The sequence below is a fragment of the Papio anubis genome, chromosome 10, assembly GCF_008728515.1.
Source record: "Papio anubis isolate 15944 chromosome 10, Panubis1.0, whole genome shotgun sequence".
Lineage (NCBI taxonomy): Eukaryota > Metazoa > Chordata > Mammalia > Primates > Cercopithecidae > Papio > Papio anubis.
This window is the reverse complement of record NC_044985.1, coordinates 79,278,113-79,840,635: the sequence shown is the minus strand read 5'-3', so window position 1 is coordinate 79,840,635 and position 562,523 is coordinate 79,278,113. Positions and strand designations below refer to the sequence as shown.

At 37.6% G+C, this 562,523-nt stretch overlaps 3 protein-coding genes, 1 non-coding gene and 3 pseudogenes across 12 annotated transcripts; 5 read left to right on the top strand and 2 right to left on the bottom strand.

Annotated features, from left to right (window-relative positions):
- The first annotated feature begins 21,676 nt into the window (after positions 1-21,676).
- Positions 21,677-64,347, top strand: STK17B (serine/threonine kinase 17b). Of its 2 annotated transcripts, none has more exons than XM_021923820.2 (8): positions 21,677-21,949; positions 34,798-34,963; positions 41,652-41,864; positions 52,404-52,548; positions 54,557-54,683; positions 56,937-56,985; positions 58,427-58,606; positions 60,189-64,347. In XM_021923820.2, exons 2-8 carry the CDS (start codon positions 34,842-34,844, stop codon positions 60,469-60,471), a joined length of 1,119 nt encoding a protein of 372 aa, XP_021779512.1. In that variant the 5' UTR covers positions 21,677-21,949; positions 34,798-34,841; the 3' UTR covers positions 60,472-64,347. The 2 variants fall into 2 exon arrangements, with proteins under 2 accessions (XP_021779512.1, XP_003907802.1); XM_003907753.4 differs by lacking the exon at positions 21,677-21,949 and adding an exon at positions 26,585-26,871.
- A 57,938-nt stretch (positions 64,348-122,285) lies between these two features.
- On the top strand, positions 122,286-463,070 carry DNAH7 (dynein axonemal heavy chain 7). 3 transcript variants are annotated; one of them, XM_009182666.4, is made up of 65 exons: positions 122,289-122,648; positions 134,166-134,228; positions 141,448-141,510; positions 144,280-144,388; positions 145,171-145,318; positions 160,236-160,323; positions 161,344-161,524; positions 163,809-163,884; positions 169,322-169,447; positions 175,682-175,801; positions 186,930-187,113; positions 187,917-188,096; positions 200,423-200,695; positions 201,441-201,568; positions 203,915-203,993; positions 216,843-217,067; positions 219,217-219,363; positions 234,004-234,689; positions 237,377-237,563; positions 261,555-261,748; positions 263,594-263,792; positions 275,097-275,237; positions 279,160-279,372; positions 280,782-280,891; positions 290,379-290,547; positions 294,968-295,070; positions 295,191-295,318; positions 301,522-301,734; positions 304,240-304,338; positions 306,791-307,039; positions 310,223-310,372; positions 318,826-319,008; positions 319,368-319,544; positions 321,504-321,635; positions 322,979-323,203; positions 325,776-325,973; positions 330,277-330,432; positions 331,133-331,301; positions 333,307-333,433; positions 334,531-334,750; positions 341,415-342,287; positions 344,508-344,737; positions 347,671-348,001; positions 348,678-349,024; positions 350,458-350,638; positions 353,253-353,438; positions 361,322-361,485; positions 371,654-371,808; positions 382,660-382,850; positions 389,569-389,702; positions 390,435-390,770; positions 397,181-397,307; positions 398,167-398,361; positions 400,201-400,293; positions 407,058-407,234; positions 409,495-409,656; positions 412,559-412,759; positions 419,872-420,033; positions 428,720-428,905; positions 430,743-430,880; positions 434,838-435,068; positions 450,694-450,846; positions 452,452-452,629; positions 459,937-460,040; positions 462,647-463,070. In XM_009182666.4, the coding sequence occupies exons 1-65, from the start codon at positions 122,634-122,636 to the stop codon at positions 462,851-462,853; spliced, it is 12,075 nt and encodes a 4,024-aa protein (XP_009180930.4). In that variant the 5' UTR covers positions 122,289-122,633; the 3' UTR covers positions 462,854-463,070. The 3 variants fall into 3 exon arrangements, 2 of the variants coding, with proteins under 2 accessions (XP_009180930.4, XP_031507288.1); XM_031651428.1 differs by lacking the exon at positions 122,289-122,648 and adding an exon at positions 122,681-123,196; XR_004176604.1 differs by lacking the exons at positions 459,937-460,040; positions 462,647-463,070 and having other exon boundaries at positions 122,286-122,648; positions 434,851-435,068; positions 452,452-452,597.
- On the top strand, positions 192,616-197,517 carry LOC101015987 (annotated as a pseudogene).
- On the bottom strand, positions 290,589-291,114 carry LOC101013009 (annotated as a pseudogene). The gene has a single exon (XR_162131.5). The product of XR_162131.5 is annotated as a 60S ribosomal protein L26-like (transcript).
- Positions 292,107-292,919, top strand: LOC101012646 (annotated as a pseudogene). The gene has a single exon (XR_635648.4). The product of XR_635648.4 is annotated as an anaphase-promoting complex subunit 15 pseudogene (transcript).
- SLC39A10 (solute carrier family 39 member 10) lies at positions 463,069-545,399 on the bottom strand. Of its 4 annotated transcripts, none has more exons than XM_017946731.3 (10): positions 543,088-544,001; positions 519,789-520,807; positions 516,946-517,153; positions 494,004-494,173; positions 491,971-492,159; positions 487,266-487,386; positions 483,838-484,206; positions 482,493-482,573; positions 472,457-472,647; positions 463,069-465,865 (listed from the first exon to the last, which is right to left on the bottom strand). In XM_017946731.3, the coding sequence occupies exons 1-10, from the start codon at positions 543,110-543,112 to the stop codon at positions 465,707-465,709; spliced, it is 2,532 nt and encodes an 843-aa protein (XP_017802220.1). In that variant the 5' UTR covers positions 543,113-544,001; the 3' UTR covers positions 463,069-465,706. The 4 variants fall into 4 exon arrangements, with proteins under 4 accessions (XP_017802220.1, XP_017802221.1, XP_003907800.2 ...); XM_017946732.3 differs by lacking the exon at positions 543,088-544,001 and adding an exon at positions 544,501-545,399 and having other exon boundaries at positions 463,073-465,865; XM_003907751.5 differs by lacking the exon at positions 543,088-544,001 and adding an exon at positions 544,230-544,436 and having other exon boundaries at positions 463,073-465,865.
- LOC116269378 lies at positions 530,311-530,417 on the top strand. Its single transcript, XR_004176839.1, has one exon. It is a non-coding gene; the product is annotated as a U6 spliceosomal RNA (small nuclear RNA).
- Positions 545,400-562,523: the final 17,124 nt, after the last annotated feature.

Sequence of the window (562,523 nt, the reverse complement as noted above, 5' to 3'; positions counted from 1 at the left end):
TGGATCTTGGTCAAAGAAGTATGATCCCAATTTTCTAGCATATATTGTGTTTATAATTTAGCAGAAATTCTGCAATAAATAAAGGAAAATCTGTTTTACCTGTGCAACAATCAGAAATGGTAAAAATGCATTCAAGTGTTTGAAAGTAATGGTAGAATATGCTTGCATAGTGCTTTATAGTTTCAAAGTACTTTCAGGTGCATCGTCCGTTTAGCTCCTCACGCACTTTGTAGGGTACAAGCATCATGTTCCATCTGGGTTGAGGCTGATTTTCATGGATGGCTTGTGGCATCAGTTTCATTACTTCATAGTCACAATTCTGTGTTTCATCTTGAGAAATGTGGAGACTAATGTTTGTACCAGTATATTCCACATTCAGTGAGGTTTCCAAGATGCTTCCTCCAAACTCTCACTTTCTTAAACAGACACATTTAAAATGTGACACCTTCTGTAAAGTCCACGAAGAAATTAGTATATTCATGGAAAAAATTTCCCCATAGACTTATTTGCATTTCATGACTTGACATGAGAAATTTTAAAAACAGAAGGCAAAATGTGATTGCTTTTGATGGATTTATACAGAAGAGTCGTTTACTTTTCTCAAGTATTATTTGGAAACAAGATAATGGAAAACACTATTCAGAAGCCTTATTTTATTTTTTAATTTTTAATAGGGATGGATCTAGTAAGCCCTGATAGCTGAATTCCAGTGATATCCAAGAAGGAGCCACTGCAGCTTCTCTTTTCCTCCCATCCTCCTCACATTCATCCTAGTGACTTTTTTCCTGACTTTCTACACAAATTTTATTTATGATTTCACCACTTCTAACAAGGCAAATATCTTATAATGAAGATGGGAGTCTGTTCAATTTAACTTTATTCAGGAAACTCCGTATTTATGTGAAATGATGCAATGCCATTATTAAGAGGTATCTGTAACCCTGCATAATAAAGACATGCATAAGAAGAATGTGGTCTAATCTCCAAACTGAGTCTGAGTTTCAGGGTCTTTTGCTTTTTTGTTTGTTTGTTTGAGATGGTCTGGCTCTGTCACCTAGGCTGGAGTGCAGTGGCACAACGTGAGCTCACTGTAACCTGCACCTCCCAGGCTCAAGCGATCCTCCCACCTCAGCCTCCTGAGTAACTGGGACTGCAGGCACACACCACCACACCCAGCTAATTTTTGTATTTTTGTAGAGACAAGGTCTCAGTATGTTGCCCAGGCTGGTCTCAAACTCCTGAGCTCAAGTGATCCACCAGCCTTGGCCTCCCAAAGTGCTAGGAGTAATTACAGGTGTGAGCCACCGTGCTGGCAGTTGTTTTCGTTTGTTTTTGTTTGTTTGTTTGTGATAAGGTCTGGCTGTCACACATGCTGGAGTGCAGTGGCATGATCTTGGCTCACTGCAACCTCCGCCTCCCAGGCTCAAGCCAGCCTCCCACCTCAGCCTCCAAGTAGCTGGGCCTACAGGCATGCACCACCATGCCCAGCTAATATTTTTGTATTTTTTGTAGACACAGGGTTTTGCCACATTGCCCAGGCTGGTCTTGAACTCCTGAGCTCAAGCAGTCCTCCCACCTTGGCCTCCCAAAGTGCTGGGATTACAGACATGAGACACTGGGCCTTGCTGTTTTATCTGCTTTCTGATTTAGTAGGTGAGGGACAGCACTCTGGACCTTAGCCATTTTACTTCCATCTTACCGTAGTGAGTTTAATGAGAATGTCACTTTTAGACTCTAATTTTCCAAAACTTAGTTTCTTTCCGTTCATTTGTGTTTTCTAAATTAATTTGTTTGTCTAGTATGGATGCAAAGGAATGCCAAAGACATTAAAGCTTTCTGAATTGTGGCTTAAGGCCAGCTGCTACCCACTGAAAGGGTGATAAAAATAAAAAGGAAAGAGGAGTCCAGCAGTTGTGCCGCCCCCCGCAAGAATGTAATGCTAATTACTGATCAACTGTCAAGATTCAGAGTGGTAACTCCATTCCAAGGAGCTGGCAGGAAGGAGGGGCGTGTGTGCTGTCCATATCATAGCCATCTGGGCCAGAAGGAGCAAAAGGATGGTTAGGACAGTAGTGCAGCGGAGGGAAAGTTAAAACAACGATGGATGGATCATCTCAGGGCATGCTGGTGGGGGTAGGAACATACTTCAATCTGGTTTCCGGCTGAGAAGAAGAAAGCTATGCTCCCCGATGAAAGCACAGTTTGATCTACTTGATGGGAAATACTCTCATTTTATAGCTTCAGTAATTTAACATTTTCTGTATTGCAAAATGGAATTTAGTCCCATAGTATTAAAGCTAACCACAGCTTAATCAGGAGATTCAACAATTTAGCATGAAATTATGTTGTGGATTTTTTTTTCATTTAAGAATTATTGTTACTATTATTGAACACCATGTATGAAATAAAAGAAAGCGTGCTTTTACTTCATTATACTTATTTGTTTTTTTAGCAGACATCCCTTGACATTAGAGTAGCATTTGAGACATTTTCATGATTTTTAAAGATAAATGCTCTCTGTTAATCTGGAAAGCGAAATCCTAAGAGTGAGATTGCAAATGGAGACTGAATCAGTGTTTCCAAGTCAGGAAGTTAAGACCGAAAATACATTTGCTTAGATTTTATCTGCAAAGTCGCTTATTTGGCTTTCATAATTGAACAGCTCAGCAGAATAAGATGGCCCTGGTTGTATGGTTTCTGGGGAACACAGGAAAATTAAACTTATGTATGTGATTTTTATGTCTAGTGCCCTTGGGCAGGTGATATCTTTCTGTCCGACTTTTAAGATACTACAACCTGAGGAGTGTGGATAGCCATGTTGTGTGATTCAAACTGAATCAGCTCTTACTGATGCAGGTAGGGAACCAGCAGTCAACTTCTGATTACTATCACCTTCGTAAAAAAGAATGGATGATGTTCAAGAATTATCTTGGAAGGATTAACCAGAAATTAACACAGAATGGGATGTTGTTTTAGGACCCTAATGCTCTAAAAGATGTAATTACAACCTATTTTTCTTTATATGATAGCATAAGTAAAATTTGGGGCTGTTAATATGTTGGAAAGTGCTTAAAATTACATGTATTTATAATAGGGATGCAGGCATTCCAAAATAAATGAATAAAAATACATGCATCTCTCTCGCCTCATACTGACAGTATTAATCTAATTTTATAATAATGATTACTTTTTAATATTAAGGCTCTGTAAAAAAATTATTTCTAAGATTTCAGTAGAACACAGGTGGTGTATTTTTTTTAATCTTTTAATTTCTCTTCACCAACCTCAGTCATTACGTTCACCACACAGTGTGTCACAGTTAATAGTGGTATTTCAGTTTTTGCATTGATTTAAGCTTCATATTTATTTAATGTGACTGTTAATGGAGAATAATAATGGGAGATGCTTGCTGTTAGCATTAGGGTTATACAGCTCTCCACCTTATATGTAATTTTTTTTTCAAAGTAAATCATGCAGATTGTTGACATCCTAGAAATGGTATCTGGGTGGTACTATATGGGGCCTAGGACTCTAAACTGGGACTAGTTGTTTATTTTCTGGGAAGTCTGTATTCTTATTCTCAACTGAACCCCTGACTCTTTTGTTGTATTTTTTATGATTCCGAAATGCTTTGAGGGAAAGATATTTTAATGTGTACAATTTGTTTTATTTTCATACTGATCTCTATTTTTGTTTAAAACCATGTTGCATCATGAAATCACTTAATCCAAAATAAATCTTCTTTAAGAAAAATAGGTTATGACTTTTCTGTAATACTTTTGGGGAGGGAAAACTCAGAAGGGAGGAGAATAGAAGTAGAGATAAAGATTTCATGGCGTTAGTTTGCAGCTCTATAAATATGGGAAGTTCTGTTTTCATAGTATTTACAATATTGTATTTATTTTTATTTATATTTTTATTATTGATTAATAACATATTTGTTTATATTGTTTGGAATCTATTATGTTTATCCCTACAAGAATATTTTACTATTTGATGGGCTGTTAATGTTAAAGGAATGAATTATAACACAAATCATAATTCCTTAACTCACATGGGTTGAGACTATTTGTTAAGCCATCTTAATTGAATGTTTAATTTATAAACACATATGCACACCACTGCTGCCACCACCACTACCACACACATCAATTTAATCTAGGGGTTGCATGTGCATATGCCTACAGGGACCAGATAGGTATTTAACGAGTGAAATTGGCTAGGTGGAAGCAACACAGAGTGGTAGGGCTTACCTAAAGGGACATTCTAATATTTTGCTCCAGCAAATCCTAGCCACATGAAATTCTAGTCTAGTGTTAAAAGATCTGATATATCAAGGGAAAGCCACAAACTCAAATTTTTGTGTGCTATTTCCAGATCTTTTTAGAACTGAGTGGATCAAACCAAATATATCTACAGATTGATTTGCCCTGCACGTCACCAGTTTGGAACCCTTGTTTTAATGGATAACATTATCTTTTATATTTAGTTGACTAGTGGTGTAAATTGACCAGATACATAAAATGTTACTAAAACACGGCAGTTAATAAAAAGAGATGGGGAAGGGAGAAAGGTGCATATATATATATGGCCATATATATGTGTATATATACACACACAAACTATGAGGGCAGTCAATCACTAAGGGATGCCCTTAAAAATGTATTTACCAACTCATGTTAATCTTTATGAATTAACTTGTGAAAACCAACTTGTGTTCATTCATATGAGTTAAGAGGAGCCCTGTCAAGATTTCATGGAATACATGTGTCATTAAGCTTCTTATTACATATTCTACACTAGAAATGAATTTCGTATGTCACATGAGAGTGTTTAAAGCAGAAGATTCACCTGCTATCACTGACTGAAGTCTGACATTGTTATTGAAGGGGGAAGAGCAAGATACTGATTCACAGCACTGACTTCCTGGTTTTTGTGCCATGACATCTCTCTATATCCTTTGACCTCAATGTGTTTTTAGAATGATAAATATATCTGCCTTCATGATTTCCTTTAATCCTGAACCCCATTTAATTAGTGAGAGTTTAGTAATAAATAATAATGGATAATTCCCACTATCTGCCATCCCAGGAAGTCTTTCATACTGTTCTTTATTTCATACTTAAACCAGTTAAAGACATTCTGGTTTAAGTATGAAGTTAAGTTTAAGTACGAAGTTGAAGTATCTTCATACTTTTCTCCTTTTCTTGCTCAAAAATGTTTAACCATTAATTACTTTCTTTTTTCCTTCTAAATAAGATACCTCATTTGTCAACCAAAGTAAACTTTGGAATCATAAGAATAAAGAAATGAGAATATCTGATAAAGATATGTTTACCTTGATACACATGAGTTTCACGCACTTTATTTGTCCTATTATTTTCAAATCCTTGTATGGGTAGATGCTTCCAAAAGATGTTTAATCACTGGTTTTTCATTGAGACAGGAAAAACTAGGGGCCAGGAGCAGTGGCTCACTCCTGTAATCCCAGCTCTTTGGGAGGCCGAGGCAGGTGGATCGCCTGAGGTCAGGAGTTCGAGACCAGCCTGGCCAGCATAGTGAAACCCCCATCTCTACTAAAAATAGAAAAATTGGCTGGGTGTGGTGGCTGGCGCCTGTAATCCCAGCTACTCAGGAGGCTGAGGCAGGAGAATCACTTGAACCCAGGAGGCAGAGGTTGCAGTGAGCCGAGATGGTGCCACTGCACGCCAACCTGGGCAATAAAGAGTAAAACTCCATCTCAAAAAAAAAAAAAAAAAAAAAAAAAAGCTAGAACTTTTCCAAAGTATAAATTATTGGAACAATATATATTTTCTGACAATTTATAATGTGATTAAATACCACCCTTGCTACACAGAATACTACCCCTTGGCTAGTATAATAATTCGTATCTAGGTTGGTTTTCATTTGACATGGAAAATGGACCCAAGTCCAAATTCTTGAACCTCGTCAACACATCCCTCTCCCTGCTCCTGCCCCCAAATTAAATTCCTGATTTCATAGCCAAGTAAAGACCTACTTTTTAGTACTATGAGGCTTTTGTCCCAACATCCAAATTAATCTCTTTAGAATTGAATTAAACCATATGAAGTACATCTTTTAAGTATAAGTAGACTAAGGTCTAAGAAGACTGAATGCTTTACAATGAATGTTTGTGTCCCCTCAAAATCTGTATGTTAAAACCTAATTTCTAATGTGATAGTGTTTAGAGATGGGGCCTTTGAGAGGTGACTAGGTCCTGAAGGTGGAACTCTCATGAATGGGATTAGTACCCTCATAAAAGAAACCCCATAGATTCCTTCTGCCATGTGAAAACACAGTGAAAAGACAGCAATCTAAGAACCAGGAAGCCAGCCCTTACCAGACTCCAAATCTGCCAGAGCCTTGATCTTGAACTGCAGGACTGTAAGAGATAAATTTATGTTGTTTATAAACTCCCCAGTCTCTGGTATTCTGTTATAGCAGTTCACATAGACCAAGGCCCAAAAGAGGCCAAGAGGTTGCTTGTTTTTTCCTAAACCCACATTCACAGCTTGACTTTCTACATCTTATTTCAAGGGAAGGGCAAATTCCAGAAAGAGAAAGCCAGCATATAAAGAGAAGTAGGATAATATCTTTTCTAATACTTAAAGCAGCTCTGGTCCAGACTGCCCACTTTAGGTCTTCCTGGGGCAAAGGAACCCTGAATGAAAAGAGTCCAGGTCCTTCTGATGGGTCCAGAAAAATGGGGGTGGGGGGCCCAGAAGAGCTGGTCAGACTTGCCTAAGGATGGGCAGCTTCCCTACACTCCAGCCTCATGGCCTAGAAATTCAAGAGAAATCTGAAGTGATCAAATCCCCAAGAACACAACTTTGGATTCTTGAACCTGTCCTAACTAGAACAGTGCTTCTCCTCTGGGAGGAAGTGAGGGAGAATGAAGAGGAGCCATACATTTCCCTTAGGGGCCAATTCTAGTCTTGAATGGTTGGCTTTCCAGGACAAAACAAGCCATTTTTAACTGTTAGCTAAAGATTATTAACCAATTAGTGCTAATTTACTGTTACTCCATATCAGCATTTCTTAAAACTTTGATCAAATCACCAATAATAATAAAGGACCCTTCAAATATGAACATGTAGCTAGCTCCACCAATATAAAATTATTCATGTTTCATTTATTTTTAAGTAAATTTAAATTTTTCATATGTCAAACTTGGTTTCAATCTGAAAATAGAATTTTACCCCTTTAGCTTTAATAACAACTTGTTATTATTGAGTAACCCTAAGTATTAAAGACATTGGATGATACACTAAGATACTACTTTGATTTTGCCTCTTCCTTGACTTGCTGCTTTGTACCCTGAGGTGTGTGTACCACTGGTTTGAAAAGCAATGTATATATCATGAGTCTCTTCTCACACTATAGTACTGATAATTTGGAGCGAAAATGTTTGGGTTTGTTTTCCTCTCATCTGCAATTAGTCTGTCTGTTATGTCACTCATAATAATGTTTAAGGAGGAATGAAGATAACAGGCTGCCTGAAACTTGGAACCAAGCAGGAATACCAGTAATGGGTTGGCTGGAGTGTACGTACCTATCTTTCTCATCCTGCCGCAGAGTTTAGGTGTGGTAATGGTTGTATGAGTGCACGTTAGCAAATGTTTTCTGACTGACTTTGAACCTGTCCTTAGCTAAGCCTTTTTTACTTAAGACGTAAAATCATACATCAAAATTAGCCCTACTCCTTGGAGAAATGACCGCTTCTAGGAAATACACAAGATAAGCCTAGAGCATCCTGTAGTGCTAGAAACTGAAGTGATTTTTAAAAATAAACCAAAAACAACCATGAAAGTCCATCAAAGGGAAGCGAGGAGCTAACTAAAAGAGCTCCAGTGGCCAAAGCTGGAACAGTTTGGACAATAAAATAAAGTAGTATCTGATTATAACACAAAGTATAAAATAACTAAGTTCATACTGATAAATAATTGATTGAATAATTAATAAATGAAGAGACAAATCTTGGCAGAAGAATTCCAAATAATTTATGTAGATACTCCACTCTTAAGTGGGGGCTACCCATACTGACTTCTTTCCAAAGAGTACAGCAAACGAAGGAGGAAAGGGGAGAAAAGTTACTTTACAGTGAAGAAACCTGAGAAACACTACCTCAGCCAAGATGCTTAAGTTCAACATCAAAAGTTATAAATTACGTGAATAGTGTGTGCCTTTGATATGATGTGATAAAAATGACACTTTGTGGTCTTTCTTCCCAAAATACACAATCCGAATCTAACCACGAGAAAATCATCAGACAATCTCTAATAGAGGGACAGTCTACAAAATATCTCACCAGAGCTCTTCAAAGCTGTAAAAGTCATCAAAACCAAGAAAAGTGTGAAAAATGATCACAGCCAAGAGGAGTCTAATGAGATATGATAACTAAGTGGAATGTGGTGTCCTGGATAGGATCCTAGAAAGATAACACTGGGTAAATACAAAAGAAATTTGAATAATGTATGGACTTTAGTTAATAAAAATGTATTGATTTCTTAATTATAACTATTGTACCATACTAATGTAAGATGTTGGCAAGGGAAACTGGTGTGAGGTATATAGAAACTCTCTCTCCTATTTTCTCAATTTTTCTATCTAAAACAATTTTTAAAAATTAAAGTATTTAAAATTTAATAGCTAATTTTAAAATTAGCCCTAAAAGCAGAATATGTAACACAGCCCCCCAAATCAATTCATTAATGGTTCCTTACTCATAGGGTAACCAGAGGCCAATCTTTAACTGCAACCAAATAGCAACTATTAACAATGAGCACAGACAACTGCATAAACACCAAGAAATGAGAAGAATATGAGGAAGCATTGCTGGTTCAGTGGCAGAATTCTTGCCTCCCACGCAATGGGAAGAATATTTGCTTGATAGGTAAGCAATGTTTTCATCCTAAGCAATATAACTGTGTTATAGATAGTAAATCTGATATTTTGTATTAAGAGTTAATGGAGTTTTTTAAAATAAAGAGGAGGAGAAGGAGGAAGAAGAAGGAGGAGGAGGAGGAAAGAAGAAAGAAAGAAAAAAGAAGGAAGAAGAAGAAAAGAAAGAAGGAAGAAAAGAAAGAAGCAAGAAGGAGGAAGAAAAAGAAGAGAAGAAAAGAGAATTATTGGTTGCAGAGAAATACTTCAGTGACAGAATCCACCTAATAAAGTGAATAAAGTGCCAGAGACTTGGAAACCACCTACTATGGTGCCATGCCTAGAAATGTTCTGGATTAGCTAACTCATTACACAGATGGGTGTGCAGAAATCTAAAGAAGCAGTTTCACACTAAGTAGTCAACTAAATTCATCATTCAAGCCACACATGACACTGTTTGTCAAGTAATCAATAATACATCTATTTCTCTTTTTACTTCTTAGAGTGATACCTTCACTTATCTTCTATTGCCAAGAACTAAATTATTCCACATAAAAGACTTTTACAGCTTATTATAACTCTCTAAGTGTGAAAAACCTAAACATTTTAACTCTTCTTACGGGCATCTTTTAAAAGATATACAAATTTCTATGATCTTAAATACGACACACTAGAGAAAATGTATTTGTTGATGACTTAGGGTCACCCTTATAGACAACAAACAATATTATGCTGTAAATTGTTGGGTAGATATTCAACTGTTTTATCCCTAAATTAAATGGTCCAGACTATGCTTTACCATTAATACCTTTCTAATTCTCCTTTCTGGTTCACTAAACTTTCATTTTGGCTTCATTTTGACTCAAGTAGCCTCTCCCCATTCTCTACTTTGCTGCCTTAAATTAGTGATATGCTGAGAAATCAGATACACAAACTCACCTAACCTTTGACTACATGAATAGAGAGGATGTTGCTGACAAGAACCTGAGGGCTATTCTTGGATACAGGATGAAAGTGCACATGTATTAGAGAACAGTGTGAAACAGTAACTTTCTCACCTGCTTGCCATGTAGCAGCAAAATTCAGCCCCACACACACTTCAAAAGAAAAATATTGATTGGTGGGAAGAGGGGAATGGCCTAGTGTTACAAACTATACGTATAGTTAAAAGGAACATTTACCAATAACAAGCAGCAATTATCATCCACCCATCATTATTGCATAACAAGGAATAAATTTTATCACCTTTATATAAAGAGAAGGAGAATCTCAGAATAGCTGTCCTTTAAGTAAATTAACCTTTATTAATAAGCAGGTCGGTCCAGAGTTGGAGAAAATTTGTGCAATCTATCCATCTGACAAGGGTCTAATATCCAGAATCTACAAGGAACTTAAACAAATTTACAAGAAACAAACAACCCCATTCAAATGTAGGCAAAGGACATGAGCAGACACTTCTCAAAAGAAGACATTCATGCAGCCAACAAACATATGAAAAAAAGCTCAACATCACTGATCATTAGAGAAATGCAAATCAAAACTACAGTGAGATACCATCTCATGCCAGTCAGAATGGCAATTATTAAAAAGTCAAGAAACAAGAGAAGCTGGCAAAGTTGTGGAGAAATAGTAACACTTTTACACTGTTGGTGGGAATGTAAACTAGTTCAACCATTGTGGAAGATGGTGTGGTGATTCCTCAAAGATCTAGAGCCAGAAATACCATCTGACCCAGCAATCCCATTACTGGGTATATACCCAAAGGAGTGTAAATCATTCTGTTACAAAGATAAATGCACGCATATGTTCATTGCAGCACTATTCACAATAGCAAAAACATGGAATCAACCCAAATGTCCATCAATGATAGACTGGATAAGAAAAATGTGGTTCATATACACCATGGAATACTATGCAGCCATAAAAAAAGAATGAGATCATGTCCTTTACAGGGACGTGGATGGACCTGGAAGCCATTATCCTCAGCAAACTAATGCAGGGACAAAAAACTTAACACCACATGTTCTCACTTATAAGTGGGAGCTGAACAATGAGAACACATGGACATAGGGAGGGGAACAACACACATTGGGGCCTGTCAGGAGGTAGGGTCGGGGAAGGGTGAGCATTAGAAAAAACAGCTGATGCATGTTGGGCTTAATACCTGGGTGATGGATTGACAGGTGTAGCAAACCACCATGCCACATGTCTACCTATGTAACCTGCACATCTTGCACATGTACCCTGGAAATAAAAATAAATATTTTAAAAATTAGGTTGGATTCTGTTATTTACAACCCAACAGTCCTAACTATTACATTCTATAAAGCGAAAAGCACTGTGTGTAGCACATACAAAGTGCTCAAAATACAATAACTGTAGTGACAGTTGTCTGACCCTCTACATGAGGCAGGCACTTCCTTACTAAGTTCAAACTAGTTCTGCTCTAATAGTCCAGTTTAAAAGGTGGACTGACTTTGGCGAGGCTTTATTCACCCCTCTGTTGGAGGTCTCTGTGGTTCTGACCATAGAGGTGAAAGTCTTGCCCTTGGCTCTGACCCATTTCTCTATTTGCCTTAATCGCATTTGTGAGCCAGTTGTTAGTCTGTTTCTATTCTTTGGGGAGACTCCCCTTCACCTAGTAGGTGGCCAGAAATGTAAGCCTCATTTTATTGAGACCAGGGAGTAGTATCAAGTCAGATTCATGTAAGATCCAGAAGCAAACTCTTGGTCTTTCCTTTTCTGAGGGCTTATAAGTCATTCTAAGGTGCCATTCATAGTTTATAAGAGCATGGCTTACCTTCACCAGAGCGACTCAAATGAAAAGAGCTGATGATAGTAACACCTGTCAAGGATATGGAGCAATGGGAATTCTCTGCATGACTGGTAGGAGTGTAAATTGATGTAATTACTTTGATAAACTGTTTAGCAGCATCAACTACAGCCAAATATATGCACACCATAACTAGCAAGTCCAATTTCCAAGTGTGTACCCAACAGAAATGAGTGCTTATGTCCACCAAAACAAATGTTCAAGAACTTTCATAGCACTTTATTAATAAAACTGAAAACAATGCAAATGTCTGTCAATAGTAGAACAGATTGTGATTACAGTAATTCACGGTAATATAACTCGGCGATGAAAAAGATCAATTGCTGCTGCAAGCAACAACATAGATGAATCCACAGACAAAAGAGTCCTAACACAGCCAGGCACAGTGGCTCACGCCTGTAATCCCAGCACTTTGGGAGGCTGAGGCAGGCGGATCATGAGGTTAGGAGTTCAAGACCAGCCTGGTCAACATAGTGAAACCCCATCTCTACTAAAAATACAAAAAATTATATAAAATTAAATTTAAAAAAAGCTGGGCATGGTGGTGGGCTTCTGTAGTCCCAGCTACTTGAGAGGCTGAGGAAGGTGAATCGCTTGAACCCAGGAGGCGGAGCTTGCAGTGAGCTGAGATAGCACCACTGCACTCCAGCCTGGGCAACACAGTGAGACTCTGTCTAAAAAAAAAAAAGTCCTAACACAAAGAGGGCATACTATTAAGGTTCCATCATGTGAACTTTAAAAACAGGCAACAGGAGCCGGTGATGATAGAAGTCAAAACTGTGCTTACCATGGAGATACTGGAATTGGGGAGGACTTCTCCGTAGTTAGAAATGTACTATTTCTTGATCTGGGTGGTGGTACAAGGGTGTATACATATTTGTTATCAACTGCACACTTAAAATATAAGCACTTCTTGTATGTAAGTTATGGGTCAACAAAAAAAGGAAAACATGTTTTAAAGTAAATTTGCTTCTTTTTGAGACAAGATTTCACTCTGTCACCTATGCTGGAGTACAGTGGTATGATCATGGCTCACTGTAGCCTTGACCTCCTGGGCTCAAGTGATCCTCTCAACTCTGCCTCCTGAGTAGCTGGGACCACAGGTACACCTCCATGCCCAGTTAATTTTTGTATTTTTTGTAGAGATGGGGTTTTTGCCATGTTACCTACGCTGGTCTTGAACTCCTGAGCTCAAGCGACCCTCTCACCTTGGCCTCCCAAAGTTCTGAGATTACAGGCATGAGTCATTGTGCCTGGCCAAATTTGCTTCATAAAAAAAAAAAAAGCATGGTCTTCAAAGTGACAGATTAACTTCATATCCTGGTTCTGCCACTTTGTTGGGTGACCTTGGGCAACCTCACCAGTGTAAGTCTCACTTTTTTCATTTGTAAAATAGGGGTGATTTCTTTCTCCTGCAGTGCTTTTTATGTTAAATAAGTCCATGTATAGCTATTAGGTTGGTGCAAGAGTAATTGCGGGTTTTGTCATTACTTCTTTTTTTTTTTTTTTTTTTTTGAGACGGAGTCTCACTCCATCACCCAGGCTGGAGTGCAGTGGCACGATCTCGGCTCACTGCAACCTCTGCCACCTGAGTTTCAAGTGATTCTCCTGCCTCAGCCTCCCAAGTAGCTGGGATTACAGGCACCTGCTACCACACCTGGCTAATTTTTGTATTTTTAGTAAAGACAGGGTTTCACCATCTTGGCCAGGCAGGTCTTGAACTTCTGACCTTGTGATCCACCTGCTTCAACCTCCCAAAGTGCTGGGATTACAGGCGTGAGCCACCACTGAGCCATCACATCCAGCCACCATTACTTTTAATAGTTCATTGCTTTGTACTTGTTAAGGGCTCAGTAGATGTTACTTTCCTTCCTCCTCCTGTCCCAGTGGACTGGCTTCATAGTTCCTGTCTATTGTCTTTGGGAGGCCACCAAATCTCAAGGTTATTTATATGGAAAGGGTGATTGAGCTACCCTAGCTCAAAACGTAATCCGGTCTTCCCTAGGTCAGACGACCAAACCACCTATTTCCACAGGTCCATTTGTCCATCCATCCATCCATCCCATGAACACTTACTGAGTGGCTACTTTGTGCCAGGTACCATAAGTGTTGGGAAACACTGCTGAATAAACAGCCATGTTTCCTGCCTTTGGGGAGTTTACAATGTTATGGGGAAGACAGGCAATAAACAAATAAGTCCATAATTACCAATTGTTATAAAAAGTGCTATAAAGAACAGGGAGCAGCAAGGGGCGGAGAAAGCCTCTCAGAGGATGTAACATTTAAGATGGGAACTGAAGTTGGAAAAGCAGCCAGTCATTGGAAGATCAGAGGGAAAGCTCCTGCAGTATCCTATCATTGCAGTCCTATAAACATCCAAAATAATTACAGAGTATACTTGAAAGACAGAATGACTGCCAAGGAGAATCTTCTCACATGTGAACGCTGTAACATCTATTATGTTTCTCAGAAGAGTTTTGGCCTACTTCCTGTTCCTTAGAAGTTAGACAATCAGATAAGTAGGTTCCCACTATAATAATACAAACTCATTTGAATAATGAGTTACAGAGATGGGACATAATGGAAAATAAAAATGAGACCAGGTAAGCTGTACTTAGATTGTAGTGCAGTATCCTGAAAAGAAATGGGATTTGTAGTCTGAGTTCAAATTTTGTCTTCACTCACTCCCTATATGGCCTTAAGTAAGTCACTCAAACTCGGTAAGCCTGAGTTTCCTCATGTGAGAAGTGAGAATAACGATTCAAGGTTGCGTTCCAAGAATTAAATAAAATGACGAACACATTGCATCTTACGTATAAATGTATTGCCCCGCTTTACTTAGAACATTCCTCTGTGTCATTTCACTGTAAAAACAATTATTTGTACTCTTAGTTCTTCATTCTTACTACAGAAATATCAACTTTTAAAAACAGCAAGTGCATTTCTTTCTCTTAAATATCTTCCTCTAACCTTAGCTCTTGGTTTGCAAGTCTTAGTTCTGTGCTAAATCTTATTACTTTAGGTGGTAAATCATTCTTAATTTTCCTAAATCCCCACGTGAAACCTCCTCAGGCAATCTGGGCCGCAGCAGGGAGTGAGTGTGGCCCAGCCAGGTGGGGACATGTGAACACCGTTTTGGGGCTTCTGGTGCTGCACACACCTGCAGGTAAGACAGTCGTGGGGCTCGGTCTGGCTTGCCATCTGAACTTTGGGTCCTCCAGACAAATTATGTTTCCCTTTCTTCTGCATTGTTCGCAGCTGGTCTGTCACAGGGCTCCTACAATGCTTCAGACAAGGGGTGGGGTGAGTGAGAAGAGAAAGCACGTCTCGGGTAAGTGTGCTCTCTGGCGAGTCTTCTCTGTTAGGAGTCACTGAGAAGGGCTCACAGTCTTCAGCCCTAGACTGAGCCCTGACCTCTGATGGACAAGTCACTCTCATGACCTCTGTTCTCATCTGTAAAATGGGATAACACTGGCTTTGCTAACAGTAATCCCTAGACTGTTGAGGCTCAGATAAGTCATTGCATGTGAAAGCTCTATATTGACTAAAATGCTGTACAGACATCAAGTGTTATTAATATTAATATATCCTGTGCCATATTCAGCATGTGTGATTGACCCAGAAGCGTTCAGGCCTGCTCAGGACTGAGCTACTAGCAGGGGATTTTTCTAGGTCAATGAGTAACAGAAAGTGTCTCAAAGGTACTGCCTATTTTTACTGTGAACGGACAGCCTCCTCAGAGACAGGCTTAATGAGAAGAAGAACGCGAGGACTGGTGATTGAGATAATTATATACAAAACTAGCCTATTCTGATAATTTGTATGATTTGAGCAAATTATAAATGTGCTGTTAGCTTAGGTTAAACGAAACAAAGTTCACTGAATTAATGGGAACTGATCAAATCTTTATTTCTGCAATTTCCTGTTCTTAGCAGGAAGAAAAAAAAAAAGGCCTGGGTGAGAGACAGGAAGAAACAAAGACAACTGATTTTATGCCTATGGAACGTCTCTCAAGTAGACCAAGATAATCATCTGTCAAGTGCTCAAAAATCTCAAATTTAAAAAGGTGTGTCCATAGTTTAGGCTTGCAAGAAATAGGTTAATATTGGTCATTCCATGTGCCGGTTTTTAAATTTCTTAAGGTGGGGTGTACTAATTTATGCTTGTCTATGGATTTCTACTATACACAAGCCTTTCTCCTGAGAAGTTAACTGTGGAAATTGGAGATGAGAGGAAATAGCAATGGGTTGCTCTCCTTGTATGTTTTCCCTAAATTATTTCAAGACGCTGCTTCGAAGAATCCTTCATCTGTGGTAGTATTTCAATTGTAGAAGAAGATGCTTTTTCTAGTCAAAATTAATTTAAGTCCCTAATAATTTGAGTTAGCATGAAATGGAAAGATCTGAAGGGCCCAACTGACCTGCACACTTTTCACCTTTGATGTCTAGCAATAAGGTAGTAACTAGACTAGAATAGCAATGTGTTAAAATTTGCTTGCGAAATTGTAGAAGGCAGAAGCATTCCAGGCACTAGCAGCTCAAACAGAAAAGTGTTATATTTTATATTTCGTATTAAATAATAATGAAAGTAACCTAATAGGAACCAGTTCCAAAATCCTTTCTGGATAATTTGGTACATTTGAAATCTAGTATGCTTTTCATGCCTCTCTTAAGCACTCTATAAAATAAGATTCTCTCAAATGCGTTAGAACATTTCTGTTTTGATTGGCTCAGAGAGGCTGGAGGTACTTGAAATGATTTATAATGAACTAAGCACATGGCATGGCGTCACCAGGCATTCTCTTCAGAGTCTCTTGCCCATTTTATAGAAATTGCATAGCTGGGAAGTAATACAATGAAAATCTTACACTCTGCTTGTTGAAAGTTGGATTACAATTCCAAAGTCTAAGTAAAAGTTTATAGCCAGAGTAGAATGCCAACATTTTTTTTCATCTTTCAAAAAGCTAGATGTTTTAATTTATTTGTGTTGTTGTTTGTTTTCTTTTTTTTTCTTTTTCTTTTTTTTTTTAAACAGAGTTGCCCAGGCTGGAGTGCAATGGCACAACTATAGCTCACTGGAACTTTGAACTCCAGAGCTCAAGCATTCCCCCTTCTTCAGCCTCCTGAGTAACTAGGACTACAGGCGCATGCCACCATGCCTACCTTATTTATTTATTTATTTATTTATTTATTTATTTATTTATTTATTTTGTAGAGACAGAGTTTCGCGATGTTGCCCAGGCTGGTCTCAAACTCCTGGCCTCAAGTGATCCTCCTGCCTCAGCCTCTCAACATGCTGGGATTACAGGCATGAGCCACCGTGCCTGGCTGTTGTTTGTTTTCTGTGGCAGATAAAACAAAGGGTCATTTATTTTGCTTTCTTTTCATTTTGGTTAACCATGGTTTATTTGTAGAATTTCAGAAAGGCTGATTAATGTAAAAGTAGTCAAAATATATAACCATAGAAGCTAACTAAGAAATCGGTTTTTCATAGGACCAGTCAGAGTTCTTAATTGCAAGCAACTAAACATCTCTGGATATCTGAAGCTGAAAAAGAATGTATTTAAATATACTGAGTAGTTCATAGAAAGGAGATCCAGGCTGGAGAACCAAAGTCAGGACAAGATAACTAGGAAAAACATCCAAAGTCATGTCTGTGGATTGTTCAGGGGAAGATGATGACACTATTGCCCAAATTTAGGATTCTACACAGCAGCTTGTGCCGTGGACACTGGAGATGCCACTAGACCTGCTGTTTCCAGGGCCTGCTCGCTCTGCTACCCCTCCTTCTGTCTCAGCATTCTTCATGGCCCAGACTTACTAGCGCCAGATTCAAAGGTTCAAGTGCGTATGTGTGATTGGTTGATAGAACCTAAGGTAATTGTTCCTCCCAAGCTGCAAGGAGTATATTTGTCACTTTCACTGTCATGGACTCAAAAGATGAGAAATTCTCTAAATTCAGGGTGGCCATAGAGTAACAAATGTCCCAGTCTTCAAAGAGCAAACTGGTCACTATGATGAGAATAGCAGTTCTCAAGCTGTTTGGTTCTCAAACTTTCTACACTCAAATATTACTCAGGACTTCAAAGAGTTTTGGTTGATGCAGGTTATATCTATGTAGATAAGTAATGGTAAATACAGTAAATATGATAATCTAGTAAGTATGGTCCACAGGACACGGTTAATATGGTCAATATTTACCATATTAGAAATTAAAGGAGAGGCCAAACACAGTGGCTTATGCCTGTAATCCCAGCACTTTGGGAGGCCAAGACAGGCAGATCAAGTGAGCTTAGGAGTTCAAGACCACCCTGGGCAACATGCTACGTGAAAGATTCACTTTGTGATTAAAATCAGACGATATACATGATATCAAAATACAATTTTCTGGATCTTTTTCTGGATTCCTATTGCATATACTTTTATCTGACTTGGAAATCTTGATTGGAGATTGATATTGGATTGAACCTGCATCAAATCACTAACACGATGGTGTTCTGAACAGATTGCAAAAATAATAGCAGGACTATATTTTGATTATTTGATTAGTTCTACATTCTCTAAATTTGAATATTTAAAGCAATAGCAGACTCATTCATTTTTCTAAACAAAGCCTTTCATTTTAGAACAGTTTTAGATTCACACCCAACCAATTTCCCTTTTTATTATAGGATCTTACATTAGCAAGGGTGCATTTGTCACAACTGATAAACCAATATTAATACATTATTATTCAATAAAGATTTCCTTAGTTTTTGCCTAACATCATTTTTCTATTCCAGGTTCCCACCCAGGATACCACTACACTCAGTCATAGCATCTCCTCAGGTCCCTCTTGGCTGTAACTATTTCTCAGACTTCCCTTGTTTTGGATGGCCTTGACAGTTTTGACGAGTATAGGTCAGGCATTTTATAGAATGTTCCTCAACTGGGATTTGTCAAATGATTTTCTCATGGTTGCACTGGGGTTATGGGTTTTTAGGAGGAAGACTACACAGGCAAAGTATCATTCTTATCACGTTATATTAAGGGTACACAACATCATGACTTTTGACTTATGACTACTGACCTTAACCTTGATCATCTGGCTTGAGGTGGGTTTCATCAGGTTTCTCCACCCTAAAGTTCCTTTCTCCTCATCTCTTCCTGTATTTCAGTCTTTGGAAGAAAGTCACTATCAGCAGCCCACACTTAAGGAGTAGGGAGTTATGCTCCACCGACTTGAGGGTGGAGTATCTGCATAAATTATTCATGTTTCTTCTGTATGGAAGATTTGCCTATTTCAACCATTTATTTATATCAGTATGAATTCATAGATATTTATTTTATACTTTGGGTTATAGTCTACTACTGCTTTATTTCTTGTGTTGCTCAAATTGTCCTAGCTTTGGCCATTGTGAGCCCTGTAGTTGGCTCCTGGGTCCCTTCCCTTTGAATGCCCCCATAATTGCATGGTGGTGTTTGCTTGCACTTCCTTCTTTCTGGTCTACAAGATACTTCAGGCCCATCTGTATATTTCCATCCTCAGTCATAGAAGCAGCCACTTCTCCGAAGAGCTTTGATTCCTTTTCTTGGAGAATGATATTAGTGTGCTAAGTATGCTGTTGTTTCTGAGGTGTCATTACTTTTTAGGCACCCTCAGTTGACAGAGCAAGGAGCTATACATGTGTATATAAACCTATGTATATATACATAACTTACAAATATTTCTATATGTAAATATCTATATCTATATTAAGCTAAACAGGAGTTTCAACCAGATGTCTCTAACTCTGATCCATTACATAAGGATCATTTTAGCCCTCTCTTTTTGCATGTTTTATATACTTGTAAAGTTATTTTAACAATAAAGCAATTTTGGAATGGTGGATATGAGAAGAAACAAAAGGCTGAAAAGAACAAGGACGCCAGGAACTAGATGAATAAAACACCCAAGAAAGTGTGCTCTTTTGTTAGTAGCTAGTTATTAAATATCCACAGTAAAAGTCTGTGTAGGCTGAGTGCGGTGGCTTACGCCTGTAATCCTGACACTTTGGGAGGCTGGAGGAAGGTGGATTGCCTGAACTCAGGAGTTCGAGACCAGCCTGGGCAAATGGCAAAACGCCATCTTCACACACACACACACACACACACAAAAAAAAAAAAAGCCTGTGTAGTAGAGGATGGACTTGAATCCTGGCTCTACTCATCACTGCTTGGATGACTGCAAGCAAGTATATAACTTCCATGTCCCTTAGTTTTCTTATCTTTTTTTTTTTTTTTTGAGACGGAATCTCACTCTGTCGCCCAGGCTGGAGTGTAGTGGCACAATCTCGGCTCACTGCAAGCTCTGCCTCCCGGGTTCACGCCATTCTCCTGCCTCAGCCTCCCAAGTAGCTGACTACAGGTGCCTGCCACCACGTCCGGCTAATTTTTTTTTTTTTTTTTTTTTTTAGTAGGGACGGAGTTTCACCGTATTAGCCAGGATGGTCTCGATCTCCTGACCTTGTGATCCACCCGCCTCAGCCTTCCAAAGTGCTGGGATTACAGGCGTGAGCCACCAGGTCCAGCCAGTTTTCTTATCTTTAAAAGAGGAAGGTATAGCACTGTAACTCATAGGAGGATGTGAGGATTAGATGAATTAACATAAGCAACACATTTAGAACAGTGCCAGTCTCATTATTTATGAGCTGTTGTTGCCATGTACACTATGAGGCAAGTATATTATCTCCATTTTACAGTTGAAAAACAGAGGCATACAGATTTTCTAACCTGCTCAAGATCTCACAGCTGGTAAATTACAGAACCATTCTCTCATAATCTGTGACCTTCTAAAGGTTCTGAACAGCTCTGAACTTACTGCTTCTTCGGTAAAAAGTGAAGCCATGAAATGCTGCTCTATAAATCTAAAGGAAAGGCCAACTACTAAAAAGACTCAAGAATCTTTGAATATTCTCAATGTCAGGAATGCTGTGATAATCAGGAATAGTACCATTTCCCACATTACTAATGCTTTTATGCCACAAAATGGCTCAACTTTCAGAGTAGATTGGCCTTCTCAATGTTCATGCTATCACCTTACACCAGTTGACACAGAGACCACTCCTAACAAGGGAGTTGCTGGGGATTAAAAGTTGGTTCTGCCTTATCTATATCTGCTACTGCCTGCTGTAAGAAGACTCACTCAGTGAAGGGTTTCTGGACGGGCACCTGCCATGTACCCTGGAGAATGTGATAGCAGGTTGTCATTCATGGTATATGCAGTTGGTAGAGGAAGTTTCTTAGCAAAGTGAAAAAGGAAGAGATTTATTACGGAGAGCTCACAGGCGTTATCTACTCAAATCAAATAGATGGCACCCTATATTTATACCCTATATTTATTTCTTTGCACCACTTGATATCTATTTCCTTTAAACACTAGTGACTAATTTCTTTATCTCACACGGGTCCTTGGATGCCACCATTTGTTGACCTTAGAGCTTCATTCTGAACTTGGGTGTCTCTACCAGATAGATACTGAAAGGAAAAGCAGTCCCCTCCCTCTCCCCTTTCCTTTCCAATGACTTTTTTTCCCCCAATGATCCCTACTAACATCAACCATAAGATTTGAGGAAAATCAAAAGTATCTTATAAAGCCATTTGACAAATATTTACATAGGACCCACAATGTCTTGAGCATCTTACTAGTCACAGAGTGCAGTAGTGCACATGGGGAGCTGGCAAACCACTGGTAAATAATAATAGCTTATAGGAATGGAACCAAGGGTTTACTCTTGTTAGGCACTGTTCTTAGTATGCATTATCCCATTTCAATCTCATGGAGGTAGCTATTATTATTATCCCCATTTTACAGATGAGAAAACTGAGGATTGCCCAAAGTCACACAACAAGGAATGGGCAGAACTGGGACTTGAAGGCAGAGCTGTCTGATGTCACACACTTAACCACACATATATCTTCTCTTTCTCTCTCACAGCTTCTCACGAGGTAGAACTTTAGAGCCTGGTGTGTTTGTGGCTGGAGCATAGCAGCTCTTCTACAACTTTGCTGTAGTTTCTACTGAATATTTTGGTTTGCAAATATAAAGGATTCTCTGAAGCACAACCTTAAACAAAGTGTGGTAGACAGCTGGGATAGGAAAACTGCAGACAGAAAAATGTGGCCGGATGCTCTGGGGGCGGGCGGCAGCGATGTTCGCCCAGGTGGCTCCAAAGAGAGGAAGCGGTGACGCATTGAGGTAAGAGGGCTGATAGATGAAACCACATGGACCCCATGACAGAGTGGAAGCAGGGTGCCTTAAATATTGTAGGGTGTGCTTTTATCAGGTTACGAGAATGCAGTTGGGATACAGGTTTGCTTTCTCTTGCCTGTATCATGGGAGTGATGATTCAGATAAATTTAAAAATTACTTTATCCTGAAGTATGTCTGATGTGAAGAGGCTTAAATAATATCTTAGGATTAAGAGTCAGGAGACCTAAATTATTGTTCGGATATGCACCACTTAGTTTAGGTGTGTGATCTTTTGCAAGTCCCTCAACTTCTCTCATTGTAGGTTTCTTCCCTTTTAACACAAGGGAGTTGGGTTACTGAACTGCAAGAACTTTTCTAGCTCTAGACTGCTCTGATTGTCTCTAGCACTGGAAATTTAGACACAATTAGAAGGCACGTTTCTAGCCCTTTAGACCTACACTGCCTAACTTAGTAGGCACACGTGGCCATGGAACACTTGAGATGTGGCTAACATGACTAAATTTTCAATCTTATTTCATTGTCATTAAATTTAGAGTAAGAAACTGATACCCTATTTAGTTATTGAAAAACTTTATTTATTTTTGAGACAGAGTCTCGCTTTGTCGCCCAAGCTGGAGTGTAGTGGCACACGATCTCGGCCGACTGCAACCTCTGCCTCCTGGGTTCAAGTGATTCTCCTGCCTCAGCCTACCAAGTTGCTGGGATCATAGGAAGCTGCCAACATGCCTGACTAATTTTTGTATTTTTAGTAGAGACGGGGTTTCACCATGTTGGCCAGGCTGGTCTTGAACTCCTGACCTCAAATGATCCACCCGCCTTGGACTCCCAAAGTGCTAGGATTACAGACATGAGCCACCGCACCTGGTGTGAAAAACTTTAGTATGTTCAAAACAACTTAGGAATGTGAATCTGCTTTTTGCAACAGTAAATTTTGTGAAATCTAAATACAGATTAAGTGTTTCCGATGAAAATTTGGCATACAAATTGGGACATGCTGTAAGTATAAAATACACACCAAATTTAAGACAATATTTAAAAAGGAAGTAAAATAATTTTTATTTTACTATAAATATTATTTTAAAATAAAGGAAGTCTCAATAATTATGTTGATTACATGTTGAAATGACAATGTTTTAGAAATACTGGGTTAAATAAAATGTTAAAATTAATTTTATCTATTTACTTTAAAAAATATGACTACTAGAATATTCACCAATGTGCATGGCATTTCTTCTGGGTAGCTTTTACAGGACAGGTTATACGCTATAAACTGCAGTGAGTGGTTGGATTGGCATAGTGGCCCTAGTTGAACATGGATGTTTTGGAGAGGAAAACTGTGTCACCCTTTAAGGAAGACACTTGTACCAGTCTGAGTTATTATTCTCATCAGACAAAACATGCCCCAATTACCTTTGCTAATAGTGTTTCAAGAGAGTCAGGGAATGTGAGGTCTCTTAGAGTCTCTCGTTCTCAGTGCTTTCAAAATTGCAATTTGTTGTAGGTACCATGGGTAAATGCACTGTGACATCTCCATCTGAGTACACTCACCATTCCTACCTCCAGAGAGGGGATCTGTTTGGAGGAGCCTGTCTCCATTCAGTGAGCACCCCTGTTGGGTGGGGGGTTGAGCCACACCCCTTCAGAGGCTGTTGGCCTTGCCTGTGTCTGGCTACCTTTAGCCTGGCCACAGGTTTCTGGTGTATTCAGTTCTAGACAGGTAGTAGAGCTTGTTCTGCCTTTTCCACATAAATTCTTCAGAAGGAGGGTGTGTCAGCGGCTAGAGTTTTGAGTTTGAGGCCTTCTTCTTTGTGCAAAACCCTCCTTTTCTGCATCTATAGGGAGTAAACATGGAATCAGTGAGAGTCACTTTCCTGATCATTATGTGGTCAGTATGAGGTGACTGACTTGGTGTGACTGGGGAAGGTCCCTTCCCTGGACAGAATATGGTAAGTGTCTTGCCATTACCAGAGAGGATCGCCTGCCCTGGCCACGTGTGGTAAGCCACTTGCGGTGACTGGGAAGGATCACTCCTAGTCAGTGTGTGATTACTAACCTGGAGTGATCCGGGAGGACCACTGCATTTGTTTGCTCGGGCTGTCATAACAAATACCACAGAGCAGACGGCTTTAACAACAGACAGTTCTGGAGGCTAGAGGCCCTTGATCAAGATATCAGCAGGTCTTGTTTCTTCTGAGACCTCTCTGCTTGCTTTGCAAATGGCCACCTTCTTGTTATGTCCTCACAGGGTTGACCCTTAGTCAGTGTTGTATGTGTCCTAATTTATTCTTATCAGGACACCGGTCATCTTGGATCAGGGGCCACTCATCTCGTTTTACCTTAATTACTTCTTTAAAGGTCCTATCTCCACATACGGTCATACTCTGAGTTCCTGAGGGTTAGAATTTCAATGTATGAACTGGAAAAGAACACAACTGAGCCCATAACAACTATCATCCATGGTCGGACTGTGTCATTCAAGGAAGGTCAACTTAATGAACTGTGTGGTCAGAGGCAATGACCACAGAATGAACATCAGCTCACCTGGAGATTTCCTACTTGAGGGAACGAGAGCAAGAACATAATCTCTGACATGGTTACGAATGAGTTTAGGTAAATGAGGTGGATGGAGGAATGTGTTGACTTCTGAATTTTCCTGCAAGGCCACAGATGTGCTGTCTCCTCCTCAGCACCATGAATTCCTTGTTTCTTGAACCACAGTGCCTGAGACCAAGTAAGTGCAGTTGAATGTCCTTGGGATAGTGTGATAAATCCTAGTTAACAAATCTGACATCAGGCACAAGGGTTAACAACCTATTTAGAGTCATAAAAGAAACACAAACTATCAGCCCTGCACCAAAGAACATAAGGCAGAGGTGATCAGGCTGGGAAGAGAAAGTAGGAATCAGCAGAGTTCTGATTCCTGAAGAGGGTAACCTTCTTAAAGTCAGAAACTGATGAACAGGTGTGGATGAGGAGGATGGTGATAAGCTGGAGCTAAGGCAGAAGCAGGAAAATGCAAGACATGACAATATCCCTAGGAGGCTGGCTGATTACAGCAGAGGTATTGTGACCAAGAGGACTGGCTTACAGTGGTGCCAGAGAGAGAAAAGTCTGTGTCTAGGTGTGAAGTGATGTGGGACTGGATTCATGACAGGGAGGATGGGGTGAGTGTGAGAAGGTTGCCAAAAGCTGGCAATTGATGAAATGTTGCAATTAAGGAGGTCCAAAGTTAAACACACAACCCCAAAACCCACCATAATGATGTAATCCTGTGACCACCATGAGGTTACTAGTTTTGGTACTGGTGCTGAGACCTCTGGAATGCAACACCTATGTTCATGAAAGAAAAGATGGAAACAGTCTCATTGCTTACGGATTCTTAGACCCCAGAAAAGTTAATTCCAGTGTGTGGCATTTTGTTTATTTTCATGCTAACTTTAGGCTTCTCTAGTCAGCCCAATTGTTAGCAACGAGACATTAGATAGATGGAAGCAATATTCCTCATTTGACAAGGTTTAGGGGCAAGACATTATTAAACCGGGATGAGTTAACGTAAGTAACAACAAACAGACTTCATAAAAAGGGCTGTGATGTATTCGATACCTTTTTCTTGGGGAAAATGCAGTGGGAAAGGGAAACAGCTAGCTTCATAGGAATTTGCTTGGCTTGGTGGGATAGAACAAGAAAACCTGTCCTTTATATGTTAACTGAGCATTAAGTCTTCTGAAAGCAAGAGGACGACTCCACTCCCAGTATCTTTTCCCAAGGAAGGGTTTTCTGCAATTATCTTAAATGTCCTCTGAAAGCAATCCTAGATTACATAACTAATCCCATATATGTATGAGTATGTGTGTATCCTATACATATAAACTAGGATTATATATCTATGTAAAACATTTGTGTCTTCCACAGAACTTTGAAAATTTCCCCTGTCTTCAAAGGGTAACAGATCTTGAGTACGTTGCTGAGGGCTTTCATCTTTTTCCTTGGCACCATATATGCAAAATCGGTTATTCAGCCTATTGGGACCCCCCCTACATTGCCTTCAGTCAATGCCTCAGAAGGGACACCATTCGCGACAGCAGACTTTAGCAGTGGGGTCCGGGTTCCATAAATCCCCAACTGATGTTGACGCTCCGAGGAACCTCTGCCAAGTTGAAGAAAACTGGGTTCTCCACTTAGAAGGTAGGTTCAGGTCCTAAGGAAGATTCCCAGGAAGAGTCAGAAAATAGGTCTCTGGTAGGCACTGAAGTTTGGTAACTAGTTGCAGGCAGCTGGGATTTTGCGGCTTCCTTCTCCCGGGTCTCCAGATATTCACACCTCTCGACTGACCTCTCTGAAGGTAGGAAGGAGTGCACCCAGCAGGAGCTCCAGCCCTGCGTGCCTCCTCTGCAGCGCCGCCCCTCCGCCCCTCCCTCGCGGCAGCCCCGGTGCGTCCCACCTGCGCCGCCACGCCGCTGCGCCTCCCCGCCCCGCCTGGGGCCGGCCCGGAGCCGCACCCTCTCACCGCCGGGCCCCGCCCCGTACACGCGCCCCCGGCCGGTCCCCCGCCCCTCCCGTCACGTGACAGACCCACCCTCCGCACGCGCTCCGATTGGCTCTCCCGACCTAGGGGGAGGGATCTGGCGAACGGCGATGCTCCAGACGCGGCTGCAGTTTTCAAACCTCAACCGCAAGCTTCGGTAGTTCACTCCGCTGCCGTCGCCGGGAGTCACTTCACGGAAAGCCAAGTCACAGCCGTCGGCCCTTGTCTGGAAAAGTAAAAGTGGGTCCTGCCACGTTCGGAGCTCCCTGGCGCCTCGCCCGGCTGGAGCTAGAGAACTCGTCCTGTGGCGGCCCCCGGCGTGGGGCGGGACAGCGGCCCCCTCGTGGGGGCAGTCCCGGGAGAACCTGCAGCGGCCGGAGCGGTCAGTGTCCTGCGGGATTGGCGGGTGGGCTCGGGGCTGCGACGGAACCAGCCCCCTCGGTGCAGAGACCTGGAACGTGAGGAAGGAGGAGCCGAGGAGCGTTTAGGCGGTGCGGGGAGTTCCAGGATCCCTTCGGATCCCCGGCTTGGCTGAGAGGGGCTCAGACTCCGTCGCCGCTCAGGTGGCCGATTGCTGCTGGCGCCTCTCCGCTTTGCGGCTGGAGTCCCGGTTCCCTGTGGTTCGGCGCCGGGAGCGGCCGGCGGTCCTCCCACCACCCTCCTCAGCCCGGGCGCGTGTCTGTGTCTGTGCGTGTCCGTGTGTCCCCGTGCGCCCTCCACCCGGCCGGCCCGGGCTCTCCTCGGGTCGCGCCAGGCAGGGCCGCCTTCGTGGCGGGCCCGCCCGGGTCCCTTCCACAGCACGGCCACGCGGTCACCCTTGCCTCTCCCGAGTCCCAGCTGCGGCGTGGGCACGGGGCGCGTTCCCATCGAACTCGTGGTCGCGTCCAGCTCCCAGCTGTCTTTAGTCTAGAGAAAGTTCGTGCTCATCTTGTGGGACGTTTTCGGTTACTGCTTGGGAACAGTGTTTTAAAACCAGCGAGAGAGCAAGACGGGCTACAGCTGTTTCCGTGATTTTTTCAGCGATCTGATTTTTACTTTGATGCCTTGTAACCCACTTAGTGTGCACGACTCATCCTCAAACTATACGACTACTGGATGCCAGCGATTTTTGACATTTACCCAGGCTCTTTGTTTTATTGTAGGCAAAAGCGTTTCATTTGAATTCCCTCCGAGGGAGTAGAGACAAAGTTGAAAGAGGCTTTATAGCAGCTGGTAGCTGGCATTAGTTTCTGTCTGGACTAGAGGCACTCTGACATCAATTTGGAAATTGGAGTTAAGAAACAAAATACGTTTTTAAAACCATAATACTGATCAGATTTCACTAATATTTAAACACATGAGGACTGTGTATCACATTCACCGATTGTTTTGTCGACGTAATGTTTACATCTGTGGTGCTAATGATAAGCTGAACCTTGCCAGGGACGTTTGACGTGTGTGACGTGTGGCCACTTTACGTTTTCAAGTCTATGAGAATGTCTGCGCGGAGACAGCGTAGCCCTGTAGAAATGAGTGGCAGCGTTTTTGAACCCAGCAGCACAATTTTATTAAAGGAAAATATAATAAACTTACTTTCTCATTGATAACACTTTTTTAGTTTTATGGTGAACTGCTCAGAAGTAATTTTCAACAAGTGCTCATTTTATAAATATTAGACCGTAGACCCGTAGGATTGTGTATTTTTTTTTTTTTTTTTTTAAACTGGTCCATAGAAGCAGTGCAAAAGTTTTACACTCATCTCCCTCGGATCCTCCTCCTCGGAGCAGATGCTCAATTACATTTTTTTCTAGTATCTTAATAATTGGAGGCATGAATAGATGTTTTATTTCTGAGATACATATTGTACATTTTAGATCACTTTTTTCTAAAGTAGGGATCCAAAATTGAGGTGAAATATATTTGCTTACCTGGCAAGACTTTTTAAAAGTAGAATTTCTGTAATTGGAGACCATCCTTTTTTGTGTGTGGATAGAATGGTTGCAGTTTATCTTGGGATCATTGATTGGTGAATTACAATTTGGTTAAGATAGAATCCGTTTTTAGGAAGTAGGAGGCTTGACTAATCGCTGTGTTAGCATATGAGTAACAAATTTGAAGAAGATACAAGCATTTTTATGGCGGACGTTTCTAGTCAGATAATTTTATTTTTAAGCTTGCACTGTTTTACTGCTGTTAAGTGAACATTTTAACATGTTTTAAAGCTCTTTGATAATTATAAGGGAGAATTTCCTTATCAAAATATTTTTGTTTTAATTTTAGAGACACCAGAAATCAAGGAAATCAGTTAATGACACTTTCACTTAATCCTTAAATTGTCCCCAAATTGCATGCATAGTATATTGTAATTCACATTTTCTGTGTGTAAGATTGTCAGTTAAGAATAGTATTCTGGCCGGGCGCAGTGGCTCACGCCTTGTTGGGAGGCCGAGGCGCGCGGATCATGAGGTCAGGAGTTCGAGACCAGCCTGACCAATATGGTGAAACTCCGTCTGTACTAAAAATACAAAAATTAGCTGGGCATTGTGGCGCGTGCCTGTAGTCCCAGCTACTCAGGAGGCTGAGGCAGAAGAGTTGCTTGACCCGGGAAGCGGAGGTTGCAGTGAGCGGAGATCGTGCCACTGCACTCCAGCCTGGGCGACAGAGCTAGACTCGGTCTCAAATAAAATAAAATAAAATAAAAAAGAATGGTATTCCTAGGCTTACTACTTTTCAAGGATACTGATTGATTCTTCTTTTTGTAAAGAAATCTTTTGCACTGTATGGGTATTTGTTTTGTCAAAAACATTAGCAATCATTTATCTACTACCTTTCCACTTAGGAAAACTTCAAATGTCAGTTGCTTTAGTTTTTCATCATATTGATGACAAAATTCAGTGATTTTATGTTTAAGTACTGTAGTTTGTATTCTATGCTGGACTGTTATCAAAGGCTATTTCTTTGAATATTTCAATTAAGAAATGTTCTTACAAAGTTACAAACACATATTTTTATCTAACTATGTTGTAATGTTGCAATTTTCAAGGCATACTTAACTAAAAGTTTTTTATTATCCTTTTCCCAGAACATTTAACCTCAAACTTCAGTGCCATTTAAAAGATGTATATTAGTTTCTTTTAATATTTATATGCATTATATTTTGGTTCATCCCTGACCCTTTGCAATTACTCCAAAAGAGTGTGTAGTGATACTCTAAGCATTGAAAATTTTTAACAGTGAGATGGTAATTTCCTCTTTAATTCTTAAAGGATCAGATTCCATTTTGCATTGTAATAGTTACTGAATAAATAGTACTTCAGCGGTGCTGTTAAGTAAACAATATTTTACAACAGAAACCTAATTTTCCATCTTGTGAATGACAAGCACCATGCATTTGTTGCCCACCCCCGCATCACCCACTCTATTTCCGTTTTTCAACGTCTTGTCCTGGTTCACAATTACAGGGTTTAATTCTTCTTCTGGAGGTGGGAAGACACAGCATTAGGCCTTAGGGTCTTGGCACAGAATAAGGCCTAGGAGTCATTACCTGACTCTTCAGCCCTTGGATAGTATATACTGGAATAGTTGGATTAGAGTTAGTTTAGCTGACTTTCTATTGTGATTTTTAGAGGATTAAATTTATGAATTATATTTTCTGTTCAAAATATTTTTAAAAACAAAACCTGTTAACAGAATACACATAAGGAATCTCTTCCTTGAAATTGAAAATCATCATAATTTCCGTCTTGATACCAATACTTCTAATCAGTGACTAATTAAAAACAAATACTTCTGCCACACCAGGTGAAAGTTCTTCCTTTACTTTTGATGGACGCTAAATCTCTTTTTCGGTTTCCTAGGGAACGCTTGCTAGCAGTAAATGCCTTAAACGCCTATGTAGAAAGGAGTTGCTTCCCTTACAATCTTGGGGCTTACTTTGCTCCCTATTGCCTTTCCAATTTACTTCGTGAAGATCTAGACTTATCAGTGATAAATCCTGATAGGACACTTACCTGAATTTCCTGATTTGTGGTAGCTCCTAAAAGAGTGATGTTCTTAACTGCAGTAGGTATTTGTATTAATAGCTTGTATTAAAAACAAGTAGCCGCCTTGTCTGGAAACAGTGGAAAAACAAAAGGTCTATTGGCATTACGTTATAGTATATGACAAAATCAGTTTATCTGTGTGTCCAGACTTTGTGGCTACCTGTTTAGAACTGACATTTTGTAAGTGCAATTTAAAATAGTTACTTTATTTGTCCAAATACTGAATTAAGCAGAGACTAGCTGCATTCAGAGGTCCAGTACTGTAAATTCAAGATGGATCTCAAGTTCTCCTAATCCCTCAAAGACATGAGATGTACGTACAGTTTCTTTTTGCTCTATCTGATAATTCTGACAATTCAGTTTATCAAACATTTTTTAAATTCCTACCGGGTGGCAGATACCATGCTGGTTGCTTAGGCACAAAAGTAAAAGGATGCTGCCCTTTAAACACTAAACAGAACTGTAATCTAACATGTTACATTTTGAGGTAAGGAAGTATGCCAAGGGTCCTCTTATTTGAAGCATAAAGGAGAAGCATTTAAATCAACCTGTGGTTTTTAGGCAAAGCTTCCTGGGGGAGAGGCCATTCTGTGTTGAGTTATGAAGGATGTGTAAGAAGAGTTAGCCATTTAAGGAAAGTAGAAAGGCTTTTTCAAGCAAAGAAGTATAACAAAGATGTGGTGACAAAATATGAAATATGAGTGCCTCAGGAAATGTAGCTGGTGTATACTTGGCCTCAGAGGCCTTTATGTGTCATGCTGTAAGTACTTGAAAGCTGCTTCTACTGGGGAGCTAATGAAGGAATCAAAACAGACAATTTGATTTTCTAAATGTCTTTATTATTATATACTCTATTTTTAAAAAACTTATTTGATAATTTTGAAGTAAATATCATGATAAATACTTTTTAAAATAGAGCTAGAGGTTTGTAGACATAGTCTTGCTTTTGTTCACGTCACACTTGCTTTCTGCATTCAAGTAAGTGAAGGCCCAGGTCAAGCCTAACATTTGCTTCTTTTCCTTCCTTCTCTGATCTACTTCTAAATTCTTATGGCAATTATTATAATGAGAATTAATGAAAAAAATCTTTAAAAATAAGTGAGATACCATTATTTTTAGTAGCACTATGTGATTAAAAGCTTAATTGTGTCTTACCTTCTATTACACTTTTTATAGGATCTAATCGTGCCTATAAACGTGTATACACATGCATATAAATTTACTTACCAGATCCCTTAAGATTTTTTTTAACCGGTATAACCTGATAAAATGTTATGTAATGGACTTCAAATGGAGTGAGACGTATTGGTAATTTAGAATCAGTTATAGGTATATGAAGTGTGGTAGAAGACAAGAAAAGGCCTGAGAATTGTTGGAGTTAAAGAGAATTTGGTGGGAAATTTAGGAAGATACAAGAAGGAGCGACAGAGAACTGACTGATAACCTGCATGTACCTTATATGAAGGGCAACCAGATGTTTGTGGAGGGCTTGGTGGACAAAGGTGACATTCATGCTCCACTATATGCAAAATTGGCTAAAGGAGAGGAAATGGAAAAATATCTTGGCTCTGACATTTGGTTCCAATGCAGTAAATAAAAGGAAAATGAATTTAAGAAATGCTTAATGGATGCCTAAAGCAGCTTATGATGTAGGTATATTTCCAATAAGTAGATGAACTTATGAGGAAATTGGTACCCATATTGATCTTTCAGAACAATGGAAAAAAATCAGTGAAACTCAGCACTATCAGAACTAAGAAGATACACAAATAGTTAAAACAGAAAACAAAAATGCTTTTAAGAATTAAGTTTAGACTATGTTGGGATGAGAATTTTGTACATGGAAATGGTACAGCTATCCAACAATGGCAGGGAACTGCAGGGAGAGTATTTTTGGGTAGAATGTTAATTTTGTTTTGTGGAACAATAACGATATGCCCTGGTGACTTGCATTGTACCTGTGTCAGTGGACGTGAGTTCAGCATCTTTTACGTTTTAATCCTTGCAGCACTGGAAGATAGATTCTTTTATCATCCATACTTTAGAGGCAGCACAATCGAAACTTTCTTCACTAGTAAACAGGGAAATGCGAAGTAAATCGCAACAAAATTCCATTTCACCTTCATCACGCTAGAATAGCCAAAATTAAAAGTCTGAATTGGGCAAGTATTGTCAAAGTAGTGATAAACTGTCCCATCCAGTGCTAGTGGGAGTGTAAACTGGAGGTGGAAAAAAGGGGCTGTGTCTAACATGTTTTATTCTTAATTTAAATGAAATATGACCAAGTAATAAGATTGGAAAGTAAATGTTTGTATATGGTGTTCCTTGTCTTATATTTGAAATATTACATGTTTTGTTTTCTTTTTAAATAACTGTGTTGCCACAGATCAGGTGACTTAACAGAAGTGTATTTTCTCAACAATTCTGGAGGCTAGAAATCTGGGATCAGGGTGTGTGCGGGGTTGGTTTCTTCTGAGGCCTGCCCTCTTGTCTTGTAGATGGCGGTCTTCTCCTAGTGTGTTCACATAGTCTTTCCTGTGTGTGTCTATGTCCTAACTGGTCCACTTTAATGACCTCATTTTAACTTAATCGCCTTTTTAAAGGCCCCATCTCCAAAGGTAGTAACATTATGAGATACAGGGGTTAGGGTTTTTCAACTTAGGAATTTAGGGGAGGACACAATTCAGCCCATAACAATAACAAAGTTAAATAATTTAATTAAAGTCTCATAGCTGGTATGATGGATGAATGGAATTCAGACCCAGGTGTCTTTCAGTCTAAAGGTTATTCTCAGAATGCTACATTATGACCCTCCTAGAGATGTACCCCAAAACTGGTTAGAGCTTTGTTTCCCCAAAGACTAAGAGATATAGAGACAACAATTTTACTATCTGGTTGTGTGAAAGCTGTAATTTTAATTTAATTTAATTTTTTGAGACAAGGTCTCCATCTGTCACCCAGGCTGAACTGCAGTGACGCATTCATAATTTGAGAATAACACCAAAAAGAGAAAATGTAGAAACTGAAAACACTGAACTCTAATGACACTGCTTTTTGGCTAAGTAGAATATAGTTGGCATTTGAATTTAGGAAGATAAAGAACAGTACATGTAAGTAGAAAATAGGAAATAAAGGTGGCAGAGAAGGAACAAATGCTTAGCAGGAGGGTGCTAAAAGAATAATACTTGATATTTTATTAAGTAGGCATAGCAGTAAGTCATAAGTGTCTTGAAATATAGTATCTGTTATTGTTTTATGAATGCAATTAACATAATAGTTTTGATAACACTGAATGCATGTAAACATCAAAAATTTCCAGATATATATATGAGCTTCAGATACAGAACTTCAGAATAAAGCTTTATGTATAGATTAGTCACTCCTCCAACAAAATTATTGAGCACTTCATACATAGCAGGCTCTGTGCTAGGTGCTGTCAAAGGAGGGACTCGTAAGACCTTTGAGAGTTTCTGAGTTTAGTACTGAAACTAGCCAATCCATGGAAAAAGTTCTGTTTCTTGTAGTCCTTCACATCAGTAATATAACTCACAGTATGTGCATTTACCACCAAATTTCTTTAGCCATGTGAAAATAAGTTTAAAATGAATAATTATTACCTTGTTGTATTAAATTACCTATTATGTGAAGCCTATAACTTTATTTATTTATTTATTTATGAGATAAGGTCTCGCTCTGTTGCCCAAACTGAACTGCAGTAGCACATTCATAGCTCACTGCAACCTCAAACTTCTGGGCTCAAGTGATGCTTCTGCCTCAGCCTCCCAAGGAGCTGGGACTACAGGTGCGAGCCACTACACCCAGTTAATGTTTAAATATTTTCATAGAGATGGAGTCTCGCTGTGTTGCCAGCACTGGTCTTGAACGTCTGGCCTCAAGTGATCCTCCTGCCTCAGCCTCCCAAAGTGCTGGGATTACAGGCGTGCACCACCGTGTCCAGCTGAAACCTCTATAACTTTAAAGAATGGAGTTTTATGATGAAACTAAGTGATTGTTGGTGTTATAATTTTATCATAACTATTTTTTTTTAATTGAGAGAACTTTCACAGTAGTTTTATTCTGAAATGAAGTCAGTAACTTCGTTCAAGTGCCACAGTGTTACTGGGTTATGTGTGTGCTTTTTGTTTTTTCCTCCTGGGTAGAATGTGCTCTTTAAATCTTTTTTTTTTTTTTTAGTTGTATTTTATAGCTATATTTGGAGCTGTGTAATGTAATGCACATCCTGCCCGAGATAACATCTTTTCTCTGTCTTCTCTTTTTTTGCATAGGTAAAAATAAGTGACTAAAGAAGCAGACCTAGGAATCACCTAATATGTCGAGGAGGAGATTTGATTGCCGAAGTATTTCAGGCCTGCTAACTACAACTCCTCAAACTCCAATGAAAATGGAAAATTTTAATAATTTCTATATGCTTACATCTAAAGAGCTAGGGAGGTAAGAAAACCATATGATGTGTATGCCATCTAAATTCAAATTTTGGATTTGTGTTTTTATAATTCTATAAAACTCACTTTGGGATCATTATTTAACAATGATTAGGAAGGAAAGCTGTCATCTCTGTTGCTATTACCCAGGGTCTAGTCATAACTGACTTGAAAACCAAATCTGAGGAGGGTTTAGTGAACTTACATCATACATCCTACCTAGCCTCAGAGCCTCTGATAGGAGGTCTCTGTCCTTATGTGAGGCTGTGCATGGGAAGAGGCAGCTCAGCATAGTGGACTGCTGAGTTCAAGTCTGGACTCCCACTCCACTATTTACTAGATGTGTAACTTCAACTAAATAACTACCTCTTTTTTAAAATTTTTATTTGTGGCGGGATCTCACTCTGTTGCTCAAGCTGGGGTGCAGTGACATGTTCTTGGCTCACTGCAACCTCCTGTCTCCTGGGCTGAAGGGATCTCCCACCTCAGCCTCCTAAGTAGCTGGGACGACAGGCACACACCACCACACTGGGCTGGTTTTTTGTAGAGACAGGGTTTCGCCATGTTGCCCAGACTGGTCTGCAGCTCCTGAGTTCAAGCAATCCTCTGGCCATGGCCTCCCGAAGTGCTGAGATAACAGGTGTGAGCCCCTGCGCCCTGCCTACTGTACCTCTTAGTGCTGTCGTTTCCTCATCTGAAAAGTAGGGGTGAAGGTAATTGTGTCTATCTTATATGGTTGTTATGAGAATTAAGTTAGTTAATATTTGTAAAGTGCCTAGTACAATGCTCTGTAAGTTTTTGTTAAATGAAATATTTTTTTAAATTCCTAGGATATTGTGTTTGGCTTAAAAAAAAAAAAAAAAAAAAAAAGAATAGGGAGATTCTCCCCCATCTCCTAAGTTGAACAGAAAGAATGAATTCATATTTCGTAGTCTGATTCTATGTCACAACAAATGAGTGTTTTATAAGTAAAAGCCTTTACAAATTATTTTCCCTTAACCAGTGTATAAACTCTGTATGACCAAGAGTGACATGATATTATGAAACCATTCTGTACTACCATTTTAATATATGTAAAGTTATAAAAGATATACCAAGTTATTTAAGTTATACATTCAGCATCTTTTGAGCTTTAAATTAAAGGTGCTTCATGAAGGGTTGGAAGATGGTGATCATTATGTATCTTCAGTTTGATTTTAGTTCTGCAGGTAGATGTTTTGTCGTATGTTAAATGGTTTACTAAGTCCATGTTTGTGTTGATAAATGTGCAGCAAAACAGTGTGATTGATTTTTATCTTTGAAAATCTCAATGTGAAAAGAAAAGTTGACTGAATCATGAAAAGTAATTTCATTCTTGGTGGCCTTTTACCTTAAGGGCAGAGGCAAGTCCTGGCTTTTTCACGTTGCAGATGTTGGATGCAGCCTTTCTTTTGCAAAATAAGAATTGTAATATCTGGCCAGGCGTGGTGACTCACGCCTGTAATCCCAGCACTTTGGGAGGCTGAGGCGGGTGGACCATGAGGTCAGGAGTTCGAGACCAGCCTGGCCAACATAGTGAAACCCTGTCTCTACTGAAAATACAAAATTAGCCAGGCATGATTGTGTGTGCTTGTAGTCCCAGCTACTGGGGAGGCTGAGGCAGGAGAATCACTTGGACCCGGCAGGTGAAGGTTGCAGTGAGCCAATATCACACTACTGCACTACAGCTTGGGCAACACTGGGAGACTTTGTCTCAAAAAAAAAAAAAAAAGAATTATAATATCTAACTCATTGACCAAGAATTAAATGTAAAAGCACATTTCATAATACCTGGCATACTAATTTAATGTGCAAAATGTTTGGGTGTTTTAATGGTGTATTACAAGATACAGTTTTTAGAACCTTTTAAAATGTTTTTAAGAAATTTTTCTAAATCTTAATTACTTCACTTTGCATTATAATAGGAAGAAGAAAGGTTTTTTTTTCTTTTTTTTTTTTTTTTTAAGTTTCCTGTATCTTACATAGAACCATAGAATCTCTGCATTGGAAAGACTTCAGTGGTCCGTGGTCTTACTAGTACAATGTTTGTATGCAGTGCAGCAATCTTTCCTATAATTTCCCCAGCAAACTGTTATCCGGCCTCAGTTTGAATGCTTCAGCGACGGGGAAGTGAATATTATGCAAGGTCTTGAACAGTACACACAACAAAAGGCAATTTATTTTCTATTTTTCTGAGTTACTATTTGATGAGTAAATTTACTTACATTTTTTAAATTAACTTTTCAAAATTGAGGACAGTATAGGAGCTAAAAAGTCTATAAAGTATTTTTGCTTTGAGGGCTTTGGACAATTTAAACTTTGAGGACAATACTAATAATTCTAAATTGTTTTATAAATGAAGTGCCATCATAAATAAAGTTGAATTAGGCATAGTTTTTAGAATTTTAGATCAAAAACTCATGATAGAATTTGATTAAAACTAATTTAGATTGATTGCTAAATTCCCATTTTAAAATATCTTTATGAAAGAGACCAAGTAACATCTTTCTTTTGAATTGATACGGGCTAATGAGTCACATGGTAAATATTGATATGTTTAATTATTAGATCTTGATAAATTAGAAATCATGACTTTTCATCTGCCAAGAATGTACTGAAAGTTCTTTCAATATTGTTACCAATTTTAATATCCTATACTTTTGTGAAATGGAAATGAGAATCATAATCATTTCTTCTGAGATTTGCACATTTTGAAAGTTACCTTTCTAAATCAACTTTTTAATTTCAGAGTGTTAGTGTTTAATAATTCATTTTCCTTTAGCAAACTAAAGGAAATTATGTAAAAGTTAACAGTTCATTTTTTACTATTCTCAAAAAACTTGCATTGTTCCTGTTTTTTAACATGTTGGGTAAGTTTTTTCTACCCCTCCCCCAACTGAGGCAAAGGTTTCATAGGACTTCTTGTGGTTAGAAGGGTGAGGCAGATTCAGAAATAAACGTCAGCTTCCTTTGTGGCTTACACTCCCGCCTCCTTTCACATTTTATTGTGTATTCTAGAATGCAGAAGGAGAATGCAGAAGGGTAACTACTAGACCTTTTCACTGCTGGGAAATCTAGTTAGCCTTGCCTTTTTAGGGTATGACTTAAGGATTATTTTTAAATGCTTTAACTTTTCTTAAATGTTTCAATTACATTTGGTATAGAAACATATTTTAAAGATCATTTTTTATACTTTTAAACTATAATTAGCATTTTAGAACAGAAAACAAATATTTGGGTTTTTTTCCTAAGTCATCTGATAGTTATGGTAAAAATATCTACCTTCATAGCATATAAATGAATATATAATACACACACACACACATATATATATAATTTTATTGGAATCTCAAACTTTTAAGGAATACAAACACTTTAAGTACAGGATACAGAATAGCACAGTATGTGGTATTATAGTGGATACATATTTCTGGCATTCATTCAACAGATATTTCACTTCCTATTATATGTTAATGAACTGTAGATTTTATAATTACTGTAATAATTAGGACAGACATGGTCCCTGCCCTCATGGAGCTTTTACTTAGTGGTGAATGTTGACAAATAAATAAATCATTATCCACATCATGTGGTCACCTTTGCCCTGGATTAATGAGTGCTGTACTTGCTTAAGAAGGCCTCTTGGGCCGGGTGCAGTGGCTCATGCCTGTAAAATTTCAACACTTTGGGAGGCTGAGGCAGGAGAATCGCTTGAGCCCAGGAGTTTGAAACCAGCCTGGGCAACCTAGGGAGAGATACTGTCTGTACAAATTATGTAAAAAATTAGCCAGGAGTGGTGGTGCGTGCCTGTGGTCCCAGCTACACAGGAGGCTGAAGTAAGAGGATCTTCTGAGCCTGGGAGGTTGAGGCTGCGGTGAGCTGAGATCCTAACACTGCACTCCAGCCTGGGTGATAGAGTTGAGACCCTATCTCAAAAACAAACAAACAAACAAACAAAAAACCCTCTTGGTAATACCTGGAACGATTAGATAAGAAGTGTTATTTAATTTTGTTCTTTGTTTCTGGGAGAATTCTGGCTTGTAGATATAATAAATAAATAAAATTATTGCAGAACTGAATTGTCACAAGCGCTACTTTAAACTGTTTTTTCAGATGCCCAGTTTTCTTGGCTAACTGGTTTCTGTTTCCTAAATTTTACAAGTGAATTTTTTTATAAAACCCAAAATTTCCTTCCTGTTTTAGACAAGTTTTTGCTTCGAAATCTAAGTAAGAATTGATAGAAGCAAGTGAGTTACACTTCTTTAACAATTTTTTTTTTTTTTTTTGAGACAGAGTCTTGCTCTGTCCCCCAGGCTGGAGTGCAGTGATGCGATCTCGGCTCACTGCAACCTCCATCTCCCGGATTCAAGTGATTCTCCTGCCTCAGGTTCCTGAGTAGCTGGGATTACAGGCACATGCCACCAGGCCCGGCTAATTTTTTGTATTTTTAGTAGAGATGGGATTTCACCGTGTTAGTCAGGATGGTCTTGATCTCCTGACCTCGGAATCTGCGCACCTCAGCCTCCCACAGTGCTGGGATTACAGGCGTGAGCCACCGTGCCCGGCCCAACAAAATTATTTTAAAGGGAGGAATTGTTTTATAGTGATTAGAACAGAAAATTAGGAATTCACATTTCACAGTTTATTCTTGGGGCTCCGATTCCATTTATGACCTTTCATGAGGTGTTTAATCTTATTCTGACTGAGTTTATCCAGGATAAAACATATGAAACACCAATGATTGAATATAAAGTAAAGGGACTAATTTTTGTGTGTGTGTGCTCATTGAAACCCATCAATTTGTATTCCTTCTGCATACCATGAAAAAATATTTTATAGTTAAACATTCTCAAATCTTAAAACTGCTTTCAAAGAATCAGGTTTTTATATGCAGATTTATTTAGTTGATATATTAATATATTTTGATAAATGTAGAAGAGTGAAATTATAGTTTGATTTCCAGTACTTTTCGTTAGCACCAATTTTGAGGAAATTTGGGTAATAAAAAGTAGGAATCTTTGTTATCTTGACCTTCGCAAATAGCTAGTAAAATACAGTCAAGCAATTTAGTCCCACAGTTTCCACCCAGTACCCCCTAAACACCAAGTTTTGTTTTCCATGCTAAGAGTCTGATAGACTGTGTTAGAAATATATTGAAGGGAATTGGGGCAAGAGGAGTTCTGGAGCAAACATTGCTTCCTGAAGATCTTTTATTTATACCTGATTTGTTAGTATCAGAAACCAGAGAGTAATTCAAAATTTAAGGTAGAGGTTCTTAATTTCAGATCCCATATACTCAGCCTTACAAGGTTTATGGATGGGCTTTAGGATCTGAAAACCCTCTGGAATTATATGTAAAATGTCCTATTTAAGGGCTTGTGTACATTTTTCTGGGTAGGCAGTCAATAGAATAGCTTTTATTAGTTTCCCAAAATAATCCTTGACTCAGAATAGCTTTAGGCCATTGTGAAAATAAATTTTGGGCAACTGTAGACTTACAGTACACGCATATGCCGATAGAAATGAATTTTCGGTGTCTTTAAATTTTGGCAGAGGTTACTAAGCACTGCCATTGGAGAGAGCTAAAAGCATACTTCTTTCTAAAATGATAAACATGACCTTAATGGGTGTGCTTGTACTAGCTGTTGATAACCATTATTTTCTTAGTTTATCATGAAGTATCTTTGAATATTTTCTGAGGGACACATATACCTTAGTTATCTGTTACAGGCTTCAAAGACTACTGAGCATTACTAAGAGATATATTGCTAAAACAATTGACAATTGTGATAGAAAGTTTCGACGGTGCTAAAAATTGATTGTGTTAAAAGGAAAAATTACTAATAAAATTAAATAAGTCAAATACCCATTTTTTGCATTCACTTTAATTTCTTATAATTGAAGGTAAGGTATTCTAATTACAGAGTTAATGTGATACCCTATGAAGGGTACAGGTTTTGGAAATAGACCTGAGTTTAAATCTTTACCTTGACTAAATTACATATCTTCTCTGAGGTGTGAAGAACAGGAGAGCGTTTATTATATAGGATTGTTGTGATACTTAAACACAATAATTTATACCAAGAGCAGAGCATGGCATTGAGTTGGCATGCAAATGAGATTATTTCCCTGCAATGATAATGTATCTTTTTTTTTTTTTTTTTTTTTTGAGACAGTCTCACTCTGTCACCCAGGCTAGAGTACAGTGGCGTGATCTTGGCTCACTGCAACTTCTGCCTTCCGAGTTCAATAGATTCTCCTGCCTCAACCTCCTGCATAGCTGGGATCACAGGCATGCGCCACAACGGCTGGCTAATTTTTGTATTTTTAGTAGAGACAGGGTTTTGCCATGTTGGCCAGGCTGGTCTTGAACTCCTGACCTCACGTGATCTGCCTGCCTTGGCCTCCCAAGATAATGTATCATTTTAATAGTGAAGAATAAATATAATTCTGTCTTATCCTGCTGTTATTGTTTGCCATTTGCCTTTGTAAGTGATAACACTATACATTTTATAAAAGTACATACGATACTTGATTCAATTTAGAGAACAAAGATAAGTTCCTAATTGCACAGATATTTCAAAGAATTGACTTTAAGTTGGAGGTATAACAGAATCTGTAATATACTAACTTTGTTCTCTGCAGAAAAATTAAAATTGATTGTTCTCATCTTCCCCCAGAGGAAAATTTGCTGTGGTTAGACAATGTATATCAAAATCTACTGGCCAAGAATATGCTGCAAAATTTCTAAAAAAGAGAAGAAGAGGACAGGATTGTCGAGCAGAGATTTTACACGAGATTGCTGTGCTTGAATTGGCAAAGTCTTGTCCCCGAGTTATTAATCTTCATGAGGTCTATGAAAATACAAGTGAAATCATTTTGATATTGGAATAGTAAGTATATGCTAAATGGTACCTATTTTAATTGGTATGATAAGATGATTAAAATATCAAGAATAGGAATGATAAAAGTGTGACAAGAACTTGTAAAGATTCCTGTTAATAAAATGTAAAAGGGACCTAATTTATATTCAGATATTTTCATAAGACTAAATGTACAACCTCAATCACATACACAAAAACTAACAGCACAGAATAAACAAATGACAAACACAACATTTGAGGACTGTGGAGAAGGGAATATACATTATTTTGTTAATGGCTGATTGATTAAATTTTTCTGGAACACAATCTGATGGGCAGATAGAATTGAAGTAATTTGTATATTTTCTTCATCTATTTGAAAAATACCTTCAAGAAAATAAGGAGAATGGAAAGTTAAACGGCATAAAACTATGCTTAGTACATTGTTTGTTAAAGAAATACATTTAGTATGTGTAATGTGTAAAGCACTATGTTAGTTGTAGCAATAAGAAATAAATATATCTCTTGCCACAAGTCTGTGAAAAAGTGAGAACACCCCAGTATTCTACAGTTCACCAGGTGATAGGGGTAGAGGATTGTTAAGGTAACTGGTTTGTTACCGAGTATATTGACACGTGACTCTTACAGAGTGCCTTTGCTGCATGGTTGTCTGACACGTTTATTCTGAGTGTGTAAAATGCGTTTGAACATCTGCGACAATTGGAAGAGATCAGCTAGATTTATGTTTAGTATGCCTTAGGTGCCAATAGTTTTTAATAAGGTAAATCTATTTTATGGTAAACTACGAAGAGGTAAATGTTTATTTTAGTAAAAAAACGTATTGCTAACTATAGTAATTCTTTTTAGTAACTAACTTGCATCATTGCCTTTTTAAATTTAAAGGTATATTAACCTTATTTTTGTATTTAGTTATTTTAAAATTAATGTTTTTGTTCCACCAAATAGATTGGCTGGAATCAACTTGTGAATGAAAATGAAGATTTTGCAAAATGTTCAACTGACAAGTAGTTCATTTAAGAACGAATACTGTGTACATTTCCCAGAACCATATTAAGGCGTGTTATATAGCACTTTCAAAATAAATCGGAATTGCAGAAAAGGCCAAGATACTAGCAATATGATTTCATTTTTCATACATTTTATAATTGCTTTTGTCAAAGATTCTTCAGCTGACCTTTGAAAATTACCTACTTGCATAACATCTGCATGTTTGAAGTGTTTCAAAAGTAGCTAACATTTGTCAAAAACAGTAGTAGAATACTAGGTTTAGAGGATGAATATACATAAGAACATTGATTACTTTCATAAAATCCTCTTTTGGGGGTTCATCCAAACAGCAGCGACAAAATACATCGGAAAGATTTGAGACATTTTATGGATGGACCTTGTTCATACTCCGGAAAATTGACCCAGGTACCTTACCCAGTCAACTGGGAGAACTTACTGATCTCTATACCTCTGGCTGAAATGCAGCAAGCACTCAGAAAATGTTTAAGTAGATCAATGTGTTAAATTTCTTACCAGAGTGACTAAGACCCACCAAAATTTATTGCTAGGACTTCGGCTTCGTTACTATGCCTTCTGCTTTTGGGCCGGCATTGTCACATTTAGTAGTCTCAGTTGAAGGTAAACATTTAATCAGGTTTAGTTGTTTTAGTAGTGTGGCATAATTTTTATATGGTGAAAATAAAATGGTGGAATCTTTTTTTTGTTTTTGTTTTTGTTTTTTTGAGACAGAGTCTTGCTCTGTCACCCAGGCTGGAGTGCAGTGGCATGATCTCTGCTCACTACAAGCTCCCCCTCCCGGGTTCACGCCGTTCTCCTGCCTCAGCCTCCCGAGTAGCTGGGACTACAGGCACCCACCACCACGCCCGGCTAGTTTTTTGTATTTTTAGTAGAGACGGGGTTTCACCATGTTAGCCAGGATGGTCTCGATCTCCTGACCTCGTGATCCGCCCACCTCGGCCTCCCAAAGTCCTGGACTTACAGGCATGAGCCACCGCGCCTGGCCTGAATCTTTAATAACTATCACCCAGTCAATTCTGTCCTCAAATCATCCTACACACTTTTTCTTCCCCAACTCTTATTTTACAAAATTTCAAATATATAGAAAAGTTGAAAAAATAGTACAATTAACATCCTTATAATCTTCACTTTTATTCACCAGTTGTTGGCATTTTGCCACATTTACTGAACCATTTGAAAGTTGTGGGTATTATGATGTTCCTTTTTATGCTGAAGTATTTGGTGTGGGTGATGATGTGTATTGTATCACATCAGGTGGCAATAAAGTCAGGTTGTTTTATTACTGATTTTGCTAATTTTGAACATGCTTAAGATGTAGTCTTCTAGCTCTCCTTATTGTAAAGGAACATTTTCCCCTTTTAATTAATCTGTGTTGTGATATTTATAGACCATGTGAATATGACCTTTTTTTTTTTTTTTTTTTTTGATGGAGTCTTGCTCTGTTGCCAGGCTGGAGTGCAGTGGTGCAATCTCAGCCCACTGCAACCTTCACCTCCCGGGTTCAAGCAATTTCCCTGCCTCAGCCTCCCAAGTAGCTGGGATTACAGGCATGCGCCACCACGCCCAGCTAATTTTTTGTATGTTAGTAGAGACAGGGTTTCACCATGTTGGCCAATATGGTCCCCATCTCCTGACCTCGTGATCTGCCCACCTCGGCCTCCCAAAGTGCTGGGATTACAGGCATGAGCCACCACACCTGGCCAATATTATCTTCTTTAACAACTTTTCATCTAGTGATTTCCCTTGCCCACTTTTTAATATTTCAGTGGATTTCATGTTTTTAAAAAATTAATCTAACACATGACGTTAATGGAAAATAACCCATTATGTTTTAATTAATGAGTTCTAATCAGTTTCTGCCACTGTCTTTTTTTCATGCTCAAATTGTCCCAAGCTTATCAGTGGTTCCCTTTCAAGCTACTTCCTATGTCCTTTTGATATAATCTCATTAGTGTTTGAGGACTCCCTTGCTTTATGCACACCAAGATTTCCAGGGTCATCTTGTTATCTTCCCTGCCCCAGACCTGTAATCAGCCATCTGTCTGAGAAGTTCTGGTTCTTTTAAGCGGGGAATAGCATTTAGAAACCAAATACGGGTGTCGGACATGCTCACTTTTAACGGAGTATCATAATTTTTAGGCCTTTTCTAAGGATAGTGTTAGGAAGTCATATTTTTTCAAAATCGTGAATTTAGTCTCATAGCTCCAATTCAAGTCCACCAGTTGTACTAAGTAGTTTGCTGTTGGTAGTAGTATAAGTATTGTTACACTAAAACTGTTTTGTACGTATTGTTGGATAAAGTGAATGAGCAAGTATTGCTGAGAACCTGGGTTTTCACTGTGAGAGAGGGGAGATGCAATATAGAATGTGAGAAGTGATGAAGAACCTTCTGCTCTCTTCCAACTGAACCTTTATAGGTAACCTTTATAGGTAACCACATGTATTCATTCTGGCTCATTCTTTATGTGTTTCTTCTTGCAAATATAAGCAAACTTGTATATATTTACTATTCTTACTTACAGAAAAGGTAGTATATTAGATATACTCCTTTGCACCTTGTATTTTTGTTTACTTAAGAATATATTCCAGAAATCATTCTACATTAGTTCATAGACATCTTTTTAACTATTATTATGGCTGATTTCTTACATGGCTGCATAGTACTCTGTTGTATGGTTGGATCTTGCTTTAGTCAGTCGACCTTCTGTGAATGGGAATTATTATGGAGATGTAGCTTTAGAGTAAATTCCTAGAAGAATGATTGCTGGTCAAAGAGTAAATGCATATGTAGTTGTATTAGATGTTGTCAAATTTCCTTCCATATGAGCAGCACACAGTCACTTTTAAAAGGTACATTTTTGGCCAGGCACGGTGGCTCACACCTGTAATCCCAGCACTTTGGGAGGCCGAGGCAGGGGGATCACAAGGTCAGCAGATCCAGACCATTCTGGCTAACATGGTGAAACCCCATCTCTACTAAAAACTACAAAAAATTAGCCGGGCATGTTGGCGCACGCCTGTAGTCCAGCTACTTGGGAAGCTGAGGCAGGAGAATTGCTTGAACCTGGGAGGCAGAGGTTGCAGTGAGCCGAGATTGCACCACTGCACTCCAGCCTGGGCAACAGAGCGAGACTTTGTCTCAAAAAAAAAAAAAAAAAGCTTTTTTGATTTGTTACATTTGCTAATTATATGAATCAATCTAGAACTTTCTTTTGGAACAACTATAGCCTCTTTTTGCTTTTGTGTTTTGTTTTGCCTCTGCCTAACCTATTTTTTGAATCAGTTTACTTTTGTGAATTAATCTCATTCTTGCAACCTGCTTGTCACTTTTAATGATTATTAAAATCTTTCATTTTTTATTTTAATACATAGTTCATAGGAAAGTATTTCATTGCCAGTTATGAAGTCTACATGATTGTTTTAGCCTTTCATTTTTTCAGAAAGTAATATAAATCTTACTTTTCTGGAAGGTAGTATTAGATTTATTTATACATATGGAGAAAAATTTGAGGATAATTGAGTCATTCCATCACCACCATCCATGAGACAAAGACTTTACCATACCAAGTGTCTTTAAAGCATATTTGTAGAATTAAATAAAATATAGCTATACATTTTAAAAAGCTTTTTTAAAAACTTCTGGAAGGAAGGTATTATCTAATTGGACATACTACGTTTTTAATGCTGCATTTTGAGCAAATTAAAGTTGGTTATAAAAAATACTTAACTTTGGCCGGGCACGGTGGCTCACACCTGTAATTCCAGCACTTTGGGAGGCCGAGGTGGGTGGATCTCGAGGTCAGGAGATCGAGTCCCTCCTGGCTGTAACACGATGAAACCCCATCTCTACTAAAAATACAAAAAATTAGCCAGGCATGGTGGTGGGTGCCTGTAGTCCCAGCTACTCTGGAGGCTGAGGCAGGAGAATGGTGTGAACCTGGGAGGCAGAGACTGCAGTGAGTTGAGATTGCACCATTGCACCCCAGCCTGGGCAACAGAGCGAGACACGTCTCAAAAAAAAAAAAAAAAAAAAAGTACTTACCTTTTGGAGAGCACAGAACAAAAACATTGTCCTAGAAATAGGGAAGATCAAAAGGGGAACTTACAGTTCAGTCAGAGACAACCTTAAGATTATGTGAGAATGCTATTTTCTTTTTGTCAAGAAATTTTGTCTACTAAACATCTCTAAGTAAATACTAAATACCCAGCAGAAAAGGATGGAGACTATAACAAAACAAACAAAACATAACAAAAAAAGCCTTACCTTCTGGAATCATCTCAATCACCAGAGAAATAACATTTTAATATGATTTTAACAATTTTACACATAACGTATGTTGAACATTTACACTCTGGCAGGCACTGTGATAGGCACATTATCTGTATTCTCATTTGATTTTTAAAACAATCCTCCCAAAAGGGAGATTGGTATTCACATCATGTGTCTAGTTAATACTCTAATGTCTTTCCACTCTAAAATCCCGTGGACTGTATTTCTTCCATTAGCATAGGAATAGAATTTTAAAGAGACTCTTAATATTCAGATTTTAAAACAAGTTCATTTTGATCACTAGAAATAAATGCTTATTTTAAAAATCTTTACCATGGTTTTTCAAAGCTATATGACTCGATTTGCATTTTATGGATAATTGAGATGTTACTTTGTTTTCCTGAAATTCTTGGCTCTCTGTAACTCACAGAAATTATCATTTTTGATAGGAAAATATTCTGATTTTAATCTTTCATGTATTAACTTTATGTTGTAGGAATATTTCTAAAAGAGTTTCTCGGCCGGGCGCGGTGGCTCAAGCCTGTAATCCCAGCACTTTGGGAGGCCAAGACGGGCGGATCACAAGGTCAGGAGATCGAGACCATCCTGGCGAACCCGGTGAAACCCCGTCTCTACTAAAAAATACAAAAAAAGCTAGCCGGGCGAGGTGGCGGGCGCCTGTAGTCCCAGCTACTCGGGAGGCTGAGGCAGGAGAATGGCGTGAACCCGGGAGGCGGAGCTTGCAGTGAGCTGAGATCTGGCCACTGCACTCCAGCCTGGGTGACAGAGCGAGACCCTGTCTCAAAAAAAAAAAAAAAAAAGAGTTTCTCTACTTGCTGTTCCCTATAAAAAACAGATGTAGATCTAGATAACATATAGCACATAGGTTTTCCTGACTGTATAACCTGTGCTAGAGTACTGTTATCACATATTCTTACACATAACACGTGTATACATGCATTAGCGAGTGAACACAGATGCTGAATTTCTAAATTTTTTTGTTGATATCCCTGCAAGGGGCAAACTCTTGTTAGAGAGAAAGAGTAGAAGTCACCTGATTGTAGCTCCCAGGTCAATGATAATGATATAGGTAGCTTTTCTGACTGTAGATATTTTTTCATTTTCTTTTCTTTTCTTTTTTTTTTTTTTTAGTCACTGCTCTGGGTGACTGCTCAGGGTGGTTTCCTTAACAAAAGTCTTGTTTGCCACTCACTGCTTCTGTTTCTTTTTCCAATTTCTGCTAACTTCTGCAATTTGCTTCTTGTGTTATCTGTTCTTTCCCTCCTCTTAACTCTTCCTAATTTTCCTATTTTCTGTAGCTCCACCTATGTTCCTCTGTTGTGTGAGAAATGGCAGTCCTACGAAAGACATTGGTCAGCTTGTCAAACTAAAAGCAACAGTGTGATTGGCTGACGATCATAGTATTTTATTTGATCTCATTATTAAAACAAACAGGCAAAAAATTCTGAGGATACTTTCCCTGATTATAAAAGTAATACCTATTCATTGTGTTAAATTTAGGAGATATAGAAAAGAGAAATCACATGTAAATGATGGTTACTTTATGGTATGTTCCTGTATTTAAAAATTATTCTCATTTTTTGGTCTGTGCATATGTACTTTTAGAGACAAAAGTTTGATCTATGGGCATATTCTATTGTAACCCTCTTTTTTCACTTAAGAATATAGTGTGTGCATCTTTATATGTACCATATAGTGTTTCTAAAAATAGATTTTCATTTAGCAAAGACTTTAAAACTTTCCTTCAAAATCAGAGTTCAACAAAAAGCCCCAAAATTCGGAAAGGCAAGACATTGGCTAGATTTGCAATTAATGTTCATTGGTTCATTATAATAGTAGCTGATATTGGCTGGGCGCGGTGGCTCACGCCTGTAATCCCAGCACTTTGGGAGGCCGAGGTGGGTGGATCACGAAGTCAGTAGATCGAGACCATCCTGGCTAACACGGTGAAACCCCGTCTGTACTAAAAATACAAAAAATTAGCCGAGTGTGGTACCATGTACCTGGAGTCCTAGCCACTTGGGAGGCTGAGACAGGAGAATCTCTTGAACCCAGGAGGCGGAGGTTGTGGTGAGTCAAGATTGTACTACTGCACTCAGCCTGGGCAACAGAGCAAGACTCAGTCTAAAAAAAAAAAAAAAGAAAAAAACTGCTGTCTATTGAATTTTACCATGTGTCAGACACTGTGATAAGTATTTATTGAAGTGATCTGCTTTGATTCTTCTAGCATCTTTTGTGCTCAATACTTTATGTGCATTAGCTAATTTAATTCTTAGACCACGAAGTAGGAGCTATTATATTATTCACATTACAGTACACAAACAGAGGCACATTTTGTCCCAGTTCACCTAGCCTGGTTAGTGACAGAGCTAGAATGAAACCCGGGCAGTCTTGATTTCAGTAGGCACTCCTGTATGCTCCGTACTATCCTGTCTATTCCTAGGCACTAGGGATCGCTTTCCTTACTTTCACTTTACTTTCTTATATTTTGTTTTTAAGTTTAGAATTGGAGGAGTGTTCTGGTTATTGAAGTAACTTTAGCGAATTTGTAATATAAAAGGTTGGTAAATAATCATAAAGTATTCAAGATTAAATTTCTTACCTAAACAATTTATGTTGCAGTACATATGAAGAATACACATCTATTTTTTATATATTTAGGGGGTGTAGATATGTAAATTCATATTTTATACTGTTTTCTAATCATTTCAAGTTATTTGGTCTGATTTTTATAAGATAGGACTAGATTATTAGTATTTATATCTTATAAAGTACATAACAAAAAATATATTCTAAGAGAATCTAAAGGGTTCTTTCTTCATTTTCTTCTTTGCTTATGATTGCATTAGTACTATTACCTAATATAATATTATTTGTAATACTATTTTGAGTGTCTTTGCAGGAATGTATTTAGACCACTTTCTATTTTGAGAGGATTTGTATCATTGAAACTAAACAATATAACCGGAGAGGGAAGGAGTGATGATGTCACTGCCAGTCTGTGCCTGGGTTCCCACTCTGACATGCAGACCAAGGGCCTCTAGGCAGTCTGTATATTAATTATTCTTGAAGATTATTTCTTTTTTTAGATTAAAAAAATGTGAATTCCCAAAATTGTCTTTCTATACCTTATTTTGGAGTTCACTACTGTAAATTTAACAGCAAACTACACTTTTCATTACTCAGATTATCTTTATCATGATATGTTGAGGCAGATATTAAAATTAATGTCTCGGCCAGGCACGATGGCTCACTCCTGTAATCCCAACACTTTGGGAGGCCAAGATGGGCAGATCATGAGGTCAAGAGATCGAGACCATCCTGGCCAACATGGTGAAACCCCCTCTCTACTAAAAATACAAAAATTAGCTGGGCATGGTGGCATGTGCCCGTAGTCCCAGCTACTCGGGAGGCTGAGGCAGGAGAATCTCCTGAACCCAGGAGGCGGAGGTTGCAGTGAGCCGAGATGGCGCCACTGCACTCCAGCTTGGCAACAGAGTGAGACTCTGTCTCGAAAAAAAAAATATATATATATATATGTATATATATCTCATGAATTTACAACGCGTTTTGGTGGCTGTAATGGGGTTAAAGTGACATATATGTGATTGGAGCTTTCATGTGTATTCCCTATAAGCTGTCCTACAGTTTTTTTTCTGCAAAGTCAGAAAGTGTAAAGCAGCAAATCTTTGTGGCTTCTAACTGGCTTACTGTGTTTAGATTGCTCAATTGCAAATTATATCTGCAGTGTGAACGTCAGTCCTTGTGACTTTCAACTTGGGACTCAAATTTGAGCCCACCATTATTTTTTCTTCTTATGGTTCCCAACACTTATGACATATTTCTTTCTCTTGGCAGTCACTGAGACCTCTGAATCCCCAGTTTCAACCCCTCTAAAGAATCACCACCCATTCCATCATTCATTCATTCAACAAACATTACTGACCACCTACTGCAGTGCATGCTAGATACTGTTCTTGATGTGGTTGTAGCAGTGAACCAAAGAAGTAAAAATATAGTAATAGTATTTTCTAGAGTGAGTTCCTATTTTTCAAATAGAATATACTTGCGTATTCCCAAATATACCTTACAAATTTGACGAATAACTGTATAAATGTTTTTGCATGATCTGACTGACCAATTTTATCTTATTTAGATTTAATCCTCCCCCCAAAAAAACTGTTGATTTTATTGATATTTCTGCTTTATGGATGACCATAAGTAACTGACCCTAAGTTATATTTATTGCAGGTAAATAGAAGAGTTAGGATTTATGTTTCGATAATTCATTCCAAACCTAGGAATTTTTCACTGTGCCTTTTTCAGTATTCTTTAAATTTCAGTTCTTTAGAATTTATTTATTTATTTATTTATTTGCGTTCTGGCCCCAAGTATTCTGCATGAAGCTACAATACAGGATGGTATTGGCTAAGAATGAAGATTCTTACTCATATTCACATTTGTTAACCTAATTATACTTGTTTCTACTGTAAAATGGGTGTAATAACCATGTACCTCACATGTTTGTCATGAGGCTCAAAATAGATGATCTGTATCTAAGAATTCATGTATATGAAAACATATATATGTATGAATACATATAGATGTATATATATGAGAAGAGCATAAAGAGCTACTTTTTTTTTTATCTTTATTGCAGTGAAGGCAGGCTGCAACATTATTGGGTCATAAAGCAATTCAGTTTTATTTATTAATATTCAAGTATTAGTACCCAGAATTTGAAAAAGAAGTCACATCGCTTCTTTTCTTTTCTTTTCTGTTTTGAGACAGAGTATTGCTCTGTAGCTCAGGCTGGAGTGCAGTGGTGCCATCTCGGCTCACTGCAACCTTTGCCTCCCAGGTTCAAGTGATTTTCCTGCCTCAGCTTCCCAAGTAGCTAAGATTACAGGCACCTGCCACCACACCTGGCTAATTTTTGTGCTTTTAGTAGAGATATTTCACCATGTTGGCCATGCTGGTCTCGAACTTCCAACCTTCAGTGATCCGCCTGTCTCAGTCTCCCAAAGTGCTGGGATTACAGGCATGAGCCACTGCGTCCAGCCATCGTCACTTATTTTTTTCTTAAAGATCTCTCACTTCTCTGCCCTGTCTTTAAGTGTAGTGTATTAACATTTATATAGTTGTATGTCTTTTACTTAACAGGTACAAAATATTTAAAAGTGTTCAGGTGAATGAATTTTCAAGTCTCTGTTCTTTGAATTTTATTTCAGTGCTGCAGGTGGAGAAATTTTCAACCTGTGTTTACCTGAGTTGGCTGAAATGGTTTCTGAAAATGATGTTATCAGACTCGTTAAACAAATACTTGAAGGAGTTTATTATCTACATCAGAATAACATTGTACACCTCGATTTAAAGGTAACGTAACATGTGATTTAAAGTAATGCAACATCTGTGTTGTTCTTCTGCTCTTAGTATGCACAATTGCAAACTGGTATTAACAGGAAACAATGGTTGGTTCCTGGTTGTCGAGACTGCACTGGTGTGCTCTTTGCTTACCTGTGTGCTACATGGCCTTAATTTTATATTGGCAGAAAGGAGAAGACTGCATGTGTGAGCAGCTCAATTTACTGGGCTCTTAAAATGCATCATTCCTGTGTTCTAATCCTACATTAGATGGAATTATTCCATTCCATCCCACTCTTGCAACCACATCCTGGACCTTCTTATTTTAAAATGCCGTCTATCTCTGAATTGCTCAATTATGTAATCTCCATCCCTGAAAATAAATCCTGCTAATCCTTATTCATTTGCTGCTATTACTTTCATTCATTTTTGTCTTGAGATTTTCAGTCTTTTGGCTCCTTCCAGATCATTCAGGCTGTTTACCCAAGCCCTGAACCTCTAGTCTCTGATCTCCATCTCTCATGTTATCCTTTTCTCCTTCTCCATCTCTCATGTTGTTATCCTTTCTCCTTATCCTTCCTCCATAGCCACACAAGGACCTTAAGATCTGAATCAGTCTGTCTCTCATTTCTTAAGCATTAGATTCTTCTATTTTTATGTGGTCTCCTTGCATGATCCTTTGGCTTCTACTACCACTTTAATAATAATAATAATTCAAAAATCTCCACCTACAGCCCAGGCCTCTCTCTTAATTTCCAAATCCTCTTACCACTTCTTCAAAAGATAAAACCCTGTAGTTCTGTTTTGGGCCCCACTATGGAGCCAAGGGGACAGTATTTACCATCTAGTATCCCTGCTATTTCCCCAACTGATAAAATATTGGAAAAGAAGCAACATAGTAAATGCCAAGATAATCATGCTCCCACCAGCTTCCTGTTGGGTCATTTTCCTGCTAACATCAACCCAAGTACATTACATAGCATCGCATAGCCCTTGAAGTCCGGGATGGCATATAAACCTGTGATTGACAACAACACCTTTACCTTTTCTCCTGTACCTTTACCTTTTCTCCTGTAATAGGCTCTGTGCTTTAATAATAAGCATGAGATTGTCCCAAAGTTAAGTGACTGTTATAATTCTTTGCACAGATTTTGGGAGCAGCACCTTGGCAAAGGTACGGGTTATGACAGCAGCAGGGAACTTTGTAATAGGCCGTGGGCCTGCGATAGTAGTAAAGCAAAGTCACGTGGTTCTAGGAGGCAGTGGGTGAGGTGTACTATGCCTCTTACTGTCTAAGCTAAAGCCAGGGAACAGTCAGACCCAGCTCATCCAGAATCATCACATTGTACTGAACCATTTTTCGTTTCTGGAAATGTTTACATGCTCATTCCTTCATGCCTTCTTTAGTGCTGCTCCCTAGAGCACCTTTCTGTTCTTTTTTTTTTTTTTTTTCAATTCTTTAGAATGTATTTATTTATTTGCGTTCTGGCCCCAAATATTCTGCATGAAGCTACAATACAGGATGGTATTGGCTAAGAATGAAGATTCTTACTCATATTCAAGTTTGTTAACCTAATTGTACTTGTTTCTACTGTAAAATGGGTGTAATAACCATGCACCTCACATGTTTAACTGCACCCAGCTACCCAGAGCACCTTTCTAACCAGCATACTCTTTCTCAGCTTAAGCATCATCTGTACTGCAAAGCCTTCTTGGAATTTCTTATTGACAGAATGAGGTAGTCTTTTTATTACTGAGTATTCTATATCTTAATCTTTCCATGTAACTTCTTTTTTCTTCAAACCTAGAATCCTTTTTGGGTGTGGTTTTGGCTTTATGCATCATTGAATAATAGCTCCTCCGAAGTAGTAAGTCAGTAAATGTTTGATGCATGACTCAATATACTCAAATTATATTGACTCATGACTCAAGTGATGATTCCACTTAATATACCTCCCATCTGAGACTAGTATGCTTTTATTGTATATTACTTACCATGTTTTTGTTGTACTTTATTTAGCCACAGAATATATTACTGAGCAGCATATACCCTCTCGGCGACATTAAAATAGTAGATTTTGGAATGTCTCGAAAAATAGGGAATGCGTGTGAACTTCGGGAAATCATGGGAACACCAGAATATTTAGGTAAGAATTTCCTTTTATTTTCTGTGCCATTTTGAAATTTATTAAGTAAATGATACCTCTGTAGAACTATATTTTAGAGCATGTAATTCGATTCAGTTAATAGGATTTAATTGGTTCAAGTATTTTGATACATTAAAACTTGGTTACGACACATTTAAATGAAATGTATTGAATAAAAGTATGAAACATGTACAGCAATTCAGGGGACACTGAATATGTAAGTGTACAAGTTGAACATTTGTGTATAAAGGCTTTGTACATAAGGAAAAAAGAAACGAGTAAGAGGGAAGTTAGGGAAAAAGAGAAAAATGGAAAAAGAAAAAATGCAACAGTCAAGTGGCCCATGATTGTCTTTGATGCCTGGCTGTTGGCTAGATCTCACTTCTATTTCTCTCTGGTCCCAATTCCAGAGCTGTTCGCAATACAGATATCTTCAGTTTAAACTTACAGGAATTGTTAGCCGGCCTCCCCATTTTTATTGCTGCTGCTTTAAAATATAAGGTTTTGCATAGGATTGTGAAAGTAGGGTTTTGAAGAAGAGTGCCAAAAAGAACCTTTGATTAGGTAATCTGGGTATATTGTATGAAATCAACAAATTAGATTATGCATATGAAAGGTTTTTAAGTTGTATGAAGCAGCATATAAATTTGAAGTATTTTAACTTACAATCTTTTTACCTTTTTTTGTTTGTTGTTCATACTGACGTCCCCCTGTGGACATTGAAAAGATACAGTTAAACAGAACAGATGTGACTCAGCTAGGCAGCTGTCTTTTCCAAAAATAAAAAACAGAGAAAATTACTAACTTTTGAATGCTAACTGGGGTCCTAGAATAAATGAATGTAATTATTGGTAACACAGCTCACAGACGTATGTGAAAATGTTGTAGGTGGTTTAACAGAAGCTGACTGTATATGATTTAAAGACTTTATTAATAAAAATGTTAGGCTTTAGGAAACAGTTTCTCTTTGGAGAAATTATGAAACCGTATTATGAAACAAACTTATTTTTCACTCATAAATCCTAGTTTGAGCTCTACTAATTTGAAATAATATGGTAATGTTTAGAAATCATAGAGAATTTATTTTGCACTTTTTTTGGCAAGTGAAGACAGCAGAAAATTAATCACTTTGGAAATTAGGTCCTTGATAATTTAAGAGGAATGTTTAATCCACTTGAAAATCTAGCATTTCTGGCCAGGTACGGTGGCTCACACCTATAATCCCAGCACTTTGGGAGGCCAAGGTGAGTGGATCACTTGAAGTCAGGAGTTCGAGACCAGCCTGACCAACATGTTGAAACCCTGTCTCTACTAAAAATACAAAATTAGCCAGGCATGGTGGCGCATGTCTGTAGTCCCACCTACTTGGGGAGCTGAGGCAGGAGAATCGCTTGAATCCAAGAGGCGGAGGTTGCAGTGAGCTGAGATCATGCCATTTGTACTCTAGCCTGGGCAATAAGAGCGAAACTCCATCTCAAAAAAAGAAAAAAAAAAATCTAGCATTTCTGAGCAACAAACTTTGCTCATAATGTCATTGCAGATGCACATGATTCTATTACCCCAAAAGAAAAACCTAAATTAGTCTAATAAAATAATGCAAATTAATTCCAAAGTAATAAAACTAAATTTTTTTTTAAAATTCTAGCTTCTAACATTTTACTTTTTTATAATTGTTTTTTCTGAGATTAAACTTAATGAGTTTAACTACCTAGCCACTAGATACTCCAAGAATAGTATCCGTGTTTTTGAACCATCTGATCATATAATTTACTCAATATTAGGGATGTTTAAATGTCCAATCACAAGATAATTAATACTGTGCTAAATTTCTATCATCTTATGTCACTAGACTTTCCAAAATTAAATCCAGTTATAATTTTTTTTTTTCCCCCCGAGATGGAGTCTCACTCTGTTGCCCAGGCTAGAGTGCAGTGGTGGGATCTCAGCTTACTGCAACCTGTGCCTTCCTGGTTCAAGGGATTCTCCTGTCTCAGCCTCCTGAATAGCTGGGATTACAGGCATGTGCCATCACACCTGGTTAATTTTTGTATTTTGAGTAGAAGCAAGGTTTCACCATGTTAGCCAGGCTGGTCTTGACTGTGACCTCAGGTGATCCACCTGCCTTGTCCTCTCAAAGTGCTGAGATTACAGGCATGAGCCATCATGCCTGGTCCCAGTTATAATGTAATATAAAGTGATTTTCTTGTTTTAAAATTTGTCAGTATTGAATTTAAATTTTATCTTCTCTTTCAGCTCCAGAAATCCTGAACTATGATCCCATTACCACAGCAACAGATATGTGGTAAGATTTTGTTAGTTACCTAAATACTTCTTTATGGAAAGTTGGGAAATGTATATTCTGAGATTCTTTGACTCCAAGAGTAAATAATAAGGCTTTCTTCAAAAGATTTTATTTGAATATCATTATTATGCTACAGGAAAATATTTACGTATCCATTCTTTTTAAATAATACTTAAGTTCTGAGCCAAAAGTATGGAAATAAATAGGAAAATCTCTCTCTGTGATGAAAACTCAGTTGAGTAAAAGAACAAAATAACTGCAGTACAGTGCTACGTGTTTTAGGATAAAGGTGAAATGCTTAATAAGCATAGAAGCAGCAGCAGACAGTCTATTGCTGGGCTCCACCTCATGAAGGGAGACATCTGATCTACGTCTAAAAGAGTTGGCCAGGAGTGGTGGTTTAACACCTGTAATCCCAGCACTTTGGGAGGCCAAGGCAGGCAGATCATCAGGTCAGGAGTTCGAGACCAGTCCGGCCAACATAGCAAAGCCCCATCTCTACTAAAAATATGAAAATTAGCCAGATGTGGTGGCGCGTATCTGTAATCCCAGCTACTCAGGAGGCTGAGGCAGGAGAATCAATTGAACTGGGGAGGCAGAGGTTGCAGTGAGCCGAGATCATGCTATTGTACTCCAGCCTGGGTGACCAAAAAAAAAAAAAGCTAGAAGAAGGTATTTGTTAAGCAGATAATGAGGTCAGGCCCACCCAAAAATGTACTTTTATGAGAGTACGTCTCTGGGAAATTGTGAGTTTTTGTGGCTAGCAAAGAGAGAATATGATAGTGAATAGAACCAGAACTGATACTGGAGCTTCAGTTGAGACCGCAAAGGGGACTGACTCCACAGACCAGGTGGAAGGTTTAGACCTTTTCTGTGTTCTGTGGAACTGCTCATGCGTTTGCCCAGGAAAAAAGATGATATGGCTAAATAAGTTGGTGAAACATGTACTATATTGTCTTTTTCTGGCTCCTGGGCACCAGACTTGCCATTAACATATTTACAGATTTTAAAATGTTTACAGTGAAAAAATTTGCCTGCCCAGCTTTGTGCTTCGCCAAACTTGCAGCCTCTATTTGCGCAGAACCTCTCTTTACATCTCACAAGTCATTACTTTGCCATTGGAAACCATTTAGGAAATGCTGCAGCAGCTTTGTGTATTCCACAGCAGGTATCTATGTGAAGGATAGATGGTAGCAATAATATTATTTATTGAATACATTGTATTTATATAACACGTGCATTCCCTTGTATTCTCTTTCTGTGAGGCACACTTTGAGATCATTATTTTAGTTTTAATAATATAGGAACTTTGAAAAGCAATGTAAGTCTGTAGTTTAACCGTACCAGTTATGAGGAGAGGAGTATGTTGAATGTCGATTATACTTTATATAAATGTTTAAAAATTAATATACATTTTAAGTTCCCCTCCCTTGTTTTTCAGGAATATTGGTATAATAGCATATATGTTGTTAACTCACACATCACCGTTTGTGGGAGAAGATAATCAAGAAACATACCTCAATATTTCTCAAGTTAATGTTGATTATTCAGAAGAAACTTTTTCATCAGTTTCACAGCTGGCCACAGATTTTATTCAGAGCCTTTTAGTAAAAAATCCAGAGTAAGTAATAATTTGTTTAAATATGATTACAGATTTGTTTAAATACTATTACAAAATAAATAATATATGCCTATCAAGAAAAGTATATTCTAAAATAGTATAAAATTATTAGAAGTATGCTCAAGTTCTAGGTAAAATGAAGAGAGAGGTGGTATGAGCAATCATTAACAAATACATAACTTCAGATACAAAATATACAACAGGGGATTTTGAAGTGAAGAAAAGATTTGAGTTATTTCTCTCACAACCCACTACTAATCTCTGAAATTACCTAAAATAATCAGACATAGAAATTTACGGTACACATGGCTGGTTATAAGACTTTATTGTAAATGATTTATAAATAATTTTACTTACGTAACAAGTATCATTTACTGATTGTGAAATCTTGAAGGACTGGATGCCCTTTGACAGCCTTACAAAAGAAGTGAGTCAGCTGGGCATGGTGGCTCATGCCTCTATTCCCAGCACTTTGGGAGGCCACAGTGGCCAGATTATGAGGTCAGGAGTTCGAGACCAGCCTGGCCAATATGGTGAAACCCCATCTCTACTAAAAATACAAAATGTTAGCTGGGCATGGTGGCGTGCGCCTATAGTTCCAGCTACTCAGGAGGCTGAGGCAGGAGAATTGCTTGAATCTGGAAGGCAGGTGTTGCAGTGAGCTGAGATCGCACCATTGCACTCCAGCCTGGGTGACAGAGTGAGACTCCATTGCAAAAAAAAAAAAAAATTATTTGGAGAGCAGTTAAACACCATCTTTCAAAATATAAAGACCCAGTAACTTTACTAGTAACTCATCCTATGAAAATAATTAGAGAAGCTCCCAAAAAACATTTTCTCAATATTCATTGCAGCATATTTATGATAGCAAAATGCTGGAAGCTTCAATGGGCATCTGGTTAAATAAATTATGGTGTATCCATATGGAAAAGTACTAAATAATACAGCTGTTAATAAATATGTTAATTCTGTACTGATGTGAAAAAATGCTTGAAATGCATTATTGAGCGAGTGAAGAAAGCCAATTGCGGAAACGGAGTATGTGAAGCTGTCTGTGTGTGTGTGTATGTATGTGTGTGTATATGTTTGTGTGTATGTATATGGACATATATGTAGAAAAAATATCTGGAGGTGGGATGGGGGAATGAAAAAACAAAATAATTTTACTTTTTACCTTCATGAGAGATAATATGGTGTAATGCTTAAAAGCACAGACGCTAGAGTCAAAGTTCCACTTAACCATTTACAGGTTAGGAGATTTGGGGTAAATTTCAAGCCTCCTGGTACCCTACTTTGCATATTTGTTAAATGAGGGGAATAATAGTACCCATTTCGTTAGTTTTTTGTGATTGTTGAATGAGTATTTGAAGCATATAGAATAGTCCCTGGCATATAACTAAGCATTCAGTAAAAGTTAGCTGCTATTATCATTATTATTCTCTTCTGTACTATTTGGATTTTATATTATGAGTATGTTTTATTTTCACAATAATTAAAAAATATGTCTATATTCTATCCAGCTGAAGACATTTTCAACTTGATTTTTTAATTCTCAATTTTCCCTTTCTGCTTTCTTTCAAAGGAAAAGACCAACAGCAGAGATATGCCTTTCTCATTCTTGGCTACAGCAGTGGGACTTTGAAAACTTGTTTCACCCTGAAGAAACTTCCAGTTCCTCTCAAATTCAGGATCATTCTATAAGGTCCTCTGAAGACAAGACTTCTAAATCCTCCTGTAATGGAACCTGTGGTGATAGAGAAGACAAAGAGAATATCCCAGAGGATAGCAGCATGGTTTCCAAAAGATTTCGTTTCGATGACTCATTACCCAATCCCCATGAACTTGTTTCAGATTTGCTGTGTTAGCACTTTTTTCTTTGACTCATTTGGACTGAATTTGAAATTTTATATCCACTCCAGTGAGATTATGGTTTGTAGCTTCATATATGACATGTTTATATTGTAAATGCACTTTTGCATAGAATAATTTAGGGAGTGTTTTAATGTTAAATTACTAGTTGCTAGCATGTTATGGTTTCATATCCTGAGATAGCTCTGCAGATAAGAAAATATTTAAATAGATGACAAAAGTAAAATTGTACATGTATGTGAGTTTACATGTTAATGAAATAAGTTCAAATGAACTTATCACAATGTTTTGCATATCAACAAAAAAAGTGGCTTGAGTTTTATTATGGTTGGTATAAACTGAACGCAAGACATTGGACTTTAAGGGGTTCTCTCTCTAAGGTGACTCTTATACCATGCCTTATCAACATAATTTGTTTAGGAAAGCATTATGAAGTTTAAGCCAAAGTAATTTCTACTTTATAGATGCTCAAGAGACATTTTACAATTGAAAATGTTTTTCAATTACAAATATTTTGAAACTGCATAAGATTTTCATTCTCTATGGTCTGTTATATGAGAGAGATCCTTTAACCAGAGCAAAGAGGGAGTTAGAAACCTGATCAGGGATATTCTTTACAAGTTGGAGCAGAGAAAAGAGTAGCATGGCTTCATTTTAATGCAAATGTCTTTTTCCTCCTCCCAACCTACTTGAGATCTGATAAGGTCTGGATGGAGATATTTGGTATGCAAGTGTAGAGTTTTTTAAACCTCCAGAATTTCTAGGTAGAAGATACTTAGGTAAAGTTAAATATTCTCTATTTTTAGGCAAACATATTTATTCATTGAATATAGAAGAAAATGTTGACACACTCAGACAGCTTACTGAATTTTAGATGTCTTCTGTATCTTAGAATACAAGTCAGTCATTCAGAGTTCTAAAAGTGTGCTTAAAAAATTACAGCACCGGTAGGTCTATTAACACAGTGCCGGAGTCAGCAGTAGCAAGACTGATGTGATCATAAAACATGACGTTAGGCTCGTCTGAAGTTCTTGTGTGAAATTCCTAGTGAGTGAGGAGGCTCAGCTTAAAGCCATCTGCAGAGTGGCCCCTCATTGTGGTCTTTTGCTGGGACAAATGCAAGAAAGAGACTAGGAAGAGCAAAATGTTTGCTTATGGCTAGAGACTATATCCAGCCCTAATGATGGGGACACTTAGTCCTTTTTGGGTAATCTTTTATGAATTTTCACCTGATGACTGTTATATTGGTCTGTTATCATGTTAACTGTGATCTCATGACCGTGTTGCTGTATCAAAAGAAATATTTTGACAAACAGTAACAACAACGTGGTGTTCCCCCTTTAGACCTTTAACTTCTCAAAATTTTGGTAAGTTTCCAAATTCTTTAATAATAACTTAAAACCGTTTTGAATAACTGTCAGGTCACTTTATTTGACCACATGGTGAATTTCTTGAACATCTTTGGCATTTGTTAAGGAAAAGTTTTTTCTACTTGTATATGTGTGCACATGTGTGTATGTATAGGTGTATGTATATATCTATAGATAGATACAATACATTCTTTAGACAGTTTTCAAGATTCCTTGCTGTGGTATATTGTGCTCAACTCAGGTGCCAAAGGAGTTTTGTTTGTTGTTGTTGTTGTTGTTGTTTTTGAGACGGAGTTTCGCTCTGTCGCTCAGGTTGGAGTGCAGTGGCATGATCTCAGCTCACGGCAACCTCCACCTCCCAGGTTTGAGCAATTCTCCTGTCTCAGCCTCCTGAGTAGCTGGGATTACAGGCACATGCCACCATGCCCAGCTAATTTTTGTATTTTTAGTAGAGATGGGGTTTCACCATGTTGTCCAGGCTGGTTACAAACTCCTGACTTCAAGTGATCCACCCACCTCGGCCTCCCAATGTGCTGGGATTACAGGCGTGAGCCAGCACGCCCTCCCAGGAGCTCTCTTCTTATGACATATAAATTATGACATTTATATTCTTTATATGACTTTATATTCTCTTCTTATGACATTTAAATTCTTTAAGTAGTTTGTTGGTCCAACAAACCAGACATCGTATAATCTAAATTGAGCCCTTGTATATCTAAAACTGATGAGTTGTTTCTAAATTGTTGATTGTCCATTTACTTGCCTTTGGTATTAAGATAATGCAAGTAAAGCTTAGTAAGTGATTGGATAATGAGGAAATGATTATGTTTCTGAAGACCATATTGTATTTTTAATTTTTAGAGGAATTATGCCATCCCCCCAGAAATCAAGAAATATTTGAATTTTAAATTATAAGCTCATTTGTAAAAAGACACTTTATACCAACTTTCTCTTTCTCTGAAAATCTTAAAATAGTTTACATCTACCTTTAATTAGTAGAATACAGAGTTGTAAATTTCCATGCCTTTTTTCCTAACATTAAGTTTTATAGTAGAAAAGCAACTAGTGGTTGCACAAAGATATAAAAATCCAGTCTTTTTACAAAGGTGTGAATTTAAATAATTTTATTGATTGAAATATGAAAATAAACCAATCATTTAAGAGCTTTTTAGCAAATGATTCAGTTCTTACTCTTTTTCTCCCAAGATTGAAAAGCATAATGTATTTCTCTGAAGTAGGAATCTAGAGAGCCCCTATGAGTGGACAGATGTCAGTAACACTTGAATACATGCAAAGATAAGTGTTATATTGTGATATTTTAAAGTTTAATTTGCTTTTTGGGTAGGATCCCTAAATAGATAGGATTTTTAAATAGATGATATATACATGGCAATTACAATTGTCATTTTAATTATTTTCCCTACAATAAAAAACCTAGCTCTGAGCAGTGAAATTGTAATGGCACTTTAAAGGAAGTAAGCCGTTAACTGTTCTCTAGTCCAGCGATCCCCAACCTTTTTGGCACTAGGGACAGGTTTTGTGGAAGACAGTTTTTCCACAGGACTGGGGGGATAGGGGGATGGTTTCAAGATGATTAAAGTGCATTACATTTATCATTAGATTCTTGTAAGGAGCATGCAACCTAGATCCCTTGCATGTGCGGTTCACAATATGATTCGAGCTCCTTTGAGAATCTAATGCCATGGCTAATCTAACAGGAAGCTGAGCTCAGGCGGTAATGCTTGGCACCGCCCCCCCCCGCCCCCCACTTTCTGTGCAGGCCAATCATGGCCTGGGGTTGGGGACCCCTGCTCTAGTCAGTAATGAGATAAGGTACTTGTGCCAGAATATAAATCAACACATTGCTTCCTTTATTAAAGACGTCTTGTTTTTAAAAAGTCAACTGAGCCAGTATGATTAGTGATGTAATTGATTTTCATTCTGGCACAAGCCTCTTTCATTCTGGACAGCTCACAAATAGTTAATGGGCCATGCTTTGAATAGCCTTCCTCTAAGCAACATTTATAAATATTGATATTTTATAACTGTTTACATTTCTTCTGTTTATTTTTGAATTTTCAATTTGGTATCTTGTCCTTATTGTTGTATAAACAACTGTACTTTAATTTCAAGTAGTAGTAAAATTATTTGACTTCAGTTTGTGGGGATTATTATCAGTTTATAATTTTATAAAAGTAGTTTAAAGAATAATTGTAAATTTTACATAAATTACAACTTCCCTGCCATGGTTTATTAAATAATAATATTGCTTGAGGCATATAGACAGACATTATTATGAGTATTCCAGTAAGAAAACTACATCAACTTGATCATTCTGGCTAAAAATTAAAAAGCACTTTTTTATATCTATGGTTGTCATTTATTTCAAAGCATTTCTAAATCTATTGTTCTTGAAAGTATGTCTGGATGTTCTATCCTTTGACATAGGTCATCTATGAACCCTCTTTGTGTCTAATAAACATATCTGTAAAGGCATGTAAATCTGAAAACAATTATTCGCTGGCATCAAGGAATAATTTTTAGAAAATGTCAATGAATGAATTTAACTGTACTACATGTTGCACGACAGTGCACTACATGTTACACAAAACATGAATGAGGGATTCTTCAAGATATTTATAATCTGGTTGTAGACTAAGGAACAGTCAGTTCTCATTATGCATGGTAGTTATGTTCTATAAAGTTCCCACACTTTAGTTACTAATCATTGCTCCTTGGGGAAATACAGAGTTAGGTTCCTGCAAGGCTCTATTCATAGCATTTTAAACAATTGATCAATACATAATTTTGTGTATTTCTATTTCATCGTACTTCATTTAATATATATTGTTGGTTCATTAACATTGAACTAACAGGCAATAGCACTGTAATTCATGCCTCAATGAACTTACCTAATGTGTTTTTGAGGGAGGAGGAAAGGAAAAATGATTGGAAAAATTCAGACTGCAGAAGCAGCCTGCCTGAAAAGTCACACAGCAATAGGCAAAAAATAAAACAACCTTGGGAAAAACTCAGGCTGCACATGGACAGGTAAGAAGATCAGGCTGTAAAACACAGATAAGCAACTCGGGCACAGAAGGAGGGGGCGAGTCTCCTGGGTAACACCAAACTTCGCACTCATACAGTGGGCCCCAGTAAAAACAGTGGGCCTTAATAAGCGCACTCCTTTCCTTTAGGCACGCTAAGATAGGGAAGCCAGAAGTGGATGTTGGTGGGGGATGTCTGCAGCTGCAAGAAAATGTCTGGGAACACAGGAAACTCCCTCCCAAATAAGTGACACAAAGCAGCACACAGTAACAGATTAAGAGTCTGCCTAAGTGATCAAGGAATTGGGTAAAGGCTGAGAGAAACTCTGCTCTATGCAGATAGCACACCTGGTCCCAACGAAAGCTTCAGGCCCTAGGAAGACAAGATGCCCCCTTCCTCACTAGCCCATGTATAAAAACCGTGACATTTTTACTGGAAACCCGCTGGGGACCCCTCTCTGACAGCTGTTCTTTCCTTTTGCCGATTAAACTCTTGCTCCAGTTTCTGTGTGGGTTTGTCTGCAACCTCAATTTCCTTGGCCGTGAGACCAAGAACCTTGGTATTTACCCCAGATAATGAGGCTGCTTCTTTTTGGGGGCTCACCCAGGCTTTGAAAGTGGATTCATCAGAAGGGTAAGGTAGCAGACTCTCTACTTTCACTTCCGAGGCTTCTCATCCTCAGTTTTTATTCTCTCAAAGAACTATCAAAAAACGAGGCATCTGTCTGCTGATTAATGAGCCACAAGGGCTAGCTGCTGGTCTTAAAGACTCAAATGTCAGGCTTGCAGGGGAGGACTTGTCCATCCCCAGTGCCCTCAGGGTGCTGGGAATGTTGGCTCTGTCCAAACCAGTTTTCTGTCACAGAGAACTTTGCTGTTGCACGGGGCTGGAAGAGGTCCTGGAGCAACTGAGAATTTCTGACCATGGTTACTCCTGGACTGACCCCAGCCTCCGATTGCCCAACCAGGTGTTGGCCATAGGATCACCAAGCTTTCCTATGTAAACCTTAGTTTTCTCCTTTCCTTTCCACAGTCACTGTGTCTCTTATGCTCTCTCTGTATGCACTGCTGCAGGGGTTTTTACATCCTGGGGAAGTAATTCAATTAGGCAAGTTTAGCAAGCACCTTAGCAACCAGGAATGCAGGTCAAAGGATTGCTGTTTTTGTGACTTTCTACAGACAGGAGGACTTCATAATCCACATCTCAAAGACTACTTAACTCCTAATGACAGCACTTCCTGGGGTTGGGTAGGAGGTCACACCCTGCCAGTGAACATCTCTCTTTCCATCCGGGCTGTTTCCTTTCCCACATGAGGAGCTAATACTGCCCAGTCAGACTGGATAGCCCCTCTATGAGACAAATTAACTTTCTCCTGCTAGGAGGTATGCTATGGGAACAACTTGCCACATGTCAGACTTCACTCTCTGTCCTTTGTTTAGAGGGCATATGGAGGCAAAGTTACTGCCTGGTATTTCGAGGCTTACATAGCTACCTAGTGGAATGAGAATCCTCTCCCTGGGTGACCTGCATGCCCTTTGCCAAACGCCTCTAGTTTTCCAGTTCTTCTCTTTTTCACATCTGCTAGAGACCAAATGTTATGCCCCCTCTGCAAGCAGGAGATCTCTGCTTTCAGGAGTGAGGAGAAAAATGTCCTCCAAAACCAAATTTTAGTCTCAATACACTCCATTAACAGGAAGGCCACCAATTGAACCTTATGTTCTCTTGAGACACCTATTCTGCCTACAACTAGAATGGCATCTAAATAGAAAGGGGATTTTATGTCTGGAAGTTAACTAGAACCACCACCTAAGAATACATACTCTAGTCTGGTCCATAATAGCAGAGTATAAAGCTCAGTCCAGTACACTCCCTCCATTAAAGGGCCTTGCTCAAATGCAACTGTTACATAATTTCTCCCAAGACTCATCCATCGAGGAGCCACACAAGTCACACAAGTCTGGGAGATCAAAGGACAGTCACCAGGCAGGGGACTAAGGCTATATGGGTATGTGTGACTATCCCCATTATTTAGCTCCTCTGGGACCATGGTTTGAGGATCATGCCTGCAACCACTGGGTGGCACACACAGTGCTGGGACCCAGTGACCAAGGAGGGAGAACAGTCAGGGGGACGCTCCCACTGTCTTCCCCTCTACCTTGGGTCATACCAAAAAGAACAAGGAGACTGAGGAATGCCTCTTCTCTTGTCTCTTTTCTAGGATGGGTAGCAAGCTATCTTCAGCCTGCACTCCTCTGGAGTGCATTTTGAACTCCTTTGACCCCAACACTCATTTTCTTTTGCCCAAGGGCATCCCCTTCTTACCATCTCAAGAATGAACAGACCCGGTCAGCCAAATGAAGCCTTGACTTTAATCTTATTCAACAATTAGATCTTTTCTGTAGACAGAAGGTCAAATGGTCCAAGGTCCCCTATGTACAGGCTTTCTCTGCCCTGCAAGACAACCCAGACCTTTGCAAGTATTGCACAATTGACTCAGCCCTCTTAGCAATCATATCAGGCAGGTCTGTGGAGAGTAGTTCCCCTAAGTCAGAAGAGCAGGTTTTAGAGGAACCATTGGAGGTTGCTTCTAAGTGCCCCAGTTCTTCCAGTTTCCCTTATCCAGGGACCCCTCCAATTGTGCCATCAGCTCCTCTAGCTCCACCATCTCTGAAACTCCCCATTGCCCCAGTTTCACCCTACCCCTACAAGAAATGCCAGATGGAAGGGGTACCACTAGGGTACATGCTCCCTTCTCATTACAGGACCTTAGGGAAATAAAGGGACACTTGGGCAGCTTGGGCAGATTTTCTGATGACCCTGATAGGTATATAGAGGCTTTCCAAACTTTAACCCAAGTGTTTAATCTAACATAGAGAGAGATGCTGTGCTACCTTTAAGCCAAACTCTGTCACAGAAAAGCATTATAGGCAGCAAAAACATTCAGAGATAAACAGCATATCTCCTATAGCCGGTCTAAAGTTCTTTTTTTTTTTTTTTTTTTTTTTGGACCAAGTCTCACTCTGTCGCCCAGGCTGGAGTGCAGTGGTGCCATCTTGGCTCACTGCAACCTCCACCACCCAAGTTCAAGCAATTCTCCTGCCTCAGTCTCCCGAGTAGCCAGGATTACAGGTGTGTGTCACCACGTCCAGCTAGTTTTTTGTATTTTTAGTAGAGATGAGGTTTCACCATGTTGGCCAGGCTGGCAGTCTAAAATTCTTGAAAGGAAAATGTCTAAAGAGAGACAGGATCCCCATTCTCAATAGAAAGAGTGCCCCTTTAAAAACCGTAAATGGAGCCCTAGTGATCCCACAAACGAATGGCTAAGAAAACACTTTCTAATGTGCATTTTAAAAGGCTTGCAAAGAACCAGAACAAAACCTCTTAATTACTCTAAACTGTCCTTGTTGAACCAGAAACCAGATGAGAACCCCTCCGCCTTTTTGGAAAGGCTGAGAGAAGCTTTAATAAAATATACCTCCCTGTCTCCCAATTCCATAAGAAACAAGTTCATTACTTAGGTAGCCCCTGATATCAAAAGAAAGTTGCTGGAACAGTCTCTGTCTAAAGATCTTCCTAGTTTTTCTCACCCTGAAGTTAAAACTTTGCAGTGTGTAAATGCCATTCTCCTCTGCGCCCCAATCAAAGAAGTCTCAGAAAGGCCCTGAGGCTCTCTTCAATTTCTTAGAAAGGGAGTATAGGGTCTCAAAATCTAAAGCTTAGTTCTGTCAAACTTCAGTAAAGTACCTAGGTCTAATCTTATCAGAAGGAACCAGAGCACCAGGTGAGGGAAGGATTAAGCCCATTTCCTTTAATAGTTAAGGCGGTTTATTCATCATTACTGAATTTTGCAGTCTGTGAGTACCTGGGTGCAGGGAAATGGCTCACCCTTTATACCACCTCATAAGAGAAACTCAAACAGTTAAAACTTGCCCCCACCCCCTTTGGAAACCTGAGGCTCAAAAAAGCCTTTAACTAGCTAAAGCAATCCTTACTTAAAACACTAGCCCTCAGTCTTCCCATAGGGAAAGCATTCAGTCTCTAGGTATTAAAAAGGAAGGAAATGGCCCTGGAAGTTTTAACTAAGGCTTGACGTCCAGCTCAACAGCCAGTGGGTTACTGAAGCAAGGAACCTAACTTGGCGGCTAAAGTATTGTCAGCCTGCCTCCAAGCAGTTACAGTGGTGGCTTTGCTGGTGCCAGAGGCCACTAGGTTAACCATAGGGAATAATATAACTGTTTAACCCCCCACAATATAGCAGCACTGCTGTCCTCTAAGGAAGGGCTCTGGGTAACAGACAATTGCCCACTTATGTATCAATCCTTGCTGCCAAAAGGATCTGCAGGCCAGTTGAAAACCTGCTCTTGCCTGAGCCACTTTCTCCCGAAGAAAACTGGAGAACATAAACATGATTGTAAACAGGTAGTGGTGCAAACTAGGGGAAAAAATGGTAAGAATCACTGTTCACATTCTCTGTAAAGTTTTAATTAAGAAAAAGGATTGTCTTAAAGAGTGTTCAGCTTAATTGAAAGTGGATATCCAAGCTATGGGTATATTTAAAAGGCCTTTATGTTTTTCTCTTCATAAATCTTGTTTTCCTGGAAAAGGTTTTTTTCTCAGCCGACTGAATTACTTTTTTCACTATATGTTGCCCCTCCTGGTGCACACATGAAAGACCCTAGAATAACTTCTGGTAGCCTGGGACTTCTTGGGAAAACAGAAAAGGTGACACAAATCCCATTTTGGGAAAAATCTCTGTTTTCCTCATGGAACTCCTGAAATTAGAGGTGAATAAGTACCTCTCAAAAATCTGTCTTTGTCTTCTGTCTATACCTATTTATTAGGTCCTGGAAATTGTATTCCTAGTCCTGTTCTTAAAGGGCCTCACCCAGTGGCCAATAATCCAACTAGGAAATTGGCAAATGTTAATCGTATAACTACTGGATCTTCTGCTGTTTGTCTGTGTGATTACATATGTGTTATGTGTGTAATGTCTTTTTAAAAAGAGCTCTGATTGGCTTAAGAAAAATAAGCACTTAAATCAAATTTTTTAAGGAAAAAGTAAAAGCTGTGGTACCTTTCAGTTCACGTGACTTTAATCTTTAAAAATAAAAAAAGTATTAGGAATTATTGGTAAAATATAAATGTCTTCAAGGTGTAAAAATGTGGTCTAAATTACACAGGTCAGATACCAGATTTGCTAAATGTTTTAAGATTGTAAACTGCTTCTTTAGCCTTTAAAAACTGTCAGCTTGCCTGCTTCACAATTGGTAAGGCCTGGGAACATACGGAAGTAACTATGCCCCTAACTACGTGGAAAGGAATCAAACTTTGTCTGCATCTAGTACATAATGAAAACAACCTACCAGGTTTTACATTACAGTTAAAAATTGCTAAGAATTACCATTGTGCCATGTAATTGAAATTACTGAACATGGAATTGCATGCAAGATGTGTTAAAAACAAAAAAAAAGCAGTAAAAGATATTTCTAGTTAAAGATTATAAGAAGGCATAAAAATGTACATTTTGCCTAGAAACAAAGGATTGTCTTAAATTGAAATAAAGCAGAAGGTTTAAGCAAATTGTAAAAAGATTATAAAAATTAATCTTGCAAAGGAAACTCTGTGTGTGAACATATTTACTAAATTCAAAAGGGTATTATATGATTTTTTTTTTCTGTAAATTAAACACTGAAATAAAAGTGCAACAAGGTTTTCTTGGATGCCAATCCGTTCTTCAGCAAAACTGTCAAGGGTTATAACAGGTGTGTAAAAATGTCACCTCATGGTCAAACTGGTTAAGATTAAGTAGTATCGTCTATAAGGGTTCATTAAAAATTAGGGTTAACATTAATAGCAAACTAATGCAAGAGTGAAATTTAACTTTCTCTCTTGAATAGGATTTTCATGTGATAGAAAAAGCTGATGAATGGTTTTTGCTTTTTCAAATTTTTGACTCACCATTTTGGCAAAACAAATAACTTATGGTAATCTAAAATTCTATTTCATAATATCAAGTGTTTTAAATTTAAAATATATTTAACAGGCTTCCCCACATCAAACTTTAGTCTCAAGGTTGTCTTTCCTAACCCCTGTCTTTTGGCTGCTGCAGAGAGCCCTGGAGCATCTGGAACATCTGGTAAACAGAATTGTAACATGTTTGGTACATATAATTGCCAAAATGATGTTTAATACTCTTCAGGTTATATTTTAGGGAATAATATCAACATACGTTCCAAAACTGTATGGGATGTCCAAGGTTCTAATGTCTGAATATGTGCTATTAATCACAATTAAGTTTGTTATGTTGGGTTATTGTAAGCCATGGAAATAACCAAATTTGTCAAGCATGTTCTTGACTGTAACCACCCTGGACATTTTGTCATTTATGGGGAATTGTTGTCTTGTTTTATCTTCTTCTTCCTAAGAAAAAAAGTTTATAATCAGTTGTGGAACTTTAACAGGTGCTCTTAAGTACAGGTTTCTGATAACAACAACAAAAAATGTACAGAATTCATAAAAAGCTGAAACATTTACAAATATCAAGCAGAAAAAGAGTTAACTGATCAGACTGAACTAATAGAAAACTAAAGCAATATTCTTGATTTATTCTTGGAACATTGCTGATCCTTATTTTATTTTTCAAAGTCAAGGAAACTTGTCTTGAGCTAGCTACAGCCTTTAACAACTAAGTAAAGTATACTCCTGTAAACAAAGTTTCAAGCATGTTTGTTTCTCTCTGCCTGGTTCCTCCAGAATTCAAAAACTGGTTGTAACAATATAGTTGTTTGCATCAGTGCAATAAGAATTCATTTTATTTTGCAACTGGACACAATTGGAAAAACTGGTTGTTTTACCAAGGCTTTGATTGGAAGGGTGTGTTTCCCTCTAAGAAGTCAGGCTTGACTTGCAGAACCAATAAAAGCCCCTTGGGAAACTGGCCTCATTCCTTGACTACACCATTTCCATACAGGATTCCTAACCTGCCGTGAGTAAAGAATGTCACTGGACACAGGAAGGGGAACATCACACACCGGGGCCTGTTGTGGGGTGGGGGAGGGGGGAGGGATAGCATTAGGAGATACACCTAATGTAGATGAAGAGTTAATGGGTGCAGCACACCAACATGGCACATGTATACATATGTAACAAACCTGCACGTTGTGCACATGTACCCTAGAACTTAAAGTATAATTTAAAAAAAATTTAAAAAAAGAATGTCACTTTCTAACAGGCCTAGGAACTCCATGCTCTTGGAACCTCAAGAAGGAAGTTTACCCAACTCACAGGTATTTGAAGGTACAAACACATGTCTGGGCTGGGCTTTAGAAAGTCTTATCTAAGATTCCTTATGGAATAAAGTTCCATCAAAGCCAATCTAAAAGGCCTATGTGGCTGGGCGCAGTGGCTTATGCTTGTAATCCCAGAGAGCCGAGGTGAGTGGATCACCTGAGGTCGGGAGTTCGACATCAGCCTGGCTAACATGGTGAAACCCTGTCTCTACTAAAAATACAGAATTAGCTGGGCATGATGGCAGGCGCCTGTAATGCCAACTACTTGGGAGGATGAGGCAGGAGAATTGCTTGAACCTGGGAGGCAGAGGTTTCAGTGAGCCAGGATTGCACCACTGCACTCCAGCCTGGGCGACAGAGTGAGATTCCATCTCCAAAAAAAAAAAAAAAATTAATTAAAAAAAAAAAAAAAAACTATGTAAAAATAGTTATTCTTGTTGCACTTTATGGAAATAATCAAACCAAGTTTAAAACTAAAGTCTATTTTGCAAACGACTTAGTGCTATCATAATTTGTTTTTAACAGGTATGAGGACTGGAAGAGGGAAAATATGTTCCAAACTTATCATGAATCTATTATTAACTTCTAGTCTCATTAGTTGTTTTCAAGTTTTTGCCTATGTTTTAAACTAACCATGCTTATTCCTTTGAGCCAACCACCAATCTCCAGATGTGGCTCAAAGGAGACAAAAAGGAATGGGTAATGTAAAAATCTGGATCAATATTCCAGTTCTAAGCAATTATCCTGCAGATCCTGCTGGGTAACAGGAATAAATAGGGTGCCCATAACCCAAAAATCTTTTTGGAAGGATAAAATCAAGAAAGTTGAACAAAGCACAAAACCAAGCCCCACACACCCAAATCTTTGTTTGTTTGTTTCTTGTTTGGTTGTTTTTTTGAGATGGAGTTTTGCTCTGTTGCCAGGCTGGAGTGCAGTGGCTAGATCTTGGCTCATTGCAACCTCTGCCTCCCAGGTTCAAGTGATTCTCCTGCCTCAGCCTCCCGAGTAGCTGGGACTACAGGCACGTGCCACCACGCACAGCTAATCTTTTTATTTTTTATTTTTATTTTAGTTTAGTTTTTTTTTAGTAGAGACAGGGTTTCACCATGTTGGCTAGGATGGTCTTGATCTCTTGACCTCGTGATCCACCCGCCTCGGCCTCCCAAAGTGCTGGGATTACAGGCCTGAGTCACTGTGCCCAGCCCATACACCCAAATCTTAACAGGCATAACTATAGCCACCAGTTATCAGGGAGCGTCAGCAGCCTCAAGATTTTTAAGCTTACCCTTAACCTCCTTGTCTCCTAATAACCCAAATTATTTCTTTTTGCCTAGAGGCTATCAAGCTCCAAGTGGTAATGCAAATGGAATCATGCATAAACGTGCCTTTCATCTGAGGACCCTTAAACCAGCCCCTGGAGGAATCCTAGCTGCTGTTCCACACACAACCCGCCTCTCCAGCAGGAAGTAACCAGAAAGATTAACAACCAATCTGCCTAACAGCAGTTAGGGTTTCCTCTCCTGAGGAGGGGAATGAGGGAGAAGGAAAGGAAACATCATTGGAAAAATTTAGACTGCAGCAGCCTGCCTGAAAAGTCACACAGCAACAGGCAAAAAATAAAACAGCCTTGGGAAAAACTCGGGGTGCACCTGGACAGATGAGAAGATCAGGTTGTAAAACACAGATAAACAACTCGGGCACAGAAGGAGGGGGCGAGTCTCCTGGCTTATCACTAAACGTCACACTCATACAGTGGGCCCCAGTAAAAACAGTGGGCCTTAATAAACACATTCCTTTCCCTTTAGGCATAGTAAGAGCGAAGCTAGAAGCGGTCGTTGTTGGGGAATGTCTGCAGCTGCAAGAAAATGTCTGGGAACAGATACAGAAACCCTCCCTCCCAAATAAGCGACACAAAGCAGCACTCAGCAACACAGACTAAAAGTCTGCCCATATGGTGAAGGAATTGGGTAAGGGCTGATAGAAACTCTGCTCTATGCAGATAGCAAACCTGGTCCCAACCAAAATTTTCGGGCCCTAGGAAGATAAGACGCCCCCCTTCTCACTAGTCCATGTATAAAAACCCTGACATTTTTACTACAACCTGGCAACCCTCTCGGGACCCCTCTCTCTGTGACAGAGAGCTGTTCTTTCCTTTTGCCTATTAAACTCCTGCTCCAATCTAACTCTGTGTGTGTGTGTCCGCGACCTCAATTTCCTTGGCCGTGAGACCAAGAACCTTGGTATTTACCCCAGACAACCAGACTGCTTCACTTTCTCTGTAAGTCACAGTAGAGTCCTCTTGTGCATAGGACCACTACGCAGAACTTCAGTACTATACTTCGGGGTCATTTTAAATAGTGAAATCACTAATTAAAAGCATCAAAATGTGAAAGAAAAAAAAAAAAAGAAGAAGAAGAAGAGCACTAAATTGCCCACGGAAGGGCGTTTGTTTCATAGTATGAGAGCTGAAACAAGAAGGCAGAATGTCATCTTGCTCAGCCTCAGAATGAGTTGTGTCTGATGACTGGAATTTCTTTACCACTCTGAATATGTCGGCAAATGACCATAAAAGAACCATACAGGTTGATTTTGGAGCTCCAATAAATTTTGGCAAGTAGGTAAATTCACAGATATGGAATAACAGTTGATTCATAGGAGTAACAAGGGTCAACTGTACATAATAGAATTACCAGGTAAAGGATATGAGGTGTGATGAGAGATAAATGGTGTGCAGATCTTGACAATTGTTTAATCTGTAGGAAAGAGAAATTGGTCTGTGTTGGAACTTTTAAATTATAAACACTTCCCTTTGAGGTTCCATATTTTCTTATTCTGACATGTATGCATCCCCAAATTTTTCACCTTCACCCAGATCTTATTCCTCGATTCTGAGGTTTAGATACGATACAAGTAACTCCAGACATAAAATAGCTCTGAGTAAAATTATGATCATATTCTCCCTTTCGGTATCACCTCCTCACCCAAACTTCCTGCTCCATGTTACCTTCCTTAGTTAACATAGTACTATTCACCCACACATCAACTGGAAATCTCTACATGTCATTAAAAAGTTTGTGTTTTCTTACAGCACCCTTTCCAATTAGTTGTTAACTTCTATCACTTATATTTCCTTAATATATTTTATAGCAATCCCCTCTTGATTCCTGCTAGTAGACAGTCTTTCGTCTAGATCTAGATTGTCTAGATCATCTAGAAAGGGGTCAGCAGACTTTTTCTATAAAGAGCCAGTTATTAAATTTTACAGGCTTTCCAAGCTAGACCCTGTCACTACTCAACTCTGCGGCTGGAGCGCAAAAGCAACCATAGACAATATGCAAACAAAGGATGTTCCAATAAAACTTAATTTACAAAAACAGACATAAGGACATTTAGTTTCTTAACCTCAATCTAGATTATTGCGATGATGGTTTAACTAGTTATCCTAGCACGAGCATAATTAAGATGGGAAGAGAGGCCAGAAGGAGACAAGGCAGTACAGTGTCATAAGCTAAGGGAGAAACAAGTCTCATCTGAATTAACTTTGTCTAACAGACTTCTAAGAGGAAGAGGACTGATAGATGATCATTAGATATAACAATTTCATTCGAATGGTGAGTTTGCAAGTGGTTAAGAAAATGTGAAAGAAGAGACCACAAGTACAGATTATTCTTTCAAGAAATCTGGGAGAAGAGGAAGAGAAGCATAGTTTAAAGAGTGTTTTAAAAATGTTTTAGGATGGGGAGGACTTTAAAATCTTTGTGGACAAAGAGATAGGGGTCCACATGGAAGCAGCAGTTGAAGTGCATGAGAGGGCAAGATGATCAGTGATAGAAAATGCTGGACAGCCAGGTGTGGTGGTTCACACCTATAATTCTAGCGCTTTAGGAGGCCAGGGTGGGAGGATCACTTGAGCCCAGAGTTTAGGACCAGCCTGAGCAACAGGCTAGACCCCATTTCTACAAAAATAAAATAATTAACTCTGCATGGTGGTGCACACCTGTAGTCCCAGCTAGTTGGGAGGCTTAGGTGGAAGGATTGCTTGAGCCCAGGAATTTGAGGGTTTAGTGAGCTTAACTGCACCACTACACTCCACCCCAGTGACAGAACAAGACCCTGCCTCTAAAAAAGAAAAGGGCCAGGCGCAGTGGCTCACATCTGTAATCCCAACACTTTGGGAGGCCAAAGCGGGTGGATCACCTGAGGCCGGGAGTTCGAGACCACCCTGGCCAACATGATGAAACCCCGTTTCTACTAAAAGCACAAAAATTAGCCAGGCATAATGGTGGGTGCCTGTTATCCCAGCTACTCAGGAGGCTGAGGCAGGAGAATTGCTTGAACCCCAGGTGGTGGAGGTTGTGATGAGCCGAGATCACGCTATTGCATTCCAGCCTTGGTGACAAGTGAAATTCTGTCTCAATAAAATAAAATTAAATTAAAAGAAACACATAAATAAATAAAACAGAAAAAGAAAAAAACAGAAAAAGTGATGAGACCACAAGCAAAAAATGGAGGGGTCAGCCTTGGGTAGAGGAAGGAAAAATATTTTTCTTCTCATGGACAAAAATGAAGAAAAAGAAGGTGGATGATAATAGAGATGTGAAGTAGAGGGCTAATCAGTTTCTCCTTTACTAAGAAGATTGCAGCCAGTCTTCTGCTGAGAGTGAAGAAGATGAAGATGGGTGTGGCTTGAAGAGAAAAAATTTGGCAAAAGGTGAGAGACAGAATAGTCCTTGAACAGTGTGTGTTAACACTATAGAGCTTATAATCTATCAGGAGAGACAGACATTAAATACCAAATATTTTCATTTATGATTAAAGAGCTTATTGAATAATCGTTGGAGCCAAGCAATCTTTGTGATACTAATTTATCATATCTGCCTGTATTTTCCCTTTTCCATCAGAAGGCTGTCTGTCTTTACATCAGGGGAGATATATTATTTTACTCAAAATGGGGGGAAAAACTTGAAGCTTTCCTCTGGGGCTTTTATTTGCAAATACTTTAATCTATTGGGAAAAATACAGTTTAAAAAGAATAGAAAAAGCTCAGAAACAAATAAGGAGAGATCAATCTCTGGATTTTAGAGCAGTGGCGAGAACCTTGCCCAGTTCCCTCGTACATGTTGAGAACATCACAGGACCTTGTAGAGAACCGTCCAACACCAAAAATGTGGCTTCCAGAGCTAAGATAGAACCAAAAGTTGTGTAGAGGTTAACATTGCCTCTGGAATGAGCATGGGACGGGGAAGATAGCATTGTGCCTGAGAAGAGTATCTCATGTGGGTCTTATTACAGCTATTCTTTTATTTTGGACAACAACGGCATGAACCGAACGTTCTTCACTATAAAAGCAGTAGATTTCAAGTAACTAGTTCTAACCATGTCTCTTGGTGGAAGCTGAAAGTATAAAACCACAATACAAGTCCCTGAAGGTAATTCTACCATTGCTAAGGGCACTGTAGATAGGCCAACTCACCAGTCATAGCCAAGATCTTTCTCCCTTGCCTGCCTCCACTCTAGAGGCTATTCCAGCTCAGCTGGAGTTAGGGATGAACTGGAATTCTGGTGGGTGGCTTCTGAAAGGCTTTTGATTCCTTGATGAAAAGCAGAAATGCTGCTGGCAGCCTTATACCTCCTCACCTTGTCCTCAGGGACAAGGCAATGTTAGAGATGCTGGCCCTGACATTATTGACCCACATAAGTCACTGGAGCAATAACAGCAGTCATCTCCTTCTTGACTTTTCAGTATATGATCAAAATAAAGATCTATTAGATTAACCTATTTTCTTCTGTGTTTTCTATTATGAGAAGCTGAAAGCATCTTAACTGACATAATTATCCATGTTTCCCAAACTCACATTCCTCATAATGTGGCAAAGGTATGTGGTACTAAGCATACTGTGCCCAATTATGTTTTGGGAACACCATATTTAACAGTGTTAAATGTGCATTTTTACCGCAGGATCCTTTGGAGACTTTTACACAAGAAATCCTCAAATGAGGATGGCAATATGTAATGTGTTTCATAGTTATTTCAACCATACTGACATCTTTTTAAGTATTAATCAAGACACTTATTTGGAAAACAAGGTACTAGCTGTCAAAGCAATGTGGTCCAATAATCTCCAAAGATCTGGCTTATCCCAGAATTGAATTCAAGTTATTTTGTGGGAAGCCATCAGTTCTTGTACTGGAGAAGGGCCTGGGAAGGCCAGGCTCTTAGAAATTACTGATCCAAGTAAGACCATTTCAGTAATTGTCTTCGTAGCACTGCAAACTTCATACCCTTGTTAGAAAGCAGCAGTAGGTTCCAATATAACATGCTCTGGTTCTCATGGGCCCTCAATATCTTGAAGCTTGAATTTCTTGGTACAAAGTCATTGTCAAGGCCTTCTGCTGGGGACTCAGCTTGGCCATGCCTTGGCTTCCAGAACCAGGAGATTGCACTCTCATGCCTCTTTTAACTCTATCAATTTACCTCTTTTGCAATATTTTCCATACCTGAAAATAAGGGTCTTTCCATATCTTATGACTTGTTTATCTATCAAAGCTTTCTAGTGAGAATAGGGAAGTTCCAAAATTTTCCCATATAATTTACACACACACACACACACACACACGCACACGCATGCACTTTTCCATCTTTTTAGATGGTAATGTAAGTTTTTCTCGCAGGAAACAAACTAATCATCCAGCTTGTTGAAAAGTCCTTCCCTGTAAAACACCTTACTAAAGGGGCTGGGTGCAGAGGCTCACACCTGTAATCCCAACACTTTGGGAGGCCAAGTCTGGTGGATCACTTGAGTCCAGGAGTTCAAGACCAGCCTGGGCAACATGGTGAAACCACGTCTCTACAAGAAATACAAAATTAGCTGGGTGTGGTGGCGCATGCCTGTAGTCCTAGATACTTGTGGTACTTTGGTGGGAGGATCACTTGAGCCCAGGAGGTCAAGGCTGAGATGAGCTGAGATCATGCCACTGCTCTCCAGCCTGAATGACAAAGTGAAACCCTGTCTCAAAAATAAAATAAAATAAACTAGATTACTAAAGAAAATTTTCAAGAATGCCTCCAATGGACAGGGTAGGTGCAAGTGTGGTCGAGTCAGATGAATTGTCTCTCACGTTTAGGTCCTGTGCCAACCCTATGCTGTGGTCAACTCCCAGAATAAGCAAAAAATGGATTATTTTATAATTAGTTGCTAGGATTCCACTCTCTGTGGTTTCACCACTGGAATTTAAATTTAGTGATGGCAATACCCCTTTGAAAGGCCAAAGGAAAGATATATGCTAATTATACTGATATTTCTAGCCAGATTGTAAAATGCAACTAGGTCACCAATTACAGACACAGTTCCAAGTGGACAGTCGCTCCAGCTATACTGAATAACAAACAATGGTTGCAAAATATATGTGGGGAAAAGTATGACAGAATTATTGAATTAACAAAACATAGATTATCCGTGTTCTATAATGCATATCACAATCCTTCCTTACCATGTATATATCTCAATAATCATGAATAAATCTTTGAGGCTTTATGATCTTTTCTCATTTCAGCCTGGATCATTTTATGACTAAATTTTGTCATTATGACTAAATTTTGTCATTTTTATAATTGAATTAATTGCCTGTATAATCATAGAAAGTCAAATTCTGTAGATAAATTATTGTAGTTTGTTTCTTCTTCTGAAAGCAGTCGTTAGCCCAATTTAATAAGAACGTGATTGAGTTTTAAATTGGGATTTGCACAAAAAGTCCTCTGAAATAAGTGAATATCTAAGTAATCACAAACTAAAGACCATAGAAAACAAGTTTAAAAGGAGAAAAAGAGCTTGGCCATTTATTTAGAGGCCTTTTTGGCTGCTTTAACCTGTGTGAACATCAACTACTTCTTTCTTTTACAAAGCAGCCGTAATCAGCTGTTTGCTTCTTTGATTCGTTCTGGTACTAATTCATTTAATACTAATGATTAAGCATGGGATACTACAAATAAACCTGTCCCCTTTCTTCCCAGAAATAGAATAATTACAATGGCCAATGGCTAGGGACTTTTTTTATTACTAAATTTGCTAGAGATTTAATTATTTTGGCTGGGCTCCAGTACCCTTGAACAACATTAGAAATAATCCCACGATATTGCATCTAAGTAGTCAATTTAATTTCAGAAGTTGTTTACAATATACGTTTTTATGAAATGGGGTGTGTGTGTGTGTGTCTATATAGAAATATTTCCTGTGAGTATGTTTATATTCTGAGACATATGATATATAAATTAAAAGAGAAAGAATAAAGTTTTCAAGGGCCCATTATGAATCAGGAATTATATGTGGCTCTTTTATTCAAGATGTTTCATTTAATCTCAACAACCCTGCAAATCAAATATTATCCTTATTTTGTAGGTCAGAAAACTGAGTCTCAGAGAGGTTAGACAACTTTTCAAAGTTACCTAATTAATTACCCTAAGCTGGGATTTGAGCTCAAGTTTACCTGACTTCAAAAGGCTTTGCCTTTCCTATCACACCAAATATTAATTACATTTTCTAAGAAGAAATTTTTGAACTAGGAGAAAATGATTGGAATCTGCATAATCTGTATTTTTAAAAAAAAGTTTGGAGTAAAATTTTAAATTTTCATATGTTTGTTTAAAAAACCAAAAATGTAGCTGGAGATGGTGGCTCATGCCCCTCCCAGCACTTTGGGAAGCCAAGGCAGGAGGATCACTTGAGCTCAGGAGTTTAAGACCAGCCTGGGCAACACAGAAAGACTCCATCTCTACAAAAAGTAAAAATAACAAATTAGCTGTAAGGGATGGTGCGTGCCTGTGGTCCTAGGTACTCAGGAGGCTGAGGCAGGAGGATCCCTTGTGCCTAGGATGTCAAGGCAGCCATGATCTGTGATTACTCCACTGCACTCCAGCCTGGGCAAAAAGGTGAAACCCTGTCTCAAATAAATAAATAAATAAAATTAAAAATATTAAATAATTAAAAATGTATCATGCATGAAGTCAATTAAAGTTAAAATAGAGTACTCTAAATTACAATATTTGCTGCATTAACAGAATGTAGTATTTGCTAAATAGAAGAGAGAAACATGAACAATTCACTACAATGTTTCCGGGTATGCCGTTTGTACTATACAAATAGGTGTGCAGATTGTCTATATTCACACACAATTTACTATATGTGGAGCAGAAATTGGTATAAAATGAGTCTTCTATAATTCTTTATTTGTAATGTCTGAAAACTGTCTTGTAAAGACAGATTTTTTTCCTTTTCTTTTTTTTTTTTTTTTTTTTTGAGGCAGTGTCTTGCTCTGTTTCCCAGGCTAGAGTGCAGTGGCATGGTCACAGCTCACTGCAGCCCTGAATATCTGGGCTCAAACAATCTTCCCACCTCAGCCTCCCAAGTAGTTGGGACTACATGTGCATACCACCATGCCTGGCTAATTTTTTTAATTTTAGCTTTTGTAGAGACAAGGTCTCATTATATTGCCAAGGCTGGTCTCAAACTCCTAGGCTCAAGTGATCCCCCAACCTCAGCCTCCCAAAATGCTGAGATTACATGTGTGAGCCATGGCACCTGGCCTATTTTGCCTACTTTAAAATGGAATGATTTGTCTTTTTAGAAAAAATTTGTTTTTAATTATTTATTTATTTTGAGGCTGGATCTCACTCTGTTACCCAGGCTGTGGAGTGCAGTGGCACATCGTAGATCACTGCAGCCTCAACCTCCTGGGCTCAAGCAGTCCTCCCACTTCAACCTCCTGAGTAGCTGGGACTACAGGTGTGTACCACCATAGCCGGATACTTTTTTGTTTTTTGTAGAGATAGGGTCTCACTATGTTGCCTAGGCCAGTCTTGAACTCCTGGGCTCAAGTGATCCTCATGCCTCAACTCCCAAACTACTGAGATTATAGGTGTAAGCCACTGTACCAGGCCTGTATTTTTATGATTGAATTGTAAGAGTTCTTTGTATGCTCTAGATACAGATAAGTCTCCTTAATTTTCGAGGAACTACATGAAAGAAAACAAATATTAGATAAATCAGAATGTCTGATGTCGGCACTCAAAATTGAGATGTACACATAGTCACAGAAATAAATAAAGGTAAAATTCTTTCTTACTTTAACAGGGATGGTTTCTCATTAATTGCAATAATAAAACATTCCAACAGTGTACAGATATACAAAAGAGAGAAAACAGTTAAGCCCGATATGGTGTATTTGGGTAATGAAGCATGATTATACCTTCAAAATGGCAACTATGTTCTCCATGACTTCCGAGAATTTCTGTGATACATTAAGTGAAAAAACTTCACTTATGCAGTACAATCTCAGCTAAGTTTTTAAAAGCATGTAGAAAAATATCAAGAAATAAAAACATGCCAGTATCCACTGCCATAAAAAAAGAATGAGTTTATGTCCTTTGCAGGGACATGGATGAAGCTGAAAACCATCATTCTGAGCAAACTAACACAGGAACAGGAAATCAAACACTGCATGTTCTCACTCATAAGTGGGAGCTGAACAATGGGAACACACATGGATACAGGGAGGGGAGCATCACACACTGGGGTCTGTTGGGGGATGGGGAGCAAGGGAAGGGAGAGCATTAGGACAAATATCTAATGCATGCGGGGCTTGAAACCTAGATGATGGGTTGATGGGTGCAGCAAACCACCATGGCACATGTATACCTATGTAACAAACCTGCACGTTCTGCATGTGTATCCCAGAACTTAATGTAAAATAAAAATTAAAAAGAAGACAATATGTCAGTATGTTACTTATGTCAGCACCTGGGCAGTGGAATGATAGGTGACTGTTTTTTTTTTTTAATTCTTTCCAGTTGTCTCTGATGAACATGCCTATCTTTTATAATCAGGCGTTTGATGGGAGAGGGTGGCAAAGCTGTCTTAGGAATAGCATAAAAAGTGCAAAATGAAAATAATAGATTGTCTTTAAGGAAATATGACGATTTTAGAAGTATTTCAGGGCTTTCTGTTATATCTTTTTTGAGTAATCCCCCAAAATTAGGGTGATTTTTACCTGCAACATCCCACAACCATTTATCTTGGATTTTATTTGTCCAAATGTTTCAGTGACTTCTTGGAGGGTAGTTAGGCACACTGAGACACATTTCCCTGCTTGGAAACAATATCTTATAGTATGAACGCGCCTCTCGATTTTGCAATATCTATGAAATCCTAATTAACGACGAATTTTCTTTGTTTGATTATTTGTCTGCTTGCTTCATATATTATTAAAAAGAGGCCCATAAGGCTTTGAAAAACATATTTCATGCCACAATAACTCCATGCAGCTTGTTTTTCTCAGAGGCCAAGGATATTCCCATGATGTAGACAAGCAATGGCTCTCTGGCCTCAGTTCTCGCAACTGCTATCATTTCAAGAGAAACCACTAATTGCTGAGGAATTCACCGGGAGCTAAAAAAGATCTTTTCTTCATAACATACTCATTGAGACCTCTTGCAGATTTCTCTTGTTCTCAGACCCCGAGTTCTCATTATTCACTACAGCTCTCATTCCTTACTCTCCACGTGAATGTATTTTCAGGCAAAACTGCTTTTGAAAAACAAAATGTTCTGGTGGATTTGGAGCCACAGCGACACACTGATACTGGCACAGAGCTGAGGACACACGTCCAGAACTGCTGCTTGTAAATGTGATAGTAATTTTACTAAAAATAAGGGCGTTCTTTGCAATTTCTAGAGGTATGGATAGAGGGAAAAGTGCCCTTTCATTTCCTGCTGTGTGCTGATGTTTCAAAGCCTCCACATGAATTAAAGTTCCAATGAGATTTGCCATAGCGGTTTCTTGGGAATGTCCATAAATATTTTTTTTCTTTGGTTTTTGTTCTCAGCAGAAAGTGTTGTTTGTGGTTATCCCTTTTCTAAATTATATCTCTTTTTAAGATCTGAAAAATGAGCTTTTGTGTGTTTCAGGAAGTAAACAACTTTTTTTCCTCTGCCTTGTACAGGACTGAGAGGTTTTACTTTTGGACCTGGAGCTAGAGTTTTCAATTACTGATTCTACTGGAAGGTGACAGAGAACTCACTAATGTTTTCCTCTTTTAAGTAAACTTTTTCTGCATTTTTCCTGTGAGCGCTCATTGTTTTAGCAGGTTAATTATTTCACCACATTAAATGGTCATTGTTCCCTATCCCCAGTGCACTGAATAATTTACAACATTTCCTTGTATTGAGAAGACTCTTTGCTGGACTTCAGGAATGTTTACCAATTTGTTCAGATTTTCACCCATCCAGGGACTTAAAAGATTTTACAATAATAAATAAATAAATAAATAAATAACTTTAAAGGAGGAAAAAGAATTATGCAAATCAAAGTGAATACTCTGAAGCTGTAACCCCTGCTGGGCTCTGGGTCACAAAGCAGTGAATATATTACTCTCCAAGGCTTTGCAATATTAACTATGGTGTACAGCTCCTGTTTTCTTCTACTCCATTTTTTTAAACAAAAAATTCCTTAAGGCAAACACACACACACACACACACACACACACACACATACACACACAGGAAAATAAAGTAGGAATGCAAGGGCATTTGCAAATTCAATTTCTTGCACTTTTTATTCCTTGGGGAACATTGAGGAACGTGGGAGGTTGTTGACTAATCTTGCTATTTGACATCAGCCGCATAGGACTGAGCAGGTTTCAAATGCACCAGTCATGTGATGAACTTATTGATGCTAATAATAGCTAAAGCTTATTGAGTATTTATTTGCCAGGTACAAGGTAAGTTCTACCCTTGTCACTCCAGTTTTCATTTAAATCTAAAACAACAGGCAGAGGTAAATATCATTATCTCTGTTTTACTGGAGTTAAATGAGTCAGCGAAGGTAACATAGCTGTCTTAGTCAGTTTGTATTGCTCTAACAAAATACCGTAATCTGAGTGGCTTAAACAATAGAAATTTATTTCTCACAGTTCTGTAGGCTGAATGTTCAAGATCCAAGTGCTGGCCGATTCTGTTCGTGACTGGCAAACAGACGCCTTCTTGTATCCTCCTATGGTGAACAGAGAGCTCATCTCTTTCCTGTCTCTTCTTACAAGGGCACTGATCCCATTCATGAGGGTTCTACCTTCATGATCTAATTACCAAGACCCCACCTCCAAATATCATCACCCTGGGAGCTTCAACACATGAATATTGGGGGAGAGACAAAATTCAGTCTATACAACAGTCAGTGAAGGACAGAGGCAAGAATTTAATGCAGGCCACCCTGGATAGCAAGAGGGTTTGCTTTCTACCTCTGTTATTTTGGATTCAACTACAAAAGTACCTACATCTGTCATTAGTTCCTGTTATTTCCATGTGCTTCCTATGGACAGGAGTGCAAGTTTGCAAATCTCAGCTGTCCATTGAAATAGTGCATAACCACTTCGTGTATTATACAAAATGTTTAACAAGGGGCACTAGAATTCTATGTGTTTACAGTGTTTTCAACAAATATTACATTCTATATTATTTGGAGCTCAATTGACAAAACTAGCAGAATATAAATTTTAACAAAGTTATTCTAACAGGGATTGTAAGGTGAATGCCAGTATCTGTTTGCCTTAATAGCATTTAGAAGTTTATAGGAGTTTAAAAAGCATTATATTATATTTCATAAATGTTTTTCTTAAAAGTATTACATTATATTTTGTAAGTATTTTTATTAAAGTGGTAAATGCATTTACCACATAAAATACAGAAAAACAAAAAATGAAAAAAATTTAAAAATCAACTTAGATTCATATATTTAGTGATAATCACTGCTAACATGTTGGTTCATCTCTTTCTTTTACTTAACGTATCATAAATATGGCCAGGCACAGTGGCTCATGACTGTAATCCCAGCAGTTTGGGAGGCCAAGGCGGGTGGATCACTGGAGGTCAGGAGTCCAACAACAGGCTGGCCAACATGGTGAAACCCTGTCCCTACTAAAAATACAAAAATTAGCCCAGTGTGGTGGCACAGGCCTGCAGTCCCAGTTACTCAGGAGGCCGAGGCAGGAGAATGGCTTGAACCCTGGGAGCGAAGGTTTTAGTGTGCCAAGTTCACGCCGCTGCTTTCCAGCCTGGGTGACAGAGTGAAACTCTGTCTCAAAATAAATAAATAAATAAAAGAGAAAAAGAAAAAAACAAATATATTCTTGTCACAAAACATTCTAACATAACATTATTTTTAATGATTACATACATTACATTGTATGGGTATAGTATCTTTTGTTTAACCAATTCCTCATTGTTGCATGTTTCATTTTTAAAACTAAACTAATTGTTGAAAACAGAGCTGGCCGGGCGCGGTGGCTCAAGCCTGTAATCCCAGCACTTTGGGAGGCCGAGACGGGCGGATCACGAGGTCAGGAGATCGAGACCATCCTGACTAACACGGTGAAACCCCATCTCTACTAAAAAATACAAAAAACTAGCCGGGCGAGGTGGCGGGCGCCTGTAGTCCCAGCTACTCGAGAGGCTGAGGCAGGAGAATGGCGTCAACCCGGGAGGCGGAGCTTGCAGTGAGCTGAGATCCGGCCACTGCACTCTAGCCTGAACGGCAGAGCGAGACTCCGTCTCAAAAAAAAAAAAAAAAAAAAGAAAACAGAGCAGCAATTATCCTTGAAGGCAAACATTTGTGTACATTTATGATTATTTTCTTAAGATAATTCCTTACAAGTAGAATTTCAAGGTCAAAGGATACATATTAGGATTTTTTCCTTCTGGGAAAAAAATACTTTTTTTTTTTCAGCTTTTTGATCTATCTATAGTGGAAAAATCATACCATATTAAGGCCCACTGGCTAAGTAAGAGTGCCTGTCTCTCCACCCTTGTTAACATTGGATATTACCAATTTTCAAGTCATTACCAATTTAATAGGATAAAATAGTATTTTGTCTTGCTTTATTTTTCATTTCTTTTATCACTGTGAGACCAGGCATCTTTTTGTGGTTTATTAGTCATTTGTATTTCTTCTCGAATTACATTTTGAGAAGCAAGATTTTAAAATATTTTTGGCTCAGTTTAAGCAATACCAAATATCCTGATGATAGGTCAAAAAAAAAAGTTTAGGCTTTTTTCTGGAGTCTTTTTCCTTTATTTAGATGCCAAAACCATAGTCTTTTGTGTTGGTAGGGTAGCTTAATGTTGACGCCATCTAGGTATGGCCTTGGGTAGCTTGGTGGGCTTTTCTGCTGAATGGATATACACATGGTGGGTACTAAATGAACATTTGAAGAAATGTGCAAACTAATGACTAACATGACCCAAAGTAGAACTTTTCTGACCTGACCAAAAACTGAAATGCTGAGTTGAGAGGTTATTTGTGGCTACAGAAATATTATTGGCAGGTAGTCTGGGGCTATCAAATTCAGTTTCATTTGTAATTGAATTAGAGACCTACATTCTTTTCTCCAAAGAGACTAGTATACTAAATCCTGCCTTTGACATTTCATAGTATTAAACAGGATTCTAGCCAATGAACAAAGTTTCTATTTATGGAAAATGTCAAGGGATAAGCATGAAAGGGTAGTAATATCATTATTTTCTATCTAACTAACTGAATAATTGAACATGAAAAGTGAGAAAATTTCTGCCAAACAATAACAAATGTTCTGTCCTGAGAAGCTGGATTAAAGATTTGTTGAATTGTAAAAGATCCAACACAAATGCAAAACAAATATTTCATATGTGGGCAATTATAGGTAAAAAGAAAACCCCATGGAAACATGCATATGTTTCATGCAAAATGAAAACCTGTTCCTGAATGGCCAAGATAAATCCAGCAATTAGTCCCCTCTTTGTGGTTCGTGTATTTTTCAGAATTTGAAAATTGTTATTTGCAATTGGAATATCCATACCCCGTACCTTGCCTCATCACCCCTGCACATGCATTCATGTCACACACACGCACACACTCTGTCTCTCTCTCTCTCTCTCTCACACACGCACACACACCCACCCACCCACACCAGTCTAGGACTGCACGTTCCTCCAGCATGAATTACTCAAAGTAACAGATACTTTGCATGTCAGGCCTCCAACACGAGTCTGGCACAAAGCAGGTACTCACTAAATGTAAATGTGGATCATGGAATGAAAGAAGAAACCTGCCGAAGCACTCCAGAATAAAGCATTCAGGAGGCAATCCTGGCATTGTCACCTCTATCTGTGAAGTGAGAAGACTGAGGCTGAGTGGAGACTTTCTCAAGATTATATAGTTAATGATAGAGCTAACACTTGAATGCAAAGATGCTATTCATAGAAAGAAAATTATGGTGTTTTAAATACAAAAAATACCTGTTTCTGCATTTTTTAGTCTACTCCATATCATGAAAGTAATTTAATAATATTATAAAGGTTATTTTCCATTCTATATTTATACTTTGTTTCATTTCCCAAGTAATTCAGAGCAACCTATGACTGTGCAATGAGGTGGGGAACAGAGGTGGCGATGGTGAGAGAGAAAGAGAATAAAGATCAAGAACTGTGAAAATGTACGCTAAAATTATAATAGTTAACATTTAGTAAGTGCTATGTGCCAAGCATCATTCTAAGTGCTTGCCATAGATTAACTCATTGAATACACACAATGACTCTGAGGTAGGTACTACTATTATCCCAACTTTACAGTTACAGGAACTGAAACACAGAGAACTCCAGTATCTTTCCTAGGTCACAGAGCTAAAAGATGGTGAAGCCATATATAAACCTAAGCAGTTATAGCCCTTGATCCTATGCTCAAAGCACTATATATTATTCTGCCAATATATCCTTGGGATATATTATATCCTAGTGATACGGTTCAGCTGTGTCCCCAGCCAAATCTCATCTTGAATTCCCATAATCACCACGTGTCCTGGGAGGGACCGAGTGGGAAGTAATTGAATCATGGGGCTGGTTTCCCCCATGCTGTTCTCGTGACAGTGAGTGAGTTCTCACGAGATCTGATGGTTTTATAAGCATCTGGCATTTCCACTGCTGGCGCTCATTCTCTCTCCTGCAACCCTGTGAAGCGGTGCCTTCTGCCATGATTGTAAATTTCCTGAGGCCTTCCCCAGCCATGTGGAACTGTGAGTCCATGAAACTTCTTTTCCTTATAAATTACCCAGTCTTGGGCAGTTCTTTATAGCAGCATGAGAACGAACTAATAGGATCTGTACTTCTCCAATTTTGGTCTCCAGACCCATACCCTGAGAGCCTATGCCCTAAATCTACCCTCACACAGGGTTCTAACAGCCGAATCCTAGGCTCCCCTCTCAGGCTTATTACACTTCCACTTTGGTAACTGAGTATTTATTGAGATGAACATTGGACAAAGCTTTTTGATTTCCTCAGCAGGAGGGTTGATCCATATTAAGCTCCAATTTTGAGCTCCTTTATTTACTGCTGGTGTGATCTTTGGGCAAGGCACCTATCTTTGTGCCTCAGTTTTCTCATCTGTCAAATTTGGATAATATATGTTTAGTGTGAGTGTTAAATCTGACCATGGATGAAAAATATTAACACAGTACCTGTTAAATCAATGTTAGCTGTTATGATTATTATAAGAAAATATAATACTTTGAGTTTGTTACCTTAAGGCTCAGTTTGGTCAGATACTCAGAGAAGACTAATCAGGACTAAGAAAATAAAATCAGGCCTGGATAATATAACCACTAACTGTTTTCAGTTTAGTCTTAATTAACGTCTAGCTTTCCGTTCAATTGCCTCACCTTAATTGGGTAAGTCTGGCTTATCCAGACGCAGGTATAACATATCTATTGAATTTATTTTTAATCTGCAAGCTTTCTAGATCAGTTTATTGTTTTTACATTTTAAAAGTATAAAACTAACTATAGAAATTTAGAAATTGGCCGGGCGCGGTGGCTCACGCCTGTAATCCCAGCACTTTGGGAGGCCGAGGTGGGTGGATTGCCTGAGCTCAGGAGTTTGAGACTAGCCTGGGCAACACGGTAAAACCCCGTCTCTACTAAAAATACAAAAAATTAGCCAGGGGTGGTTGTGTGCACCTGTAGTCCTAGCTACTCAGGAGGCTGAGGCAGGAGAATTGCTTAAACCTGGGGGGCAGAGGTTGCAATGAATCGAGATTACGCCACTTCACTCCAGCCTGGGGGAAAGAGCGAGACTCTGTCTCAAAAAGAAAGAAAAAGAAATTCAGAAATTGTAGACATTTATGTATAATGCGAAAAAAGTCACTCATAATCTCCTATTTTAATAACGGTGAAAATGGAATGAATCAGAATTATTGGTTTATGGCACATATTAATCACTGGTCCATGCATAGCCATTCTTCATTGGTTATTCATCATGAAATGACATAATAAATAACAAAGACCCTCTGCCCTGTCCAAAAGTAAAATGTTTATGTCTCCTGTACTTGTTTTCCCTGGTGCCTCCTGATCCTGTGCCTTCCTGCCTGAGGTGACTGTTATCCCCAATTTTGTGTTTCTCATTCCTTTTTTTAGTTTCATAATGCACACATGTACACCTGCAAACACACATGTATGTGTATATGCGCCTAAATAATATATTTAGCTTAGCTTTTTTCCGAACTATCAACAGGCAGTTTTAATATGTTATCGAGATACTAAAATTCAACCATATTGTTTTATATGGCTGAAGTAAGATCAAATGCCAAATGCAGTTTTGCCTTTTGCCATCTACATGTCCCTGCACTTGTCATATTTAAGAATTTTCTCATTTTATCATAACTGTTGCAAACAGTAACATCTCATTCAGTGGTTGTATCATAATTTGCTTAACTATCTTGCCATTACTGGCTGTTTAGATTATTTCTTGTCTTGGCTAGTAAAATTACCACATGAATAAACATTATTGAACATAAATATATTTTCTGAATTTTGTCTTATTTCCTGAAAGTGACTTCCGCAATCAGAACCATTGGGTCAGATACCAAAACATTGTAGGACTCTTGTGTATTCTGCCAAATTGGTTTCCAAAGGCCTGAGACTAATTAAAACTCTACCCGCAATGATTCAACATTCCATAGAAATGTCAATTTAAAATCTAGAGATTCAGAGGAAATCATGTGTTCAGAACTGCTTGGCAAGAATAAATCAGCCTGGGGAAACTAAATGCAAAGAGGAAGTACATTCGTAATTATCAGTGAACTATTTTATTCAACTCCTTTTGGAAATAGTTATAACAAGAACAGTTTTAGAGTCAAGTTCTGAAAAGAAGAAAATCGGGATCATTACTCTTTTCCTAGTACCACATCAAATATTTATTTGGAGCCATCCAGATAAATTACCAATATTTTCTTTCTAGACATTTCATCTGTTTAAATGTAGCCGTAATTAAAACAACGTACTGCTGTGATGAAAATTGTTTTGCTTTAGGAACTTTTGTGTTTTATGCTTTGTATTTTACCATAAATTAGCCTTTTATTTCCCTTTATGTGTTTCAGGATTTTGTGTTCCTGAAGGCATTCCTTGGTTTACTTTGTATCATATAGTTTAGTTCTAATAGAACTCAGATGAGGGGAATTTTTTAAAAAAAATCTTTATTTACTCAGTATAGAAATTCCTACTGTTCAGTAGATTATTTAAAACCATCTCAATTTCCCTTACAGTGCCAAGCAGCATAATGATACCAGCATTTTCAGGCATAATTGTCTCTCCTAGAAGGAGTCAATAAATTTAACATGAAGTTTATTACTATCCCTACATTTATGAAATGATTGATGAAAACATTTGGCTGTATTAAACCAATAGATAAATAGTTTTATACAATAGGCTGTATTGTAGAGTATTGTATACAATTAAACAATAGTTGTATACAATAGACTGTATAAAACCAATAGCAGTAAAATGGATAACTAGTGATTGGGAAAGTCCACTAGCCAAAACATAGTCTAGGCTTACAAGTGTAGAATGGTTATAGCACAATATTCCATATATACTTTTGAAAGAAGAGGTTAATGTAGAGAATAGTCAACATAGTTATACAAACAGTAAAAATGTTGGTCTCCAACTAGGGAAAGCCACAGGATTTTGATTCCAAGTCAACTACTTGAAATCTCACATTTTCCCTCTAGTTGATATCAGAGTTTTATGCCACAATCTATAGTTTATATTTTTCTGTTGGTTTCTTTCCCACATACACATTATTTATCATTTTGTTTTTGTCGGCCCTTTATTTAGGTTTGAGTGCTCTTTATATTATTTAATTTTATACCTAAAATAATTTTTTGGATAAAATCCCCCTGCAGTTTTTATCATGTATCAGGCATGTATTTCCTAAATTGTTATCACTGTCTTAAAAAATATAATTAGAGAGCCACCCCTATGGGAAAGGTTAAGCAATGGTAAGGGGTGGCTCTCTAATTGCTCTTTTCCTGTTACCATATCAAATATTTATTTGGAGTCATCCAGATAAATTACCAATATTTTCCTTCTAGACATTTCATCCATTTAAATATATCCATAATTAAAACAACATATTGCTATGATGAAAATTGTTTTGCTTTAGGAATTTGTGGATTAGCAATGGTTTTCCTCTCTGTGCCTAAATTTCTTCACCTATAAAATGGGAATTAAAAACAGTAGCACTTCCTATAGCTAAGGTTAAATGAATTATGTAAACTTCTTAGTATGACAGGCACAAAGAAAATGTTATATGAAAGTTAGTACTTTTATTTTTATATATCTATGCCTCATGAAATCTCCAACAGATTGTAAATATCAGCCCACATGGTTGAGAACCAAACTATAATACAATAATATCACTGGAGGCACAAACATTGACCCCGAGTTCAGTAAACATTTAGGGCTTACCCTATGCAAATAAAAATATAAATTAAATGAATGTTTCAGTAGTCAGAAGATCCTGAGCAAAAAGAATAAGAATTATAGACATTTGCACACCTTGCCTAAAAGAGCCCTCATTTACCTTGGAAGATTGTTCTGTCTGGTAAGGTTGACTGCTCACAAGGAACCTTGAGGAGGGTGTATAACAAACATTGCTATTTGCTAATTGTGCTATCCTTCTCCCCTCTTCTTACTCACTAACACAACCCAGGAACTAGGCCAGCACATCTTTCAAAAGAGGTCAGACCTTCAGTTGTCCCAGGAGGTGAATCTTGATTCTATGCCTCTTTCAGCAACTGGTTTAGAAATGGCTGAATGACTCCATTCTTGCTAATGCTATGAGAAGCAAAGCCTACTGGGAGACTTCTTGGGAAATATTCCTGGTACTTTAAAAACGACACAGGAAAGAGGAGGTTTTCTTTTCCAAATTTTAGACATTAACGTGTAAAGATATAGTGCTCAGAACTGCAGTAACCACTTTTGACCATGAGTGTAACTGCAGCAACCACATTTGACCATCAGTGGGCCAACCCAAAAAGGTAAACGTTTGTACTGAAAAAAACAGAGCAAGGATTTGGGGAAAAAAAAATCCTGGATCTTTGATGATGTCATTGAGCTGTTGAATGAACCAACTTGTAACATCCTGACTTTGTTACTCTTTTTTTAAAATATGTGAGACAATAGATCCCTTCACTGTAGAAACCATTTTGAGTTCAGTCTTCTGTTATTTGCAGCAGAAACATACAAACTAACAAAGGGAGTTAGGGAGTATGTCTCAGCTGGTTAGTCAGGTATATTAATTTCCTGTTGCAGGTGTAACAAATTATCACAAACTTAGTGGCCTAAAACAACGCAGATGTATTCTTTGACAGTTCAGGGGTCAGAAGTTTAAAGTTCATCTGTAGGCAGGGCTGTGTTCCTTCTGGATGCTTCAGGGAGAATCTGTTTCCATGCCTTTTTCAGATTCTAGAGACTGCCTATATTCCTTCGCTTGTGGCCCCTTCCTCACATCACTCCAGTCTGTGGCTTCCATTATCACATCTCCTACTATTGACTTTCCTCCTTTTTATAAGGATCTTGGGCTCTCCTGGATAATTCAGGATAATCTCTCGATCCCTAATGTAATCACATGTGCTAAGTCCCTTTTGTCATTGAACTAAATTAATATTTTCATAGGTTCCAAGGATTAGGACATGGACATCTTTGGGAAGAATAGTCATTCATTATTCAGTCTATCACACCAGGTGAACTAAACCAATCCTAGAGACAAACTCTGGATGAGAGCTGCAGTCACACCCAGCTCACCCATGTACTTAGGGGGAGTACATGGGGCTTTGGGAAAATGTTTTTTCTTCCTAGTAAAAGAAAGCTTGATATGACTGAGCAGCTAAATCAACCCACCCTGCAACCCTAATTTTGGACTTCTTGTATAGAGAGATGATAAATTCCTTATTGTTTAAACCCCATTAGATATAGTGAAAATTGCACCAAAAAGCCATCCTAACTGGTCCTCAGGGGTAAGAACCTGATTTTACTTTCAATTTCTGGAAGAGTATTATAAGCTTGAAACTATCAACTCCTATATAAGTTGAAAACATAAGCATTAATGGTAAACCGTGGGTATGGAGGAAATTGTGTTCATGCAAAAGGAATGAACGTGAAGAACAGGCCCTGATCAACTGTAATTATGATCTCCTCTATATTACTTTACTACTAGCCTGCCATGCGAGGTGTCTGCCATCATCTTTCTCTTTGCAAGTGAGTATCTTTGTTCCTAGTTGGTGTCTCTAATTTAGCCCCAAATGATCAATCCTTCTTGCCTCATCTCTATAATAACACTTGACAATTAAATTGTGTCTTTACTATGTGCTAGGCACTGCTTTAAGAGCTTTGCCTGGGTTAAATTAATCATCAGGATGAAACTTTGACATTGTTACTGCTGATATTCCCATTTTACAGGTGAGCAAATTCAACTGCGATTTCTTCAATGCCCCCAGTTTACCATGGATGCTTGTTTTCTCAGCTCGTGTAGGAGTTGACAGTCTGTGGCTCATAACACACTTCCAGAAGTTGAAATAGATTCAGGTTCCTACCCCTGAGGACCAGTTAGGATGCTTTTTGGTGCAATTTTCACTATATCCAATGGGGTGTAAACAATAAAGAATTTATTATCTCTCCAAACAAGAAGTCCAAAATTAGGGTTGCAGGGTGGATTGATTTATCAGCTCAGTCATACCAAGATTTCTTTTACTAGGAAGAAAATACTTTTTCCAAAGCCCCTAAGCAGTGTTTCTTTTTTTGGCATGATCCCTACACCATTCACAGGCAAAGGGGAATGGATGATCCATGACTCCTCTCTGAGCCTGAGCCTAACTACCATAAGCATAGTGTTGCCTGATCCCTGAACAAAGCCTGGGGTCTACTAGCAACAGAAAAGTGAGGGAACCAAAGGAGCCTTACTCTCCAGGACATGTGCATGCCACCAGAGTGCAGAATGTAAGCTGTCTAGCATGCATATGAAAAACATAACTCTAACGCTGACCCCAAGGTCTCTCCTGCTGTGTGTAACTAATAGGCCCTGTGACTGCTTACTGCTGTGATGCAGAACAGACTTCACAGGTGCTCCTCTGCTGGGACTGGTGTGGCAGCATGGGAGGCAGGGGCATACTATCACCATGACTGAGCAGAGTATTATTGGAAACAGTGGTTGACGCCCTTCTTATTGGTGCAACTCAAAAGGGCAATGTAGTAAACAGTTCCAGACAAATTTGAAGACAAGATTTTTTTCATAAGTAAGGAAAAAATTCTCACAACAAGCCAAATGTGCATCTTCAGATAGGAGCCTTTCATATTTACTGGAATTTCTTAAAAAGTAACTTTCCACGTATTTCCCCCAAAATAACCTATTTCACTAAGAGTAAAGCATGTTATCTTCCCTGAACAGAGTAGAGCTGAGTTGTTGACAAAAGAACTGAAACCTTCACACCCAAGCAGGCTCAAGGGACTTGGCCAGAACTGATTCTCAGATAGCTCAATCCTCCCTCCCTCTCCCACAATAAAGGTTCATGTCAAAATCACACTCTGGACATTTGACTCATATCTCATGATTATTGAACATACTCTTCCTGTACCAATGTTCCTGTGGACATTTGACCATTTCCATGTTCATTTCTTAGGAAAAACAGGATTGTTTAGCCTGAAGGTTTAATCAAATAGATATACATATTGGAACCAAGGGTCTCCTCTTGCTCTCTGAACATCCAAACAAAGGTAGGAGCAGCCTCCTTACCGTTGATCAATGACCAGATAAACAGCTGTGTGCTGAGGAGGACTTCTGCAGCAATGGCTTAGCCCACACCTCTGGCACAAGGAGGGGTGGATGGGTGGGCTGCAATTAGTTGGCATATTCAAAATAATAAGAGACAAGTGGCAGGGAACACCTCTTGTTTTGACTTCAGCTTGCATCAGTGTGGCTCTTGACTGCCATTTCTACTTTTCCTGTGTAGATCAGAAGCTCTAGTCCATACCCCTAGGAAGTGCAATAGTGCCCTTTGTACAGGTGGAGACCTCCATCTTCTAGTTTGAGTCAGAATGTGTTCTGTGCCTAAATACAACATTACAGGGAGTCCAAGAGATTTCTTTCCTTCTTAATTTATGCATAATAATTGTACATATTCATGGGGTATATAATGATGTTTTGATACATATAATGTATGATCAGATCAGGGTAATTAGCATATCCATCATCTCAAACATTTATCATTTCTTTGTGTTGGGAACATTCAATATCCTTCCTTCTATTTGAAACTACATATTGTTGTTAACTGTAGTAGTCCTACAGTGGTATAGAACACTAGAAACATATTCATCTTTCCTTGCTCTAATTCTGTAACGCTTAACAAATCTTTCCCTAAAGGTTTCTGATAACTCCTAATATGGGAGTTGGCAGAGTCAAAAATGAGGTTAAATGGAGAATTATTGGCTTGAGGACTATGAAGACTTTTTTTTTTTACCCATTTGGTTCCACGTGTGCCCCCAGATCTCTGGTGCTGTGGAGCAGTGACTGTGCTGTGTGCTGCACACCTCATTCTCTTGCCACCTTCCCTGGTCTCCATCAGGACTTTACCAAAACACTCAGGTGCTGTGGCATCTGAGAATGTCCCTCTATGCAGTGTTCATCCATGTAGTGAGATAAGGGAGGTGCTGGAAACAATCGTTCTTTCCCTCTATGATTCCTGCAAGTATTGCTTTGCAATTGTGCTCACCGCCTTGAAAAATCACATGGTGCCCCACTGGCAGCTATATGATCATTTCTGTAAACGAAAGTGAGAGGTTATCGGCTTTGCCTAGTTTAGTGTGAGTCACTTATATGCCTGGGAAATGAAGTCCTATCCTGTGTTATTGATACTGGAAGCTGCACAAAAGGAATGAGTCTCTGGAGTTTAGAACTCACCTCATGAATCTCACACCAACCAGTGCTGTCCTGGCTTTTCATTGGGATGGAATGAGAATCAAGTCCCCATGGTGGAGGTTATCATGAAAACCCCAGATTTTAATAGAGAGGTAATTTGAGTACATAACATATTGAACTTTAATATTATGCACTTGAAGGAAAAATATTTCCTTTGTAGTGGGCAGCCTCTATTATGTTTTGGAGGAATTTTCCAGTAAATCATCTAACAGCTGCTTTACTGTACAGGCCTTGAAATTGTATCTGTTCATTGGTTACAGACGCTTTTGCTTTTGGAAACTTCACATGCTTCTCTTTACCAGTAATATTTTGTTTCCAAAATATCAGCTCCTGGGGAGGATTTAATAAAGGCTGACCCAACAAGACATGTTTTTAAGCAAACCTTTTGGATGTCTTTGGCTAGGAACCATGTCCTATGTAAGTATATTCTATGTAAGATTATTACTAAAAATCCAAAAAGGCAACCTACGGAGATTTTGTGACAAAAAGAAAACGCTAACCATCTCTGAACCTAAAGGCATTTTGCATCTGTGAATGTAGAAACAGTGATTATAGTGGGTGCTAGTAGAGGTATAGAATGTATGTGTGTGTTTTGGAGGAGTGGCAAGGAAGAAAGAATGGGACAAGCATTGGCAAAAATATGGCTGGTGGAGATTCTTTCCTTCAGAATGCAGATTGAAGACACCCTTCATAGACAGGAGCCACTGAATAAACACCTCTAAAGAGGGTGGAAAGAGAATTGCTTGCTCAATGCCATGCTAACTGAAATGAGCCTGCAATTCTTCAAAATATGTTCTATTTGAGGGTTACCTGGAAGATGCCTATTTCAGAACAGAGGCATGATGTGTTGATTTCTGGAAGGCGCTCCTGGCCAACAGGAATTGAAAAACTGAAAAAAAAATGGAGGCTGAAAACTCACCAACCATGACTTCAGTTAATGGGGCAAGTCATTATTTAAGTCGTTTAAGAAAGAAAGATTCCACATGGACAGTGCATGAAGACAGTGGAGAGGGTGAAGGAAGAGCAAAAAGCTTTGCTCTAAGGGGCCCATCTGACACTGGCCACAGGTCAGTATAAGGCCGAAGAGAGGAGGGCAGGAGGCTTAGCTTGGAGTTGGTAAATGAAAGAGTTTTCAAGGAGATTTTCCAACAGAGTTTAGAGAGAATAAGAGCAGAAGAGGGGGCTATTTATGGAAACGTTTGCAATAGGTGAATAGTTTGCAAATTATTGGAGAACCTGCATTTCTTTTTGTCTCATCTATTTATTTTAAGTCAGAATAATTCTTTATTTTAAAAATCATATGTATTGGCATATTAAAAGATCAATAAGGAAAATAGTTCTTTCCCTCTTAGGTTCTGTAGCACTCAAACCAATGGAGATAAAAATATCAGTCTGATTACTGAAAACAATTATTTTGCAGGGTTTGACTATATAAATAGTCAAATAGACATGCTAATACTCCCTCAATCTTGGCCTGGATTCAGCCCAATCAAGGGAAGTTTGGGGTACTTTTACCCATGATTCTTGTGTCACATTAACTAGGGACATGGAGAGAAGAAAAGAGAAACTCGTAGTAATTACAGGTTTAAAAAGTTTTAAATAGATAAGCTCTAGTCAAATGAAACCAATAGATTTTACATAGCAATTATTAGGGGGTAGAACAACAGGACAAAAGAGTTACCTCTTTGAGTGAAGATCATTTACTTTTAAAAATCTGTGACTTTCACATGGTAGCACATGTAGAAAATCATAATAATCATACACAGTAGTAGAAAAAAATGGATGAGTCGGCTTGAAGTTAGAGAAGTTAGCTTAGGGGCTCTGGCTTTCAGAAGCCCTTCACGGACTTGGTTCACCTGTAACGCAAGGTTGTGGTCCACTATGTACACAGTACAGGATCTGGGCAAGCTGCTTGGCAAGGTCAGCCCTAAAGGAGCTGCCACGTATTTTCTTATTGTCCTTTTTGTGATGATCACGTAATTTTTCTTAATTTGTTAACCAGTGATGTGTCTTTCCAATCATTCCCTGATTCTCTGACAGCAACTGGGTGTCCTACAATGTAGTTCAGTTCTGACACAACCCAGAATGAGTGCAGATTCCACAGGTTAAGGGCTCAGTCCCACAAGACCACCCTCATTTCAGACACCATTGGTAAGACCTGGAGGCTATGCATACTTCTGACTGACCAGCTATCCATGTGGGGCTCCCTACGACCTCCACTTTGGTTTAATAATTCACTAGAATGACTCACAGAACTTAGGAAAGCTTTATAATTATGATTACGGTTTTATTATAGAGAATACAATTCAGAAATTAAGTATTGAGTGTGTGTAGGTGGGGGCGGGGAAGACACGGAGCTTCCATGTGCTCTACGTGTACCACCATCCCAGCACATTGATGTGTTCCCCCACCTGGAGGCTTCCAGAGCCTCTTGTTCAGAGTGTTTAATCAAGGTTTCATTACATATACATGATTGACTAAATCATTGGCCAGTGGTGATTCAACAATCTCCAGCCTCCCTCTCCTCCCCAAAAGTGGCTGAGTGGGTGAGTGTGTAAGGCTGAAAGTTCTAACACTCTGATTCCAAGCTTTGTCTTTCGGATGATAAACTCCCATCCTGAAGCTATCAAGGGGCCCTGCCTTGAGTCACCTCAGCATGAACTCAGGTATGACGGAAACAAGCTCGTTATGAATAACAAAAGACACTCTGTCCCTCAGGAAAATCCAAGGGTTTTAGGAGCTCTGTGCTAGTAATCTGGGACAAAGACAAATACGTTTTTTATTATGCAATAATCAAAAGGTAAATTCGTATATTTCTTAAAATCATAAACAGTTCTTTCATTCTTTAACTGCTTATATTTTATATACCATTTGATTTGGTATACTTGTTTTGGGTTTTCTTACCGTAAAAATGGCCTATAGTTTTCCTTGTTCATATTGTCATTGTCTAATTTTATTAGCAAGGTTCAACTGGGCTTGTTAAATTAGTTTGGGATATTTTCTCTTTTTCTAGTCTTAGAAAGAGCTTGTTTAAGAATAGAACTGTATGTTCCTTGAATGTTTCATTGAATTCACATATAGAACTTTCTGAGCTGGAGTTTACTTTTGAGAAGTGTCTTAATTACCATGTTAAAAGAAAAACTTTAAACAAATTAAATTTAATGGGATTTAGTACAGCAAAGAATAATTCACAAATCAGGCAGCCCTGAACCAGAATAGGTTCAGAGAGACTCCAGTGCTGCTGTTTGGTTGAAAAATATTTATGGACAGTAAAAGGAAAGTTATATACAGAAAATGGAAGAGAGGTACAGGAACAGTCAGATTGACTACAGCTTGGCAGTTGAACACAAGAGTAGGTTACAATTTATTTACACATCCAGTTAGGTTACAGTTTACTACATACGGAGAAACCTTTAGGCTGAACTTAAAATACATATGGAGGCAGATTCGGTTAAACTTTTAACAACCAATTTAATTGCAAAAATGATTATAAGAGCATTCAGATGTTCTATTTATTCTTGAGTCTGTTTTGCTAAGTTATATTTTCTAGGAATTTGTTCATATCATTAGGTTTTTAAACACGTGGACGCAGTTACTTATATTTTCTTATGTCTCAATACTTTCTGCAACTGTATTTATGCTCCTCATTTGAATCTTCACACATTTCATTTTCGCCTAAGTACTAAGGCAGAAAGCGTAGCTTATAATTCAATGGAATTCTTAATGTGAGCCCTGACAAAAGTATTTTCCCTTTAGATACTTTGTGTGTGTGTGTGTGTGTGTGTGTGAGAGAGAGAGAGAGAGAGAGGGGGGTGGGGAGGAGAGAGAGAGAGAGACAGAGTCTTGCTCTGTCACCCAGGCTGGAGTGCAGTGGTGCGATCCTGCCTTACTGCCGCCTCCTGGGTTCAAGCGATTCTCCTGCCTCAGCCTCCCGAGTCGCTGGGACTAAAGGCACGCACGATCATGCCCAGCTAACTGTTGTATTTTTTAGTAGAGACAGGTTTTCACATGTTGGCGAGGCTGGTCTCGAACACCTGACCTCAAGTGATTTGCCCACCTCGACCTTCTAAAGTGCTGGGTATGAGCCACCCCGTCTGGCCTCCCCTTAGATACTTATGAATGACACTAATTTCTGCCATCTGCTCCCATACTGTCTCCCTAACCCAGGATGTAATACTGGTTTTGATATTCCTTCTTGGCTGGGGGTGGGGAAAGTTCTAGATGCTTCCACCTGGCCTTCTACACTATGATAGCCCAATGTGAGGTTGTGTTAACTGCCAAGTATGCCAATCCCAAATATTCAGTAGGATAAAATAAATCTGCCTATAGAAACAGAACAAGAAATAAACGTGATGGTGAAATTAGTAGATAGGATTTTAGAACCATTATTATAAAGATATTCAAATATTTTAAGAAAAACATGAACATACTGAGAAAACAGAGTATTCAACAGAAAAATGAAACATTTAAAAAAGAAGCAAATAGAAATGATAAAACTGAAAAATACGGCATATAAAATGAAAACATCACAAGATAGGTTTACCATTACTGAGGCAAAAACTTGAAGACAGGCCACGAGAACTATGGAAAACTGAAGCAGAGAGGGCAAAGATTGAAAAAAAGTGAATGAAGCCTCAGTGACCTGTGAAACATATGTAGTCTTTCTCTCTCTCTTTGGATGGATGGATGGATGGAAGGATAGATAGATACATAGATAGATAGATAGATAATCAAGAGGAAGGAGAAGGAACAGATTGGAGCAGAGATACATTTAAAGAAATACTGGTATAATATTTTCCAAATTGAATGAAAAATATAACCCAATAACATTGATGAATATGAAGCAAGATGAACACAAAACTGCATCATCTCATAATCAAACTGCTAAAAGTCAATGATAAAGAGAAAATATTAAAAGCAATCAGAAAAAAGGCACATTACATATAGGTAAACAATATCAAGAATAATTGCTGACTTCTGAGAAAAATACAGCCCAGAGCAGTCTGAGCTCTGTGAGGTGTGCACAATTCATCAGGCCCAGAGAGACAGGAGTATGGGACTTCAGCCACACATCCCAAACCCTTCCTGCACCCATGTTCAGGCATGACTGTTTAAAGGTATTTTGTTCCTGACTAGACATGGTGGCACGTTTGTGTCTGTTGTCTTAGCGACTCAGGAGGCTGAGGCACAGGGATCCCTTGAGCCCATGAGGTCAAGGCTGCAGTGAGCTGTGACTGCACCACTGTACTTCAGTCTGGGCAACAGAGCCAGACCCTGTCTCTAGAAATATATATATATATATATATCTCCACTTGTAATTGCTGTAACTGCTGCTAACCGGAGCATATATTCAGAACAACTTGAATCCCTGTGCTTCTGGGTTGCAGTGCTCAAACTTGGCTTAAATAAACTCTTTATTAATCTGTCCTCAGTTTTTTTACTTTAGGTTGACACTTCTCAGTAACAATACAAGCCAGAACTAATGGACACTTTCGGCCCATCACTTAGACCACTTCAATCCATGTGTATTACTTCAGATATGCTGTCTGGTGTTCTTACAGACAGAATCTGTATAGTGCTATTTCTAGCCAGCCTCCAACCTCAGGAATCTGGCTTAAATAAATCCAAGGAGTAAAGCCAGGAACATATCATATGTTATGGAAATTATGCATCAAGTGGAAAAATATCTTAGATTTGTGGAAATAATTTGATATATGTTCTTATTAATCATCAATGTGCTATATAACAGAATGCATACTGCTTTAAATTTTAAACCTATTCACGGGAAAAAAAAAAAAAAAAAGAACTTACCACCTGGCTGGGTGCAGTGGCTCGCGCCTGCAATCCCAACACTTTGGGAGGTCGAGGCAGGTGGATCACCTGAGGTCAGGAGTTCAAGACCACCTGACCAGTATGGTGAAACCTTGTCTCTACTAAAAATACAAAAATTAGCCAGGTGTGGTGGCATGCAACTGTAGTCCCAGTCACTTGGGAGGCTGAGGCAGGAGAATTGTTTGAACCCAGAAGGTGGAGGTTGCAGTGAGTCGAGATTGTGCCCACTGCACTCCAGCCTGGGCAACAAAGCAAGACTCCGTCTCAAAAACGAAACAAAACAAAACAAAAAAACTATTCGTGGCTAATAATCTAATGTGTTCAGAAAAGGAACCCTAGTACAAGAAAAAGAATTCTGTGTGAAGAACTGTGTGAAGAAATTATGATATGGAAAGTCAGAAGATATTATACATTACTTGTTCTAAAGCATCCTGAGAAAACGATATTAAGATCTCAGAGGTAAATACCAAGAAAAAAATAATGATATAAGTTTCAAAAGTAGTAAAAGAAATGAGTTTAGGCCTGCCACAGTGGCTTACACCTGTAATCTCAGCATTTTGGGAGGCCAAGGCAGGAGAATTGCTTGAGGCCAGGAGTTCGAGACCAGCCTGGGCAACACTGGGGGACCTCATCTCTACAGAAAATAAAAATATTAGCTGGGCATGGTGGCACACACCTGTGATCCCAGCTACTCAGGAGGTGGAGGCTGGAGAATCACTTGAGCCCAGAAGGTCAAGGTTGCAGTGAGCTATGATCACACCACTGCACTGCAGCCTGAGCGGCAGAGTGAGAGCCTGTCTCGGGGGAAAAAGAAAACAAAAACAAAATGAGTTTATTCAGGCTGCAGAAGTTCAAGTTGAAGGAAAGCTTAGAAATTTTATTTACATCAAGATAAAGAACTTTAAAGCATATGATTATTAAATATTTCATTGGAGGGGAGCATTTAATGACAGAGAAAATACTTATGATATTATACAGAAATAACAAGTCACATATTAGTAATGGATGTGGTATCATCCAGTAATAGAGGAAGTAGGCTTAAAGATAATTTTTACTTTCTTCCTTTTGCTTTTTTATATACCACTATACATTTTCTACAATAAACCTTTTTTAGGTTTGTACATTGCTTAAAAATTTTTATTAGACTTTATATTTTTAGAGCAGTTTTAGCTTTACAGCAAAATTGAACAGACGGTGCACAGACTTCCATATGCACCACCACCTCCTACCACCCACAGGCACAGCTCCCCATTATCAACACTGCCCACAGAGTGGCATGTTTGTTACAATTGATCAACCTATATTGGCACATCATTATCACCCACATTTTATAAACGTGTTATTTTTAATTAATATATTTTATTTTTTGAACAGTTTTAGGTTTCCAGAAAAATTAAGCGGAAAGTACAGAGAGTTCCCATATTCCCCTTCACTTTCCCTCACCCCAGATTCCATTATCAATAATACTAGTGTTAGTGTCATATAGCTGTTACCCTAATGAGCAAACATGGATACATTATTAACTAAAGTCTATGGTTTACATTAACGTTTACACTTTGGGTTGTACATTCTATGGTTTTGAAAAATGTATATTGATCTATATCCATTGTTACAGTATCAATTCATTATTTTTATAATTAGAGAAAAGGTTATAAAAACAAAAGTAATGATTATTATATAGATGATAGTGATAGTATCTCAGGCTCTAGAGATAAGCTATTGCTTAATTCCACTGAAAACAGAATAGCTCTGGGAGTTCATTTCTACTTATCTCTTCTTCTAATAATACCAATGGCTTAACCTAGAAAAATATCATCTTTCCCTGTTAATTTATGTATGTACCCTTTGGGTCTGAGAAGGCAATTAATTTCATTGAGGTCATTCTTTTTTTTAAAAAAAATAGAACAAAATTGGAAGATTTTTACATCTTTTCAATTACATGTCTAAAACTATGCCAGGCACTTTTGGGGGACTCTAGTGCCTGAGATGATGAGAGAAGACCTTGTACAGAAGATGATCTTTGAACTAGAACTTAAAGAATAAGTAAAAATGGAAAAAGAAAATAAAAGGAAAAGGAGAGTAGTATCCATGCAAACTGTGATGGTTAATACATTACATTGGAGGGCTATACTATGTGAATTCTTGTTAAAAAAAGAATAGACCTCTGTTGGATGGTTGAGTAAAAGCTTAATTGATAGAGTGCCTTTAAGTTGGGTTGTGATAAAATTAGACAAAGAAAAATACAGAGGAAAAGTAAAAGTAAACTCGGTCACCTGGATGCGCTGGTTCATGCCTATAATCCCAGCACTTTGGGAGGCCAAGGTAGGCAGATCACTGAGGTGGGCAGATCCTTTGAGGTCAGGAGTTCAAGAACAGCCTGGCCAACATGGTGAAACCCATCTCTACTAAAAATACAAAAATTAGCTGGGTGTGGTGGCAGGTGCCTCTAGTCCCAGCTACTAGGGATGCTGAGGCAGGAGAATCGCTTGAACCCAGGAGGTGGAGGTAGCAGTGAGCCAAGATCATGCCACTGCACTCCAGCCTGTGTAACACAGGGGGACTCTGTCTCAAAAAAAAAAAAAAAAGTAAAGTCAGTCAAAATGTGGAGGATCAAAATCTGAGGAGTGGTTCTATGATAAGTAATACAGAGACTGCATATAGAAGAGGTTTGTGGGAGATAAAGCTTGGTTGGTGACAAGGAAGGACTTGATGGATAGTCTTCTGAGACAGGGTTTGATCACACCAAACCTGAGATGGAGTCATTCTGTATTATATTATCATTTTCTGCATTTAAATCTGTATATTGGATAGACTGGGGATTAAAAAAAAAAAAAAAAGATAGAAAGGCCCATACAATTATTTAGGTGTCCAGAGCCTACATTTAAAAAGTGGCATAGGACTAGAAAGAAAGGATGATCTGTAAGACATTTCTATGAAAAAGTAGTATCAGGAACTAATGACTTGTATTAGTCTGTTTTTTCATGTTGCTGATAAAGACATACTCACGACTGCGAAGAAAAAGAGGTTAATAGGACTTACAGTTCCACATGGTTAGGGAGGCTTCAAAATCATGGCAGGAGATGAAAGGGACTTCTTAAATGGCAGCAGAAAGAGAAAAATAAGGAAGATGCAAAAGCGGAAACCCCTGATAAAACCATCAGATCTCGTGAGACTTATTTACTACCACAAGAACAGTATGGGAGAAACTGCCCCCATGATTCAAATTATCTCCCACCAGCTTCCTCCCACAATACATGGGAATTATGGGAGTACAATTCAAGATGAGATTTGGGTGGGGACACAGAGCCAAACCATATTATTCTGCCACTGGTACTCCCCCACCAAATCTCATGTCCTCGCATCTGAAAACCAATCATGCCTTCTCAACAGTCCCCCAAAGTCTTAACTCATTTTGGCATTAACCCAAAAGTCCACAGTCCAAAGTCTCATCATCTGAGACAAGGCAAGTCCCTTCTGCCTATGAGCCTGTAAAATCAAAAGCAAGCTAGTTACTTCCTAGATACAATGCGGGTACAGGTATTGGGTAAATACAGCCACTCTAAATGGGAGAAATTGAACAAAACAAAGGGGTTACAGGGCCCATGCAAGTCCAAAATCCAGCAGGGCAGTAAAATTTTAAAGCTCCAAAATGATCTCCTTTGACTCCAGGTCTCACATCCAGGTCACGCTGATGCAAGAGGTGGGTCCTCATAGTCTTGAGGAGTCCGCCCCTGTGGCTTTGCAGGGTAAAGCCCCCCTCCTGGCTGCTTTCATGGGCTGGTGTTGAGTGTCTGCAGCTTTTCCAGGCATACAGTGCACGTTGTCGGTGGATCTAGCATTCTAGGGTGTCAAGGATGGTGGCTCTCTTCTCATAGCACCACTAGGTGGTGCCCCAGTAGGAATTCTGTGTTGGGGGCTCCAACCCCACATTTCCCTTCCACACTGCCCTAGCAAAGGTTCCCCATGAGGGCTCCACCTCCGCAGCAAACTCTGTCTGGGCATCCAGACATTTCCATACATCTGAATTCTGGGTGGAGGTTCCCAAGACTCAATTCTTGACTTCTGTACACCTGCAGGCTCAACACCATGTGGAAGCTGCCAAGGTTGGAGGCTTGCACTCTCTGAAACCAGAGGCTGAGCTGTACCTTGGCCCCTTTTAGCAACAGCTGGAGCGACTGGAACACAGGGTACCAAGTTTCTAGGCTGCACACAGCATGGGACCCTGGGCCCAGTCCATGAAACCATTTTTTCCTCCTAGACTTCCGGGTCTGTGATGGGAGGGGCTGCCATGGAGACTTATGACATGCCCCGGAGACAATTTCTCCATTGTCTTGGGGATTAACATTTGACTCCTTGTTACTTGTGCAAATTTCTACAGCCTGCTTGAATTTCTCTTCAAAAAATGGATTTTTCTTTTCTACTGTATTGTCAGGCTGCAAATTTTCTGAACGTTTATGCTGTTTCCCTTTTAAAATGGAATGCTTTTAACAGCACTGAAGTCACCTTTTTAATGCTTTGCTATTTAGAAATTTCTTCGCCAAATACCCTAAATCATCTCAAGTTCAAAATTCTGCAAATCTCTAGGGCAGGGCAAAATGCCACCAGTCTCTTTGCTAAAACATAACAAGAATCACCTTTGCTCCAGTTCCCAAAAGTTCTTCATCTCCATTAGACCAACTCAGCCTGGACCTTATTGTTCATATTACTATCAGCATTTTTGTGATAGTCATTCAACAAATCTCTAGGAGGTTCCAAACTTTCCCAATTTTCCTGTCTTCTTCTGAGCCCTCCAAACTGTTCCAACCTCTGCCTATTACTCAGTTCCAAAATCACTTCCACATTTCTGGTATCTTTTTGGCAAGACCCCACTCTAGGTACCCATTTACTGTATTCGTCTGTTTTCACACTGCTGATTAAAGATATACCCGGGACTGGGAAGAAAAAGAGGTTTAATTGGACTTACAGTTCCACATGGCTGGGGAGGCCTCACAACCATGGTGGGAGGCTAAAGGCACTTCTTACATGGTGGTGGCAAGAGGAAAATGAGGAAGGTGCAAAAGAAGAAACCCCTGATAAACCCATCAGATCTTGTGAGACTTATTCACTCCATGAGAACAGTATGGGGAAACTGTCCCCACGACTCAAATCATCTCCCACCAGCTCCCTCACAGAATATGTGAAAATTATGGAAATATGATTCAAGATGAGATTTGGGTGGGGACACAGAGCCAAACCATATCATGACTGGAGTTGAATTTGAAAAACAGAGAAAAACAAGATGAATCCAAGATATTGAGCTTAGAATACTGTTGAGACTGAAGGTGAAATTTAAAATATGGGGAGGAAAGAGCAGTCTTGGACCTGTAGTTTTGGACAGTAAGGTAATTAGAGGAAAACATCATGGGGGTAATTGGACATAAGAGAAAGGCATCCAAGTGAGAGAGAACATAGCAGGGAACACAAACTCAGGAGCCATAAGCATCAAGGTGAGAAATGAAACTTTGAGAGTAGATAAGCACTTGGCTGAGAACTGAAGGGAGAGGGTTCCCCCAGGCCTTTAAGGGATATCTGGAAAGGGAGGAACAGGGATGGAAGAAGAGCCAGAAAAGTGTGAGAGAACTAAGGGAATGAGGCTAGACAATCATGACCAGAAAGGAGTAATTTTAAGGAGGTGACAACATCAGCTTCTGAATAGTAGTTAAGAAAAATTAGAAGGGGGTCAACGACATTAATAATAAGTGTATTTCAGTGGACTCTGGAAATAGAAGCCAGGTTATAGAGGGTTTCCAAAGAGATCAAATGGTGGGGAAATAGATTCTAAGTGGGTAATGACCACTCACTTGAGGATTTGGGATTTGAAAGGAAGGAGAAAATGATGTAGAATTAGAAAAAAAAAATGTTGATTCAGCATATATGTTAGCAGCTAAGAAACTTGTGAATGATTAAAAGCAGAAGGGAATGAGTCTATTTCCATATTTTCTGCATATATTTTTATTTTAAACCTGTAGCCATAGCCTGGTGTGGTGGTGCACACCTGTAATCCCAACTACTCAGGAGGCTGATGTGGGAGGATGGCTTGAATTTAGGTGTTTGAGACTATAGTGATCTAAGATCCTCTTACCTGAGTATTCTTTTGAAAATATATTACCAGGCAATTATTTTGAAAAGAATGTTGTTTCATTATAATTTTTACTATTTGAAAGTATAGTCCTGTATGTCTTCTTGAAGAACATGCAACCTTGCCTAGGTGCTCCTCAGGGAAAATTGGGTCTACTGCAAAGTGGAGTCACACTGCAAGTGGGTCACAGAGCTGCTAACAAGCAGTAAGAATTTAGGATTATTACTTTTATTTTTTTCTTGAGACAGTCTCATTCATTTGCTCAGTCTGGAGTGCAGTGGCATGATCTCGGCTCACTGAAACCTCCGCTTCCCAGATTCAAGTCATTCTCCTGCCTCAGCCTCCCAAGTAGTTGGGACTACAGGCACACACCACCACGCCTGGCTAATTTTTGTATCTTTAGTAGAAACGGGATTTTACCATGTTGGCCAGGTTGGTCTTGAACTCCTGACCTCAAGTGACTCACCCACCTTGGCCTCCCAAAGTGCTGGGATTACAGGCGTGGGCTACCACGGCCGGCCAGGGTTATTACTTTTCTGTGTTATAGTTTGACACTCAGGAAACAGGTCATCCATTTCCTGTTTGATTTTTTATCCTTCATGAGGAAGGATACATTCAAATTCCAGCTTCAGCACACTTTTATTCTGCAGTTTGAATGATAAATAATAAAACTTCAATTTCCGCTTCAGTTCTCTGTATCATAAAAATGGAGTTATATTTACAGATGTCAAATTATCATGCACACATTTCATGACCAATAATAAGATTTGACTAAGGGATTTTCAAAGAAAAAATGATCTACTGGTGATGAATATTTATCATATACTCTTTGCTACATTATATCGTAGTTGATGGCCATTACTTCATGGCAACTGTAATTGGTTCCAACTGAAAGTGAAACTCAGCAAAAACCGTGGCCTTGATCTGGATGGTGAAACACACAAAACTATGGCATGAGTACCAGAGTAAGCCACACAAATAGAAGCCTAATATGTTATATATTTTAGTTCTTTCTTTTAAATAATCTACAATTTTAAGGAAAAAGGTAATTTTCAGATGCTATCAGCAAAATAATTCAATCTGTATCTACACACTTATACCCTTGATGAGTTCTGTTGTCAAACTTCATGCAGCGAAATAAATTGAAGGAAAACTGCCATGGAGTTACACTGAAGTATGTATTGAATGTCTATTTCAAGTGGAGCATTGTGAAATGTGCTAAAGTGAAAAACTATGAAATAGGGCATGACTTCTGCTTTAAAAACCTACCTAGTTGGAGAGACACAGGTAAATGAAATGATTAAGTAGAAATGAAAAGAACGTGTTGTCAGATGATTGAATTGGATAAATGTTATAGGTGTTTGTAAAGGTGATTTCAGTTAGGCTGGGAATGCCTTTTGGGGAAAGGAGAATTTGAACTGGACCTTTATGGGGGTGGGGAGGTAGAATTTACATTTATGGAGGGAAAACGGAAGTTATTCTCTTCTGGGACAAGAGCCCTTACCTGACTTACAGTGCCCCTCTCCCTGCTTCCAAGCCCATATTCAGGAGTAGCTGATCATGGACCATGTAGGAACTGCGTGAGATTCTATACCTAGCCTAGTGGTATAGAGTTGTGTAGAGCATAGGGCAATACAGCTCTGACCACATGTACTCTTGCAACTCTGCCTTACAAATGTGACCCAGGTCACGTTCGCACTTATCACCAGCACTTGGCAAATAACTTCAGAACACATAGTCTATGAGCATATGATTTATAAAACCATTTTATAATATAAGGTATTTCAGATAGAAGGAAAGAGGAAGGCACAGGGAAGTTGGAATATCTGCTTTGTGCTAGGAACTAAGCTAGATGCTTCTCATAATTATCTGAATTAATGCTCACAACAATTTTAAAAGGTTGCAATTCCAATTTAGAGAAAAGAAAATGATCATTTACAGATGCAAAGTAACTTCTTCACTTTCACCAACCAGTAGAGACAAAGTCAGGATTTATACCAACTCTGATTCCAGAAAACAGCCTCTTTTTCTACACCATAATCCTCCCCTAGAGATAGAAAATATATTTTTCCTCTTTAGTTATCAGAAGCACTTTAGTGTTGAGGTTATGGAAAAGAGAACTTATTAGTTACAAGGTCAAATAAAGTATTTGGTAGGCTAGGAACTGTTGGACAGGGCTCACACTCAATCTTTGATTGGAAAAAAGGACTTTTTTTTTTTTTTTTTTAGCATGTTTTAAGAAAGATTACCAAAGTAAATAAAGAGAAAGTTTTCTAGTTGCCCCAGGCAATCATGAAAACACTACATATCTATGTGATTACTTAGCAAAGTTGAAAAGCATTTTATTGGGCAAATAAAAAGTCCAGAATGAACTCTGTGCCCATGACCTTTAAACCACCTGAAAACCATGGAACGTGATGAAGTACAGCACATTCTCAAAGTCCACAGACATAAGGTCGAGAGGCAATTCTTTTGACACTTGGCTTACGGTAAGCCTATTACCGGAATTCCAAGGGAGGAAGAGTTGTTTCTTCAAATAAAAATTAGCTGGTTTATATGCTCTTGCTTCGCATTGCCCAAGATAAAAATGACTAAGGTCTCACCTGAAAACATAGCACATTATTAGCATATATAAAAGCCTTTTAGCAAAACCTGGTTTAAAAAATAAATCAGGCTGCTTTCTAAACGTACATAATTTGTTCCAGTGTTTTTTGTTTTGGAGACAGGGTCTCCTTCGGTTGCCCAGGCTGGAGTGCAGTGGTATGATCACAGCTCACTGCAGCCTCAACTTCCTGGGCCTAAGCAATCCTCCCACCCCAGCCTCCCAGTAGCTGAGACTACAGGTGCATGCCACCATGCCTGGCTAATTTTTGTATTTTTTGTAGAGACAGTATCTCACCATGTTGCCCAGGCTGGTCTCCAACTCCTGAGCTCACGTGATCTGCCCACCTCGGCCTCCCAAAGTGCTGGGATTACAGGAGTGACCCACCGTGCCCGGCTTGTTCCAGTCTTATAATACGTGACGATATTTCTTGATGATTATAAAAAATATCAAACTTTAAAATACTCTATGATTCTGTGGTAAGAGTAGTTCTATAGGAAAAAAGTAAGGATTTTTCTCTTTTCCTGATTTACAGGTGACTTTATCTCCCTCTAGTGTTCAAAGAAACTAATGCAGTCATTTGTATTTTTTCAGAGCTGGTTGTGATTAGCCGAAGGTCAACGTGTGGTAATAAAGCAACATCATTATTTGTTTTAATGGGAATTGGTCCATACATAGCTCAGGGTTTTCACAAACAAATACCACATGCATGAACTGTCAACCACATTTTGTAGGGTTCTTTTATATCTTAGTTATCTATTATAACTCTAACTTTGTACTTGCATAACTCTTTGATAAAGGGTTGACAAAATATGTAATTTTTAAATTTCAAGTTTCAAGAAAAAGAAAACAAGAGCCCCCAGGGCTTGGTTCTTAAACCACCTTTCTTTCTTTTTTTATTTATTCTCTCTCATTTGATGATCTCATCTCATCTCATGGCTTCAATCGCCATCTATATTTAGATGAACTTTGAGTTTATACCCTGACAGGAGCCGCACCCAGACCAGGATGGTTTCCTGCCTCCTCAACATCTCACCTGGATGCCTACTAGGCAACTGAAACTTAACATGCTTAAAACTGAGTTTTTAAGAAATAATCCTACCAAAAAGTGGGCAAAGAATATGAATAGACAGTTCTTAAAAGAAGATATACAGTCAATAAAAACATGAAAAAATGCTACACATCACTAATCATCAGGGAAATGCAAATTAAAACCACAGTGTGATACCACCTCACTCCTACAAGAATGGCCACAATTAAAGAGTCAAAAAACAATAGACGTTGGTGTGGATGTGGTGAAAAGGGAACACTTTTACACTGCTTATGGGAATGTAAATTAGTACCACCATTACAGAAAACAGTATGGAGATGCCTTAAAGAGCTAAAAGTAGAGCTGTTAGGTAGATAGTTAGACATTAGCAGCTGGGAGGAGGTGAGAGAAGAAAGCAGAAGGGCTGTCACTAAGACAGGCCCTGGCCCACCTAAGTTCAGCCCTCAAATCACCTTAACTCCACCCTAATGGACAGAATTTGTGGTAAAGTCTATGGCCAGCACATCCTGGGGAAAGAAAAACTGCGGCACAGATAAAAATTCCCTAACATGGCGCATGCCCAGTCCATCTAGGCCAGGGGTTTTCCAAGCTTTTGGCTTCCCTGGGCCACATTGGAAGAATTGTCTTGGGCCATGCATAAAATACACTAACACTAACACTAACAATAGCTGATGAGCAAAAAAAAAAAAAAAAAAAAAATTTCCAAAAATCTCATAATGTTTTAAGAAAGCTTACAAATTTGTGCTGGGCTACATTCAGAGCTGTCCTGGGCTGCATTTGGACAAGCTTGATCTAGGCCATAACCCTAGGTAACCCCATCCTCATTATACAGTCATTATAGTAAAATTTACATGTGGTTTTGCCCCCCTGAGTGGGCTTTTCTTAATGAAAGTTCGGGCAAAACATTCTGTTTAACTTCATCTATGTAACCATAAACTGCCAATCAAATGACGTCATCCTGTCACTCAAATACAGCCCAAACCTCAACTCCTCCCCACAAACCCCATAAAAGCACCCTGAGCTCTGCAAAGAGGGGCTGATTTCACTTTGCATAAATTGGCCCACTCTCCCTTTGAGAGCGTATTACTGTGCTTTAAAAAACTTTGCTTTGAGCTTGCACTTTGGTGTCAGTTTGCATTTCTTTGCTCACTATCACAAGAACTGAGATTGCTGGGCTAGAGTTCCAGCTCTGTTGATCTTGGTTAAAGGATCCATCCGAAGGCAGAATCCCTGGTAACAGAACTATCATTCGATCTAGCTGTCCCACTACTGGGTATCTACCCAAAGGAAAAAAAGTCATTAAATAAAAAAGACACAAGCACACCCACGTTCATAGCAGTACAATTCACAGTTGCAATAATATGGAGCCAACATAAGTGCCCATCAACCAATGAGTGGATAAAGAAGATGTGGTATTTATACACCATGAATGCTTCTCAGCCATAAAAAAGGAATAAAATAATGTCTTTTGCAGCAACTTGGATGGATCTGGAGGCCATTATTCTAAGTGAAGTAACTCAGAAATGGAAAACCAAATACTGTATGTTCTCACTTGTAAGTGGGAGCTAAGCTATGAGGATGCAAAGGCATAAGAATGATGGACTCTGGGGACTCAGGGTGGAAGGTGGGAGGGGGTGAAGGATAAAAAACTACATATTGAGTACAGTGTACACTGCTCAGGTGACGGGTGTACTAAAATCTCAGAAATCACCACTACAAAACAACTGAATTTTATATTTTATTTCCTTCCTTCTTTCCTTCCTTCCTTTGCCCTCCTTTCCCCCTCCCCTCCCTCTTCCCTCTTCCCTCTTCCCTCCCCCCTCCCCTCTCCTTTCCTTTCCTTTTTTTTTTTTTGACAGTCTTGCACTGTTACACAGGCTGGAGTACAGTGAGGCGACCTCGGCTCACTGCAGCCTTTGCCTCCTGGATTCAAGTGATTCTCATACCTCAGCCTCCCAAGTAGCTGGAATTTACAGGCTTACACCACGACACCCAGCTAATTTTTGTAGCATGTTGGCCAGGCTGGTCTAGAACTCCTGACCTCAGGTGATCTACCCATAACAGCCTCCCAAAGTGCTGGGATTACAGGCATGAGCCAACGTGCCCAGATGAGTTTTAAATTTTCTTTCACCTTCCAACATGTCTTCCCACTTCCTGGCCTTCCTCATTTTAAGGCACAACCATCCACCAAGAGGCTCAGGCAAAAAAACCCTAGGAGTAATTTTACCTTATTCTCCTCCCTTACCTCTAGTCGAGCGAGTCCTATTAGATTTTCTTCCAAAATATATCTCTGATTTGTCCTCTGCTCTCCATCTCCATTGCCTCCTCCTAGTTTAAGCCATCATTGCTATTTCCCGAGCCTATTCCAGTAGGCTCTTAATTGGCTTTCCTGCTACCACTTTTGCCCTGTTTCAGTTTATGATTTCTCCATGTAATTAAAATAACATCCTTCCTCACTATGTTCCTGGCCTTCTTCAGGTCTTTGGACTTTTCAAGCTCATTCCCTTACTTGGACCTTTGATCTAGCTGCTCCTTACTTCCTGGGAAACTCATTTCCAAAATATTTGAATGGCTGGCTCATTTTTGTCATTCAGATCCCAGCTCAAATGTCTCCTGGAAGATGTGTTCATTGATAACAGTCTCTCCTATTACCTTGTTTCATTTTCTTTTTGGACTTTTTACTAACTCAAATTATTCATTTATTAATTTACTTATTTTTTCTCACTAATTTTCCATTTCTCTTTCCTAGAACAGAAACTGGGATCTTGGCTGCTCTCTGTATCTCCCGTGCCTAGAATGGTGTCTGGCCTACTGCAGGTAGGAAATATTAGTTGACCGAGCAAGATGAGGATAATGAGGACAAGTATCAGTTCACAAAGAAGCATGGCAAAACAAACAAACAAAAACAGATTCTGGACTCTTTTAAGTTGTACATTTGATTTTCCCAACCTTATACTCCATCCTAAGGTAACAAAAAAGCTGCCACACTGCCTCAAAGGAGGATGGAAAATAAGCTCCAGTACTCCTTGCTTCCTTCCACACATGCTACAGTTTCAAAACTAGGAGGTAAAAAAAATAAGTAGTAACAAATAACAACATAAAAAGTCAGAACTCAGCAGCTGCATAAGCTTACATAATATATTTTAAAGGAAAATAAAACATAGTCTTGTAAAAAATTCCCTTAGAATCAGCACAAGTTTGGGTATAAAATTCCTAAGCAAACATTTGGTTCATGTCTAATAAAATCATTTTAGCAAAAAACATCCAAACCATGAGAGAAAACACAAGATCGTAAATGTAACTGAAGTTCAAGCTCAGGGAACCGAAATATCAGCAAGTCAATTTCTTTTCTTTATTTGATCTTTCACATTTGGTTAAATGGAGGAACCAGTTTTAGTCCCCAGATACCTTCTTTTAAAAAGGGCTTCCATATTTATAGATTAGTAAACCAAAAGCATACAGACAGCTTTACCCAAATCAAGCACTAAGTGCAAAAGAGGATCTTTCAAGAGACAAATAACAAGGCTGATAAATTTCCTTTTTATAATTTGTGAGCTACAGTGGTCCAACATGTCTAAACAAAAACTTCATTCAGAACATTTTGAGAACTAGATTGATTCTTGTCAGGATTTTGAGCTGGTCTTAACCTGAACAGTGGTGGCAGAGATTAGTTTGCTTAGTTCTCCCATCTCAGCACTCAGTAGAATTGGTGACATTACTGATTATTGTGAGAATTACTCTAAGAACTCAGTCCTGAGAGCCACATTCTTCTTGCTTGACAGGGATCACGATAACTGACAAATACAAAGGAATTGTCCTTGCCAATTTTTAAAAAAGTACTTTCCTTCCATAATTCTGGCAAGATACTCACCCAAAGACAAATTTAGAAACAGGATTCTGCAAATCAGAGGTTGACTCCAGGGGAGCTATATACGGCGGCCTAGCGGAGGCAATGTAGCAAGTCGGAAGAGCCTGATGTTTGTATATTTCAACGATGGCTTTTGAGATTGAAGTGAATGGACAGTGAGATAGAGGATTGAAGAAGGAAAGCTGGCAGATGGTAAAGAGTGGAAGGTGGATGACTAATGTTTAGGCTCATCTCTGTCTCGTGCTGCTGCTGTGAATCCCTCAATGTCTCCTGGCCTGCTCATGTGGACTATGACCCTCCATGAAGCAATCCAGTTAACCTTGAACTTTTGCCAAGAATCTGAAACTCCTTCTAAACATCTGGGAACTGCTGGGACTAGTTCTTTTGGCATCAGGTTGGCAGCCGCTAAACCTAGTACACCTTTATATCTGTTGGTTATTGCCTATAGAATAAACCCTTGAGGCAATCTTGTTTTTTTCTTGTACTCTTTCTAAGTGCTTTTTGCTTCTGAACCCCCTAGTACTGTACTGGCTTTCAAATCTTATCACTGTACCCTTAGGCTATGAAACAAAACTAGGGCTTCAACCCATTTTCAGAACTCTATTCTTATCTCCAGGTCTTTAATGAAATTTGTCTCTCCCTCGAGCCTGTTTCTGTGTAGGCTTTTCCATTCTTTCAAATTTGGGAGATGGGGTCTGCAACATTTATCTTCTGTTTTCCACTATGAATTCCTACGAATCTTAGGCTCATAGCATCTCCTCTCCTTGACTCAGCTTCATTTGTTGAAGACATTGGCTCACAGTTCTCCCCTCCACTCTGCTACTTCAGCATCCATGGGAACAGCCATAGCTTGAGGAACTTAGTTCCTTGACCTTCCATGGCAAAGTCCTTCACTTCAGTCCCCACTTGTGTGGGCACACTGGGGACATTCTCAACACCTGGAATTGCTCCACTTCTGAAATCACAGAGACAATACCCTCACTCCTTCACTTTGTGTTTTGAGAGTTAGTTTCTCCCACTATGTCACCCTCTCTGAGACCCTCTCCATCCCATTCCCTTTCTCCGTATTTAACAGTCCTTTCTTCCTCTACTCATTATTTTAGTTTCTGTGATTTTTTATTTCAACTTCACTCTTATCAGCTTCTTCATTCTCTTGCTCTGTCCTCCTGTTATACCAGCCTGGGAAAGACACTGTGTGTTTGTCTTCTCTGAACCTAAGTCTGGTGTGTTGAAGACCTTTGGAAAGGGGTGCAGAGCCAAGTGGATTGTCGCTGGCGCTGATTCAGAGGCTTCAATTTCAGCTGAGCTTTTCCTCTATTTAATCACTTTTGTTCTCTCTCCATTTCTGCCACATAGTTATTGAAACTTCTTCCTCCTCAAATTTTTGACCATCCCCTGCCTCCTACCTTTCCTTTCATTCTTGGAAGGTGATTTTGCTTTCTATACCACAGAGAAAATAAAATTCATTTTTTTTTGGGGGGGGAGGGATGTCCCCAACTATACACAAGCAAGCTTTAAACACCCATATTTCCACTCATCCTTCCTCCTCCTTCCTTTTACAAGGTGTTCTTACAAGATCTCTCCGTCTGAAATTAATCCTATCTCTTTTTACTTTTTTCTCTGTCTTCATCTTCTCCCTTCCTATTTGCATTTAAACACAAACAAAACTTTCCTATTTGAAAAAATATAGTGCCTCTCTCCCTGAATCCTTTTAGTCCCCAGTCTCTCTCTCTTGTTCATAACCTAAACTTTCTGAAGATTGTCTATTCTGGTGGTCTCCCTCCTTTCACTCTTCAGCCTCTGGAATCTGGCCCCAAATCCTCCCACTGCATTGTACTGAAACTCCTTTGCCACATTCACCAATGACTTATTTGGCACTCTATCCAATGGATACCTTTAAATCCTTAGATTACATATTGTCAGAAGCTTTTGATACTGTTCTCTATATTCTTTTTCCTGAAATATTGTTTTTCTTGGTTTCTATGATTCTATACTCTGAGTTCCCTGTTATCTCTAGCTAACTTTTTCTCAGTTTTCTTTGCAGGATCCCCCTCTATCCAGTTCATAAAGATTGTTAGTGTTTAGGTTTTAGTTTTTTCTTTACTAGGTTCCTTGCTGTTCTGTCCCTACACACTCCTCAAACCATTTCATGTATGCTCATGGATTCAGATGTCATTTATATGTTAGCTTCAGATCCATGTCCTTAGCCCAGGAATTATCTTCTGAGCTCTGACCAATACGTGCAATGTCTACCAGCCATATACACACTTCCATGTCCTATAGCTATCTCACACTCAACGTGCCCAATGCTGGACTCATCACTTTCTCTGTAAAGCCTGTTTATTCTTCTCCTTTTTTTTACTCAGTGAATAATACCACCATCCATTCAGGTATCCAAAGCAGTAAAATGATCCTCAACCTACTTTTACTTTAAACATCTACTACTTAATGAAGTCATCTCCCGCATATCTCTTGAATGTATCTGCTCCATTCCTACTGTCATTGGCTCAATTCCAGCCATCCTCATCCCTCACTGTACTCTTGTAATAGTCTTCTAACAGGTCTCTCTGTTACTGCCAGTCCCACCTACCTCCTATCCTTCTACCATGCTGAAATTAGGGTGGTTTCTGTAAAATGGGAATATGTTCCTGTCATTTTTCCTTCTTTATTTTTGGCTTCAGTTTTCCTCCTCTTATTTTAAGGATATTTATAACAAATTTCTAAAATTATGGTAAAACATATATAGCATAAAATTTACCATTCTAATCATTGTCAAGTGTACGATTCAGCAGCATGAAGTCCATTCACATTGTGGTACAACCATCACCACCATTCATCTTCAAATTTTTTTTTCATCTTGCATAATTGAAACTCTGTACCCATTAAACATTAATTCCCTCATTCCCTTTCTTGGCCCTCCCTCTTCCAGTCCCTGGCAACCACCATTCTAATTTCTTTCTATATACATTTGGTTACTCTACCTATCTCAGATGAGTGGAATCATACCGTATTTTTTTTATTTTGTGACTGGCCAATTTCAGTTGTCATAATGTCTTCAAGTTTTATCTATGTTGTAGCAGATGTAGAGATGTGGCAATGTGTCAGAATTTCCTTCCTTTTTAAAAGGCTGAATGTATATGCTACATTTTGTTTATGCATTTGTCTATCAAAGGACATTTGGGTTGCTTCACCTTTTGACTATTGTGAATAATGCTGCTATAAATATGAGCATATATATATGTTTGTGTCCCAGCTTTCACTTCTTTGGATTTGTACCAGAAGTGGAATTGTTGGATCATAAGGTATTTCTATTTTAATTTTTGGAGGAACTGCCATACTATTTTCCATACCAGCTGCACCATTTTACATTCTCAGCAGTGGTGCACAAGAGTTCCAATTTCTCTACATCCTCATTAACACTTGTTAATATTCTGTACATTAATCCTTCATCAGATTTGCAAATATTTGCTTCCATTCTGTGGATTTTTTTTTTTTTTTGGAGATGGAGTCTCACTCTATTGCCCAGGCTGGAATGCAGTGCACGATCTCAGCTCACTGCAACCTCTCCCTCCCGGGTTCATGCCATTCTCCTGCCTCAGCCTCCTGAGTAGCTGGCACTACAGGTGCCCGCCACCGCGCCTGGCTATTTTGTTGTTGTTGTTGTTGTTGTATTTTTAGTAGAGATGGGGTTTCACCGTGTTAGGCAGAATGGTCTCGATCTCCTGACTTCGTGATCCACCCGCCTTGGCCTTCCAAAGTGCTGGGATTGCAGGCGTGAGCCACCGCACCCGGCCTGTGTGGACTGTCTTTTTACTGATGAGAGTATTCTTTGATGCACAAAGGTTTTTTATTCTGATGCAACCGGATTGTCTATTTTTTCTTTGTCGTTTTGGTGTCATGTCCAAGAAATCACTGCCAAATCCAGTGTCGTGAAGCGGTTCTTCTAAGTTTTCTTCTAAGAGTTTTATAGTTTAAGACCTTACAGTTACATCTTTGATCAATTTTGAGATAATTTTGTATAGAATGATTTTAGGTAAAGGTCCAACTGCATTTTTTCCGCATATGGACATTTAGTTTTCCCAACATCATTTGTTGAAAATAAATTGTTAAGGTCACTATAGTTTTGTAGTAAGTTCTGAAATCAAGAAGTGTGAGGCCGGGCGCGGTGGCTCAAGCCTGTAATCCCAGCACTTTGGGAGGCCGAGAGGGGCAGATCAGGAGGTCAGGAGATCGAGACTATCCTGGCTAACACGGTGAAACCCCGTCTCTACTAAAAAATGCAAAAAACTAGCTGGGCGAGGTGGCGGGCGCCTATAGTCCCAGCTACTCGGGAGGCTGAGGCAGGAGAATGGCGTAAACCTGGGAGGCGGAGCTTGCAGTGAGCTGAGATCCCGCCACTGCACTCCAGCCCAAGCGACAGAGCAAGACTCCGTTTCAAAAAAAAAAAAAAAAAAAGAAGTGTGAGTACTCCAACTTTATTCTTCAATTTCAAGATTGTTTTGGCTATTTATGACCACTTGAGGTTCCTCGTTAATTTCAGGATGGAATTCTGCCATTTCTTAGCATAAAACTTTTCAGTGGAGGTCAGTTGCTTTTGACATCCAAACTCCTGCCCTTTTATAGGGTCCTTTAAGATATACCACCTGCTTATCACCTCAGCTTCATCTCTAGACTGGCTCCAATCCCCTTTACCCAAAGCTACTCCGTCAACCTTTCAGAACCATTTTCACTACTTCCAATAGCTATGCTCTCTTGTCTCAGGTCTTCGTATGTGACCTGCTTTTTGCCTGGCATTCTTCGCCTGGCATTTCTTCTTCCTTCACATTTCAGCTTCCACATCCCTTCCATACCCTCCGTGAGAAAAATAGCTGGTGCTTTATGTTCTCCCTGAGGACTGCCATTCCTAGCACCGTCTCCACTACATGCTAAGTGCTTGCTTGGACACCCCCCTAGCCTGTGGCTAAAGAATTATGTCTTGGTCACATCTGGGCTTAGCACACCACTTTTCATGTAGTAAACCATCTGTGAATGTTGGTTTCAAGACTTGTTGAAAGTTTCCTTTACTGGTATTCTTCCAAAGGATAGTTTTCTAGAGAGTGAGAAGAGTCAACAGCACAGGGGTTGGAAGCACATGAATGATGAAAGGTGTTTACTGGCTCCTGCCTTTGCATGCTTTGTTCGCATTATTCCACTCGCCCACATTAGCAATGAAATTTGTAATCATTTCATTCCGGTGTTTCTCCGAGACCTCTGAGGGGTTAAGGCAGCGGTCCGGGCACCCAGCTCAGTTAGAAGGAGGGTGCGGAAGTGTGAGGATCTACTTCAGTAATCAGAGGATATTGGAGGGACCCACCCAGTGTCCTTGGTTGTTCAACGCACACCTTAGACCTCACCACCCTAGCAGGGGCGCCCCGGAAAGCTCCTCTTGCGGGAGCGCGCTTCGGCTTCCGGGTCCAGCCCCAGAAGCAACAGATAACCGGAAATGGAACCTGCGCGGGCCTGTTGCTTAGCAACAAAGGCTGCCGGGACGCTAGACGGCCCTGGCGCAGAGGGAGCTGAGACCGTCGGCAGGTCCTGGCGTGCAGCCTCTATCGTTCTAGGGGGTGCTGCGGCAGGAGCGACCCAGAAGCGCCGGTGAGGCCAGCGCGTCCTCACAGCCATGAGCAGTGAGCAGGTGAGAGGGCTGCTCTTTGCCAGGCTCGCCGCCGCCGCGACGCTTCCCAGGCGTTTCAGAAGTGGTGGAAGCCCGTCCTGCCCACCAAACTCCCCAGCTGTGACTCCGCGGTGTACAGCTTCCTTCACTCCACTTATGGCCTGGGTTTCTGAGCGCTTTCCGCGAATGCCCTTATACGTTCCTTTCCCAGCTATTCGCCCTTGGTCGTCATAACAACCAAACCTAGCAGCCCAGTGGCGCGCCAGCAGGGGGAGCCACAGCCCAGAGCACCCCCAGAATGCTAATAGAGGTGTGCTTGGGTGAGAGGCGGCTATGCGAGGAGTTGCCACGGGTTTGGGTTCTAGGGTGGGAATCGAAGCCAATTCCTAGCCGTGTGACTTTGGGCAAATCTCCTAGTCTTTCTAAACCTTGATTCTCCCACCTCTTACGCAGAGCGGGGGAAACACCAGACACCAGAACAACTTTTCTTCTTTCTGAGGTTGTTGTCAATTTCAAATAAGAGACCATCCCATACCATAACAGTATTATACTATACATGAAAGGCCTTGGTAAGTGACAAATGGCACTTCTTAAGATGATATTCCATAGTATGTGATAAAATATATATTTTGCAGTAGCTGCTTTTCTTTCTCTTTTTTCTCTTTCTCTCCTTTTTCTTCTAAGAATTCTTTCTTTATTGACTTAAGAGCAACTAACAGAAAGAAAGGCAGAACGATGGTCAATTGTCTTAATATCAGCACAGCATGAGAAGATGTTAAGCGTGGGCATTATTCTGGCTAACTAGAAAACAACCCTAGCTTTCTACGTAGTGATGAATAAGGAAAAAGACCCTATAAACCTCGTGGAAGAAAAACAGTTGTTTTTAAGCCTGCAAATTTCATTTAGCTTTTAAACAATATTAAACTATAATTATTTCTTTTTAATTGCTTTATAATGCTTTTTTCGGTAGTGTTAGAATTTACTGTGGAAACGGTATTAAGACGGATTTAGTCTCCTATCCGTTGAGTTGTACATTACTCACAGAATTATGTGAAGATCCTAATTGGTTAATTAATCAAATAAGTAATTAATACCTGAAATGCCCAAGAAAATTTGGTTTGAGCCTTTTTTTAAAAAAATAAGTGTAACTTAAGAACTGAGAAATGGACACTTTGGTTCATATGCTAAAGTATAATTAGTATTGGTATTAATAATAAAAGAGTAAATGAGCAAGAAAAAACAAAGAATTCAGATACAAGTAACCAAAAACACTGAGCAATTGTTTAATACATCTTACTAGTAATTTTTTTCTATGTGATATTAATGTGATCAGATTTAATAACATTTGTTATCGTCACCATTATTATATATTGAGCAGCTTCTTTGCTTCTTGCCCAAATTTAGTCTTTGGTCAGATCTTGAACCATATCCTACGTTGTTAGAGTTTAAAATACACTTCTATCACATTTCCAATGGTATTTCTCAATGGCTATTTTTCACAATTCCCCTAACTTACCCATCTACAACTAAAAAATATCCACTAAAAACCAATCAGCCGTTAAGTTCTAAATTTTACTTCATCTTTATAAAAGTAGTGTTGGGAAATGACACCCTAGTCTCTCACTCCCCCTCCTGAAAGGTTGTGATTTACTGAAGAGGCAGCGGGATCTTAAAAGAATGGACATGATTTCCATTTTCCACTTACTGTTTTTGAACAGCAGAGGGCCCTCTATCACTGTTTTGGTTGATTTGTAATTTAAAAACTAATCTTGAGACTTTCATTTATGCTAATTTAGAGTATAGTTTTCCTTTGGAAGGATGAAAGTTTTTATATCTTAACCTAAAACAAACAGAATGGATTAAACTTTTGGAAATGCCATTTTTTATGTGACATTTACTTGTATATTCATTCAGTTTGAGAAAGTGAGCAGGTGGTAAAATCGTATTTGCTGAAGGAGATTTTAACATATTCATCTCATTAGTGGAAGGTTGAGAGTGACATGGAATTTTTCAGGAATAGCAGTCTGGGCTTTTCTCTTAAATTAGGTATTTAGAAGAAATATAAATCTTTTGCAATTGCTCATTTCATTTTTAAAATGAGTTAAAACTTTAAAAGGCATTTTTAGTATCAGTTGAAAAACTTTCAGAGGTTTAAAAGCACAAATATCCAAAGACCAGGAAGCTCCCCACAGATATACTACAGACTGTGGGCAGAAAAGAGGAAAAAGCTGTCGGTCTTTTTCTACCCCAGCACTTTTTCTAGTTATGGAATCAAGTAATTTGTGTTTATACGATGTCATGCTCATTCCGTTTTCCTTCATCATGTTTTAAAGTGTCATTGCTTAAAAAGGGGAAAGAATGAAAAAAGTTGGATATGAGACCAACAGCATGGTGATAACTTTAACAACCACAACTCAAACATGCGACAATTGACAACTATATTTAAATCAGTACTACTAAATTTTGAGAGGTTTTTGTTGATTTAACCAGACACATTTATAGATTCTAGTCATTTGATCAGGATAGTTAATATTTGAGCTATACCAGGTTTATGACATCTCTTCCAGTAGTCAAGTAGGTGAAAATCAGCGAAGTAAAAACAAAATGCAAAGCCGAACTATTTAAGGAAGACCTAGACTCTTTAGCAATTTTAAGTTTAGAATGTAAAATTATATTAGTCAGAATCCTAACAGAAGACAGATGGCATACTCAAAAGGACTTAACTGAAGAACGATTATAAAAAGACCATTTGTAGAGGTGTCGGTAAGGTTAAGGGGACCACGAGGGATAAAGAGACACTCAAGGATTAACAGCAGTAGGACCGTAGGATGCCATTACCATGGTTAGGCCTGATTGGTCATTGAAACTGAACATTATTCTCAGACCCTGATGAGTGCTAGATACTTTGAATGGTAGCTTCCTGACAGGAGCTGAGGTCTGGAAGAATTCAGCCACTATCAGAACTACAGAGAATAGGAAAGACTGGGAAACAAATATCCTAAACTTTCTGTCCTCCTGCTCTTCAGTCTCCTCCTGGTGACTTTTCTGGTTAATCCCTATCAGAAGTCAGAGAACTGAGGGCACAGATGATGTCCATCTGTAGAATTCAACCTCCCAGGCACAGAGCAGGAAGAAGAGGGTAAAGACTTGATCTGAGGCAGAGTACAACCATCACAGATATTATTATAAATGGATGCAATCTTCATAGACAGTTCCCTGTCCATAAATCAGTTGGATTAACAGTTGTTGAGGTCCTAAGATGAATTTTTCATTTAAAATATTTATACCTAAGAATAAATCTAGAAAAGACATATGACACCCTTATGAAGACTACTACAAAATGTTTCTGAAGGATATGCTCCCAGAATCTGAATAAGTAAAAAAATATATTGTGCTCAAAAGAGAGAAGACTCAGTATTCATTGTGTTCCTGTCATTGTCCTAAAAAGTTTATGCAATGTAGATCCTAAATTTCACATGGTAGGAAAAGGTCAAGATTGTTCATGATAATTTTTAAGAACAGTAAAGTGGAGGGAATTGCCCTACAGATTTCAAGACCTATCAGGAATCATAGTAAGTTAGGCAATATAATAATTGGGTTTTTTTTACAGATAATAAACCAATGGAATTAATGGGACAAAAACAGAGATGCACATATATATTTATGTTATATATACACACACATATATGTGTGTATATATGAGATACATGCCTAAGAATTGTGTGTGTTTATACTAAAATACATGCCCAACGAGTTCGCTGAGACATCTTTTGTAATAGAGAAACATTGGAAATAAGTTAAATGTTCATTCGCTAGGGAATGGAATGGATACATTGTACTATGCTCACAGAATACTATACAGCTGTGAAAATCATTGAGAAACATGTATTAATGGGGATAAATTTCAAAAACAATATTAAAAAATAGCATGTTGCAGAAGGATACAAATTGTGTGTGATGGCATTTATATAAAATTAAAAACATGCAGTAACAATCTTAGGTTGTTTGACAATCATATGTAGTAATAAGTGTAGTAAAAATTTGCTTAGGAATGATAAACACAAAATTCCAGGATGGCAAAGAATTGGGTTGAAGATACACAAGTGTTCATGATATTTTCTGTATGTTTGAAATATTTCCTAATTTTAAAGAGAATGAGACGTGAGTAAATATAGATAGTGTGCACAATCTTGGTACAGGAAACAGATAAATTAATTGGGTGATAATTGGAGCGGAAAGCACAATCAAAGAAGGTTTTCCTTTTCTTTTTATTTATATTTATTTATTTATTTATTTATTTAGAGATGGAATCTCGCTCTGTCACCCAGGCTGGAGTGCAGTGGTGTGATCTTGGCTCACTGCATCCTCCACCTCCTGGGTTCACGCCGTTCTCCTGCCTCAGCCTCTTGAGTAGCTGGGACTACAGGTGCCCGCCACTATGCTCAGCTAAGTTTTGTATTTTTAGTAGAGATGGGGTTTCATCATATTGACCAGGCTGGTCTCAAACTACTGACCTTATGATCCGCCTGCCTCAGCGTCCCAAAGTGCTGCGATTACAGGCATGAGCCACCGCACCCAGCCTCTTTTCTTTTTAAAAATAAACATTCTTGGAGCTTCCAGATAGCTGAACAGAAAACCCTGAGCCAGGAGTCATGGCAGCCAAACCCAAGCTCTACTACTTTGGTGTCAGGGGCAGGATGGAGTCAGTCCTCTGGCTGCTGGCTGCAGCTGGAATAGAGTTTGAAGAAGAATTTATTGAAACAAGATAATAATATGAAAAGTTGCAGAAGGATAGACACCTGCTTTTTGGCCAAGTGCCTTTGGTTGAAATTGATGGAATGATGCTGACACTGACTACAGCCATCCTCAGCTACCTTGCTGCTAAGTACAATGTCTGTGGGAAGGACCTGAAGGAGAGAATCGGGATGAACATGTTTGCTGAGGGCACCCTGGACCTGATGATGATGATGGCACTGGCCCACTGAGGAAAAAGAGGAGAACCTTGCTCAGTCATGAAGAAAGCTAAAACCCGGTACTCAGCCATCTTTGAAAATATTTTGAAAGAACATGGAGAGGATCTTCTCGTTGGCAACAAATTCAATTGGGCAGACATACAACTGTTAGAAGCTGTTTTAATGGTAGAAGAACTCAATGCTTCTGTTCTTTCTGACTTCCCTCTGCTGAAGGCATTTTAAACAGGAATCAGCAACATCTCCAGAATTAAGAAATTCCTACAACCTGGGAGTCAGAGGAAGCCGCTCCCTGATACCCAATATGTTGAACTAGTTAGAAACATTCTGCAGTTCTAGTGGCAGCTGGTCACATGATGGCAAGAATTAACGATCCAATCGCAGTATCAGCACAGGCCTTCTGTAGTGGATAATAGAAGCAAACTGTAGATCCTAGGAGGAAAGTGTCTAAAAAGAACCAAACTGGTCAGGTGCAGTGACTCATGCCTGTAATCCCAGCACTTTGGGAGGCTGAAGCAGGCGGATCACCTGAGGTCAGCAGTTCGAGACCAGCCTGGCCAACATAGCGAAACCCCATCTCTACTCAAAATACAAAAGTTAGCTGGTGTGGTGGCACACACCTGTAATCCTAGCTGCTCGGGAGGCTGAGGCAGGAGAATGGCTTGAACCCAGGTGGTGGAGATGGCAGTGAGCCGAGATTGCGCCACTGCATTCCAGCCTGGGAGACAGAATGAGACTCTGTGTCAAACAAACAAAAAACAAAAACTAAACCATGCTGCCATTAACAGCAGATGCTGATTAAATGTAACATAAAAACAAAAATAAAAATGAACATTCTTTATTTGAATGTTGATGGGAGTTCTGTAGTATAAAGGGAGGCATTGCTAATTCAAGGAAGAAGGGATTATCAGAAAAGCACTGTCTTCAATAAAGTGAAAGGAGATGGAGGGATTGGTCTGTGATCGTAGGTGCGATGGTGTCCCCAACTGCTTGTAGATGAAGGATAGAAGAACAATAAAGGTGTGATTGTAAGTAGGTCTGTAGACTTAGTTACAGGGAGATGGAGGCATTCTCAAGTATTAAAATGATGATGTGTGAAAAACTCTGGAGATAGGTCATTACAAAACTTAGGACACCAAATTTATTAGAAAATCTCAAAAGTTTTGAATGTCAGAGATTAGTAATCATGCACTCAAAGTGAATCCGGTGGGACTGGAGATGTGATTTTCCTCGAGCAATATATACCTACTTGGCTACAAGCATAGAGAAGGTAAGTAGTTGAATTCCAATGGGATTATGGTTTAGTTAAGTATGTACCAGAGGGAGTTGAGGGTATTTGATAGGGTGTAGTTGTGACTATGGACTGTAGAATCTAAACTGGGCAAGGAGGAAGAGAAGATAAGAGGGAGATAGATACTGAGAAGGAGCTTTGATATTAGAGGTCTCAATCAAAACAAAGAAATATAGGAGGGCGTCAGATCATACTTGCTGGGAGCAAAGGATGTGGTGATCAGAGAAAAGAATGTTTTAAAATCAAGATTTCACAAGAGCTTCCATATTTAATGATAAGATCCTAGAGGGGTTGCCATGAAAGTGGTTGGCAGAGATGAAGCGGAAGACAAGGTTACAGATGAGGAGGTTAAGCAACTGAGAGACTAGGCTGTTAGGTAGATTTAGTCACATGTATATTTTTAAGTCATTGAGATGATGACTAAGAGTAGAAGCTTTTTTTTTTATTGCAAGTAAGTACAGTGGAACTCAAACTCCAAAAAATAAAACAGATTTTTCTTTTTGGTTTGCTGAACTGGAAAGTCTAAGAGAATGGACATCAGAATAGATTCAGGTATGTAACAGACACATGATATAATCAAGATTCTTTGTCCTTTCCTTCTTCATCCTCCATTCTTTCTTTTTCTCCACCTGATCTCTCTTTCCACTCTCTGCTTTCTTTCCAGTTCCTTAGACCATGCTTATAATAATAATGGATATTGTGAGATGTTAGATCCAGGATATATATTGTAGGTAAAGCTCAGAGGGTTTGCTAATGAATTAAATGTATGATATGAGAAAAAGGGAGGAATGAAGGATGGTACCAGGGATTTTAGCTTAAATAATGGTGTTAATAGTGATACCATTTACTGAGTTTAATAAAATATGGGGAAGTTCTGGTAGGGTTTGTGGGAATTTATTGATCAAGCAATATTTTGGACACGTTAAGTTAGAGGTGTCTATTTGACCTCTGAGTGGAGATAGCAAAAATCAAATATAGGAATGGGGACCTCAGGATAAAGGTTAATCCTGGGGAGATAAATTTGGGAGATTCCAGTATATGGATAATATTTAAAATATTTGGACTGGATCGGGTCAATTAGAAAGGAAACATACCTGAGGACTGAGGGACGTCTATCACACGAAGATCAGAACATGAGAAGGAACAGGAGAAATAAGATCGAGAGGTCTATTATACATCATGATGACTAGACTTCATAAAAATATATCCTTGAAAATGCTATTAGAGTAGATTTTAAGTGCTCATACCACAAAAAGTAAGTATGTGAGGTAATGCACATGTTAATTAGCTTGATTTAGCCATTCTATGATTTATATGTATATCAAAACACCACATTGTACACCATAAATGTATAGAATTTTTATTTGTAAATTAAAAAATGAACTTAAAAAAATGAGAAGGAATTGGCAATGAAAAATTTAAAAGTGTTCATTAGGAAGTTAGAGCATAAAAAATATAATCGTTCTGGAAATTGAGTGAAGACAGTATTCAAGAAGGAGACAGTGATCAACTGTGTCAAAATACTGTTAAAAGATTGAGTAAAGTGAGGCCTGAGAATTTACCACAGGACTTGGCATTGTGGAGGTAATCAGACCTCTTGATGAGAGTGGTGTGCAAGGATTAAATACTTCACTGGAGAACATTCTGGAGAATTTGGGAGCAGAAAAATCGGGCAATTGCTAGAGGGAATATAGGATTAAGGCTGATACTTTTTCAGATGGGATTTTAACATGTTTGCATACAAGTGAAAATAATAGAGAACAAAAGGCACATTAGAGAGAGAGAGAATTTCAAATTGCTGCTGCAAAAACAATGTCCTTTAGTAGTTGAGTGAAAAAATGTATTAAAGGCCAAGTAATAGAAATAAAAGTAAATACCACCTCCGCCTTTATAGGGGAAACAACAGCAGAGATAAGCAGAAAATCTTTAGACTGAGAGAGAAAAGAGAGATTATCTATGAATGGAGGACATGTACATTGAAAATAAACCTCATTACTTTGGAAAAGAGAGTTTGGGAGATAATGGACAGACCGTGAATGGAGTACTTTTTGAATACTCTGCTCCAAGCTATCTCTCTTTATTGAATGGAAACATAGTTTTAATATTAACCAGAATGTTTATTTTGTGAGAGCAGAGACTACATTATAAATGAAGTCCTCATCTATACAATAGGCACAAAAGTGGTACAACACTACTTATTTTATAGAGTTTTTAAGAAAATTAAATGAGATATAGATGTCCTAGAACAACACTTGGCACTCAATGAAATAAATATAAAGTGTACTATAACCAATGTAAATAATTAATAATGAGTATTATGGGTTAAATGGTGTCCCCCCAATTCATACATTGAAATTTTTACCTGCTGTATGTCAGAATATGACTGTATTTGTACATAGAGCCCTTAGAGAGATGATTAAGTTAAACTGAGCTGGTGATGGTAGGCTCTAATCCAAAATGACTGGTATCCTTATAAAAAAAGAAATTTGACGTGACAGAGGGAAGATGATATGAAGACATAGGGAAAAGATGGCCATCTTGACAAAGAGTGAGACCTCAGAAAGCACCAACCCTGTTCACACCTGGATCTCAAACTTTGAGAAAACATATTTCTGTTAAGTCACCCAGTCTGTGTACTTTGTTATGGGAGCCCTAGCAAACTAATATAATGGAATAATTTGCATGTTTTGTTTTTTTGTGGTAAGTCTTCATAATCTACATTTCAACACAGCTCACTTCAGAAGGGCCACATTTCAAGTGATCAGTAGCTATAGGGATCTAGTGCATAGGACAGCACAGCTCTAAAGAAGAGAGGAATAGCAGATCTAAGGAGCAGCCACTCCATCTAGGTCTAAGGGAGAGTGCTCAAGGAACAAACTTGGAAGATGTTGTAGTGAAAAATGTAGTAAAAGCCAAGTAATAGAAATAACAGTAAATACCACCCCGGCTTTTATAGGGGAAACAACACCAGAGATAAGCAGAAAATCTTTAGACTGAGAAAAGAGAGATTATCTATGAATGGAGGACATGTACATTGAAAATAAACCTCATTATTTTGGAAAAGAGAGTTTAGGGGATAACGGACAGACCGTGAGTGAAGTATTTTTTTGAATACTCTGCTCCAAGCCATCTCTCTTTATTGAATGGAAACATAGTTTTTGTTGTTGTTTGTTTGTTTGTTTTGAGATGGAGTCTCTCTCTTTCGCCTAGGCTGGAGTGCAGTGGCACAATCTCGGCTCACTGCAAGCTCCCCCTCCCAGGTTCACACCGTTCTCCTGGCTTAGCCTCCTGAGTAGCTGGGACTACAGGTGCCCGCCACCATGCCCGGCTAATTTTTTTTTTTGGGGGGTATTTTTAGTACAGACGGGGTTTCACCGTGTTAGCCAGGATGATCTCGATCTCCTGACCTCGTGATCTGCCCACCTTGGCCTCCCAAAGAGCTGGGATTACAGGCATGAGCCACTGTACCCTGCCAGAAACATAGTTTTAATATTAACCAGAATGTTAAGGGAGCAGAGACTCTCTGCTCAAAGAGAAGAGCCATCCCTTTCCCAAAGCCTTTAGATTTAAGACCTCGTGGGAGAAAGTGTGACTGTGGCCCAGTGGATGGAAAAAATATTTGCTGAGGAGATGCAGGTCTGGGCTAGGAGGTGAAAACCACCTGCTGGGATCCTGAAAGTTTGAAAGGAAGTCTTCCCTCTGTGATGTAAGTGAAACTTGTAGAAAGCTGCCCACCGGGATGCTGGTGAAACTTGCTGGAGGGTGTCTGCCTCTGAGTCAGCCTCACACCATAGATTGACAAGGATGCTGACTGCTGGCAGCCACACCATGGGAGCTATGAGAAAAAACACTGGAATCAGAAAGAAACCTCTTCCTCTTACAGTGCTTCTTGGTACCCATAACAATATGCTGGTTATCAAAGGAGAAATGTTATAATGTCCTGTTACATATCCCAAAGGAGGGCAAAAAAGGCAGATTTGGAGCTGAGAGGCAATAAATTGACAACGAGCCAGAAGCACAACTCATGTTATCTGCTTTATAGATCAGATTGTCATTTTCTACAAATGCTTCCTCTCACCTAGATGAAACTTCTACCATGGAATTATTCTCTACTGCAAAGGAGGTTAGCACTTTTCTCTCAAGGTTACTGTTAAGAGGTTCAAATGTTACTTACAGCAACTTGCCGGGGGAGAAAAACCAGAATACATATTCACCTTAGGAAGTAGACCATCCTAGGAAAAAAATGAAGTTTTAGTTATAGAGAAGGGAGGTGGGGCCAAGTAAGTTTTGAATAAATTAGATTCAGACAGACTCCCAGAAGATATGCCCAATTCCCCATTAAATTGTCTTGGAACCCTCATGAAAAATCAATTGCCCATAAATGTTTGGGTTTATTTCTGAACTCCTATTTCCTTGATTTCTGTTTATCCTTATTCTAGAACAATGCAGTCTTTATTACTGTAGTTTTGTAGTAAGTTGTAAAATCTGAAAGTGTGAGTCTGCCAAATTTGTTCCTCTTTTTCAAGATTGATTGATTATTCTTGATACATTTCCATGTTAATTTTATGATCAATGTGTTAATTTCTACAAAAAAGGAAGCTGGGATTTTGATAGGGATTGTGTTCAATCTGTAGAATATTTTCAGGGTGTATTGCATCTTAACAGTATTAGTCTCCCAATCCATGAACATGGGTTGTCCTTTTATTTATTAAGAACTTTAATTATTTTCAATAATGTTTTATGGTTTCATTGTATAGGTCTTACACTTCTTTTGTTAAATGTATTCTTAAGTCTTTTATTCCATTTCCTGCAATTGTAAATGGAATCGTCTCTTAATTTCAATTTTGTATTAAATACAATTGATTTTTAAAATACTTATGATTACTGTTTTATTATAAGGGATATACATCAGGAAAAACCACATGAAGAGACACATACGGAGAGGCCTGGGAGGGTCCTGGGTGCAGAACTTCCATGCCCTCTCCCTGTGGAATTGGGATGCATTGCCCTCCTGGCACATCCTACATTCATTTGACTTTTGTGCATTGATCTTGTGTCCTGCAACCTAGCTAGATACAAGAACTCATTGACTAGTTTTAATATTTTTTGATGAATCATTTAACGTTTTCTGTATACAAGATCATGCCATTTGTACAATATGTTTTAGAATATTTTGGATGATGTGTGCTCATAATAAACACTGTAAAATTTGGTTGAGTGAATCAATTTTAGCATTAATGGAGTAAACAGTTTTGTTTTTTCATGTTTTTCATACAGGATAAATCGTCCAGCAAAGAAAAATCCAAGATACCAGTAAGATTTCTACCACAGCTGTCTATGGTAATTTACCAATATACCATCATACTCTATTCTTTTATAATAATGTTTGTTTACTACTTTTCAAACTTGAAAGTAAGTTACTGAATTTCTGATTTTAAATTTTATACAATTTTAAATTCCATTTGATTCTTTTCTGATGGAGAAATTCTATGAGGTACATAGCTTAGAAAGAATAATATCAATAAAATAACTATAGGTTGTAATTTTCAAGTATGTACAGAATGGTTGGGTACAGGTTAGATTTTACAGAATAAAATTTGCTGTCTAGGTATGTTGATCTTAATGCTGTTGAGTTAAACTATTATAACTATTATAACTTCTACAGTTGAGTTTAAGTGGAGTTTCAATTCAAATATTATTTGTTTTGAAACATATTTTAAGAGCGCAGCATAAACTGTGTAATGGAATCTGGACTGCTTTATGCAGAGATGATTCCTAATATTTTGAAATTAAAAAACGTGGATGAAAATTTTAAGTGGATGATCTTGGACATTTCAAAGTACATGTTTTAATTGTGTACCTATTTGTATTGATAATACCAAGATTACCAAAAGTTTCTACAAAATAGAATCAAAGCTTTTTCTTAGTTCTGCAAATAAGTATTTATCTTGTTTCTAGTTTATAAGTAAATCTGAAATAATAGATATTTTCTCTTTTAAAAAATTTGACAAATTTTAAAATTGAAAAAAATGGTATTAGTTTTTTTGGTGTGTTAAATTTAAATGTACATGCTGAGTAAATATTCAGTGGCTGAGTTGAATAATCTCTTCTAGCCAGCAAGGCATGTAATTGTCTAAAATGCTTTTGTTGGCTGATTTAAAACCTTATATTGTGCTCATATTTGACTGGCTCTTGTAATTTTCCTTCCGTATCCTTGTTTTATGTCTTTTAAAGAAATTAGATTTTTTTGTTTTTTTTTGAGACGGAGTCTTGTTCTGTTGCTCAGGCTGGAGTGCAGTGGCCGGATCTCAACTCACTGCAAGCTCCGCCTCCCGGGTTTACGCCATTCTCCTGCCTCAGCCTCCCGAGTAGCTGGGACTACAGGCGCCCGCCACCTCGCCCAGCTAGTTTTTTTGTATTTTTTTTTTTTTAGTAGAGATGGGGTTTCACCATGTTAACCAGGATGGTGTCGATCTCCTGACCTCGTGATCCGCCCGTCTCGGCCTCCCAAAGTGCTGGGATTACAGGCTTGAGCCACCGCGCCCGGCCAAGATTTTTAAAGAGATATTTAAAAACATTCATTCATTAAAACATTTTTATTTGAATATTAAAGTTTGTTCCTGGGTATAAGTTCTCCAGCAGTAATTAAGACGTAGAGTGTGGGTATAAGTTCTCCAGCAGTAATTAAGACGTAGAGTGATTTTCATTATAGACCTTCAGGCTTCTAGAGGTGAACGCTGTAGTTGAAACCGGCACTGGTGGCTCTCAGCCCCTGTGATCTGGTGACCTGATTCTCACCCTTTCTGCACACCTCATTCATATCCCTCCCATGAGTCTTCAATCTTTTATGGAACAAGATTAGAGTTGGACAATGAAAGGGCAGATGGAAATGAAAGAGCACTGACTTACATGTTTTCCTAGCCTATTTTCCTGTGCACGAGGTATGTGAAACAAGGGCTTGTGGGCACGTAGTGTATTTGAGAAGCTATAATAAGAGATTGAGGAGAGTAAAACTAGGAAGAAGGAAAAGCCATACAACCATGGGCTATCAGTAGGCAACTGGTATGTCCTGCCATGACCTTTGAGCTTATAGAATGCTTCCTGGAATTGATCACCTGAGGAGGGTCAAGGAATAGCATTTATCTGTCATCTTTCATCCTGTATTGGTGAAAGATTGTTCCTGGGGATGTTGACTCCCATCCTCTCTGGTTGCTCATGTGTGTGAGCAGAGTGGGCTCTTTCTAGAGTCCCATACTATAGCAATAGAGGATTCCCACTGCAGAACGGAAAAGACATTTTCTTTTTTCTTTTTTTTTTTTTTCCCAGACAGAGTCTCACTCTCTCGGCCAGGCTGGAGTGCAGTGGCATGATCTCGGCTCACTGCAACCTCCACTTCCCGGGCTCAAGCAATTCTCCTACCTCAGTCTCTCGAGTAGCTGGGATTATAGGCGTATGCCACCACGCCTGGCTAATTTTTGTATTTTTAGTAGAGACGGGGTTTCACTATGTTGGCCAGGGTGGTCTCGAACTCCTGACCTCAGGTAATCCGCCCCCCTCGGCCTCCCAAAGTGCTGGGATTACAGGCATGAGCCACTGTGCCCAGCTGCAAAAGATATTTTCTTGTATGAGAAGTTAGTACAGAACTCTTTGCTGCAGCCATATCCGGAATCCAAGGTGAGGCCAGTAGGATGTGAGGCATCATTTGCCAGATGATTTTCTGACACATGTGTGGCTCCTTGTCTTGGTTAGCTAGAGAAGCACTATTTGTAAAATGTTCTATGAGATACATATTCTGCACTGCAATGTAAGAAGGAAACAAAGTCCTCACTACCTTTCTTCACCTAGAGTGGTGATGAGACTTGGAGAAATAGCTCAGCAACAGAATGGACGATGCAGAGATCTTAAAAAGTCAGGGTGGTGGCAGTGATAGGGTGGTTGTATAGGAGGCTTGGGTTACATAGGGTGTTTTGGATATTTGTAGTGACTCCAGTACGATAGATGTCATTCAGATTACCTCTGTCCCTGATGTGAAAATTCCAAGGCACTTGGACTAGACATCCCAGAGCCGTTCCTCTCTGTCATCTATAACTGCATTCTTCTCAGGCCTTTGCCACACCCTCATTCTCCCCAAAGGGAAGGCTTCAACTCTGAGAACACCTATTGCACCTGTTAGCTTGAAAATGTTGTGCTCATATTTCCCTTCGCTTTGTGTAGCCCAATGGTAATTGTAGAAACCAGAACCATTTGGGTTACAGCATTGTATATGTATGAAACAGTCCCCTAATCTGGTGCTTGTATTTCAGAAAGTACTGTCTGAAGCTCTCATTGCACTCTTTCCTTTCTTTTCCTTTCCTTTATTTTATCTTTAGTTATCCTTTTCTTAGGGCATGGTTAACCATTTTGTAATTTTTTTTTGAGACAGGGTCTTGCTGTGTTGTCCAGGCTGGAGTGCAGTGGTGTGATCATGGCTCCCTGTAGCCTCCACCTCCTGGGCTTATGTGAGCCTTACCAGTAGCTGGGACCACAGGCATGGGTCACCACGCCCAGCTAATTTTTGTATTTTTGGTAGAGACAGGGTCTCACCATGTTGCCCAGGCTAGTCTTGAGCCCCTGGGCTCAAGTGATCCTCCTGCCTTGGCTTTCCAAAAGTACTGGGATTACAGCTGTGAGCCATTGTGCCCAGCCTCACCATTTTATAATTTTCTAAGATAAAGCTAAAATGACTTTAAAGTCAGTTTTTCCATTGTATTAGTTCCTTCTCATGCTGCTATGAAGAAATACCCGAGACTGGGTAATTTATGAAGAAAAGAGCTTTAGTTGATTCACAGTTCCATATGGCTGGGGAGGTCTCAGGAAATTTACAAACATGGTGGAAGGGGAAGCACCTTTCTTCTTCACATGGTGGCAGGAGACAAGAGGGAGAAGAATGAGAGCCAAGAAGGGGAAGCCCATTATAAAACCATCAGATCTTGTGAGAACTTACTATCACAAGACTAGCATGGGGGAAAGTGCCCCCATGATTCAATTACCTCCCACCAGGTCCATCCCATGACACATAGGGATTATAGGAACTATAACTCAAGATGAGATTTGGGTTGGGACACAGCCAAACCATGTAACTCATCTCTATAAGACTGATTTAGTAGGCGGAGGTGGGGTGGGGTGAGGGGTTAGGAGAACAGTAGAGGTAGGTGTACACATAATTCATATATCAGAATATATATTGTTTATTTAAAGATAGGGTCTCTCTCTGTTGCCAAGGCTGGAGTGCAGTAGTGCATTCTTGGCTCACTGCAACCTCCACTTCCTGTGCTCAAGCGATCCTCCCTCCTCAGCCTCCTGAGTAACCAGGACCACAGGTGTGCACCACCATATCCCGGTTATTTTTGTGTCTCTTTTTTGGTGGAGATGGGGTTTCACCATGTTGCCCAGGCTTGTCTTGAACTCCTGAGCTCAAGCAATCCACTCCCCTCTGCCTCCCAAAGAGCTAGGATTACAGGCATGAGCCATCATGTCTGACCAAAAATAGTTTAAACAACAAAGAATGCTCTGCATCTTCAAAGGAGAGTACTTACAGTTGGAGTTAAGAAATGAAATGTAAACTTTTTCGATTTTGGTCTTAAAGAAAGGGCTAGATTTTAATGAGGAGATATTTTGGAACCTATTGGTGGCTCTGATAGGGTAATACTAGCTGACCAAACAAATGGAAGTCGAAATCTCAGAGACTTAACCCAACAAAGATTAGGCCTTGCTCACATGAAGTCTGACAGGGGTCAGGTAGTGCTCCATCTTATAACTGTGCCAGTGGGAACACGTGGGCTCCATGGGTGTGAGATAGTGGTGGAGGAGGCACACCAGCTCTTAACCGCCTGTCCCTCTAGCTCTTAACTGTGTTTCCTGTTGTGCTCACATTTCACTGGCCACACAAATCATATGGCTACACAGTAGCTAAGAGAGGCTGGAAAATAGTTTGGAGTATATTGAGGAGGGCTTTGGAAACCAAGAAGAGTTGTGTCTACTTCAATAAGGGGCTTGAAAATGTTTCTGAACAGGAGAGCAGTATGATCAGAGCAATGCCTTAGAGAGGTAGAGGCGACCTTTTGTTACCAACATTTTCTGTAAATCCAGGCCCATGTCTCCTGTTGCCTGTGTCATTCTTAAAAAGCTGCTAAACTAGCCTCACTGCTGACTCTAGTCCCCTGCTTCTCATGTATCCTGTTCCTATCATCAGAACCATTTATGAAATAGCCTTTTGTATGTCTCTGCATCATAAACAGGATAGCAATATAATTTATCATCTAAACTGAGATGCCATTGAGAGTGAAAGTTCTACTAGTTATGCTTGGGCAAACTGAGACTAAAGGTGTAAACTGGGCCTGTCTTCAGCAAACTGAGACTAAAGGTCACCCTAAAAGGAGACTGCAATGGCTCTCTATTGCCAGCCTGGCCAGTCAAGCCCCGAAACCCATGTCCTCCATAATATAACAGCACCCACTTGTCTAGCTCTAGTTTGTTCTTCTCTTACCTTTCATTCAGGTTCCTACTCAAACATAACCTTTGCAGAGAGGCTCTCACAACTCCCTCTAACCTAGCACTTTTCCACTCCTTCCCTCTCTATCCTTTCACACTGTTTTATTATTCTTCATTGTACATACTACTTTCTGAGGTTACATTATGGATCTGTTCGGAAATAACTGTCTGTACCTCCTCTAGAATGTGTACTCCATAAGCGGAGGGACTTAGTCCTTTCCACGACTATAGACTAAGTATCTTAAGTAGAGCCCAGCACATGGTAGGAGCTGGTAAACCGTTGTTGAGTTAGGGAATGGATTACCTTCCCCATCCACTCTAACGCAGCCTCAAAGCCTGCCATTGACATTTAGACTCCAATTCTTGATGCACCCTCTGACTTCGGTAAGCTTTTTGCTGTTCTTCTCTGTGGAGATCCAGGTGTGCTTTAAGGCTTAGCTTCCACCCTTTTTCTTTTTGAAACGTTCTTAGAATACTCTGCTCCACATCCTGTCCTACATGGAAGCACACTTACAAGAGCTGGCGAGTTTTGATTGGTGAGTGTCAGTAGTTCCTAGGTAGAACTTGTGATCTTGGAGTGATAGTTAGGCCCTTGCAGTTTTGGATTGGGATTATGAGACAGTGTATCAGGCAATTGTTCTTGTATATGCAGCTAGCTGTCCTTCTGCTACTAGCTGTCCTTGTGATAGCTTCTGTTTAGGCAAATTGTGTATGAGAACCCTCTCTTTGTGATCTTTTTGGCTCCATTTTGTCAGGTTTGACACAGTGACTCCATTTTGAACCTGACAACTTTCACATCACCCACCAGGATGCCAGTGAAACTTGCTGGCAGGTGTCTGCCTCTGGGTCAGCCTCGCACCACAGGCAGGGAAGGTGCCTATGGATGAGGATGCTGACTGCTGGCAGCCACACCATGGGAGCCATGAGAAAAAGCACTGGAACCAGGAAGAAAGCTTCTTCCTCTTACTGTGTAACCCTTTAGTACCCTTCATGATATTATGCTGGTTATCAAAGGAGAAACAGTTTAGGGTTCTGTCAGATTTCACAAAAGAGAGCGAAAAGGGTAAATTTGGAGCTGAGAGGCAATAAATTGACAACTGGCCAAAAGCACAACTCATATTATCTGCTTTATGGATCAAAATTGTCATTTTGTTTTCTTTTTTCTTTTCTTTTCTTTTCTTTTTTTTTTTTTGTTTGAGATAGGATCTCACTCTGTTGCCCAGGCTAGAGTGTGGTGGTACAATCTTGGTTTATTCCAACCTCTGCCTCCCAGATTCAAGTGATTCTCTTGCCTCAACCTCTCAAGTAGCTGGGACTACAGGTGTGCACCTACACGACTGGCTCATTTTTGTATTTTTAGTAGAGACGGGGTTTCACCATGTTGGCCAGACTGGTCTCGAACTCCTGACCTCAAGTGATCCACTCACCTCGGCCTCCCAAAGTGCTGGGATTATAGGCATGAGCCACCACACCTTGCCCAAAATTGACATTTTCAACTCAACAAATGTTTCCTCTCACCTAGATGAAACTCCTACCATAGAATTTTTCTCTGCTGCAAAAGAGATAGCAACACTTTTCTCTGAAAGTTAATGCTAAAAAGCACAAGTGTTATTTATGGCTATTGGAGGGTGCATTAACCTGAACACATATTCATCTTAGGAAGTGGACCATTTTGTTCTGTCAATAAGGACAGAAATATTTTAGTGATAGAGAGGAGAGGTAAAGTTGTATAAGCCCTTGACACTAACCAGGATCAGATAACTTCTCAGAAGATGTGATACATAAAAGGTTTTGCATACTTTTTAAAGCTTTCTGATAAATATTGCTGAATATAATTTTCCTTTATTTTCTTGCTCTAATGAAAATAATTCTGAGACAAACCTGAGAATTTTAAAAGCAGTAAAGTATATCTTTGAATATGTTGGATAATACGTACTTTTTAAATAGTCTTTCTGTAAAATTTGGTTTAGTTAATCAATTTTAGCACTAACAGAGTAAACACTTTTTTCCCCTCGTATTTTTCACACAGGAGAAATCAGCCAGCAAAGAAAAGTTCAAGGCACCAGCAAGAGCTTTACCACAGCTGTCTATGGTAACTTATCCAAATATATTCTCATTGAATTTTTGTGCTTCAAAAAATGTTTATTAGATTTCTAACTTGAAAATAAGTAAGTGAATTCCTGCTCCACTTGATTCTCTTCTGATGGAGAAATTCTATGAGGTGTGCATATTAGGACAAATAACTATCTTAGTAAAGTAACCATAAGCTGTAATTACCTTTATGTGTAGAATATTTCAGTATTCTGAATGAACGACTTGCCAAGATGGGTTAGCAGGAGGAGTATCAGCATTGGAGTAAATAAAAAAGGGCTTGGGGTAAAGCTTTGCCTCTGATGGCTCTGTGCCCTTTGGGGAGTCACTTATCTCTTGAGCCTCAGTTTCTGAGTTTGAAAATGAGCTGAGTTGATCTGATTATCTTCAAGGAGATGGCTCCTTCAGCAGAAAAATGCCGTGCTACAAAGTATTTCTTAGATCTTGGAATCTTTTTTCATTATTTTGACTATAAAGTGTCATTGTCTTGTGGAAGAGGCAGTTAATAGGCATTTTCAGTTGATAAAGCCCTGTACAAGTTAGATTTTAATGTAATAAAATTTATTGTCTAGTAATTATGTGGAATTTAATGCCACCAAGTTACACTCTTGTGACTCCTGAAAGTTAAATTTAAGGGGAGGGTCAATGCAAATATTACTATTTTTAAAAAACTGATGAAATATACATAACATAAAATTTACCATTTTAACCATTTTTAAGTATTCAGTGGCATTTAGTGCATTCACATTGTTGTATAATCGTTACTACCCCTCATCTCCAGAACTCTTTTCATCTAACTAAACAGAAACCCTGTCCATTAAACAATAACTCCCCATTTTCCCCTCCCCCAGCTCCTGGCAAACCACCATTCTACTTCTTGTCTCTATGTATTTGACTACTCTAGGTATTTCATATAAGTGGAATCATGCAATATTGGTCCTTTTATTCTGGCTTATTTCACTTTATGTCTTCAAGGTTCATCTAAAGCATTATTTGCTTTGAAAGATATTTTAAAAGCTGAGAACAAACTGTAAAATTGAATTTGTGTTGCTTCGTGCAGAGAAGATTCCTGATAATTTGAAATGAAGGACAGTTTCACTTAGGAAACTTGGACTAACATTGTTAGATTAATTATATTGAACATTTAAAAATACAAATTTTAATTGAAAATATACTTTTATTGATAATGCTAAATTATTGTAAAATGTCTGCAGAATTGAGCCATAGCATGTTTTTTCTAGCTCTGCAAAATCCCTCTTAAATTTTCTAGTGTAAAAGATTAAAAAACTGAAACAGAATAGACATTTTTTAGTTTGTTGTGGATTGTTTACAGATGTAGAAATATAAACTTAATTTAAATTTATTTATCGAATATCTGTGGCTGAGAGGAATGACAGTTCTTGCTTGTCGGCGAAGTATATAATCATGTAAAATCTTTTATTGACTGATTTAACCTGGTTTTGCATTCATATTTGGCTGTGTCTTGCAATTTTTCCTCAGCATTCTTTGGGTCTTATGTGTTTTAAGGGAGATCATATTTTCAACAGATATTTAGAAAATAAGCTATGAATTTTTTTAAAAAAACTACTTTATTTGAATACAGTATTAAGGTTTGCACCTGGATAGAATTTCTGCAGCAGTAATTATGACCTAGAGTGATTTTCATTACAGACTTCAGGCTTCTAGAGGTGACCCCTGTAGTTGAAATCAAGGATGACCTGGCACTAGTGGCTCCCAGCCTCTGTGAGCTGGTGACCTGATTCTCACCCTTTCTGTACAACTCCTCGTAGCACTTTTATGAGTTTTAAAACTTATGGAGCAATACGAGAGTTGAGAAATGGGAAGGGTGGGTGGAAAAATGGAAGAGCACTGTCTTCCATGTTTTCTTATCCTATTTTTCTGTGTAAGAGGTACCTAAAGAGGTACTTGTGTGCAGGTAGTTTATTTGGGAAGTGGAAGTAAGAGATTAGGGAGAGTAAAACTAGGCAGAAGGAGAAGCCAGTACAGACATGGACTTTCAAGTTGGTTTGGATTTGAAAGGGAGAGACAGATTAAATTGTGTTAAAAATAGATTGTACTTTAAAATCCGACTCTCTGGGTTTATTGAAGAACCATAGGCTTCAACAACAGTAGGTTTGTGTTCTGGTATTGCAATAATTGGCTTGAGCTAATTAGTCATTGCATTTTTAGAAGATGAAGGTGCTCTCTCCTCTGCCACAGTCCCCACCACACACTGTTGTTTCCCAGTATGGAGCCTGAGTGCCAAGAACCTATCATCATTAGCCTTCTCCCTTTTTATGACATCTGCTAAAATTGTGTATGTATAATAATTTGTCACCCCTGCTTTAAACAATGGAATACATTTGTGAGTTGCCAGAGCAATCTAGGGTGGTTTACAGCCATGAGAACAGGAAGACCTTTTGGAGCTGGAATGCAGAGGAGACCAGCAGAGAGCACCTCTCATTAAAATAGAAGGTTTAAAGACACTTGACAATATCTGGGGATGAGGAGCAGATGCTCTAGAATGAAGACCCTGGTTTTAGGTAACAGGCATTCACATCCAACCAGCAGCAGAACTTTTGCTAATGTCCCCCACATGGTGCACACCATGACCATTCACAGGCTTGAATAAGATCTGCTATTGAGTGTTTTCTATCCAGATGTTCTGATCTGTTTGAGAAAATGTCTGTGTTTATAAACACTCGTGCATTTCATGGAAAAAGGTTTTTCTGATATTGTTTGTTAATGCTATTTAACTTTTATATTTTAGGTGAGTACAAAGCCCCACTGGCAGCAGGCAGCTCCATCGTTCCATTTGAGTGTAAAGCAGGATGATGAGAGTTCAGAACCATTTAGTGTTAAAAATGAGCAGTCCTATGGTAAGAACTTCAATATTCTAAATTAGATTTAAGGATAATTTCTAGAGAGAAAGAGACCAGACAATATTTAGTTAATAGTGTAATAGAATTACAAAAGCTAAACGACATTAATGTCAAGTAGAAAAAAATTTTCCCAAACATCATCTCTCAGAAAATAATTGATTCTAGTTCTTAGTTATTTTAGGCTGTTGTAAATGCTCTAAGAGCTGATATTTTAGGAATTGGGATGTTGATACTAAAACTTTTATTTGGTCAGAATTTGCCTCTATATAAAAGACGGAGATTTTTCTAAGAGAGATTTTAATAAATTATATATATATTTTTTTGTGGATTTTAATAAATTATGACCATTACTTCCAAATTAGTCATTTTAATGTTTTTATTAATTTGACTCATTAAATATAGTGTTTATCAGATTGATTACAGTTAATGTTAACTTTTTTTGTCATGGTTCTTTAAAGTTTCTCAAATAGTTTTGTATCATGTTTTTATCGTAATTTTAGTCTTCACTTTTAGAGAATTATATGTAAATATAATAGAAAATTTTTTTAGTATATTAATCAGGATATAAATCAGTGGAATATTCTTGAAATAGACGTTTCTAGTTATGATACAGAGAGGAGTAGTTTAACTTCCTGATAGTAAAAAAAAAATTATACTTAGGATTACTTGAGAATATAATTTTTTCTTTAAAGATTATTTAGCATCTTATTTTAAGCATGTAAAATGCTTTAGCTTACCTTTTAGATGAATAATCATGCTTTTTTTTTTTTTAATTTAAGCTGAATACATGGAACGTTTTGGAAAAAAGGGCAAATTACCCCACCAAGTTGATGACAGTTATGCTGGACCATCTACTTCCAAATCAAAGGGCAAATCTCCACATAAAGAACGAGAAAACTTTAGAAGTACTCTTGTTAACGTCATTATGTAAGTTCCATAAGCTAACCAGTATGTGTTATCCACATTGGAGCCGCTGGCAACGTTTAACCTAAGAATATTAGAATTCTATGCGTCTCTAAGGGTGCCTCAAAGGCTTGTTGGAATGAGGTCAGAATATAAATAATGAATGAAAGAGATTGAGTTTAGCCCTATTAAGTGTGTTCCACTTTTAAATATCATGAATTGTAAAGGTAGCAATGTTAATACTTGATGTTGGCTGAATTTCTGGGAGTTCTCATTATAGCCATGGTAGCCAGTGGAGGATTCTAGCAGGTTTTTTTTTTTCCCCAGTCTCGTCTGCTCAGGTGATGGGGGTGACTTTTCTGGCATTGTGATTCTCCTTGTATAAAAAAGGAATTGGGGTGAAATGGTCAGCAGTGTGTGCAAGGCCTGGTCTTATCTGGGTCTCACTGTTTCAGGACAGTTCACAAAGAACAAGGAAGACGCAGGTCACCAGTTCCTTTTTGCCTTATTTCCACACAGCTTTGTGCTAGTTGCTTAGAATTCTCTTTAGTTTCATTGTGATTCTCAGGGTGTACACAATTTGTGGGACAAATGGGGTTTCATGACCCATTGTGATAAGTAACTCACCCGCAGGACCCTGTTCTACTGTTCCATGTGGGACTTTACTGGCTAGATGGTCATCTTGAAGGGAGGACGTGGGTACTGAGTGCTTACAAGGCTAAAGAAGAGTGTGCCGGAGTCCCATGCAGCTGGGTTGAGCATATGTGCCTCTTCTAGAGTGACCTTAAGTTTGCTTTTGCCAGGTGCCACTAGGATGTTACCAGCTTTCTCCACTTATATTGCTTTCCTGACTTAAGCACTCTCAGATCACACAAGCAGTATCATCAACACCCAAATCAATGGAGGGTAGAACTCTGGTTATGAAGTTTTAGAAGAATTTTTTTTTTTTTTTTTTTCTACTTAGAGCCCTGGCCAAGAAAGATAAGCTTTGACACAACTTCCTGTGCCTGTTATTTTTAGTCCTCCCTTATTTGAGGATAGGGCAGATCTTGTTTCAGCTGTATACGGGATTTCAGTTGGAATTCCCCATTTCACTCAGGCCTATGGCATCATCTTCTTCCCCAGATGGGCATGAAAATCCAAGGCCCTGCCCCCATAAGGGCACCCATAGCCTTAGGATGGCCCTGCCTGGCTACTTAATTTTTTTTCCCTCCTGAGTATTCTGTTCCTTTCTTGTAAGCTCAGCTATACATTAAAATGAAGCTTTGCGATATATTATCCAGTATTTATACAGTTGTATTGGGACGTTTTATTTGTTGCTGTGTTGTAAGAAACAGAAGTCTATTTTAACCATTTTTTTGTCATTTTTTAGTTGTGCCTTTTATAAACAGGATATAGATGAACTTACTGAAATTCAATCTTAGAGTTCTGTACTTTAATCGCTTGTTTAATCCCATTGTATTTATTGATATTTCTTATATATGTGGACTTCTACCAATATATTTTATGTTTTCTATTTATCATATGTTGCTTTTGCTTATTTTTTTCTCTTTTTCTGCTTTCTATTGAATTTTCTCCATTCTTCCTTTATTTTTATTGGTTTAAAAGCTATGAAATATATTTATCTTCTTTTAATGGTTACCTTAACATTTAAAACTACATATTTAATTTATATTTCTTAAAGTTGAAAATTCATTTTTTTTCTGTCTTTCTTCTGAATAACACACAAAAACCTTAAAATGATTTAATTTAGCTCTGAGCTTTCCTTTATATTTTCTATGTGATTATTGTTTAATATTTTAATTCCACCAAGTCCTTAAGTATCCATTTTCTCTTTTTTTTTTTTTAAGTTAACACTTACTTAGATTTACTAACATGATTTCTAATTTTTTAGAAAGTTGCTTTTGCATTCCACTTCTCATTTCTGGGTTCATTTTCTTTCTTGCTGAAGTTTGTCTGTTAGTAGTTTACTCTTTCTTTCCACCTTTCTTCCTCCCTGCCTGCCTGCCTGCCTCCCTCCCTCCCTCCCTCCCTTCCTCCCTCCCTTCCTTCCTTCCTTCCTCCCTCCCTTCCTTCCTTCCTTCCCTCTTTTCTTTTCTTTCTCCTTCCTCTTTCCCTTTCCTTCCCTTCCCTTCTTCTTTTTCTTCCCTCCCTCTCTTTCTTCTCTCTCTCTCTTTCTCTTTCTTTTTTGAGACAGAATCTCACCCTCTTGCCCAGGCTGGAGTGCGGTGGCATGATCATGGCTCACTCCAGACCCTGGGCTCAGATGTTTCTCCCACCTCAGCCAGGCACATGCCACCACGCCTGGCTAATTTTTTGTATTATTATTATTTTTTGTAGAGATGGGGTTGCGCCATGCTGCCCAGGCTGGTCTCAAACTCCTGGGCTCAAGTGATCCCCTACCTCAACCTCTCAGAGTGCTGGGATTGTAGGTGTGAGCCACTGTGTCTGGCCAGTAGTTCTTTTAATGAGAATAATGAGTAGTAAACTCTAGATTTTCATGTCTATAAAGGCCTCAATTTCATCCCTTTTTCTTGAATTAATGGTTAAGTTGACTGTAGAATTAAGGAATAATAGCGGTTTTCCCCCTGCACATCTGGGAAATGATAGATTGAAAAATATTAATGATTATCTTTTAAAAAATTATCATTTCAATAGGTTTTGGGGAAACAGGTGGTGGTTGGTTACATGGATAAATTCGTTAGTGGTGTTTTCTGAGATTTTGGTGCACCCATCATCTAAACAGTGTACACTGTACCCAATGTGTAGTCTTTTATCCCTCACTCCCCGGCACCCCTTCCCCCTTGAGTCTCCAGAGTCCATTATATCATTCCTATGCCTTTGCATCCTCATAGCTTAGCTCCCATATATGAATGAGAACATTCAGTGTTTGGGTTTCCATTCCTGAGTTACTTCACTAAGAATAATGGTCACCAACTCCATCCACGTTGCTGTGAATGCTGTTATTTTATTCCTTTTTATGACTGAGTAGTAGTCCATGGTGCGTGCGTGCGCGTGTGTGTTTATGTGTGTGTATGTATGTATAACATTTTCTTTATCCACTCATTGATGAGCATTTAGGCTTTTTCCATATTTTTACAATTGTGAATTTTGCTGCTATAAACGTGTGTGTGTGAGTGTCTTTTTCGTATAATGACTTCTTTTCCTCTGGGTAGATACCCAGTGGTGGGATTGCTTCATCGAATGATAGTTCTATCTTTAGTTCTTTAAGGAATCTCCATACTGTTTTCTATAGTGGTTGCAGTACTTTACATTCCTACTAGCAGTGTAAAAGTGTTCCCTTTTCAACACATCCATGCCAACATCTATTATTTTTTGATTTTTAAATAATGGCCATTCTTGCAGGAGTAAGGTGGTATTGCATTGTGGTTTTGATTTGCATTTCCCCGATAATTAGGGATGTTGAGCATTTTTTCATGTTTGTTGGCCATTTGTATATCTTGTTTTGAAAATTGTCTATTCATGTCTTTTGCCCACTTTCGATGGGATTTGTTTTTTTCTTCCTGATATTTTGAGTTCCTTATAGATTCTGGATGTTAGTCCTCTGTCAGATGCATAGTTTGTGAATTTATTCTCCCACTCTGTAGGTTGTCTGTTTACTCTGCTGATTATTTCTTTTATTGTGCAGAAGCTTTTTAGTTTAATTATGTCCCATATATTTATCTTTGTTTTTGTTGCATGTACTTTTGGATTCTTGGTCATGAACTCTTTGCCTAAGCTAATATCCAGAAGTTTTTCTGATGTAATCTTCTAGAATTTTTATGGTTTCAGATCTTAGATTTAAGTCTTTGATCCATCGAGTTGATTTTTGTATAAGGTGAGAGATAACCAGTATGTTTTGGCATGTATTGTTGACGAGAACTCTCTGTGACTTTATTTGTCATTATTTTGTTAGTAATCTGTCTTTGTTCTCTCTAAGTTTTTTGGGGGGGAACATTTTATTTTCAAAGCCTCACAGGATTTTTTTCCCTTTTTTAAAAAAAGGCTTTATTGAGAGTTAATTAACATACCACTAAATTAATCTATGTAAAATGTAAAATTTAGTGAGTTTTAGTGAATTTCTGTAGTTGCACAACTTTCACCAAAATCTAGTTTTAGAATACTTTTGTCATTTACAAAAGTTTCCACTTTCCCATTTCAATTAATCCTCTTGCCCACTGGTTGCCCCAGGCAATCACTAGTCTTCTTTCTCTCTCTATACCTTTACCTTTTCTAAAACTTCATATAACTGCAATCATATATTTATTTCTGAGGTTTATTCATGGCGTTTATTGTGTTTGGGTTTTGACTAGTATGAATGATGCTGCTGTGAACATTTGCATGCATGTCTTCTTGTGAACATACATTTTCATTTCTCCTGGGCAGATAGCTGGGTATAGAATGAAGAGTTGTATAGTAGGTATATATTCAACTTTTTAAGGTGTGCTAAATTGTTTTCCAAGGTGCTGTACATTTTATATTCCTACAAACAACATACAAAGAAGTTTCTAGTTTCTCTACCTTGCCCACACTTTGTTTTTATTTTATTTTGTTTTGACACTGTAGCCATTCTAGTAGATGTGTTGTATCTTATGGCTTTAAGTTGATTTCCCTAATGGCTAATATTGGGTATCATTTTTTGTGCTTGTTTGGCATTCATGTATCTTCTTTGATGAAGTGCCTATTTAAATATTTGGCCCATTTTTTATTGGGTAGTTTGCTGCTGGTCATTTCATTGGAAGAGTTCTTTATACATTTCCTTTACAAGCCCATTTCAGGTATCTTTTGCAAATATTTTCTCCCAGTTTGTGCCTTAGCTTTTCACACTATTGGTACATAAAAATTTTATATATTTATGGGATACATGTAATATTTCAATATATGTATACATATATTGAAAATGGGGGTAATTGGCATATCTGTCCCCTCAAATATTTATTATTTCTTTGTGCAGATAACTGTTTGATATACTTATTTTCTTTATTTTGAATATATATCCAGCAATAGGATTTCTGGATCATATAGCGTTCTGTAATTACTTTTGCAACAACCTAAGAATTCTATGTTTAGTTTTTAAAGGAACTTCCATACTGTTTTCTCTATTGGCTGTATTAATTTACATTACCACCAGCAATGTGTGTGAATTCTCTTTCTCTACATCCTTGCCCACGTCTGTTATTTTTTGTCTTTTTGATAATAGCCATTTTAACTGGGGTAAGATAATATCTCATTGTGGTTTTGCTTTGCATTTCCCTGATGATTAGAGATGTTGAGCAGGTTTTCACATATCTGTTGGCCATTTGTACGTCTTCTTTGGAGAAATATCTATTCAGATCATTTGCCCATTTTTAATCAAATCATTATTATTATTATTTGTTGAGTTGAGTTCCTTGTATATTCTGGTTATTAATCCCTTATCCCTTATCTATGCATAGTTTGCAAATATTTTCTCCCATTCTGTGGGTTGTCTCTTCATTCTGTTGATTGTTTCTTTTGCTATGCAAACATTTTTAGCTTGATATAATCTTGTTTTTTTCTTTTGTTGCTTATGCTTTTGAGGTCTTACCCCAAAAAACCTTTGCCCAGACCAATCTCCTGAAGCATTTTAACAATGTTATCTTCTAGTACTTTCATAGTTTCAGGTCTTAGATTTAAGTCTTTAATCCATTTTCATTTTATTTTTGTAGATGGTGAGAGATAGGGGTCTAGTTTTATTCTTCTGCATATGGATACTCAGTTTCCCCAGCACCATTTATTGAAGATGCTGTCCTTTCCTCAATGTATGTTCTTGGCACCTTTGTCAAAAATGAGTTAAATATAAATGCATGGATTTATTTATGCTTTCTCTATTCTTTTCCATAGGTCTAAGTGTCTGTTTTTATGTCAGCATTATGCTGTGTTGGTTACTATAGCTTTGTACTGTATTTTGAAGTTTGGTAGTGTGACTCTTCCATTTTTGGTCTTCTTGTTGTTGTTAAGGATTACAGCTATTTGGGGTCTTTTGTGGTTCCATATAAATTTTAGAATTTTTTTTCTGTGTCTGTGAAGAGTGTTATTGGTATTTTGATAGGGAGTGTATTGAATGTATAGATTGCTTTGGGCAGTATGGCCATTTTAACAATAATAATGTTTTCAGTCTCTGATTGCTTTGCATTTTTTGTTGTTTTTTTTTTTTTTGAGATGGAGTCTCACTCTGTTGCCCAGGCTGGAGTGCAGTGGCTGGATCTCAGCTCACTGCAAGCTCCGCCTCCTGGGTTTATGCCATTCTCCTGCTTCAGCCTCCCGAGTAGCTGGGACTACAGGTGCCCGCCACCTCGCCTGGCTAGTGTTTTTTTGTATTTTTTAGTAGAGACGGGGTTTCACCGTGTTAGCCAGGATGGTCTCGATCTCCTGACCTCGTGATCCACCCGTCTCGGCCTCCCAAAGTGCTGGGATTACAGGCTTGAGCCACCGCGCCCAGCCTGCTTTGCATTTTTTAATGGATTTTCTTCAATTTGTTTTTTTCAGTGTGTCATATTTTTCATTGTGGGTATCTTTCACTTTTTGATTAAATTTCTTCTTAGGTAGTTTCTTAGCTGTTATAAATTGGATTGCTTTCTTTTTCTGAATGTTTGCTGTTGGTGTATTGAAATGCTCCTGAGTTTTGTATGTTGATTATGTATCTTGCAACTTTGCTGAATTCATTTATTAGTTCTAACAATTTTTGGGTGGAGTCCTTTTTTTTCTTTCTAAATACAAGATCATGTCATTTGCAAACAAGAACAATTTGACTTCTACCTTTCCAGTTAGGATGTCCTTTCTTTATCTTGTGTAATTGCTGTGGCTAAGACTTCTGGTACAATGTTGAATAAAAGTAGTGAAAGTGGCAACCTTGTCTTGTTCCAGATCTTAGAGAAAACTGTTTTAATTTATCCCCATTTAGTGTGATGAAAGCTGCGGATTTGTCATATATGGTCTTTATTGTTTTGTGGTATGTTCCTTCTGTACCAAGGTTGTTGAGAGTTTTTTCATGAGGGCATACTGAATTTTATCAAATGCCTTTTCCACATCTATTAAGATGATTGTATGGTTTCTCTTTCTTTGGTTGATGTGGTGTATCACATATATTGATTTATGAATGTTGAACCATCCTTGCATTTCTAGAATAAATCCCCCTTGATTTTGGTATATTATCTTTTTGATGTATTATTGGATTTGGTTTTAGTATTTTGGTGAGGATTTTTGTGTCTCTGTTCATTAGGAATATTAACCTGTAGTTTTCTTCTTTTGTTGTATCCTTATCTGGTTTTGGTATCAAAGTAATGCTTGCCTTGTAGAATGAGTTAGGAAAAATTCCTTTTGCTTCAAGTTTTTGGAATAGTTTGAGAAGAATTGGTGTTAGTACTTTAAAATTTTCATAGAATTCAGCAGTAAAGTTAACCAGTGTTGGGCTTTTCTTTTGGGGGAGACTTTTTATTACTGATTCAATCTCATTACTCATTATTTGTCTGTGCAGATTTTCTATTTCTTCCCTGGTTCAATATTGGTAGGTTATATGTGTCTAGGGATGTGTCTATTTTTTCTAGGTTTTTGAATTTATTGTGTAGTTGTCAATCATAATAGTCTCTAATGACTTTTTCTTAGTCTAGTTAGTGGTTTGTCAATTTTATTCAGCTTCTTAAAAAACTAAATTTTAAAAACTTTTTTTGTCTCTCTTTTTTTTTTTTTTTTGAGGCAGAATCTCACTCTATTGGGTACAGTGATGTAACCTAGGCTCACTTCAACCTCCACCTCCCAGGTGCAAGTGCTTCTCATGCCTCAACCTCCTAAGTAGCTGAGATTACAGGCACACATCACCACCCCCAGCTAATTTTTTCTATTTTTAGTAGAAACAGGGTTTTGCCATGTTGGCCAGGCTGGTCTCTAACTCCTGGCCTCAAGTGATCCAGCTGCCTTGGCTTCCCAAAGTGCTGGGATTACAGGCATGAACCACTGCACCTAGATTTTGGTCTCTTTGATTTAGTTCTACTCTGGTCTTTATTATTTCTTCTACTAATTTTGGATTTGATTTGCTCTTGCTTTTCTATTTCCTTAAGGTATGTTTTTATGTTGTTTATTTGAAATCTGTTTTTTACAGGTTTCTTACTGTAAACTTCCCTTTTAGCATTGCTTTTGCTGTATTCCATAGGTTTTGGTATACTATGTTTTCATTTTTATTTGTTTCAAGAAATTTTTTATTTCCATCTTAATTTTTTCATTGATCCAGTGGTTCTTCATGAGCTTGGCATTTAATGTCCCTGTATTTGTACTGTTTCTAAAGTTCTTCTTGCTATTGGTTTCTAGTTTTACTTCATTGTGTCTGATTTGATTTTTTTTACATTTACTGAGACTTGTTTTGTGCCTAACATGTGGTCTAACCTGGACTATGTTCCATGCACTGATCAGAAGAATGCATATTTAGTAGCTATTGAAAGGAACATTTGGTAAATGTCTATTAGGTCCATTTGGTTTATAGTGCAGTTTAGGTTCAGTGTTTCTTTGTTGATTTACTATCTAGATGATCTGTCCAATGCTGAAAGTGGGAAATTAAAGTTCCTTTCTATTATTGTGTTGGGGTCTATGTCTCTCCTTAACTTTAATAATATTTTCTTTATATATCTGAATGCTCCAGTATTGAGTGGGTATATATTTATAATTAGATCTACTTGGTGAATTGATCCCTTTTCATTATATAATGACCTCCTTTATCTCTTTTTGTGTTTTTTTGACTTAAAGTCTATTTTGTCTGATAGAAGTATAGTTACTACTTCATCTGTAAACACACACATAGACTAAAAGTGAAGATATACCATGCAAATTCCAAACCTGTTTTTGGTTCCCATTTGCATGGAATATCTTCACTTTTAGTCTATATGTGTGCCTTTAGAGGTGAAATGAATTTCTTGTCAGCAGCATATAGTTGGGTTTTGTTTTTTTAATCAACTCAGCTGGTCTGTATCTTTTAATTAGGGAAATTTAAACTGTTTATATATATTAAAGGTTGTTATTAATAGGTGAGGGCTTACTCCTGTCATTTTAATGATTGTTTTCTGGTTGTTTTATATGGCCTTGGTTCTCGTCTTACTGCTTACCTTTGTGATGATTTGGTGTTCTTCTTTAATAATAATGCTCCATTCCTTTTTCTCATTTGTGTATCTGCTCTTCTAGTGAATTTTATGCTTTAGTGTGTTTTCATGATGATAGATGTCATGCTTTTGCTTCCAGATACAGGTCTCTCTTAACCATATCCTATAGGACCTGTTTAGTGGTGATGAATTTGCTTAGTTTTTATTTGTTAGGGAAAGTCCTTATTTCTCCTTACTTCTGAAGGATAGCTTTGCTAAGTATAGTATTCTTGGTTGACATTTTTTTTTTCTTTTAGCACTTTGAAAATATAGTCTCATTCTATCTTGGTCTTTAAGGTTTCTGCTGATAAATATGCTGTTTTTCTGTTGACAATTCCCTTATGTGTCACTTGACAATAAAATTTTACAACAAGTTTTCTTGTGCTGTTTTTGGAATTCTTTGTCTTTGACTTTTGACAGATTAACTATATACGTTGTGCCTCAGAGAGGAACTTTTTGGATTGAATCTATTTGAGGATCTTTCTGAGTTTTGTATTTCTAGATGTTTACATCTCTTCTAAGACTTTGGAAGTTTTCAGTTATTATTTCATTAAATTAATTTTCTATGCGTTTCCCCATCTTTTCTTCTTCTGAAACTCGCCAAATTTCAGTATTTGTTTGCTTGATGGTGTCCCATATGCCCCTCAGGCTTCCTTCGTTCTTTTTGATTTGTTTTTTTTTTTTTTTGTCTCAATGGGTTATTTCAGAATACCTGTCTTCAAGTTAAAAAATTCTTTCTTCTACTTGATCTAGTCCATTTTGGAAACTCCTGATTTTATTTTTTATTTTGTCTGTTGAATTCTTCAGTTTCAGGATTTCTGTTTGATTCTTTTTTTATGACATCTATCTCTTCATTAAATTTCTAATTCAGATTATGAGTTTTTCTGATTTGTTTGTATTGTTTATATGTGTTCTCTTGTATCTTGCTGAGTTTTCTTGAGATCATTATTTTGAATTTCTTTTCAGGCGCTTTTTAGATTTCGTTTTGTTTGGGGCCTATTGGTAGAGAATTATTGTGTTCTTTTGAAGGTGTTGTGTTTCCTTGATTCTTTCCATGTTTCTGTTGTCCTTATGTTGATGTCTGTGCATCTGCTATAACTGTCACTTCTTCCAATTTTATGAAGTAGCTTCCATAGGAAAATACCTTTTCTTGTGAATGTATCAATATGTTAACTGGGTAGGGTGCTTTGGCTTTGGTTCTGGGTGGACACCATAGTGTAATGTTCATGTGATTACTTTGATTGTATTTGATATCAATGGTGTCTGCAAATTAGTTAGTGGCTAGGCTGTGGGTGTTTGTGGAGGCTGTGATGAGGCTTTGCTAAGGACAGGGACACCAGGTGGGCTAGTCCTTAGGTCCCTAGGTGGTGCATGGCAGCACTGGCAGGGGATGTGGTATGACTCATGGAGGGTAGTATCTGGGTCCCAGGAGGGGTGTGTGGGTGCTGGCAATGGTGGCAGTGGGCCAGGTGGACTGATCCTTGGTTTCCTGGGTGGCATGCATGGACACTGGCAGTGTTGAGCCCTGGGAAGGCAGTCCTTAGGTCTCTAGGCAGAGCATGTGGGCACTAGTAGGCAAGGAGATCTGTTCTTTGGGACCCAGACAGGTTGCACAGATGCCTGCAATAGTGAAGGCAGGTTGGTCCTTGAGTGCTAGAGTGGATCACACCCAGAGTATTGGCCAGCTTGAAAGGTCCAGGGTGGGGCAGGTGGGCACTGGCAGTGTCAGCAGTGGGGTGGGCAGGCTGGTCCCTGGACCCTGAGGTGGGACACACAGTAGCCCTGCTGATGAGGGGGCAGGGTCATTGTTGGTGGCAGTGGCCCCAGGTAGACTGCTTTTAGGGTCTGGGGAGTACACACTTTGGTTCCCAGTACCCTGGGGGAAGCCTCCTTGATGTGCTGGACTGCCTCTTCCTTGGGTAGTAGGACACTGCATGAACTTGGATGCTGGTGCTATGGCTGCCCACTGGGTTCAGCCGATGCCATGCTATTGTAGCCCTCTGGGTGGATGTAGGGGGATGTCAGTGGGGCCTTAAGAATGTGGAGGCCAGGCACGATGGCTCATGCCTGTAATCCCAGAACTTTGAGAGGCCAAGGCAGGCAGATCACCTGAGGTCAGGAGTTCGAGACCAGCCTGGCTAACATGGTAAAACCCTGTCCCTACTAAAAATACAAAAAAAATTAGCTGGGCATGGTGGTGGGCACCTGTAGTCCCAGCTGCTTGGGAGGCTGAGGCAGGAGAATTGCTTGAACTTGGGAGGTGGAGGTTTCAGTGAGCTGAGATCACGCCATTGCACTCCAGCCTGGGCAACAAGAGTGAAACTCTGTCTGGAAAAAAAAAAAAAAAAAAGAATGTAGAGATGTAGGTACTATTGTGCCCTGGGCAGGGTGTAATCCTGTGGTGTTGGCTGTGCTCTCAAAATGGTGCAGTGCTATAGCAGATTGGGTTTCAGAAATGGGATTTAGCCTGAGTTCCCTCTCTGGAACAATGCAGTTGTGGGTGCTCCATGCAGCACCTATACTAGGCTCAGGGATCCTGAGAGCCAACAGGTTTTCTGTGTCTAGGACTGCAGGTTTCTTTGGTGGAAATGTGGACAGCTGGGAAATATCTCACTTACATTTTTCCTGCAATGGAGCATTCCTCCTGGCTGTGGGCTGAACTGGCCTACTGCCTTACTTTCCTCTCTACATTGCCATCTTGAGCTTTCCATGTCTCAGAGGGTCCCTATGTGTTCTCTGCTGGATTCCAATGTTCTCCCCTAGATGCTCTACTTGATGTGTGCTTATGTACTTGCTGTTTTGGTCCTTCTTTATAGAGAAGACAGGCACTGGGTGCCTCTCTTCAGCTACTTCACACAATCATCCTTGAGAGCAGTTTGGCAGTAAACATGACAGTCTTCTGTCATCCTCTCTTCTCCTTTGTTCATTCAGTTTTCTTCCTCCAACAAATCCAAAGTGCCTTAAAGATGGTGGAAAGACCCATCAGACTTAATACAGTAGAAGGTGATGCAACAGTGGTTGCAGGTTATATCAATGTTTTTTGAAAAGAAAAAGTTTTACATTTTGTTAAGATATAATTTATCAATTTTCCTTTTGTTGTTCATACTTTTGGAGTTATATAAGAGTCTTTTCCTAATACAAATTCTCAAAGATTTCCTCCTATATTTTCTTCTGGAAGCCTTATAGGTTTTCTTGAGACGGAGTCTTGCTTTGTCACCCAGGCTGGAGTGCAGTGGCGTGATCTTGGCTCACTGCAACCTCCGCCTCCCAGGTTCAAGCGTTTTCCTACCTCAGCCTCTTAAGTACCTGGGATTAAGGGTGTGCACTCCCATAACCAGCTAATTTTTGTATTTTTAGTAGAGATGGGATTTCCCTATGTTGGTGAGGCTGGTCTCAAACTCCTGACCTTGGGTGATCCACTTGCCTTGGCCTCCCAAAGTGCTGGGATTACAGGCATGAGCCACTGTGCCTGGCTTAAGTTTTTAAAAATAATTTTAACTCTTGCATTTACATGCATGATACATTTCAACTTCATTTTTGTCTATGGTGTGAGGTATGGTTTGAGGTTCAATTTTTTTGGCATATAAATGTTCAACTGTTTCAACCCCTAATCCCTTGAATTACCTTGGCATACTTGTGGAAAATAATTTGACCATATATGAGGGGCTATTTTTGTTCCATTGATCTATATGTTTATTTTTACACCAGTACCATACTTGTCTTGATTACTTTAGCTTATAGTAAGTTTTGAAATTAGATAGTTTAAGCCCTCAAAATTTATTCTTCTTTTTCAAAATTGTTTTGAGTGTTTTAGGTCTTTTGCATTTCTATGTACAATTAGGCATCAGCTTGTCAGATTTTGTAAAGGAAAAATGCTTACGGGGATTTAGAAAGCATTGCATTGAGTCTATGAATCAATTTTTGGAGAATTGTCATTTCAATAATATTGAGTTGCCTAGTCCATGAACATGTTATTTCTCTCCACTTATTTAGATCTTCAGTTGCTCTCAGCACTTTTTATATATTTATGTGTAGAAATCTTGCCCTTCTTTTTAAAACTGTAATCCCACTAAAAAATTTTATTGTGAATGAAATTATTGAATTTTATTTTCTGATTGGTCTTTGCCAGTATATAGAAAAATCAACTGATTTTTGCTTGTTGACCTTACATTTTGAGACCTTACTAAACTTACTTATTTTAGAGCTTTTAAAAGTTCCTTAGAATTTCCTATACATACGATCATGCCATATGCAAGTAAAACAATTTTACATCTTCATTTCCAACTTGGATGCTTTTCTTTTTATATTCTTTTTGCACTTATTAGGTCCTCTGATATATTATTGAAAATAATTGGTGAGAGTGGAATTCTTAGTCTAAGGGAGAAAGCATTCAGATTTTCACATTAATGTGAAATGTTAGTTGTAGGTTTTTAAGACACTTTGTGGAGAAAAGGAACCCTTGTACACTGTTGATGGGAATGTAAATTAGTACAGCCATTATGGAAAACTGTACAAATATTCGTCAAAAAACTAATAATAGAATTACCATATGATCTAGCAATCTCATTTTTGGGTAGTTACCCAAAAGATTTGAAATTAGTATGTTCAAGAAATATCTGCATGCCCATGTTCATTTCAACACTGTTTATAATAGCTGAGTTATGTAATCAACCTGACTGTCCATCTGCAGATGAATGAATCTGCAGATGTTTGTAGTTAGAATATCAACCGTTTTCTCTCCATATACTAAATACTTTGAGGATTTCTACTACTTTCATACTTGCATTCTCTCACTTAACAAACATTTATTGAGCACTAGCTATGTATTGAATTAAACTGAGACATTACCCAAAGCCTTGACTCTTTTATCTTGTCCATATAATTGAAAAGAATATGTACAATTCACAAAACACTGGATTCCTGGATTTGCAAAAGATAAATAAGTTAGAAGATCTCTTCTGGGTACCCACTTTGGTATGGTATCTCAGATATACTCAATAAACCTCTAGTCTTCCCTCACTGGGCAGTTAGTGGGAAGGTGTATTTAGTTATACAGCATCAGTGACCTGTATCTATCTTAGATGAAGTTGAGATCCAGAGAATGATACAGTCAATTATAAAGAGGTAGAGCTATCCCAGAACAACTTATTTTTCTGAAAATGTGAACTATGCCTTTCTGCCCAGTGTAGCCCCAGAGCATGTCACAAAATGTGGCTCATCTTTGGCATATATTTTGAATTGAATTATAGTTAGAAACAGTATTGTGTTATATGAACACATACCCAATAATAAATACATAGGCACATAAGAGCTTCCATGTCACTGATTGCTAACTTGTATGTCTATAGAAATCTGAGAAATGGCCTTTTGAAGAATGTATCTGTGTCTTCTGCAAAACTGTGTTTAAAGTACTTTTCATCAATGCTCTTTTTAAAACTCATATTTATAAATAACCATACATATTTTAGGAATAATGCAAGAGTGTTCCTTTATAAGTTCAAGAAAGAGAAGAGAGCTCGATTCTTGAGTTATGAGGAAGAATAAGTAAAGGCCAGCGAGAAGTGTGTGATTTCTGAATAGGTCTTGCAAATAACTTCCAATATAATTATCTCTCTATGAATAAAGTATTTGGAGAGGAATATAGCACCAAACAAATATGCATACTGTTTGTAAAATGTTCAACAATTCATTTTTCCTTATGATTTAATAGAAAATAGTTCTGGTGTTCTTATATCCATTGTTTTATGTTCTAACTATCCCTTATCTACTTTTGAATAGTATGTTTATCGTTTTCTTAGGCAACAAGGTGCTGACTTAGACTCAGCTGTCCCTGATGGAAGTACAATTCCAAAACCGACCACTTCTGCTATAGAGAAAGACATCTTGGTAACAGGCCATTTCTTTTGTCAGTATAATTGAAAATGAAAGAAACACTTGAAGATAATTTTATACTTTTGAGAACACTCTGTGCTCCTCCTTTGTGAAACTCCGTGGACATAGGAATAAATACAGAGTCCTATAAAAAGGCTCTGTGGGATTTATAGAATAAATCATTCTCTCCCTTGCTACCTAAGACCACAGTTTAAAAAAATTTCAAATCTATCTGCTCTCCATATTAAAGCCAGCCTCAGTCATGTATAGCTTCATGTGCCTTAATTTTTTTCTGAGAAATTATCCTATAATAATTATATAATGTATATTTTACAAGGCATATTAACTTACTTTAGAAATAGTAATTATTCAAGTATTTTAAATACATAATAATTTTAAAAAATGTAAATATCAAAGACTTAACACTGCTAATTAAAAGATATTTTGACATTTAAATTTTTTCTAATAAGTGATATGTAAAAATTTGTGAACATATATTGAAGTTAAATGTTTGTTATTATAGAAATAATGACTTGTTTTAAAATGAATATTTTATGAACATATCCAATAGCAGCTATAAAATTATAGTATGGAATATTAGTAGGCCAGTTGGAAATGTCCTAAATCCTATTGTATAATATTTCTGGAGTGAATATATAGAGATATTGATTTGCTTAGAGCTTTTAAGATCTCTTCTGATAATAATAAAAGGACAAAAACTAACAACACATTTAAAAAATTTACAAAACACTAATTCAGCATGGACTCTGTTAAGTACATCATATATTTGGTAATATAACTTGATGTTTTACAGTATAGTTATAAACTGAGATAAGAGTTTTAGTTTTCATGAAAATACATATTTGTAACATTTAGGAGATATCAAATAATGCCTGTGTGAATTGTACCAAATACTTTTTTATCCTTTATAAATACTTTGTTCTCCTAAAACTTGAATTTTGCTCAGTAGTTTTATTTTTGGTAAACATACTTCTTTTGTTATACATTTACATTTTTCTTATCTTTTTTTTGTAGAGATATTACTATTATATTCACCATGGAATTGATACAGACCATGTAGCCCCGATGGAAGATTCTTGGCTAGAACATGTACTGGGTTTAGTTCCACAACATCTGAAAGTCTTCACTGACAGCATAGCTACATTATCTGATGAAATGAGAGAGGATTATCTTCTTAGTGTAAAGAAATCCATAGGTAAATTGGTATTATGCTTTGATTTTTAATTTGAATATGTCTCATTAAAGATAATTTTTGTATGTTTTGTATTAAAAATTAATACCTATACTTGAAACTATTCACAATATTATAATTATGCCATTTCTTACATTGCTATTATATTACTTAAGATCTTAGGCAAATTCATTAATGAGGTATTACAAAAAATAATTCTATTTCTATTTGTAGGGATATATCCCCACCACAAAGGATAGCACTGAAGAAAATTATAAAGTGTTAATTTCAAGCCCTCAAGATATTTTGGGAGCATCTGATTTATGCAAGGCATTAGGCATTTAGGAGATAGCCTCTCCCTTTAAGATGGTCTCTTCATTCCAGGATCTTTTGGTGTAGGCATGAGACAAGACATACATATTTAAATAATTACTTAAAAGTGTAAGCATTAACAATGAACATTAATATTACCGATGTCATAAATTAGAATGTGATTAATACTAAGTTGTTGCAGTAGACCAAAGGCTGACAAACTATAGCTCACAGGCAAATCTGGCCACTGCCTGTTTTCATAAATAAAGTTTTATTGGAACATAGCCACACTAATTCATTTGCATGTTGTCTATGAATCTGGCTGCTTTTGAGCTACAAGAGCAAAATTGAGCAGTTGTGACAGAGGCCTTGTAGCCCACAAAGTTGAAAATAGTTACAGTCTAACCCTTTACATAAATAATTTGTTGACCCATGGTACAGACAAATAGATCCTAAGGCTGACTGATTATCGGAACCATTTTAAAAATACTGACTTCTGGCCCCAACTGAATTAAAATCCTTGGAGGCAGGGCCTTGGAATCTGTACTTCTTAAAAAGCGTCTCCAGTTGGTTGTGATAGTAAACATAGTATGACAGATACTGTGTTCAAAGTTGGAGAAATAATAATGCTTTGGAGTAATGTGGGGGACCCTTCTTGGTGGAGGACATTCATTGTATTTGTGACTTCTATGGAGTATCCTGGTAATATAAAAATAAAGAGCCTAATCCCTGCCCTCAGAGTTCATAGTGTAATGAGGGAGATAGACAAATAACTAAATAATACAGCAAAGTAGTAAGTCCAAAGAGGAGAGAAACAGAAGATAAGGAGGTAACAGAAGGTAAGGGAAGAAACAGAGGGTAAGGGAGAAGAGGTCATCTCTGACTTGTGAGGAAGGACTCTGGAGGAACCTAAACTAAGTCTTGAAGGATGAGCAACAGTCTAGCAGGGAACATGCTTGGCCTAGGAAATGGTGTGAATGATAGCAGATGTGCATGAGAGCCTCTTCGGGGCTTGTCAGTTCTGAAGCCAAAGCATAGGCTGCATTTGGGGAAGGGCACAGAATCTGAAGGGCCTTATGTGCCTTTTTAGAGCACTTAAAGGTAAAGGAGAGTCTCTGAAGGAGTGTAGGGAAGGGGGTAATACATATGATTTGCATATTAGAGCATCTTGAAAGACAGGCAGAAGAATTAGAATTAAATGTGAATTAAAGACCGTAGAAGACAGAAGCGAGGTAGCTGATTTTACTGATTTTATAACAAGACTGTTTTATGCTCTTCTGCAGCTTAAAAGAGAAACAAAGCAATACTGTTGTTCCTTGGTATCCATAGGAGATTGGTTCCAGGACCCTCCCCTCCCCAGCAGATACCAAAATCTGCAGATGCTCAAGTCCCTGTTATAAAATGGCATAGTATTTGCATATAACCTATGTACATCCTCCCATATGCTTTAAATCATCTCCAGATTTCTTATACCACCTCATACAATGTACATGCTATGTAAGTCGTTGTTGCACTGTATATTTTTGTGTCATTTTTTTATTGTTGTCTGTTATTTTTTCTGAATATTTTTGATTCATGGTTGGTTGAATCCATGGGTGCAGAACCTGCAGATACAGAGGGCCAACTGTACGTACCTTTTCTCAGTGAATAGAACTACTACTACTAGTACCCTGTATTATTGACCTTCAATTCAACAAGAATATTTCTGATGGAATAGCTATAAGGGAAAATGTAACATTAGGAGCAAGTATTCCTTTCAAATGAAAGAGGAGGGACACATTCTGTTAAGAAAGGGAACATATATCCTCAAAGACACAGACATGATACATTTTCTTGTAAGATTTTAAAATTTTTCTTCTGTTCATAGATGCTCATTATTAAGCAACTTTAATATAATTTAAACAGTTAATTTTAATAGAACTAGCATTGCAATTGCTTGGAAATATACTACAGTTAATATAAGGTTATCTATCAGAATTTTAAAATTTTCTTTTAGTTGATTTCGTTTTAAAAGATCCTCGAGAGAAAGAAGATGATAAGAAGACAGATGAACTTCCAGCCCATCGTGCTGAGTAAGTGATCAGATTCCTCTAAGATGTTGATTATGTGACCATTTCTGTATATGTTTATATATTTATACACCGATTGTATTTTCTTGAATGTATGTTTATAATTTATATATAAATAAATGTGTGTGTATGTATATATTTCATATACAGGCATGCCTCATCTTATTGCACTTTGCTTTATTGCACTTCACAGCTACTGTGTTTTTTGCAAATAGGAGGTTTGTGAGGTTTTTTTGGAGCTGAAGGTCTTTGTCAGGCAAGTCTATTGGCATCATTTTTCTAACAGCCTGTGCTCACTTTGTGTCTCTCTGTCAGTTTTGGTAATTCTTACAATATTTTAAGCTTTTTCCATTATTATTATATCTGTTATGGTGATCTGTGATCGATAATCTTTGATGTTACTGTTATAATTGTCTTGGAAAGCCACAAACTGCACCCATGTAAGATGGCAAACAATGTCAATAAATCTGTGTGTTCTGACTCCTCCACCAACCAGTCACTCCCCCATTTCTCTTCCTCTCCTAAGGCCTCCCTAATTCCCTGAGACAGAACAATATTGAAATTAGGCCAAATAACCCACGATGGCCTCTGAGTCACACATCTGTCCCTTTAAATCAAAAGCTAGAAATGATTAAGCTTAGTGAAGAAGACATGTTGAAAGCCAAAATAGGCCAAAGCTGCTATGCCTCTTGTACCAGGTAGCCAGGTTGTGAATGCAAAGGAAATTAAAAGTGCTACTCCAGTGAACACATGACCGACAAGAAAGTGAAACAGCCTTATTGCTGATATGGAGGAAATGGTCTGGAAGAAGATCAAACCAGCCATGACATTTCCTTAAGCCAGAGCCTAATCCAGAGCAACACCCTAACTCTCTTCAGTTCTGTGAAGGCTGAGAAAGGTAAGGAAGCTGCAGAAGAAATGTTTGAAGGTAACAGGTTGCTTCATGAGGTTTAAGAAAAGAAGCTATCTCCATGATGGAGCAAGGGTTGAAAAATTAACTGTTGGGTTCTGCGTTAGGCTGTTCTTGTGTTGCTATAAAGAGGTATCTGAGACTGGGTGATTTATAAAGAAAAGAGGTTTATTGGCTCACAGTTGTTCAGGTTTTACGGGAAGTATGGTGCTGGCACCTGCTTGACATCTGGGGAGGCCTTGGGAAGCTTACAATCATGGCAGAAGGCAAAGTGGGATCACATGGTGAGAGCAAGATCAACAAAGAGTGAGAGGGAAGATGCCACACACTTTTAAACACCCAGATCTCGTGAGAACTCACTATTGTGAAGACAGTGCCAAGAAGATGATGCTAAACCATTCATGTGAAACCTGTCCCCATGACCCAGTTACCTCCCAACAGGCCCCACCTCCAACATTGGTGATTACATTTCAACATGAGATTTGGAGGGTATATACAAACTACGGCAGGGACTGTGCTGGTACCTGGGTGTTGGGATCAATTGTTCCCCAAACTTCAGCATCACACAGTATGCCCGTGTAACAAACCTGCACTTATACCCCCTGAATCTAAAATAAAAGTTGAAATTATAGAAAAAATTTTGAAAGGCTATATCTACTATAGTGATTTCTCTGAGGGATCTTGGCAAAGAGAATTGAAAACTTTCTGGAAGAGATTCACTGTTGTAGATGCCGTAAAGAACATTGTGATTCATACAAGGTGGTAAAAATATCAACATGAGCAGAAGTTTGGAGGAAGTTCAACCCTTATGGATGACTTTGAGTGGCTCAAGACTTCAGTGGAGGAAGTCTGCAGATGTGTTGGAAGACAGAGAAGAAGAATGAGAAGTGGAGCCTGAAGATGTGACTGAATTGCTGCCATCTCATGATAAAACTTGAACAGATGAGGAGTTGCTTCTTATGGATGAATAAAAAAAGTGGTTTCTTAAGATGGATTCTACTCCTGGTGAAGATGCTGTGAACACTGAAATGACAACAAAGGATTTAGAATGTTATGTAAGCTTACTTGATAAGGCAGCATCAGAGTTTGAGAGGATTGATTCCAGTTTTGAAAGAAGTTCTAGTTGGGTGCAATGCTTTCGAATATCATTGAATGCTACAGAGAAATCTTTCATGAAGAGAAGAGTCAATTGATTATGTGGCAGATGTCATTGCTGTCTTATTTTTTAAAAATTGTCGCAGCTTGGTTAGTTAGAAGCCATTAAGACCCTCCACCAGCAAAAAGATTATGACTCGCAAAAGACAGATGATTGTTAGTATTTTGTGGCAATAAAGTATTTTAAAATTAAGGTGTATACTTTTTTTTTTTTTTTTTTTTGAGACATGGTCTCACTCTGTTGCCCAGGCTGGAGTGCAGTGGTGTGATCTTGGCTCACTGCAACCTCTGCCTCTGGGGTTCAAGCGATTCTCTTGCCTCAGTCTTCTGAGTAGCTGGTATTACAGGTGTGCACCACCACGCCCAGCTAATTTTTGTATTTTTAGAAGAGACTGGGTTTAACCATGTTGGCCAGGCTTATCTCGAACTCCTGACCTCAAGTGATTCACCTGCCTCAGCCTCCCACAGTGCTGGGATTACAGGTGTGAGCCACCACTCCTGGCTTATTTTTTTCATTTGTAATTTTCTTGAGATAGGGTTTCTCTGTTTCCCAGGTTGGAGTGCAGTGGCATGATCACAGTTCAGTGCAGCCTTAACCTCCCAGGCCCAAGTGATCCTCCCACATCGGTTTCCCAAGTAGTTGGGATTGTAAGCGCATATCACTATGCCCAGCTAATTTAATTTTTTTTTTTTTTTCTTTAAGATACGCAATCTCCCTGTGTTGCTCAGGCTGGTTTTGAACTCCTGGGCTCAAGAAATCCCCCCACCTTGGCCTCCCAAAGTGCTGGGATTACAGGTGTGAGCCACTGTGCCTGGCCCTACATTTTGTTTTAAAGATACAATGCCATTGCCTGCTTAATAGACTACAATATAGCATAAATATAAGTTTTATATGCACTGGGAAACCAAAAATTTGTGTGATGTACTTAATTGCAATATTTGCCTTATGGGGGTGGTCTTGAACCAAACCTGCAATATCTCCATTGTAAGCCTCTATACAACTAATTGTTCTTATGCTCTTTGTTTATTTATGTATTTAAGCCTAATGTTACATTTGTGAGTTGATGGATCAATAGGTAGATGACTAGACATAGACAGATGGAAACTAAGATGGTTAAAACGTGAGTACTTGGTGGAAAGAATATGATATAGGTTTTTTTAATCCCCGTAGCAACTAGCATAGACTTCAAATATGGTAGGAGCATAAAAGTTTGATTTTTGGGAACATTGGGAACATTGCAGAATATATATATTTGTAGAATATATTTCAATTTGTTATATGGATGGAAATATAGAACACATAATGGGAATATCTCCTTGCTGTATATTTTCTCTAATAATAGTTAACATTTAGGAATAAATCTCTTAAATAGTTTGAAGGATGGAACTTATATGATTAAATAACTACTTCAGTTTTATTTTCTTTTATATCATTTAAAAATGCCTGTAAGTGCAGTGGCTCACGCCTGTAATTCCAGCACTTTAGGAGGCTGAGAAGAGCAGATCACTTGAGGTCAGGAGTTTGAGAACAGTTCTGGCCAACGTGGTGAAACCCCGTCTCTACTGAAAATACAGAAGTTAGCCGGGCATGGTGGCGCGTGCTTGTAATCCCAGCTACTCAGGAGGCTGAGGCAAGAGAATTGCTTGAACCCAGGAAGTGGAGGTTGCAGTGAGCTGAGATTGTGCCACTGCACTCCAGCCTGGGTGACAGAGTGAGATTCCATCTCAAAAAATAATAAATAAAATAAAAAAATTTTTAAAAGCCCCAAATTATTTCCCATTCCACACATACACACACAAAAAGTTATGTACCCATTTTTCCATATCCTCTATGGAGAACAACTTTTCTCCTGGGAAAGACAAAAATCATCCTTTATAATTGCAAAGGCAATACAGTCACTCACACATGAAAAATTGAATTAAACTTACTACATACACATAAAATATAAATGTTTAAATATGTTCTGAAAGATGAAGATGGCACAGTTCAATATATAAAAGATGATTATTAAAGTCTTATGAGTTACAGAATACAGTTGATCTTTAACACGGGGGTAAGGGCCACTGAGCCCCTATACCACATGTAAGTTTTGACTTCCCCAAAGCTTAACTATTAATACATTACTGTTCACTGGAAGCCTTACTGATAACATAAACAGCCAATTAACACATATTTTGTGTGTTATATGTATTATATACTTAATTCTTACAATAAAATAAGCTAGAGAAAAGAAAATTTTATTAAGAAAATCATAAGAAAAAGAAAATGTATTTACTATTCATAAAGTAGAAGTGGATCATCTTAAAGGTCTTCATCCTTGTAATCTTTCCATGGTGGTAGTGATAGAGAAGAAGGAGGGAAAGAAGGAGGGGGGAGCAGCAGGAGGGAAAGGGAGAGGGAGATTGGTCTTGCTGTAGGGGGAGCAGGTGGTAGAAGTGGAAGAAAATCCACATGTAAGTGAATGTGCACAGTTCAAACCTGTGTTATTCAAGGGTTAACTGTAAATGTGTCTTCAAATAAGAACATTAGTGTTTGTGATTTGTAAATGCTGTTTACATATTAACAGGGGGTAAAGTTCAAGCGGATTTCTATAGGAAGGTTGGACTATATCCTTAAAATGTTTTTTTTTTTTTTTTTTTTTTTTTTTGAGACGGAGTCTCACTCTGTCGCCCAGACTGGAGTGCTGTGACCGGATCTCAGCTCACTGCAAGCTCCGCCTCCCGGGTTCCCGCCATTCTCCAGCCTCAGCCTCCCGAGTAGCTGGGACTACAGGCGCCCACCACCGCGCCCGGCTAGTTTTTTGCATTTTTTAGTAGAGACGGGGTTTCACCGTGTTAGCCAGGATGGTCTCGATCTCCTGACCTCGTGATCCGCCCGTCTCGGCCTCCCAAAATGCTGGGATTACAGGCGTGAGCCACCGCGCCCGGCTATCCTTAAAATGTTTTAAAAATAAAAATAAAGGAGGAATTTTAAAAATAAATAAAGGGAAAATTTTAATGTATGTCCTGAAATTAGTAAAGAATATTTGAAGATGTTTATGAGAGATAGCTGGCTGCTGTTTTCATTTGTTCATTGTAAATTATTTGTGGATTCAATAAGGTCAAGTATTTGGGGATAAAAATTAGTTACCTTTTGTATTAAAGATTTAAATCTAATTTCAGAATCATTAATTTTTATAATCAAATTGCACTAAACCATAAAACATATGATCTTTATATATTTTAAAACATAATTGCTTGTTTTGTTATTATCATGAGGGATACATCACATATTTTATTAAAATTAAACCATTATTACCCTAAATGTACAGTTACTATAAAAATACTTTCTTTTGACTTTGAAATAATGTAACTGAATATTTTCTTCATTTTCAGAATGGAAATTCTGCCAAAACCTTGGAGGAAATCTTTTTTAGCTGCAAGCAGTTATATTAAGGATCACTTAAATGCAATGAACCCCACAATGCTGGCTGTACTAGATTTGTGGCACAGCAATTTTAAGTGAGTATATGTAGCCTTACAGAGGTTTTTAAAATATAGAGGGAAGTTGTTTTACTATGTCTTAATTATTTCTTTTACTATTTTAACTGCAAAGTAAAACATTACCATTTTAACGTAAGTATTCAAACATGGTTTTAAATAAACAACATAGTATATAGAGCAAAAAGTGAACATTGCTTTTCTAAAATGTTAAAATTTTTAATGTTTTGAGTACATAGTGGATGTATATATTTATGGGGTACATGAGATATTTTGGGAGAGGCATGCAATGAGGAATAATCACACTATGGAAAGTTTGGTGTCCGTCCCCTCAAGCATTTTTCCTTGTGTTACAAACAATCCAGTTATACTCATTTAGTTATTTTTAAATGTACAATTAAAATATTATTGACTATAGTCCTCCTGTTGTGCTATCAAATACTAGGTCTCATTCATTCTAACTATATATTTTCTTGTACCCATTAACCTAATTCTGTTGTTAATGGACTCCGATGCATTCTTTAGCATGTCAATTGTGTTTTTCAACTCCAGAATTTCTGCTTTATTTGTTTTAATTATTTCGATCTCTTTGTTAAATTTATCTTATAGAATTCTGAATTCCTTTTCTGTGTTATCTTGAATTACTTTGAATTCCAAGGACATTCATTTTGCTTCAGTTTCTGATACTATGAATAATGCATCAGGAAATAACGTTGTACATGTGTTACTATTCACTGGTCCCTCTGTTTACATGGGATAGAGTTGCAAAAGTGGGTATCTAGATCATAGCATATTTATGTTTTTATTTTAGTATATTTTGCCGGATTTTTTCCCAGAAATGTTTGATACTTTACATTTTTACCAACAGTAAATGAGAACTTCTTTCCCTAAAATTCTAACTATGTGTATTACACTATTTGTCAATCAATATAAAATGCTATATCATCATTACTTCCATTTTCCTTTGCTAGACTACTAGGGAATTTGAACATCTTTTTATGTATTTGTTAGTTATTTGAATTTTTGAATTCTCTACTTATATCTTTGTCAATGTTTTGTTGGTTCTTCCTCTTTTCTTATCAATTTGATAACCTCTTAGAATAATAGAAGTTTTACTTCTGTGTCTAGTACCTGAAACAAATCCAACAACTGCTAAAACTCAGGTTTATAATTTGTCCGTTGACTGAGTTTATAGTTTCCTTTGACACTTGGAAATTAAAAATTTTTTATACTGTTAAATATATCTCTGTTTTCTTCTGAATTCTCCTAGTCTTTGTCAAGAAGGTCTCCTTATTTAGTAAATTGCGTATGAGATCTTCCTGGCTAACTAGTAAATTTTTTTTTTTTTTTAGCATTTTAGTTTTTTGACCACTGAAGGTTATTGTTACCTATGATGTAGAATGAAATTCATCTTTATTTTCTTCCAGATAGCCAGTTGTGCCAGCATAATTTCTTAAACAATCTACCTTTTCCCCCTTAATGGAACTATCACCTTTGTCATGGATTAACTCTTCAATCTATAGAAATCTACAGAATTTATAGTAATCAGAATGTCTTTCTGGATTCTCTAATTTTTTTCCTGTCATCTTTGAATCTCTTTCTGTACAAGTACAGTGGGTGACTCTGTGGTATGTGCTTATATTTGGTGAGAGGAATCCCAACTCTATTTTTTATACTCTTCTTGGCTATTTTTTAAACATTTACTTTTCCTTATTAGGTTTTAGCCTATTTTATTTAATTCAAAAGAAAGATGGAAAGACAGAAAAATTGTCAATGTTCTGATTGGAATATATTAAGTTTTTATATTAATTTTAGAAAATATACATGTGTCATTAAATTAAGAAGCACTTTGAGGCTGGGTGTTGTGGCCCACGCCTGTACTCCTAGCACTTTGGGAAGCCGAGGTGGGTGGATCACAAGGTCAGGAGTTCAAGACCAGCCTGCCCAAGATAGTGAAACCTCGTCTCTACTAGAAATACAAAAATTAGCTAGGTGTGGTGGCAGGTGCCTGTAATCCCAGCTACTCGGGAGGATGAGGCAGGAGAATTAGGAGAATTGCTTGAACCGGAAGGCAGAGGTCGCAGTGAGCCGAGATCGCTGAGATCACGCCACTGCACTCCAGCTTGGGTGACACAGTGAGACTCCAACTCCAAAAAAAAAAAAAAAAAAAAAAAAAAGCACTTTTGCTCATATCCTACGTATCTTTCAATATTCAATCTTGTGTATATATGTCAGTAAGAGTTTGTACTTTTTATGTAGATTTTCGGTTTACAGAATTCCCTCTCATTTCTTCTTTATAGCAGAATTTCTTTATAAATTTTGAGTGATTCCCTTTTGGGAGGAAAACTTGGGCATGAAGTTTCACTCCAGTGCCTTTCTAGGAAGCTCTGCGTCCTCCATATGGGTCAATTATTTGAGTTTATTTTTCCCTCCCCTCTTCATTTTCAGTTGCACACTGTGGAACTCTCTGAACTTACAGACTTGGCTTACTTTGCTGAATGAACCCAGGTCTGCAGAATGTAATGGGATTATACAGGGTTTCTAACACGTATTCTGACCTTCTACATACTTCAGGGGCCTCTGGTGACTTCAGAGAATGGGCTAGGATCCTTAAAACTGGCTTTAGATTTCACAATACATACTTCTAGGAAATACATTCTTCCATCTTTCCATTGTACAGTATGGATTTCTTTGTCTGCTTAATTTGACTTATACTAAGTAGGCAGAGTCTACTTCATTGCCCCATGTTTTTTTCATTTCTTTTTTTTTGAATACTGGAGCTCAAATACCTCTTCCAGCTGACAACGCCCATGATCTAATTTTGCTTGCAGTCATGAGGTCATGTGTATCACTTTCACAAATTATGTTTCCATACATTAGTACATTTCATTTTCAAAACACCACCACAAGTTGTTGTTTTCTTTTATATTCATTTTCACAACACACTGAGCTGGACACTGAAGGATGCGATTCCATGACCTACTATTGTCCATAAAATGCTAGACTTAGTCTGTTAGATGATTTCAGGAGGCAAGAGATAAGAAAATGAAAAGGGGGAAGAAAAAGTAACAAAGCTGAAATTTAAAAAACAATAAAAAGTGTATGTGTCCAAAATTAGGCTCCAGGTTGTGGTGACAGAGATGTTAGCAGCAACTGAAGCAAACTTCAAGGCATCCATGATAAAGACAAATGGGAAAGAAGCCTTGCAGTCTGTGAGTGAAAAGAAAGCTCCACAAGCTCCTATGTTGCCCTCGAAAGCCTAGGTTGTTTTTATCCTGTGTGTGAGTATTAAGAGTGGGGGAACAGTCAACAAGGGCTGCCTCTCAGAGTAGTAGGCAGCATTGAATATGAAGGGCATGCTTCCCGTGGCAGTCATTTACCCTGAATCTCAGCAGACCTTGAAAATATATGACATCTGTATGTGTGGCAGTGGGTCGGGGAATGTTAATGCAAAAACTTGTCTGAGTGACTCTAAAACGCATGAGTTTGGAAACCTGATAAGATGCTCTCTAGAAAAGATGTTGAAATTCATGTTATTGGTATTTACGCTTACAGAACCCCCTTAATGTCATAGATAGGCTTTGAAATGCAGTCATACCCTACACAAGAAATATTTTTGGTTGTAAAATAGTGCATATATGAAGACCACAAGGGAATGTAGAAATTACAGTGTAATATAAATCATCATAGATGAATGTGTCTAAGAAAGTTAAAATGTCTAAGAAAGTTAAGCTCATTTTAAAAGATGAAATGGCTTTTAAAAATTTATTATTTGACAAAGACGAATCTAGGCAGGAAAAAAATTACTAGATCAGAACAGTATAATCGATTTACCATACAGCACGCAGGATACAAATGAAATAATTTTTAAACATGTTAAAAAGATGCTTAACCTAACTCATAATACAAGAAATGTAAAGAGATTGAAATTAAAACTATACTGAGAAACCATTTTCCCCACAAATTACAAAATTTGATAGCCCATTTTGTTAGTAAGGCTTGAAGAAATGGGCTCCCTTTTGAGGGAATCCCAGCCATACCTATCAAAATTACAAATTGCAGGTAACACTTGAATCCAGCAATTTCACTTTTGGATAAGTATTGTACAGATGTACCCGAGAATGCAAGAAGTTATATAGTTATAATGCTATTTATGGTATTTGTTTATAAGAGACTGGAAACAAGCCAGCATCCATTGATAGTCTAGTTAAATAAGTTATACTATACACAATGGAGTATTATGTAGTTATAAAATATGAGTGAGAAAAATCTCGATGTGTTAATATGAAAAAGTCTCCAGGAGAAGATAATTAAGTGAAAAAAGCAAGTGCAAGACACTGCCTATAGTGTGCTACTTTGAAAGTTACAAAAAAGGAGGACTGGCAAAAGCAAAACATGTTCCTAAGAAAGGGAAAATTTTATGGGACAACCAAGAAATGTAGATAGTTCGAGTGAGATTTCTGTGGGAAACTTGGTCTTGGTAAGAAGAGAGCAGATTAGTTTTGAGAACCAGAGAACAAAGGTAGAGACTGACTTGATGCTGAGTCCAGAGTATTGAGCCAGGACTATTGAAATTCCTCCTGCCTGAAAATCAGTGACAGAGCCACGGGTCAGGGTGGGTTTCAGCTTGGGGTGAGCATTAAGTGACAGTTGTGAGGGTAGGAGGGATATGTGACCGACAGATGGGTCTACAGAAATTCACTTCTGATTGGATATGGGAAGATTTATAGGAAGAGTTCAGAGGCAATCCTGAGTTTCATGGTCTGGGTGATTTGAAGCTATTTGGTTCTACTAATATAAAATTGAAATCAAGAAGTTATTTTGGTGATTAGAAGACTCATCATCATGAAACTTTTAAAGAGACTTGCATTTCCTTCTGCTAACCAAATTGAAGCTAACACATAGTGAGTAATATCTTTTTTCCTGATCCTTTCTATTGTCTTAAACCAATGATTTAAACTATTGTTCCACTGCTGGGTTATTGTAGGGACAATCCTGAGAAAGCAAGAATAGTGTCTGGTAGTATTTTTCCTGTTTTCTTAACAGTTCATCCTGTTGACCAAATGGGCAATGTTATTTGGAGAGATTTCATGGGAAAATTACTGTACTGTGTAAAACCTTTCAATCTCAAAACATCAAAGATGGTACTCTGTGCCTTGAATTCTGTTTCAAATCGAATACGAAGAAACTAAGGAAAATTGGTGTGGTGGCTCAAAGGCAAGGTGAATTCCAGAGCTTGTGCCCTTGCAACTACTACTTATTCAGTGCTATCTCACACCACAGACATCTGCATCCTGATTACAGCTGCAATTTTAAAATGTAAAATAATGTTGAAAGCATTAACTAGGAAGCTAAAGAGATCAGATTATGTTTACTATGTACTATTATGCTATATGTTAGACATATTTTATTTAAAACATTACATTGCTCAATTATGCAGAATAACACATTGGTTCTCTAGCAATGGTTATACCTACTTTGTGCCTAATTGTTATCAATGTCATGTATGGAGTATATTATAACTCAGATGAATTTTTGCTTGTGGAAGAAATGTAAGGAAATAGATTTGAAATGTGTTTTGTTTACTAACCAGTATTTTACATTGGTCGTTAAGGAAACATTAAATGTGATTTTTTTAAGAACACAATGACACTAATGCTAATATTATCTTTCATTTTTGTTAACCTGACAGAGAAAATACTTAGATGAGTAAACCATGTGTATAACAAAGATCTATAACATTGTAGTCAAAAGAGGGTTTGTACTGAAAGTTGTTGACTCCTGTAATCCCTGTATTCTTTAAAAAATCAGACAGGCTCGAAAGGTTCTTGATTAGATGTGAGACTCCTTCACCCCATGGCTGCCTGAAATGAGGGCCACTTTCTTTTCAGAGAGGCTGCAATTTTTTTTCAGAGCAGTGGATCCTAGAAGCATTGAGCCCTCCCGCTTTTCCTGTTTAAATTATTACAGTTTAAAAGCAAAAGCAGTTTGAACTATTCTTCATATCCCAGTTATTGCAACTTTCTTCTACTTCACAGTGAAGTTACATTTTTTGTTGTGTTCCTATTGAATTTAATTATATGAATTATTTTTAAAATTAGAATATCTCATGTTCTTTAACATTTAATTATATGGAACACAATTTTTTAATGATTAAACCTAGGAATATGATATTTTTAAGAAGGGACCAATTAATAAAATATTAAATACCAAAAAAAGTCATTGTTAAATTACTGTTTATTTTATCTCTTGCAGAAAATTACGTTTAGTTGATATCAAAGAATTTCATAATCGCCAGGATGCATTAGAGCTGTCAAGTTTTCAGAACATTATCATGAGACACATGGAATCTGCCAAAGAGACTCTACTTAAAATGTAAAGGTTTGAAATTTCATGTAGGAAAGCATAAGTTTAAAAATATGATGGTGGACTACTGCATTTTAACTGCTTTTAGAAGATCCAATTTTAATATGTTTTAAATCATTTCTACATGATTTAAATATAATATGTTTAATTATCTTAGTCTGTAATATTTGTCCAGATGTTCTACACAGCATAGATTGTGCAGAAACTAAAATGTTCATGACAAATGGTTACTTTTTTCTAAATGTCTGGTTTGTACCTATCCTTTGAGAGGGGTGCTGAATACCATGAGAGAATGGTTACCTACTCATTATTCACCAGATATTTATTTGTCATCTACTGTTAATACACTAGGCTCTGTACCTCCTTTCATTTTGTTTTTGGATGAGGAAAGCAGAAGAGTTTAAATAATGATTAGGTGGGGAAATGTATATCATTTAAATGAATTTAAAAATGTCACTGGAAGGCAGACCTATCAAATGATAATTGAAGGGCCGGGCGCGGTGGCTCAAGCCTGTAATCCCAGCACTTTGGGAGGCCGAGACGGGCGGATCACGAGGTCAGGAGATCGAGACCATCCTGGCTAACACGGTGAAACCCCGTCTCTACTAAAAAATACAAAAAACTAGCCGGGCGAGGTGGCGGGCGCCTGTAGTCCCAGCTATTCCGGAGGCTGAGCCAGGAGAATGGCATGAACCCGGGAGGCAGAGCTTGCAGTGAGCTGAGATCCGGCCACCCCACTCCAGCCTGAGCCACAGAGCGAGACTCTGTCTCAAAAAAAAAAAAAAAAAAAAAAAAGATAATTGAATATCTCCATGGATTGGATTTTCAGAATGGAATAGCCACATATGATAATTCATAATCTGGCAACCAGATGGTATGCTTTGAAACAACTTAGGAAAATTCTTTCTCTCATGGGTCATTAAGTTATCGTAAACAGGACATTAGAATTAGGTCAAATTTAAGATAGCAGAGAACATAAAACTGCTAGCATAGCTTCATGATTTTTAGAAGTTACTTAGAAAGATTTCTTCATAATTTGAGATAAAATATTTCTATTATCTTGCTTTCTTCTCCAATGTGTTAGAATAAAATTCTTTGTCTGATATTACTTGAAAAAAACTTTAGCCTTCTATTTTATATTAGTATTTAGTTACTGTAAAAACAGAGTTAAGAGGTGATAAAATGAAAACCCATAATTAATTACAGAGAAGAAAGTGACCTCTTAAGTACAGGATACAAATAAATTATCTTGATCTGTAACTTCCGGGTTCTACCCTAGGAATACATTACCACTGTAAATTTTAGTTCAATGGGTGTCAAATTACAGAGTAGAGTACAAACGTTTGTTGAATTATTTTTTGCTGAGAAATGCAGATTGATTAGCTGTATCTCTTGATGCTTCCTGATTGATTCTCAGGGAAGAACTCTCTGACTATACTTTAAGTAGTGAGCCAGAAAGTGTTTGTCATGACCAAAAGGCAGAGCATCAGCTCACAGAGGAGAAACAATTAGCAAATGATTAATTATGACTTCTACCCCAAACCCAAATGCCTTTTCGTCATCCTCATCTTCCACTTTTACTCACAGTGTGTGGTTTATCACCCAGACTTCTGGAAACCCGCTTTTCTGTGCTGCTGTGTTTCTCTAGTTCTTCTTCCATTTATCTTTTTCTGGCTTTACTTATTATTATTCCCTACAAGTAGGGTTCCCCAGATCTTTGTTGTTATCTCTCTTCTTTATATTCTCTTAACAATTTTGTGATTTCATCTGCCTCAAGATTTTGTATTCTGAGCTTTAGGCCTGTCTTACCAATTTTTAAAATTGATACATAATAATTGCACGTATGTATAGGGTACATATATTAATGGAATATTTTGATGCATTCATACAATGCATAATGATTCAATTAGGGTAATTAGCATATCCATCACCTCAAACATTTATCATTTCTTTGTGTTGGGAGCATTCCAAATCTTCTCTTCTAGCTATTTTGGAATATACTATAAATTCTTGTTAACTATAGTCACATTACATTGCTATCAAACACCAGAACTTATTCCTTCTATCAACTGTATTTTTGTGCCTATTAACCAATCTCTCTTTATCTTCCATCCCATCCCTGCCCTTCCTAGCTTCTCTTAACCACCATTCTACTTACAACCTCCATGACATCAATTTTTTTTTAGCTTCCACATATGAATAAGAGCATGTGATATTTATCTTTATCTACCTGACTTATTTCAGTTAACACGATGTCCTACAGGCTCATCCATGTTGCTGCAAATGACAGGATTATATTAATTTTTATGACTGAATAATATTCCATTGTATATATAAACTACATTTTATATACTATATTTTATATACATTTTGTATTTTATTTACATTTTATATACTATACACAAACACACATACACACACTACATTTTCTTTATCTATTCACCCACTGATGGGCCCAGGTTGATTCTGTATTTTGGCTATTGCGAATAGTGCTGCAATAAACATGGGAGTGCAGCTATCTCTTTGATATATTGATTTCCTTTCTTTGGGGTATATACCCAGCAGTGGAATTGCTGAATTACATGGTAGTTGTAATTTTAGTTTTTTGAGAACCTCCATAGTGTTGTCTATAGTGGACGCACAAATTTGTGTTCCCAACAGTGTATGAAAGTTCCCCTTTTTGCCAGGGATGGTGGCTCACACCTACAATCGCAGCACTTCGGGAGACTGAGGTGGGTGGATCACTTGAGGTTGGGAGTTTGAAACCACCAATCAACATGGTGAAACCCTATCTCTACTAAAAATACAAAAATTAGCAGGGTGTGGTGGCGCACACCTGTAATCCCAGCTACTTGGGAGGCTGAGGTGGAAGAATTGCTTGAACCTGGGAGGCAGAGGTTGCAGTGAGCCAAGATCACACCACTGCACTCAAGCCTGGGTGACTAAGCGAGACTCTGGCTCAAGAAAAAAAGAAAGAGAGAAAGAGAGAGAGAGAAAGCAGGGAGGGAGGGATGGACGGAGGGAGGAAGGAAGGAAAGAGTTCTTTCTCTGCATCCTTGCCAGCATCTATTATTTTTTGTATTTTAATAGTAGCCATTTTAACTGGAGTGAGATGATATCTCGGTGTGCTTTTGATTTGCATTTCCTTGATGAATAGGAATGTTGGGCATTCTTCATATACCTGTTGGCTATTTGTACGTTTTATTTTGGGAAATGTTTATTTAGATCAGTTTGCCCATTTTTAGTGAGATTATTTGGATTTTTGCTGTTGAGTTGTTTGAGTTCTCTATGTATTCTGGTTATTAATCCTTTGTACAATGAATAATTCGCAGACATTTTTTTCCCATTCTGTAGGTTGTCTCTTTACTCTGTCTAGATAGTTTCCTTTGCTATGCAAAGCTTTTTAGCTTGATGTTATCCTGTTTGTTAATTTTTGCCTTTCTTGCCTGTGCTTTTAGGTATTCCTCAACACGTCTTTGCTCAGACCCAATGTAACACTGAATATCTTTAGTTCAATGTCATGGATCTCAGCATGTCCCTAGCAATGCTTATTCTCCTTCCAAATCTGCTACTCTTCCTGTTGTGAACCATTACGAGGCCAAGTTGAAAACCTTGGGACTTTTTTGTTCTCTTTTGAAATTTCATATAGGAAAGCATGAAATTTTAGCTCTGCTTCCAGGGATACCCAATGTATTGCTATTCCTTTTTATTGAGAAATAATTCATTTACCATAAAAATCACTACTTTAATGTGTACAGTTCAGTAGCTGATAATATACTTGCAAGGTTGTGCAACCATCACCCCTAATTCCAGAACATTTTCATTTTCACCATGCAATATAGTTTGGATGCTTGTCCCCTCCAAATCCCATATTGAAACGTAATCCCCAGTGTTGGAGGTGTGGCCTGGTGGGAGGTGTTTTGGTCATGGGGGCAGATCACTCATTAATATCTTGGTTCTGTCCTCGTAATAGTAAGTGAGTTCTTGCTCTGAGTTCACACAAGATCTGGTTGTTTAAAATGTGTGGCACCTTCCTCCTTGCTCTCTTGCACTGGCTCTGGCCATGTGACATGACTGTTCCCCCTTCACCTTCCACCGTAATTATAATGTTCCTGAGGACTTCACTGGAATCAGATGCTAGAACCATGCTGGTGCAGCCTGTAGAATCATGAGCCAATTAAACCTCTTTTCTTTATAAATTACCCAGTCTCAGATATTTCTTTATAGCAACACAAGAATGACTTAATGTTCCCTAGAAAGAAACTCTGTACCTGTTAGCAGTCATTTCCCATTCTTCCACCCAAAGGTGCCTGGTAACTATACTAATATATTTTTTGTCCCTGTGAATTTCCCTACTCTGGACATTTCGTCTCAGTATGAAATGGTCATTTTGCCTGGCTTCTTACAGGAAGCATAATGTTTTCAAAGTTCATATATGTATTCATATATGGTCATTTATGCCTGGCTTCTTACAGGAAACATAACGTTTTCAAAGTTCATTCATATTATAGCATGTATCAGTATGTCATATCTTCTCATGGCCAAATGATATTTCATTGTATGGATATAAGACATTTTATTTATCCAGTCATCAGGTGATAGACATTTGGGTTGTTTCCACTTTTTGGCTGTTTTTGCTATGAACAACTTATTTTGTATAAATACATTTTTAAGTTCTCTTGACTGTATACCTAGGAGTGAAATTGCTAGGTTATATGGTAATTCTAACTTTTTGAGGAACACTTGCACTGTTTTCCAAAGTGACTATAAGATTTCACATTCCTAATAATTTATGAGGATTCCAATTGCTACACATACTCTCCAACACTTGTTATTGTCTATCTTTCTGCTTGTAGCCACCCTCATGGTTATGAAGTTGTATCTCACTGTGATTTTGACTTGCATTTCCCTAATGACCAATAATGTTGAGTATCTGTTTATGGGCTTATTGTCTATTTGTCGTTTTTGGAAAATGTCTATTCAAACCCTTTGCTCATTTTGTACTGGGTTGTCTGATTTTTATTATTGACATGTAAAATATCTGATATTTTGTTGTTGAGGTTTAAGAGTTCTTTGTATATTCTGGATACTAGATTCTTATCAATTATATGATTTGCAAATATTTCTATTGATAGTGTCCTTTGAAGCACAAATATTTTTGATATTAATGAAGTCTGATTTATGTTTTTTCTTTGGTTGCTTGTGCCTTTTGGTATCTGTATTAATCTGTTCTCACACTGTTAATAAAGACATACCTGAGACTGGGTAATTTATAAAGGAAAGAGGTTGAATTGGCTCTCACAGTTCCACATGGCTGGGGAGGCCTCACAATCATGGTGGAAGGTGAATAAGGAGCAAAGCCCTGTCCTACATGGCGACAGGCAAGAGGGCATGTGTAGGGGAAATCCCATTTTTAAAACCATCAAATCTCACGAGACTTATTCACAACCACAAGAAGAGTATGGGAGAAACTGCCCCCATGATTCAGTTATCTCCACTGGCCTCAGCTTTGACACATGGAGATTATTACAATTCAAGGTGAGATTTGGGTGGAGACACAGCTAAACCATATCAGTATCATATCCAAAGCCACCAAGATTTACCTGTTTACCTGTGTGGTAAACAGAATGAATTGTTCTATAGTTTTAGCTCCTACAGTTAGGCCTTTTTGACCTTTACAAACCAAATTCATTTTAACTTACACATGGTCTGAGATAGGAGCCCAAATTCATTATTTTGCATATGGATACCTGGTAGTCTGAGCATCATTTTGCAAGACTCTTCTCATTGAGTTGTCTTAGCACCTTTGCTGAAAATCATTTGAGCATATATGTGAGGGTTTATTTCTGGGCTCTCTATTCTGTTTCATTGGCCTATTTGTCTTTATGCCAGTACCAAACCGTTTTGTAGTAAGTTTTGAGATAAGGAAGTGTGGGTCCTCCAATTTCGTTCTTATTTTTCTGAGTTGAAAAATTGTTGTTGTTCTGAGTCCTTTGTATTTTATATGCATTTTAGCATCAACTTGTCCTTTTTTTAAAAAATGCCATTGGGATTTTAATAGGGAATGCATTAAATCTGTGCATTAATTTTGGGAGTATTGACATCTTAATAATGTTAAGTCTTTCAATTCATGAACACAGGATGTCTTTCCATTTATTTAGTTCTCTCGAAATACCAAATGTAAATACAAAAATGTATTTACATTTTTTGGTTTAATTTTTTTCTAAGTATTTTATTCTTCTTGATGCTATGTAAATGGAATGGTTGTCTCAATTTCATCTTCAGATTATTTATTGCTGGTGTGTAGAAATACAACTGAATTTTACATATAGATCTTGTATTCTACAACCTTACTAAACTTATTTATTAGCTTTAATGGTTTTTGTGTGTGGATTCTTTATGGCTTTCTATATATAAGATCATATCATCTGCAAATAGAGACAGTTTACTTCTTCCTTTCCTATCTGGTTATTTTTTTTTTCCTTTTCTTAGCTAATTCCCCTGGTTAGACCCTCCAGTGCAATGCTGAATAGAAGCAGCAAGAGCAGACATGTTTTTTTTTTATCATGCAGTATTAGATTTTGTAAATGCTTTTTGAATCTATTGAGATAATCATGGGATTTTCCCTTTCATTCTATTAATATGGTATATTACATTGGTTTTCATATATTGAACCAACCTCGAATTCCTGAGGTAGATTCTACCTGCTCATGGAATGGAGATAATCCCGTTATTTTTTTTTTTTTCTGGAAACAGGGCCTTGCTGTGTCACCCAGGGAGGAGTGCAGTGGTGCGATCCTGGCTCACTGCAGCCTCTGCTTCCCAGGTTCAAGTGTTTCTCGTGCTTTAGCCTCCTGAGTAGCTGGGACTACAGGCATGTGCCCAGCTAATTTTATTCATTTTTGTAGAGACAAGGTCTCACTGTGTTGCCCAGGCTGGTCTCAAACTCCTGGACTCAAGCAATCCTCCTGACTCAGCCTCCCAAAGTGTTGGGATTATAGGCATGGGCCATCACATGTGATCATATAATCCTTTTTATGTGCTTCTGGACTTGGATTTCTAGTATTTTGTTGAGGATTTTTATGTTTTTATTCATAAGAGATATTGGTCTGTAGTTTTTGTGTACATGTGTGGTTATGTCTTTGTAGTTGGTATAGTAATACTCACCTTATAGAATGAGTAAAAAGGTGTTCTTTTCTCTTTTCCTTTTTGGTTTGTGAATTCTTTACAAACCAAACATTTGGTTTGGTGTTAATTTTTTAAATGCTGTTAGAACTACCAGTGAAGCCATCTAGTCCTGGCCTTTTTTTCCTGCAAAGTTTGTAAATTATTAATATTAATTTGATCTCTTTTACTTGCTACAGGTTTATTGATATTTTCTATTTCTTTTTAAGCCAGATTTAGTAGTGTTTGTCTTTGTAGAATTTGTCCATTTTTTCTAGGTTATCAAATTTGTTGGGAAACAATTGTGTATTATATTCCCTTTTAATTCTTTGTATTTCTGTATTGTAAGTATTAAGGTCTCCCCTTTTATTCCTGATTTTAACAATTTGAGTCTTTGCTCTTTTTTCTTGATCAGCTTAGCTATAAGTTCATGAGTTTTGTTGATCTTTTTAAACAACCAACTTTAGGTTTGTTGATTTTTCTCTATTTTTCTATTCAGTATTTTTTTGTTTGGACTCACCTCTTTATTTCCTCCCTTTTCTTTCTTCTTGTTTTGAGTTTAGTTTTCTCTTCTTTTTATATTTTCTTTTTTTTTTTTGAGGTGGAGTCTTGCCCTGTCACCCAGGCTGGAGTGCAGTGGCGGGATCTCTGCTCACTGCAAGCTCTGCCTCCAGGGTTCACGCCATTTTCCCATCTCAGCCTCCTGAGTAGCTGGGACTACAGATGCCCGCCACCATGCCCAACTAATTTTGTTTTTGTATTTTTAGTAGAGATGGGGTTTCAGTGTGTTAGCCAGGATGGTCTTGATCTCCTGACCTTGTGATCCGCCTGCCTTGGCCTCCCAAAGTGCTGGGATTACAGGTGTGAGCCACCACGCCCAGCCCTTTATTTATTTATTTATTTATTTTTTATTTTGGCACAAGGCCTCATGCTGTTTCCCGGGCAGGAGTGCTGTGGCATGAACATGGCTCACTGCATCCTTGACCTTCTGGGCCCAAACCATCCTTCCACCTCAGCCTCCTGTGTAGCTGGGGACACAGGCGCATGTCACCATGCCTAGCTAAATATTTTTGTGTGTGTGTGTGTGTAGAGACAGAACAGACCCTTATCATGTTGTCCAGGCTGTTCTTGAACTCCTGGACTCAAGAGATCCTCCCACCTTAGCCTCCCAAAGTGCTGGGATTACAGGCATGAGCCACCATGCCCAGCCTTTCCTTGTTTTTGATGTAGGTGTTTACAGCTAAAAATTTCCCTCTAATCACTGATTTTGCTGCATTCCCTGAGTTATGGTATGGAATTCCCTGCATTCCATTCATCTTGTTTTCTAATTTCCCTTATGATTTCTTCTTTGAGTCATTGACTATTTAGAAATGTGTTGTTTACTTTAGACATATTTGTGAATTTCTAAGTGTCCTTCTGTTATTGATTAATGATTTTGTACCTTTTACATTTGTGGAGACTTATTTTATGACCATCAACTATTTTTTATCTACTCTCAGAAGCAACTTGCATGTGCATCCCTTCCTCTTAATCCCCAGGACTACTACCCTTGGCTGGCCCTCTTAACCTTCCATATAGCCTATTGCAAAATCTGAATAACTGTCATATTACTTTGTCTCTGGTATCTTTCTTTTTCAAGCCTGGCCTGTAAACCATTGCTGGATGAGTCTTAAAATATTCCCCAGTTCAGTGCCTCCCTTTTGTTGAGAAAGGAAGTCCGTATTTCTTAATATGCCTTTAAAGGTTTTCTGCAATATCGATCTAACTTGTCTTTTCCATCCTCAGTTCTGAAAAGACTTTCACCTTGGATCATGCCTGTAGAAATAATCATGTTAAATAAAACAGAATATAACTTCTATGACTAGTCTGTAACCACACCTTACCACTGTTAAAAATCTGTGGACTAAGTCTGAAGGCTCTTTGTTCTCCCTTTTTACTAATTACTGATTTTTAAAGTAATTAGTTACTCCTTATTTGTTTTCATTTGTGAGATGGGAGTGCTATGAAAACTTGAAACTCTGGGTCTCAGCATTGTCATCTTTGTTTGCCTAATTATAAAGATTGAATTAGAGGTTAAGAGATTAAAATGGAATGAGGACTTCTTGCACACTATCAGCAGACTGTTGTGGTTTACACTATTTACAATGTTTGATGCAGGTCATTACTGGAGAAGACTCTCTTCTGTCCTTTAATAACCAGCCTAAATGACCCTTCTTTCATGAAATTTTTACTGTTATCACATCAAAAGCAATCTCTTCCTTATGAATGCCTCCAGCACTTTGTTCTCTTCTAAGTCCTTTTTAAAAATAATATTTATTTATTTATGTATGTGCCTCTTTTCCTTCACTGATATAAGCACTTTGAGAATTAAGAAATCTTTTGTACCCCAAATGTTTCATACATAATAGGGAGTCATATAAATATTTTTGAGAGAATGAACAATTGAATACTTTTAAAAGTACATCATATTTGTCCTCTTTCCAGTTCTGCAGACCTAAACTTATTTCATCTCTTGCCTGAACTGGATCTTCCCTCATATATTTCTTCCTGTTTTGTATTCTATTGTCTATTTGAGACACTGAAATGATCTGATAACCCTACCGTCTCCATTTATTTTTCTTTATAATTCTTCCACTTTGAATCTTTCAGGGCCTTCCTCATTCTCTTTTCTGTCTTTTTATTTTTTTGCTGAAATTGCCATCTTCACTATGAAACCCCTCTTCATTATTTAAATGGAAAATTATATCTCTATCCTTTTATTTTAGATCTTTTTTTCTGTTATGACACATTGCCATGATACCATGTTTGTTTGTTTGTTTGTTTTCCTTTTTGAGACGGAGTTTCACTCTTGTCACCAGGCTGGAGTGCAGTGGCACCATCTCGGCTCACTGCAACCTCTGCCTCCCAGGTTCAAGCAATTCTCCTTCCTCAGCCTCCCAAGTAGCTGGGATTACAGGCACCCACCACCACACCCAGCCAATTTTTGTGTTTTTAGTAGAGACGGGGTTTCACCATGTTGGCCAGGCTGGTCTTGAACTCCTGACCTCAGGTGATCCACCCACCTTGGCCTCCCAAAGTGGTGAGACTACAGATGTGAGCCACCACGCCCGGCCGATACCATATTTTTTATATCTTCTACAATGCTATTCCTAGTGTGTAGTAAACACTCAACACATACTTGTTAAAGGGATGAATAAATATATTTCAAATTTAGATTTTCTCTCTTGGAACATTCAGGAAACTCCTGAAATTATATTGACTATTTAAAAAATTCATTATCTCTTATGAAAAAAGATAACATTTTAAAATTCTGTAGTGTTGGAGAGTGGTTTTATAAGTTGAAAACTGCTTGTTATCATCATTATGTACCTATATATGAAATTACACTGTTATCCTTTTATTAGAAGGACACATACACATTTGAAACTTTGCTTTACATCAGACGCTCTTTCAGTGTATCACATTAAGGGGAATGAGAAAATAAATACCTGATTTTGTTGATTTGTAAATTGTTTTCAAGTAACTGTAAACAGATAGAATAGCATGAAACAACCAAGAGTATTGAACATGGTATAAGCCCTCCCTTGGTTAATCAGTTATTCACATTTTAACTTTAAACTAACAAATATATTTTCTAGATAACATTTAGGAGACTGGAGAGGAGTATTTTGTAATATCCAGTAAAGTTAGTTGTATATTTCTTCAAAAAGTCGGGGGCCATAGTTCCAGGAGTTAGAATTATGTCTTTCTTACAGCATCACATCACTGAGTAATTTTCTATTGGCTAAGATTTAAAATTTCTTTTCCTAGAAGTGAAATATTTTAGCACTTACATTTCGGAGAGTGGGTAATATCATAGCAATATACTCCTCTATGAAGACCTTTAGATGTCCAGAAATTACTGTTAATGCTTAATATAAAAGGAATAATTCACTGAAAGCATTGACTTTTAAAAGTCTTTTGTTCTTTCAAGGTGGTTTCTAGAAGTGCAGAATATTTATTACCAAGGTAATAAAAAAAAGCAATTGCCAACTGGTGACAGCAGTGCCAAATTGGAATCTTTTTTCAACTGTGCTGCTGCACTTATGACTTTACAGCTGCAGGACCTCACTTTAGTCTCCATGCAAGATTTCACGGACTTAATTGCACAACCACCAGTAAGTATGGTTCAGTTCACCAATATGTATTTACGAATGTATTTAGTTTTAATTATTTCAGAGAGGAAAATAATATCCTTATCAGTGAGAGAGCAGAAAGTACATCTTTAGACCTATTACATTTATCTTAAAAAAAAAAAATCATCAGCCAGGCATGGTGGCACATGTCTGTAGTCCCCACTACTCAAGAGGCTGAGGTGAGAGGAGCACTTGGGTCCAGGAATTTGAGGCTGCAGCGAGCCAAGATTGTGCCATTGCACTCCAGCCTGGACAACAGAGCAAGACCCTGTCTCAAAAAAAAAAGTTAATGTCAATTTGCATGTTTAGGATATATGATTATCATGACTAGAGGTGAAGATTAGTGAAAATAAGTGAAAATTCACATAATTGGGAAATTTGGGTCATGAAGGCTGGAGAAAGTTACCATGAGGTAACTTTAGCAAAAAAGAAGCTTTTCTGTCTCTGGAGGGAGGTCCTGTTACAGTATGAGCAGGGCCTTGGAATTGGAGTGTTCTCCTCTTGGGCTCTATCTTGTATGATTCTAGAACTCCACTGCTATGTACACTTGTTTTTCTGGGACTTTGACCCTGTAGTTGACCTGTAGGCCCAATGGATACTGGATACCATCAACTGTAGCTCAGAATCACTCTTGCTTTTTTTTATTAGAGGTCTTCCTTGGCTTAGCTGTCTGGGTCATAAGAGGAAGTGTGGGTTCCCATGTATTCTAATTGGGACTGGTGTACTACTTAGTCTATCACAATTCATACATATTTATGTATGTAAATTTTTAAATTTTTTTGCAGGATTCTGTTAGAGCTTTTGAACATCCAGGTTTCATCATGAGGCTGATTCTTGATAATGACACCATTAAGTTTGAACCTGAGTTTAGTGACTATATAGATATCTTTCTAAATGTTTATGATGTCATGATTAAAGCTGTCGGTTTTGTGCCAAGAGTTGAGACAAAATTATATTCCAAGTGGGTAAGTAACAAGGATATTAAGATTGCTTGAATTTGCATAATGATATTCATTTCAAGTAAGTTCTGAAAGTTGTAGACAGGTATCCTCTGCTTCACAGAATATAATAATATTGGCTTATAAGAAAGTGTTGCTAAAAAACTACCATTTTCCAAATGGCTTCTCTTAAAATATACCTACTTTCCTAGTCTAGTCTTCCTTTGGACTTAGCTGAAAACTTTCTGAGGAGAAGGAATTAAAGTTGCGATCAGGTTTGAAGCAGCAATTGAGTGTTTACTGTAGCTCTCCTGCCATTTCCTATAAACTCCTGCCTTGCTGTAGGCCTCCTTATGCTTTTCCAGCTCTGTAAAACTGCCCTCGAATTTATTACTCCCCTCATACACCTTTTTCTGTAGTAGTGAGCTCCTTTGTATTTTCAACTCATGATCTAATCTACGACATTTCCACAATAGTTATTGGAATCTAGTATATGAAATGAGCATGTCTGAAAATTCTTCAACTTGTAATGTTTTCTTGTTTTGTAAGTCCAATCAGAAGCGTTCTCCTTATTTTTCTATTTTTAAAATAACTTATACATATTTGCTGTATATAGAAGAGTGCAGGAAACTAGTGTGTAAAGGCTTCAGTAGTAATAAAGTTAACACCTAAATAGGCACAGCCCATCTTGAGGGATAGAATATTGCTGGTACCTTTAAGCTCTTCCCCTTTGCTCCTTGTTTACATCCTTATCTTTCTATCTTCTAGCAAAAGAATCACTATCTTGAAGTTTGGAGTTTTTGTTCTTAATTTTGAAAAATAGACTTACTACTTGTCTGTTTATTACTAAACAATTTATGTTTAGTTTTTGCATGTCTTTGTATAAGTGGAAGCATCTTATAAGTAATCGGTGTTTTGCTTATTTCACTTAACATTATATGAAATTATCCATTTTGAGGATATTATCCTTTTCTTTGAGTTTCCAATTTTTTTATTATTCTATTTTTATTTTTCAGGAATCCATTAGGTTCTTTTCAAATAGGCCTAGTCATTTTTGATAGTGTTTTATATGTAGTGATGTATTCATTAAGCTTTTACTTCCGTTTACACAGATTAAATATTTTTAATACTCTGTGTGCGATACTACCAGTATCCACAGTTTTTGCTGATCTGATTCTGCTGTTTGCTGACTCCTGCTCCTGGTGGTATATTTCTCTGGGTATTTTTCCTGTATTATTATACTTATGCTTGTAAGAAGTTTATGAAAAAAATCTTTGAGGCCTTGGTTCAAGTTGATTCGTTTGGAGTTTCCATATTCTTGTGACAGGTGCTCCCCAGGCCCTTGCAGACCAAGGACCGTTTTTAGATGAATTCTTGCTTAATGATTTCAAGGACAATACTGGTTGTGCAAATATTCACTCAAATCTGTGTGAAAATAGACTTGTGGTTACAGATTCTTAAGGCAACCATCTTTTGTTTTTTTCCTCTACAGAGAATCAAAGCAAAACCAGGACATTTTTATTTTTCTTGTATTCAAAGATCTGTCACCTTTCAGCATTCTGAAGTTTCGTCTCCTCAGAACTCTCATTTTAAGATTGTGTCACCCTTCAGTGTTCTTGGCTTTAAGTGGGGATGCCAATTATGACTTCCAACTTTGCTCAAGCTTGAGGCTTTGTTTCCTGGCAGCCCCTCCCATGCATCCACCTTGCCAGAAACTCATTAAAGCAAAGCTTAGAGCACCAAGGATCAGTAGAGTCCCCAGGGCAGCTGCTCACTTCTGCACATAATGACCTCTCAACTCATGCTTTCTCTTATTTTGGTCACTTAGACTTTATTATTATTTTTTTGTTATTTCCTTAGCTATACATTGTAAAAGATAAACTCAGCTTTATTCTCCTGGCATATTTATGTGTTTTGAATTGAGTAGTTGTTTTCTGGATATCTATTCCTCATATTACCATAAATAGAAGTCTCTTGAGAAACATACTGCTTACTTTGTCTTTTGTGTAATTCTAGTTCATCTATTGCATTCTTTTCTATTCTGTTTGCACCCTGACTTTTTCAAGAATGATTTGAAGTAACTTATGAAGCAAGACAAATTTAACAAGTTAACAAGAAAAGAATTAGTAGACAAAGGTCAAGTGAAGAAAAGTAACTTTTATAATTATCAAAATGAATGCAGTTGCTATGATTTTATAGTTATAAAATATGGCCCCAAGCTTCCTGGTTTCTAAAGGAAAGTATGACAAATTTTAATTATGATTAGAACAGTTAATTGAAACTTTTCAGGGAAAGAGATGTTTTTCATGGTATCAAATTTTGAGAGATAAAGCCTACAGTTGTCATCATTCATGGGTAATGGTCCTGAAACCCTATGGATCGCCATCATCTGGTAACACATTTTATTTTTCAACTTTTATTTTAGGTTCAGAGGTACTTGTGTAAGTTTGTTACATGGGTAAATTGCATGTCATTGAGGTTTGGTATACGAGTGATCCAAATTCCAGGAATCACCATCACCACTCACCATTGTCCCTTGCCCCAGAGATACAGATTCATAATGATGGAGTCAGTACTCAGAAATCAGTACTAGTAAAATATGCCTAGATGATGCCCTACAAGTGAGATGTAGGGTATCGTGAGTAGGATAATTGAACATAGTCTCAGTGATCTTTGACAACAGTTGCAGAAATGGAATTCATGTAGCTGTTTCTTATCATAACCTTTGGTAGATATTGAAAGTGAACTAAAATACACTTTTTTTTTTTTCATGGAAGGTAAACCTGCAATGGGTTAATGCACCATGAGTCCAAGCATATCACTATCTCCTGATCTAATTTGATGTGCTTTAGAACATCTGGAGGTGTCTCATACAAAATATCATTTCTCATGACTGTTAATACGAGATGATTAGATTCATATCAAAATGAATGACTCCGTCTTGCTCTGTCGCCCAGGCTGGAGTGCAGTGTGGCGTGATCTCAGCTCACTGCAAAGCTCCGCCTCCCAGGTTCAAGCGATTCTCCTGCCTCAGCCTCCCTGCGAGTAAGTGGGATGACAGGCACCCACCGCCATGCCCGGCTATTTTTTGTGTTTTTAGTAGAAACGGAGTTTCACCATGTTGGCCAGGATGGGTCTGGATCTCTTGACCTCGTGGTCTGCCCGCCTCGGCCTTCCAAAGTGCTGGGATTACAGGCATGAGCCACCATGCCTGGCCCCAAAATTATACTTTCTGAAATAGTTTTGAAGTCCTAGTATTCAATTCTGTTTAGAAAGGTAGGCCTATAGGCTTTACAAATTAGGTAGGCTGTTAATAAATTTAAGAAACAGCCTATAGTGAATATTAGTTATCTTCACATGAGATCAAGTAGTTTTACATTGCACACAGTACATTATATAGATTGCTTTATCTTAAAAATTTCTGTTTTCCAAATGATGATACCAAGTATCTAACGAGCCCAGGGGTGAAAGGGTGGTGGGATTCACTGATGTTCTCATGAAGTATCTAGTTCTAAGCAAGATGATTTCCTGAAGTGCCCACTGGGGGAATAGTAGGCAAATGCCGCCTGGATAACTGAGAAAATTACCCAATTGCCTAAAGAAGCCTTTGATGCCATCAATTTGAATGTTGTAGAATGTCCACTGCAGACGTGATTTTGTTTTGTTACAATATAAATAAAATCTGGACAACAGGTAGAGCATATGTATATTTAAAAGTAAGTTGGGGTGTGGCTCATGCCTGTAATCCCAGTACTTTGGGAGGGCAAGGTGGGTGGATCACCTAAGGTTAGGAGTTTGAGATCAGCCTGGCCAACATGGTGAAACCCCGTCTGTACTAAAACTACAAAAATCAGCCAGGCGTGGTGGTGGGCACCTGTAATTCCAGCTACTCGGGAGGCTGAGGCAGGAGAATCACTTGAACCCATGAGGCAGAGGTTGCAGTGAGCCAAGATAGTGCCACTGCACTCCAGCCTGGGCGAAAGAGTGAGACTCTGTCTCAAAAAAAAAAAAAAAGATTAGGTTAGTTCAGATAATAAACCATGTGGGCATATTTTCTTGTCCTCTAAAATGGAAAGAAAAGGAGATAAACTGTTAAGGTTTGTTTGCTTATTTAAAATTATTGTCTGGTCCATCCTTGTCTACAATTATTGTAATCCTGAGAGCAGAATGCACATTTTGCAGCTAAGGATTTTCGTCTGCTCTAGTTGCTGTTCACAAAATCAAAGGTCAAAGGTCAGTGAATAAGTAAACTTTCTTTGATCTAGATAGATTTCCCCTCAATGTGAAAAAGTATTGTGTTTAAAGATTATGATGATATGACATTGAACTCTAGTGTATTTTCTGTCAACAATGAACAATGCAAGCACTGCCTTATAAAGCTAGCATATACGATTGCACAAAGTGTGGCTTTTTCTGTGTTCATAAATGGAAATAATTAACTATGTAAAAATGTCCATACTACCCAAAGTGATCTCCAGATTTAATGCAATCTCTATCAAAATACCAATGACATTCTTCCCAGAAGTAGAAAAAAAAATCTTAAAATTCATATGAAATCACAAAAGACCCTGAATGCCAAAGCAATCTTGAGCAAAAAGAACAAAGTTGGAGGCATCACACTACCTTACTTCAAAATAGACTACAAGCAGGAGGCAGAAGGGATCCTGGAGAGTTAGGGAGCCACTTCCTCCTGCACACCCGCTCCCTGGCAGTCCCTGGGACAGTCCCAGCACCCTCACATCTGCCCGGCACCACCACCCTTCCTCTTCTCTCCCTACTTCCCCGACTGGTGACCACCTTCACCCCCACACTACTGGTCTGTTTGGCCCTCCAAGTCCCCTCTCTACCCGACCTCCCATCTCCCCCTGCTGAGCCAGGCTGGTTTCGGAAATGCCTTTACAGCAGCAGGCAAAGCGAAGCCTAAAGCTAGGGAAGGTGTTCACAGTACCTATTAGATGGCTTCAAAACCCCTGAAGGCAAAAGAAGAGCTGCTCCATGAAGTCCAGATAGTCCTAAAACCCCAAAAATCTCCCTCAGAAAAACGCCATATGATACATCCCTTGGTCTGCTCAACAAGAAGTTCATTCAGCTCCTGAGCCAGTCTCTCCGTGGGGTCTTGGATTTGAACAAGGCAGAAAAAGTGCTAGAAGTTCAAAAGAGAAGGACTTATGGTATCACCAACATTCAAAGCATCTCCTTCATTAAGAAGTCTAAAAACAGCCAGGTGTGGTGGCTCATGCCTGTAATCCCAGCACTTTGGGAGGCTGAGGTGGGCAGATCACAAAGTCAAGAGATCGAGATGGTGAAACCCTGTCTCTGCTGAAAAGACAAAAATTAGCTGGGCATGGTGGCGTGTGCCTGTAGTCCCAGCTGCTCTGGAGGTTGAGGCAGGAGAATCGCTTGAACTCGGGAAGTGGAGGTTGCAGTGAGCCGAGATCACGCCACTGCACTCCAGCTTGGCAACAGAGCAAGACTCTGTCTTAAAAAAAAAAAAAAAGGAAAAGAAGAAGAAAAACATGCAGTAGGCTGCAGTCTGGCTGAGGATGAGGGCATGCTGGTCCAGTGTCAAGGTCTGTCAAAAGAAGCAACCAAGCTGAGTCAGGAAGAGAAAAAATTAGATGAACTGATCCAGAGCTGCACCCTGGACCCCAAACTATTAACCACAGATTCAGATAATCAAAGGTTAGTTTATGTTATGTATCAAGATATTTGAAAACTTAGTGGCCTTAAAGACCAAACCGTTATAAGTTGTGAAAGCCCCTCCAGAAACAAGACTTGAAGCCCTTGACTCAATAGAGAGCCTACAAATATGTTTGGCAAGTACCCAAGGACCCATTGAGGTTTACTCCTGTCCAGAAGAGATGGAAACACACAATCCAGTGAAAACAAACAACCAAGACCACAATGGGAATATTTCTAAACCCAATTCCAAAGACTTGGATTCAACCAACTGAGGACGTAGGAATTGGTCACTTTCTATAGCAAACCTTTCTCCCTTGGCCTCCTCAGCCAACTTTTTACAGAAGACTGTGAACCAAATTCCTTCTAACCTAAAAGGACCGTTTGTGAACTTACTGCCTCCCCTGCTGCAAGAGGACTGTCTCCTGAGCCTTGGGGAGGAGGGAAGGCATCAGTGATCTCTTTGATGCTGATGATTTGGAAAAGCTTCCACTGGTGGAAGAATTCAAGTATGGTTGATTATGCTTCATGTGCCTTCTTACAAATCAATAATTTTTTATCATGGGACCAGAACATCTGTCATGCAATGTGGTCCCTTCCTACCCTCTTCCTCTAAGAAATTACCATGAAGTAAACTACAGACTTCTGAAGAAAGCTGACATTTTAATGAATTTAAAAAAATAAACAACTTTTCTAAATACACAGTTGCAGGCTCCCTTGGGAAAACCCTGCTTTGCTCCAGGCTCCATGATCTCCTGGATAAGTAAGCAAGTGAAAAAATGTGCAATCAGGTGTTTCTCGCTCTGACTTTTTCTTCCTCCCTTCCTTCTTCGCGAATTTGCTTGCTGTGCCTGACAGATGGGCTGTAGAATGGGGTCTGGCCACCTGGCCCACTGATAAACAAAGATCTTCCTTAATAGCATTTCAGACTGTCCCTTCTCCACAGAATGTATGCCTTTGGGGTATGCTAATATGGAATAGAACTGCACCAAATGCAAACGTGAAGTCGTGCAAAAGTATGAAATGGACTTCTGCTCTTAGGAATATTTAAATTCAATTTAAGCTCTGGACTCTGTGTCCCAGTGGTAGGGGACATAAAACTTCCTCAAAACCCTTAAAACCTCCATAGCCTTTAGGATGAAGAATCTGTTTTGAAATATACTTGTTGCAGTTACAGAAGACTCATAGAGTTCTGCCACTCTAAGCTGTTGCGGATTTTTCTATCTCCATAAACTATGCCCACTCCCCTATCCCTAGCATATTTGTGACTTTCCAGTCGATTTGTAGCAAATGCCTACTTCGTTCTTTGTGGATTGTTTTAGACTTTTTATTTTTTTAGCTGCCATTTATATATTCCTGTGGTATTCATCACCATTTCAATTTAATTGCTTACTTTGAAGGAAATTTTACAAATTCACATTACATAAGCAGAGGGACAGAACCTCTACTGATTAGCACATCTAAACCTGTGTGATCTAAGGTTTATCAGGCTCTGCAAGAAGCATTGTCCCATCTTTCTTTCACTCCCAGCTTGGAGCAAGTCAGTCCCAGGGCTTGCTGACATGAGTGACCCATTGGAAAGGAGAACCACGTCAAATGATGTAACACTCCCAAGGAGCAGCAAGCATGGATCCCTTAATCCTTGGGCTTCCCACACCCCTATTACTGGGAAAGGACTCTCTTAATGCTGCACTCAGAGACCACTTCTCAGGATGGGGTCAGCTGGAGAGGTCTCTAGGGAGAAAGACATCCCTATTGTGTGAGTGGCATTTTCTTAAGCTGGCAGGAACAGGGGGCTCCCACTGTGTCAGGGACTGTAATCATTCTGACTAGACCGTGTTCCCCTTCCTCTGTGAAGGAATGAGTTGGACCAAGGAAAGCCAGGATGTAGAAAACGGAGCAAAAGAATGCCAGGGCATTTCCCGCTTTACTCTTCAGGAATGGTGTCCCAAGTTGGAGGGTTTGTGTCAGCTACAAATCCTACCAGTTATGTTGAAGAATAGCTTTCCCATTGGCAGGAGGCAATGGCCATCTCCCACTGAGAATACAGCATAGTATCTTCAATCCATTTTTTTGGATACTAAGGACTGTTGGAATGAGGGAGTCAGATAAAGAACAAACCTCAAAATGAACAGTTAAATTGAAATGCTATGTGCCTGACTCAGTGGCAGGCACACAGTAGGCACTCGACTCATACATGTTTAATTGAATTGAAAATATCCCTTAGGAAATAAAAACAAACAAACAAACCAAACACAAAAGTCCCAGCCAGTTTACTCCAGGTAGATTTCTACAATATGCAAAGTGGTTTTGGGGTCAAGACATATGACACTAGTGCTTTAAACTCTTTGTGTGGGTATGCATGGGTGTATGTTTGGGAAAAAAACAAAGGTGAAGACTATCTGCCTATGTCTTCTTCAGCTTCCATCTGTGGTCTCCTCCCTTCACACACACTGGACTTGGTACAAAACATCGGTGTGGTCTGAGAGGAAGCATGGGGGTAGGGGAGGGAGAGGGAGCTTTGTGTTGTCTACTGGAAATGCACTGTGGTTTTTTTTTCCTGTATGGGAAACCATTTATATCAAGCATTTCCCCATTTCCCATATCTATGTCATCTGGTTAGCTGCCTCTACTTTCAGCTTTGTGTAATTATCTTTACCAGCTGCAGAAAGCTGATTTTTTCCAACGTCTAAAGACCGAACTCACCTGGCTAGGTTATTGTGTGTTTTGTTGAAATTTTTGGAAGGTAATGCCATATTTATTGTTTTAAAAACTAAAGGAATCCTAGTAAATCTTAAAAGTTTTTTCATGTATAAGATTTTTCCAGTTGCTGGGCTTAACTGGTGTACATTAATTAGATGTTCATACTGTATTCTTGCATTAGTCATTTTCTTTTTGACTTAGTATCTGAGCACACAAAGTGAGTTAGTAAGTACCACAGTTTTTGCATTACTTTAAGTTCTAAGTATGCAGGTTTCCTAGTACCATCGGTTGCTGCTATTAAAGCTCACATATTATATGGCTGAAAGTTACAAGTGTGCAAATTATGACTGCATGAGCCTCAGAAAATAAAATGTATAAAGGGCAACACATTAGCATGGCAGTGTTAGGTGTGTGTTTGTATGTACAGGGTTGTGCATAGCAATTGTTTTATTGAAGTTGATATGTAGTTTTCTCACATTTTTATTGTTTAGCAATTTTGTACAAAAGTAGCAACTAATTTGTAAACACTGCCAGAATATTTTCTAGCTGGTTTGTAATTTTTTTTGTTATTTTGTTTTGTTTTTGTTGTGGTTCTTGTTTTCACTTTTGTTTATGTGTAGATCTGTAAATAAAATTGCAGTATTTACAGCTTAAGCTTTCAGGAAAAAGAAAATAAGAATTCACTGTGTGCATATGACAACTCATGTGTATGAGAAGGAGGGATTTGAAGGAAGGTTCCTTGCAGAGAAAGTTGGGTGGCAATTGTCAGCATGCAGGAATTTATTTTCCTACAGGGTACATGATTTGGTAGAAAGGAAATATTTCTCCCAAAATTGGGAGTAGGTAAACTATGAGTCAGTTTAGCTTTGTGTTGTATGCTAGTTTGAAAAAGAAAATATGTAATGTAATGTACAAAACAACCAAGAAAAAGCTTTTATGATGAATTTCGTCAATAGATTTGTTATGGGGTGACCTGTTCCCTAGCTGTGATCACTTCAAATGGGTGTAATTTGAAAAAATGTATGGTAAAGTATCAATAAAATAATTTTACATATTTAAATATATATATATATGCACACACACGTACACTACAAAGCTATAGTAACCAAAACATCATAGTACTGGCATAAAAACAAACACATAGACCAATGGAACAGCATAACCTAGAAATAAATCCACACTTCTACAATAACTTTTTTTTTTCCAAGACAGGGTCTTACTCTGTTGCCCAGGTTGGAGTGGAGTGGTATGGTCATGGCTCGCTGCAGCCTTGATCTCCTGGGCTCGGGTGATTCTCTCACCTCTGTACCCTTGGAGTAGCTGGGACTACAGATTTACACTACCACAAATTTTTTGTGTTATTTGTGGAGATGGGGTTTCACCATGTTGCTCAGACTGGTCTTAAACACCTGTGCTCAAGTGATCTGCCTGCCTTGGCCTCCCAAAGTGCTGGGATTACAAGTGTGAGCCACCATGTCCAGCCAGTAACTGATTTTTGTCAAAGGCACCAAGAGCATACGTTGGGAAAGGGATAGTCTCTTCAATAAATGGTGCTGGAAAAATTGGATATCCACATACAGAAAAATCAAACTAGACCTCTGTCTCTCACCATATATAAAAATCACCTCAAAGTGGATTAAAGACCTAAACGTAACACTCAAAACTATGAAACTACTAGAAGGAAATATAGGGGAAATGCTTTATAACATTGATCTGGACAGGGATTTTTTGGATAAGACCTCAAAAACACAGGCAACAAAAATAAAAATTGACAATTGGGATAACATCAAACCAAAAAGTTTCTGCACAAAGGAAGCAATGAATAAAGAGCACACATAATGGGATAAAAAATTTGCAAACTGTACATCTGTGACAGGTAATTCTTGCATTGCTATAAAGAGATACCTGAGACTGGATAATTTATAAGAAAAGAGGTTTAATTGGCTTATGATGCTGCAAGCTGTACGGTAAGCATAGTGCTTGCAACTGTTTCTGGGGAGGCCTCAGGAAGTTTATGGACATGATGAAAGGTGTAGTGGGAACAGTTGTCTCACATGGCAGGAGCAGGAGCAAGAGAGACTGGGGTGGAGAGTTACGACACACTTTTAAATGATCAGATCTCATGAGAATTTGTTTGCTATGGCAAGGGCAGAACCAAACCATGAGGAATCCACCCCCATGACCCAGACACCTCCCACCAGGCCCAACCTGCAACACTGGGGATTACAATTCAACATGAGATTTGGCGGGGACATATATTCAAACTATATCAATGTCTGACAGGTTAATATTCAGAATATAAAAGGAACTCAATAGCAAAACCACAAATAATCGTATTTATTGATGGAAAACCTAAGACATTTATCACAAGAAGATATACAAATAGATGGCCAACAGGTATATTAAAAACTATTCTACATCTCGAATTATCAGATAAATACAAATAGAAACCCCAAGGAGCTGTCACCTCACTCTAGTTAGAATAGCTATTTTTGAAAAGACAAAGGATGATGTGTTGACAAGGATGTAGAGAAAAGGGAACCCATGCACACTGTTGGTGGGAATGTAAGCTAGTGCAGCCAGTATAGAAAACAGTAAGGAGGTTCCTCAAAAAATTGCAGGTAGTACAAATTTTTGTACCGTATGATACAGCAATCCCGCTGTTGGGTGTATATGCTAAAGGAAAGGAAATCAGTATGTTGAAGAGGTATCTGCATTCCCATGTTTATTACATCTGTATTCATAATAACCGAGATATGGAATTGACTTAAGTGTCCATCTGTGGATGAATGGATAAAATGTGATACACAGGCCGGGCGCGGTGGCTCAAGCCTGTAATCCCAGCACTTTGGGAGGCCGAGACGGGTGGATCACGAGGTCAGGAGATCGAGACCATCCTGGCTAACACGGTGAAACCCCGTCTCTACTAAAAAAATACAAAAAACTAGCCGGGCGAGGTGGCGGGCGCCTGTAGTCCCAGCTACTCGGGAGGCTGAGGCAGGAGAATGGCGTGAACCCGGGAGGCGGAGCTTGCAGTGAGCTGAGATCTGGCTACTGCACTCCAGCCTGGGCGACAGAGCGAGACTCTGTCTCAAAAAAAAAAAAAAAAAAAAAAAAAAAATGTGATACACACACACACACGCACACACACAGAGTAGAATACTATTCAGCTATTAAAAAGAAGGAAATCCTGTCATTTGCAATTATATGAACGACCCTGGAGGGCATTATGTTAAGTGAAATAAGCCACACAGAAAGACAAAAACTGAATGATCTCACTTATATGTTGAATCTGAGAAAGTTAATCTCTTAGAAATAAAAAGGTAGAATAGTGGTTACCAGAGGCTAGGAAGGGTAGCAAGGAATGGGGGAGATGGGGACAGGTTGGTAATTGGGTACAAAGTTACAGTTAGATGGGAGGAATAAGTTCTGGTGTTCTATTGCACATTAGGGTAACTGTAGTTAACAATAGTGCATTATATATCTCAAAATAGCTAGAAGGGAGGATTTTGAATGTTTTTACTACAAAGAAATGAGAAATGTTTGAGGTGATGGATTTACGAATTACGCTGATTTGGTCAATACACAATGTATACATGTGTCAAAGCATCACATTGTATTCCATAAATATGTATAATGATGTCAATTAAAAAGAAAACTTAAAAATGTATATTTTCTGTTTTTTTATTCTAAATATTACTTTGTATATATTTTCAAGTGACTGTTCTTTCATCCATACAGAAAAACAAAACACAACTAGGTAGCCTTAAAGAAAATAAAAAATTGTATGAACCCTAAATTTTAAAACACTGCTGCAATTAGTCTAATCTCTTTCTATAGATTAGAGATTGAACAATTAAAACAACCTTGTGAATAAAAAGACAGGAAATATTGTAAGATTGGCATTTGTACAAAGATAAATGATATAGTTAAGATATTTTAGATACTATTATTTTTACCCCTTTGTTTAGGAAAGTAAGTCTAAACCAACAACCTTGAAGCCCATAATTCTGAATGAAATTGTAGATGCTCACAAAGAAAAGATCAAGGAAGTTATTATGAAAGAGAGTGTGGCACCCACCGAGCACCTCAGACTCTATGACAAGTATGACTTTTTAATTACCAGAAAAGCTGAGCAAGATGTTGATAACTTCCTCGCAGAAAATCATAGTTATGAAAAAATAATAGATGAAATTCGCAAATACCAGAAACTAATAGAGGAAATACAATACACATCCATAAAGGTAAATAACTCCAGTTTTGTACAACTGTTATCTCTCTCTGGTATCTTTTCCCCAGTTTTATTAGGGTGTATTTTTAGAACACAGTGAAAGAATTAGAACATTACCATCAACAGGAAAAATATTTATGGAGCTTCTGATGTGTCTCCAGCATTGTGGTAAGCCCTGGGTATAAGAAGCTAGGCAAAATGCAGTTCTTGTGTTCATGTAGCTGAGACTCTGCTACCACAACTCTGACAGGTATTTTATATAATTTGCCCTGTCCCTACAATTCCAAGAACCTATTTGATGTTTGCCTTAATGTTTATAAATCCTGTGGAAAATACGGTAATTACACCGAAATGTGGTTCTGTTTAGAATACCAGTAACTTAAAATTTTCTTTTTTGTCCCTGTTTACATTTTCTAAATTTTCTACCATGAACATGCATTTTTTTTTTTGTACAGAGCAACTATAACGTTTGAAACCTACATTATTTATTTAGCAATATAGTAATTCAATTCACCAAAATTGTTACTATTATTGTCCTGAGATTGAATTGGTTTCCAAGATAATAAACTTTTCAAGGATATTTACCCAGAAGATAGTTGTATAATACAAATGTATTATTCAGAAAACCCTCCCTGAATTATATGTTTTTTAAAAATCTTAATCCTGTTATATCACACAAAAATAAAAATGAGAATGGCAAAATATGAAAATCTATTTGTTTTATTTCTTATGTTGATTAAACTTTTCATCTTTTGCAGACTATTCGTTTAGGAATGTTTGAAATGCACTGTGAGGAATTAATCAGAGCTTTGGTGAAGCGAGCAGATATTATTTGTGGGAAACTTCTAGCTAAAATGTTCAGAGATCATCAGGAAGTAAATACAAGGTATTTATGTGATACTGATTTTTTTATTTTTTGGGAGGGGATGTTTAATAGAATCAGCTGTCACTCAACTAAAATAATGGATTAGAGCAATGTCATAAATGATCCAAAAGAAATGATTATGCTAAACTTATTTCTACTTGGTTTTAAGTGTCACTTTGTGATGTAATGTAATTATTAGTAGTAGTATTTTTTTCACCACAAATATGCCTTCCCAATTGTCTGAGTTAAGGTGGTATTAAAATGTATTGGTATTTCTTTTGCACAAGTGAAGTGGACATTATCTAACTTCAGAGTTTTGTATTTGTGTAATCAATATGCAAAGTGGGTTTCAAAGTAATTTACATAGTAGTTGTTATGGGTCCTAAGGGACCATCACATTTGAAACTTCATCTTCCTATAATTACTCTTGAGGGCCATGGTAACTTTTTCTTTTATCTGGAAATTCATTTGCTGACTAACCTAGGGATTTTTGGGAAAACTGACCCATGTGAAGAAAACTCACAGAATACTAGTGTATAAAGCAGAATAGCTGTTTCTTTAAGACAAGAAGCAGAAAAGTGTAATGTTGCTCTGGGAATCTCTCGACTGGCATCAGTTACATGGGTGAAAAACTCCAAATAATCAGGATATATTTTATGATTATGGTATCAGAGAAAAAAATAGATCATTAAAAATATTTCTTTCAAGCTGTATAAGAAGCCTGAAGGAAGTTTTATTTACCTATCTTGTGTTAGGCACAAGATTAGCCACTTAGGCTCTAAGGCTCTAAACGTGAATAAAACTGCTGAAGGAAGTTACAATGTAGATGGAGAAATAGACATACAAACCAGTAAATTACAGTACCATGCAGTAAATACTGTCATGAGCCACAAGGTAGAACAGAGAGGACAGAATTAATTTCCTCCCAAGATGGAGTTTGGGGGAGGGGGAGAATCAGGGAAGGCTGCAAAGAGGAACTGACGTGTGAATTTTATTTTGAAGGATGAGTGGGAGTCCATCAGGTGTACAGTGTGGGTGAAAGAATTCCAGGAAAAGAAGACAATATGTAGAGGGTAGTGAGGTGTGAAAATGGCAGGGTATATTCCAAGAACTAGGAGTGGTTTGCATTGATTTCATAGCGTGAGGGAAGAGAGGTGAAAGGCAAGGCTGGGGATAAAGGCACCGTGTGAAAGAGGACTAGGACTTGAGTACCTTATCTAGGAACCAGATCATATTTTCAGCTTAAAGCACCATTTCCTCTAAAAGAACTGGAAGAATAGTGAAAGTGTCTTCTCATTATTGCTGTTCATGCTGGGTGAAATATTTATTTTAATTTCATAGCTACTTCCCCTGCCTCTTAATGCTCTCGGAGCTTGTGCCAGTTCTACTTTTTCCCATTGTCTCCTAATTATGCCTCTTGCCTCTCACCAGACTCCCTAGGATGGACAGAGGACATATCAGGACTATTAAAGGAGCCATTAGACATGAATGCCTTCTAATTCTTGCCCCTGCATGGTTTGACTCACCTCTCCAGAAAGCCTGTCTCCCACATACTCAGAGGGCAGGAGTCTGTCGCACCGTTCAGTTTTTCTCTCTGCCTAGGAGCTCAGCGCCATTGCTTTCAAAGCCTCTGAACCTGGCTCCTTCAGTCATCTCTTCTATATTCCTTATTTTGAACCTCTTCTTACCTGTTGATTTTCTCTCTGAAGGTTACAAACGTGTTGGAGGCCCTCTTTCATGTCCCAGCCCCAGACTGTAACCCATTATCCCATGCTGTTCCTGTCTTCTTCACCTTTCAGCCAATCTTACTGAAGAATTGTTCTGCTTATTTCATTTGAACTCCCTTAGCTCTTGCTACTTTTTTTTCTCTATGCCAAAATAAGTTCATGATTTATATTGGCAGCAACCCAAATCAGTAGGAAATATTTGCATATTACTGGAAGTTTCTGAGCACACAGGCCTATTTTAAACAATCCCTCTAAGTATAGTTAATCATTCCTTTCCTTTGTACTGCTTTCTTTGTGCCATCTCAACTAAATCTCCATTAGAGCCCTTAAAGCTCAGGTTGGAAATGATTGTTCACAGTCCTATCTCCCTTACTGTATTGTGAGTTGCTTGAGGGCCATTATGCTATCTGATTCATTTATGTATCACTGTCACAATATTATAGTTGAAAATGTAATAGATCATTAAATGTGCACTGGATAAGTAAATGTATGCAAATTTGCTTTTAATTATTAGATGTCATATAGCTAAGTTATAGTTTTTATTTTTCATGCAATGGAATGTTTAAACAGTATACAGGAATATATTTTGGAATTACATTTAACCATAAATATGTAAGATTGGTTTTGCTTGGTGTTTCAGATTATGCGATGAATTTGAGAGGATAGCTGAAAAAGCTCTTAGCACTCCTCCAAATACAGCAGAATTAATGGAAATGAAGGTATTTTTTATAGCTTCTCCATAATTGTGTGTGTATCAATTAATTATTGACACAATAATGTAGAGTAATAAATCACTCCAAAAGTTAAGACAGATTAAAAATAATAATGACTTTCAATTAGCTGGGCATGCTGGGGTGTGCCTATAGTCCCAGCTACTCGGGAGGCTGAGGCAGGAGAATTGCTTGAACCTGGGAGGCAGAGGTTGCAGTGAGTCGAGATTGTGCTACTGCACTCCAGCCTGGCAACACAGCAAGACTCTGTCTCAAAAAATAATAATAATAATAAAATAAATAAAAAGTAATAATGACTTTCAAAATACTTAGCTCATGAGTTTGCAGTTTGGTAATTTAGGCTAGATGCTCCTGCTTGGTTCTTCTGGTCTCCATGGGGTCACCCTGTAGGGTCACTCACTCAGTTGGGTTGACCAGTCTACTATCCTTCAGCAGGTTGACTTGGCTCTACTTGTCCCTCAAGCCAGAGCAGGCTCATCTGGGTGTGTTCTCATGTCATGGTACAGACATACAAGCAAATTCAATTGTACAAGTGCTTTTCAAGACTCTGCTTGTGTCACATTAGCTAACATCTCATTGACCAAAACAAGTCTGATTGAGAGGACTCTACAGGGCATTGACACTGGAGAAGTGAAGTATTGGAACAATTAATGCAATTATCTATCAGGTTATTTTTGAGAACACACAACAATTATTGCCATGCTAACAGGCACAAACCAGGACTGTCCTGGGCAGCCTGAGCTGTGTAATCACTTTTCATTTATTTTAACAAATATTTAAGCCTTAAGTGACATTTTATTTTTTATAAAAGCTGTATTTTGTTTATATTAAGCTTTTCTGTGGTAGTTTGTTAAAGTATATTTTGTGCATAGAATTTGTGACACTGAAAATATTAGGTAAGTCTCACTTTCATCATTTCTTATGTTACTTCTATGTTTGAAGTTGATATGGTTTGAATGCTTGTCCCCTCCACATCTTATGTTGAAACATGATCCCCAGTATTGGAGGTGGGGCCTAATAGGAGGTTTTTGGTGGATCCCTCACGAACAGCTTGGTGCCTTCTTGATGGTAATGAGTGACTTCTTGCTAGATTAGTTTTCTTGAGATCTGATTATTAAAAAGAGGCTGGCACCCCCTCCTTTCTCCTGCTCCCCCTTTTGCCATGTGTCACATTACCCTTTGCCTTCTACCATGAGTAAAAGCTTCCTGAGGCCCTGACCAGAAGCAGATGCTGGCACCATGCTTCTTGTACAGGCAGCAGAACTGTCAGCCAAAAATCTTATTTTCTTTATAAATGTACCCAGCCTCAGGCATTCCTTCATAGCAACACAAAATGGATTAATACAGAAGACCACCTAATGGCAAATAAAATAATGTTAAACAACTAGCTAATGGCCATTTCATCTTGTTTACTTTTCATGCTTATAACATTAAGTTTTTGTGGTATTTTTTCATTTTCTATTATTCAAAAATTCCTTTTAAAATTTGTTTTATTTTTAATTTTCATGGGTACATAGTAGGTGTATATATTTATGGGGAATATGAGATATTTTGATGTAGGCTTACAATGCGTAATAGTCACATCAGGGTAAATGGAGTATCTGGCACCTCAAGCATCTATCCTTTGTGTTTCAAGCAATCCAATTATATACTTTTAGCTATTTCAAAATGTACAATTAAATTATTGACTATAGTCATCCTGTTCTGCTGTCAAATACTAGATCTTTTTCATTCTTTCAAAATATTAATATATTTTTGTACCCACTAACCATCACCACATCCCCCACATCCACCCACTACCCTTATAGACTCTGGTAGCCATCCTTCTATTCTCTACCTCCATTAGTTCAATTGTTCTAATTTTTAGCTATCACAAATAAGTGAGAACATGCAACGTTTGTCTTTCTGTGCCTGGCTTATTTCACATAATAACCTTCAGTTCCATCCATGTTATTGCTAATGACAGAATCTCATTCTTTTTTGTAACTGAATAGTACTGCATTGTGTACCACATTTTCTTTTTCTATTCATCTGTTGATGGACACTTACACTGCTTCCAAATCTTGGGTATTGTGAATAGCGCTGCAAGAAACATGGGAGTTCAGATATCTCTTCAATATACTGATTTCCCTTTGTTGGGGTATATACCAGCAGTGGGATTGCTGGATCATATGGTAGCTTTAGTTTTAGTTCTTCAGGAAACCTCCAAACTGTTCTCCATAGTGGTTGTAGTAATTTACATTCCCACCACCAATGTAAGAGGGTTCCCTTTTCTCTGCATTCTCAGCAGCCTTTGTTATTGCCTGTCTTTTGGATAAAAGCCATTTTAACTGGAGTGAAATGATATGTCATCGTAGTTTTGATTTGCATTTCTCTGATGATCAGTGATGTTGAGCAGCTTTCCATATGCCTGTTTGCCATTTGTATGTCTTCTTTTGAAAAATATCTATTCAGATAATTTGCCAACTTTTTCATCAGATTAGTAGAGATTTTTCTATAGAGTTGTTTGAGCTCCTTGAATAGTGCTGCAATAGTATAGTTCCGGTTGTTAATCCCTCATCAGATGGGTAGTTTGCAAATATTTTCTTCCATGCTCTGGGTTGTCTCCTCATGTTGTTGATTGTTTCCTTTGCCATGCAGAAGCTTTTTAACTGGATGTGATCCCATTTGTCCAATTTTGCTTTGTTTGCCTGTGCTTGTGGGATATTACTCAAGAAATATTTGCCCAGTCCAAGTTCCTGGAAAGTTTCTCCAATGTTTCCTTGCAGCAGTTTCATAGTTTGAGGTCTTAGATTTAAGTCTTTAATCCATTTTGATTTGATTTTTGTATACGCTGAGATACAGAGGTCTAGTTTCATTCTTCTGCATATTAATATCCAGTTTGCTCAGTACCATTTATTGAAGAGACTGTCCTTGTCCCAAGGTATGTTCTTGGCAGTTTTCTCGAAAATGAGTTCACTGTAGATTTATGAATTTGTTTCTGTATTCTCCATTCTCTTCCAATAGTCCGTGTGTCTGTTTTTCTGCCAGTACCATGCTATTTTGGTTACTATAACTCTGTAGTGTAATTTCTAATCAGGTAATGTGATTCCTCCAGTTTTGTTCTTTTTGCTCTGGAAAGCTTTGGCTATTCTGAGTTTTTTGTGGTTTCATATAAATTTTAAGATTTTTTTTTTCTATTTCTGAGGAATGTTATTGACATTGACATTGCTTTGGGGGTAGTATGGACATTTTAACAATATTGTAGTCTTCTAATTTATGAACATGGAGTATCTTTCTGGTTTTGGTGTCGTCTTTAATTTCTTTCATCATTGTGTTTTAATTTTCACTATAGAGATCTTTCACTTCTTTGGTTAATCCTGGGTATTTAATTTTATTTGTGGCTATTGTAAATGGGATTACTTTCTTGATTTCTCTTTCAGATTGTCCCACCTTTGGCATACATAAATGTAAATGCTACTGATTTCTGTATGTAATTTTGTATCCTGCAACTTTACCGAATTTATCAGTTCTAATAGTTTCTTGGTGGAGTCTGTAGGATTTTTCAAATATAATATATTATCTGCAAACAAGGATACTTTGACTTCTTTCTTTCTAATTTGGATGACTTTTACTTCTTTCTCTTATCTGATTGCTCTAGCTAGAATTTCCAGTACTGTGTTGAATCACAGTGGTGAAAATTGGCATACTTGTTGTGTTCCAAATTTTAGAGGAAAGGCTATCAGTTTTTCCCCATTCAGTATGATACTGGCTGTGAGTCTGTCCTGTGATTTTTATTGTGTCCTCCTGTGCACAATTTTTGAGGGTTTTTATCATAAAGCAATGCTGAATTTTATAAAATGCTTTTTTAGCATCAATCAAAATGGTCATATGAAATCTATCTTTCATTCTGTTGATATGATGTATCACATTAATTTGCATATGTTGGATCATCCTTGCATCCCTGGGATAAATCCCACCTGGTCGTGGTGAATGGCCTTTTTAATGTGTGGTTGAATTCAGTTTGCTAGTATTTTGTCAAGGACTTTTGCATCAATATTCATCAGAGATATTATCTTAAAGTTTTCTCTTTTTTTGATGTATCTTTGTCTAGTTTTGGTGTCAGAGTAATACTGGCCTCATAGAATTAGCTTGAAAGTATTTCCTCTTTGCATTAGTTCTCATGCTGATATGAAGAAATAACTGAGACTGGGTGATTTATAAAGGAAAGAGGTTTAATTGACTCACAGTTCTGCAAGGCTGGGGAGGCCTCAGAAAACTTACAATCATGGCAGAAGGGAAAGCAAACATGGCAGCAAGAAGGCAAAGAATGAATGAAGCACGGTGGAAAAGCCCCTTATAAAACCATCAGATCTCTTGAGAGAGAACTCACTCATCACCAGAACAGCCTGAGGATAACTGCCCCCGTAATTCAATTACCTCCCACTGGGTCCCTCCCATGATGCATGGCGATTATGGGAACTACAATTCAAGATGAGATTTGGGTAAGGAGACAGCCAAGCCATAGCACCTCTCCTCTAGTTTTTTTTTTTTTTTTTTTTTTTGGCTAGTTTGAGTAGGAAGGTTTGGTAGAATTCAGCAGTGAAGGCATCAGGTCTTGGGCTTTTCCTTGTTGGGACACTTTTTATTATGGATTTGATCTTTTTACTTGATTTTGTTATCTGTTGGTCTGTTCAGCTTTTGTATTTCTTTGTGGTTCAATCTCGGTAGTTTGTATGTGTCTGGGAATTTGTCCATTTCTTCTAGGTTTTCCAATTTATTGGCATGTAGTTGTCTGTAGTAGCCTCTAATGATCCTTTGAATTTCTGTGGTTTTGATTGTCATGTCTTCTTTTTCATCTCTGATTTTATTTATTTGAGTCTTCTCTCTTTTTTTCTTCGTCTGGCTAAAAGTATGTCAGTGTTGTTTAGCTTTTCATAAAACCAACTTTTCAATTCATTTTTTTGGTATTCTTTATTTCAATTTCATTTATTTCTGCTCTGATGTTTATTATTTTCTTATACTAATTTTGGGTTTGATTTGTGCTTGCTTTTAGAATTATTTAAATCAGTGGGTTATTTGAAGTTTTTCTACTTTTTAATTTAGCCACTTGTAGCTATAAAATTCCCTCTTTGTGATACTTTTGCTGTATCCCATAGGTTTTGTTATGTTGTATTTCCATTATCATTTCCTCCAAGAAATTTTTTCAGTTTCCTTCCTAATTTCTTCATTGACTCACTAATCATTCAGGAGCATATTGTTTAATTTCCATCTGTTTGTGTAGTTTCCAAAATTCCTCTTGTTATTGATTTCTTGTTTTATTCCATTGTGGTCAGAGACTATGCTTGATATTATTTCAATTTTTTGAATGTTTTAAGATTTGTTTTGGCATCTAATATATGGCCTATCCTTGAGAATGATCCATAAGCTGCAGAGAAGGATGTATATTCTGCAGCCATTGGATGAAATGTTCTGTAAATATCTGTTAGGTCCATTTGGTCTATGGTGCAGATTAAATCGATGATTCTTTGTTAATTTTTTTGTATGAATGATCTTTTTTTGTATGACATATGGCACACGGTTTTTTTTTTGTATGACATGCTTTGTATGAATGTTGAAATGGGGTATTTAAGTCTCCAGTTATTATTGTATTGAGGTTTATGTCTCTCTTTAGCCCTAATCATATTTGCTTAATATACCTGGTGCTCCAGTGTTGGGTGCATATATATCTTCAATTGTTATATCCTCTGGCTGAATTGGCCCCTGTGTCATTATACAATGACCTTCTTTGTCTCTTTTAATAGCTTTTATCTTGAAATCTACTTTTTCTGATATAAGTGTAGCTATTCCGGGTCTCTTTTGGTTTTCATTCGCATGGAATATTTTTTTCCATCTCTTTATTGCCAGGCTATGTGTGTCTTTGTAGGTGAAGTGTGTTTCTTGTAGGTGAAAGATCACTGGGTCTTGTTTTATTATCCCTTCAGCAAGGCTCTGTCTTTTGATTGGAGAGTTTAGTCCATTTACATTTGATGTTATTGTTGTTACTGATAATTTTGATTGATAAGTAAGGATAGACTCCTGCCATTTTGTCATTTGTTTTCTGGTTGTTTTGCAGTCTTCTCTTCCTTCTTTTTCTCCTTTCTGTCTTCCTTTTAGTGAGGGTGATTTTCTCTGGTGGTATGTTTTAGCTTCCTGCTTTTCATTTTCCGCATGTCTGTTGTATGTTTTTTGATTTGAGGTTACCATAAAGTTTGCAAATAATATCTTATAATTTATTATTTTAAATTGTTGACAACACTGATTGCATAAACAAATAAGCAAGCAAAAAGAAAATTAATTTAAAAATCTATGTTTTGACTGTAGCCCCCTGCTTTTTAACATTTTGTTGTTTCTGCTTATATCTTATTGTACTATCTGTCTGGAAAAGTTGTTGCAGTTATTTTTTACCAGTTCATCTTTCTGTCTTTCTACTTAACATATATATATATACATATATATATATATAGAGAGAGAGAGAGACAGACAGAGGGAGTTTACATGCCACAATTACAGTGTTATAATAGTCTGTGTTTTTCTGTTTATTTACCACAATTGATGAGTTTTGTACCTTCAGATGATTTATTATTGTCCATTATTGTCCTTTGCTTTCAGATTGAAGAACTCCTTTTAATATTCCCTGTAGGACAGGTCTGGTGTTGATGAAATCCCTCAGCTTTTGTTTGTCTGGGAAAGTTCTTCTTTCCCCTTCATGTTTGAAGGATATTTTCACCAGATTTACTATTGTAGGGTACAAGTTCTTTTTCCTTCAGCACTTTAAACATGTCATGCCACTCTTTGCTGGCTGGTAAGGTTCTCACTGAAAAGTCTGCAGTCAGACGTGTTGGAGCTCCATTGTGGGTTATTTTCTCTTGCTGTTTTTAGGATCCTTTATTTTTGACCTTTGGGAGTTTGGTTTTTAAATGCTTTGAGGTAGTCTTTATTGGGTCAAATCTGCGTGGTGTTCTGTAACCTTCTTGTTCAGAAATATTCATATTTTTCTCTAGGTTTGGAAACTTTTCTGTTATTATCCTTTTGAATACGCTTTTACCTATATTGCTCTCTCTACCTCTTCTTTAAGGTCAATAACTCTTAGATTTGCCCTTTTGAGGCTATTTTCCAGATCCTATAGGTGACTTCATTCTTTTTTTATCCTTTTTTCTTTTGTCTCCTCTGTGTATTTTTAGATAGCCTATCTTCAGGCTCACTAATTCTTTCTTCTGTTTGATCAACTCTGCTGTTAAGAGTCTGATGCATTCTTCGGTATGTCAATTGCATTTTCAACCCCAGAATTTCTTCTTATTTTTAATTATTTCAGATTCCTTGTTAAATTTATATGATGAGATTCTGAATTCCTTCTCGGAGTTATCTTGAATTTCAAAGTTTCCTGAAAACAGGTATTTTGAATTGCCTGTCTGAAATGTCACATATCTCTATCTCTTTGGGTTTATCTCTTTGGTGCCTTATTTAGGTTGTTTGATGAGGTTATGTTTTCTTGGACGGTCTTGATGCTTGTGGATGTCCATTGGTATCTGGGCATTGAAGAGTTAGGAATTGTACTCTTAGCATTCTGGCCTTGTTTGTACCCATCCTTCTTGAGAAGACTTTCCAGGTATTTGAAGGGACTTGAATGTTGTGATCTAAGTTTGTGGTCACTTCTTTTGTATCTGCATTAAGGGATACCTCAAGCCCAGTGACACTGTGGATCTCATTGCCTTGTAGAGGTACTGCCTTGGTGGTCTTGGATAAAATCTGGAAGACTTGTATTGATTACCAGGCAGAGACGCTTATTCTCTTAATTTCTGTCAAATAATTAGAGAGTCAGTCTCTCTCTCTCTCTCTCTCTTTCTCTCTCTCTCTGTGTGTGTGTGTGTGTGTGTGTGTGTGGCGGGTGGCGGGGGGTATGTGTGTGTCTGCTAACCTGCCTGGAACTGGGGGAGGGGTGACACAAACGCCCTTGTGACCATCACCACTGGGACTGTGCTTGATCAGAACTGAAGCCAGCACAACACTGGTTCTCATTTAAGGCCCATGGTAACCTCTGCCTTGCTACTGCCTGTGTTCATTCAAGGCACTAGGGCTCTACAATTAGCAGATGGTAAAGCCATCCAGGCATGTGTTCTTCCCTTCAGGTCAGTGAGTGGCCCCAGCCCCGAGTGTCCCTGAGATGCTGCCTGGGAGCCAGGGCCTGGAGTGGGAAACCTTAGGAATCTATGTGGTACTCTATTGCAGCTGAACTGGCATCAGACCACGAGACGAAGTCCTTCCCACTCTTCCCTCCCCTTTTGGTAAGTAGAGGAGACTCTTATGTCCACCACCACAGGTCCTTGGGGAGTATTGCCAGGCCATAGCCAATGTTCACTTAAGGCCCAAGGGCTCTTGAGTCAGGTTGCGGTGCATGTTGCTAAACCTAGGACCCACTTTCACAAAATAGGGCTCCCCTCTGGCCGAAGATAGGTCCAGAAATTCCTTCTAACAGCCAAGGCCTGGAATTGGGGACTCCAAGATCCCACTTCATACTCTACCACACTGTGGCCGAACTGCAAGGCCAAGGTATTTAAACTGCAAGACAGAGTCCTCTTTACTCTTCCCTCTGCTTTTCTTAAGCAGAAGGAGTCTCTCCTGGTAGCCACTACAGTTGTGAATATGCCAGATCACACCTGAAGCCAGGACATCTCAGAGTCTCTTCCAAGGCCCAGGGTGTTTCCTAACTGGCTACTGCTCCTGATTATTCAGTGCCCAAGGGCTCTTTAGTCAGCAGGTGATGAATTCTGCCAGGACTACATCCCTCCCTTCAAGCCAGTGGGTTTTCTTCTGGCCCATGTGTGTCTAGAAGTGTCTTCCAGGAGCTAGGGCCTGGGATGGGGGCCTCATGACTCTACCCAGTGCCTTATCCTACTGTGACTGAGCTGGTACCCAAGTTGCAATGTCCTCTTTACTCTTTTCTCTCCTCTCCTCAAGTGGAATGAAGGGATCTTCTTTGGAGCCGTGAGCTGTGCTGCCTGGGGTTGGGGGAGGGATGGCGCAACCACTTCTTGAGCTGCTGTGGCTGTTATATCACTAGGTCATGTGCTCCCCAAGCGCACTGGCTCTGACCCCACACAGCACTAAAACTTGCCTAGGAGTTGCAGTTCTTGTGGTCTAGACTGCCTTTCAAGTTGTTTAGGGCCTCAGAGCACTAGCCCATGGCAGCAAGATTTGCCAAAACTCTGGTTGTAATGTCTGGAATGGGTGATTTCCTTCTGGCTAGGGCTGGTCTAAGTGGTCCCTCCATGGACATTGGCTGAGGTCTGCCCATGTTGGCAGCACCGAGTTCCAACACAAAGTCCCACTCTCGCTCCCTGAGAACACAGATTCTCGGTGCCTCAAAGCTGATGCGGGGGCTGGGACAGGGATGGCATCCACAATTCAAGACTATCTTTCCCACCCTCTTCAGTGCCTCTTTCAGTGATACAAAGTTATACCAGGTACTCTGATCATTCACTTGATGTTTGGTTTTCATGAAGGTGCTTTTGGGTTTAGATAGTTGTTAAAGTTGGTATTTCTATGGGGAGAACGATCAGTGGAAGCTTCTATTCAGCCATCTTTCTCTGCCTCGATCCTAATTTTAAAATATTTAAGTGCGCCCAGCAAAACGTAAAAATCATTCAAAACTTTCCATACACAGGAAATTATAAAAAAGAGTTAAAGTGATTACATATGTATTTTTTTAAATTATTCACTTAAGGCCGGGCGCGGTGGCTCAAGCCTGTAATCCCAGCACTTTGGGAGGCCGAGACGGGCGGATCACGAAGTCAGGAGATCAAGACCATCCTGGCTAACACGGTGAAACCCTGTCTCTACTAAAAAATACAAAAAACTAGCCAGGCGAGGTGGCGGGCGTCTGTGGTCCCAGCTACTCGGGAGGCTGAGGCAGGAGAATGGCGTAAACCCGCGAGGCGGAGCTTGCAGTGAGCTGAGATCCGGCCACTGCACTCCAGCCTGGGCGACAGAGCGAGACTCCGTCTAAAAAAAAAAAAAAAAAAAAAAAATTCACTTAAATGAAAATTTGTTAAAATCATTACAACCAATGTTTACATATCAGTCTCTAAGGGAGTTCTGTCCTTTTAAAAGTGTTTGTACTTGGATTGAGATCCTTCATATGTGACGGTGTGTGTATGTGTGTAAAATATACACACATGCCTATATTCTTTTTAGAACATTTTTATATTTTATATTAATTTTTGTTGAACAGCAAGTGATTCTTTGATTATGGATGATTATAAATGTAGTTGGAGAGTTAAGTTGTAAATTCCTGTTCATTAAAGGAAAATTCCTTTGGAAAAATGAATATTGAATATGGAGAGTGTCATTTATTTATCCTCCTAGCCATTACTGGAAATATTTAGGAATTTGGGGGTTATTTATTGTGAATTTCTACTATACATAACATTGCCTGATATTTCAAATATTTCTATGTTTAAAAAAGATTATTTCCACAAGGGCAAAACAGCAGGTGAATTTATTCAGTACAGAAATCAGTCCTTTGGTATTGGTAAGGGGAAATAAAAATCCAGTCATTTGACTACATAGAAAGCTGATTAAATTATCAAAAATGTATTTTCAGTTAGACATTTTGTTACTTGTGGAAACCACCATGGTTTGCATCCTGTTGGTTTGGATTTACATCATAAAAACATTTAGTCTAATTAGAATAATATATCAATGAACAATTTCTTTCTATTTTTTTTTTTTTTGAGATGGAGTCTCACTCTGTTGCCCAGGTAGGAGTGCAGTGGCGCAGTCTCCACTCACTGCAAGCTCCGCCTCCTGGGTTCACACCATTCTCTTGCCTCAGCCTCCCGAGTAGCTGGGACTACAGGTGCCCGCCACCATTCCCAGCTAGTTTTTTGTATTTTTAGTAGAGACGAGGTTTCACCATGTTAGTCAGGATGGTCTCCATCTCCTGACCTCGTGATCCACCCATCTTGGCCTCCCAAAGTGCTGGGATTACAGGTGTGAGCCACTAACAATTTCTAAGCAACTTTCTCCTTCAAAAACATTGTTAGGTCTTCATCATTTCCTTCCTTCTCCCTTTCTTCCCTTTCCTTCTTCCCTTTCCCTTCCCTTCCCTGTGCTTGCCCTTGCCCTTGCCCTTTCCCTTCCCTTTCTCCTTTCCCTTCCCCTTCCCCTTTCCCTTCCTCTTTCCCTTCCTCTTCTCCTTCCCCTTTCCCTTTCCCTTCCCCTTCTCCTTTCCCTTCCCCTTCCCCTTCCCCTTTCCCTTCTTTCTTGAGACATGTCTCGTTCTGTCACCCAGGCTGGAGTGCAGTGGTGTGATCTTGGCTCAGTGCAACCACTACCTCCTGGGTTCAAGCAATTCGCCTGCCTCAGCCTCCTAAGTAGCTGGATTACTGGCACCTGTCACCACACCCAGCCAATTTTTTTTGTATTTTTAGTAGAGCCTGGGTTTCACCATGTTTTGAACTCCTGACCTCAGGTGATCCACCTGTCTAGACCTCTAGGTTTACAGGCATGGGTTACAGGCATGAGCCACCATGCCCAGCCAATTTTTAATATTTTCTTAAAAATACAAAGGAAGGGTCAGCCGTGGTGGCTCATGCCTGTAATTCAAGCATTTTGGGAGGCTGAGGTGGACGGATCACCTGAGATTAGGAGTTTGAGATCAGCCTGTGCAACATGGTGAAACCCCGTCTCTACGAGAAAAACAACAACAAAAACCTAGCCCATGCTTGAATCCCAGCTACTTGGGAGGCTGAGGCAGGAGAATCGCTTGAACGTGGGAGGCTGAGGTTGCAGTCAGCCGAGATCGTGCCACTGCATTCCAGCCTGGATGACAGAGTGAGACTCCAGCTCAGAAAAAAAAAAAACCAAAACTTTATGGGTCAAAACAATTCAGAGAAAGAGGAAAAAGTGGCATTCAGAGTGAAGTGAAAGTGCATCCATGTTTAGGTTATCACATTCCCACCTGCCCAATACCCATAAAACAAGAATTTCATTCCATAACACAAAGGAGCTCTTACTACCTTGAATGGGTCCAGAAGTATTGGTACCGGGGGACTGGAACTAACAAAAAAATTTTGGTTGTCCTTGAGTATTCAGTCCTGGGATAAATGTAACAAAGCCATCTGTCTGCTGCCCTACCACTCTGCTGCAGCCCTGCTGACCCCTCAACCCCTTACCCCTGCTCCTTCTTGCCACTGGGCCCATGTTCCCTCCGCATGCATCCCTCTCCACTTGTTTCATTCCCTCATTTCCTTCTATTTGTGCTTCTCCAAGATATGGGAACTACCCTCCACCTCTCACTACTTCACATCCTTATGATATGCTCTGAGCAGCGTGCCTTTGCAGCAGTTGTCTCTGTTGCAAGCTTGAAGTTTTACATTTGTTCTGGTGGTTATTTGGGTAAAAACAGACTCCCCAACTAGACTGCAAACTCAGGGAGGGCAGAGCCCATGTCTGTCTTTCGTCACACTGTATTGCCAGCACCTGGCACAGTGTGAGGCCCATAGCAGGTGCCCATAAAATGTTATTCTGAAAGAATAAGTCATCACTCAGTATCTGTTTCATATCTATCTTCTGTGAACCCACAGCCCTCCTCCCTGGTTTTCCATGTGTTGTTAAGCATTTTCTTTTTTTGTTGTTGTCATTTTAGTGAGATATTTTGGAGGGATGAGAAGGAAACTATGCTGTAGTCCCTGATTTTGAACCAAAAATGTTGACTTCTAGTAAGTCTGTGCATAGTTATGCAATGTATTTCCACAGGCTGTTTTGTGACATGAGCTGTTCGTTAAAATGCCACCTATAATTTTTGTTTTCCCTCAGGCTTACATTCAGAAAGTGGAGGTAACTGATATGATTGAACTAGAACAGAGATTAGTGGATTCCAAAAACTGCCTTGCCTTCCTCATCGAGTATGTCAACTTTTCTCCAGCAGACATTAGGCTAAATAACAGTGTTTTCCAGTGGTATGGAAGGATGGGAGAAATTTTTGAAGAACACAGGAAAATCATTAAAGAGAAAATAGAACAGTATCAAGAAGGTCTGAAGGTTGGCATCTTAGATATTTTATTTTCATTTTCTGGAAATGTTTTATTTTTATCTTTTTACGTAACATTGTCAATTATTTTATTTCAGAGTGCATACTTTTAGCTTTCTCATGCTACAATGTTATAATCTCATATTGTAAATGTTAGTGGGAGACAGTAATACATTGGATCTTTTATAATGCTTATTGGATGATTAAGGAGTCAGTAGTATATTGATCAATATGCAGTCATTTCTTGATTTTTCAAGGTAACATAAAAAATGGAATATATTGTACATACGTGATAGTTAATAAAAATAGTATTTATCTTATATAGTTTATAGTACTATTTTCAGTTTTTAAAAATGGTTTGAATATCAAAGCTCCCTTAATGAAATGTGCTTTCATACCTCATAATTGCTCACTCTCCTAAGCATTGTGCCCAGAATTGTCACTTTAACATTCAATAACTCCAGCTTTTCTGGGGGATGGGGGGTGGGGGGTGGTCTTCCATATAAGACGGTTTGTGATTTGCCCATTTCCCTGTCCAGCTTCCTTGCCTACTTCTCCCCACTCCTTGCTCATGACTTTTCAGTAACCCTGTCAACTTCTAGGTGTCTGCTGTCCTATGCTTCTTGTCTCTTCCACATTCTCCCCATCACTCCGAGGACACCCCTGCCCCACACGTGCCTGTTTGTCTAGCACACTCTATTCATTTTTCTGAGAAGCCCTCTCAGCAGACCTCAGTGCTGCTTCTCCTCTCCTGTGCTCTCACTTTGACCCCATCTCCATTGGACAATTATCTGATCGTTATGTTAGTATTTGTAAGTCTGCCTCCTGATGGGACCATCAGCTCCTTGAGAGCAGGGCTGTTTCGTTGTTACCTTTCTCCATTTATATCCACTGCTCAGCACAGTGACTGACACACAGAAATGCTGTGAGCATTCCATAGCTACTGTCCTGGTAAATGACTTAATATTTACAGTCTCATTTTACAGATGAAAGATAAGTTTCCCAAAGATCAAGAGACTTGTTCAGGCCAGCCAGTACAGATGTCCTTTAATAGCAAGCCATGCTGTCTTTCTATTATACGTATAGCAAATATAGTTAATTGGCAAAATATGTTGTTTGGAGAATATTTCATAGGCTTAAAAAAACTCTTCATTTTAAACTGTAGTTTATATTTTTGTTTTACGTTAAGGCTATATCAAATTTTTTTAAAACCACAGAAAACATCGTGAGTAGTAAATATTAGATGTTTAATTTTCAATATAATAGACTCTTAGAAAATTGCTAAGTGGCCTAGAATGATTTATGCTGTGTTTTAAATCACAAGCTATACATACTGTTGATGAACTTTTCCTCTCAGTTTGCCTCCCCTACTGGGCCAAAGCAATAAGTTTGCCAGGAAACTAGAGAAAAGAGGACAGAAATCAGCCTAGATCATCTATAAAATAGAAAATCTATTTTTGAATAACCTAAATTTTTGGAATATTTTATTGAGCTATTTTTTAGAGCCCTTTAATTTCGAATGCCTTACCAATTCCAATTATGTAATAAGGCTTTTTTACTTAAAACATACACACCTATCTTATATTAGAACACTATAGTTTTTAAGTGTTTAAATCTGGATTTATTTACCTTACATGTTTCTTGTGAAGAGAGCCCATGGGACAAGAAAATAACCTTGGAATATCTTCCTTTAGTATTGCTAACTGAAATGATATCAGAGCATAATTAAGGAAATTCTGTTTTTTCAGTTGTTTATAAAAATAGCATAGGTAAAAATTGAAATTTTCTTTTAGTCCCATTCTTGGTTATTAAGAGATTTTTCAAATGCTGATAAATTATTTGTTTGCATAAATTCTTCAGCATATTAAAGATCACCATTGTCTAACATTTTTAGTCATTTTATTAGCTAGAACTTCTTACATAGATAATACAGAGTTGACTTTTTCTAATCCGTGAGTTACAAGAATCTAAATCCATTAATTTAAAAATTTTAAAATTCTGCATATTTTAGATCTCAGTCATTTTCCAGATCATCCTTTTTTGTTTTACCAGTGACAAAATATAATAATAATAATTCTGGTAACTCCTACAAAGTTTAAATTTTTTGACACCAAAGAGTTTTAACTTTTAAGAATATTAACAACAAATTGTTTTCATTAGTTACGGTGTGAACGGTTTGTGGAGGAACTGGAGAGTTATGCTAAACAATCAGAAGAGTTTTATTCATTTGGAGATCTTCAGGATGTTCAGCGGTACCTAAAAAAGGCTCAAATACTGAATGGAAAGTTGGATTTAGCTGCAGATAAGGTATAATTCAAAAATTCTTAAAAAGATGAATTAGTTCAATTTTAAAAGCATTGAATTTGTTTTAGTTATTCACCTTTAAGAAATAGATTCAAATAAAACCGTTTAACCACATTTAATTAGAGGATAATAGAATGACACAAATAGATTTTATAGACATGCTTCAAGACGTAGCAGTATTGCTGTTTTCTATTGGTAGCGATACATTTTTTTCTGTGTTAAAGATGGAGTTATACCTCAATCTTCTTTTTAACCTTTGCTTTGCATCATTTAATTATTTGCATCATAGTTCTACTATGATAGTTAGGAGTCCATAGTTTTGAGCAGAAGCAGGCAAATTATAGTACCTGGTTACTGTTTAGTTCTTCCATCTTCATAGAGGATAGCTTAGATTCAGTGGCCGTGTTTTAAAATTATGTCCATTATTTTCTCTCACCAAGCAATTTTGTTCCCAATACTACTATTTCAGAAATCAGCTTTTTCATTAGAGGAAGCTGGAGGAGAAAGAACCATACCCTCTGCCATATAAGATATTTACAGAGTTTAATTGTATTTTATATGAAAAGGAGAATGAAAACATACTATTAACTATGATGCTCTATCATTTTTCTTACATTGAAAGATCTTAATATCTTATCAGTTCAGATAATTAAGTGTTTTATAATAATCACAAATATGTCAACACACGTGGAGAAAACAAAAACTCTAGTTATTTTAAACCAAGGCCACTGAGTTGGAACAAGATGGCTGAATAGAAGCCTCCACTGATAGCTCCCCCCATCACCCACAGGAAACCAAGTTTTAACAATTATCTGCACACAGAAAAGCACCGTCATAAGAACCAAAAATCAGGTGAACAATCACATTACCTGGTTTTAACTTTGTATCACTGAAAGAGGCATTGAAAACAGGAAAAACAGTTTTGAAACCCTGATGCTGCCCCTCCCCATTCCCCAGTAGTACCCATGTGGTGCAGAGAGAGAAACTACATGTAGGGGAGGGACAGCATAGTGACTGGGGGACTTTACATTGAACTCAGTGCTGCACTGTTGCAGCAGAAAGCCAAAACTGTTCTGACCTCAGCTGGCACCTACCCACACAGAGAGCATTTGGACCAGACATAGTCAGAGGAGAAGCACCAATCCCAGTTATCAGAACTTGAATTTCTCAGCAGGCCATGCCACTGTGGGCTAAAGTGCTCTGGAGTCCTAAGTGAATTTAAAAGACAGTCTAGGTTACAAGGACTGCAATTCTTAAGCAAGCCCTGATGCTGTCCTGGGCTTAGAGCTGGTGAACTGGGGCAACATGTGACCTAAGCTAGACACCAGACAGGATGGCTGAGGAAGTGCTTATGCCGTGCCTCTCCCAACCCCAAGCAGTGTAGCTCACACCAATGCAGGTGACTCCTTCCTTCTGCTTGAGGAGAGTAGGGAGAAGAGAAAAGACAGCTTTGTCTTGCATCTTGGATACTAGCTCAGCCACAGCAGGGCAGGGCGACATGCAGGGTTGTGAGGCCCCCATTTCAGGCCTTAGCTCCCAGATGACATATGTAGACATACCCTGGGCTGGAAGAGAACCCGTTGCCTTGAAGGGAAGGACACAATTCTGGCAAGATTCATCACCTGCTGACCAAAGAGCCCTTAGACCCTGAATAACTAATAGTGATATCCAGGTAGTATGCTATGGGTGTTAGGTGAGACTCTGATACGTGCTGGCTTTGGGTAGCATCTCAGCCATAGTGGGGTAGAGAACCAAGTGGGACCTTGGGGCCCCCAAGTCCAGGCTTAGGCCCTTCAACAGTATTTCTGGACCTGCCATGGGCCAGAGGGGCGCCCACTGCCCTGAAGGGCGAGTCCCAGGCCTGGCAGTATTCACCACAAGCTGACTGAGGAGTGCTTGAGCCTTAAGTGAACATTGGTGGTGGCCTGGCAGAACTCCCCATGGGCCAGTGGTGGCAGCAGCAGGAGAGGCTCTTCCACTTGTGGAAAGAGGAGGGAAGGGTGGGAAGGATTTTGTCTTGTGGTTTGGGTTCAAGCTTAGCTGCAGTAGAATAGAACACCAAACCTGGAGAAAGATACCAATATTCAAGTCCAAGGTTTTAGAACACCAAGCAAATTTAACCCAAAGAAGACTACCTCAAGGCATTTAATAATCAAACTTCCAAGGTAAAAAATAAAGGAGCCTAAAAGCAGCAAGAAAAAAGAAACAAATAGCACACAATGGAGCTTCAACATGTCTGACTGCAGGCTTTTCAGTGGGAACCTTACAGGCCAGGATAGTGGCATGACATATTTAAAGTGCTGAAAGAAAACACTTAGTATATCTCATGAAAATATCCTTCAAACATGAACTAGCAAGAGAGATTTTTCCAGACAAACAAAAGCTGAGAGATTTCTCAACACCAGACCTATCCTACAGGAGATGCCAAACATAGTTTTCAAATCTGAAAGAACAGGATGAGCAATAAGAAATCATCTGAAGGCACAGAACTCACTGGTAATGATAAGCACACAGAAAAATAGACTATTATAATACTGTAATTGTGGTATGTAAACTACTCATGTCTTAAGTAGAAAAACTATGAGCCCATCAAAAATAATAAATACAACTACTTTTCAAGATATAAACAGTACAAAAAGATATAAAGAGAAACAAAAAAAGTAAAAGGCAGGAGGATGAAGTCAAAGTGTAGATTTTTAATTAGTTTTCTTTTTGCTTGTTTATGCAATCAGTGTTGTCTTCAGTTTAAAATCATGGGTTATAAGATATTATTTTCAAGCTTCATGGTAATCCAAAATAAAAACTATATACAACAGATACACAAAAAATGAAAAGCAAGAAATTAAAACATACCACCAGAGAAAATCACCTTCACTAAAAGGAAGACAGGAAGGAAGGAAAGGAAGAGAAGACCACAAAACAACCAGAAAACATAAAACAAAATGGCAGAAGTAACTCCTTACTTATCAATAATAATATTGAATGTAAATGGACTAACTAATCAAAAGACATAGCATGGATGAATGGATTTTTTTTTTTTTTTTTAAGGAAAAGCAAGACCCAATGGTCTGTTGCCCAATGGTCTGTTACCTATAAAGTCACACATAGACTGAAAATAAAAGGATAAAAAAAGTATATATTCCATGCCAATGGAAACAAAAAATTACCAGGAGTAGCTATGCTTATATCAGGCAAAATAGACTTCAAGACAAAAACTGTGAGAAGACACAAAGAAAGTCATTATATCATGATACAAGGGCCAATTCAGCAAGAGGATATAGGATATGACAATTATAATTTATATGCAAGAAGCACTGGAGTGCCCAGATATATAAAGCAAAAAATATTATAACTAAAGAGAGAAATAGACGTCAATACAATAATAACTGGAGACTTAACCACTTCACTTTTGGCACTGGACAGATGTCCCAGACAGAAAACTAGCAAAGAAACATCAAAGTTATGCTGTAGACCAAATGAACATAATAAATATTTACAGAACATTTCATCCAACAGCTGCAGAATGCGAATTCTTCTCAGCATATGGATAATCCTCAAGGATAGACCATATGTTAGGTCACAAAACAAGGTTTAAAACATTTTTTTAAAAGGAAATAATATCAAGCATCTTCTCTGACCACAGTGGAATAAAACTAGAAATTAATAACAAGAATTTTGGAAACTATACAAACACATAGGAATAAAGCAGTGTGCTCCTGAATGACCAGGGGGTCAATGAAAAAATTAAGAGGAAATTGAAAATTTCTTGAAACAAATGATAATGGAAACATAGTATACCAAAACATATGGGATCTAGTGAAAACAGTGCTAAGGGGAAATTTATAGATATAACTGCCTACACCAAAAAAACCTAATTATGCACCTTAAGGAACTAGAAAAGCAAGAGTAAACCAAACCCAAAATCAGTAGAGAAAAGAAATAATAAACATCAGAGCAGAAACAAAAAAATTGCAATGAAGAAAACAATAAAGATTAATGATATGAAAAGTTGGTTTTTGAAAAAATAAAATTGATAAACATTTAGCTAGACTACCTAAGACGTAAAGAGAGAAGACCCAAATGAGTAAAATCAGAAATGAAAGAGGAGACATTACAAATAATTCTGTAGAAATTCTAAGGATCAATAGTGGCTACTATAAGCAACTGTATGCCAATAAATAGGAGAATCTGGAGGAAATGCTTACATTCCTAGATACACACAAAGTACCAAGATTGAACCATGAAACAATAAAAAACCTGAACAGACCAACAAGTAACAAGATAGAATGCATAATAAAAAGTCTCCCAGTAAAGGAAAGCCCAGGACCCAATGGCTTCACTGCTAAATTCTAGCCAACATTTACAAAAGAACTAATGCCAATCCTACTCAAACTATTCTGAAAAATATAGGAAGAGAGAATACTTCCAAACCTATTCTATGAGGTCAGTATTACCTTGATACCAAAACTAGACAAAGACACGTCAAAAAAAGAAAACTTTAGGCCAATATCCCTGATGAATATTGAGGCAAAAATCCTCAACAAAATACTAGCAAACTGAATTCAACAATGCATTAAAAACATCATTCATCATGATCAAGTGGAATTTATCCCTGGGATGTAAGGATGGTTCAACATAAACATATCAATCAGTTTGATGCATCATATAAAGAGAATGAAGGACAAAAATAATATGATCTTTTCAATTGATACTGAAAAAGCATTTAATAAAATTCAACGTCACTTCCTGATGAAAACCCTCAAAAAACTGGCTATTGAAGGAACATACCTCAATGTAATAAAAGCCATAAAAGGCAGACCCACAGCTAGTATCTTACTGAATAGGGAAAAACTGAAAGCCTTTCATCTAAAATCTGGAACACATCAAGGATGCTCACTTTCACCACTGTTAGTCAACATAGTGCTGGAAGTTCTAGCTACAGCAGTCTGATGAGAGAAAGAAATAAAGGGCATCCAAATTGGAAAGGAAGAAGTCATATTTTCCTTGATGATTTTTTCTTTTTTTTGAGACAGAGTCTCACTCTGTTGACCAGGCTGGAGTGCAGTGGTGCGATCTTGGCTCACTGCAACTTCCGCCACCTGGGTTCAAGCGATTCATCTGCCTCAGCCTCGCGAGTAGCTAGGACTACAGACGCACACCACCATGCCCGGCTAATTTTTAATTTTTTTTTTTTTGTATTTTTAGTAGAGATGGGGTGTCACCATGTTAGCCAGGCTGATCTTGAACTCTTGACCTCGTGATTTGCCCGCCTCAGGCTCCCAAAGTGCTGGGATTACATGCGTGAGCCACCACGCCTGGCCAATATGATCTCATAGCTGGGAAAACATAAAGACTCCTCCAAAAAAAAAAAAAAAAAACTATTAGAGCTGATAAACAAGTTACAGGATACAAAATTAACATACAAAAATCAGTGGCATTTATATATGCCAAAGGTGGACAATCTGAACAAGAAATCAAGAAAGTAGTCCCATTTACAATAGTCTCAAATAAAATTAAATACCTAAGAATTAATTTAGCCAAAGAAGCCACAGGTCTCTGCAATGAAAAGTATAAAATATTGATGAAAGAAATTGAAGGGGACACAGAAAAAGGAATATTTCATGTTCATGGATTTGAAGAATCAATATTGTTAAAATGTTCATACTACCCAAAGCAATCTACATATTTAATGCAATCACTAACAAAATGCCAGTGAGATTCCTCACAACTAATAAAAACAATCCTAATTTTTTTTTGTCTCCTGCCCATCCCCACAGTTCTACAATTTTTGTGGAGCCACAAAAAAAACTCAGAATAGCCAAAGCTATCTTGAGCAAAAAGAACAAAACTGATGGAATCACATTACCTGGTTTCAAATTAGAATTCAGACCTTTAGTAACCAAAACAGTACGGTACTGGCGGAAAAACAGACACATAGACCAATGGAACAGAATGGAGAGCCCAGAAACAAATTCATAAATCTACAGTAAACTCATTTTAGAGAAAAATGCCAAGAACATACATTGGGAAAAAGACAGTCTCTTCAACAAATGGTGCTGGGACAACTGGATATTCATATACAGAAGAATGAAACTAGACCCCTATCTCTCACCATATACAAAAATCAAACCAAAATGGATTAAAGACTTAAATCTAAGACCTCAAACTATGAAGCTGCTACAGGGAAACATTGGAGAAAACTCTCCAGGAATTTGGACTGGGCAAAAATTTGTTGAGTAATACTCCTCAAGCATAGGCAAACAAAGCAAAAGTGGACAAATGGGATCACATCCAGTTAAAAAGCTTCCACACAACAAAGGAAACAATCAACAACATGAAAAGACAACCCAGAGCATGGGAGAAAATATCTGCAAACTACCCATCCGATGAAGGATTAATAACTGGAATACATAAAGAGATCATACAACTCCATTAGAAAATCTCTAATAACCTGAATTTAAAATAGGCAAAAGATCTGAAGAGATGTTTCACAAAAGAAGACATATGAATGACATGCAAATCAAAACTACAATGAGATATCATCTCACTTCAGTTAAAATGGCTTTTATTCAAAAGACAGGCAACAACTGCTGTCAAAGATGTAGAGAAGAGGAAACTGTCATACACTGTTGGTGGGAAAGTAAGTTAGTACAACCACTATGGAGAACAGATTGCAGCTTCCTTAAAAAACTAAAACTAGAGTTACCATATCATCCAGCAATTCCGCTGCTGGTATATATCCCAAAGAAAGGAAATCAAGATATCAAAGAGATATCTGCACTCCCATGTTTGTTGCAGCACTGTTCACAATAGCCATGATTTGGAAGCCTAAGTGTCCAGCAAGAGATGAGTGGATAAAGAAAATGTGGTATCTGGGGGTGGTGTCAAGGTGGCCAAATAGGAACAGCTCCAGCCTGCAGCTCCCAGCATGAGCAACACAGAAGACAGGTGATTTCTGCATTTCCAACTGAACCTCCGCTGCTGATACACAGGCAAACAGGGTCTGGAGTGGACCTCAAGCAAACTCCAACAGACCTGCAGCTGAGGGGCCTAACTGTTAGAAGGAAAACTAACAAATGGAAAGGACATCCACACCAAAACCCCATCTGTACATCACCATCATCAAAGACCAAAGGTAGATAAAACCACAAAGATGGGGAAAAAGCAGTGCAGAAAAGCTGAAAATTCTAAATATCAGAGCGCCTCTCCCCCTCCAAAGGAACGCAGCTCCTCTCCAGCAACAGAGCAAAGCTGGATGGAGAATGACTTTGATGAGTTGAGAGAAGAAGGCTTCAGAGGATCAAACTTCTCTGAGCTAAAGGAGGAAGTACAAACCCAGCACAAAGAAACTAAAAACCTTGAAAAAAGATTAGACTCATGGCTAACTAGAATAACCAGTGTAGAGAAGTCCTTAAAGGACCTGATGGAGCTGAAAACCATGGCATGAGAACTACATAACGAATGCACAAGCTTCAGCAGACGATTCTATCAACTGGAACAAAGGGTATCAGTGATTGAAGATCAAATGAATGAAATGAAGTGAGAAGAGAAGTTTAGAGAAAAAAGAGCAAAAAGAAACGAACAGAGCCTCCAAGAAATATGGGACTATGTGAAAAGACCAAATCTACGTCTGATTTGTGTACCTGAAAGTGATGGGGAGAATGGAACAAAGTTGGAAAACACTCTGCAGGATATTATCCAGGAGAACTTCCCCAACCTAGCAAGGCAGGCCAACATTCAAATTCAGGAAATACAAAGAACGCCACAAAGATACTCCTCAAGAAGAGCAACTCCAAGACATATAATTGTCAGATTCACCAAAGTTGAAATGAAGGAAAAAATGTCAAGGGCGGCCAGAGAGAAAGGTCAGGTTACCCACAAAGGGAAGCCCATCAGACTAACAGCGGATCTCTCGGCAGAAACTCTACAAGCCAGAAGAGAGTGGGGGCCAATATTCAACATTCTTTTTTTTTTTTCTTTTTTTTTTTTTTTTTTTTGAGACGTGAGTCTCTGTCGCCCAGGCTGGGATTGCAGGGCCCTCGACCTCGCTCACTGTAAGCTCCGCTTCTCCCCGGTTCACGCCATTCTCCTGCCTCAGCCTCCGGAGTAGCTGACTACAGGCGCTCACCACCACGCCTGGGCTAGTTTTTGTATCTTTTAGTAGAGACGGGTTTCTATCAGAAAGGCCAGGATGGTCTCGACGCTTCTGACCTCGTGATCCGCCTGTCTCCGCCTCCCCAAAGTGCTGGGATTACAGGCTTGAGCTTCGGTCATACCGGCCTCAACATTCTTAAAGAAAAGAATTTTCAACCCAGAATTTCATATCCGTGACAAACTAACTTTCATAATTGAAGGAGAAATAAAATCCTTACAGACAAGCAAATGTTGAGAGAGATTTTGTCACCAACAGGCCTGCCCTACAAGAGCTCCTGAAGGAAGCACTAAACATGGAAAGGAATAACTGGTACCAGCCACTGCAAAAACATGCCAAAATGTAAAGACCATCGATGCTAGGAAGACACTGCATCAACTAATGAGCAGAATAACCAGCTAACATCATAATGAGAGGCTCAAGATCACACATAACAATATTAACCTTAAATGTAAATGGGCTAAATGGTCCAATTAAAAGACACAGACTGGCAAATTGGATAAAGAGTCAAGACCCATCAGGGTGCTGTATTCAGGAGACCCATCTCGCATTCAGAGACACACATAGGCTCAAAATAAAAGGATGGAGGAAGATCGACCAAGCAAGTGGAAAACAAAAAAAGGCAGGGGTTGCAATCCTAGTCTCTGATAAAACAGACTTTAAACCAACAAAGATCAAAAGAGACAAAGAAGGCCATTACATAATGGTAAAGGGATCAATGCAACAAGAGCTAACTATCCTAAATATATAAGCACCCAATACAGGAGCACCCAGATTCATAAAGCAAGTCCTTAGAGACTTACAAAGAGACTTAGACTCCCATACAATAATAATGGGAGACTTTAACACCCCACTGTCAACATTAGACAGATCAATGAGACAGTTAACAAGGATATCCAGGAATTGAACTAAACTCTGCACCAAGGGGACCTAATAGACATCTACAGATCTCTCCACCCCAAATCAACAGAGCATACATTCTTCTCAGCACTACATCACACTTATTCCAAAATTGACCACATAAGTGAAATTAAAGCACTCCTCAGCAAATGTAAAAGAAGAGAAATTATAACATACTGTCTTTCAACCACAGTGCAATCAAACTAGAACTCAGGATGAAGAAATGCAATCAAAACCGCTCAACTACATGCAAACTGAACAACCTGCTCCTGAATGACTACTGGGTACATAACAAAATGAAGGCAGAAATAAAGATGTTCTTTGAAACCAATGAGAACAAAGATACAACATACCAGAATCTCTGGGACATATTTAAAGCAGTGTGGAGAGGGAAATTTATAACACTAAATGCACACAAGAGAAAGCAGGAAAGATCTAAAATTGACACTCTAACATCACAATTAAAAGAACTAGAGAAGCAAGAGCAAACACATTTAAAAGCTAGCAGAAGGCAAGAAATAACTAAGATCAGAGCAGAACTGAAGGAGATAGAGACAAAAAACCCTTCAAAAAATCAATGAATCCAGGAGGTGGTTTTTTGAAAAGATCAACAAAATCGATAGACTGTTAGCAAGACTAATAAAGAAGAAAAGAGAGAAGAATCAAATAGATGCAATAAAAAGTGATAAAGGGGATATCACCACCAATCCCACAGAAATACAAACTACCATCAGAGAATACTATAAACACCTCTATGCAAATAAACTAGAAAACCTAGAAGAAATGGATAAATTCCTGGACACATACACCCTCCCAAGACTAAAGCAGGAAAAAGTTGAATCCCTGAATAGACCAATAACAGGCTCTGAAATTGAGGCAATAATTAATAGCCTATTAACCAAACAAAGTCCAGGACTAGCCAGATTCACAGCTGAATTCTACCAGAGGTACAGGGAGGAGCTGGTACTATTCCTTCTGAAACTATTCCAATCAATAGAAAAAGAGGGAATCCTCCCTAACTCATTTTATGAGGCCAACATCATCCTGATACCAAAGCCTGGCAGAGACACAACAAAAAAAGAGAATTTTAGACCAATATGCCTGATGAACACTAACGCAAAAATCCTCAATAAAATACACACCGAATACAGCAGCACATCGAAAAGCTTATCCACCATGATCAAGTGGGCTTCACCCCTGGGATGCAAGGCTGGTTCAACATACGGAAATCAGTAAACATAATCCATCATATAAACAGAACCAAAGACAAAAAACATGATTATCTCAATAGATACAGAAAAAGCCTTTGACAAAATTCAACAGCCCTTCATGCTAAAAACTCTCAATAAATTTGGTATTGATGGAACATATCTCAAAATAATAAGAGCTATTTATGACAAACCCACAGCCAATAGCATACCGAATGGGCAAAACCTGGAAGCATTCCCCTTGAAAACTGGCACAAGACAGGGATGCCCTCTCTCACCACTCCTATTCAACATAGTGTTGGAAGTTCTGGCCAGGGCAATCAGGCAAGAGAAAGAAATAAAGGGTTTTCAATTAGGAAAAGAGGAAGTCAAATTGTCCCTGTTTGCAGGTGACATGATTGTATATTTAGAAAACCCCATCATCTCAGCCCCAAATCTCCTTAAGCTGATAAGCAACTTCAGCAAAGTCTCAGGATACAAAATCAATGTGCAAAAATCACAAGCATTCATATACACCAATAACAGACAAACAGAGAGCCAAATCATGAATGAACTTCCACTCACCATTGCTTTAAAGAGAATAAAATACCTAGGAATCCAATTTACAAGGGATGTGAAGGACCTCTTCAAGGAGAACTAGAAACCACTGCTCAATAAAATAAAAGAGGACACAAACAAATGGAAGAACATTCCATGCTCATGGATAGGAAGAATCAATATCGTGAAAATGGCCATACTGCCCAAGGTAATTTATAGATTCAATGCCATCCCCATTAAGCTACCAATGACTTTCTTCACAGAATTATAAAAACTACTTTAAAGTTCGTACGGAACCAAAAAGGAGCCCACATTGCCAAGACAATCCTAAGCCAAAGAACAAAGCTGGAGGCATCACACTACCTGACTTCAAGCTATACTACAAGGTTATAGTAACCAAAACAGCATGGTACTGGTACCAAAACAGAGATGTAGACCAATGGAACAGAACAGAGCCCTCAGAAATAATACCACACATCTACAACCATCTGATCATGACAAACCTGACAAAAACAAGAAATGGGAAAAGGATTCCCTATTTAATAAATGGTGCTGGGAAAACTGGCTAGCCATAAGTAGAAAGCTGAAACTGGACCCCTTCCTTATACCTTATACAAAAATTAATTCAAGATGGATTAGAGACTTAAATGTTAGACCTAAAACCATAAAAACCCTAGAAGAAGACCTAGGCAATACCATTCAGGACATAGGCATGGGCAAGGACTTCATGTCTAAAACACCAAAACCAATGGCAAGAAAAGCCAAAATTGACAAATGGAATCCACTTAAACTAAGAGCTTGTGCACAGCAAAAGAAACAACCATCAGAATGAACAGGTAACCTACAGAATGGGAGAAAAATTTTTGCAATGTACTCATCTGACAAAAGGCTATTATCCAGAACCTACAAAGAACTCAAACAAATTTACAAGAAAAAAACAATCCCCTCAAAAAGTGGGCAAAGAATATGAGCAGACACTTCTCAAAAGAAGACATTTTTGTAGCCAACAGACACATGAAAAAATGCTCATCATCACTGGTCATCAGAGAAATGCAAATCAAAACCACAATGAGATACCATCTCACACCAGTTAGAATGGCGATCATTAAAAAGTCAGGAAACAACAGGTGCTGGTGAAGATGTGGAGAAATAGGAACACTTTTATAGTGTTGGTGGGACTGTAAACTAGTTCAACCATTGTGGAAGACAGTGTGGTGTTTCCTCAAGGATGTAGAACTAGAAATACCATTTGACTCAGCCATCCCATTACTGGATATATATCCAAAGGATTATAAATCATGCTGCTATAAAGACACATGCACATGTATGTTTATTGCAACACTATTCACAATAGCAAAGACTTGGAATCAACCCAAATGTCCATCAATGACAGACTGGATTAAGAAAATGTGGTGCATATACACCATGGAATATTATGCAGCCATAAAAAAGGATGAGTTCATGTCCTTTGTAGGGATATGGATGCAGCTGGAAACCATCATTCTCAGCAAACTATTACAAGAACAGAAAATCAAACTCCACATGTTCTCACTCATAGATGGGAGTTGAACAATGAGAACACTTGGACCTAGGAAGGGGAACATCACACACCGGGGCCTGTTGTGGGGTGGGGGTAGTGGGGAGGGATAGCATTAGGAGATATACCTAATGTAAATGATAAATTAATGGGTGCAGCACTCCAATATGGCACATGTATACATATGTAACAAACCTGCACATTGTGCACATGTACCCTAGAACATAAAGTATAATTAAAAAAATAAAAATAATTTTAAAAACCAAAGAAAATGTGGTATCTGTACACAATGGAGTACTATTCAGCCATAACAGATAACGAGATTCTGTCATTTGCAACAATATTGATGGAACTGGAAGTCATTATATTAAGTGAAATATGCCGGGCACAGAAAGACAAACTTTGCATGTTCCCACTTAACTTGTGTGAGCTAAAAAGTTAAACATTGAATTCATGGAGAAAGAGAGTAGAAGGATGGTTACCAAAAGCTGGGAAGGGTAGTGGTGGGGTAGGAGGTAAGTGGGAAAGTTTAGTGAGTACAAAAAATAGTAAGAATAAATAAGATCTGGTATTTGTCAATAATAATTTAATTGCACATTTAAAAATAACCAAAGCAGGGCCAGGCGTGGTGGCTTACACTTCTAATCCCATCACTTTGGTAGGCCAAGGCAGGCAGATCACTTGAGCCAAGGAATTTGAGACCAACCTGAGCAACATGGCGAAAACCTATCTCCACTAAAATTACAAAAATTGGCCAGGCATGGTGGCACGTGCCTGTAGTCCCAGCTATTTGGGAGGCTGAGGTGGGAGGATCATTTGAGCCCAGGAAGTTGAGGCTGCAGTGAGCCAATATCTTGCCACTACACTCCAGCCTGGGTGACAGAGTGAGACTCTGTCTCAAAAACAAACAAAAAACCAAAAGTGTATAATTGGATTGTTTATAACATGCAGGATAAATGTTTGGGGGATGGATACCCCATTTAACATGTGATTATTAGGCATTGTATACCTCTATCAAAATATTTCATGTATGCCATAAGTATATACACCTACTTCTGTGTACCCACAAATATTTTTTAAAAACTGAGGCCACTGAAATTTTAAGTAACCTCATAACCGATGTATCTAGCTAATGAACACTTTCCAGTGCTCTTCTCAACTGTCCATGTCCTCACATACTTCACAACTAAACTAAGAGTAAGTGTTCAAGACTGAACTCGAGCTTCATTTTCTTTACAGAAACATCTGTGACTGCAGTATTTCAGCATTCTCTCTCAACTCTGGGTGTTAGCATTTTATATTATATTTTATTGATTTTAAATAGTTATTTCTCTGAGATGTCTTTTCTATTGCTTTATATTATTATTGAAAAATTAGTTAAATTTTCACCTATGTATATCTTTTCCCCTGAGCTGGATTACTAACTCCTTGGAGTTAGTATTTTACAATATAATACTTTTTTCTGTTTTCCACAGTACCTAACACAATGCTGTGTATATTAAAAAGTACTTTAGTTCTTATTAACTAAAGAATGATGCTGTATCCTCAATGTGTCTGAACAGACAACTTTTTCTTTATATATGTAAATGTGTATTAACTCTTTTAACTAACATAACCAGACATTGTTCTCTGAAAACTGTAATAAAAAAGAAATAGGGGAATGCTATTCAGCCTTAGAGGGGAAAAAAACGGGAAATCCTGTCATTTGTAACAACATGGATAAACCTGGAGCACTTATGTCAAATATGCTAGGAACAGAAAGACAAATACCACATTATCTCAATTATAGTGGATCTAAAAAAAATTAAACTCATAGAAGCAGAGAGTAGAATGATGCCTACAGGGGTGGGGCTGGTGGGCAGTGGGGATTGGGGAAGATGTTGGTCAAAGGATAAAAAATTTTAGGAGGAATACGTTTAAGGTATCTATTGTACAAATTGATGACTACAGCTAATAGCAACGTATTATATACTTGAACATTGCTAAGAGAGTAGATTGTGTAGTGTTCTCTTTACCAAAAAAAGTGTGTGAGGTAGTATATGTTAATTGGTTTTATTTACCCATTCCATAATATATACATTTTCTCGAAACATGTTGTGTACCATAAATATATACATTTTTGTCAATTGAAAAAAGAAATTAAAAAGGAAAATGAGATTGCTGCTCAGTTTTTCTAGATTATTGAAGTTTAACTTCAGGGTTTAGTAAGGTTTTTTTGGCTCACATTTGAAATAGATACTTAATAAAACTTAATTTGCAGTATCATTCACTTTCAAAATAACTAATATATTTAATACCTGTCCTTTCAGATTGAGCAGTTTAATGCTGAAGAGGAAGCATTTGGTTGGCTACCATCTGTATATCCTCAACGTAAAAAAATCCAAGATGGCTTGAACCCTTATCTTCGTCTTTACGAAACTGCTGTCGAATTTAGCAGCAAATATAGAACATGGACTGAAGGGCCATATCACAAAGTGAATCCAGACCAAGTAGAAGCAGATATTGGAAATTACTGGAGAGGATTATATAAACTGGAGAAAACCTTTCATGATTCTCCATATGCATTGGCAATGACAAAAAAAGTAAGATCAAAGGTGGAAGATTTCAAGCAGCACATTCCTCTCATTCAAGTGATCTGTAATCCTGGTTTGCGCCCCAGGCACTGGGAGGCCATGTCTGCCATTGTTGGTTACCCTTTGCAGCCATCAGATGACTCCACGGTCTTCTCCTTTTTAGACATGAATCTGGAACCATATCTAGACAGATTTGAAGGTATTAGTGAAGCAGCTAGCAAAGAATATTCTCTTGAAAAGGCGATGGAGAAGATGATTACTGAATGGGATGCAGTGGAATTTGTCATCCATTCTTATAGAGAAACTGGGACATTTATTTTGGCATCAGTTGATGACATTCAGATGTTGTTGGATGACCATATTGTTAAAACACAAACTATGCGAGGATCTCCTTTCATTAAGCCTTATGAAAAACAAATGAGGTAAAGTGACATTTATATGGCAATGTTTATGCTCTGTTACCAAAATCACTTGTATTTAATGTAAAGCTCCTTTGAGAATTATTTCACCCTTAATATCTCATGCTTAATATTTTATTTCTTTTCAGAATTGATTCTGCATTCCATACTTAGCATTTAATACTATATATTTAAGATCTTTAAATATTTAAAGATATAATCAATGGCTTCATTGCTATTGGAAGATTGCTCATTCTTTGCTATCATCTTAATGGTTTATTAACTTCTATATTCATAACAAAGACAGTGGACAGTCAACATCCAGATATTTGTTTTTATTGCCTACAATATGATCTTATTTTTTAACTCTCAAAAAATAATTTTGTATCTGTGAACTGAAGATAATTTTATTTTTAAAATATATTAGCTTGTCATAGAGGATTGCTGAATATCTATTGTAATTTCTACTCATATGCATGAAGGATGGCAAATAAGTGAAAAAGAATGAAACTATAATTTTAGTTTGGGATTTTTAAGCATCATACACAGCCAATTAAAGTAAGCCTAGCTGTCAATGTTTCCAGTTTTTGTAATTTACATTAAGCAGGCTATATATTACCTTTAAAAAACAGAGTCCATCAAAATCAGACTACTGTCTTCAGTGGATTTTCATGGCAAGAGAATGCTAACAGCTTGGTAGTATCTGCCTCTGGTGACTTAGGTGTTGTCATACACTTGGGCATGTTCTGACTGGCCTTGGCTCATTCTCTGGTCATTCTGCCTCCTGCCAGCTTGCTCCAGAATGCACATTAAGACAAGAACTTTTGAACTACTCTGAAAGTGGTACATCTAGATTCCATTTTAAGGGACTATGCATGATATCATTACCTGCTTGGAAATTTTCTGAATCAGACAAAAATTGGATAGAAAAAGAGGAAGAACAACAAAAGAAAACAGAAGCATTGAGGTTTTTTTGTGCAAAGAAGTTAAACAAATTCACTGATAAGCATTGAAATAAAAATATTTTAGAAAGACATCTGAAAATCCCTGGTTAGTTGGCAAACTCATTAACATTTGTTTGTTTTAAAGATCTAAAATCACAGAACACTGCTTAAATGATGAGTAATATGTTAATATACGTAAGACTACGCCACATCTAAGTTCTGTTGCTATTTAATTTAATTAATTTGAGATGGAGTCTTGCTCTGTTACCCAGGCTGGAGTGCAGTGGCGCGATCTCAGCTCCCTGCAACCTCCGCCTCCCGGATTCAAGCGAAGTTCTGTTGCTATTAATAAATCATTCTTCCTTATGACTATGTTATCTCTGATAGCAGAGTAATTACAAATGTCTGAGTTCAAATCTTGGCTCTATTGTTTGTTTTCTGGCTAAACTTGAGCCTGGCAGTTGCCTCTATGTGCCTTAGTCTCTTCATTGATAAACAGATGTTACGATGACCCTACCTCATAGAGTTGACATGATGATGGAATAAACACATAGAAACCTCAGAACTGTGCTTGTAAAATTATTAGTTTATGGAGTAATTATATTTATTCTTGAGGAAATTAAATCATTATGTGTATTCTCTATATTTAGAAACGAACTGATAACCTATTGTAAATTTAAATATTCCACCTTCTCATGAATGCTACACTATTTTGGAGTATGTAGATTTTTCTTTAAATGCCAGTTACATTTTATAAATTGAAACACAATTGACCCTTGAACAATTTAGGGTTTTAGGGGTGCTGAATCCCCACGCAGTTGAAAATCTGCATATAACTTTTGACTCCTCAAAACCTTAACTACAAATAGCCTACTGTTAACCAGAAACCTTACAAATAACATAATGCATACTTTGAATGTTACATGTATTATATACTATATTCTTATAATAAAGTAAGCTGGAGAAAAGGAAATGTTAAGAAAATCATGAGAAAAATATATTTACTATTCATTAAGTGGCAGTGGGTCATCATGAAGATCTTCATCCTCGTCATCTTCATGTTGAGTATACTGAAGAGGAGGAGGAGGAAGAGGAGGGATTGGTCTTGTTGTCTCAGGGATGGCAGAAGCAGAAGAGGTGGAGAGGGTGGAAGGGGAGCCAGGAGAATCAGGCAAAGTCCATGTAACCTTTATTGAAAAAAATCCGTGTAAAAGTGGACCTACACAGTTGAAACCTGTGTTGTTGAAGGGTCAACTATATTTTAGAAATAAAGGCTTTATTCTAGAAATAAGGGGCCCAAATTAAGGGGGAAAAAAGAGCATTGAAGGAAAGGAGTATTGGATGTAACTATCTTTCCTCAGAAGCTCAGAGTATCCTTGATTGGGAATACCTTTACTGTCAATAAAATCTCATTTTTCAATTTGTACTCTCTAGTCATGGAACTAGATAGCAGAAAGGTTTATTTCTATGATGTATACAGAAACCAGCCCAACAGTAGATAAGTATATCTTAACATGTATATCTGTATAAGCATAAATGTTATATTATTATCTTTAAACATATTTTGTAGAACAAATCTAGTGATTTATCTTTAAATGCAACTAGATGAATGGAAATTGGAATATTATATACATTTATATACAAGGTTATATACAGTTGTATAACATTATATACAAGATTGACAGTCTAGTTGTGGTTTTGAATTTTGTCATTTGAAACATTTGCTTGGTTTGCTGTCAATAAGAGCCACTGTGTTTTGCTTCTCAGAGAATGGGAGGGCAAGCTCCTACTGCTTCAGGAGATTCTGGATGAATGGCTCAAGGTCCAAGCCACGTGGCTGTATCTGGAGCCCATTTTCAGTTCTCCAGACATTATGTCTCAGATGCCTGAGGAAGGCAGACGATTTACAGCTGTGGATAAGACATGGAGAGATATAATGAGAACTGTCATACAGGTAGGTGAAAAAATCTCCAAAAATGCCATTATTTGGTTGAAGTGACATGATTTGTGTTTTCAGAAATCCATATAAACCATTATTGTTTCCAATAAGCCATTATCTGTTTCACATGTACATTGTCTTTTCAGCTATTATTTTAGAATGCCAGGAGCAGAAAATGTTGCAAGCAAAAGTAGATATTTTGTCCTGATTACTCCTTGAAGTCCAAATTGAAATTTGCATTGTTTAACAACCTTTGGTTCTATTATTGATTCTTATCTGATACTCTGGTAGGAAGACACTGTACGAGGTACTTGCTGACTCCGTCTATTGTGTGGCTGTCTTGTTACGGAATACAACCCACTGAAACTCACTGTGGTGCACAAATGTCAGTATACCAACGACTCAACACATTTTTCTGGTAGGGACCTAAAAACAGATGAGTTGCAAAGATAAATATATCTAAAAAGTTCAATAAATGCAAATAAGATACAGTAAAGAAAGAAAAATACACAAATACTGTGGAGGAGAACTTATAATTTAAACTAAAGAGAGAATTTAATAAAAACTGGTAACACTAAAAAAAAGTACCTTTTGTGTTCAATTCAGAGGACTTTTTTTTTTTTTTGGGGGCCAGGGTCTAGCCTATCACAGGCTGGAGTGCAGTGGTGCAATCTAGGCTTACCTGCAGCCTTTGCCTCCCAGGCTCAAGTGATTCACCTCAGCCTCTCGGGAAATTAACTGAGATTACAGTCATAGCCACCACCATGCCCAGCTAATTTTGCTATTATTTTGGTAGAGCGGGGGTTTTACTTCCGTTAGCCAGGCTAGTCTTGATCCTGACTCAGAGTGATCCACCCATCTCGGCCTTCCAAAGTGCTGGGATTACAGGCATAAGCCACTGTGGCTGGCAGAATACATTTATTTACTGCCTCAGAAGCATGGTTGTGTGTCATTAAATATTAAAATAGAAAAAAGTTAGTTATTAAATCATATCATTAAATGAATATAAACTTCTGCATTGGTATTTTGATAAAATATAATACTATAAGGTAGGATAAGTATTATCTTAAAAATGTCCTACCCTGAAATAGAAATATGCATATCTTTATTGTTATTTAAACTTTAAGAGCTGTTACTATAATCCAAAATGTTGATAATACTGTATTGACGTCAACTATATGATTTGATAGGATAATATTCAGAAAGATGGACATGGCTTTATTTATTTAATCTTTACCTCGTTTATATAATAGTACCTGAAATAAATCTTTTTATAAACCAAACCTTTGTAAAATTAATCACACTGGAATTAATTCCATATTTAAAGAACCCATTAGTAAGTTGCTTTGTAACACAATCATCTCTAATTAATTTATGTCAGAAATTCAGTCTTTTATATATAGTTTCCTTATGGCAGTGCAAAATCCTCATAATATGGATATATTTTCGTTAGGAAGGTGATGAAGGAGAATTTTTTTGTTGTTTAAAAAAGCAAAAAGTAGTAGAGACGGGGGGCGCCCAAGATGGCCAAATAGGAACAGCTCAAGCCTCCAGCTCCCAGCGTGAGCAACACAGAAGATGGGTGATTTCTGCATTTTCAACTGAGATAGCAGGTTCATCTCACTGGGGCATGTCAGACAGTCGGTGCTGGTCAGCAGGTGCAGCCCGACCAGCGAGAGCTGAAACAGGGCGAGGCATCACCTCACCTGGGAAGCTCAAGGGGCAAGGGAATTCTTTTCCCTAGCCAAGGGAAACTGAGCCACACAACACCTGGAAAATTGGGTAACTCCCACCCTAATACTGCACTTTACCGAGGATCTTAGCAAATGGCACACCAGGAGATTTAATCCCACACCTGGCCTGGAGGGTACCATGCCCACGGAGCCTCCTTCCTTGAGAGCACAGCAGTCTGAGATCTAACTGCAAGGCAGCAGCAAGGCTGCATAAGGGATGCACTAAACATCGAAAGGAATAACTGGTACCAGCCACTGCAAAAGCATGCCAAAATGTAAAGACCATCGATGTTAGGAAGAAACTGCATCAGCTAATGAGCAGAATAACCAGCTAACATCATAATGACAGGATCAAGTTCACACATAACAATATTAACCTTAAATGTAAATGGGCTAAATGGTCCAATTAAAAGACACAGAATGGCAAATTGGATAAAGAGTCAGACCCATCAGTGTGCTGTATTCAGGAGACCCATCTCATGTGCAAACACACACATAGGCTCAAAATAAAGGGATGGAGGAAGATCGACCAGCAAATGGAGAACAAAAAAAAGCAGGGGTTGCAATCCTAGTCTCCGATAAAACAGACTTTAAACCAACAAAGATCAAAAGAGACAAAGAAGGCCATTACATAATGGTAAAGGGATCAATTCATCAGGAGGAACTAACTATCCTAAATATATATGCACCCAATACAGGAGCACCCAGATTCATAAAGCAGGTGCTTAGAGACTTACAAAGAGACTTAGACTCCCATGCAATAATAATGGGAGACTTTAACACCCCACTGTTAACATTAGACAGATCAACGAGACAGAAAGTTAACAAGGATATCCAGGAATTGAACTCAACTCTGCACCAAGGGGACCTAATAGACATCTACAGAACTCTCCACCCCAAATAAACAGAATATACATTCTTCTCAGCACCATATCACACTTATTCCAAAATTGAGCACATAGTTGGAGGTAAAGCACTCCTCAGCAAATGTAAAAAACCAGAAATTATAACAAACTCTCAGACCACAGTGCAATCAAACTAGAACTAAGGACTAAGAAACTCAATCAAAACTGCTCAACTGCTTGGAAACTGACCCGCCTGCTCCTGAATGGCTACTGGGTAAATAACAAAATGAAGGCAGAAATAAAGATGTTCTTTGAAACCAATGAGAACAAAGATACAACATACCAGAATCTCTGGGACACATTTAAAGCAATGTGTAGAGGGAACTTTATAGCACTACATGCCCACAAGAGAAAGCAGGAAAGATCTAAAATTGACACCCTAACATCACAAGTAAAAGAACTAGACAAGCAAGAGCAAATACATTCAAAAGTTAGCAGAAGGCAAGAAATAACTAAGATCAGAGCAGAAATGAAGGAGATAGAGACACAAAAAACCCTTCAAAAAATCAATGAATCCAGGAGCTGGTTTTTTGAAAAGATCAACAAAATTGACAGACCACTAGCAAGACTAATAAGAAAAGAGAGAAGAATCAAATAGATGCAATAAAAAATGATAAAGGGGATATCACCACCAATCCCACAGAAATACAAACTACCATCAGAGAATACCATAAACACCTCTATGCAAATAAACTAGAAAACCTAGAAGAAATGGATAATTTCCTGGACACTTACAGTCTCCCAAGACTAAGCCAGGAAGAAGTTGAATCCCTGAATAGACCAATAGCAGGCTCTGAAATTGAGGTAATAATTAATAGCCTACCAACCAAATAAAGTCCAGGACCAGACAGACAGATTCACAGCTGAATTCTACCAGAGGTACAAGGAGGAGCTAGTACCATTCCTTCTGCTATTCCAATCAATAGAAAAAGAGGGAATCCTCCCTAACTCATTTTATGAGGCCAACATCATCCTGATACCAAAGCCTGGCAGAGATACAACAAAAGAAGAGAATTTTAGACCAATATACCTGATGAACATCAATGCAAAAATTCTCAATAAAATACTGGCAAACTGAATCCAGCAGCACATCAAAAAGCTTATCCACCATGATCAAGTGGGCTTCATCCCTGGGATGCAAGGCTGGTTCAACATACGGAAATCAGTAAACATAATCCAGAATATAATCAGACCCAAGACAAAAACCACATGATTATCTCAATAGATGCAGAAAAGGCCTTTGACAAAATTCAACAGCCCTTCATGCTAAAAACTCTCAATAAATTTGGTATTGATGGAACATATCTCAAAATAATAAGAGCTATTTATGACAAACCCACAGCCAATAGCATACCGAATGGGCAAAAACTGGAAGCATTCCCTTTGAAAACTGGCACAAGACAGGGATGCCCTCTCTCACCACTCCTATTCAATATAGTGTTGGAAGTTCTGGCTGGGGCAATCAGGCAAGAGAAAGAAATAAAGAGTATTCAGTTAGGAAAAGAAGAAGTCAAATTGTCCCTGTTTGCAGATGACATGATTATATATTTAGAAAACCCCATTGTCTCAACCCAAGATCTCCGTAAGCTGATAAGAAACTTCAGCAAAGTCTCAGGATACAAAATCAATGTGCAAAAATCACAAGCATTCTTATACACCAGTAACAGACAAACAGAGAGCCAAATCATGAATGAACTCCCATTCACAATAGCTTCAAAGAGAATAAAATACCTAGGAATCCAACTTACAAGAGAAGTAAAGGACCTCTTCAAGGAGAACTACAAACCACTGCTCAGTGAAATAAAAGAGGACACAAACAAATGAAGAACATACCATGCTCATGGATAGGAAGAATCAATATTGTTAAAATGGCCATACTGCTCAAGGTAATTTATAGATTCAATGCCATTCCCATTAATCTACCAATGACTTTCTTCACAGAATTGGAAAAAACTACTTTAAAGTTCATATGGAACCAAAAAAGACCCCACATTGCCAAGACAATCCTTAGCCAAAGAACAAAGCTGGAGGCATCACGCTACCTGACTTCAAACTATACTACAAGGCTACAGTAACCAAAAAGCATGGTACTGGTACCAAAACAGAGATATAGACCAATGGAACAGAACAGAGTCCTCAGAAATAATACCACACATCTACAACCATCTGGTCTTTACAAACCTGACAAAAAGAAGAAAAGGGGAAAGGATTCCCTATTTAATAAATGGTACTGGGAAAATTGGCTAGCCATAAGTAGACGCTGAAACTGGATCCTTTCCTTACTCCTTATATGAAAATTAATTCCAGATGGATTAGAGACTTAAATGTTAGACCTAAAACCATAAAAACCCTAGAAGAAAACCTAGGTAATAGCATTCAGGACACAGGCATGGGCAAGGACTTCATGTCTAAAACACCAAAAGCAATGGCAACAAAAACCAAAATTGACAAATGAGATCTAATTAAACTAAAGAGCTCCTGCACAGCAAAAGAAATTACCATCAGAGTGAACAGGCAACCTACAGAATGGGAGAAAAATTTTTGCAATGTACTCATCTGACAAAGGGCTATTATCCAGAACCTACAAAGAACTCAAACAAATTTACAAGAGAAAAACAACCCCATCAAAAAGTGGGCAAAGGATATGAACAGATACTTCTCAAAAGAAGACATTCATACAGCCAACAGACACATGAAAAAATGCTCATCATCACTGGCCATCAGAGAAATGCAAATCAAAACCACAATGGGATACCATCTGACACCAGTTAGAATGGCAATCATTACAAAATCAGGAAACAACAGGTGCTGGAGAGGATGTGGAGAAATAGGAACACTTTTACACTGTTGGTGGAACTGTAAACTAGTTCAACCATTGTGGAAAACAGTATGGCGATTCCTCAAGGATCTAGAACTAGAAATACCATTTGACCCAGCCATCCTGTTACTGGGTGTACACCCAAAGGATTATAAATCATGCTGCTATAAAGACACATGCACACATATGTTTATTGCAGCACTATTCACAATAGCAAAGACTTGGAATCATCCCAAATGTCCATCAATGACAGACTGGATTAAGAAAATGTGGCACATATACACTATGGAATACTATGCAGCCATATAAAAGGATGAGTTCATGTCCTTTGTAGGGACATGGATGCAGCTGGAAACCATCATTCTCAGCAAACTATCTCAAGAACAGAAAACCAAACACCACATGTTCTCACTCATAGGTGGGAATTGAACAATGAGATCACTTGGACACAGGAAGGGGAACATCGCACACCAGGGCCTATTGTGGGGAGAGGGTCGAGGGGAGGGATAGCATTAGGAGATATAGGTAATGTAAATGACGAGTTAATGGGTACAGCACACCAATATGGCACATGTATACATATGTAACAAACCTGTGTGTTGTGCACGTGTACACTAAAACTTAAAGTATAATAATAATCAAAAAAGGGCAAAAAAAAGCAAAAAGTAGATACTTGTATTCTTTTAGTTAATATATTTAAGAAATTAAATTCTTTTTTAATATGTAATCAAAATACTCTTCAAAATTCCATATTGCTAAGAAATTTTATAGATATCTCAGGTCCTTGAAAGGGCAGCTATGTTGGGCCTTGTAAATAATGGAGGCATATTTTTATCCTATAAAACCACTGGAAACAAACAAAAACATTACTTACCCTCATTTCTTTTTTTTTTTTTTGAGACGGAGTCTCACTCTGTCACCCAGGCTGGAGTGCAGTGGCACGATCTCCACTCACTGCAAGCTCCGCTGCCTCCCAGGTTAATGCCATTCTCCTGCCTCAACCTCCCTAGAAGCTGGGACTACAGGCACCAGCCACCATGCCTGGCTAATTTTTTTGTATTTTCAGTAGAGGCGGGGTTTCACTGTGTTCGCCAGGATGGTCTCGATCTCCTGACGTCGTGATCCGCCCACCTTGGCCTCCCAAAGTGCTGGGATTATAGACGTGAGCCACCGCACCCGGCCACTTACCCTCATTTCTAAATAAATAGGTATTTTCTGTTGGGGAGGGGAGAGTAACACTTCATTTACTTTTGCTTAAGACTTGATTGTCTTTCTCATCTGCTTTGCATTTTCTCTTTCTCCATATATTAGTATTCAGGGAAGCTTTGGCTCATGCTCTCCAAAGAGCTGAAAATAAACATATACCCATATTCTCTTAGGAAGTCTAATTAGATGATGTGTATAGTAGAGGCCACTGGATTAATTACTTGGTACATAAGGTTATTGCCTTCATTCTTAGGAGTTCCTAATAAACGTTCTTTTAAAAACCTCAGAGGCTAAAAATGGGACATAAATACTATTGTTAATGTAACTGGCTTACAGTGTAAACAAAGCTGCTGGGAAGTTCCAACGGGGTAGAGCCCACTGTGGTTTGGCATGGCCGCTGTAGCCAGACTGTCTCTGTAGATTCCTCCTCTCTGGGCAGGGCATCTCTGAAAGAAACGCAGCAACCCCAGTCAGCAGCTTATAGATAAAACTCCTGTCTCCCTGGGACAGAGCACCCATGGGAAGGGGTGGCTGTGGGCACAGCTTCAGCAGACTTAAACTTTCGTGCCTGCTGGCTCTGAAGAGAACAGTGGATCACCCAGCACAGCGCTTGAGCTCTGCTAAGGGACAGACTGCCTTCTCAAGTGGGCCCCTGACCCCTGTGCCTCCTGAGTGGGAGATACCTCCCAACAGGCGTCAACAGACACCCCATACAGGAGAGCTCCATCTGGCTGGCATCTGGCAGGTGCCCCTCTGGGACGAAGCTTCCAGAGGAAGGGATAGGCAGCAATCTTTGCTGTTCTGCAGCCTCTGCTGGTGATACCCAGGCAAACAGAGTCTGGAGTTGAACTTCAGCAAACTCCAGCAGACCTGCAGCAGACGGCCCTGACTATTAGAAGGAAAACCAACAAACAGAAAGGAATAGCATCAACATCCACAAAAAGGGCATCCACACAAAAACCCTATCCGAAGGTCACCAGCATCAAAGATCAAAGGTCAAAGGTAGATAAACCCACGAATATGAGGAAAAACCAGTGCAAAAGGGCTGAAAGTTCCAAAAACCAGAATGCCTCTTCTCCTCCAAAGGATTACAACTCCTTGCCAGCAAGGGAACAACACTGGACCGAGAATGAGTTTCACAAATTGACAGAAGTAGGCTTCAGAAGGTAGGTAGTAAACTCCTCCAAGCTAAAGGAGCATGTTCTAACCCAATGCAAGGAAACTAAGAACCTTGAAAAAAGGTTAGACAAATTGCTAACTAGAATAACCAGTGTAGAGAAGAACATAAATGACCTGATGGAGCTGAAAAACACAGCACAAGAACTTCGTGAAGCATACAGAAGTATCAATAGCCAAATTGATCAAGTGGAAGAAAGGATGTCAGAGATTGAAGAGCAACTTAATGAAATAAAGCGTGAAGACAAGATTAGAGAAAAAGAATGAAAAGGAGAGAAGAAAGCCTTCAAGAAATATGGGAGTACGTGAAAAGACCAAACCTACACGTTTGATTGGTGTACCTGAAAGTGATGGGGAGAATGGAACCAAGTTGGAAAACAGTCTTCAGGATATTATCCAGGAGAACTTCCCCAACCTAGCAAGACAGGCCAACATTCAAATTCAGGAAATACAGAGAACACCACAAAGATACTCCTTGAGAAAAGCAACCCCAAGACACATAATCGTCAGATTCATCACGGTTGAAATGAAGGAAAAAATGTTAAGGGCAGCCAGAGAGAAAGGTCGAGTTAACCGCAAAGGGAAGCCCCTTGAACTGACAGCAGATCTCTCTGCAGAAACCCTCCAAGCCGGAAGAGAGTAGGGACCAATATACAACATTCTTAAAGGAAAGAATTTTCAACCTAGAATTTTATATCCAGCCAAGCTAAGCTTCATAAGAGAAGGATAAATAAAATCCTTTACAGACAAGCAAATGCTGAGAGATTTTGTCACCACCAAGCCTGCCTTACTAGAGCTCCTGAAAGAAGCACTAAATGTGGAAAGAAACAACTAGTATCAGCCACTGCAAAAACATACCAGATTGTAAAGATCATCGACACTACGAAGAAACTGCATCAACTAACGGGCCGAATAACCAGCTAGAATCGTAATGACAGGATCAAATTCACACATAACAATATTAACCTTAAATGTAAGCGGGTTAAATGCCCCAATTAAAATAAACAGACTGGCACATTGGATAAAGAGTCAACACCCATTGGTGTGGTATATTCAGGAGACCCATCTCATATGCAAACACACACAGAGGCTCAAAATAAAGGGATGGAGGAATATTAACCAAGCAAATGGAAAGAAAAAAAAAAAGCAGAGGTTGCAATCCTAGTCTCTGATAAAACAGACTTTAAACCAACAAAGATTGAAAGAGACAAAGAAGGGTATTACATAATGGTAAAGGGATCAATGCAACAAGAAGAGCTAACTATCCTAAATATATGTGTGCCCAATATAGAAGCACCCAGATTCATAAAGCAAGTTCTTAGAGACCTAAAAAGAGACTTGGACTCCCACACAATAATAGTGGGAGAGTTTAACACCCCACCATATTAGACAGATCAACAAGACAAAAAATTAACAAGGATATTCAGGACTTTAACCCAGCTCTGGACCAAGCAGACCTAATAGACATCTACAGAACTCTCTGCCCCAAATCAACGGAATATGCATTCTTCTCAGTACCACATCACACTTACTCTACATTTGACCACATAATTGGAAGTAAAACACTCCTCAGCAAATGCAAAAGAACAGAAATCATAACAGTCTCTCAGACCATGGTGCAATCAAATCAGAACTCAGGATTAAGAAACTCACTTACAACCACACAACTACATGGAAACTGAACAACCTGCTCCTGAATGACTACTGGGTAAATAATTAAGGCAGAAATAAATGAGTTATTTGAAGCCAATGAGAACAAAGACACAACATACCAGAATCTCTGGGATACAGGTAAAGTAGTGTTTAGAGGGAAATTTATACCACTAAATGCCCACAGGAGAAAGTGGCAAAGATCTAAAATTGACACCCTAACATCACAATTTAAAGAACTAGAGAACCAAGAGCAAACAAATTCAAAAGCTAGCAGAAGACAAGAAATGACTTAGATCAGAGCAGAACTGAAGGAGATAGAGACACAAAAAATCCTTCAAAAAATCAAAATGAATCCAGGAGCTGGTTTTGTGTGTGTGTGTTTTTGTTTTGTTTTGTTTTGTTTTGTTTTGTTTTGTTGAGACGGACTCTCACTCTGTCGCCTAGGCTGGAGTACAGTGGCGCCATCTCGGCTCGCTGCAAGCTCCGCCTCCTGGGTTCACTCCGTTCTCCTGCCTTAGCCTCCCGAGTAGCTGGGACTACAGGCACCTGCCACCATGCCTGGCTAATTTAGTTTTTGTATTTTTAGTAGAGACGGGGTTTCACCATGTTAGCCAGGATGGTCTCCATCTCTTGACCTTGTGATCTGCCTGCCTTGGCCTCCCAAAGTGCTGGGATTACAGGCGTGAGCCACCACGCCCAGCCAGGAGCTAGTTTTTTGAAAAGATTAACAAAATAGATAGACTGCTAGCCAGATTGATGAAGAAGAAAAGAGAGAAGAATAAATAGACACAATAAAAGAAATGATAAAGGGGATATCACCACCGGCCCCACAGAAATGCAAACTACCGTCACAGAGAATACTATAAATACCTCTACACAAATAAACTACAAAACCTGGAAGAAATGGATAAATTCCTGGACACATACACCATCCCAAAACTAAACCAGGAAGAAGTTGAATCCCTGAATAGACTAATAACAAGTTCTGAAATTGAGGCAGTAATTAATAGCCTATTAACCAAAAAAAGCCCAGGAACAGACAGATTTACAACCGAATTCTACCAGAGGAGTGCAAAGAGGAGCTGGTACCACTCCTTTTGAAACTATTCCAAAGAATAGAAAAAGAGGGATTCCCCCCTAACCCATTTTATGAGGCCAGCATCATCCTGATACCAAGACCTGGCAGAGACACAACAAAAAAAGAAAATTTCAGGCCAATATCCCTGATGAACATTGATACGAAAATCCTCAATAAAATACTAGCAAACTGAATCTAGCAGCACATCAAAAAGCTTATCCACCATGATCAAGTCAGTTTCATCCCAGGGATGCAAGGCTGATTCAACATACACAAATCAGTAAACATAATCCATCGCATAAACAGAACCAAAGACAAAAACCACATGATTATCTCAATAGATGCAGAAAAGGCCTTTGATAAAATTCAACACGACTTTATGCTAAAAACTCTCAATAAACTAAGTATTGATGGAACGTATTTCAAAATAATAAGATATTTATGACAAACCCACAGCCACTATCATACTGAATGGGCAAAACCTGGAAGCATTCCCTTTGAAAACTGGCACAAGACAAATATGCCCTCTCTCACCACTCCTATTCAACATAGGATTGGAAGTTCTGGCTGGGGCAATCAGGCAAGAGAAAGAAATAAAGAGTAAGCCAGGCGCAGTGGCTCATGCCTGTAATCTCAGCACTTTGGGAGGCTGAGGCGGGTGGATCACCTGTGGTCAGGAGTTTGCGACCAGCCTGACCAACAAAGTGAAACTCCATCTCTACTAAAAATACAAAAATTAACCAGGTGTGGTGGCGCGTGACTGTAGTCCCAGCTCTTCGGGAGGCTAAGACAGGAGAATTGCTTGAACCCAGGAGGCAGAGGTTGCAGTGAACTGATGTTGCGCCACTGCACTCCAGCCAGGGCGATGGAGTGAGACTCCATCTCAATCAATCAATCAATCAATCCATAGTATTCAAATAGGAAAGAGGAAGTCAGATTGTCTCTGTTTGCAGATGACATGATTGTATATTTAGAAAAATCCATCGTCTCAGCCCCAAATCTCCTTAAGCTGATAAGCAACTTCAGAAAAGTCTCAGGATAAAAAATCAATGTGCAGAAATCACAAGCATTCCTATATACCAATGATAGACAAACAGCCAAATCATGAGTGAACTCCCATTCACAATTGCTACAAAGAGAATAAAATACCTAAGAATACAACTTACAAGGGATGTGAAGGACCTCTTCAAGGAAAACTACAAACCACTGCTCAAGGAAGTAAGAGAAGACACAAACAAATGGAAAAACATTCCATGCTCATGGATAGGAAGAATCAGTATCATGAAAATGGTCCTACTGCCCAAAGTGATTAATAGAGTCAATGCTGTTCTCATCAAGCTACCATTGACTTTCTTCAAGAATTAGAAAATACCACTTTAAATTTCGTATGGAACCAAAAAAGAGTCCTTATAGCCAAGACAATCCTAATCAAAAAGAACAAAGCAAGAGGCATCACACTACCTGACTTCAAACTATGCTACAAGGCTACAGTAATCAAAACAGCATGGTACTGGAACCAGAACAGCATGGTACTGCTACCAAAACAGAGATCTAGACCAATGGAACAGAATAGAGACCTCAGAAATCACACCACACATCTACAACCATCTGATCTTTGACAAACCTGACAAAAACGAGCAATGAGGAAAGGATTCCCTATTTAATAAATGGTGTTGGGAAAACTGGCTAGCCACGTGCAGAAAACAGAAACTGGACCCCTTCCTTACACCTTATACAAAAATTAACTCAAGATGGATTAAAGACTTAAACATAAAACCTAAAACCATAAAAGCCCTAGAAGAAAACCTAGGCAATACTATTCAGGACATAGGCATGGGCAAGGACTTCATGACTAAAACACCAAAAGCAATGTCAACAAAAGCCAAAATTGACAAATGGGATCTAATTAAAGAGCTTCTGCACAGCAAAATAAACTATCATCAGAGGGAACAGACAACCTACAGAATGGGAGAAAATTTTTGCAATCTGTTCATCTGACAAAGGGCTAATATCCAGAATCTACAAGGAACTTAAGCCAATTTACAAGAAAAAAACAGCCCCATCAGAAAGTGGGCAAGGAATGTGAACAGACACTTCTCAAAAGAAGACATTTATGCGGCCAACAAACATATGAAAAAAAAGCTTATTATCACTGGTTGTTAGAGAAATGCGAATCAAAACCACAATGAGATACCATTTCACACCAGTTAGAATGGCGATCATCAAAAAATCAGGAAACAATAATGCTGGAGAGGCTGTAGAGAAATAGGAACACTTTTACACTGCTGGTGGGAGTGTAAATTAGTTCAACTATTGTGGAAAACAGTGTGGCGATTCCTCAAGGATCTAAGACCAGAAATACCATTTGACCCAGCAATCCCATTACTGGGTATGTACCAAAAGGATTATAAATCATTTTGCTATAAAGACACATGCACACCTATGTTTATTGCAGCACTGTTCACAATAGCAAAGACTTGGAACCAACCCAAATGTCCATCAATGATAGACTGGATAAAGAAAATGTGGCACATATACACCATGGAATACTATGCAGCCATAAAAAATGATGAGTTCATGTCCTTTACAGGGACATGAATGAAACTGGAAACTATCATTTTCAGCAAACTAACACAGGAACAGAAAACCAAACACCACATGTTCTCACTCATAAATGGGAGTTGAAAAATGAGAACACATGGACACAGGGAGGGGAACATCACACACCGGGGCCTGTTGGGGGATTGGGGGCTAGGGGAGAGATAGCATTAGGAGAAATACCTAATGTAGATGATGGATTGATAGGTGCAGCAAACCACCATGGCACATATATACCTATGTAACGAACCTGCACGTTCTGCACATGTATCCCAGAACTTAAAGTATAATAATAATTTTAAAAAAGAAGACATGTGGCTCACACCTGTAATCCCAGCACTCTGGGAGGCCAAGGCGGTGGATTACCTGAGGTCAGGAGTTCGAGACTAGCCTAGTCAACATGGTGAAACCCTGTCTCTACTAAAAATACTATTTTATATATATATACACACACACTCTTTATATATATATATAAAATACATATACACACTTTATATATATAATATATATATTATATATAATACTTCATATACATATATGTATAATTGGCTGTATTGAGATGTCTTGGTTTCCTTGAGGTGTAAACATGAAATAATCTTATAATTCATGCTACCAGCTATATTCAACCAGTGCCCTTTCTCTCCCGGAGAGGCTCCCTTATTGATCTTTCAATCTAATTCCAGAATTTTTCAGTCACTTTTGCTTATTAAGAGAGTTTTGTCTATGAAGACTTAGTTGTACCTGTTTCAAAACCTCAGTCTTCTGTTCTACTCTGAGCTCTCCTCTTCCCCACAATGCAGGTAAACCTGAAGTTCCAGGGGCGGGGAGATATGGAGACTGCTCTCCCACTCTACTTCTCTCCTCCTGTGCTTCTCATCTGGGGTTGGGACAAGGACCAGGTGAAGAGAAGGAGGAAGGGAGGGATGGGGAGAGAGACAGTAAGAGGGAGAGGGAGAGAGAGAGAGGAAGAAAGAGAGAGTGAGAGTAAAAGAACATTTTCTGATCTACTTGATCCTGCAAAATGGGCTGTTGTTTTTTTGTCGGTGGTCATAAGGTAGATAACCTCCTATCAGTGATGTGGAGGCCCTGTGCCTTTTCTGTTGGTCTTCACAACTGGTCTAGTGCTTTGGAGAGTTATGGATATGTAATGAGCACAGATTAACCCAGGGTAGACAGGTGAAGATTCCAACACAGGTTTGGCCGCTGAGGGACTTCATCTTGAATATCTCCCCTAGGTTTGGTCATTGTCTGGGAGATGTGGCTACATTTTCAGACTGACCTTGTGATGGTGTATTTTGCCACATATTTTTTATGTGTATGTCTCTTTACCCCATACTGTAGCAGTATTTCACAAATCTTCAGCCTTTAATTTCATATGCCAGCTTACTTTTAAGATTAGGTTATGGGAAAAAAATTTTCATCTGCCTGCCATAGCCCAAAATTGGGGTCTGCAGAAGGGCACAATTTGTCTTCTGTACCCACTTTGTAACCTTGAGCACATAGTTCTTGCCCCTTCTTCACTGGCCGTTCCACCACACCATCTTCTCCCAGAGTTAGTTTCCTGCTCTAGTGGCATTGGAGCAGGTCAGCACACCTGGTGACTGATCAGACCTCCAGCTAGGAAAGATGTCAGCCTCCTCTCCTTTCAGGCACTTAAAAAATGTTTTAGGAACTCTCTTGGGCCCCCCTTCCTAAGATTCAGGGGATGGGAACTAGTTAATTGCCCACCAGATGGGGATGAAATAAGTGGATAATCCCTCTCTGCATGCTGCATTTCACCCCCAAACTTGGTTTTTGACCCATCCAAGTCTTTTGTATTTCATGCAAAGCAGACGAAAACACTCTTAAATTTCTTCCCAAACATTTTCCATTTCTAGTCTAACCCCATCTCAATAAATATAAGCACTATTCTTTCTATTGCCAAAAACTTAGTACTCATTCTTTATTTTCCTTGTTTTCTTTACTGTAGTAAATATCATTTGGCAACAAGCATTTCACCTTTATCTAGTGAGCTGAAAAGCAGAAAAGATCATCTCCCAGGCTCTCTACATCCGACTTTCTGGAAGTGAATTAGATCTTTTCAATTAGATACACTCATTTGGGATTTGGATGGAAGAAGTGAAAGTGACCATCCTTCTGTCATTTTAGCTATTTCTGCTGTCAAGCCAGATCATGAACACATGATTTTTTTTTCCAACAGGACTTTATCATCTGGTTACCAGTTTTATAGGTATTATGAGGCAGTGATAATGGTGGCCTCCTGATTCCGCCCACTGATCTCTAGCATCAGAGCCACCATGATGGGTTCTTGAACTCAGTATTTCCAATGGTGTTATCCTTTAGTCCTGATTGGGACAGAAGTAGTAAATCCTGAAAAGTCAGTTGTTGTGTTTTAGTAGTCTGTCCTGGAAGTATGCTCCCCTAGGCTTTCCAGTGATTTTGCAATCACTTTATTCCCTGTGTTAAATTCCTTTTTGTTTAATATATAGAAAGGTTCTACACTGAACTTGAATAAACTATACCAGAACCTCAAGTATGAGATCTAGGATTGTTTATGATCCACTTGGGTCTTAGAGTAGTGAAGATCTAGTTATTGCTTGAAAATAGGACACTAGTAGTGTCTGGTATGCCGTATAAAAATCACTCAATCAATTATGTTCTTAGACTTCCAGAGTGAACAATCTATTTTATAGGGAAGTGTTTGATGGACCGTGAGGCTGCTGGAATAGGTCAATAGAATAAGAATTTGAAGTACCAGGGAGGTGAAATGGGCTGAATTCTTTAAACGGCACTAGAGAAATTAAAGACATGGTATAATTTGCAGTTTTAAATTCTCTGCTCAAGATGTGGTCAGACAACTAAGAAACTTTTGTGATTTCCTGAAAGAACCTTTTATTTCTCATAGCTACAAATTTGATATAGCCAAAAATGAGTTATAGAATCTGATTCAATAGGTCACCAAATTTCAATATAATTTAATTCATGGCCTTTCTAGATCTGTTATGTGAAAGATAGTTTAATTATATTGGAAAGCGTGGGATGGTGAGAACTGAAAATGGGGACACTTGGATGTAATCGACTCTGGGTACTCTGACCCTCAAACTCTGTTTAGCCTCTCTTGCCGGAAGCCTTGGCAGAGGTGTAGATAAATATAAGTGGCAATATATTGTAACGGTGCTTGTGTAGGGAGGAAAGAACTTAAGTTAGATGTGGTCAAATGTGTTGGTGTGGGTGCACTTACCAGAGATCCTGTTTCAACATGCTAGTCAAGGAGCTGTGAGTGGTTCTGTTTACTTGTTTTATTGACCAAACCTGGCTTCTGTAATGGCCTGTCTCAATTAGACTGAAATGGTAGAAAATCCTTGATTGGATTTAAAGAAGTTATAGAGTTGCTTGAAGATGTTTGTGCTGCATATGCTTGCACCATCCAGAAGTGGAAATTATAACCCTACTTAGGGGTGGACTTAGAGAACAGTAGGAAGGAAATTCTTCTCGTGGGCATAACTTCAATAGGTATTTTTTTTTTTTTAACTTTCCTTGGAAAGAGTGCTTGGTCAGAAGTATGAATTTACATTGATGATGGTCAGTAGCAAACAGTTTTGCTGCATAATCAAGGACTTAGAAACAAGTTTGAAGGGTTGGGAACAAGAAATACTGGCGAAGAGGTATGTAAGGTATCAGAGAATATACCTAAATGAGCATATTTGTGTTCCATGTGATTGCTTAGTAACAGGTGCAGCTGCAAAAGGAGGAACTTAATTATATGGTCGACCAGTTGACCTAGTCTGTACATGTCAACCAGCATATGCCACTATGTGCACAGTGAGCTATGAAATAGAATAATCATTTAATATATTGTCCAAATTGGAGAACATTTGAGAGTTAAAGCAATTAAAAGTCTGGGAAAGCAAGCATGAACCAGAACTATCTTCATCAAACTGGGATACATGGCTACTGTAGCTATAAATGAAGAAGTCATGATGGCAGGGGTGGGAATTACGGAAGGAATTACTATCGCAGACTACCCCTCACCAACACTGCTGAGTGCTCAAGCTGCCAACAGCGGAAATTAACATAATGCTTCTGATACAGCAGCCATTTAGAGGGAATTGAATATTACATTAGCTCTCTTTCAGTATGGAAGCCAGCAGTGTTGTGTCTGCACCAAATGAATTTTTGTTTTCCCACACCAAGTTTCTGCCAATATTGTCATTCATTGACTTACTGAATGACTTACTCATTATCACAGTTTCCACACAACATTGCATATGCTAAGGAATTCACATTACAAGGGAAATAAGACAGTTGACTGACATCAATAATAGTAAAAGTCCTACTATGAATATTGACCTTAAACAAAGTGAATTGGCTTATATTGAAGATTAATTTACTCTATTTGTGTGTGTTCATCTGTTCTCATGCTGCTCATAAAGACATGCCTGAGACCAAGTAATTTAGAAAGGAAAGAGGTTTAATTGACTTACAGTTCCACATGGCTGGGGAGGCCTCACAATCATGGTGGAAAGTAAATGAGAAGCAAAGTCACATCTTACATGGTGGCAGGCGAAAGAGCATGTGCAGGGAAACTCCCCTTTATAAAACCATCAGATCTCATGAGACTTATTCACTATCATGAGAACAGCACAGGAAAAACCCACCCCAATGATTCAATTACCTCCCACCAGGTCCCTCTTATGACACATAGGGATTATTACAATTCAAGGTGATATTTGGGTGGGGACACCAAACCATATCACTGTTGGAAGATAATAGGAGTTTGGGATGCAGTTCTAGAGTATACATAATAGGAGTCTGGGATGCAGTTCTAGAGTTCGGGATGCAGTTCTAGGAGTTTGGGATGCCGTTCTGTCTGCTCCAGGCATGTGGTTTCTCTCATAGGCAGAGTACATGGATATGGGAATTAAGGAGTAAAAATGTAAGTGACATGTCTCACCAATTAACTGCATAATCTACTCACAACAATTTTGCTTCTCAACTTTTGGCTTTTCTGGATGAAATCTAGTAGAGATTATCCTAACTAGATTAAGTAATCTCAGTGTCCAGGGGAGAAATACTTCTATATGAGGGACATGTTAATGGTTTCATTAAATGGGAAGTTCTTGATCTGCTCATTCCACCCTTTTACCTCTCTGTTTTTACAACTTTTCACTTTACTTACTCTATTCCAGCCACACTGGCTACCTCCTCTTCTTCCTCCTTCCTCCTCCTCTTCCTCTTCTTCCTTTTTCCTCTTCCTCCTCTTCATCTTCCTCCTTCTTCCTCTTCTCCTTCTTCTTCTTCCTCCCCACCCTTCCTTCTTCTCAAATAACAAACACACTCTACCCGAGGGCCTGTGCGCTGGTTGGACCCTCTTCCTGGAATGTGCTACCTCTAAATATCTGCAGTACTAATGCTTTGCTTCCTTGATGTATTTTCTCAAATATTACCTTTATAATGAGGCTCACATTGAACATCCTATTTTAAATTAACCCACCTTTGACTTTTTGGCACTCCTTATCACTTCTTTCTTTTTTGTAGCATCTATCATCTACCTTACTATATAATTTATCAATATGATGTTTATTCTTTATTGTCTGTCTCCCCCATGGAGGCTGGGATCTTTGTTTTGTCCACTGTTGTCACCCAAGCACTGAGAAAAGTCACTAATGTGTATTAGCCCTTGGTAAATGTTTGTTAAATGAGTAAATCAGTAATTGAGATGGATGCTTGAATTATTGTTAATTCTAAGAATTCAGAGTTTATTCTGGAAAACTTCTGAAAATTCAATTTTAGGCAAATGGGCCCTGAGATTTAGATTAATCCCAGAAATACATTGAATCTAAGTGAAAGAATTTCTGCTTCTGATGATGTCAAGGAATCTTAAAATTGTAAGGGGTTTAAAGTTATACTCTGTCAACCTACATTTCCTTTCTTAAAGTGCAAAAGGTTTAATGAGGATCTTATCAATTTTCTGTTGTCCAGGGATTTTGCATTAGGAAATTTACACTTCCAGAAATTTGCTAAGCAGGCTTGAGCTTAATTCCATTAAGTGTACAAAACAGCATTATCTCTTTTTTATTTTTTATTATTTTTTATTTTGCTTTAAGTTCAGGGATACATGTGCAGAACGTGCAGGTTTGTTACCAAGGTATACATGTGTCATGGTGGTTTGCTACACCTATCAACCTGTCATCTCGGTTTTAAGCCCTGCATGCATTAGGTGTTTGTCCCAATGCTCTCCCTCCTCTTGCCCCCAACACCCGACAGGCCCCATTGTGTGATATTTCCCTCCCTGTGTCCACATGTTCTCATTGGTTGACTCCCATTTATGAGTGAGAACATACAGTGTTTAGTTTTCTGTTCTTGTGTTTGCTGAGAAGGATGGCTTCCAGCTTCATCCATGTCCCTGCAAAGGACATGAACTCATTTTTTTAATGGCTGCATAGTATTCCATGGTGTATATGTGCCACATTTTCTTTATCCAGTCTATCATTGATGGGCATTTGGGTTGCTTCCAAGCCTTTGCTATTGTAAGTAGTGCTGCAATAAACATAGGTGTGCATGTGTCTTTATAGCAAAATGATTTATAATCCTTTCAGTATATACCCAGTAATGGGATTGCTGGGTCAAATGGTATTTCTGGTCTTAGATCCTTGAGGAATCGCCACACTGTCTTCCACAGTGGTTGAACTAATTTACACTCCCACCAACAGTGTAAAAGTGTTCCTATTTTTTCTCATCCTCTCCAGCATCTGTTATTTCCTGACTTATTAATGATTGCCATTCTAACTGGTGTGAGATGGTATCTCATTGTGGTTTTGATTTGCATTTCTCTAATGACCAGTGATAATGAGCTTTCTTTCATATGTTTCTTGGCCACATAAATGTCTTCTTTTGAGAAGTGTATGTTCATATCCTTCACCCACTTTTTGATGGGCTTGGTTTTTTTTTTTTTTTTTAATTGGCTTAAGTTCCTTGTAGATTCTGGATATTAGCCCTTTGTCAAATGGATAGATTACAAAAATTTTCTCACATTCTGTAGGTTGCCTGTGTACTCTGATGATAGTTTATTTTACTGTGCAGAAGCTCTTTAGTTTAATGAGATCCCATTTGTCAATTTTGGCTTTTGCTGCTGTTGCTTTTGGTGTTTTAGACATGAAGTCTTTGCCCATGCCTATGTCCTGAATGGTATTGCCTAAGTTTTCTTTTTCTAGGGTTTTTATGGTTTTAGGTTTTATAATTAAGTCTTTAACGAATCTGGAGTTAATTTCTGTGTAAGGTGCAAGGAAGGGGTCCAGTTTCTGTGTTCTGCATATGGCTAGCCAGTTTTCCCAGTACCATTTGTTAAATAGGGATGTTTTTCCCCAGTTGCTTGTTTTTGTCAGGTTTGTCAAAGATCAGATGGTTGTAGATGTGTGATGTTATTTCTGAGGTCTCTGTTCTGTTCCATTGGTCTATGTATCTGTTTTGGTACCAGCACCATGCTGTTTTGGTTACTGTAGCCTTGTAGTATAGTTTGAAGTCAGGTAGCACAATGCCTCCAGCTTTGTTCTTTTTGCTTAGGATTGTCTTGGCTATACAGGCACTTTTTTGGTTCCATATGAAATTTAAAGCAGTTTCTTCTAATTCTGCAAAGAAAGTCAATGATAGCTTGATGAGAATAGCATTGAATCTATAAATTACTTTGGCTGGTTTCATGATATTGATTCTTCCTATCCATGAGCATGGAATTTTTTTTCCATTTTTTTGTGTTCTCTCTTATTTCCTTGAGCAGTGACAAAACCGTATTTTCTATGAAGCTTCCTAGTAGCAGAAATGAGAAAGCTCTCTATATACTCAAAGTTTCGGGCCCCTGATATCACATTCGTTTCGTTTAGAAATGTAAACCTAGTAGATCGTCACTAGAGCTGATGAGATTGGTGGGTGGTTGTGAAGTAAAAGAAGACACTTAAAAATTGTCAGTGTTCTTTTAACCAAAAAAATGACAATTAATAATTCATTTCTTCCCCTGCAGGAGACAGAAAGTAATTAAAGTGTCAAGTCACTAAGATTCAAATTTCTAGTAGCTTCCTGTTACATCTTATTGCTATATTCTGAGGACATGGCTATGAAGTGTACCAGCCTTCTATGACATGGAGACTTGTACATTCCTTGAGTTTCCCTATATGGGCCTAGGTGTAGCTCAACCTGCATTCACTCAAGCACTTAACATGGAAGGCTCAAGCATTCATTCATGGAATGCTGACTCTGTACCAGGATTTTATGGCAATCCTTAGAGGAATTTAAAGTCAGTGTTATTTTACTATGATAAATACCTTTCTTGAAGGATGGAAGATTATACAATGTTCATTTTAACTCCATAAAACATGGAGTGATGTAAATGCTTCATTTTCCCCTTTCCCTAGGGTCAATCCCCACCCCCACTCTCTCCAAGAGACAATTTTGGGGTGAGGAGAAGGAAAGGGGGAATAAAAGGGTCGCTTCAAGTATGTGTGTTTTAGGTACCCTATTAGTCACTTGAAATACATTATCTAATTTAGTCCTCATACCAATTTTGAGAGAGGGCTCTTATCCCCATTTTCAGGATAATAAAAAAGGGACTCAGATTAAGCAAAGGTCGCACAGGTAGTAAGGAATACAGTGTGGGACAGACACCAGGTCTGTTCAACTTGGGCCCCTTTCTTTATCTGATACAGTCTTTATTATGTTTGTCTTCTCACTGGGAGAGAGTGAAGGTAGTTGAGTTGCCAGTCATAAGATGATTACTTTTATTTTAAAATCTTAAATCTATATACAAAGATACATAGATTGTTGCCTAAGTTCATATTTGTATGAAGTACAAAATGTAGCATATTTGGTTCAGAGTTATTAAGCTAATCTGGTTAAATAAGTTTGACCCTGGAAACTCAAAAATAAAAAAAATTTACCTGAATGCTCTTCCCATTCTGGTTTGTTGTTGTTTGTTTGTTATTTTGGCAATTATAATATTTAGCAAAAGGAATATACTGGTTTAAATAACTGAATTTTTTAGCTTTCAAATCTTCGATTAAGAATGGAAACATTGCAATAAATTTTTTGGTTGAGAATAACAAATACTGTTCATGTGTGAAAGGAGTTTTATTTATTAGCCACAATTCAGCTTTTTTCCCCCAACAAATACAGGCATACTTTTCCAGAAGGTGGCACTCTAAGAACACTATTTTGATATTCGGATTTAGGCAGACAAGATGGCCTGAGTCTGTTATGCTGTGTGTGTTTGTGTGTGTGTGTGTGTGTGTGTGTGTGTGTGTGTGTGAATGTCTATTTGAAACGTAAAACAGGAAGCATAATAAAATTCCTTTTAAAAATTATGCAGCTTTAAAGATAAGCTTATCTAATTATATTACATGATTTATATATTCATGTTTTATTGAGAAAACAATAATGATAATTGTTTGATTAAATTGCTGTTTCTAAATTGCATTGTTATAATTCAAAAAAAGCAGAAAATTGTATCTTTTCTTTTCAGACACATTCAAAGTATGTTAACAAAAACATACTTTAGAGACTCCTGCAATTGAATAAAATTCCTATATGAAAAAATTTACTGCTTACATTTTTTGTTATCTCTGTCATGGCTAAATACCAAAAATATCTAATTAGTTAATCTTGAAATTTAATATTTAGTTTTTAGTAATATTCTCTTGATTTAATTTCATATAAATTTTCTAAAATGCCCTGTTACATTAGTAAATGTCTGGTGTGTTTTCATGAGATGTGCTACTTGACGATTGAAATCTTTATTGTGTTAGCACCTTTTTTGCTTTTTTCAACACCTTCAAGCTTATTCAGTAAAGAACTTTCCTTACATTGTCAATGGTGTCAATAGTGAACACTGACTTTGGAATTATAAGACCAACAATAGACCCAGATGACATCAACCATGTGTTACAGAAAAAAAAGTAAAAATAATTCTATTTCAGCTATATCTAGGCTGTATTTTTATATGCACTTCTAAAGATTTTCATAAACTCAGTGGTTACTGTGTGGATATTTTGAGAAATCCATAAACTTTATTTACTTTTTTAAAAATATGAGTTCTTTAAGATCAGCTTTTGGTTATAATTCTTATTTTGAATACACAGGATAAAAGAAAGCTCTTTTAAAAATATTTGATTGTGTTTGAATCACTGTAAAGCAAACAGCTCACAGTGACACTTTCTAGTGAGAATGTTCACCTTGCCTTAAAGGTGGAACAGTCTGTCTTTAGAGAGTTCAGGAAGAACACACTTTGAACTTGAGTCCTTCAGCAAGAAGTGTTATAAAGTAGTTTCAGGGGTCATTGTTTACAGTGTAAGATCTTCTTAGAAACCTTGCTGCTTTCTTTCCTCAACCCTTACTTTTTTCTCTATAGTTATAAAACAGGGATTCTGTTATTTTATTATTATTCATAACAAAATTCAAAATAATACTTATAATCATGACTTACTGTTTAGAATTCTTTTCCTCAAAGAATAAAAGACAAAAGAAAATATCTCATACCAGTTTGTTTCCACTGTCCTTCTTGTGAGTTCAGCCAGTGTTCTCTCTCTCACTCGTTTTCTGTTTCTTACACTTCTCAACTTAGAGTGAGAAATTATGAACAGGGCTGAGGATTAAATCGATGTGACTTTTATAGAATCAAAGAGAGAGGCCAAGTAGACTTAGAACATGCAAGACTACTTTTAAAAAACATACTCCCCTTAAAATTTATAAAACCTTTGTTTGATTACAAACATATAATCTCAAATACAATATGAATATGAATGAAGTTAGTATCTAATATTTTTTAATTGAGTGGTTTTTTATTTTTATTTTTAGGATAAACATGTTCTGACAGTTGTAACCATTGACAGAATGCTGGAAAGGCTGAAAAAGTCTAATGAACTTTTAGAGCTCATTCTTAAAGGACTTAATGAATATTTGGAAAAGAAACGCCTCTTTTTCCCCAGATTCTTTTTTTTGTCCAATGATGAACTTCTTGAGATACTATCTGAGACTAAAGACCCCACTAGGTAAGTAATTTACATGTAGAATACATGACTAAATTTATCCACTTAAACTTAATTTTTAGAACAAAGTAGAACATAAATATATATAATCATGTTTATATAATAATTTTTCTACAAGAATGTTCCAAGTATTGTATAATCAACTTTGGATAATTATTAAAAATGTAAGTAGTATCACTGAATGAACCATGGAGTCGTTTTCTTTTGTTTGTTTGTTTGTTTGTTTTTGAGATGGGAGTTTCACTCTTCTTTCCCAGGCTGGAGTGCAATGGCGCCACCTTGGCTCACTGCAACCTCCGCCTTCCATGTTCAAGTAATTCTCCTGCCTCAGCTTCTGGAGGAGCTGGGATTACAGGCATGTGCCACCATGCCCAGCTAATTTTGGTATTTTTAGTAGAGACGGGGGTTTCACCAAGTTGGCCAGGCTGGTCTTGAACTCCTGACCTCCAGTGATCCACCCGCCTCAGCCTCCCAAAGTGCTGGGATTACAGGTGTGGGCCACCGCGCCTGGCCAGATTTCTTAACTTACCACATCTTACAGATTTTTCAGAACACGACTCTTTCACAGCACATTCAGAATAAAAGCCAGTGCCCTCACAATGGTTTGTGATGTCCCACACAGATTATCTTTCCCCTGTTATCCTTCCTATTCATCACCTACTAGTCTTCTTGCTCACTCTGCCTGCAGTCCACCAGCTTTTTTGCAATTCCCCAGTAAAAGGGGCAGCCTCCTTTTTCAGTGTACTGTTCCCTTGCCTGGGATGCTCCTTACCCAAATGTCCATCACACTTCTTCCTTTACCTCCTGTAAGTCTTTGTGGAAATCTGCCTAAACATCTGTCATTCAGAGAGGTCCTCCCTGACCACCATATTTAAAGAGGTAGCTCCCTCCATGCTCAACTTGCCCTCTTTCCTGGACTTATTTTCTTTGCCTCATTTTCCGTCTGCATACTTGTTATCATCTGGCATACTCTATAATTTACCTATTTGTTAACGGCATGTCTTCCTCTAGCAGAATATAAGCTCCACCATGGTAGAGATTTTTTGACTGTTTTTTTCCCGCTGCTCAATCCTTAGAAGACCATCTGATATAAAGTAAACAGTGAATAGATATTTGTTAAACAAATTTGTTAATTTTGTATCTTGTGCCTTCAAAGTAGGGGATATGTAATCTAAACAAAAGGTAAATTTAGGCTCAGATTTCTATCTGAGTTTTTATACTCTGCTTCTTTTTGCCCATTTGAAAGATGAATGCGACGGGTTATTGGTAGTGTGCCAAAAATGAGGAGTTGTGTCAGTCCCATCTGTATTACATTGAATAGACTAATAGTTGGATACTGTCAATGCAGTTGACTTAGTAAACTGTAAAGTACCTAAGTTACTAAAGGTAATCCACAATTTTCAAGCAGTCTCTGAAGATCCCAGTTGAAATGACTACTTTTGTGCATTTGAAGATTCTTCAGATTCATGTATTTATCTGTTAGTCAAGATTGGTTTTCTCCTTTTGTTACCTTTAGCATCTTTTAATTCATTCTGTTGAAGACAAAGCCTTGTGGTTGTCTCTGTAGCTCTTACTGTAATTGTGATATTAAAGATGTTTTGTGATTATTCAGTTAATACTGACATCTCCATGGACTATATAATCCAGGTAGGCAGAGCTTGTGTTTTTTTGTTTGTTTGTTTTGGGGGTTTCTGGTTTTTGCACAGCATTTCATTCCCAGCAGCACCTAGCACAGGTCTAACACTACACATTTATGAACTTTAAACGAAGATTGCTGCATGAGGAACACTGGAATGTAAGGAATTGTTTTAACTTGGTTAATTCTCTTAAAAATATTTTTCCTGACAGGGTGCAACCCCACTTGAAGAAATGTTTTGAAGGAATTGCAAAGGTAGAATTTACAGAAACTTTAGACATTACTCACATGAAGAGCAGCGAAGGAGAGGTTGTGGAACTCATAGAGATCATTTCAACAGCCAAAGCCAGAGGTCAAGTGGAGAAGTGGTTGGTTGAATTAGAGAGAGTTATGATTAACTCCATCCACAAGGTAGCCAATTATACTTACGATTTTTAGAAAAGGATGATAGAATATTAATGTTATTAGAAATATACTATTTTGTACTGTTTTTGAAACAGAAATGGAGGCATGGAATTACCATTCAAATGTGATAGATAACTTGAAGGCAAAGAGATGCTCTATGATAGTAATTTTGTAGTGACTCATTAGAAAAGTGGAACAAAATACCATCCATACTACAGAACACTTGGGTTTGAGTAATGCATCTGCTCATTTCTTGCGGCCACATGCTAGTGCTTTCATCATTAATTAGATACACTTTGTTCTATGCAATCTATCTTTAGTCTTGCCTTGGAAGCACCTCTGTACATGATCACATCAATCTCTTTGACATGTATGAATCTTTTTGTTCAGTATATGTATGAAATGCATACAAAATGTTAGAAAATAATGTATACTTCCTACAATTAATAGCAACTTCATATTTTTCACATTTCATAAAACGTATTGTCAGCTCAATCATTTGTGATTATTTTTACTAATAGAGAATTTCAAGGCACACCAATAAATAAAGATTGAGCACTCCGTTTTTTTTTTTTTTTTTACTATAATGTGAGCTTAGCATTCAAGTTTTTAGTCAAGAATAAAAATCATGATGGAGCAAAGGAATAGAAAGGGAGTATAATTAATTAATTAATTAATTTTTTAAAAAAATATCAACTTTTAGATTCAGAGGTACATGTGCAGGTTTGTTACATAGATATATTGTGTGATTCTGAGGTTTGGGGAGTAATTGATCCCATCACCAAGGTACTGAGCATAGTACCCAATAGTTAGTATATCAACCCTGTGCCCCCTCTTCCTCCTCCTTGTGGTAGTCCCCACTGTCTATTGTTGCCATTCCCATCTATGACCATGAGTACCTAAGGTTGAGTTTCCACTTACCTGTAAGTGGGAACATGTGTATTTGATTTTCTGTTCCTGTGTTAATTCATTTAGGATAATGGTCTCCAGCTGCATCCATGTTGCTGCAAAGAACATAATTTCATTATTTTTGTGGCTGCATAGTATTATATGGTGTATATTTACCACATTTTCTTAATCCAGTCCACCATTGATGGCACCTAGGTTGATTCCATGTCTTTGCTATTTTTAGTACTGCTCCATATGAGTTTATGTGTCTTTTTTGGTAGAACAATTTATTTTCTTTTGGATATATACTCAGTAATGGGGTTGCTAGGTTGAATGGTAGTTCTAAGTTCTTTGAGAAATCTCCAAACTGCTTTCCACAGTGGCTGAACTAATTTACAATCCCACCAATAGTGTATAAGCATTCCCTTTTCTCTGCAGCCTTATCAGCATTTTTTGTTTTTTGACTTTTTAGGAATAGCCATTCTGAGTGGGGTGAGATGGTATCTCATCATGTCTGCTGCCCATTTTCTTTTCTTTTCTTTTTGAGATGGAGTCTCACTCTGTCACCAGGCTGGAGTGCAGTGGTGCAATCTCGTCTCACTGCAACCTTCACCTCCCAGATTTAAGCAATTCTCCTGCCTCAGCCTCCTGAGTAGCTAGGACTATAGGCATGCGCCACCACGCCCAACTAATTTTTGTAATTTTAGAAGAGATGGGGTTTTCACCATGTTGGCCAGGATGGTCTCAATCTCTTGACCTTGTGATCCGCCTGTCTTTACCTCCCAAATTGCTGGGATTACAGGCGTAAGCCACCGCACCTGGCCTGCTGCCCATTTTTTAATGGGGTTATTTGTTTTTTGCTTGTTCAATTGTTTAAGTTCCTTATAGAATCTGGATATTAGACCTTGGTCAGATACATAGTTTGTGAATGTTTTCTCACAGTCTATAGGTTGTCTATTTACTCTGTTGATAGTTTCTTTTGCTGTGCCAAAACTCTTTAGTATAATTAGGTCCCACTTGTCGATTTTTGTTTTTGTTGCAAATGCTTTTGAGAACTTAGTCATACATTCTTTCCCAAGGCCAATGTCTATAGTGGTGTGTCTTAGGTTTTCTTCTGGGATTCTTATAGTTTGAAGTCTTACATTTAAATATGAATCCATCTTGAGTTAATTTTTGTATATAATGAAAGTTAGAGGGCAAAGTTTCATTCTTCTTCATATGGCTAGCCAGCTATTTAAGTACCATTTATTGAATAGAGAGTCCTTTCTCCATTACTTATTTTTGTTGACTTTGTCAAAGAGCAGATGGATATAGGTGTGCACCTTTATTTCTGGGCTCCCTATTCTGTTCCATTAGTCTGTGTGCCTGTTTTTGTATACATACAATGCTGTGTTGGATATGATAGCCTTATAGTATACTTTGAAGTTGACTAATGTAATGCTTCTGGCTTCATTCTTTTTGCTTAGAATTTCTTTGACTATTCAGGCTCTTGTGGTTCCATGTGAATTTTCAAATGTTGTTTTCTAGTTCTGTGAAAAATGATGTTGGTAGCTTGATAGGAATAGTGTTGAATCTGTAGGTTGCTTTGGGCAGTATGACCATTTTTAAATTGTTATTATACTTCAAGTTCTAGGGTACATGTGCACAACATGCAGGTTTGTTACATATGTACAAATGTGCCATGTTGGTGTGCTGCAACCATTAACTCGTCATTTACATTAGGTATATCTCCCAATGCTATCCCTCCCCCCGCCACCCCATGACAGGCCCTGGTGTGCAATGTTCTCCTTCCTGAGTCCAGGTGTTCTCAGTGTTCAATTCCCACCCATGAGTGAGAACATGCAGTATTTGGTTTTTTGTCCTTGCGATAGTTTGCTGAGAATGATGGTTTCCAGCTTCATCCATGTCCCTACAAAGGACATGAACTCATCCTTTTATATGACTGCATAGTATTCCATGGTATATATTTGCCAAATTTTCTTTATCCAGTCTATCATTGATGGACACGTCGGTTGGTTCCAAGTCTTTGCTATTGGGAATAGTGCCACAATAAACATACATGTGCATGTGTCTTTATAGCAGCATGACTTATAATCCTTTGGGTATATACCCAGTAATGGGATGACTGGGTCAAATGGTATTTCTAGTTCTAGATCCTTGAGGAATCACCACACTGTTTTCCACAATGGTTGAACTAGTTTACAGTCCCACCAACAGCATAAAAGTGTTCCTGTTTTTCCACATCCTGTCTAGCACCTGTTGTTTCCTGACTTTCTAGTGATCACCATTCTAACTGGTGTGAGATGGTGTCTCATTGTGGTTTTGATTTGCATTTCTCTGATGGCCAGTGATGATGAGCATTTTTTCATGTCTGTTGGCTGCATAAATGTCTTCTTTTGAGAAGTGTCTGTTCATATCCTTTGCCCACCTTTTGAGGGTTTTTTTTTTTCTTTTAAATTTGTTTGAGTTCTTTGTAGGTTCTGAATATTAGCCTCTTTGTCAGATGAGTAGATTGCAAAAATTTTCTCCCATTCTGTAGGTTGCTTGTTCACTCAGATGGTAGTTTCTTTTGCTGTGCAGAAGCTCTTTACTTTAATTAGATCCCATTTGTCAATTTTGGCTTTTGTTGCCGTTGCTTTTGGTGTTTTGGACATGAAGTCCTTGCCCATGCCTGTATCCTGAATGGTATTGCCTAGGTTTTCTTCTAGGGTTTTTATGGTTTTAGGTCTAACATTTAAGTCTTTATCCATCTTGAAATTAATTTTTGTATAAGGTATAAGGAAGGGATCCAGTTTCAGCTTTCTACATATGGCTAGCCAGTTTTCCTAGCACCATTTGTTAAATAGCAAATTCTTTCCCCATTTTCCCCATTTCTTGTTTTTGTCAGGTTTGTCAAAGATCAGATGGTTGTAGATGTGTGGTATTATTTCTGAGGACTCTGTTTTGTTCCATTGGTCTGTGTCTCTGTTTTGATACCAGTACCATGCTGTTTTGGTTACTGTAGCCTTGTAGTATAATTTGAAGTCAGGTAGCATGATGCCTCCAGCTTTGTTCTTTTGGCTTAGGATTGACTTGGTAATGCGGGCTCTTTTTTGGTTCCATATGAACTTTAGAGTAGTTTTTTCCAATTCTGTGAAGAAAGTCATTGGTAGCTTAAATGGGATGGCATTGAATCTATAAATTATCTTGGGCAATATGACCATTTTCATGATATTGATTCTTCCTTTCCATGAGCATGGTATATTCTTCCATTTGTTTGTGTCCTCTTTTATTTCACTGAGCAGTGGTTTGTAGTTCTCCTTGAAGAGGTCCTTCACATCCCTTGTAAGTTGGATTCCTAGGTATTTTATTCTCTTTGAAGCTATTGTGAATGGGAGTTCACTCATGATTTGGCTCTCTGTTTGTCTGTTATTGGTGTATACGAATGCGTGTGATTTTTGCACATTGATATTGTATCCTGAGACTTTGCTGAAGTTGCTTATCAGCTTAAGGAGATTTTGGGCTGAGATGATAGGGTTTTCTAAGTATACAATCATGTCATCTGCAAACAGGGACAATTTAACTTCTTCTTTTCCTAATTGAATACCCTTCCTTTCTTTTTCCTGCCTGACTGCCCTGGCCAGTACTTCCAACACTGTTGAATAGAAGTGGTGAGAGAGGGCAATCCCTGTCTTGTGCCAGTTTTCAAAAGGAATGCTTCCAGTTTTTGCCCATTCAGTATGCTATTGGCTGTGGGTTTGTCATAAATAGCTCTTATTATTTTGAGATACGTCCCATCAATACTGAATTTATTGAGAGTTTTTAGCATGAAGGGCTGTTGAATTTTGTCAAAGGCCTTTTCTGCATCTATTGAGATAATTATGTGGTTTTTGTCTTTGGTTCTGTTTATATGATGGATTATGTTTACTGATTTGTGTATGTTGAACCAGCCTTGCATCCCAGGGGTGAAGCCCATTTGATCAGGGTGGATATGCTTTTTGATGTGCTGCTGGATTCATTTTGCCAGTATTTTATTGAGGATTTTTGCGTTAGTGTTCATCAGGCATATTGGTCTACAATTCTCTTTTTTTTTTTGTTGTGTCTCTGCTAGGCTTTGGTATCAGGCTGATGCTGGCCTCATAAAATGAGTTAGGGAGGATTCCCTCTTTTTCTATTGATTGGGATAGCTTCACCTCCTCCTTGTACCTCTGGTAGAATTCGGCTGTGTATCTGTCTGGTCCTGGACTTTTTTTGGTTGGTAGGCTATTAATTATTGCCTCAATTTCAGAGCCTGCTATTGGTCTATTCAGGGATTCAACTTCTTCCTGCTTTAGTCTTGGGAGGGTGTATGCGTCCAGGAAATTATCCATTTCTTCTAGGTTTTCTAGTTTATTTGCGTAGAGGTGTTTATAGTATTCTCTGATGGTAATTTGTATTTCTGTGGGGTCGGTGGTGATATCCCCCTTATCATTTTTTATTGCATCTATTTGATTCTTCTCTCTTTTCTTCTTAATAGTCTTGCTAACAGTCTATCAATTTTGTTATCTTTTCAAAAAACCAGCTCCTGGATTCATTGATTTTTTGGAGGTTTTTTTGTGTCTCTATCTCCTTCAGTTCTGCTCTGATCTTAGTTATTTCTTGCCTTCTGCTAGCTTTTAAATGTGTTTACTCTTGCTTCTCTAGTTCTTTTAATTGTGATGTTAGAGTGTCAATTTTAGATCTTTCCTACTTTCTCTTGTGGGCATTTTGTGGTATAAATTTCCCTCTCCACACTGCTTTAAATGTGTCCCAGAGATTCTGGTATGTTGTATCTTTGTTCTCATTGGTTTCAAAGAACATCTTTATTTCTGCCTTCATTTTGTTATGTACCCAGTAATTATTCAGGAATAGGTTGTTCAGTTTCCATGTAGTTGAGCGGTTTTGATTGAGTTTCTTAATCCTGAGTTCTAGTTTGATTGCACTGTGGTCTGAGAGACAGTTTGTTATAATTTCTGTTCTTGTACATTTGCTGAGGAGTGCTTTACTTCCAACTATGTGGTCAATTTTGGAATAACTGTGATTGGTGCTGACAGAATGTATATTCTGTTGATTTGGGGTGGAGAGTTCTGTAGACATCTATTAGGTCCACTTGGTGCAGAGCTGAGGTTCAATTCCTGGATATCCTTGTTAACTTTCTGTCTCATTGATCTGTCTAATGTTGACAGTGGGGTGTTAAAGTCTCTCATCATTATTGTGTGGAAGTCCAAGTCTCTTTGTAAGTCTTTAAGGGCTTGCTTTATGCAGCTGGTTGCTCCTGTGTTGGGTAGATATATATTTAGGATAGTTAGCTCTTCTTGTTGAATTGATCCCGTTACCATTATGTAATGGTCTTCTTCATCTCTTTTGATCTTTGTTGGTTTAAAGTCTGTTTTATCAGAGACTAGGATTGCAACCTCTGCCTTTTTTTGTTTTCCATTTGCTTGGTCGATCTTCCTCCATCCCTTTATTTTGAGCCTATGTGTGTCTCTGCAAGTGAGATGGGTCTCCTGAATACATCAAAGTGATAGGTCTTGACTCTATCCAATTTGCCAGTCTGTGTCTTTTATTGGAACATTTAGCCCATTTACATTTAAGGTTAATATTATTATGTGTGAACTTGATCCTGTCATTATGATGTTAGCTGGTGATTTTGCCCGTTAGTTGATGCAGTTTCTTCCTAGCATCGATGGTCTTTACAATTTGGCATGTTTTTGCAGTGGTTGGTACCAGTTGTTCCTTTCCATGTTTAGTGCTTCCTTCAGGAGCTCTAGTAAGGCAAGCCTGGTGGTGACAAAATCTCTCGGCATTTGAGAAAAGAATTTTATTTTTCCTTCACTTATGAAGCTTAGTTTGTCTGGATATGAAATTTTGGGTTGAAAATTCTTTTGTTTAAGAATGTTGAATATTGGCCCCCATTCTCTTCTGACTTGTAGAGTTTCTGCTGAGAGATCTGCTGTTAGTCTGATGGGCTTCTCTTTATGGGTAACCCAACCTTTCTCTCTGGCTGCCCTAACATTTTTCCCTTCATTTCAACTTTGGTGAATATGACAATTATGTGTCTTGGAGTTGCTTCTCTCAAGGAGTATCTTTATGGCCTTCTCTGTATTTCCTGAATTGGAATGTTGGCTTGCCTTGGTAGATGGGGGAGATTTTCCTGGATAATATCCTGCAGAGTGTTTTCCAACTTCGTTCCATTCTCCCCATCACTTTCAGATACACCAATCAGTCATAGATTTGGTCTTTTCACATAGTCCCATATTTCTTGGAGGCTTTGTTCCTTTCTTTTTACTCTTTTTTCTCTAAATTTCTCTTCTCGCTTCATTTCATTCATTTGATCTTCAATCACTGATACTGTTTCTTCCAGTTGGTCGAATTGGCTACTGAAGCTTGTGCATTCGTCATGTAGTTCTCGTGCCACAGTTTTCAGCTCCATCAGGTCGTTTAAGGACTTCTCTACACTGGTTATTCTAGTTAGCCATTCATCTAATCTTTTTTCAAGGTTTTTGGCTTCTTTGCAATGGGTTTGAACTTCCTCCTTTAGCTCAGAGAAGTTTGATCCTCTGAAGCCTTGTTCTCTCAACTCATCAAAGTCATTCTCCGTCCAGCTTTGTTCCGTTGCTGGCAAGGAGGGGGAGAGGTGCTCTGATATTGAGAATTTTCAGCTTTTCTGCACTGTTTTTCCCCATCTTTATGGTTTTATCTACCTTGGTCTTTGATGATGGTGACGTACAAATGGAGTTTTGGTGTGGATGTCCTTTCTGTTTGTTAGTTTTCCTTCTAACAGTCAGGAGCCTCAGCTGCAGGTCTGTTGGAGTTTGCTTGAGGTCCACTCCCAACCCTGTTTGCCTGGGTATCAGCAGCGGAGGCTGCAGAACAGCGAATATTGCTAAACAGTAAACGTTGCTGCCTAATCGTTCCTCTAGAAGCTTCGTCTCAGAGGGGTACCTGGCCATGTGAGGTGTCAGTCTGCCCATACTGATGGGTGCCTCCCAGTTAGGCTACTTGGGGGTCAGGGACCCACTTGAGGAGGCAGTCTGTCGGTTCTCAGATCTCAAACTCCGTGCTGGGAGAACCACTACTCTCTTCCAAGCTGTCAGATAGGGACATTTAAGTCTGCAGAGGTCTCTGCTGCCTTTTGTTCGGCTATGCCCTGCCCCCAGAGGTGAAGTCTACAAAGGCAGGCATGCCTCCTTGAGCTGTGGTGGGCTCCACCCAGTTCAAGCTTTGTGGCTGCTTTGTTTACCTACTCAAGCCTCAGCAATGGCGGGCACCCCTCCCCGAGCCTTGCTGCTGCCTTGCTGTTGGACCCCAGACTGCTGTGCTAGCAATGAGCAAGGCTTCGTGGGCGTGGGACCCTCTGAGCCAGGTGTGAGATATAATCTCTTGGTGTGCCGTTTGCTAAGACCATTGGAAAAGCGCAGTATTAGGGTGGGAGTGACCCAATTTTCCAGGTGCCATCTGTCACAGCTTACCTTGGCTGCAAAAGGGAATTCCCTGACCTCTTGCACTTCCTGGGTGAGGCAATGCCTCACCCTGCTTCGGCTCACACTCAGTGGGCTGCACCCACTGTCCTACACCCACTGTCTAACAAGCCCCAGTGAGATGAACCTGGTACCTCAGTTGGAAATGCAGAAATCACCCATCTGCATTGCTCATGCTGGGAGCTGTAGACTGGAGCTGTTCCTATTCAGCCATCTTGGAACCACCAATATGACCATTTTAATGATACTGATTTTTCTAATCCATGAGCATGGAATATCTTTCTATTTGTTCGTGTCATCTGTGATTTCTTTCAGTAGTGTTTTGTAGTTCTCCTTGTAGAGATCTTTCACCTCCTTGGTTAGATGAATTCCTAGGTATTTTATTTTTTTGTGTGGCTATTGTGAATGGGATTGCATTCTTGATCTGGCTCTCAGCTTGAACATTATTGGGATATAGAAATGTTACCAATTTTGTACATTGATTTTATTTCCTGAAACTTTACTGAAGTCATTTATCTGCTTCAGGAGTCTTTTGGTGGGGCCTTTAAGGTTGTCTAGGTATAGAATCATATTGCCAGTACAGAGAGATTGATTGAGTTCTTCTTTTCCTATTTGGACACCTTTTATTTCCTTCTCTTGCCTGATGGCTCTGTCTAGGACTTCCAGTTAATTAATATTTAAATTAATGTGTCAGACTCTCCCACAAATGTGTTGGAAAAATTCATTGGAATCTAGATGTTCAATGTTACCACTGTTTCTTTCTCTTCTTAATGTTTCTTTCTCTTAAATATGGCTTTAATGCTTGCCTACCCAATATTTTCCAGAAAATGTAAAATCTTTTGGACAGGTCTGATTTTTTCCCTATTATGAGTTATGTTACAATGAATGTACTTATGCTTATATCTGGTGTTTTTGAATTTTAATTTTTGTATGATAACGTCCCATGTATAGGTTTACTGGGCCAAAGAAGATGCGTTTTCATAGGTCTTGACAAATATTGAGAAATAGCATTACTGTTTTTGAAGCCATTAGCAATATTAATACATTCCACTTCGGTCACTCTTTAGCAGCATTGAATTGTCTTATATGATTTGCGAATTGATGTAGTATAGAGTAATAAGTCATTATTTTGTGTATATCTGGTAATATTTCAACTACTCTTTTAATTTTGATTGTCTAAGTACTTGGAGAAAATATTTTGGTTGCCATTTCAGAGTATTAACATAGGGTGGCAAGAAGTTGTATAGGATATGTAGGCATAAAAAAGAATGGAATCATGTCCTTTGTAGCGACATAGATGGAGCTGGAGGCCTTAATCCTAAACAAATTAACACTGGAACGGAAAACCAAATACCACATGTTCTCACTTATAAGTGGGAGCTAAACTTTGAGCACACATGTACATAAACATGGCAACAATAGATACTGTAGACCTCTAGGTGGGGAGAGAAGAAAGGGGAGCATAGGGTTAAAAACTTACTATTGGGTACTATGCTCAGTACCTGGTTGCGATACACCCATGTAACAAACCTGCACATATAACCCTCTATCTAAAATAAAAGTTGAAAAATACAAAAAATAAAGTTTAAAAAAAGTGATGTAGAAAATAAGTATCTTTTAAAAATCTTCCCGTGTAAGTTTGTGTTGACAAAATATGCAAGCAAGTGCAGTATACAACTCTACAAATAGGAGATATGTGTGTTACTGTGTTGTGCTATGTGTATTTGCATGCTTGAAAGGCTACTACATATATATATTATTCTATATATCTATATCATATATAATATGGTAAACATAGATATAATAATAGACTTACAATATTGTGGAACTTTATATAATCATATTTCTCCTCATCTAACTATATAGAAATCCCTTTTTGTGATCCAGATTTCAATGTCTTTCTCTTGTTCTCCCCACAGTGTCCTCTTAGAGCACATTTTTACTCCATCTTCTTGGCATTTCTCTGCTGCACCTTTCTATTTTATTTATTTATTTATTTATTTTGCTTCTGTCATCCCCCAGGTGTCCATTTTCACCTGCCCTTTCCGTGGCTTCTTCTGCTCTTAAAAATGTCTTTATTATCAATACCCAGCACTCTGCCCTTTATCATTGTTCCAGTCTATAAATATCCCAGCAAGACTAGAAATCCAGAATGGTTTAACCATCCTGAGATATTTCTCAGAAAAATCTAAGAAATCTCTTCTGAAATTCAAACATTAAAGTACATATCACCTCACAGACATCACTATTTCTGGTTGATGAATGTAACAGACTAGTGTGTTTCCCACCGATGACTGGTGGAAAAGTAGATGTATCAGTCCACTGAACATAGGTAGTGAAGTACAAAATTAGACTTCCTGACTTTACAGCCCTCAACTCTCCATGAATGAATTGTACATCTGTCTCTGTCGTCATTGCCTTGGGCTTCAAACTACAGGATTGAGAGGGAGTGAGGCCTGGAAACACAGGAGTAACTTGAGAAAGACTGTGCGATGCCCGGGTGTGCATGGATACATGCATATGGCTGAGTGGAGATCAGATTAAATTAAAAGAAAATCATCTATAAATTTGATGGATCTCATTTTGGAATTATTTGAATTTGTATTTTGCAATAAAATTGCTCATGCTTGTTCAATCCAAATGTATCTAGGATGTCTTTGGCTAAAATTGTTCAAATGAATATTTGATACCATGTGGTTCACACAAATTGATAGTACATCACGAAAATAAAATGTTATATAATATGTTTGCCTTGCTCACAGGAATGTGATTAAACTTGAATATAAATAGTTACAATCGTATGGTTTAAGTGAGTCTTGCATAAATGTCTAAGAATGTTGTAAAAAATTGAGCAGTATGAGTTAATCTAGTTTAGGAGTTTAACTCTCAGTTGTATAACTTGTTCAGGAAATGGTTAATATTTAGCATATTCTTCTTTGATTAGGTAATTGGAGATGCAATTTTTGCCTATACAAAAGATGAACGAATTAACTGGGTAAGGGATTGGCCTGGACAGACTGTTCTCTGTGTATCCCAAATCTTTTGGACAAAAGAAGTACAAACAGCTATTCCAGTGGGGATAAAGGTAAGCTTTTATTAACCCTCAGATTTTTTTTTAAGCATTTTTTCAATAGTTTATTATTGCCAGAATACACTTATTTTAAAAACTGAAATAAATACAATTCACTTAAAAATCTACTTTATGCTGCAAGCCAAATTACTGATTTTTTAAATAAAAATTGCACATAACAAATATGTAGGAAAAATTTATACCAATAATTTCAAAATTATTCTTTAAATCATGTTTATTCACAGCATATAAAAGTCAATGATACTTGAACCTCAATCTTGTTATTATACACATTTTTATGCCTTTAAAAATAGAGTGATAATAGGACTAAGAAACTCATAAAGATTAGCAGGAAATAAAGTAACAGTATTCTCTTTTATACCTTGAGTAAAACTACCCTATATAGATAAGGCTCCGGTTGACTTACTGTGACTGTTTTTATTTCTAATGTATTGATTTTGAATACATAATAATTATGAATATTTTAAGTGATGCTTAGTATTAAATATGTAAATAATATAATTGGATATATTAATTTAACATTAATTAGATTGTAATTGTTAATGAAAAACTAAAATTACATTCATTGTAACAGTTCTATCACTGAGACAGGATTTTAAGTGACTCAACTTTCAGCTGACTGAGGGGTCTACTGGAACCTAGCAGTTATAGATCTCTAGTTTAAAATCATGATTTTTATGGCTAGCCGTAAGTAGAAAGCTGAAACTGGATCCTTTCCTTACTCCTTATATGAAAATTAATTCAAGATGGATTAGAGACTTAAACGTTAGACCTAAAACTATAAAAACCCGAGAAGAAAACCTAGACAATACCATTCAGGATATAGGCATGGGCAAGGACTTCATGTCTAAAACACCAAAAGCAATGGCAACAAAAGCCAAAATTGACAAATGGGATCCAATTAAACTAAAGAGCTCCTGCACAGCAAAAGAAACTACCATCAGAGTGAGCAGACAACCTACAGAATGGGAGAAAATTTTTGCAATCTACTCATCTGACAAAGGGCTAATATCCAGAACCTACAAAGAACTCAAACACATTTACAAGAAAGAAACAACCCCATCAGAAAGTGGGCAAAGGATATGAACAGACACTTCTCAAAAGAAGACATTTTTGTAGCCAACAGACACATGAAAAATTGCTCATCATCACTGGTCATCAGAGAAATGCAAATCAAAACCACAATGAGATACCATCTCACACCAGTTAGAGTGGTGATCGTTAAAAAGTTAGGAAACAACAAGTGCTGGAGAGGATGTGGAGAAATAGGAACACTTTTACACTGTTGGTGGGACTGTAAACTAGTTCAACCATTGTGGAAAACAGTGTGGTGATTCCTCAAGGATCTAGAACTAGAAATACCATTTGACCCAGCCATCCCTTTACTGGGGATATACCCAAAGGATTATAAATCGTGCTGCTATAAAGACACATGCATACGTATGTTTATTGTGACACTATTCCCAATAGCAAAGACTTGGAATCAACCCAAATGTCCATCAGGGACAGACTGGATTAAGAAAATGTGGCACATATACACCATGGAATACTATGCAGCCTACAAAGGATGAGTTTGTGTCCTTTGTAGGGACATGGATGAAGCTGGAAACCATCATTCTTAGCAAACTATCACAAGAACAGAAAACCAAACACCGCATGTTCTCACTCATAGGTGGGAATTGAACAATGAGATCACTTGGACACAGAAAGGGGAACATCACACACCGGGTCTATTGTGGGGAGGGGGTCGGGCGGAGGGATAGCATTAGGAGATATAGCTAATATAAATGACAAGTTAGTGGGTGCAGCACACCAACATGGAACATGTATACATATGTAACAAGCCTGCACGTTGTACACATGTACCCTAGAACTTAAAGTATAATAAAATAAATAAATAAATAAATAAATAATAAATAAATAAAAATAAAATCGTGATTTTTAAATACGTTTTTGACATGGAATTTGAAATGTCTTTAACTTTAAGGTATTGTTGAACAGGGTTTTGAGAAGGATGCATGTTCTCTGTAGACAGACAGATTCCAAAGAATAAGGGACTGAGTGACACATGTTTAATTTGCTCCAACTTACCAACAGGTCACCTACTTCTCCTCTACAAGAAGGAATAGGGTATAGGACAGGAAGTCAACAGTTTTCAGGAAAAGGTCTTTCTTTGTGAAAAGCAGGGCACTGGGGCATAAGAGTATCCCTAATAGCAGTAAGCCCCTGGGTTTCCTTTTGGGCCCTTGGATGTCTCTCCCCATGTGTATTTTTCTTTTTTCCTCAGTAAATCCAGAGAATTCATTTTGTCTTTCTACTTTTAAGCTACTACTCACCAACCACCACACTCAGAGGGATTTCTCCAAGGTGGGCCACCAAGGGACGTGCAGCCTCCTGGGATCTCCCTGCTTGTGGTTGAACATGGGTGGGACAGAAGTTTATTTTTTGCTACTGAAGAAGAAAATTAATAGCAAATTAACCATATAGAAATGAAATAGTGTTTAGGCACCAAACCTTTGAAGAATGATCCCTTTTAAAAATAATAATAAAAAAAGATGAAGTATTTCAGGAAACAAGAAAAGTGCCCCTTGGAGAAACAACTTGCAGTCCTCATCTCTGTCTTTTAAACTTCTTCTCATTCCTGGGAACCCTCACTTTCAGTTTCCTTGCTGCCACTTAGCAATGGCTGTAACAGAGTGAAATAAACTCCTTGGTGTACAGTGTTATTAAATGTTTTTAAAGTAGGAAAAGCAGCCACTGGAGCATATTGATACTTCTCTTAAGCACAGTGGTTTTTGTTGACTGTAATTTTATTTTTGTCGTAAGTCCTCTTCTCTTTTTTAACTTACTCATTAGATGTACCCATCAGAAAAGAGAAGCAAGCCTCGTCTTCAGAACTGGCATTAGCTTATTATAAACTAAAATGTTCAATGTTTTGTTTATTAGCATCTTTATATTTCAAGAAGCACAAACCCCTTTCAGAAAGCTTATGTGAGAGTACTAGAGGGACTCGTAGGATCTAAACAGGAGCAGTCGGAATCAGGGCCTCAGAGCTGCATTGTGCTGTGGTCTCTCTCTTGTTCTCTCTCTCTCTCTTTTTCTTTTTTTTTTTTTTTTTTTTTTTTTTTTGAGATGGAGTCTTGCTCTGTCACCTAGGCTGGAGTGCAGTGGCATGATCTTGGCCCACTGCAACCTCCACCTCCCAGGTTCAAGCTATTCTCCTGCTTCAGCCTCCCGAGTAGCTGGGATTATAGGCAAACGCCACCATGCCCGGCTAACTTTTCATATTTTTGGTAGAGACGGGGTTTCACCATGTTGGCCAGGCTGGTCTCAAATTCCTGACCTCAGGTGATCTGCCCGCCTCGGCCTCCCAAAGTGCTAGGATTGTAGATGTGAGCCACCTCTCCCAGCCATGGTCTCTGTCTCTATTGTTGTTGCTCTCTATCTCTGTTGGCTCTGGTAGGCTTTATTCTGTAGAGCAGAAGACAGCTTGTAGTTACTTTAGATTGGCATATCCACAGCCTCCCAAGCCTAGCAAAGAGCACTTTTCTCTCAATCTATATAGCAGTCCCCAAGAAGAACTATGATTGGTTCTGGTTTAGTCACACATTCCCTCCTTCATATTGCCATGGAGAGTGGGCAATATGATTGATAGCTCCAACAAAACCACAGAGAATAGAGAAGAAATAGAAAAGGAAAGGATAATGAGTAGACACAAATTACGTATATCCATTATACCTGATTGGGCTTGTTCACCTGGTATCTTTGTAGTAAGAAAAACAAATTATTTTTAAATTGTGTTATATGGAGAGTTGTGATCAAAATGCAGAGAATAATCTGTATATATACTAGTTCAGAATGTTTTGTTCAAAATAATTTTCATCACATTGGGAAATCATATCTTATTTTCTTTCAGGCTCTTGAGCAATACTTGACAACATGTAACAGACAAATTGATGATATTGTCACTTTGGTGCGTGGCAAATTGTCCAAGCAGAATCGTGTAACTCTGGGAGCACTTGTGGTACTGGATGTCCATGCTAGAGATGTCCTCTCATCACTTGTAAAAAAAAATATTAGTGATGACTCTGACTTTGAATGGTTAAGTCAGCTTAGGTACTATTGGCAAGTAAGTGATATCACTGAATGTTACGTTACACAGCAATTTCAGCTCGTAATTTTAAATTTGTGCTTGCTTGCTCACATAGGAAATAGTAGCGGTAACCTGGAATCTTTTGCTGATGGCACACTATACCCAAATAAGCATTTCTTTAGCTTGAAGATTAAGCTGCTGATAACTATATCATCTGTATTGATATCTGTGTCCTTATCTATATCCAAATGTATAGTTATATATAAACATATATACATATATAGATACATGAAAATCATGAGTAATTATCAAAACTTACTCATTTTAAATGAATTGCTAGGCTTGCTGAATCTGCAAAATGTTGGGACTAGTCAGTTTAAAATTGTGTTTTTAGGTTCTTGATGCATCTAAAGGATGTATGAATCAAACTTTTTCAGTCTGATTTAGTCATTAATGTTTCCTCTCATTGCTGGGCATGGTGGCTCACACCTGTAATCCCAGCACTTTGGGAGGCCAAGGCAGGCAGATCACTTGAGGTCAGGAGTTCAAGACCAGCCTGGACAAGATGGTAAAACCCCATCTCTACTAAAAATACAAAAATTAACTGGGCATATGGTGGGGCATGCCTGTAGTCCCAGCTACTTGAGGACTGAGGTAGGAGAATTGCTTGGACCCAGGAGGCAGAGGTTGCAGTGAGCTGAGATTGCGCCATTGCACTCCAGCCTGGGCGACAGAGTGAGACCCTGTCTCAGGAAAAAAAAAAAAAAAAAAAGATTCCTCTAATTGATCAATTGAAGAAGGCAGAAACATGGTTTTTGCCAGGGCATCCAGGTGGATGGTGATGGTAATCATAATGGAGAATGCAAGCAGGGCAGGAACAGTTAGTAAAGTGGGCAAGATAGGGCCTATTGGGTATGGGCAGAGACAGATGCATAGTTTTCATCATATAGGCTTTTGTGGAAGTCTTGGGGGGTATGGGGTGGGAGGAGAGAAGAGGTAAGAACTAGCGTCCTGGGAAACAAATTGAAGGGCAGTGTATTTAGTACTGAGCTAGAAGCTCAGATGGTGGAATCATTTCAGATACCAGATCCTCCCATTCCCAAATGTATAACGTTGGGGAAGTTACTTATTCTCTTTAAGCATCAGTTTCCTCATCTGTTAAATGATGAGTAATATCCCCTCTATTGTTAACACACAATGATTAAAAATATGGAAGAGGTAAGGGACAAATACTAAAATATTTTATGGGAAAAATTAAAACCAGTGACTTCAATTATTCATCCATGGAAACTAGATATTTAATTCTGCCATGGAATCAAATGACACCTGAAAAGTGAATTTTGAAGATGTCTATATTATGGTTATTACTTATTAAAGAGCTTGAGATTTCGTATTATTTACAATTTTGTTGTTTAAACTAACTTATTTTATCTCATTTATCCTAGGAAAATCATTTAGAAACAAAAATGATCAATGCTGGTTTGCGATATGGATATGAATATCTGGGTAATTCCCCTAGGCTGGTTATTACACCACTCACGGATAGATGTTACAGGTAAACCCTTTAATTTAAGGATCTATTGGAAATAACTTTCACTGATCCCTATACCACTGATTTATTTAAAATACCAAATTGTCTTCCATACTGTTAATTTAGCCTGTGTTATTTTTTCCTAGACCCTTAATTTTCCTCTTAGGTTTGTCTTCATTTCTCTTTCTCTGCTGGCTTCCTCCACTCAATACTAGGGCTCTAAGTATTAGTAGGTGTCACTTGTTGTTGACACTGTCCATCCCTCCTTTCTTCCTGAAACTTTCTTTTTCTTGGATCATTTGAGTCATTTATTGTTCCCTTGAAACACTGAATTTTCTTTTTAAAATTTATATTTTTATTATTTCAATAGGTTTATGGGGAACAGGTGGTGTTTGGTTACATGGATAAATTCTTTAGTGGTGATTTCTGAGATTTGGTGCACCCATCACCTGAGCAATGTACACTGTACCCAATGTGTAATATTTTATCCCGCATCCCACTCCCACCCTTTTCCCCAAGTCCCTAAAGTCGCTTGTGCCATTCTCATGCCTTTGTGTCCTCATAGCTTAACTCCCACTTATAAGTGAGAACATATGATGTTTGGTTTTCCATTCCTGAGTTATTTGACTTAGAATAACAGTCTCCAGCTCCATCCAGGTTGCTGTGAATGTTATCATTTCCTTCCTTTTTATGGCTGAATAATATTCCATGGGGTGTGTGTGTGTGTGTGTGCGCGTGTGTGTGTATACACATATACATCACATTTTCTTTATCCACTTGTTGATTGATGGGCATTTGGGCTGGTTCCATATGTTTGCAATTGCGAATTGTGCTGCTATAAACATTTGCATGCAAGTGTCTTTTCCATACAATGACTTCTTTTCCTCTGGGTAGATACCCAGGAGTGGGATTGCTGCATCAAATGTTAGATCTACTTTTAGTTCTTTAAGGAATCTCCACACTGTTTTCCATAGTGGTTGTACTAGTTTACATCCCTACCAGTGATGTAAAAGTGTTCCCTTTTCACCACATCCACGCCAACATCTATTTTTTTAATTTTAAAATTATGACCATTCTTGCAGCAATAAAGTGGTATCACATTGTGGTTTTGATTTACCTTTCCCTGATCATTAGTAATGTTGAGCGTTTTTTCATATGATTTTTGGCCATTTGTATATCTTCTTTTGAGAATTGTCTATTCATGTCCTTAACCCAATTTTGGGGGAATTAGTTGTTTTTTTCTTGCAGATTTGAGTTCCTCATAGATTCTGCATATTAGTCCTTTGTCAGATGCATAGTTTGCAAATATTTTCTCCTACTCTGTTGGTTGGTCTGTTTACTCTGCTGATTATTTCTTTTGCTGTGCAGAAGCTTTTTAGTTTAATTAAGTCCCATCTATTTATCTTTGTTTTTGTTGCATTTGCTTTTAGGTTCCTAGTCATGAACTCTTTGCCTAAGCCAATGTCTAGAAGGATTTTTCCAATGTTATCTTATAGAATTTTTATGGTTTCAGGTCTTAGATTTAAGTCTTTGATCCATCTTGAGTTGATTTTTGTATAAGGTGTGAGCTGAGGATCCAATTTCATTCTTCTAAATATTGCTTGCCAGTTATCCCAGCACCATTTGTTGAATAGCGTGTCCTTTCCCCCACTTTACGTTTTTGTTGGCTTTGTTGAAGATCAGTTGGCTGTAAGTATTTGGTTTTATTTCTGGGTTCTCTGTTCTGTTCCATTGGTCTATGTGCCTATGTGCCTATTTTTATACTAGTACCATGCTGTTTTGGTAACTATAGCCTTATAGTGTAGTTTGAAGTTGGGTAATGTGATACCTCCAGATTTGTTCTTTTTGCTTAGTTTTGCTTTGACTAGGCAGCGTTTTTTTTGCTTCCATATGAATTTTAGGATTGTTTATTCTAGTTCTGTGAAGTATGACCATGGTATTTTGATGTGGGAATTGCATTGAATCTGTAGATTGCTTTTGGCAGTATGGTCAGTATCACAATATTGATTCATGAGAATAGGCTAGAAACGCTGAATTTTCAAGAGTTTTTTCATGTAGTGATTTGTTTCATGCTTTGTGGTTTCCTGAATGTTCTCATCCAGTCCCATGCTTTAATGGCCTACATCTTGAAGACCCCATATCTGTACCTCTGGCCCTAGTCTCTCCTATAAGCTTGCTATACACAAGTATATATTTCCATTTGATACCTCATAGGTACTTACATTTACATTTCTTCTAAAAGCAAATATACCATTTTACCTCCTAAATTCACTCAGCCTCCCCTAGTCCCATCTCAGGAAATGGCAGTGGCTATTTATCAACCCAGTCATCTCTACAAATACCTAGCTTTGTCCTCAACTCTTTCTCAGTTCTTCACACGTAGGCACACAGTAAGTCCTACTGATTTAATTGAATTAAATGTATTTATTTAATTATCTTCCTTTGAAAAAGTAGATGTTTTGGCCTGGTGTGGTGGCTTTTGCCTGTAATCCCAGCATTTTGGGAGGATAAGGTGAGTGGATCATTTGAGCCCAGGAATTCGAGACCAGTCTGGCCAACATGGTGAAAACCCATCTCTACTAAAAATATAAAAATTAGCTGGGTGGGGTGGTGTGTGGCTGTAGTCCCAGCTATTCAGGGGGCTGAGGTAGGAGAATCACTTGAACCCAGGAGGTGGAGGCTGCAGTGAGCCGAGATTGTGCCACTGCACTCCAGCCTGGGTGACAGAGTGACACTCTGTTTAAAAAAGACTCTTTAAAGAGTAATTTTAGATTTACAAAAAAATTATGCAGAAAGTACAGAGAATTCTTAACCTCTCTCTGTCCTACACAGTTTCTCCCATTAACATCTTTCTTTTTTTTTTGAGACAAAGTCTCGCTCTGTTGCCAAGCTGGAGTGCAGTGACACGATCTCAGCTCACTGCAACCTCCGACTCCCTGGTTCAAGCGATTCTCCTGCCTCAGCCTCCTGAGTAGCTGGGATTACAGGCATATGCCACCATCCCCAGCTAATTTTTGTATTTTTAGTAGAGACGGAGTTTCACCATGTTGGCCAGGATCATCTTGATCTCCTGACCTCGTGATCCGCCTGCCTCAGCCTCCCAAAGTGCTGGGATTACACATTTGAGCCACTGTGCCTGGCCCAACATCCCTCATTAGCATGGTACATTTGTTACAATTGATAAACCAATATTGATACATGCCTGTTAACTAAAGTTCACAATTTATACAATTTATATCAGGGTCCACTGTGTTGTAGAATTCTGTGGGTTTTGACAAATGCATAATGTCATATATCCACTACTAAAGAATAATTTTACTGCCCTAAAAATGCCCCCATGCTCCACATATAATTTCCTCCTCCCCTCCCCCAGAATCTCTGGCTATCACTGACCATTTTTGTCATATATCTATTCCAAAGTGTCATATAGTACCTGAAATTATATATACTCTCTCTTTTCACTTAGCAATATGCATTTAAGGTTCCTCCATGTCTTTTTGCATAACACATTTATTTTTATTGATGAATAATACTCTATTATATGGGTGTAACACAGTTTATCTGTTCACCTGTTGAAGGACATCTTGGTTGCTTCCAAATTTCAGTGATTATAAATAAAGCTGCTGCAAATATTCTTGTGCAGGTTTTTGGGTGGACATAAGTTTTAAACTCATTTGGGTAAATAACTAGAAGCATGATTGCTGGATCATGCGCTAAGCCTATGTTTAGCTTTGTGAGAAACTGCTAGATTGCCTCCCAAAGTGGCTGTACTTTGGAACTCCATTTGCATTGCCACCAGCAATGAATGAGAATCTCTGTTATTCCACATCTTGCCAGCATTTGGTGTTGTCAATGCTTTTGATTTTAGTCATTCTAATTGGTGTGTAGTTGCATCTCATTTTGCTTTTTTGCAGTTTCCTAATGATATATGATGTTGAGCATCTTTTCATATGCTTATTTTTATATGGATATCTCTTTTGGTGAGGTGTTTGTTCAGATCTTTTGTCCATTTTGTAATTGGGTTATTTTTCTTTTGTCAAGTTTTAAGTGTTCTTTGTATGTTTTGAATACAAGTCCTTTATCTGATACGCATTTCTGCAAATATTTCCTTCCAGTATGTAGCTTGTGTTTTTATTGTCTAAATACTATCTTTTGACTGAGTGCAGTAGCTCACACCTATAATCCCAGCACTTTGGGAGGCCAAAGGAGGAGGATCACTTGACACCAAGAATTCAAGACCAGTCTGGGCAACATAGCAAAACTCCCATCTCTACAAAAAATTAACTAACAAACAAAACAAAACAAAAATGGCCAAGTATGGTGGTGCACACCTTTAGTCCTAGCTACATTGAAGGCTGAGGCAGGAAGATCACTTGAGCCCAGGAGTTGAGGCTGTAGTGAGCCATTATAAAGACACCATGTTACTGGTGGTGAATCCACGCAGGTCTGAAGCAACCTCAATTCCTGCCTCCTCAGAAGAAAGAATTTGATGGAAGGGCATAAGGCAGAAAGAGAAACTGAGGCAAGTTTTAGAACAGGAGTAAAAGTTTATTTAAAAGCTCTAGAGCAGAAACAAGAGGAAGGAAAGTACACTTGGAAGAGGGCCAAGTGGGCAACTTGAAAGACAGGTGCACGGTTTGACCTTCTGAGTTGACGTGCCTCTGTGGTCTTGTGTTCTTTCTCCCATGATTCTTCTCTTGGAGTGGGCTGTCCACCTGTGCAGTGGCCTGCCAGCACTTGGGAGGGGAGCCTGTGCAGTGTGTTTACTGGAGTTGTACCCATGCTTACTTGAGGTGTGCTTCCCTTACCAGCTGAATGTCCCTAGGAGATCATATTCCTGTTAAACTTGTACAGTTTTAAGTTTTACATTTAAGTCTCTGATCCATTTTGAATTACTTTTGTGTTTAGATTCACTTTTTCCAGTTGTTTCACCACCATTTGTTGAAAAGACTATCTGTTCTCCATAAAATTGCCCTTGTTCATTTGTCAAATATCTGATTTTATTTTAGAAATGTTTCTTAAATATGTGTTAGGAATTTGGAATCTACATTTTTCTTCCTTTCAGAGCACCTAAAGAGCTAAAGTAATGAAAAATAAAGTCTTAGTTTGTAAGTGGCTGAGCAATTATCTGATCCTCAATTCAGAGCTCTCATGTATAATCTGGATCGAAGAATGTAGCCTAGCTTGAAGATGGCTATTTCCTGCTCCTTAAAGCTAAGCTTGCTTTCCATATGGCTGAAGAACTGAATCCAAGTATAGTGGGTCCAATTCATCCAGTTGCAGATGGGGAATGAGAGCCACACAGTGACTCCAACCACTGCTTAAACAGGGTACCACTCATGTCAGGAATTGACCTCCTAAGTACAATATGGATGGAGTGAGAAATTAGAAGTTTTGGTATAAGTTTCCTTCATATGGTTGATATAGTCAAGAAGAGATGAAGGATAGAAAGATTCTGCTCAACACTGTTTTTTTCTCCTGGCTCTAATAGCACCATCCTATTAGCTACTTAATATCTTCCCAATTTTTTAAGTTTTTTAAGTTCTAATACAGCATATGAGGTGCAATATAATCTGTCTATTGAACTCAATATTCCAGTAACACCAAACTCTTTCTTATGCCTACCATTCTACTTCTTCACTCACTACCTGTGCACACAGCCTCTCGTTTTCCTGGCAAGTTCTCTTCCTTTCTTTTGTTCCTCAATAAATACAACTAACTCCTACTTAATACTTTGGAACATCATCTTTTATGTTTAGCTTTTCTCTGACATTCTGTACATTAAGAATCTGTCCTCAGTGATTCTCGTCACTGAGAATGAAAAAGCATGTATCTTCAGAAGAAGCATCACTGAGACAGAAGAAGCATGTATCTTCTTCTGTCATAGCACTCATCATAATGGATTGAAAATATATTTGATATATCTGATATTCTTTATTGTAGTCTTTTCATAGACTACAAAGATTGTGTCCTATTTTTCTCTCTCCCCTCAGCACCAACTCATTTCCTGGCATAAAGCAGGTATTTAATAAAATGTATTGAATATCCGTAAACTGAAAAGCAGTTTTAAATTATATTGTTTCCTAGAGAATGATTAGAATTGTCAATGTTTTGGCCAGGTATGGTGGCTTACACCTGTAAACCCAGCACTATGGAAGACTGAGGTTAGGATCACCTGAGGTTAGGGGTTTGAGACCAGCCTGGCCAACATGGTGAAAACCTGTCTCTACTAAAAATACAAAAATTAGTGGGGCATGGTGGTGCACGCCTGTAATGTGATTGAGTTTTCTTTATTAATTTATCTCATTTGATATGGATATAACATGGGATATGATATGGGCTATGATATAGGGTGCTGTTTCTATTCTCTTAAAGGTTATCTTACATTTAACGAATGCCTGTTTCGCTTAATAAAGCCTAAAGTTAATAAATATCTCTATTCTCTTTCTGAATAATAAAATGTCTTTACTTTAACTTCAGGTTCCTATCTCTTATATTCCAAATTATTGTCAAATACTAAATTAAACTTTGTTTTTAAATTTCTTTCCTGAAAATTAGTCATTTTAACTAGTCTATTGAATAAACCAGTTTTAGGATGCAAGCAGAAAGCAATTTTATTCTTTCTTATTACTGTTCTTTTAAAGTTGCTCTATTATATAAATATTTCTCATTCCTGAATGAAATCTAGGGTAGATTCCCTAGCTTTTCTGGTCACTCTAAAATATTAATTATAAATATCATTTTTTAAAATAATAAAAGTCCACTTACGTCTAATATCAAAATTAATAATAGCTCCCATCCAATTTAAAGCTTCCTTCTCCCTCAGCTCAAGTCTGACTCAGGCTGAGAGCCTGAATTTGGAAAATAGATGTGGTCAGTTTTTAGCTATTTTTATCCCTATCCTTGGTTTCATCTCTCAATAGCTTATCTTTTGCTTCGCCCAGTATTAGAGGTTGAAGGGGAGAAAACAGAAACAGAGAACTAGGTTTATATGTGACAAGTGTCTTGTGTGACAACTATCTCTTGGCTGTTTAGTGATGTCTTGGTGATGGCACAAGCCCAGATGTGCCGGATCTTCCAAGGGATGTTTATGCGGGTTCCTTAAAGCCCCTGAAGTGACTGGATTCTCCCACTTTTGGAAAATGCCTTCTCGGGCTGGCCGCAGGTGGCTTTTGCTTCAACCTCTGAGGCTCACCACACGCAGACCCTCTTTTGGGGATTTTCTCCTGTCTCAGATGGGCTTCCTGCATAGAGTCCCATTCGGTGTGACTCAAATCTGGCTCTTGGGATCTGGACCTGGCCCGGTGATAGACACACGTTTGTTTTGCCAGCAGTGGGAACACATCTCTCTCTTTCTTTTCTCCCATTCTGCCATCAGGAGAAGCTGCAGGCATCTTTTCAGCTTGAAATGTTTTTGGTTGTGAGTCAGCACTCAGTTTCTGTGCTCTAGAAAATTCAGGGGGTGGATGGTGTGTCGAGCTTTCTGAGTAGTCTCAAAGGCCCCTCGGTTAGCTTGGGAGAGGGAAAAGTGCTGCTCTTTCTTCCACCATACAGAGAGAGGTAAAAAACACAACACACAAATGATTCTTTCTAAAGAAGTCCTCGCTCCTGATCACTCACTTACGGTCTTCTTATCTAATTTTTATATGCTAATGACCAAACCAACTTCACCATCTATAAGATAAGATGAGCTGGTACTTATTGTTCTCAGCTTGGGGCTTTAGTCAAAATTCCAAGAAAGAACCCTATTAAATAGAGTGTTACATCTTTTTTATTATTAATATACAGGTTTACCAAAAATGTTTTATCATTTTCTTTACTCACCAGTGCTTCTTGCTTTGCCTTACTTTTGTTTTAATTTTCTTCCCCTTACTAGGCAATGTCTTCTAGTAATTGTTCCAGGGAGGCTTTGCAAGTAATGAGCTCTATCAGTCTTTGTCTAAAAATGCTTCCTTGTGTGTCTTTGCTCAATTATTAAATGACAGATTAGCTAGGTATAGAAGTGTAGATGAACAGTGTTCCCTCAGCCCTTAAAACTCGTTCTTCTCCTGGCATCCATTGCTACTGCTGCTAAGTCCGCGTTATTCTTTTGTAGGTAATTTTCTTTTCTCTGTTATAGTTTTTAAGATTTCTCTTTATTGTTGATGTTCACTGTAATGTTACTAGATGTAGATTAGTTTTTATTTATCCTATTTGGGCCTTTTTCCATTCATGTTTTTCTTGAATTCTGAAAAATTATCAGCCATTGCTGTTTAAATTTTGCTTCTTCCCCATTTTCTTCCTCCTATTTCTCTTAACTTTTCTTACATTCAGTCTCTGTATCTCTTTGAGTAATTTTTAGTGCATAATTTTCTGTTTCTTTATGTTTATTCTGCTATTTAACTTATTCACTGAGTTTTTAAATTATATTTTTATTGCTAGAGTTTCAAATTGTCTCATTTATAAAATTGGCTTCTGTTTTTCTCTCACAATTTTTTGGTGTCTGTTGCTTTATATTTAAAATCTCATTTAACAGACCACCAGGATACCATAGAGGGTAGGACGCCATTTATATAATAACACTCTTTGTCCATCTGCTTTTGCCACAGCAAGTCTGTCTCCTAATTCTGATCTCTCTCTCCTGTTTGAACTGTGAGCTCGTTTTAATAGTGATTGTTTCCCCCAGGCTTGCATGTTGTCACCTGTGGAGGTGTCCATAAGGAGCAGTTTCATATTTATCTCTGAGGAGGACTCTAGAGTTTTTTGTGGTTCAGAAAAAAAATGTTATCATTTTGGATTAATGTACCCATGACTAGTAGAAACTTGGACCGCTTTTTCCCTGCACGAACAATACAAGCTTTTCATCAGGCCCTGCATAAAGGGTAGGCTTCCTTGTCTCTTCCATAATTGACTCTTGTTTGTCTCTCTCCGGTAAGTTGCTGGAGTGATTTTAGTTTCCATTTAGAGACAAGACAGCCTTTCAAGACTTCTAGATTTATACAAGTGGATCCACGCCAGCTCCCCACATTGCTCACTTCTGAGGGTTTATTTTCTGTTTCTATCTGAGCATAAATATATGCATTTATTTATATACCGATCCCAAAACAATCTTTTAATGTCTAATTCTCCAGCTTTGCATTCCTTCTTCGTTGGTAATTTTCTTTTCATTCTTTCAAAACTGGCCATGTGTTTTAAATTATTATTTGTTTTCTTTTCTGTAATATTTCCATGTGCTTATAGTTGGAGAATTGGGGGATTCAAGGTCAGCTGAATTCTCGTATTGGCCAGAAGTCAACATTAAATTTCAAAAGTGGATTTGTTCTCAATGTGGCATATATATAGCTATTCAGAAATAAAATATAATAACAGACAAAGTAATGAACTATCAGAGATTTTCAGAGGTTACTGGGAAGGAAGAAATCAAAGAGGAAGTTGGAAGTTTGGTTCTCAATGTAACCTTTTTCTCTTCTTGGCATGTGCATGGAAAAAAATCACATTATTCTACAAAGAATGTCTATTTCATATGTTTCAGAACCTTATTTGGAGCCCTTCATTTGCACCTTGGAGGAGCACCTGAGGGTCCAGCTGGCACTGGGAAGACTGAAACTACCAAGGATTTGGCAAAAGCTGTAGCCAAACAATGTGTTGTTTTCAACTGCTCTGATGGGTTGGATTATTTGGCTTTGGGAAAATTCTTTAAGGTTTGAATTAACTCCTCAGTTCTTTTTTTTTTTTTTCTTTGTTTCAAGTTTTAATCAAAGCTTTTATATAAGATTACTTTATTCCTGCATCTTCTCAATTGTTTCTTCCTTGTATTTGCCCTTTTCCTTTCCTACTTGGCGAGGTTTGGCTTTCCGTTCAAGGATCTTTTTGCAGTCTTTATGCAGTTTTAGCCTAGTGATAACCACCTTGCTGGGGTGAATGCCTACGTGGACAGTTGTGCCATTAGCCTTTTCCCGCTGCACCCGTTCAATGTTGATAACATTCTTCTTCCTGTAAACCTGGACTACTTTGCCAATTTGCTGACCTTTATAGTGTCCTCATACAACCTGAACTTCATCATCCTTTCGGATGGACTTGGATCGCACATTGTACTTCTGTCTCAGCTCTTTGGAAAGAGGGGAAGACATAATCTTCCTGCGAATGTGGGAAGGTGCATTGAAATGCCTTTTGCGATTCTTGCTTCGGTTGGAAGTCACAAAGGGATTAAACTTCATTTTGGCCGCTCCCGCTTCGGTGATGGCCGCAAAAGGGAACTCCTCATTTCTTTACAACAGGATAACTGATCAGAGATGGCTATTTATGATGCAACATAATTGAATACAAGTAAAAGGTTTACTGTAACTTAAGTAAAAGTAAAAATTGAAGCACTATCTCAATAATTCTTAACGGAAGTAAGGTTATAGCCAAACCCTATTTGCAGAGAAGCTCTACTTCCCTCTCCAGTCCCTACTGTAACAAATCATTATTACTGGTTGGAGTAAGTGGTGTCCCTTAAATACATTGGAGCAGATAAGAGTTTGAGAACGATTGCATCGTGTAAAGGTTGTGGGATTCTAAAGACATCTTTAACCTGTCGATCTTGTTATTGAGACGTTATTTAGAGTCAGTAATTTACTTTTATAGACATGTTCTAATCAATCATTTCAGTGAACTTGAAATCTTGTTTTATTATTTGTTTTTCTTTTTAAAAATTTATTTTTATTTATGCATTATAGATGTACATATTTTCAGGTTACATGTGATAATTTAATAATTTATAAAGATCAAATCAGTGTATTACTTTTTTTTAATTCTAAGTTAGATTCTTACTCTTGTCAGTCCATGAGCTTCAAAAGGTGGAATTAGAGATACCAAGTCCCTGCCTATAAACCTGTAAACATCTGATCATTTCAGCAGCTTGTGGCTATAGCCTGTCATTCCTTAAAATGTTAGGTGACACAACTGAACACAAAATGATCCATTGGAAATTATATATTTATTTATATTTTTCTGTAATTTTTCAAAGCACATTTTATTTTATTTTTATTTCCAATTTTTATTTTAGATTCCAGGGGTACAGGTGCAGGTTTGTTACATGGGCAGATTGTGTGTTGCGAGAGTTTATCTGGTGTGCAGATAATTTTGTCACCCAGATAATCATCATAATAGCCAATAGGTAGTTTTTCAATCCTCACCCTCCTCCCACCCTCCACCCTCAAATGGGACCCAGTGTCCATTGTTCTTTTCTTTGTGTCCATGTATATGCAAAGCACATTTTAAAGATTCTGGAGGGATTCTTCCGCTCAGGCTGAGTGAAGCGCTTCCGGGTCACCGCCGGCTGCAGCCTCCCAGCGCGATGAAGACATTGAGGCCCAGAGAGGTTAAGTGACTCAGCCAAGGTCAAACAGCTATCTAGGAGCCATGTCCACTTTGTTCCCCTCACTCTTCCCTCGTGTGACTGAGACACTGTGGTTTAATCTGGATCGACCCTGTGTGGAAGAGACAGAGCTGCAGCAGCAGGAACAGCAGCATCAGGCCTGGCTCCAAAGCATGGCAGAGAAAGACAACAACCTGGTTCCTCTTGGCAAGCCAGCCTCAGAGCACTATGATGACGAGGAAGAAGAGGATGATGAAGACGATGAGGATAGTGAAGAGGACTCAGAGGATGATGAGGACATGCAGGACATGGACGAGATGAATGACTACAATGAGTCGCCTGATGACGGAGAGGTCAATGAGGTGGACATGGAAGGCAACGAGCAGGATCAGGACCAGTGGATGATCTAGGTAGACAAGGCAGGGTGGACTCAGAGAGATTCCAGGCCAGCCCAAACTACCCTGCATCCCAACCCCCAACCCCTGCCCACAGAACCAGCTGATGGCCCCAGTGCCTGAAAGTGCCCTTGGGCACCTCCTCAGCTGCTGCCAGAATCTGGTCTCCTTGGCCCCTCCCAGGCCATTGGTCTGCACTTGAAATCCCCAGGGCCTGAGCCCCACTCCACCTTCCTGGCCAGTACCTCACCCCTTGATTGGCAGGCCTGGTCTCTTTCTAAGTTTCTTTAATAAAGACAAAGGGGTGATTTTCCAAAAATAAATAAATAAAAAAATAAAGATTCTGGAATATTTACTTTTCCAAATTTTCTCCAGAAAAAGTTAACTTTAAAAAAGATTTAAAAACTAGCAAAATAGAATATACCACCCCTAACTCATGCTGTAAACTGTTCCTGGCTAGAATATGACTGATCTGGAGTTTGATTATTCTACATTTGTGATACTGAAACAATTAGAATTGGAACGTTTAAAAGTTCAAAATTGCAATTAATAAAATATCAAGAAAACATTTAAATGACCAACTAACATTTTAATTCATTCTTTGTAATGATTTACAACTTCGTTGAAATGAGCACTATTCCCAATAGCAAAGATACGGAATCAAACTAAGTGTCCTTCAGTGGAGAAATGGATAAAGAAAATGGATTACATCTATACAATGAAATACTATTCAGCCATTAAAAAGAATGAAATCATGTCTTTTGCAGCAACCTGGATGGAACTAGAAGTCATTATCTTAAATGAAACAAGCCAGGCACAGAAAGTCAAATATCCCATGTTCTCACTCATAAGTGGGTGCTAAGAAATCTGTACACATGGCTGTGTAGAGAGTAGAATGATAGAAATTGAAGGATGAGAAGGTGGGAGAGGTGTGTGATGAGAGATTACTTCATAGATGCAGTGTATGTTATACAGGTGATGGATACCATAAAATGGTATGGAAAGCAAAATGGTATGATGCCAGTGTATGTTATTCAAGTGATGGATACCAGATTGCATAGTGACTTAGTCGCTATGCAATCTATGCATGTAACAAAATTGCACACATACTCCATAAATTTGTACAAATAAAAATAGATATATAAAAGAAAAAATAACAAAACTAAAGAATTCTACATGCAATTTGAATAGCCATTGCTTTCTTAAATGTCTAAAGAAATGTTGGTGTATATTGCTCAGTTTTTGAATCTATGTAATGACTATCTTAATTATTTTATTTAGAGTCATAAACTTATTAATATTAAATTTGCTTATTTGTAGGTATTTGTAAATAGCTTCTTTGTGTTGGGATTGTGCTGGATAATGGGGGTAGAATATTAGAAAGGCATGATTTTTATTATCAAGACTCTCAAAATTTATATAACGCTTGAATATGACTTCCAAAGCATTCTATTCTCTGTGATTTGTTGTCATGCATAAGAGGTCAAAGTCATTTATAGAGTCTTCTCCAACTAATGAGAATGTACTATTCTTTGACATGCATAGAAGTCGTGTACAATCCAGTGTGGTTCAGAAGAATGAAATGTGTAAAAATCCAAGGTCAGCTGCTATAATCTGTGTGGCTTTGTGCTAATTATTTAACATCTCATATGGTATAGCCTTAAAAGTGTCCTTGCATAAAAGATACAAACAAAGTGCTATGAGTCACGGTTGGCACATACAATGTACTTAATGTAACACATGCACGTGTGTGCTTGCATGCACACACACACAATCTATAAAATATATGTTCAGTACATATTTGTTGAATCGTTTGATGTTTTTAAAAGTAAATCTGAATTCAGATGAAACTACTTATGCTTGATTTTCCAGTTTTTCCTTATGATAAAATAGTACATATCTGTGAGGTAGCTGTGGGTTAGGGCTGTAAACCAGGGCCTTAAACTATGGTAGTTGGCTATTAAGGTGCTCAAACCACAAGGCAGTCTCATTCGCAACAGAAGTCATCTTATTTAAATGGTTATTATAACCTATGCTATAAAATCCATGTGGAGTAAGCAAATAAAATCAACTTGTAAATAAAAAACAGGAAAGGCTTTGAGATTATAGGTGTATGTCTAAATGCTAAAAAAAAATGCAGAAAGGAGAAAAATGTTAATTGGAAAATTTTCCAATTGATCAAACTCTTTTATTCATGCAGTATAATGAATTGGTAATGAAAAAATCAGCTGTCTTTAAAGATAAAGGCGAATAAGCAATTTCCTTGACAGGATATTAAATCCTAGAAAAGATCAGGTGAAAATACAACATTTCAATGCAATATTGAATCAGATAAAGTCAAAAATTTTCATTACTCTTTTCTCATAGGGACTGTTATCGTGTGGAGCCTGGGCTTGCTTTGATGAGTTTAACAGAATTGATTTGGAAGTACTCTCTGTGGTTGCTCAACAAATTCTTACTATCCAAAGAGGTAATGGACTAGTTTGTCTTTGCATTATGTGAAAATAAAAGAAATATGAGAGGTAATGAATGGCACAGCTCATGTTTATATGTGGTGTTACTAAGTCCTTTAATTCCTGATTACCTACAGGTATTAATGCAGGTACTGATATACTGATGTTTGAAGGAACTGAACTAAAACTTGACCCCACGTGTGCTGTCTTTATAACAATGAACCCTGGGTATGCTGGGCGATCAGAACTGCCAGATAACCTGAAGGTATGGAAGGAGTTACTATATAATCTGTTTCTTCTCTATAATTTACAAAGTTAATGTATGAAAAGGGCCGGGTGTGGTGGCTCACGCGTATAATCCTAGCACTTTGGGAGGATGAGGTGGTGGGAGGGTCACTGGAGCTCAGGTGTTTCAGACCAGCCTGGGCATAATGAGACTTTGTCTCTTAAAAAAATAAATAAATAAATAAAATATTTTAAAAGTGTATGTGTGTGTGTCTGTGTGTGTGTGTGTGTGAAAAGAAAGAATATGCTATCCTCGAGTTTATGTAAAATATTTTGTTTTAGTTATAATATTTTAGAAAATTGTTTTAGAAAGCGATTTTTAAAGCTTTGATCATCTTTACAGAGTAAATATCCACACCAGGAACAATTCCCAAAATATTTATTTTTAAAATAGTGCTAACTGTGAAAAATTACAAAATATAGAAAACTACTAATGGGGTACCTATTCTACTGCTTACTATATATTGTGTGCCCCTAATTTAAATGCCTTTTTACAATGCTGGAAGCACACTATTGTGTATGCTGGGTGGGTTTTTTTCATGTTAATATTATAACGTGAACATGTTCCCATCTTTATAAGCATAATTCAAACTATTAATACATTTACCGAACTGTAGCTTACTTTTGGACATTCAGTTTGCTTTCAGTTTTCCTGCGTTATAAATAATATCACGATGAGTAGTTTTTACTAAAGGCTTTTCTCTATTTTGAAATATTTCTTTAGATGGAGTCATAGGACCAAGGTATTTGTTGCTAAATTGTACTTCAAGACAGGTTGAAGTGATTTTCATCCCGTATCAATTCTCAATTTTTATTGACATCCAGCATTAATTTTTTAATGAAAAAGAACAAAACACTTTCTTGAATTGACCAGACTTAAAAAAAAAACAAACACCATTTTATTTGATTATTAGTAAAATATTTTCCCCATATTTTGGTTAACAATTTTATATCCTTTTCTGATGAATTGCATATGTATGGCACATATACAGACAGCAGTGTTGAAGAATAATGCAATAGTAATTGTGGATCCAAAACCAAATCTCCTGCCTATATCCTATATTACTTCCACACTTCACATGCTTAGACTGACAGCTTCCCAGACTAAATGAGCAGTTTTTCTTTTCCACCAAAAAGACTTGATATGACTAATTGCTGCCAAGTGTTTTTGTATTTCCATTTCATGCCCCTTTATATGTTAAGTCTTATGTTTTAGTATTTTGCCTCAGTGAAGGAAGGCATGATTAACAAATGAAAAACGGTAAATCCTCTTCTATCTAAGAAGCATTTTACAAGTTTTATTTGGCATTTTCTTTTGGAAAGCTTTTTGTTGTTGTTGTTGCAGTTCTTTTATTTGTTCACTATGTTGCTCTTTTATTTGGTAGGATCAATCCGAATACATAAATTTGCAAAGGTAGGAAAAGCAAAAATCTCTGAGTAACTTGTTATAGAAAGCTGGGAGCCATTATTGGTTGAATTTGTTAATGCCCTCTGCAGACCTTTCCACAGTTTTATTTACTGTGCAGGTTGAAATAGTGCTAACATATTTACCTGGTAGTTCTCGGGGATAATGTATTTTCCTTCTACATGAGGCCAAAAGCTGTTCTCAATTCTGATAGCTTCTCCTATTGTGCAGCCTTGTTGGTTCAAGCTTCTACAGTGCGTCTGTTTTCAAGTATATATGGAAATACCAAATACCTAACAAGTCTGAAATGAAAGAGTTGCATATTCCTTAAAAAATAATAAAAGCCTGATGGGGCCCAGAATGTATCATTACCAGTCTTCAGAATCATTCTCAAAAACTCCATCTTCTTCACCTGGTGATTCAGTCAGTCACCAAGCCCAGGGTTTCCATTTCACACAACTCCTACAATCCCTGCTGCACCGACCTGGTCCCCTTGCCACACCTTGCTGCTCCCTGCCTTCTTTCTTCTCCCATGTGTCTCATTGCAATAGTTGACTTGGCATCAATTTCTTCTCTATTGAAATTCACTCTAATGAATTCCCCATCACAGTGCTACCAGTGTTGTCTGTCAAAAGAAATCGAATCATATAATCTTCAACTTTAAAAAACTTCTGGGCTCCTTTTTGTCTGTGGACTAAAGTTCAGATTTCTTAGTACAATCTATAAGAGCCTTGGCATGAGGACTCAGTTACATCTATCCTGCCATTTCCCTGCCTCTGTGTGTTGCACTGGGCCTCACTAGCCTCTGAAGGTCCCTTGCCTTTCTACATGCTGTTTTCTCTCTCAAGTGCTCCGCTAGGCCGCCACTTTACTGTCTGACAAATTAATGCTCATCCTTTAAACTAGCAGTGAACACTAAATATATATACAATTCAGATCTGACCTTCTGGGTGAAGTCCCTGGACTTGGCTGAGGTTTATAGCTGAATCCTATAATGTGCATGTCCGTGGGTTCTTCAGGGACTCTTCCATTAGGAGGAGTCTACTTGTAATTCCTGAGGCTTGAGTGATGGATTCTGTTTCTCCAGTTGTCATTGCCTTATCTCTGCCTGGATCTCTGTGGTCGACTCCATGTAAACTTCACTGTTGGAGAGCTCTCACTCTGCCGGGAGGTATGTAGGGCAGGACTTACAGAGCTTCAGTGTGGGCCTTCTTTGTTGTGTACCACTCATAAATCCTTTTCCCAACAACCCCGGGGTATTAATCCTGCTACCACAGGTCACTATCCTTTTTCAGACATGAGTCAGGCACCAGTCCATATCTCCCAAAATGCAGGAATATCTACCAAGCTGTCACAGAACTTGGATGTAGTGAGGAGGGTTGTGGGAACTCAGAGCATAATGACAGCTCCCTTCAAAAGAAATATTTTCACAACTCCTTCCTCTCTCAAATATTTTGTCATCTACAAGTAGATGAGAGGGTTCGAGGTTGTAGACATTTCCTTTGTAAATGTTGTATGTTGAGAAGATCATACTCACTGTAGTAACTGATGTGTCATATCATGCGGAAAGAGTCCCATTTTGACATCCTGTTACATTTAGACAATCTGCATAATAAAGCAGTTTCTTATACATCTTCACTTTAGGGAAGCTATATTTTAGATTTAAACTATTCTGAAGAATCAGTAGTCAATGATCATTTTAGAATAGTTTGCTAGATCGCTTCTCGGCCTTTTGGCTAAGATCAAGTGTAGAATAGTTTGCTAGAAGCCACGGTAAAATAGACACATTCTAGATCTCCTAGTGTCACAAAGCCAATGAAGTGATACATAGCTTTTCAGAGTATATGTAGGATATACTAATAGTATTGAGGAGAAAAAAACAAAGTAGATCCTAAATCCTCCATTTCATTCAACTAAAATCAAGCTTGTTCCTGCACAGATCAAAATATTTGTAAAATCGATTTGCAATTTCTTAAAAATAAATGGTAAAAAGTTATTGCTTGAATTTTTTCTATTGTACCAATATGTAGTCTTTTGAAAGCATGCTCCAGAAAGTATACACATTTCCTTATGTACCACTCTCCTTCTTTCACCAGTAGAGCAGAAGCAGTAGAACAGCTATTCTTGATCATTTGTTTTTGTTGAGATAAACATGAAGATTATGTTCACATCGATTACATGCACTGGAATTTACTCAAGTCTTGGCATGTTACCTGGATCTGTACCATCTTTGTTTTCACACTCAACAAACTATGTCACTGGTTAAGCTAGAATCCAATTTAATTTTTTTAACAAAGCACTAAATTATCTTCAAACTTACTGCTATTACCAACAGATTATTTCTGGTATATCCAAAATCAAACCACAGTATATCTGTGTGCTGCACAACCTGTTTGGGAATCACTGGTTTAGGCTTAAAAAATATTTCAATCAGGATGCTTTTCATTGTGTTAAGTATCATTGTTTAATCGTTGGTAGAGGACTCCTAATAAATGGAATATCATGATACCCCTTGACACTTCTTTACTTCACTTTAGTTTTTGTTCTGCTAATCAGAAATATGTCTGCTTCATCATTTTCCACAACCATATGACTAACAGTGCTAAGAGGTGAATAGGATATTTGTGAAGTAACTAGGGTGGTCAAAGGGAAACCTATAACACACAGTCCTGAATGTTGACCTCAAACTAGTAGTAATTTGGGCTATTGTAGAAAAACTTTATCACCCTAACCCCGTTGACTGGCTGACTGATTCGTTAATTCAGTCATTCTGTCTTTTATTCTTTAAAAAAGTCGTTGTTGAGAACCTACCCCTTAAAAGAGATACCAAGTGTATAGCAATTCTCGTGATCTTTTTTTCCTCATGTGTGTAGTGGTTCGAACACTTGCTTAAGCATTTTTATTTCAAGTTATTTGCTCAAATTTTTTAAACATTTTATTCTTTCCATTCTTTAATGGTAACCTTATTGATAAAATAGCAGCACTATAGCCTCTAGCTAGTAATTAACACAACACATTAGAAGGATCTTACTTGATACAAATTTTCGAATTGTTCTCAACTTAGAAGAGTTATAACAGATCATTTAAGCAAGATGTTCTTATTTTCTTTCTACCTTGAGTTTTTGGTAATTCAACTAATTCCCAGAATGTATTTATGAACTGACTACAATTGTCATTCACTAGAATAACTTCTTTTTCCCTTAGAATATTATTGTTTTCCATATTTTTTACAAGCAAGTCATGTTTTAATACATAAGCTGTTGAAATGAGTCCTCATACACACTAATATTCTACACCTAAATTCTTATTTATTCTTTTACTTACCATCATATAAGCTCAGTATTTTAAATACTGAGGTTCTGTTTACTTACCATCATATAACATCATATAATCTCAGTATTTTAAATATCATGAGAAAAAGTTGTCTTTACAATTTGTAAAATTGATTTATCTCTATTAATAATTATCTATTACTTATTTCCAGTTTTCTTTATTATGCTTGCTGAAAGACTGACATTGTGACTTCAGATTCAAAAAAGTTTAAAATATCTCAAAATGGATCATTTATCTAACACTAACATAATCTGGTAAACCCTAGATTATACAATTAAGTAGATCCCCGTAGAGCCTTGCTTGAAGCCCACTTTCCCAACAGGGGGACACTCAGCAGCCCAGATGAGAAACCCAAATTTGAACATCTTGGGAGAGTCTGAGGTTCCGTAACATGTTGCTTCCCATGAAGAATATAATGTATTTGAAATTGAAATTGAACACTTAGGCGAAAGAGAATTGATACAAAAAGCTAATGATATATTTATTATATAACCACAACAGAAATTTGATTTTTTAAGTTGCTTTTTATCTATATGATTTGAACATTAAAATTTATTTTATTTTATATTTTTAGAAGCCAGGAATTTGTCTGTTTATTTGTTTACTTTTTAAACTTCCAGGTCAATGATGTTTTTATTGAGGTATGATTGACAAATAAACATCGTACATATTTAAGGTATACAATGCAATGTTTTGCTATACATATACATTGTGTAACAATACCCCTAATCAAGCCAATCAACTTACCCACCACCTCATGTATATACATTTTCTATTTTCTTTCTGTTAAGTAGATCTTAACATTTAAGGTCTACTCTCTCAGCAAATTTCAAGAATACAATACATTATTATTAATGGACTATGAACATTAAAATGTAAAGCTATTGTAGAAAAGGTATAAAGTCATAACATTATGAAATAAAGAGCATGATTATCTTTACAGTGGTCTTTTTAATTTTGTAAACTCTTTACACATTTTTGCTTTTTAAAATTATTCTTAATTGACATATAATAATTGTGTATATTTATTGAGTAGAGAGTGATATTTTGATGCATGTAAATGATGTGTAATGATCAAATCAGGGTATAGTGTATCTATCACCTCAAATATTTATTTCTTTGTGTTGGAAACATTCAAATTCTTCTCTTTTAGCTATTTAAAAATATAGAATAAATTATTTTTAACTATAATCACCCCACAGTGCTACAGTACACTAGAATTTATTTCCTTTATGTACCTGAAATTTTGCATTTGTTAACCAGCCTCTCCCTATTGCCCCACCTCACCTTTCCCAGCCTCTAGTTACCACTATTTTACTCTCTGCTTTTAGGAGACAAACTTTTTTAGCTTCCACATATTAGTGAGAACATGTGGTATTTATCTTTCTGGGCCTAGCTTATTTTACGATGATCCTTTTAAAAGTAACTTTTCTACATACCCATAGGCTCTCTTTCGCACAGTAGCAATGATGGTGCCTGACTATGCCATGATTGCTGAAATAGTCCTGTACTCCTGTGGGTTTGTCACTGCTCGGCCACTGTCAGTAAAAATTGTGGCTACGTATCGCTTGTGTTCAGAACAGTTGTCATCTCAACATCACTACGACTATGGAATGAGAGCCGTGAAGTCAGTTCTTACTGCTGCTGGGAATCTGAAGGTAGAGAACACAAATATTTCTTACTTGTAAATTTCCTATTTGTAAATTTCCAGCCTAATGGATCTTCACAGAGTTCCAATAACTTGTTGGTTTCATTAATTGATTGAAAAAAATCAATTATTATACCAAAAATATATTATCTTGTACACATGAAAAAAGAAATTTTATAATGATTTGTAAAACCTTACACATGTAATTCTTAGTGATTTGAGTTCTGTTTCATTAATGAGATACTACCAAGGAATAAAATTGCTTACTCCTGAGAAATGTTTTGAATGCTCTCAGTCTATATAAATGTATAAACAAATATAGCATTAAATGAAATAAGTATAATAAATATACACAAAAGACTCTAAATATTGTCACTTACTATAATTACACAATTGCAGCCAACTGTGGACTAGCAGTAATAGATTTGCAGTATGATGTTTACCTTCAAAATAGTCTAAATTGTAACTGTAATATATGAAAGCCCAAATACTTTAAGCTTTGGTTGACTTTTCATTGAGAGTATATTATAGAACCATGAAATATAACTGTACATTAGTTAGTTCTTTATGAAATCAAGATAGGCTTAGTGAATAGCAAAATGCAAAATGTGACCTTGGAGCTTCAAATTTTTCACATTCATGATTTGTAGAAGATACAGATTTTAAATTATATCCTATGTGATTAAGAACAATAGGATGCATTTTCATCTTCCATAATAACGTTATCAAGAATTCTGATATATAGTGGTGATATTCTATTTCACATTAGCCTGACATAACTTCAAGTCATTGTTTTTCGCAGTAAATAAAAGAGACTAGAGGCAACAATTTGTATTAAGTTGGCGTGTCAGGATTAGATTGTGGTCAGATAATGGGAAGGATAATGCATTGTCCTAGTGTATGTCATCACTGAAATCTTGACTATGGAATTGAGCTATTAAAGTTATGCAGCAAAGGAATCCTGCAAATACATCCTATCATTCTTTTTCAAAGCTAATATAGACTTGTTGAATGTTTTGGCCTGAATATTTTGAAGCTTGTTTCTGTTATAGCAAGAAACAATTTAAGCATTTGCTTTAAAATAATAGCCTCTCAAAGAACAAAAGAGACTTCTGACACTTCATAATTTATGTACAGTTAGATTGATCCAAAAACAAAATCCAGATCAACAGGACATGCTCTGTCATTGGAGAACTCGAGACTCAGAGACTGACTCTGACTGTCAGGCATCACACACTTTGTAAGGCTGAAGCTAATTAAGTAGCAACATGGCATTTATTAGGCAGAGAGATTCTAGAGAAAAGGGAGAGGGTTCTGGAAAATTATATGCAAGGTGGTAGGAGAAGCTTTGGAGTGAGATGTTGAATAATGTATTAAAGGTGGAAGAAATAATTCTGAGTTAGGATTTTTGTTAATTCATGTGAACATTACTATAGGTATGAGTAACACGTTCAGAGTTCAGCCAGATTTGTAGTAAACTTTGGGTACACCACAAATGTCTTGGAATCTAATGTGAGTTTTCTTAAACACACTTTATTAAACTAACTTAGCATGTGACCAGCCGTCTCCACTCTCTGTGGAACTTGCTAACACGTGGCATTCTGGGCGTGCAGCCAGCAGCATCCCCTGCCCTTCCACTTCCGCTTCTGTCAGATGAGCTGCATTCCTTACTCAGAGCCGGTTTGCTTTTTCTTGAACCTTTTTGAAGCCACTTGGATACATTACTGTTACTATGTCATCTAACTGCGTGGTGGGAAAACTGATTATATAGAAGCATAAAAGGAAGGAATTTTTTTTCTGTGAAAACTAAGTTCATATTTAAGAAAGATTCAATAAAGATAAAATGCTGAAATTTTGACTTTGAATAAGATGTTGATAAGAAATGTGTATAAAACTGAAGAAAAATTAAAAATGTATCAGGCTGATATACTTAAATTGTATTATAAGAATCTTTGAAGAGCAGTAACCTCTTTAAAAAACAAAAACAGAACACAGCAAGATAGAGTAGATGATGTGTTATTGATGTGGCTTTTGGAAAAAAAAATGGTGCCTAAGTCTATACTCAGAGAAAAGGCCTTGGCATCAAAATATGGGCAAATGAGTGAATGTTTATATGTTTTAAATTTAAATGCATCTTTTCAAAATGATTGCCCACTTTTAATAATTTTCATTTGACCAATATACTGCTAGTCGTGAATACATGTAGAGAACAAGCAAGCTCTACCCAATACAAGGGATGGCAGCTGCCAAACTATATTTAATTCATGTTAGTACCTCTTAGCATATGTGTGTAAAAGGTAGTTAGTTTAACCTGGGTTTTTATTATAAACTAGTAAAAAAAATACAACAAGTTTAAATGTCAGTTTCTAAAGTGGATAACAATTCAATATAATGAAAGAAGAGCTGCATTTGTTTAAATTGAGTACAGGGTCTGTATGTTTGTGTGTATGTGAACACGAAGGGGTTGAGTGCTGTTAGCAGATGCAGATATCCTCATGAGTGTGTTTTTTTTTAGCTGAAATATCCAAATGAAAATGAAGAAATTTTGCTGCTTAGATCTATCATTGATGTAAATCTGCCAAAATTTTTATCCCATGATTTACCACTCTTTGAGGTAAGAACATTCATTATCCCAATGTATCAAAGCTCTTATAATAATGTATTTATCACATGTCTAAGGTTGTGAAGCTCCCACTATGGAAAAAAATGACACAGTACAGAGAAACATAGATAATTCCATATTTTATCTGAAGTGTGTTTAGCTAGCTTTGTCACTTTGAGAACTTTCAACAACTTGGGATTTTAAAATAGTATTTTTAAGTTTGTTACTGCAGAAAATAATGAGCACACGAAAGTTACAAAATATTTGCTTTATATTCCACTAGAATGTAGGCTCCGTAAAGAAAAATAATTGGTCTAACACACCACTGAATCCCTAGCACAGTATCAAAAATAGTAAATGTTTTTTCAACTAATGACTGAAGAAATAAAATAGATAAATATGCTTAATTTCCTTAAAAGAATGAGATGACTTTTATGAAATTGTTTTTCATAATAAGAACTAAGCTTAATAATCTTGTTATAATTTAAGATTGTGAGTAATTGAGAGGAAGTATTAGAATAATGATTAAAGTTTTCATAATATCCTTTGGTGTCATTCTTTTCCTCTTCTCCATACCAAGTAGAAGAACTCAGAGGGGTAGTGAGCTCCTCCTAAATGTTAGATGTTGGACTAACTTGCACTGTCTTGGAATTCAGGCAGTTAGCTAGCAGTATGTTACATATTTCCAGATACAGGAATCTAGTTTCATTCTTCTGCATATACTTATCCAGTTTTCCTAGCACTGAAGATACTGTTATGTCATGGGGAAGGGGAGAAGAGATGCTGTTGCTAGTATTGGCCAGTGTCATTAGCTACTGATGGCAACCATGCATGTCTCATCATTCTGAAAAGAGCTTTACTTAGTATTTAGAGTTGACATGCAAACACATTATGGAGCAAATCAACAAGGAAAGAGTTCAGATTTTCTCACTAAAGTTTTCCCTCAATTTGTTTAGTACTAGTGCACTGTACAGATTTTCCAGGAGTAAAAGCTATGTTTATTTTCAGAATATGGAAATATACCTCACTAGATGTATTGTCATGCAGTTGTATATTCATTCAGCAAATATTTATTAAGCAGTGTTTCTCAAGTGGCGGTGAGGAGTGAAGTCAACTTGCTTCTACGCTGCCATTTTTGAACTAGAAGTCAGGAGTCCAACTTTTTAACTTAAAAATAACATGAAACTAAATGTAAAACCTCAAGCTCTAAAATTTCTAGCAGAAAACCTTTGTGACTTTGTGTTAGACAAAGATTACTTAAGTACAATACCAACAACACAATCCATAAAAGAATACATTGACAAAATGGAAAAAAAAAAAACTGCTCTTTGAAAGACACATAAGAAAATGAAAGACAAGCTGCAGATCAGGAAAAATATAAACATTTGGCCTAAGCACAGGTAAAGAAGTTACTCACTGGAAAACACAAATTGAAACCATAACAAAATATCACTACACAGCATGGTTAAAATTTAAGACGGATCATACCTAATATTGGAACTCATACATGACTGGAGGAACATGACATGGTACAACCACTTTAGAAAACAGTTAAGCAGTTTCTTAAAATGTTCAACACCTATCCACCATATTCCGGTATTCCATGTCTCAGTATTTCCCCAAGGGAAATGAAAGCATTTGTTCATACAAAGTCATACACAAATGTTTGTAGTCACTTTATTTGTAATAGCCTAAAACTGGAACAATGAAAATGTATGTCAATAACTGAATGGATTTAAAAACTGTAGCAGTTTGTTGCAATGAAATATCACTCAGCAAAAAAAAAAGAATAAACTATTGATACCTGCTGTGACATGTATGAATCTCAAAATATTTGTGCCATGTGAAAGAAGCCAGAGGGAAAAAGTAGTATGCATGTGGTCTAATTTCATTTATATTAAAGTCTAGACAATGCAAATAAAAATAGTAACCAAAAACAGATCAGTGGCAATCTGGGGATGGGCGTAGGAGGCAACAAGGAGAGGAGGGAAGGAGGATTACAAAAGATTACAGGAAACTTTTGGGGAGTGATGGATATGTTAATTATCTTGGTTATTTATTTTGACAGTTTTACTTATGAAATTTTATACTTTAAAATACTGCCACCTATAGTCCCAGCTACCCAGGAGGCTGACGTGGGATGTGATTTGAGCGTGGGGGGTGGAGGCTGCAGTGAGCCATGATCGTGCCACTGCACTCCAGCCTGGGCGACAGAGCCAGACCCTGTCTCAAACAAACGAAACCAAAACAAAAACTGTTTGCAAAACGAACATGTAAGGATCACAATTTAAAAATTAAAAAAAAAAAAAAAAAATACAGGTTTGTGTATGTGAACTATTCCTCTATAAAGCTGTTAAAAAAATTGTTGCACTATTATTATCTAATGGCCCTATTTCCATCAATACAAAATATGTGTACTTAATATAAATATGAAATGTAAATCCTTGAAATCCTCTATCATCAGGGAATTACTTCGGATTTGTTTCCTGGGGTAAAATTACCAAAACCAGATTATAATGATTTGCTGGCAGCTATCAAAGACAATTGTGCCTCCATGAATTTGCAAATGACCACATTCTTTTCCGAGAAGATTCTTCAAGTATATGAAATGATGATTGTGCGTCATGGTTTCATGATTGTTGGAGAACCATTTGGAGGAAAAACTAGTGCATACCGCGTCTTAGCTGGAGCACTAAATGATATATGTGAAAAGGTAAGTATATTATTAATGCATTAGTTTATTTATAATTGACTTTGTGCAAGGCAGAATGTACCATTATTTTAAAAGATGCTTTCAATGTGGCAACTTAAAATCGTGAGAAAAATGAGTAAGAGAAAATAAAGTTTTGGAAAAGTAAAATGAAGCAAATAGGAAGTTCATATGAAGGGTATGCCACAAACTTGCTTTCAACCTTTTATTTCTTTTTTAAAAAAAATATTAAAGTAATACATGTCTCTTGTAGGAAAAAAGTCTGAAAACAGAAAAATTTGAAGGTTTTCCTGTAATACTTTCAGAGGAGTCTTTTTTATTTTCTAGATAGATTTGTAATGCAAGCTTCTGTTATTGGCTGCTAGTGGTATTGAACTGAAATGTGTGTGTGTGCATATATGCACACATATATAATGACTCATTCAGAATTCTTATACACATCACATTTTGATTGACTTTGAAATGCTGAAGGAATGGGGCTGTTTTAAATTCTTCAACTAATATTGTATTTTTGTTTACCTCTCCTTATAGATATTTCAAATAGTTTTCACTTTATAAATTTCACTGTTCATATACTGTATGAGATTTGTGATGATTGTATCTTTACTTGAGGAGTCTCCCCTTCAATCAATATAAAATTACTTACTTTTCTGTTATTTGTTGTGATCTACTTTGTCTAATTTCAATATTGCTACCCCTACTTTCTCCCTGTATGTATATTTGCCCATGTCATTAATTATATCCCTGGGTGTCACTGTGATTTACTTTCTATAGAGAATAAATAGCTTGATTTTTGTTTTCTGCAGGTCTGTGGTCTTTATCTTTTCAAAGATAAGTTTAAAGTCATTTGTATTGATTGTCTAGACTGATATGCTACTTATTCCTGTCATCTGTTTCTTCTGCTTTTACACTTCCATGCTATTTTGTTTCTTTACTTCCCTTCTCTTTTTTCTTCCAGTTTTTCACTTCTTACTTGTCTTCTGCATTCTTTATCTTGTTTATTGCTCATTTGTATTTTTCCTGTTTTGTTATTTTATTGTCATAGGAACTGATCTTTTATATGTGTACATATATAAAATAAAGTCTCCAAAAGAACCCAACAGGTCACTGCTCAGAGTAGGAGATGAAGATGTGAACATGTATTCTGGTCCACTTGTAAAGTCTAAATGGCTCATTTTCAGGGAATTCTAAGGGTGACATTGTGATTATGTCATAGGGCAGTCTTCCTTAGCCACCATAAGCAAGCTATAGCCTCACACTAGCCTTGCTCCGTTTAGGATAAAAACTTTTCTTTGGTGACAGCAACTTTGTTCTGATTAAGAAGATAATAGAGATTTCCTATACTTCTTAATTTAGGAAGATACATTGTTATCGCCTTCCTGAGTACACAAAAGAAAGCAAAGATATTGAACTTGTTTTATTGTTTTAAGATAACTATTCTGGGCCAGGCGCAGTGGCTCATGCCTGTAATCCCAGCAGTTTGGGAGGCTGAGGTGGGCGGATCACAAGGTCAGGAGATTGAGACCATCCTGGCTAACACGGTGAAACCCCGTCTCTACTAAAAATACAAAAATTAGCTGGACATGGTGGCGGGCGCCTGTAGTCCCAGCTACTCAGGAGGCTGAGGCAGGAGAACGTCGTGAACCCAGGAGGCGGAGCTTGCAGTGGGCTGAGATCGTGCCACTGCACTCCAGCCTGGGCAACAGAGCCAGAAGATTACTATTCTTCTGGGAGTGGTGGCTCTTTCCTGTAATCTTGGCCCTTTGGGAGGCCAAGACAGGCAGATCACTTGAGCCCAGGAGTTCTAGACCAGCCTGGATAAAATGGTGAAACCCTGTTCCTACTTTTAAAAAGCCCAAAAACTTAGCTGGGTGTGGTGGCGTGTGCCACGTATAGTCCCAGCTACTCAGGAGGCTGAGGTTCAGAGAGGACCACTTGAGCCCAGGAGGCGGAGGCTGCAGTGAGCCAAGATTGCGCCACTGCACTCCAGCCTGGGTGACAGAGTGAGAGCCTGTCTCAAAAGAAAAAGAAAAAAAAAAGCTTAATATTCTCACCATTTTTCCCCCCCGTTTGGTAGTTTGTGTCCCAAGCTCAGGAGTGCCAGGCAGAAGGCAATGTTAGAAAGAGTTGAACTTGTTATGTTTTTATGTATAAAAAATAAATGATTGCCAATAGGTGGAGCACAGAGGATTTTTAGGGGAGTTAAAGTGTTCTGTTTGGTACTATAATGGGGGATAATGATACCACACACTTGGCAAAACCCGTATAATTATGCAACACAAAGAGTGAACGTTTAGTGTAAACTGTGGACTTCAGTTAATAGTAATACATTAATATGAATTCATCAGCCGTAACAATTTACCACACCAATTCAGGATGTTAATAATAAGGAAAACTGTTGTGTCTGGGTGGTGGAGGGAGTATCTGGAATCTTTGTACTTTCTGCTGAATTTTTCTGTAAGCCTTTTTTTAAAAAGCCAATTAATTTAAAAAAAAAAAAAAAAAAAGCTTATGTCCAAAGGGCATTAATGTCTCTTATAATGCCATAGACCAGCTTTCAGGGTTTTGGGTAAAATTGACAATTTATCAAACTTAACTTTTTCACTCCACAAGAAATAGCTATTTCTCTGTATTTAGATCTTTTAATTTTCTCTCAGAGGTTGTTTTGTAGCAGTCAGCAAATTACAGTACATGGGCCAAATTCAGCCCCAAGCCTTTTTTTGGAATGCCAATAAACTTAGAATAGTGTTAACATTTTAAACATTTGTTAATTAAAAAAAAAAGAAAAACATAGAAGAATATGTGGCGGACCATATGAAACTTGCAAAGCCTATAATATTTACCATCTTATCCTTTACAGGAGAATTTGCCAACCTATTTTGTAGTTTAGGAAATATAGATCTTGCACAACATTTGCTAATTTCTCCCTAAGTATGTCGTGAGCTTTTAAATACTATTGTGAATGTTTTTTAAATTTTATTTTTCAGTTGTTCATTAGCATTGTGTGTAGATAATACAATTGATTTTATATATTGACCTTGTATTCTGGAACCTTGTCAAATTCACTACTTACTTCTGACACTTTCTTTGTAGATTCCTTAGGATTTTCTATATACACAATAATGTTTTCTATGAATAAAGACAGTATTCTTTGCATAAAAAATGTTTGATTTTTTTTTCATTAAGGGGCTAATGGAAGAAAACAGAGTTCAAATAACTGTTTTAAATCCTAAGTCTGTCACCATGGGCCAACTGTACGGACAGTTTGATTTAGTGTCCCATGAATGGTCCGATGGGGTCCTTGCTGTCAGTTTTAGAGCATTTGCTTCTTCAGTGGTAAGTTCTAACATTTTCACATGCATATCTTAAAAGGTTAAGATATTTATTTCTGACAAATTTCTTTTTTCCAAGCAAGCTAATTGTATATATAAATTAAGATATTTATTTAAAACACAGTACTGGATATTCTAGCAGTATTTCTGTGAAAAAATAAAATGTGAGCACCTACAAAAATGCCAGAGACCAAGCTCCTTTGCCCTGGAGGTATACAGAAGAGAGGGTAGGAAAAACAAAAGGACAGGGCAAAGTATTTCCGGTTATTTTCTCTGAAGTGAGATGAACTAGAAATGAGAACATCTGAATGACTTGATCCTTTTGCCTCTTCAGTAATGTTCTTCCTTCACCCACTCTTTGGGCTGCTGCTATTGTCATGCCCGCTAATTGTTAGATACACACCAATGCTTAGAGAAGAAATTGCACACCTTTGCAAAATGATGTCTTAAAGTTCCCACACTTTTCCTTTAGCATATTAGGAAGACAATGACTGCCTTGTGGAAAGCAGAGGAGGTAAGTGGAATGCCGGTTGCCACTGGCTGTGAATGGAGAGTGGGCACTTACCGACTCCTGGCTTATTCTGCTGCCCACCCTCATGAAAAGAATCCACAGACCAATGCATGTTAACTTGGTTGCCATATTTTATTTTATTTATTTATTTATTTTTATTGTACTTTAAGTTCTAGGGTACATGTGCACAACATGCAGGTTTGTTACATATGTATACTTGTGCCATGTTGGTGTGCTGCACCCATCAACTCATCAGCACCCATCAACTCGTCATTTACATCAGGTATAACTCCCAATGCAATCCCTCCCCCCTACCCCCTCCCCATAATAGGCCCTGATGTGTGATGTTCCCCTTCCAGAGTCCAAGTGATCTCATTGTTCAATTCCCACCTATGAGTGAGAACATGCGGTGTTTGGTTTTCTGTTCTTGTGATAGTTTGCTGAGAATGATGGTTTCCAGCTGCATCCATGTCCCTACAAAGGACACAAACTCATCCTTTTTTATGGCTGCATAGTATTCCATGGTGTACATGTGCCACATTTTCTTAATCCAGTCTGTCACTGATGGACATTTAGGTTGATTCCAAGTCTTTGCTATTGTGAATAGTGCTGCAATAAACATATGTGTGCATGTGTCTTTATAGCAGCATGATTTATAATCCTTTGGGTATATCCCCAGTAATGGGATGGCTGTGTCATATGGTACATCTAGTTCTAGATCCTTGAGGAATCACCACACTGTTTTCCACAATGGTTGAACCAGTTTACAGTCCCACCAACAGTGTTAAAGTGTTCCTATTTCTCCACATCCTCTCCAGCACCTGTTGTTTCCTGACTTCTTAATGATTGCCATTCTAACTGGTGTGAGATGGTATCTCATTGTGGTTTTTATTTGCATTTCTCTGATGGCCAGTGATGACGAGCATTTTTTCATGTATCTGTTGGCTGTATGCATGTCTTCTTTTGAGAAATGTCTGTTCATACCCTTTGCCCACTTTTTGATAGGGTTGTTTGTTTTTTTGTTGTAAATTTGTTTGAGTTCTTTGTAGGTTCTGTATATTAGCCCCTTTGTCAGATGAGTAGATTGCAAAATTTTCTCCGATTCTGTAGGTTGCCTGTTCACTCTGATGGTAGTTTCTTTTGCTGTGCAGAAGCTCTTTAGTTTAATTAGATCCCATTTGTCAATTTTGGCTTTTGTTGCCATTGCTTTTGGTGTTTTAGACATGAAGTCCTTGCCCATGCCTATGTCCTGAATGCTATTACCTAGGTTTTCTTCTAGAGTTTTTATGGTTTTAGGTCTAACATTTAAGTCTCTAATCCATCTTGAATTAATTTTCGTATAAGGAGTTTCAGCTTTCTACTTATGGCTAGCCAATTTTCCCAGCACCATTTATTAAATAGGAAATCCTTTCCCCATTTCTTGTTTTTGTCAGGTTTGTCAAAGATCAGATGGCTGTAGATGTGTGGTATTATTTCTGAGGGCTCTGTTCTGTTCCATTGGTCTATATCTCTGTTTTGGTACCAGTACCATGCTGTTTTGGTTACTGTAGCCTTGTAGTATAGTTTGAAGTCAGGTAGCGTGATGCCTCCAGCTTTGTTCTTTTGACTTAGGATCGTCTTGGCAATGCGGGCTCTTTTTTGGTTCCATATGAACTTTAAAGCAGTTTTTTCCAATTCTGTGAAGAAAGTCATTGGTAGCTTGATGGGAATGGCGTTGAATCTATAAATAACTTTGGGCAGTATGGCCATTTTCACGATATTGATTCTTCCTATGCATGAACGTGGTATGTTCTTCCATTTGTTTGTGTCCTCTTTTATTTTGTTGATCAGTAGTTTGTAGTTCTCCTTGAAGAGGTCCTTCACATGCCTTGTAAGTTGGATTCCTAGGTATTTTATTCTCTTTGAAGCAATTGTGAGAGGAAGTTCATTCCTGATTTGGCTCTCTGTTTGTCTGTTACTGGTGTATAAGAATGCTTGTGATTTTTGCACATTGATTTTGTATCCTGAGACTTTGCTGAAGTTGCTTACCAGCTTAAGGAGATTTGGGGCTGAGATGATGGGGTTTTCTAAATATATAGTCATGTCATCTGCAAACAGGGACAATTTGACTTCCTCTTTTCCTAACTGAATACCCTTTATTTCTTTCTCTTGCCTGATTGCCCTGGCCAGAACTTCCAACACTATGTTGAATAGGAGTGGTGAGAGAGGGCATCCCTGTCTTGTGCCAGTTTTCAAGGGGAATGCTTCCAGGTTTTGCCCATTCGGTATGCTATTGGCTGTGGGTTTGTCATAAATAGCTCTTATTATTTTGAGATATGTTCCATCAATACCGAATTTATTGAGAAATTTTAGCATGAAGGGCTGTTGAATTTTGTCAAAGGCCTTTTCTGCATCTATTGAGATAATCATGTGGTTTTTGTCTTTGGTTCTGTTTATATGATGGATTATGTTTACTGATTTGCATATGTTGAACCAGCCTTGCATCCCAGGGATGAAGCCCACTTGATCATGGTGGATAAGCTTTTAGATGTGCTGCTGGATTCAGTTTGCCAGTATTTTATTGAGAATTTTTGCATCGATGTTCATCAGGGATATTGGTCTAAAATTCTCTTTTTTGGTTGTGTCTCTGCCAGGCTTTGGTATCAGGATGATGTTGGCCTCATAAAATGAGTTAGGGAGGATTCCCTCTTTTTCTAATGATTGGAATAGTTTCAGAAGGAATGGTACCAGCTCCTCCTTGTACCTCTGGTAGAATTTGGCTGTGAATCCGTCTGATCCTGGACTTTATTTGGTTGGTAGGCTATTAATTATTACCTCAATTTCAGAGCCTGCTATTGGTCTATTCAGGGATTCAACTTCTTCCTGGTTTAGTCTTGTGAGAGTGTAAGTGTCCAGGAAATTATCCATTTCTTCTAGGTTTTCTAGTTTATTTGTGTAGAGGTGTTTATAGTATTCTCTGATGGTAGTTTGTATTTTTGTGGGGTCGGTGGTGATATCCCCTTTATCATTTTTTATTGCATCTATTTGATTCTTCTCTCTTTTCTTCTTTATTAGTCTTGCTAGTGGTCTGTCAATTTTGTTATTCTTTTCAAGAAACCAACTCCTGGATTCATTGATTTTTTGGATGGTTTTTTTGGTCTCTATCTCCTTCAGTTCTGCTCTGATCTTAGTTATTTCTTGCCTTCTGCTAGCTTTTGAATGTGTTTGCTCTTGCTTCTCTAGTTCTTTTAATTGTGATGTTAGAGTGTCAATTTTAGATCTTTCCAGCTTTCTCTTGTGGGCATTTAGTGCTATAAATTTCCCTCTGCACACTGCTTTAAATGTGTCCCAGAGATTCTGGTATGTTGTATCTTTGTTCTCATTGGTTTCAAAGAACATCTTTATTTCTGCCTTCATTTCGTTATGTACCCAGTAGTCATTCAGGAGCAGGTTGTTCAGTTTCCATGTAGTTGAGTGGTTTTGATTGATTTTCTTAGTCCTGAGTTCTAGTTTGATTGCACTGTGGTCTGAGAGACAGTTTCTTATAATTTCTGTTCTTGTACATTTGCTGAGGAGTGCTTTAGTTCCAACTATGTGCTCAATTTTGGAATAAGTGCGATGTGGTGCTGAGAAGAATGTATATTCTGTTGATTTGGGGTGGAGAGTCTGCAGATGTCTTAGGTCCCCTTGGTGCAGAGTTTAGTTCAATTCCTGGATATCCTTGTTAACTTTCTGTCTCATTGATCTGTCTAATGTTGACAGTGGGGTGTTAAAGTCTCCCATTATTATTGTATGGGAGTCTAAGTCTCTTTGTAAATCTGTAAGGGCTTGCTTTATGAATCTGGGTGCTCCTGTATTGGGCGCATATGTATTTAGGACAGTTAGCTCTTCCTGTTGAATTGATCCCTTTACCATTATGTAATGGCCTTTGTCTCTTTTGATCTTTGTTGGTTTAAAGTCCGTTTTATCAGAGACTAGGATTGCAACCCCTGCTTTTTTTTGTTTTCCATTTGCTTGGTCGATCTTCCTCCATCCCTTTATTTTGAGCCTATGTGTGTCTCTGCAAGTGAGATGGGTCTCCTGAATACAGCAAAGTGATGGGTCTTGACTCTTTATCCAATTTGCCAGTCTGTGTCTTTTAATTGGACTATTTAGTCCATTTACACTTAAGGTTAATATTGTTATGTGTGAACTTGATCCTGTCATTGTGATATTAGGTGGTTATTTTGCTTGTTAGTTGATGCAGTTTCTTCCTAGCATTGATGGTCTTTACATTTTGGCATGTTTTTGCAATGGCTGGTACCGGTTGTTCCTTTCCATGTTTAGTGCTTCCTTCAGGATCTCTTGTAGGGCCGGCCTGGTGGTGACAAAATCTCTCAGCATTTACTTGTCTGTAAGGGATTTTATTTCTCCTTCACTTTTGAAACTTAGTTTGTCTGGATATGAAATTCTGGGTTGAAAATTCTTTTCTTTAAGAATGTTGAATATTGGCCCCCACTCTCTTCTGGCTTGTAGAGTTTCTGCTGAGAGATCTGCTGTTAGTCTGATGGGCTTCCCTTTGTGGGTAACCCAACCTTTCTCTCTGGCTGCCCTTAACATTTTTTCCTTTATTTCAACTTTGGTGAATCTGACAATTATGTGTCTTGGAGTTGGCTCTTCTCGAGGAGTATCTTTGTGGCGTTCTTTGTATTTCCTGAATTTGAATGTTGGCCTGACTTACTAGGTTGTGGAAGGTTTCCTGGATGATATCCTGAAGAGTGTTTTCCAACTTGGTTCCATTTTCCCCCTCACTTTCAGGCACAGCAATCAGACATAGATTTGGTCTTTTCACATAATACCATATTTCTTAGAGGCTTTGTTCATTTCTTTTTCATTTTCTTTCTCTAGACTTCTTTTCTTGCTTCATTTCATTCATTTGATCTTCAATCATTGATACTCTTTCTTCCAGTTGATCGAGTCGGTTACTGAAGCTTGTGCATTTGTCACGTATTTCTCGTGTCATGGTTATCTCTGTCAGTTCGTTTATGGCCTTCTCTGCATTGATTATTCTAGTTATCCATTCTTCCATTCTTTTTTCAAGATTTTTAGTTTCTTTGCTCTGGGTACGTAGTTCCTTTAGCTCTGAGAAGTTTGATCGACTGAAGCCTTCTCCTCTCAACTCGTCAAAGTTATTCTCCATCCAGCTTTGTTCCATTGCTGGCAATGAGCTGTGTTCCTTTGGAGGGGGAGATGCGCTCTGATTTTTTGAATTTCCAGCTTTTCTGCCCTGCTTTTTCCCCATCTTTGTGGTTTTATCTGCCTTTGGTCTTTGATGCTGGTGACGTACTGATGGCGTTTTGGTGTGGGTATCCTTTCTGTTTGTTAGTTTTCCTTCTAACAGTAGGTCTGTTGGAGATTGCTTGAAGTCCACTCCAGACCCTGTTTGCCTGGGTATTAGCAATAGAGGCTGCAGAAGATAGAATATTGCTGAACAGCAAGTGTTGCTGTCTGATTCTTGCTCTGGAAGCTTCGTCTCAGGGGTGTACCCCGCTGTGTGAGGTATGAGGTGTTGGTCTGCACCTAGTGGGGGATGTCTCCCGGTTAGGCTACTCAGGGGTCAGGGACCCCCTTGAGCAGGCAGTCTGTCTGTTCTCAGATCTCAATCTCCATGCTGGAAGATCTGCTGCTCTCTTCAAAGCTGTCAGACAGCTGTCAGACTCCACCCAGAGGTGGAGTCTACAGAGACAGACAGGCCTCCTTGAGCTGCGGTGGGCTCCACCCAGTTCGAGCTTCCTGGAGGCTTTGTTTACCTACTTAAGCCTCAGCAATGGCGGGTGCCCCTCCCCCAGCCTCGCTGCCACCTTGTAGTTAGATCTCAGACTGCTGTGCTAGCAATGAGGGAGGCTCTGTGAGCATGGGACCCTCCAGGGTTGCCATATTTTAGCAGGTTCTGCAGAGAGTGTGATTATATGGGAGACCGCTTGCTAAAGCTGGTAGTATAGGAAAAGGGGCCTAGGCTCAGGACCTTTAATTTGTTTATCAAATCATTTTTTTTATAAGTGTTTTCTTTCTTCTGACTACCATACATTTTAAACTTGATGCTGTCTACCCACTTAAGGACCTAGCAGAGCATGACTCATGAGTCAGGTAATAATGGATAAAATGTGAAATCTCAGCTCTGCTCTTATTGCTGGAAAGACCTTAGGCAATGAGCGACGTTAAGAACTGACTCTCATGTGGCAGAGATCTTGCCCAAAGTCAAGTGTTAATAGTAATTTCAAGGATAAAAGAAATTGTGGGCACAGGTGAAGCAGACAGAGGCATGGAACCCTTGATGTGGCTTCTTAGGTCCTCTCTTGCCACAGTGGAGGCACTCTGGCTAAGAGTAAGAGATGAAGTCACTAGATAATATATGCAGTTACATTATTTACACAGAAATAATCATGACATACCTCTATTTTATACTTACAGCTTACATTACATTTTTCAGGAAGCTATGTCCCACAAATACTGAGCCTCAGGGAGTTTAAGTACTTCACCTGAAGTCCACAGCTCATAAGCAGTAGAGTCAAATGAGAAGTGAGGTCCTTGGGACTGTGAAGCCCAAGCTCTCGCCATTGCACGGTAGTGTTTCTCAAAGTGATGCATAACGCATGGGAAGCCCACAGCAGAAGAGGAAGTTGATCTCAAGATGATCACCAAGCTGTGGCTCTTCCTTGCTTCCTTCCTGAACACAGCTAGAACTAGCCTCTGAATGTGGGTGTGGGATGGCTTGAGCCTGAGACAGACCCATTGTCTTATAGATTAATGCAGTTGGCTGCAGGGACTGAGAATGTGCTAAGGATTCAAATCCTTCACTACTTCAACTTGAACTCATATTTGCTGAAGGAAAAGAGAGGAATCATTGGTGTATACAAAAAAGCTTGAATTATAAGGATCTGAAAAGGAGAATCCATCTTTGTACACTCTGGCTAATACCTGGCTACTCTTTCATATCTGTTGACCATTTACTATATTCTGGACAATGTGTAAATATTTTCCTATTTATTACATCATTGTAGGACTGTGAATGTTATATTGGTTGTAATTTTCTATACCATCAGGGGAGAGTTCAGCCCAAGGGGAGTGTGTACACATGTATGTATGTGTGTGAATTCATTCAGTGAAGGGGATAAGAAATTTGGTTTAGCACACAAAGGCAATTAATTTGCATAAACATTATACTATATAGAGTCAGATAATCTGAATAATTTTGTTTTTCCTGACACTTATATATTTTTTACTTATATTACTTTCTAAAACATGTTAATATATTTGAGTTCAGAAACATTGATCAAGGGCCAGGTGCAGTGGCTCATGCCTGTAATCCCAGTACTTTGGGGGACCAAGGCAGTTGGAGCTCAGGAGTTCAAGACCAGCCTGGGCAACATAGTGAAACCCCACAAGAAATACAAAATTTAGCTGGGTGTGGTGGTGCGCACTTGTGGTCCTCGGTATTTGGGAGCTGAGGTGGGAGGATTGCTTGAGCCTGGGAGGCAGAAACTTCAATGAGCCATGATCATGCCACTCTGCTCTCCAGCCTAGGCAACAGAGTGAGACCCTGAAAAATTTTTTTTTAAATTAAAAATTAAAAAAAAAATAAAGACAGGGAAAGGAAAGGAAAAAAGAAAGAAAAAGAAAAGAAAAGAAAGAGCAAGGGAGGAAGGAAGAGACTGAAAAAGATTGAATCTTAAGGAAAGATGACTTATTTTTGTCTTGTCCATGGCATATATAGTATAGGCTTTTTTAGTGATACATATTATATACATGCGTGCGTGCACATACATACACACACACACGTAGTAATCTTTATTCAAAAAATGCCTTTACATTTTCATGATGAAATGAATCCTAGTACTTATATTTTAAAATTTTGAAATAATATTGGACTGTTTCCTTATACTATCATCATTATATTTTTGCCCTCTGTTCACATGTGCATGAAACAGACTCCAGATAGGAAATGGTTAATTTTTGATGGCCCAGTAGATGCAGTGTGGATTGAGAATATGAACACTGTGTTGGATGACAACAAGAAGCTATGTCTCATGAGTGGGGAGATTATTCAAATGTCACCACAAATGAATCTAATTTTTGAGCCTATGGATTTAGAAGTTGCTTCGCCTGCAACTGTAAGTTCTCCGTTTTGACATCTTTTTATAAATTATAAGGTATTATGAATGCATGTATTTGCTTAGTACCTTTGACTTTAAACAAAAAATATGAGCAGAATTTCTTTTAAGAGCAATCTTTGATTCTCAAAGTACAGATACATCTGTTGACTTACCTTGACAAATTTAGTGGTCAGGATGTTTTCCTCTTGGTTTAGGACTATTTGGTAAAGTTAGACACAAAAATCGAGATCATGAAATAATATAATATAAGCTTTCCCCTCCTCCAAGACTTTGCTGAAGATTGTAAGAAACAGAGGTGCCAAATCATATTTATTTTATAAGCATTCCCTTGATGGTAACCACTTATGGCTTTCCAGGTTTCCAGGTGTGGCATGATTTACATGGAGCCTCACATGTTAGGCTGGAGACCACTGATGTTATCTTGGGTGAACATGTTACCTGCGTCGGTCAGTGTTATTCAAAAGGAATTTATAATGAGCTTATTTGACAGAATGGTCCCTGTTTCGATTGAATTTATTAGAAAGCATACAAAGGTAAGAGAAATGAGAATTTTAAGATTAAAAAATAAATGGAAAACTCAAATTAGACTTACATATCAATTTTAATGTCTGTTTTTATTATCAGCTAAGAGATATTAAATCAAAACATTTTTCTGATTAAGTTAAAAATTTAAATTAGAATTCATACAATTCACTAAAAATATTTCAAATGAGGTATATTGATGCTACTCTTTTCTCTCTCTCTGAAAAAAGAGAACTCAAAGGCCCACATAACCATGTCAAAATGTTTTTTCTTTTTTCTGATGGGCTATTGCATTTTAAATAATTTCCATTATTACAATAGTCTTTATTATCCAAAGTTCCTAAAATAAGCCAGTCAGTCCATGGTAGAAGGACTGGAAAGAAGTCCTAAAGTAGGCAAATTCATTTTTCTTTCTTTCAGTACACACTGGGGAGGGGAAGGGAAGTGGGGGGGAATGGTAGAAGGGAGGAAAATGACAAGGAAATGGGAGTCTCCTGCCTCTGAGAGTTGAACTCTCTCCAGCTGGAAATTACAGAGCAAGAATGTTTAATTTCTGCTTTGGGAGATGCTGACCAAAGGTCTTTTGGAATGACTTTGGCCCAGGAGCAAATGTAGGGAAATAGGGTTGATAGTACTCTTACTGTTGAAGATACAACAAAAAGTCTTGAAGCAGAAGTTTAGCTCAAGGAACAGATTTGGAAAATGGAGTTTAAAACCACGTTAATATAAATTACCTAAAGAAAAATTCCAGAGAAAAAAAGAAGAGAGCAAGGAATAGAATCACAGGTACATCAGTGATTTAGACGAGAGGAAAGAGGGAAGAACATCTGAAGGAAGTGATGTGTCTTCCATACGGCTTTCAAGAAGTTTGGCTGTAACTGAAATATGTTGTAGATATGAAGTAATCGTGTTTCAAAAACAATTAAACATGTATGAACTGGGGTCATAATAAAATAAGCTTCAGGGCCTTTATGACTTTTATTCTGGCATTGTCAGAGAATTTAGATAATACAAATAATAAACAAATTTTCTACATAACTGAAACATCCTTTCTATAGGAAAGCGTGAAACTTATAATGCAAGCTTTTTAAAATGTACTGTGCACTTCTGTTATCTCTTGAAGAAATTTTGAATGCCTGTTATTTACTATGTAGCAATAGTTATCTGTTTTATTTGTAATGATAATTATTTGTATTTTAGTGTTGCATCAGTAATACTTAGTCCCACACTTAGAAACTCAGCTGTCATTTCTGATGTTTCTAATGGGGTGGCAGCTGAACATGAAGTCACCTGCTTCTAATCTTCAGGGAGTCTGTTTCAGAGACTTAATTTTTACTTGTTAATCACCAAACACTGTGACTTTGGCAATTGGAAGAGAGCTGCATGGGGAGAAGACAAACGCCTATGAGAACTTGCTATATGCTGCATGGTTCTAGGAGCATTACACGTTATTTCATTTATTTTATAAACTATCATGGTGACAAGCAGAAAAGTAAAGTGCATGACAATTTCAGCACTCCAGCAAGGTTTTTGAGGGTTCCAAGCCTTGGAATTGTACTTCATAGTAATGAGTTTACTATGAGGATTGCTGTGGCTTATAAATATGCTCTAAAATTGATTTTACTTATTAAGCATTTTAGATATACAAATTAACTGCCTTCTATGAAATTTTTTGTGTTTTTGTTTATAAAATTAATATACCTTGGAATCCATATATTAAATTAACTACATAAGTAACAGCAATTTTTTAAAATTTGAGAATCGATACGAAAAGTTAAAGAGTGCACACTACCTAAATGTAACATCCAGTTCTCCCAAGTGAATTGTAATAGGAGTACCTACTCATAGATAGTATAAATTTAAAATTATTGCTATGGTTAACATTAAATGAGCTTAATAAATATTAGCTGGGGATAGTTTAGCTAGTACCTAATTTAAATTGTTTAGACTTTTTCTTACTGACTTTTCAGGAATTATCTCCTACTTCCGATGCAAACTTGGTCCGATCCTTAATGAATCTAATAGACTGTTTTATGGATGATTTTGCTGATGAAGTCAAACTAAAGGAGAGAAGTGATCGAGAAACTTACTCTTTGCTTGAGGTAAGGTCCATTGCCTTCTGTATCCTGCTACAGAAAGACAGGTATCTACTGCTTTCCCCAAAGCTTCCTAATTTATGAAACTCATTTTGCCCCTGAAGTTGGAGACTAGTCGACGGGCGGTAGCTGAAGAGTGAGCAAAGAGCCAGGCCCCAGATTCTGAGTGCTGGTGGGGAAGCTTCTTGCCTGGCAGTCATGGTACATCATGAGGTTTGGGCGGAGCCCACTGATCACCTCAGATCTGCTACTGAAATCTCAGGTCGTTTGACCAGCCTTAGAAATGGTCCATTCCCAAAATGTCAGTGACCATTCTGGCAATGAGATTTACTTCCGTTCCAAATTATAATAATTTATTGCTTTTTTTTCCTTGATTTTTCTTCCTTTTCTCATGAGATATAAATTATTTGTATATATATATGTGAGTATATAAATACATATTTGGATTAAGGAAAGCAAGAAAATATATAGGTAATCAATAAACCGATTTTTAAAATGGGAATAAAAATATCAGTAGACTTTGGATTTTTTAATGAAAATATTACTACACTACTCATGGTAGCACTTCTACCATGGTCACTATGGTACTTGCTTAACTTATATGTTTTGAAATGAATTAAGTTTTAACTTAGTGTTGAATGGTTTCTGGAGAGAAAGTCTGTGAGTAAACTAGGAGTAGGTGAATAGGGTTGAAGTAGAGTCCAGAATTTTCATGAGCATAGTCCAGAATCTCTTGGCTTTGTATTTAATAAAAGACCTTGTTTTAAAACAAGCAAACAGGCTTCCTACCTTATTGGTGGGTCTTGTCTTCTACCCTGTTTCCTCTTTTTGAGTCTGGAAAGCAGAAAGCTAGTATCTTTTGCTTGCAGAATTGCAATTCTAGTTTAGACACTTAATGCTCAGATATTACAAATAAAATAATTTTAATTTGTTCTACTTAAAGTAAACCCACCATATTAAAATTTAAATAGAAAATGGATATGTATGTTATTTGCTTTATTAAAGTGTGCCTTAGTACCTTAATAGTAAGTTATTTCTATGTTCCTTTTAATATCAAGCTGCTGTCATGTGTTGAAAATATGAGATTTACTAGATTAATCATTCTGAAGTTTCACTATGGCCAGAATGTATTCTTTATTTTGTATTATCTTCTCTAAGATTTTATAAGACGTGCGATTTGATTTTTTAAAACCCTTATGATTACAAAATCCTAAGATGACCTACTAATATATCTGAGCTTACGTGTTTCCTTTCAGAGATACTAATCTGACTGATCTGATATGTAAGCTTCAAGGACAGATTAAAATTATTCTTTAATTGTTCTTAATCTTCTCATCTCTCCAATGTAGGGCATTTTTCTGTTTTCATTGATCTGGTCCATTGGTGCTTCTTGTACAGATGATGATCGGTTGAAATTTAATAAGATTCTTCGAGAACTTATGGAAGGTCCAATTTCAGATCGAACTCGAAATACGTTTAAATTACAGAGTGGTACTGAGCAAACATCCTCAAAAGCACTAACGGTCACATTTCCTGAAAAAGGGACAATTTATGATTATCAATTTGTCACTGAGGTAAGAGTTCTGAAGCAAGATTTGCAGCTGCTAGCCTGGCAGAGTCCCCTCTCTGACACACAGCATATAATGGCTCTGTGGCCACCTTCGTCATCACAGTTTACCTTAAGAGACAGCATAGAATAGAGGAAGATGCACTGGCTTGAATTCAGACAGCTCTAGGTTTGAGTCCTAGTAAAGTCACTTTCTTTCTGGATAGCCATGGACTAGTTGATTTCTCTGAACATAGTTCTTTCCAATGATACTATGAGATAATAATATCTAATGGACCAGTTGCACTCATTAAATAGAATCACAGCAGGCACATACTGTTTAAGGACGGCTGTTAGAGGTTCATGGTGCATGTTAGTATAGTAGGCACTAAGAAGTCCTGTAGGAATCCAGCTGGTGTAATCTTAATTCAGTGCTTCCCAAACGGATTGAAAATAAAACTTGGGTGGTGGTTGTTTTTGTATAACAACTCCCACAAGTATTGTACTGAGGACCAAGTTTAGGAATATATATTATTTAAATATATACAGATTTAAGTAAAATTGGGATCATACCACATTCCCAATGGGCAGCTTTATATCCTTCTTGTTTTCTTAATAATGAGAAAAGCTTTCCATTTCACTAATGTTTCTTCAGTAAACTTGCTTTCTAAAGTCAATTTCCTACCCTTGGACATTGGACTGGTTTTGTTGTTTTCAGATTCTCACTTTTATAAGTACTACTTTGGTAAATATTCTTAGATACAAGTCATTGGGTACATATCTGATTATATCCTTAAGATAAATTTCTAGAAAAGGCATTACTGTATTGCTTTTTGAATTTTTATGGTTCTTGCAATGTATTGCTACGTCACCCCAGAAGGCGAGACTATGCCCAACACATACTTTTTACTTTATTTAATTTCAAATTACTGATAATACCCTGCATTTTCAGGGTAGTTTACAGTTTATTAAGCTTTCTGCAATTATTTCCATTTCATTTTCCAACACCTTGGTGAGGTGGGAAGGATGAGATTATTTTGCAAGTTTTGCCATTGAGGAAATGGAGCTCAGAGATTTAAGATTTAATGTGATTGTCCCAGGATCACACAACCTGATTCTTTTTTTTTTTTTTTGAGACTGAGTCTCACTGTGTCACCCAGGCTGGAGTGCAGTGGCGCGACCTCGGCTCACTGCAAGCGCCACCTCCCGGGTTCACGCCATTCTCCTGCCTCAGCCTCCTGAGTAGCTGGGACTACAGGCGCCCGCCACCACGCCCAGCTAATTTTTTGTATTTTCAGTAGAGACAGGGTTTCACCGTGTTAGCCAGGATGGTCTTGATCTCCTGACCTCATGATCCGCCTACCTCGGCCTCCCAAAGTGCTGGGATTACAGGCCTGAGCCACTGCGCCCGGTCAGGTTTTCTGATTCTTAATGGTTCCTTTCCTATATGGTATCAAAAGACATATGTTTGAAAAGATTAACAAGAATTTGGGAAAGGCATTATTTTCTTCATTTGTTCTAGAAATATTTCTTTATAATACAATTTTCAGACTGATGTGAATTTAACACCCCCCCCCAAAAAAAAATTCTGTGCTGTACACACAGCCTTCTACCTGAAGATACAAGAATGAATAAAGCACAGTGCTGCCCTCAGTGAGTTCATAACCTCTTCAGATGACAGTCATGTGTCATTCTGGCCCAAGGAGTGCCATGCATCAAAGCTCAGGCCCAAGGAAGTGGCGGGGGCAGGGGACCAGCAGGTGCCTCAGTGAGGCCTGGTTGTGAAGGAAGGATGGGTCCAAATTCTGATGTACTTTGAATGACGAAGAATTTAGATTTTATTCTGCAAGAAGGGTGGCGGCGTTTTTCTAAGAAGACAGAGTTAACATGATATTCTTGAATGTTTTGGTTATAAACACGGTCATAGCAAATTAAAATTTTAGTTTTCAAGCTAATTGGATGCAAAGATATGGCATAATGTTAACTCATAATAATAATCTCATATAAAGAAATCTTGCTGTTCTAGAGATCTGTTACACAGCAATGTGAACATAGTTAACACTACTGAACTGTTCACTTAAAAATAGTTAAGGGTAAATTTTATGTATTTTTTTTACTGTACATTTTTTAAAAAGAAATTTTGCCTACAATGATAAACTAATGTTATAAATACTGTTATGAAAGGCAAGCAATATGCAGCGTATCTTCTAGGGAGAAAAAATTCTATACTGGTTAACATTTATTGAATGAAGTTCTTTACTCTTTACTCTTTAGCTCATTGGTTAGTTTAATTTTCTCAATGCCATTAAATAATCTGACATTTGGCCGCAATAATTGATCATTGGGTTGGCATAAGCAGTGGTTTCAGAACATCAAAAAACCACAGCATTGCTATTTCATTTGTATTCATGTAAAATCTAGTTTCTCCTTAATTTATACATACAATTTAACCTTCAAACTGAGTGTTGTGTCTTAAAGGATAAAACAAATGTATACGTATTGGAGTTTGTTGGTCTTAGTCTTTTCTACAATGGCACAGGAGTATAGAGCTTTTTAAAGTATTTTATAATATTCATTACTTGGTTGTTTATTATAAACAGGGAATAGGAAAATGGGAACCATGGATAAAGAAATTGAAAGACGCTCCTCCAATTCCTAAAGATGTAATGTTTAATGAAATCATTGTGCCAACTCTGGACACAGTTCGATACTCTGCATTAATGGAATTGCTGACCACCCATCAAAAACCTTCAATATTTGTAGGACCAACAGGAACTGGGAAAAGTGTTTACATTATTGTAAGTACCGCAGAAATCTACATATTAAACTGTGCATAATCTTCCTAAAAATGTTAATTTTTGAAATAGTAGACAAATAATTTTTTTAAATACTCAAGTACTTTGATGTTTGAACTGCAGAGAATTTTTGAAAAATTGCCTAGTTATTTTATTCTTTATTTTAGCCAAAAGACCAAGAAGTGATAATTGCCTATTTATTTTTGAAAGTTGATTAATGATATGATGCCATTTTACACCATTAAATTGTTGTCCCATTTATTTTGGTATTTTAATAAGAGTTGTTTGTTCCACATGAGAATTTCATACCTCTTGAAAAGTGTGTTTTAGTTACGCTTGATATCTTCTAAGTTATTTTATATCTGAAGGATTATTATGTAGTAACAAGACTGATTTTCCTTAATGATGTCTGGAATTGTTGTCTGTTAGTTAAGATAATGCTAGATGCTGTAATAGAAAATACCACAGTCTCAGGAGCTTTATTCAGCCTGTGAAGGAGAATGAAGATACTTTTGAGGGCCGCTCTTTGATTGTAGGTTCCAGTTAATTCACATTCTCCCACAGTACCTGTTTCTAGTTCTTTATTGACTTTAACATTACATCTTACAATCTTTCTGAAATGTATTTGGCAATATAGTTACATAGCCATCCTAGTGTTTATTGAATAATCTCTTTCATAAAAGATTGGAATGACATCTCTCATAAACTAAATGCTTGCATGTATGGGAGTATCCAAGGGGAGGGAGAGATACATTTTCACTGAGAATTTAAATCAAGGAGTGTTTTTGGCCCGGATTAAAAAAAAAAAAAACTAAAAAAACTAGAAGTGTACAGAAAGCTGAGAGATTTATCTAAGATATCACCACGGGTCAGGGAATGGAGACTTAACATGATTGAAGGCAGTGGTTAGAGGAAAATACAAGCCTTTTGTCACTTATACCTTCATCAATTTCAGCCCAGGCAATAAAGTGCCTAGGCATAAAAACATTACTTTTCACAAACTTAGGAACTTAATTTTGTAATCTGCTTTTAAAACTAATATTGTAAATCTTTTTCAATTTCATTATTCTTCTACAAGATGATTTTAAGGGTATTGTAGTATTTGATTCTATAATTTTATAATAATTGATTCAAATCCCTAATTTTCCTAACATTTTGCTTTAGAAATAAGATTGCAGGCCGGGCACGGTGGCTCACGCCTGTAATCCCAGCACTTTGGGAGGCCGAGGCAGGGGGATCACGTTAGGAGAGCGAGACCATCCTGGCTAACATGGTGAAACCCTATCTCTCCTAAAAATACAAAAACAAACAAAAAAAGTAGCTGGGTATGGTGGCGGGCGCCTGTAGTCCCAGCTACTTGGGAGGCTGAGGCAGGAGAATCGCTTGAACCTGCCAGGTGGAGCTTGCAGTCAGCCAAGATCGTGCCACCGCACTCCAGCCTGGGCGACAGTGTGAGAGTCTGTCTCAAAAAAAATTTAAAAAAAGAAAGAAAGAAGATTGTAATTAATGTTTTTATAGCTAAGTCTTTGTTCTTATTTTTGCTTATTTGTTTAGGAAAATATCCTAAGATTCCTGGACATGGAATTGTTGATTTTTTGATGAATATTAAGTTGTTCCTCATAAAGGTTATTGTCTGCCATGCCCTTCAGGGGGATTTCATTGCCCCAATTAATTGTTAGTTGTATTGTAAATAATACAAATATACAGCTAAAGTCTCTGAAATTTATTCTTCTGTGAAAGAAAATATTTTAAAACAATGCTACATAATTTTAATTTCCCTATAGTAATTTCATTAAGAATTTATTTATATAAACTGCTTCATAAAATTTTATACATATATTTCATCTGGTTGAAAGAATTAAACATAAAATTTACAATTTGAAGTGATTTTCTCTTCAAATTATTGCATGTCTACTTATATTTTAAATAAATGATGAAAAAAAGTAGTATTCTAATTAAAGATTACCTAAAAACGTAAGTTAAAACAACACTTTACAACAAAAAAAACTAAGGATTTTTTCTAAAGCCTGTAATTTTTTTCTAAATTCAGTTTTAAATTATCAATACTATGAATGACAGTATCCATTGACCTCCTTCCCCTACCCAGTTAATGAGAAATAGTGAAATATTGCTATTTGTCACCAATACCTTTCACCACCTTCTGGTAAGACAGAGATGTTTTAAAACCTCAGTTTATTTTTGCCAAATTAATATTATGCAGCAACTCTTTTGGAAGTTTTTTTTAATATTAATTACGTTTGGATTTTGGTTTTAAAACTATTTATGCTTATGATGGTTAGATTTAGTTCTGTTTTTAGATGGTCTCCATGCTCACTGCCAAACTGTTCGTGCCATGGCTTATGTATGTGTTGCATTCTTATTTTCATTATTTTATTTATTTTTGAGAGACAGGGTCTTGCTCTATCCCCTAGGCTGTAATGCAGTGGCACAATCACAGCTCACTGCAGCCTTGACCTCCTGGGCTCAAGCGATACCCCCATTTCAGCCTCCCAAGTAGCTGGGACTACAGGCATGCACCACCACACCCATATAATTTTTTTTGTAGAAGTGGGATCTTGCTATGTGGCTGAGGCTGATCTCCAACTCCTGGGCTCAAGCAGTCCTCCTGACCTGGCCTCCCAAAGTGCTGGGATTACAGGCTGGAGCCACCACACCCACCCTTTATTTTCACGCTTGTTTCATTTAGTTCATCCATCAATCCAACAAAAATGTATTGATTACCTACCATATGACTACCATTGTTAGCTAATAAAAATATATTATAATATAGTATTTACATTGTACATCATGTAGGCAAGCAAAGTGAAATAATTTTTTAGAGTCTTAAGCAATAATTTTTAAAAACTTGTATAAATTTGCTTTACTCAGACATGTCATTCCTTCATTGTAGTTGTTGCTCAGAATAGGGAGTTGTTTACATAAATAGAATAACTTGTTTTCAAACTATTATTCCTCTTGAAATAATCTATCACTTACATTATAATTATACAATCATAAAAGAAATTTTAATCATAAAAGTCACAAAAATATATTCCTACTTTTATTCTAAACTTCCCCATTCCCAGTTTTTGCTATTCTAACTGGCAATCACAGGTACGAACACAAAGTCTTCAAAGATTTTAAAGAGCTTACATTTTAGAATGTGCTCATTCTGTGAAAAGGAAAACAATTTTAAATTTAAAAAGGTAGCTCCTGCTGGGCTGATGGGAGGATTAAAAGTTAGCCTTCCTCCAGAATCTCTGACCAGCTTGTTACCCTGCGTCTTCCTTATTTTCTCTATTTGTTCTGCCTCCTGGTACTCCTGGCATGTGTGCTAAATGTAGTCATTAATGAGAACATCATAAGTCCTTTTTAAAATATGTGTTGCCTTGATGAATAGATTAATATTCCAAAGTATGCTTTCAAAATTTCCATTAGCTTAATTATGGTAATGTTTAGTATATAATCACATCATGAAAAGAGGACTTGCTTGAGATATTTTACCATTTGATATTTTGGGTTAATAATTTAGTATCTTAATTATAAAGCTGAATGCTGCAAGCATTTAATGCAAGTAAAGTTTAGAACGGCAAAAAACTTCACTGTTTCCCTTCCTTTACTCATACGTGCATGTGATAGCTGTTACTGTTCATTAAGAAAATATGTGATTTACTTAGTATTTTTTTCTAATAAATTGGCCTTTAATTGGCAAGGGATTGTGCCCTATACAGAACTCTTAAGGGAGAGAAGGGAAAGAAAGAGTGAGGAGAGGCAATTTTATTTTGAAGAGCTCCTCAGGGAATTCTGGTATGTCCCGTCCCTGGCATACATCTTGATTAAGAACCATTGTAATTCCACCTGCTTCCCAGTGAATTCCATTTTGAAAATACAGTTATATTTTTAAGCTTTCTAACTTACAGAAAGATAGGTTTGTATGTAAGTGGAAAGATAATAGGATATATGAAAAAGAATATTCATCTGGAGAGAGACAAATGGCTGTCTGAATTCTTGCCCATCACAGAGAACTTAGGCAGGTTTCCTAACCTCTGAGTCTCTGTGACTCCACGTTAAGGAGGAATGTGTACTCTCTGGTAGCTGTGAAAACCAGAGAAGGCACATGCAAGGGGTGGACAGATGGAGACACTCCATTGGCATGGTAACTGTTATTCCTACTGATTCCATCTATTTGTCAGTGTTATGGCACTTAAGGTTAAATTTGAGTCTATCAGTAATGATGCTTAGTGTTTATTCTGAAATGTCAAAACATAATTCCAACTATGGCTCATTTTATTATTTTGTTATATAGAATTTTCTTTTAAATCAACTAAATAAGGAAGTCTACAAACCTCTGCTAATTAACTTCTCGGCACAAACTACAGCAGCTCAAACTCAGAATATTATCATGTCAAAATTGGACAAGAGAAGAAAGGGAGTTTTTGGTCCTCCTTTGGGCAAGAGAATGGTAATGACTCTTTGTACAGCACCCGGGCCTATTCATATACATTGCTGCAGTTGGAACAAGGAAACCAAATAACCTGGGGATAGACATCTTTTTGTATAGTTTTTTTATGTCACAAATTTGGATTAAAAGGTTCTCCTAAAAATGTAGTTATATTTGTATGTGCAGTAGACAGCTTGATGTTTAAAACAAGGAGTTGCCCTTTGAGTTGAAGGTAGAATATTTATCTGAGAAATTATCTACCTTCCTAATTTTTTCACTGACATTTTTATTCAGCAGTCTTTGCTGCTTGCTTTTGTAGACCTTCAGCAACCCACTTCACAATAGATTTACCTGTGTTCCTCTGCAAAGAACATCCTTCTCACCCTAATCACACTTTTCTCATCTATTTTCATGAATTGAAGTGTAGTACAAGGAAAAAATATGCAGTGTATTGAGAAACAAATTGTATCAGAGAACTAATAAGTCCTAAGCTATTAACCTACGAAGATTAGTAATGAGAATGTCTCCCTATTTCTTGAGGAATATGAATGCTAAAAGCATGGAAGCTAAGGATATTATCCTTGTTTAGAAAAGAAACCATCACTTCCCCATATGTACTCTGCAAGTAGATAGCTAAGTATTTGCCTCAATATTGTTTACACAATATGACGCTATGTTGAGATGTTAATATTTTCTATACCTCTTCTCTTCTTATTCTCAGGTTGTCTTTGTAGATGATGTCAATATGCCTGCTCGGGAGGTATATGGGGCTCAGCCTCCCATTGAGTTACTTAGACAGTGGTTAGATCACTGGAACTGGTATGACCTAAAAGATTGTTCCATGATTAAACTAGTGGACATTCAGATCATGTGTGCTATGGGACCTCCAGGTACATTTTTTGAGTTTGGATTATTAAGATGAAAAAATCACTCTAGCGATAGCTAAAGAAATAACTGGAAAAAACCTCTTTTGAGTCCCAATGTTTTGTGTATATGTTTTCTATGTGTATCTACTGTGACCTAACAGAGTGTATCACATGACCAACTCAAAGTGGGTGACCTTGGATAGGCTATGCACCTACCAACTCTTCCAAATCTTTTTTTCTCCCACCTTCTGGAACTTCTTTCTCCCACCTTCTGGAACTCTTCCAAATCCTTTTTTCTCCCACCTTCTGGAAGTTTGCTTCCAATTTCCTGTTTCTGCTTTCTGAGAACTCACATCCTCCTGGGGCAGCTCATCTTCCTCTGTGTCATTCCTTAATGCTTCAACTGTGTGGAATGGTCCCTGCTTCAGAAATCATCTTCCTTCTACCCCAATCAAGTCCCATTCAAGTCAGTCTCTGTATTTAAACAGGCTGCTGAGAAGAATTTAAGTAGGGAATGGCCAAAAGATCCTTTAAATTTTACAAGATAAATTTATATGCAAAGGAATCTCTATGTAGAGGAAATTTGCTTTTTAATGCTGAGATGTCTAAAATGGCTTGATTTACTAACCAGACATCTTTAACTGTTTTCTTCCTGACCTCAAGCCAGTATTCTATTTTTTCAAAATGTTGCTTGTGTTGATATACCACTTCAGGGAATCTCTCTGGTATTTGCTCCCTAACCCTGACCTTTATCTAACCTGTAATGCAGTTTGCTCTGAGTCAGTAATTGCTCTCAACACATTCCCTGGGCCATTTTGAACACTTTCTGTTTGTTTGTTTTTGAGACAGGGTCTCACTCTGTTGCTTAGGTGGGGTGCAGTGGTGTGATCATAGCCCACGGCAGCCTCAAACTCCTGGGCTCAAGTGATCCTCTCACCTCAGCCTCCTGAGCAGCCAGGACTACAGGCATGCACCACCATGCCTGGCTAATTTTGTTTCTTATTTTGTGGAGACAGGGCTTGGGGGCTTGTTATTATTATGCTCAGGCTGTTTTTCTTTTCTTTTTCTTTTTAATAAAAGACCATATTGCTCCTGGGTCTCAGACTTCAGTTCTACTTTGTCTCTCCCCCACCACCCCAAGCCAGGCATTTATACTCACATGTCCACTTTTCCCTGCCTCTTCAGGCACTGGTAAGAAGAGTATGCTGAAACCATGTGGTATCTTTTCCTTTTGGATCCCATTTCTATTTTCTAAAAATACCACAATTCTGAACATTCTCTGCAAGGGTTGGAGACAGAGCTGGGGTAGATGATCTTACCATCTTTTCTTCTGCAGCCCTTTCACCATCTCCTTAAACTCTTTTACATTTTCCAAAATAAATGTATAAGCTCAAAGGAATCTTTCATTATTTTATGGAAAAAAAATCCCCCAATTTTTAAAGATGCAAGCAGCCAGTGAAGTCACTGTATGAACTGTATAGACTAGTTTTGGGTAAATTCACTTCAAGATGTGGGGAAAGAATTTGGCTATATGTTATGGTTGTGCTGAATTCCAGCCTTAGGGGAAGTGCCCTAAACTTTGGTCAGTCAGATTCACCAGGGTTACATTAATATTATATAATATCACATCTTAATATTGTATTGAGGATGTTTACTATTTACTGCTTTAAGCTGTAAACCATGGAGAACACGGCCTGTGGCTTTTTCTGCCTGGTCTGATTTCCTTTGGTAGTATAGTTTTGACCCAAGATTATGTCTAATTAGTTGAACTCATTCAGATAATTCACCTAGAAAAGTAACATCTTGAGTTTGAGGGAAAAATAGTTTTGATGTCCAAAACTATTGGGTTTATATTTTTGGGTTATCCAAACAATTGGATATATTGGGTTATCCAAACAATTGATTGCTCTTAACTTCATGTGCTGTGAATTTTTCCATCTTTCAAGTTACTTTAAACTATAAAATATTTGAGAAAATACTCTTGTGTATACTAGTAACATTATTAAGAGTTATACTTTTTAATATTTAGGTGGTGGTCGAAATCCAGTAACTCCTCGATACATGCGACATTTCAATATTATAACAATCAATGAGTTTAGTGATAAATCCATGTATACAATCTTCTCTAGAATCTTAACTTGGCATTTAAAAATCTGGTAAGTAATCAAAAATTTGTTTTGTTTTAATTAGGAGGTATAAAATATTTTAGAAACATACCAATATTAAGTAGCGTATTTCAAAGAGCAAAAGCATTCCTAGATAAGGAAAAGGTAACAGACAACATTGTTTGCCTCTGTCCCCTCCACCTCCCAGTGTGGGAGCATAACACAAAGAGGTCTGACCATTCTGCTATATAATATGTTCATGTTTGAGTTATTATTTTGAATTTTCACCACTGAGTTCAATTACTGCTGGAAAGATGTACCAGGTTTATGCTGTGACTTTGATGCCCTCTAGTAGAACTCGAGTTCTGCAGGGACATTCGTGTCCAACTCTGAGAAGTATTGCCTTGGAGCTGCCTAGCTGCAGAGATTCTGCTACTCCACAAGATGCACAGATATCAGGGAGCCAAGCTGACCTGGGCAGGAGAAGTCTGTGTCCCCATGTCCATTCTCAAGAAATTGTCATTCCTTGCCTTATCCAGTGATGGAGTCAACAGCTGGCTCCTTGACAAACCAGAAGTTAAATATAGGCAATCTTTCTAAATGAAAATTAGTTTTCTATGTTCTTTATACCCTAATCATGCCCTTTGTCTTGGCTCACTGTTTTACTTTCCTTTTTTTCTCTTTTCCTTATTTTTTTTTTTTTACATATTTTAATTTTCTTCCTTTTTTTCCTCTGAAAATACCTGTTTCACCAGTGTTCCTTATGGATTATACTTATATGCAGTTGAGAATGCCAGGGAATGAAAGAGGTCGGGAAATACTTGTCTAGTGGATTTGGGAATTACATAATCTGGGTTCCTTGGCTGTCTCTTCTGTTCACTTACTTAAGTGCTTTTAAGTCCATTAAACTGGCCCTGCTCATTTCACAGGGTTCTTTTGGACATAACATAAAATAGTACATAGAAAATAGCTTTAAAAGGAGTAAAAATCTATTAGTATTATTATTATAACAAGATATGGTAATTTTATAAATGACATTGATTTAATCAAAATTAAAATTTTATGTTGGTCCTGCTAAGTAGCCTTCATGTCTCATAATTATATAATTGCTAACATTTTCCTTTCTTTTTATTTTAAAACATTTTAAGTTATAAATTTCCAGATGAATTTCTAGATTTGACCACACAAATTGTAAATGGCACAATGACTCTGTATAAAGAAGCAATGAAGAATCTCTTGCCTACTCCAGCTAAATCTCACTACTTGTTCAACCTCCGTGATTTCTCCCGTGTCATTCAAGGTGTTTGTTTGTCAAGACCAGAAACAACAGAAACCACAGGAGTGATTAAACGTCTTTGGGTACATGAGGTAAATTTTCCTGTTATTGAAATGGGATTATGTGAGAAACAAAGATTTACCATGCCAACAACTGGGTGAAAAGAAATATTCTGCAATTTATATTGCTGAAATGTATTCAGTTATTTGGCATTTTGAAGGCCAATGCTCAAGAAAAAATTTTAAAATATTTAACACTGAGATATTTTATGATGTTTAAAATGCTTTATCTCCCATATGCAGATTTAGGAATTTCTGTTGATTTATAGAATATATCCAAGTAGGTGTCACTTTGAGCCAGTTTCCCTTAAGTAGTTTAATCCTGGTTAGTTTGGCTTCAAATAAATTTGAAATGGAACACTTTTTAAGGAGTTGTTTTTATAAGAAATGAATGTGGGGTTTGTTTTTTTTTTTTACATTACTTATTTGTATAGTATTACTAGATGCCAAAAGAATTGCAAAGCAAATTCTTGAGAGCATAGAAACTATATAAAAATGTATTTAAGCTCTCTTGGGAATAGGTATGTGGATGAGCATGTTCTTATAAAAACTGGTGAAGGAGACCGGGCACAGTGGCTCATGCCTGTAATCCCAACACTTTAGGAGGCTGAGGCGGGAGGATTGCTTGAATTCAGGAGTTTGAGGGTGCAGTGAGCTATGATGGCACCACTGCACTTCAGCCTGGCTGACAGAGCAAGACCCTTATTTTAATTTTGATAATGCAGTTAAGAAACATAGAGCACGAGAATATGCTACTGTGTTAAAACCATGTACTACAGAGACGTAAATTTCAAAAGGTCTTTTAAAAATCCGGTTTCTCTGGACTTTTTAGATATACATTTTGAATTCCTAAATCATTGCACATTCAAATATACATCCAGGTGAAGATCCATTCCACTTGGAAATTTTGGCCACAACAAGGTCTCCAAAAGTGATTATTTGGAAAGGATGATATTGAGATTCTTATAGCACTCCACAGCAGGTTACCTAATTGCCTGAGTGGGACCCACATCCCGGGATATGGATGCAGGCTTGTGTTTGGGGGCCACATGGATATTAGAAATGTACTAAGAGCTGGAGAGTGTAGGAGAAGTGAACAGGGAAGATGATGCTGAATTCATTCAAGGAGCATGCCTTAGTCCATTCAGGCTGTTATAAAAAGTACCTTAAACTGGGTGGCTTGTCAACAAACTGAAATTAATTTCTTACAGTTCTGGAGGCTGGGAAGTTCAAGATCAAGGCGCTGGCAGATTTCATGTCTGGTGAGGGACTGTTTTCTAGTTATAGATGGTGCCTTCTCACCACGTCCTCAAGTGGTGGAAGGGGCGAGGGGCTCTCTGGCCTCCTTTATAAAGGCACTAATTCCATTCATGAGGGTTCTGCCCCATGACCTAATTACCTCCCAGAGTCCCCACACCTCAGTACTATCACCCTGGGGGTGAGGATTTCAACATATAAATGTAGGGGGAACATAAACATTGAAACCATAGCAGAATGCATTGCTGAAGGCAGCATTTTGTCATGGGTGAATCTAAATCACGAGGAAGCATTTGGCATCCACCACCTCAGGAACTTTTCCCTTGATATTCCTTCTGCCTAGAACACTCTTTCTCTGTTATCTGCAGGCTTGCCCACTTACTTCCTTCAGATTTTTGCTGAAATACCCCCCTTGTCATGCAGGCTCGCTTTGGGCCATCCCTACCCCCTTGGCTTCTTACTGCTTACCTTGTTTTGTTCTTCATAACATTGAACATCACCTGACAGCTTCTAAATTTTGGGCTTACTTATTGTCTTTACAATAATAGAAACTTTAGGAGAATGGCGATTTTATTTTTGCACTGCTTTTCCCAGTGCCTGGCACACAGAAAACCCTCAATAGATATTGGTGAATGAACGAGTGTCTCAAGAGAGGAAGGCAGGCAAGCTTGCTGCACGTGACACGTTTTGTCACCTGGGATTATACAGGCCAGTGCTTTCTTCCAATCATGGGAATAGGTTGTCTGTGCTATTGTATATGTGTTAGACATAATTACTTTTAAGAGTTTCTTAGATTCTATGCTGCTTTAGATGTCAGATTATTGAGTTTTGATAATGGTTATTGAGCTCTTTGGGCATTTAATGAGGTTGACTACTTCATATTTATACACGCCTACATAAAACATAATGAATTTAGTCCTCAGCTCAAAATCTTGTATTAGCACCCACTTCATTCAGAGGAATTTAGAATAGAAGTCCAGTGGCCCATAGGACCTGGGATGTGTTCCTCTTAGCCTGTTCCCCTCAGGCTGCCTCCTGCTCTCATCCTCATCCCCCTTTCACCAGCAGTACAGGCCTCCTGGCTATTCTCTCTGCCTGCAATATTTCCTCCAGATATCGATGCTCTGGAATAGCTCCCTCCCTGCCTTTGATCAACTTCCTCCTTCTAGTTGAAGCTTTTTAATACCACAGCCTGTGTCCCCTCCCCTATCCTAGTAGTTCCAGTCTTTCGTATCCTGTCCTATTTTACTTCTTTCTATAATATTTTTCAATGTCCAACATGTTGTAAAATTCATTCATTATATGTATTGTTCATCTCCCTCAGATAGCAGGCAAGCCCCATGAGAGCAGAGATTTCTCTCTTTTTTTTTTTTTCTTACTGCAGTGCCAAGTAGGATGTTTGGTACATTATTCTCAATATCTTTAAAAATATGAGTTAATTGTGAGACAACAGGTGGGAAGGGATCCCCAGAGAACCTTCAGCCAGCCGGGGCACTGGGGTGGAGCCACAGAAGTTCATGCTGTTTGGAGTGGGGAGGAGCCTGGCCCCTCTCCTTTCCTGGATGGAACCTGGGATTCAATCTGCAGGGCGGGAAGCACTGTAGCAGGGACTCTGGCCTTGTGGAGAGTCCCTGTTTCCCCCTTTTCTTCATTTTCACTCAGCAAAACCCTGTTTTACTGAACATTCAAATAGTCTGCGAGGCGAAATTTTTGTGGCTGTGTGACAAGGACCCTACCTTTAGCTGAACTAAGAAAAAGCCCTGCAACAGTTGAACTCAACACTAATTTGTGCTTTATTTCTGTTCACTCAGAAAAGATTTCTTCAGGGTTTACTATATGTTAGAGACTACTTTACATGTCTTTTTCCTTTCCAGACATCATTATCATACTAGATAACCTTATATAATTTCACTAAATGGTTTCTAAGGTATAAAACTGACTTACAACTCATTCCCTTTGGCTTCTCCACGGCTCTCAGATGTTAGTTAATGCACATATCACCTGGTTTGCTTGTTAAATACAGATATTCTGCAAAAACAAGACCCCCCAAAATAGATGAATGTGTTTCATCAAAATTAAAAACTTTTATGCTTCAAAAAGTACCATCAAAAAAATGAAAATATAGAGAATGGAATAAAATACCTGCAAATCATATAAACTGTTAAGTGTCTAGTATCCAGAATACCTTAAGAACTATTATAACTCAACAATAAAAGGCTAATAACCCAATTTAAAAGTGGGCAAATGATTCAAAGACATCGCTGCAAAGATGATATATGAATGGCCAATAAGGACATGATTAGTCGTTAGGGAAATACAAATCAAAACTGCCATTAAGTACCTTTCATACTCAATAGGATGGCTGTAATAAAAAAGATAAATAAAGCAGTATTGGTGAGCATGTGGAAGAACTGGAACCCTCATACATAGCTGGCAGTAATGTAATATAGAAAACAGTTTGGTAGGTCATCAAAAGGTTAAAACATAGAGTTACCATATGACCTAGCAATTCCACTCCTAACTATGGACCCAAAGAACTGATACATGTCCACATGAAGACTTGTACATGAATATTATTAGCAGAATTATTTATAATAGCCAAAAAGTAGAAACAACCCAAATATCCATCAGCTGATAAGTGGACAAAGTGTTGTAAATATACACTGTGGAATTTTATTCAGTCCTAAAAAGAAATACTCATATATCCTACAACATAGATGAACCTAGAAACATTGTGCTAAGTTACAAAGTCCATACACAAAAGGTCACATATGATATAATTCATTTACATCATATATCCAGAATAAGCAAGTTCCATAGAGACAGTAAGTAGATTAGTGTTGGCCAGGGCTGGTGGTAATGAGAAGTAGTCTATATTGGGTATCAGGTTTCTTTTCGGGGTGATGATAAAGTTCTGGAGGGAGATAGTTGTGATGATTGCACAACTTTGTGAATATTCTGATTTTGTATTCTTTTAAAGAATGAATTTTATGGCCCATGAATTATTTCTCAATTTTAAAAGTCTGTAATCAAGACTTTGAGGTAAATAAATTCAAAGCACAAATTACAATATAAATATGCCAGAAATTATATCCTTTGCAGCAATTTAGATTTATAATAGAAAGTTTTAAGTGTCAACTTTTTAAAATGTGAGAGGTGGTGATAGAATAATGGTTCCCTGTTGGGGAGGGAGGAAAGCAGAGATCAACAGGAGTGAGCATGAGGGAGCTTACTAAGGTGCTGGAAATTTTATATCTTGATCTTGGTGGTGGTTTCATGGATGTGTATCTGTGTGCAAAAATTCTTTGAGCTGTACACTTAAGATTGTTGTACCTGTATTAGTCCATTTTCATGCTGCTGATAAAGACATAACCAAGACTGGGCAATTTACAAGAGAAAGAGGTTTATTGAACTTACAATTCCATGTGTCTAGAGATGCCTCACAATCATGGTGGAAGGTGAAAGGCACCTCTCACATGGTGGCAAACAAGAGAAGAGAGATTGTGCAGGGAAACTCCCCTTTTTAAAACCATCAGGTCTCGTGAGACTTATTTACTGTCACAAGAACAGCACGGGAAAGACCCACCCCATGATTCAATTGCCTCCCACCAGGTCCCTCCCACAACACGTGGGAATTCAAGATGAGATTTAGGTGGGAACACAGCCAAACCATATCTGTACCTTATATAAGGAAAAACAAAAAACAAAAAGAAATGGAAAGATATTCCCAGGAATCACCATCTGTGTTTTTAAGTCAACAGATCCACTGTGGGGCCCAGGAATTTGCATTTTGAATAAGTACCCCAGATTATTTTAATGCAGATGTGTTGACTGTCTTTGAGAAATGCTGCTGTAGGTTCTTGCTAAACTGCCAGCTAGATAATAATATACTTGTTTCATGCTTAGGCATTGATCCTGATACATGAAGTTGACTTAATTTAGGAATATTGTCTGAGGTCTTAAGTACCTCAGTTCAAAGATTGGCTATTGGCATGTATTGGGAAATTAGATTGTCTCACAGAGAAATAACTTTTGAACTGGTTGGAATATGAAGGAAGTTTAAATAATACCATTTGCTTATGCAGACACTATTAGTGAAAAAAAAAAGGATAACACTATGAAATCATCAATTTGATAACAATCAATACACTAAAACCAAGATTCCTGAACACTGTGATTAGCCTAATGCTAGGGCAATTTGCAGTGATTATCTATTTGAATTCTATAGTGTTTTCACATATGTTGTCATATTACTTTTTCTCCAAATCTATGAGATTTGCGAGGTAGGTAATACTACTTCTATTTTATAGGTGAAGAAGCTGATGCAGACATTTTCAGTGATTTACTCAAAATGGTAAAGCAGAGTAAGGATCCAACGTTCCACTGACGAAATATGCATTATGTATAGCATATATGTATTAGTCGGCCATTAACAAAATAATACAGACTAAGTGGCTTAAACAACAGAAATTTATTTTCTCACGCTGACTTGCTAAAGCCACCTTGTCTCTGTGTCCTCACATGGCCCTTCCTTTGTGCACATAAGGGCTGCCCAACAGAAACAAGAACCAGAGAGAGACAGAGAGAGCGTGCGCTTTAATGCCTCTTCCTTTTCTTATAAGGACACTATCCTATAAGATTAGGGTCCTACCCTTATGACCTCATTTAACCTTAATTGCCTCCTTTAAGGCCCTATCCCCAAATCCAGTCACATTGAGAGTTATGGCTTCAACATAAGAATTTTGTGGGGACACAATTCAGTCCGAAATAGGCTGTACCCCTGGGACACTTACACTGCTTTAAGAAAACAGTAGTTACATGTAGCAAGCCTGATAGTTCTTGCAGTCCCATAACATGTGCATATAACCAGAGATTTATTTTAGTAGATTGCTCTCTGTAACGACTTAAAACGAAAATAATTAACAGATACCCCAAACAACTCTCCCTCTACCCAAGACATTTCCTGTTCTAGAAAATGTGCTTTATGAAAAACAGAAACAAAAGCAAAAACTATTGATTTGTGAATAATTTTCAAAATGTTATCTATCCTAGAAAAAGGAAACATCACTGGAAAGGAGTTGGGTACCCCCTGGGTACTGGTGCCCAGCTCTGCTATCCACATCTGAGCAGCCAGCAAAGGCAGTCACAAACTTCTAAAGGCCTTAAGTCTCTCAGCATCTCTACATCTACTTCTACCACCCCCAAAATTACCTTTCATTGATTGATAACTGAATATAACCTTATTATTCTAAATATAGAGCTAAAATTAACATTTAAAATAACATTATTATGAATCAGTCCTGAATATTTGGATATACTTTTAATAAAACCCGCAAAAATTTTCTAATATTTTTTATTACTTGAGATTAGCATAGAAATAATAACACTTTTTAAAAAATCAGAAGGAAGTTCCTAAAGCTGCTTTTTAATTGTTGTACAGGTCCTTCGAGTGTATTATGACCGCCTTCTGGACAATGCAGACAGAAGCTGGCTCATCAACTACATTCAAGAAATTTTGAGAAACTACATGTATGAAGATTTTCATGAGCTTTTTCAACGTTTGGATTTTGATAATGATGGCATAGTAGAAGAAGATGACTTACGCAGCTTAATGTTTTGTGATTTCCATGATCCCAAGAGGGAGGATACCAACTACAGAGAAATCGCAGATGTGGATAATCTTCGAATGATAGTAGAAATTCACCTAGAAGAATACAACAATATAAGCAAAAAACCCATGAACCTCGTCTTGTTTCGATTTGCCATAGAGCACATCAGCAGAATTTCCAGGATCCTGAAGCAACCTCGCAGCCATGCTCTCCTAGTAGGGGTTGGAGGGAGTGGAAGGCAATCTGTCACCAGATTAGCTGCCCACATGGCTGATTATTCTGTTTTCCAAGTTGAAATCTCTAAGGGGTATGATTCTGCTGAATGGCATGAAGATTTAAAAGTGATCTTAAGGAAATGTGCAGAAGGTGAGATGCAGGGTGTCTTCCTGTTTACAGATACTCAAATTAAAAAAGAGTCTTTTCTGGAAGATGTCAATAATCTGCTAAACGCTGGGGAGATTCCAAATCTCTTTGCATTAGATGAGAAGCAAGAGATATGTGATAAGATGCGTCAGTTAGATCGCCAGCGGGATAAAACCAAGCAAACAGATGGCAGCCCCATAGCCCTTTTCAACATGTTTATTGATCGTTGCCGCAACCAACTGCATGTGGTCCTTGCCATGAGTCCCATTGGAGATGCATTTCGAAATCGTCTTAGAAAGTTCCCTGCTCTTGTTAACTGCTGTACCATTGACTGGTTTCAGGTATTGTCATGTATATTTTAGACAGACTTCTAGAAATGTTGATTTCCACCCTCATCATGACTTATTTTATAGACTCCTAACCCATAGTTTACCCCAAAATGTAGTTCAGCAAAATCTTCTGATCAGTTATATTTTATGAAATTAAAATTCAAGAAATTATAATAGAAAAGTATTTATTAAGAGTATATGTGATCACTAACTTCAGTATGTTATAGGAAGTATTATGATAAAATTGTGTATCAGAGTCCTGACAGGAAACACAGAGCACACTTGAACCCTTCACTGGAGAAAGCATAATGAAGGAACCATTCACAGAGGTGTAGGCAGGGTTAAGGGAACCAAGAGGGGATGTTGGAACACTCAGGAAGTGGTGGGTGGAGCAATAGTAGGAAGCGTTACTATGCCTTCATATAAAAGGGCAGAGGAAGGGAAGAGTATTACTGGAAGTCAGAGCTTAGAGCTGTGGATATAAGACTGCCCAACAGGAATAGGAACCAGAAACCTAGAACTCAGCTACAGCTGGAAAGGAAGGGAGGATCAAAATACCCGTATGTCTCCCTTCTTCCACCCTGCCCCCACTCTCTTCCCATTAGCTAAACCCAAAGAAGTTAAGAGGAAGAAAGCCAGTGACCTTTTTTTGTAGTGGACTTCGTACTGGGAAGTACGAGCAGAGCAGAAAAAGGCAGCGAATGGATGGGGGTACGGAGGAGGGGTGGGAAGGGGAGTAGCAAAGGGAGAGTACCTAGCTAGATGTGAACAGTAATTCTGGCTTTAACAGCATATCACAATGCATTCTCTACCTGTGTAGTAAGAAATCTGTGGGCTGTGGCTGAGATCCCGTGAGGGGGATTTAACAGATAAGCATTTATGACCTTGGAAAGTTTACAGAACCTCTCTGTACCTCCACTTCCTAGTAAAATTAATTATTTCATGCAAAACATTTATTGAATTCTGTTTTGCTTTGTAGCAAGTCTTAATCTAAAAGCTGGACATGAAGCACATGAAATAGACAAGACCTCTGCTCTCCTTGGGCTTCTTGTCTACAGACAAATAAGCAAAACACAATTTCATTAGACAGGGTAGCAAATCGGGAGTAAATGCTTTGTTGTTGTGTTTGTTGTTTTGAGACGCAGTCTCACTCTTGTCACCCAGGCTGGAGTGCAGTGGCACAATCTTGGCTCACTGCAACCTCTGCCTGCCAGGTTCAAGCAATTCTCCTGCCTCAGCCTCCCGAGTAGCTGGGATTACAGACGCCCGCCACCACGCCTGGCTAATTTTTGTATTTTTAGTAGAGACAGGGTTTCACCATGTTGGCCAGGTTAGTCTCGAACTCCTGACCTCAGGTGATCTGCCCACCTTGCCCTCCCAAAGTGCTGGGATTATAGGTAAATGCTTTTAAAATAAGGGACCAATTATGAGTTTGAAGAGGAAACTGGAAAGACAAAAAAGTGTCAGTACTGAGATCTGGGCAGAGAGGATAAACCAGTGAAGTCAAGTGTCTAGACAGAAGGAAGGAGAGGACGGCAGAAAATCGGTGTGACAGGAGCACAGGAACTGTGGGCAGAAGTGGTATAACAGGTCAGAAATTTGGGAAGGGCCAAATCAAATAGAGATTGGCAAGTTGGTTTGGATTTTAAGAATTCTAGGAAGTCTTTGAATGGTTATAAATTGGGGAGTGTGACATGAGCTGATTTATATTTTGAAAAGAGCACTCTTGCAGCTATGTAGAGAATACGAGCAGTTAGGATGCTATTGGAATCTTCCAGGCAGATGATAGTGGAGGCTTGAATTGGGATGATTGAGGTGGATAAAGGAAGAAGAGAAAGGGTTTGGAAGCTGTTTCAGGAATGATGCCTACATCATTCTCAGGGAAATGTTAGGATAATTAAATGAGATGGTACCAGTAAAATGCATACAGAAATAGACTTTCCATAAATTTATTTCATTTGCCTTTTCTTTCTCCTGCAACACTCATGAACAATTTCTCTAATCTCAGAACAAACCACAGACAGTGAATGTTATATGCACTAACTGGCTCCTGGCTCCCTGCCCTAAGTATGCAAGTCCTCGGGAAAGTTCCTTATGAAATTGTCTCCCCCACACCATCCCTCACACTATTCCCCTTCACCCCCAACATCCCTAAGTTGTAAAGGGCTGCAGTAGTAACAGATCCAGATTCGTAATCTTAATAAAGTGCTAAAGCATTTATCTTACATTTAGTCATGGCCTGAAGATGCACTCCAGGCAGTTGCCTCACGATTCTTGGAAGAAATTGAAATGTCAGAGGAAATAAGAGATGGCTGTATCGACATGTGTAAAAGCTTCCACACTTCTACTATAGATTTATCCACATCTTTCTTTGTTGAACTTCAAAGATACAATTATGTGACTCCTACCTCTTACCTTGAATTAATCTCCACCTTCAAACTGTTGTTAGAAAAGAAAAGAAGGTAAAAATCAAATTTCATGTTTCTAAGTCAGCTAGGGCAAATTAAAAATACTTAGGTGTGCAAAAATGACATAAATATGATATAATAGAGACTTATTTCATAGAAATATACTGTGAGTTTTGTTACATCTTTAAATGATTTAATCCACAAACATTTTGAGTTTAGGGAGGGGTCTTGTCCTTCTCATATGGGTACATTGCCTAGCACATCGTAGATGCATAATCATTCTTGGAAGAATGAAGACACTCCAACTCAATATTCCAACCAATATTGAGTAAACACTGCTAGAGAGTGATTTTTCTCTGATAAATAATTAGGTAATAGTTAAACCCTCTCTTTGGATACTGAAGAGCTGAGACTCTAGGGAGGGACAGTCACTCTCTAATAAGCTCTCATTTGAAAACATCAATATAAACATCAGTGAACTTACCTGCTATAGAAAGTGTCAATGTGAGTTTTTTAAATGTTCTGGAGGGTGACTTGTGTGTGCATAAAAGTTTATTCAAATATTTCTTTTGTTCCAAAAATTAAAATTCAGTATGTGTATTATAAAATTTAAAAACATTATAACATTAAGGTAGAAAGTAGGAAGTTTGGAACATTTTAGTGGTTACCTTTAAAGGGGACCTTGGATTAATGTGTGGCTCCATTCAAAAGCTTTTTTAAATACAATTTTTAATACGGTATTTATATTTCCCTTCAAGTTCTGATTTGACAAATCAAACATTACTAGATACTTAAATAATTTATAAGTCTAGTATTTTAAACATATACATATGGTAAACCTTAATTACTTTTAAATGTTTGAATATTATCTACAAATTAATATGATTTTTACTTAAAAACAGATGTAAATTTACTGCTCAGATACATGATTTGTATTGGAAGCTCAAGCCTGCTCTATGAATCGAACAGACCAAATTCTTTTAAAGATTAAAAAGAATACATAAAACAACAAATGTGCATAGATAATATAAAAATATGAATACTATGAGTTTGATTTTTGTATATATTTCTATGGTTAATTCTAAATCTTCCTGTGGTTAACCTACAATCTCAAGCATTTTGAAGGACCTTTTCTCATACTGGGCAGCATGCTACCTGGATGTGGATATGACACTCCTCATCTGTATTCATAGTGACTGTGGCTGTGCCCTCCCAACCAGGACTGTCGTAGTCACTGTGGTCTACTACCCTGTGTTTGAATCATACCTTTAGGAGTTTGTCAACTACCTAGTGAAATCTGTAGCGCCCACCGTGACTGCTGCATAGCTTGGCTGGAATTCATTATTTCTTTGGCTCTCAAGATAATTGTCTTCCTGTGTCGAGCTTATGATCTTTAACATAATGGAATCTTGCTGTTTTTCATATTTTCTTATCCAGGAGGATCAAAAGCTCTTGGAGATTGATTAAATTTTGGATATCACTCATGGCTTTTGTTTGACTGTGCACTCACAATAGTAAGGCCACCCTAACAAAAAGAAGGATTATAAAAACGAGATACAAACTTATAGGAAGAGTTTAAACTTATTGGTTATAAGTTTTAAAGTTACGAGGTTATAAGTTCAAACTTACAGGTTGAAAGAGTCATCGTTTTTAAGGTATTTTCAAATATTCTTATTTGCCTTTCAAATTTTCCATTTTCAAATTTTTTCAAAATTCCTTGCAAATGAAAAAAAAAAAGATACTAATTTCTCCTTTACCTCAACTAGAATTCCTACCCTATGATGATTATTCCCATAATAGCTAAAGCCTTCAGGTCCCAATAGCAAGGTAGTGCTGTAACCTAGAAGAAAGTTTTCAGGTTACCTGGCAGGAAATCTGTGGTTAAGCTAGCAAAGTGTCACTTGGGATTAGCCACAATATTGAAACTGTCTCAGGCTGGCAGGAATGAGACCTTCCCCATGCTCGTTGCACAAGGTTTCAGCTGAAACGAGACTCACAATAATACAGTGCCATACGCTTGGCGCCCTCTGTGCCCAGGTGCCCTCTGTGCCCATTACTCTCTAATACTTTGCTCAGACGGAATTTGACATGTGACAAAAACATGGCATGCTCTAACTTGTGAATTTTTTTAAAACAAAAATTGCAATCCTTTCGGTGTTCTCCAGGTTACCTTTTCCAGCTCAAGCCAGTTCCTTACTACTCCAGTCTATTTTTTGAAGGGGATTTTAAAAGCACGTCCTTTTTTTACTTGGAGACATTATGGTATATCAAGTATTTTAAAATGAAATTATAAAGAAGAGTTTTCTTTAGAGAGAAATTCATATATATTCGCAAATAAATGCAGATTAAATTTTTAAGCACATTACAATATTTAACTTTTAAAATATGCTAAAGTATTACATTATTTCTAATCATGTGTTATTACTTTGTAATCATTTTGCACCAAACAGGGTATTGAGCTTTATGATCTGCTCTATTTGTTACTTTTTCTTTAATAAAACAAATCTCTCTTTCAAGATGTATAATACATGTTAAAATCATTTTTTCACGTTTGGAAACATTCAGAGTAATATATTTTGAGCACTGAAATGTGTTTAAAATAAGTGATCATAAAAAGGTTTAAAGCAGCAGTAGTGTTGCTGGAATCAACTTACCAACTTTAGAGGTACATCATTCATTTTGATATAGGATACTCCTTGCCTCATCTCCAGTGCATTTATTCTTTTGAATTTCTGTTGTATGCCTTGATAACGTATAGGTACTGAAAACACAAAAATGAATAAAACATGCTGTCTGTTCTTAATCGTGCACAAATCCAATGTTCTAGGTTTCATGTTTTGACAGATTGTCATATATATGAAAATCTTTTAGACCACTCCTGTAGTTATGTCTTGAAAAAGCCTAGCAAGCTCAAAAACACTTAGGTTTTTCCTTAACGTAGGATGCAGAGCCTCATGATTAACTTTGTTTTATCTATTTCCTTTCAGTGAAGTAATGAAAATGAAAAAGAGATATGAAGTGGGTTTGGAGAAACTGGATTCTGCTTCATCTCAAGTAGCCACAATGCAGATGGAGTTGGAGGCACTACAACCTCAATTAAAAGTTGCTAGCAAAGAGGTTGATGAAATGATGATAATGATTGAGAAAGAGTCTGTAGAAGTTGCCAAAACTGAAAAAATAGTGAAAGCTGATGAAACAATAGCAAACGAACAAGCTATGGCTTCCAAAGCCATCAAAGATGAGTGTGATGCTGACCTGGCAGGTGCCTTGCCAATATTAGAGTCAGCGTTGGCTGCCCTTGATACTCTTACTGCACAGGTAAGAGCTTCGCCATACACTTTCTAGGATACATGTCATCACAGCCCAAGAAAGAAATTAGCATTGTGTTCTAGTCGAGTTTGTCTCTCCGAATTAGCCTGCAAATTTAATGAAGCTGAAATCATTTTGAAATTGGCAAAAGAATTCCCTAATTGACCTGAAAAAGAAATGCATGTGCATGCAAAAACACCTTTGAAATGGAAGAAAACTGCTAGATGTTATAACTTACCGTAAAGCAACAGTTATTTCAAGAACATCATACATCTTTGCACTACAGTAATTAACAAAGGCATAAGACTTGAGATTATATTTTGGTTCTAAGGGGTACCTTCTTCATATTTAGACACTCTTGTCATTGGGATGCAACTTATAGAGCATGTGATAAAGTATTGTGTTAATTTTGTCAGTAATTTTTTGGGAGGGATACGTAAAATAATGCGTTTTATAAATTTAGAAAGATGAAGGTTGATTTTTAAAATAAATAGTGCAGAGAATTTTGGCTAAACTTTTGGGTGGGACTCGGGAGAAGAGTGTCAGTGCAGTTCTATTGCTGTCACCGTTTCTACCCAGTGAACACAATGAGTTTCTGTATGCTTAGTTTGAAAATAGGAACCAATTACAATTACTGTGTAAACAAACATGTCTTTTAAAATAATTAACATGTTGTTATTTCAAGGATATTACAGTGGTAAAATCCATGAAGAGTCCTCCTGCTGGTGTCAAGCTTGTTATGGAAGCTATATGCATCTTGAAAGGAATCAAAGCTGACAAAATCCCTGACCCGACAGGTTCAGGGAAAAAAATTGAGGATTTCTGGGGCCCAGCTAAGAGACTTCTTGGTGACATGAGGTTTCTACAGTCACTTCATGAATATGACAAGGACAATATTCCTCCAGCTTATATGAATATCATAAGAAAAAATTATATTCCAAATCCAGATTTTGTACCAGAAAAAATCAGAAATGCTTCTACAGCGGCCGAAGGTCTGTGCAAGTGGGTCATAGCAATGGATTCATATGATAAGTAAGTGCTGATACAAAGAAACCCGGCTAGTATGTTTTATCTTCACTTTTGGTCAGTTAGACAATATGAAATTTAAAAGTTATATAAGTGAGAGAGGCTCGTTGGAAAATCCTGTCTGAATCTGCTTTGTGTTTGCATATTTACTGGAGGCAAGATTATGCCAACTAATAGTATAATACAGTGGTTCTTAAACTTTTTGGACTCAGGAACCATTTATACTCTTAAAAGTATTGAAGACCCCAAAAAGATTTTTGTTTATTTACCATATTAGAAATTAAAATGGAAAATTTTTAAAGTGTTTGTTAATTCATTTTGAAAAGCAATAAAAATGTTACGTGTTAACATAAGTGACTTACTTTTATTTTTTATAAATTCGTATGTTTTTCTTTAAAAAATAGAAAAAAAAAACAATGATAAGAGTGATATTTTATTATACCTTTACAAGTCTCTTTAATGTGTGGTCTAATGTAAGACAGCCAGACACCAAAATCTGCTTCTTCGCTCATTCTGTTGCAATATGTTGTTTTGATGGCAATTAAAGAAAATCCACCATCACATAGAGGTTTAGTTGGACAAGGGAAGACCTTATGAGCTCCCTAAAGGGGCAAGTGTTGTCAAGATCCCCAGGGGTCCTTGGACCACACTTTAAAAACTGCTGGCATAATATGTATTATTGTGAAATAAGGAGTCTTTTTTGGTGATTATATGAGAACCGGTTATATCATACACAAAGCAGAGTAATTATTGTTTTTTCAAAAAAACAACTGTCACAGGATGTTTTTCAAACTCATATCCAATTTTAATCATTCTACATATATAGTAGTGCTATATATGTTTCAGACCATGATATATTAGTTAATGATTCATTTAATGTTTGTTAAATAACATGACTGACTCCATTTTCCAGATACTAGGGAGAGAATTTAGATCCATCCTTTTTCCTATATAATTCCTTTTATTACCACATACATACTTATAGGATAATGGTTTTTGGTTGAGGATGTATTCTAGGATTTGAGGATTTTTTTTAAGTAAAATGACAAAGATAAAAGATACCTCACTTTTTCCTCATCAAAACTAACTTTTATCATTGCAATTAGGCTTCTACTAACATTGTAATACTCTACTTGAATATCCTACTCTTCTTTCAGAAAGTTATCAAAATTCATACTGGCAAAAATTTTTTTTTTTGAGTAAAAGTATTATTTTAAAACACTATGTATATTTGATGTCTATTTTAATGGCCATTTCTTATGTCCAGGATCAAGCTTGGATGATTCTTAGATAAAACATGGAATATAGAAATCAGTTTAGATTTTTGCATAAAGAAGTGTTTTGAGTCACAGTAAGGATATTAGAAAAGTAAATTCAGTGGTAGAAAGTGTACTGGAATATTAAATGAATATTTAATTTTTCAATTTTACTTTTTGCAGAGTGGCAAAAATAGTAGCTCCCAAAAAGATAAAACTGGCTGCAGCTGAAGGGGAGCTTAAAATTGCCATGGATGGTCTTAGAAAGAAGCAGGCAGCCCTTAAGGAAGTTCAGGACAAGCTGGCCAGGCTTCAAGACACACTTGAATTAAATAAACAAAAGAAGGCTGACCTGGAAAACCAGGTATGTGCTGATACAGAAAAAGATGGACAAATTCTCAATTGTCGTAACTAAGAATGATGTTCATACTAGCATGTAACACACCAGTCCTGTTTCTTTCCTGGTCAGGGATTGGCAAACTATGGCCCGCAGGCCACATCTACCCCTCGCCTGTTTTTGTATGGCCCACGAGCTAATAATAGTTTTGACATTTTAAAATAATTACATATTAGTGGCCGTATAAGTACCTGTGTAATACATAAATATCCTCAATTCTGCTGCTTGGCTCACGAAAACGAAAATATTTATTCTCTGGGCTTTTCCAAAAAATATATATATATGCCAGTCTGTCTAGCTTAGATTACTAGAATATTGAGCTAGATTATTTAATCATTTTTCACTTTGCAAGTAAGGAAATTGAGAACCATAATATTAAGTGATTTAAGTTGTATGGCAGAGCAGAAATTAGAACTCAATACTCAGAACCATACAGTATCTACTAAAAATGTTTTCAAGACTAAAAATATTAGTCTCACTTAATTAGTGATACCATTTGGAAAAATTAACTGCTAAAGCCTGATTACAGTCCAGAAAAAGGTCATAATATTTTATAACGGTCAACATTTATTGAATGCTTATTATGTACAAGGACCTGTTGTTCCAAGAACATTACATATCATACATTTATTCTCACAATAACCTCTTGAGGGAAGTAATCATTGTGTACCATTTTGAAGAAAGTACAGAACAGAAAGATCAAGCAACTTGTCCATTGTCGACCCAGCTTCTGAGCATTAAGTCTAAGACCTGAACTCAGGCAGCCTGACTCTAATAGCTGTGCTCTTTTCAGAACACCAGACTTTGTCTTTCTATAGTATCTATCCTGTATTCTATATTTGCACAAATGTAAGACATTATGCTAATCTTTAGAAGTGTAACCTATTATGGCATGATTTTTGAATGATCAGTTTTAGTTTAAATAATATAATCAATAAATGGTTATGCAGTTGCCCTCTTTAAACATTTTTCAATTCTCCTATATGTTTGAAAATTTTATTTATTTTTTTATAATAAAATGTTAGAAACTTACGGTAATATGAAATGAATATATGCATTTATATGTATTAAAAATGTGCTTTTGGAGGTAAAATTTTAGCTAAAATATTTTTACTTAGTAGTTTCTGATGGCAACTTTGTCATAGTCTAAGAGCTGATTCAGTTTATCATAAACATTGTTGAAAGAAGAATAGGTGAGGAAAGAAACTAGAAAGACAAAAGACATTTAAAGAGGGAAAATTAAAAGGAAAAAAATTAAATTTAGGAAGTATCACACATACTACAATTACATACCATTTGCTTTGCTTTTTTCAAACCTATCTGTAGATAAACTGATACAGACTCATGCATCTTTTAATCTAAAATCATTGACTTAATATAAATGTTAGTAACATTAGTAAAAAGCATAAGCCAAATTCTTATTCCAAAATAACCTAAATGTCTTTGCTTTTGTTGATTGTTAAATTTCTCTTTTCATGTAAATTATTTTTTAACATCATGATAAGCTTCATTTAATCTCATCTTCTTCCAAGAATAATGATGTTAAGGCACTTAAAAATTTAATAAAAATAATTCACATATTCTGCTGGAATACTGCTATTGTGTGAACTGAAATAACTTTTCACCAAGTTTGCACCTTCATAATTATCTCTTTTTTATCACATTGCTTAATTACATATAATCATATTTGGTTGACAGTCTTATGCATCAAATAGGCTCTCAGCTATTGATTGATGTTCTAATTTAAGCTGAATTACAAGTGCCTGAGTGACACAGTTTAACAACCTGAAAATTGTCCTTTGTAAATAATCATAAATTATTACAACTTTTAAATATTTAACCTTTAAGACCATGATAAAATCAACCATCAGTTAAATGAGGGGAAAACTTTTGTAGACTATTTAAAATAAAATGCATCCAGATATTTAAAATGGAAAACATCTATATTTGCAGAAGAATGTCCTTTATTAATTAACTTTCAGTGTCCTGTACTGTATGTCATTTCCTTAAATAGAGCTGTTCTTTGCATTATGTGATAAATATTCATTCATTATTAATTTCATGAATTAGACACTTTATATTTACAAATTCTAAAATAGCATGGACTTTACTATATCATAGTGATATAGGAAATCCTAGGCAGAAGTCTAATTAAAAATAATAATTTACGCTGGGCGCAGTGGCTCACTCCTGTAATGCCAGCACTTTGGGAGGCCAAGGCGGCTGGATCACAAGGTCAGGAGATCGAGACTATCCTGGCTAACACAGTGAAAACCTGTCTCTACTAAAAATACAAAAAAATTAGCCGGATGTGGTGGCAGGCACCTGTAGTCCCAGCTACTTGGGAGGCTGAGACAGGAGAATGACGTGAACCTGGGAGGCAGAGCTTGCAGTGAGCTGAGATTGCGCCACTGCACTCCAGCCTGGGCCACAGAGCAAGACTCTGTCTCAAAAATAATAATAAATAAATAAATAAATAAATAAATAAATAAATAAATAATAATTCTGAGGGTAAAATCTTGCAGAATTTTAAACTTATTGTGCTTGTAAATACTGATAAAAGCTCACTTTTATTTTTGAGGTTGACCTGTGCAGCAAAAAATTAGAACGAGCTGAACAGTTGATTGGAGGCCTTGGAGGTGAGAAAACTCGATGGAGCCACACAGCTCTGGAGCTAGGGCAGCTGTACATCAACTTGACCGGGGATATCCTCATTTCCTCAGGAGTGGTTGCTTACCTCGGAGCCTTCACATCCACCTATAGACAGGTAAGGGACGCTACTCCATCTCTTCCTGACCCTCTGCCCATCACAGCCAGTATTACCCTTCGAGGTTTTGTTTTACTTTGGTTTCAGTTTTTTGGTAAGTATAGTGAGGAAGATATTTTTACATGATTTCTACTTGTGTATTTTAGTTATTGTATAAATTAGCTGGTTAGCCAAAAGGCGCCATGTAATATACTCTTCAAAAATCTAATTGTTTTAAAAACAAAAATATCTACTTTAAAATGTAATGTGAAAATGGGGAGTCTCTGAACCTATTCTAGTTTGGGGCTGCCTGATTAAAAACAAAAAAAAAATTTTTTTTTAAAGTAATGGGAACATGGTACCCTATACTGATAAAATCTCAGTTCCTAAGCAACTGCTGTAAAAAGGTATCAGGACTCTCTCTCTCTCTCTCTCTGTGTGTGTGTGTGTGTGTGTGTGTGTGTGTGTGTACTTCATCAGCTGTTTCCTATCAGTCTCAATAACAAGCCATTTCAAAATCTTTTCAGAGAATGAAACTTGAGGGGAGGAAAAGGTGAGCCTGCCTAAAACCCTGTTGATAAGTGGCTTTGTTCCTTAGAAAACAAACACCACGTTCCCTGCCTTGCTTCCCACCTCTCTGACTGATTCTGCCTCTTTCTTCTCCCTGGCCCAACACCTAACCCTAGGAGTTAATCCTAATTATTCTTCCTGCTTTTCTCTTCCACTTTTTAGTTTTTACTGAATGAGAGACCCAGCATACTCTTCAGCTCTTTTTAGAAAAATGGAACTGGAATCCAACCGGGGTCATGGCCCTATCAAAGCGGGCAGAGAGATTTAGAAAAATTAAGATAACTAAAAGAAAAAATGGGAGGGATGATAATGAGAATAAAAGAAGGGAGGAATTCAGAACGTTTGGCAATAGTTTTTGGTGTCAAATGAGAAACAGTACATATTAAGCCTCCTTTGTTTAGGGCTTTATAATTTCACTGGGCATTGGCTTGCACATGGTCTCAGTTGAGCCTCATTTAATTTCAGCACTGTCTCCTGAGGAGGGTTGACTCTTGGTGCCACTGTTATACTTTAATTGGTGGTGGTGTTTTTAACTAAATGTTTAAAACCCTCACCTAGTGGGTGCTTCTGTCTTTAGCACTCGGTGGTTACCTGCATCCTAATTTAGCACTCTTCCTACTCTCCTACATTGACATTTTGAACAATAAAAGGAGTGGCTTCAGCCACCCCTACCCTTCCCTGCTGGTTCAGAGCACACCCCTCGGTGACTGCACTGGCTCCTGTCTAGCATTCCAGAGCTCAGCAGAAAGTGTATTAGCACTACCTCGTACACTAGCAGAATCCACTTTACCCAGTGCGTGGAGAGCTAGATGTATCATCCTCCCAACCAGGCCTCCTCTGACAGACTCACTCCAAGGGACTGCATCTTCTGACTTTGCCATCATCACCTGGCTACTGTCAGAATGGGGGGCTGCTAGTCAGACCACCACACAAATGCTTCAAGGGTGTCTTAAGCACCTGAACTGAGACTTTGGAAATTTACTGACAGACACAAAGCCACATTCAACTTAGATACAAGACATGCCAAAGCTCAGAGTGCCTTCTGTGAACTCATTCACTGTCCGAACCCTTGATTCAAGTAGTCACTTCATCCCATGCCACCTCATCTCTGTGAAGGATTGAAGGCAATTTTATTCCTTCCTTGTTTCACTAGATCAACCTAAGTTTTTACTTTCCTTAACAATTCTCTCATGTCACTCTCACATCACAGGAAGGAATTCCTGTGGATTAAGTCTCTGAGTCCCATTTTGTCATCTTCACTCTTTTATCTGTTTCTCTCAGGTCAAAACAGCGAGCAGTTTATTTCCCATCAAAACTGTCTCATTCAGTTCTCAGTGTAAGGGTTGGATGGCAAACATCACGACTCTGGCCAGAGCCCTTCCTGGCTTCTGTGTGCTTTCACACTCAACAACTAGCACCTGTGGCTCTTTCTGTCAGCCTTCCCTTGGGTTCCTAGAACCCACTTTACCCAATGTTTGGAGAGCAAGAAGTGCCTGGGATTGTAATTGCCTTTTGAGCAGCCCTTAATGAATAATTGAAGGGAGCATGGGAGTCTCTCTCCCTTCCCTCTGCTTGGGACAGCTCCAAGGAATAGCTTACACTGTGGAGGTTCCCTGTGGCATCTAATGAGGCCACCCGCTGCAGAACTTAGGCTGGTCCTTTATTGGCTTCTACTCCTTCTTGTCATGCTTCCTCCTGCATCCTTTCCTCAGCATGTCACCTCATAGGAATCTTCATCCCACAGTCTGCTGCAGGGAACCCAAACTAAAAGGCCTACAAAATTTGGTCCTTTTCTGACATCAAAGGGTTTCAAGTCTCTAGATATCAAGGGCCCTCAATAAATATCTGCATTTCCCCTCCAAACTTGAATATGAGTAGTCATCAATTATTTATCAACTCTTTTATAGAGTTCCCGGCACTTTTCATAAATAAAACATAGGAAACTCCAATTCTTCCAGGGTAACTGGGCCCACAGCACTCAATTACAATGCCTGTGCCAATTCCCAAAACAGAATCCTACAGTGCTGTTAAGAACATACAAGCCCTGGATTTGAATTAATTTGAACCTTCTAATTGAACTTTATCTGCCAATAACCAAAGTTGAAACTATTTTAATGGTGTTGGGTATTTTTACCAAGATGACACTCTTAATGGCCGGTTTTCCACTTCTACCATCTCTCTATCTCCCCCCCTTTTTTTTTTCATGACCTTATTGAACCTTCTAATTGAACTTTATCTGCCAATAACCGAAGTTGAAACTATTTTAATGGTGTTGGGTATTTTCACCAAGATGACACTCTTAATGGCCAGTTTTCTACTTCTAACATCTCTCTATCTCCCTTTTTTTTTTTTTATCATGACCTTATGCCAGCAAATCCACTATCACCTGCTTACCAGCCAAGGCCATTGGCTTGAATTTTGAGATGCTTGTTCAGAGTCCTTCATGCTCATTTTGGTTGTTCTCTGATATTATACCCTTATAAACATGTAATTAGGCCTCTTAAATTGCTAATCCAGAATTTGTCTGTGGTAACATACTATACCTGTCAACTCTAAACAGAGCAGTCTGCAGAAAATACTGCTTCTATTTTCTCTACTTCTTCCCTGTGTCACAGGCTAGCATGCCTACTCCAGCATCAGGCTAGATCCAAGAAAGCTTGCAGACCTCTCCAAAATGTCCGTAGGCCAACCTGCAGCCTGAAAACAAATAGAACAAAACATGCCAGTAGTGCTGGGTGAGCTGGCTTACACCCGTAATCCCAGCACTTCGGGAGGCTGAGGTGGGCAGATTGCTTGAGCTCAGGAGTTTGAGACCAGCCTAGGGAACATAGTACAACCTTGTCTCTACAAAAAATATAAGAAATTATCCGGGCATGGTGGTGTGTGCCTGTAGTCCCAGTCCTACTTGGAGGCTGAGGTGGGAGGATTGCTTGAGCCCAGGAGGCAGAGGTTGCAGTGACCCAAAATCTTGCCACTGCACTCCAGCCTGGGTGACAGAGTGAGATTCCATCTCAAAATAAAATTAAAATAAATAAATAAATAAAACATGCCAGAAGCAACTGTGTATACAACTCAAACTGGAAATGCTATCTGTCCCTCCTCCCTACATAGCTTTACCATCTGTTCCTTGTATCAACAACCAAGTCAAATAGCCAGGCGATATTTATTAAGTACTTATGATAGGGAGAATTTGGGCCCCTATGATCTTCACCTCCAAGTGTTATACCTGTAACTATGCCACGTTACATGGCAAAGGGACTTTGCAGATGGAATTATGGTTGCTAGTCAGCTGAGCTTAAAGGAGGAAGATTATCTGTGGCTATCTTGGACTTCACTATAAGATAAAACTGAAATGTCTTTTTTGAGTAAGGAAGTACCCAGAGAAGGATGGGGCTATGTCAAAAGGACACAGAATTTAGCTTAAGAGTGTTCCCACTGTCCAAATTTGAACAATTTCAGCATCACAATAAATAGTGGCAGGAATATATTATAACTCATTGGATAAAATATGAAAAAGATGAATCTATGCTGACATAAATTAATAATGAAAAAATTGAATGTTTGACAAAAACAGGGCATTTTCATGGTTACAAAGTATCTCCCTACAGAATGCTTATTAGCTGCAAAAGGAATATGGAAAAGAGCAATTTAACAGTGGGGAGGTTATAATATAATATTTCACAAATGCTGTCTTAACCATTTTAAATAATAGTTAAAAACTCAGAATTCTTTCTCGTAAGTAGTTTGCTAAGCCCTCACCCCAGCCATTTTCTTTATTAGGCTCGAACACTCCTGAGTTACAATAGATAGCTTCCAAAGGCCCCCAGATACCAAGGACAGCCCCTTCTTCCTTGCAACCACAGAATGATTCAAAATACCCAGTCCCCAGGAAACCTGTGAAACCCAGCTAATTCCATCCCATTTACCACATATAAACTACCTCCCACAGCTCTGGCTTGATGCTACTCTGTCTCCTGACAACACCCTGTGTGGCCCTGTGTGCAGCCTTCTCTCATTTGGAGCTATAACTAACAGAGTTCTGCCTTTCATTTATCTGAGTGTCTTTGCGTTGCATCCCACCATCTGAAGAATCTATAATCACACATAAGCTCATATAATTATGACACAGAAGCCTGGCAGACAACACTTTAATCAAGTGATAAAAATTAGTGTCATCAGTAAATGAACAATTTGAAATTGTGTGCCATCTGATGGATGCAATGAGAAGAGCACATGATTTCTGTGATATTTCTGCCAAAGATGCATAACCTGAATTATGATGGAACATCATACAGATCCAGTTGTGGAGAATTCTACATAATATTAACAGGCTTATCAAGGTCATGAATGTCATCAAGTCCCCCCAAACTGTGATGCCCTTTCTTGTGCAAACCTCAAGGAATGTTGGTCCAACCTACTCAGCAGGAGCCTGAGGGAGATGGCAATGCCCAGCATGGCCTCTCAGCCAGCGCCACCTTTGAGAACCCAGCACCCTCATCAACCCAGAGGCTGGTACCAGTACCATACATACCCACCTTCCGCTTGCCTTCTCCTAACTCCTTTCTCTCCAGTTCTGTCTTTCACCATTTCTGAAATCTTTGATTTATAAACTCAACTTGGATGTTGACTTCTGACTTTCTGAACACGAACCTTGGCTTGTAGTACCCCTCCTGGGTTCCTGTGCATCCTACAGACTGTCCTCCAGGTAGAGTCTCACGAACTGCAGTATGTACCCTGATCCTTACTGGCACTGAACTGCCTTGCCGTAGCCACTCACAAGGCATGTGAGTCAGAAGTAAATGTTTTCCATCTCTCCTACTGGTTCAAAATGGATTTACTTTTCTACTATAATATTGTATGTGCTAGATATTTGTAACATAAAGAAAATACTTAGAAAAAATGTGGTGGTCCCAACTACTTTGTAAAGTGAAGCTTTTTTTAAAAAAAAAAAAAAAACTTTTAGGTTCAGGGGTACATGTGCAGGTTTTTAACATAAGTAAATTGTGTGTCCCCAGGGTTTGGCGTACAAATTATGTCATCACCCAGGTGATAAGTATAGTATCTAGTAGGTAGTTTTTCAATCTTCACCCTTCTCCCACCCTCCACCCTCAAGTAGGCCCCAGTGTCTATTGCTCCCTTCTTTGTGTCCATGCCTTCTCATCATTTAGCTCCCACTTATAAGCGAGAACATGCAGTATTTGGTTTTCTTTTCCTGCATTAGTTTGCTTAGGTTAATGGCCTCTAGTTCCATCCATGTTGCTGCAGAGGACATGATCTTACTCTTTTTATGGCTGCATAGTATTCCACGGTGTATATGTACCATTCGAGTTGATTCTATGTTTTTGCTATTGTGAATAGTGCTGCGATGAACATACACATATCTATTAGGATTCTCTAGAGGGACAGAACTAATAGGAGATATATATATATATATATATATATATATATATATAGGAGTTTGTTAAGTGGTATTAACTACTAGAGGAACAGAACTAATAGGATTCTCTAAAAGGACAGAACTAATAGGATACATACGCACATATGTGTGTGTGTATATATATGGGAGTTTATTAAGTAGTATTAATTCACAGGATCACAAGGTCCCACGATAGGCCATCTGCAAGCTGAGGAGGGAGAAAGCCAGTCTGAGTTCCAAAACTGAAGAACTTGGAGTCTGACGTTTGAGGGCAGGAAACATCCAGCATGGGAGAAAGATGTAGGCTGAAAGGCTAAGCCAGTCTAGCCTTTTCACTTTTTTCTGCCTGCTTTATATCCTGGCTGTGTTGGCAGTGGATTAGATGGTGCCTACCCAGATTAAGGGTGGGTCTGCCTTTCCCAGCCGACTGACTCAAATGTTAATCTCCTTTGACAACATCCTCAGAGACACACCCAGGATCAATACTTTGCATCCTTCAATCCAATCAAGTTGACACTCAGTATTAACCATCACAGCATGCATGTGTTTTTATGGTAGAACAATTTATATTTCTTTGGGCGTATACCCAGTAATGGGGTTGCTGGGTTGAATAATAGTTCTGGGTTCTTTGAGAAATCACCACACTGCTCTGCACAATGGCTGAACTAATTTACATTCCCACCAGCTGTGTATAAGCAGTCCCGTTTCTCTGCGACCTTGCCAGCATCTGTTGTTTTTCCACTTTTAACAAAAGCCATTCTGATTGCTGTGAGATGGTATCTCATTGTGGTTTGGATTTATATTTCTCTAATGACTAGTGATGTTGAGCATTTTTTCATATCCTTCTGACTGCATGTATGTCTTCTGTTGAGAAGTGTCTGTTCGTGTCCTTTGCCTACTTTTTATTGGGGTTGTTTTATTTGCTTGTTAATTTGTTTAAGTTCTTTAGAGATTCTAGATATATAGACCTTTGTCAGATGCATAGTTTGCAAATATTTCTCCCCATTCTGTAGTTTGTCTGTTTACTCTGCTGATAGTTTATTTTGCTGAAGAAGCTCTTTAGTTTAATTAGGTCCTATTTGTCAATTTTTGGTTTTGTTGCAATTGTTTTTGGCATCCTTGCCATTAAATCTTTGCCAGGGCCTATGTCTAGAATGGTATTTCCTAGGTTTTCTTCTAAGGTTTTATAGTTTTAGGTTTTACATTTAAGTCTTTATTTCATCTTGAGTTGATTTTTGTATATGGTGTAATGAAGGGGTCCAATTTCAGTCTTCTGCATATGGCTAGCCAGTTATCCTAGCACCATTTATTGAATAGGGGGTCCTTTCCCCATTACTTATTTTTGTCGACTGTGTCAAAGATCAGATGCTTGTAGGTGTACAGCTTTATTTCTGTGCTCTCTATTCTGTTCCATTGGTCTATGTTTTTGCACCAGTATCATGCTGTTTTGGTTATTGGAGCCTTGTAGTATAGTTCAACGTCGGATAATGTGATGCCTCTGGCTTTGTTCTTTCTGCTAAGGATAGCTTTGGCTATTCGGGCTCTTTATTGGTTACATATGAATTTTAGAATGCTGTTTCCAAATTCTGTGAAAAATGTGATTGGTAGTTTGATAGGAGTAGCTTTGAAAATGAATCTTTATAATAACAATTGGTAATCATTTTTTCCAGATACAAAATTGTGACTTAAGTGCTTAATCTAGACTTTATCTTAATATTGAATATGTTGAGTACGTAGCTGACCTTCTCAATTAGAATTTTATTTGAAATAAGAATCTGAGAAACACAAACCATTTTTGAGGTAGAGTTTCCACAATGGTTTGTTGACTCAATGAATACAGTGTAAATTGAGGAATTATAAAGCATGCTTTTGATAACCTCTAGTCTCATTTCTTTATCTTTCTGTTTATATTCTAAAGAACCAAACTAAAGAGTGGAAAACTTTGTGCAAAGGAAGAGATATCCCCTGCTCAGATGATTGCTCTCTTATGGGTACCCTGGGAGAAGCTGTGACAATTCGAACTTGGAATATTGCTGGATTACCTTCTGACTCATTTTCCATTGATAATGGGATAATCATAATGTAAGAAAAATATTTTTCTCATAAATGGTCTTTATTAAATAATCAGTAGATTTATCTGTGTTCCTTCTAACAATTTTAGGTAGCAAACTTTTACAGTATTAAAAAAATTACTTAACTAGTAAAATTAAATATGAGTAATCACTTCCTTCTCTTATTAATATTATAATAGTTGAATATTAGACACTGTAGTAAACAAACCAACCAGATGACTTTTACTTAATTTTTAAACATTAATTTTTAGCAAATAGAGCAAAACCCTGCCTTAAGTAAGGGAAGTCCAAAATTTTCATTTCCATAAAATACAGGGTTTTGTTATTGGAGATTAATGAAATGTGCACTAGCATGCCATTGGTGGTTGATTGGGCAGGGTGTTCCAAATTCTCTTAATCCCTAGTGTGGGACTGTTTTAAATTAGATAGATGTATTTCTGGGTCCTACACTGATAGGGAATAGTAGCCACTATACCTGTAATTTCCTGGTTAGTAGAGAAAACCTGTGTAGACTGGGCTGGGAGACTATTAAAGGCTTGTCTACCTCACCCTCTCATCCAGGTCTCACCTCCCGGAAACCAAGGACTTCAGCCTGTCACAGTGTGAGGACAATCTTGTGTTATTTCCAAGTTCACATTACCATGAGCCTTTTATCACTTGGCCAGTTTTCTCGGAGTTTTAGCATGTTAACAATAGCACAGGTATTCCCTACTATCAGTAGGAAATTCTGTGTGTTACATGACTGTTTTGACTAGTTGTTAGGTTACTATGAAAAAGTAGTAATAAGATGGTACTTTTTAAAGTAAAAATGGTTGAGGCATGCGAACTTTTAAAATAGAAGTAAACACTAAATGTGGAGGCTAGTTATTCCTAAATTTTATGTATATAGTATTTATGAAAATCAGTTTACAAATTAAAACTCTGGTGAACACATTTATTTTTCAATAAATTATCCTGACATATGGATTTCTTTAGCATTCATTTACTAAATGTTCTACAAGAATTTGAGGTATGTGCAATATGATTATAATATAAAACAAGATAAAATCTGATGAGACCACTAGGGGAAGTTAAGGAGTAGTTACTGTTAGAATTGGAGACAAGCTAATTCCTATAGCTGGGCCCTGAATTAAGTTCAAAGCTTTCTGATAACTAAAGCAAAAAGAAAAAGTTGTATCGCATAGTTCTTGTTTTTTAACCAAGTAAACTGTAGTTAGAGAGACTAACTTTTTCAGGAGCTAAAGTTAAATTTATTTTGTTTATTTAAAGAAAAGATTACAAAGCTTTACTTTGGGGAACTAAAATACTGGGTACTCTGATCCAATAATCTAAATTAATCAAAGGAGAAAATAGATAATCTAGATCAATGATAAATATGTGCATTAGCTGGCTGCTAAAATAAAGATTTTAGCAGATTTTTAAGTGCCTTTTACCAAGTACAGAAAAGCAGCTCATTGTTGAATTACTTAACATGTGGCATACAGGCAGTTTGTGCTGATGTTTAGCGTTAGAATATACCTTACAGATTGACACAGGTGGGAGATTTCTGAAATTTTGGAAGTCTAACTTTTACTTTCACTTTTACCTAGCTGGACCAATTAGCTACAGCATGAAAACAGTCAAATTTTTGCTGCTTTTGTTATTGTTTTTATCTCAGAAAAGAGCTTTGGCTCTTCTCAAGCTCTTATGAACGTAGTTGGTCATGTCCTACATGTTAGTAGTTACTGAAGTGGTAGTCATTGTTTTGATTTGCAATTTATATATCATGGTTCTGCCTAGCAGGACATCTCTAACCACTATATCCGTCATCAGAGGACAAATTGCATCTTGTTTTCTAGCAAGTAAACATACCCTTATTTTTGGGTCTAGTCATATTTCAAAAAAATAGAACTGTTGATGGATATATCTGCACATAAGATTCTAAACTGTTCAGTGATTATTTTTCAAGACAACACACATTTTGGGAGGGACAGAGATAAAAAATGATGTTAATGAGTCATAATGCCTACATCTTTGCTATTCATTTGTAAAAATGTTGAAATATTAGCAAAAAGTTATGGTAGCAACTATACTAAAGAAAATATTAACAATTTTCGTTCTTGGCTTCTTTTCAAAATATTTTTAGGTAATCTTATACGGAAAGCTTTCAGTAAACAGGTTTAAAGTTATCACTTTGAAGTATTAGCTAAGTATCTTCTTTACCTGTGCAGTGCCCTCTTCCATTCCCCGAAAGTCTTGTTTGACAATGGTAATATCTAATATTGGGAACTCACAGAGGACCTAATCCTGTGCTAAGTGCTTTTCACATATTATCTCAGCTGAGTGAGGAGATGATTATTTAGGAAAACTGGAAGAATCTATAAATTTGGGCAAGTTAGAATATAATTAACTTTTGGGGCTGTTGATACCTAAAGGTCCCTGGCTAATTAGAATTTCAAAGATTAGTGATAACGTTAAATACAATTAGATCGTATCTGAACATTTCACGGGTAAAGGATTAATTTTCATTTCTATAGGAGAGAGATATATTAGGTTTAATTCAGTAGCAATAATAACTGAGAAGAATAACACCTTTCTTTGTCTGTTTTTATGAATTTATGTGTGTGTAAAAAAGAAAATATCAAAACTCTGAAATGTACTGCTGCTTTATATTCAAAATCTGTGGTCTGTGCGACTGCTGTGAACATGTATTTTTACTGTTAGAAGTTTGTATTTTCAACAAGCCCACAAAAGCACCAAATAACAATCCTCTCTAGACAGTAACAAAAGAATACACACTGTCAAAACTTGGAACATTGAGTGCTATAAAAATTCAATTTCCATTTGGGAACCACTGATTTTAAAGCCTTTGTAGATTCAAGAATGTTTGATGGTGGAAGTAAGAGAGAGAGAGATTATGTGGAGAAAAACATTTTCTTGTAAAAAAAAAAAAAATACAAAATAATAATGGAGAAGAAGTAAGCAAGTAAATATAGTGCTTGTTCATTTTGAATTCAGAATTTGTATTCATCCAGGGGTGAAGCTATTTAAATGAGTTTGTTGCATACAACTTTCCACAATTATTGGTGTATTTTATAAACTAGTATTTTCTTTTTTATCTACATTGAAGAATGTCTCCTTTAAAATTGTATTCATCTAATATGTTATTCTATGGAAGCCCAGATCTTTAAAATTGAATATAAGCTGAAGTCACAAACATCCTGTCTTTGAATAAAAAAGTTGTTACAATAAGACTGTTGTCTGGGGAAAATAAGTTTGATATAGTTATTAGCTGGATATGGAACAACAAAAGATTTGTTTGTGTATAACTGCACACACACAATAAGAGGAGAGAGGGTTGGGGGTGAGGGGAGAGAGGAAAGAGAAAAAGAGAGAGAGAGAAAATACAATTGTTCCAGCACAATTTGTTGAAAATATTATCCTTTTTAAAATCAGGTTGGCTTTACATCTTTGTTGAAAATCATTGTGGGTTTGTTACTGAGTTCTCTGATCCATTGACCTATTCATTTTGATGTAAATACCATATTTCTTTGATTATTGAAGCATATTAAGCCTCAAAATCAGGTAGTATATCTTTCACATTTGTTCTTCTTTTTCAAAATTGTTTTATCTAGTTGTTACCTCTAAATATAAATGTTTGAATCAATTTTTAAATGGCTACACAAAATCTTACTGGGATTTGTATTGGTACTAATTGAATCTAAGATCAATTTGAGAATAATTAACAACTTAGTATGTTTTCTAATATATGAACACAGTGTATTTCTTTATGTACTTAGGTCTTCTTTGATTTCTTTCGTCAGTGTTTTGTTGTTAGATTTATATACAGTGTTTCTTTTATTTCTGTGTGGTACTTAAAAGATTGTGTTCAACTGTTCATTAGGAAAGCAGTTTATTTTTGAATATTGACTTTTTACCCTATAGCTTTAATAAACTCATTTATTAGTTCTAGGATATTTTATATAGATTTATTGGAATATTTTATATATAGACAATCATGCTGTCTGCAATTAGTGACAGTTTAACTTACTACTTTCTAATCTGTATGCCTTTTATTTCTTTTTCTTAGCTTATTGCACTGACAAGGGCTTCCAGCATAATGATGAACAGGGTTGATGAAATCAGACGCTGTTGCCTTTTACCTAATCTTAGAGGGAATCAGTTTTTTACTATCACATGTGATATTAGCTGTAGGTTTTTGTACCTCCTTTGTATCATGTGAAAGAGACTCCCTTCTGTTCCTAGTTTGCTGATGGTTTTTAGCATTAATGGATGTTAAATTTGGTGAAATGTTTTTTCTGCATCTATTGAGTTGATCCTACAGTTTTTTTATGTTTAGTCTGTTAAAATGGTAAATTATACTGATTGATTTTTGAATGTTGAACTAGCCTTGCTTTTCCAGATTAAACTCTACTTGGTCATAATGTATTCTCCTATTTATATATTTTTGGATTCAATTTGCTAATGTGATTTGAAGAGTTTTGCATTAACATTCATGAGGTATATTGATCTGTGTTTTATTTTGTTGTGATGTCTGTATGGTTTTGGTTTCAGAGTAATGCTGGCCTCATAAAAGGAATTAGGACGTCTTCTCTCCTATTTTGTGGAAAAGATCATGTAGAATTAGAATTATTTCTTTCTTAAATGTTTTACAGAAATGACCAAAGAAATTATCTGTGCCTGGAATTTTTATATTGTTGAAAGATTTTATCTATAAATTCAATTTTTAAAATAGTAACAGGTCTATCCAGGTGATCTGTTTCTTCCTAAGTGAGTTTTGGCAGTTTCTGTCTTTTCAGAAATTGCTCAGTTTCATCTAAGCTGTTAAATGTATGAACAGAGAGTTGTTTATAGTATTTCCTTAATATTTATTTAATGTCTATAGAGTCTGTAATGATAATCTCACCTATCACTTCTGATACTGATAATTTGTGTATTCTTTCTATTTTCTTGGTCAATCTTGCTAGAGTTTGATAAATTTTGTTGATCCTATGTAGGAGCAAGCCTTTGGTTGCATTGTTTTTCTCCATTCTTTTTTTTGTTTTTGGTATTACTGATTTTCTTCTCTAATATTTATTATTTCTTTGCTTCTGTTTGCTTTAGGCATACTTTTATGTCTCTGGTTTCCTAAGGTGGAAGGTTATTGATTCTAGATTTTTCCTTTCTAATCCATGGATTTAATGCTATACGTTTCACATTGAGTATTGCTTTAGCTATATATTACAGATTTTGTTGTTTTATTTTAATTTTCATTTCCTTTAAAGTATTTTCTAATTTTTTTTGAAATTTCCTCTTTGATTCATGGATTTTTCAGAAATATATTTTTTAATTTCCAAATACTTGGAGACTTTTAGGGTATTTTTGGTACTATTTTTAATTTCAAATTTATTTGTTATTTTCAGACTATCATTGTATGATTCCAGTTGTTTAAAATTTTTTAAGGTTTGTTTTATGGCATAAATCCTGTCTATATTTGTAATGTTCCATGTGCACTCGGAAAAAAATGTCCTGACTATTATTGAGTGAAGGGCATTTTGCAAGTTGGTTAGGTTGATTTGTTTGATACTGTTGTTCATGGCTTCAATATCCTTGCTAGTTTTCTGTCTACTTGTTCTCTCTTCAGTCTTATCAGTTTTAGCTTTATTTATTTTGGAGCTCTGTTGTTAGAGGCATACACATTAAAGACTATTATGTCTTCTTGATGAATTGACCCTTTTGTCGTTGCATATGTCCCCCTTTATCCTTGATAGTTTTCTTGTTCTGAAGTCTATTTTTTCTGACATTACTATTGCCAGTACAGCTTTCTTTTGATTAGTGTTTTCATGGTATATCTTTTACCATCATTTTACTTTTAATATAACTATATTATTATATTTAAAGTGGATATCTTATAGATAGCTAACAGTTGGATCATATAGTTTTATCCAATCTGATAGTGTCTCTCTTTGTTGATCAAATTGGACCATATATATTCATCTATCTTCAATTTCACTGACTCTTCTGTTATCTCTGTTCTGCTATTGAGCCCGTAGTATGGGACTTTTCATTTCAGATACTATGTTTTTCAGTTCTAAAATTTCCATTTGGTTCTCATAATCGTTTTTGGGTTTTCTTTTGCTTCTGAGAATGTCTCCGTTTATTTCAAAAATGTTCACCTTTATCTCATGGAGTATGGTTATATCTGCTTTAAAGTTTTTTTTCTGGTAATTTCAAATCTGTCTATTTCTTTGAGAATTAACCACATCCTTATTCTTTGTGTGTTGAGTAATTTTGGATTGCATCCCGTAAATTTTGAATATGAGACTCTGGGTCCTGTCAAAATCTTCTGGATAAGATTAATTTTTTTGGTTTAGCAGTCTCTTAGCTGTCTTTCTGTGGGTGATGTTGCGATGTCAGTTCAGATTTGTAAGCCTTCACTATACTGTTTGAATCTACTCCTCGGCATTCGTTACTGAGGAGTTAAATGGACTAGGATTTATAATATTGTTTAAAGCCTCTGATGTGCTTCTTTAGATGTGTTCCATGCATGCACAGCTTCAGGTCTTTTCTCCTCAGAATTTCTCCCACCCCTGCCCCACTTTCCATATCCCAGGGGCACCTTTTTGTATACTTCTTTAATGGCCAAATGATGAAGTTCCTTCAGAGTTTTCTCTTCCCTTGCTATTGCATAATTTCATGCCAACATTGGGGGCAAAGTGGTAAGAAAAAAGACAGAAAAATATTTGGATTTCCCTTACATTCTGTGCACAACAGGGATCTCTTTTTTTACTTCTGTCCAGAAAGACAGGTTTTTTTGCTCAGTGTTTTGGGTAACTGCACCACTGCTTCTTCTGTTGTGATAATACAGCTCTGTGAGTAGGGTTAACCTTGGGGTAGAGACAAAAGAGAATAAAGAAAAAACGAAACATGAAATAAAACATGGATTTATGCCCATGCTGTGTGGTTCACATATGATCATTTTTTCAGTTATCTATTTTGAGTTGTTGCTACCTGTGCCTGCTCCACAGTTCCCCCACTAAGCCAGAAAATAGAAAGAAAGAAAAAACTTAGAAAACTCACTACCCCATTACTGATAATTCCTCAAGTTAGGATTTTCCTCCCCTTCATTTGTTGTTATTTACCTTTTAGAATCTGTAAGTAGTTGTTTTTTGTATTTTGTTCAACATTTTTAGATGTAATCAGTGAAGGAAATAGGCTGTAAAAAGCCTAGTCCGTCTTGGTTAGCATCAGATGTCCTTTCCTCTGGTTTTGAAATGATGCTCATTGGACAAGTATTTTCTGTGCAGGGATAATGTCTTAGAGAATTTCAAGTTTTAGAATTATTTAATTTGTATGGTGTTTGCCCCATGACTTTACTATTTCTGTATCAGTGGATTATCACATGCAACCTTTATTTGATCTAGGAAAAAAAAGAATAAAGAATGAGCACGGACCCTTCCTTTGAAGGAATAAACAATTTAGTTGGATGATGCAGCTAAGGAATTATAGAATTACCATAATATAATATTACCATTATATGCAAGTACCATAAATATAACATGGATGAATTGCTAAAGAAGTTCAGAGAGAAAAGAGATGGAGAGAGGCTTTGTGGACTACATAGCTTTTGAGCTGATGTTCAAACATGAGTAGGAAACGGGAAAAGATGGGGGAGAAGTGCATTTTGGACAAATAAACAGGATGAACATAGGTATTGTGGCTAAAAAATGTGCAAGTGATACAAGAGTGAGTAATTCAATTTATTTAGGAAAACATAAATGCTGTTTAACATTCACACATAATCCTCCAAACTTAAAAATATATTTCTAAAATGTGACAGAATGAAAACTGTTTATATATTTATATCTTTATTTCTTTCTAATTTCCCTTCTCTCACTCTCTTTAGAGTGATTTTTCATTAGTTAATTGCATCCAAGATGTTACATTACTCTTTTGATGTCTTTTCTTACATAATTAATGTCATAGACTGAATTATGCTGCCCCACCAAATTTTTACGTTGAAGCCATAACTCCCAACGTGACTGTATTTGGATATAAGTCCTTTCTTTTTTTTTTTTTTTTTTTTTTTTTTTAAAGACACGGTCTCACTCTGTCACCCAGGCTGGAGTGCAGTGATGCAATCCTGGCTCACTGCAAACTCAAGTGATCTTCGCACTTCAGCCTCCCAAGTAGCTGGGACTAGAAGTGCACACCACCATGCCGGGCTAATTGCTTTTTTGTAGAGATGGGGTTTTGCTATGCTGCCCATGCTGGACTTGAACTCCTGGGCTTAAGTGATCTGTCCACCTCAGCCTCCCAAAGCACTGGGATTACAAGCATGAGCCACCATGCCGGCTCAGAACATAGGTCCCTTAACGAGGTAACTAAGGTTAAATGAGATCATAAGGGGGAGCCCTCATCAAATAGTACTGGTGTCCTTGTAAGAAGAGGGAGCAGTACCAGAACATCTTGCATGCAACAAAGGCCATATAGGACACATCAAGAAGGTACTCTCTGCAAGTCAAGCAGAGAGGCTCTGCAGAAACCAAACCTGCTGAAACCTTAGTCTTGGACTTTCAGGGTCCAGAACTGTGAGAAAATCAATTCTGTTGTTTAAGCCAGTCAGTCAGTGGTATACTGTTATGGCAGCCAGAGTGACACAAGGATAATGCTCACATTGGAGGATAAGAAGACTGTTTTCTTTTTTATCTAAGCTCCTTTTTTTTTTTTTTCTGAGACAGTCTCTCTCTCTGTCGCTAGGCTGGAGTGCCGTGGTGAGATCTCGGCTCACTGCAACTTCCGACTCCCTGGTTCAAGCGATTCTCCTGCCTGAGCCTCCTGAGTAGCTGGGATTACAGGCACGCACCACCACACCCAGCTAATCTTTGTATTTTTAGTAGAGACGGAGTTTCACCATGTTGGTCAGGATCGTCTCAATCTCCTGATCTTGTGATCCTCCCGCCTCGGCCTCCCAAAGTGCTGGGATTTCAGGCGTGAGCTACCAAGCCTGGCCTAAGCTACATGTTAATTTATACCAAGCTCTAACTAATAACTGATAAAAATATGTTCTTTTATTTTGGGGGACAAGTTATCCATTGATGTTCCAATTTCATGTTATAATGAGGGTGAATTTAATATGTTACCCTGTTTTACCCCCCTACCTTTTTTTCTTTTCAATTTTTTTGCCTCAGTCATCTTTTATTTTCTCCTACTGCTCTTCTAATGCCCTAAATGAATTTGCTCTGCTCACTTTCGTTTTTTGTTTTTTCACTTGATTTCATTGAAATGTCATACTTCCCATGCTGTGCTCACTTTTGAAGGGCGTGGCAGTATCTTTAGAAAACTGGTCAGGATTATAGCTTGTGTTGATTGAAACTTCTAAGAGAAAGAAAAAGAATAGTGATTTTATTGCCAATTACATTTCACACAAGGTAGAAAGCTATGTGGTTGGATATCATATGGTAATGGTAGATACTGATGAACTCATCTGTTCACTACACTCTGGAAAATAAACTGGGTTCCTCCTGGGGTATTGCCCTTGTTCTTATCATAAAGCAAATACGTAATGAACTACATATATGACACTAAATACACAAGTGTTTGAAACCAAGATTGGGTCAACAATTGTGTTAACACTTAAGTGTCCCTGGATATTATGAAGTTTAGATGATATAAAATTATGCTTTTTACCTTTTTGTTAGGCCGTTATTTCTTTAATGGTCTAGATTTTGAGATATAATATTCCAAACCTCTTTCCCTATTGTACAAATGATAGCAGGTGGAAACTAAGGAAGCAAAGTGACTTACCCAAGGTCACATGATTCATTAATGGGAGGGCTTAGTGAAGAGCTGAAGTTTCCTTATTTCCAACACAGTCCTCTTGATGGTTGTCACTGTGACATAATTAGCAAGAACAGCAAATATTTTCAAAAGTGTAATTTAACATTTAGAAATTGTAATTTTCCAAAAAGAGTATAATAACTTGTATTAACTTTGCAGGATGGTTTCTGTAGTTGCCATTCAGGTAACCCACTCAATCTACATGTCTCTGTTTTAAGAACATAGTTTCTCATAAGTTAAAAAGTAAAATATTACAATAAAGGGCAAACTTTTAAAAAGTGACCTGTGATGTGAACATGATTAAATAGTGTAAAAACAAATCATGGCTTGACCAGCATCATCTTTCTCCTCCTTTTCAGGAATGCAAGAAGGTGGCCTCTGATGATAGATCCTCAAGGTCAGGCTAATAAATGGATCAAGAACATGGAAAAAGCCAATAGTCTTTATGTGATTAAACTTAGTGAACCAGACTATGTCAGGACTCTGGAAAATTGCATCCAGTTTGGTACTCCTGGTATGTAGTTGAATAACTAAGACACATTACAGAAGTGCCTGGGGAGGGAACACTTAACCCAAAACTATATAGATTGTTTCAAGCGATCCTCCCACCTAAGCCTACCAAGTAGTTGAGAGTATAGGCACACGCCCCTACGCCTGGCTGATTTTTGTATTTTTTGTAGAGATGGGGTTTTGCCATGTTGCCTAGGCTGGTCTCAAACTCCTGGGCTCAAGCAAACTGCCTTCCTTAGCCTCCTAAAGCATTGGGATTAAAGGCATTAGCCACTACGCCTGGCCCAGACTCATCTTAAACAGCGACTTGGTTAACATTTTTCATTATTTAATGATAATTAATCGAATGAGAATTTTAAAGATTATAAACCTCCCAGAAGGTTAGGAGATTTTCTTTGTCTCAAGATTCATTTGTGATGCTTCCCCTAATTTAACTGTTTTAATTTTTGTCTGTTGTTTCCCTTTAGTTCTCATTATGTCTCCAATTCTGCATTTAAAAGGGCCACTTGATATATGCCAATAGTATTTTAACACAACACTAGTTCAGTTATTTATGTATTCCTCTCTCAACTTACCGTATAGAAGTGGCAGAGAGGCGAGACGGGTCGCGGCTCACACCTGTAATCCCAGCACTTTGGGAGGCTGAGGCGGGCAGATCACCTGAGGTCAGGAGTTCAAGACCAGCCTGGCCAACATGGTGAAACCCTGTTTTTACTAAAAACACAAACATTAGCCAGGCATGCTGGCGGATGCCTGTAATCCCAGCTACTCAGGAAGCTAAGGCAGGAGAATCGCTTGAACCTGGGAGGTGGTGGTTGCAGTGAGCCAAGAGAGTGCCACTGCACTCCAGCCTGGGCAACAGAGTGAGACTCCATCTCAAAAAAAAAAAAAAAAAGAAGTGACAGAGAGGAGAGTACAGATTTTATGTGCCTGGTTATTATCTGCCATCTAAAATAGAGAGATTATAAACATGAGAAAGATTTTTAATACAACCCTTATGCAGATGTCACATTTATCAAAGCAAAAAAACAGAAAACTTGTGATTTTAGTAAATTGGGGTTATTAGTCATGCTTTAAATTCATGTAGCCCATCAAATTTTGACTATATGACCAAATAAAGGTAAACACTTAGGAAACTACAATCTATTTAGCTCCAGGATGGTGCAGCAAGTCTCACTTGTTATTAGACATAATATAATATAAAAGAATCATAATAAATATTCCAGGTAGTCTTATGGACACTTTATTTGTGCATATTAAGAGGGAGTTCATTTTAAAATATTAATTATAGTTTAAGGCTCTATTAGAATAAGTATGAAATGAAGACAGTCTAAGTCTACCTATGAAATTTTGTGTTTATGTAATAGACACATAGACACATGCACACATGGTATTTCATTCATTTGGTGTTCTTAGCATATAGAATGTAATATAGGAGTTACATAGAAGACGGGAACATGATCTCTACTACTAAATATTTTGCCTGTTTAACAGTGAGATCAGATATATGTGTGTGTGATGTGTGCATCACTGTAATAAAATTAGAAAGTGGTTATCACTAAGTCTTATTGGGATCAATGTAGTTAATGGGTAGGGAACTGGCCTTGGATTCAGAGTACTTGCCTCTGTCACTCAGTGTTTGCTTCAGTGACCTTCCTGAGACTCAGTTTCCCCATCTATATTTTAACCATATAGAACGAAGAAGAAATAAATTATGTATGTTGGATACTTAACGGCAGTGTCTGTTGATCAATTTATGTTTTTTGTTGAACATTTACTGTATGATTTATGTGTATCATATTTTAGTATGATATAATAAGAAAGGCACAGATGATGTACTGTAGGAATTCAGAGGAATCGGGGAAGACGTCTTGAAGGAACTGGCACCTTAAATACTTTAAGTAGGCTGGACACAGTAGCTCATGCCTGCAGTCTCAGCACTTTAGGAGGCTGATATGGGAGGATTACTTGAACCCAGGAGTTTGAGGCTAACTTGGGCAACATAGTGAGACCCATCTTTACAAAAAATACAAAAATTAGCTGGGCGTGGTGCTATGTGCCTGTGGTCCCAGCTACTCAGGAGGCTGAGGTGGGAGAATCACTTAAGCCCAAGAGGTCAAGGCTGCAGTGAACTATCATAGCACTACTGTACTCCAAACTCCAACCTGGGCAACAGAGTGAGATCCTGTCTCAAAAAAAAAAAAAAGAAAGAAAGAAAGAAAAAAAAACAAACCCTAAAACATTAAGTAATTAAAATTACTTAGGTTAATTTAAATATTCAAATAATTTCCTTGACACAGTAAAAGACAATTATGATAATTGAGCATCTACCCTATGCTTGACATTCTGGAGATTTCTGTGATGTCAGTCACAAATCTTGATGTTAGAATTCCATAATTTTAGACCCAAAAGGGCCATAGAGATTATCAGTTTAGTGTTTTCCAAAGTATGGGTCACAACCATGGGAGAGAGAACCAATTTAGTGGGTCATGACCAATATTTTGTTAATAAGATGTAATAGGAAGGAATAGAACATAGTAGGCTGCAAGGCATAATATAAAGGTAAGCATTATGTCATGAAATATTTTGTTTAAATTTTATATGCATATATATGTACTTAGTCAATATTTAAAATGTATTTCCTACTTTGAGTTGTGGCCAGAAAAGTTTGAAATCCAGTGGTAAATGAGATACCATCATCTCACAGCAGTTAGAATGGTGATCATTAAAAAGTCAGGAAACAACAGGTGCTGGGGAGGATGTGGAGAAATAGAACAGTTTTACACCATTGGTGGGACTGTAAACTAGTTCAGCCATTGTGGAAGACAGTGTGGCGATTCCTCAAGGATCTTGAATTAGAAATACCATTTGACCCAGCCATCCCCTTACTGGGTGTATACCCAAAGGATTATAAATCATGCTGCTATAAAGACACATTGTTTATTGTGGCACTATTCACAATAGCAAAGACTTGGAACCAACCCAAATGTCCATCAATGATAGACTGGATTAAGAAAATGTGGCACATATACACCATGGAATATTATGCAGCCATAAAAAGGGATGAGTTCATGTCCTTTGTAGGGACATGGATGAAGCTGGAAACCATCATTCTCAGCAAACTATAGCAAGGACAAAAAACCAAACACCACATGTTCTTACTCATAGATGGGAATTGAACAATGAGAACACTTGGACATAGGAAGGGGAACATCACACACTGGGGCCTATTGTTGGGTGGGGGGAGAGGGGAGGGAAAGCATTAGGAGATATACCTAATGTAAATGACGAGTTAATGGGTGCAGCACACCAACATGGCACATGTATACATATGTAACAAACCTGCATGTTGTGCACATGTACCCTAGAACTTAAAGCATAATCAAATAATAATAACAACAATAATTAAAAAAAGGAAATCCAGGGGTAATTTCAGCCACTTCATTTTATTGACTAGTTAAGTGAGGTATTAGAGAATGTTAATTAAATGGCTTAACCAAGGTAATTACCCCTTAACTAGACTGGTCCCAGTAAGGGTTAGTGATGGATGTCCCCTTTCTATTTATGTATGTATCATATCACCATACTATATACTAATTAAGCCAGTTAAGAGGAGTGCTGAAACTAGTCCCTAAGTCTTCTGCCTTTGTCTGGTGCTTACTGTGTTAAGCAAGATTTTCTTTCAGTTGATTTAACCTACTTTTTGGAATAAAATACTTTTTAAATGCTAATGATCATTTACAATGCTTTCTAAGGTTAGTCATCAGAGAAGAGTGAAAAGTTTTAATCTCTTAATGGAAGGAGAGATAGATGTCAGATTCTAAAACTATTTCTATATTTAACCATCAAGTAAAAGAATTGGTTACTGTTATACATTGACGACATAAAGACTCTTCCATTTAAGGAGTTATCTTTAAATATTGGCCTCTTCAGGGACAGTGGCTTTTGATCTGTTGTCCCCTCTCAGGCGGCCTGGGTTGAGCAGGCAGAAGTTTTTGCCTGCTTCAGCTGCCTCCTTCAACTAGCCTCTACTTCAACCAGAGCAGGTCTCACTTTTCTTTTTTATATTGCAGTTTATGATAAGATCCTCTTTGAAAAGAAGTATTCTGCTTCTTAAAAAAAAAAAAGTTTGAAAGCCAGCGTTCTAGAAAATAAAGGTACATCTGCATTCTAGAAAATAAAGGTACATCTGTATTAGCTATACCAATGGATAAGGTGTGTATAAAATACTAATCATACAAAGATTGCTGATAAAGAAATCAATTTGTAGAGAAGATATTTTAATGACTTTCCATTGAATCTGTCAAAACAAAACAAAACAAAACAAAAACCTTTATATCGACAGCAGAATTTATCATATCTGAGCCTTCCTTACTTTTCTTATCTCCCAGCACTTTACTGTCTTTCCCCCTTGTGTATAACAAACCAGGGATACAAAACTACCTCTGGTTTAATGTTTCTTTCATTTGCTCATTTATTTGTCCATTCATTCATTTAATTAACGTTTATTTTGCAACTACCATGTACCAGGTAGTGTGGTAGGTACTAAAAACATCATGAATAAAACAGACTCAGTCTTTACTTTCATGAAGCTTATAGGTTAAAGGGGCAGAAAGAGATTACAGACAAAATGAGGATTAGAAGATAGGAGTGCAGGGTACTTGGGAGCAGCCAGTATTAAAACAACATAGCATCGTTTCAGTCTCTTAGCTTGTTTTTGCTCTTCCATCCATCTGGTGGATTCCTTTAAATTCCGTCCTTTAAGATACAGCTCAAATACTTCTTTTTCTGTGACATCTCGACCCCTCCAATGAAGTGCCAACACTGAAACTTTCATGAATTTCCATGATTGCCTTTATTTTGTGTGCATAACCATTTGTTTCTCTACTACAAGCTGTTTAAGGGGACCTGATAGGTGTTCAGTAATTGTTGAGTCTTCTTTTGATAAAATATTCTACAGAGTTGAACATAAGTTGTAGAAGAAGAATTTTTTCTGTTATTTTGAGGTCTCACATGGAATAATGTAGATAATTCATAACTAAAAAATCGACATTATTTAATGTCCTACATGCAAGAGAAATTTGAAAAGAACATTTAATTCTCGTTATGTTTCTGTTGCTAAAGATAACTGTTTGTTTTGAGTGAGATGATGATCTGCCTTACTCAAAAATATTAGTGGCTGTGTGCTTGGATTCCTAGTCTTGGTAGTCTTGGTTTCCCATAAGCTTTGCACATACTGTAATGTCTGGCACTTGAGAATGAGAAATGAGGTTTTAACATAAACCAGCAAATTGTTTATCTTGATGATAGAAACATGAAGAGAAGTCTGTCTCTTGAATTTGCTCCTATAATTTCAACATGGTATATATTTTGATCTAATTAAAAGTTGAAGTCAAAATAAAATGGCGAAATTAAAGAGAGCATTCTGGGTAATTCACGTACCTATACATTTTTTTCTCTTTTTAAATTTAAAATGCTTTTAATTTTCCAGTGAGATGTATAATATAATAAACATTCAGTACTAAGGATATATTTCTTTGAAATCAAGACACTACAAATATCCTTCCTAACAGGATTAAGACTTGATTCTAGCAATAAGACAATAAATGTTCAAGTCTGTAATATTTAAGTTTCATAATGTATATTTTAGCTTCAAAAATTATACTTGCATATATTAATATAGACACTCTTAATTACATTTCAAACTAGGAAAAATGTTAGGGTGAGTAGGGGATGAAAATATATAGTTATTTTTAGCCAACATTAAATATCAGATTTTATGCAAAAAATTAATATTGATAAATGTTGAGGCAATAAGCGAAACTGAAACATTATAATCTTTCTTAAACAGAATTTCGATTTAAAATGGTTGAGCAAATTAGATTTTAAAAATATGATCATGTAAGAGTGAAAATGAAAAATTGATATCTGTTATCACTTTTATTGTTTAACATTGTTAGGAAAGTTGTTTTCAATTCAATAAAACAAGAAACAATGAAGCTGCTATAACATTTAAAGGAAGAAACAATTGATTCAGTAGGGCCAGATATATTGAACAAAAACAAAAAAAAAGAAACAAAATTATCATTATCATATTTATAAACAATATACCTCATCTAGACAACTAAAGATAATTAACTGAAAGGTATCAGGATTTAAAAATTCAGTGGAATAGATATATTCCAAAAAGAATATTAAATCAGTAACAACTGAGAACCAAAATAGGTGGGTAGTTATTATAGTCAACCAGTGAATAGAAACAAAGCAAAACAAAACAACAAAATAAAAACCTAGAGTAATTTTAACAATAAAAAGTGAGAAAAAGACAAAACTTTTCAGAAAAACAAGAGAAGGCTTGAGTACGACAGCTCTTTTTCTCTGACGGGAAAACTGAAAGTGTAAAGATGTAAACTTTCAGAAATAAATGTTTAGAAAATAATACTTAACCTAGAAGAAAAAAGAGTAATGAGCCACAAAACATTGAGAAGAGTAAGTTTCGAATTAACTGGAATAAGCTCTGGAATGAACCCTAATATATGTAAACCTTTGATGCACTATAAATTAAGCAGTATAAACCAACAAAAAAATGATACAACACACCAGCAAGTAGTATTAGGAAAATTGGCTTTGTGGAAAAACATTTTAGGTCAGAGTTTCACTTCACATCAAAATATGTTCCAGATGAGTTTAAAAATTAAATATGAAAGAAAAAAGAAGACAAATGCTAAAAGGAAACACAGTCCTTTGATGGGAAAGGACGTCCTAAGCAAATATACAATGGAAAAAAAATATATGTTATATATATATTTATATATATGTTATATATATTATATATGTATATATATTTTTTATATAGTATATATATATGTATTTTTATATGTATAAATATATATAAATATATATATGTGTCACCCAGGCTGGAGTGCAGTGGCACGATCTCAGCTCACTGCAAGCTCTGCCTCCTGGGTTCATGCCATTCTCCTGCCTTAACCTCCTGAGTAGCTGGGACTAGAGCAACCCACCACCACACCCAGCTAATTTTTTTGTATTTTTAGTAGAGATGGGGTTTCACCATGTTAGCCAGGATGGTCTCGATCTCCTGACCTCGTGATCCACCCACCTCGGCCTCCCAAAATGCTGGAATTACAGGTGTGAGCCACCACGCCCGGCCTGGAAAAAATATTTGAAAAGAAAAAGTTTCAACCTATGAAATTTATTTGTATCTTAATTTAAGCCATAACAGTATAAGCCAAATACCTTAAGACAATGGGGAATTATGTTTTCTGCCTTGATATTTGACAAAACTGTGAATTATTAAATTTTTAAGGTGTATCAATTTTTAAACAGTTCTTAGCTTCAAGAGATTCTTGCAGCTGAAGTTTTATGATGTCTAGGATTTGTTTATAAATAATCCAGGTTAGATAAGGAATGGATGAAACTAGACTGGCCGAATTTACAAGGCTTAAAGCAGGGTGATTGGTAGGTATATCAGGTACCAATTATATACCATTCTCTTTATTTTGAGAAAGGCTTGAAAATTTCTACAACAAAAACTTAAATTATAAGAAGAAATATAAGCAAATTTAAAAGCAAGTGGAAGGTCAGGTACAGTGGCTCATGCCTGTAATCCTAGCACTTTGAGAGTCTGAGGTGGGAGGACTGGTTGAGCCCAGGAGTTTGAGACCAGTCTGGGCAACATAGCAAGACCCCGTCTTTAAAAAAAAAAAATTAGCTGGGCCTGGTGGTGCATGCCTGTAGTTCCAGCTATGCGAGGTTGAGGTGGGAGGACTGCCTGAGCCTGGAGGTTGAGGCTACAGTGAACTGTGATCACACCACTGCACTCCAGCCTGGGAGACACAGCTAGACTCTGTCTCAAAAAAAATAAAATAAAATAGGCTGGGGGCAATAGTTCACACCTGTAATCCCAGCACTTTGGGAGGCTGAGGTAGGCAGATTGATTGAGTTCAGGAGTTTAAGACCAGCCTGGGCAACATGGTGAAGCCCTATCTTTACCAAAAATACAAAACATTAGCTGGGTGTGATGGTACCCACCTGTAGTCCCAGCTACCCAGGAGGCTGAGGTGGGAAGATGGCCTGAGCCCAGGAGGTAGAGGTTGCAGTGAGCTGAGATTGTGCCACTCCAGCCTGGGCAACACAGTGAGACCCCATCTCAAATAAATAATTAAATAAGAACAAGTTGAAAACTGGGGGAAATATTTGCTAAAACAATGTTTAAAAATACAGATAAAGTTTTTAAAGTAGCACATGTGGCAATGAGTGCTGATTGTTCCTGCCGTCCACTCACCTTTGTCTTTAGTATCAGCACCCCTGTGTTACATGAGAACATTGCATCCAGACTAAAGAACTTATTTCCTAACCTCTGTTGTGGTTATATATGGCCATATGACTATGGTTGGGTTTGGTCAAATTACTGTATTCTGGCCAAAAAGATGAGCGTGGAAGTGCCATTTGTGACTCCCAGGAAACACCCTTAAAGGATATTTCTTCTTTTTTTCTCTGATGGTTGGGAAAAAACCATCATTTTTCTCCTGTATATGAGACATAAATTTCTCCTTGTTGTCATTGCTATCATTTTGGGTTTTCTGATGCTTGTCACTGAACCCAATTGTAAATAATATATCCTACAATGAAAAAAAGGTCAAGTATGTTAGTATACAGTTTCCAGAAAAAAAATATAGTTAGCCAAAGAACAGCTAAAAACACCCTGCCAAAAATACAAATTTAACAGTATTTTTTACCTATCAATAATAAAAGTCACAAATATATTATTGAATGCTGACAGTATGGTATAGTGGTTAAGAGAGTGACAAAGGAGTCAGACAGCCAGTTTCAAGTCCCTGCTTTGCTTTGTCATTTACTAGCTGATTTAACTGAAAAATTTATTTTTGATTGCCTGTCCTATTTCATCTGCAAAACATGCTTTTTGAAGTTATGAGGATGGCAAGAAAATACAATGCTAGCATGGTGTCCAGCATCTGTAAATACAGTGATATTTTGTAAAAATAGGTTTAAAGACAAATGACACAATGAGTGCTCATTGCAACTCTGAAATCTCTACAGCTTTTCAGGAAAGTAACTTGGAATACAAATAGCTTTTAAAATGTTCATAACTATTGACCATTAATTCTACTTCTAGGGCTCCAGCCTGATTAAATAATTAGAGATGAACACAAAGGTTTATTCATAAAGATGTTCACTGTGGCATTATTAATAATAGTGTAAAAGTAGAAGCAATCTAAACAATAGAAAATTAACATATTTAATACATTATGATGCATTCATATTATTTAACAATGAAAAATAATCCTTTTATGCAAGTAGAAAATAAAAATGAGTTTAAAAATAACCTGACATGCCTGCCTTGGCTGAGATCTCAGCAACGGAGCAAATCACCAAGAAGACAATTTTAGGAATTCATTTAGCCAGGAGTAGCCTGTGGGAAGGAGAAAATATGTCTGCATTTTCATGGCAATTGAGATCCAAATACCTGTCACCCCAGCACCCTGAGCCCATTTCTTCCCCTCCAGATTGCACACCCATCCCTTGAGGGACATCTACAAAATGCCATCATCCAAATTTGGCTATGATAGCACCCCATATACCAAAATGTAAGACTTTAACTCAGCAAAGATATCAATAGCCTTAACAATGTCACTGATCTTTGATCCAGGGATTCCCGTTCTAGAATGCTATCAGAGGGAAATACTCTGAAATGTAGTTCTTTTAACACAGTGCTTGTTATAATATTCAGAACAAGAAACAATCCAAATATCTAATAATAGAACACTGGTTTAAAAAAGAGAACACTAATATGATACACTATTATGCAGTAATTACAAGCATGCTTATTAGAGTTTTCAATAACATGGTGAAACATTTATGCTGTAAGTCAAAAAAAATAATTAGGATGCAAAATTCAATATGTTTAGTCTCAACTGTGTATGGAGAAAGATAAATAACACTAGAGATAATAGTTTTATATTCGAGTTATACTATGTGTAATTTGTGTCATTTTTCTTTTTTTCCTTATTTATGTTTGAGACAGGATATTGCTCTGTGGCCCAAGCTGGAGGGCAATAGCTTGATTATGGCTAACTGCAGCCTTGACCTCCCAGGCTCATACAATCCTCCCAGCTCAGCCTCCCAAGTAGCTGCCACCTGGCTAATTCTTGTATTTTCTTTGTAGAGACTTTGTAGACAGGATCTTGCCATGTTGCCTAGGCTGGTCTTGAACTGGACTCAAGCAATCCTCTCAAAGTGCTGGAATTACAGGCGTGAGCTACCGTGCCTGGCCTTTGTGTCATTTTTCTATCAGTCTATATGCTGTATGAGTCAATTATTAAAATATTAGGGAGAAGTAGAGACAGTAATTAAGCAAATCTAATTAGGAGCAGTTTTCCATTTCTTATTTATACCTTCCTTCCTGTACTTTGCAGATGTTCTACAATAAGCATTTTTAATAATTAAAAATACAGTAACAGTTTAAATAACTACAACTGGAAATGCCTTTTCTCTGGTGTCTCAGATGGATAAACTTTACTGCCATAATACCTGGACACCTAGTGAACCCCAGGGCAGGCAGCGTGCACCTGGCAGGACTATGACTCAGGAGAAGGGAAGAAGGCAGGATGACTAGGTAGATCCACCACTTAAGTCCTTCCCACAGAATGTAGCTATTTTTATGGCATTATGTCTTTATACTTTTCAGAAGACACAAATAATTTTGTAGGTATCTAGGAACAGAATTTATCTATAAGGCTGAAAGCACTTGGAGGGTTGAATGTTTATAGTCAATATTTAAAATAACATGAAATCTTTTCTGATTTTACTCCAGTGTTGCTAGAAAATGTTGGCGAAGAACTAGATCCTATTTTGGAACCTCTTCTACTAAAACAAACCTTTAAGCAGGGTGGGAGTACATGTATCCGGCTTGGGGACTCCACAATTGAATATGCACCTGACTTCCGCTTCTATATTACTACCAAGTTAAGAAATCCTCATTATCTTCCTGAAACATCAGTAAAGGCCAGTATATGAAATGAATATTTCTTTATCAGATTTTGTAATTAGTGACTATATATTCCTCCTGAATCATAATAACAAGTCTTCCTAAGAAAAATGGATTTTGCCTTATTTTGGCGTTTCCTGAAATTATTGCTATAATAATTTCCAAATGTTGCTTTGATAAGTACATGTAAGTAATAAAGGAACCTTCAGTATGCTGTGGAAAAAAAAAAAAAAAAGGTCATCAGAATCAAATTTCTATAATGGATATGATTCTTAGATTTTCATTGTTAAAAATAGAAGACATATACCCACATTCTTTTTTTGTAATAAATGATAATATGCTAATTATTGAAATTGAAATTCAGAAACAGAACTCCATTTTTCTTTCTCAGACTAAGGTTGCTGCTATCTGATTTTATGTAATTACTTAGAAGAACTGTTTTCAATCGCTCTTCTTTTAGAATACTAAAATTTCCTTTAAAGAGTAAATTTAGCTTTAAGTTTTAGTCAGTGACTAAAATGTCCTGAGATGTTGATCTGCAACTGAGCTCCTAGGTTTATGGGCTACAACTTATTCTGTTTTTAGTCCTGCTTCTTAGCCTTGGTTGGCATTCATTAAATGTTTGTGGAGTGAGTGAGTGAGTGAAGGATTGCTTTCATTTACAGAAGCAAGCAGGAGAAGACATTAAGAAATGCTTATTTAGATTTTGAAAGTTATATAGAGAGGCAAGAGTTATGTAGTGAATTCAAATACTTGCCTTTATTGGAAATATTTAAATTAACATAGGCATCTCTCTGAAGAGAGGCAGAGAAAGGATCGAGATGGTGTAATTTATTCCCTCCAAGATGAACAAACATGATCCCTGCTCTCCAGAGGTCTATCTTATAAATAATGTATATGCAAAGTGACTAAATTGTGTGAGTAGGAAGACACGGCGGAGCTGCAGTGTGTCCTGGGAGCTCAGAGTTGAGGATATACTTAGGGTGGACATTCAGGGATGTCAGGAAGACTAGGGGAAAATGGAGTGACCCTTGAGCTTAATTTTAAAAACAGAATGTTAAAATATGGAAATTCTTGGCTGTTGTTAATTAATTAAAATCCAATATTATTTAAACACTTTAAAATATCTACTATGTATTTACCCACTAGGGAAGGGAATATGCAGTAGTAGTTAAGGCCATAGATTCAGGTGCCACTTGCCAGGTGTGTGATTGGGGACATTTCATTTAACCTCTCTGTGCCTCAATTCTCTCATCTGTCAAATGGGAATAATAAAAGTATCTATCTCATAGAGTGATGTGAATTAAATAAATAAATCTGTGTAAAATGCTTAGAATAAAGCCAATAGATAGTATGAGTGTTACTTATTAGCAGTATTATTTAACATTTAAATATAAGTGAAAAAGAAGAAAGCAAAGAGGAAATGATAAAATCCCAGAGCTGTGTTAGAGAAAAATGTTTAAGTAAGTGACATGGAAAACGTTTTTTACTGTTCAGTAAAATATGTGGAACTATTGAACATAACATAAACAATTCTTAGTTCACTAATAACTGGTTATGGTAGGAGTCATAAAGCGCTGTGGGGAGGAAACTGACCTATGATTCAGTATCAAAACCCTTAAGATCCCTAGAGTGTCTTATTGCTTTATTATTTTTAATTGCTGGGATTGATTAAACAGGGACTAGAAAACGTAGTGAGGCAGTTACTTGCTTTCATTTACAAATTATAATACTTCCTCCGGATCCCACTTTTAGGATCTTTTATGTACCTTTTGCTTTCAAAAGCACCCAAATGATGGTGTCGTGCTGGTATAATCCTTTTGAGTCTAAATGAAAATAAAATTATGAAACCATAGTTTATGGTCTTAAATGTTTATTTGAGAACAAATGACTTCATTTGAAAAGTCTTGATGTGAAAAGACCCAACATTAATGGAATATGAATGGAAACCTCCTTGTGTCTGAACACAGTGAAGTGAAAGTTGTAAAACATGCATTTTGCTACCACTATGCCTATGGTTTTTGGATTAAAGCAAATGTAACTTGTGGACTTGGTTTCTCATGCCAATAGGGAAAATATCTTGAAAGCTTTATCCTTTTTCCATGAATAAATGGCAAAGCAGTGGAGAATTCCATAACATTTAATGAGTTTTAAAAATTGCTTATCTCATATAAATTTATGATTATATCCATGTAGTGTGTAGTTAGTGGCCTCCATGGTCTGGCATGGGACACGTGGGGGAAAAGTGTTTAACCCAGATAATATCCCATTGAGGAGGTGCCTAGGTGTGGGCGGAAGGAGGGAGTCGCCTTCCTAGGGGTTTTGCAAGAAGCTGTTTTATACTTATTGGCCACAGGTAGGACATTTTCTTACAAAAATAAAATTTTTGTCCCTGCAGAGGAAGTGTTTTCTTATAAATAAAAGCAGGGAAACACGATATCTCCCACCCAGTAGCAGGAGCTGGGAATATGGAGATGTGGAGGCTCAAGCAGCTCCATCTTGGAAGCTAATCCACCAAGTTGACTTCTGATTTACCCCTGTTCTGGGAAAGGTCTAAGATTTCCAGTTTATCTACTGTGCCTCATGTAAGAGCAGGTACTTACCGTGCGTCCTGCCCTTCCGTCAAACAACCTTCAATTATTCTACACATCCCTTCTAAATCACTTCTCCTGTGGTATACGAGCCTTGGGTCTCGTGGGTAATGGCACAGGGATCCACCGACTTGTCTCGCTGCCACCCAGGACACAGACAAGGCTTCTGTTTGTTAAGTCCCTATTAGATGTTTCTTTCTAAGAAGTTGGATGCGTCAGCCTCTTTCTTCAGCCTCAGCTTCTGCTGATGTCAGGGGTAGGTATGCATAGACCCGCCCACCAGGAAACAACAGATGAAAAGACAAAAACGAAAAGTGGAGAGAACAGCAACCTCAGTAACACCATTACGTATTTTTAGTTTGTAAGAAAGGAAAACCTTTGCGCCTTGGCAATGCAAACAATTTATAAATCAGGCAACACCTCCAAAGGTGCTTTAAAAAGTCATTAAGATTAGAAAAATAACATTTTTGACTCTTTTTTTTTTTTTAATAACCTTCCCACCAGTTGGGAAACACTGCTTGTCTTTAGGAGGGAGAGTGAGGGCTGCTTCTGGGGTTGTGCAGTCTGTACATGAAAGCAAGGTGGAGTTGAAGAGGGCTGAGATCTAGCCCCAGGGTGCCTAGGCATTGGCCTGCTGTGGGGCTGATTCTGCATGCAGATGACATCTTTTTCTAATCCACATAAGGTACTTCATAGACCAGCAGAGCCTTGAGAGGAATAAAACATAAAAACAAGAACAACACTTTTGCTTCACAAATACATCTTTTGAATAAGCTGCCTATATTGGGTTTGGTTGATTATAACCTGCTACATGTAGGTAGTTTGTCCATGAAGTTGTTTCTTCTCTACTAGTTCATGTGTTTTAAAATTCAAATTAAAATTCTAATTTTTTTTTTTTTTTTTTTTTGAGACGGAGTCTCGCTCTGTCACCCAGGCAGTCGGATCGCAGCTCACTGCAAGCTCCGCCTCCCGGGTTCACGCCATTCTCCTGCCTCAGCCTCCCGAGTAGCTGGGACTACAGGCGCCCGCCACCTCGCCCGGCTAGTTTTTTGTATTTTTTAGTAGAGACGGGGTTTCACCGTGTTAGCCAGGGTGGTCTCGATCTCCTGACCTCGTGATCCACCCGTCTCGGCTTCCCAAAGTGCTGGGATTATAGGCTTGAGCTACCGCGCCCGGCCTTAAAATTCTAATTTTAAAAAACCCTCAGATTTCGGTATGCCAAAATGCCTTTTTTTAGCTGCTACAATTTAGGTTAGGTGGTGATCGAAAATGTATTTAAAAGTTTTGGACAAAATTGTCACTACCATATAGAATGTGGTGGTGGTACCTGGGTTTGGGAAAGTACTTCCTATTAAGGAACCTCCTTTCATTAGGGAAACGAGGAAATCAGGAGCAAACACTGAGTCACCTCTGATGATCTGTAGTAGTTGGTGAAATTTTTGTAGAATTTTCAAGGGTAAAAAACAAGTATTTCTTTTTTATTTTTTTAAATTTTACTTTAAGTTCTGGGATACATGTGCAGAACATGCAGGTTTGTTACATAGGTATACATGTGCTATGGTGGTTTGCTGCACCTGTCAACTCCTCATCTAGGTTTTAAACCCCCCATGCATTAGGTATTTGTCCTAACGTTCTCCCTCCCCTTGCCTCACAGCCCCCAACAGGCCCCAGTGTGTGATGTCCCCCTCCCTGTGTCCATGTGTTCTCATTGTTCAACTCACACTTATGAGTGAGAACATGCGGTGTTTGGTTTTCTGTTCCTGTGTTAAAAAACAAGTATTTCTAATATTGCCGACTGCACACATTGAATTCTGACACATGTGGTAGAAAATGTTTGCCTTCAGTTACAGGTAGTAGACGAAGAGTGCTCCTTGGGTCCTACCTGCACACTCTCCAGTGGTAGAATAGATTCCTCTAAACGTGCTTTGCCTTTCTCTGCTGCTTTGTCTATACTGTTTTGTTTGCCAAGAGCAATTGTTCTCAATCCTGGCTGAACATTGAAATCACCTGGAGAGCTTTTAAAACTCCAAATACTCAGGCCATACTCTAGACCAATTAAACCAAACTCTCTGGACACAAGACCCAGACGCTACTGGTTTTTAAATTTTGCAGTACATTCCAATCAGCATCCAAAGTTGAAATCTTCTGCCGTGTAGAATGTTGCCCTCTTCTATCTCTTGACTAACTGCCAGTCACTCTTAAGTTTTAGCTCAGGTGTCCTTTGCTTGGGGGAAGCCCTCTTTGCCTCCCTCATCTGGGTTGGGTGCTCTCTGTGCTCCTGTAGCGTGCGTTGCAAGCTTACCACTCTCAGAGTCCTTATCCCATTGTATGTTCTTTGTTCTTCTGTTTGCTCAACTCAATGAAAACTTTTTGAGGGCAGGGACCAGACTGTATCTTACTCTTCTTTATGTCATAGAGCCTGACTCATGGTAGCTATTATTTTATATAAAATGCCTTAGGGGAGAATCATCAAGTGACTAAAATTTTAGGAAATAGAAGTAGCAGAGAGCAACTCCATGAACGGGGAATGTGGGCATTCTGATTGTTCATTCAATAAGTTTGTAGGGAGCATGACTTTGTGCCAAATAATAAAACCATGAAGTCAAATAAGAGACGACCCCTGTGCTAAAGTTACTTTCATTCTGGTCTAGGAGAGAGTTGTATATGCCCTTGATTGCATACAGTGTAATGTGTGCTATAAGGAGTTAAGACCCCTATGAGGAAGTACAGAAAGTAGCCTGGGGTGGTGATTGGGGTAGAACACATTGTCTGGGAAAGTGTCCAAGAGGAGCTAACACTTGATCTGCACACTGACAGATGAATAGGAGCTAATCTGGTGGATAACAAGGGGAAGGGCATCCAAGTAGAGCAAACACTGAAGCACATGGAGGCACTTCATAGACAACGTGTATGGGATTCCACAATCAGTTCTATGCAGCTAAAATGAAAGGCACGTGAATGGGAGTAGTAGGAGGTGATGCTTAAGGCATAGGTGCAATATATACAACTATTATGTATCCACAAAAATTAAAAATTAAAAAAATTGGTGATACATGGTGATAAATAGCCATCTGACTTAAAAAAAAACATAGATGTGATTCAAGACATTAGGTCAAGTAGACTACAGTATACATGAAAAAATAAAAAATAAAAGGTGAGGATTTGAAACGAAGCCAACGTCAAGACAGTGTTTATTGACTTATGGGTTCATTGGTGACCAGAGCCAGGAAGTTACTATGGTTTATTGCAGTGTGTGTGGATGGGTGTACAGAGGCAGGGCAGGGAGCAGATTGTGGAGGGCTGTATTATGAAATGAAGTGGAGGCAGAAAATACATATAGATAACATTTTCAATAAGTGTCATTGTGAAAGCCCAAAGAGAGGTTATTCCATACCTGGAAAGGATTGTGGGAGCAATAGAATGATTTGTTTGTTGTTTGCTTTTTAAAAGAAGAAACCTGAGCATGTTTGCATGTTTATGGGAAAGAACCAGGAGATGTGGGCAATGAAGAGAGACCTGCCTGTAAGAGCAATTACGTCCCCAGATGAAGCAGTTGTTAGCAGACAGTCTTGATGGACACCATGAAAATGTAAATTCCTTAGTTCACAATAGTGGCTGATTATCAGATTGTAAAAATGCTTCACCCATGACAAATAATTACAGTGTTCCCTTTTCTCTTATCTCACTTTGTAAGATTTCCTTTACTTTTGACACCACTAGAATCCTTAAAATGTAAATCAGCTGCTCCAACTATTATGATTCTAGAGCCAGGCTTTGAACCATATATTATGCCACGGCTGCTCTGATCAACTGAAATGAAAGATAGCTTCCAACTTGATTCTAATGAATTTTGCTGTTAAAGAGTTCTCAGAAATTGGACTAGTTTGAAATGAGAATAAGTTGATCACCAAACAAACTCTTTGAGTTATTAGATTTCTGACTATGAGAAACTGAGTGGGTTTTAAATCCAACAATCATGTTTGCCTATGTCGTTAATCATAGTCTCTACAAATTACACCTTTACAAGTACTACCATATATAGTAAATGAAGTCTATTTTAAGGTCAGAACTTGACACATAAAAGCAGCAGAGGCGTTTTTAACAGAAATAATGATATAATTTTTGTATATTTTTTCATTTATAGGTAACATTATTAAACTTCATGATAACCCCAGAGGGAATGCAAGATCAGCTTCTGGGAATTGTGGTGGCACGAGAAAGGCCAGACCTTGAAGAAGAAAAGCAAGCCTTGATATTACAAGGAGCTGAAAACAAAAGGTTTTAAATATCATAAACAGAACTATTCTTATTTGTTTCGAGATCACTAGAATGAATTAAAATACATTTTACAGATCTCTTTTGTTAGATTTATTAGGAATACTGCAAGCGAAAGTGTAACAGGAAAATATGAGGAATTATACCTCTATGTTAATTTAGAAAACTGCATTACTGAGGATATTTTGACATGCAAGTTCTTAGGCACTGGAAGAGCTAGAAAGCCTGCCAGAAGTCAGGGCAGGGTATTTTCAAATATTCCACAAAGTTTTAGCACAAGAGTTTTAGTAGTCACTGTGTAACTGAGGTAACCTGTTTTTACTGGAGCATGGTATAAATGAATATGTTGCATCCCACTTTCTGCTCATAACCTCTATATCATAGGTAGAAAGAGTAAAGCTGTATAAGTCATGTAAAATTTCAGAAAATAAACAGAGTGCTGCTTTCTGTTCACTCCGAACTGAGATCCTTGATGGCAGAGTAAATTGGCTTGCCGTATTTCTCTCTAGTTAGCCCATAAATGATCATTAAAAAGGGAACTGGAGCAGAAAGGCCCATCTTTGTGACATTTTGCGAGATAGGAAATTAATTATAAGGCATCACCATTACAGATATTTGTCACAAAGTGATGCATTTCTTTAGGTTACAAGTTCTTTGTTTCTTGTAAAAGAACATATACGTAAAATGATTTTAAATGATTTCTTTTTCTTCTAAGAAAATTGTGTTTTATTCCAGGCAGTTAAAAGAAATAGAAGACAAGATTTTAGAAGTTCTTTCATCTTCGGAAGGCAATATATTAGAAGATGAAACTGCTATTAAGATATTATCTTCCTCCAAGGCTTTGGCTAATGAGATTTCTCAGAAGCAGGAAGTAGCCGAAGAGACAGAGAAAAAGATTGATGCCACCCGCATGGGCTATCGTCCTATTGCCATCCACTCTTCCATCCTGTTTTTTTCTCTTGCTGATTTAGCCAACATTGAGCCCATGTACCAGTATTCACTGACCTGGTTTATTAACCTTTTCATCCTGTCTATTGAAAATTCAGAGAAATCAGAAATTTTGGCAAAAAGGTATGTAAAGGAAATATTAATATTAACTAATGCATGAAATTAGAGAGTAATTTGTGGCCTCCATTGTTGTCTCAGAATGGTACAAGCATTACAGCCACTTACGTAAAATGAACTTGATTAATCATTGTACCAGAAATAAATTTGAGGGTTAGAAATTGAACAGATGTGTCCAAATTCAGTCTGCCAAGAAACTGTTTACAGAGATCTAGGATTATAATGTAATTCTAGAAAGAGAAAACATTTACCTTCATTTTTCATTTGCAAAATATATTTATGAATGGAAGTATGGAAAGAGTAGTTAATACTTTTTAAAAATATGACTCCTATTCTGTACGAACTGGCATTCTAAAAGTTGCAAATTCACATTTTAATATACACATCTGTAAAATTCGTCAAATGCTAGGGTAAAAAAATCCCAAAGCTTGTTGTGATTATTTGTGGTAATAGAGCTTCTTTTCTATTATTCTTATTCACATAAAATACTTTATATTACTGTTGGCTATTACAATAAGTAGTGGAATTAAGACCTGACTTAAATCTACAAGAGAATTAAATTTCATTTGATTTTTTAAAATCAGTTAGATTATTTTCAGTTTGGTATTAAAACATGTTTTTAATAGAGTTTAATGTGTAATTTAAAAAAGTAATTAATTACAACTTTTACCTTTTATAATCTTCTTGATAAATATGAACCTAGATACTTCAGTTTCTTGACTGTTTAGACCCACAAGGGAAACTCAATTTATCACTTCCAGCTAAGAATTATGTTTAGAAATCCAAAATGTTAATCTTACTTTAATCTGAATTTAATTCCTTTATCATAGTAGAGGTCTAAAATTTTGAGTGTTCTTAGACTTAGCAATTTTTTGTTAGTAAGATTTATTATTTTACAGGTTTGAATACGAGACTAATAAAGGTATGAGTCTGACACTTTGGGCTTGGCCAAAAATATATATTGATATATAGATATCTGCCATTGAGAAAGGGAGGGAGTAGGTTATTTATTTGGAAGAAATGCATTGCATAATGATAGAGTTTATTCATCTTTATGATATTTGAAAATGTTTAGTTTATTTCTTCCAGTTCTGAAATTTTCAAGTTTAGCAAGGATTACAGAAATAAAAAAATTTTAAGTGATCTTTCTTAGAAAAGTTCCCAGGTGTTTGCATTATAAGTTAGTTAATTAAACATGCATGTCTGGTTTTCATACTAGATTCTGAGTTCCATAAGACAAGAATTAAAAAAATAAAATTATCCCCAGCCTGGGCATGGTGGCTCACACCTGTAATCCCAGCACTTTGGGAGGCCAAGGTGAGCAGCTTGCATGAGCCCAGGAGTTTGAGACCAGCCTGGACAACATGGCAAAACCCCATCTCTACAAAAAATACAGAAATTTAGCTGGGCATGGTGGTGTGGGCCTGTAGTCCCAGCTACTGGGGAGGCTGAGGTGGGAGGATTACGTGAGCCCAGGAGGTTGAGGCTGCAGTGAGTCGTGATTGTGCCACCACACTTCAGCCTGGGCAGTGGAAGTGAGACCCCATCTCCAACAGTTACTACAGTGCTAATCACATTATAGCCACACAATAAATAATGTTCTGCTTTTCACTACTGGTCTTAATTTCTACCTTGCTTAAAAGAATAACCACTAGAATGTTACTCTCTTAATTAGCTTAAAATCAAGGTATTTTCTGGAGTCTAGAGAAGAAAATTTCTTTGGTCTGCCATTTAAAGACATTTTTCATATAAGCTTTAAAAATTAAAACAATTCTATGCTTTAAAAATAATGATGGGTCCTTTATTGTCTCTTATTATATCAAGTTAGAACTCATCCAAAGTATGGAATTCGTTTCTTCATTACTGTGCTTTTGTTCCTTAAGATGTAAGGAAAAGCAAACCCTTTTTACCCAGATGTGTGATTTGGATGAAATTTAGAAAACAAAATGTGGCCTTTTCTTTTTAGTTAAACTTCTTTAATTTCAAAACAATGAAAATCATATGTATGTCTGCAGTAATACTAAAAGTATAATTTTGGAACCGAAAGGTAAATAGAGAAAATAGATGTTAAAACTTTTATTGAAGTTATCAATACACATGAAGAAACATGCAGAAATCAGAAGTATTTGCCCAATGAATTCTCATAAGTGAGCAAACCTGTGTAACTAGCACCTAACTCAAGACACAGAACATTATCTATAGCCCAGAAGTGTCCGCTCCTGATCACTAACCCTCTCCCCCAAGGTGACCACTGTCCTGACTTCCAACACCACAGGTTAGTTTTTGCCAGTTTTAGAACTTCATATAAATAGAATCACACAGTGTGTGCTTTTTTTGTGTCTGATATCTTGCACTCAGCATCATGCTTGTGAAATTAATGCACATTGTTTTGTCTAGTACAGTGTTTTACTTAGTTAGTTTTCTATTGTTGGGGAAGTATAATTAAAAACTACATCTTCTCCCAACCCAGAAACTCTCTCCTCAAAGACAGTAGAGAAAAAAAAATAGTTTTATTGTTGAATAAACATTAAATGGAACATAACACATAATCACAGGCAATCACAAAGAGATTGCAAAGACAGAGAGGAATCTCACCCCCTTAATTATCGAAGCAGATAAAACCCATTACATCACACTTAGTTCATCCTAACTTTACTTGGCAATTGAAGTGGCCATCTGTGCTAGCAAATTGGCTTTATCCAGAGGAAAACCAAACTTTTCATATCTGTGTGACAGGAGGTAGTTTTGCAATTTGAGATAAGCTTAACTGAAGTTAGGCTCCTACCCTTCTGCAGCGAATTGGAGACAAGTGGGCTATCTCCCTTGATGTTTACATTTCAAAGAAATGGCTTCTGGGTCTTTGTGAAAGACATCACTGGGTCATAAAACTGACAAAGGTCTGACTAGTTTTCCAAAGGGTGTATATAAATTTCAGTGTGAGGAGAAAGTACCTATAATTTTAGGTTTTCTAAATTATCTAAGAAAAAAAAGGAGGGAAGGAAAATCTCTCTCCTTATTTTCAACAGAAAGAATTGAGTCTCTTATTTTTAATTTTTGCTTGTCCTAAAACTGTAACACAAATCATGTATCCATTCTACTGTTGAGGATATTTGGGTAGCTTCTAACTTGGGGCTACTATGAAATTTTGCTTCCTTGAACATTCCTGTTCATGGCTTTTGGTGCTGATATGTACCTGTCTTTGGTGGGTATATATGCAGGAATGAAACTGATGATCACAGGGCATGCATATATTCCCTTTTAGTAAATACTGCCGATAGTTTTCCAAAGCATTGTACCAAGAGAGAAACTTTGGTCAGTCCTGTTTAATCTTCTTTTGTTGTTGTTAAAGTAAACTAAGAGTTTCCAATTAAGAAGCTAGCTCCCAAATCAGAAATGAAAAAGAGGAGTTCTCACAGGAATGATTTGTTTTTCTGCCAATCATTGATAGACACCAAATAACTGGTAGACTTCAGGCAGTTATTGGACTATAGTTCTACCAAAAGCATAGAAAACATGTGACTATTAACACTAGCCAACCTGATTGTTTCAGAATCTTAATATTGGTCTAAAATTATTTCTCATTTCTTTTTATTTAGGGATATAAATGTATTTCATTCTTGTTTGTCCTCTGGTAGTGATTATTATATGGTACCAAGAATATATGATGTTATGACTAGTATGGTATATACTATGCAATTGCCATAATAACTTGGATCATCTGTTATTTATAAGATTTTAATGCATTACAATTTGTATAACAGAATAAATAACTTTATATAGCAAACAAAACAAAATAAAACAAAAATAACATAAATAGAGAAACAAAATCTAACTAGGATGTAGTTTTGTTAAATATCCTGGAATCAATCTATTGCTGTACAAATATGCATATACATGTAATTGTAACAGCCCAGTGGGTTCTTCCTGCCTGCCGCACATAGAAAATCAACCCACTGAGACCATGACATTGTGGTAAAGAGTTTAACTGATGTGAAGCTGGCCACACCATGCAGAAGATGGAATTATTACTCAAATTATTCTCTTGAAAATTCGGAGGCTAGGGCTTTTCAAGGATAGTTTGGTGGGCAGGGTGTTAGGGAGGAGGGCATGCTGTTTGGTTGGAAATGCAATCATAGGAAGTCAGCAAGGAAAACAGTCCTCCCTGAGTCTGCTTCTGGGTGGGGGCTGCTAGAGGAGTTGCTGGTCTAGGTGAGGCCATCCAATAGTCAAAAATGCAAAAGCCTGAAAAGACATCCCAAAAGGTCAATCTTAGGTTCTACAATAGTGATGTTATTTACAGGAGTGATTGGGGAAGTTGCAAATCTTACCACCTCTGGAATCATGGCTAGTAAACTAAATTTCTTCCAAAGTTAGCTTGGCCCATGCCCAGGAATGAGCCAAGACAGCCAGCCTGTGAGGCTAGAAGCAAGATGGAGTCAGCTATTTCAGATTTCTCTTACTGTCATAATTTTGCAAAGGCAATTTGATAATTACACACACAGTTTTTTGTTTTTGTTTTTTCCCACTTCTATCAAGACCATTCTCTCATGTTATTAAGTATTCTTCGGAAACATAAGTTTTAGGAGTTGCACAATATACGTGCCATTGTATGAATGTACCATAATTTTCATATTATAAGACTTTTGGCTGGGTGGGGTGTCTTACACCTGTATCCCAGCACTCTGGGAAGCTGAGGCGGGCAGATTGCTTGAGCCCAAGTGTTCGATACCAGCCTGAGTGACATGGCAAAACCCTGTCTCTACAAACAATGCAAAATTAGCCTGGCGTGGTGACATGCACTTGTAGTCCCAGCTACCTGGGAGGCTGAAGCATGAGGACCACTTGAGCCTGGGAGTTCAAGGTTACAGTGAGTTATGATCGTACCACTGCAATCCAGCCTGGATGATACAGTGAGACCCTGTCAAACAAACAAAAAACACTTCTAAGTAGTCTCCAGCTTTTGTATTGTAAGTAATGCTGCAGTAAATATAAGTGTCTGCATCATTGCTTATTTTCTTAGGCTAAAATCCCAAATTTAGGACAAAGGTGTTCACTTCTTGCAGATTCCTGATATAAATTCCTTTCCTGGAAGATGATTCAAACACACAACTCCATCAGAGGAACATGAATGATCCTATATCACTGTATCACTTACCAGCATTAGAATGATAATTTTAATCTTCTTTTTCACCTTAAAAGGTTATTAAAATATATTATATGTCCATTTTTACTAGTGATTGAACCTGAACTTATGATTAACCTTTATAATTTTCCCTTCAATCTGTCTACAAGGAGAGACTTGTTTTAAAGTGCAGAAAATTTTATTTTACTCTAAAAAGACCAAATGTGAGTCACCCTGTATTAATTGTATGGTACTGCTACAAGTGAGACAAATTCAGTGCCATGCATGAAAAGACAACCTATTAGCATAATAATGGGGACAGAATAGTATGTTTATTTTAAATGTTCTAAGAATTTGACTGTATTTTAGCAACTATTGCCAAGCCTTTCTCTACAAAAATCTTTTTTGAAGTTCCCAACTAAAAATAAGATATATTAATTTGTTGTAATTCTCTTTATGGGAATGCTGCAGGGGATAAAATAGTTAAGAAAATAGGCAGGTAAGGAAAAGTGGAAAAAAAAAAAAGCTAGGATGATTGACAGCCTAGAATATCAGTCAGGACATTGCCAAAATTAGCCAGGCATGGTTGTGCACGCCTGTAGTCCCAGCTACTCGGGAGGCTGAGGCAGGAGGATGGCTTGAGCCTGGGAGGCAGAGGTCACAGTGAGCCAAGATTGCATCACTGTACTCACTCCAACCTGGGTGACAGAGAGAGACCCTATCTCAAAAATAAATAAATAGATAAATAATAAAAAGGAAATCTTGTGATTATTCATATTTTCATGTTTTGCCTCTAGCAAATAAAAAGGGAGTTTGCCAAGTTTTGTAATTTCTTCAGCTTTTATGAATTTGTAATGAGTAGCACAATACTACACTTAATTTAATAAAGAAGCTACTAATTTTAGATTGTTCATTTAATATATAATATAAAACATTTGAAATTATTTGTTATAAAGAGGTGAAATTTTACACCCGGAAATGCTTTGTGGATAAAAAGTCTGTAAACTTTTTAATCTAACAAATTAATATACCATCCACTAACTTTTTTCCAAGAGGAAGATTAAGTTTAAAAAAAAAATTCAGTCCACAGTAAAATGCATTTGGACTGAAGTCCATTGTGTAGCTCTCAAATTGGGGCACCCAGTTAATGAGGATTCTTGATTGTTTTGGGGGTAATTGACCAGAAAGTTTATCAGAAGAACATACATGTAAATGGTGTACAATGGCTTTTCTTAAGCCCATTACCTTTAAAGTACATTTTTATTTATTTCCTTTATTTTCTGTTGACCCTTAGGCTTCAGATTCTCAAGGATCACTTTACTTATTCACTGTATGTTAATGTCTGCCGGTCACTCTTTGAAAAGGATAAGCTGCTCTTTTCCTTTTGTCTAACTGTAAATCTCCTGCTGCATGAGCGTTTGGTCAGTACTGTTTTCATTTGTAAGAAAAAACCCTTAATAACACTGATTCATTAATTTATTTGTGTGGGAGCATATATAAAAAGATTGTAAGTAGTTAAACAATAATACTGTTTATTATTATAGTTAAGGCAAGATGTGATCAGGAGAATAAATTTCGCAGAAGTGAGATATAAATTAAGCACAGAATTCATTATGTTACTATTAAATTTTTGTGTGTTTTAAAATAAATTGATTATATTAGATTTTCACAGAACTATGCATATAAATTTACTTAATATTGATACATTTACACCAGGTAGTAGTGTAAATGTTTTTAAAGACTTGTGCAAGTTACTGAAATCTGTGTAAAGTCACTATTTTATACACTTACATGTTTAAGATTTATGGATTTCATATGGTGATGGTTGAATTTTGAAGAAATAAAGGCTTTATTGTATTTCTTGCAAAAGATGTATACCAGTAACTCATTATACTTTATGGAAAATAGTCGAAAACATGGCACATTGGTGGGGTTCTGCCTTTCTACAATTTCTAGAGCCAGTAGGACTCTAGACAGTCATTTTGGAAAACATGTATTCGAATGGAACGTATTCAGATTTTCACATTTAGACAAGTAATTCTGGAGTAAAATTGTCAAAAAGTAACTATTTAAAATGGAACTATTTTGAAAACTGGTTATCATGAGTATACTGTCATGAGAAATTCTTATGAATATTGAGCTATATCACTAGCTATAGAATTTCATAGAGACCACATCTGAAACTTGCAAGTCAGCACTCAACCCTTTTATAATGGTTGTAAGCTTACTAGTTTATGATGAACTCATTTCTGACTCTTCATGCTGCTTTGTTTTCCAAAGATTAATAAAGCTGAGTGGAGATTTCTGCTAACTGGTGGCATTGGACTGGATAATCCTTATGCCAACCCTTGTACATGGCTTCCTCAGAAATCCTGGGATGAAATATGTCGATTAGATGATTTACCTGCCTTCAAAACCATTCGTAGAGAGTTTATGCACTTAAAGGATGGATGGAAGAAAGTATATGATAGTTTGGTATGTTTTAACCCTCTTGCTTATTCCAGTGTTTTTAAATGGAGAAAAGAATGTTAAATATCTTTTCATAAAGGCAAGATTTAAATAAGCTTTAAACAACTGGTCACATGTTAGAATGCAAACTTTGATTTATGCTATCCCCACTTCTAAGTCAGTGGTTCTGTTTGAACTTCATTCAAACTCCTTGAAAGGTATTAAGATGCAAGAATGCTGCATGGTTCTTGAAAATATTCTTGTTGAATTTCCATGCCAGGTTTTTATTCATTATCAATGTAGATTTTGGCAATCCTAATAGCAGATGAGTTAAAATGTATGGAACAGCTATTGTTTAGATTTTCTGAATGCAGGACACGAGCTAATAAAATTTTTTGTGTGTGTCATTTGAGAAAAGGAAAATCTTGTACAGTAGTTCTAAAACAATTTTCATGAGACCTTGTTTTACTAACTGGGGAGTATTATAATTGACACAGACATAATATTCACAATTTCTCATCTGGGATATATAGCAATTGTTGCTTTCTCTACATTTTTCTTTAGCACAAGGGCTAATATTTTTCCAATTCCCATTTAATTGTTTCTATTCCTTTGTTTCTACCCTCTTGACTTCCTGCTTTCCATGAGTTTAATATGCAAGAGCTCTGCTTGGGAGAGGTTGGAGGAGAGAAAGCTAGATATGCGGAGAGTATGTTTTGTTTGGCTAACCTATATTTTATTTTGTCACCTACTTGTATTATATGGGATAGTGAGATTGTGTCTTCACATGAATTCAAATATCTGGAAGTGATCTCTTTTGGATGTCTCCTTGTTCGTAATAAAAATGTTTTCTAGAGACAAGTATGTGTTGTGAGTACCTCAACTAATTTAAAATTAAAATTGTAGTACTGTATTGAAGCATGAAGATTTCTAATTGGAGATACCACATAGCTTTTCCTAAAGTTTCACAGGTACACATGTCTCCTTTTTTCCCCACCAAGGTTTACCCCTCCTAGTATCCTGATGGCTTTCTTCTTGTGATTTTTTAATAGCTCTCAATTGGCTTCTTCATTACACACATTCTCAAGTCTCTCTTTGTAAAAAAAAATATTTTAAAAAAACTAAACAAATAATACAATAAATTTCAGTACAATACCCTTTTTACTTGTTTTGAAATATTTATTTTTATAAATAGATGATGAGAGAAGTGGGTAGGTTTTTAAAAATGTTTTTGTTCCAGCTGGGAGCAGTGGCTCATGCCTGTAATCCCAGCACTTTGGGAGGCCGAGACAGGTGGATCACTTGAGGTCAGGAGTTCAAGACCAGCCTGGCCAACATGGTGAAACCCCATTTCTACTACAAATACAAAAAATTAGCTGGGTGTGGTGGTGCACCACTGTAATCCCAGTTACTCGGGAGGCTGAGGCAGAATTGCGTGAACCCAGGAGGCTGAGGTTGCAGTGAGCCAAGATCACGTCACTGTACTCCAGCCTGGGTGGTAGAGCAAGAATCCGTCTTTAAAAAAAAAAAAAAAGAAAATGCCAGTGTTTGGAGAAATAAAGGGAAAATACTAGCATATGCACATTTACTTTTTTCATAATAGGGATCTTTTTGTCTAGTTTATTAGTGTTCATGTCAACATTAACCTGCTTAGTTCATGTCCTTGCTTTGATTCCTTTTAAAGTATATTAACTTTTCTTCTCATTATTTTATAACCTTGTCCCAACTTTACACTAAATAGTAAAATTTAGACAAGCATTCTTGATTTCATTTATATATTTTTTCTAAAAGTTGGTTTATAAGTGAAGACATTGTTCTCTTTATAATCCCCAAAATAACACTGAATTATTTACACTGTAATTTTAGGAACCACACCATGAGGTTTTCCCTGAAGAATGGGAAGATAAAGCAAATGAGTTTCAAAGGATGCTTATTATACGTTGCTTGAGGCCAGACAAGGTAAATGTGGGCTTTGAAAACAGCTCAACAATTCCAAAGCCTTATGCCTGCTCAGTCCATCCAAATGTGCATTTCCTTATATATTCATCATGGGGGAGGTAGAGGAGCCTGCAGGAAATAATCCCACTTATTTCTAATGCAGACATTTTTTCAAAAAGTTTGTATATTTTTCTAAAACCATCCTAAATTAGTAACTAATTGGATTATATTGTATAATTTTATTCATTTTGTGATTATTTGTTTTTAATTTATGGTTCTCAGTACTCACAATCTACTCCCTTTGCATGTTTGTAGTCTCATTTTTACTGTTAATACTTTAGTGAAATTAGTCAATGAGGTTAACATCAAGCTGATAGACTAGAATCTCTGGACTTCTCAAATGCTATCCTTATGTATAGTTTTTTGTTGGAACTTGAATTTAAGACATTTGTCATTATTGACAACAAAGGAAAATATCAATATTGTTACTTTTAACTTCTTTAAATAATAAATTATATAACCAGTGAATTAGCAGACCTGTTATATTAGCAAATGTCAGTATTCATTGACATCCTCATTTGTATTAGATAAAAAAATTCACCTATGAATATTGACCAATATCCACAAAGATATCAATATACTCTAAAAAAAATAGACATTAGCTATGTTGGAAAAAATTGAGAAAATATCCTAGTTGTCCATTATTACCACTGAAATAAAAGTTTGACATAAATATTTCAAAACTTATTATATTCAGTTTCAGCTGTTAAGGAATAGGAGACAATGTCTCCATCCTAACCAAAAGAAAAATATAAAGCAGAGCTTAGATTGTCAAAGCAATGTATTATTTTTTTAAAAATACACATCAGTGATAATATGGGGTAGGGGCATTTTTTCCTCTATGAGCCCCAGTCTGTTCACTGAACACATGTAATTCTTTCATGATGTGGCAGTCTGTTCTTAGCCAAGGCCCAAGTATCCATCAGGCAGAGGAGGCACAGTGCTTGGGAACCAGAATACTTCTAGGGGGTCTATGAAAATGTTGTAGTTTCTTTTAAAATCAGAAGAATATAATCCAGTGTGTATTATATTTGTCTTTATACCAACAATGGTAAAATATAATTTTTCATTTTGTTTTAATGGAGAAAGGGGCCTATGAAGTACCTTGGGTCCACGAAAGTCACTCTGCTACCCTGCTCTCAGATGCTGGAAGTAACTACAGTGGTTTAGCATTCTTTATGACCCTGGTGAAACATCCTACCCCTTGGTAGCCCTTTTAAAAAATTCAGTCTCCATGAAAATGCTAGTGTTAAGCCTCACAAGTTTTCACTTCACATATTAAATATGGGAGAATATGAGATGCTTCACACTCTTGTTTAATGTGGCTTCCTGCTCTAAAATATTTTATTAACATTTTTGGTTTTCCAGTTTGTTTCCTAAGCTAGATAAAGACTGTTATACTATAATGGCTCTGGATGTACCACTGACCTTCCCCCCTCAATATTAAAAAAAGGTTCATGTTTTATGTTAAGTATAATTAAAAGTGATTAATAAGCCATTTTCTAATTGCAGCAGTTTCGTCTGCAAATATTTCCCCCAATTCTATGTTTTTAAAAATTTGACACTTTAATCTGAAAATACATGGAGCTATTAATAAGATCAAGTATCTCTTTCTACATTCACTCTCTTTTTAAAGTATAATCGAGGGAGGTGGGAAGTTACATAGTCAAGCTGAGGGTTTTTTTTGGTGGGGGGGGCACAGGTTGGTTTGCATGTTTTTTGTTTGTTTTTAAATCAGTGGGGGTTAAATTTATGGTTTTATACTTCTCTCAGCTACTTTGCCTAATACTTTAGCCCTCTGTCTTGTAACATCTTCATATATATTTAAAAATCTCATCTAGTTTCCCAATTTTACTTGGATAGATAGATAAATGTAGACAATACTACTCACCAATATTTCTGGTTCTTTAAAAGCTATTATGCTTTTAAAAGAATGGTTTTCCAAAGAAGAATAGTAGTAGAATATCAGGGAGAGGAAGAGTGCTGTATGGGGCTGGTATCTGAGCTAGTACTCTATAAGAGCTTATCTGTTTGTCATCTCTAAGAGATAATCTGTATAGCCACAGACATCCAGGAAAATCAGCAATTAGTTGATCTCTAGTTTACAGTACGCTCCATGAGCACAATTTGGGGGGATCTCTTTTCCCCCCTCTCCCCTCAAAACCAGCCTCACTCAGTGGTAAGAAGCCACAAATGGCAGGCCCTCTAATGCTCCGGTTTGAAAAAATGTAAAAGCTTCTCACTAAATCACCAGTAGAAAAAAATGAGATGGGCTTGCACTTTCCTTTAGAATTTAATAGTTTATAGTGTTTTATTGACAAAAGAAACATCAAATGGATAAATCCTGAGGTGTGGAATGTTTTGAGTCCATTTACAAAATGAAAAGCTTCTGGCCACAGTTCTATCCTTCTAAACGGTAAACGAACAGCAAATTAATCAGCTTTCAATAAGAAACTTGTCAAATATAAGTTAATATGTTTCTCTGGCCTCAGATAAATCCAGTAGGAACTTGCAATAAATAGCAAAACATACATAGAAGACCACAAACTTCTTTCCTGCCTTTGGGAGAATGGTTGCCTAAATTAGTCTGTAAGTTTTGTTACTGACAGATTTCATTTTACAAACCTAACACTGGCATAATGAGATTGAAGAGGCAAACCCAATTCTGTTGCCTTGCAAACTGAATAGCTACCACAGGTTCATTTACCTCGGGAGTTACACTTCAGTCTTGGGAGCAAGTAAGTTTTGTTCAGCTTCAACATTAAGAGTGAAACACTGCAGTGTGTCTCTGATCACTCTCAGGTGAGCACCCCTCACTTGATCCTCCAGTGCCAGCAGACAGAAAGAAGAATGACACTCTGCCAGACACATTTGCCTGTGCAAAGTGACTGACACCAGTTTGAACCACTCACAGCAGTGAGGCCATTTATAATTCAGACTTGCTTCAAGTAAAACCATGCACTTAAAACTCGTGTTCTTTTCATTTTGTTTGCAAAACTATAATTTCATGAAGTTAGCCTTGAGAGGAAAGAGATTACGGAGAAACTGGGGTTTTTTTGTTAATTTTTTTTTAAATCTATCGAGAAAAGACCAGCTATAGGAAAATAATAATAAAGAAAAGGGCAAGGCCAAGGCCTGGGACAGACAATTAGGATATTTTTCATTTTCCTGCAGTAAGTTTGACATCTGTGACCATTCAAATTATCTGAAACATTTACCATATGTGAAATAAGTCAGACACAGAAAGACAAATACTGAATGTTCTCGCCTATAAGTGAGAGCTAAATGATGTGTATATCTGGATATACAGTGTAGAATGATAAAAAGAGGAGACTCAGAAGAGTGAAGGGTGTGGCGGGGTGGATGACCAGAGATTGCTTAAGGGGTACAAGGTACATTATCTGGGTAATGGATACCCTAAAAGCCCTGACCTTACCACAACACAATCTGTGCATGTAAAAAATTACACTTGCACCCTATACATTTATACAAAGTTTTTGTTTTCTTGTTTTTCTTTTCTTTTTTTTTTTTGTTTTGAGACAGAGTCTCTCTGTCACTCAGGCTGGAATACAGTGGCGCCATCTCCTCTCCCTGCAACCTCCACCTCCTGGGTTCAAGTGATTCTCATGTCTTGGCCTCCTGAGTAGCTGAGATTACAGACATGCACCACCATGCCCGGCTAATTTAAAAAAAAAATTTTTTTTGAGATGGAGTTTCATTCTTGTTGCCCAGGCTGGAGTGCAGTGGTACAGTCTCGACTCACTGCAACCTCCATCACCTGGGTTCAAGTGATTCTTGTGTCTCAGCTTCCTGCGTAGCTGGGATTACAGGCACGCGCCACCATACCCGTATTTTTAGTAGAGACGGGGTTTTACCACGTTGGCCAGGCTGGTCTCGAACTCCTGCCCTCAGGTGATCCATCTGCCTCAGCCTCCCAAAGTACTGGGATCACAGGTGTGAGCCACCATGCCTGGCTGAAATTTATACAGATTTTAAAGAAGAAAAAAAAAACCTGAAACATAAAATAACATCTATAAATGAAACTTTATGTATAGATGAATTAATTATTCTGTGATTTTTGTTTAATATTTTTGTAATTAGAACTCCACTTTCACAAAAGTGGGCATCCTGAGCTTTTTATCAATTTATTCATTCAACAGATGTTTATTTTGCACAAACAGTATATAAGCCATCCTCTTAGGTAAGTCCATGCTATCAGGCATTTATGGATGTGTTGTTGCATCTATACATTTTCCATGTTTGAATGAATCTAGAGAAATATTGGAGGGATTAAAAATAATCTAATCTCTAACACAGATATTCCTTCATTGGCTCTCAGCTCCCCACCCTAACACCCTCAGTATCTCAGTCACACATGCACTAGGACTGACTTTTTAGAAGGCATTGTGACATGTCAGTTATTTTTACTTACAGATCTTGTGTAAATAAATGTTCCATAGACTATAAAATCGACATTTGGAAATATTTGCAATGTTTTCCAGAGTAGACCATCGTTTTGAGATACTTGGCACCTGCACATTGCTCCTGCAGTTTGCTTCAAGTTGAGAAAAGTTGCAGGCTGATGGAACTGTCAACATAGTGCAGTGTGTTGTATATATACACAATTCCATTCTTGTATCTAAGCAGCTATTCAGTCGAGGTGATGCTGGGGCCTTCAAAAAATCTTTCCATTACTCCTTCTCTTGAGATACCGCTGTTGCCTTCTGAAATTGGTATGCTTTTGTAGCCCCTTATCTACTAGGAGTTTAATTTTAAACTATAAGGTAGTGTTCACAATATTCTGTGAAGGGGCAATCCATTCATTTGCAAGAATTTGTTATTAAAAAAATGAACAACAAATATTTATGACAATTTTGTGCATATATATATATATATATACTTCAGAGCAGGAAAAAAGGTACTTTTGGTAGTTAATAGATGAGAAATTGAAATTAGATAATTGTTTTAGTCTGTTTTGTGTTGCTATAACAGACAACCTAAGGCTTAGTGACTTATAAAGAAGAGAGATTAGAACTCATGGTTCTCCAGGCTGGGAGGTGCAAGAAGCTTGGCATCAGCATCTGCTCGGCTTCTGGTGAGGGCTTTTGTGCAATGTCACAGCATGGCAGAAGGTCAAAGGGGAAGCAGACACCCAAAGCATGTCTTAACTTCGTATTGACTAATTCTTCGCTTCATTCCATTTGTTTTGTCAGCACGAAAGTACTGGATATGGGAAAAGATAAGCATAGTAGTAAAGGGAGTACAGATTTGAAAAAAACAAAGGAGAAAATTGAAACATGAGTGGATTCTTCTCTCCCACGTTACTTTCTCTTGTGTTTTGTTCCTAGGTTTACTTTTCCTTTTCATTTTGAGACTTTTTTAATGAGTAAAAGTAGGTATCAGTTGATTTTTTTTCCAAGAAAATAGAGTAGTTTTATGCTGAGTAGTTAACAACATTGTTTCAATTTCTGCCAAACTTAATGAAGGTGTCAAAATCTTTGTTTGATGTGAGTGAGGCATGAACATGGGAGCCAGGTGACAATGTCTCCTGCTTGACTTTATCAGAAGCATTGCAGACGTGCCCTTGAAAAGTGAAGTAGAAAAAGATCCCTTACATTTTACTAATATAGCATTTAATCCCCTGTTCAGGGAGAAGCATTTTTAGGCCTTCTTTGCTTTGCTATATATTGAATTTTCTTTTTTGCGTAGAAGACAACCAAGCTGAATTAACAATATCATGTTAGAGTGTTGAAATACCAAATAACTTCTTTAAAGTAGCTACTTTAGAGTAATAAATATATATCTTTTTTATCACACATCCACTTGCCATGATAGGAATTTATATTCAGTTTGAAAATAAATAGCAGCTACAAATATACATATGGACAACAAGATGAACGCAATTTGTTTAATTATTGGTGTGCTTTGAGTTTGTCCCCATCAAAACTCACCTTGAAATCTAATCCCAAATGTGGCGGTGTTGGGAGGCGAGGCCTAATGGGAGGTGTGAGGATCATGAGAATAGATCCATCATAAACGGCTTGGTGTAGACCCTTCGTCAGAAAGCAGGAATGATGTACCCGAGTCTGTACATCAGTCATACTGATTAATGCAGTTCCACCCCCGCATCAAGGCCTGAAAAGGACCAATTAACAGAGACACCAAGCTGCAGAGTTCTGCTGTTTCTCAAACAGGCCTCCAGAAAATTCTCAGACATGCTGTCAGAAATTCTACACAACATAGTTTTGTTTGGTTTCTTGGCTGTATGGTTTGCTTCTCTTGAACAGAGCTCTTACTTTCCTTCTCTTTCTTTTCCACACTGACATCAATTCTTTCTTGATGATGTGGGGAAATTTTGCACAACTTACACTACAATTTCTACTTTTGAGTTGTGAATTTTTGAAACATAATTAGTGTTTTATAACTTAAGAGTTCAGGTTTCTTCTTCAACCACTATGTCTTGAACATTCATTTCAAGGGGACCAAAAAAGTCTTTGAATGTTTATGTCAATTACCACTAACCTTTTATTATCTAAATATTTTATGATATTTCCTATCTAAAAGGCATTTATATAAACATTGATGCCTTGGACTCCCCACCATTAATGAATACCTAAACTAATAGAGCTAGGGTACTTTGTTTTAAAACACTTTTGAATCTAAATTTTTAATGGTTTTAGGCAGATTTCAAATATTTTTCCAACTATATCCTTGTCTCTTTCTAGGTTATTCCAATGTTGCAAGAATTTATAATCAACAGATTGGGGCGTCCATTCATTGAACCACCCCCCTTTGATTTAGCCAAGGCATTTGGAGACAGTAACTGCTGTGCACCACTGATTTTCGTGCTCTCTCCTGGAGCAGATCCCATGGCTGCCCTTCTAAAATTTGCCGATGACCAGGTACCTTACAATAGATGAAGTTATCGAATATTATTTTTAAAAAGCAATACTTGCTTATAATTGAAATTTTAAGGATGAGGGAAAGGTAGAAATTTGTCACTTAACCTTTGAAAGTTATCAAAAGTTGACAGAATCCCAAGAAAATGATACTAAAATGGCAGCACTGACACTAAAAAAGAACTCCTTATCCAAATTAAAATCTAATTAAAACCAGAATTGGGATTTAAGGGGCATTTACTTTTATTTGGGGTGGGGGGACAGGAAACTCTTTGGCATTATTTACACCAGTATATGAACTTGAGTTGATTTCATAAATTCAAGCCTGGACAGTGACCACAGGGGTGCACTTTTTCTGATCCCACCCCTCTGCCACTCTCTAAAGGGGGACCTTCTTTGACTTTCCAAAACAATTGTACATTGTGGTCACTGTATTAGATTAAAATATGTTCTACTATTTACATGCCTTGTCTGTCCTTAAAATTAATTCAAATGAATTCAGTACAAATGTTCTTACATCATATGGTCTAGAACAAGAAAATGATAAACAGATGATTGGGCATTTCCTGAGTTGAATTTTTTCCAATTTGGTACGATTAAAATAACACAGTGTGGTAATGCTGCTGATATTTCTAAAACCACCACCACCACCACTTGTATTGAGTGCTTAATGTACACTGTTGACTTTGCTAGACCTTGTTACATACATGTTCTACAACCCTATAAGGTAGACGGTGGTATCTTTATTATACAGATAGGAACACTAAAGCATGGAGAGGTTAAGTATCTCCTCAAAGGCCACGTAGCTGAGAGGTTAAAAAAAAATTTACTAGGCCAAAAAAATTGATATAAGGCATAGAAAAAAATTGAAGAAGACTTTTAACATAAGGAGGAAATAAAAAGGACTGGCTGCGTAGTAGCAACTCCTAAAATCTAAAGCTGAAAAGAAAACTATAAATAGGTGAACTTGTCCTATTTCCTCCAGATTTTTGAATTACATATTTTTGCATGAGCGTAATTCTTATATACAGAAGAATAGATAGCTTAGCACAGTACTTTCTATTTGTTGAAGAAGGATTGGAATGTGGCTGTGGTGATTGGAGGAGATGAGCTCTGAGATATGTGAAGAACCAGATCATGTAGGGTCTCTGTAGGCCACATTAAGGACATTGAGTAAGATGGGAAGTTGGAGGAGTAGGGTTTTAAGCAGCAAACTGACATGATCTGACCTATAATTTATAAAGTTCATCCTAGTTGGAGCCTGAAGAATTTATTTGGGTGGTGCAGAATGGAAGGAGGCCACTAGTAAGGAGGGGTGGCTATTGAAAGTCCAGGAAGAGCAATGGTGGGTAGGAGTAGAGTGGGAGTGGCGGAGGTGTTCACTTTTATGTAGGACTTACTTCTCCTAATCAACACAAGCTTGACGACCCTTTGAGCCCCTCCGAGCTGCTCTTTGTATCTCTCCTCACATTGTATATAAGATTGTTCTCTGGCTCCTATGTGGGTCCTGCTCCGCACATTCTCTTCACTTGCTGTCTCCACTTCTTCCAGAAACAGCAGGATCCAGCTCTACTTTGTTTTCTGCTGCCTCTACCAGCTAGCTAGTGACAATAAGCCATGGGCATTCGGGAGGGACTGAGACCCCACTCTTCCATATTCAGGCCTCTTCTAAAGGGGCAGTCTGGTGATGACTACCCTAGAAATGAGACCCAGAAGCCATGGACGAATTGGAATACAGTAGAACTGAATACAGGAAAACATTCCCACAGAATTCTCTAAAGAAACTGACATGGGAATCCGTGACAATTTTTAAAATTCTCTTTTATACAGTAGCCAAAATAACTAAAATATAGTTATTCAAAGATCTGGAGGAAACAGGACAAGTTCATCTGTCTCTTTTTAGTTTTCTTTTCAGCTTTGAATTTTAGGAGTTGCTGCAAGACTGCCAGTGCCTTTCACCTCCTCCTTATGTTAACAGTCTATTTAATTTATTCTTTCTATCCCTTCTATCAACAACCAAAGACTACAGAATTTTCCATTTATTGCCATGACTGTTTCCTACATGAATTGACTTGCTTTTTACCTAAGTGTTTATAAGATTCTTTGTCAAAGAGAGGTTTTTAGGGACGCATGTGTTTAACTTTTTGAGACTTGTGACCCAATTAAATTGTAATATAGTTAATGTTAACATTTTAAAAAATAACAATATTGATGTTTCTTAAAATGTGATTTTAAATAACATCTTTACTATTCTTGTACACAGGGGTATGGGGGATCAAAACTTAGCTCTTTATCTCTTGGTCAAGGCCAAGGGCCCATTGCTATGAAGATGTTAGAAAAAGCTGTCAAGGAAGGAACCTGGGTTGTTCTTCAGAATTGTCACCTTGCCACGTCTTGGATGCCAACCCTTGAGAAAGTCTGTGAGGTAAAAATGCAAGTTTATACTTATTAGATTGTATTCCCTGAATCCAATTAGTAATATACATAACATTCAGGTAGCTCCATTCCTCTCCATTTGGAGAGTTCAGGTAGCTCATTCTCTCCCATTTGGAGAGTTCAGGTAGCTCCATTCCTCTCCATTTGGAGAGTTGCAGGTTAGTGCTTTGACTGGATTCCAGGAGAGAGAGGCTCACATTGAGAAAACCAGATCTGCCGGAGGAACAGGGTGAGAACACTTAGCCAGGCCTTGGCAAATCCTCTTACTTGAGGACTGAGGGCTCGTAGCCAGTGAGATGGAAATATCTCAATCCCAGGCAGCAGGCTCGGGGAGGAGAAGTATCACAGGAGTGAACTAGCATTGTCGCTTCCTTTTATAACAATGGCCTAAAAGTAACCAGGGAGGACTGTTCAGAGTGAAATTCATGGCGGCACTCTCTAACCTCTCAAAGGCTTCAGAATATCACTTTTTCTTTATTTCTCTCCCAGTTGGCCAGTTACCCTGCACCACAGTGGAACAATCTGAGGCAAAGGCTGAGTCCCACCCACTGCCTGCAGTGGGTCATGGAACTCCCTGTTCTGGTTGGCAGAAATTCAGGAAAAAACTCCCTGTAGCTCAACTGAGTAAACCGAGAGCCTGGCACTTGATCTCCAACAAACACAGTGAAAATGAATCATCTGGAATTTTCCAGCTCTAGCCCTCCTAATTCCCTCCTAAATATGCATGAAATTGTGGTGATAGAGTTTGCATAGGCAGGCAGGTGGCTCAAGCCATAATCCCAGCACTTTGGGAGGCCCGAGGCGAGGCCGGATCCTGATCCAGGAGATCAAGACCATCCCTGGCTAACATGGTGAAACACGTCTCTACTAAAAAATACAAAAACTAGCTGGGCGGTGGTGAGCCTGTGAGGTCCCGAGCTACTCGGGAAGGCTGAGGCAGGAGGAATGGGCCAGCCTGGGAGGCAGGCTTGCAGTGAGCTGAGATCGACCACTGCACTCCAGCCTGGGTGACAGGCCGAGGACTCTGTGTCTCAAAAAAGAAATTGCACCATTCACTCATCTGGCTTTTGTTTTCTGTATCATAGCACCAGTTTATTTCTGTATGTGTCCACTAGAATGTAAAGCATCCTTAAGAGACAGTGACTTTGTCTTTATCTGTTGTATCCTCTGCTTTCCCTCCAGCACCTTGAACAGTGAGATGCATAGGATACAATCGGTAGATATTTATTGAATTAGTGAATGGATGTTGCTTCACTGCCTGACTCTTTTTGATGGCCTCCCAAGGCACGCACAACAAAGTTCAAACCCCCAACATGACCTACAGCACCCTTCAGAACCTGACCTTTGACTACTTCTCCAGTTTCTTCTCAGGCCACTTTCATCGTGACTTCTATGCTCCAGACTTTTGAACTGCTTTCACTTTTATTGGTGCAGCGCACTTTCTCTAGAATATAGGCCATCATAGTTGATGTAATTTCTGCCTGAAAAACTATTCTTTTTACCATTTGCCTTACAACATCTCCTCATGCTTCACGCCTTGTGTCAGAGGTGTGTTGTTGTTGTTGTTGTTTTGAGATGAAGTCTCAATCTCTCACCCAGGCTGGAGTTCTGTGGCACGATATCGGCTCTCTGCAACCTCCGCCTCCCAGGTTCAAGCGATTCTGGTGCCTCCTCCTCCTGAGTAGCTAGGATTACAGGCACCCTCCCCATCATGGACAGCTAAATTTTTGTATTTTTAGTAGAGACAGGGTTTCACCATGTTGTCCAGGCTGGTCTCGAACTCTTGAACTCAGGTGATCTGCCCATCTTGCCCCTCAAAGAGTTGGGATTACAGGTGTGAGCCATCATGCCTGGCCTATCAGAGGTTTTATATTTGTGCCTGTCTGCTTATGATTCATCTGTCTCCAGACTGTTCTCATGACCTGTTGAATTGCATTATATATACCCATCACAGAGTCCTGTAAGAGAGAAATCTGTCCCTGATGGATTGGCTCAGATTCGATTAATCATGTTACTGAAGTCACTAGACCATAGGGCAGCTGGTAGGAGAAAAAGAATGGTGCTTTCACCCACCATATTATTATTAAAAACATAGACATCTATGCCTCCTTCCTTATCCACCCCTTCACCATAGGAATGCTCAGGGTTTGTTTTTTTTTTTACCGATAAAGGTTTGCCATTTCAAGAAACATAGATAACACTGACATGGACAAGTGGGGGAGGTAGCAGTAGGAAGTGGGACTGGACAGGAAGGGAGGGAAAGGTCCATGATAATTCTTCCTAGGCCCTATACGGCCTTGCAATGGTGCTAATTGAGTGTTTTGTTACCCTTGGCAGTCCAGGTGTGACCATCCCCTTGAATAAATAGAGCGATTAATACTAAGTTTTGATGTTTCAGACTATCCCAGTTTTTCTCACCTTTAAAATACTCTCTCTCATCTAATCTCTGCTTGGTTTAATATTGACTTATCTGAGTGCGTTGTGTATTCTAACAACCTGGCTACAGCAAGAAAAATGGATTAGTCTTAATCTAGCCCTGGGACAGAGAATTATTTCTGTAAATATTTCAGCAACATCAGTGCACATACAAGAGTTTTGGGAATGTCTTAGTTATTTGGACCAACTCTGAATTATATAGCACTTTTGTAAACTTTATAGTCATATGAATTAATGTTACCAAGGAGAATGACAGCACGCTGGGCCTTCTCAACTATGCATTATTGTTTTAGGAGCAGAATCATATTTTAAAGCTTTTGCCGAAAATTGTAGCAGTTACATTTCTACTTTGTAAAAATACTTCCTCCCCCTTCCAACTCATCCTTCATATGTATGCTCTTGAGATTTTCTTTGGGTTTTATTTACCCTTTTGTATCTGATTTATTTTCTTACAGGAGTTAAGCCCAGAGTCAACACATCCAGATTTCCGAATGTGGCTGACAAGTTACCCATCTCCAAATTTCCCTGTGTCAGTACTGCAGAATGGAGTGAAAATGACCAATGAAGCACCAAAAGGTTTACGGGCTAATATCATTCGATCATACCTCATGGACCCGATCTCTGATCCAGAGTTCTTTGGCAGCTGCAAAAAGCCTGTTAGTAATGGTTAAGTCTTGTTACCTCGGTCCTGTAAAGCAGTTCAAGTGGCCCCTGGTGATCATGGATGTGTGCACTGAGTAAAACTAAAAATTAAATAGGCCTCCCGCACCGCAGTGCAGTAGGTTTTGATAACTGATTATTGACTGTGCTGAAGTCAATTTTATTAATATTTTATTTTAATTTTAGCACCAGCCTCATTCCTGCTCAGCTGAGATCTTATGGGGTGTCATTAATAATGTAGCTTTCTATTTAGAAAGTCAGCTGTAAGACATTCCCAGTACAAATCTGCAAGGTTGGAGAATCTTGTTTCAGGATATTAACTGAGCCTTGTGCTATTTGGAGCCATGTCTCTAAATTAAAACATGAAAATATTTCCTTCATATAACTATAATGAGAGCCAAAATGATTTTACTCCTTGATTGATGGGACTCATAAGGGTCTTTTTTAGCGTCACCAGGCAAGCAGGGAAACCACCCACTGCTTTCATGATTAGAATTGTGTATGTGAATGTCTGTGACCTAAAATTGTTTCACAGCGTTTTGCCATAATTAAAAATGGAAGAGTTTCTTTTTAAGAGGGGTTATGAACCTTCATAAGTTTTTGCTATTAAAAAGCTCACACGCTTGATGTCTGAATTTGTTTTAAATGCACATCAAAAGAAAACATTAAAAATAAAGAAGTACTTTCATTAAACAAAAGTCTTGGGTACTGAAAAAAAGGGGGGGGGCCTATATTTAAAAGTAAGTCAAACCACCTCTTAAGCTTCTAAGACCTGCCATAGGACTAGCTTTTGCATTGATTAGGCCCAGAGAGAGCAGGTTACTCCCAGATAGGTGGTGAGGGCATTTCTGCATGTGATGGACTAGACAGAGCCTCTTTGCAAAATTTCACTCAAACCCTCCCTTTCTTCTAGATCAAAAGGTCTCTCCAGCAGTAGTTGCATATAGTGGAGGTCCAGGAATTTATGAAACACAGCCCAAACCAAAACCAAAGTCTCATTAAATGCCAAAGCAGCACATCATAATTTTTGTTTTAACTTTTTATTTGAAAATAATTTTAATCTTACAGAAAAATTACAAGCAAAAAAATAGTACAAGGGCCAGGCATGATGGCTCACACCTGTAATCCCAGTGCCTTGGGAGGCTGAGGCAAGAGGATGGTTTGAGGCCAGGAGTTTGTGGTCAGCGTGGACAATATAGTGAGACCCATAGCTCTATAAAAAATAGAAATAAAAAATTAACCAGGCCTGGTGGCACACACCTATAGTCCAGCTACTCGAGAGGCTGAGGAGGGAGGGAGCCCAGGAGTTTAAGGCTGCAGTGAGCCATGATCACCCCACTGCACTCCAGCCTGGGTGACAGAGCAAGAAGACCCTATTTCTAAATAAACAAATAACAATAGTACAAGGAGCATCCTACACTTTTTACCCATATTCATTTCCTGTTAACATTTTATTCCTTTTGCTTCATCATTTGTGTTTCCTCTCTCTCCCCCTTCCCCTCACCATTTCTCCACCGCCCCCACATCAGGTACATGTAAATTAGATAAGTTAGATATATCATGGCCCTTTATCATTACATTTTTTGGTGTAAATTTTGTAAGAATAGGGATATTATCTTATTCTGGTATAGTTATTACTTTTAGTAAGTTTAAGAAGGATACGCTGTTATTTAATCTATCATTTGTGTTTCAGTTTTGTCAGTTGATGCAGTAATGTCCATTAGAGCATTTTCCTGTCCATGACAGCATTGGTTTAGTATTAATTGCCTCATCTTTTTTAATCTGGCACATTTCTCCAGCCTTTCTTTGTCTTTTATGACATTGATATCTCTGAAGAAGTCATCTCCTCCTTTTTTTTTTTAATGTATGTGTGTGTGTATTTTTTTTTTTTTTTTGTACTTTCAACTTTTATTTTAGATTCAGGGGAAACATTTACAGGTTTGTTACATGGGTATATTGAGTGATGCTGAGGTTTGGGATATGAATGATCCTGTCACCCAGGTAGTGAGCATAGTACCCAACCATTTTTCAGCCCTTGCCCCCTCACTCCCTTTCCCCTTAGTAGTCTCCAGTATTTCTTTCTTTCTTTCTTTCTCTCTGTCTCTTTCTTTCTTTCTTTCTTTCTTTCTTTCTTTCTTTCTTTCTTTCTTTCTTTCTCTTTCTTTCTTTCTTTCTCTTTTTCTTTCTTTCTTTCTTTCTCTTTCTTTCTTTCTTTCTTTCCCTCCCTTCCTTCCTTCCTTCCTTCCTTCCTTCCTTCCTTCCTTCCTTCCTTTCTTCCTTTTCTTCCTTTTCTTTCTTTTCTTTCTTTTCTTTCTTTTGAGACAGGGTCTGACTCTATTGCCCAGATTGGAGTGCAGTGGCTCAATCACAGCTCACTGCAACCTCCACCTCTCAGGCTCAAATGATTATCCCACCTCAGCCTCATGAGTAGATGGGACTACACGCACACACCACCACACCTGGCTAATTTTTGTATTTTTTGGCAGAGACGGGGTTTCACCATGTTGGCCGGGCTGGTCTCAAGCACCTGACCTAAGTGGTCTGCCCTCCTTGGCCTCCCAAAGTTCTGGGATTACAGGAATGAGCCACTGCACCTGGCCTATTGTTTCCTTCTTTGTGTCTGTCTTCCCCGATGTTTAGCTCCTACTTATAAGTGAGAAGATGCAGTATTTGGTTTTCTGCTCCTGCATTAACTAGCTTAGGATAATGGCCTCCAGCTGCATCCATGTTGCTGCAAGGAGCATGACTTCATTCTTTTTTATGCCTGCATAGTATGCCACAGTGTATAAGTACTACATTTTCTTAATCCAGTCCACCACTGATATACTCTAAGGTTGATTCCATGTCTTTGCTATTGCAATTAGTGCTGAGAACATATGAGTTCATGTGTCTTTTGAGCAGAATGATTTATCTTCTCTGGATATACACGCAGTAATGGGATTGTTTGGTGGAGTGGTAGTTCTGTTTTAAGTTATTTAAGAAATCTCCAAACTGCTTTCCACAGTGGCTAAATTAATTTACATTCCTACCAACAGTGTATAAGCATTCCCTTTTCTCTGCAGCCTCACCAGCATCCATTGTGTTTTGACTTTTTAGTAACAGCCATTCTGACTGGTATAAGATGGTATCTCATGGTGGTTTTGATTTACATTTCTCTGATGATTAGTGATGTGGAGCACTTTTTTATATGTTTCTTGGCCACTTGTATGTCTTCTTTCAAGAAGTGTCTGTTCATGTCTTCTGCCCATTTTAATGGGGTTATTTGTTTATTGCTTGCTAAATTGTTTAAGTTCCTTATAGATTCTGGACATTTTAGACCTTTGTCAGATGCATAGTTTGCAAAATATTTTCTCCCATTCTGAAGGTTATCTTTTTACTCTGTTGATAGTTTCTTTTACTGTGCAGAAGCTCTTTAGTTTAATTAGGTCCCACGTGTCAATTTTTGTTTTTGTTGCAATTGCTTTTGAGGACTTAGCCAAAAATTATTTTCTAAGGCCAGTTTTGAGAAGGATATTTCCTCCGTTTTCTTCTAGGATTTTTATAGTTTGAATTTTTACATTTAAGTCTTTAATTCATTTTGAGTTAATTTTTGAATATGGTGAAATGTAGGGATCCAGTTTCATTCTTCTGCATATGGCTAGCCAGCTATCCTAGTACCATTTATTGAATAGGGAGTCTTTTCTCCATTGCTTATTTTTGTCAACTTATTTTGTCAAAGAGTAGATGGCTGTAGGTGTGCAGCTTTATTTCTGGGTTTGCTATTCTTTTCCACTGGTCTATGTGTCTGTTTTTCTTTTTCTTTTCTTTTTTTTTTTTAACCAGTACCATGCTGTTTTGGTTACTGTAACCTTGTAGTATAATTTAAAGTTGGGTAATATGATGACTCTGGTATTGTTCTTTTTGCTTAGGATTGCTTTGGCTATTCAAGCTGTTTTTGGTTCTTTATGAGTTGTAGAATTAGTTTTTTCTAATTCTGTGAAAAATGACTTTGATAGTTTGATAAGAATGGTGTTGAGTGTATATATTGCTTTGGGGTGTATGGCCATTTAAGAGTATTGATTCTTCCAGTCCATGAGCATGGAGTTTTTCCATTTGTTTGAGTCACCTGTGATTTCTTTCAGCAGTGTTTTGTGGTTCTCCTTGTAGAGATTTTTCACCTCCTTAGTTAAATGTATTCCTAGGTATTGTGTGGGATGGAAGGCAGCTATTATAAATGGGATTGTGTCCTTGATTTGGTTTTCAGCTTGAACATTATTGGTGTATGGAAATTCTGCTCATTTTTGTACATTGATTTCGTATTCTGAAACTTTACTGAAGTCATTTATCAGTTCTAAGAGTCTTTTGACAGAGTCTTTGGTGTTTTCTAGGTATAGAATCATACTGTCAGCAAAGAGAGAGAAGAGTTTGTCTTCTTCTTTTTCTATTTGGATGTCTTATTTTTTTCTCTTGCCTGTTTACTATGGCTAGGACTTCCTCTCTGGTTTTTAATAAATTTCTCATTTTGGTTTTTTTTAATGTTTTCTCATAATTAGATTCAGGTGATTCATTTTTAGCCAAGATATTCCATAGGTGATGCTGTATGCTCAGAGATCACATCTGGAGGCACATGATGCCATTTGTCCTTCATTGATGATACTAATTCTGATCACCAAGACAAAGTATTGCCTTATTTCCTCACTGTATAATAACTGCTTTCCCCTTTGCCACGAATAATCAGTCTGTGGGGGAGATACTTTAGCACCATTAAAATATCCCATTCCTCCTCAAAATCCAGTCCTAACCCAGACTTAGTAATCATTAATGATTCTTACCCAATCCAGTTATTCCTGTGACGATTGTAAAAATATTATTTCCCACCCGTGTGCTCCCTTCCACATTCAAGACTTGGCACTCTACTATAAGCGACAGTTCTCCCTTCTCCGCCATTTGTGTATCCATTAATTGGCATGGACTATGAATTCCTAGGCTTTTTTTTTTCCCCTCAATGGTACATTAAGTATTTTCATTGCTATACTTGAGTCTTTTGGTGCTCAGATTGTTCCAGAGTTGGTCAATTAGGGCTCGTTCAAACTGCTTCCTCTGTACTTGGTATAGGTTCCATATTTTTTAAAAAAATTTTCTATTATCTGATGATTAGTAGCAGTAGTACCTCTTACTTGCTGACATAAGATGTTCCAGGCTCATGGTATACCTATCTTTCCCCAGCTCTGGAATCAGCCAGTTTTCTGAAGAATCCCGTTTCCTTTTAATGGATAATGGCATTAGAGAGCATGGTTTGGGTGTTAGAGGAGCTTATTGCTACTGCATTGTCTGTATTTTCTTGACGCTTTCAGTGGAGAGAACTTAGAAGTATACACATGTACACACGTACACAAATGTACAAATATACATGCACACCTACATGCAAATATACAAATATACATACACATGCATGTAGACAAGTTCATGTGCACATAAATACTACATACATATTTTATAAGTGATGAATTCATACTAATGCCTCCAATTTCAGTCACTCTTCTCAGATATCTTTTTTGCTTTTTCTCATTCCATATTTGTATGTCCTTTCTTCTACAATGAGAAGCCTGGCTTTCAACATATCAGCACGTTTACTGATTTGCTCAATTCTCTAATATATTGAAAATAGTCCAGAATTAGCCCAGCATGTTTAACCTCTGTGGTTAAATTTATGCTACTTTTTCTTTTGTCTCCCACTCTCCCTTTCAATTTTATTCTATGAGGGAAACCCTTCCCCTGCTCTTGTATAAGAGGTCGTTTCTGTGACTTTTCTGATTACTGTTAGGTAGTAAAGTGTTCTATAGTCATTTTAAATTGCAAAGCCAGCCTTGATTCAAAAACCAAGAAGTATGATGTAATATATTGATCATTAATTCAACTTTTATTCAAAATCTAGGTTTCCACTTCTCAGTGTCTCACCTTGGGCCTGTAGTTGGTGGGCTTCTTGCCCTTGGGGGAAGATGGAGTTGGCATCTTTCTTTGTGTGACTCCTCCTGCACTTGATAGCTGCTGATGCAGACTGCTCAGCAGCAAGTGTGTGTGAGGGTAAGGCTGGGAGAGGCAGAAATTCCTGATGGGGGCTGCTATTGCCTACAGCTCTCTGGACTTGACAAATCATTTAAAGCTGACTCTTGAGCTCTTTGTGAAATCTCTTGTGAGTGTTTTCATGGGTTCTCCTTCGGCTCCCCTGCTGGACTCCTGTGACTGTGACTCTGTCACCTTTGGCAGTGCCTCTACTCGAGATGGCTGCTCCAAATTCTCCTCAGCTTCTGGTTCTCCAGCACTCCCTTCATACAGGCTCTTACCCTTGGGGTGTTCTCATCCTGTGGCAGAAGTGTTCTTGACCAGGGAACCTTTAAAATGACCCCCAGCTCCCATTCTCAGCCCACACTCCCTGTCTACTCCTTGAGATTCCCACTGGATGGGCCCACTGTAGGAGGAGTGTGGCGACTTCACTTTTACCATCCTCTCCCTGCTTTCCACCCTGCCCCAACTGCAGGGGACATGTGTCAGCTCTCCATGTGGCCCCATCAATTCCTTCTCACTAACTTGAACTTAGAGGGTAGACCCCACACAACCCTCCCCACTGGGGGTTAGGGGAAGGGGACTCCCAGCATGACAGCTGTTCCCTCCCAGGAAATCTCTTCACAAATCCTCTTTCTAGTTCTGTCTTCCCTGTTTCCTATTCTCCTTGTGGGTTTTAGAGATGTCTAATCAGTTCGAATTACATCCTTTGACATTTCTCCATGGCGATCTGGGAGCACACATTGGAATTGTTAAGTGTTGCCTTATGATGCTTTAGTAAAGACCTCCAAAATCTGTAACACAGAATTAAGTTAGATGAGCCTCCCATGCTTCCTAAAAACCTGAGGTGCATAGCTATGTGTGTGTAGCTATGTGACCATGTACACAGATAGATATGCTTTGCATGAAGAGCTGTAGAAACATACTTAATTCTGTTATAATTTGGGATGAATATATCCCTATGCTATTTACGAGTGAAAAGAATTTGCTTTCATTTTAAAATATGGTAAATATAATGCAATATATGGAGAAAATAATGATGTGGCATCATTTCTTCTCATTACAGGAGGAATTCAAGAAATTGCTTTATGGCCTGTGTTTCTTTCATGCTTTGGTACAAGAAAGACGGAAATTTGGACCCCTAGGTTGGAATATTCCTTATGAGTTCAATGAGACTGATCTGAGAATCAGTGTACAGCAACTCCACATGTTCCTGAACCAGTATGAGGTATCATAAAAATCACAGCAAGGACATTACCTATGTTGTTCTTTATCATGCTATAAGTGTGCTACAGTAAGTGGGCACTTCTGATTAATTTCTATTCTTACAAAATGAATAGGAGAGTAGTTCCCAACAGCTTATTAAGTAGTACTTTATTATCCTAGGATATTATAACTGCTATACTAGGTAGTTAGGACATCAGTTTGTCTATTAGAAACCCGTGTTATATCATTTATTTTGATTACATAAACACTTTGGGAGATCCAAAAATGATGATGATATACTTATTTTGAAAAGGACTTGAGAAGACTATTAGTCAACCGGGTTCCAAAATGTAAAAAACAAACAGACCAGTTTTCTTCTTTTGTGGAGTATGACTTTATTTTTAGGAAAATGTCATTATACTGTTATTCCAAAGTTTGGACCATTTGTCAGGAAAAAAAAATCTATTTAAGCCATTGGTGTTAACCTGGAGTATAGATTCTGGAAAGAAGCCAAAGAGCCTAATCTTGTCACATCAACCATATTTCAGCCTCTCCAATTCTGATGTACTCATACGCACGCAGCATGGCAGTACCCTTTCTCTCTTTGCTACTTATTAATGGGATTTTCGACATGCCTGTACCTTTTAAGAAGCACTTGATAAACCTTAATGTCCTATAAAAATATGAAGCCTTTTTCTGAAAGCTAATCCTCTAAATTTTGGTAATTTTTTTCAAATTTAGTTTGAAATCTATAACTAAATCATTTCATCAATTGAGTATTAAAAAGTTTTAGTTTTTGAAACGTTTAGTAAATTATGACTTTTTAAAAAGGCTTACAAACAGAAAGCCATTGGATTCTATCTCTACAAAAGTAAAGAAGAAACTGAACAAAATAAATACTGAGAGTTCAGATACTGTATCTAACCTTATGTGAAGAATCTTTTATTTGAGCTTCTGTGTTTCATCGGACAAATTCCTGTTCTATAGAATGAATTCAGAAAGCCTTCAATTTTGCAGAATCTAAATTTGACAAAACATTCAAAAGAATCATAAATTTAATGAGCTATTTTCTTGTAGTAACATTTGTGCAAAAAATACACTAATAAGGCAGCAAAAATGCAGTGATACAGAGCCTGAGGAAGTATTCAAGCTATAATTACACTTTTCAATACAAAAAAAAAAAAAAAAGGATGAGAAGCTCTTCCATTTAACAGTTTGTTCTGAACACTTGTAGGGTATGTTCTAGTTTAAAATATTATATTCTATAGTGAAGAGTCAGTTAAAAGTATGCAGGTATGCAAGGCTGGTTTATATTACAAATTAAGTTAATGAATTCAAAGGCTGACGAAGAAAAATCACATGATCATATCAATAGATGCAGAAAAAACATCTGAAAAAATCCAACTCATTCATGATTTAAAACAAAACAGAGCAAAACAACAACAACAAGAACAACAACAACAGAAAACCTCTCAGTAAACTAGGAATGGAGGGGAGCATCCTCAACTTGATTAAACAAATATACAAAAAACCTACAGCTAATTGTACTTAAATGGTGAAAAACTAGAAGCTTTCCCACCAAGATCAGGAACAAGGCAATGATATTCTTTCTCACTGTTGCTTTTCGACATTGTTCTAGAAGTCCTAGTTAATACAAGTCCTAGCTAAACAAGACCCCGTCTTAAAAAAAAAACAAAAGAAACAAATGAACAAAAAACAAAAACAAAAACAAAAATGAAAAAACACAGACTGAGAGAAAATGTTTGCAAAAGACATATCCGATAAAGGACTATTATCCAAAATATCCAACAAACTCTTAAAAGTCAACAATAAGGAAACAAAATACCAGATTTAAAAAGGGGTCAAAGATCTTAACAGACATCTCACTAATACATATATACAATATGACAAATAAGCATATGAAAGATGCTCCCCACATTATATGTCATCAGAGAAATACAAACTAAAACAATGAGAGACCATTACACATCTATTGGAATGACCAAAATCTGGAACATTGACACCACCAAATGCTAACAAGGGTGTGGAGCAGCAGGAACTCTCATTAACTGCTGGTGTGGGTACAGCCACTATGGAAGATACTTTAGCAGTTTCTTGTAAAACTAAACATCCTTTTACCATATGATCCAGCAATCATGCTCCTTTCTATTTTCCCAGTGCAGTTGAAAACTTAGGTCCACACAAAAACCTGCATATAGGCATGTGTAGAAGCTTTATTCATAATTGGCAAAACTTGGAAGCAACCAGATTGTCCTTTAGTAGGTGAATGGATAAACTGTGATACATTCAGACAATGGGATATTATTCCGTGCTAAAAAGAAATGAGCTATTAAGCCATAAAATGGCATGGAAGAAACTTAAATGCATACTGCTAAGTGGGAGAATACAGTCTGAAAAGGCTATGTAGTCTGTGATTTCAGCTATATGACATTCTGGAAAAGGCAAAATTGTGGAGACAGTAAAATGATTATTGGTTCCCAAGGCTTAGGTAGGAAAGAAAGATGAATAGGTAGAACACAGATAATTTTTATTTAGGGCAGCACAAATATCTATATGATACTATAATGATATATACACAACATTATGAAACTGTCCAAATCCAGAATGTACAACACCAGGAGTGAACCCTAATGTCAGCTGTGGACTTTGAGTCCTAATGAATGATGTGACAGTGTAGGCTTATCATTTGTAACACATGTGCCACTCTGGTCGTGAATGTTGATACTGGAGGAGGCTATGCATGTATGGGGACAAGGGAATATGTAGGAAATCCCTATACCTTTTGCTCCATTTTTGCTTTGAGCCTAAAACTATTCTTTAAAAATAGTCTTTAAAAAAAGTACAAATCAGTGAAAAACTTTGGTTACCTATGAGTGCTTTGGAACATTATGCCATGCAAACTAGTTTGGTGGTTATTCTGTTGTTACTGGTGTGCTTTTTGGAGACTATTTTTGCCTTTTAGAAATATCACTCTTGCAACAGAATGGAGAGTGGATTAGAGAGACTTAGCTGGCAGACTGGTTTTAGGAGATGCTAGGAGTTGAACTGTGTCCCTGTAAAAGACATGTTGAAGTCTTAATCCATGGTAATTCAGAATGTGACATTATTTTGAGATGGGGTCATTGAGGGTATAATTAGTTAAGTTATAATGTGGTCATATGGGAGTAGGGTGGGCTGTTAAGCTAATATGACTAGTGTCATTATAAAAAGAGAGAAATCTGAACACACACAGAGAGGAAGACAGCCATGTGAAGACAGAGGCAGAGATTGGAGTTGTGCTGCCACAAGCCAAGGAACATCTGGAGCTACAGCTAGAGGAGGCTGGGAAAGATCCTTATAGAGGCTTGAGAGAGAGTGTGGCCCTGCCAGTCCCTTGATTTCAGAGTTGTAGACTCCAGCACTGTTAGAAAATAAATTTCTATTATTTTAAGCCACCTATTGGTGTCATAGGAAAGTAATACAGGAGACTATCATGATAACCCAGGTGGGTAACGATAAGAGCCTAAACGAAATCATTTGAGCAAGATTAGGGAACATGGTAGAGATACAATGGATATGTAGGGGAAATGATTGAAATGACTTAGATATTCAATGGTAAAGGGAGAGGGAGAAGCCTTGGTTGATGTGAGTTTTCTGGTGTGGATTGGTGTTGTTTTCATTCATTAATCCAGACAGGGAATAGAACCAGGCATTAATAGGTATAGAGCAGATGGGTGAGGGGATATCCAGGTAAAAATGTCTTTTAGGCTCTTGGCATATAGATATAAAACTCAAGGGAAGAGAGAGCACAAAATAGAGATTTATAGATTATTCAAGTGTTAGGAGAAGCCTGAAAATAGATTTAAAGGGGAGGCCTTGTGCTGTAGAAAAAGAAGAGAACACAGATTATATGTTGGTGAGCACCAAAAAACATTGGTAGGAGAGAGAACAGAAGACGTGGAGGGCAGACGGTGCAGCCAGGATAAAAACGGGAGTGAGCAATCTGAGTAAATAAAGAGTTTCAAGAATAGTTCATCCTGTTAAATGCTGGAGAGAGTAAATTAAGTGCCTGTTGGATTTGTAGCAGTAATTTCAAAAGTGTTATATCTCTTTAAATGCTGAACTCCATCTAACTTTCAGGACTTTGCAGAAACAATATAATTTTTTTTTTTAAAAAAATGGCTAATTTGCACACGTTTTTCTGTGTTTCTTTAATTCATTTATAGTGAAAGAATATATTTAAATGTATTAAATAAAAAATGATAAATAATTATGTGGTACAAGTATGAGCTATTTCACTTTCTTCGGGAATCTTTAAATGACATGTTTCACTGACCAAAGTGGTTCCTTCTATTAAATGACAAGTCAGCAAGTGCTTGACATTCCTCCAGCATAGTAATTATATGGCCAACTTGACAAAACTGCTATTCTTGAGTCACATATAATCATCAAGAGTTAAAGAGGGATTCTTTGCGGAATGTGGATTCATAGCTCACTTTGATATTATTAAGTCTAATACACTCCTTCTTGAACAATCGACATTAGAAAACGGAAGAGGTATTTGACAAGTGAAGTTAGAATAATTGGTTATTTGCTAAAGTAGATTCTTCATATATAATTTCTGTTGGATCAAAAAAGACTAAATAGAAAAAATTAAAAGTGTAAATGAAGAAAATTTAGGTGGATATATATTATCTACTTGGCAGATGGGCAGTTGCTTTGTCATTCTTGTTTTGGTAGGGGTGTGTGTGTGTGTGTGTGTGTGTGTGTGTGTGTGTAAGACCCACCTCTCACCCCTCATTGTGACCCTAACAGATCCCTGAGGCAACCATTTTCACATCCTGGGGCATATGTGCCTGGATATTTTCCTGTTCATATATAGATACACATATATAAACACAATACACACATAATTTTTTCTCAAAAACATTATTATAGTGTACATATTTATCTTCAGCTTACTTTTTTTTTTTTTACCTACATATGTTGTGGATAACTTTCAAAGTAGATAGAGATCTTCATTTTAATGACCGCTTACACAGCATTTCCCCTTTTTTGATAATTAAGATTTTATTTTCTTTTTGTTTTTTGCTAATTAAGGTTAAAATGAACTTCTTATATAACCATGAACACTAGTTGTTGACTTCAAGCCCTGTTTTCACCTACTCTCTCCCGCTGCTCATTGTCTCAACCCTCTTGTAACAAGGAACAGGGAAGCAATCCAAGCAGCAAACTGCCACTATTTCTAGAAACTTTAGTAATCTACATGCCCACCAACCACCCACCCCTGCGAAAAACACTCCTCAATTTAATTGGCCCTGGATTTGACCGAACTTCTGAGAGAAACAACAGATAGCATTTACCTTATGGACTCTCAGGGGCATGTTGGCCAAGATTAACCCTTATGAAATTCTCCTCCTCCACATCTCATCTGTCTACATCACAAAGCCTTCTCAGGGGCTAGCTAATCCACCTCTACCGCATTTACTACTTATTTGATTTGCATATGAGTTTTCTTACTAAATTTCATTTTCTTATTATATTTCATTTTTATGGGGTGAGGGTCTGTCAACAGCGCAAGCCCAAGCAGTGTGTGTATCTCATCAAACTCCGCTCACATTTGCAGTTGGAAGCACGTAAATGCTCTGCAATGCTTCCTGATTCGATTTGGTTTTTTCACAAGGGCTTTGTCACTGACACGTGTTCTCCTAAATTCACTGCCTTAAGTTCCAGTTCTACCAAATAACAAGCCTTATAATTTCCAGCATCTAATTCAATAAATTTCCCCTCTCTAATCACTACTACTTACCCTAGTGCTACTGTTTCTACTTGAAAGGATTGCTCAAAGTGGAATCACTAGAATGTTGGATCTATGCACTTTAGATTTTAGTAGGTAACTGTAAAGAGGACATAGAAAGCACAAAAATGATGAAAACATTCTCAAGAGATTACTATATTTTAGTATAAAAAATATATTTTTTGAAATATATATATATTTTGAGACAGAGTCTTGCCCTATTGCCCAGGCTGGAGTGCAATGGCATGATCTCGGCTCACTGCAACCTCCGCCTCCAAGGTTCAAGCGATTCTTATTTCTCAGCCTCCTGAGTAGCTGGGGTTACAGGTGCGTGCCACCACATCCAGCTAATTTTTGTATTTTTAGTAGAGATGGGGTTTCACCATGTTGGCCAGGCTGGTATCAAACTCCTGACCTCAAGTGATCCACCTGCCTCGGCCTCCCAAAGTGCTGGGATTACAAGTATGAGCCACCGCGCCTGGCCTAGCATAAAATATTTTAAAATATTGCTATATTAAAATATTATAAACTTTGTAGAAGTAAAAGATAAATAAAAATGGATAAAGTATTTAAAATTTTGTCTGAAAGACTGATTCAATCTTTACAAAGAGCTTTTGAATAAGAAAAAGAAGATAATCATTCAAATTAGAAAAACATAAAAGATCAGAGTGAATAATTTATAAAATAAAGAATACAAATGGTGAATAAGAATTTTGAAAGTGCCAATGTCAAAATCAGAATTAAAAATAATTATATTGTTTTATTGTCAGTTTTTTTCCTAAATGATAATACTCTGTTTTCTTGAGAGTAGTGAAAAATAGAATTTTCTCTACTGCTGGTGGGTGTGTAAATATTTATGCTCAGGATAAAATAAATTGCAATGTGAAAAATCAACACCATTACATTAATGTTAAAAATTCTATATACCAAAGAACATAAAATACTTTTTAAAACTAAGTAGAAAAATTATTTCCACAAATTTGAAAAGTAAGTCAGTTTATAAAAGAGTATATACAAAGAAGTACTATTAAAACTTTAATAGGGCAGGATGCAGTGGTTCATGCCTGTAATCCCAGCACTTTGGGAGGCTGAGACAGTGGATTGCCTGAGCCCAGGAGTTCGAGGCCAGCCTGGGCAACATGGTGAAACCCCACCATTACATAAAGTACAAAAATTAGCCGGGCATGGTGGCATATGCCTGAAGTCTCAGCTATTTGAGAGGCTGAGGTAGGAGGATCTCTTTAACCCTGGAAGTGGAGACAGTGAGCCCTGATCATACCGCTGCACTCCAACCTGGGTGATAGAGCAAGACTCTGACTCAAAAAACAAAAAACTAACAACAACAACAAAAACCTACAATACTTTAATAGGAAAAATAGATAGGAGGCTAGTTTAAAAAGAACAACAAATGTATTAAACATATGAAATAATTGTGGACCTCACTGTTACTCTAGAAATGCAAATTAAAATATTATTATTGACCTACCATATTAGCAAAGATTTAAAAACTGGCTGCTACAAATGCTTCAGCTTTTTGGAAAAGCAGACTGGTAACGTTTATAAATTGCTTTTTATAAGCTTCTTTCTTTGGAAAGAAAATAGTAATTTCCTTTTCAGGAATCTAGACTGAAGAATCATTAGAAATTTTAAGAAATGTGTATTTAATGAACAAAATTCAGCACATTAAAAAATTAGAAGCAACAAAAGTGTTTAATATTAGAAAACAGCTATTGAAATAGTATTTTCAAAGAATGTTTTATGAAATTGTAAAAGAAATCATGTAAGAATTTGTGAAAAAAAGTATACAGTTTGGCCAGGCTCTGTGGCTCATGCCTGTGATCTCAGCACTTTAGGAGGCCAAGGTGGGCGGATCAGGAGGTCAGGAAATCGAGACCATCTTGGCTAACACAGTGAAATTCCGTCTCTACTAAAAATGTAAAAAATTAGCCGGACATGGTGGCGGGCTCCTGTAGTCCCAGCTACTCGGGAGGCTGTAGCAGGAGAATCGCTTGAACCCAGGAGGTGGAGGTTGCAGTGAGCCAAGATCGTGCCATTGCACTCCAACCTGGGCAAAAAGAGTGAAACTCCATCTCAAAAAGAAAAAAAGTGTACAATTATATATATATTATATGATTCAAATTGTCAAATATATATGGATATTGAAAGGTGGTGAAGTAACACTGCTGATCTCTGAGTTTTATATATATTATATGTGTGTGTGTATATATATATATATTTTATATATTTGTTTTGTTTTGTTTTGTTTTCAGACAGGGTCTTGCTCTGTCATCCAGGCTGGAGAGTAGTGGCACGATTATCGTTCACTGCAGCTTCGATCCTCCTACCTCAGCCCTATCCCTAGTTGGGATTATAGGCCTGTGCTACCATACCCGGTTAATTTTTTTTTTTTTTTTTTTTTTTGGTAGGGACAGGGTCTCCCCATGTTGCCCAGACTGTTCTCAAACTACTGGGCTCAAGTGAGTCTCCCGCCTTGGCCTCTCGAAGTGCTGGGATTACAAGTGTGAGCCACCATGCCCAGCCCTCTGAATTATACTGTATCTGCTTTGCATGTTACTGAGCTGTACAAAGTTTTCACAGATGACATTATGATCTAATTCATTTGTATCTGGCACACAGTGTTGAAATAATTTTGGTTGAATAGACAATAAATTCACAAGTTAATAGGGGAGTTCCATTGTCAGCATTGACTGGATGGAAATAAAAAGCCAGAAAAGAAGTGAATGGCCCTGGGAAACATGGAAACAATTAGCAGGGAAGCATACGAAGGGAAGTTGTGTTAATGCGAACTTTTTGTAAGATGTTTAATTTAATAATAGGAAAAAACAAGAAACACGATTCTGTATAACATGCTACTGATAACTGGTTGACCAACACACGCTCTCTATTTTAGGAACTGCCCTATGAGGCTCTCCGGTACATGACCGGCGAATGCAATTATGGAGGCAGAGTGACGGATGACTGGGACCGGCGCACGCTGCGCAGCATTCTAAACAAATTCTTTAATACCGAATTAGTTGAAAATTCAGACTATAAATTCGACTCAAGTGGCATCTATTTTGTTCCTCCTTCTGGTGATGTAAGTATGCCCTTCAAAAAAACTAAAAGCAGTAAGACATGAAATTATTTTGGTAGTGATGATATTTTTCAAATGGTGATTTTGCTGCAGGCCTTGTTTTTTTGTTACCCTTGTCTGTGCTTTCTTCAGTCATATGGGATAAAACAAAGCTCATGCTATAGGTGGAGTTAGTACTGTATAGGTACAGTACTAACTGTACCTGTTCACTGTAATGTAAGAAGTATCAGAAATGTGTCTCACGCTTTTTCAGTGACCTGAAGTTCTGTCATCATAAGCAGTTCTTGGGCTAAAAAGACATTGTCCCAAATTAAAATGAAAATACATAAGAGATAGTATTAGCAAAATATTATTAGCAGTAATAGTTAATTTTTATAATTATTTGGAAGTTAGTTGCAAGTAATTATCTCACTAAAGCATCAAATTAACATTGGCATTATTATTTTATCCCTTTTACAAATGAGAAAGCAGGTTCATTACAGTAGAATAATTTGCCCAAGGCCACACAGGTAAGAAGGTGGCAGCGAGTCACAGAACCACCTGCAGCACAAGACCAAGATTCCCTTCTGCTCTTCTCCAGTCCTGTCCACTGCGTTTGATGATCACAGTGGATTTCTAGAGATTGCTAGGACAATCAAGTTGGTTCTCATTTTATTCCCAGAAGTCAAAGGGCATGTATTGAAAGTTAAACACAAGCAACAGAAACATACTGTAACCCCCTAACCGTAACTTCATGTTCCACTAGGATTAATGCTCGCCGAGGGCAGATGTAGTATAAAGGGAAAAATCACTCCCAAAGCCTAGGTCACTGATTGGGTACAGCAAGTCAACATGGGAGCTGGGGTAACAGGATCTCCAATGATGAATTGCCAAGTGGGAAAACAGCAAGATGAAGTAAGGTGTTTGTAAAGTGAAACAAATTGTAAAGCCATCCATGACCAAACCCCCTTTGCCATGTGTGTGTGTGGATGTTTGTATATGATTATATGAGCATCAAGGAAGGTATGAAATTTTAATAGAAGTCCGTTTAAATAAAATATAAAATATGTGTGTATGCATAAAAAGAAGTATAATGTTAATGGTGATTATCTCAGAATAATAGAATTTTAAATAATTTTTACTTTTTTGAATTGAGTGAATTTTTTACAGTAAGAGTAAACAGAATAATCAGAGTAAATCAGAAAGAAATATTTTTATTGTGATAAGTTAAAAATAGTCATCAGCAAAATATGACACAAAGATTTCTCTGTAGGTAATTTCTAAATGAAGTTACCAGGATTCCCCTCCCCCATTAAAAAACCCATTCCAATTGAATGGTACTTTTTCTCTGTAAATATGTTCTTCTTTTTTTTTTTTTCCTTTTTTTTTTTTTTTTTCTTGAGATGGAGTTTCGCTCTTCTTGCCCAGGCTGAAGTGTAATGGCGCAATCTTGGCTCACCACAACCTCTGTCTCCCGGGTTCGAGTGATTCTCCTGTCTCAGCCTCCTGAGTAGTTGGGATCACAGGCGTGTGCCACCATGCCTGGCTAATTTTGTATTTTTAGTAGAGACGGGGTTTCTGCATGTTGGTTAGGCTGGTCTCAAACTCCAGACCTCAGGTAATCCACCCACCTTGGCCTCCCAAAGTGCTGAGGTTATAGGCATGAGCCATCGCACCTGGCTGCTCATATTTTTTTTTTAAACTTTGGCCCAGGCTGAAAGAAAGTAAAAGCACTCAATGTCCAGTGTCACAGGCCTATCCAGTCATTAACTTGAGTATTGAAAACTGCCTCTTTTCTGCGAAAAGTTCTAGAATGTAATTGATTTCTAACCTCCTGACTTCTTGTTATTCATCTCTGCAGCACAAAAGCTACATTGAATACACAAAGACACTGCCACTGACCCCAGCACCAGAAATCTTTGGGATGAATGCCAATGCAGATATCACTAAGGATCAGTCAGAAACTCAACTGCTATTTGATAACATTCTTCTTACACAGGTGTGTGATCTGTATAGGAGCTAGCTTCTGAGGCCTGGGAAGGATGCTTCCCAGGCACATGTGCCAACACTGAACAGGCTTCCTTACACAATTCTGTTCAAGTGGAGAAACATTTAAAGGAAAAGACAAAAATACATAACTTAAATAAGGATTTGAACACTAAGTACATGAAATTATGGGTTGTTTTTTTTTTTTTTTTCATCAATCTTTTTTTGGGAACCAAGACATATTCTTTAAGTATCATTCTGCTTCTAGGAGTTTCATTTTGCCTTTCTTGCCCTACCTAAATACATCATACATTGTGTCCCTTTTAAATGCATTTAAAGAGGAAGAATAATTTCAAAGATACTTGGGAAGCAGTTTGATGAGAGAATTCATCTAAAATTTTACCTATTTTATTTTCCAGTCCCCTAGTATTTCAACAGTTGTTCTAGAACATTTAACCTGATTTACATGGACACAGTTTCATTCACACTAATATTTTATCAGATGTATGTTAGTATAACATTTAAAATATAGTTGCAATAGTAAGTACAAAATGAATTTAACAGGGTAGGAGAAGAATTTGTGGGCGCAGCTCTCCTGGAGAGTGCAAGCGTATTGGGGTGTGGGAAAGCAATCTGCAAAGACACCAAAATTTAGCTGCCATGAACACAGGCCAGTACATTTTAATGAAAAACATTTGCTAATCTTGCTTGTCTATTAAGAGAGAGATTGGGTTTATCACAATTCAGAGGTAGAGATACCAGAACTGCAGAGCTTGGAGAGCGAGTTAATGAGGACAAGACTTTTTGTATTTAACTAATTTATCTTGGAAGAAATAAAAGAGGAAGCTATCTTGTATTGTTATTCCTTTAAAAAATATGCTCCGTTGTTAATTTAATTTGTTTTTGAAAGGAAATTAGTCCAAATGGCAAGAGTTCCCATAATGATTCAATAAAATTTTGATGAATTAAGGAAGAATAATCAGTCATGCAAGTTATCCTATTAACTGAATTGTAACTAATCTTTTTTTATGGCATCTCAGAGTAAAAATGACAACAGTTAATACTTTTGTATAGTGCTTACTCTGTGCTAGTGCTGTTCTAAGTGCTATTATGTATAACAATGCAATGCTAATGACAATCCTATGAAGTAAGGTCTAACTTTGACTATTCCCATTTTACAGTGAGAAAAGTGAGGCACAGAAAGATTAAGTAGTTTGCCCAAAGTCAGCTAGGATGATTTCAAATCAGGACTCAAAACCAAGCAGTCTGGCTCCTACCAGTTTGGCTTCGGAATCTTGTGTTCTAAACCACTATGCCATATTCTCTTTCCAGATTCTGAAAGTGGGATGAGAACTAGAAGGCAGATAGCCAGATATTCTTAAAAAGCTAAAAATTAGAAGGATAATGTGGTGTGCTATTACCAACGGAAGAGTCCATGCAACTCCTATCTCTGGTCTACTCTACTATGACATTTTCTAATAAGGGAAAAGGAACAAAGACTGTTTTTACATCCATTTTAGATATTGATAGCACTAAAATCAGTTATTGCCTGGGCATAAAAGTATATGTGCAAACATGAATGAGTAGCTCTTTAGGAGCATTAGATTGTATGTAATACACAACAGTCTGACAGCAGGACATTTACAGTGTCCTTTGGCTTTACTTAAACTTGATGAGGAGTGCCACATTACAGCATACGTAAAACAGTGGGGTCATTCCAACAGAAAATGACTCCGAACCAAACAAATACGTTTAAATACACAAGGGGTATCTTTTCAGCATGTAATTAAACAATCTCTTTCAATCCTCAAACTCAGGTTGGCAAATACAGTTACAGTAGTGGGTAAGCAGTGGTTCAGTGATTCTAGATTGGGTTTATCACGGTTCAGAGGTAAAGAGACCAGAGCTGCAGAGCCTGGAGAGCAAGTTAATGATGACAAGACTTTTTGTATTTAACTAATTTATCTTGGAAAAAATAAAAGAGGAAGCTATCAGAGCGAAGAAGTTTGCTTGCGCAGAGCTCCTTTGCTTGTGGTTAATGGCCACACACTATTTAGAATAGGAAAATTGTTTCAACTGAGAATATTATAAAACTAGATAATAGTCAAGGATCTCTGAAAAGGTTAAACTTTCTGATGTCTCTGAAAATGAATTCCACTTATCTTTCAGAGGAAAATAACCCTTAGAAGATTCCAGGTGTTATTTGTGATAACTCTAAAGAAAGATGGTAAAGAGGAAAAAGCTAAGATAAATAATTATAAATAAATAAGACCCAATTGCTCTTAATTCTCAGTATCAGTTGGATATTACTTTCAAAAACCTATTACCCAATCATGTGACCTTTCTGTGTGAGAAATAGGGAAAGGGAATGTTTGTGTTACTAAATTATTTTTTTTTACATTTTTTGAAGAACTGTAGACCTGGATTTGGCTTTTTTGCAGAGGCACAGCTCTTGTTAGAATATGGGAATATTTTAATGAGTTTTTACTGCCTTTTATGCACACCAAAATACTACTGGAAATCAGCATATGATTCTTTAAATATAATGAAATTAGATATTTCATTAGTTTTAGCCAAATACTCACTTTTTGTTTTCTATGATTTGTTTTTTATATTTTGTTGTAAACCTGGTACTATGGAATCATAATAAAGGATTATTATATGAGAATCTCTTTTTTTTTAATAGCACATAATTAAAACATACCAACATGTAATTATTTTATTGTGTAACTGTATAGGATATTATGGTGCTGTGTGGTAAGTAGTGTTAAAAGTCACAGTAGAGGCCAGGTGCAGTGGCTCACACCTATAATCCCAGCACTTTGGGAGGTTGAGGCAGGCAGATCACCTGAGGCCAGGAGTTCGAGACCAGCCTGTCCAACATGGTGAAACCCCATCTCTACTAAAAATACAAAAATTAGCCAGGTGTGGTAGCTGGTGCCTATAATCCCAGCTATTTGGGAGACCGAAGCAGGAGAAGTGCTTTAACCCGGGAGGCAGAGGTTGCAGTGAACAGAAATCGTGCCACTGCACTCCAGCCTGGGCAACAGAGTGAGACTCCATCTCAAAAAAAAAAAAAGTCAGAGTAGAAACTTAGGTAAAAATAATTAATATTAAAGAAAGAAAATAGTTAATATTTTCAGAATCAATTTTGAGTATACTAATATTTATAGTATAGAAACCAGGAAACAAAATCTTAAAAAAAAAAAAACTAAACACAATTTCCTTGGACTGGTAAAACATGAGATATATTTATTTATATTCTAATAGTACTTGTTTTCTCTCAACACACACCCCATATTCATTTGTCCTGAGGATTTAATTTTTTTTTCAGAAAATATGGATTTATTTACACAATGCCACCATAAATATGAAAAACAGAGATGGAACTGAAATTCTCCTTCCTTGCTTCCAACGTGCATCACTAAAGTCTGTCTTCCATAACTCTTCCAGCTGCTTGGAGGAGATGAGCTTATTTTCTTTGTTCTCCTGGTTCAAGGAGAAAACTATATCTCTGCTTTTGGCAACCAGTAGACACCAGAGTTATTAGCAAATATATTTTGTGGCCTGCTTTCTCAAAGCAAGATGAGATTTCCCCCATCTGGGTTTTAATGCCCACCATCGCTTGGCCATTCCACCAATGCAATGCTTTTTCTTCCACTATCTGCAGCATCTGCAACTCCCCCTGTACCCAGGCAGCCAAGCATACAGCTTATTTGCTTTCTGCAGATCCTCGTTTGCCTCTGAACACATTACATGCCCTTATTCCTCCTCTCTAATAATAGTTTTCCCTTGAAAATCCATCCCCTTGCCTGTTATCATCACTTTAATAAATTTTGTGTGGAGAGGGACCATGGATAAAATAGAGAGCAATGTTCTTTCTTATAAAGATTTACCTTAGGATTTTTCATATTCTGCTATTCTTAGACCTTTATGAGGATTTTTGAGTTATAGTTTGGATTCTTCATAGTCTCGTTCAGCAGGTGCTGGTGCAAAATCATCAGATGAAGTAGTAAATGAGGTTGCTAGTGACATCTTGGGCAAACTTCCAAACAACTTCGACGTCGAGGCTGCCATGAGGAGATACCCAACAACTTATACTCAGAGCATGAATACTGTACTTGTCCAAGAGATGGGACGGTTCAATAGGTTACTGAAGACCATAAGAGATTCATGCATAAATATTCAAAAAGCAATCAAGGTAAGGCGAAAAACACCCAAAAAACCCATTAAATTATATATAGCATTCATTTATTTAGCAAATATTTGTTTAGCACAAATACTGTGTAAGCACTATTTTGGGTTCTGGGGATAGATAAGATTAGAAAATAATTCTTGCCCTTGAGGAGCTTATAGACTTCTGAGAGTGAGAGTTAATAAACAGGGAAACAAGTATAGAGGATGTTAGATAGGGATAGGACCCTGGATTGGATATATGCTAAGGAGACACAATGTGGTAAGGAATGAGCCCTTGCCCTCATAAAGCACATTTTTTCATTTATTATTATTTTTTTTTTAGAGATGGGGTCTCACCCAGGCTGGAGTATAGTGATGTGATTACTGCTCACTGCAGCCTTGAACCCCTGGGCTCAAGAATTGATTTGCCTAACCTTCCTGAGTAGTTGGGACTAGAGGTGTGAGCCACCAAACCTGGCTAATTTATTTTATTTTATTTTATTTTAATTTTTTTAGAGAGATGGGGTCTTGCCATCCTGCTCAGGCTGGTTTTGAACTCCTGGGCTCAAGTGATACTCCTGCCTCGGCCTCCCAAAGTACAGGGATTATAGGTGTGAGCCACCAACTCCTGGCCCAAGCTCAAATTTTAGTGAGGGAGGCAAACTGAAAAATAAACTGGCCAAGTGTGGCGGCTCATGCCTGTAATCCTAGTACTTTGGGAGGGCACAGTGGGAGGATTGCTTGAGCTTAGGAGTTTGAGAACTTCCTTGGCAACACAGCAAGACCTTGTCTCTTCTGGGAAAAAAAAAAAAAAAATGCTGGGCATGGTGGTGCATGCTACTCAGGAGGCTGAGACAGGAGGATCGCTGCAGTAGGCTACGATCCTACCCAGCCCAGGCAACAGAGTGAGACCCTGTGTCAAAATAAAAATAAACAAATACATATAAATTTTGGTAAGTGATAAGTTTTATGGAGAAAAATTAAACAAGATTAGGGAGTAGAGAATGATGGGTGAAAAGCTCTCTTAGGTTGGGTCAAGTCCCTCTGAGGAATGACTCTTGGAGAGAGACCTAAATTATGTTAAGGGGCAATCCATGGAACGTTTCAGGGAAGAGCATTTCAGGCAGAGGGTATAACACAAGTGTAAAGCCAAGAGAAAACATGCTGGGCCTGGTCTAGGAACACAAGTAGGAGGTCTGATTGGCTAGAGTGGAGTGAGCACGAGACAGACACTACTACTAGAGAGAAGACACCAGAGGCTGGATTGTGATGGTGTTAGCCATAGTTAGGATCTGAAATTTTGTTTTATTTTAAAGTATAAATATAAAGAGAAACCTTCAGAGGGTTTTAAGCATTGAAGTGAAATTACCCATTTTGCATTTTTAAAAGTTTAATCACTGCTGAAAGGATTATGGGGAAACAGCAGTACAGACAGAGACCAATGATATGATTGAGAAATCCAGCTGAACTGGTCTCTTGTAGTAGCATTGGAGGCAGAGGGAGGTGGCTGCGTATGAGTTATTACTGAAAGAAGAGTCTACTAGGCTGGCTGAAAATTAATGTGGGTGTGAGCAAGAGAGTAGTCAATGATAACTCCTAAATGTTTGGCCTAAGCAAGTGCAAAGTCTGGGCAAGGAACAGATTTGATGTAAAAAATCAAGAATTATATTTTGGTCATATTAATTTTGAAATGCCTGGTAGACTCAATGGGAAGGTCCAGTTGTTAGATACCTGATTTAGAGTTCAAGAAGGAAGTCAAGTCTGGAGATAAATTTCAGAGTCTGCATCACGTTGATTATATTTGAAAATAAAATGTATAAATTCTCTCAAATATTTTGGTAGTACTGATGAGCATTTTTCGGTGGCAAGCAAGTCTATGCAAACCTATCCACAAAGGCCGAGAAACTGAGAGGGCAAAGAAAGAAGCTGAACAAATCCAGTTTCTCAGAAAGGAACATTTAATAGTGACTTACGAACAGAAGTCATAATGTTCAGGCAGCCGTGAGAGGGGATGGTGGGTCCTCACAGCTTTACCCCCTAGACCCAGGGCTGATGCATCATGGGGAAGGAATGTGTAGGACAATTGAAGATGATCCCTCAGGGAAAGCAATAATGGTATGTGAATCTGCCCAGTGCCACAGTTTAATGTCAAGGTTGTTTTGACCTAAGGGTAGGATTTATGGTAACAGTGGATAAAGTAGAAATCTTAAAGGCATTCTCAACACAGGGGTTAATGAGATGCCAACATGGCAGATTGGCATCCAAGATGGAGTTGCTTTATTCTCCACAAGCATAGATTACTTTGAAGCATCAATTTCTTTCCCGCAACTCATATGAACTACTTATAATGCCCTTTCTCATGCTGTTCTTTCATCTTTCTCTTCATATTTCACTAATTTGAGGAAGAAAATGTTTCAAATTTGAAAAACCTAACTTGACATGATATCTGTGACCAATGTAGCAGTGTAAGTCCTTATATTAAACTCATTTCTTTTTCCAATATCTCAGTGAAATGACACAATCTAACTGGGACAATTTTATATCACATTCTCTAGTATAATGCTAAAACCAGGTGTATTTTTAATGACAATATCCAATACATAAGACAAAATCTATTTCTTACAGTTACACAAAAGGTAAATTATGACAATAAATTCAGCAAACATGTTGAACCTATATATTTGTAAAAGATCAAAGTTCTACTAAAACTTAAAAGTTCAATATTATAAAAATGTCAAAGAATTGCAATTATAGAAGGATTCAATTTTAGTTTACCCAGGATTACAGCAAATATTTAAATACTTAACAGTATTCGCTGCTGGCAGGTCAGTCATCAGGAATTCTCATCTGTGTTATTGGAAATGTAAATTGTTGAACCTCTTTGAAGTACAACTTGGTAATACCAGTAGAAATGTTAAATCTTCTTCATCCTAAATATATATATGTTTATATGTGCACATATATGCAAAGCTATAAGCACAGGAATGGTCAGCACTGCATTGTTTCAATAAGTGATTAACCTTAAATATTATCCAGTGGTTATGATAATATACACAATGAAATGCCCATCAATTAAGAGTGAGATAGTTTTATAGTTGCCGATGTGGAAAGATGCCAAGACATATTGATAAATGAAAAAAGGTGTATAACTTTATGTATTGTTTGACTCAATTTGTGAGTTCTTAAAAATATGCATATTCTCTGTAAAATTATATTCTCCTGAATTTGCCATATTTGCCTTATCATTTACCCTCTGCTTCTCTATATATAAAAGACATATATATTTATAATATACCTTAAAGATATATAATATATATAAAGATATATATATACCCATATATAAATGTTTTCTGAATTATTTGAGAATAGTGGTTGCTTATACCCCTTTATCTCAATACTTTAAGGTATACTTTCTAAAAACAAGAATACTTTTTATAATATCATAATACAATTATCAAATTTAAGAATAAAAACCTAAATATAATATTTTTATCTAATCAGCAATCAAACATTTCTATTTTTCAATCATGCAAATTCTGTCTTTTCTAGCGAAATCTATTCTGACACAGATTTCAGACCAGGATCAAACATTTCATTCGGTTGCCATGTTTCTTTACCTTCTTTATTCCAACACAGTTTCTCAGCCTTTCTTTATGTTTGATAATATTGACATTTTTTAAGAATACAGAGCAATCATTTTATAAAATGTCCTGTGTTACTTTTTAAATGAAATAAAAAACTAATTGGAAGTTTTTAAAAAGTAAAACAATGAACAAAAGAAATTACACATTATAATTATGGGATAAAGCTGAAGTTATACCCAAGAAAATGTATAGTATTAACTTTATTTTTAATTTAATTATTAAACAAGAAAGATTGAAAAGAAGTGAATTATTTGGCTTAAGAGACAAGAAAAAGGATATCCTGTAAGTTCAGTACTAGAATAAATAAATTTTAAATGCTAAAACTGAACAAAAAAAAAAAGGAAATTTTGAGGAGGAGTAAAGGTATAGAAGTGTTGAACAACTCCATTTACAAGTTGAGCTAATTGGTGTATATGGAACACTGACTCCCACAAGAGTATAATATACTTTTCTTTTCAAATCAACATGGAACATTTACAAATATTGACTATATAAAAACCATAAAACAAGTCTCAATAAATTAAAAGGTCTGAGATCATCAGTCTATATTCTCTGATCAGAGAAGAATTAAGCTAGAAATGAATAACAAAAGCACAATGAGAAATATCCATATATTTGGAAATTCAGTAAAATACTTCTTAATAACTCACAGCTTAAAGAAAAAATTTAAATGAAAATTTAATAATAATTTCTATTAAATTAGAGTGAACAAATATCAACATGCCAAAAATTGGAGAATGCAGCTTCAAATATATGTTAGAAAAACAAAAAGCATAATAAAATAAAAACAAATTAATGAAATAGAAAACAAACATAATAGACTCAACAAAGCCAAATGGTCATTATTTTAAGACTAATAGAAGCGACAAAGCAAAAAAAGAAGTAACCAAAAACTAATATCAACAATGGAAATGAAGTCATCAAAATAGACACTATAAGAGATCTGAAGATGACATCATGGAAACATTATGCCAATACATTTTGCTTATTTATTTCTTATTTTTGTGGCTATGTAGTAGATGTATATATTTATGGGATACATGAGATATTTTCATATAGGCATACAATGAATAATAATCACATCAGGGTAAATGGGGTATCGATCACCTCAAACATAGATCCTTTGTGTTATAAACAATGAATTATTCTCTTTTAGTTATTTTTAAATGTGCACTTAAGTTACTGACTGTAGTTACTCTGTTGTGCCATCCAATACTAGATCTCCTTCATTCTTTAAAATATTCGTTAACCATCCCTACTATTAACCCTACTACCACTACTCTATCCAGCATCTGGTAGCCATCATTCTACTCTCTAACTCCATGAGTTCAATTGTTTTAATATTTAGCTTCCGTGGCCCGTGCACGGTAGCTCATGCCTGTAATCCCAGCACTTTGGGAAGTGGAGGCCAGTGGATCACCTGAGGTCAGGAGTTTGAGACCAGCATGGCCAACAGGGCGAAACCCCGTCTCTACTAAAAATACAAAAATTGGCCAAGCATGGTGGGAGATGCCTGTAATCCCAGCTATTTGGGAGGCTGAGGCAGGCGCATTGCTTGAACCAGGAAGGTGGAGGTCGCAGTGAGCCAAGATTGTGCGACTGCACTCCAGCCTGGGTGACAGAGCAAGACTCTGTCTCAAAAAAAAAAAAAAACTCCCACAAATTAAATGAGAGCATGCAAAGTTTGTCGTTTAGGGCCTGTCTTTTTTTGCTTAATATAATGATCTCCAGTTCCATCCATTTTGTTGCAAATGACAGGATCTCATTATTTTTTATGACTGAATAGTACACTGTTGTGTGTAAGTACCATGTTTTCTTTATCTGTTCCTTTGTTGATGGACACAGGTTGCTTTCATATCTTGGCTATTGTGAGTAGTGCTTCTATAAACATGGGAGTGCAGATATATCTTCAGTATACTGATTTCCTTTCTTTTGGATACATACCTGGCAGTAGGATTGCTGGATCGTACGGTAGCTCTCGTTTTAGTTTTTTGAGGAACCTCCAAACTGTTCTCCACAGTGGTTGTACTAATTTACATCCTCACCAACAGTGTACAAGCGTTCCCTTTTCTCCACATTCTCACCTGCATTTGTTACTGTCTGTCTTTTGGATATAAGCCATTTTAACTTAGGTGAGATGATATCTTATTACAGTTTTGATTTGGGTTTCTCTGATGATCAGTGACATTGAGCACCTTTCCATATGCCTGTTTGCCATTTGTATGTCTTCTTTTGAGAAATGTCTATTCAGATATTTTGCCCATTTTAAAATTGGATTATTAGAGTTTTTCCCACAGAGTTGTTTGACCACCTTATATATTCTGGTTCTCAATCCCTTATCAGACAGGTAGTTTGCAAATATTTTCTCCCATTCTGTGGGTTTTCTATTCATTTTATTGATTGCTTCTTTTGCTGCGTACAAGCTTTTTAACTGGTGTGATCCCATTTGTCTACTTTTGCTTTGTTTGCCTGTGCTTGTGGAGTATTACTCAAGGAATCTTTACCCAATCCAAAATCCTGGAGAGTTTCTTCAGTGTTTCTTCACAGTAGATTCATAGTTTGAGGTCGTAGATTTAAGCCTTTAATCTATTTTAATTTTTTTAATATGGCAAGATGGGGGTCTGGTTTTACTTTTCTGCATATGAATATCCAGATTTCCCAGCACCATTTATTGAAGAGACTGTGTTTTCCCTAAAGTATGTTCTTGGCAACTTTGTCAAAAAATGAGTTCGCTGTAGATGTATGGATTTATCTATAGTTCTCCTTTCTGTTCTGTTGGGCTGTGTGTCTGTTTTTATGCCAGTACCATGCTGTTTTGTTTATTATAGCTCTGTAGTATAATTTGAAATCAGATAATGTGATTCCTCCAGTTTTGATCATTTTACTCAGGATAGCTTTGGCTATTCTGGGTCTTATGTGGTTCCATATAAATATTAGGACTTTTTTTCTATTTCTATAAAGAATGTCATAGGTATTTTGATGGGGGTTGCACTGAATCTGTAGACTGCTTTTGGCAGGATGAACATTTTAACAATATTGATTCTTCCAATCTATTGACATGGAATATCTTTCCATTTTATTGTGTCCTCTTCAATTTCTTTCACCAGCATTTTATAGTTTTTATCATAGAGGTCTTCTTACTTCTTTGGTTAAGTCCTAGGTATTTTATCTTTTTGTAGCTATTGTAAATGGGATTGCTTCTTGATTTCTCTTTCAGATTGTTCACTCTTGGCATATAGAGATGCTACTAATTTTTGTATGTTGATTTTATATCCTGTAACTTTACTGAATTTGTTTATCAATTCTAATAGTATTTTTGGTGGAGTCTTTAGGTTTTTCCGAATATAAGATCATATCAACTGCACACAAGGATAATTTGATTTCTTCCTTTCTGATTTGGATGTGCTTTATTTCTTTCCCTTGTCTGATTTCTCTAACTAGGACTTCCAGTACTATGTTGATAACAGTTGTGAATGTATGTATGTTCCTTCTATACCCAGTTTTTAAGTATTTTTTAATCATTAAGTGATGTTGAATTTTATCAAATGCTTTTTCAGCATAAATTGAAATTATTATATAGTTTTTGTCCTTCATTCTGTTGATATGATGTATCACATTGACTAATTTGTGTATGTTGAATCATTCTTGCATTCTTGGGATAAATCCCACTTGGTCATGATGAATGTATTATTGAATTTAGTTTGCTAGTATTTTGTTCAAGATTTTTGCATCAGTGTTCATCAGGGATATTGGCCTGTAGATTTTTTTTTTCCTGTAGTTTTCTTTGTTTGATATGTCTTTGTCTGGTTTTGGTAAAAGTAATACAGGTCTCATGCAATAAGTTTGTAAGTATTCCCTCCACCTCTGTTTTTCAGAATAGCTTGAGTAGGATTGGTACTAATTCTTCTCTAAATGTTTGGTAGAATTCAGTACTGAAGCTATCAGGTCCTGGGTTTTCTTTGCTGGGAGACCCTTTATTATGGTTTTAATCTTATTACTTGTTATTGGTCTGTTCAGGTTTTAGATATCCTCATGGTCCAATCCTGGTAGGTTGTATGTTTCTAGGAATTTCTCCATTCTTCTAGGTTTTCCAGTTTATTGGTATAATAAATTGCTAATAGTAGGCACTAATGATCCTTTGAATTTACGTGGCATCTATTGTAATGTCTCCTTTTTCATCTCTGATTTTATTTATTTTGGTCTTCTCTCTTTTATTTTCTTAATGTGTCTGAAGTTTTGTTGATTTTGTTTATCTTTTCATAAAACCAACTTTTCATTTTGTTGATTATCTACTTTCTCCATTTCATTTTTTCTGCTCTGATTTTTATTATTTCTTTTCTTATATTAATTTTGGGTTTATTTGCTCTTTCTTCGCTAGTTCTTTAAGATATATCATTAGGGAGTTTATTTGAAGTTTTTCTACTTTTTTGATGTAGGCACTTATAACTATAAACATCCACCTCACTACTGTTTTCACTGTATCCTGTAGGTTTTTGCATGTTGTGTTTCCATTATCACGTGTTTCAAGAAAATTTTCAATTTCCTTTTTAATTTCTTCATTGATTCACTGGTCTTCAGGAGAATATTGTTTAATTTCCATGTATTTGTATAGTTTCCAAAATTCCTCTTGTAATTGATTTCTTGCTTTATTCCATGTAGTCAGAGAGGATACTTGATATTATTTCATTTTTTTGGATATTTTGAAACTTTTTTAGTGGCTTAACATGTGAATGATCCATGTGCTGAGTAAGAAGCATGTGTATTCTGCAGCTACTGGATGAGATGTTCTGTAAATATCTATTAGGACCATTTGATCTGCGGTGCAGTTTAAGTCTGATGTTTCTTTGTTGATTTTCTGTCTGGATGGTCTGTCCAATGCTAAAAGTAGAGTGTTGAAGTCTCCAGCTACTATTTTTATTGGTGTCTATGTCTCTCTTTGACTGTAATAGTTGCTTTATCTTGGTTTTCCAGTGTTGGATGCATATGTATTTAAAATTGTTATATCCTCTTGTTGAATTGACCACTTTATCATTATATAATGGCTTTCTTGGTCTGTTTTTGTAGTTTTTGCCTTGAAATCTACTTTGTCTGATATAAGTCTAGCTACTCCTGCTCTTTTATGGTTTGTATTGGCATGGAATATCTTTATTCTTTTATTTTCAGTCTATATGTATCTTTGTAGGTGAAGTATATTTCTTATGGGCAACAGATCAGTGGGTCTTGTTTTTTAAAAAAATTCATTCAGCCACTCTGTGTTTTGATTGAAAAGTTTAGTCCATTTACATTCAACATTATTGATAAGTAAGTACTTACTCCCACCGTTTTGTTATTTTCTGGTTTTCTCTTCCTTTCCTTCCTCTCCTTCTCTTAGTGAAGGTGATTTTTCTCTGGTAGTATGTTTCAACTTCTTGCTTTTTATTTTTTGTGGATTTATTATATGTTTTTTGATTAGAAGTTACCATGAGGCTTGCAGATAATATCTTGTAACCCATTATTTTAAACTGATGACAATTTAAAACTGATTGCATAAACAAAGAAACAAGCAAAGAGAAACCTAATAAAAACTCTACACTTTACCTTCATCCCTCCTGCTTTTTAACTTTTTGTTTTTCCTATTTATATCCTATTATACTGTCTGTGTCTTGAAAAGTTGTTGTAGTTATTATTTTTGATTTGTTCATCTTTTAGTCTTTCTCCTCAAGATATGAGTAGTATACACACCACACTTACAGTGTTACAATATTCTGTTTTTCTGTGAATTTAGTATTACCCTGAGTTTTATACCTTCAGATAATTTCTTATTGCTCGTTTATATCCTTTTCTTTCAGGTTGTAGAACACCCTTTAGTATTTCTTATAGAACAAGTCTGGTGTGGATGAAATCCCTCAGCTTTTGTTTGTTTGGGAAAGTCTCTTTATTTCTCCTTTATATTTGAAGGATATTTTCACCAGATATACTATTCTAGGGTAAAAGTTTTGTTCCTTCAGCACTTTAAATATGCCATGCCACTCTCTCCTGGCCTGTAAGGTTTCCACTGAAAAGTCTGCTGCCAGACATATTGGAGTTCCATTGTATATTGTTTCTTTTATCTTACTGTTTTTAGGATCCTTTCTTTATTTTTTTTACCTTTGGGAGTTTGATTGTTAAATGCCTTGAAGTAGTCTTTTTTGGCTTAAATCTGCTTGGTGTTCTATAACCTTTTTGTACTTGAATATTGATATCATTCTCTAGGTTTAGGAAGTCCTTTGTTACTACTGCTTGAATAAACTTTCTTCCCATATATATCTCTCTTTACCTCTTCTTTAAGGCCAGTAAGTGTTAGATTTGCCCTTTTAAGGCTATTTTCTAGATCTTGTAGGTGTGCTTTCTTCTTTTTTCTTGTATCTCATCTTACTGTGTATTTTCATATAGCCTGTCTTCTAGCTAACTAGTTGTTTCTTCTGCTTGATTAGTTCTGCTGTTAAGAGACTCTGATGCATTATTCAGCATAATAATTGCATTTTTTAGCTCCAGAATTTCTGCTTCTTTTTAAAAATCTCAATCTCTTTGTTAAATTTATCTCATAGGATTCTGGATTCCTTCTCGGTGTTATTTGGAATCTTTTTTTGCATTTCCTCAAAACGGTTATTTGAATTCTCCGTCTGAAAGGTCACATATCTCTGTATCTCCAGGATTAGTCACTGGTGCCTTATTTAGTTTATTTGGTAAGGTCATGTTTTCTATATGGTCTTATTTTTTATTTTATTTTATTTTTTGCTACCCAGACACTATTCATTATCCTAGATGGTCTTGATGCTTGTGGATGTTTGTCAGTATGTGGGCACTGATAAGTATTTACTGTAGTCTTTGCAGTCTGGGCTTGTTTGTACCCATGCTTCTTGGGAAGGCTCTCCAGATATTTGAAGGGACTTGGATGTTGTGATCTAAGTTTTTGGTCACTGCAGCTGTATCTGCTTTAGGGGGCACTAGAAGCCCAGTAACACTGTAGCTGTTTCAGACTCATGGAGATACTGCCTTGGTGGTCTTGGATAAGGTTCAGAAGATTTCTCTAAATTATAAGGGAAAGAGTCTTGTTCTCTTCTCTTTGTTTCTCATAAACACATAGACTGTCTCTCTCTCTGTGCTGAGCTGCTTGAAGCTTGGGGAGGGATGCCAAAAGTACCCATATGGCCACCAACATTGAGACTGTGCTGGGTCAGACCTGAAACCAGCACAGCAGTGGTCTCATCCAAGGCCTGTTGTAACCACTCCCTGGCTACTGTCTATGTTTGCTCAAGGCCCTGGGGCTCTACAATCAGCAGGTGGCAAAGCCAGCCAGGCTTATGTCCTTCCTTTCACAGCAGTCAGTTCCCCTGGGCCCTGGACCAGTCCAGAGATGTTGCCTCGGAGTCAGAGCCTACAGCCTGAAACCTGAATACTTCACCTGGTGCTCTGTTCTACTGCTGCTGAGCTGGCACCCAAACCATAAGACAAAGCTATTCTCAAACCCAGTTGTGTTGTCTTCTTTCCCCTTTCCGCAGGCAGAGGAGCCTCCCCCTGTAGCTACCATCACCACAGGTTCACAGGGAGTACTGCCAGGCTGCTGCTGATCTTCACTCAAGGCCCAAGGGGTCTTCAGCCACCTTGTGGTGAATGTTGCCGGTCAAAGTTAGTCTGTGATTTAATAGCTAGCAAGTAGCCAAGTATTGATTAAGAAGATTTTTCTATTAAAATTTGGTTAGATCAGGTGCAGGTACAGTGGCTCACACCTATAATCCCAGCACTTTGGGAGGCCGAGACAGGAGGATTGCTTGAGGCCAGGAGTTGGAGAGCAGCATGGTCAACATAGTGAGACATCATCTCTATAATTTTTTTTTTTTAGACAGGGTCTCACTTTGTCACCCAGGCTGGAGTGCAGTGGCACAATCTTGGCTCACTGCAGCCTCACCCTCCCAGGTTCAAGTGATCCCCTTGCCTCAGTCCCCCAGGTAGCTGGGACTAAAGACCTGCACCACCAGCACCCAGCTAATTTTTGTATTTTTTGTAGAGACAGTGTTTCACCATGTTGCCCAGGCTAGTCTTAAACTCCTTTCCAGAAAGGCCATCCAGGAGCCAAGGCCTGGAATCAGGGACCCTAGGAGCCCTCTTGGTGCATACCCCACTGTAGGAGTCAAGCTGGTACCTAAGCTGCAAGTCAAAACCCCCTTTACTCTTCCCTGTGCTTTCCTCAAAAAAGAATCTCTCTTGGTAGCCACCAAGGTGGGAATGTGCAGGGTCACACCTGAAGCCAGCATGGCGCTGAGTCTCAAGGCCCATGGTGTGTACTACCTGGCTACTGCTGCTTATTATTCACTGTCCAAGAGGTCCTTAGCCAGCAGGTGATGAATCCCGCCAGGAGTGGGCACTTCTCTTCAAGAGTGCAAGGTTCCTTTGTGACCCAATATGTGTCTAGAAATATTGTCCAGGAGTCAGGGCTTAGAATGTGGGCCCCAGGACTGTTTCCGGTGCCCCATCCTACTGTGGCTGAACTGGCCCCCAAGTTGCAAGACAAAGTCCTCTTTACTCTTCCCTGTCCTCTCCTCAAGCGGTAGGGAGTAGTCTCTCCTGCAGCTGCAAGCTGTGCTGCCTGGGATTGGGAGAGGGGCGGCGCAAGCACTCTGTTAGCCACCCTGGCAGGTGTCTCACTGGATGGCATGCCCCACAAGCCCCTAGCTCCGAGTCTAGCACAGGACTAGGCCTTACCTAGGAATTGTAGTCCCTGTGGCCTAGGCTGCCTTTCAAGTTTATTTAGAACCCCAGAGCACTTTAGCTGGCGGTGGCAAGCCTCGCTGAAACTCAAGTTCCAACCGCTGGGGTGTGTGTTTCCCCTGTAGTTACGGTTGGTCTAAATGCTGCTTTTTTTTTTTTTTTTTTTTTTTTTTTGAGACGGAGTTTCACTCTTGTTGCCCAGGCTGGAGTGCAGTGGTGCGATCTCTGGCTCACTGCAACCTCCGCCTCCTGGGTTCAAGCAGTTCTCCTGCCTCAGTCTCCCGAACAGCTGGGATTACAGGCATGTGCCACCACAGCCGGCTAATTTTGTATTTTTAATGGAGACGGAGTTTCTCCATGTTGGTCAGGCTGGTGTCGAACTCCCAACCTCAGGTGATCCGCCCGCCTCAGCCTCCCAAGGTGCTGGGATTACAGGGATTACAGGCGTGAGCCGCTGCGCCCAGCCCTAAATGCTTCTTTCACAGGCATCAGCTGAGCTCTTCCTGGTGTTGCTATCTTCTGTGACAAGAAGGCACTGAGTTCCAGCACAGTCTCAATCACTGTGCCATCCCTCCCACAAGCGACAGATTCTCAGTGCCATACCGCCATTGCCGGCTGATGGAGGAGGGGTGGCATCAGCAATTCCAGACTGTCTTTCCTGCCCTCTTCAGTGCCTCTTTCAGTGACTAAAAGTTAAAACTGGGTACTGTGGTCATTCACCTGATTTTTGGTTCTTATGAAGTTGCTTTTTTGTGTAGATAGCTGTTAGATTTGGTGTTCCTGCAGGGAGGATGATTTGTGGAGGCTTCTATTGGCCATCTTGCTCTGCCTCCCTTCTCAAACATTCCAATGCCAATACATTTAAAATGTAAATACATTTTAAAATGTAAATGAAATAGACAAATTCTTGCGAAAACATATGTTACCAAATTGATACAAGAAGAAATAAAAATCGGAATAATCTTTTTTATGTTTAGAAGTTGAATTCATAATTGAAAAACTTTACATGTTAGAAGCCTCTTCTGGTATCTGATAATTTGAGGTTGTCTGCTTCAAGCCTGTAATCCCAGCACTTTGGGAGGCTGAGACGGGTGGATCACGAGGTCAGGAGATCGAGACCATCCTGGCTAACACGGTGAAACCCCGTCTCTACTAAGAAATACAAAAAACTAGCCGGGAGAGGTGGCGGGCACCTGTAGTCCCAGCTACTCGGGAGGCTGAGGCCAGAGAATGGCATGAACCCGGGAGGTGGAGCTTGCAGTGAGCTGAGATCCGGCCACTGCACTCCAGCCTGGGCTACAGAGCAAGACTCCGTCTCCAAAATCAAGAAAGTTACTAAAAAGAATGGGACATTATCATGTTGAATGAACACAATAAGAATACTGGTGATGGTTGACTGTGGTCTTCAGTGTAGGTTACCTGGCTAGGCTGTTCGTTTAAGAAATATTCAGCTTGATTATGTATTTCTTCTTGACCTGCTTCTTCCTGTGTCCTTCCTGGAAGATAAAGGGCTGGCTCTAGTATTCTAGGAATTAAAAGGGAAAAGAAGCCCCAGGGAATCTGAGCATCCAGTATTCATGCATTCACTTAATCCCCCTGATTTCAGCGTGGTAACTTTGGCCCTAATGGGGCCTGACATTTCCCACTCTAGGGATTTCTGCATTTTCCTCTCCAGGCTGTACTCAAGGTAGGTAATGCGTAGTTTGTGGGGTGGGGGAGAAGATCTAGGATTCTGTTTTTTAAGCCAAGTTTTAATGATCTTTAACACTGCCCTACTCGCTCCACTTTCAGAAGTATCTAGGACCTTCATTCCCAAGATTTAGGGGTATTGTGCAGTGTATGTCTGGTTGATTCTTAGCTTCTCCCCCTGCCAATTTAGGATCAGGTTTCTACGTACCAGTGGTCCATATGCTTTCTAACTCCCACAATTGTGTTGTCATTTTCCCTTCCCCTCTTTGTTTCCACACTTGGGGGCTTATGTCTTTAAAAAGTAAATTCCTTTACTGCTGTTTTAGTGAGGTTTTGAGAAGAAGGCAAATGAAATGTGTATATTTAGTACATCAAATTTACTTCCAAATCTTCTCCCTATGTTAGTTGGAATATTTTCAACTATAGGAAAGACAGAAATGAATAATAGCAACTGGCCCAGTTAAAAGTCAAATAGGAATTTTCAGGGCCTTCAAAGTTTTAACATCTGTGCATCAGTCATTCAAAATGGGAAATGGTCAACCAGACGTCATAATTCAATTCCAGGACATTTTAACTTTTCAAAGTATTTTATGTAATTTTTCTAATTTTATATTTAGCACCATGCATTTTCAGAATGCAGTATAGAGCTGTATTATCCACTTAATAGACAGTAAACTAAGTCAAGGTTAGTCTGTGATTTAATAGCTAGTGAGTAGCCAAGTATTAAGATTTTTCTATTAAAATTTAGTTAGTTCAGGTGCAGGTGCAGTGGCTCATGCTTATAATCCTAGCACTTTGGGAGGTCAAGACAGGAGGATTGCTTGAGGCCAGGAGTTTGAGACTGGCATGGGCAATATAGTGAGACCCCATCTCTACAACTTTTTTTTTGAGACAGGGTCTCACTTTGTCACCCAGGCTGGAGTGCAGTGGCACAATCTTGGCTCACTGCAGCCTCGACCTCCCAGGTTCAAGTGATCCTCTTGCCTCAGCCCCCGAAGTCACTGGGACTACAGGCGTGCACCACCACGCCCAGAAAATTTTTGTATTTTTTGTAGAGATGAGGTTTCGCCATGTGGCCCAGTCTAGTCTTGAACTCCTGAGCTCAAGTGATTCACCTGCCTCGGCCCCAAAGTGCTAGGATTACAGGCATGAGCCACCTTGCCTGGCTTCCTATACAAAACAATTTTAAAAGTAAAAAATCAGTTGGGTGTGGTGATGCATGTCTGTAGTCCCAGTTTCTTGGGAGCCTGAGGTGGAAGGATTAGTTGAGCCCAGAAGGTCGAGGTTGCAGTGAGCCATGATCCCACCACTGCACTCCAGCCTGGGCAATAGAGGAAGATCCCATCTCAAAAAAGAAAAAAAAAAATTGGTTAGATTAAAATTGTTGATATTCTAAGGAATAATTCAGACTGCGTGGCCTACTTGTAAGCAAAAACAAATATCTTCACTTTTTTTTTTTCCTGTATGACTCAACCTTAACTAATCACAATGTAAACAGAGGATAATTGTGAAGGAGGTATTTAAAAGGTGGTTGCTTATAGTCTATCATAATCTATACTATTATATTAACCAAGGTTAAATGTGTTTCAGGGGCTTGTAGTCATGTCTACAGATCTTGAAGAAGTGGTTAGCAGCATTTTGAATGTCAAAATTCCAGAAATGTGGATGCGTAAATCCTACCCAAGCCTTAAACCACTTGGCAGCTATGTGAATGACTTCCTTGCAAGACTAAAATTCTTGCAGGTAAGTTCATCCGAATGACCGTATATTGTTAAGTTTCTCCTGTCCATTTTCTTCTTCATAATGCTTACTGTAATGGGTATTTCTCTCTAGTTTTTCTGTGCCTCCCAAGCACAACTCAGCACTACTTAATATTTCATGTAATGTATGTAACTGCTACACCGAACTGTCAAAAAGCTAGTACTAAATGAAGGGAGAAAACATCTAGCTATGTTGGTTTTTCCACTAAGTATTTAACATTAAAATAGATACCTACAGCAGAACATCTTAGAAAGCCAGTCAAGCGACCAGTGAGGGGTATTAGAGCTTCATTGCCCAGCACTTTTCTAGGTCGTGAAATCACTAGATTGCTGGTTCAGCCCAAGTCAGTAATGACCTCAAAGGCTAATTGTCTTGGAAATGTTGAGTGGGCAGAAGCCTATCTACTAATTGTCTGGTAATATTGGTGCTTAACTATGTTCTTATTAACAATTGTACCTATTAGAAATATTGATTCATTTCCTAGATTCTGTATATAATGTGTCAAAAACTGCCTATGAAGAAATTTCTGCAGGGATAAAATGGTTAAACTCCCTTTTGATAAAACAGGCCTTTTGTTTGCTACAGTCAATACTAAGGAACTAAGATTGTTTTTGAAGTTATACCTTGGGCTCTTATAGGGAAAAGCTTTTCAAACTCATGTCTTCAGATTTGCTTCTCTAATTTACTATCTAGTTAAAGTTGGTATTCAACTGACTTACCATTAGAATATATGTTATGAACAGAGAATTAAAGTATCTTGATATTTCTAAAGGCCTTAAGGTCTCACTACCCTGCTTCTTCCAGGAATTCCTTATACAATATTGCGTTCCTATATGTTGAATTTTACTGTGTTTTAGTGAAGTAGGAAGAAAAACTTCCAAAACAACCTTCTGTTGGGTACTAATGACTAATTAGAGAGAGAAAAAAAGTGAAAAAAAAACCCAGAACCATCAGACCAGACTTTATGGGGATCTCTTCTTCCGTTCAACTATATAACATGATATATTGTGTAACAATGCATATCAGATATTCAGTATTGTAGGGAGCCTTTCTGAAAGAATGACGTATAAAACAGACATTTGTTTGCATTAATGCACATTGTAATTTCCAAGCTGATATGATAGGTATGAAATTGAAGTCAGGACAAACACCGAATATGCCACCTATTTTTAAACCTTGCGAGTATGGCTTGTTATTACCCAGAGGTCATTTATTAGTTCATCTAAAAGATAATAAGTGTCTTTGGATAAATTTTATTAAGTAGTGTTGTATTCAGAAGTTGAAAGGCTCTCTAGGTGTGGTGGCTCACGCCTGTAATCCCAGCACTCTGGGAGGCTGAGGAAGGCATATTGCTTGAGTCTAGGAGTTCAAGACCAGCCTGGGCAAAATAGCAAAACCCCTTCTCAACTAAAAACACAGAAAAATTAGCCAGGTGTGGTGGTGTGTGCCTGTATTCCCAGCTACTTGGGAGGCTGAGGTGAGAGGCTCGCCTGAGCCCTGCCTGGGCAACCAGAGTGAGACTGTCTCAAAAAAAAAAAAAAAGGTTGAAAGGCGCTACTGTTAGCCCACTTGTGTTTTACACCCTAGCAATGGTACGAGGTTGGTCCTCCTCCAGTCTTCTGGCTTTCTGGCTTCTTCTTCACACAAGCCTTCCTGACTGGTGCCCAGCAGAACTACGCCAGGAAATACACAATTCCTATTGATCTTCTTGGGTTTGACTATGAAGTGATGGAAGACAAAGAATACAAGCATCCTCCTGAGGATGGTAAGTGAGTGACAGAATGAGTCGGCTCATATCTGGGCACTGAACAAAAACATGACATTCTAGCTTACTTTCCTCAGCTGTTAAAAAAGTAATAAACATGAATGTAATTTACCCTAAATGCTGGAGAAAAAAATTATTGAGATACAAAGAGCAAATGAGTGAGCCAGGGGGAAAGAGAGAGAGGAGTGAGGGGGAATGATCAAGCAAATAAGGGAGGAAAATGATAACAGCAGATGAATCTGGGTAAAGAATATATGTCGTTTGTACTTTTTTGCAAAATTTTGTAAGTTAGAAGTTATTCCTAAAGTGTTAAGAAGGTAATCATCAAATTAACAGCACATGGGATAATCAGCCATAATCTTATGTTGACTGTGGGGACTTGACATGTACAGCATTGAAAAGGTTTTTCCTGGTCCCTTGAAGTGTATACCTTTGTAGAATCCTAAAATATGTATTCTTTCCTGTTATATATATGTCATTCCAAAACTTGGAGCTTACCATTCCAACACTTACACCTAATAGAAACATTTGCTTTGTGGTTGAAGGATTGTGAGGAAATCTTTATTTTCTCAATGATTGTCTACACTTTATGGCTACCCTGATGTTTCATTTCAAATTTAGTGGACAAGACCACTATTTTAAATAAGTTATTTTTTAAATGCTACAGATTACAGAATTTTACCAAAATTGTCTTTATATAAATGACATTAATCTCTAAGTGACTGTTAATGTGTACTGCTTTAACTAATGTGTTGAAGACAACTTCCTTATTCATCACTGAATGATGGATTCACTGGCTCACTCTTCTGTCAGGCACTGGAGATATCAACAGGGAACAGTTTAGGATCTTGTCCCTCAACTAATTTATACTGTGGTGGAAGACACTAACAAGTAGATATGTAATCACAACAGTGTATGATAATCACATTAGTGTGCCAAGAAGTTTTATTTTAAATTGATGTCACAAATCTCAAGATGGTTTGTAACACTATGAAGCAATCCCACTACTATTCCCGGGGATATTTGCTTTCCTCCTGTCAAAACAAACAACCACTTATGCCCTCTTTGCCCTTCCTTCTGCTCCCACATCTCACCTTATCCTTCATGGAAAAAAATTAAAAGCCATCTGAAGAGAGCTTTTAGCACCACTGACTCACTGCATTTGTCAACATCTGTACCCTTGAGGAATCTAGATCCCATTTTCTTTTTCCTTCTCAAGGGCTTTGCTCCTTTAATTGTGCCCTCTCTTTCAGGAATAAATGATTTCTCTCATTAATAAATAATTCCTGTCAACCTACAACATGCTCTAGAATCTCTCATCTTAAATCAACCATTTCAATTGTCTTTCTACATCCCCCTCAGCTGCTGTCCCGGATCTCCGCTCACCATTATAGCAAACTTTCTCAAAAGAATTGTCTTTACATGCTGTCTGCAGGTTCTCACTTCCTATTTGTTGTCTACCTTTCATCCTTTCTAATCAACTGATGCTGTTCTTTTCAGAGTTAGCGATGGCTTCCATGTTGACAAATCCCATGAATTCTCTTCTGTCTTCATCTTGATTTCTTAGTGATTTTTACCACTTGCCATCTTCATCTTTCTAGAGACATGCTTCTCTGTTTCCAGGACATCACCCTCTCCTGATTTTCCTTATCTCATTGGCCACATTCATGCAGGTTGGCTGGTTTAGGCTCCCCTAATATTACAGTTTCCAAGGACTCAGTCCTGGGACTATTTCTTTTTTCTGATAGCATCCTAGCCCCAAGTGACCTTATTCTTTTTTGTATCTTTAAACATTAACTCTGCTTATGTCCTCCAAATGTAAATCTCTGAATCTTCAATCTAGATCTTTCCTCTAAGATCAGACCTCCATACCCAATTGCCAACCTGAAATCTCCACTTTGGTATCTCCTGAATATGTAAAATGAGACATTTCCATAAATGGCACCACCATCCAGACAGAAACCCAGGAATTCTTCATTCTTCTGCTCCCTCATCTGTTCATATCAAGGGCAGTTGCTCACCTATCATCCTACTGTCAGCACACCTTTTTTATTTTTTTTTGAGACAGGGTCTCACTTTGTTACCCCAGCTACCGTGCAGTGGTGTGATCTTGACTTACTGCAGCCTTGACCTCCTGGGCCCAAGTGATCCTCCCACTCAGCCTCCTGAGTACCTGGGACCAAAGGCGTGCGCCACCATGCCCAGCTAATTTTTTCATTTTTTGTATAGACAGGGTCTCCCTGTGTCGTCCAGGCTGTTCTTGGTCTCCTGAGCTTAAGGAATCCACTCATCTTGGGCTCCCAAAGTGCCAGGATTACAGGTGTGAGCCACTGCACCTGGCCCCACCACCTTTTTTATCTTGCCTTCTCCTCTAGCCTTTATCCTGTCTCCCTACTGTCATTACCCACTTATTGCCTTTAATTTGTATAGAAGCCACAGAATTTTTTAAAAAATGAAAATAGATTATATCAGCTTTTGGTCTCCATTGAAAACCCAGACAACTAAATACGTTTTTTCCCTTTGTGGTTTGAATAAAATCCAGACCCCTTATGGTGACAATGAGGCCAGGCGTGTTCTAGCCACCACCCACCCATACAAGCTCATCATGTGCCATTATGCTCAGGTCACACTAACCTCCTGACAGTTTCTAGAACAGCTCCCGTTCTTTTCTTTTGGGATCTTGGGAACACCACTTTCATCTGTTGGAGCCGCCCATTTCACCTTATTATCCCCTCTTGCAACTCTGCTTATTAACTTCAAAGCATCAGACTGTAATGATTTTATGTGTTTGTTTCTTTATATCTCTGTCCCTCACTACAGTACAGATACCAGAAGAGCGGTGACCTTGTTTGTCTGCACCATTCTTTCTTGAGTGCCTCTCAGTGTCTAGCACATAAAGGGCCCTCAAATGCTGCTGGGGAAATTCCAAAAATTATGCTACTGGAATCCACTAAAAATGTATGGACTCGAACCCAACCTTTTAAAGATACCTTTTATTCCACTCTCTAATACTTAAACAGTTTTATTGCAGAAACACATTTAAGAACAATGAATGCAAGGAATAAAGAATCATTGGGACATATGATATCTTAGAAATAATATTTTTCAGTCACAGATGCCTAACCTACCATTAATCTGACCATTTGTTCAAAATCTCTTTATTCTTAACATACTCAAAAGAAACTTTATCCCACTAGAGGCTTTTAAAATAAATAAATAAAACAAATACAGAAGGAAATTTAACAACCTTCTGCTAAGTTATTTATTGAATATAAGCTTTAACAAAATTTTTTCCCATACAGCTCACTATATTACATGTCATAAAAGACACTAATAAATGTGAGTTTGAGCCCCTGCCCTCATAAAATTAAAAGTATAGTTAGATAAATTTAGCAACATACCACAAGGATAAATAATTTGGCTCAAATTAAGTATTTGGCAATAGAGGAAAGGAATGTTTAAGTTGGGTAAAAGCAAATCAAGGAAAGGGCACGGATACTTACCGTGGGGCTGCTCTGTACCACTGCTGGGATCCAGAGAATGCCCAGTCCATTACACTGAATCCTCACAGTACCCCTATGGCTCAGATACTACTATTACCGCCATTAGACAAGGTGGAAACTAAGGCTCAGGGGGGTTAAGTAACTTGCTGTAGGTCTCACAGCTAATAATGGACAGAGTTGAGATTCAGACTCAGGTCATCTGGCTCTCATGCTTAGCTGCTTTCTCTATGGCCTACTGAGTAAACACCGCATGTTCTCACTCATAGGTGGGAACTGAACAATGAGATCACTTGGACTCAGGAAGGGGAACATCACACACCAGGGCCTATCATGGGGAGGGGGGAGGGGGGAGGGATTGCATTGGGAGTTATACCTGATGTAAATGACGAGTTGATGGGTGCAGCAGACCAACATGGCACAAGTATACATATGTAACAAACCTGCATGTTATGCACATGTACACTACAACTTAAAGTATAATAATAATAAATAAATTAAAAAAAAAAAAAAAAAAAGAAGTTTGAAAACATCACATTTCTCAAGGAATGTTTTCTTAAAGGAGTGATGGTTACTTCTTAAGTATTTAATTTAGATGCATGAATTTTTTTCTAGTTCTTTTCATATTATTATAATAGGCAGAAGGTGGCATTTGGGTTGAAGTTTGAGCAGCACTGATGATATCTTTTAAGGGTTTTATGTTTTTGAACTCAGCTAAAAGACTGAATTTATAAGCATTGCCAAAAGCTTCTGAACTAGCTAATACCCAAGATCAAACTATTGTGTTGCCCGTTATTATATACTGAACATAATTATTCTACAGGGTAGCTGATATTTCTTTTTACATTGATTTACTAATTTAATCCACAGAAGCTCTTATTAAAGAAGATCAAGTATTAAAAATCCAAAACTATCTTGAAAACAGTGGAGTAAAAATAAAGCACAACTTATTAAAGGATCCATAAAGCCCATTTAGTGTTCCAAGATCATACACTGAAGAGCAGTCATCAGCTAATTAAACTGTTCTACTGACTACCACAGTGTTGGCCCAGGCTTAATTTATAAAAGCTGATAGATTTCTGCAAAATCTCAAACTTTATTATTTTATACACTTACCAACACACACATATGCATTTCATCAATAAGCACACATATCCACAAATTAGCCTTTTTGTCATCCTAGTTTTTTCCTTCCTACTTAGCTAATTATCAGAAAGAAAAAGAGAATCCATGGAATGATTTAGATAAATGGGTTTTTCCCCAAGGAATCAATTTCTCATAGGACCCTAGTGGGAGGGACATAAATCACACCTGAGAACAGCTTGGGATAGAAGCCAAGTTTCTTTTTTTTCCAATCTCTACCCCTTCACCATACTTTATAGATATTTTTGTATGTTCCTGTTTCTAGGTTCTGGGCCTCATAAAGATGTCATCCTTGTATACCTAAGATTAAATTAAAATACAATGAAAAGGGGCAGCTAAAGGCTACAATGCTGCTGAAAGTTTTTTAGTATTTGAAATCTGTATTAGTGAGGGTTCTCTAGAGGGACAGAACTAATAGGATATATGTATATATGGGAGGGAGTTTATTAAGGAGAATTGACTCACACGATCACAAGGTAAAGTCCCACGGGATAGGCTGTATGCAAGTTAAGGGGCAAGGAAGCCAGTAGTGGATCAGTCAGTCTGAGTCCCAAAACCTCAAAAGTAGGGAAGCAGACAGTGCAGCCTTCAGTCTGTGGCCACAGGCCCAAGAGCCCCTGGCAAACCACTAGAGTAAGTCCAAGAGTCCAAAACCCAGAGAACTTGGAGGCTGATGTTTGAGGGTGGGAAGCATCCAGCATGGGAGAAAGATGAAGGCTGGAAGGCTTAGCAAGTCTGCTCTTTCCAACTTCTGCCTGTTTTATTCTAGCTGCACTGGAAGCTGATTAGATAGTGTCCACCCACATTGAGGGTGGGTCTGCCTCTCCCAGTTCAATTGACTCAAATGTTAATCTCCTTTGGCAACATCCTCACAGACACACCCAGGAACAATACTTTGCATCCTTCAATCCAATCAAGTTGACAATATTAATCGTCCCAGGATCCTATATTATAGATGCAACTACCTAAGCTTCCTCTGATCTGAATTGCTAGGTACTACTAGGTGACTCAGTCACCAGTTGACAGCATTGCATAGCATGAAGGGAGGCAGAAAATAGTGAACGAGAGGGGAACTGGAAAAACTGTAGCTGACACTATGTGCTGATGACATCTCACAGATGGCAAAGGGCATCACTCATAGAGCAGGACAGCTATGAACAAGCACCTGTTAACATCTGTCATTTTCTATATATTCTATATATCTATATCTTCATGGTCCTTACTAGCCATGAGAAATAAAAATGTATTTAAAGATTCTCACCTTATTTCCTATACAATTGATGGGCTGGAAAGAACTTTTATCCCTATCACCACTTTTCTAGGTGTTGACATGAACTCTTTGGTTTACTTTCTATGATATTATCACTCTTCCCAAATGAGGAATAACTAGTCTGATTGGTTACAGGCAGAAATTTATTGGGCTATGCTTTCGAGTCAGTCAGGGAGGGTATTAAATAGCTCACTTGGACCTGTGTATAGGTTCTCTTTCTTTTCCATTGTATTTCATACTATAAAGTTCTCCTTCTTTGCCCTATCCCCACCTGTTTTGGTGACTGGTGGACTGGCCTTAGAGCTGGCCACAGAGGTAAAGACGCAGAATGTGCTCTACAGACCCATCTCTTCCCTCATGCAGGTCCACCCCTCCATTGCCCCGGGCTCAAGGTCCATTTTGCAATCCAGCTTTACCTGAGTTATACATTGGCAGTTATTGGACAAGTGCTTTGTCAATTAATAGAACTGATACTGTATTCCAACGTATTCTTCCCATCAGTTAAAACCCAGAGAAGAGAAAGGGTCTTTCCCCAACTCCACCATTAAACTATCCACATGTGGCCATTTAAATTTAACTATAATTAAAATAAAATTTAAAATTCAGTTATTTGGTCACACCAGCCACATTTCAAGTGTTCAACTTACTAATACCAGCCTCTTGTAGCTAGTGGCTACCATATGGGACAACACATAGAACATTTCCATCATTGCAAAAAGTCCTATTGGACAGCACTGCTGAAGTAGATTTTCATATACAACTCTACAAAAAATGTAAAGCCAAAGAAAGTAACTCATGTTTCACTGATTGCCTAATTTGTACTCTTTAGCTGTTAGTGTACAACATCACTTTCTAGAGAGAGTTCATCACGTGTCTTTCATCATCAACAGACTAAGGAGAGCTCTTGGCAGTAAGAATAAATTCTAAAAGGGGAGGAGCAATTTAATTCTTACGACATTAGAGATCTACAGAAGGGTACTTTGTTCATATGCTGCCCACTGGCCACCACTCGATCCCTATTACCTTTATTAAGAACTATTTTTCCCCCTAGATTTCACAGCTTCTGAAAACACAGTATAATTATTGACTAATTAACAATGTAAATTTGATAACGTTCACAGACACTGAGAACTTCCCATAGACTCATTTAAAATTTCTTTCCTCTTTCGTCTTCCACACCTAATTTTACTATTGCATTATTTCACTAGGCAAAGTTTCAATGTTCTTGAAATATGGATGTTAAAACACTCAGGAGATTGCTTTCATTGGAGAACAAGTCTTAGGCTGCAAATCTAGTATCACCTGCATAGTACTTACATTAGAAATTTCAGATTCAGAACTCAATCAAAATGCATATATAAAGTGTAATATTAACGTGTTTCTTTTATATTTAGGTGTTTTCATTCATGGATTATTTCTGGATGGAGCTTCCTGGAATAGAAAGATCAAGAAACTTGCAGAATCGCATCCCAAAATTCTTTATGATACAGTGCCTGTGGTTAGTAAATTCTAATTATATATACATGTGGAATTATTGTATACATATTTTATATATAAAATAGACCCCATCTTGTATGTATATATGCGTGTGCATATGTATATATATAAACAAACACATATACAGTCAATTCTTGTTATTCATGGGAATTACGTTCTATAAAGTTGCTTCCAACATTGAATTAGCAAATACTGAACCATTGCTCCTGGGGAAATAAATACAGGGTTATTTCTTTGGTCACAACATTTTTGTTAGCTGATCAATAAATAACCTTATTTGTGTCTGTTTAAAGACACCTTATTTAATATACAATGTTGAGTCATTAACATTAACTCACGGTCAAAATTCTATGAGCTTCGTTGAGACATGAGCTAATATTTTCTCTACGAGGTGTATCAGCCTTCTTGCACTTAGCATTGGCCGGGCGCGATCGCTCAGCACTTTGGGAGGCTGAGGCGGGCGGATCACCTGAGGTTGGGCATTCAAGACCAGCCTGACGAACATGGTGAAACCTTGTCTATACTAAAAATACAAAAATTAGCCGGGCGTGGTAGCAGGTACCTGTAATCCCAGCTACTCTGGAGGCTGAGGGAGGAGAATCGCTTGAACCCAGGAGGTGGAGGCTGCGGTGAGCTGAGATCACACCACTGCACTCCACCCTGGGCAACAAGAGCGAAACTCCGTCTCAAAAAAAAACAAAAAAAACAGCACTGCGTTACACATGGGGGTCATTTTAAACAGTGAAATCGCCAACAAAAACACAGAAATGTGAAAACTCTGGTACTAAATAGGCCATGAAAAAGGACACTAGTTTACGGTTATGAGGTGAAACAAGAAAGCAGAGCCTCTCACCTGGTTCAACCTGAGCTGGGAAAGTGTGTTGGATGACACAAATCTTTAATGCTCTGCAAATGTCCACCAAGGAGCACGACAATGCTGCCAACTGATTTTAGGATTAGAAATAAACTTTGGTGAGCAGGCAAATTTGGAAATGCGGAATCCACAAATAGTGAGGTCAACTGTATATACATTCACACACGTGTTCATTATATATTTTTTCGTACACTTTGACTTGAAAATGTGAAACTTGCATATTAAAAGATTTTGAAAACCATCAATTTAAAAAGCTACATTTCCTAGGCACCTATCTCCAGCATTGGCAGATTAAGCTTTATAAAATATAATTAAGCTTCCCTCTATAACTGCATCATGAGAAAATGGCTTAAGAAAACAGCAATTTGAAGGGTAGGTCTGGGATGCTGTGATAAAATATAGGCAGTGGTATTTATGTGAATTCTGTTTGCAGGATTCTGGCAGCAGCTCAAAGACAGGTAAAAAGCCCTTCAGAGCAGCTGTAACAGGATCAGTGAGGGGTCAACTGACAGCCAATTGTGAGAAAGCTGTCATATATTTTAAAATGCCATGGGCACAAAAGTTTAAAATACAAGACCCAAATTGAAAGTTGCAAGGACTGTGCTCGCTTCGGCAGCACATATACTAAAATTGGAACGAAAGTTGCAAGGACAAGTAAATGCAATTTCAGGAGCTGATCGAAATTGAGTCTTTCACATGGAAACTCATGTGTGCAAAAAGAAATTAATATATAAACTGATAATGGTTCTCCTGAATAAGGAGCTACTTAAAAATAAAAATTCTCATTAGAAAAATCCCCTGGGGTTGAAATGAAATCTGAGTTCGGAAGAGTGCTTTGAGTCTTACGTTGTAGTTAATATTTCAGAAACTGCCTTGTGGATCCCCCCTTATGAAAATCTGGATTCCACAATTAAGTGGGAGAAATAGAGAAACTCGCATCCTTATAAGCTCCTTGAACAATCTGTGTTTTGACCTGAGAAACCTAAAAGAGGGGTCTGAACATTGGGGCTGTCAAGTCCTATCATCTCGAGGATTGCTATTACTTCTACTCCAGAAAAATAAATTGAATGAAATTCTAAAATATCTTTATGAACATGGTTTGTTCTTACTCTTACATTCAAAGATCAAATTGCCTCAAAATCTTATTTTTAAGACTGGTGAGGTCCAATAATAAATTGTAGGAACTTGGTTAATGACTAAAAAGAATGGGGTATAGATTGTGGTTATAAAGGAATGCAATTATATTTTAAACAGCATAATATATATAGTATCTCCTTTATAATAGTCTCCTAAAATGGGAAGGTTTTCTAGTCATACAGTTGTTGATAAAAATCCCTTCAGCATTTTTTTGGGACTGGCTTTCAATTAATATAAAGGCACATGATTCTGAGTATCAGTGTGGCAATTCTCTCCTTTGAAAGGACGTCTGGTTTTTTTTTTTTTTTTTTTTTTTTATCATTGTAAGTACTAAAAGTCATTTCCCAGGTAATTGTGGTTGAGAGAGGAATAGTTAGAAAATATGCTTTTAGACAGAGTAGCCGAAAACTATTTTGTCTCAGTTATGAGAGTTCTATAAAATGTTTTGAGCAATCACAGCACCACTGGTGAAAATAAATCTGTTTGGGCCACAGAAATTTGCATACATAACCTTACTCTGAGACTACGATAGTAGGCTCAAATACATGTATATTTAACAGCCTTGACTTAAAGAGATGTTATGTATTTTCTTCCAGATGTGGCTAAAGCCCTGTAAGAGGGCAGATATTCCGAAACGGCCAAGTTATGTTGCTCCATTGTATAAGACAAGTGAGCGGAGAGGAACATTATCCACCACTGGCCATTCCACAAATTTTGTGATTGCCATGACTCTTCCCTCTGACCAACCCAAGGAACACTGGATTGGACGAGGTGTGGCACTGTTATGTCAACTTAATTCATAACCAGAAGACGTCATTTCCTTGTTCCTATTTCTTGCTGGATGGCTGAGTAGGAAGCATATTTTACTACTTAACCATTTTTTTTTTTTTGGTTTAAATACATTTGACTAAAGTTATAATTATGAATTTACTTATGAGCAAATGCAGATAAACTTAATATGATTCATACTTAAATGTAAGGAAATGTTCTGAAATAAAGACTAAAGAAAACACATTGGCATATTTGCTCTCTCTGAGTAACTTTATTTTGGAGGAGTTCCATAAGCATTAGGAACATACATAAAATGACACACCACTGTTGACAATGAAAAAAAAAAACAGCATTTGATATTTTCCAGCTTTTTAAGTTAAAAAAAAAAATGATTCAGTTAAAACAAAACAAAAGTTTAGATATTTTAGCAAGAATCACCTTGCAGGACCATAATCACATTTAAGCCACTGACTTTTATTGTTAATGGAAAAAATTCACACTGCATCTAGTTACTATAGTTATAGTATTTCTAAGCATAATCACAGCTGATTGAATGCAATGTGATATATACCAAAATTCATATGGATGTCACACAGTGACAGCATTGTACAAGTAACATTAATGACCTCCAACAAACACACTTTAAATTAGACTGGTCAAGCTAAAAGGAATGTTGGAGCCAACAGAAATGTAGTGGAATTCAGATTGTCTAGTAAGACTTGAAACTATACATTAGAATGATGTGAAAACTAAATACTGGTGGAACTCTAATACTAGCAGCAACTGTTACAGCCCTCTTAAAAGATTTGTAAAATCTGGCAAATAAAGATAATACAATATTTGAGAGAATATAAAACTTTATATACTTCAGCATAACCCACTTGCTTTAAATCAGGTATTTTAAAACTGGGAGTATATTCCAGCTGTTGCTTTTATAAAAGTTCTAAAATGAAGCAGATTTAATGCTGGAATGCAGAATCCTATTTGGGTATAAAAACCCAAAAATGAACTATAAATATATCTTGGTTCAGAAATCAAGATACATGAATCACTTGAAGTTGGCAGTACTAAATAAAATATCAGCACCTTTTAGCTAGGTTGCTTGAAGGGCCAAGCAATGAGATGAGGACTGTCCTAATTCAGTGCCCAGTGCTGAAAATAATCTATGTATAAAACTTCTACTTATTATAAGGAGGCCATGGAGTAAGTCAGAAATAATTTTTCAGATTCAAGCATAAATTAAAGAACACCTAAGCTCCCTTGCTTACAGCATACAGAAGAAACACTGGCAATAATCTATAAATACCTGGATGCATGTGCTGCTCTCAGTTTTGTTTTTGTTTTAAAGTTCATAGAGTAGGAGGAAAGAAGAGTACTAAATGAAAACATTTTAGATGGAATGGAAAAGAGTTTGGCTCTTATATATTTGAACAATAAGATTGTTACAGCAGCTACACTGGTTGCCAAGCAGATTAAAACAAAGCTAGCTGCACATAGTTCAAATACAGTTTACCTGGCATAAATGAAGACCATGTGGCATAGGATGTAAACAGAAAGCTACATGCATATGACTAGTAATACAAATTATTAAGTAAAATTTCAGGATAAACATGGCTTGCACTTCTCACAAATCATTCACAATTACGTTAGGAGAACAGGGCACCTAAAAAAGAGACTAACCTCTATCAGGCACCAACAGCATATCTTGGCACAAGATGATCAGGTGATTTCAGCTGAGTAATTTAAATGTGTCTTCCAAGTCACTTGGGTACCATGACAGCCATGGCAATAATGGAGTTTATCCTAGTCACTGTTCTAAATTGACACTTCAGGTACAGATTACAGACATGGTAAACTTTGATTTTCTGCTTTACGACCTTGTAGCCAGCCACGGCATATGCTCTTGGTTCCAATGCCAAACTGGTAAAGCAACGTGAACATTCAGAACTTACATTTCCCAATTAACTAGTTGGTACTGTTAAAATAGGAAAATCAACTATTTAAACCACGTTTGGTTCATTTCTTTGATATTTTCTAGAGAGTTACAATTGTTTAAAAAGAGAACATTGACCACATGCTCCAAACCCTCACCTCCCCCCACCAAAAAAAACCAAAACCAAACCAAAACAAAATTAAAGTAAAAAACAAAACAAAACAAAGAACACCCCAACACCAAGTATTATAATAATACAAAGAACCATTATGAATCTTTCATTAAACCGAAGCTCACACAAACATACAATCACAAATTTCAGTAGTTTAGGCTGCAGGTTTAAACACTATGCAAATATATACAAAAATAGTAACTCTAGATTCAAGAATAAGGGCTTTTCCCAATGCTAAATTCATACTCTAATGCAGCCTGAGCTTTCCTCTAGTTCCTATGTCTACTTTATGCAGCTTCAAAGCTGTGTCAAGTTGATCCCTATCACCACATGTATATATGTAGCTGAATTAAAGAACACTACAATTCATTCTTAAAACACACAAAAAATGTCTCCCCAAAGTCCATTTAAAATATTTTTAAAGTTAAATGATTTTTTTTGGTTCAATCTCTATTTCTGCATAGCCACAGAAGTTTCTACTAATAAAGAGACTAGTGTTTTATATGATTATTTTGTGAAAAGTCTTAATCAAACATCAACACTGGTTCATGGAGTCCCATATTCTCCTCTCTTTATCACAAGCTTTATATTTTTAAAAGACCCCTACGTGCAGGGAAAACAGTACTAAGCACCGGCCTTTTGTGGTTAGGCTCAAATCTACGAAACTTGTAAGTAGTGCAAGCCACTGACCTTCCTTTGAGCAACGTGCATACAGTACAAGGAACAGATGCAAAGCTGCATGGTAACGTTCTCGTAATCAACAGTGATTACTGGGAAAGGTCAAAACTGGATGTCAAACACAATTTTGTCTTCATAGAGGGCAATCACCAGCATAATGGCAAATCCAAACAGCAATCCTAAATTCTGAAGGATGAATTGCCCCACAGGACAAAAGCCATGTTCTTCATTGTCACCATCACCATGCAACATTTCTGGAAGCTAGAAAAACAAATCTTCACATTAAACTTTGTATAATACTTCTGCTCAAAACAGTTTTTAAAACCATTTTCCTACTTAAGAAAATAAATCACTAAAGTGTAACTACAGACAAAATAATTATTTTATTGAACACAATGCTACCCACCAGATGTATTTTAGTCAAATACTGAAGAAATTTTATGCTTTCGCTAGTCATTAAGGAAATACTAACTCTGTTCCCTCCTCATCATCATCCCCCACAACAAACACTTAAGATATACACATTAGTCATTTTTCAACCAGTTACTATCCACTGACCTTATAAATTCTGACATTTTACTTTATGCTAAAGTATAAAGCAACTTATTACCAATAAGACACTCAGAAAAAAAGATCACCACAATTCCCACATTTACTAATGTATCTTAAACTCACTAAGATTCTTGAGCTAGGCATGGTGGCTCATGCCTGGAAATCCCAGCACTTTGGAAGGCCGAGGTGGGCGGATCATGGGGTCAGGAGTTCGAGACCAGCCTGGCCAATATGGTGAAACCCATAAAAATAGAAAAATTAGCCGGGCGTGGTGGGGCGCGCATGTAGTCCCAGCTACTCGGGAGGCTGAGGCAGGAGAATGATTTGAACCCAGAAGGCAGAGGTTGCAGTGAGCCGAGATCACACCACTGCACTCCAGCCTGGGCAACAGAGCAAAACTCCATCTCAAAAAAAAATAAAAATAAAAACAAAAATTTAAAAAAAGGAAGATTCTTTTGGGAAATAACTAATTCAAAATGGTTTCACTTCTTCACTCTTTTCCACTTGAAATTCTCATTTCCCACTGCACATGACAGCAAAGAGATGCTTGGGGACAAATCCAAATCGCCATTCTATGCCCTTAAGCCACTGCTTTCATTCCAGTAACAGACACAGAAAATAACCTAGCAGAGCTATCCAGCATAACTAGTACCAAGTCATACACACTGCCCTCACAGTGTACTCTATTCTCTTAATATGGATAAAATGTCAAAATTCTGAAAATTGTCACATCTTTGAAGGCATAGTGCTTTGAAAAGTTTATGCACGGCTGGGCGTGGTGGCTCATGCCTGTAATCCCAGCACTTTGGGAGGCCAAGGCAGGCAGATCAACTGAGGTTGGGAGTTTGAGACCAGCCTGACCAACATGGAGTAACCCCATCTCTATCAAAAATACAAAATTAGCTGGGTGTGGTGGTGCATGCCTGTAATCCTGGGAGGCTGAGGCAGGAGAATTGCTTGAACCCAGGAGGTGGAGGTGAGATCGCACCACTGTACTCCATCCTGGGCAACAAGAGCAAAACTCCGTCTCAAAAAAAAAAAAAGAAAAGTTTATATACTTCAATTTCTAAAGCATACCACATACTACTACATCTAAGAGTAATCTGTAGATTCAAAATATAAAAATTAAATTCCTCTAATTTGTCTTAAGTAAATAAGATTTGTGGAAGAAATACATTTGCATCATTATAGGCATACATTCTTTCCACCCAAACCTAATCTAAAATTGTGAAAGAATTGCTACTTCCAATTTTTACTTTCAGTTTTCTGCAAACATAGTTCAAATGTGCAATCAATATCTACAGAAAGATGACACTGATATGCTACTCTCTGGGACACTACGTTTTACTCCAAAACAGTATCTTGGTGCTTTGGGGTTTAGGGAGGAGAAATCTAGTGTTAAGTCACGTAATTCTTAATTCATACTTCTTCCTGTCTAGGAAGAAACATCATTATTTGTTATTAAATAATGGGTACAATTAATCCAACCACCATGCTCTGACGGTGCTACGGTATATTTTAGCCATCTTCTAAAGGTCATATTTAAGACCTACAGCATGGTATCATAAATTCTGTTTAAAAGTCTATAGAAATGGTATATAATAGCTAGTAAAGATTATTTTCTTGTCCAAACCATTCACAAAATCACTTTATCAAATCAACTAATGGTCTAAGAGTTGGCAAACCATACTGAATCTGGCCATGCCTATTCATTTACACATTGTCTGTGGCAGCCTTTGTGCTACAACAGCAGAGGCGCTGTCACAGGAACCACTCACTACAATGGCAGAGCTGAATAACTGTGACAGAAACCATATGGTCCCCAAAGCCTAAACCATTTACTATCTGGCCCTTCAAACTGACAGCTTCCTACATATGGTTCTAGTAAGAAGACTATTTTATTCTATCCTTTCTCCTCCTTCCCCCAAGTTTTTATTGTTACAAAGATCTTTCATTATGACTTTCCTTAAATACTTAAGCATAAACAATATGCAGGATGTTTTACAGAAATATGCCCACTAGATATATATACATACCAACTAGAATAGGAACTATAGCTTTGCCACATTTAATTCTAACCTGAATGTCAACACCCACACTGTTTGTCACAACCACAGCTAAGAGTCAATCAACACCTATGGGTATGGCCATACTTGTTTAAAATATTATACAAAAATGCTTCAATACTGATTGATAAACAGCACCACTCAAAGTCCTCTACAACTGGATACTTCTACCTGGATATCCTATAGGTATCTCAAACTAAAACTTCTGGTACTGTTGATATCTTATTGAATGGCTTTAAATCAATAAAAGTCTTCCTCCACAGAGCCAAAGTGGTCTTTCTGAAACAAAAATGTGATCATGTCACTCTACTGCTTACACTTTTTAATGGCTCTCCAAAGTTTACAAGATAAACTCCCATCTTTTTGGTATGGCATGTTGTGTGTGACTGTCAGGATATGGCCAACACCTACCTGATGACAATGTGGATCCATTTTTTCCTACTTTAACATTAGAAAATACCCAATTTCTGTGTCATTAAAATCTCACAAAATATATGTGGATAGTTTCTTCCCTTTCTCTTGAACATTTAGAGTGTTTCCAATATAATTATGACATTATAAATACTATTGCAAAGAACCAAGTAGTGAGGTTTTATATTTGTTTGTTTATCAGGAGTAGTCATGTTATTTCCTCAGAATATAGTCCTAGCTACAGACTTACTGTTCAAAGGAATGATGTTATAAATCATTCAGCTTCCTCATACGACCCTTCCCCTTGCTTCTAATAAACTCCATTCTTTAGAACTCAGCTCGGATTTTTTGACAGAAAAACTTTCTATTCCCCATCTTTTTTGCCGGCCTCTCTGTAGTTCCACAAACATGGTGCAAAACTCTATCATAACATGTATGAAAATAACTGTAATTAATGACTACTTTTCTTCTGCGTTAAACTATAAATCCTTTCTGTAAAGACTCATTCTTCTTGTATCTGTAAATTTCTAGTGTTACAGATGAAAGGGAATACTAACTATAAACTAAATTTCCAGTAGTATATAAAGTAAGACAAAAATAAAAATGCCTGTCCTCCCAGGGCTGACATCTTAGTGGGGAAGACAAGGAACACAATAAATAAGTAAAATGGCGTTAATAGGTTGAGATACACGTACAATGGAGAAAAAGTAAAGCAGGGATAGAGGATATGAAATGTTGAAGGGGAGATTTAAATTTTAGATAAGATGCCTCCTAAGCAGGAGCTAGCCATGAGGATGTCTGCAGGAAAACTATTCCGGAGGGGTGATCAGCAGGTGCCACAGCCCTGACGCAAAGTGTCCCTTGGGGAGAGTGGGAGGATTTGAAGTAAGGATAGGAAAACTGAGGAGGACAAGGGAGTGGAAATGTTCAAGGATGATGAAAAACTTTGCAAGTCAAAGAAAGAACTTTAGGACTTTTACCCTAAATGGGATGAAAAACCACAATGTGAAGCATACAAATGGGATGATGTGATCTATGACTTAAAAGGATCACTCTAGTTGAGCTGATACAGAGTTGGAAGGCAGGGCAAGGGCAGAGCAGGGAGAGCAGTTAAAAAGAGAAAGATGGTGGTGGCTTGGATGAAAATGATGAAGGTACAGGTGGTTAGGCGAAAGAGGTCTCAGGGCTTTCTGGCAAACAAGATGTGGGAGGGCAAAAAGTTGAGTCAAAGGATAACACTCAGGTTTTTTGAGCAACTAGAAGAACAGAAGTATCATCATTTCTGAGACAGAGAATTCTACAAAACAGGCTGGTCAAGGAGTAGTGCTGGCAATGTCAAGAGCTGTTCTGAACATGCCAAGTGCACAATGCCTTGTAGACATTCAAGTACACTTGGATTAGTCTGGAGTTAAAGGAAAGGCCTATACTAAAGATACGAATTTAGGAATCATCAGCCAATAAATATTTAAAGCCAGGAAATTAGATAAAATTACTTATGTCTTTTGCCAACATTTAGATGCAGGGGGAGAAGAGGAGGATCCAGTATAGAGTCTGAGAAAAGCCAGCAAGGTGGAGAAAAGGCCAGGAAATTGTGGTGTTATAGAAACCTACTGACAAAAGACTGGGCGTGATGGCACATGCCTGTCATCGCCCCTACTTGGGTGGCTGGGGCAGGAAAATCACTGAACCCAGGAGGTGGAGGTTGTAGGGAGCTGAGATCATGCCACTACACTCCAGGCTGGGCAGCACAGCAAGACTGTCTCACAACAAATAAACAAACAAACATAAGCCTACTGACATAAAAGCATTTCAAAGAAAAGAGAATGACCAATTGTCAAGTTCTGCTGTTATGACAAGAAAAATGAAGACTGGAAAATGACTAGTAGACTTAGCAATCCCATAGTCAATGGTTAATTTGACAAAAGCAGTTCTGGCAGAAAAGTCAGGGGGAAAACCTCATTAGGTTTGGCTCAAAAACAGAGAAAAATTTAAAAATAAACAATGGGCATGGCATGTTGGCTTATACCTATAATCTCAGCACTTTGGAAGGCTGAGGCTGGAGCATTGTTTGAGGCCAGGCATTCAAGACCAGCCTGGGCAAGATAGTGAGACTCCATGTCTAAAAAAAAAAAAAAAATTAGGCATGGTGGTGTGCACCTGTGGTCCCAGTTACTCAGGAGGTAGAGGCAGGAGGATCACTTGAACCTGGGGAGTCGAGGCTGCAATGAGCTATGATTGCACCATTGCATTCCAGTCTGGGTAACAGAGTGAGACCCTGTCTCAAAAAATAACCCAAAACAAAACCAACCAAACAAACCAAACCAATGAAAATGTTCTAAAAGAGAGCAGCAATAGGGTGACAGCTGAAGGGGAAGTTGGAACTAAGAGAGGTCCCCAAACTTTTTAAGAAAGGAGAAGTAATATGAGGCTTATAGGCTAATAGAAATAATCCAGCAGAAGGGGGGAAATGATGTGGGAAAGAGAAAGGAGAATTTAAGGGAGTTAGCAAAAGGGGATCAGTTCTAGGGAACAGTTTGCAGGAGCACCAGCTAAGAAGTTTCCTTTTGGTAACAGGAAAGAATGTAAATGGGTATAGATACAGCAAGATAAGCAGAAGTGATGATGAGAACTTGTGGATTGATGGTTTCAGTGTTCCCCATGAAATCAGAAGCAAGGTTATCAGCCGAGGGTGAGAACAGGAAAAAAATGAGATATTAAAAGTCAGCAGGGAAGATGACTATTCCTAGGTAATTTTGTAAACAAAAAGAAACAATTGTTTACATTTTCGAAACCTACGATAAACAGGCATTAATTCTGTGATTAAAAATTTAGGCTGGGCTGGGTGTGGTGGCTCACACTTGTAATCCCAGCACTTTGAGAGGCTGAAGCAGGAGGAATGCTTGAGTCCAGGAGTTTGAGACCAGCCTGATCAACATAGCAAGACCCTATCTGTATAAATAAATAAATAAATATATATATATATATACACACACACACACACAAACACACATATATATATACACTTTTTTTTTTTGCTGGCTGTGGTGGCAGTCACGTATAGTCCTAGCTACTCAGGGGCTGAGGCAGGAGAACTGCTTGAGCCCAGGAGGTCAAGGCTGCAGGGAGCCATATCCATGCCATTGTACTCCAGACTGGGCAACAGAGCAAGACCCTATCTTGTAAAAAGAAAAAAAAAATGGCTGCATAATTTTGAAATAAGACTGTGATGATCTTACCAGAAAAAAAAAAGTAAACATCATATCTGGTCAAACAAACAAAAAAACCTAATTGCTAGTTCTATAAATATACAAACATATTTGGGGTATTAAAGTGGAATCAAAATAAATTGTTAGCATTTACATTTAACTTTAAGCTAAATTTAGAAATAAGAGAAATTATATAAACCCTATGGAATACATACCACTTCCTTCCAGAAGATTGGCTTACCTAACAGGAATAGTACTTCTCTCCTGTTTGCCACAAAACAAGCTCAAAAAATTAATTTTGCTAACAAAAATAAAACACTTTTACCCCAGTATTACAAAAAGTCTTCAAAGTAGTATAATAATTCTGTAATTATAACTCTACTACTAATGATTATTTAAATAGTAACATCATTTGGACAGACATTTTCAGCAACTCAACTGGTTTCCATAAAAGGAAACCTTCTACTTAAATAAATGTCTTTCCTTAAGAGATTATTTAGGATATTATGCCTTTAAAATGAGTTATATTTTTAAAAATAGTTTGGCTTCAAACCACTTCCAAGGATTTCTTTCATTTGCAGATTTAGTACCACCAAAAAAAAAAAAAAATATCTTACCATATCCACCAAGGCTACATAGAGGAACATGCCTGCAGTGACTGCAAAGATCCAAAGTGTGATGTTATTGGCATACTGACCAACAGCTGTGCCTATGAGCATGCCTATGTAAGCCATCATGGCAGAGAGGAGGTTGTATACAATTGCTTGCTTTACAGTCATGCCTGCTTTAAGGAGAACTGCAAAATCACCTGCAATTAAGAAACAATGGGAATGCTTTAAAACCACAGGATTTACAACACAAATCTGAATGGAGAAAAACGACTAAAATCAGCACAAAAAAGATACACACTTTTAATAAAAATACTTTATGTGATATATAAAATATTTTACTTATGAAACCATAATGCATGCAAAAACTTGGATGAATCTCAAAGGCATAATACTGAAAGAGGACCATCCGAAAGGTTATATATCTATTCTGAAACAGACAAAACGGTAATAATAAAGAACAATTAGTGGTTACCAGGGGATGGTGGAAAGCTGACTCTAAAGGAAGAGCACAGGACCGGGGTTGTTGGGGGTGACAAAGCTACTCTGATGCTGATGGTGGCAGTGATTACAGAAATCTATATATATGTTAAAATTCAAAGAACTGTACTCACAAAAAGTCAATTCTACTGTATAACTTAAATGTAAAATTTTTACAAAAGAAAAAAACACAGTCACCGCTTTTCTTGTAACCAACAATCAAGACCTCCCTGCTTGAACTTCTACCCTTTCTTCAAAGGGAAATGGCCTAAGGAAGAACAGAGATAACAGGTGCTTTAAGTATATTTTATGCTATGGTTACATTTTTTTTTTCCCCCAGAAAGAAAAATTAAACTTTCATCCTGAAAATTCTAAAAATGTAGTAAGAATAAAGAGCCACTTCCTACCACTTCCTACCACTTTTCCATGCTTCTACAATGATGCACATAAATGTTTGGCTGAGGCTCCGAAGAGCATCAACAATGCTGAAAACAGAGCAAATACCAGGTTCTTATTAAGCCATGCTCCAAAGTCTGTTTCTAACTGTGATGATGAAGAATGGTGACACTGGTAACTCTGAAATCATCCATAACCACAGAGCTGATGTAAGACAAAAACTCACAGAAGGGAAAATACTGAAATGCTTTTTCTAAGGATCCTCAATGGACTCTCCTCCCGCCACCCCCTCCCTCTAAATAAGAAGAAAGGCACTTTTCTTGTTCATCTGTCTAAAGCTGGAACATTATCTGCAAGCTTGACTCCTGCCTATGAAAAAAAATGAACTTGAAACATTAGGGGGAAAAAAATATTGCTCAGAGAAGTGTCAGTAGAAGGGCAAAATGATGCTAGAGACAACAGTATTGAAGCTAATGGGTCAAAAGCAATAGCTTGTTCCACCTTGAAGAGGTATGAAAGAAAAAAACCCATTATTAGCTTTACTTACTATAATAATTTCGTTTCACTTACTACATGAACAAACATCTAATCAATTATTGAACACTCAGCATATGCAAGGTGCTATACAGAATACTGACTGGGTTTGTTTCTTTCCCTTAAGAAAGGATCTTAACAGCTACGTATCTAAAGATACATGATCTGTTCTTCTATACCTCTCATGGTTACAAGGTCATAGTCTACAACAAGGAGAAGTTAACAATAAAGAAATTACTGCAAGGTATATTTCTACCTTCCAACAAATTGCTACAAAGTAAACACTGCGGCGTCATTTTGGAAAGTTAAGATAATGTACCTAAGGAGATTATTTACCAATGGTTTCTAAGTTGTAATTGTCCAGTTTTCACCTAATGCTATTCTCCTTACATCTTTTCTCCTCTGATCCTAAATACGTTAATTCTCCTGCTGAGACCTGGATTTAATATCATCTTTTATCTCTTCTCTCTCCTGGAGTTCTGTTTAATTTTCTCCAGTCTTTCTCAGCTTTTTCTCTGTGGAAAGAGCTCCCTAACTTCCCTAACAAATTTCTTCTCCTTGTTTTCAATAAATCACACACCAACTGTGCTAGAGAGGCAATTTCATTTAGCAGGTTATATAAAACAGACTACAGAAGTGTCTTTTAGGTTACAAAATGCATTGCTTTCTTTTATAATTTAGTAATGCATTTAAAAATGAGCATTATTTAATACTCAATGAACAACGGTGTCATGGGTACAAAATACATCAACTTTGTTGCCTTCTCTAATATTACTGGATAGCAAGATGGTTTAGTTCCTTCCTAAGTAACAACCAAACAGCATGAATTAACTAATCAAGATTCAAGGCGAACTATTTTCATTTAATACTTTTAAAAATTATGGTATAATTACACAATTATTTCATTTTTAAAAAATGTAGACGTCTATGAATTTGGACAAACACATACACCCTATAGCTATAAACACCATTAAACTCTAGAACTGTTTAATTACCCTTCCAAATTTTGTTAGGCCACTCGCCCTTAGGCAAACAACAATCTGCTTTCTGTTCCTATGATTTTGCCTTTACCAGAACATCATCTAAATAGAAGCACACAGTATGTAGTCTTTCAAGTTTAGATTTTGTTCACTTAGAATAATGCATGTAAGACTCATTCGTGTTACTGTGTATATCAGAAAATTATTTTATTGCTGAGTAGTATTCCACAGATGAACCACAGTTTATTTATCTACATTCACCAGCAAAGAACATTTAGGTTGTTTACAGTTTTTGGTAATTATGGCAAAAGACACTGCACACATTCATAAACAGGCCTTTTGTGTCAACATAAGTTTTCGTTTCTCTTGGCCAGACACCTATTAAGTGGGGTCACTGGGCCATACAGTTAAGCATATTTCTAATTTTATAAGAAATTGCATCCCTGCCAGCAATGTATAGGAGCTCTAGCTGTTCCACATCCTAATCAGCCCATAATTTGAAATCCAGCATCTAAAATCTCATCTGTATACTTTCTTCAGTGAAATGTTGTTCAAGTCTTTTTGTCTATTTTATTTTGTTGGGCTGTTTGTTTTCCTGTGATTGAAGTCTTCTGTCAGGTATGTATTGTCCAAATATTTTGTCCCAGTTTGTGGCTTACCTTTTTGTTAACTGTCTTTTGTGAAGAGTTTTTAATTTGTAAGAAGTGTATTTTATGACTATTTTCCTTAATGGTGCAAGCTCTTAGTGCTGTATCTAAGAATACTTTGCCTAACCCAAAGACACAGAGATATTCTATATTTTCTTCTATTTTTAAGAGTCTCCATTTAGATTACCTATTTTGAGTTTATTTTTTTTTTTCTATAGTGAGATATGGGTCAAAGGTATTTTTCTTTCTTCCTTTTTTTTTAATTGCACGTAGATGTCCAATTGTTACAGTGCCATTTGTTGAAAATACTATCCCATCCTTTCAACATGGAATTTTCTTTGTATTTCTGTTGAAAATAAATTGCCATATATATGAGGACTCTTTGCTTTGTTCCACTGATTTATGTGTCTACTCTTTCACCAATTCCAACTGTTTTGATTACCGTGGCTTTATAGTAAATCTTAAATCAACTTGGCTGCCCTTTTCCAAAATTCTACGGCTATTTAAGTTCCTTCCCCTTTCCATATAAAATTTTTAAAAAGCTTGTTCATCTCTGCAAAAAAGCCTGCTGGATTTTTTACTGAGAATTCACTGTGTCTATAGGAAAAAATTAACATCTTAACAATAGTCTTCTGGTCCCTGAACCTGGTATAGCTCTTCATTGAAGTCTCCTTTGGTTTCTTTTATTGATGATTTGTAGGTCTACACATATTGTTAGAGTTAAGCTAAATATTACACGTTTTTGATACTATTATAAAATTTTAATTTTCAACTGTTGATTGCTAGTATATAGCAATACAAATGATTTTTGTATAATTATCTTTGTATCAAGTGAATTATTTTATTTTCAAATCTATCTTGGTTGTAGTCTTATCTCAAGTTATAAATTCTCAAAGGTATCAGCATGTTTTTCCCTTTTTCCTCATTTCCCTTCTCAGTAAGAACCTGTATAAACATTTTAAAACTAAGTCAAAGGAATCCTCACAGCAGGGATTTATACTAAACATGCAAATCTATTCATCTTTTGATAAATCAATATTCTTTCCTTCCTGCTGACAAAGGGTATCATTAGCACAATGAATGAGGTGTGCCTGCCAAAGCTGTTAAACTAATGAGATCCAATGCTATAGATGTTAACATCTGTTAACATCCACTATTGAGGATTTTTAAAAACATGTATATTTTAAGGTTCTTTATTCTTGTCTTAAAAAATGGTTGTATACATGTTAAAATTCTACATAAATGTATACAATGAATGTTCAATTTCCCACGGACAGTTTAACACATTATGAAAATCTCATTTTAAATTTCTATGTAATCCTTAATTTGAGAGGAAAGGAAAAATGTACAACACTATAACCTCTCTTAATTGAGTCTTAGTAATATGGCTACATATTTTTTCTTGTTCAACTTTCATTTTAGAAGCATGAGGTACATGTACAGGATTGTTACAGAGGTATATTATGTGATGCTGAGGTGTGGGGGTATGATTGAATGATCACCTTGGTATACTACACAATAGTACCCAGTACCCAACAGCTAAGTTTTCTAACCCTTGCCCCATGGCTATATTTATTTATTAAAATGTTATTTCCTTGAAGTTGAAACACATTACTCAACATCAAGAAGAATGTTTGGGAAATTGTGATAGACCAAGATGTCAAAATGGAAGGTGACCCACTCATATCCCAACATCCACAAGAAGAATTCTGTATCTATCCACAGTCAAAAGCCTTTCTGTGGAGTCTCAGAATTCAGGCAGGAGTTTGTGAAACCCTCGTGGACTCCAAGACCCGGGGGCTGTTCTGGGAGTGCAGACGACACCCAAGTGGTTGATCCGTCCTAAGTTCAAACCTGGAAGCGGCTGTCTTCCTCCTGCCCCCGATGGTCCCCAATATTATATCCCCTATAGATGGCCTCCTCCTACTACAGGCTTTTATGTAAATTATTCTTCAAATGCTTATACAGTTCCTTATTGAAGGAAGGTGGAAAAAAGTGAAGAGATAAGACAAAGTAGTATTGTAACTTAAATTCAGCTACATAAGTTTGGCAAACACAGAAAACAGAGTAAGGACTTAATAATTCAGGCAATTTAACCCATTACCACACCAGAGAGCAAACACAAAATGAGATGTGAGTTTGCTATTTCCTCAAATGCTTTCAATTTCTTCATGTCTCTTAGCGTCAAACTCCCTGAACTATATGTTATTCTATGGTTCTAGGGATATGTTTTTACATATCACATTTCTAAACACAACTACAAAACACATGTGCAGCAACTGCAGAGAGAAAAAGGGGTAAGTGGTAAGAAGGTAACCATCATTAATCTCCAAAACAACTCATTTTCAATTATGTGTCTCAGTGAATATACCACTGGAGAAACAGCAATCTGCTCAGAAATAGAACACTAGAACTTGGAATTACTGACCAACTGAGGGTCAGTCTCCAGTGTATTGCAATGTAATTTGAAAACATGTTTTTCCTCCAAGGGTCTGAGATCAGTATGGAAATCTCAGAATCGTTTTAAGAATTCATAATAAAAAATGTAACAGGGTAAAATTAGGTTTTAGATCAAATAGATTATCCTGAAATGTGACATACTATACTGCCTTTTCAACATCTTAACCTAGAAAGTGGGGAGTGGACTTCTCCCTGGCTCTATCTGCCGTGCTTCTAACTCAACCCACAGAGGAATGACTTTCCCTGTGCTTGGGAGTTCTGAGGAAGAACCGTGTATGCCTTTCTCCACATCTTGTTTCTCTCCGACTAAGAGTAGATGATCTGGTCAGAGTAGGAACACTGACCTGGTCCTATTGTACAAAAGTGCCCTTTGCTGTGCCTTAAGACAAAAACTAGGCTCCACGATCATATTCTTACTTCCTTTATTTATGGTCCCTAGACCACTTCTTAACTTGTTGATAGATACAAGGACCAGAGGCCTTTCTGTCACCTCCAGAAGAAGAAGCTGGGCCATTTCTTTACACTGTTTCTTCCCTAGTAGCCTATCCAGCTAGAGTATGGTACAGTTTATGTCAATTTAACATTAGGAAAAATGCACATTTTTCTGAAAGCCTACTCGTTTCCCTCTGGCAAAATTCAGTATACTCTGGCTTGACATTTCCTCTCACAGCAGTAGCAACATCTCAACCTCTGATTTGTGGGATAAAACAGGTAGACATCTGAGGTCTGAATGACTCACTAGGGGGTCCTGGCCCAAGCAGAGTTCTCCGCTCCAGTTTTTTACCAGAGCTCTGCATTGAGTATCAAGGGTTTACCTAGCCATTAATGTATGTAATGCATTTGTCCTACACGTGGTTATCAGTCCTTGTGTGTCACGCCTTCAATGAGAAATTGCAGACAGAAAAAGAAGTGGTAAGAAGGTCACCATCCTTAATCTCCAACTTGTTCTCAATTCTGTGTCTGAGTGAATACTTCAAGGTTAGGGCAATTTGACAAAACCACATTTAAACTTGAGGTAGCCTGACACGCCATTCATCGGGTAGTGGGTAGATGAACAGGAAGGAAAGTCAGAGGCTTTTCTAGTACATTATGGAGGTATATGCATGATTATCCAAGTCTATTACTAAAAATAGTGGGTTTTTTTAGTGAAAGATTAAATATGAGGCAACATGTTACTCATATATAAAAACTGATAGCCTTGATTTGTGGAGTTAGACTAAAAGCAGTATGTGATAGATTAACAGCAGTATGTGATAGAGAAGAGTATAAGACATAGTATCTATGCATTAAAAAACTACAGTTTAAGAAATTGGGCATCTAACAAGAAAATGGGCGAAGGACCCCGAGAAAGCAAACATAAAAATTTAGAGGAAACAGTAATCCAAGGCATGAGGTAAAAGACAGTAATAAAGTTGAAAGTTCTTAACATGATAAACTAGGAACAGAAGTATTTGAGCCAGCCATGTAGGAGAATGGTATAAACAAAGAAACAGATTCAGGCACCCACACTACACATTTGGTGAATTGCATTTAGTTGAAATGAAAAACATGTAACAGGATGTACTGCAGGTAACACCAAAAAGGTAGGTAGAGAGAAGTGAAGGTCATTGAAAGCGTGACTCATAGCTGGGCATGGTGGCTCACACCTGTAATTCCAGCACTTTAGGAGGTTGAGGGAGGTGGATCACTTGAGCCCAGGAGTTCAAGACCAGCTTGGGCAACATGACAACACCCTATCTATCAAAAATACAAAAATTAGCTGGGCATGGTGGTGCTTGCCTGTAGTCCCAACTACTCAGGATGCTGAGGTAGGAGGATCATTTGAGCCCAGGAGGTCAAGGCTGCATTGAGCCGTGATCACGCCACTGCACTGCAGCCTAGGCAACAGAGGGAAACCCTGTTACAGGAGGAAAAAAAATGTGACTAATAAAGTCCAGCTCTATTTTATATGTCAGGAAAGTTACTGAAAGACTTTAATTATATGAAAACATCACATTTAAACAGATATATCTGGCAATGATATACTACAACAGAATAAAACCCGAGATACAAAGACTATGGAAACTGTCTAAGCAAAACACCACAAAGGCAGTGATGACTTGGTCTGGATAAAGGATAATGGGCATGAACAAGAGATAAGATTATGTGTCTGAAGTTGGCAAGGTAAATGAAACCATGCAGAATCAAGCCCCAAGGAATCAGCACCAAGTATGCACTAACATATTTTTACTGCTTTATGTAAGAAGTTACTGATTTTTCAAGAAAATCATATGGTAAGTTACATTAAAAATAAGCAAATACTACAAATCAAGACAATTACGCACAAATGACAGACATTTCATAGCCAGGTGAGTTTTCAGAAAAATTAAATTAGAAAACACATGAACAAATCCCTTGCATATTCAAAAGGTGACATTAGTATTTTTTTCTTTCAAATTAATGCCATCTCCATTTCCCTCAGATATTTTGCATGTGAATGAGTATTTACATCTTAAGCTACTGTTTTCTAATTTATAAAAGAGGAAAACCCAAAGCACTACTGCATGTGGAGAGAAACTAAATTGGTAAACCAATAAATACCAACTAAAATAAAAAAGAAATGGTTTACATCCATTACCTTGGTAAAACAGAGAAAGTTAAGGCCAGGTGCAGTGGCTCACACCTGTAATCTCAGCACCTTGGGAGGCTGAGGCAGGCAGATCACTTGAGGTCAGGAGTTCAAAACCAGCCTGGCCAACATGGTGAAACCCTGTCTCTACTAAAAATACAAAAATTATGGCCGGGCACAGTGGCTCATGCCTGTAATTCCAGGACTCTGGGAGGCCGAGGCAGGCAGATCACCCGAGGTTGGGAGTTCGAGACCAGCCTGACCAACATGGAGAAACCCCGTCTCTACTAAAAATACAAAATTAGCCAGGCATGGTGGCGCAAGCCTATAATCCCAGCTACTCGGGAGGCTGAGGCAGGAAAATTGCTTGAACCCGGGAGGTGGAGGTTGGGGTGAGCCAAGATCACACCATTGTACTCCATCCTGGGCAACAAGAGCAAAACTCTGTCTCAAAAAAAAAAAAAAAAATGAGCCAGGTGTGGTGGTGCACGCCTGTAGTCCCAGCTACTTGGGAGGCTAAGGCATGAGAATCACTCGAACCCGGGGGACAGTGGCTGAAGTGAGTTGAGATCATGCCACTGCACTCCAGCTTGGGCAGCAGAGCAAGATTCTGTCTCAAAGGAAAAAAAAAAAAAAGAAAGTGAGCTAATGCCAAGTGTTGGGAGGGTTGTGGCAACAAGAACTTTCAGATATCGCTGTTTGGAAATCATACTGCTTTAGCATGCATACCCTAGACCTGTCAATTCTGTTTCTGAGTATATATCTCAGAGGAGTTGACAGGTACCAAGTCTAGAGATGTTCAATGCACTACTTACTATCTGTGACAGGAGGAAATTAAAGGCCATGTGCTGTGTCCAATAGTAGGTGCTAAATACGTAAAATGTGGTGAAAGCACATTTCTGAGTACTGGGCAGAAGCCATATATTAAATTAACTCATCGTAATTGGGATGGAGAGTTTTAAAACATAATAAGAAGTAACATAAGGTAAGAAACATAGGGGATGTATAAGGAGAGGGAATCAAAGTGAGCAGAATGTAACCCATTTCTCTTTTAGAAAAAAAAAAAGTGCAGCTCATTTCTAGCGTTCATTTCTAAGGGCAAATGGGAAATGCATTCGGAAAAAAAAAGAATCAAGTCCAACATAATATATATGATTACTATAGTTGAAAGTGTATCGATAAAGAAGAAAACATTTTTTAAAATGAAAAAATAAAAATACAGGTTTTCAAAGATTACTTTTTGAGTATTCAGCTCCATCCTACCAAAATCACGTAAGAAACACATACTAGATTTTTGGGTATTAAGATTATAATATTAAAATATATAAAATGAAAACAGAAATCATCCAACCTTCTTACTTCATAGATAAAATAAGAGCTTTGGAAATAAATGATTACTCTAAAACCTCAGTGCTGGTTAGTAACAGAGTTAAGAACACAACCCTATCTTTAATAACCATCCAGGTAACTTTTTTGAACATCAATAATAACTTTCCATTATTTATGAAGAAAGACTGCCTTAGGTACATCTAGGAAAACTTTCAATTATGTAATTGCAAACTTTACCCTGATTCTTTTAAAAATATAGTCTACATGGTATATGAAATAAAAGTAGATTAACAGCAAAATGTGGCATTTAAATTAAGAAATACTTCTTTTTAAAAGTTATACTTAGTGAACCAGTCATAATCTATAATCTTCATTATAACAGCATAACTATGTTATTGAATGCAAAGGAAACCACACAGAAATGAACATTTCATCAATCTTAAGAAGCATATTTTCCATATTTTAACATCATGAAATATCTTACAATTAGTGACACTATAGTTGCCATCAGCCATTTTTTATGCTTGAACATCTCTGAAATTTGAATGCAATTTCAATTAAGGAAGTCTTACATTTGATGAAATCTGGTAAAATTTTTAAGGTTATATTACCTAATTCATGTGGCAGTTCATGACAGAAGACAGCTATAGAAGTACTGATTCCTCCCGTCAATCCAGCACTGAAAGCTGCACCTGAGGAAGATAAGAAAAAAAAACAAGTGAGCTTTGCTGATCTTAACTCTTCACATTTTCATTAATGACAGATGCAGTTTCCTTTGCCTATCTAAATTAATTTCTTAATATATGAGTGACTCACTTATCTTACACACTATAGTTTTTGAACATATAGTGGGGTATAATAGGTATGTGACAACTAGAGAAATAGCTATTCAATAAAAGCAATATTCCATATTGAATTTAATTCTCTATTTTGTAGCCTTCCAACTCACTAATATCTCAGGGATAGTAACAATTTTCCGAGCTTCAAAGTAGTAGTTTGATGGTCAACTTTAAGTCTTATAAGTCTAAGATTGTACTTGCTCTCTCACATTGATCTTTATAAGGATTTAAATGGCTAATATCCTTATCAAAACTTTTCTAGACCTAGAAAATAAATGGCACAAAGTATTACTTGTCTGGTAGTGTTGAGGACTGAGGTCAGACGTATAAATGCATTTAGGTCTACAAGCAGAATTATTTATTCTTTAGTATTAACAGCTACTATAGGCTGAACATGGTGGCTCATGCCTGTAATCCTAGCACTTTGGGAGGCTGAGGCAGAAGGATTGCTTGAGGTCAGGAGTTCAAGACCAGCCTGGGAAGCATAGCTAGACTCTGTCTCTATTAAAAAAACAAAAACAAAACAAAACAAAAAACAGTTACTGTAAATTCAAAAACATTGTCTCTGCTTTCTGAAAGAAACCAAAGCCTACTTCTGGGTGCTAACAGAGTCTGGATCTCAAAGAAAATAATGTATTGATCACACTTAATGTTCTCTTTAACTGGTAATATCAGTTTACTTTAGCAAGATACTAATATATTTGAATTTAGTACAATGGATTTTCAATGTTGTAATTTTTTTTTTTTTTTTGCCTTTTCAAAGATACGGAAAATTTATTAAACCTAAGATTGAAATTAAACTGTTCTCTTTCAGGGACATGTAAATGCATTTGAAAATATAATGTTAAGCAGCTTTTTCAATATGGTAACTGTACTTTGAGAAATCAAGTTATTAAACAAATATACTACAGACATTTGTTTACATGTTCAAAAAAACCCCACTAAATTATACCCTTACACCTCCAAATGTAACAACTGAACACCAAACTGTAGCCTTTGGGAAAATCAACTGACCAGAGTGATACATAACAGTATATTTGTTAAGCTCCAGCCAAATTTAATCATACATATTATAATCCATAAGATTAGAAGAGACAGTGGTTTCCAGTCCACTTACCAATTGCGAGCCCATCACTGAAGTTGTGGATGCCGTCCCCCATGATCACCATCCAGGCTATATTAGCTATTCCTGTTTCTTTCAGATCGGATCCAGAATGACAGGGACCATGGGAATGATGAGAATGCTTGTGGTGCCACTGGTGATTATGCTTCCTCAGTACAGTTTTGTTCTCGCCGTGGTGGTTATGTGCAGCAGCATGGAGATCATGCTCATGAATGGTATGTAATCCATCACTGTGAGAATGGTCTATGATTTTCTCCTCTTCTATACAAAGGTAATTTTTAGGAGGGGATTCTTGTTGGCCTTCTAAATCTGTCAGTTCAGTTTCATTCAGTCGATCTTCAGAAACAACTGAGTCATCAGTTCCTGTATTTACAGCAAAGGATATGCTTTATCAACATTTAAATGCATGGATATTTGCTAATTTAAACCTAGACAAAATAGCAGTGCAATGAACATTTCTTAAATGAATGTCTTTTAGAAATCTTAAATAAATATATTTCCCTAAAATTATTTAGAAGCCATTCTAATAGAAAAATGATTTCTGGAGTCCAATAAAAAAATAAGCAAAACAAAACAAAACAAACACACACAAAGAAGAAACTGGTTTGGCGGGAGATTCAAAAGATGCTCCAGATGAGGTCAGTGGGAGGGAACTGAAACCAAAAGCAGGCAAAGTGAGGAGAAAAATTGGAAAGCATGAAGATATAAGTTCGATAAAAGTTCATCTTCGGATAGAAAGTGTCTTTAAAAAAAAAATCACTCCCTCTAGACCCCTCCTCCCTTATTGCAGCAGCCTACTGAGAACTTTATTAACTGTAGCTGGTAAATTAGAAGCTACAATAATGATAAAGAGCAGAATTGTACTTAAAGTGCAGATCCTTGTTCTCTGACAATTTGTGATGTCTGAAAAGCCAAAACCCAAAAAGCTATGCTGGTATGTACAGGCATTCTTTCAGACAGTAAATGGCTTGTGATACTCTGACACTTGTTTTCAAATGTATTTACTAACTGTAGTGCTGACCGCCTGACCAAATTCCAGTGAAATTTACCAAAATATTCCTCCTCAGTCCTATTTACTAGTAACATGCACACTGTGACCGGCTGGTATAACCACCCCAGTTAAACTGTTTTCATAATTAGTACTGTCAGCAATAGTGGCAAACACTGCAACTTTTCTGCATAAAAAGCATTAATTGCATGCCTGCCAGCCACACAAATACATCAATTTTTCTGACTTCCCATTTATTAAGTGAAATTTATTTCCCATGCTGTGGAAAGTTTCATAAATGGATATCCTTACTATGACTGTGAAAACATGTCAAGTGTCACATTAGTGTCATAGAAAGCACACACCTATGCAATATTGCTTATTTATATTTATTTGTAAAAATTCAATCCTAGTTTAAAAGATGATGTCGACATTACTAGTCTTGAGTTTCTTTCCTTTGTCACCCAGGCTGGAGTGCAATGGCACGATCTTGGCTCACTGCAACCTCTGCCTCCCAGGTTCAAGCGATTCTCCTGCCTCAGCCATCTGAGTAGCTGGGACTACAGGTGCATACCACCACACCCAGCTAATTTTTGTATTTTTAGTAGAGACAGGGTTTCACCATATTGGTCAGACTGGTCTTGAACTCCCAACCTCTTCATCCGCCCACCTCGGCCTCCCAAAGTGCTGGGATTACCCGCGTGAGCCACTGCACCCAGCCACTAGTCTTGAGTTTCTAAGAGAGTTCTTTATGATTAAACCAGGTAAGTATATGAAAGAGATTAAGTGCTTTTTTCATCACTTGATTATTTTCTTTTTTTTTTTTTTTTTTTTTTTTTTTTGAGACGGAGTCTTGCTCTGTCGCCCAGGCTGGAGTGCAGTGGCCAGATCTCAGCTCACTGCAAGCTCCGCCTCCCGGGTTCCCGCTATTCTCCTGCCTCGGCCTCCCGAGTAGCTGGGACCACAGGCGCCGCCACCTCGCCCGGCTAATTTTTTGTGTTTTTAGTAGAGACGGGGTTTCGCCGTGTTAGCCAGGATGGTCTCGATCTCCTGACCTTGTGATCCGCCCGTCTCGGCCTCCCAAAGTGCTGGGATTACAGGCTTGAGCCACCGCGCCCGGCCGATTATTTTCTTTAAAATCAGTTATTATAGGATACATTTTTATTTTACACATGCTGTTTTTTAATTAAAATATAATCATTGAAGTTTACTAATTTGATTATAAGGTTTGTAGCATTACAGAATAACTAAATTGGGATTTATAAACCAGCAGTGATTATTAATGTAAAGTATTAAATACTGAACTTGAAACAGATTTTCAGGAAAATTTTGTTGTTTTTCCCCTTCTATGGTTTTAACTAATTTGAATCCTTCAAGAGGGATTTTTCCATACTATTTTTTGAGACAGAAGATAATTTGAGGGGGAGGGGTAGAGAATGCATCTATGATACTCCATAAATTCAACATTCTTTACCACAGGTAATAAATGATTATAAACAAGATGTATCTTAGATAGTATTAATATTCTGAGCCTTGGATCACATATTTCATATAGGACCTATTTCGAATATTTAATCATATGGCTCCTAGCTTAAAAGGGCTAGATCTAAGATTATTCCCATAAGAAATGTTGAATTGATGAAGAACAGATTTTGAGGTTTCGAAAATGGTTAATTTCTCAAAAACATCAATGTCCAAACATCTACCTTTTTTCACAGGAGGAGACACTAGCAAGCTAGACAAACTATCATAAAAGTATTTGTCGGCCGGGCGCGGTGGCTCACTCCTGTAATCCCAGCACTCTGGGAGGCTGAGGCGAGTGGATTGCGAGGTCAGGAGATCAAGACCACCCTGGCTAACACGGTGAAACCCCGTCGCTACTAAAAATACAAAAAAACAAAACAAAACAATAGCCAGGCGTGGTGGTGGGCGCCTGTACTCCCAGCTACTCAGGAGGCTGAGGCAGGAGAATGGGTGAACCTGGGAAGCAGAGCTTGCAGTGAGCCGAGATGGCGCCACTGCACTCCATCCTGGGCGACAGAGCAAGACTCCATCTCAAAAATCTTTGTTACACATAACCTGTGGTCTGTTGCTGATTAATACAGTACTTTTTCTTGTGTAATTCTTATCATTATAGCACAAGTATTATCTCAGTGGATTATCTAGAATAACTTCTGAAAGATGGGTTCATCTATGTGTTTGCTCTTAAAACTATTGTTTCTCCTATCCCAAGTTGGCTTTGCATCTATCGGTAAATAAATTATTCATCTGCCTTTTTAGGAGTGCTATGAGGGTAACACTTTTCTGCTTTTCATCTTGTATTTAGTTTACTGTATTAATTTTAGATTGAATGAATGTAAATAGAAATTAAATGTAAATTTGAATGAAAAAAGAAAAAGAAAAAAGTTTGTCTTGAGTCAGAATTGCTGTCTACCGGCAAGAGGCTTGAGTTGAAGCCAGTCAGAATCTGGTGTATTGTTTAACTTGTGATCTGAAAGTTTTCTTCCAATAGTTGATTCTTCTGTGTTCTGTTTCATAAACCATTTCTGTTTTCCCTAAAAAAAAAAAAAAAAAAGTATCTGATATTAGTATAAAATGCGAGGACACAATTAGCAACAGTATTGACTCATTAACACCTAAAGGTAAAAATGGTCTTAACTTTGTATGTAAATTATTTTAAAGGGGAGTGAAAAAAAATTTCTGGGAGTAAAGCAATCCACAGACGAAAAATCCAACTAAATTTGTATTTTTTTAAACATTCAACTAAGAGGTTCCATTCATCTCCTTTGAAGTTAAGAAGAGAGCACACACCGTACTGAATTATTAGATGCAACAAATGAAATGTGTATAATATGTGTAAAATCTCTCTTATCCAAAAGTGTAAGGTAACAGAAAGTTCCAAAAAACTAAAGCTTATTCGTTTGAATTTCGTTCATATTTAATGCAATCTGTATTTCCCTGAATGTGACATAAAGAAGAGAGTCAAATTTGAGTGAGCGTCTTAAGTTTGTAGTTTCCATCTGACACTTGGGCAAGTTTGTTAAATTTACTGAATATAAGAATATTCATCTGTAAAAATAAAAATAACATTCTTATGAGGATTAAATGAGGTGATGTATGAAAGGATCTATCACAGTAAGTGACTCTTACTAGTCTTATAGTAAAGACAAGCATCCTTTCTTACCACCTTGGAATTAGATGGAGAACATAATTTAATCTGTCCTTAATTAGTTACAAATACTAATTATTGTACTTCATTGTTTAGGTTTACATTTTTCTTATCGTATGTCTTCACAGTCTAGCTTTTACTGCTTTCTTCGTTTATCAATGTAACTACCACTAACAACTCTTTCAACTTAAATTTCTGCTTCTAATGTATGTTAATTTAAGAAAGCAAATAATTACTCTAGAACAGTGTTGAAATAAAAGTTTTCTCTGGGAGATGCTTATTGACTGGCATGGCATTTTCTTCTTGTTGGTTTTGTTTATAGGCTATTAACTATGTTTCAGACGTTTAAGTCTTCTAACTGCTGCATAAGTAAGTTTGCATGGCTAGTAAAGCATGAAGTAATCTCAAAGATGGCCACTATCAATTTCCTCCCTCCCTGTAGGAGCATTCTGCTCCACCCATGAGGACCTGGAATCTACCCCCCTGCCCTGGAATTCTGGCTAGCCTTTTGACTTGTTTTGATCAACAGAATGCAGGAGAAATGACGCTGTGCCACATCCAGAACTAGCTTTATAGAGATCTGGAAGCTTTTGCTTTTGCTCAGGGAAGCCAGCCACTATCCTATGAAGAAGACTGCTCTCTCCTAGGAAGAGAAGCCACGTGGAGAAGCACTAAGGTGCAGAAAGAGAATGAAGTATTCTTGGACTTTCCAGCCCTACTCATCCTAATCCAGTGGGCTGCCGAATTTTAATGTGATAGTGTTAATGACTCTAGCAAATGGCAAGTAGAGCAGAACTCCCCATTTGAATCCTGGTACAGAGAATAAGAGAAGTAATGGTTAACGGAAACCACGAAGCCAATAGAAACTGGGAAAAGTTAAGACATTCACAGGAAAATAATGATATGGACAAGTCCTAAAGCGAAGAAAAAAAATGGCAACCATGAGTTAAGGGAAAAAAAAGGAAGGAGGAGCCAACAATAGTACAAAAATCAATGAGAAGGATATAGAAATTAAATAAAATGAAAACACCAGCTGAGATTTAGTTTAATTGCTTTGGTTCTGATTGTCCACTTTCTTAGAAGCTTGCAAATCATTACCCTCAAGGTCCCCAATTTGCTGAAACAAGTCAACATCTAGTGTATTATTTAACTTGTGGTTTGAAAGCTGAAACAGTTGATTATTCTGTACAGACTGTCAAATATCTATTCTACTCAAATATCACTAATTTCCTTTCTTCAAAAGAATGCCATAACCTTTTCATCTTAGGTTACTTATTGTCCTATGTACCATAAAGCAGATGCCCTGATTTATCGGGCCAGATTCCCTTCTCTGATATAGTTGAGAATTCCATACTATTGAATATTTAGAGTACACTCCCTATATCCAAGGTGTTCCTTCCAGTGTTTTACTTCCTACAAATTCAAATTTACAAAAAAGCTGTCATGGTTTGGTGACTTCATTCTTATATCAGTTTTCTTTGCAAAAGCAAATGTATAAGTACTGGTAACTTTAGGTTCAAAATGAGATTAAAAAGATCAAATTATAAAAAACAAAAAACTTATTTATCTGATATCTGAAATGTTCCAAAATCTGAAACTTGAGTACCGACGTGACGGTCAAAGGGAATGCTCACCGGAGCATTTCAGATCTTAGATTGTCACATTAGAGATGCTCAATTGGCAATTCTAAAACTTCTTTACAAACTTTGCAATACCTAATTTATTGTAGTGATGAACTTTTAAATACTTATATGTCTTACATCTAATCAACTAGGAAGTCTTCTTGATTCTCTCATCTAAATAATTCCCTTAATCATCTTTTCCACCCCCCTCCCATTTCTTCTGCCATGACCCTCATTCAAGCCCCACTACCTCTTTCAAATTATTCTGCAGTTATCTACTTAGCCAACTCTTGTTTCCCTCCAGCACCTTCTGCATTGGCATCCCTCCCACCATATTTTATTCTCTACTTGTCCATCAGAATTAATTACTTCACCTTCCACAAGCCCCTTCAAATCTAAATACTGTTAGCTCTCTTTTACTTTTCTCTAAGTTGAACTTTCCCATTTCCTTTTATCATTCTTCTTTTCTAGGCTCACTATCTTAATCATCTCTCCCTTGGAGGCAAACCAATGTGATGATGTCCTGACTAAATATAACTAAAATATACAATTTGAAATAAGATATGAAAACACAGATGAGAAGTAAGATTTCTTTCTCATGATTTAGATAACTACTGGAAATCATGAGGAATGAGTCATAGTCACACAAATAAGTTTTATGTAAACCAGAATCACTCCCATGAATCGCAGTTCAGAGATCTGTTCCAAATCATGAAAGGAATATATACAAAACACACATATATGCAAACAAAACAGAAACAAAAATAGCATAAAATTGTATCTTAAGAGTAGACTGCGCATCTTTAAGATCTTGACCATCCCAAAAAAGATACCTGGAATTAACTAACAAAACGAAGTTTCCAATTCTTTTTTTTTGTGGAAAGCTTTACTTAAACAGAATACACTAAAGATGATCAGTGTTAGTATCACAAACATGTTAGTGAGATGTATTCAGGACACAGCTTTAAAAGGCAGATGTGAACTGAAGAGAATAGGGAGGATTATAAATCATAGTGAATGGTAGCAGCCTTGAATTTACTTTCTTGGAGGATAATTCTTCTTAGATATTTGTCTTATTCTCATAAATGTGAGGTGAAACAGACAGCTGCATCACAATCAAGAGTATTTAAGCAACAGTTCAACCAAGCATCAAGCATCATCTCCAAAGCGGTGCATCATTCTTGAAAAGAGTCACCATTTCCATCATTTCATTTTATTTTCTTCCTACAAAGCCCCCTTAATCTGACCTCTTACCTCCAGTACCATCATTGGTGAGGCACTTCTGATAAAGAAATGTATTGTGTGAAAACATTTTCATTAAAAAATACTACAATAAAAGTCACTTATGATTAAAAATATTGCCTAAGAAGACTGATGAAACTTGCTTCTCTTTACATAATTTTGCATTTTTATAATAAACATAATTGGAAAATACCTTTTTCCATCCTATTTAAGTCAATTAGGTATGATGTAACACAAAATAACTGAAACTGAGACTGCCGTATCTTGATTATAAATGCCAAAATAAATGTATAATAACAAAAAATGGCAAAGATCAAAGTCATGTCAGGTGTGGTGCCTCATGTCTGTAATCCCAACTCTTTGAACTTGAACCCAGGAGTTCAAGACCAGCCTGGCAACTTACTGAGAACTCTGTCTCTACAAATAATTTTTAATAGTTAGAGGGCACCAGGCGTGGTGGCTCACATCTGTAATCCCAGCAGTTTGGGAGGCTAAGGCAAGTGGATCACTTGAAGCCAGGAATTTGAGACCACCCTGGCCAACATGGCAAAACCCCATCTCCACCAAAAATACAAAAACTAGCCAGGCATGGTTGTGTGCAGCTGTGGTCCTACCCACTCAGGAGGCCAAGGCACAAGAATTGCTTGAACCTAAGAGGTGGAGGTTGCTGTGAGTGGAGATCATGTCACTGCATTCTAGCCTGGGCAACAGAGCAAGAATCTGTCTCAAAATAAATAAATACACACATACATACATACATACACACATAAAAGTTAGCTGGGCATGGTGGCATGTGCCTACGGTCCCAGCTACTCGGGAGGCGGGGGCAAAAGGATCACCTGAGCCCAGGAGGTCTAGGTTACAGTGAGCCATGATCATAACACTGCATTCTAGCCTGGATGACAGAGGGAGACTCTGTCTCAAAAAAAACAAATAACCACCACCATATGTTTAATTTTAAAAAATCAAAGTCAGCTTTTTACTCTAAAGATTAGCTATTACAAAACTGACACCAACATCATAATTAAGGAAAGCATATACCCAGAAAAGGATAATTTTTGTTTTGAGTTTTATGATATAAAATGAAATAAATAAAAAATACTTACTCTTTGTTGTTTGTAGTGCTTAAACATTCTAATGCAGTGTTCAATGATAAATAGCAAGTAAATGCCTCCTAGAGCAACAAGTCCTTTCAATACAGCATCATATTCTTCCAAAAACTTCTTCGATTCATGTCCATGAGAATGTCCATGCCCATGTGCGTGTTGGTGACTGTGATCATGTCCACCCTGAGACTATTAATAAAAACAAATAAAACTTCTAAACAAGTAATTGAAATGCTTTTTAAAATTTTGAAATTATAATCTCCTAAACAACACAGAAAAAATACCTCTCAAGTTTTAAAGTGCTCCCCTAGGTAATATCTCACTTAGTCTTCCATTTAATTTGCTTTTCTCAGTTGTCCAGAATACTACTACATTTTATAGTAACTCAAAGACCCCCAACTCAAATGAATATAATAATAAGATACATACCATAGTTAGAGAATCAAGCCAGAAATAATAATAGGGAGTGACGGGTTCTTTGTAAATTGAAGTGAACACGATTTACTTACATGCCAAGTATTTAGTAAAAATGAAACAAAATACACAAACTAATTCACCAGCAGTCACTTGTGATTCCGTGTAATCTAATTCTATCTTAAACTGATTGTTACATATTTTTTTCTTTTAATTTTTATTTTAAGTACAGGTTTGTTATATAGGTCAACTTATGTCGGGGGAGTTGTTGTACAGATTATTTCATAAATTTCTTCTCATAAATTATTTCAGAGGTAATAAGGTCACTATCTCTGCATATACTGTGGAAAGTCAGCAAGAGGGTATCCTTAAATACGCAATTTTCTATATTTTAAAGCTTTAGCAATCATAAATGTATGTATAGAAAAAGTTACGTTTCAACATTATGAAATGTACAAGTATCACAATAGTAATCTTATAGAACATAAGTTAGATAACTGCACTTAAGTATCTTTCTTCCTTCTAAAATTTATTTGTATTCTTTTCCCGTTAACTAGTGGTCAACCAAAGAGATACCTAAACCTCTCAGAGGATATCAGACCACTCAAAAAGGTAACAGCTAGGTTTAGTTAACCCTTCTTAACACAAAAACAAGTTAAACAGCACTTAAATACTGTTCTCACTTCAGTAACTCTTACTAGGCCCAGTTCTAAAGGAAACTATTGTTATTCTTGATGGCTAGTAGAAATGGTGAAACAAAAAAATTCATACTTGCAGCCTTAAGATTCATTAACTCATTTATTAATTAAAAAAAACAGCAATGTCACACATTGCTGTAGATACTAAATCTGGAATTCTCAGCCAAGAGTGCACAAAAGAGGCGATATACACAACAACACAAATACAATCCTGTCTCCCAAATTCTCTAGAAGGAAAATACTCAATACTTCAATATTATATTTGGAAAAGAAAAATTCCCATTGTTTTCATAATTTGAAGTAAAAATAGTAAGAGTGAATTAAATACTCTTAGCTGGTGGTAGACAGTTATCTACCTAACTATTGATAGGTTATAGAGAGCAACTTGTAAAAAGGTTGATAAGCATGGTACTAGGAATATGGGTTTGTGATCATATAATTAATCAGAAGTGTCCCCAAAGAGAAGAAAAGGAGTGGTATGCCAGGTGAAAAGATAAATGCCCCCACGTGTAAAGAGCTAACTGTAAAACAGCACACTGAGTGTATCTGCCTACTTCTGCTCAAAGATGCTGATGGCATACCAGCAATAGACATAATCATTACAACATCTTTTGTATTTCTCTTAAACGCTTACCTGATATGCTACACAGATTTAAAAAGACCACTCACTGCTACTGATATTGCAAATTTTAATTCAAAGAGATTTTTATAAAGACTACTGAAAGCAAAGTTGACGTAATGATTCAATTTATTTAAAAAAATTGCTATTAAAACTCTGAAAACAGAGAAAAAATACTTCATCCTATAATCAAATGAAACAATACAAATACCAGATTACTGTGCTATAGCTTGCTAATGAAGGACCTTTCAGTTTAAATATTTTTATTTTAAATTTTTAAAAAGATTAAAAACATTTCTTACATGGGGCAGTAGATGAAGAAGGGCGTCTCCACTCATTGTTCCTACAGCTAACGCAACAAGGAATGTAAGAAGAAATTTGAAGCATCCTTGGTTAATGATAGGAACCAAGATAACGCCTAGCAAGGAAAGCAGGCTAATGACAGTGATAGAAATGATACCACAAATCCAGGCTGTAGAAAAGAAATTAAGAGTCAACGTTAGCATGACAATTTAAAACAACAGACTACCAAAAAGAATAAAAACATAAGATACATGAATCATAGAAGGTAGACTATTTTACCCAGACTATGAAAGCTTTATGGCATTGTTTAAAAACAAAACAAAAATATGACACATAACTAACTTAAACATTTTTAAAAAGAATTAAGAAACTCAGATCAAATTATACATAGCACCTTCAACGGCCCACGAAATTAGAACCAGTGACTTAAAATGACTGAAGGCTGTGATTCACTTAATAGCTAAAGTATAAATAAAAATTTCTAAATAAAATTTATAAATAAAAATAAAAATTTAAAATAATAAATAAAAATAAAAATTTAAAATAATAAATAAAAATAAAAATTTATAAATTTATAAATAAAAATAAAATTAAAAAAGTCTAAAGGCAGAGCCACAATAATAAAGCTGTTTATTTAAAGAATATAATTATAAAACTCACCTGAGACATTAAAAAAGCCAAGTATCTATTTAATGTGTTAAAATCTTTGTAAATCTTTCTAATATAGAGTTTAAGAAATGTAACATAGCCCCAAATGGAAATATGTTCATATGATAACAAAAAAGTCTCATTACTGGTAACTTTATTGTTACAAAGGTAAATTCAGTCCTATTTTTCTTGTTTTTTTTTTTCTCTACACCTGGTTCCAAACTCCCATTCCTCCAATTTGGGTTTCTGTAACAATTTACCACTTAAAAAAAAGTCACTATATAATTTTAACTGGCTCAGAACACAAGAGAAATGTTTTCACAGTATGACTTAAAAATAGGTATGGTGGGGAAGGGGAATTCCGTATACATGTCTTTAGGTCATTCACAAACAGGTAAGACATCAGAAATATATGCCAGTGGTTTGGGGGCTGGACATTTTCATTACAATTTCTATTACTGGCCTAAAATGAAATAGAAATGTTATTAGTTTTTAAAATTCTGCTTATTTTAAGATCTATCTACAGAAAATCTCACTGAAGAGCAATAATTTTATAAAGATTTTAATCTAAAATACTATTTTTCAAATCAAATCTAAGAGGACTATAAATCTGCAGAAAGACTTTATATTAAGTCTGTGATATAACATTGAAAAAATGCATCTCTTCATCAAAATAACTCAAAATTTTCAACAACGAGGAAAAGACAGGGAGATGATACTGTCCCACTAAATGCTGAACTTTATCAATAAAACTGTTTATCCAATGGGCATTGTATTCACAATATCCAATAATGTTAACACTATAGTCAATACTCATTAGCTCAATTATCTCACTGAATTAAAACAATAGATCATCTATCACTAATGGAAGCTCTGTGGCTTACCCTGTACCTTAAACGATAATTACTATCACATAAATATAGGTAACCTCAGAGGCAAAGTAAGATTCAAAACAACCAGTATTAGAGGGCTGAAGATCTACCCACTAGACTTGGATTCAATGGCTTCAATCCTTGCAAGGATGTTGGATTAAGGAAGGAGCAGGAACTCAATTCTTGAGGAACCAGGATCACATATTTGCTACAAAAATAATATCTCCTGATTAGTGGAAAGAAAGGATGAGGAGGATTGCGGCCCGGCGTCGTGGCTCATGCTTGTAAACAGCACTTTGGGAGGCCAAGGCAGGCGGATAGTTTGAGTCCAGGAGTTTGAGCCAGCCTGAGCAACACGGTGAAACCCCGTATCGACTAAAAATACAAAAATTAACCAAGCGAGGTGGCACACACCTGTAGCCCCAGCTACTTGGGAGGCTGAAGCGGAAGGATCGCTTGAGCTTGGGCAGCGGAGGTTGCAGTGAGCTGAGACTGCGCCACTGCATTCCAGCATGGGTGACAATGTAAGACCCTATCTCAAAAACAAAAACAAAAAACACAGGGGCGGGGGTTCGGTGTGATTGCTCTAACTAACTATCGTTGTGATGACAAACCACGGGAAACTGAAGTCAAAAACCTTATTCTAGAAAGAAAAAATATATGCTCAAATAAGGTTTACAGACTAACTTAATGATGATCAACAGGCTAGTTTGTTAGTCCCCTGTTTATAGACAGGAAGAATAAAATCAGTGGAAGAACTTAATGAAATAAGTCAGAGAAGTGGTCATAGGTATAAATTTTAGACACGAGGTCTTACAGGCAATAAAGTTACTGGTCAGCTAAATCAAAAATGGTTTGTCAAAACTACTGCAGCTCTCTAGATCCAATCATATTGAAGAAAAAAAGGAGAGATAAAAAAGACAGGGAACTTACAGTAACCACATGGGACAAGTGAGTTGGCAACAAAAGCACTAACCTGAAGATAAACTGTATCTTACACAGTACTATATAACTTTCCCTTTACAAATATATTTTTCCCTATTAGTTTGGCAATAATCTAATACAGAAGCAACTTTTCTAAAAGCAACAGCCTAAAAGCAACTTCAATTAATAACTTGAAAATGTGCACTAAACTACTTGGAAAAGCTAGTAATTCATACTCTAAGACACTCTAGGAGAAAAAATAAAATGTATTTACTTACTAATGTTAATATATGTGAATGGGGACTGCCAAAACTACCGACAAGACCCCAAATACACAAAATATACAGAGTAAACACAACTGATAACCCTTCATAGTTATTATAAATTTTTATTAATAAGAATAATTTTAGCCAAGAATGCACTAGAATTAGTCACCAAAATTACCCAATAAAAATATTTATTTTAATGGCTCAGGGTCCTGGTTTATGCCTGTAATCCAAGCATTTTGGGAAGTTAAGGTGAACAAGCTGATTACGGTCAGGAGTTTGAGACCAGCCTGGGCAACATGGCAAAACACCATCTCTGCAAAAAATATAAAAATTAGTCGGGCATGGTGGCATGTGCCTGTAGTCCAAGCTCCTTGAGAGGCTGAGGTGAGATGGTTTGAGCCTGGGAGGCTGAGATTGCAGTGAGCCAAGATCATGCCACCGCACTCCAGCCTGGGCGACAGAGTCAGACCCTGTCTCACAAAAAGAGTTCTTTTGTGGAATAGTGTTTTGATGAAAAGAAAACTTAAAATAAATCAATAAATAGTCTCTGTATTACTCTGAACATTTTAACTCTTTAAAAATATTTTTCTATTTCTTTTAGAGGAAATATATATAGCATGTTTGCTATATAAAATATTTTAAAGACTACCTTCAAAAGATTTTTAACTGACTAAAGAAAACCTTAATTCTAGGACTAAAATTGATCCTATATCTTTTGATAACTTTGTTTTTGCATATAAAACATAGAGGGCACAACTGGAAATATTATAACATAGTTAATTACTCCTTTGTATATACATTGCCTTGAATGACAGAGTTGAAAATTATAAAAATATTTTCAAAGATGCCAATTATTCTGCCCCTTTAAAAAGAAAATCGTTCTAAATTATTTGCTTATGAGTAGCTATTTGAACTGGCCAGATACTAGCTATTGTCATGTTATACTGCTAAAAAAACTTGCATAATCTAGCATTTCTCAAACTGAGCTCATTAGTTCTATGAGATGGGGGTATTTCAAAGGGGAGGGAGGAGAAATTTAATAATCAAGTAAGTTTTGGTAATGCTGAATAACACAGGTTCCTTCAGAGCCTCTAACAGTTTAATAAGCAATATGAATCTCTAAAAGAAGAATACAATATGCAGCATTTTCCCAACTTATCTCATCATGGAATTTATTAGTATAGGAGAGGATCTTCAAAAAGTTCATGGAAAATGCGTATTATGAAAAAAATCAATTTACTTGTTCCCTAATTGAAAAGGACCAACAATTAACAGCACAAACAATACTCAACTCCACAGACATCTCAGCTGGTTGAGCTAATACAATTCTGACAGAAAAATTAAAGCTGAACAAACTTTCCACTCAACTGGTGCCAAAACTCCTGTGCCCAGATCAGCTTCAGACAAGAGAAGAACTTTCCACGGAAATTTTAAACAAGTGGGTACAGGATTCTGAAGTATTTCTTTGAAAAATTAAAGAAGGAAATGAAACATGGCCTTAATAGTAAGATCCTGTAATTAATGCTAATGAACTGTACACTTAAAAATGGTTAAAGGAGGAGGATTCTGGAAAGACTGTGGAGTAGGAAGCACCAGAAATCTGTATGCCCCCTAAACTGTGAATGAACTGACAAAATCTGTCTGATGTTAACTACTTTGGAACTCTGTAGTCTACTGAAAGCATGCAACTTCTAGGGGAAAGCTCAATGGTAAAATGTGGTTAATTTTGATCAATTTCAGCTCTTAGTTTAGTGGCAGCTACCCATCTGCCATCCTTAGTCCTTTGAAAGGAAGCTGTGCCTGGTGTCCTGAATCAATCTACAGGACCCTACAATTACAGGAGCTAGAGTAGACAAAATGGATTTTGATCCCCAAATGTTGAGGATCTGTACTCTGATCACTGATTCTGATCACAGAAGTACAGGCAAAGAGACACGTGGCCATGTTGCTGTACCTCTCCTCATTTTTGCAAATCTCCTCACTAAAGTGTCTTCCAGGTGATTTAAAAGGCCAGCAACTCTTTTTCCTCCTTTCTTTTTTTCTCCTTTTTCCCTTTTGGGAGTCAGACAATAAATACTGGAAAATTCAAAGATAACTGCATATTTGGAGAAAATCAGAAAGTAATCATGCATGCCTAGGGAAGGGCACAGGCTCAGAAAGGACCTGTGAAGATAAACTAGGTGTAGTGTCTCATGCCTATAATCCTGGTACTCTGGGAGGCTGTGATGGGAGATCACCTGAGCCCAGGAGTTTAAGACCAGTCTGGGCAACATGACAAAAACCCATCTCTACTAAAAATACAAAAACTAGCTAGGCATGGTGGCACATGCGTGTAGCTCCAGCTACTCTGGAGGTTGAGGTGGAAGGATCACCTGAGCCCAGAAGGTTGAGGCTGCAGTGAGCCATGATCATGCCACTGCACTCCAGCCTGGGTGACAAAGTGAGATCCTATCTCAAAAAAAAAAAAAAAAAAAAACCTGTGAAAATCTTATGTTTATACCACCGGGATAGCATAAAACAATAACCCTCCCCAACCCAAATTAGTAACAGACAAACACAATTTAACAAGAAAATAGCAAACCCTGGGGAAGGGGAAGAATTGACTTCCAGAGTTAGCATATTATTAGAATCAAATGTCCAGTTTCAAATAACCAGAAGGCATACAAAGAAACAAAAAAGCAAGGCACATTTAAAAAAAAAAAAATGAATCACAGAAACTGTCCCTGAAAAAGACCTAATGGCAGATCTACTAGACAATGACTTTAAAACAACTGTCTTAAGGATGCTAAAAAAAAAAAGTCAAGAAGATAATGTATAAACAAAATGGATGTATCAATAAAGGGGTAGAAAAACTAAAGATAAATCAAAAAGAAACTCTGGAACTGCAAAGTGCAATAACTGAAATGAAAAATTCACTAGAGAGATTCAAAGGCAGATTTGAGCAGGCTGAAGTATCAGTGGACTTGAAAACAGGACAATGGATATTACTGATGCTGAAGAATAGAAAGAAAAAATATTGACTAAAAATGAACAGAGCCTATGGAACCTGGAGGGTACCAACAAGCAGACCAACATCCATATACACTGTAGAAGTCAAGTAAGATGAAGGGGAGTGGTGGGGTGGCGGGGAGGGGCAGCAAGAATATTTTAAGAAATAATGGCTAAAAACTTCCCAAATTTGATGAAGGACATGAATGTAAACATCCAAGAAGCTAAATGAACTCCAATAAGAGGAACTCAAGAGACCCACACCAAGACACATTGTAATCAAACTCTTGAAAGACAAAGAGAGACTCTTGAAAGCTGCAAGAAAAGCAACTCAACACATATAAGAAGCTCTCAATAAGATTACAAGCAGATTTCTCAACAGAAACGTTGTGGGTCAGAAGGCAACAGGCCGATATATTCAAAGTCCCAAACGATAAAGCAAAATTGTCAACCAAGAATCCTATATACTGCAAAATTGACATTCAAAAGTGAGGGAGAAACTAAGACATTCCCAAGTAAACAAAAGCTTAGGGAGTTTGTTACCACTAGACTTGCCCTATAAGAAATAAGACAGTACTTCAAGGGGAAAGGACACTAAACAGTAACCTGGAAGGTGCAGAATTTTTGTATGCTACTGAAATTAAATGATATAAATTCAAATTAGACTGTTTTAACTTTAGGCTGCTAATGTAATCCCCATAATAACCACAAGAAAACAGCTATAGAATATACACAAAAGGAAATGAAAAAGGAATTTAACCTTTTCACTATCAAAAAATGTCAACTAAATAAAATGGAAGACATTAGCAGCAGGAATGAAGGACAAAAAAAGCGTTAAGGCATATAGAAAAACAAATAGCAAACTGACAGAAGTCCTTCCTTTTCAGTAATTACTTTAAATGTAAATGGATTAAACTCTCCAATGAACTGACAGAAACTGGCAGAATGAATAAAAACACGAGTCAACTATATGTTATATACAAGAGACTCACTTTACACCAAAGACACAAACAGGTTGAAAGTGAAAAGATGGAAAATGATATTCTATGAAAATAGTAACCAAAAGAGAGCAGGAGTGGTTATACTAATATCAAAGTAGACTTTTAAATCAAAAAAGGTTACAAGAAACAACAAAGGACGGCGATAAAACAATTATAAACATTTATGTAACTAAAAATAGAATATCAAAATATACAAAACAAAAACTGTCACAATTGAAGGGAGAAATAAACAGTTCTACAATAACAGTTGGAGATCTCAGTACTCTACTTTCAATAATGAATAAAACAGCTATCCAGCAGATAGGCAAGGAAATAGAGGACTTAACACAATAAACCAACTAGATCTAATATACATATAAGGAACACTACTCAAAACTGCACCAGAAACATTCGTCAGTGCACATGGAACATTTTCCAGGATAGACCATGTATTAGGTCGCAAACTGAGTCTCAACAGATTTAAAAATATAAATATAATACAAAGTGTCTTCTCCTACCATAATGGAATAGTTAGAAATCAACTATTGAGGTAAAACGGGAAAATTTACAAATTTATAGAACTTAAAACAACATATTCTTAACAACTGGATCAAGGAAGCAATTACAAGGGACATTAGAAAATACTTGAGACAAATGAAAACAAAACCTCAACCAAAACTTATGGGATACATCTAAACTAGTGCTAAGGGAAAAACAGATAATTATTAAAACTCACATGAAAAAACAAGTAACATCTCAAACCAAAAACTTAACATTACACTTAAGGGACTAGAAAAAGAAGAACAAAATAAGCCAAGACTAGCAGAAGGAAGAATATAATAAAAATTAGAGCAGACGTAAATGAATAGAGAGCAGAAAAACAAAATCAATGAAATCTATAGTTGATTCTTGGAAAAGATCACAAAATTGACAAACCTTAAGCTAGACTGACTAAGAAAAAGAGAGAAGATACAATTACTAAATTCAGAAATTAAAGCCGGGATGTTACTACTGATTACAAGGAAATAAAAAGGATTATAATAGAATAGACCTGATAAATTCTACCTAACATTTAAAGAAGAACTAATACCAAACCTTCTCAAACTTTTCCCAAAAAAATTAAAGAAGAGGTAACACTTTCTAACTCATTCTATGAGGCCAGCATTACCCTGATACTAAAGGTATCAGACAAAGACACTACAGGAAATGACAACTACAGACCAATATCCCTTATGAACACAGATGTAAAAATTCTCAAAGAAAAAAAAACAACTAGCAAACAAAATCCAGCAACAAATTAAAAGGATTATACAACATGACTAAGTGGGATTTATTGCTGGAATGCAATAAAAGTTCGATATATAAAAATCAACATATATTAACAGAATAAAGAAAAAAACACCCACATGATCATCTCAATGAGCAGAAAAAGCACATGACAAAATTCAGTATCTTCTCATGATCACAAGACTCAACAAACTAGGAACAGACAGCAACAAACCTTACATAATAAAGCTATATATGAAAAACTCACAGCAAACATCATACTCGATGGTGAAAGACAAAGCCTTTTCTCTAAGATGAAGAATAAAGCAAGGATGCTTGCTTTCATCACTTCTATTCAACATAGTATTGGAAGTTCTAGCCAAACAATTAGGCAAGAAAAAAATTCAAAACATCCAATTTGGAAAGGAGTAAGTAAAATTAACATCTGTTTGCACTTGATTTGATCTTACACGTAGGAAATCGTGAAGATTCCACAGAAGCACTTGATTTTTAAAGTTGCCTGCTTGGCCCTTTTCCAAGTACTCTACTCTAATAAACTCTCACTTTTGTTAAAATAAATTCTCTGCTGTTTAAAAAAAAGATTTCACACACAAAAAGCATTAGAATGAATTCAGCAAAATAGCGAGATACAAAGTTAACACAAAAATCAGTTGCATTTTTATATATACCAACAATGAACAATCTGAAAAGGAAATTATGAAAACAAATCCACTTACAATAGCATCAAAAAGAGTAAAATACTTAGCAATTAACTTAACCAAGGAGGTAGAAGACTTGTACAACGAAAACTACAAAACATTCTGACTGGTGTGAGATGGTATCTCATTGTGGTTTTGATTTGCATTTCTCTAACAATCAGTGATACGGAGCTTTTCCTCATATGCTTGTTGGCTGCACATATGTCTTCCATTGAAAAGTGTTTATTCATGTCCTTTGCCCACTTTTTAATGGGGTCATTTTTTCTTGTAAATTTGTTTAAATTTCTTATACATGCTGGATGTTAGATCTTTGTCAGATGCATAAGTTTGCAAAAATTTTCTCCCATTCTGTAAGTTGTCTGTGTACTCATGGACACATAGAGGGGAACAACAGACACTGGGGCCTATTCCATAGTGAACGTGGGGAGGGACAGCATCAGGAAAAATAACTAATGGGCACTAAGCTTAATACCTGGGTGACTAATCTGTACAACAAAATCCTATGACATAAGTTTACCTATATAACAAACCTGCATGTGTAACGTGAACTTAAAAGTTAAATTTAAAAAAAGAGTAAAAAAGAAAACTACAAAATATTGTGGAAAGAAATTAAAGAAGACAAATAATAAAAACATACCCCATGTTCACAGATTGGAAGACTTAATACAGTCATCACTTGGTATCTGCAGAAATTAGTTCTAGTACCCCCATAAAGACACCAAAATCTGTGGATGCTCAAGTGCCTTAAGTAATATAGCATAATAATTGCATTTAATCTATGCACATCCTCTCTTATATTTTAAATCATTACTAAATTATAGCTGACCATTGAGCAACATGGGTTTGAACAGCATGCATCCACTTAATACATATGTTTTTCTGCTTTGGCCACCCCTGAGACAGTTAAGACCAACAGATCCCCTCCCTCTTCCACCTCTTCCTCAGCCTACTCAACATGAAGATGATGAGAATGAAGACCTTCATCATGATTCACTTTCATTTAATGAATAGTTAATATGAATAATGAACTGAAAATCCTAAAGATTCCACATATGCACTTGATTTTTCAAGTCACCTGCTTGGCCCTTTTCCAAGTGTTACTATACTTTTTCCAATAAACTCTCACTTTGCTTAAAATAAATTCTCTGCTGTGTATCCTTACATTATAATTAATAAATCCTACATAAATTTCTTATGATTTTCTTAATATATTTTCTTTTCTCTAGCTTATTTTATTCTAAGAATATACAGTACATAATAGATATACTATTGACATAAATTGACTGTATTATTGGTAAGGCTTCTGGTCAACAGTAGGCTACTAGTAGTTATGTTTTGGGAGAGCCAAAAGTTATACATAAATTTTCAACTACACGGGGAATGGCACTGCTAATCCCCCACGTTGTTCGAGGGCCAACTCTAATTTATAATATCTAATACAATATAAATGCTATGTAAATAGCTGTATTGTTTTTATTTGTGTTACTTTTTATTCTTGTATTATTTTTATTTTTTTCCCAAATATTTTTGGTCCTTGGGTTGGTTGAATCTGCAGATGCAGAACCCACAGATATTAAGGGTGGACTATATTGCTAAGATGTCAATTCTGCCGAAGTTGATCTACAGATTCAATGCAATCCCTATTAAAATCTCAATGATAGGTTTTTTTTTTTTTTTTTTTTTTCAGAAATAAAAAACTTCCTAAAATTCATATGAAACCACAAAGAACCCAAAATAGCCAAGATAAACTTGAAAAACAAAAACAAAACTGGAAGAATCACACTTCCTGATTTTAAAACTTACTACACAAAGCTACAGTAATCAAAACAGCACAGTAACGGCATAAAAACAGACATACAGATCAATGGAATAGAAGAGAGAGCCTGGAAATAAGCCTTCAAATATATGGCGAAACAATTTTTGATGAGGGTGCAAGATCATTTAATGAGAGAAAGAACAGTCTTTTCAACAAATGGTGCTAGAAAAACCAGATATCCACATGTAAAAGAATGCAGTTGGAATCTTATATAACACCATACATAAAAATTAACTCAAAATGAATCAAATACCTAAATTAAATATATGATCTAAAACTATAAAACTATTAGAAGAAAACTGAGCAAAAGCTTCACAACATTAGATTTGACAATAATTTCTGAAAAATAAAAACCAAAGGTACAGGCAAAAACAAAAGAAACAGACAAATTGGATTTCAAAAAAATTTTAAAAAATTTGTGCATCAAAAGACAAATATGGATTAAGATGGCGGATAGGAGGCTGGAATAGCTTGCAGAGCAGCATGTGGAAACTCACATCGTGAACTTTTGCTCCAAGAACTACCACAGCAACATATCAAAAAAGCTGAGAGAATTCACGGACCCTTTGGAGGAACTGGATTGCCTCTGCAGGCTCCCTGAGACACCAAAAAACTGTGAGTCCACTTGCTTTCTCAGTGGGGTAGGCTGGTGATCTGGGGCAGTTCTCAGTCCTGCTCACTGGCTGCCTGGAAATAGACTCGGTGCTTCTCCGGGGGCATGGTAGGAGTGAGGCCCACCTTTAGGACTGCAGGTTGTGTGGGAGTGTGGTGAGGCCTCAGTTTTCCCCCACTTTCCTGGTGACCTGTGTGACTCAGCAGAGGCAGCCATAATCCCCCTGGGAACAAAACTCCCTGGGAACCACATCCCCATTCCCCATAGCGGCCACAGGAAGCCCCACCCAAAGAGAGTCTGAGCTCAGTCATGCCTATCCCTACCCCTACCTGGTGGTCTTTCTCTACCTGCCCAGGTTGCCAAAGACAAAGTGAGATAGTCAGGTGGGAGTGGGTCCCCGGAAAAACTCCAACTGGCTTGCGCACTGGGAGGAATGCGCACCGGAGTGGAGCCTCAGGAAGTTGCCTCCATTTGCAGCTGGGAGAAGCCTGGCCCCTGTTCTTCCTGTGTGGAACCTGGGATGCCTACCTGCAAGGCAAGAAGCACTTTAGCAGGGACTCCCGCCCCGCGGAGAATCTGTTTTCCCCATATCTTTCTTTCACTCAATAAAACCCTGCTTTGCTCACCCTTCAAACCCCATCTGCAAGCCTAAATCTTCATGGCCAACGAAGGACAAGAACCACGTCTTTGGCTGAATTAAGGAAAAGTCCTGCAAAAAAAAAAAAAAAAAAAAAAACACAGAATCTCTTGGGAGCTCTATAGCCCCACCCACCGCCTGATCCTCCCTATACAACCACAGCTGATGCACTCTTGAAAGTGCTACATCCGGCTGGATGCCAACCAACATGAAACCAGAACGCCAAACAAAAATACAACCAAGGACCTTCAGTGTCCATTTCACTCCCCTGCTACCTCCTCAAGAACAGGTGCTGGTATCTGCAGCTGACAGACTTGAAGATGGATCACACCACAGGTCTCTTTGCAGACACTCCCCAGTACCAGCCTGGAGCCCAGTAGCTCTCTGCTGGATGGCTGAACCCAGAAGAGCAAAAACAATCCCTCTAAGGAAAGGGGGAGAACACCACATCAAGGGAGCACCCACTGGGACAAAATACTCTAAACAGCAGACCTTGAGTTCTGACTTTAATACTCCACTGACAGCACTAGACAAATCAAGACAGAAAGTCAGCAAAGAAACAAACTATACCCTAAAACAAATGAACAAAACAGATATTTACAGAACATTCTACTCAACAACTGCAGAATATACATTCTATTCATCAGCACATGGAACACTCTCCAAGACAGACCATATGACAAGGCACAAAACAAGTCTCAGTAAATTTAAGAAAATGGAAATTATATCAAGTACTGTCTCAGACCACAATGGAATAAAATTGGAAATCAACTGCAAAAGGAACACTTAAAGCCATACAAATATAAGTAAATTAAATAACCTGCTCCTGAATGGTCATTGTGTCAACAATGAAATCAAGATGGAATTTAAAAATTATCTGAACTGAACGATAATAGTGACACAACCTATCAAAACTTCTGGGACACAGCAAAAGCAGTGCTAAAAGTTTATAGCATTAAATGCCTGTTACATCAAAAAGTCTGAAAGAGCACAAATAGACAATCTAAGGTCACACCTCACAGAACTGGAGAAGCAAGAGCAATCCAAACCCAAACCCAGCAGAAGAAAAGAAATAACAAAGATCAGTGTAGAAATAAATGAAACTGAAACAAACAAACAACAATACAAAAGATAAATGAAACAAAAAGCTGGTTTTTTGAAAAGATAAATAAAATTGATAGACCATTAGTGAGATTAACTAAGAAGAGAGAAGATCCAAATAAGCTCAATTAGAAACGAAACAGGAGGTATTACTCCTGATGCCACAGAAAAACAAAAGATGATTCAAGGCTACTACGAACACCTTCACACACATAAACCAGAAAACCTACATGAGATGGATAAATTCCTGGAAATATACAACCCTCCTAGATCAAACCAGGAAAATATAGAAACACATCAATAACAAGCAGCAAGATTGAAACTGCCAACAAAAAAAAGTCCAGGACCAGACAGATTCACAGCTGAATTCTATCAGACATTCAAAGAATTGGTACCAATCCTACGGACACTATTCCTCAGGATACAAAAGGAGGGAATCCTCCCTAAATCATTCTATGAAGCAAGTATCACCCTAATACCAAAACCAGGGAAGGACATAACAAAAAAAGAAAACTACACACCAATATCCTTGATGAACACAGATGCAAAAATCCTCAACAAATAGCATACCAAAACGGTAATCCACCATGATCAAGTGGGTCTCATACTAGGGATGCAGGAATGGTTTAACATCTGCAAGTCAATAAATGTGATACACCACATAAAATTAAAAACAAAATCACACGATCGTCTCAATAGATGCAGAAAAAGCATTTGACAAAAGCCAGCATTCCTTTATGACTAAAACCCTCAGCAATTTTGCTGAGAAGGGACATACCTTAAGGTAATAAAAGCCATCTATGACAAACCCACAGCTAATATTATATTAAATGGGAAGAAGTTGAAAGCATTCCCTGAGAACTGGAACAAGACAAGGATGCCACTTTCACCACTTCTATTCAACATAGTACTGGAAGTCCTAGCCAGAGCAATCAGAGAAGAGAAAGAAATCACGGGCGCTCAAATTGGTAAAGAGGAAGTCAAACTGTCACTGTTTCCTGATATGATCGTATCCTAGAAAACCCTAAAGACTCATCCAAAAAGCTCCCAGAACTAGTAAATGAATTCAGCAAAGTTTCAGGATACAAAATTAATCAGTAGCTCTGCTATACACCAACAGCAACCAAGCTGAGAATCAAATCAAGAACTCAACCACTTTTACAATAGCTACAAATAAAATAAACTTAGGAATACACCGAACCAACTAGGTTAAAGACCTCTATAAGGAAAACTATAAAACAGTGCTGAAAGAAATCATAGATAACACAAACAAATGGAAACACATCCCATGCTCATGGATGGGTAGAATCAATATTGTGAAATTGACCACACTGCCAAAAGCAATCTACAGATTCAATGCAATTTCTATCAAAATACCATCATAATTCTTCACAGAACTAGAAAAAAAAAATCTTAAAATTCATATGGAACCAAAAAAGAGCCTACATGGCCAATGCAAGACTAAGCAAAAAGAACAAATCTGGAGGCATTGCATTACCTGACTTCAAACTATGCTTAAGGCCATAGTCACCAAAGCAGCGTGGTACTGGTATAAAAATAGGCACATAGACCAGTGGAACAGAATAGAGAACCCAGAAATAAAGTCAAATACTTACAGCCAACAGATCTTCAACAAAGCCAACAAAAACATAAACTGGGGAAAGGACACCCTATTCAACAAATGGTGCGGGGAAAATTGGTAAGTCATACGTAGAAGAATGAAACTGGATCCTCAGCCCTCACCTTATAAAAAAAAATCAACTCAAGATGGAGCAAAGACTTAAATCTAAGACTTGAAACCACAACAGTGGAACACTGGAAACACCATTCTAGACATTGGCTTAGGCAAAGACTTCAGGGCAAGAACCTAAAAGCAAATGCAATAAAAACCAAGATCAACAGATGGTACTTAATTAAACTAAAAAGCTTCTGCACAGCAACAAAATAATCAGCAGAGTTAACAGAAAACCCACAGAGTGGGAGAAAATCTTCACAATCTATACATCTAACAAGGAACTAATATCCAGAATCTACAAAGAACTGAAACAAACCAGCAAGAGAAAAACAAACAATCCCATCTAAAAGTGGCTCAGGGCATGAACAGACAATTCTCAAAAGAAGATACACAAATGGCCAAGAAACATGGAAAAATGATCAACAATGCTAACTACCAGGGAAATGCAAATCAAAACCACAATGTGATGCCACCTCACTCCTGCAAGATTGGCCATAATAAAAAAACCAAAAAATAACAGATGTTGGCATGGATGTGGTGAAAAGGGAACACTTTTACACTGCTGGTGGGAATGTAAACTAGTACAACCACTATGGAAAACAGTGTGGAGATTACTTAAAAAACTAAAAGTAGATCTACCATTTGATCCAGCAATCTCATGACTAGGTATCTACCCAGAGGAAAAAAAGTCATTATAGAACTAAAATACTTGGACACATGTTTATAGCAGCACAACCTGCAATTCCAAAAATATGGAACCAGCCCAAATGCCCATCAACCAACGAGTGGATAGAGAAAATGTGGTATATATGTACCATGGAATACTACTCAGCCATAAAAAGGAATAAAACAATGGCATTTGCAGAAACCTGGATGGAATTGGAGACTATTATTCTAAGTGAAGAAACTCAGGAATTGAACACCAAACATCGTATGCTCTCACTCATAACTGGGAGCTAAGCTATGAGGATAACAAGGCATAAAAATGATACAATGAACTTTCGGTACTCAGCGGAAAGGGTGGGGTGGGGGGAGGAAGGGATAAAACTACACATTGGGTACAGTATACACTGGTTGGGTGATAGGTGCACCAAAATCTCAGAAATCACCACTAAAGAACTTATTCATGGCCGGGTGCGGTGGCTCACGCTTGTAATCCCAGCACTTCGGGAGGCCGAGGCGGGTGGATCACGAGGTCAGGAGATCGAGACCACACAATGAAACCCCGCCTCTACTAAAAATACAAAAAATTAGCCGAGCGTAGTGGTGGGCGCCTGTAGTCCCAACTACTGGAAGAGGCTGTGGCAGGAGAATGGCATGAACCCGAGAGGCGGAGCTTGCCGAGAGACGTGATCGCCTCACTGCACTCCAGCCTGGGAGACAGAGGGAGACTCCGTTTCAAAAAAAAAAAAAACTTATTCATGTAATCAAACTCCACCTGTTCCCCAAAAAACCTATTGAAATAAAAAATAAATTTAAAAACAAAAAGACAATTATCAACAGAGTAACAAGGCAATGCATAAAATGGGAGAAAATATTTGCAAATCATATATCTGATGAGGGATTAATATTCAGAATATAGAGAACTCCTAAAATTCAACAATGAAAAGAATAACCAGATTTTAAAAAATGGGCAAAGAACTGTAATAGGCATTTTTTGAAAGGAGATATACAAATTGCCAATAAGCACATGAAAAGATGCCTAACAGCACTAATCTTCAGGAAAATTCAAATCAGAACTACAATGAGATGCCACCTCACACCATTAGGTTGGCTACTATCAAGAAAAAAGTGTTGGCAAAGATGTGGAGAAACCGGGAGACTTGTGCACTCTTGGGGGTAATGTAAAATGGTACAGCCATTATGGAAAATAGTATGGCAGTTCCTCAAAAAATTAAAAATGGAATTACCATATGATAGGGCAATTCCACTTCTGGGTATATAACCAAAAGAATTTAAAGCAGGGTCTCAGAGAGACAGAGAGATGCCCATGTTCACAGCAACATGTTTTACATTAGCTAAAATGTGGAAGCAACCCAACTGTCCACGGACAGATAAATGCATAAGCAAAATGTGGTATATACATGCAATGTCATATTATTCAGCCTTAAACATGAAGGAATTTCTTTCTTTCTTTCTTCCTTTTTTTAGAGAGTCTCGCTCTGTTGCCCAGTCTGGAGTGCAGCGGTGTGATACTGGCTCATTGCAACCTCTGCCTCCCGGTTCAAACGATTCTCCTGCCTCAACTTCCCAAGTAGCTGGGATCACAGGCACCCGCCACCACATCCAGCTAGTTTTTGTATTTTTAGTAGAGATGAAGTTTCACCATGTTGGTCAGGATGGTCCCGAACTCCTGACCTCAGGTGATCTGCCCACCTTAGCCTCCCAAAGTGCTAGGATTATAGGCATGAGCCACTGTGCCTGGCCAGGAAGGAATTTCTGATGCTACAACATGGATGAACCTTGAGGACATTATGCTAAGTGAAATAAGCCAGTCACAAAAAGGCAAATAATATATGGTTCTATTTATATGAGATGCTTAATCAAAATCATAAACATAAAGACAGTAGATTGATAGGTCCCAGGGTCTGGGGAGAGGGGGAAATAGGAGTTACTGTTTAATGGGTATTTAATGGTTTTACAAGATGAAAAGAACTATGGAGGTAAATAGTATGGATGGTTGTGTAACATTATGGATGTATTTAATATTATGAATATATTTAATATCACCAAACTGTATACTTAAATATTGTTAAAATGACAAATTTTGTTACTGTATTTCATCACAGTTAAAAAAACTGGAAAAAAATTTGTCAAAATGGCAAATTTTACGTTATATAATTTTACCACAATTTAAAAACATTTATATAGCTAAAAATGGCAAAGCTAAAACTAAATCCAAAGTCCTCTTTTTTTCTGAGAGAAGGTCTCACTCTGTTATCCAGGTTGGAGTGCGGTAGTGTGATCACAGCTCACTACACCCTCAATCTCCCAGGCTAAGGTCATCCTTCTGCCTCTGCCTCCCAAGTAGTTGGGACCACAGGCATGCACCACCATGCTCAGCTAATTTTTTCAAAAATTTAAAAATTATTTGTAGAGACAGGGTCTCCCTATGTTGCCCAGGCTAGTCTAGAACTCGTGGCTCAAGAGATCCTCTTGCCTCAGACTCTCAAAGTGCTGAGATTACAGGTGCGAGCCACTGCTCCCAGTCGGTCATCTAATTTTTAATCCACTGTTTTCTCCACTAATTCACAGTCTTTTCAGAGAATCCTTGGCCAAGTGATTTATTTATGACTCCTGTGTTTACCTCACAGAGGTGGATTCACAAAAAAGAAAATATATAAGAAAATATAAAGTACAATTAAACATGAAAGTAGGAAGGAATACTAACTTTATTAATCCAAATGGCAGTTCTAAATTTGAGGTAATTAGGATAGAGGCAAACAGGCAAAAGAGTATCTTTACCTTGACAAAACAAACTTATAACTACATAAAATTATCAGAATATATTTATTTCAATGCCAACTAAAAGTATACATAAGCAGTAAGGTTAATTATTTATTTTGCATGTAACACACATTGTCACTTACTCCTGCCAGTCCCAAATAAGTGAAGAGCTAGATTTCCCTTTTCAGATAAATCAGAAAATTTCCAGGTATTTTCTGTAGATTGCAACTATTCCTGGACAACTATTTCATTAGGAAAACAGTCCTACTATTACGAGCTCCTAAGTATACAACATTATAAACATGGTTTCTTATCCTGAATTATTAATTTAAAAACAATTTCAGCTTTCTAAAAGCACTACAAATTCAAATGATAGTTCATTCTTCTAACAACTTGGAATCTTCCAAGGAATAATCCTTTTGACCTATGAGCAGAAATGTGAAGCTGTTTTGAACTTACTGTACTAAAATACTTTCCCATATTATTTAAATACTTTATTTGTAGAATTTATAACATTTAAATTTAAGCTTACATAAACTCTATCCTAATTTCCCACATGTAGGAAAAAAAGCAATGATGGTAGTAAAATTGTTTTGATTTCTAACCAAATTGTTGGGCTTTTTAATCACAATTCATTTGGTATAAAGCAAAAACAAAACAAAAGGTATATTTTTAAAACTTTATATAAAACAATATACAAACTATTAAAGACCACTAATAAATGTTTTCTTTATATGTACCCAAGATACCATATGCAATAAAAAAGCACCAAATGTCTGAAACAAGCTTCACTTATTCTGCAAATTGGGTTGCTTAAAATGCTAAAGGTCTTCAAGCTTAGTTATTCACTGACTCCCTTTCTCATTATCTAGAGAGAAAATGCATTCTTTTAAAAAGAAGCGCTCATCTGTGGAAACTTTCTAATTAACTTGGTTCAAAGCATGTGCAAGATGGCAGTTTTCTACACTGCTTCAGCATTTTAATTGACAGAAAATGCTTAGCAGCCTATTCACAACCCCCCTTGGTAATTAAGCTAGGGTCAACTCTATGACTAAATGAGCCAATCTTGTGAAACAAACGATTTCTACCATACACAGTATATAGCATATTAGGTTTACAGCAGTCTTTGAACAAAGTTAATGAGGTAGTAGCTGTGCCACTATGGGAGATTTATATAGAACAAGTTAACCTTTCTTAATGGTGCAGTAGTCATTAAAACTAATTACTAGCAGGGCATTATCTCTAACAATTATTAACATCTATCAGCACATAATTAATTCAAGCTGCATTTCTGACAATGCTAATAACCACCTGCAAACAACTAATCAATATTCACTATTAGTAACATATTTGTTTTCAAAGCAAGTACAATTTCCTCTAAGGCTTTTCAGATTGAATAAGCTGTAACTTTCAATATTACTATAGTCAAGCATCTGTCAACAGCTTCATTAGAATATATTGACTATGGCAATATAATAATCCACGGGTAACATAACAACAAAGAACAAGAAGCTTTTCAGAAGACTTCAAAACAAGAAAAAAGCTATTAGTTTTAACTTTAGATCAGTCTCAGTCTCCATTTTTCTCTGCAAGGAACAAATAAATCTATTGTATTTTTAATTAAGTCTAATCTCAGACCTAGCTTCCCCTTTCTCCTGCCACAGTGAGAATTTACAGGCACCTGAGAGGGACTAGGCCTCTCAGGGCGCTTATTCATCCACCAAGATCAATAAGCATGAAGTCAAGAAAGAGGACAAATTTATCTATTTAAAGATCAGAATTCAAATCTAGTGCAAAGACCCACTTTCTCTGCCTTTACTGATCTTACCAGAGGACCCCACTTGTTTATCAAGAAGACCATTCTTAGATTTTTTTAAACCACCAACTTATCTATACTTAAAACAATACTTGCAAATCTGTCAAAATACTAGTAAAAATAATTCTATAAAACTTGCCTCATTTCTCTGCCACTTATATTCTAGCAAAGCACTCTCCAAAACCTTTTCAGGAGGAAACAGTAGAGCAGGAAGCATAAGAATTACAGCACAGTGGTTATGATTATATGTTGTAGAAGGAGAATACTATAGTTCATAGCATGGCTCTGCTACCTGGCAGCAGTCTGTGTGACCTTGGGCAAGTTACCTGACTTACTCTCTAAGCCTCCTTTTCCTCACCAAACAAAAGTAAAGTGCCTGTTGAGTGGGTTTAATAAATTAAAAGAAACATCCTTGTAAAAATGTTTAGTACAGCACATGGTAAAGTCCCAATAAACATAGGTTTTTGTATTGTTTTGAGATGGAGTCTCACTCTGTTGCCAGGCTGGAGTGCAGTGGTGCGATCTCGGCTCACTGCAACCTTTGCCTCTCCGGTTCAAGCAATTCTCCTGCCTCAGCCTCCCAAGTAGCTGGGACTATAGGCGCACACCACCACACCCAGCTAATTTTTTGTATTTTTAGTAGAGAACATAGATTATTATGATTCATTTGTCTAGTCTAAATTTATTTTCCTACTGCAAAGATATTAATCAGAAATAGAAATGTAGGTGCCTAAAAGACTTTACTTTTTATGTAATAATATTTCCTTTTACTTGTATCTTTATCGCAAATAAAATTCTTACGTATTGGAATGGGATGTCTACCTTATTCCTACACTACGAAATGTTTAAAAATTCTGTCCTTTCAATCCTTTATTATGCCAGAATTCAGTTTTAAGTCCATATTCATACATATCATTTTGCTCATTTTACTAGTATCCTCTAAAGCCACCCTATCTGGCATTTCATCCAGAACTGTGTTCACAGTAATTCCATCAGTTTTTCATTACTTTATGGTTAAAAAAAAAAGTTCTCAAAACTAATTTTGAAGACATTCATTATCAAAGTATATCAGGCTGATTGATACAGTCACATAATGATCTTCAAAGACACAAGTGTCTTTCCTGGATTATAACTGAACGCTTACAGACTTATATTAAGCAACTGTATTCATTCAATCAACATAAGAGTTTAAAAGGTTTAGTCACTGTATTAAAGCAACTGAAGTCCAACAAAAACAGATTAATTTAATTATTAAGATCCCCCAAGATCTATACTATGAGGGAGACATCTAGAGGTGTCAAGGAAGGGAACATAGTTTAGCCTAGTATGGTCACTAAGTTTACCCAGAGGGGCCAATACTTGAACTGAATCTTTGAGGAATTATAGCCGTCAGTCAGGCACGGGGGGTTTAGAAAGTGAAGAGGGAGAGAGGGACGGGAGAAAAATGGCACAATCTATTAACAGTAGTTTATTATCGTTAGAACTGAGAAAAGAGGAGAGAAATGAATGATGAGGGGTAAGAATGTCAAGACACACAGGGAGGATCATATTACGGAAAGCCTTGTGGGCCAAGTAAAGGGCTCTGAACAATACAGCATGATGCAGTTTCCTAAAATGCATGAGAAAAAATACAACTAGCACATCACATCAAATCCATGTTCCAGATATAAAAAATATATATTAGTGAGAAAATACAAAGTATTAAGTAGTGTGAAGATACATGGGAAAAATCACAAAGGTGGTATCAGAACTAACTTAATTTGGAAGACAATGTCATAGGGATTAGATACTCAGAGGTTTCATCAGACAAACCTTAGGGTTTGTGGGCTCTGTCAGTTTCCTTATCTTGTTTTTAGAAACAAGAATCATATAATCTCTCCCTCACAGGATTACTGCTAAAACTTAGCGGGGAAAAAAATGCATTTAAAACAGCACATAAGATAGCAAAATAGTTACAGGATTGAATCCCAGTACTACCACTTAAGAGCTCTGAGATATTAGAAAAGCTACTGGGAAGAGTAACATTACCTGTCTCATAAAAGTGTTGTGAGGAGTAAATGAATTCAGCTTAGAACAGTGTCTGCAATATGTGTTTAAGTAAATAAGATTTTAAAAGTATGTATTAACAAAATGTTAGCTATCACTATAAAGAAAAAATTCTGTGTCAGAATCTCTTTGCATTTCAGAAAGATAAATCTAGTTTAAGTGCTAAGAATGTCTTGCAAGGGGACACAAACACAGGCAGGGAAGGTTATGAAGTTATTTCAACAATCCAATAACCAAGAAAATCCAGAATTGTTATGACAGAGTGGATGGAGTTAGAAGATACTGAAGAGATAGCTTTAACTGGACTTCATACCTGATTACAGAATGGGAAAAAAATGAAAAGAAAAAAAAAGACAAAAAGAAAGTCAAAGAGTTCCAGATTTTATCAAAAGAATGAAATGTAATGATATTTGGGATCCATTAAGGGGTACAAATTTTGTGTGGAGTATAAGTTTTGAAATATTAAGTGGGAGGTACCTGTGAATACCAAGGTGGAGCCAAGTGGGTACCATGAAAAAAGAGCCTAAAAGAAATTTAAAAATAGTTTTGGTTTTACCCTAGTTGAAAGCTCTCTAGAAATGCCCATAATAAAGTTCACGTGCCAAGTTTATTAGGCATTTCTCAGACATTCCTGGAGTTTACACACAGTAGCTTCCCTTTTTATGTCTTTAAAATTTAAATCATCTTTGCTTTTCAACAGAGGCACCCTGATAAATGTGAAGTAATTACAAGAACAAATAACTTTATTTAGGGGTCCCATTACTTATATTTGCTTATCAAAAATAATCAACTTATCACAAATCTGTATATCATTTTTAATCTAGTACTCCATCCACAGCAAAATACCCCTTTGTAATATGCCAAAAGAGATAAATAAAACATATTGTGCCTCCTGTCTTCCCCCAGTTTCTTTTAAACATGCATATCTAAACCTGATTAAAATATATTTAAAGTCTGATAACAAAAGAAAGCCAATAATTTAGGATTATTTTCTAATTCAACTACAGTTTAAAAAGTAACTACAGGTACTATTTTAAGGAGAAAAAACTTAAAATTTCTCTTACCTGATGCCCCTATATTTGCCTCATCTTCAGGAACCAGGTTTTTATCCTTATTTATATCTTCAACTAAAAGTTTGTCAAAATGCTCAATACAAAGTCTGCTGTCGATTTGATATAACAACGCAGGGCAAAGGTATGTAAATAAATCAGTTGAGATGGGAGAGTTGGCACCATGACCATAGTATTTTAATAACTGAGTGACATTCAAACACTGCAAAGAAAGTGATAAAACAAATTAAGTAAGAGTGTCTTTAAGGAGATTATGCAAAAAGTAAATTACTGCCTAATAAATATTCTAAATACTACTTGCAAATAATCTGTAATATATAGATATCTATTACAAATAAAACTTTTTAATAAGAATTTCTAACAGGGATACACTCAACTATATTACCCAAAACTCTTCATGGACTTTAATAATTTTTCTACGCCAACACATGAAAGATAATGACTTTTTGTCATGGATAAGGATGACTCACAACTATATCCCCAAGACTCTCGTAGGATGATGAGAAAAATCATTTCCCTATCAAATTGCAATCATCGGTGACTCAAGATCCTTATCTGTGGAACAGATTAAATAGATTTAGAGTACTTTAATGGCTTATATTAAAATATACCATAATATAGACATTTTCATTGCCAAATGCACTCCAAAAGCACATTGTTTTGGAAAATTCTAGCCCAATGTCCATTGACAGGAACAAAACTGGAAGATAAAAATAAAGGCAGCTTCATCCACTGGTACTTTAAAAACAAACAAAAAGTAAGCTTAACACTGATGAAAGAGGAGAAAAAATAATAATAAAAAACAAAACAAAGCAGAAAACAAATAGCCAACAGGTGTGGATCCATCATATGGTTAAAAACAAGCATCTAAATTATGGCAAAAGAGACTGGCACTGTCCCTTTGTCACATATATCTGCTCTGGTTGCATGCTTGTTTATTAACTTGCTATCTCACGATATGGTTTTATCTATGGCACACAAAAAAACATGAAAAACTAAAAACCTATAAACACACAAAAATGATTCTTCTTAGTTTTTTTTTAATTTTGATTTTTTTCTATTTAGCACCACTTAATTGCTTTTGATCTTCTTAGGTCTTAATTACCATAAGGTACTACTCTATTAAAAGTATTGAACATTTCAGAATCATGAGATTCCCAGTATGCATCAGACCTATCAGAATGCCATTAACAAGTCTAATGATGCAAACCTCATGGATGTGATACAAAGAAGAAATGAACAATAAGATCTAGTAATTATCAACAAAATATTCTAGGATATTATCTTAAGTCATAATAATTATCCTAAGTCATAATAATTAATGCACTGTAATCCCAGCACTTTGGGAATTTAAGGCTGGAGAACTGCTTGAGGTCAGGAGTTTGAGACCAGTCTGGGCAATATAGTGAGACTCCATCTCTACAAAGAATAAATTTTTGAAAATAATAATAAAATGAATGCATACTTCAAAACCATACTAAGATCTTGATATATGTTATTTTAAAATCAGTGTTTATAACTGCTGAAAACCAAATAGCTGATGATTTATCTAGGGAAGAAACACAAAGATATTTACCTAGACATAAAACATATGTCAATGATAGTGACAGAAAAGGATGTGGTCATTTTCCACAGTTGATGGTGCTACTTTCTATACATATGAACAACAAATTTAACAAATTTTTCTAAACTTAGTAAGAATGCTAAAAATAGAATAAACAAGGAATCAACATCCCTTTAATGAAACTAAAATGAATGTGCTTAAGGTGAACAGTTAAAAAGAAAATCAAGGAGCCAACCAAATGTGTAAGTACCCAAGAGTATGAAAATTTTAAAGGAAAACAGGACATCCCATTACTATTAGTTTCTTATTATTATACCTTTTTATATTCATCCTAAGTCTGTGAAAGGCCTGAGAAAAAAACAATTATCATGAGTAAGTAGGCCTTACCATAAAGTGACACAGAGAAAACAAGCTAACCATATGTGCAAAATACCTGACTTTGGAGCTACATCAATGACTTGGAAACACTGAATAGTTAATTCAATAAATTAACAACTTATGAACTGGAAACTGTTCTAGTTACTTCCCAAGAGGACAAACTGAACAACAATTTTAAAAATTTAATTTTCAAATACCTAGAATGTGGCTAACAATAATAACAGTAAGAGACTACCTTGGAGAGTCAATTCATAAGAAATTTTTTAACAACATTAAAATGCTTAGTCTTCAGATACGTACTATAAAAAAAATTTCTTAAAAATACATTTAGATTTGAGGAAACCAAATTTGAGAATATAAGAAACAAACAAATACAAGTGAAATTCAGATTTTAAAAATCTTTTTTTTTTTTTCTTTTTTTGAGATGGAGACTCACTCTGTCGCCCAGGCTAGAGTGCAGTGGCATGATCTCAGCTCACTGCAACCTCCGCCTCACGGGTTCAAGTGATTCTCCCCCTCAGCCTCCCGAGTAGTTGAGATTACAGGCGCCCGCCACCATGCCCCGCTAATTTTTTGTATTTTTAGTAGAGACGGGGTTTCACCGTGTTAGCCAAGATGGTCTCAATCTCCCGACCTCGTGATCCACCCACCTCAGCCTCCCAAAGTGCTGGGATTACAGGTGTGAGCCACCGCACCCAGCCGCTTAAAAATCTTTATACTGATTTTAATTCCTTAATGTATCCTGTTCATGAACATTACCTGATGTTTCATAGGTAAAGATATGGAAATACATTTAAATATGATTAATACTCCACTGTTATTTATCCTGTTTTTAAAATGCACCACAATTATCTGAGAATTATGAAGCAGCTATCAGACATCTTTTTATACTTACTTCATGATGATGGTCATCTTCATTAAGATCTTTTCTCAAAGAAATTATTGCATTATTTTTAACATGTGGTGCTTCTCTCTTTCTAGTATGTCGAAGTTCACCTTCATTATCAGGATCAAGATCTTGGTGTCCATGACCAGGATCATGACCATTACGTTCTGGAAGATGTACATGAGAATGACCTGGGTTATGTACACGATCAGGTTTGTGGACCCGATTATGCTCATACTGTTCACCCTGATCATGGTTAGGGGGAAAACCTGGTGTAATAACCTCAGAATTTTCATTACTTTTCCTCCCTTTTTTCTTCCTCTTTCCTTTCGGCAGTTTAACATCAGATTGTTCCTGGGTTTTATTGGTCTCTGTTGAAGGTTCATTGCTAGGCTCCCCACGCTCACTGGGAGTAATGGAATCATTATGAAAATGGTGAGTATTGTTATGATCAAGATGATGATGCAAACGATGGTGATGACGTAGGCGGTGATTATGGTCATGCATATGTTTATCATCAGATTTTACAGACACTTCAATTGTCTCTTTCTCTGGATCACATTTATGGTTTCTTTTTGTTGATACACTGGTCACAGTTTGATTTTCTGAATTTAAATGATTATGGGAATGCTGGTGGTTATGTGAGTGAAAATGCTTTCCCTCTTGAACTGCCAAAATATCTAAGTGAGAAACATGATCGTGGCCAAGATCCTCATGATTAATCTCAACTACTTTTCTCTCTCCAAGGCCCAAGTTTGTTAAAAGTTTCTCCAAACCAAAAAAGGATAATCTTCCATTTTCACCATAACGCTCAAAAAGTTTTTCAATATAGTATTTTTTTTCATTTTCAGCAGCTTGCTTTGAAAATTTGCTTGGCTCCAATTCTGTCATTCCACGATGCTGTCTGTGAAGCGCCTCAGGGCCATGGTCATGTTCTTCATGGCAATGGTTGCAATGATGAAAAATAAATGTCAGCAAACAAATGAGGCAAAATTTTGTGTGCATATGTACCTTCATTTCTATTTTTCCTAAAGAGATTTAAAGAGACAGACAAGTATTAGTTTCTACCTAGACACATTCAAAACAATCACAAATTCTCTTGAAGTTGCCAATCCACTAAAAAAAGTTTCACTCCATTTCCTTCATGATAAAATATGTTAAGAATCAGAGAAAAGTGAAACTGTCATTATTCACAAATGGTAGAATTAATTATGCAGCATGCCTTAAAGAATCTTTAAGAATTAATAAGTTAGTTTAGTACAGTTACTGCATATAAGGACAGTAATAAATTATATTCCTATATACCAGCAATAATTAGAAAACAAAACTCAAAAATAGTAACATTTACAGTAGCAAATAGCTAGGAATGTATCTAACCAAAGACATACAAGAATTTTACATACAAAAGAGAGAAATTATTGAGAGAAATATTATTGAGAGAAAATTATTAGGAGAAATAAAAGACCTAAATAAATGGATGGCTATTTCATGTTACGATTGGATAAGCTATGTATCCAATACAATCCCAGTCAAAATCTCAGAAATTATTTTGTGAAAACTGATTAACTGTTTTTAATATTTATGTGGAAACAGAAAGGGCCAAGAATGGCTAAGATGTGTTCCTTGAGGAACAAAATTGAAGCATTCACTCTGTGAATTATTAAAGACGCTGTGGTATTTGGTGCAGTAACTAACAAATAGACTAAAGGAACAGAAGACAAAAGCTAAAAACCAGAAAGGATGGTCTTTTCCTTGGTGCTTGGTCAATTAGGTTTCCACACAAAAGGAAATAATAAATAAAATCTGACCCTTACCTCACATTATTACAAAAATCAATTGCTAATAGCTCGTGAACATAAATCTGAAACAAGAAATGCTAAAATGATAAAGTGTCCAGAACTGTCCAGTTCAATGGTAGCCACTAGTCACATATGGGTACTTAAATTAACCAAAATTAAATTTAAAATGCAGCCTCTCAGTCACCCTGGCCACATTTTAATTGTTCAATAGCCACATGTAGCTAATGTCTACTATGTAGACACAGAACATGTCCATCATTATAGATAGTTCTATTGGACAAGCATACTTCAAGAATCTAGAAATATAAGAGCCAATTACGTAGTTTTGAAGTTTTCCAGAATAGATGAAACTAATTTCATACTATTCTATTTAACCCATTATATCCAAAATATTATAACTTCAACATCTAATCAATATAAAAATCATTAAAATATTTTACATTCTTTTTAATACTACGTCTTTGAAATCTGTCATGTATTTTACACTTACAGCACATCCTAATTCAGTCTATTTGTATTTCAAGTGCTCAATAGACACATGTGGCTACTGGCTACTGTACTGGAAAGTGCAGATCTTGAAGATTTGGAAGACTAATTTTAAGACCTTCGAGACAGAACACAAAATTGATAATATATTACACTGAAATTAATAATTTATGTTTCATCAAGAGACATCCAAAAAAAAAACCTAACTAAAAAGGCAGGCTGCAGACTGGGAGAAGACTACCACAATGTACATTAAAAGATATATAAGGAACTTCTACACATCAAATGAAAATTACAATAAGACGACCCAATGAAAAAATGAGTAGGTAACTTGAACAAGCACTTCATAACAACAGCCAAACTGCTAAGAACCAAATGAAAAGATGTTCAGCTCAGAAGTCTTCAGGAAACCAAATTAAAATCACAATTAGACACCACTATATACTCCATAAAAAGAACTAAAATATAAAATACTGCCAATATCAAAAGTAGGCAAGAGTACATAGAGTTAAACGGAACTTGTGTACAATGACAGTAAGATTATAGATTGTATCTTCTGAAAAACTGTTTGGCAAGATCTGCCAGAAGCTGAAAATAAGCCTATGCACTCGCACAGCAATTTTAGTCTGGGGTATATGCCCAACAGAAATCCATGTACATGAATACCATCATGAATATTCACATAACCATTATTTACCACAGTCAAAACTTAAAAAGGCTGGGCATGGTGGCTCACACCTGTAATCCCAGCACACTGGGAGGCCAAGGCAGGCGGATCACTTGAGGTCAGGACTTTAAGACAGGCCTAGCAAACATGGTAAAACCCTATTTTTACTAAAAGTATAAAAATTAGCCAGGCATGGTGGCACGTGCCTGTAAGCCCAGCTACTCAGGAGGCTGACACAGGAAAATAGCTTGAACCCAGGAGGCGGAGGTTGCAGTGAGCCGTGATCGTGCCACTGCACTCCAGCATGGGCAATACAGACAGACTCTGGTCAAAAAAAAACAAAGAAAAAACAAACAACAACAACAACAAAAAACACCTGATAAAAGCCTAAATGTTCATCAACAATAAAATGATAAATGAAACAGAAAAATCTATCACACAGGAATAAAAATGAAATTACAGCTTCATGCATAGATGAATTTCACAAATATTGGGAAAAAAGTGACAAACAACAAAGAAAGCAGTATAATTCTTATATAAAGGTAAAAAGGAATAGAACTAAACTATGTGGGTTTTTTTTTCTTTTTTTTTTGAGACAGGATGTCACTCTGACACCCAGGCTGGAGTGCAGTGGCGCAATCAAAGCTCACTGGAGACTTAAACTCCCAGGCACAAGCGATCTTCCCACTTAGCCTTCCAAGTAGCTGTGTGTACCACCACGCTCGGTTTTAATTTTCTTCTTTCAGGGATCTTGCTCTGTTGTCCAGGCTGATCTCAAACTCCTAGCCTCAAGCACTCCTCCCAACTCAAATTCCCAAAATGCTAAGATTGAGGTGTGAGCCTCCGCACCTGGCCATGATTACTTTTTGAAAGAAAGATGGGGGTAATAATTGGGAGAAAACCAGAGTGGAGGGGATTGCAAAGTGTAATGCTCTTTCCTGACATCAGTAGTAGTTATGTAAATATGTTTACTTTGTGACAGTTCATGGCATTTATGCTCTGTGTACTTTCTGAACACATTCTATTTCAATACAAAGTTTTATAAAAATCAAATTTTCTTCACTGAAAACCAATCAAAAAATGTAATTATAAACAAAATTGTATGGTTTCTAGAATTAAGTAGAACAAGACATAAAACCATCAAAAGGAAAAATCTATTAAGATGTTACTGAAGGACAGTAAAGAACTGCAAAACCTGGAGAGAGACATCATCTATACGATAGGTGGGATACATTGCATAAGGTATATAAAATCTTCCCAAGTGTACATACAAATTTAATTCAATGCCAATTAAAATCCTCATAGCTGTTTGGTTTTGGTGAGACTTCAAAAGCACATCCAAAAACTCATAAAAGCAAAAACCCAAGGACAATCAAAACAATTCAGAAGATTAGCAAGGTATTAAAGACATCTTTTTATAAAATTATACTAATGAAAAAAACATAGAACTAGCACGGGAGTAGATAGGCCAGTGGAGTGGAACAGAGTTCTCAAAGAGAATCAATAATATTGATTGTGAAAATGCTTCTTCCTCACACTACACACACAAGTCAATTCCAAGAACATTAAAAACCTGTATGTGAAAAGCAAAATTATCAACAAGTTCTAGAAGAAAATGTAAGAGAATGTCTTTATGGTTTTGGGATAAGGAAAGATTTTTTTAGGCAAGACACAAAGCACATATCATGATGAAAATTTCTGATTAAATTATTTTTAAATTACTCTATAATAAAGGACACCACCAAAAAAAGCTTGAGGCAGGAGAATTACTTGAACCCGGGAGGTGGAGGTTGTAGTGAGCCGAGATTGTGCCACTGCACTCTGGCCTGCCAGACTGGGTGACACAGCAAGACTTCGTCTCGGGGGAGGAAAAAAAACACAAAAAAGCTTATAGCAAGCCATATACTAGGAGATATTTGCAATGCGTATAAATAAACAATGTATATAAAACATCAGTATCCAGAGTATATAAAGCCCATATAGTAATAAAAAAACCTCCACTACTGCATAGACATCTATGAAAAGAACATAAAATAGGTTGGTAAAACAGCAACATGATGACTAATAATCTAGGCAATTCAAATCTAGATAAGGCTCTAAGACGGTAACAGGCAAAAATTAGTATCTCACAATACTAGAAGTTAAGTAAAGGTCTAATACAAAGAAACAAACTACCTTACCTCTGGTGCAAGTATATATTGGTACAGCCATTTTGGAAAGCTACTTGACATTTATTACAGCCAACTATGAACACACTCTACAGCTCCCAAGTTCCACTTTTAATTACCCTTGCGCTTAGGCATGCAAAGACACATTCAAGAATCCTTATTGGGGCCAGGCGCGGTGGCTCACGCCTGTAATCCCAGCACTTTAGGAGGCCGAGGCAGGCGGATCATGAGGTCAGAAGATCGAGTCCATCCTGGCTAACACGGTGAAACCCCAACTCTACTAAAGATACAAAAAAAATTAGCCGGGCGTGGTGGCGGGCACCTGTAGTACAAGTTACTCAGGAGGCTGAGGCAAGAGAATGGCATGAACCTGGGAGGCAGAGGTTGCAGTGAGCTGAGATGGCACCACTGCACTCCAGACTGGGTGACAGAGCAAGACTCCATCTCAAAAAAAAAAAATCCTTATTACAAGATTGTAAATGTTTTTCTAATGTGAACTATTGCAATGACAGAATACTCAACCAAATGATTAAAACAGAGGAAAACTTTCACATAAAAAGAAATCAAAAGAAATGGGTGATTCTAGGACAATACCAAAAATCCAAGCAATCTCAAATTTGCCTTCTCAGAGTCTCAAGATAACCCTGCATAATCATATTCAAAACTGGAAGGTTTATCTTTTTTAAAACATAATTTTTTTCTTTTTTATTTTTTTTCCACAGAAATCCTGTTTGGATGGAAGGTTTAACTTCACGTCTCTTTTTATCGAGGGAGAAAAATATTTCCCTCAAGCCTCTCTCAGATTTCTCTTTACCTATCTTTGATCTCTCAGGTCTCTACCACATGCCCATGCCAAAGCCAATCATTGGTTTACAGTAGTGTACAGTAATGTCCCAGGCCTTCACATTCACTCACTGCCCACTCACTGACTCACTCACAGTTGCTTCCAGTCCTGCAAGCTCCATTCATATTAGTGCCCAACACTGGTGTACCATTTTTAAAATCTTTTATACTGAATTTTGACTCTACCTTTTCTATGTTTAAACATACAAATACTTACTATTGTATCACAACTGCCTACAGTATTCAGTATATCTTAAACAGGTTTGTAGCCTAGAAGCAACAGGCTATACTCTATAGGTTGGTGTAAAGGAGGCTACACCATCTAGGTTTGTCTAAGTATACGCTATGATGTTCACACAATGACAAAATCACCTAAGGTTGCATCTCAGAACATACCCAGCATTAAGCAATGCATATGACTGTATGTGGGAGAGGCAATACTCACAGAACATGCGGGAATAAGAGGCCTCAAGGAAAAAGGAGGTAAATAAAGAAAAGCAGGCCAGGTGCAGTGGTTCACACCTGTAATCCCAGTACTTTGGCAGGCTGAGGCAGGTGGATCACCTGAGGTCAGGAGTTCAAGACCAGCCTGACCAACATGGTGAAACCCCATCTCTACTAAAACACAAAAATTAGCCAGGCATGGTGGCGGGTGCCTGTAATCTCAGCTACTCAGCAGGGTGAGGCAGGAGAATCGCTTGAACTCAGGAGGCAGAGGATGTAGTGAGCCGAGATCATGCCATTGCACACCAGCCTGGGCAACAAGAACAAAACTCTGTCTCAAAAATAAAATAAAATAAGGAAAAGTGGTCAACTGTGTAACCACTACTTTGCCTGCTACAACCTAAATGCTCATCATTAGAATAAATAAATATGGTATATTTATGTAATTAAAGATTACACTGCAGTCACAAATGTGACTATGAAGACTGTGTATTAACATGCAAAAATCTCAGAAATATAAAATTGCAAAAAGATACACGCTGTATAATTTACAGACAATTTTAAAACATGCAGAATTGCTTATTTGGGGGCATATATTCATGTAGCAAGAGAACATGGGATGACTGCATTCTGGAGAGTCATTATCTTTTCAGAAAGGGAAGGAGGGAAATCAGCTGATAGAGGAAGTACACAGATTTAACTGCGTTTGCAGTGTGCTATTTCTTTAAAAACAGGAAAGGAATCTAAAGCAATATGATAAAACATTAATATTTGTTAAAGCAAGATAATGGGATTCGGGTTCTTGATTATTCTATGTACTTTCCTGTAAATTTGAAGATACTACATAACTTGTATCAGTGGTTAATCAAACTTGTTGTGAGAGCAGCATAAGCTTGCTAGAAATCTGAAAGGCAAATTCCTGCATCCCACCCAGACCTACTGTAACAGAAACATTAGGGATAGGACCCGGCAATGACGTATCCAGCCTTTCTAGTGAGTCTGATGCAAACTAGACAAAATTTAAGAGTGCCTATTTACACAAATAAATTAGCAATGACTTATCCAGCCTTTCTAGTGAGTCTGATGCAAGCTAGACAAAATTTGAGAGTGCCTATTTATACAAATAAATTACCAAACACTTCCATTTCTCTAAAATGATACTTTGGGCTGGGCACTGTAGCTCACGCCTGCAATTCTATCACTTTGGGAGGCAAAGATTGGCGGATCTTGAGCCCAAGAGTTCAAGACCAGCCTGAGCAACATGGCAGAACTACTCTTTACAAAAAATACAAAAAAATTAGTTGGGCATGGTGGTGTGTGCCTGTAGTCTCAGCCATTTGAGAAGTCAAGGTGGGAGGATCATCTGAGCTTGGGCAGTCAAGGCTGCAGTGAGCCCTGATCTTGCCACTGTACTCTAACCTGGGCAATAGAGACGCTGTCTCAAAATAAATAAATAAATAAAATAATACTTTAGTCGACCTAATGTTATGATCTATCTGAACAAATTAAGTTGAATTATCATATATGGCATATATAGGTTAAGCATTTTTTAAAATAGTCTATAAAACAATTCCAAAGCAGCATTAAGTTTGAGATGTTTTTTAATCTTAGTCTCATGGATAAAGTCACCATTTAAACTGTGTATCAATTTTACTTGTACACTAATGAAGATGAAAAGGCATGGGTAATTAAGACCAATCACTGTTAAGCAAAGGAGGATACATATTCCTTTAGCTCCTGTTACACTCCCTGCAGTTACTTTGATTTTCCACTAGAAGATGCTAATTAAAGGTGTGAGTGTTACTTCATTTGGCTGATATGCAAATACCATGAGATTTCTTTAATGCATGTTATCTCACTGTTAAATGAATAGGTACCAGAGGTGGAAATAGGACATTCATATATATTGATCAGACAACATCAAATGAATGACTCCATGAAACACAAAAGCTGTAGATGATTTATACAAGCTTTAAAACGTCATTTGTCTCTATTTTTTAAATACATCATACTCTATTATGGAAAAGATTTTAAGAATCTTGAGTACTCAGATCACTTACATTTAAGAGAACATTATAGGAATACAATGATACAAGCAACATCATGAGGTAATATTAAACCTCTACTTTTTTTTTATTATTAAAGTAAATCATTCACTAACTTTGCAACTTTAGTTTAGAACTACTATAGCAGATGTATGCTTAAGAATCATTTAGCCCAGGCATGGTGGATCATGCCTGTAATCCCAGCACTTTAGGAGGCCTAGGCAGGAGGACTGTGGAGCCCAGGAGTTTGAGGTCAGCCTAGGCAACATACTGAGATCTTATCTCTACAAAAAAAATTAAAAATTAGCTGGGTGTGGTGATGCATGCCTGTACTCCCAGCTACTTAAGAGGCTAAGGTGGGAGGATTGATTGAACTCAGGAGGGCCAGGCTGTAGTGAGCCAAGATCACGCTGTGCCCTCTAGCCTGGGTGACAGAGCAAGACCCTGTCTCAAAAGAAAAAAAAATCATTTAGATGAAATATGCATTTTGTTATTACAGGCTAAGCAGCTACTGATTCCAAAGAGACCTCTCTCAAAAGGTAGTGGTTTAAGAAATGGGCAAGTTTTTGTCTCTCTCAAAAACAGTTCAAGATGACTACTCCATATTAAATCACCTGGACCTTTAAAAAAAAAAAAAAAAAAAAGATGACTACTCCGGGTCTGAGTGCAGCTCTGCTCCAGTCATTCAGAGACATAACATTCTTACACAGTTGATATTCCAGCCAACGGGGAAAGATAAAGAATGGAAGTCCAGGTTCAGAAGTTTCTTCTTCAGCAGCAAGGGAAGTAGAAGTTGCAGGCATCACTTCTCATCACATTCCACTGGCAAGGGGTTAGTCACATGATCTCAATCGGCTAGGAGGCCAGGGTCTCATCAACCTACCCAAGCATTCCAGTAGATGTTAACAATCTTTTCCATCGACAGCATAAAGAGGATCTCTGAGGTGGAGACAGGAATGAGGGAAATGGTACAAGCCCACATACCACTCAATCCTAAAAACTGACATTTATAGGACGCAGCTTTGCCCAAGCCAAAATATTCTATTACGTCTCTTGTGTTTTGGAGTTCTCCAAGTTTTATGCATTAAATCTCTACTGAAGAGTTCTACTAGGTGTTGTAGACATCAATGGATGAGCCTACTGACGAGAAAAGGGAAAAGGGATTCCGGTAACTAACTAGCCGTGCCACAAAAAATTCATTTTCATCTTTTGCTGTTGATTTCCAATACATAACCACAGTTAAAAGCGTAAGTATTCTATCACTGTATAATTTCTGCATTAAGAGTGGGGCTAATTTACAGTTAGGAACTTAATCATTGTGTTAATTATTATACTATTTTGAATGCAAATATTTTGCTTTGGATGCAAAGAAAAAATGAAGTTCACTAATATTCTCTTGTATTTAAGACTAAAGCCAGAACTAAATGTGTAGTGAAGTGACTATACTTCAGTGTGGGGAGTGACTGGGCAGAATCATGAGAGGAATTCTGGGTTCCTATTAATGTATTATTTCCTTACCTGAGTGCTGGGTACATGGTTGCGCTTCACTTCATGAAAACTACTTGAATTTTACACTTAACATTTGGGTACTTTACTGTTGCTGTGTTATATTTCATCCAAAACTTAATTTTTATTCCCCACATGAAGTTTATTCCAACCTTTAATTAGTAAAATCAGTAACACCAGTAACACGTGATTTCTAGAAACACATCCATACTTAATACTACTCAAAGGAAAAAGTGCTTTTTCAACTTCTTATTTTGAAATAATTTAAGATTCACAAGAAGTTGTAAAAGTAGTTCAGAGTTTCCATGTACTCTTTCCCCAATTTTTCCCAATAACATCTAACATAACTAGTACATGTTCAAAACTAAGAAACTGACATCAATACTATTAACTACAAACCTTATTCAAATTTCACCAGTTTTTTACATGCACTTTAAAAAATATTGTAATAGAAAATCAATTTTTTAACCAGAAAAAAATGGCATTTTTGTTAACAAAAAGATATTGCTTAACAAAATATATGGTTATACTTAAGAGAAAGGTTAACTAGATCCTTAAATGAAAGGAATTAGGGTGTTTGCTTCAGCAGCACATACACCAAGATTGAAACAATACAGAGAAGATTAGCACAGGCCCTGCACAAAGATAACATGCAAATCTGTGAAATGGTCTATACTATTAAATGTTCTCACCACACACACAAAAAAGATAAGTATGTGAGATAATGCATTTGTTAGCTCAATTTAGACATTCCACAATGTATACATATCTCAAAATACACGTTGTACATAATATATACTATTTTTGTCAAAAAAAAAAAAAAGAATTAGGGTTGATATTCTCCATAGCAATTTCTCCTGTAAGGGCTTACAAAAACCTTTTTCACTTTATTTTAGAGACAGAATCTTGCTCTGTCACCAGGCTTGAGGGCAGTGGCGCGATCTCCACTCACTGCAACCTCCACCTCCAGGGTTCAACTGATTCTCCTGCCTCAGCCTCCCGAGTAGTTGGGACTACGGGCACATGCCACCACGCCCAGCTAATTTTTTTTTAGTAGAGATGGGATTTCACCATGTTGGCCAGGATGGTCTTGATCTACTGAACTTGTTATCCACCCACCTCGGTCTCCCACAATGCTGGGATTACAGGTGTGAGCCACAGCGCCCAGCTCAAAAATCTCTTTTAAAGGCATTTATTTATTTTTCTTTTTCTTTCTTTTTTTTTTTTTTGAGACGGAGTCTCGCTCTGTCGCCCGGGCTGGAGTGCAGTGGCCGGATCTCAGCTCACTGCAAGCGCCGCCTCTCAGGTTTACACCATTCTCCTGCCTCAGCCTCCCGAGTAGCTGGGACTACAGGCGCCCGCCACCTCGCCCGGCTAGTTTTTTGTATTTTTTTTAGTAGAGATGGGGTTTCACCATGTTAGCCAGGATGGTCTCGATCTCCTGACCTCGTGATCCGCCCGTCTCGGCCTCCCAAAGTGCTGGGATTACAGGCTTGAGCCACCGCACCCGGCCATATTTTTATTTTTCATATAGAGATGAGATCTTACTATGATGCCCATGCTGGTCTCAAACTCCTGGGCTCGAGGGATCCTCCCACCTCAGCTTCCCAGACTGCTGGGATTACAGGTGTAAGCCATCATGCCCAGCCTACAAAAACCTTAGTTATAGGCTTTGCACTGTAGTTTTGAAATGTGTAAAATGCCAAGCTACAAATTTAACATTTTTAAATAAAATTAAACACCTAAATAACAAGTTCAGTAGGAATATATACAAATGGCTAACATTACAAATCCTCCTACAGATATTTTGTCTTAGACTGTCTTTTATTTCATACAGATAAACATAATAAAAATGTAGAATGCTTGAGATTTTAAAAATCCTCAGGTATATTTAGCTAAACAATGTTATGTATAAGGAGTCTGAGACCCAGAAAAGGTATCTAACGTGATTAAGCTGTGGCATTTCTTATTTCAAGTCTGTGGCATTTCTCTGACTTGAAAGACAGGGGCTCTTTAGTCTACTACAGGAGCCTATTTGTATATCTTAAAACCAGAATACTTTGAGATCTTTATTAAAGTCATCATCTAAAATACACTACAAAGACTTTTTTTAAGGGAAAAGAAATTGTCTCTTAATACTACTTACTCAACAGAAAAAAAAACAAAACATTGTGAATAAATTTAGATTACTTAACAAAATGACTGTCTGACATAGTAAGAAAAATAGCAGATAAATACTAAAATAATCCTAGTTCCAACTGCTGGAGAGGCCAATCAACTTAGTAATTTTTGTTTGTTTTTTTGTTTTTGAGAGAGAGTCGCTGTTGCCCAGGCTGGAGTACAGTTGCATGATCTCCGCTCACTGCAACCTTTGCCTCCTGGGTTCAGGCGATTATCCTGCCTCAGCCTCCTGAGTAGCTGGGATTACAGGTGCCTGTCTGGCTAATTTTTGTATTTTTAGTAGAGACAGGGCAACCTGAACTCCTGACCTCAGGTAATCCGCCTGCCTCAGCCTCCCAAAGTGCTGGATGTGACCTAAAGTGCTGGGTGCGATGGACAGTACCCAGCCTCATCAATTTAGTACTTATTACCTGTGTGTAATCTACTTAATTCATTTCACTAAAACCAAAACCAACAACCAGAAAAAAAAAAAACAAAAAAAAAAAAAAAAAAAAAAAAAAACACCTATTTTTACTCTAGGGAGTATTTTTTTAAAGGAAAATGAAGACCAAATGAAAGAACGAGAAGTTAATATCTGTATCACAATTCTTTCATATCCGTGTGTATGTACACATGTGCACATGCACACAAACACACACAATATGCTAATAATGACAGGAAAAAGATACTATAAGTTGCTTAGCAAGGTTTTAAAGCAAGCTTTTTCAATGTTCCAGATTGCTAGTCTGAAGGTAAATAAGGTAGAAACCAAAAGATTAATCACTAAAACCCTCATCCTGGATAATATAACATGCTTTAAGTAAATTTAATGTGAAAATCTATTCAATAAATGTATACACAGTTTCCTAATTTCATAAAGGACTTCATTTTTTAAACGTTTCATTACAGGACTACTTTAAATGGTTGAAATCAGTTTTACTTATAGCCTCAATCATATAAACACAGCTGATATTTATAAAATGACTGAACTGCTTTATCAAACTTTATATTGACCACAATGTAGGTAGTCAAGTATCAATTTAGTTTCCTTCTGTGATTCAGTAATGGCACACACAGAGTAACAGAGAAGCAATGAGACTCTGTGCATAGTGAAGACAGATCAGCCTTCTAGAAGTCAAAGATGTTAGAGATCTGACTGCCATCTATTAGCTATGAGTCCTTGAGCAAGTCCCTTAACCACTTTAAGTCTTATTACTACTTATAAAGTGGGACTCTTAATTTCTGTTCTATTTTGTAGTAACTATAAGAACCGAATAAAAGTATGTACATATTTTTAGTAAAATATTTGTTAATTTTCCTACATTATTTGCAATATTTAAACGTTATTTAAGTGCAAGCTATTAATAATAATATAAATTGAGTTCTGTCCCTACTTCTCATATATCCATTAAATGTAGTATTTTGTATACAGTACAGAACCAGGAATCAGAAACCTGTCTCTAGTTCATCCCAGTCGTGCCACTGTTTTCTCTCTGCAAAACAGGGGAAATAATACCTACACTTATCCACCAAATAAATGAACGTATATGAAACTGCTTTGTAAAGCAACTAAATATATTAACCTAAGGTATTACCATTATTAGATGCAGTATTATGTATCTTTCACTTAAATTACAAAAAGTATGGTGGTGGGGGAGGATTCTCTCTGTTGTGACTCTTTTGAAAGAATGCTAACAAAATATTATAAGAGCACGTGCATCATTAGCACATCCAAGACCTGCTCTAGATTACAGGACGCACCCAATTCACTAGGATCTGAGCAGAAGTTGGAAAGACTCACCACACCTTACCAGCTTCACTGACATTAGAAAATTCTTCAAGGGATAAAAAGTATTGTAGTAATGAGTTCTCAGCAGGGACCACAAAATCCTCTTACAGCTTCATGGTTTGCTTTTTCATCCCCCTACTTCACCTGCTATCTAATCTACTGGAAATCATATTCACAGTTTGGAATGCCACTGCAACTCTTCCAATAAATAAATAAAAGCACAATTCAGGCAACCCAGTCTTTCCACTGAGATTCATTCATATAAAAAGTTAAGTGCATGCTAATTGAGCTTGGGTATTAACTCAGTTCTCCTGTTTCACTAACTTAAGAGAGAATATAAACATTTATACCTTAAGATATCAAATCAATCAACAACACATATCTATGTTTACTGTATTCTATACATTCATGTACAAATCTACATTTTCTCATCAAATGTCCAAACTACTACCTGCATTTCTGCTTTTCAACCTTTCATTACAGGGAACCCGGTACCATATTGGAGAAAGCTACCTGTAATATTGCTATCTCTGTAAATGGTAAATAATGCTACCTCTGTAAATGGTAAATTTTAGTAAATGCAGTCGTTGGGATGTCTTTTGAAGCTACTAAAATGTTTATGATTTTAGTTGCATGCATTATGAAGCAGACTTACTGTGCTAACCAGCCAGGTGAATGGCTCACACCTGTAATTCCAGCACTTCGGGAGACCAAAGCAGGCATATGGCTTGAGTCCAGGAATTTCAGACCAGCCTGAGCAACATGGCCAAACCCCATCTCTATAGAAAATGTTTTAAAAATTAGCCAGGTGTGGTAGCCCATGCCTGTAGTCCCAGCTACCTGGGAGGCTCAGGTAGGAGGATTACTTGAGCCCGGGAGGTCAAAGCTGCAGTGAGCTGGGATCGTACCACAGTACTCCAGCCTGGCAACAGCTTGTTGTTCTCTTTCCACTCATCACTGACAGTTGTCTTTATTCTAAAAATAGCTACTGCTGCACTACCTCAAATCTTTATTACTCCATGCATTCTCACCCTTCCCTTTTTCAGTGTCTTGTCACTGTGATAAATCCTTGATTTTATACTAGCTTGCCATTGTAAAAACTGCCAGCTAAAATGATCCTTCTTTTCCATGAGGTCAGGGGGAAAAAATAATCAGAGAATCTCCAAGTCAATCTTTTTATAACATTGACATTTTTTATGTTTCTGACAACACAGAGCTACTTATTCCCCAACATGGGAGCTTTCTGTCCAATCAATTTTTTTAAACTACATAAAATTATTGAACATAGTCTTGACCACATTCTCCCTTCTTACACAGCTACATTCAGAAACACAGAGTTGGGGTCTTTTGATACATGCATATTAAATAAAAGGACAAAAAAAATCAAGCTAATCATTGCCAGAAAAAACAAAGTGTGTAGGAAAGTAGTCGTTTATTACAATGGTACATTGTATAAAATAACATTTATAGCATAAAAATGTAACACCAAATACTGTTCTAAACCAAAATTACAATGAAAATTGTACTGAGAAACTGGAGTACAGGGAATAGGAAGGTATGCAGAGAAGTGAAAAGAGCACTAAAATCATTCTTCATTAAATAGATAATGATTAGAACTGAAAATCAGCTGCAAGTAATGAACATGTTATCTGGAGACATGGTAATGAATAGCAAAATAATCAACTAAAGGAACTAAGGTGTTCCTTATCTCTCTAGGCAGAACATGAAAGGAGCAGACAAGGGACTGATTTTCCCCCCAAGAAACTTCACACAACTATTTGATTCTTTAAACTATATTCATGTATAACTTTGAAAAAAACCTAAAGGTTGGCAATTACAAATTATAGTTGACAAACCAATAAAATAACGTCACATGTGGAAGAAAATGAATTCTAGCTTTAAGATTTTCACAAGCATTTGTCTGTGGGCTTTTCTTTTTAAATATTTATTTATTTTTTGAGGCAGGTTTCCACTTTGTTGCCCAGGCTGTAGTGCAGCGGTGCAATGATAGCTCAGTAAAGTCTCAAATTCCTGGGCTGAAGCCATCCTCCCACTTCAGCCTCCCACACAGCTGGAACTATAGGCACACACCACCACACTCGGCTAATTTTATTTTTTTGACTGAGTCTCACTCTGTCACCCAGGCTGGAGTGCAATGGCGCGATCTCGGCTGGCTACAACCTCCATCTCCCAGGTTCCAGCAATTCTTCTGCCTGTCTCCCAAGCAGCTGGGATTACAGGCGCCTGCTACCACACCCAGCCAATTTTTTGTATTTTTTAATAGAGATGGGGTTTTGCCATGTTGGCCAGGCTAGTCTCAAACTCCTGACCTCAGATGATCCACCCCCTTCAGCCTCCCAAAGTGCTGGGATTATAGGTGTGAGCCACCGTGCCCAACCTCACACCCGGCTAATATTTTTTGTAGAGATGGTAGTTTCCCTACGTTGCCCAGGATGGTCTCGAACTCTTAGCCTTAAGTAATCCTCTCACTCCGGCTTCCCAAAGTGCTGGGATTACAGGTGTGAGCCACTGCGCCCAGCCTGTTTGCAGTTTTAAACACAATATGCAAACATTTTAATTCCTATTTGTACTATTATCTTTGATTACTTGCTTCAAATGAATTCCAAGATACGGGGAAAAACTGTAAAAATTTTAACACTCTTCAGGTTTTGTCATATACTTACTTTCCAAATTGATTTCTAGAGAAATTAAGCTTGGTTATACTGCCACCAGCAGTATGATTATAGCACTCTCATCCGCATTATTATGAATTTTTAAATAAATAAAAGGTCTTACCTTATTTTTAATTTATATTTTTAAAGCTATTCCTGATGTCTCAATATTTTTTCCAACATATATGAGTTTTACATAACATGATTCAGTCACATTTTCTGCAAAAACCCTTCAGTTCTATCATGTTCCTTTTTATTTTGATCATGATGTTTTCCTTTTCATGTATAGATGTTTTCATGTACATGCAATGAAACTTAAGATTTTTGCAATTTCTTCTATGATTGCTGCTAAATTTTAAAAGTTTTTTCTCCCCACATTTTAGTGTAATTTTTTTTGAAAAAAAAGAAAAGCTATAATTAAAAATCACACAACTCCTAAAGAACTAAAACCCCTAACGTCCATTTCTTTTTTAGGAAAAACAAAAATGTCAGTTGTACTGACATCCAACACTTTCACACACACATCAGTTAACTAAAAAACTTTAAGTACTTGTGTTTAGGCAAAAATCTTCATAGAAAAAGATTTAAGAATTTGTTTTAGAAATTATATATTCCATGAAATTATATTTACAGTGAATTTAAAGAACATTTTTAAAAATATATTTCAATGATTTAACTTTAGCATACCTTTCTGATTTTCAATTTTTAACTGGCATGATTAGTTGCTCAAAAATAAATTTTATATACACACGGTACTACTTTCATAGGATGTTATATACATTCAATTATTCACTTTATTAGGAAAAAACAGAATGGAAAGAGGAGGCAAAGGGCTGAAAAACTAATTGTTGGGCACTATGCTCAGTACCTGGGTGACAGGATCATTCATGCCCCAAACTTCAGCAGCTCACAATATACCCGGGTAACAAACCTGTACATGTACCCTCTGAATCTAAAATAAAAGTTGGAAAAAAAAAAAGAAAAAAACTAGACTATCCTAATTTAAAACCCAAATCTTTTTTGTTTTAATATACAATTTACTTATTTCTCTTTTGTTTCATAACTTCTATATTCTTGAAACACCATAAAACCAAAATCTTAAAAACAGTATATTCCAAATATTAAAAAATTATGAAGTCAGGTGATATGCTTTTCTAAAAAAGGTCCATGGGACTAGAAAACATGATCTCACAGGCTTATAATGTATATACACATAGAATACATGCTGTATGTTATACGATCGCATTATTACATGTTAATTTTCTTATAGTTTTACTAATCTCATTTTATAATGTAATAACACATCATGTATTACTTCATTTATATTAATAAAGTATATAAATCAATCTTTCCCTAGCCCCTTTCATCAAGAAGCTATATTCCTCTGTAACACAGTGCAAAATATATTTCTTCACATATATTTTGTGAAGCAAAATAATGTAAGGAGTTATCTTCAGTAGAAGTGCACTGAGTTAATATACCAAAATATTTGTTCACAGGCCTGTAAGCATGCATGCAGTTTTGAATTGCTTTATGAGGGGAGTGAGAAGAGAGGAGGGAAAGAGGAAGGGAAAGATGACATGAGACACAGGCAGCATAAAAATATGATCCATTTCCTGCTCAGAGAGTTACAAGGAAGACACAATCAGCTTTTTCAACTAGAAAAGGTAAACTGTGAGAGAGCTACATAAGCAGTACAAACAGTGTGACAGTTATGTGGTAACCCACAGTTGAAGGCCAAGGGCTTCACATTCCTTTTCTGACTTCAAGCGTAATAAAGCATAATTCCCTCTGTAGAGGAAAAATGGAAAGGGGAAAGAGACAAAAAGCTTCCATACTACGTAGGTAAAGAACACCTGAGAATTCACATTACCTATGAATTGATCATTTGACTGAACATTTTGCTACTATTTTACCACAAACGCATCTATAGACAATACACACATGAATAAGCAAGTTTTGTTCCAACAATTTACAGAAACAGGGCTATTTGGCCCATAGTTTGCTGACCCGAATTTAATTTACACATTTTTGAAAAAAAAAAAAAAAAAAAAGGTATGAATCCAGCAGACAATTATAGGGGAAACCACTATTTTTTTTTTTTTTTTGAGACGGAGTCTCACTGTGTCTCCCAGGCTGGAGTGCAGTGGCGCGATCTCGGCTCACTGCAAGCTCCGCCCCCCGGGTTCACGCCATTCTCCCGCCTCAGCCTCCCAAGTAGCTGGGACTACAGGCGCCCGCTACCGCGCCCGGCTAGTTTTTTGTATTTTTAGTAGAGACGGGGTTTCACCATGTTAGCCAGGATAGTCTCGATCTCCTGACCTTGTGATCCACCCGCCTCGGCCTCCCAAAGTGCTGGGATTACAGGCTTGAGCCACCGCGCCCGGCCGGGAAACCACTATTTTAAAACTCAAAAATTCAAATATATAAAAGTGAATTTAGAAAAAAGTCTAGAGGTGGGAAGGCAAGACATATCTGAAATTGTTTCTTTTTATTTACAGATATTAAAGCAGTAGCATAGGCTGGGCACTGTGGCTCATGCCTGTAATCCCAGCACTTCAAGAGGCCAAGGCAGGTAGTTCACTTGAGTCCAAGAGTTTGAGACCAGCCTGGACAACATGGTGAAACTCTATCTCTACAAAAAAAAAAACAAAAAACAAAAAATTAGCTAGGCATGGTGGCACACGCTCCTGTATTCCCAGCTACTAGGAAGGCTGAAGTAGGAGGATGACCCGAGCCCAGGAGGTCAGGGCTGCAGTGAGCTCTGATCTCACCACTGCACTCCAGCCTGGGGAACAGACACACAGTCTCAAAAAAAAAAAAAAAAAAAAGGAACACCACAGTAGGATACATATCTTTGTGATCTTCTTACTATACTAAAAGTGATTGAGGTTTTTCTTCCTTTATTCAATGAAAATCTAAAACCTAAAGTGATCACTGATTAAATCTTAATTACAGAGGATTAAAATTAACCTCCTTCATAGTTCACAGTTCTCATAACAATACTTCTCATCCTACGAAAGTACATAATGATATTAATAAGGATACATCCTACAACATTTTTACTTTTCTAATCCCTAAAAATCTTAATGGGATGGGTAGTCCCCCAAAGTAGAGTATATAAAAGGGTAAAATTGATTAGAAATATTAATACAAGGATATTATCTGATATCTCCCTTTCAGCAGTATCTAAAAATGAGTAATTATAAAATATGATTACAAAAGTAGGTAAAGACAAAATATTTACTTTTAGATTGTGAAAACACTAGCTGAACAAGATTTTAGATTTTGTCCTTATACTTGTATAAGCCTGCAAACCTGTATCACCAGTAGCATCCTATTCTAACACCTTTTAACGTAAAAAAATCTACCAGTAAAAATCTATTAAATATCCATTCCTTGTATCTGGCAATCCAAAAATACCCTTACGTTCTGATAGAAAAATAGTATTCGACATAGAATTACTGATGTGATACAATGAATTGTGTCCTGTTTTAACACGTCTGAACATTGCATGTGGTCTCCTAAGCAGTCAATTTGGAAATAATTTAGTATTACTGGCTGGGCACGGTGGCTCATGCCTGTAATCCCAGCACTTTGGGAGGCAAAGATGGGAGGACTGCCTGAGCCCAAGAATTTGTGACCAGCCTGGACAATATGGCAAGACCCTTGTCTCTATTTAAATAAATACATACTATTATTTAAAAATGTAATTTTGGTTCTATATTTCTTCATACCTACTAAATATACTTTTAAGTATTCCAATAATTTTTTATTGAGAATATGTTTGGGTATTTTAGAAAAAGCTAAAAGTTATCCTGTGGTCTACCCATAGAACTTATAGAAGTTAATAAAAAGAAAAAGAGAGTTTGATATACTGATATTGCAATAATCTGAATAAAACCTAAAACCTTAGGGTTTGCACTGACTATAGAAAATCCTTTCTGTAGATTTTGTAGAATGTCATGTGTTCATTGCCTTTGTGTAGTGGTATATTGTGGTATATATCTGCGTGTAAAATGAATACTTGGATTTCATTACAGCATTCATATAAAATATTAATGATATAAAAAAGGAAATCTTGTGGCTACTAAGAGGTCCTTGAAACTTGAAACTAGTTTTTAAGAATTATTCTATAAAAGTCATAGTACGAAATAAATTCAAATTTTAAAAAAAGCTCACAATGTAAATTTAACACTTTCAAACTTTATTAGTTCAGTCAAAGCAATACAAAGTTATACGGAACTAAATTAATCTAGAAAGTAGATTTTTATATCATGCAAGATAAGGAGAAGCCCAGATTAAATAAATAAAATTGCTGTTATTTACACGGCTAACTTCCTGCTTTGAAAACAATCCCATACATAAATTTCTTTTTTGGAGCAAGGTAACTTCGTGATTGTTCTATCTTTACCCAAAATTCACCCCCATTTGGAAAACTGGAGGCTAAAAGCAATCAGAATTAACCAGTTAAAAAACACTTATGTCCATCTTATTAGCAACACTAACTAGACGGAGGAAACTTTAAAATAGACCAAATTTATAGCACTAAGTAAATCTAATTGTAATTTAAACATTATCTTATTTTAGGAAAAGGTGAAGGGAATCAAACGCTAGAGGGCAGCATCAAACTGTTGTGGGTTAAGCTGGGCAGCCTTGCAAACTTTAAGCTTTAGGGCATTTTTAATGAGAACTACACTTACATGAAAGATGAATTAATAAAACTTCTGTTATAAAGGAAAAAACTAGTTTTGTTTTGACTGCCTACATTTCTCTTCCATTTTCCATTGTGTACTTACTTTTGCAACTATGACTGGTGAGTATCACTTTAAAATGCACTAGAAATAACGTCCTTCTGATACAAAACTCATGGTATTTCCAATACTGCGGTAAGCACTATATAAATACAAGCTGACATTTTTAGCCTAACCATAATGGTGAATTTAAGTTTTGATTCACTCAATTAGCATTTTAAACTTAAAGAGCATGACAAGCTCTGCATATTCATGTGTCATAAGCAGTATGTGACAAAAAAAACTGCAGTATGTACTCCCTCAAGAAATTTAGTTTGGCAGGGAAAACAAGATGCACAGGTTATTATAAATTAAAAAATGGAAGAGAAGCAGAAATAAATCCATGAGTATTATATATAAGCAACAAAGCAAAAACAACAGGATAACTGTATCCCCGCCCCCCCCCCCCCCCCCCCCCCCCCCAAGGCCCAGTAGAGACCATCAAAGCTCATTCTGGAGGTAGTCAAGGAGGGGGTGGAGGAAGAAAAAGAACACAGTGCTTCAACCACTAATGAAAGAACTGAAACGTCTGTATGTAGAAAAAAGGTAAAATCAATTCACTATCATCTTCAGCCTTTTGGTTATCTCATTTAATGGTCACAATTAAGTCTGTGAGTAGGGTTTTTGTACTTGAAGTTCAAACAGAAAATTAAGATTAGCAACTTCCTCAAGGTAAGCCAACTAATTAATAGATCAAGGTTTTGAACCTTTAAAATTTAACTCCAAAGCCTTAAATTTTTCCCAGTATTGGTCAACAGGGAGGGTAGAAGGGTTGGGTGAACAGAGTATTAACAAGGTAAATTTCTCTAATCAGAAACAAATGATCATCCCAGATGCTGAGTTATCCTTGCTATAATACTACATCCTATCTTCTCCAAAAATCACTTTTGAAAAAAGGCACACCCCCTAATTAGTACTTGCATACTACACTTGAGGCCTACTCAAAGTACTTCAAATCAGGTGCTCAAAAAAAGGGAAGGACCGTGTTAGCTTTCAAGCAGTTAGAATTTAAATTGGTAACAGTAAGAACTAGTATAGGTTATCATGCAATATATTATTGATGTCATTTCCTATGAGGTCTTCCCTAACCACTCCTTTTGAAGTAGCACCAAAGTCATTCTTGCACAGGGGTTCTTATCCAGGGGTATATGTACAGAACGCAGAATGTTTGTGAATGTGGTCAGGAAAAAAAAAAAAAAGATTTATTTTTTTTTATAAAAGATAAAAAAAAATTTAATCTCTTCAGTTACGAATGCAGGCAAAAATTACAGCGATGTGAAATACCTGATAGGAATTTTAGATTAAATTTAAGCTAAACTCTTTAAAGATCATTTACAGTCCTCGCTAATGCTTTACTGACACATAGATGTCATATTTAATATCTTCATTAAGTATTTCATTACAACTGGTTTTTGTTGCAATTCTATGTATTTCATACATTTAAAACCATCATTCTGTGGTTCATCACACAAAAAAGTTAAAAATCCCTACCAGCACATCGTTTTATTTTCTTCACAGCACTTATCACTGATATTATGTATCTGTTTCCAGTAAGGAGCCACTGGAGTAACCAGTGTCTGTAGAATGTGCGTTGTCTGGCATGGATCCCCAAGATCTAGAAAAAGTAACTGACTCATATTAAGGTTCTCAAATATTTGTACAAGAGTCCTAATATAAAACAATACACAGGAGTCTCGAGTTGAGGCTTTCAATTGCATACTAAGTTAGAAGGAACTAAATTCCAGCTTTTCCATTACTTGCTTGTTCTTAATTATGTACAATTTAGACACATATCGAAAAAGAAAACACAAAGGAAATGTAAATCTATCACACTCTAGTTTTGCTCCAAGAATGACTCAGTTCCAATGTGAAATTAGAGGACTTAACAGCAAAAAGCATAAATAAAAGTTTTTTTTAAAAAACCAGTATAACCTACCATCCTTTTTGCTTTTTTCTAACATGTGTTTTGTGTCACTGTCATTTAGAATAGGTACTCGAGAGAACGACCCTTCCAACGGAGGGCTTCAGATTCTGCAGTGATATTTCTTCCTCGTGCCAGATCCTTAGTACAGCCCATGTGGACAAGCTCCCACGTGAACATTTCTTTACAGAAGCCACAGGAAGACCTTGAACGTCATGTCGCTCCTGCCCTGGCAAGGCCCCCCGCCCTTCTTAGCTGGGGCGTTCGGGGGACCCCAAGAGAGACAAGGAGTTCAGCAGATTTCCAGACCCGGAGAGGCTGTGCGCGAAGGTTCCTCTACACGCTCCCCCTGCCGCGCCCCACATCGCTCTCCATCTAAGGGCTTTCCGGAACAAAGCCGGGCTGCCGCGACACCTCCGGCCCACCCGGCCTGTCCCACCGACCCGGCCCCACCCTTGCCCTCAGCTCCAGGGACCCCCAACAGGCCAAGATCTTCACTACCCCGCGCTCCGCCTCGGCTTTTCGGTTGGTCCGGGAGAAAACTAGTAGGAGCAGAGGCGCCGCCGTCCGTTAGCCTCGGTCCGGAACAGCGGCGCCGAGGCTCCATCCCGGGGTCCCCTGGCCCCATTATACACCAGAGAGGACGACTGGACAGGAAGAAACCGGGTCGCTTGGTCGCCAAGCCCCCGAAGACCTGTCTACAGATCCCCAAAGCCTCGCCCGCCCGCGCCGGCGACGCCATCCGCAGCCGGCGCGCAGCCCCCTAACCGCCGCCGCCCGCCCAGCGGTCACTCCCCCACCCCGGGCGCGGCCCGCGAGGCTCAGCCAACCTCCACAGGAGGGTGAGGCGGGCGCGAGGCTCCGCACGCGGAGTGGACGCCGCCGGCTCCCGATCCCGCGGCCCGCAGCAGCCCAGACCGCACACGAGGAGCCGAGGCGCCCAACACGCTGCCCACCACGCGCTCTGCTTCGGCTCGCCGCCGCCGACTGCAGCAGCCGCGGAACCCCAGCGCCCGCATCCCCGAGGGACCCAGCCCCGACTCCCCGGTTCTGTTCTCCCTTTCTACCCCCGCGCCGTCCCGGGACTCGCAGTCTCCGCCGCGCACGGGGCCGGTTCTGGGGGAGGGAATGTAAACAAATCGGGGTTTTATAGTTACCTCACACTCGAGTGCCGTGTGCATCTCCTCTCCGCTCGGTACCAAACCCCGGCTGCACCAAATCGTGTATTCACCAAAGCCGACTGCGCTAACTGCGTCGCAGAAACCCGCGCGTCAGACACCCTGCTACGCTAGCGGCGTACAAGGGCCACTCAGCTCCCTGCGCAGCCGCACCCCGTCCGCCTATGGGTGCTACGCTATGGGCGTACACGCGCCACCTAGCTATTCACTTCGGGTAACGCCAGTTGCGTAAAGGAGCCGCACTACTCACGGATTCCACATGGATCGTCCGAGCAATAGGAAATTCAAGTATACGCAAACTGCGGAGTTCCGTGTCCCCGCGCTAGTTTTGTTCCAAGAAAGAACGCCGCGGGGGAGTTGGGGCAGCTTCTTAACGCATGCGTGGAGCGCCCTTTATCATTCGCCTTTTCTCCTGGCTTTAGAACGTCGGTTGCTGAGGCCTTGGGCGAGTCGGATGAGTAATGGAAGCTCTAAACCCAAATGCTGTAGCCAAAAAGCTTCAGAGTGAGCATCTGGAATGTTCATCTGTATACGAGTTAAACATCTACGTTAAGTTAATCCCGCCCCCTTTGTTAAAGAAACCTTTTCAATCTCTTAGGGCGACAGCGAACTTTATTTAGTGCTAAGTGCGAGGTGTTTTGCCTAGCTCCCCTCCCACCCATTTAATTATAGACCACACTTACTGCGGGTCTTCCAAGCCTGAAAGAAAGAGTTGAGTCCTGAGAACATGTCACGCATTTAGACAAATTCTCGAGGCTTTTGGTAACTTTCCAAGGTCTTCAGCCCTCTACTCCTCAATTGATTGATTATTTCTTAACACTCTATGAGAAAAAAAATCCCGATCTGGCCAAGCAGTTCCATGGACTTGTGCCTACACCGTGCTCATTCTTGCCCTTTGCTCGCACCATACCTCTCATCTAAATTGTCTCCTCCCCTCTTAAGCAACCACCAACCCACATTTTCTTAAAAGGTGACTCTGGACATCTTTTGCTTCATTACTCTGCTTCCTGGCTCTTAATCCACATGTTGAGGCTTATCTGCATTCCGCCTGGGGTGCCTGGGTTTCTATATCCAACCAGAATCTACTTAATAGAGCGAGTTATGGGGGTGCCTTACTGCTGTCTAGTAGAGAACATAAAACCATGAACAGCAGTAATCGCAGGCTTCACTATGTGTCAAGTACTCCCCAAGTGTTTTACATATATATAAATTTAATCCCCATAATACAGTGAGGTAGGAAACTGAGGCACACAAATCTTTAACTTGCCTGGTATCACAGAGCAGGTAGAGAAAAGAGTTGTGATTTCCAAACCCATTCAGTATGGACAGCTAGGTAGTCCCGCTAACCTGCATATTATACCTTCATGAGAGAAGATTATTTTTTGTTTTGTATCTCTACAAAACGTATCAAAACAACGAAAATCGTGCTTAATAAATGCCTACTGATTGCCATGCGTAGTTCAGAACACTGAACTACTCATATGCCCTTTTCCTTGTTTCAAAGCCAGGGCATGAACCTCACTTCTGCTTACAAAGGGAGAAGTGCTGACGTGTGGAGGAAAGAGATTAAGCCTGAGTCCTAGTTTCAAGTCTCACCATTGCCACTAAATGTGAGACAACGGCTGTGGTCCTCAGATTCATTGATAGATTAAGGGGATTGTTTTAAATATATTCTAAGGTTCATCCTAGAACTAAAGTCCTTAAAGTTCATAAAATCATGATAGTACATCCTTTGTGTGAAAAGTATAAGCAGCTTCCAAATTAGCTTGATAGTTTATGACTCATAATTATTTTATTGAGCACATTATTATCGACACCCTTAAAACATACATAACCTTTCTTTCAAATATCAGTAAGATATATCACTTGCATTCCTTATATTTTAGGGCACCTACACGGCTTTTTTAGTTATGGATATACAAGGATAATGTTCAGCTGGTACACACAAGTACAGCTGAACCAACTAATCAAATACTGAAATACTTCCATGCAAGTTGATTCACAGCTGCAACTCTGAGTGGTATACCCCCATGCTTCTCACCCCTATGCCGGTCCTTCCTCTCAAGATTCCCCAGACCTCCACATTTTAGGAACTAGTGGGTTAATACCTGGCTAAGATAGAGCCCTTAGGACCCAGCTCTTATTAGTCACTCCCGTTTTAATTGGTTGGTGCCTATTCTTTACTAATTGTTACACATTTTAAATATCATCCCTATAGAAAACTATGTGGTGAGCAACTTGAAAATAGATACTATGTTTCCTAACACTTTTTAAACTCACCCAAACATGTATATACCTTCAAGTGTATACCCACTGATTCGGGCAGATTTTCAAGCAAAATTATAAGATAGAATAAATGATTAATCTGCATACTAGCATATTACTTTTCCTACTGAGAAAAGAATCTCAGAAAATGACTTGCAGGCTTACCCAAAATCACCTGCTGAGTCAAATAATGGACAGTACAGCAACAATATCACTATACGAATTTCGTTTTATTTTTACCAGTTTTATATACAAGTAATATGTTAGGGTAAAGAATTTCTAATATGTTAGAATCATAAAACTTTCTCAAAGTGTAAGACATTTTCTTTTTCCAGTCACCTCACTTGATTCATAAAGAGGCTAATCTGAACTATAAAAATAGTATAAATGATTTTCAGTACTGGGGGAAAAGCACGGTACTGAATTATGTGTAAATGGTTTACCTTTCATTCTTTAGCTTATTCATACTGCTTCAGCCACAATATTAGTTCACATATGTAAAATTTCAAATGTGACAGTCTACATTTGTGAGACATGATATAGTAAATCCAAGGGTCTTTTTGCCCCTCAGAGGATTTGAAAATAACCAACTATTAATACAAAAGAGGAAATAAGAAACATACTTCATACCCCAATCTTTAGCAGTGGCTAAAGAAAGTCCATGTCATAAACCTGGGTTTCCCTCTTACAGAGGAGAAAATAGTCATCATACAAACAAAGTTAAGAGTCTTTAATGAAATCTATGAAGAACATGACTAATTCTAAGAAATCAGGCCTTTCAAACTCACTTGTTCTTTCTGTGATTCAAGATTAGTAATAACCAATGATAAAGACCCCTTCTTAAATTCATCTCGAGTTTGAACTATTATTTTACATGGCCAAAAAGTTTACTTTAGACAAAGCTATGCCTAGAGAGGCTATTAACCAAAAATAAAATTTTAAGCCTCCCAACTAACTGAATGGTCACCTCTTCTTTGCCAAAGGCATTCCAAAGTCAGCCTGAAACACTAGTACCGGGCATGATGGGAATGGATGGTTGAACATGCCTCATTATATTCTCCTCACTTTAAAATTCAGGCTGGGTGTGGTGGCTCACACCTGTAATCCCAGCACTTATGGTGGCCAAGGCAGGTGGATCACCTGAGGTTAAGACCAGCTGGCCAACATGGCAAAACCCCATCTCTAATCAAAATACAAAAATTAGCCAGGTGTGGTGGTGGGCACCTGTAATCCCAGCTACACGGGAGGTTGAGGCAGGGAGACTCGCTTGAACCCAGGAGGCAGAGGTTGCAGTAAGCCAAGATTGTGCCACTGCACTCCAGCCTGGGCAACAGAGGAAGACTCCATCTCAAAAAAAAATTCAGGCACAGATGACCAGCATTAACAAGAAAACAGACCTTAGGACTGAGGAAAGAGATTGTAGCAATAAGATACCAACTTGACAGATAGCAGGCTCTGAAAGAATTCAAAGTACTTTTTCTCCAAAATATATTTCTTTGACATGTTTTGAAATGGCCTTGCAAACTGTCTCTTGTGGGGAACATCTACATTCTGTAGAGCAGCAGTCCCCAACTTTTTTGGCACCAGAGACTGGTTTCCTGGAAGACAGTTTTTCCACAGATGGGGGTGGGTGGGGACGGTTTTGGGATGAAACTGTTCCACCTCAGATTATCAGGCATTAGTTAGATTCTCATAAGGACTGCACAACCTAGATCCCTCACATACACAGTTCACAATAGGGTTTGCACTCCTATGAGAATCTAATGCCACCGTTGATCTGACAGGAGGTGGAACTCAGGCAGTAATGCTCACTGCCTGACACTCACCTCCTGCTTTGCGGCCCCGTTCCTAACAGGCCATGCACCCGAAACAGTCTAGGGGTTGGGGGACCCCTGCTGTAGAGAATCCCCTTCCCTTTCCAAGTCTCTTCCCTGATCCAGGAGAGAATTAACTAAGAGTCTGGCATCTTTTAAAGTCTGATAAAAAACATTTACCATTTATTCTCTCTGAAGCCTGCTACCTGGAGGCTTCATCTACATAGTAAGAACCTTGGTCTGCATAACTCATTATCCGTTTTTAAAAATATTCCTTTTTTTTTTCTTTTCTTAAGACGAGTCTCACTCTGTTGCCCAGGCCAGAGTGCAGTGGCGAGATCTCGGCTCACTGCAACCTCTGCCTTCCCAGGCTCAGGCGATTTTCCTGCCTCAGCCTCCCTAGTAGCTGGGATTACAGGCACCCACCACAACTCCCAGCTAGTTTTTGTATTTTGGGGGAGAGACAGGTTTTCTCCATGTTGGCCAGGCTGTTTTCAAACTCCTGACCTCAGGTGATCCACCTGCCTCGGCCTCCCAAAGTGCTGGTATTACAAGTATGAGCCACCATGCCTGGGCTAAATTTTATTTCTTTTCTGACTGCTTATCCCTAAGTTATACATGGCCCCTTATCTTAATCCAAACACTTCCTCCTATTGATTCCAGGTCTTTAGATAAACTATTTCAACCAACTGCCAATCAGAAAATTTTCAAATCCACCTATGACCTGGAACCAGCTCCTGCTTCCAGTTGTCCCACTTTTCTGGGCCAAACCAATGTACATCGTACATATATTATGTCTTATGTGTCCCTAAAATGTATAAAACCAAGCTGTTGCTCAACTACCACCTTGGGCACATATTCTAAGGATTTCCTGGAGTTGTGTGACAGGCCATTATTGGTCACTCATGTTTGGCTCAGAAAAAATATCTTCAAATAAATTACAGAATTTGACTCTTTTCATTGATGAAGAAATTAGTCAGGAGTACAAGGAAGACTAAATTATATTGCTATATCAATGTAGTGGGGTGTGGGGATATTAAGTACCAGAACAGGTGTTAAGATTTGGAAAAGGGGGCCATGCGCAGTGGCTCACACCTGTAATTCCAGCACTTTGGGAGGCCGAAGCAGGTGGATCACTTGAGGTCAGGAGTTCAAGACCAGCCTGGCCACCATGATGAAAACCCATCTCTACTAAAAATGCAAAAATTAGCTGGATATGGTGGTACGTGCCTGTAATCCCAGCTACTTAGGAGGCTGAAGAAGGAGAATCGCTTGATCCTGGGAGGTGAAGTTTGCAGTGAGCCGAGATCACGCCCCTGCTTTCCAGCCTGGGTGACATGGCAAGACTCTGTCTCAAAAAAAAAAAAAAAAAGAGAGAGAGAGATTTGGGAAAGGAAGATGTCAGCAACATGTAGGTAAAATTCCAAACTGAGGCCTCAAAATTAATAGCTACTATTCATTTTTAGAGACTATTTCAGCCTGGGGATTAAAGCTCCAGCTCTAAAACTGATGCCAGAGAAATTTAAAGGATACAAATTATTTCCATTATTTGAGACCTGTGGCACTGTGTAACATCTAACACCGCAAACACACTGTCAGAATGGGGAAGTTGGACCCATGCCGTTGTCTTTTTCTGATCCCTGAGAAATTATGGCTCTACCGTCTCATTTTTTGTAGACTCTAAAGACTAAGGTAGGATAAATGGGCCTTGAGAAGTTCATGGGAGTTCTCACTAGAGGAGCACAGCTGCCCTTATACTCCTTTCTAAATAAAAAATAAATAAATAAAAAAAATTTTTTTGAGACAGGGTCTCATTCTGTCTCCCAGGCTAGAGTGCAGTGGTGCAATCACAGCTCACTGCAGGCTCAACCTCCCAGGCTCAAGCAAAATCATCCTACCTCCCACCTCCCTCGCCTTCCCCACCCACAGTAGCTGGGACTTTTTTTTTTTTTAACTCCTTTCTAAAGAGCAAAAAATTGCATATCTGAGAAGGCCATCCTCTTCCACAGACCCCACCATTTTGAGATGGGCACACTAAGGCAGGGAGAAATAAACCTATACCACTCTGGTGAGGGACAAACTTGTCTGATGCACCTGAGATCATTCTGAATTGGTAGGCTTATGCAATAAAACTGAGTTCCAGGCTATCTGCAGAGACAAAAATAGATTGGAGAAATGAAACAATTGACACAAAAATTTAAGCAACTTCTCACCCAGGGGAGAAAAATTAACTTTTTTATGATTTGCCTACATGATCCTAACCTTAGAATAATCAGAACCCTTAGTTTAAAGGTTTCTATTGCCATGGCAATACAAACAAAAGGCATTTAGCATTAGGCATCTCTCCTGGAAAACACACAATAACAGAGAAGCTTAAAGTTTCTGATTGACCATGGCAAGTCCTTTCGAAAATACAAATGAGACCAGGCTCAAGAGAAAGGGAAATACCTACTCAGAAGAATGAACAAAAGCAAAAAAATCAGAGTGAAAGCCAGACTAACACGCTGACCACACATTTGCCCACGTCATAGTGCCGTGAAGACTTCTCACTCTAAACCTATTTTTTTTTTGAGAACGGAATCTCGCTCTATCACCCAGGCTGGAGTGCAGTGGCGCGATCTCGGCTCACTGCAAGCTCCGCCTCCCGGGTTCTTGCCATTCTCCTGCCTCAGCCTCCCAAGTAGCTGGGACTACAGGCACCCGCCACCACCCCCGGCTAATTTTTTGTATTTTTAGTGTACTTACCAATTCCTACAATTCCACAGTTAGCATTTCATCCCTGGGCCTTGAAACCAAAAGGACTCTGAGGGAAATTGCTACAGTTGTATTACCTATTTATACCTCTGTGGGAATATATTTTCTTTTAGGTCTTTTCTAAAGAGGAAGTTCTAAGAAAAGAGAAAATACAGTTGTCTAGATTCTCGAGGGTAGTGTGGTGCAAAGGGAAAGAAGAAAAACTGTAGACAGATTGCTAACTTCTTAATCTTGCTTCCAGGCAAGCTCATTCACTCACAGAATAGTAAGATGAAGAAAAACAGTAGGTGTGGTAGGTAGCCATTTTAGGTCGTTTGCAACTCTACCGGCACAGCAGAAACTGACTTTTCAAAACGTAACTCCTACTCCAAAGGAATTAGAAAAAAGTGACATAAATATCCACATGAATATGGCAAACTTCAAAAGTATTTGTAGGTGATTACACTTCAATTTAAGGAAAATTGTCAACGTGGAAATAAATGAATTAACAGTAAGTTACCATGTAAATTTTTTTTAAAAGGCTCATTTGTTAAACTGGTTGAAATTAATACATCCATTTTAAAATTCATTTTAAAATGTCATCACATGGATCAAATTTCAAATTTTGCCTAAGGCTTTAATTAATAAGGAGACCAATTTCACACCTGACATTTATGAAGATAATCAAGTACATCTTCTAAAATCAAGACACCCGTGTTCTGTCTTAGCAAATACTGCTTACCTTTATTTGACGGCAACAATGCAGCAAAATTCTAAATATTAGGGAAGGTGAGAAATGAATTGTCAAAACAAGAATAGCTTGTAGGGATTTCTGAATTTTTCTTGTACTATTTCTAGGTAAAGCTTGGGTTATATTTTGTATTTCATACAATAAGCCACTTTCACATTCTTCATAGAATCCCATCTCTTCTTTCCAGCAAACATCTTTTTGTTGTTGTTGCCATTCTTTTTTTTGGTTTGTTTTTTCAAGCACACGTCTTAGAGAAGATTTGGAAACTTCCTAATGTTTCATGAGAAGTGCTTCTGGCAGTGCCCAGTAGTTAGCGACCCATCATGCTTGGCTTTTTCTTTCTCAAAGATGATCTCACCTACAGCCTCCAACAATTTCATCACACCCAAATTTCATTTTAATTACAATGACAGTTGCTTTCTCTAAGCATTTATGTTTTACAATCTTCCTTCCCACCCTAACCACATGAAGCTATATTATTTAAAATGTGCCAGGCACCATTTAAATGCTCTAAATGGAACTCATTTAATTCTACAATAACCCTCTGAGGTGGATATTACTGTGCCCATTTCACAAATGAAGAAAACTGAGATGGTTACATAAAATATGCCAGAGCCAGGATCCCAGGCTGGCTCTGGAGGCTCTGTTCTTAACGCTTACATTATCCAACCTATTTTTATTTTTATTTTTTTGAGATAGGATCTAGCTCTGTTGCCCAGGCTGGAATACAGTGTCACTGTCTTAGCTCACTGCAGCCTCGCCCTCCCAAACTCAAGTTTTTTTGAAAACTCAAGTTTTTTTGGTCCCTCAACTGGGACCACAGGCATACGCCACCATGCCTGGATAATTTTTGAATTTTTTGTAGAGACAGAGTTTCATCATGTTGCCCAGGCTGGTCTTGAACTCCTGGGCTCAAGCAATTGGCTCACCTCCATCTCCTAAAGTGTTGGAATTACAGGTATAAGCCACCATGTCTGTGTATTTCTTTTTTAAATTGCCAACATTTTCAGAGGAAGTGATATAGATGTTCTTGCAAAAATAGTGACTTGTGCACAGTCTTGATATAAGAAGCCAGATAAGGGTCGGGTTCAGTGGCTCACCTGTAATTCCAGCATAGGTGGAGGCCAAGATGGGAGGATCCCTTGAGCCCAGGAGTTCAAGACCAGTCTGGACAACATAGCGAGACCTCTTCTCTACAAAAAATTTGTTTTAAAAATTAGATGGGCATGGTGTTACACACCTGTGGTCCCACTACTCGGGAGAGTGAAGCAAGAGGATCACTGGAGCCCAGGAGGTGGAGGCGGCAGGGAGCCATGATTGTGTGACTGCATTCCAGCCTGGGTGACCGAGTGGGACCCTGCCTCAGTAAATTAATTAATTAAATGAAATCCATTTGGAGGATTAAAGGTACATTTACTTTTCAGTCTTTAGATTTATATGACTCTACATCCTCTGCAAGTCTACCTTGGAAAAAGAGACACATAAATATTAAGGGATATATCTTTAAGCAAAAGTTTGTGCTTCTCAGTTAATAGGGTTGCTTTAAAAAATAGAAAAGTTTGTGCTTTTATTGTGTGCAAGCCACTCTGTTAAGTAGCCGATACAAGAGTGAACAAAATGAGAGGCTGACCCTTAAGTTGCTTGCAGTCTTGTGGTGGTGGTGGTGGATGGTAATTAAAGAGATAATTACAGTATCGTGTGGCAAGTGCTATGTTACATATAGGTATAGCTTGCAACGGCAGCAAAGGCCAAAATTTGGGGATACACTCAGGCTTCCCAAAGGAAGTCACATCTGAAGTCTGACTTAAGAATGAATAGTAAAGTCAGATAAAAGGCTGGGGAAAGAGCAAACAAATGAAAATGAGATGAGTGAATGCCTGGTTTTTGGTTTGGGGAAGTGAAACACACAATCTTGTGTGTTTTGGGCATGGGGAGTTGGGAGAGATGAGACAGGACTGGTAAGGAAAGCCTTTGTGTATCACATTAAGGAATCTGAAAGAGTCTGAATGCTACCCTGAGGGCAATAAGGGCCACTGAAGAATTTTCAGTAGGCAAGTGACGTGATCATAGGCAAGAAGGGAAATCATATTATCATATGACTAGTGTGGTAGGCAGAATAATGCCTCCCCCATAAAGACATCCTCGTGCTAATCCCTGGATCCTATGAACATGTAGATTACATGGCAAAGGGTACAAAGGCTGGAAATGGAATTAAGGTTGCTAACCAACTGACCTCGAAATGAACACATTAGTTTCAATTATCCAAATGGACCAAATTTAATCATAAGAGACTCTAAAAATGGAAGAGGGAAGAAGGGGAGAGTCAGAGGAAGACAGGATTAAGGAAGAGAAATGATGCTTAGAGAGATACAATGTTGCTGAGTAAAGGGAGCCACAAGGTAAGGTAGAGGTCCCCCAACCTTTTTGGCGCCAGGGACTCGTCTCGTAGAAGACACTTTTTCCACAGATGGCAGGGGGATGGTTTCAGGATGAAACTGCTCCACCTGAGATGATCAGGCATTAGATTCTTATAAGCAGTGTGCAACCTAGATCCCTCACAGGCACTGTTCACAATAGGGTTCATGCTCCCTTGAGAATTGAATGCTGCTGCTTATCTGATAGGAGGCAAAGCTCAGGCGGTAGTGCTCCCTCACCCTCCGCTCACCTCCTGCTGTGCAGCAGTGTTCCTAAAAGGCCCCACAGGCCTTACTGAGTCTGTAGGGGGTTGGTGGTGTGGGGAGGGGGGTGGGGAGAGGGGGGTAGGGTGTGGGGACCCCCGAACTAAGGAATGTGGGTAGCCTCTAAAGCTAGAAAAACAGGAAATGGATTCCTCCTTAGAGCCTCCAGAAGAAACGTGGCCCTGCTGACACCCTGGTTTTGGCTCAATGAAATTCATGTCAGACCTACAGAGCTGCATGATAACAAATTTGTATTGTTTGAAGCCACCAAATATCTGGTAATGTGTTACAGCAACAATAGGAAACTAAAACAATTAGGAAGCTGTGATAGGGACAACCCACGTGAGAAGTGACAGTGGATAAAGAGAAATTGCTGAATTGGAGAAGTTTCAAGAAGATAGAATTGCTGGGCACATCACGGTACGCTTAAGTAAATAAAAAATAATAAATAAAAAGAATTGTTGAGTATGCTGGCTCACATCTGTAATCTCAACACTTTGGGAGGCTGAGGTGGGTGGATCACTTGAGCCCAGGAGTTCAGGACCAGCCTGGGCAACATGGTGAAATCCCATCTCTACAAAAACTCAAAAATTAGCCAGGCGTGGTGGTGCACACTTGTAGTCCCAGCTACTCAGGAGCTGAGGTGGGAAGATCGCTTGAGCCTGGGAGGTCGAGGCTGCAGTGAGCTGTGACTGTGCCACTGCACTCCAGCCTTTTTTTTTTTTTTGAGACAAAGTGAGACCCCATCTCAAAAACAAAGAAAAAAAGATAGAATCAAATCTGAACACCAGCTCTTCTAAATTATTACCTGTGGCTTTAACGTGAACATTAAGCTTCATTTTCAATACCTGCAGAATGTTCAGTACTTTGCGAGATATTGTTTATTTTAATTTTTATTTTTTTGATCAAGGTAATCATTAACATTAGCTTTGGAATTCAAATAGAAATACATGCTACAACATGAATTAACCTTAAAAACACTATGCTAAGTGAAATAAGCCAGACCCAAAAACACAGATATTATATGATTTCACTTCTATGAGGTACTTGGAATAGGAAAATTTATAGAGACAAGAAAGTAGAATAGAGGTTACCAAAGGGTTGGGTGGAAAGAAAGAGGGAATGGGAAGTTAATGTTTAATTGGTAGTGTTTCTGTTTGGAATAATGAAAGTAAAAAATCAAGCACTGCAATAAATACAAATTAAACAAATATACTATCTAATGTTTATAATGTTCAACGAATTGAACCATGTTATAGTACATAAATGATTTCATAAACCTAGAATTTTTCAATGTAATTTTGAGAATATGTTTCCAGAATTAGTTTGTAATATTCTCCCTATATTTTAAATACGAATTTCAAATACAAACGGTAGCTTTGTAGCTGGAACAGTTTTGAGATTACCAAAATGTATAGGCAATGACATTAGCAAGTATGATGCTGTTATACCTCTGCCCAGAACTCATTTTTTTTTTTTTAGTAAAGTAGTTAGATGGCCGGGTGCGGTGGCTCACGCCTGTAATCCCAGCACTTTGGGAGGCTGAGGCTGGAAGATCACCTGAGATTGGGAGTTCGAGACTAGCCTGGCCAACATGGAGAAACCCCGTCTTTATTAAAAATACAGAATTAGCCGAGTGTGGTGGCACTTGCCTGAAAACCCAGCTACTAGGGAGACTGAGGCAGGAGACTCGCTTGAACCTGGGAGGCGGAGGTTGTGGTGAGCCAAGATCATGCCATTGCACTCCAACCTGGGCAACAAGAGTGAAATTCTATCTCTAAATAAATAAATAAATAAATAAATAAAGTAGTTAGATGGGTCATGGGTGAGCAACTGGGCAAACCTTGAATATAATGCAAATGTGATTTTCTTTCGTTTCCTTTTTTTTTTTTTTTTTAGGATGTCTCTCTGTTACCCAGGCTGCAGTGCAGTGGCGCGATAAAGCTCAGCGCAGCCATGACCTCCTGGGGCCAAGTGATCCTTCCACCTCAGCCTCCTGAATAGCTGGGACTACAGGTGAGTGCCACCACATGCAGCTATTTTTTAAAATTTTTACTTGAGGGGCTGGTGGCTCACGCCTGTAATCCCAACATTTTGGGAGGCCGAAGCAGGCGGATCACAAGGTCAGGAGTTCAAGACCAGCCTGACCAACATGGTGAAACCCTATCTCTACTGAAAATACAAAAATTAGCCAGGCGTGGTGGCGCATGCCTGTAATCCCAGATATTCAGGAAGCTGAGGCAGGAGAATCACTTGAACCCGGGAGGCAGAGGTTGCAGTGAGCCAAGATCGTGCCACTGCACTCCAGCCTGGGCAATAGAGCGAGACTCTGTCTCAAAAAAAAAAATTTTTTTTAATTGAGACAGGCTCTTGCTATGTTGTTCAGGCTGGTACTGAACTCCTGAGTTCAAGCAATCCTCCCACTTCAGCCTCCCAAAGTGCTGGGATCACAGGCGTGAGCCACCAAACCCAGACACAAATGTGATTTTCAAATTAATTGGCTCCATTCCAAAACAAATCCTCTTTGGAGGAAATTTAAAATAAAACAAACTAATTTACATTTAACCTAATTAAATGTTCAACTCTGTTTAGAACTGAAGCTCTAATACTCCTATTTATATCTCCTTTTATTTGTTTTGATACTTTGTAGCACTCCACATTCATACTGAAAGCAAAACACATCTTTTAAATATTTACTGCATATGTGCAATATCTAAGCTAGTACTCAACAATGTGTGGTGTTAACAATGTTAGTTAACAATGTTAACTAACAAGTTTGGTGGCTGATAATCAGCCAATTTTAGATTAACCAGGTAATGGGGATGATGTTGAGTAGAAAGGAGGAAACAACAAATACAAAACTACTGTAACAATGAAGTTCTGACAGCCTCTTATTTAGCAGAGATACATCAACTTATTTGTGAGTTACCCATGGTGATGGGTATTAGTGATGGCAGAATTTTACCAGTTTGGGGCTAATTTACAGATTATTGGGCAGTAGAGCACAGGTAAGAAGGAGACTGAGAAATTCAGGTTCAAGGTTTCAGTTTCTCCTCCTTTCTCACCTCCCTCATCCAACCCCAAACTACTGCAGCTTAGCACTTCTTTCAAGCCATCAGTAATCAGCTATAGTTATTCTGCAAAATGGCTTATCCATTCAGTTACTAGTAGAAGTGACAGTATGACTGGAGATCATTTGACTGATTTAAATATATAAACATAAATTATTTAATAAGTATGTTTATGAAGCAGAGACAGAGATTCTATAGTTTCACAGTATTGACTCAACTTACACAATAGAAATGAAATAAGATGAACACTGTGAAAGAAGGGCACACATCCCTTAGCATTTCCTAAGTGAACATCCTTGTATGCACTCTGCCGTCTCTCTCCTCCTTTTCTCTGCCAAGAAGACTTTTCTACACTAACTTGACCCACTTGTTCAACTCACCTGTTGCAGTTGGGCTTGCATTCCTACCAGGTCATCCAAATTGCCACCCAATGGCCTTAGTTACTAAATCCAATTGTCACTTTCAACTGGTCTTCTATTTAATTTCTCTGTTACTTTGAGGCAGTGACTTCCTCCAAATCCTCAAGGAATTTGATAAATTTGGTGGTATGGTGAGATGACATCCCCAGGACAGACACTTTGAACAGTAGGCAAAGAATAGTGCTTTTTTCCCATGCTGATTGTCCCACCAAGTAAGGTACCTACCTAGTTGTCCCACCTTCAGTCTTGTTCCCTTTAAATAAGAATCTGCCACTCCTCTCTACTTTGATAGCAGACAGGACTCTTGGTTTTTCATTAACCTCTCTAGTGACTCATTTCCTAACTTCTTCAACGGCTTTTGTTCTCTAAGCTTCCATACATGCAGGCAATCTCCTTCTGGGTCCTCTTATGTATTATTCTACACTAGTGTGTGTAAAAGAGTGTTTTAAGCACCACTTGCATCAGTTCCTAGGGGCTCTTATTAAAAATGCAATTTCTAGTCCTCTCCCAACAGCTACTGAACCAGTAACTTGGGGATAAAGACCAAAAATCCGCATTTTAAATCAGCTCCCAGGTACTTTTTGTTTTTAATTCAGGTATGAGAAATACTGTTTAATCTACCCATCTTGGGTAATTTTATCCAATCCCAGAGCTTCGGTTACTGTCTGTATACTGGTGACGTCGATTTCTCTGTTTCACATGCAAACATTACACTCAGATAATTTAAAATGTCCCAAGCAGAACGCATTGTTTCTCAATCCTGCCATTCTTCCTCTTGTTTCCCCCACTTCTTAAAATGGTTCTGCTGTGTTCCTCAGGGGTTTGACGGAGAAAGCAGAAGTGAGGGGCATTGCTGTCTTCTCAACACACTTCCAATCCTTACAGATCCTCTTACAATTACAATTCTCTTACAATTCTGTTATAGATTCCTTACAATTCTTACAGATTCCTTGTGTCCAGACTTCTACTTCTCACCACACCCAAGTTACTCCGCTGGTTAAGGTCACTATCATCTATGGCCTAGTTGGCTTTTGATCAAGTCCACCTATAATCCATTCTGTACCGTGAAAGTTAGAGTCATCACTAATTTGATCAGATCCTCCCATGCATAGACCTTTCACAGCTTCCCATAACCCTCGGGTTAAACAATTTCGCTGACAAACAATATCTGCCCTAATCTGCTCCCATATTATCTCTGCAGATTAATTGCTCGTGACTTCACACTAGAACTAACTATCAGGCCAGGCACAGTGGCTGTAATCCCAGCACTTTGGGAGGCCAAGGCAGGTGGATCATCTGAGGTCAGGAGTTCAAAACCAGCCTGGTCAACATGGTGAAAACCCGTCTCTACTAAAAATACAAACATTAGCCAGGCGTGGTGGTGCACGCTTGTAATCTCGGCTACTTGGGAGGCTGAGACAGGAGAATCGCTTGAACCTGGGATGCGGAGGCTGCAGTGAGCAGAGATTGCACCACTGCACTCCAGCCTGGGCAAGACTCCCAGAGCAAGACTCCATCTCAAAAAAAAAAAAAAAGAACTATGCTATCTGATGTGGTAGCCACTAGTCACATGTAGCTATTGAGCATATGAAATCTGGCTAGTCTAAATTGACATGTGATATAAGTATAAAACATATGTTGGATTTCTAAAACTTAGTACAAAGAATATAAAAAGTCCCATTAATAATTCTTCATATTGATTACATGCTAAGATTTTAAGTACATTGGACTAAACAAGAATATTATTAAAATTTCTGTTGATTCATTTTACTTTCTTAATGTGACTACTAAAAATTTTAAATTGCATGTGGTTCACATTACACTGCTATTGAACAATGCAACTCTAAAACTCTACAATCCAGCCATACTGAAAGACTTGTTACTTCCTCAGCTATCATGCTTTTCCTTGCTTAAAGTGCCTCATCTCCTCAGCACCCCTTCCCCTTGCACCCTCTGATTACCTCCTATTTGTCCTTCAGGTTTCAGTTTATACATCACTATGAACTTCCCTGTCCCTCTCTTGGTTAGGTGTCCTCCTATACACTTACACATGTATCTTCCACCACAGCACAAGGTTTGCACTGTGCTGCATTTGTGGCTCACTTATCTACTCCCTTCCTGCACCAGGATGTCTCCTATACTCACCGATTCCTTGAGAGCAGGGACTGTTCCTTGTTCAATGTACTATCTTCAGCATCTGGCACATTGCTTGGTGCAAAGTAGGTACTAGGTGAATACTACTAGAATGACTGCTGGAAATGGCTTCCCTCGACCCAACACATGAAACATAGCTGATAATAGTGTGTGTGGGAGGAGTTATAAATTAATATTTTCTCTTTATCCTTAACCTGTCCACACCCTATCAAGTAACATCCCAACTCTCTCTCTCTTCTTTTGCCCCCAGTAACATTTTAAAATTTCATCAGTTAATTTCAGGAAATGATCAGATAACAAAATGAACACAACTTCTGTTTTCTAAATATTTTAAAATTGCTTTACTGCTAGAACACATTCACTGTGAGAAAAATTACCTATTCATTGGAAAACATTTTTATAGCATTTCTGAAGATCAAGTCTTTGCAGGAATTTAAATGAGACCTAAAATCAAATCATTTTCTCTATAATCCTGCACTGTTGGCATTCATAGAGAAGCTTTAAGTACATCAAATATTCTGGCATACTCACATTATAATTAACGTTTACATTACTCCCTGTTTTTAAAAAAAAAAAATAGTGTATGCCAAGTATTAAAGCCATAAGAACAAACAGTAACTATTTTCTTTTCTTTTTTTTTTTTTTTTTTTGGCTCAACCTCATCAGATATAAACTTTTAGTGGTGTCCTCAGTGTTCATCCAATTTGATCACTGTGGGATTTTTAGGGTTTTTTTTCTTTCTTTCTTTTAATGCTTCAGGGCTTTTCATGACATAGGCAGGGCTTTGTGTGTTTTATGAGATTAAAATGTCTTAAGGACTTATAAAGACAAATATCAAGCCTCACCCTGATTTAAGGTGCTACTTAACTGCCCTTGTGCTTCCACTTCTTCAACACTTATTTACTTCTCAACGTACTGTTGTGCCTGTGTTTACCACTGTGGTGAAATTGCTCTCCCAAGAGTCATCATTGAATGAGGGTATGTGAAAGAGTCACAGGAGCCAATTGAAACAGCTCCCAAAAGCCAAATCTGACATAATTTGAGCAACAAAATAAATGGTTTTGGATTATAATCCAAACTATAAAACAAAATCCATGACTCCACACTGATATTAATTAATTAATTAACAATGGCAGAGAACAGACAAATATCTCCTGCAGAAGAATTTCAAATCATTTATGTGGATTTTCCATCTTTAAGGATTAAGAGCAGCCGGGCACTGTGGCTTATGCCTGTAATCCTAGTGCTTTGGGAGGCTGAGGCAGGTGGTCAGGAGTTCAAGACCAGCTTGGGCAGCATGGCAAAACCCGTCTGTATTAAAAATGCAAAAAGTAGCCAGGTGTGGTGACACTCGCCTGTAATCCCACCTACTCGGGAGGCTGAGAATTGCTGGAACCCAGGAGGTGAAGGTTGCAGTGAGCAGACATTGCACCACTGGGCTCCAGCCTGGGTGACAAAGCAAAATTCCATCTCAAAAAAATAAAACAAAATAAAATAAAATAAGAATTCAGAGCATAACTTCCCACTTATTAAATATGGGCTATCCATAGTGACTTCCTTTGAAAAAGTACAGTCTGGAAATGGGGATAAAGAGTAACTTTAAAGTGGAAAAACCTGACAAATGCTAACTCAGCCAAAAGATCAAGGTCAACACCAACAGTGATAAATCATGTTGCTAGGAGATACCTCTGATACAATGTGATGAAAATGGCACTTTACCCCTGTGGTCTTCCTCCTCAAAACCCTTAACCCCAGTCTGATCATGAGAAAAACATCAGCGACATTCTACAAAATACCTGACCAGTACCTCCTTAAACTGTCAAAGTCAGTCAGATGCAGTGGCTCACGCCTGTAATTGCAACACTTTGGGAGGCCAAGGTGGAAGGATCGTTTGAGGCCAGAAGTTCACCACCAGCCTGGGCAACATAGCAAGACTCATCTTTACAAATCTAAAAATTGGCCAAGCATGGTGGTGTGCGCCTGTCCCAGCTACATAGGAGGCAGAGGCAGGAGGATCACTTGACCCCAGGAGTTAGAGGTGATAGTAAGCTACGATGGTGCCACTGCACTCCAGCCGGGGCACCAGCATGACCCTGTCTCAAAAACAAAAACAAAAAAAACTGCCAACGTCATCAAAAAACAAGAAAAATTTGAGAAACTCTCATAAGCAAGAGGAGCCTAGGGACTCATAATGACTAAATGTAAAGTGGTAACTTAAGATAGGATTCTAGGACGGAAAAATGAACTTTGGTAAAAACTAATAAAATCTGAATAAACTACAGTCTTTAGTTAATAAATGTATATCAATATTGGTTCATAATTGTAACAAATATACTAACAGAAAATGGTAATAATAAGAGAAACTGGATGGGTGGTATATAGAAACTC

Coding starts and splice junctions, on each gene's coding strand:
- STK17B (XM_021923820.2), top strand. CDS start 34,842: ATGTCGAGGAGGAGATTTGATTGCCGAAGTATTTCAGGCCTGCTAACT. Junction 34,964..41,651: donor ACATCTAAAGAGCTAGGGAG/GTAAGAAAACCA, acceptor ATCTTCCCCCAG/AGGAAAATTTGCTGTGGTTA. Junction 52,549..54,556: donor TTGTACACCTCGATTTAAAG/GTAACGTAACAT, acceptor TACTTTATTTAG/CCACAGAATATATTACTGAG.
- DNAH7 (XM_009182666.4), top strand. Junction 412,760..419,871: donor TTGGCAGCTGCAAAAAGCCT/GTTAGTAATGGT, acceptor TTCTCATTACAG/GAGGAATTCAAGAAATTGCT. Junction 428,906..430,742: donor TTGTTCCTCCTTCTGGTGAT/GTAAGTATGCCC, acceptor TCATCTCTGCAG/CACAAAAGCTACATTGAATA.
- SLC39A10 (XM_017946731.3), bottom strand. CDS start 543,112: ATGTTAGAAAAAAGCAAAAAGGATG. Junction 487,387..491,970: donor AGCACTACAAACAACAAAGA/GTAAGTATTTTT, acceptor TTTTTTTTTTAG/GGAAAACAGAAATGGTTTAT. Junction 465,866..472,456: donor ATGTAGCCTTGGTGGATATG/GTAAGATATTTT, acceptor TTGTTTTTCTAG/CTTCCAGAAATGTTGCATGG.